Here is a 524,429-nt window from a genome sequence, read left to right as displayed (position 1 = left end):
TCATCTTTGTTCTTCTGTCTTCGTCTGCGTCGCCATCTTTGGTCTTCTGTCTTCGTCTGCGTCGCCATATTTGTTTTTCTGTCTTCGTCTGCGTCGCCATCTTTGGTCTTCTGTCTTCGTCTGTGTCGCCATATTTGTTCTTCTGTCTTCGTCTGCGTCGCCATCTTTGGTCTTTTGTCTTCGTCTGCGTCGCCCCCTAAGGACTTACCTCTTAAGCTGCATCCTCTTTGGTCTTACCTTTTAAGCGGCTTTGGACTTACGGTCTCCTGTCTTCGTCTGCGTCGCCATCTTCAGTCTTTGTCTTCTTCGGTCTTTGTCTTCATCTTCATTTTCGGTCTTTGTCTTCATCTTCATCTTCGGTCTTTGTCTTCATCTTCGGTCGTCTGTCTTCTGTATTCGTCTGTCTTCTATATTCGTCTGTCTTCATCTTGGGTCTTCTGTATTCGTCTGTCTTCTATATTCGTCTGTCTTCATCTTGGGTCTTCTGTATTCGTCTGTCTTCTATATTCGTCTGTCTTCATCTTGGGTCTTCTGTATTCGTCTGTCTTCTATATTCGTCTGTCTTCATCTTTGTTCTTCTGTCTTCGTCTGCGTCGCCATCTTTGGTCTTCTGTCTTCATCTGCGTCGCCATATTTGTTCTTCTGTCTTCGTCTGCGTCGCCATCTTTGGTCTTGTCTTCGTCTGCGTCGCCCCCTAAGGACTTACCTCTTAAGCTGCATCCTCTTTGGTCTTACCTTTTAAGCGGCTTTGGACTTACGGTCTCCTGTCTTCGTCTGCGTCGCCATCTTCAGTCTTTGTCTTCTTCGGTCTTTGTCTTCATCTTCATTTTCGGTCTTTGTCTTCATCTTCATCTTCGGTCTTTGTCTTCATCTTCGGTCGTCTGTCTTCTGTATTCGTCTGTCTTCTATATTCGTCTGTCTTCATCTTGGGTCTTCTGTATTCGTCTGTCTTCTATATTCGTCTGTCTTCATCTTGGGTCTTCTGTATTCGTCTGTCTTCTATATTCGTCTGTCTTCATCTTGGGTCTTCTGTATTCGTCTGTCTTCTATATTCGTCTGTCTTCATCTTTGTTCTTCTGTCTTCGTCTGCGTCGCCATCTTTGGTCTTCTGTCTTCATCTGCGTCGCCATATTTGTTCTTCTGTCTTCGTCTGCGTCGCCATCTTTGGTCTTCTGTCTTCGTCTGCGTCGCCATCTTTGGTCTTCTGTCTTCGTCGCCATATTTGTTCTTCTGTCTTCGTCTGCGTCGCCATCTTTTGTCTTCTGTCTTCGTCTGCGTCGCCATATTTGTTCTTCTGTCTTCGTCTGCGTCGCCATCTTTGGTCTTTTGTCTTCGTCTGCGTCGCCCCCTAAGGACTTACCTCTTAAGCTGCATTCTCTTTGGTCTTACCTTTTAAGCGGCTTTGGACTTACGGTCTCCTGTCTTCGTCTGCGTCGCCATCTTCAGTCTTTGTCTTCTTCGGTCTTTGTCTTCATCTTCATTTTCGGTCTTTGTCTTCATCTTCATCTTCGGTCTTTGTCTTCATCTTCGGTCTTTGTCTTCATCTTCATCTTCGGTCTTTGTCTTCATCTTCATCTTCGGTCTTTGTCTTCATCTTTGGTCGTCTGTCTTCTGTATTTGTCTGTCTTCTATATTCATCTGTCTTCATCTTGGGTCTTCTGTATTCGTCTGTCTTCTATATTCGTCTGTCTTCATCTTGGGTCTTCTGTATTCGTCTGTCTTCTATATTCGTCTGTCTTCATCTTTGTTCTTCTGTCTTCGTCTGCGTCGCCATCTTTGGTCTTCTGTCTTCGTCTGCGTCGCCATATTTGTTCTTCTGTCTTCGTCTGCGTCGTCATCTTTGGTCTTCTGTCTTCGTCTGCGTCGCCATATTTGTTCTTCTGTCTTCGTCTGCGTCGCCATATTTGTTCTTGTCTTCGTCTGCGTCGCCATCTTTGGTCTTCTGTCTTCATCTGCGTCGCCATATTTGTTCTTCTGTCTTCGTCTGCGTCGCCATCTTTGGTCTTCTGTCTTCGTCTGCGTCGCCATATTTGTTCTTCTGTCTTCGTCTGCGTCGCCATATTTGGTCTTTTGTCTTCGTCTGCGTCGCCCCCTAAGGACTTACCTCTTAAGCTGCATCCTCTTTGGTCTTACCTTTTAAGCGGCTTTGGACTTACGGTCTCCTGTCTTCGTCTGCGTCGCCATCTTCAGTCTTTGTCTTCTTCGGTCTTTGTCTTCATCTTCATTTTCGGTCTTTGTCTTCATCTTCATCTTCGGTCTTTGTCTTCATCTTCATCTTCGGTCTTTGTCTTCATCTTCATCTTCGGTCTTTGTCTTCATCTTCGGTCTTTGTCTTCATCTTCGGTCTTTGTCTTCATCTTCGGTCGTCTGTCTTCTGTATTCGTCTGTCTTCTATATTCGTCTGTCTTCATCTTCGGTCGTCTGTCTTCTGTATTCGTCTGTCTTCTATATTCGTCTGTCTTCATCTTCGGTCGTCTGTCTTCTGTATTCGTCTGTCTTCTATATTCGTCTGTCTTCATCTTGGGTCTTCTGTATTCGTCTGTCTTCTATATTCGTCTGTCTTCATCTTTGTTCTTGTCTTCGTCTGCGTCGCCATCTTTGGTGTTCTGTCTTCGTCTGCGTCGCCATATTTGTTCTTCTGTCTTCGTCTGCGTCGCCATCTTTGGTCTTCTGTCTTCGTCTGCGTCGCCATATTTGTTCTTCTGTCTTCGTCTGCGTCGCCATCTTTGGTCTTCTGTCTTCGTCTGCGTCGCCCCCTAAGGACTTACCTCTTAAGCTGCGTCCTCTTTGGTCTTACCTTTTAAGCGGCTTTGGACTTACGGTCTCCTGTCTTCGTCTGCGTCGCCATCTTCAGTCTTTGTCTTCTTCGGTCTTTGTCTTCATCTTCATTTTCGGTCTTTGTCTTCATCTTCATCTTCGGTCTTTGTCTTCATCTTCGGTCTTTGTCTTCATCTTCATCTTCGGTCTTTGTCTTCATCTTCATCTTCGGTCTTTGTCTTCATCTTTGGTCGTCTGTCTTCTGTATTTGTCTGTCTTCTATATTCGTCTGTCTTCATCTTGGGTCTTCTGTATTCGTCTGTCTTCTATATTCGTCTGTCTTCATCTTGGTTCTTCTGTATTCGTCTGTCTTCTATATTCGTCTGTCTTCATCTTTGTTCTTCTGTCTTCGTCTGCGTCGCCATCTTTGGTCTTCTGTCTTCGTCTGCGTCGCCATATTTGTTCTTCTGTCTTCGTCTGCGTCGCCATCTTTGGTCTTCTGTCTTCGTCTGCGTCGCCATATTTGTTCTTCTGTCTTCGTCTGCGTCGCCATATTTGTTCTTGTCTTCGTCTGCGTCGCCATCTTTGGTCTTCTGTCTTCGTCTGCGTCGCCCCCTAAGGACTTACCTCTTAAGCTGCGTCCTCTTTGGTCTTACCTTTTAAGCGGCTTTGGACTTACGGTCTCCTGTCTTCGTCTGCGTCGCCATCTTCAGTCTTTGTCTTCTTCGGTCTTTGTCTTCATCTTCATTTTCGGTCTTTGTCTTCATCTTCATCTTCGGTCTTTGTCTTCATCTTCGGTCGTCTGTCTTCTGTATTCGTCTGTCTTCTATATTCGTCTGTCTTCATCTTGGGTCTTCTGTATTCGTCTGTCTTCTATATTCGTCTGTCTTCATCTTGGGTCTTCTGTATTCGTCTGTCTTCTATATTCGTCTGTCTTCATCTTGGGTCTTCTGTATTCGTCTGTCTTCTATATTCGTCTGTCTTCATCTTGGGTCTTCTGTATTCGTCTGTCTTCTATATTCGTCTGTCTTCATCTTTGTTCTTCTGTCTTCGTCTGCGTCGCCATCTTTGGTCTTCTGTCTTCGTCTGCGTCGCCATATTTGTTTTTCTGTCTTCGTCTGCGTCGCCATCTTTGGTCTTCTGTCTTCGTCTGTGTCGCCATATTTGTTCTTCTGTCTTCGTCTGCGTCGCCATCTTTGGTCTTTTGTCTTCGTCTGCGTCGCCCCCTAAGGACTTACCTCTTAAGCTGCATCCTCTTTGGTCTTACCTTTTAAGCGGCTTTGGACTTACGGTCTCCTGTCTTCGTCTGCGTCGCCATCTTCAGTCTTTGTCTTCTTCGGTCTTTGTCTTCATCTTCATTTTCGGTCTTTGTCTTCATCTTCATCTTCGGTCTTTGTCTTCATCTTCGGTCGTCTGTCTTCTGTATTCGTCTGTCTTCTATATTCGTCTGTCGTCTGTCTTCTATATTCGTCTGTCTTCATCTTGGGTCTTCTGTATTCGTCTGTCTTCTATATTCGTCTGTCTTCATCTTGGGTCTTCTGTATTCGTCTGTCTTCTATATTCGTCTGTCTTCATCTTGGGTCTTCTGTATTCGTCTGTCTTCTATATTCGTCTGTCTTCATCTTTGTTCTTCTGTCTTCGTCTGCGTCGCCATCTTTGGTCTTCTGTCTTCATCTGCGTCGCCATATTTGTTCTTCTGTCTTCGTCTGCGTCGCCATCTTTGGTCTTGTCTTCGTCTGCGTCGCCCCCTAAGGACTTACCTCTTAAGCTGCATCCTCTTTGGTCTTACCTTTTAAGCGGCTTTGGACTTACGGTCTCCTGTCTTCGTCTGCGTCGCCATCTTCAGTCTTTGTCTTCTTCGGTCTTTGTCTTCATCTTCATTTTCGGTCTTTGTCTTCATCTTCATCTTCGGTCTTTGTCTTCATCTTCATCTTCGGTCTTTGTCTTCATCTTCGGTCTTTGTCTTCATCTTCGGTCTTTGTCTTCATCTTCGGTCTTTGTCTTCATCTTCGGTCGTCTGTCTTCTGTATTCGTCAGTCTTCTATATTCGTCTGTCTTCATCTTCGGTCGTCTGTCTTCTGTATTCGTCTGTCTTCTATATTCGTCTGTCTTCATCTTCGGTCGTCTGTCTTCTATATTCGTCTGTCTTCATCTTGGGTCTTCTGTATTCGTCTGTCTTCATCTTTGTTCTTGTCTTCGTCTGCGTCGCCATCTTTGGTGTTCTGTCTTCGTCTGCGTCGCCATATTTGTTCTTCTGTCTTCGTCTGCGTCGCCATCTTTGGTCTTCTGTCTTCGTCTGCGTCGCCATATTTGTTCTTCTGTCTTCGTCTGCGTCGCCATCTTTGGTCTTCTGTCTTCGTCTGCGTCGCCCCCTAAGGACTTACCTCTTAAGCTGCGTCCTCTTTGGTCTTACCTTTTAAGCGGCTTTGGACTTACGGTCTCCTGTCTTCGTCTGCGTCGCCATCTTCAGTCTTTGTCTTCTTCGGTCTTTGTCTTCATCTTCATTTTCGGTCTTTGTCTTCATCTTCATCTTCGGTCTTTGTCTTCATCTTCGGTCGTCTGTCTTCTGTATTCGTCTGTCTTCTATATTCGTCTGTCTTCATCTTGGGTCTTCTGTATTCGTCTGTCTTCTATATTCGTCTGTCTTCATCTTGGGTCTTCTGTATTCGTCTGTCTTCTATATTCGTCTGTCTTCATCTTGGGTCTTCTGTATTCGTCTGTCTTCTATATTCGTCTGTCTTCATCTTGGGTCTTCTGTATTCGTCTGTCTTCATCTTGGGTCTTCTGTATTCGTCTGTCTTCTATATTCGTCTGTCTTCATCTTGGGTCTTCTGTATTCGTCTGTCTTCTATATTCGTCTGTCTTCATCTTTGTTCTTCTGTCTTCGTCTGCGTCGCCATCTTTGGTCTTCTGTCTTCGTCTGCGTCGCCATATTTGTTCTTCTGTCTTCGTCTGCGTCGCCATCTTTGGTCTTCTGTCTTCGTCTGCGTCGACATATTTGTTCTTCTGTCTTCGTCTGCGTCGCCATCTTTGGTCTTTTGTCTTCGTCTGCGTCGCCCCCTAAGGACTTACCTCTTAAGCTGCATCCTCTTTGGTCTTACCTTTTAAGCGGCTTTGGACTTACGGTCTCCTGTCTTCGTCTGCGTCGCCATCTTCAGTCTTTGTCTTCTTCGGTCTTTGTCTTCATCTTCATTTTCGGTCTTTGTCTTCATCTTCGGTCTTTGTCTTCATCTTCATCTTCATCTTCGGTCTTTGTCTTCATCTTCATCTTCGGTCTTTGTCTTCATCTTCGGTCTTTGTCTTCATCTTCGGTCGTCTGTCTTCTGTATTCGTCTGTCTTCTATATTCGTCTGTCTTCATCTTCGGTCGTCTGTCTTCTGTATTCGTCTGTCTTCTATATTCGTCTGTCTTCATCTTGGGTCTTCTGTATTCGTCTGTCTTCTATATTCGTCTGTCTTCATCTTTGTTCTTGTCTTCGTCTGCGTCGCCATATTTGTTCTTCTGTCTTCGTCTGCGTCGTCATCTTTGGTCTTCTGTCTTCGTCTGCGTCGCCATATTTGTTCTTCTGTCTTCGTCTGCGTCGCCATCTTTGGTCTTCTGTCTTCGTCTGCGTCGCCCCCTAAGGACTTACCTCTTAAGCTGCGTCCTCTTTGGTCTTACCTTTTAAGCGGCTTTGGACTTACGGTCTCCTGTCTTCGTCTGCGTCGCCATCTTCAGTCTTTGTCTTCTTCGGTCTTTGTCTTCATCTTCATTTTCGGTCTTTGTCTTCATCTTCATCTTCGGTCTTTGTCTTCATCTTCATCTTCGGTCTTTGTCTTCATCTTCATCTTCGGTCTTTGTCTTCATCTTCGGTCTTTGTCTTCATCTTCGGTCTTTGTCTTCATCTTCGGTCGTCTGTCTTCTGTATTCGTCTGTCTTCTATATTCGTCTGTCTTCATCTTCGGTCGTCTGTCTTCTGTATTCGTCTGTCTTCTATATTCGTCTGTCTTCATCTTCGGTCGTCTGTCTTCTGTATTCGTCTGTCTTCTATATTCGTCTGTCTTCATCTTGGGTCTTCTGTATTCGTCTGTCTTCTATATTCGTCTGTCTTCATCTTTGTTCTTGTCTTCGTCTGCGTCGCCATCTTTGGTGTTCTGTCTTCGTCTGCGTCGCCATATTTGTTCTTCTGTCTTCGTCTGCGTCGCCATCTTTGGTCTTCTGTCTTCGTCTGCGTCGCCATATTTGTTCTTCTGTCTTCGTCTGCGTCGCCATCTTTGGTCTTCTGTCTTCGTCTGCGTCGCCCCCTAAGGACTTACCTCTTAAGCTGCGTCCTCTTTGGTCTTACCTTTTAAGCGGCTTTGGACTTACGGTCTCCTGTCTTCGTCTGCGTCGCCATCTTCAGTCTTTGTCTTCTTCGGTCTTTGTCTTCATCTTCATTTTCGGTCTTTGTCTTCATCTTCATCTTCGGTCTTTGTCTTCATCTTCGGTCTTTGTCTTCATCTTCATCTTCGGTCTTTGTCTTCATCTTCATCTTCGGTCTTTGTCTTCATCTTTGGTCGTCTGTCTTCTGTATTTGTCTGTCTTCTATATTCGTCTGTCTTCATCTTGGGTCTTCTGTATTCGTCTGTCTTCTATATTCGTCTGTCTTCATCTTGGTTCTTCTGTATTCGTCTGTCTTCTATATTCGTCTGTCTTCATCTTTGTTCTTCTGTCTTCGTCTGCGTCGCCATCTTTGGTCTTCTGTCTTCGTCTGCGTCGCCATATTTGTTCTTCTGTCTTCGTCTGCGTCGCCATCTTTGGTCTTCTGTCTTCGTCTGCTTCGCCATATTTGTTCTTCTGTCTTCGTCTGCGTCGCCATATTTGTTCTTGTCTTCGTCTGCGTCGCCATCTTTGGTCTTCTGTCTTCGTCTGCGTCGCCCCCTAAGGACTTACCTCTTAAGCTGCGTCCTCTTTGGTCTTACCTTTTAAGCGGCTTTGGACTTACGGTCTCCTGTCTTCGTCTGCGTCGCCATCTTCAGTCTTTGTCTTCTTCGGTCTTTGTCTTCATCTTCATTTTCGGTCTTTGTCTTCATCTTCGGTCTTTGTCTTCATCTTCGGTCGTCTGTCTTCTGTATTCGTCTGTCTTCTATATTCGTCTGTCTTCATCTTGGGTCTTCTGTATTCGTCTGTCTTCTATATTCGTCTGTCTTCATCTTGGGTCTTCTGTATTCGTCTGTCTTCTATATTCGTCTGTCTTCATCTTGGGTTTTCTGTATTCGTCTGTCTTCTATATTCGTCTGTCTTCATCTTGGGTCTTCTGTATTCGTCTGTCTTCTATATTCGTCTGTCTTCATCTTTGTTCTTCTGTCTTCGTCTGCGTCGCCATCTTTGGTCTTCTGTCTTCGTCTGCGTCGCCATATTTGTTTTTCTGTCTTCGTCTGCGTCGCCATCTTTGGTCTTCTGTCTTCGTCTGTGTCGCCATATTTGTTCTTCTGTCTTCGTCTGCGTCGCCATCTTTGGTCTTTTGTCTTCGTCTGCGTCGCCCCCTAAGGACTTACCTCTTAAGCTGCATCCTCTTTGGTCTTACCTTTTAAGCGGCTTTGGACTTACGGTCTCCTGTCTTCGTCTGCGTCGCCATCTTCAGTCTTTGTCTTCTTCGGTCTTTGTCTTCATCTTCATTTTCGGTCTTTGTCTTCATCTTCATCTTCGGTCTTTGTCTTCATCTTCGGTCGTCTGTCTTCTGTATTCGTCTGTCTTCTATATTCGTCTGTCTTCATCTTGGGTCTTCTGTATTCGTCTGTCTTCTATATTCGTCTGTCTTCATCTTGGGTCTTCTGTATTCGTCTGTCTTCTATATTCGTCTGTCTTCATCTTGGGTCTTCTGTATTCGTCTGTCTTCTATATTCGTCTGTCTTCATCTTTGTTCTTCTGTCTTCGTCTGCGTCGCCATCTTTGGTCTTCTGTCTTCATCTGCGTCGCCATATTTGTTCTTCTGTCTTCGTCTGCGTCGCCATCTTTGGTCTTGTCTTCGTCTGCGTCGCCCCCTAAGGACTTACCTCTTAAGCTGCATCCTCTTTGGTCTTACCTTTTAAGCGGCTTTGGACTTACGGTCTCCTGTCTTCGTCTGCGTCGCCATCTTCAGTCTTTGTCTTCTTCGGTCTTTGTCTTCATCTTCATTTTCGGTCTTTGTATTCATCTTCATCTTCGGTCTTTGTCTTCATCTTCGGTCGTCTGTCTTCTGTATTCGTCTGTCTTCTATATTCGTCTGTCTTCATCTTGGGTCTTCTGTATTCGTCTGTCTTCTATATTCGTCTGTCTTCATCTTGGGTCTTCTGTATTCGTCTGTCTTCTATATTCGTCTGTCTTCATCTTGGGTCTTCTGTATTCGTCTGTCTTCTATATTCGTCTGTCTTCATCTTTGTTCTTCTGTCTTCGTCTGCGTCGCCATCTTTGGTCTTCTGTCTTCATCTGCGTCGCCATATTTGTTCTTCTGTCTTCGTCTGCGTCGCCATCTTTGGTCTTCTGTCTTCGTCTGCGTCGCCATCTTTGGTCTTCTGTCTTCGTCGCCATATTTGTTCTTCTGTCTTCGTCTGCGTCGCCATCTTTTGTCTTCTGTCTTCGTCTGCGTCGCCATATTTGTTCTTCTGTCTTCGTCTGCGTCGCCATCTTTGGTCTTTTGTCTTCGTCTGCGTCGCCCCCTAAGGACTTACCTCTTAAGCTGCATTCTCTTTGGTCTTACCTTTTAAGCGGCTTTGGACTTACGGTCTCCTGTCTTCGTCTGCGTCGCCATCTTCAGTCTTTGTCTTCTTCGGTCTTTGTCTTCATCTTCATTTTCGGTCTTTGTCTTCATCTTCATCTTCGGTCTTTGTCTTCATCTTCGGTCTTTGTCTTCATCTTCATCTTCGGTCTTTGTCTTCATCTTCATCTTCGGTCTTTGTCTTCATCTTTGGTCGTCTGTCTTCTGTATTTGTCTGTCTTCTATATTCATCTGTCTTCATCTTGGGTCTTCTGTATTCGTCTGTCTTCTATATTCGTCTGTCTTCATCTTGGGTCTTCTGTATTCGTCTGTCTTCTATATTCGTCTGTCTTCATCTTTGTTCTTCTGTCTTCGTCTGCGTCGCCATCTTTGGTCTTCTGTCTTCGTCTGCGTCGCCATATTTGTTCTTCTGTCTTCGTCTGCGTCGTCATCTTTGGTCTTCTGTCTTCGTCTGCGTCGCCATATTTGTTCTTCTGTCTTCGTCTGCGTCGCCATATTTGTTCTTGTCTTCGTCTGCGTCGCCATCTTTGGTCTTCTGTCTTCATCTGCGTCGCCATATTTGTTCTTCTGTCTTCGTCTGCGTCGCCATCTTTGGTCTTCTGTCTTCGTCTGCGTCGCCATATTTGTTCTTCTGTCTTCGTCTGCGTCGCCATATTTGGTCTTTTGTCTTCGTCTGCGTCGCCCCCTAAGGACTTACCTCTTAAGCTGCATCCTCTTTGGTCTTACCTTTTAAGCGGCTTTGGACTTACGGTCTCCTGTCTTCGTCTGCGTCGCCATCTTCAGTCTTTGTCTTCTTCGGTCTTTGTCTTCATCTTCATTTTCGGTCTTTGTCTTCATCTTCATCTTCGGTCTTTGTCTTCATCTTCATCTTCGGTCTTTGTCTTCATCTTCATCTTCGGTCTTTGTCTTCATCTTCGGTCTTTGTCTTCATCTTCGGTCTTTGTCTTCATCTTCGGTCGTCTGTCTTCTGTATTCGTCTGTCTTCTATATTCGTCTGTCTTCATCTTCGGTCGTCTGTCTTCTGTATTCGTCTGTCTTCTATATTCGTCTGTCTTCATCTTCGGTCGTCTGTCTTCTGTATTCGTCTGTCTTCTATATTCGTCTGTCTTCATCTTGGGTCTTCTGTATTCGTCTGTCTTCTATATTCGTCTGTCTTCATCTTTGTTCTTGTCTTCGTCTGCGTCGCCATCTTTGGTGTTCTGTCTTCGTCTGCGTCGCCATATTTGTTCTTCTGTCTTCGTCTGCGTCGCCATCTTTGGTCTTCTGTCTTCGTCTGCGTCGCCATATTTGTTCTTCTGTCTTCGTCTGCGTCGCCATCTTTGGTCTTCTGTCTTCGTCTGCGTCGCCCCCTAAGGACTTACCTCTTAAGCTGCGTCCTCTTTGGTCTTACCTTTTAAGCGGCTTTGGACTTACGGTCTCCTGTCTTCGTCTGCGTCGCCATCTTCAGTCTTTGTCTTCTTCGGTCTTTGTCTTCATCTTCATTTTCGGTCTTTGTCTTCATCTTCATCTTCGGTCTTTGTCTTCATCTTCGGTCTTTGTCTTCATCTTCATCTTCGGTCTTTGTCTTCATCTTCATCTTCGGTCTTTGTCTTCATCTTTGGTCGTCTGTCTTCTGTATTTGTCTGTCTTCTATATTCGTCTGTCTTCATCTTGGGTCTTCTGTATTCGTCTGTCTTCTATATTCGTCTGTCTTCATCTTGGTTCTTCTGTATTCGTCTGTCTTCTATATTCGTCTGTCTTCATCTTTGTTCTTCTGTCTTCGTCTGCGTCGCCATCTTTGGTCTTCTGTCTTCGTCTGCGTCGCCATATTTGTTCTTCTGTCTTCGTCTGCGTCGCCATCTTTGGTCTTCTGTCTTCGTCTGCGTCGCCATATTTGTTCTTCTGTCTTCGTCTGCGTCGCCATATTTGTTCTTGTCTTCGTCTGCGTCGCCATCTTTGGTCTTCTGTCTTCGTCTGCGTCGCCCCCTAAGGACTTACCTCTTAAGCTGCGTCCTCTTTGGTCTTACCTTTTAAGCGGCTTTGGACTTACGGTCTCCTGTCTTCGTCTGCGTCGCCATCTTCAGTCTTTGTCTTCTTCGGTCTTTGTCTTCATCTTCATTTTCGGTCTTTGTCTTCATCTTCATCTTCGGTCTTTGTCTTCATCTTCGGTCGTCTGTCTTCTGTATTCGTCTGTCTTCTATATTCGTCTGTCTTCATCTTGGGTCTTCTGTATTCGTCTGTCTTCTATATTCGTCTGTCTTCATCTTGGGTCTTCTGTATTCGTCTGTCTTCTATATTCGTCTGTCTTCATCTTGGGTCTTCTGTATTCGTCTGTCTTCTATATTCGTCTGTCTTCATCTTGGGTCTTCTGTATTCGTCTGTCTTCTATATTCGTCTGTCTTCATCTTTGTTCTTCTGTCTTCGTCTGCGTCGCCATCTTTGGTCTTCTGTCTTCGTCTGCGTCGCCATATTTGTTTTTCTGTCTTCGTCTGCGTCGCCATCTTTGGTCTTCTGTCTTCGTCTGTGTCGCCATATTTGTTCTTCTGTCTTCGTCTGCGTCGCCATCTTTGGTCTTTTGTCTTCGTCTGCGTCGCCCCCTAAGGACTTACCTCTTAAGCTGCATCCTCTTTGGTCTTACCTTTTAAGCGGCTTTGGACTTACGGTCTCCTGTCTTCGTCTGCGTCGCCATCTTCAGTCTTTGTCTTCTTCGGTCTTTGTCTTCATCTTCATTTTCGGTCTTTGTCTTCATCTTCATCTTCGGTCTTTGTCTTCATCTTCGGTCGTCTGTCTTCTGTATTCGTCTGTCTTCTATATTCGTCTGTCGTCTGTCTTCTATATTCGTCTGTCTTCATCTTGGGTCTTCTGTATTCGTCTGTCTTCTATATTCGTCTGTCTTCATCTTGGGTCTTCTGTATTCGTCTGTCTTCTATATTCGTCTGTCTTCATCTTGGGTCTTCTGTATTCGTCTGTCTTCTATATTCGTCTGTCTTCATCTTTGTTCTTCTGTCTTCGTCTGCGTCGCCATCTTTGGTCTTCTGTCTTCATCTGCGTCGCCATATTTGTTCTTCTGTCTTCGTCTGCGTCGCCATCTTTGGTCTTGTCTTCGTCTGCGTCGCCCCCTAAGGACTTACCTCTTAAGCTGCATCCTCTTTGGTCTTACCTTTTAAGCGGCTTTGGACTTACGGTCTCCTGTCTTCGTCTGCGTCGCCATCTTCAGTCTTTGTCTTCTTCGGTCTTTGTCTTCATCTTCATTTTCGGTCTTTGTCTTCATCTTCATCTTCGGTCTTTGTCTTCATCTTCATCTTCGGTCTTTGTCTTCATCTTCATCTTCGGTCTTTGTCTTCATCTTCGGTCTTTGTCTTCATCTTCGGTCTTTGTCTTCATCTTCGGTCGTCTGTCTTCTGTATTCGTCAGTCTTCTATATTCGTCTGTCTTCATCTTCGGTCGTCTGTCTTCTGTATTCGTCTGTCTTCTATATTCGTCTGTCTTCATCTTCGGTCGTCTGTCTTCTATATTCGTCTGTCTTCATCTTGGGTCTTCTGTATTCGTCTGTCTTCTATATTCGTCTGTCTTCATCTTTGTTCTTGTCTTCGTCTGCGTCGCCATCTTTGGTGTTCTGTCTTCGTCTGCGTCGCCATATTTGTTCTTCTGTCTTCGTCTGCGTCGCCATCTTTGGTCTTCTGTCTTCGTCTGCGTCGCCATATTTGTTCTTCTGTCTTCGTCTGCGTCGCCATCTTTGGTCTTCTGTCTTCGTCTGCGTCGCCCCCTAAGGACTTACCTCTTAAGCTGCGTCCTCTTTGGTCTTACCTTTTAAGCGGCTTTGGACTTACGGTCTCCTGTCTTCGTCTGCGTCGCCATCTTCAGTCTTTGTCTTCTTCGGTCTTTGTCTTCATCTTCATTTTCGGTCTTTGTCTTCATCTTCATCTTCGGTCTTTGTCTTCATCTTCGGTCGTCTGTCTTCTGTATTCGTCTGTCTTCTATATTCGTCTGTCTTCATCTTGGGTCTTCTGTATTCGTCTGTCTTCTATATTCGTCTGTCTTCATCTTGGGTCTTCTGTATTCGTCTGTCTTCTATATTCGTCTGTCTTCATCTTGGGTCTTCTGTATTCGTCTGTCTTCATCTTGGGTCTTCTGTATTCGTCTGTCTTCTATATTCGTCTGTCTTCATCTTGGGTCTTCTGTATTCGTCTGTCTTCTATATTCGTCTGTCTTCATCTTTGTTCTTCTGTCTTCGTCTGCGTCGCCATCTTTGGTCTTCTGTCTTCGTCTGCGTCGCCATATTTGTTCTTCTGTCTTCGTCTGCGTCGCCATCTTTGGTCTTCTGTCTTCGTCTGCGTCGACATATTTGTTCTTCTGTCTTCGTCTGCGTCGCCATCTTTGGTCTTTTGTCTTCGTCTGCGTCGCCCCCTAAGGACTTACCTCTTAAGCTGCATCCTCTTTGGTCTTACCTTTTAAGCGGCTTTGGACTTACGGTCTCCTGTCTTCGTCTGCGTCGCCATCTTCAGTCTTTGTCTTCTTCGGTCTTTGTCTTCATCTTCATTTTCGGTCTTTGTCTTCATCTTCGGTCTTTGTCTTCATCTTCATCTTCGGTCTTTGTCTTCATCTTCATCTTCGGTCTTTGTCTTCATCTTCGGTCTTTGTCTTCATCTTCGGTCGTCTGTCTTCTGTATTCGTCTGTCTTCTATATTCGTCTGTCTTCATCTTCGGTCGTCTGTCTTCTGTATTCGTCTGTCTTCTATATTCGTCTGTCTTCATCTTGGGTCTTCTGTATTCGTCTGTCTTCTATATTCGTCTGTCTTCATCTTTGTTCTTGTCTTCGTCTGCGTCGCCATATTTGTTCTTCTGTCTTCGTCTGCGTCGTCATCTTTGGTCTTCTGTCTTCGTCTGCGTCGCCATATTTGTTCTTCTGTCTTCGTCTGCGTCGCCATCTTTGGTCTTCTGTCTTCGTCTGCGTCGCCCCCTAAGGACTTACCTCTTAAGCTGCGTCCTCTTTGGTCTTACCTTTTAAGCGGCTTTGGACTTACGGTCTCCTGTCTTCGTCTGCGTCGCCATCTTCAGTCTTTGTCTTCTTCGGTCTTTGTCTTCATCTTCATTTTCGGTCTTTGTCTTCATCTTCATCTTCATCTTCGGTCTTTGTCTTCATCTTCATCTTCGGTCTTTGTCTTCATCTTCATCTTCGGTCTTTGTCTTCATCTTCGGTCTTTGTCTTCATCTTCGGTCGTCTGTCTTCTGTATTCGTCTGTCTTCTATATTCGTCTGTCTTCATCTTCGGTCGTCTGTCTTCTGTATTCGTCTGTCTTCTATATTCGTCTGTCTTCATCTTGGGTCTTCTGTATTCGTCTGTCTTCTATATTCGTCTGTCTTCATCTTTGTTCTTGTCTTCGTCTGCGTCGCCATATTTGTTCTTCTGTCTTCGTCTGCGTCGTCATCTTTGGTCTTCTGTCTTCGTCTGCGTCGCCATATTTGTTCTTGTCTTCGTCTGCGTCGCCATCTTTGGTCTTCTGTCTTCGTCTGCGTCGCCCCCTAAGGACTTACCTCTTAAGCTGCGTCTTCTTTGGTCTTACCTTTTAAGCGGCTTTGGACTTACGGTCTCCTGTCTTCGTCTGCGTCGCCATCTTCAGTCTTTGTCTTCTTCGGTCTTTGTCTTCATCTTCATTTTCGGTCTTTGTCTTCATCTTCATCTTCGGTCTTTGTCTTCATCTTCGGTCGTCTGTCTTCTGTATTCGTCTGTCTTCTATATTCGTCTGTCTTCATCTTGGGTCTTCTGTATTCGTCTGTCTTCTATATTCGTCTGTCTTCATCTTGGGTCTTCTGTATTCGTCTGTCTTCTATATTCGTCTGTCTTCATCTTGGGTCTTCTGTATTCGTCTGTCTTCTATATTCGTCTGTCTTCATCTTGGGTCTTCTGTATTCGTCTGTCTTCTATATTCGTCTGTCTTCATCTTTGTTCTTCTGTCTTCGTCTGCGTCGCCATCTTTGGTCTTCTGTCTTCGTCTGCGTCGCCATCTTTGTTCTTCTGTCTTCGTCTGCGTCGCCATCTTTGGTCTTCTGTCTTCGTCTGTGTCGCCATATTTGTTCTTCTGTCTTCGTCTGCGTCGCCATCTTTGGTCTTTTGTCTTCGTCTGCGTCGCCCCCTAAGGACTTACCTCTTAAGCTGCATCCTCTTTGGTCTTACCTTTTAAGCGGCTTTGGACTTACGGTCTCCTGTCTTCGTCTGCGTCGCCATCTTCAGTCTTTGTCTTCTTCGGTCTTTGTCTTCATCTTCATTTTCGGTCTTTGTCTTCATCTTCGGTCTTTGTCTTCATCTTCATCTTCGGTCTTTGTCTTCATCTTCATCTTCGGTCTTTGTCTTCATCTTCGGTCTTTGTCTTCATCTTCGGTCGTCTGTCTTCTGTATTCGTCTGTCTTCTATATTCGTCTGTCTTCATCTTCGGTCGTCTGTCTTCTGTATTCGTCTGTCTTCTATATTCGTCTGTCTTCATCTTGGGTCTTCTGTATTCGTCTGTCTTCTATATTCGTCTGTCTTCATCTTTGTTCTTGTCTTCGTCTGCGTCGCCATATTTGTTCTTCTGTCTTCGTCTGCGTCGTCATCTTTGGTCTTCTGTCTTCGTCTGCGTCGCCATATTTGTTCTTCTGTCTTCGTCTGCGTCGCCATCTTTGGTCTTCTGTCTTCGTCTGCGTCGCCCCCTAAGGACTTACCTCTTAAGCTGCGTCCTCTTTGGTCTTACCTTTTAAGCGGCTTTGGACTTACGGTCTCCTGTCTTCGTCTGCGTCGCCATCTTCAGTCTTTGTCTTCTTCGGTCTTTGTCTTCATCTTCATTTTCGGTCTTTGTCTTCATCTTCGGTCTTTGTCTTCATCTTCGGTCGTCTGTCTTCTGTATTCGTCTGTCTTCTATATTCGTCTGTCTTCATCTTGGGTCTTCTGTATTCGTCTGTCTTCTATATTCGTCTGTCTTCATCTTGGGTCTTCTGTATTCGTCTGTCTTCTATATTCGTCTGTCTTCATCTTGGGTCTTCTGTATTCGTCTGTCTTCTATATTCGTCTGTCTTCATCTTTGTTCTTCTGTCTTCGTCTGCGTCGCCATCTTTGGTCTTCTGTCTTCATCTTCGTCGCCATATTTGTTCTTCTGTCTTCGTCTGCGTCGCCATCTTTGGTCTTCTGTCTTCGTCTGCGTCGCCATATTTGTTCTTCTGTCTTCGTCTGCGTCGCCATATTTGGTCTTTTGTCTTCGTCTGCGTCGCCCCCTAAGGACTTACCTCTTAAGCTGCATCCTCTTTGGTCTTACCTTTTAAGCGGCTTTGGACTTACGGTCTCCTGTCTTCGTCGCCATCTTCAGTCTTTGTCTTCTTCGGTCTTTGTCTTCATCTTCATTTTCGGTCTTTGTCTTCATCTTCATCTTCGGTCTTTGTCTTCATCTTCGGTCGTCTGTCTTCTGTATTCGTCTGTCTTCTATATTCGTCTGTCTTCATCTTGGGTCTTCTGTATTCGTCTGTCTTCTATATTCGTCTGTCTTCATCTTGGGTCTTCTGTATTCGTCTGTCTTCTATATTCGTCTGTCTTCATCTTTGTTCTTCTGTCTTCGTCTGCGTCGCCATCTTTGGTCTTCTGTCTTCGTCTGCGTCGCCATATTTGTTCTTCTGTCTTCGTCTGCGTCGCCATCTTTGGTCTTCTGTCTTCGTCTGTGTCGCCATATTTGTTCTTCTGTCTTCGTCTGCGTCGCCATCTTTGGTCTTTTGTCTTCGTCTGCGTCGCCCCCTAAGGACTTACCTCTTAAGCTGCATCCTCTTTGGTCTTACCTTTTAAGCGGCTTTGGACTTACGGTCTCCTGTCTTCGTCTGCGTCGCCATCTTCAGTCTTTGTCTTCTTCGGTCTTTGTCTTCATCTTCATTTTCGGTCTTTGTCTTCATCTTCATCTTCGGTCTTTGTCTTCATCTTCATCTTCGGTCTTTGTCTTCATCTTCGGTCTTTGTCTTCATCTTCGGTCTTTGTCTTCATCTTCGGTCGTCTGTCTTCTGTATTCGTCTGTCTTCTATATTCGTCTGTCTTCATCTTCGGTCGTCTGTCTTCTGTATTCGTCTGTCTTCTATATTCGTCTGTCTTCATCTTGGGTCTTCTGTATTTGTCTGTCTTCTATATTCGTCTGTCTTCATCTTTGTTCTTGTCTTCGTCTGCGTCGCCATATTTGTTCTTCTGTCTTCGTCTGCGTCGTCATCTTTGGTCTTCTGTCTTCGTCTGCGTCGCCATATTTGTTCTTCTGTCTTCGTCTGCGTCGCCATCTTTGGTCTTCTGTCTTCGTCTGCGTCGCCCCCTAAGGACTTACCTCTTAAGCTGCGTCCTCTTTGGTCTTACCTTTTAAGCGGCTTTGGACTTACGGTCTCCTGTCTTCGTCTGCGTCGCCATCTTCAGTCTTTGTCTTCTTCGGTCTTTGTCTTCATCTTCATTTTCGGTCTTTGTCTTCATCTTCATCTTCGGTCTTTGTCTTCATCTTCATCTTCGGTCTTTGTCTTCATCTTCATCTTCGGTCTTTGTCTTCATCTTCGGTCTTTGTCTTCATCTTCGGTCGTCTGTCTTCTCTATTCGTCTGTCTTCTATATTCGTCTGTCTTCATCTTCGGTCGTCTGTCTTCTGTATTCGTCTGTCTTCTATATTCGTCTGTCTTCATCTTGGGTCTTCTGTATTCGTCTGTCTTCTATATTCGTCTGTCTTCATCTTTGTTCTTGTCTTCGTCTGCGTCGCCATATTTGTTCTTCTGTCTTCGTCTGCGTCGTCATCTTTGGTCTTCTGTCTTCGTCTGCGTCGCCATATTTGTTCTTCTGTCTTCGTCTGCGTCGCCATCTTTGGTCTTCTGTCTTCGTCTGCGTCGCCCCCTAAGGACTTACCTCTTAAGCTGCGTCCTCTTTGGTCTTACCTTTTAAGCGGCTTTGGACTTACGGTCTCCTGTCTTCGTCTGCGTCGCCATCTTCAGTCTTTGTCTTCTTCGGTCTTTGTCTTCATCTTCATTTTCGGTCTTTGTCTTCATCTTCATCTTCGGTCTTTGTCTTCATCTTCGGTCGTCTGTCTTCTGTATTCGTCTGTCTTCTATATTCGTCTGTCTTCATCTTGGGTCTTCTGTATTCGTCTGTCTTCTATATTCGTCTGTCTTCATCTTGGGTCTTCTGTATTCGTCTGTCTTCTATATTCGTCTGTCTTCATCTTGGGTCTTCTGTATTCGTCTGTCTTCTATATTCGTCTGTCTTCATCTTGGGTCTTCTGTATTCGTCTGTCTTCTATATTCGTCTGTCTTCATCTTTGTTCTTCTGTCTTCGTCTGCGTCGCCATCTTTGGTCTTCTGTCTTCGTCTGCGTCGCCATATTTGTTCTTCTGTCTTCGTCTGCGTCGCCATCTTTGGTCTTCTGTCTTCGTCTGCGTCGACATATTTGTTCTTCTGTCTTCGTCTGCGTCGCCATCTTTGGTCTTTTGTCTTCGTCTGCGTCGCCCCCTAAGGACTTACCTCTTAAGCTGCATCCTCTTTGGTCTTACCTTTTAAGCGGCTTTGGACTTACGGTCTCCTGTCTTCGTCTGCGTCGCCATCTTCAGTCTTTGTCTTCTTCGGTCTTTGTCTTCATCTTCATTTTCGGTCTTTGTCTTCATCTTCGGTCTTTGTCTTCATCTTCATCTTCGGTCTTTGTCTTCATCTTCATCTTCGGTCTTTGTCTTCATCTTCGGTCTTTGTCTTCATCTTCGGTCGTCTGTCTTCTGTATTCGTCTGTCTTCTATATTCGTCTGTCTTCATCTTCGGTCGTCTGTCTTCTGTATTCGTCTGTCTTCTATATTCGTCTGTCTTCATCTTGGGTCTTCTGTATTCGTCTGTCTTCTATATTCGTCTGTCTTCATCTTTGTTCTTGTCTTCGTCTGCGTCGCCATATTTGTTCTTCTGTCTTCGTCTGCGTCGTCATCTTTGGTCTTCTGTCTTCGTCTGCGTCGCCATATTTGTTCTTCTGTCTTCGTCTGCGTCGCCATCTTTGGTCTTCTGTCTTCGTCTGCGTCGCCCCCTAAGGACTTACCTCTTAAGCTGCGTCCTCTTTGGTCTTACCTTTTAAGCGGCTTTGGACTTACGGTCTCCTGTCTTCGTCTGCGTCGCCATCTTCAGTCTTTGTCTTCTTCGGTCTTTGTCTTCATCTTCATTTTCGGTCTTTGTCTTCATCTTCATCTTCGGTCTTTGTCTTCATCTTCATCTTCGGTCTTTGTCTTCATCTTCGGTCTTTGTCTTCATCTTCGGTCTTTGTCTTCATCTTCGGTCGTCTGTCTTCTGTATTCGTCTGTCTTCTATATTCGTCTGTCTTCATCTTCGGTCGTCTGTCTTCTGTATTCGTCTGTCTTCTATATTCGTCTGTCTTCATCTTGGGTCTTCTGTATTCGTCTGTCTTCTATATTCGTCTGTCTTCATCTTTGTTCTTGTCTTCGTCTGCGTCGCCATATTTGTTCTTCTGTCTTCGTCTGCGTCGTCATCTTTGGTCTTCTGTCTTCGTCTGCGTCGCCATATTTGTTCTTGTCTTCGTCTGCGTCGCCATCTTTGGTCTTCTGTCTTCGTCTGCGTCGCCCCCTAAGGACTTACCTCTTAAGCTGCGTCTTCTTTGGTCTTACCTTTTAAGCGGCTTTGGACTTACGGTCTCCTGTCTTCGTCTGCGTCGCCATCTTCAGTCTTTGTCTTCTTCGGTCTTTGTCTTCATCTTCATTTTCGGTCTTTGTCTTCATCTTCATCTTCGGTCTTTGTCTTCATCTTCGGTCGTCTGTCTTCTGTATTCGTCTGTCTTCTATATTCGTCTGTCTTCATCTTGGGTCTTCTGTATTCGTCTGTCTTCTATATTCGTCTGTCTTCATCTTGGGTCTTCTGTATTCGTCTGTCTTCTATATTCGTCTGTCTTCATCTTGGGTCTTCTGTATTCGTCTGTCTTCTATATTCGTCTGTCTTCATCTTGGGTCTTCTGTATTCGTCTGTCTTCTATATTCGTCTGTCTTCATCTTTGTTCTTCTGTCTTCGTCTGCGTCGCCATCTTTGGTCTTCTGTCTTCGTCTGCGTCGCCATATTTGTTCTTCTGTCTTCGTCTGCGTCGCCATCTTTGGTCTTCTGTCTTCGTCTGTGTCGCCATATTTGTTCTTCTGTCTTCGTCTGCGTCGCCATCTTTGGTCTTTTGTCTTCGTCTGCGTCGCCCCCTAAGGACTTACCTCTTAAGCTGCATCCTCTTTGGTCTTACCTTTTAAGCGGCTTTGGACTTACGGTCTCCTGTCTTCGTCTGCGTCGCCATCTTCAGTCTTTGTCTTCTTCGGTCTTTGTCTTCATCTTCATTTTCGGTCTTTGTCTTCATCTTCATCTTCGGTCTTTGTCTTCATCTTCATCTTCGGTCTTTGTCTTCATCTTCATCTTCGGTCTTTGTCTTCATCTTCGGTCTTTGTCTTCATCTTCGGTCGTCTGTCTTCTGTATTCGTCTGTCTTCTATATTCGTCTGTCTTCATCTTCGGTCGTCTGTCTTCTGTATTCGTCTGTCTTCTATATTCGTCTGTCTTCATCTTGGGTCTTCTGTATTCGTCTGTCTTCTATATTCGTCTGTCTTCATCTTTGTTCTTGTCTTCGTCTGCGTCGCCATATTTGTTCTTCTGTCTTCGTCTGCGTCGTCATCTTTGGTCTTCTGTCTTCGTCTGCGTCGCCATATTTGTTCTTCTGTCTTCGTCTGCGTCGCCATCTTTGGTCTTCTGTCTTCGTCTGCGTCGCCCCCTAAGGACTTACCTCTTAAGCTGCGTCCTCTTTGGTCTTACCTTTTAAGCGGCTTTGGACTTACGGTCTCCTGTCTTCGTCTGCGTCGCCATCTTCAGTCTTTGTCTTCTTCGGTCTTTGTCTTCATCTTCATTTTCGGTCTTTGTCTTCATCTTCATCTTCGGTCTTTGTCTTCATCTTCGGTCGTCTGTCTTCTGTATTCGTCTGTCTTCTATATTCGTCTGTCTTCATCTTGGGTCTTCTGTATTCGTCTGTCTTCTATATTCGTCTGTCTTCATCTTGGGTCTTCTGTATTCGTCTGTCTTCTATATTCGTCTGTCTTCATCTTTGTTCTTCTGTCTTCGTCTGCGTCGCCATCTTTGGTCTTCTGTCTTCGTCGCCATATTTGTTCTTCTGTCTTCGTCTGCGTCGCCATCTTTTGTCTTCTGTCTTCGTCTGCGTCGCCATATTTGTTCTTCTGTCTTCGTCTGCGTCGCCATCTTTGGTCTTTTGTCTTCGTCTGCGTCGCCCCCTAAGGACTTACCTCTTAAGCTGCATTCTCTTTGGTCTTACCTTTTAAGCGGCTTTGGACTTACGGTCTCCTGTCTTCGTCTGCGTCGCCATCTTCAGTCTTTGTCTTCTTCGGTCTTTGTCTTCATCTTCATTTTCGGTCTTTGTCTTCATCTTCATCTTCGGTCTTTGTCTTCATCTTCGGTCTTTGTCTTCATCTTCATCTTCGGTCTTTGTCTTCATCTTCATCTTCGGTCTTTGTCTTCATCTTTGGTCGTCTGTCTTCTGTATTTGTCTGTCTTCTATATTCGTCTGTCTTCATCTTGGGTCTTCTGTATTCGTCTGTCTTCTATATTCGTCTGTCTTCATCTTGGGTCTTCTGTATTCGTCTGTCTTCTATATTCGTCTGTCTTCATCTTGGGTCTTCTGTATTCGTCTGTCTTCTATATTCGTCTGTCTTCATCTTGGGTCTTCTGTATTCGTCTGTCTTCTATATTCGTCTGTCTTCATCTTTGTTCTTCTGTCTTCGTCTGCGTCGCCATCTTTGGTCTTCTGTCTTCGTCTGCGTCGCCATATTTGTTCTTCTGTCTTCGTCTGCGTCGCCATCTTTGGTCTTCTGTCTTCGTCTGCGTCGACATATTTGTTCTTCTGTCTTCGTCTGCGTCGCCATCTTTGGTCTTTTGTCTTCGTCTGCGTCGCCCCCTAAGGACTTACCTCTTAAGCTGCATCCTCTTTGGTCTTACCTTTTAAGCGGCTTTGGACTTACGGTCTCCTGTCTTCGTCTGCGTCGCCATCTTCAGTCTTTGTCTTCTTCGGTCTTTGTCTTCATCTTCATTTTCGGTCTTTGTCTTCATCTTCGGTCTTTGTCTTCATCTTCATCTTCGGTCTTTGTCTTCATCTTCATCTTCGGTCTTTGTCTTCATCTTCATCTTCGGTCTTTGTCTTCATCTTCGGTCTTTGTCTTCATCTTCGGTCGTCTGTCTTCTGTATTCGTCTGTCTTCTATATTCGTCTGTCTTCATCTTCGGTCGTCTGTCTTCTGTATTCGTCTGTCTTCTATATTCGTCTGTCTTCATCTTGGGTCTTCTGTATTCGTCTGTCTTCTATATTCGTCTGTCTTCATCTTTGTTCTTGTCTTCGTCTGCGTCGCCATATTTGTTCTTCTGTCTTCGTCTGCGTCGTCATCTTTGGTCTTCTGTCTTCGTCTGCGTCGCCATATTTGTTCTTCTGTCTTCGTCTGCGTCGCCATCTTTGGTCTTCTGTCTTCGTCTGCGTCGCCCCCTAAGGACTTACCTCTTAAGCTGCGTCCTCTTTGGTCTTACCTTTTAAGCGGCTTTGGACTTACGGTCTCCTGTCTTCGTCTGCGTCGCCATCTTCAGTCTTTGTCTTCTTCGGTCTTTGTCTTCATCTTCATTTTCGGTCTTTGTCTTCATCTTCGGTCGTCTGTCTTCTGTATTCGTCTGTCTTCTATATTCGTCTGTCTTCATCTTGGGTCTTCTGTATTCGTCTGTCTTCTATATTCGTCTGTCTTCATCTTGGGTCTTCTGTATTCGTCTGTCTTCTATATTCGTCTGTCTTCATCTTGGGTCTTCTGTATTCGTCTGTCTTCTATATTCGTCTGTCTTCATCTTTGTTCTTCTGTCTTCGTCTGCGTCGCCATCTTTGGTCTTCTGTCTTCATCTGCGTCGCCATATTTGTTCTTCTGTCTTCGTCTGCGTCGCCATCTTTGGTCTTCTGTCTTCGTCTGCGTCGCCATATTTGTTCTTCTGTCTTCGTCTGCGTCGCCATATTTGGTCTTTTGTCTTCGTCTGCGTCGCCCCCTAAGGACTTACCTCTTAAGCTGCATCCTCTTTGGTCTTACCTTTTAAGCGGCTTTGGACTTACGGTCTCCTGTCTTCGTCGCCATCTTCAGTCTTTGTCTTCTTCGGTCTTTGTCTTCATCTTCATTTTCGGTCTTTGTCTTCATCTTCATCTTCGGTCTTTGTCTTCATCTTCGGTCGTCTGTCTTCTGTATTCGTCTGTCTTCTATATTCGTCTGTCTTCATCTTGGGTCTTCTGTATTCGTCTGTCTTCTATATTCGTCTGTCTTCATCTTGGGTCTTCTGTATTCGTCTGTCTTCTATATTCGTCTGTCTTCATCTTTGTTCTTCTGTCTTCGTCTGCGTCGCCATCTTTGGTCTTCTGTCTTCGTCTGCGTCGCCATATTTGTTCTTCTGTCTTCGTCTGCGTCGCCATCTTTGGTCTTCTGTCTTCGTCTGTGTCGCCATATTTGTTCTTCTGTCTTCGTCTGCGTCGCCATCTTTGGTCTTTTGTCTTCGTCTGCGTCGCCCCCTAAGGACTTACCTCTTAAGCTGCATCCTCTTTGGTCTTACCTTTTAAGCGGCTTTGGACTTACGGTCTCCTGTCTTCGTCTGCGTCGCCATCTTCAGTCTTTGTCTTCTTCGGTCTTTGTCTTCATCTTCATTTTCGGTCTTTGTCTTCATCTTCATCTTCGGTCTTTGTCTTCATCTTCATCTTCGGTCTTTGTCTTCATCTTCGGTCTTTGTCTTCATCTTCGGTCTTTGTCTTCATCTTCGGTCGTCTGTCTTCTGTATTCGTCTGTCTTCTATATTCGTCTGTCTTCATCTTCGGTCGTCTGTCTTCTGTATTCGTCTGTCTTCTATATTCGTCTGTCTTCATCTTGGGTCTTCTGTATTCGTCTGTCTTCTATATTCGTCTGTCTTCATCTTTGTTCTTGTCTTCGTCTGCGTCGCCATATTTGTTCTTCTGTCTTCGTCTGCGTCGTCATCTTTGGTCTTCTGTCTTCGTCTGCGTCGCCATATTTGTTCTTCTGTCTTCGTCTGCGTCGCCATCTTTGGTCTTCTGTCTTCGTCTGCGTCGCCCCCTAAGGACTTACCTCTTAAGCTGCGTCCTCTTTGGTCTTACCTTTTAAGCGGCTTTGGACTTACGGTCTCCTGTCTTCGTCTGCGTCGCCATCTTCAGTCTTTGTCTTCTTCGGTCTTTGTCTTCATCTTCATTTTCGGTCTTTGTCTTCATCTTCATCTTCGGTCTTTGTCTTCATCTTCATCTTCGGTCTTTGTCTTCATCTTCATCTTCGGTCTTTGTCTTCATCTTCGGTCTTTGTCTTCATCTTCGGTCGTCTGTCTTCTCTATTCGTCTGTCTTCTATATTCGTCTGTCTTCATCTTCGGTCGTCTGTCTTCTGTATTCGTCTGTCTTCTATATTCGTCTGTCTTCATCTTGGGTCTTCTGTATTCGTCTGTCTTCTATATTCGTCTGTCTTCATCTTTGTTCTTGTCTTCGTCTGCGTCGCCATATTTGTTCTTCTGTCTTCGTCTGCGTCGTCATCTTTGGTCTTCTGTCTTCGTCTGCGTCGCCATATTTGTTCTTCTGTCTTCGTCTGCGTCGCCATCTTTGGTCTTCTGTCTTCGTCTGCGTCGCCCCCTAAGGACTTACCTCTTAAGCTGCGTCCTCTTTGGTCTTACCTTTTAAGCGGCTTTGGACTTACGGTCTCCTGTCTTCGTCTGCGTCGCCATCTTCAGTCTTTGTCTTCTTCGGTCTTTGTCTTCATCTTCATTTTCGGTCTTTGTCTTCATCTTCATCTTCGGTCTTTGTCTTCATCTTCGGTCGTCTGTCTTCTGTATTCGTCTGTCTTCTATATTCGTCTGTCTTCATCTTGGGTCTTCTGTATTCGTCTGTCTTCTATATTCGTCTGTCTTCATCTTGGGTCTTCTGTATTCGTCTGTCTTCTATATTCGTCTGTCTTCATCTTGGGTCTTCTGTATTCGTCTGTCTTCTATATTCGTCTGTCTTCATCTTGGGTCTTCTGTATTCGTCTGTCTTCTATATTCGTCTGTCTTCATCTTTGTTCTTCTGTCTTCGTCTGCGTCGCCATCTTTGGTCTTCTGTCTTCGTCTGCGTCGCCATATTTGTTCTTCTGTCTTCGTCTGCGTCGCCATCTTTGGTCTTCTGTCTTCGTCTGCGTCGACATATTTGTTCTTGTCTTCGTCTGCGTCGCCATCTTTGGTCTTTTGTCTTCGTCTGCGTCGCCCCCTAAGGACTTACCTCTTAAGCTGCATCCTCTTTGGTCTTACCTTTTAAGCGGCTTTGGACTTACGGTCTCCTGTCTTCGTCTGCGTCGCCATCTTCAGTCTTTGTCTTCTTCGGTCTTTGTCTTCATCTTCATTTTCGGTCTTTGTCTTCATCTTCGGTCTTTGTCTTCATCTTCATCTTCGGTCTTTGTCTTCATCTTCATCTTCGGTCTTTGTCTTCATCTTCGGTCTTTGTCTTCATCTTCGGTCGTCTGTCTTCTGTATTCGTCTGTCTTCTATATTCGTCTGTCTTCATCTTCGGTCGTCTGTCTTCTGTATTCGTCTGTCTTCTATATTCGTCTGTCTTCATCTTGGGTCTTCTGTATTCGTCTGTCTTCTATATTCGTCTGTCTTCATCTTGGGTCTTCTGTATTCGTCTGTCTTCTATATTCGTCTGTCTTCATCTTTGTTCTTGTCTTCGTCTGCGTCGCCATATTTGTTCTTCTGTCTTCGTCTGCGTCGTCATCTTTGGTCTTCTGTCTTCGTCTGCGTCGCCATATTTGTTCTTCTGTCTTCGTCTGCGTCGCCATCTTTGGTCTTCTGTCTTCGTCTGCGTCGCCCCCTAAGGACTTACCTCTTAAGCTGCGTCCTCTTTGGTCTTACCTTTTAAGCGGCTTTGGACTTACGGTCTCCTGTCTTCGTCTGCGTCGCCATCTTCAGTCTTTGTCTTCTTCGGTCTTTGTCTTCATCTTCATTTTCGGTCTTTGTCTTCATCTTCATCTTCATCTTCGGTCTTTGTCTTCATCTTCATCTTCGGTCTTTGTCTTCATCTTCATCTTCGGTCTTTGTCTTCATCTTCGGTCTTTGTCTTCATCTTCGGTCGTCTGTCTTCTGTATTCGTCTGTCTTCTATATTCGTCTGTCTTCATCTTCGGTCGTCTGTCTTCTGTATTCGTCTGTCTTCTATATTCGTCTGTCTTCATCTTGGGTCTTCTGTATTCGTCTGTCTTCTATATTCGTCTGTCTTCATCTTTGTTCTTGTCTTCGTCTGCGTCGCCATATTTGTTCTTCTGTCTTCGTCTGCGTCGTCATCTTTGGTCTTCTGTCTTCGTCTGCGTCGCCATATTTGTTCTTGTCTTCGTCTGCGTCGCCATCTTTGGTCTTCTGTCTTCGTCTGCGTCGCCCCCTAAGGACTTACCTCTTAAGCTGCGTCCTCTTTGGTCTTACCTTTTAAGCGGCTTTGGACTTACGGTCTCCTGTCTTCGTCTGCGTCGCCATCTTCAGTCTTTGTCTTCTTCGGTCTTTGTCTTCATCTTCATTTTCGGTCTTTGTCTTCATCTTCATCTTCGGTCTTTGTCTTCATCTTCATCTTCGGTCTTTGTCTTCATCTTCATCTTCGGTCTTTGTCTTCATCTTCGGTCTTTGTCTTCATCTTCGGTCGTCTGTCTTCTCTATTCGTCTGTCTTCTATATTCGTCTGTCTTCATCTTCGGTCGTCTGTCTTCTGTATTCGTCTGTCTTCTATATTCGTCTGTCTTCATCTTGGGTCTTCTGTATTCGTCTGTCTTCTATATTCGTCTGTCTTCATCTTTGTTCTTGTCTTCGTCTGCGTCGCCATATTTGTTCTTCTGTCTTCGTCTGCGTCGTCATCTTTGGTCTTCTGTCTTCGTCTGCGTCGCCATATTTGTTCTTCTGTCTTCGTCTGCGTCGCCATCTTTGGTCTTCTGTCTTCGTCTGCGTCGCCCCCTAAGGACTTACCTCTTAAGCTGCGTCCTCTTTGGTCTTACCTTTTAAGCGGCTTTGGACTTACGGTCTCCTGTCTTCGTCTGCGTCGCCATCTTCAGTCTTTGTCTTCTTCGGTCTTTGTCTTCATCTTCATTTTCGGTCTTTGTCTTCATCTTCATCTTCGGTCTTTGTCTTCATCTTCGGTCGTCTGTCTTCTGTATTCGTCTGTCTTCTATATTCGTCTGTCTTCATCTTGGGTCTTCTGTATTCGTCTGTCTTCTATATTCGTCTGTCTTCATCTTGGGTCTTCTGTATTCGTCTGTCTTCTATATTCGTCTGTCTTCATCTTGGGTCTTCTGTATTCGTCTGTCTTCATCTTGGGTCTTCTGTATTCGTCTGTCTTCTATATTCGTCTGTCTTCATCTTGGGTCTTCTGTATTCGTCTGTCTTCTATATTCGTCTGTCTTCATCTTTGTTCTTCTGTCTTCGTCTGCGTCGCCATCTTTGGTCTTCTGTCTTCGTCGCCATATTTGTTCTTCTGTCTTCGTCTGCGTCGCCATCTTTTGTCTTCTGTCTTCGTCTGCGTCGCCATATTTGTTCTTCTGTCTTCGTCTGCGTCGCCATCTTTGGTCTTTTGTCTTCGTCTGCGTCGCCCCCTAAGGACTTACCTCTTAAGCTGCATCCTCTTTGGTCTTACCTTTTAAGCGGCTTTGGACTTACGGTCTCCTGTCTTCGTCTGCGTCGCCATCTTCAGTCTTTGTCTTCTTCGGTCTTTGTCTTCATCTTCATTTTCGGTCTTTGTCTTCATCTTCATCTTCGGTCTTTGTCTTCATCTTCGGTCTTTGTCTTCATCTTCGGTCTTTGTCTTCATCTTCATCTTCGGTCTTTGTCTTCATCTTTGGTCGTCTGTCTTCTGTATTTGTCTGTCTTCTATATTCGTCTGTCTTCATCTTGGGTCTTCTGTATTCGTCTGTCTTCTATATTCGTCTGTCTTCATCTTGGGTCTTCTGTATTCGTCTGTCTTCTATATTCGTCTGTCTTCATCTTTGTTCTTCTGTCTTCGTCTGCGTCGCCATCTATGGTCTTCTGTCTTCGTCTGCGTCGCCATATTTGTTCTTCTGTCTTCGTCTGCGTCGTCATCTTTGGTCTTCTGTCTTCGTCTGCGTCGCCATATTTGTTCTTCTGTCTTCGTCTGCGTCGCCATATTTGTTCTTCTGTCTTCGTCTGCGTCGCCATCTTTGGTCTTCTGTCTTCGTCTGCGTCGCCCCCTAAGGACTTACCTCTTAAGCTGCGTCCTCTTTGGTCTTACCTTTTAAGCGGCTTTGGACTTACGGTCTCCTGTCTTCGTCTGCGTCGCCATCTTCAGTCTTTGTCTTCTTCGGTCTTTGTCTTCATCTTCATTTTCGGTCTTTGTCTTCATCTTCATCTTCGGTCTTTGTCTTCAACTTCATCTTCGGTCTTTGTCTTCATCTTCATCTTCGGTCTTTGTCTTCATCTTCGGTCTTTGTCTTCATCTTCGGTCGTCTGTCTTCTGTATTCGTCTGTCTTCTATATTCGTCTGTCTTCATCTTGGGTCTTCTGTATTCGTCTGTCTTCTATATTCGTCTGTCTTCATCTTTGTTCTTGTCTTCGTCTGCGTCGCCATATTTGTTCTTCTGTCTTCGTCTGCGTCGTCATCTTTGGTCTTCTGTCTTCGTCTGCGTCGCCATATTTGTTCTTCTGTCTTCGTCTGCGTCGCCATCTTTGGTCTTCTGTCTTCGTCTGCGTCGCCCCCTAAGGACTTACCTCTTAAGCTGCGTCCTCTTTGGTCTTACCTTTTAAGCGGCTTTGGACTTACGGTCTCCTGTCTTCGTCTGCGTCGCCATCTTCAGTCTTTGTCTTCTTCGGTCTTTGTCTTCATCTTCATTTTCGGTCTTTGTCTTCATCTTCATCTTCGGTCTTTGTCTTCATCTTCATCTTCGGTCTTTGTCTTCATCTTCATCTTCGGTCTTTGTCTTCATCTTCGGTCTTTGTCTTCATCTTCGGTCGTCTGTCTTCTGTATTCGTCTGTCTTCTATATTCGTCTGTCTTCATCTTCGGTCGTCTGTCTTCTGTATTCGTCTGTCTTCTATATTCGTCTGTCTTCATCTTGGGTCTTCTGTATTCGTCTGTCTTCTATATTCGTCTGTCTTCATCTTTGTTCTTGTCTTCGTCTGCGTCGCCATATTTGTTCTTCTGTCTTCGTCTGCGTCGCCATATTTGTTCTTCTGTCTTCGTCTGCGTCGCCATCTTTGGTCTTCTGTCTTCGTCTGCGTCGCCCCCTAAGGACTTACCTCTTAAGCTGCGTCCTCTTTGGTCTTACCTTTTAAGCGGCTTTGGACTTACGGTCTCCTGTCTTCGTCTGCGTCGCCATCTTCAGTCTTTGTCTTCTTCGGTCTTTGTCTTCATCTTCATTTTCGGTCTTTGTCTTCATCTTCATCTTCGGTCTTTGTCTTCATCTTCATCTTCGGTCTTTGTCTTCATCTTCATCTTCGGTCTTTGTCTTCATCTTCGGTCTTTGTCTTCATCTTCGGTCGTCTGTCTTCTGTATTCGTCTGTCTTCTATATTCGTCTGTCTTCATCTTCGGTCGTCTGTCTTCTGTATTCGTCTGTCTTCTATATTCGTCTGTCTTCATCTTGGGTCTTCTGTATTCGTCTGTCTTCTATATTCGTCTGTCTTCATCTTTGTTCTTGTCTTCGTCTGCGTCGCCATATTTGTTCTTCTGTCTTCGTCTGCGTCGTCATCTTTGGTCTTCTGTCTTCGTCTGCGTCGCCATATTTGTTCTTCTGTCTTCGTCTGCGTCGCCATCTTTGGTCTTCTGTCTTCGTCTGCGTCGCCCCCTAAGGACTTACCTCTTAAGCTGCGTCCTCTTTGGTCTTACCTTTTAAGCGGCTTTGGACTTACGGTCTCCTGTCTTCGTCTGCGTCGCCATCTTCAGTCTTTGTCTTCTTCGGTCTTTGTCTTCATCTTCATTTTCGGTCTTTGTCTTCATCTTCATCTTCGGTCTTTGTCTTCATCTTCGGTCGTCTGTCTTCTGTATTCGTCTGTCTTCTATATTCGTCTGTCTTCATCTTGGGTCTTCTGTATTCGTCTGTCTTCTATATTCGTCTGTCTTCATCTTGGGTCTTCTGTATTCGTCTGTCTTCTATATTCGTCTGTCTTCATCTTGGGTCTTCTGTATTCGTCTGTCTTCATCTTGGGTCTTCTGTATTCGTCTGTCTTCTATATTCGTCTGTCTTCATCTTGGGTCTTCTGTATTCGTCTGTCTTCTATATTCGTCTGTCTTCATCTTTGTTCTTCTGTCTTCGTCTGCGTCGCCATCTTTGGTCTTCTGTCTTCGTCGCCATATTTGTTCTTCTGTCTTCGTCTGCGTCGCCATCTTTTGTCTTCTGTCTTCGTCTGCGTCGCCATATTTGTTCTTCTGTCTTCGTCTGCGTCGCCATCTTTGGTCTTTTGTCTTCGTCTGCGTCGCCCCCTAAGGACTTACCTCTTAAGCTGCATCCTCTTTGGTCTTACCTTTTAAGCGGCTTTGGACTTACGGTCTCCTGTCTTCGTCTGCGTCGCCATCTTCAGTCTTTGTCTTCTTCGGTCTTTGTCTTCATCTTCATTTTCGGTCTTTGTCTTCATCTTCATCTTCGGTCTTTGTCTTCATCTTCGGTCTTTGTCTTCATCTTCGGTTTTTGTCTTCATCTTCATCTTCGGTCTTTGTCTTCATCTTTGGTCGTCTGTCTTCTGTATTTGTCTGTCTTCTATATTCGTCTGTCTTCATCTTGGGTCTTCTGTATTCGTCTGTCTTCTATATTCGTCTGTCTTCATCTTGGGTCTTCTGTATTCGTCTGTCTTCTATATTCGTCTGTCTTCATCTTTGTTCTTCTGTCTTCGTCTGCGTCGCCATCTATGGTCTTCTGTCTTCGTCTGCGTCGCCATATTTGTTCTTCTGTCTTCGTCTGCGTCGTCATCTTTGGTCTTCTGTCTTCGTCTGCGTCGCCATATTTGTTCTTCTGTCTTCGTCTGCGTCGCCATATTTGTTCTTGTCTTCGTCTGCGTCGCCATCTTTGGTCTTCTGTCTTCGTCTGCGTCGCCCCCTAAGGACTTACCTCTTAAGCTGCGTCCTCTTTGGTCTTACCTTTTAAGCGGCTTTGGACTTACGGTCTCCTGTCTTCGTCTGCGTCGCCATCTTCAGTCTTTGTCTTCTTCGGTCTTTGTCTTCATCTTCATTTTCGGTCTTTGTCTTCATCTTCATCTTCGGTCTTTGTCTTCATCTTCGGTCGTCTGTCTTCTGTATTCGTCTGTCTTCTATATTCGTCTGTCTTCATCTTGGGTCTTCTGTATTCGTCTGTCTTCTATATTCGTCTGTCTTCATCTTGGGTCTTCTGTATTCGTCTGTCTTCTATATTCGTCTGTCTTCATCTTGGGTCTTCTGTATTCGTCTGTCTTCTATATTCGTCTGTCTTCATCTTGGGTCTTCTGTATTCGTCTGTCTTCTATATTCGTCTGTCTTCATCTTTGTTCTTCTGTCTTCGTCTGCGTCGCCATCTTTGGTCTTCTGTCTTCGTCTGCGTCGCCATATTTGTTCTTCTGTCTTCGTCTGCGTCGTCATCTTTGGTCTTCTGTCTTCGTCTGCGTCGCCATATTTGTTCTTCTGTCTTCGTCTGCGTCGCCATATTTGGTCTTTTGTCTTTGTCTGCGTCGCCCCCTAAGGACTTACCTCTTAAGCTGCATCCTCTTTGGTCTTACCTTTTAAGCGGCTTTGGACTTACGGTCTCCTGTCTTCGTCTGCGTCGCCATCTTCAGTCTTTGTCTTCTTCGGTCTTTGTCTTCATCTTCATTTTCGGTCTTTGTCTTCATCTTCATCTTCGGTCTTTGTCTTCATCTTCATCTTCGGTCTTTGTCTTCATCTTCGGTCTTTGTCTTCATCTTCGGTCTTTGTCTTCATCTTCGGTCGTCTGTCTTCTGTATTCGTCTGTCTTCTATATTCGTCTGTCTTCATCTTGGGTCTTCTGTATTCGTCTGTCTTCTATATTCGTCTGTCTTCATCTTGGGTCTTCTGTATTCGTCTGTCTTCTATATTCGTCTGTCTTCATCTTTGTTCTTCTGTCTTCGTCTGCGTCGCCATCTATGGTCTTCTGTCTTCGTCTGCGTCGCCATATTTGTTCTTCTGTCTTCGTCTGCGTCGTCATCTTTGGTCTTCTGTCTTCGTCTGCGTCGCCATATTTGTTCTTCTGTCTTCGTCTGCGTCGCCATATTTGTTCTTCTGTCTTCGTCTGCGTCGCCATCTTTGGTCTTCTGTCTTCGTCTGCGTCGCCCCCTAAGGACTTACCTCTTAAGCTGCGTCCTCTTTGGTCTTACCTTTTAAGCGGCTTTGGACTTACGGTCTCCTGTCTTCGTCTGCGTCGCCATCTTCAGTCTTTGTCTTCTTCGGTCTTTGTCTTCATCTTCATTTTCGGTCTTTGTCTTCATCTTCATCTTCGGTCTTTGTCTTCAACTTCATCTTCGGTCTTTGTCTTCATCTTCATCTTCGGTCTTTGTCTTCATCTTCGGTCTTTGTCTTCATCTTCGGTCGTCTGTCTTCTGTATTCGTCTGTCTTCTATATTCGTCTGTCTTCATCTTGGGTCTTCTGTATTCGTCTGTCTTCTATATTCGTCTGTCTTCATCTTTGTTCTTGTCTTCGTCTGCGTCGCCATATTTGTTCTTCTGTCTTCGTCTGCGTCGTCATCTTTGGTCTTCTGTCTTCGTCTGCGTCGCCATATTTGTTCTTCTGTCTTCGTCTGCGTCGCCATCTTTGGTCTTCTGTCTTCGTCTGCGTCGCCCCCTAAGGACTTACCTCTTAAGCTGCGTCCTCTTTGGTCTTACCTTTTAAGCGGCTTTGGACTTACGGTCTCCTGTCTTCGTCTGCGTCGCCATCTTCAGTCTTTGTCTTCTTCGGTCTTTGTCTTCATCTTCATTTTCGGTCTTTGTCTTCATCTTCATCTTCGGTCTTTGTCTTCATCTTCATCTTCGGTCTTTGTCTTCATCTTCATCTTCGGTCTTTGTCTTCATCTTCGGTCTTTGTCTTCATCTTCGGTCGTCTGTCTTCTGTATTCGTCTGTCTTCTATATTCGTCTGTCTTCATCTTCGGTCGTCTGTCTTCTGTATTCGTCTGTCTTCTATATTCGTCTGTCTTCATCTTGGGTCTTCTGTATTCGTCTGTCTTCTATATTCGTCTGTCTTCATCTTTGTTCTTGTCTTCGTCTGCGTCGCCATATTTGTTCTTCTGTCTTCGTCTGCGTCGCCATATTTGTTCTTCTGTCTTCGTCTGCGTCGCCATCTTTGGTCTTCTGTCTTCGTCTGCGTCGCCCCCTAAGGACTTACCTCTTAAGCTGCGTCCTCTTTGGTCTTACCTTTTAAGCGGCTTTGGACTTACGGTCTCCTGTCTTCGTCTGCGTCGCCATCTTCAGTCTTTGTCTTCTTCGGTCTTTGTCTTCATCTTCATTTTCGGTCTTTGTCTTCATCTTCATCTTCGGTCTTTGTCTTCATCTTCATCTTCGGTCTTTGTCTTCATCTTCATCTTCGGTCTTTGTCTTCATCTTCGGTCTTTGTCTTCATCTTCGGTCGTCTGTCTTCTGTATTCGTCTGTCTTCTATATTCGTCTGTCTTCATCTTCGGTCGTCTGTCTTCTGTATTCGTCTGTCTTCTATATTCGTCTGTCTTCATCTTGGGTCTTCTGTATTCGTCTGTCTTCTATATTCGTCTGTCTTCATCTTTGTTCTTGTCTTCGTCTGCGTCGCCATATTTGTTCTTCTGTCTTCGTCTGCGTCGTCATCTTTGGTCTTCTGTCTTCGTCTGCGTCGCCATATTTGTTCTTCTGTCTTCGTCTGCGTCGCCATCTTTGGTCTTCTGTCTTCGTCTGCGTCGCCCCCTAAGGACTTACCTCTTAAGCTGCGTCCTCTTTGGTCTTACCTTTTAAGCGGCTTTGGACTTACGGTCTCCTGTCTTCGTCTGCGTCGCCATCTTCAGTCTTTGTCTTCTTCGGTCTTTGTCTTCATCTTCATTTTCGGTCTTTGTCTTCATCTTCATCTTCGGTCTTTGTCTTCATCTTCGGTCGTCTGTCTTCTGTATTCGTCTGTCTTCTATATTCGTCTGTCTTCATCTTGGGTCTTCTGTATTCGTCTGTCTTCTATATTCGTCTGTCTTCATCTTGGGTCTTCTGTATTCGTCTGTCTTCTATATTCGTCTGTCTTCATCTTGGGTCTTCTGTATTCGTCTGTCTTCATCTTGGGTCTTCTGTATTCGTCTGTCTTCTATATTCGTCTGTCTTCATCTTGGGTCTTCTGTATTCGTCTGTCTTCTATATTCGTCTGTCTTCATCTTTGTTCTTCTGTCTTCGTCTGCGTCGCCATCTTTGGTCTTCTGTCTTCGTCGCCATATTTGTTCTTCTGTCTTCGTCTGCGTCGCCATCTTTTGTCTTCTGTCTTCGTCTGCGTCGCCATATTTGTTCTTCTGTCTTCGTCTGCGTCGCCATCTTTGGTCTTTTGTCTTCGTCTGCGTCGCCCCCTAAGGACTTACCTCTTAAGCTGCATCCTCTTTGGTCTTACCTTTTAAGCGGCTTTGGACTTACGGTCTCCTGTCTTCGTCTGCGTCGCCATCTTCAGTCTTTGTCTTCTTCGGTCTTTGTCTTCATCTTCATTTTCGGTCTTTGTCTTCATCTTCATCTTCGGTCTTTGTCTTCATCTTCGGTCTTTGTCTTCATCTTCGGTTTTTGTCTTCATCTTCATCTTCGGTCTTTGTCTTCATCTTTGGTCGTCTGTCTTCTGTATTTGTCTGTCTTCTATATTCGTCTGTCTTCATCTTGGGTCTTCTGTATTCGTCTGTCTTCTATATTCGTCTGTCTTCATCTTGGGTCTTCTGTATTCGTCTGTCTTCTATATTCGTCTGTCTTCATCTTTGTTCTTCTGTCTTCGTCTGCGTCGCCATCTATGGTCTTCTGTCTTCGTCTGCGTCGCCATATTTGTTCTTCTGTCTTCGTCTGCGTCGTCATCTTTGGTCTTCTGTCTTCGTCTGCGTCGCCATATTTGTTCTTCTGTCTTCGTCTGCGTCGCCATATTTGTTCTTGTCTTCGTCTGCGTCGCCATCTTTGGTCTTCTGTCTTCGTCTGCGTCGCCCCCTAAGGACTTACCTCTTAAGCTGCGTCCTCTTTGGTCTTACCTTTTAAGCGGCTTTGGACTTACGGTCTCCTGTCTTCGTCTGCGTCGCCATCTTCAGTCTTTGTCTTCTTCGGTCTTTGTCTTCATCTTCATTTTCGGTCTTTGTCTTCATCTTCATCTTCGGTCTTTGTCTTCATCTTCGGTCGTCTGTCTTCTGTATTCGTCTGTCTTCTATATTCGTCTGTCTTCATCTTGGGTCTTCTGTATTCGTCTGTCTTCTATATTCGTCTGTCTTCATCTTGGGTCTTCTGTATTCGTCTGTCTTCTATATTCGTCTGTCTTCATCTTGGGTCTTCTGTATTCGTCTGTCTTCTATATTCGTCTGTCTTCATCTTGGGTCTTCTGTATTCGTCTGTCTTCTATATTCGTCTGTCTTCATCTTTGTTCTTCTGTCTTCGTCTGCGTCGCCATCTTTGGTCTTCTGTCTTCGTCTGCGTCGCCATATTTGTTCTTCTGTCTTCGTCTGCGTCGTCATCTTTGGTCTTCTGTCTTCGTCTGCGTCGCCATATTTGTTCTTCTGTCTTCGTCTGCGTCGCCATATTTGGTCTTTTGTCTTTGTCTGCGTCGCCCCCTAAGGACTTACCTCTTAAGCTGCATCCTCTTTGGTCTTACCTTTTAAGCGGCTTTGGACTTACGGTCTCCTGTCTTCGTCTGCGTCGCCATCTTCAGTCTTTGTCTTCTTCGGTCTTTGTCTTCATCTTCATTTTCGGTCTTTGTCTTCATCTTCATCTTCGGTCTTTGTCTTCATCTTCATCTTCGGTCTTTGTCTTCATCTTCGGTCTTTGTCTTCATCTTCGGTCTTTGTCTTCATCTTCGGTCGTCTGTCTTCTGTATTCGTCTGTCTTCTATATTCGTCTGTCTTCATCTTCGGTCGTCTGTCTTCTGTATTCGTCTGTCTTCTATATTCGTCTGTCTTCATCTTGGGTCTTCTGTATTCGTCTGTCTTCTATATTCGTCTGTCTTCATCTTTGTTCTTGTCTTCGTCTGCGTCGCCATATTTGTTCTTCTGTCTTCGTCTGCGTCGTCATCTTTGGTCTTCTGTCTTCGTCTGCGTCGCCATATTTGTTCTTGTCTTTGTCTGCGTCGCCATCTTTGGTCTTCTGTCTTCGTCTGCGTCGCCCCCTAAGGACTTACCTCTTAAGCTGCGTCCTCTTTGGTCTTACCTTTTAAGCGGCTTTGGACTTACGGTCCCCTGTCTTCGTCTGCGTCGCCATCTTCAGTCTTTGTCTTCTTCGGTCTTTGTCTTCATCTTCATTTTCGGTCTTTGTCTTCATCTTCATCTTCGGTCTTTGTCTTCATCTTCGGTCGTCTGTCTTCTGTATTCGTCTGTCTTCTATATTCGTCTGTCTTCATCTTGGGTCTTCTGTATTCGTCTGTCTTCTATATTCGTCTGTCTTCATCTTGGGTCTTCTGTATTCGTCTGTCTTCTATATTCGTCTGTCTTCATCTTGGGTCTTCTGTATTCGTCTGTCTTCTATATTCGTCTGTCTTCATCTTGGGTCTTCTGTATTCGTCTGTCTTCTATATTCGTCTGTCTTCATCTTTGTTCTTCTGTCTTCGTCTGCGTCGCCATCTTTGGTCTTCTGTCTTCGTCTGCGTCGCCATATTTGTTCTTCTGTCTTCGTCTGCGTCGCCATCTTTGGTCTTCTGTCTTCGTCTGTGTCGCCATATTTGTTCTTCTGTCTTCGTCTGCGTCGCCATCTTTGGTCTTTTGTCTTCGTCTGCGTCGCCCCCTAAGGACTTACCTCTTAAGCTGCATCCTCTTTGGTCTTACCTTTTAAGCGGCTTTGGACTTACGGTCTCCTGTCTTCGTCTGCGTCGCCATCTTCAGTCTTTGTCTTCTTCGGTCTTTGTCTTCATCTTCATTTTCGGTCTTTGTCTTCATCTTCATCTTCGGTCTTTGTCTTCAACTTCATCTTCGGTCTTTGTCTTCATCTTCATCTTCGGTCTTTGTCTTCATCTTCGGTCTTTGTCTTCATCTTCGGTCGTCTGTCTTCTGTATTCGTCTGTCTTCTATATTCGTCTGTCTTCATCTTGGGTCTTCTGTATTCGTCTGTCTTCTATATTCGTCTGTCTTCATCTTTGTTCTTGTCTTCGTCTGCGTCGCCATATTTGTTCTTCTGTCTTCGTCTGCGTCGTCATCTTTGGTCTTCTGTCTTCGTCTGCGTCGCCATATTTGTTCTTCTGTCTTCGTCTGCGTCGCCATCTTTGGTCTTCTGTCTTCGTCTGCGTCGCCCCCTAAGGACTTACCTCTTAAGCTGCGTCCTCTTTGGTCTTACCTTTTAAGCGGCTTTGGACTTACGGTCTCCTGTCTTCGTCTGCGTCGCCATCTTCAGTCTTTGTCTTCTTCGGTCTTTGTCTTCATCTTCATTTTCGGTCTTTGTCTTCATCTTCATCTTCGGTCTTTGTCTTCATCTTCATCTTCGGTCTTTGTCTTCATCTTCATCTTCGGTCTTTGTCTTCATCTTCGGTCTTTGTCTTCATCTTCGGTCGTCTGTCTTCTCTATTCGTCTGTCTTCTATATTCGTCTGTCTTCATCTTCGGTCGTCTGTCTTCTGTATTCGTCTGTCTTCTATATTCGTCTGTCTTCATCTTGGGTCTTCTGTATTCGTCTGTCTTCTATATTCGTCTGTCTTCATCTTTGTTCTTGTCTTCGTCTGCGTCGCCATATTTGTTCTTCTGTCTTCGTCTGCGTCGTCATCTTTGGTCTTCTGTCTTCGTCTGCGTCGCCATATTTGTTCTTCTGTCTTCGTCTGCGTCGCCATCTTTGGTCTTCTGTCTTCGTCTGCGTCGCCCCCTAAGGACTTACCTCTTAAGCTGCGTCCTCTTTGGTCTTACCTTTTAAGCGGCTTTGGACTTACGGTCTCCTGTCTTCGTCTGCGTCGCCATCTTCAGTCTTTGTCTTCTTCGGTCTTTGTCTTCATCTTCATTTTCGGTCTTTGTCTTCATCTTCGGTCTTTGTCTTCATCTTCGGTCGTCTGTCTTCTGTATTCGTCTGTCTTCTATATTCGTCTGTCTTCATCTTGGGTCTTCTGTATTCGTCTGTCTTCTATATTCGTCTGTCTTCATCTTGGGTCTTCTGTATTCGTCTGTCTTCTATATTCGTCTGTCTTCATCTTGGGTCTTCTGTATTCGTCTGTCTTCTATATTCGTCTGTCTTCATCTTGGGTCTTCTGTATTCGTCTGTCTTCTATATTCGTCTGTCTTCATCTTTGTTCTTCTGTCTTCGTCTGCGTCGCCATCTTTGGTCTTCTGTCTTCGTCTGCGTCGCCATATTTGTTCTTCTGTCTTCGTCTGCGTCGCCATCTTTGGTCTTCTGTCTTCGTCTGCGTCGACATATTTGTTCTTCTGTCTTCGTCTGCGTCGCCATCTTTGGTCTTTTGTCTTCGTCTGCGTCGCCCCCTAAGGACTTACCTCTTAAGCTGCATCCTCTTTGGTCTTACCTTTTAAGCGGCTTTGGACTTACGGTCTCCTGTCTTCGTCTGCGTCGCCATCTTCAGTCTTTGTCTTCTTCGGTCTTTGTCTTCATCTTCATTTTCGGTCTTTGTCTTCATCTTCGGTCTTTGTCTTCATCTTCATCTTCGGTCTTTGTCTTCATCTTCATCTTCGGTCTTTGTCTTCATCTTCGGTCTTTGTCTTCATCTTCGGTCGTCTGTCTTCTGTATTCGTCTGTCTTCTATATTCGTCTGTCTTCATCTTCGGTCGTCTGTCTTCTGTATTCGTCTGTCTTCTATATTCGTCTGTCTTCATCTTGGGTCTTCTGTATTCGTCTGTCTTCTATATTCGTCTGTCTTCATCTTTGTTCTTGTCTTCGTCTGCGTCGCCATATTTGTTCTTCTGTCTTCGTCTGCGTCGTCATCTTTGGTCTTCTGTCTTCGTCTGCGTCGCCATATTTGTTCTTCTGTCTTCGTCTGCGTCGCCATCTTTGGTCTTCTGTCTTCGTCTGCGTCGCCCCCTAAGGACTTACCTCTTAAGCTGCGTCCTCTTTGGTCTTACCTTTTAAGCGGCTTTGGACTTACGGTCTCCTGTCTTCGTCTGCGTCGCCATCTTCAGTCTTTGTCTTCTTCGGTCTTTGTCTTCATCTTCATTTTCGGTCTTTGTCTTCATCTTCATCTTCATCTTCGGTCTTTGTCTTCATCTTCATCTTCGGTCTTTGTCTTCATCTTCATCTTCGGTCTTTGTCTTCATCTTCGGTCTTTGTCTTCATCTTCGGTCGTCTGTCTTCTGTATTCGTCTGTCTTCTATATTCGTCTGTCTTCATCTTCGGTCGTCTGTCTTCTGTATTCGTCTGTCTTCTATATTCGTCTGTCTTCATCTTGGGTCTTCTGTATTCGTCTGTCTTCTATATTCGTCTGTCTTCATCTTTGTTCTTGTCTTCGTCTGCGTCGTCATATTTGTTCTTCTGTCTTCGTCTGCGTCGTCATCTTTGGTCTTCTGTCTTCGTCTGCGTCGCCATATTTGTTCTTGTCTTCGTCTGCGTCGCCATCTTTGGTCTTCTGTCTTCGTCTGCGTCGCCCCCTAAGGACTTACCTCTTAAGCTGCGTCCTCTTTGGTCTTACCTTTTAAGCGGCTTTGGACTTACGGTCTCCTGTCTTCGTCTGCGTCGCCATCTTCAGTCTTTGTCTTCTTCGGTCTTTGTCTTCATCTTCATTTTCGGTCTTTGTCTTCATCTTCATCTTCGGTCTTTGTCTTCATCTTCATCTTCGGTCTTTGTCTTCATCTTCATCTTCGGTCTTTGTCTTCATCTTCGGTCTTTGTCTTCATCTTCGGTCGTCTGTCTTCTCTATTCGTCTGTCTTCTATATTCGTCTGTCTTCATCTTCGGTCGTCTGTCTTCTGTATTCGTCTGTCTTCTATATTCGTCTGTCTTCATCTTGGGTCTTCTGTATTCGTCTGTCTTCTATATTCGTCTGTCTTCATCTTTGTTCTTGTCTTCGTCTGCGTCGCCATATTTGTTCTTCTGTCTTCGTCTGCGTCGTCATCTTTGGTCTTCTGTCTTCGTCTGCGTCGCCATATTTGTTCTTCTGTCTTCGTCTGCGTCGCCATCTTTGGTCTTCTGTCTTCGTCTGCGTCGCCCCCTAAGGACTTACCTCTTAAGCTGCGTCCTCTTTGGTCTTACCTTTTAAGCGGCTTTGGACTTACGGTCTCCTGTCTTCGTCTGCGTCGCCATCTTCAGTCTTTGTCTTCTTCGGTCTTTGTCTTCATCTTCATTTTCGGTCTTTGTCTTCATCTTCATCTTCGGTCTTTGTCTTCATCTTCGGTCGTCTGTCTTCTGTATTCGTCTGTCTTCTATATTCGTCTGTCTTCATCTTGGGTCTTCTGTATTCGTCTGTCTTCTATATTCGTCTGTCTTCATCTTGGGTCTTCTGTATTCGTCTGTCTTCTATATTCGTCTGTCTTCATCTTGGGTCTTCTGTATTCGTCTGTCTTCATCTTGGGTCTTCTGTATTCGTCTGTCTTCTATATTCGTCTGTCTTCATCTTGGGTCTTCTGTATTCGTCTGTCTTCTATATTCGTCTGTCTTCATCTTTGTTCTTCTGTCTTCGTCTGCGTCGCCATCTTTGGTCTTCTGTCTTCGTCGCCATATTTGTTCTTCTGTCTTCGTCTGCGTCGCCATCTTTTGTCTTCTGTCTTCGTCTGCGTCGCCATATTTGTTCTTCTGTCTTCGTCTGCGTCGCCATCTTTGGTCTTTTGTCTTCGTCTGCGTCGCCCCCTAAGGACTTACCTCTTAAGCTGCATCCTCTTTGGTCTTACCTTTTAAGCGGCTTTGGACTTACGGTCTCCTGTCTTCGTCTGCGTCGCCATCTTCAGTCTTTGTCTTCTTCGGTCTTTGTCTTCATCTTCATTTTCGGTCTTTGTCTTCATCTTCATCTTCGGTCTTTGTCTTCATCTTCGGTCTTTGTCTTCATCTTCGGTCTTTGTCTTCATCTTCATCTTCGGTCTTTGTCTTCATCTTTGGTCGTCTGTCTTCTGTATTTGTCTGTCTTCTATATTCGTCTGTCTTCATCTTGGGTCTTCTGTATTCGTCTGTCTTCTATATTCGTCTGTCTTCATCTTGGGTCTTCTGTATTCGTCTGTCTTCTATATTCGTCTGTCTTCATCTTTGTTCTTCTGTCTTCGTCTGCGTCGCCATCTATGGTCTTCTGTCTTCGTCTGCGTCGCCATATTTGTTCTTCTGTCTTCGTCTGCGTCGTCATCTTTGGTCTTCTGTCTTCGTCTGCGTCGCCATATTTGTTCTTCTGTCTTCGTCTGCGTCGCCATATTTGTTCTTCTGTCTTCGTCTGCGTCGCCATCTTTGGTCTTCTGTCTTCGTCTGCGTCGCCCCCTAAGGACTTACCTCTTAAGCTGCGTCCTCTTTGGTCTTACCTTTTAAGCGGCTTTGGACTTACGGTCTCCTGTCTTCGTCTGCGTCGCCATCTTCAGTCTTTGTCTTCTTCGGTCTTTGTCTTCATCTTCATTTTCGGTCTTTGTCTTCATCTTCGGTCTTTGTCTTCAACTTCATCTTCGGTCTTTGTCTTCATCTTCATCTTCGGTCTTTGTCTTCATCTTCGGTCTTTGTCTTCATCTTCGGTCGTCTGTCTTCTGTATTCGTCTGTCTTCTATATTCGTCTGTCTTCATCTTGGGTCTTCTGTATTCGTCTGTCTTCTATATTCGTCTGTCTTCATCTTTGTTCTTGTCTTCGTCTGCGTCGCCATATTTGTTCTTCTGTCTTCGTCTGCGTCGTCATCTTTGGTCTTCTGTCTTCGTCTGCGTCGCCATATTTGTTCTTCTGTCTTCGTCTGCGTCGCCATCTTTGGTCTTCTGTCTTCGTCTGCGTCGCCCCCTAAGGACTTACCTCTTAAGCTGCGTCCTCTTTGGTCTTACCTTTTAAGCGGCTTTGGACTTACGGTCTCCTGTCTTCGTCTGCGTCGCCATCTTCAGTCTTTGTCTTCTTCGGTCTTTGTCTTCATCTTCATTTTCGGTCTTTGTCTTCATCTTCATCTTCGGTCTTTGTCTTCATCTTCATCTTCGGTCTTTGTCTTCATCTTCATCTTCGGTCTTTGTCTTCATCTTCGGTCTTTGTCTTCATCTTCGGTCGTCTGTCTTCTGTATTCGTCTGTCTTCTATATTCGTCTGTCTTCATCTTCGGTCGTCTGTCTTCTGTATTCGTCTGTCTTCTATATTCGTCTGTCTTCATCTTGGGTCTTCTGTATTCGTCTGTCTTCTATATTCGTCTGTCTTCATCTTTGTTCTTGTCTTCGTCTGCGTCGCCATATTTGTTCTTCTGTCTTCGTCTGCGTCGCCATATTTGTTCTTCTGTCTTCGTCTGCGTCGCCATCTTTGGTCTTCTGTCTTCGTCTGCGTCGCCCCCTAAGGACTTACCTCTTAAGCTGCGTCCTCTTTGGTCTTACCTTTTAAGCGGCTTTGGACTTACGGTCTCCTGTCTTCGTCTGCGTCGCCATCTTCAGTCTTTGTCTTCTTCGGTCTTTGTCTTCATCTTCATTTTCGGTCTTTGTCTTCATCTTCATCTTCGGTCTTTGTCTTCATCTTCATCTTCGGTCTTTGTCTTCATCTTCATCTTCGGTCTTTGTCTTCATCTTCGGTCTTTGTCTTCATCTTCGGTCGTCTGTCTTCTGTATTCGTCTGTCTTCTATATTCGTCTGTCTTCATCTTCGGTCGTCTGTCTTCTGTATTCGTCTGTCTTCTATATTCGTCTGTCTTCATCTTGGGTCTTCTGTATTCGTCTGTCTTCTATATTCGTCTGTCTTCATCTTTGTTCTTGTCTTCGTCTGCGTCGCCATATTTGTTCTTCTGTCTTCGTCTGCGTCGTCATCTTTGGTCTTCTGTCTTCGTCTGCGTCGCCATATTTGTTCTTCTGTCTTCGTCTGCGTCGCCATCTTTGGTCTTCTGTCTTCGTCTGCGTCGCCCCCTAAGGACTTACCTCTTAAGCTGCGTCCTCTTTGGTCTTACCTTTTAAGCGGCTTTGGACTTACGGTCTCCTGTCTTCGTCTGCGTCGCCATCTTCAGTCTTTGTCTTCTTCGGTCTTTGTCTTCATCTTCATTTTCGGTCTTTGTCTTCATCTTCATCTTCGGTCTTTGTCTTCATCTTCGGTCGTCTGTCTTCTGTATTCGTCTGTCTTCTATATTCGTCTGTCTTCATCTTGGGTCTTCTGTATTCGTCTGTCTTCTATATTCGTCTGTCTTCATCTTGGGTCTTCTGTATTCGTCTGTCTTCTATATTCGTCTGTCTTCATCTTGGGTCTTCTGTATTCGTCTGTCTTCATCTTGGGTCTTCTGTATTCGTCTGTCTTCTATATTCGTCTGTCTTCATCTTGGGTCTTCTGTATTCGTCTGTCTTCTATATTCGTCTGTCTTCATCTTTGTTCTTCTGTCTTCGTCTGCGTCGCCATCTTTGGTCTTCTGTCTTCGTCGCCATATTTGTTCTTCTGTCTTCGTCTGCGTCGCCATCTTTTGTCTTCTGTCTTCGTCTGCGTCGCCATATTTGTTCTTCTGTCTTCGTCTGCGTCGCCATCTTTGGTCTTTTGTCTTCGTCTGCGTCGCCCCCTAAGGACTTACCTCTTAAGCTGCATCCTCTTTGGTCTTACCTTTTAAGCGGCTTTGGACTTACGGTCTCCTGTCTTCGTCTGCGTCGCCATCTTCAGTCTTTGTCTTCTTCGGTCTTTGTCTTCTTCGGTCTTTGTCTTCATCTTCATTTTCGGTCTTTGTCTTCATCTTCATCTTCGGTCTTTGTCTTCATCTTCGGTCTTTGTCTTCATCTTCGGTCTTTGTCTTCATCTTCATCTTCGGTCTTTGTCTTCATCTTTGGTCGTCTGTCTTCTGTATTTGTCTGTCTTCTATATTCGTCTGTCTTCATCTTGGGTCTTCTGTATTCGTCTGTCTTCTATATTCGTCTGTCTTCATCTTGGGTCTTCTGTATTCGTCTGTCTTCTATATTCGTCTGTCTTCATCTTTGTTCTTCTGTCTTCGTCTGCGTCGCCATCTATGGTCTTCTGTCTTCGTCTGCGTCGCCATATTTGTTCTTCTGTCTTCGTCTGCGTCGTCATCTTTGGTCTTCTGTCTTCGTCTGCGTCGCCATATTTGTTCTTCTGTCTTCGTCTGCGTCGCCATATTTGTTCTTGTCTTCGTCTGCGTCGCCATCTTTGGTCTTCTGTCTTCGTCTGCGTCGCCCCCTAAGGACTTACCTCTTAAGCTGCGTCCTCTTTGGTCTTACCTTTTAAGCGGCTTTGGACTTACGGTCTCCTGTCTTCGTCTGCGTCGCCATCTTCAGTCTTTGTCTTCTTCGGTCTTTGTCTTCATCTTCATTTTCGGTCTTTGTCTTCATCTTCATCTTCGGTCTTTGTCTTCATCTTCGGTCGTCTGTCTTCTGTATTCGTCTGTCTTCTATATTCGTCTGTCTTCATCTTGGGTCTTCTGTATTCGTCTGTCTTCTATATTCGTCTGTCTTCATCTTGGGTCTTCTGTATTCGTCTGTCTTCTATATTCGTCTGTCTTCATCTTGGGTCTTCTGTATTCGTCTGTCTTCTATATTCGTCTGTCTTCATCTTGGGTCTTCTGTATTCGTCTGTCTTCTATATTCGTCTGTCTTCATCTTTGTTCTTCTGTCTTCGTCTGCGTCGCCATCTTTGGTCTTCTGTCTTCGTCTGCGTCGCCATATTTGTTCTTCTGTCTTCGTCTGCGTCGTCATCTTTGGTCTTCTGTCTTCGTCTGCGTCGCCATATTTGTTCTTCTGTCTTCGTCTGCGTCGCCATATTTGGTCTTTTGTCTTCGTCTGCGTCGCCCCCTAAGGACTTGCCTCTTAAGCTGCATCCTCTTTGGTCTTACCTTTTAAGCGGCTTTGGACTTACGGTCTCCTGTCTTCGTCTGCGTCGCCATCTTCAGTCTTTGTCTTCTTCGGTCTTTGTCTTCATCTTCATTTTCGGTCTTTGTCTTCATCTTCATCTTCGGTCTTTGTCTTCATCTTCATCTTCGGTCTTTGTCTTCATCTTCATCTTCGGTCTTTGTCTTCATCTTCGGTCTTTGTCTTCATCTTCGGTCGTCTGTCTTCTGTATTCGTCTGTCTTCTATATTCGTCTGTCTTCATCTTCGGTCGTCTGTCTTCTGTATTCGTCTGTCTTCTATATTCGTCTGTCTTCATCTTGGGTCTTCTGTATTCGTCTGTCTTCTATATTCGTCTGTCTTCATCTTTGTTCTTGTCTTCGTCTGCGTCGCCATATTTGTTCTTCTGTCTTCGTCTGCGTCGTCATCTTTGGTCTTCTGTCTTCGTCTGCGTCGCCATATTTGTTCTTCTGTCTTCGTCTGCGTCGCCATCTTTGGTCTTCTGTCTTCGTCTGCGTCGCCCCCTAAGGACTTACCTCTTAAGCTGCGTCCTCTTTGGTCTTACCTTTTAAGCGGCTTTGGACTTACGGTCTCCTGTCTTCGTCTGCGTCGCCATCTTCAGTCTTTGTCTTCTTCGGTCTTTGTCTTCATCTTCATTTTCGGTCTTTGTCTTCATCTTCATCTTCGGTCTTTGTCTTCATCTTCGGTCGTCTGTCTTCTGTATTCGTCTGTCTTCTATATTCGTCTGTCTTCATCTTGGGTCTTCTGTATTCGTCTGTCTTCTATATTCGTCTGTCTTCATCTTGGGTCTTCTGTATTCGTCTGTCTTCTATATTCGTCTGTCTTCATCTTGGGTCTTCTGTATTCGTCTGTCTTCTATATTCGTCTGTCTTCATCTTGGGTCTTCTGTATTCGTCTGTCTTCTATATTCGTCTGTCTTCATCTTGGGTCTTCTGTATTCGTCTGTCTTCTATATTCGTCTGTCTTCATCTTGGGTCTTCTGTATTCGTCTGTCTTCATCTTTGTTCTTCTGTCTTCGTCTGCGTCGCCATCTTTGGTCTTCTGTCTTCGTCGCCATATTTGTTCTTCTGTCTTCGTCTGCGTCGCCATCTTTTGTCTTCTGTCTTCGTCTGCGTCGCCATATTTGTTCTTCTGTCTTCGTCTGCGTCGCCATCTTTGGTCTTTTGTCTTCGTCTGCGTCGCCCCCTAAGGACTTACCTCTTAAGCTGCATCCTCTTTGGTCTTACCTTTTAAGCGGCTTTGGACTTACGGTCTCCTGTCTTCGTCTGCGTCGCCATCTTCAGTCTTTGACTTCTTCGGTCTTTGTCTTCATCTTCATTTTCGGTCTTTGTCTTCATCTTCATCTTCGGTCTTTGTCTTCATCTTCGGTCTTTGTCTTCATCTTCATCTTCGGTCTTTGTCTTCATCTTCATCTTCGGTCTTTGTCTTCATCTTTGGTCGTCTGTCTTCTGTATTTGTCTGTCTTCTATATTCGTCTGTCTTCATCTTGGGTCTTCTGTATTCGTCTGTCTTCTATATTCGTCTGTCTTCATCTTGGGTCTTCTGTATTCGTCTGTCTTCTATATTCGTCTGTCTTCATCTTTGTTCTTCTGTCTTCGTCTGCGTCGCCATCTTTGGTCTTCTGTCTTCGTCTGCGTCGCCATATTTGTTCTTCTGTCTTCGTCTGCGTCGTCATCTTTGGTCTTCTGTCTTCGTCTGCGTCGCCATATTTGTTCTTCTGTCTTCGTCTGCGTCGCCATATTTGTTCTTGTCTTCGTCTGCGTCGCCATCTTTGGTCTTCTGTCTTCGTCTGCGTCGCCCCCTAAGGACTTACCTCTTAAGCTGCGTCCTCTTTGGTCTTACCTTTTAAGCGGCTTTGGACTTACGGTCTCCTGTCTTCGTCTGCGTCGCCATCTTCAGTCTTTGTCTTCTTCGGTCTTTGTCTTCATCTTCATTTTCGGTCTTTGTCTTCATCTTCATCTTCGGTCTTTGTCTTCATCTTCGGTCGTCTGTCTTCTGTATTCGTCTGTCTTCTATATTCGTCTGTCTTCATCTTGGGTCTTCTGTATTCGTCTGTCTTCTATATTCGTCTGTCTTCATCTTGGGTCTTCTGTATTCGTCTGTCTTCTATATTCGTCTGTCTTCATCTTGGGTCTTCTGTATTCGTCTGTCTTCTATATTCGTCTGTCTTCATCTTGGGTCTTCTGTATTCGTCTGTCTTCTATATTCGTCTGTCTTCATCTTTGTTCTTCTGTCTTCGTCTGCGTCGCCATCTTTGGTCTTCTGTCTTCGTCTGCGTCGCCATATTTGTTCTTCTGTCTTCGTCTGCGTCGTCATCTTTGGTCTTCTGTCTTCGTCTGCGTCGCCATATTTGTTCTTCTGTCTTCGTCTGCGTCGCCATATTTGGTCTTTTGTCTTTGTCTGCGTCGCCCCCTAAGGACTTACCTCTTAAGCTGCATCCTCTTTGGTCTTACCTTTTAAGCGGCTTTGGACTTACGGTCTCCTGTCTTCGTCTGCGTCGCCATCTTCAGTCTTTGTCTTCTTCGGTCTTTGTCTTCATCTTCATTTTCGGTCTTTGTCTTCATCTTCATCTTCGGTCTTTGTCTTCATCTTCATCTTCGGTCTTTGTCTTCATCTTCGGTCTTTGTCTTCATCTTCGGTCTTTGTCTTCATCTTCGGTCGTCTGTCTTCTGTATTCGTCTGTCTTCTATATTCGTCTGTCTTCATCTTCGGTCGTCTGTCTTCTGTATTCGTCTGTCTTCTATATTCGTCTGTCTTCATCTTGGGTCTTCTGTATTCGTCTGTCTTCTATATTCGTCTGTCTTCATCTTTGTTCTTGTCTTCGTCTGCGTCGCCATATTTGTTCTTCTGTCTTCGTCTGCGTCGTCATCTTTGGTCTTCTGTCTTCGTCTGCGTCGCCATATTTGTTCTTGTCTTTGTCTGCGTCGCCATCTTTGGTCTTCTGTCTTCGTCTGCGTCGCCCCCTAAGGACTTACCTCTTAAGCTGCGTCCTCTTTGGTCTTACCTTTTAAGCGGCTTTGGACTTACGGTCCCCTGTCTTCGTCTGCGTCGCCATCTTCAGTCTTTGTCTTCTTCGGTCTTTGTCTTCATCTTCATTTTCGGTCTTTGTCTTCATCTTCATCTTCGGTCTTTGTCTTCATCTTCGGTCGTCTGTCTTCTGTATTCGTCTGTCTTCTATATTCGTCTGTCTTCATCTTGGGTCTTCTGTATTCGTCTGTCTTCTATATTCGTCTGTCTTCATCTTGGGTCTTCTGTATTCGTCTGTCTTCTATATTCGTCTGTCTTCATCTTGGGTCTTCTGTATTCGTCTGTCTTCTATATTCGTCTGTCTTCATCTTGGGTCTTCTGTATTCGTCTGTCTTCTATATTCGTCTGTCTTCATCTTTGTTCTTCTGTCTTCGTCTGCGTCGCCATCTTTGGTCTTCTGTCTTCGTCTGCGTCGCCATATTTGTTCTTCTGTCTTCGTCTGCGTCGCCATCTTTGGTCTTCTGTCTTCGTCTGTGTCGCCATATTTGTTCTTCTGTCTTCGTCTGCGTCGCCATCTTTGGTCTTTTGTCTTCGTCTGCGTCGCCCCCTAAGGACTTACCTCTTAAGCTGCATCCTCTTTGGTCTTACCTTTTAAGCGGCTTTGGACTTACGGTCTCCTGTCTTCGTCTGCGTCGCCATCTTCAGTCTTTGTCTTCTTCGGTCTTTGTCTTCATCTTCATTTTCGGTCTTTGTCTTCATCTTCATCTTCGGTCTTTGTCTTCAACTTCATCTTCGGTCTTTGTCTTCATCTTCATCTTCGGTCTTTGTCTTCATCTTCGGTCTTTGTCTTCATCTTCGGTCGTCTGTCTTCTATATTCGTCTGTCTTCATCTTGGGTCTTCTGTATTCGTCTGTCTTCTATATTCGTCTGTCTTCATCTTTGTTCTTGTCTTCGTCTGCGTCGCCATATTTGTTCTTCTGTCTTCGTCTGCGTCGTCATCTTTGGTCTTCTGTCTTCGTCTGCGTCGCCATATTTGTTCTTCTGTCTTCGTCTGCGTCGCCATCTTTGGTCTTCTGTCTTCGTCTGCGTCGCCCCCTAAGGACTTACCTCTTAAGCTGCGTCCTCTTTGGTCTTACCTTTTAAGCGGCTTTGGACTTACGGTCTCCTGTCTTCGTCTGCGTCGCCATCTTCAGTCTTTGTCTTCTTCGGTCTTTGTCTTCATCTTCATTTTCGGTCTTTGTCTTCATCTTCATCTTCGGTCTTTGTCTTCATCTTCGGTCGTCTGTCTTCTGTATTCGTCTGTCTTCTATATTCGTCTGTCTTCATCTTGGGTCTTCTGTATTCGTCTGTCTTCTATATTCGTCTGTCTTCATCTTGGGTCTTCTGTATTCGTCTGTCTTCTATATTCGTCTGTCTTCATCTTGGGTCTTCTGTATTCGTCTGTCTTCTATATTCGTCTGTCTTCATCTTGGGTCTTCTGTATTCGTCTGTCTTCTATATTCGTCTGTCTTCATCTTGGGTCTTCTGTATTCGTCTGTCTTCTATATTCGTCTGTCTTCATCTTTGTTCTTCTGTCTTCGTCTGCGTCGCCATCTTTGGTCTTCTGTCTTCGTCGCCATATTTGTTCTTCTGTCTTCGTCTGCGTCGCCATCTTTTGTCTTCTGTCTTCGTCTGCGTCGCCATATTTGTTCTTCTGTCTTCGTCTGCGTCGCCATCTTTGGTCTTTTGTCTTCGTCTGCGTCGCCCCCTAAGGACTTACCTCTTAAGCTGCATCCTCTTTGGTCTTACCTTTTAAGCGGCTTTGGACTTACGGTCTCCTGTCTTCGTCTGCGTCGCCATCTTCAGTCTTTGTCTTCTTCGGTCTTTGTCTTCATCTTCATTTTCGGTCTTTGTCTTCATCTTCATCTTCGGTCTTTGTCTTAATCTTCGGTCTTTGTCTTCATCTTCATCTTCGGTCTTTGTCTTCATCTTCATCTTCGGTCTTTGTCTTCATCTTTGGTCGTCTGTCTTCTGTATTTGTCTGTCTTCTATATTCGTCTGTCTTCATCTTGGGTCTTCTGTATTCGTCTGTCTTCTATATTCGTCTGTCTTCATCTTGGGTCTTCTGTATTCGTCTGTCTTCTATATTCCTCTGTCTTCATCTTTGTTCTTCTGTCTTCGTCTGCGTCGCCATCTTTGGTCTTGTCTTCGTCTGCGTCGCCATATTTGTTCTTCTGTCTTCGTCTGCGTCGTCATCTTTGGTCTTCTGTCTTCGTCTGCGTCGCCATATTTGTTCTTCTGTCTTCGTCTGCGTCGCCATATTTGTTCTTGTCTTCGTCTGCGTCGCCATCTTTGGTCTTCTGTCTTCGTCTGCGTTGCCCCCTAAGGACTTACCTCTTAAGCTGCGTCCTCTTTGGTCTTACCTTTTAAGCGGCTTTGGACTTACGGTCTCCTGTCTTCGTCTGCGTCGCCATCTTCAGTCTTTGTCTTCTTCGGTCTTTGTCTTCATCTTCATTTTCGGTCTTTGTCTTCATCTTCATCTTCGGTCTTTGTCTTTGTCTTCATCTTCATCTTCGGTCTTTGTCTTCATCTTCATCTTCGGTCTTTGTCTTCATCTTCATCTTCATCTTCGGTCTTTGTCTTCATCTTCGGTCGTCTGTCTTCTGTATTCGTCTGTCTTCTATATTCGTCTGTCTTCATCTTCGGTCGTCTGTCTTCTGTATTCGTCTGTCTTCTATATTCGTCTGTCTTCATCTTGGGTCTTCTGTATTCGTCTGTCTTCTATATTCGTCTGTCTTCATCTTTGTTCTTGTCTTCGTCTGCGTCGCCATATTTGTTCTTCTGTCTTCGTCTGCGTCGTCATCTTTGGTCTTCTGTCTTCGTCTGCGTCGCCATATTTGTTCTTCTGTCTTCGTCTGCGTCGCCATCTTTGGTCTTCTGTCTTCGTCTGCGTTGCCCCCTAAGGACTTACCTCTTAAGCTGCGTCCTCTTTGGTCTTACCTTTTAAGCGGCTTTGGACTTACGGTCTCCTGTCTTCGTCTGCGTCGCCATCTTCAGTCTTTGTCTTCTTCGGTCTTTGTCTTCATCTTCATTTTCGGTCTTTGTCTTCATCTTCATCTTCGGTCTTTGTCTTCATCTTCATCTTCGGTCTTTGTCTTCATCTTCGGTCTTTGTCTTCATCTTCATCTTCGGTCTTTGTCTTCATCTTCGGTCGTCTGTCTTCTGTATTCGTCTGTCTTCTATATTCGTCTGTCTTCATCTTCGGTCGTCTGTCTTCTGTATTCGTCTGTCTTCTATATTCGTCTGTCTTCATCTTGGGTCTTCTGTATTCGTCTGTCTTCTATATTCGTCTGTCTTCATCTTTGTTCTTGTCTTCGTCTGCGTCGCCATATTTGTTCTTCTGTCTTCGTCTGCGTCGTCATCTTTGGTCTTCTGTCTTCGTCTGCGTCGCCATATTTGTTCTTCTGTCTTCGTCTGCGTCGCCATCTTTGGTCTTCTGTCTTCATCTGCGTCGCCCCCTAAGGACTTACCTCTTAAGCTGCGTCCTCTTTGGTCTTACCTTTTAAGCGGCTTTGGACTTACGGTCTCCTGTCTTCGTCTGCGTCGCCATCTTCAGTCTTTGTCTTCTTCGGTCTTTGTCTTCATCTTCATTTTCGGTCTTTGTCTTCATCTTCATCTTCGGTCTTTGTCTTCATCTTCGGTCTTTGTCTTCATCTTCATCTTCGGTCTTTGTCTTCATCTTTGGTCGTCTGTCTTCTGTATTTGTCTGTCTTCTATATTCGTCTGTCTTCATCTTGGGTCTTCTGTATTCGTCTGTCTTCTATATTCGTCTGTCTTCATCTTGGGTCTTCTGTATTCGTCTGTCTTCTATATTCGTCTGTCTTCATCTTTGTTCTTCTGTCTTCGTCTGCGTCGCCATCTTTGGTCTTCTGTCTTCGTCTGCGTCGCCATAATTGTTCTTCTGTCTTCGTCTGCGTCGTCATCTTTGGTCTTCTGTCTTCGTCTGCGTCGCCATATTTGTTCTTCTGTCTTCGTCTGCGTCGCCATCTTTGGTCTTCTGTCTTCGTCTGCGTCGCCCCCTAAGGACTTACCTCTTAAGCTGCGTCCTCTTTGGTCTTACCTTTTAAGCGGCTTTGGACTTACGGTCTCCTGTCTTCGTCTGCGTCGCCATCTTCAGTCTTTGTCTTCTTCGGTCTTTGTCTTCATCTTCATTTTCGGTCTTTGTCTTCATCTTCGGTCTTTGTCTTCATCTTCGGTCGTCTGTCTTCTGTATTCGTCTGTCTTCTATATTCGTCTGTCTTCATCTTGGGTCTTCTGTATTCGTCTGTCTTCTATATTCGTCTGTCTTCATCTTGGGTCTTCTGTATTCGTCTGTCTTCTATATTCGTCTGTCTTCATCTTGGGTCTTCTGTATTCGTCTGTCTTCTATATTCGTCTGTCTTCATCTTGGGTCTTCTGTATTCGTCTGTCTTCTATATTCGTCTGTCTTCATCTTTGTTCTTGTCTTCGTCTGCGTCGCCATCTTTGGTGTTCTGTCTTCGTCTGCGTCGCCATATTTGTTCTTCTGTCTTCGTCTGCGTCGTCATCTTTGGTCTTGTCTTCGTCTGCGTCGCCATATTTGTTCTTCTGTCTTCGTCTGCGTCGCCATCTTTGGTCTTCTGTCTTCATCTGCGTCGCCCCCTAAGGACTTACCTCTTAAGCTGCGTCCTCTTTGGTCTTACCTTTTAAGCGGCTTTGGACTTACGGTCTCCTGTCTTCGTCTGCGTCGCCATCTTCAGTCTTTGTCTTCTTCGGTCTTTGTCTTCATCTTCATTTTCGGTCTTTGTCTTCATCTTCATCTTCGGTCTTTGTCTTCATCTTCGGTCTTTGTCTTCATCTTCATCTTCGGTCTTTGTCTTCATCTTTGGTCGTCTGTCTTCTGTATTTGTCTGTCTTCTATATTCGTCTGTCTTCATCTTGGGTCTTCTGTATTCGTCTGTCTTCTATATTCGTCTGTCTTCATCTTGGGTCTTCTGTATTCGTCTGTCTTCTATATTCGTCTGTCTTCATCTTTGTTCTTCTGTCTTCGTCTGCGTCGCCATCTTTGGTCTTCTGTCTTCGTCTGCGTCGCCATAATTGTTCTTCTGTCTTCGTCTGCGTCGTCATCTTTGGTCTTCTGTCTTCGTCTGCGTCGCCATATTTGTTCTTCTGTCTTCGTCTGCGTCGCCATCTTTGGTCTTCTGTCTTCGTCTGCGTCGCCCCCTAAGGACTTACCTCTTAAGCTGCGTCCTCTTTGGTCTTACCTTTTAAGCGGCTTTGGACTTACGGTCTCCTGTCTTCGTCTGCGTCGCCATCTTCAGTCTTTGTCTTCTTCGGTCTTTGTCTTCATCTTCATTTTCGGTCTTTGTCTTCATCTTCGGTCTTTGTCTTCATCTTCGGTCGTCTGTCTTCTGTATTCGTCTGTCTTCTATATTCGTCTGTCTTCATCTTGGGTCTTCTGTATTCGTCTGTCTTCTATATTCGTCTGTCTTCATCTTGGGTCTTCTGTATTCGTCTGTCTTCTATATTCGTCTGTCTTCATCTTGGGTCTTCTGTATTCGTCTGTCTTCTATATTCGTCTGTCTTCATCTTGGGTCTTCTGTATTCGTCTGTCTTCTATATTCGTCTGTCTTCATCTTTGTTCTTCTGTCTTCGTCTGCGTCGCCATCTTTGGTCTTCTGTCTTCGTCTGCGTCGCCATATTTGTTCTTCTGTCTTCGTTTGCGTCGCCATCTTTGGTCTTCTGTCTTCGTCTGCGTCGCCATATTTGTTCTTCTGTCTTCGTCTGCGTCGCCATCTTTGGTCTTTTGTCTTCGTCTGCGTCGCCCCCTAAGGACTTACCTCTTAAGCTGCATCCTCTTTGGTCTTACCTTTTAAGCGGCTTTGGACTTACAGTCTCCTGTCTTCGTCTGCGTCGCCATCTTCAGTCTTTGTCTTCTTCGGTCTTTGTCTTCATCTTCATTTTCGGTCTTTGTCTTCATCTTCATCTTCGGTCTTTGTCTTCATCTTCATCTTCGGTCTTTGTCTTCATCTTCATCTTCGGTCTTTGTCTTCATCTTCGGTCTTTGTCTTCATCTTCGGTCGTCTGTCTTCTGTATTCGTCTGTCTTCTATATTCGTCTGTCTTCATCTTGGGTCTTCTGTATTCGTCTGTCTTCTATATTCGTCTGTCTTCATCTTTGTTCTTGTCTTCGTCTGCGTCGCCATCTTTGGTCTTCTGTCTTCGTCTGCGTCGCCATATTTGTTCTTCTGTCTTCGTCTGCGTCGTCATCTTTGGTCTTCTGTCTTCGTCTGCGTCGCCATATTTGTTCTTCTGTCTTCGTCTGCGTCGCCATCTTTGGTCTTCTGTCTTCGTCTGCGTCGCCCCCTAAGGACTTACCTCTTAAGCTGCGTCCTCTTTGGTCTTACCTTTTAAGCGGCTTTGGACTTACGGTCTCCTGTCTTCGTCTGCGTCGCCATCTTCAGTCTTTGTCTTCTTCGGTCTTTGTCTTCATCTTCATTTTCGGTCTTTGTCTTCATCTTCATCTTCGGTCTTTGTCTTCATCTTCGGTCGTCTGTCTTCTGTATTCGTCTGTCTTCTATATTCGTCTGTCTTCATCTTGGGTCTTCTGTATTCGTCTGTCTTCTATATTCGTCTGTCTTCATCTTGGGTCTTCTGTATTCGTCTGTCTTCTATATTCGTCTGTCTTCATCTTGGGTCTTCTGTATTCGTCTGTCTTCATCTTGGGTCTTCTGTATTCGTCTGTCTTCTATATTCGTCTGTCTTCATCTTGGGTCTTCTGTATTCGTCTGTCTTCTATATTCGTCTGTCTTCATCTTTGTTCTTCTGTCTTCGTCTGCGTCGCCATCTTTGGTCTTCTGTCTTCGTCGCCATATTTGTTCTTCTGTCTTCGTCTGCGTCGCCATCTTTTGTCTTCTGTCTTCGTCTGCGTCGCCATATTTGTTCTTCTGTCTTCGTCTGCGTCGCCATCTTTGGTCTTTTGTCTTCGTCTGCGTCGCCCCCTAAGGACTTACCTCTTAAGCTGCATCCTCTTTGGTCTTACCTTTTAAGCGGCTTTGGACTTACGGTCTCCTGTCTTCGTCTGCGTCGCCATCTTCAGTCTTTGTCTTCTTCGGTCTTTGTCTTCATCTTCATTTTCGGTCTTTGTCTTCATCTTCATCTTCGGTCTTTGTCTTCATCTTCGGTCTTTGTCTTCATCTTCGGTCTTTGTCTTCATCTTCATCTTCGGTCTTTGTCTTCATCTTTGGTCGTCTGTCTTCTGTATTTGTCTGTCTTCTATATTCGTCTGTCTTCATCTTGGGTCTTCTGTATTCGTCTGTCTTCTATATTCGTCTGTCTTCATCTTGGGTCTTCTGTATTCGTCTGTCTTCTATATTCGTCTGTCTTCATCTTTGTTCTTCTGTCTTCGTCTGCGTCGCCATCTATGGTCTTCTGTCTTCGTCTGCGTCGCCATATTTGTTCTTCTGTCTTCGTCTGCGTCGTCATCTTTGGTCTTCTGTCTTCGTCTGCGTCGCCATATTTGTTCTTCTGTCTTCGTCTGCGTCGCCATATTTGTTCTTGTCTTCGTCTGCGTCGCCATCTTTGGTCTTCTGTCTTCGTCTGCGTCGCCCCCTAAGGACTTACCTCTTAAGCTGCGTCCTCTTTGGTCTTACCTTTTAAGCGGCTTTGGACTTACGGTCTCCTGTCTTCGTCTGCGTCGCCATCTTCAGTCTTTGTCTTCTTCGGTCTTTGTCTTCATCTTCATTTTCGGTCTTTGTCTTCATCTTCATCTTCGGTTTTTGTCTTCATCTTCGGTCGTCTGTCTTCTGTATTCGTCTGTCTTCTATATTCGTCTGTCTTCATCTTGGGTCTTCTGTATTCGTCTGTCTTCTATATTCGTCTGTCTTCATCTTGGGTCTTCTGTATTCGTCTGTCTTCTATATTCGTCTGTCTTCATCTTGGGTCTTCTGTATTCGTCTGTCTTCTATATTCGTCTGTCTTCATCTTGGGTCTTCTGTATTCGTCTGTCTTCTATATTCGTCTGTCTTCATCTTTGTTCTTCTGTCTTCGTCTGCGTCGCCATCTTTGGTCTTCTGTCTTCGTCTGCGTCGCCATATTTGTTCTTCTGTCTTCGTCTGCGTCGTCATCTTTGGTCTTCTGTCTTCGTCTGCGTCGCCATATTTGTTCTTCTGTCTTCGTCTGCGTCGCCATATTTGGTCTTTTGTCTTCGTCTGCGTCGCCCCCTAAGGACTTGCCTCTTAAGCTGCATCCTCTTTGGTCTTACCTTTTAAGCGGCTTTGGACTTACGGTCTCCTGTCTTCGTCTGCGTCGCCATCTTCAGTCTTTGTCTTCTTCGGTCTTTGTCTTCATCTTCATTTTCGGTCTTTGTCTTCATCTTCATCTTCGGTCTTTGTCTTCATCTTCATCTTCGGTCTTTGTCTTCATCTTCATCTTCGGTCTTTGTCTTCATCTTCGGTCGTCTGTCTTCTGTATTCGTCTGTCTTCTATATTCGTCTGTCTTCATCTTCGGTCGTCTGTCTTCTGTATTCGTCTGTCTTCTATATTCGTCTGTCTTCATCTTGGGTCTTCTGTATTCGTCTGTCTTCTATATTCGTCTGTCTTCATCTTTGTTCTTGTCTTCGTCTGCGTCGCCATATTTGTTCTTCTGTCTTCGTCTGCGTCGTCATCTTTGGTCTTCTGTCTTCGTCTGCGTCGCCATATTTGTTCTTCTGTCTTCGTCTGCGTCGCCATCTTTGGTCTTCTGTCTTCGTCTGCGTCGCCCCCTAAGGACTTACCTCTTAAGCTGCGTCCTCTTTGGTCTTACCTTTTAAGCGGCTTTGGACTTACGGTCTCCTGTCTTCGTCTGCGTCGCCATCTTCAGTCTTTGTCTTCTTCGGTCTTTGTCTTCATCTTCATTTTCGGTCTTTGTCTTCATCTTCATCTTCGGTCTTTGTCTTCATCTTCGGTCGTCTGTCTTCTGTATTCGTCTGTCTTCTATATTCGTCTGTCTTCATCTTGGGTCTTCTGTATTCGTCTGTCTTCTATATTCGTCTGTCTTCATCTTGGGTCTTCTGTATTCGTCTGTCTTCTATATTCGTCTGTCTTCATCTTGGGTCTTCTGTATTCGTCTGTCTTCTATATTCGTCTGTCTTCATCTTGGGTCTTCTGTATTCGTCTGTCTTCTATATTCGTCTGTCTTCATCTTGGGTCTTCTGTATTCGTCTGTCTTCTATATTCGTCTGTCTTCATCTTGGGTCTTCTGTATTCGTCTGTCTTCATCTTTGTTCTTCTGTCTTCGTCTGCGTCGCCATCTTTGGTCTTCTGTCTTCGTCGCCATATTTGTTCTTCTGTCTTCGTCTGCGTCGCCATCTTTTGTCTTCTGTCTTCGTCTGCGTCGCCATATTTGTTCTTCTGTCTTCGTCTGCGTCGCCATCTTTGGTCTTTTGTCTTCGTCTGCGTCGCCCCCTAAGGACTTACCTCTTAAGCTGCATCCTCTTTGGTCTTACCTTTTAAGCGGCTTTGGACTTACGGTCTCCTGTCTTCGTCTGCGTCGCCATCTTCAGTCTTTGACTTCTTCGGTCTTTGTCTTCATCTTCATTTTCGGTCTTTGTCTTCATCTTCATCTTCGGTCTTTGTCTTCATCTTCGGTCTTTGTCTTCATCTTCATCTTCGGTCTTTGTCTTCATCTTCATCTTCGGTCTTTGTCTTCATCTTTGGTCGTCTGTCTTCTGTATTTGTCTGTCTTCTATATTCGTCTGTCTTCATCTTGGGTCTTCTGTATTCGTCTGTCTTCTATATTCGTCTGTCTTCATCTTGGGTCTTCTGTATTCGTCTGTCTTCTATATTCGTCTGTCTTCATCTTTGTTCTTCTGTCTTCGTCTGCGTCGCCATCTTTGGTCTTCTGTCTTCGTCTGCGTCGCCATATTTGTTCTTCTGTCTTCGTCTGCGTCGTCATCTTTGGTCTTCTGTCTTCGTCTGCGTCGCCATATTTGTTCTTCTGTCTTCGTCTGCGTCGCCATATTTGTTCTTGTCTTCGTCTGCGTCGCCATCTTTGGTCTTCTGTCTTCGTCTGCGTCGCCCCCTAAGGACTTACCTCTTAAGCTGCGTCCTCTTTGGTCTTACCTTTTAAGCGGCTTTGGACTTACGGTCTCCTGTCTTCGTCTGCGTCGCCATCTTCAGTCTTTGTCTTCTTCGGTCTTTGTCTTCATCTTCATTTTCGGTCTTTGTCTTCATCTTCATCTTCGGTCTTTGTCTTCATCTTCGGTCGTCTGTCTTCTGTATTCGTCTGTCTTCTATATTCGTCTGTCTTCATCTTGGGTCTTCTGTATTCGTCTGTCTTCTATATTCGTCTGTCTTCATCTTGGGTCTTCTGTATTCGTCTGTCTTCTATATTCGTCTGTCTTCATCTTGGGTCTTCTGTATTCGTCTGTCTTCTATATTCGTCTGTCTTCATCTTGGGTCTTCTGTATTCGTCTGTCTTCTATATTCGTCTGTCTTCATCTTTGTTCTTCTGTCTTCGTCTGCGTCGCCATCTTTGGTCTTCTGTCTTCGTCTGCGTCGCCATATTTGTTCTTCTGTCTTCGTCTGCGTCGTCATCTTTGGTCTTCTGTCTTCGTCTGCGTCGCCATATTTGTTCTTCTGTCTTCGTCTGCGTCGCCATATTTGGTCTTTTGTCTTTGTCTGCGTCGCCCCCTAAGGACTTACCTCTTAAGCTGCATCCTCTTTGGTCTTACCTTTTAAGCGGCTTTGGACTTACGGTCTCCTGTCTTCGTCTGCGTCGCCATCTTCAGTCTTTGTCTTCTTCGGTCTTTGTCTTCATCTTCATTTTCGGTCTTTGTCTTCATCTTCATCTTCGGTCTTTGTCTTCATCTTCATCTTCGGTCTTTGTCTTCATCTTCGGTCTTTGTCTTCATCTTCGGTCTTTGTCTTCATCTTCGGTCTTTGTCTTCATCTTCGGTCGTCTGTCTTCTGTATTCGTCTGTCTTCTATATTCGTCTGTCTTCATCTTCGGTCGTCTGTCTTCTGTATTCGTCTGTCTTCTATATTCGTCTGTCTTCATCTTGGGTCTTCTGTATTCGTCTGTCTTCTATATTCGTCTGTCTTCATCTTTGTTCTTGTCTTCGTCTGCGTCGCCATATTTGTTCTTCTGTCTTCGTCTGCGTCGTCATCTTTGGTCTTCTGTCTTCGTCTGCGTCGCCATATTTGTTCTTGTCTTTGTCTGCGTCGCCATCTTTGGTCTTCTGTCTTCGTCTGCGTCGCCCCCTAAGGACTTACCTCTTAAGCTGCGTCCTCTTTGGTCTTACCTTTTAAGCGGCTTTGGACTTACGGTCCCCTGTCTTCGTCTGCGTCGCCATCTTCAGTCTTTGTCTTCTTCGGTCTTTGTCTTCATCTTCATTTTCGGTCTTTGTCTTCATCTTCATCTTCGGTCTTTGTCTTCATCTTCGGTCGTCTGTCTTCTGTATTCGTCTGTCTTCTATATTCGTCTGTCTTCATCTTGGGTCTTCTGTATTCGTCTGTCTTCTATATTCGTCTGTCTTCATCTTGGGTCTTCTGTATTCGTCTGTCTTCTATATTCGTCTGTCTTCATCTTGGGTCTTCTGTATTCGTCTGTCTTCTATATTCGTCTGTCTTCATCTTGGGTCTTCTGTATTCGTCTGTCTTCTATATTCGTCTGTCTTCATCTTTGTTCTTCTGTCTTCGTCTGCGTCGCCATCTTTGGTCTTCTGTCTTCGTCTGCGTCGCCATATTTGTTCTTCTGTCTTCGTCTGCGTCGCCATCTTTGGTCTTCTGTCTTCGTCTGTGTCGCCATATTTGTTCTTCTGTCTTCGTCTGCGTCGCCATCTTTGGTCTTTTGTCTTCGTCTGCGTCGCCCCCTAAGGACTTACCTCTTAAGCTGCATCCTCTTTGGTCTTACCTTTTAAGCGGCTTTGGACTTACGGTCTCCTGTCTTCGTCTGCGTCGCCATCTTCAGTCTTTGTCTTCTTCGGTCTTTGTCTTCATCTTCATTTTCGGTCTTTGTCTTCATCTTCATCTTCGGTCTTTGTCTTCAACTTCATCTTCGGTCTTTGTCTTCATCTTCATCTTCGGTCTTTGTCTTCATCTTCGGTCTTTGTCTTCATCTTCGGTCGTCTGTCTTCTGTATTCGTCTGTCTTCTATATTCGTCTGTCTTCATCTTGGGTCTTCTGTATTCGTCTGTCTTCTATATTCGTCTGTCTTCATCTTTGTTCTTGTCTTCGTCTGCGTCGCCATATTTGTTCTTCTGTCTTCGTCTGCGTCGTCATCTTTGGTCTTCTGTCTTCGTCTGCGTCGCCATATTTGTTCTTCTGTCTTCGTCTGCGTCGCCATCTTTGGTCTTCTGTCTTCGTCTGCGTCGCCCCCTAAGGACTTACCTCTTAAGCTGCGTCCTCTTTGGTCTTACCTTTTAAGCGGCTTTGGACTTACGGTCTCCTGTCTTCGTCTGCGTCGCCATCTTCAGTCTTTGTCTTCTTCGGTCTTTGTCTTCATCTTCATTTTCGGTCTTTGTCTTCATCTTCATCTTCGGTCTTTGTCTTCATCTTCGGTCGTCTGTCTTCTGTATTCGTCTGTCTTCTATATTCGTCTGTCTTCATCTTGGGTCTTCTGTATTCGTCTGTCTTCTATATTCGTCTGTCTTCATCTTGGGTCTTCTGTATTCGTCTGTCTTCTATATTCGTCTGTCTTCATCTTGGGTCTTCTGTATTCGTCTGTCTTCTATATTCGTCTGTCTTCATCTTGGGTCTTCTGTATTCGTCTGTCTTCTATATTCGTCTGTCTTCATCTTGGGTCTTCTGTATTCGTCTGTCTTCTATATTCGTCTGTCTTCATCTTTGTTCTTCTGTCTTCGTCTGCGTCGCCATCTTTGGTCTTCTGTCTTCGTCGCCATATTTGTTCTTCTGTCTTCGTCTGCGTCGCCATCTTTTGTCTTCTGTCTTCGTCTGCGTCGCCATATTTGTTCTTCTGTCTTCGTCTGCGTCGCCATCTTTGGTCTTTTGTCTTCGTCTGCGTCGCCCCCTAAGGACTTACCTCTTAAGCTGCATCCTCTTTGGTCTTACCTTTTAAGCGGCTTTGGACTTACGGTCTCCTGTCTTCGTCTGCGTCGCCATCTTCAGTCTTTGTCTTCTTCGGTCTTTGTCTTCATCTTCATTTTCGGTCTTTGTCTTCATCTTCATCTTCGGTCTTTGTCTTAATCTTCGGTCTTTGTCTTCATCTTCATCTTCGGTCTTTGTCTTCATCTTCATCTTCGGTCTTTGTCTTCATCTTTGGTCGTCTGTCTTCTGTATTTGTCTGTCTTCTATATTCGTCTGTCTTCATCTTGGGTCTTCTGTATTCGTCTGTCTTCTATATTCGTCTGTCTTCATCTTGGGTCTTCTGTATTCGTCTGTCTTCTATATTCCTCTGTCTTCATCTTTGTTCTTCTGTCTTCGTCTGCGTCGCCATCTTTGGTCTTGTCTTCGTCTGCGTCGCCATATTTGTTCTTCTGTCTTCGTCTGCGTCGTCATCTTTGGTCTTCTGTCTTCGTCTGCGTCGCCATATTTGTTCTTCTGTCTTCGTCTGCGTCGCCATATTTGTTCTTGTCTTCGTCTGCGTCGCCATCTTTGGTCTTCTGTCTTCGTCTGCGTCGCCCCCTAAGGACTTACCTCTTAAGCTGCGTCCTCTTTGGTCTTACCTTTTAAGCGGCTTTGGACTTACGGTCTCCTGTCTTCGTCTGCGTCGCCATCTTCAGTCTTTGTCTTCTTCGGTCTTTGTCTTCATCTTCATTTTCGGTCTTTGTCTTCATCTTCATCTTCGGTCTTTGTCTTCATCTTCGGTCGTCTGTCTTCTGTATTCGTCTGTCTTCTATATTCGTCTGTCTTCATCTTGGGTCTTCTGTATTCGTCTGTCTTCTATATTCGTCTGTCTTCATCTTGGGTCTTCTGTATTCGTCTGTCTTCTATATTCGTCTGTCTTCATCTTGGGTCTTCTGTATTCGTCTGTCTTCTATATTCGTCTGTCTTCATCTTGGGTCTTCTGTATTCGTCTGTCTTCTATATTCGTCTGTCTTCATCTTTGTTCTTCTGTCTTCGTCTGCGTCGCCATCTTTGGTCTTCTGTCTTCGTCTGCGTCGCCATATTTGTTCTTCTGTCTTCGTCTGCGTCGTCATCTTTGGTCTTCTGTCTTCGTCTGCGTCGCCATATTTGTTCTTCTGTCTTCGTCTGCGTCGCCATATTTGGTCTTTTGTCTTTGTCTGCGTCGCCCCCTAAGGACTTACCTCTTAAGCTGCATCCTCTTTGGTCTTACCTTTTAAGCGGCTTTGGACTTACGGTCTCCTGTCTTCGTCTGCGTCGCCATCTTCAGTCTTTGTCTTCTTCGGTCTTTGTCTTCATCTTCATTTTCGGTCTTTGTCTTCATCTTCATCTTCGGTCTTTGTCTTCATCTTCATCTTCGGTCTTTGTCTTCATCTTCGGTCTTTGTCTTCATCTTCGGTCTTTGTCTTCATCTTCGGTCGTCTGTCTTCTGTATTCGTCTGTCTTCTATATTCGTCTGTCTTCATCTTCGGTCGTCTGTCTTCTGTATTCGTCTGTCTTCTATATTCGTCTGTCTTCATCTTGGGTCTTCTGTATTCGTCTGTCTTCTATATTCGTCTGTCTTCATCTTTGTTCTTGTCTTCGTCTGCGTCGCCATATTTGTTCTTCTGTCTTCGTCTGCGTCGTCATCTTTGGTCTTCTGTCTTCGTCTGCGTCGCCATATTTGTTCTTGTCTTTGTCTGCGTCGCCATCTTTGGTCTTCTGTCTTCGTCTGCGTCGCCCCCTAAGGACTTACCTCTTAAGCTGCGTCCTCTTTGGTCTTACCTTTTAAGCGGCTTTGGACTTACGGTCCCCTGTCTTCGTCTGCGTCGCCATCTTCAGTCTTTGTCTTCTTCGGTCTTTGTCTTCATCTTCATTTTCGGTCTTTGTCTTCATCTTCATCTTCGGTCTTTGTCTTCATCTTCGGTCGTCTGTCTTCTGTATTCGTCTGTCTTCTATATTCGTCTGTCTTCATCTTGGGTCTTCTGTATTCGTCTGTCTTCTATATTCGTCTGTCTTCATCTTGGGTCTTCTGTATTCGTCTGTCTTCTATATTCGTCTGTCTTCATCTTGGGTCTTCTGTATTCGTCTGTCTTCTATATTCGTCTGTCTTCATCTTGGGTCTTCTGTATTCGTCTGTCTTCTATATTCGTCTGTCTTCATCTTTGTTCTTCTGTCTTCGTCTGCGTCGCCATCTTTGGTCTTCTGTCTTCGTCTGCGTCGCCATATTTGTTCTTCTGTCTTCGTCTGCGTCGCCATCTTTGGTCTTCTGTCTTCGTCTGTGTCGCCATATTTGTTCTTCTGTCTTCGTCTGCGTCGCCATCTTTGGTCTTTTGTCTTCGTCTGCGTCGCCCCCTAAGGACTTACCTCTTAAGCTGCATCCTCTTTGGTCTTACCTTTTAAGCGGCTTTGGACTTACGGTCTCCTGTCTTCGTCTGCGTCGCCATCTTCAGTCTTTGTCTTCTTCGGTCTTTGTCTTCATCTTCATTTTCGGTCTTTGTCTTCATCTTCATCTTCGGTCTTTGTCTTCAACTTCATCTTCGGTCTTTGTCTTCATCTTCATCTTCGGTCTTTGTCTTCATCTTCGGTCTTTGTCTTCATCTTCGGTCGTCTGTCTTCTATATTCGTCTGTCTTCATCTTGGGTCTTCTGTATTCGTCTGTCTTCTATATTCGTCTGTCTTCATCTTTGTTCTTGTCTTCGTCTGCGTCGCCATATTTGTTCTTCTGTCTTCGTCTGCGTCGTCATCTTTGGTCTTCTGTCTTCGTCTGCGTCGCCATATTTGTTCTTCTGTCTTCGTCTGCGTCGCCATCTTTGGTCTTCTGTCTTCGTCTGCGTCGCCCCCTAAGGACTTACCTCTTAAGCTGCGTCCTCTTTGGTCTTACCTTTTAAGCGGCTTTGGACTTACGGTCTCCTGTCTTCGTCTGCGTCGCCATCTTCAGTCTTTGTCTTCTTCGGTCTTTGTCTTCATCTTCATTTTCGGTCTTTGTCTTCATCTTCATCTTCGGTCTTTGTCTTCATCTTCGGTCGTCTGTCTTCTGTATTCGTCTGTCTTCTATATTCGTCTGTCTTCATCTTGGGTCTTCTGTATTCGTCTGTCTTCTATATTCGTCTGTCTTCATCTTGGGTCTTCTGTATTCGTCTGTCTTCTATATTCGTCTGTCTTCATCTTGGGTCTTCTGTATTCGTCTGTCTTCTATATTCGTCTGTCTTCATCTTGGGTCTTCTGTATTCGTCTGTCTTCTATATTCGTCTGTCTTCATCTTGGGTCTTCTGTATTCGTCTGTCTTCTATATTCGTCTGTCTTCATCTTTGTTCTTCTGTCTTCGTCTGCGTCGCCATCTTTGGTCTTCTGTCTTCGTCGCCATATTTGTTCTTCTGTCTTCGTCTGCGTCGCCATCTTTTGTCTTCTGTCTTCGTCTGCGTCGCCATATTTGTTCTTCTGTCTTCGTCTGCGTCGCCATCTTTGGTCTTTTGTCTTCGTCTGCGTCGCCCCCTAAGGACTTACCTCTTAAGCTGCATCCTCTTTGGTCTTACCTTTTAAGCGGCTTTGGACTTACGGTCTCCTGTCTTCGTCTGCGTCGCCATCTTCAGTCTTTGTCTTCTTCGGTCTTTGTCTTCATCTTCATTTTCGGTCTTTGTCTTCATCTTCATCTTCGGTCTTTGTCTTAATCTTCGGTCTTTGTCTTCATCTTCATCTTCGGTCTTTGTCTTCATCTTCATCTTCGGTCTTTGTCTTCATCTTTGGTCGTCTGTCTTCTGTATTTGTCTGTCTTCTATATTCGTCTGTCTTCATCTTGGGTCTTCTGTATTCGTCTGTCTTCTATATTCGTCTGTCTTCATCTTGGGTCTTCTGTATTCGTCTGTCTTCTATATTCCTCTGTCTTCATCTTTGTTCTTCTGTCTTCGTCTGCGTCGCCATCTTTGGTCTTGTCTTCGTCTGCGTCGCCATATTTGTTCTTCTGTCTTCGTCTGCGTCGTCATCTTTGGTCTTCTGTCTTCGTCTGCGTCGCCATATTTGTTCTTCTGTCTTCGTCTGCGTCGCCATATTTGTTCTTGTCTTCGTCTGCGTCGCCATCTTTGGTCTTCTGTCTTCGTCTGCGTTGCCCCCTAAGGACTTACCTCTTAAGCTGCGTCCTCTTTGGTCTTACCTTTTAAGCGGCTTTGGACTTACGGTCTCCTGTCTTCGTCTGCGTCGCCATCTTCAGTCTTTGTCTTCTTCGGTCTTTGTCTTCATCTTCATTTTCGGTCTTTGTCTTCATCTTCATCTTCGGTCTTTGTCTTTGTCTTCATCTTCATCTTCGGTCTTTGTCTTCATCTTCATCTTCGGTCTTTGTCTTCATCTTCATCTTCATCTTCGGTCTTTGTCTTCATCTTCGGTCGTCTGTCTTCTGTATTCGTCTGTCTTCTATATTCGTCTGTCTTCATCTTCGGTCGTCTGTCTTCTGTATTCGTCTGTCTTCTATATTCGTCTGTCTTCATCTTGGGTCTTCTGTATTCGTCTGTCTTCTATATTCGTCTGTCTTCATCTTTGTTCTTGTCTTCGTCTGCGTCGCCATATTTGTTCTTCTGTCTTCGTCTGCGTCGTCATCTTTGGTCTTCTGTCTTCGTCTGCGTCGCCATATTTGTTCTTCTGTCTTCGTCTGCGTCGCCATCTTTGGTCTTCTGTCTTCGTCTGCGTTGCCCCCTAAGGACTTACCTCTTAAGCTGCGTCCTCTTTGGTCTTACCTTTTAAGCGGCTTTGGACTTACGGTCTCCTGTCTTCGTCTGCGTCGCCATCTTCAGTCTTTGTCTTCTTCGGTCTTTGTCTTCATCTTCATTTTCGGTCTTTGTCTTCATCTTCATCTTCGGTCTTTGTCTTCATCTTCATCTTCGGTCTTTGTCTTCATCTTCGGTCTTTGTCTTCATCTTCATCTTCGGTCTTTGTCTTCATCTTCGGTCGTCTGTCTTCTGTATTCGTCTGTCTTCTATATTCGTCTGTCTTCATCTTCGGTCGTCTGTCTTCTGTATTCGTCTGTCTTCTATATTCGTCTGTCTTCATCTTGGGTCTTCTGTATTCGTCTGTCTTCTATATTCGTCTGTCTTCATCTTTGTTCTTGTCTTCGTCTGCGTCGCCATATTTGTTCTTCTGTCTTCGTCTGCGTCGTCATCTTTGGTCTTCTGTCTTCGTCTGCGTCGCCATATTTGTTCTTCTGTCTTCGTCTGCGTCGCCATCTTTGGTCTTCTGTCTTCATCTGCGTCGCCCCCTAAGGACTTACCTCTTAAGCTGCGTCCTCTTTGGTCTTACCTTTTAAGCGGCTTTGGACTTACGGTCTCCTGTCTTCGTCTGCGTCGCCATCTTCAGTCTTTGTCTTCTTCGGTCTTTGTCTTCATCTTCATTTTCGGTCTTTGTCTTCATCTTCATCTTCGGTCTTTGTCTTCATCTTCGGTCTTTGTCTTCATCTTCATCTTCGGTCTTTGTCTTCATCTTTGGTCGTCTGTCTTCTGTATTTGTCTGTCTTCTATATTCGTCTGTCTTCATCTTGGGTCTTCTGTATTCGTCTGTCTTCTATATTCGTCTGTCTTCATCTTGGGTCTTCTGTATTCGTCTGTCTTCTATATTCGTCTGTCTTCATCTTTGTTCTTCTGTCTTCGTCTGCGTCGCCATCTTTGGTCTTCTGTCTTCGTCTGCGTCGCCATAATTGTTCTTCTGTCTTCGTCTGCGTCGTCATCTTTGGTCTTCTGTCTTCGTCTGCGTCGCCATATTTGTTCTTCTGTCTTCGTCTGCGTCGCCATCTTTGGTCTTCTGTCTTCGTCTGCGTCGCCCCCTAAGGACTTACCTCTTAAGCTGCGTCCTCTTTGGTCTTACCTTTTAAGCGGCTTTGGACTTACGGTCTCCTGTCTTCGTCTGCGTCGCCATCTTCAGTCTTTGTCTTCTTCGGTCTTTGTCTTCATCTTCATTTTCGGTCTTTGTCTTCATCTTCGGTCTTTGTCTTCATCTTCGGTCGTCTGTCTTCTGTATTCGTCTGTCTTCTATATTCGTCTGTCTTCATCTTGGGTCTTCTGTATTCGTCTGTCTTCTATATTCGTCTGTCTTCATCTTGGGTCTTCTGTATTCGTCTGTCTTCTATATTCGTCTGTCTTCATCTTGGGTCTTCTGTATTCGTCTGTCTTCTATATTCGTCTGTCTTCATCTTGGGTCTTCTGTATTCGTCTGTCTTCTATATTCGTCTGTCTTCATCTTTGTTCTTGTCTTCGTCTGCGTCGCCATCTTTGGTGTTCTGTCTTCGTCTGCGTCGCCATATTTGTTCTTCTGTCTTCGTCTGCGTCGTCATCTTTGGTCTTGTCTTCGTCTGCGTCGCCATATTTGTTCTTCTGTCTTCGTCTGCGTCGCCATCTTTGGTCTTCTGTCTTCATCTGCGTCGCCCCCTAAGGACTTACCTCTTAAGCTGCGTCCTCTTTGGTCTTACCTTTTAAGCGGCTTTGGACTTACGGTCTCCTGTCTTCGTCTGCGTCGCCATCTTCAGTCTTTGTCTTCTTCGGTCTTTGTCTTCATCTTCATTTTCGGTCTTTGTCTTCATCTTCATCTTCGGTCTTTGTCTTCATCTTCGGTCTTTGTCTTCATCTTCATCTTCGGTCTTTGTCTTCATCTTTGGTCGTCTGTCTTCTGTATTTGTCTGTCTTCTATATTCGTCTGTCTTCATCTTGGGTCTTCTGTATTCGTCTGTCTTCTATATTCGTCTGTCTTCATCTTGGGTCTTCTGTATTCGTCTGTCTTCTATATTCGTCTGTCTTCATCTTTGTTCTTCTGTCTTCGTCTGCGTCGCCATCTTTGGTCTTCTGTCTTCGTCTGCGTCGCCATAATTGTTCTTCTGTCTTCGTCTGCGTCGTCATCTTTGGTCTTCTGTCTTCGTCTGCGTCGCCATATTTGTTCTTCTGTCTTCGTCTGCGTCGCCATCTTTGGTCTTCTGTCTTCGTCTGCGTCGCCCCCTAAGGACTTACCTCTTAAGCTGCGTCCTCTTTGGTCTTACCTTTTAAGCGGCTTTGGACTTACGGTCTCCTGTCTTCGTCTGCGTCGCCATCTTCAGTCTTTGTCTTCTTCGGTCTTTGTCTTCATCTTCATTTTCGGTCTTTGTCTTCATCTTCGGTCTTTGTCTTCATCTTCGGTCGTCTGTCTTCTGTATTCGTCTGTCTTCTATATTCGTCTGTCTTCATCTTGGGTCTTCTGTATTCGTCTGTCTTCTATATTCGTCTGTCTTCATCTTGGGTCTTCTGTATTCGTCTGTCTTCTATATTCGTCTGTCTTCATCTTGGGTCTTCTGTATTCGTCTGTCTTCTATATTCGTCTGTCTTCATCTTGGGTCTTCTGTATTCGTCTGTCTTCTATATTCGTCTGTCTTCATCTTTGTTCTTCTGTCTTCGTCTGCGTCGCCATCTTTGGTCTTCTGTCTTCGTCTGCGTCGCCATATTTGTTCTTCTGTCTTCGTTTGCGTCGCCATCTTTGGTCTTCTGTCTTCGTCTGCGTCGCCATATTTGTTCTTCTGTCTTCGTCTGCGTCGCCATCTTTGGTCTTTTGTCTTCGTCTGCGTCGCCCCCTAAGGACTTACCTCTTAAGCTGCATCCTCTTTGGTCTTACCTTTTAAGCGGCTTTGGACTTACAGTCTCCTGTCTTCGTCTGCGTCGCCATCTTCAGTCTTTGTCTTCTTCGGTCTTTGTCTTCATCTTCATTTTCGGTCTTTGTCTTCATCTTCATCTTCGGTCTTTGTCTTCATCTTCATCTTCGGTCTTTGTCTTCATCTTCATCTTCGGTCTTTGTCTTCATCTTCGGTCTTTGTCTTCATCTTCGGTCGTCTGTCTTCTGTATTCGTCTGTCTTCTATATTCGTCTGTCTTCATCTTGGGTCTTCTGTATTCGTCTGTCTTCTATATTCGTCTGTCTTCATCTTTGTTCTTGTCTTCGTCTGCGTCGCCATCTTTGGTCTTCTGTCTTCGTCTGCGTCGCCATATTTGTTCTTCTGTCTTCGTCTGCGTCGTCATCTTTGGTCTTCTGTCTTCGTCTGCGTCGCCATATTTGTTCTTCTGTCTTCGTCTGCGTCGCCATCTTTGGTCTTCTGTCTTCGTCTGCGTCGCCCCCTAAGGACTTACCTCTTAAGCTGCGTCCTCTTTGGTCTTACCTTTTAAGCGGCTTTGGACTTACGGTCTCCTGTCTTCGTCTGCGTCGCCATCTTCAGTCTTTGTCTTCTTCGGTCTTTGTCTTCATCTTCATTTTCGGTCTTTGTCTTCATCTTCATCTTCGGTCTTTGTCTTCATCTTCGGTCGTCTGTCTTCTGTATTCGTCTGTCTTCTATATTCGTCTGTCTTCATCTTGGGTCTTCTGTATTCGTCTGTCTTCTATATTCGTCTGTCTTCATCTTGGGTCTTCTGTATTCGTCTGTCTTCTATATTCGTCTGTCTTCATCTTGGGTCTTCTGTATTCGTCTGTCTTCATCTTGGGTCTTCTGTATTCGTCTGTCTTCTATATTCGTCTGTCTTCATCTTGGGTCTTCTGTATTCGTCTGTCTTCTATATTCGTCTGTCTTCATCTTTGTTCTTCTGTCTTCGTCTGCGTCGCCATCTTTGGTCTTCTGTCTTCGTCGCCATATTTGTTCTTCTGTCTTCGTCTGCGTCGCCATCTTTTGTCTTCTGTCTTCGTCTGCGTCGCCATATTTGTTCTTCTGTCTTCGTCTGCGTCGCCATCTTTGGTCTTTTGTCTTCGTCTGCGTCGCCCCCTAAGGACTTACCTCTTAAGCTGCATCCTCTTTGGTCTTACCTTTTAAGCGGCTTTGGACTTACGGTCTCCTGTCTTCGTCTGCGTCGCCATCTTCAGTCTTTGTCTTCTTCGGTCTTTGTCTTCATCTTCATTTTCGGTCTTTGTCTTCATCTTCATCTTCGGTCTTTGTCTTCATCTTCGGTCTTTGTCTTCATCTTCGGTCTTTGTCTTCATCTTCATCTTCGGTCTTTGTCTTCATCTTTGGTCGTCTGTCTTCTGTATTTGTCTGTCTTCTATATTCGTCTGTCTTCATCTTGGGTCTTCTGTATTCGTCTGTCTTCTATATTCGTCTGTCTTCATCTTGGGTCTTCTGTATTCGTCTGTCTTCTATATTCGTCTGTCTTCATCTTTGTTCTTCTGTCTTCGTCTGCGTCGCCATCTATGGTCTTCTGTCTTCGTCTGCGTCGCCATATTTGTTCTTCTGTCTTCGTCTGCGTCGTCATCTTTGGTCTTCTGTCTTCGTCTGCGTCGCCATATTTGTTCTTCTGTCTTCGTCTGCGTCGCCATATTTGTTCTTGTCTTCGTCTGCGTCGCCATCTTTGGTCTTCTGTCTTCGTCTGCGTCGCCCCCTAAGGACTTACCTCTTAAGCTGCGTCCTCTTTGGTCTTACCTTTTAAGCGGCTTTGGACTTACGGTCTCCTGTCTTCGTCTGCGTCGCCATCTTCAGTCTTTGTCTTCTTCGGTCTTTGTCTTCATCTTCATTTTCGGTCTTTGTCTTCATCTTCATCTTCGGTTTTTGTCTTCATCTTCGGTCGTCTGTCTTCTGTATTCGTCTGTCTTCTATATTCGTCTGTCTTCATCTTGGGTCTTCTGTATTCGTCTGTCTTCTATATTCGTCTGTCTTCATCTTGGGTCTTCTGTATTCGTCTGTCTTCTATATTCGTCTGTCTTCATCTTGGGTCTTCTGTATTCGTCTGTCTTCTATATTCGTCTGTCTTCATCTTGGGTCTTCTGTATTCGTCTGTCTTCTATATTCGTCTGTCTTCATCTTTGTTCTTCTGTCTTCGTCTGCGTCGCCATCTTTGGTCTTCTGTCTTCGTCTGCGTCGCCATATTTGTTCTTCTGTCTTCGTCTGCGTCGTCATCTTTGGTCTTCTGTCTTCGTCTGCGTCGCCATATTTGTTCTTCTGTCTTCGTCTGCGTCGCCATATTTGGTCTTTTGTCTTCGTCTGCGTCGCCCCCTAAGGACTTGCCTCTTAAGCTGCATCCTCTTTGGTCTTACCTTTTAAGCGGCTTTGGACTTACGGTCTCCTGTCTTCGTCTGCGTCGCCATCTTCAGTCTTTGTCTTCTTCGGTCTTTGTCTTCATCTTCATTTTCGGTCTTTGTCTTCATCTTCATCTTCGGTCTTTGTCTTCATCTTCATCTTCGGTCTTTGTCTTCATCTTCATCTTCGGTCTTTGTCTTCATCTTCGGTCGTCTGTCTTCTGTATTCGTCTGTCTTCTATATTCGTCTGTCTTCATCTTCGGTCGTCTGTCTTCTGTATTCGTCTGTCTTCTATATTCGTCTGTCTTCATCTTGGGTCTTCTGTATTCGTCTGTCTTCTATATTCGTCTGTCTTCATCTTTGTTCTTGTCTTCGTCTGCGTCGCCATATTTGTTCTTCTGTCTTCGTCTGCGTCGTCATCTTTGGTCTTCTGTCTTCGTCTGCGTCGCCATATTTGTTCTTCTGTCTTCGTCTGCGTCGCCATCTTTGGTCTTCTGTCTTCGTCTGCGTCGCCCCCTAAGGACTTACCTCTTAAGCTGCGTCCTCTTTGGTCTTACCTTTTAAGCGGCTTTGGACTTACGGTCTCCTGTCTTCGTCTGCGTCGCCATCTTCAGTCTTTGTCTTCTTCGGTCTTTGTCTTCATCTTCATTTTCGGTCTTTGTCTTCATCTTCATCTTCGGTCTTTGTCTTCATCTTCGGTCGTCTGTCTTCTGTATTCGTCTGTCTTCTATATTCGTCTGTCTTCATCTTGGGTCTTCTGTATTCGTCTGTCTTCTATATTCGTCTGTCTTCATCTTGGGTCTTCTGTATTCGTCTGTCTTCTATATTCGTCTGTCTTCATCTTGGGTCTTCTGTATTCGTCTGTCTTCTATATTCGTCTGTCTTCATCTTGGGTCTTCTGTATTCGTCTGTCTTCTATATTCGTCTGTCTTCATCTTGGGTCTTCTGTATTCGTCTGTCTTCTATATTCGTCTGTCTTCATCTTGGGTCTTCTGTATTCGTCTGTCTTCATCTTTGTTCTTCTGTCTTCGTCTGCGTCGCCATCTTTGGTCTTCTGTCTTCGTCGCCATATTTGTTCTTCTGTCTTCGTCTGCGTCGCCATCTTTTGTCTTCTGTCTTCGTCTGCGTCGCCATATTTGTTCTTCTGTCTTCGTCTGCGTCGCCATCTTTGGTCTTTTGTCTTCGTCTGCGTCGCCCCCTAAGGACTTACCTCTTAAGCTGCATCCTCTTTGGTCTTACCTTTTAAGCGGCTTTGGACTTACGGTCTCCTGTCTTCGTCTGCGTCGCCATCTTCAGTCTTTGACTTCTTCGGTCTTTGTCTTCATCTTCATTTTCGGTCTTTGTCTTCATCTTCATCTTCGGTCTTTGTCTTCATCTTCGGTCTTTGTCTTCATCTTCATCTTCGGTCTTTGTCTTCATCTTCATCTTCGGTCTTTGTCTTCATCTTTGGTCGTCTGTCTTCTGTATTTGTCTGTCTTCTATATTCGTCTGTCTTCATCTTGGGTCTTCTGTATTCGTCTGTCTTCTATATTCGTCTGTCTTCATCTTGGGTCTTCTGTATTCGTCTGTCTTCTATATTCGTCTGTCTTCATCTTTGTTCTTCTGTCTTCGTCTGCGTCGCCATCTTTGGTCTTCTGTCTTCGTCTGCGTCGCCATATTTGTTCTTCTGTCTTCGTCTGCGTCGTCATCTTTGGTCTTCTGTCTTCGTCTGCGTCGCCATATTTGTTCTTCTGTCTTCGTCTGCGTCGCCATATTTGTTCTTGTCTTCGTCTGCGTCGCCATCTTTGGTCTTCTGTCTTCGTCTGCGTCGCCCCCTAAGGACTTACCTCTTAAGCTGCGTCCTCTTTGGTCTTACCTTTTAAGCGGCTTTGGACTTACGGTCTCCTGTCTTCGTCTGCGTCGCCATCTTCAGTCTTTGTCTTCTTCGGTCTTTGTCTTCATCTTCATTTTCGGTCTTTGTCTTCATCTTCATCTTCGGTCTTTGTCTTCATCTTCGGTCGTCTGTCTTCTGTATTCGTCTGTCTTCTATATTCGTCTGTCTTCATCTTGGGTCTTCTGTATTCGTCTGTCTTCTATATTCGTCTGTCTTCATCTTGGGTCTTCTGTATTCGTCTGTCTTCTATATTCGTCTGTCTTCATCTTGGGTCTTCTGTATTCGTCTGTCTTCTATATTCGTCTGTCTTCATCTTGGGTCTTCTGTATTCGTCTGTCTTCTATATTCGTCTGTCTTCATCTTTGTTCTTCTGTCTTCGTCTGCGTCGCCATCTTTGGTCTTCTGTCTTCGTCTGCGTCGCCATATTTGTTCTTCTGTCTTCGTCTGCGTCGTCATCTTTGGTCTTCTGTCTTCGTCTGCGTCGCCATATTTGTTCTTCTGTCTTCGTCTGCGTCGCCATATTTGGTCTTTTGTCTTTGTCTGCGTCGCCCCCTAAGGACTTACCTCTTAAGCTGCATCCTCTTTGGTCTTACCTTTTAAGCGGCTTTGGACTTACGGTCTCCTGTCTTCGTCTGCGTCGCCATCTTCAGTCTTTGTCTTCTTCGGTCTTTGTCTTCATCTTCATTTTCGGTCTTTGTCTTCATCTTCATCTTCGGTCTTTGTCTTCATCTTCATCTTCGGTCTTTGTCTTCATCTTCGGTCTTTGTCTTCATCTTCGGTCTTTGTCTTCATCTTCGGTCTTTGTCTTCATCTTCGGTCGTCTGTCTTCTGTATTCGTCTGTCTTCTATATTCGTCTGTCTTCATCTTCGGTCGTCTGTCTTCTGTATTCGTCTGTCTTCTATATTCGTCTGTCTTCATCTTGGGTCTTCTGTATTCGTCTGTCTTCTATATTCGTCTGTCTTCATCTTTGTTCTTGTCTTCGTCTGCGTCGCCATATTTGTTCTTCTGTCTTCGTCTGCGTCGTCATCTTTGGTCTTCTGTCTTCGTCTGCGTCGCCATATTTGTTCTTGTCTTTGTCTGCGTCGCCATCTTTGGTCTTCTGTCTTCGTCTGCGTCGCCCCCTAAGGACTTACCTCTTAAGCTGCGTCCTCTTTGGTCTTACCTTTTAAGCGGCTTTGGACTTACGGTCCCCTGTCTTCGTCTGCGTCGCCATCTTCAGTCTTTGTCTTCTTCGGTCTTTGTCTTCATCTTCATTTTCGGTCTTTGTCTTCATCTTCATCTTCGGTCTTTGTCTTCATCTTCGGTCGTCTGTCTTCTGTATTCGTCTGTCTTCTATATTCGTCTGTCTTCATCTTGGGTCTTCTGTATTCGTCTGTCTTCTATATTCGTCTGTCTTCATCTTGGGTCTTCTGTATTCGTCTGTCTTCTATATTCGTCTGTCTTCATCTTGGGTCTTCTGTATTCGTCTGTCTTCTATATTCGTCTGTCTTCATCTTGGGTCTTCTGTATTCGTCTGTCTTCTATATTCGTCTGTCTTCATCTTTGTTCTTCTGTCTTCGTCTGCGTCGCCATCTTTGGTCTTCTGTCTTCGTCTGCGTCGCCATATTTGTTCTTCTGTCTTCGTCTGCGTCGCCATCTTTGGTCTTCTGTCTTCGTCTGTGTCGCCATATTTGTTCTTCTGTCTTCGTCTGCGTCGCCATCTTTGGTCTTTTGTCTTCGTCTGCGTCGCCCCCTAAGGACTTACCTCTTAAGCTGCATCCTCTTTGGTCTTACCTTTTAAGCGGCTTTGGACTTACGGTCTCCTGTCTTCGTCTGCGTCGCCATCTTCAGTCTTTGTCTTCTTCGGTCTTTGTCTTCATCTTCATTTTCGGTCTTTGTCTTCATCTTCATCTTCGGTCTTTGTCTTCAACTTCATCTTCGGTCTTTGTCTTCATCTTCATCTTCGGTCTTTGTCTTCATCTTCGGTCTTTGTCTTCATCTTCGGTCGTCTGTCTTCTGTATTCGTCTGTCTTCTATATTCGTCTGTCTTCATCTTGGGTCTTCTGTATTCGTCTGTCTTCTATATTCGTCTGTCTTCATCTTTGTTCTTGTCTTCGTCTGCGTCGCCATATTTGTTCTTCTGTCTTCGTCTGCGTCGTCATCTTTGGTCTTCTGTCTTCGTCTGCGTCGCCATATTTGTTCTTCTGTCTTCGTCTGCGTCGCCATCTTTGGTCTTCTGTCTTCGTCTGCGTCGCCCCCTAAGGACTTACCTCTTAAGCTGCGTCCTCTTTGGTCTTACCTTTTAAGCGGCTTTGGACTTACGGTCTCCTGTCTTCGTCTGCGTCGCCATCTTCAGTCTTTGTCTTCTTCGGTCTTTGTCTTCATCTTCATTTTCGGTCTTTGTCTTCATCTTCATCTTCGGTCTTTGTCTTCATCTTCGGTCGTCTGTCTTCTGTATTCGTCTGTCTTCTATATTCGTCTGTCTTCATCTTGGGTCTTCTGTATTCGTCTGTCTTCTATATTCGTCTGTCTTCATCTTGGGTCTTCTGTATTCGTCTGTCTTCTATATTCGTCTGTCTTCATCTTGGGTCTTCTGTATTCGTCTGTCTTCTATATTCGTCTGTCTTCATCTTGGGTCTTCTGTATTCGTCTGTCTTCTATATTCGTCTGTCTTCATCTTGGGTCTTCTGTATTCGTCTGTCTTCTATATTCGTCTGTCTTCATCTTTGTTCTTCTGTCTTCGTCTGCGTCGCCATCTTTGGTCTTCTGTCTTCGTCGCCATATTTGTTCTTCTGTCTTCGTCTGCGTCGCCATCTTTTGTCTTCTGTCTTCGTCTGCGTCGCCATATTTGTTCTTCTGTCTTCGTCTGCGTCGCCATCTTTGGTCTTTTGTCTTCGTCTGCGTCGCCCCCTAAGGACTTACCTCTTAAGCTGCATCCTCTTTGGTCTTACCTTTTAAGCGGCTTTGGACTTACGGTCTCCTGTCTTCGTCTGCGTCGCCATCTTCAGTCTTTGTCTTCTTCGGTCTTTGTCTTCATCTTCATTTTCGGTCTTTGTCTTCATCTTCATCTTCGGTCTTTGTCTTAATCTTCGGTCTTTGTCTTCATCTTCATCTTCGGTCTTTGTCTTCATCTTCATCTTCGGTCTTTGTCTTCATCTTTGGTCGTCTGTCTTCTGTATTTGTCTGTCTTCTATATTCGTCTGTCTTCATCTTGGGTCTTCTGTATTCGTCTGTCTTCTATATTCGTCTGTCTTCATCTTGGGTCTTCTGTATTCGTCTGTCTTCTATATTCCTCTGTCTTCATCTTTGTTCTTCTGTCTTCGTCTGCGTCGCCATCTTTGGTCTTGTCTTCGTCTGCGTCGCCATATTTGTTCTTCTGTCTTCGTCTGCGTCGTCATCTTTGGTCTTCTGTCTTCGTCTGCGTCGCCATATTTGTTCTTCTGTCTTCGTCTGCGTCGCCATATTTGTTCTTGTCTTCGTCTGCGTCGCCATCTTTGGTCTTCTGTCTTCGTCTGCGTTGCCCCCTAAGGACTTACCTCTTAAGCTGCGTCCTCTTTGGTCTTACCTTTTAAGCGGCTTTGGACTTACGGTCTCCTGTCTTCGTCTGCGTCGCCATCTTCAGTCTTTGTCTTCTTCGGTCTTTGTCTTCATCTTCATTTTCGGTCTTTGTCTTCATCTTCATCTTCGGTCTTTGTCTTTGTCTTCATCTTCATCTTCGGTCTTTGTCTTCATCTTCATCTTCGGTCTTTGTCTTCATCTTCATCTTCATCTTCGGTCTTTGTCTTCATCTTCGGTCGTCTGTCTTCTGTATTCGTCTGTCTTCTATATTCGTCTGTCTTCATCTTCGGTCGTCTGTCTTCTGTATTCGTCTGTCTTCTATATTCGTCTGTCTTCATCTTGGGTCTTCTGTATTCGTCTGTCTTCTATATTCGTCTGTCTTCATCTTTGTTCTTGTCTTCGTCTGCGTCGCCATATTTGTTCTTCTGTCTTCGTCTGCGTCGTCATCTTTGGTCTTCTGTCTTCGTCTGCGTCGCCATATTTGTTCTTCTGTCTTCGTCTGCGTCGCCATCTTTGGTCTTCTGTCTTCGTCTGCGTTGCCCCCTAAGGACTTACCTCTTAAGCTGCGTCCTCTTTGGTCTTACCTTTTAAGCGGCTTTGGACTTACGGTCTCCTGTCTTCGTCTGCGTCGCCATCTTCAGTCTTTGTCTTCTTCGGTCTTTGTCTTCATCTTCATTTTCGGTCTTTGTCTTCATCTTCATCTTCGGTCTTTGTCTTCATCTTCATCTTCGGTCTTTGTCTTCATCTTCGGTCTTTGTCTTCATCTTCATCTTCATCTTCGGTCTTTGTCTTCATCTTCGGTCGTCTGTCTTCTGTATTCGTCTGTCTTCTATATTCGTCTGTCTTCATCTTCGGTCGTCTGTCTTCTGTATTCGTCTGTCTTCTATATTCGTCTGTCTTCATCTTGGGTCTTCTGTATTCGTCTGTCTTCTATATTCGTCTGTCTTCATCTTTGTTCTTGTCTTCGTCTGCGTCGCCATATTTGTTCTTCTGTCTTCGTCTGCGTCGTCATCTTTGGTCTTCTGTCTTCGTCTGCGTCGCCATATTTGTTCTTCTGTCTTCGTCTGCGTCGCCATCTTTGGTCTTCTGTCTTCGTCTGCGTCGCCCCCTAAGGACTTACCTCTTAAGCTGCGTCCTCTTTGGTCTTACCTTTTAAGCGGCTTTGGACTTACGGTCTCCTGTCTTCGTCTGCGTCGCCATCTTCAGTCTTTGTCTTCTTCGGTCTTTGTCTTCATCTTCATTTTCGGTCTTTGTCTTCATCTTCATCTTCGGTCTTTGTCTTCATCTTCGGTCTTTGTCTTCATCTTCATCTTCGGTCTTTGTCTTCATCTTCGGTCTTTGTCTTCATCTTCGGTCGTCTGTCTTCTGTATTCGTCTGTCTTCTATATTCGTCTGTCTTCATCTTCGGTCGTCTGTCTTCTGTATTCGTCTGTCTTCTATATTCGTCTGTCTTCATCTTGGGTCTTCTGTATTCGTCTGTCTTCTATATTCGTCTGTCTTCATCTTTGTTCTTGTCTTCGTCTGCGTCGCCATATTTGTTCTTCTGTATTCGTCTGTCTTCTATATTCGTCTGTCTTCATCTTTGTTCTTGTCTTCGTCTGCGTCGCCATATTTGTTCTTCTGTCTTCGTCTGCGTCGTCATCTTTGGTCTTCTGTCTTCGTCTGCGTCGCCATATTTGTTCTTCTGTCTTCGTCTGCGTCGCCATCTTTGGTCTTCTGTCTTCGTCTGCGTCGCCCCCTAAGGACTTACCTCTTAAGCTGCGTCCTCTTTGGTCTTACCTTTTAAGCGGCTTTGGACTTACGGTCTCCTGTCTTCGTCTGCGTCGCCATCTTCAGTCTTTGTCTTCTTCGGTCTTTGTCTTCATCTTCATTTTCGGTCTTTGTCTTCATCTTCATCTTCGGTCTTTGTCTTCATCTTCGGTCGTCTGTCTTCTGTATTCGTCTGTCTTCTATAGTCGTCTGTCTTCATCTTGGGTCTTCTGTATTCGTCTGTCTTCTATATTCGTCTGTCTTCATCTTGGGTCTTCTGTATTCGTCTGTCTTCTATATTCGTCTGTCTTCATCTTGGGTCTTCTGTATTCGTCTGTCTTCTATATTCGTCTGTCTTCATCTTGGGTCTTCTGTATTCGTCTGTCTTCTATATTCGTCTGTCTTCATCTTGGGTCTTCTGTATTCGTCTGTCTTCTATATTCGTCTGTCTTCATCTTTGTTCTTCTGTCTTCGTCTGCGTCGCCATCTTTGGTCTTCTGTCTTCGTCGCCATATTTGTTCTTCTGTCTTCGTCTGCGTCGAAATCTTTTGTCTTCTGTCTTCGTCTGCGTCGCCATATTTGTTCTTCTGTCTTCGTCTGCGTCGCCATCTTTGGTCTTTTGTCTTCGTCTGCGTCGCCCCCTAAGGACTTACCTCTTAAGCTGCATCCTCTTTGGTCTTACCTTTTAAGCGGCTTTGGACTTACGGTCTCCTGTCTTCGTCTGCGTCGCCATCTTCAGTCTTTGTCTTCTTCGGTCTTTGTCTTCATCTTCATTTTCGGTCTTTGTCTTCATCTTCATCTTCGGTCTTTGTCTTCATCTTCGGTCTTTGTCTTCATCTTCATCTTCGGTCTTTGTCTTCATCTTCATCTTCGGTCTTTGTCTTCATCTTTGGTCGTCTGTCTTCTGTATTTGTCTGTCTTCTATATTCGTCTGTCTTCATCTTGGGTCTTCTGTATTCGTCTGTCTTCTATATTCGTCTGTCTTCATCTTGGGTCTTCTGTATTCGTCTGTCTTCTATATTCGTCTGTCTTCATCTTTGTTCTTCTGTCTTCGTCTGCGTCGCCATCTTTGGTCTTCTGTCTTCGTCTGCGTCGCCATATTTGTTCTTCTGTCTTCGTCTGCGTCGTCATCTTTGGTCTTCTGTCTTCGTCTGCGTCGCCATATTTGTTCTTCTGTCTTCGTCTGCGTCGGCATATTTGTTCTTGTCTTCGTCTGCGTCGCCATCTTTGGTCTTCTGTCTTCGTCTGCGTCGCCCCCTAAGGACTTACCTCTTAAGCTGCGTCCTCTTTGGTCTTACCTTTTAAGCGGCTTTGGACTTACGGTCTCCTGTCTTCGTCTGCGTCGCCATCTTCAGTCTTTGTCTTCTTCGGTCTTTGTCTTCATCTTCATTTTCGGTCTTTGTCTTCATCTTCATCTTCGGTCTTTGTCTTCATCTTCGGTCGTCTGTCTTCTGTATTCGTCTGTCTTCTATATTCGTCTGTCTTCATCTTGGGTCTTCTGTATTCGTCTGTCTTCTATATTCGTCTGTCTTCATCTTGGGTCTTCTGTATTCGTCTGTCTTCTATATTCGTCTGTCTTCATCTTGGGTCTTCTGTATTCGTCTGTCTTCTATATTCGTCTGTCTTCATCTTTGTTCTTCTGTCTTCGTCTGCGTCGCCATCTTTGGTCTTCTGTCTTCGTCTGCGTCGCCATATTTGTTCTTCTGTCTTCGTCTGCGTCGTCATCTTTGGTCTTCTGTCTTCGTCTGCGTCGCCATATTTGTTCTTCTGTCTTCGTCTGCGTCGCCATATTTGGTATTTTGTCTTCGTCTGCGTCGCCCCCTAAGGACTTACCTCTTAAGCTGCATCCTCTTTGGTCTTACCTTTTAAGCGGCTTTGGACTTACGGTCTCCTGTCTTCGTCTGCGTCGCCATCTTCAGTCTTTGTCTTCTTCGGTCTTTGTCTTCATCTTCATTTTCGGTCTTTGTCTTCATCTTCATCTTCGGTCTTTGTCTTCATCTTCATCTTCGGTCTTTGTCTTCATCTTCATCTTCGGTCTTTGTCTTCATCTTCGGTCTTTGTCTTCATCTTCGGTCGTCTGTCTTCTGTATTCGTCTGTCTTCTATATTCGTCTGTCTTCATCTTCGGTCGTCTGTCTTCTGTATTCGTCTGTCTTCTATATTCGTCTGTCTTCATCTTGGGTCTTCTGTATTCGTCTGTCTTCATCTTGGGTCTTCTGTATTCGTCTGTCTTCTATATTCGTCTGTCTTCATCTGTGTTCTTGTCTTCGTCTGCGTCGCCATATTTGTTCTTCTGTCTTCGTCTGCGTCGCCATCTTTGGTCTTCTGTCTTCGTCTGCGTCGCCCCCTAAGGACTTACCTCTTAAGCTGCGTCCTCTTTGGTCTTACCTTTTAAGCGGCTTTGGACTTACGGTCTCCTGTCTTCGTCTGCGTCGCCATCTTCAGTCTTTGTCTTCTTCGGTCTTTGTCTTCATCTTCATTTTCGGTCTTTGTCTTCATCTTCGGTCTTTGTCTTCATCTTCATCTTCGGTCTTTGTCTTCATCTTCATCTTCGGTCTTTGTCTTCATCTTCGGTCTTTGTCTTCATCTTCGGTCGTCTGTCTTCTGTATTCGTCTGTCTTCTATATTCGTCTGTCTTCATCTTCGGTCGTCTGTCTTCTGTATTCGTCTGTCTTCTATATTCGTCTGTCTTCATCTTGGGTCTTCTGTATTCGTCTGTCTTCTATATTCGTCTGTCTTTATCTTTGTTCTTGTCTTCGTCTGCGTCGCCATATTTGTTCTTCTGTCTTCGTCTGCGTCGTCATCTTTGGTCTTCTGTCTTCGTCTGCGTCGCCATATTTGTTCTTCTGTCTTCGTCTGCGTCGCCATCTTTGGTCTTCTGTCTTCGTCTGCGTCGCCCCCTAAGGACTTACCTCTTAAGCTGCGTCCTCTTTGGTCTTACCTTTTAAGCGGCTTTGGACTTACGGTCTCCTGTCTTCGTCTGCGTCGCCATCTTCAGTCTTTATCTTCTTCGGTCTTTGTCTTCATCTTCATTTTCGGTCTTTGTCTTCATCTTCATCTTCGGTCTTTGTCTTCATCTTCGGTCGTCTGTCTTCTGTATTCGTCTGTCTTCTATATTCGTCTGTCTTCATCTTGGGTCTTCTGTATTTGTCTGTCTTCTATATTCGTCTGTCTTCATCTTGGGTCTTCTGTATTCGTCTGTCTTCTATATTCGTCTGTCTTCATCTTGGGTCTTCTGTATTCGTCTGTCTTCTATATTCGTCTGTCTTCATCTTGGGTCTTATGTATTCGTCTGTCTTCTATATTCGTCTGTCTTCATCTTGGGTCTTCTGTATTCGTCTGTCTTCTATATTCGTCTGTCTTCATCTTTGTTCTTCTGTCTTCGTCTGCGTCGCCATCTTTGGTCTTCTGTCTTCGTCGCCATATTTGTTCTTCTGTCTTCGTCTGCGTCGCCATCTTTTGTCTTCTGTCTTCGTCTGCGTCGCCATATTTGTTCTTCTGTCTTCGTCTGCGTCGCCATCTTTGGTCTTTTGTCTTCGTCTGCGTCGCCCCCTAAGGACTTACCTCTTAAGCTGCATCCTCTTTGGTCTTACCTTTTAAGCGGCTTTGGACTTACGGTCTCCTGTCTTCGTCTGCGTCGCCATCTTCAGTCTTTGTCTTCTTTGGTCTTTGTCTTCATCTTCATTTTCGGTCTTTGTCTTCATCTTCATCTTCGGTCTTTGTCTTCATCTTCGGTCTTTGTCTTCATCTTCATCTTCGGTCTTTGTCTTCATCTTCATCTTCGGTCTTTGTCTTCATCTTTGGTCGTCTGTCTTCTGTATTTGTCTGTCTTCTATATTCGTCTGTCTTCATCTTGGGTCTTCTGTATTCGTCTGTCTTCTATATTCGTCTGTCTTCATCTTGGGTCTTCTGTATTCGTCTGTCTTCTATATTCGTCTGTCTTCATCTTTGTTCTTCTGTCTTCGTCTGCGTCGCCATCTTTGGTCTTCTGTCTTCGTCTGCGTCGCCATATTTGTTCTTCTGTCTTCGTCTGCGTCGTCATCTTTGGTCTTCTGTCTTCGTCTGCGTCGCCATATTTGTTCTTCTGTCTTCGTCTGCGTCGCCATATTTGTTCTTGTCTTCGTCTGCGTCGCCATCTTTGGTCTTCTTTCTTCGTCTGCGTCGCCCCCTAAGGACTTACCTCTTAAGCTGCGTCCTCTTTGGTCTTACCTTTTAAGCGGCTTTGGACTTACGGTCTCCTGTCTTCGTCTGCGTCGCCATCTTCAGTCTTTGTCTTCTTCGGTCTTTGTCTTCATCTTCATTTTCTGTCTTTGTCTTCATCTTCATCTTCGGTCTTTGTCTTCATCTTCGGTCGTCTGTCTTCTGTATTCGTCTGTCTTCTATATTCGTCTGTCTTCATCTTGGGTCTTCTGTATTCGTCTGTCTTCTGTATTCGTCTGTCTTCTATATTCGTCTGTCTTCATCTTGGGTCTTCTGTATTCGTCTGTCTTCTATATTCGTCTGTCTTCATCTTGGGTCTTCTGTATTCGTCTGTCTTCTATATTCGTCTGTCTTCATCTTGGGTCTTCTGTATTCGTCTGTCTTCTATATTCGTCTGTCTTCATCTTTGTTCTTCTGTCTTCGTCTGCGTCGCCATCTTTGGTCTTCTGTCTTCTTCGGTCTTTGTCTTCATCTTCATTTTCGGTCTTTGTCTTCATCTTCATCTTCGGTCTTTGTCTTCATCTTCGGTCGTCTGTCTTCTGTATTCGTCTGTCTTCTATATTCGTCTGTCTTCATCTTGGGTCTTCTGTATTTGTCTGTCTTCTATATTCGTCTGTCTTCATCTTCGGTCGTCTGTCTTCTGTATTCGTCTGTCTTCATCTTGGGTCTTCTGTATTCGTCTGTCTTCTATATTCGTCTGTCTTCATCTTTGTTCTTGTCTTCGTCTGCGTCGCCATCTTTGGTGTTCTGTCTTCGTCTGCGTCGCCATATTTGTTCTTCTGTCTTCGTCTGCGTCGCCATCTTTGGTCTTCTGTCTTCGTCTGCGTCGCCATATTTGTTCTTCTGTCTTCGTCTGCGTCGCCATCTTTGGTCTTCTGTCTTCGTCTGCGTCGCCATATTTGTTCTTCTGTCTTCGTCTGCGTCGCCATCTTTGGTCTTCTGTCTTCGTCTGCGTCGCCCCCTAAGGACTTACCTCTTAAGCTGCGTCCTCTTTGGTCTTACCTTTTAAGCGGCTTTGGACTTACGGTCTCCTGTCTTCGTCTGCGTCGCCATCTTCAGTCTTTGTCTTCTTCGGTCTTTGTCTTCATCTTCATTTTCGGTCTTTGTCTTCATCTTCATTTTCGGTCTTTGTCTTCATCTTCATCTTCGGTCTTTGTCTTCATCTTCGGTCGTCTGTCTTCTGTATTCGTCTGTCTTCTATATTCGTCTGTCTTCATCTTGGGTCTTCTGTATTCGTCTGTCTTCTATATTCGTCTGTCTTCATCTTGGGTCTTCTGTATTCGTCTGTCTTCTATATTCGTCTGTCTTCATCTTGGGTCTTCTGTATTCGTCTGTCTTCTATATTCGTCTGTCTTCATCTTGGGTCTTCTGTATTCGTCTGTCTTCTATATTCGTCTGTCTTCATCTTTGTTCTTGTCTTCGTCTGCGTCGCCATCTTTGGTGTTCTGTCTTCGTCTGCGTCGCCATATTTGTTCTTCTGTCTTCGTCTGCGTCGTCATCTTTGGTCTTCTGTCTTCGTCTGCGTCGCCATATTTGTTCTTCTGTCTTCGTCTGCGTCGCCATCTTTGGTCTTCTGTCTTCATCTGCGTCGCCCCCTAAGGACTTACCTCTTAAGCTGCGTCCTCTTTGGTCTTACCTTTTAAGCGGCTTTGGACTTACGGTCTCCTGTCTTCGTCTGCGTCGCCATCTTCAGTCTTTGTCTTCTTCGGTCTTTGTCTTCATCTTCATTTTCGGTCTTTGTCTTCATCTTCATCTTCGGTCTTTGTCTTCATCTTCGGTCTTTGTCTTCATCTTCATCTTCGGTCTTTGTCTTCATCTTTGGTCGTCTGTCTTCTGTATTTGTCTGTCTTCTATATTCGTCTGTCTTCATCTTGGGTCTTCTGTATTCGTCTGTCTTCTATATTCGTCTGTCTTCATCTTGGGTCTTCTGTATTCGTCTGTCTTCTATATTCGTCTGTCTTCATCTTTGTTCTTCTGTCTTCGTCTGCGTCGCCATCTTTGGTCTTCTGTCTTCGTCTGCGTCGCCATAATTGTTCTTCTGTCTTCGTCTGCGTCGTCATCTTTGGTCTTCTGTCTTCGTCTGCGTCGCCATATTTGTTCTTCTGTCTTCGTCTGCGTCGCCATCTTTGGTCTTCTGTCTTCGTCTGCGTCGCCCCCTAAGGACTTACCTCTTAAGCTGCGTCCTCTTTGGTCTTACCTTTTAAGCGGCTTTGGACTTACGGTCTCCTGTCTTCGTCTGCGTCGCCATCTTCAGTCTTTGTCTTCTTCGGTCTTTGTCTTCATCTTCATTTTCGGTCTTTGTCTTCATCTTCGGTCTTTGTCTTCATCTTCGGTCGTCTGTCTTCTGTATTCGTCTGTCTTCTATATTCGTCTGTCTTCATCTTGGGTCTTCTGTATTCGTCTGTCTTCTATATTCGTCTGTCTTCATCTTGGGTCTTCTGTATTCGTCTGTCTTCTATATTCGTCTGTCTTCATCTTGGGTCTTCTGTATTCGTCTGTCTTCTATATTCGTCTGTCTTCATCTTGGGTCTTCTGTATTCGTCTGTCTTCTATATTCGTCTGTCTTCATCTTTGTTCTTGTCTTCGTCTGCGTCGCCATCTTTGGTGTTCTGTCTTCGTCTGCGTCGCCATATTTGTTCTTCTGTCTTCGTCTGCGTCGTCATCTTTGGTCTTGTCTTCGTCTGCGTCGCCATATTTGTTCTTCTGTCTTCGTCTGCGTCGCCATCTTTGGTCTTCTGTCTTCATCTGCGTCGCCCCCTAAGGACTTACCTCTTAAGCTGCGTCCTCTTTGGTCTTACCTTTTAAGCGGCTTTGGACTTACGGTCTCCTGTCTTCGTCTGCGTCGCCATCTTCAGTCTTTGTCTTCTTCGGTCTTTGTCTTCATCTTCATTTTCGGTCTTTGTCTTCATCTTCATCTTCGGTCTTTGTCTTCATCTTCGGTCTTTGTCTTCATCTTCATCTTCGGTCTTTGTCTTCATCTTTGGTCGTCTGTCTTCTGTATTTGTCTGTCTTCTATATTCGTCTGTCTTCATCTTGGGTCTTCTGTATTCGTCTGTCTTCTATATTCGTCTGTCTTCATCTTGGGTCTTCTGTATTCGTCTGTCTTCTATATTCGTCTGTCTTCATCTTTGTTCTTCTGTCTTCGTCTGCGTCGCCATCTTTGGTCTTCTGTCTTCGTCTGCGTCGCCATAATTGTTCTTCTGTCTTCGTCTGCGTCGTCATCTTTGGTCTTCTGTCTTCGTCTGCGTCGCCATATTTGTTCTTCTGTCTTCGTCTGCGTCGCCATCTTTGGTCTTCTGTCTTCGTCTGCGTCGCCCCCTAAGGACTTACCTCTTAAGCTGCGTCCTCTTTGGTCTTACCTTTTAAGCGGCTTTGGACTTACGGTCTCCTGTCTTCGTCTGCGTCGCCATCTTCAGTCTTTGTCTTCTTCGGTCTTTGTCTTCATCTTCATTTTCGGTCTTTGTCTTCATCTTCGGTCTTTGTCTTCATCTTCGGTCGTCTGTCTTCTGTATTCGTCTGTCTTCTATATTCGTCTGTCTTCATCTTGGGTCTTCTGTATTCGTCTGTCTTCTATATTCGTCTGTCTTCATCTTGGGTCTTCTGTATTCGTCTGTCTTCTATATTCGTCTGTCTTCATCTTGGGTCTTCTGTATTCGTCTGTCTTCTATATTCGTCTGTCTTCATCTTGGGTCTTCTGTATTCGTCTGTCTTCTATATTCGTCTGTCTTCATCTTTGTTCTTCTGTCTTCGTCTGCGTCGCCATCTTTGGTCTTCTGTCTTCGTCTGCGTCGCCATATTTGTTCTTCTGTCTTCGTTTGCGTCGCCATCTTTGGTCTTCTGTCTTCGTCTGCGTCGCCATATTTGTTCTTCTGTCTTCGTCTGCGTCGCCATCTTTGGTCTTTTGTCTTCGTCTGCGTCGCCCCCTAAGGACTTACCTCTTAAGCTGCATCCTCTTTGGTCTTACCTTTTAAGCGGCTTTGGACTTACAGTCTCCTGTCTTCGTCTGCGTCGCCATCTTCAGTCTTTGTCTTCTTCGGTCTTTGTCTTCATCTTCATTTTCGGTCTTTGTCTTCATCTTCATCTTCGGTCTTTGTCTTCATCTTCATCTTCGGTCTTTGTCTTCATCTTCATCTTCGGTCTTTGTCTTCATCTTCGGTCTTTGTCTTCATCTTCGGTCGTCTGTCTTCTGTATTCGTCTGTCTTCTATATTCGTCTGTCTTCATCTTGGGTCTTCTGTATTCGTCTGTCTTCTATATTCGTCTGTCTTCATCTTTGTTCTTGTCTTCGTCTGCGTCGCCATCTTTGGTCTTCTGTCTTCGTCTGCGTCGCCATATTTGTTCTTCTGTCTTCGTCTGCGTCGCCATCTTTTGTCTTCTGTCTTCGTCTGCGTCGCCATATTTGTTCTTGTCTTCGTCTGCGTCGCCATCTTTGGTCTTCTGTCTTCGTCTGCGTCGCCCCCTAAGGACTTACCTCTTAAGCTGCGTCCTCTTTGGTCTTACCTTTTAAGCGGCTTTGGACTTACGGTCTCCTGTCTTCGTCTGCGTCGCCATCTTCAGTCTTTGTCTTCTTCGGTCTTTGTCTTCATCTTCATTTTCGGGCTTTGTCTTCATCTTCATCTTCGGTCTTTGTCTTCATCTTCGGTCGTCTGTCTTCTGTATTCGTCTGTCTTCTATATTCGTCTGTCTTCATCTTGGGTCTTCTGTATTCGTCTGTCTTCTATATTCGTCTGTCTTCATCTTGGGTCTTCTGTATTCGTCTGTCTTCTATATTCGTCTGTCTTCATCTTGGGTCTTCTGTATTCGTCTGTCTTCTATATTCATCTGTCTTCATCTTGGGTCTTCTGTATTCGTCTGTCTTCTATATTCGTCTGTCTTCATCTTGGGTCTTCTGTATTCGTCTGTCTTCTATATTCGTCTGTCTTCATCTTTGTTCTTCTGTCTTCGTCTGCGTCGCCATCTTTGGTCTTCTGTCTTCGTCTGTGTCGCCATATTTGTTCTTCTGTCTTCGTCGCCATCTTTTGTCTTCTGTCTTCGTCTGCGTCGCCATATTTGTTCTTCTGTCTTCGTCTGCGTCGCCATCTTTGGTCTTTTGTCTTCGTCTGCGTCGCCCCCTAAGGACTTACCTCTTAAGCTGCATCCTCTTTGGTCTTACCTTTTAAGCGGCTTTGGACTTACGGTCTCCTGTCTTCGTCTGCGTCGCCATCTTCAGTCTTTGTCTTCTTCGGTCTTTGTCTTCATCTTCATTTTCGGTCTTTGTCTTCATCTTCATCTTCGGTCTTTGTCTTCATCTTCGGTCTTTGTCTTCATCTTCATCTTCGGTCTTTGTCTTCATCTTCGGTCTTTGTCTTCATCTTCGGTCTATGTCTTCATCTTCGGTCGTCTGTCTTCTGTATTCGTCTCTCTTCTATATTCGTCTGTCTTCATCTTCGGTCGTCTGTCTTCTGTATTCGTCTGTCTTCTATATTCGTCTGTCTTCATCTTCGGTCGTCTGTCTTCTGTATTCGTCTGTCTTCTATATTCGTCTGTCTTCATCTTGGGTCTTCTGTATTCGTCTGTCTTCTATATTCGTTTGTCTTCATCTTTGTTCTTGTCTTCGTCTGCGTCGCCATCTTTGGTGTTCTGTCTTCGTCTGCGTCGCCATATTTGTTCTTCTGTCTTCGTCTGCGTCGCCATCTTTGGTCTTCTGTCTTCGTCTGCGTCGCCATATTTGTTCTTCTGTCTTCGTCTGCGTCGCCATCTTTGGTCTTTGTCTTCTTCGGTCTTTGTCTTCATCTTCATTTTCGGTCTTTGTCTTCATCTTCATCTTCGGTCTTTGTCTTCATCTTCATCTTCGGTCTTTGTCTTCATCTTCATCTTCGGTCTTTGTCTTCATCTTCATCTTCGGTCTTTGTCTTCATCTTTGGTCGTCTGTCTTCTGTATTTGTCTGTCTTCTATATTCGTCTGTCTTCATCTTGGGTCTTCTGTATTCGTCTGTCTTCTATATTCGTCTGTCTTCATCTTGGGTCTTCTGTATTCGTCTGTCTTCTATATTCGTCTGTCTTCATCTTTGTTCTTCTGTCTTCGTCTGCGTCGCCATCTTTGGTCTTCTGTCTTCGTCTGCGTCGCCATATTTGTTCTTCTGTCTTCGTCTGCGTCGTCATCTTTGGTCTTCTGTCTTCGTCTGCGTCGCCATATTTGTTCTTCTGTCTTCGTCTGCGTCGCCATATTTGTTCTTGTCTTCGTCTGCGTCGCCATCTTTGGTCTTCTGTCTTCGTCTGCGTCGCCCCCTAAGGACTTACCTCTTAAGCTGCGTCCTCTTTGGTCTTACCTTTTAAGCGGCTTTGGACTTACGGTCTCCTGTCTTCGTCGCCATCTTCAGTCTTTGTCTTTTTCGGTCTTTGTCTTCATCTTCATTTTCGGTCTTTGTCTTCATCTTCATCTTCGGTCTTTGTCTTCATCTTCGGTCGTCTGTCTTCTGTATTCGTCTGTCTTCTATATTCGTCTGTCTTCATCTTGGGTCTTCTGTATTCGTCTGTCTTCTATATTCGTCTGTCTTCATCTTGGGTCTTCTGTATTCGTCTGTCTTCTATATTCGTCTGTCTTCATCTTGGGTCTTCTGTATTCGTCTGTCTTCTATATTCGTCTGTCTTCATCTTGGGTCTTCTGTATTCGTCTGTCTTCTATATTCGTCTGTCTTCATCTTTGTTCGTCTTCGTCTGCGTCGCCATCTTTGGTGTTCTGTCTTCGTCTGCGTCGCCATATTTGTTCTTCTGTCTTCGTCTGCGTCGTCATCTTTGGTCTTCTGTCTTCGTCTGCGTCGCCATATTTGTTCTTCTGTCTTCGTCTGCGTCGCCATCTTTGGTCTTCTGTCTTCATCTGCGTCGCCCCCTAAGGACTTACCTCTTAAGCTGCGTCCTCTTTGGTCTTACCTTTTAAGCGGCTTTGGACTTACGGTCTCCTGTCTTCGTCTGCGTCGCCATCTTCAGTCTTTGTCTTCTTCGGTCTTTGTCTTCATCTTCATTTTCGGTCTTTGTCTTCATCTTCATCTTCGGTCTTTGTCTTCATCTTCGGTCTTTGTCTTCATCTTCATCTTCGGTCTTTGTCTTCATCTTTGGTCGTCTGTCTTCTGTATTTGTCTGTCTTCTATATTCGTCTGTCTTCATCTTGGGTCTTCTGTATTCGTCTGTCTTCTATATTCGTCTGTCTTCATCTTAGGTCTTCTGTATTCGTCTGTCTTCTATATTCGTCTGTCTTCATCTTTGTTCTTCTGTCTTCGTCTGCGTCGCCATCTTTGGTCTTCTGTCTTCGTCTGCGTCGCCATAATTGTTCTTCTGTCTTCGTCTGCGTCGTCATCTTTGGTCTTCTGTCTTCGTCTGCGTCGCCATATTTGTTCTTCTGTCTTCGTCTGCGTCGCCATCTTTGGTCTTCTGTCTTCGTCTGCGTCGCCCCCTAAGGACTTACCTCTTAAGCTGCGTCCTCTTTGGTCTTACCTTTTAAGCGGCTTTGGACTTACGGTCTCCTGTCTTCGTCTGCGTCGCCATCTTCAGTCTTTGTCTTCTTCGGTCTTTGTCTTCATCTTCATTTTCGGTCTTTGTCTTCATCTTCGGTCTTTGTCTTCATCTTCGGTCGTCTGTCTTCTGTATTCGTCTGTCTTCTATATTCGTCTGTCTTCATCTTGGGTCTTCTGTATTCGTCTGTCTTCTATATTCGTCTGTCTTCATCTTGGGTCTTCTGTATTCGTCTGTCTTCTATATTCGTCTGTCTTCATCTTGGGTCTTCTGTATTCGTCTGTCTTCTATATTCGTCTGTCTTCATCTTGGGTCTTCTGTATTCGTCTGTCTTCTATATTCGTCTGTCTTCATCTTTGTTCTTGTCTTCATCTGCGTCGCCATCTTTGGTGTTCTGTCTTCGTCTGCGTCGCCATATTTGTTCTTCTGTCTTCGTCTGCGTCGTCATCTTTGGTCTTCTGTCTTCGTCTGCGTCGCCATATTTGTTCTTCTGTCTTCGTCTGCGTCGCCATCTTTGGTCTTCTGTCTTCATCTGTGTCGCCCCCTAAGGACTTACCTCTTAAGCTGCGTCCTCTTTGGTCTTACCTTTTAAGCGGCTTTGGACTTACGGTCTCCTGTCTTCGTCTGCGTCGCCATCTTCAGTCTTTGTCTTCTTCGGTCTTTGTCTTCATCTTCATTTTCGGTCTTTGTCTTCATCTTCATCTTCGGTCTTTGTCTTCATCTTCGGTCTTTGTCTTCATCTTCATCTTCGGTCTTTGTCTTCATCTTTGGTCGTCTGTCTTCTGTATTTGTCTGTCTTCTATATTCGTCTGTCTTCATCTTGGGTCTTCTGTATTCGTCTGTCTTCTATATTCGTCTGTCTTCATCTTGGGTCTTCTGTATTCGTCTGTCTTCTATATTCGTCTGTCTTCATCTTTGTTCTTCTGTCTTCGTCTGCGTCGCCATCTTTGGTCTTCTGTCTTCGTCTGCGTCGCCATAATTGTTCTTCTGTCTTCGTCTGCGTCGTCATCTTTGGTCTTCTGTCTTCGTCTGCGTCGCCATATTTGTTCTTCTGTCTTCGTCTGCGTCGCCATCTTTGGTCTTCTGTCTTCGTCTGCGTCGCCCCCTAAGGACTTACCTCTTAAGCTGCGTCCTCTTTGGTCTTACCTTTTAAGCGGCTTTGGACTTACGGTCTCCTGTCTTCGTCTGCGTCGCCATCTTCAGTCTTTGTCTTCTTCGGTCTTTGTCTTCATCTTCATTTTCGGTCTTTGTCTTCATCTTCGGTCTTTGTCTTCATCTTCGGTCGTCTGTCTTCTGTATTCGTCTGTCTTCTATATTCGTCTGTCTTCATCTTGGGTCTTCTGTATTCGTCTGTCTTCTATATTCGTCTGTCTTCATCTTGGGTCTTCTGTATTCGTCTGTCTTCTATATTCGTCTGTCTTCATCTTGGGTCTTCTGTATTCGTCTGTCTTCTATATTCGTCTGTCTTCATCTTGGGTCTTCTGTATTCGTCTGTCTTCTATATTCGTCTGTCTTCATCTTTGTTCTTCTGTCTTCGTCTGCGTCGCCATCTTTGGTCTTCTGTCTTCGTCTGCGTCGCCATATTTGTTCTTCTGTCTTCGTCTGCGTCGCCATCTTTGGTCTTCTGTCTTCGTCTGCGTCGCCATATTTGTTCTTCTGTCTTCGTCTGCGTCGCCATCTTTGGTCTTTTGTCTTCGTCTGCGTCGCCCCCTAAGGACTTACCTCTTAAGCTGCATCCTCTTTGGTCTTACCTTTTAAGCGGCTTTGGACTTACAGTCTCCTGTCTTCGTCTGCGTCGCCATCTTCAGTCTTTGTCTTCTTCGGTCTTTGTCTTCATCTTCATTTTCGGTCTTTGTCTTCATCTTCATCTTCGGTCTTTGTCTTCATCTTCATCTTCGGTCTTTGTCTTCATCTTCATCTTCGGTCTTTGTCTTCATCTTCGGTCTTTGTCTTCATCTTCGGTCGTCTGTCTTCTGTATTCGTCTGTCTTCTATATTCGTCTGTCTTCATCTTGGGTCTTCTGTATTCGTCTGTCTTCTATATTCGTCTGTCTTCATCTTTGTTCTTGTCTTCGTCTGCGTCGCCATCTTTGGTCTTCTGTCTTCGTCTGCGTCGCCATATTTGTTCTTCTGTCTTCGTCTGCGTCGCCATCTTTTGTCTTCTGTCTTCGTCTGCGTCGCCATATTTGTTCTTGTCTTCGTCTGCGTCGCCATCTTTGGTCTTCTGTCTTCGTCTGCGTCGCCCCCTAAGGACTTACCTCTTAAGCTGCGTCCTCTTTGGTCTTACCTTTTAAGCGGCTTTGGACTTACGGTCTCCTGTTTTCGTCTGCGTCGCCATCTTCAGTCTTTGTCTTCTTCGGTCTTTGTCTTCATCTTCATTTTCGGTCTTTGTCTTCATCTTCATCTTCGGTCTTTGTCTTCATCTTCGGTCTTTGTCTTCATCTTCATCTTCGGTCTTTGTCTTCATCTTCATCTTCGGTCTTTGTCTTCATCTTTGGTCGTCTGTCTTCTGTATTTGTCTGTCTTCTATATTCGTCTGTCTTCATCTTGGGTCTTCTGTATTCGTCTGTCTTCTATATTCGTCTGTCTTCATCTTGGGTCTTCTGTATTCGTCTGTCTTCTATATTCGTCTGTCTTCATCTTTGTTCTTCTGTCTTCGTCTGCGTCGCCATCTTTGGTGTTCTGTCTTCGTCTGCGTCGCCATATTTGTTCTTCTGTCTTCGTCTGCGTCGCCATCTTTGGTCTTCTGTCTTCGTGTGCGTCGCCCCCTAAGGACTTACCTCTTAAGCTGCGTCCTCTTTGGTCTTACCTTTTAAGCGGCTTTGGACTTACGGTCTCCTGTCTTCGTCTGCGTCGCCATCTTCAGTCTTTGTCTTCTTCGGTCTTTGGCTTCATCTTCATTTTCGGTCTTTGTCTTCATCTTCATCTTCGGTCTTTGTCTTCATCTTCGGTCTTTGTCTTCATCTTCATCTTGGGTCTTTATCTTCATCTTCATTTTCGGTCTTTGTCTTCATCTTCATCTTCGGTCTTTGTCTTCATCTTCGGTCTTTGTCTTCATCTTCATCTTCGGTCTTTGTCTTCATCTTTGGTCGTCTGTCTTCTGTATTTGTCTGTCTTCTATATTCGTCTGTCTTCATCTTGGGTCTTCTGTATTCGTCTGTCTTCTATATTCGTCTGTCTTCATCTTGGGTCTTCTGTATTCGTCTGTCTTCTATATTCGTCTGTCTTCATCTTGGGTCTTCTGTATTCGTCTGTCTTCTATTTTCGTCTGTCTTCATCTTGGGTCTTCTGTATTCGTCTGTCTTCTATATTCGTCTGTCTTCATCTTTGTTCTTCTGTCTTCGTCTGCGTCGCCATCTTTGGTCTTCTGTCTTCGTCTGCGTCGCCATATTTGTTCTTCTGTCTTCGTCTGCGTCGTCATCTTTGGTCTTCTGTCTTCGTCTGCGTCGCCATATTTGTTCTTCTGTCTTCGTCTGCGTCGCCATCTTTGGTCTTCTGTCTTCGTCTGCGTCGCCCCCTAAGGACTTACCTCTTAAGCTGCGTCCTCTTTGGTCTTACCTTTTAAGCGGCTTTGGACTTACGGTCTCCTGTCTTCGTCTGCGTCGCCATCTTCAGTCTTTGTCTTCTTCGGTCTTTGTCTTCATCTTCATTTTCGGTCTTTGTCTTCATCTTCATCTTCGGTCTGTCTTCATCTTCATCTTCGGTCTTTGTCTTCATCTTCATCTTCGGTCTTTGTCTTCATCTTCGGTCTTTGTCTTCATCTTCGGTCTTTGTCTTCATCTTCGGTCGTCTGTCTTCTGTATTCGTCTGTCTTCTATATTCGTCTGTCTTCATCTTCGGTCGTCTGTCTTCTGTATTCGTCTGTCTTCTATATTCGTCTGTCTTCATCTTCGGTCGTCTGTCTTCTGTATTCGTCTGTCTTCTATATTCGTCTGTCTTCATCTTGGGTCTTCTGTATTCGTCTGTCTTCTATATTCGTCTGTCTTCATCTTTGTTCTTGTCTTCGTCTGCGTCGCCATCTTTGGTGTTCTGTCTTCGTCTGCGTCGCCATATTTGTTCTTCTGTCTTCGTCTGCGTCGCCATCTTTGGTCTTCTGTCTTCGTCTGCGTCGCCATATTTGTTCTTCTGTCTTCGTCTGCGTCGCCATCTTTGGTCTTCTGTCTTCATCTGCGTCGCCCCTAAGGACTTACCTCTTAAGCTGCGTCCTCTTTGGTCTTACCTTTTAAGCGGCTTTGGACTTACGGTCTCCTGTCTTCGTCTGCGCCGCCATCTTCAGTCTTTGTCTTCTTCGGTCTTTGTCTTCATCTTCATTTTCGGTCTTTGTCTTCATCTTCATCTTCGGTCTTTGTCTTCATCTTCGGTCTTTGTCTTCATCTTCATCTTCGGTCTTTGTCTTCATCTTTGGTCGTCTGTCTTCTGTATTTGTCTGTCTTCTATATTCGTCTGTCTTCATCTTGGGTCTTCTGTATTCGTCTGTCTTCTATATTCGTCTGTCTTCATCTTGGGTCTTCTGTATTCGTCTGTCTTCTATATTCGTCTGTCTTCATCTTTGTTCTTCTGTCTTCGTCTGCGTCGCCATCTTTGGTCTTCTGTCTTCGTCTGCGTCGCCATATTTGTTCTTCTGTCTTCGTCTGCATCGTCATCTTTGGTCTTCTGTCTTCGTCTGCGTCGCCATATTTGTTCTTCTGTCTTCGTCTGCGTCGCCATCTTTGGTCTTCTGTCTTCGTCTGCGTCGCCCCCTAAGGACTTACCTCTTAAGCTGCGTCCTCTTTGGTCTTACCTTTTAAGCGGCTTTGGACTTACGGTCTCCTGTCTTCGTCTGCGTCGCCATCTTCAGTCTTTGTCTTCTTCGGTCTTTGCCTTCATCTTCATTTTCGGTCTTTGTCTTCATCTTCGGTCTTTGTCTTCATCTTCGGTCGTCTGTCTTCTGTATTCGTCTGTCTTCTATATTCGTCTGTCTTCATCTTGGGTCTTCTGTATTCGTCTGTCTTCTATATTCGTCTGTCTTCATCTTGGGTCTTCTGTATTCGTCTGTCTTCTATATTCGTCTGTCTTCATCTTTGTTCTTCTGTCTTCGTCTGCGTCGCCATCTTTGGTCTTCTGTCTTCGTCTGCGTCGCCATATTTGTTCTTCTGTCTTCGTCTGCGTCGCCATCTTTGGTCTTCTGTCTTCGTCTGCGTCGCCATATTTGTTCTTCTGTCTTCGTCTGCGTCGCCATCTTTGGTCTTTTGTCTTCGTCTGCGTCGCCCCCTAAGGACTTACCTCTTAAGCTGCATCCTCTTTGGTCTTACCTTTTAAGCGGCTTTGGACTTACGGTCTCCTGTCTTCGTCGCCATCTTCAGTCTTTGTCTTCTTCGGTCTTTGTCTTCATCTTCATTTTCGGTCTTTGTCTTCATCTTCATCTTCGGTCTTTGTCTTCATCTTCATCTTCGGTCTTTGTCTTCATCTTCATCTTCGGTCTTTGTCTTCATCTTCATCTTCGGTCTTTGTCTTCATCTTTGGTCGTCTGTCTTCTGTATTTGTCTGTCTTCTATATTCGTCTGTCTTCATCTTGGGTCTTCTGTATTCGTCTGTCTTCTATATTCGTCTGTCTTCATCTTGGGTCTTCTGTATTCGTCTGTCTTCTATATTCGTCTGTCTTCATCTTTGTTCTTCTGTCTTCGTCTGCGTCGCCATCTTTGGTCTTCTGTCTTCGTCTGCGTCGCCATATTTGTTCTTCTGTCTTCGTCTGCGTCGTCATCTTTGGTCTTCTGTCTTCGTCTGCGTCGCCATATTTGTTCTTCTGTCTTCGTCTGCGTCGCCATCTTTGGTCTTCTGTCTTCGTCTGCGTCGCCCCCTAAGGACTTACCTCTTAAGCTGCGTCCTCTTTGGTCTTACCTTTTAAGCGGCTTTGGACTTACGGTCTCCTTTCTTCGTCTGCGTCGCCATCTTCAGTCTTTGTCTTCTTCGGTCTTTGTCTTCATCTTCATTTTCGGTCTTTGTCTTCATCTTCATCTTCGGTCTTTGTCTTCATCTTCGGTCGTCTGTCTTCTGTATTCGTCTGTCTTCTATATTCGTCTGTCTTCATCTTGGGTCTTCTGTATTCGTCTGTCTTCTATATTCGTCTGTCTTCATCTTGGGTCTTCTGTATTCGTCTGTCTTCTATATTCGTCTGTCTTCATCTTGGGTCTTCCGTATTCGTCTGTCTTCTATATTCGTCTGTCTTCATCTTGGGTCTTCTGTATTCGTCTGTCTTCTATATTCGTCTGTCTTCATCTTTGTTCTTCTGTCTTCGTCTGCGTCGCCATCTTTGGTCTTCTGTCTTCGTCTGCGTCGCCATATTTGTTTTTCTGTCTTCGTCTGCGTCGCCATCTTTGGTCTTCTGTCTTCGTCTGCGTCGCCATATTTGTTCTTCTGTCTTCGTCTGCGTCGCCATCTTTGGTCTTTTGTCTTCATCTGCGTCGCCCCCTAAGGACTTACCTCTTAAGCTGCGTCCTCTTTGGTCTTACCTTTTGAGCGGCTTTGGACTTACGGACTCCTGTCTTCGTCTGCGTCGCCATCTTCAGTCTTTGTCTTCTTCGGTCTTTGTCTTCATCTTCATCTTCGGTCTTTGTCTTCATCTTCATCTTCGGTCTTTGTCTTCATCTTCATCTTCGGTCTTTGTCTTCATCTTCGGTCTTTGTCTTCATCTTCGGTCTTTGTCTTCATCTTCATCTTCGGTCTTTGTCTTCATCTTCGGTCTTTGTCTTCATCTTCGGTCGTCTGTCTTCTGTATTCGTCTGTCTTCTATATTCGTCTGTCTTCATCTTCGGTCGTCTGTCTTCTGTATTCGTCTGTCTTCTATATTCGTCTGTCTTCATCTTGGGTCTTCTGTATTCGTCTGTCTTCTATATTCGTCTGTCTTCATCTTTGTTCTTGTCTTCGTCTGCGTCGCCATCTTTGGTCTTCTGTCTTCGTCTGCGTCGCCATATTTGTTCTTCTGTCTTCGTCTGCGTCGCCATCTTTGGTCTTCTGTCTTCGTCTGCGTCGCCATATTTGTTCTTGTCTTCGTCTGCGTCGCCATCTTTGGTCTTCTGTCTTCGTCTGCGTCGCCCCCTCAGGACTTACCTCTTAAGCTGCGTCCTCTTTGGTCTTACCTTTTAAGCGGCTTTGGACTTACGGTCTCCTGTCTTCGTCTGCGTCGCCATCTTCAGTCTTTGTCTTCTTCAGTCTTTGTCTTCATCTTCATTTTCGGTCTTTGTCTTCATCTTCATCTTCGGTCTTTGTCTTCATCTTCGGTCTTTGTCTTCATCTTCATCTTCGGTCTTTGTCTTCATCTTCATCTTCGGTCTTTGTCTTCATCTTTGGTCGTCTGTCTTCTGTATTTGTCTGTCTTCTATATTCGTCTGTCTTCATCTTGGGTCTTCTGTATTCGTCTGTCTTCTATATTCGTCTGTCTTCATCTTGGGTCTTCTGTATTCGTCTGTCTTCTATATTCGTCTGTCTTCATCTTTGTTCTTCTGTCTTCGTCTGCGTCGCCATCTTTGGTCTTCTGTCTTCGTCTGCGTCGCCATATTTGTTCTTCTGTCTTCGTCTGCGTCGTCATCTTTGGTCTTCTGTATTCGTCTGCGTCGCCAAATTTGTTCTTCTGTCTTCGTCTGCGTCGCCATCTTTGGTCTTCTGTCTTCGTGTGCGTCGCCCCCTAAGGACTTACCTCTTAAGCTGTGTCCTCTTTGGTCTTACCTTTTAAGCGGCTTTGGACTTACGGTCTCCTGTCTTCGTCTGCGTCGCCATCTTCAGTCTTTGTCTTCTTCGGTCTTTGTCTTCATCTTCATTTTCGGTCTTTGTCTTCATCTTCATCTTCGGTCTTTGTCTTCATCTTCGGTCTTTGTCTTCATCTTCATCTTCGGTCTTTGTCTTCATCTTCATTTTCGGTCTTTGTCTTCATCTTCATCTTCGGTCTTTGTCTTCATCTTCGGTCTTTGTCTTCATCTTCATCTTCGGTCTTTGTCTTCATCTTTGGTCGTCTGTCTTCTGTATTTGTCTGTCTTCTATATTCGTCTGTCTTCATCTTGGGTCTTCTGTATTCGTCTGTCTTCTATATTCGTCTGTCTTCATCTTGGGTCTTCTGTATTCGTCTGTCTTCTATATTCGTCTGTCTTCATCTTGGGTCTTCTGTATTCGTCTGTCTTCTATTTTCGTCTGTCTTCATCTTGGGTCTTCTGTATTCGTCTGTCTTCTATATTCGTCTGTCTTCATCTTTGTTCTTCTGTCTTCGTCTGCGTCGCCATCTTTGGTCTTCTGTCTTCGTCTGCGTCGCCATATTTGTTCTTCTGTCTTCGTCTGCGTCGTCATCTTTGGTCTTCTGTCTTCGTCTGCGTCGCCATATTTGTTCTTCTGTCTTCGTCTGCGTCGCCATCTTTGGTCTTCTGTCTTCGTCTGCGTCGCCCCCTAAGGACTTACCTCTTAAGCTGCGTCCTCTTTGGTCTTACCTTTTAAGCGGCTTTGGACTTACGGTCTCCTGTCTTCGTCTGCGTCGCCATCTTCAGTCTTTGTCTTCTTCGGTCTTTGTCTTCATCTTCATTTTCGGTCTTTGTCTTCATCTTCATCTTCGGTCTGTCTTCATCTTCATCTTCGGTCTTTGTCTTCATCTTCATCTTCGGTCTTTGTCTTCATCTTCGGTCTTTGTCTTCATCTTCGGTCTTTGTCTTCATCTTCGGTCGTCTGTCTTCTGTATTCGTCTGTCTTCTATATTCGTCTGTCTTCATCTTCGGTCGTCTGTCTTCTGTATTCGTCTGTCTTCTATATTCGTCTGTCTTCATCTTCGGTCGTCTGTCTTCTGTATTCGTCTGTCTTCTATATTCGTCTGTCTTCATCTTGGGTCTTCTGTATTCGTCTGTCTTCTATATTCGTCTGTCTTCATCTTTGTTCTTGTCTTCGTCTGCGTCGCCATCTTTGGTGTTCTGTCTTCGTCTGCGTCGCCATATTTGTTCTTCTGTCTTCGTCTGCGTCGCCATCTTTGGTCTTCTGTCTTCGTCTGCGTCGCCATATTTGTTCTTCTGTCTTCGTCTGCGTCGCCATCTTTGGTCTTCTGTCTTCATCTGCGTCGCCCCTAAGGACTTACCTCTTAAGCTGCGTCCTCTTTGGTCTTACCTTTTAAGCGGCTTTGGACTTACGGTCTCCTGTCTTCGTCTGCGCCGCCATCTTCAGTCTTTGTCTTCTTCGGTCTTTGTCTTCATCTTCATTTTCGGTCTTTGTCTTCATCTTCATCTTCGGTCTTTGTCTTCATCTTCGGTCTTTGTCTTCATCTTCATCTTCGGTCTTTGTCTTCATCTTTGGTCGTCTGTCTTCTGTATTTGTCTGTCTTCTATATTCGTCTGTCTTCATCTTGGGTCTTCTGTATTCGTCTGTCTTCTATATTCGTCTGTCTTCATCTTGGGTCTTCTGTATTCGTCTGTCTTCTATATTCGTCTGTCTTCATCTTTGTTCTTCTGTCTTCGTCTGCGTCGCCATCTTTGGTCTTCTGTCTTCGTCTGCGTCGCCATATTTGTTCTTCTGTCTTCGTCTGCATCGTCATCTTTGGTCTTCTGTCTTCGTCTGCGTCGCCATATTTGTTCTTCTGTCTTCGTCTGCGTCGCCATCTTTGGTCTTCTGTCTTCGTCTGCGTCGCCCCCTAAGGACTTACCTCTTAAGCTGCGTCCTCTTTGGTCTTACCTTTTAAGCGGCTTTGGACTTACGGTCTCCTGTCTTCGTCTGCGTCGCCATCTTCAGTCTTTGTCTTCTTCGGTCTTTGCCTTCATCTTCATTTTCGGTCTTTGTCTTCATCTTCGGTCTTTGTCTTCATCTTCGGTCGTCTGTCTTCTGTATTCGTCTGTCTTCTATATTCGTCTGTCTTCATCTTGGGTCTTCTGTATTCGTCTGTCTTCTATATTCGTCTGTCTTCATCTTGGGTCTTCTGTATTCGTCTGTCTTCTATATTCGTCTGTCTTCATCTTTGTTCTTCTGTCTTCGTCTGCGTCGCCATCTTTGGTCTTCTGTCTTCGTCTGCGTCGCCATATTTGTTCTTCTGTCTTCGTCTGCGTCGCCATCTTTGGTCTTCTGTCTTCGTCTGCGTCGCCATATTTGTTCTTCTGTCTTCGTCTGCGTCGCCATCTTTGGTCTTTTGTCTTCGTCTGCGTCGCCCCCTAAGGACTTACCTCTTAAGCTGCATCCTCTTTGGTCTTACCTTTTAAGCGGCTTTGGACTTACGGTCTCCTGTCTTCGTCGCCATCTTCAGTCTTTGTCTTCTTCGGTCTTTGTCTTCATCTTCATTTTCGGTCTTTGTCTTCATCTTCATCTTCGGTCTTTGTCTTCATCTTCATCTTCGGTCTTTGTCTTCATCTTCATCTTCGGTCTTTGTCTTCATCTTCATCTTCGGTCTTTGTCTTCATCTTTGGTCGTCTGTCTTCTGTATTTGTCTGTCTTCTATATTCGTCTGTCTTCATCTTGGGTCTTCTGTATTCGTCTGTCTTCTATATTCGTCTGTCTTCATCTTGGGTCTTCTGTATTCGTCTGTCTTCTATATTCGTCTGTCTTCATCTTTGTTCTTCTGTCTTCGTCTGCGTCGCCATCTTTGGTCTTCTGTCTTCGTCTGCGTCGCCATATTTGTTCTTCTGTCTTCGTCTGCGTCGTCATCTTTGGTCTTCTGTCTTCGTCTGCGTCGCCATATTTGTTCTTCTGTCTTCGTCTGCGTCGCCATCTTTGGTCTTCTGTCTTCGTCTGCGTCGCCCCCTAAGGACTTACCTCTTAAGCTGCGTCCTCTTTGGTCTTACCTTTTAAGCGGCTTTGGACTTACGGTCTCCTTTCTTCGTCTGCGTCGCCATCTTCAGTCTTTGTCTTCTTCGGTCTTTGTCTTCATCTTCATTTTCGGTCTTTGTCTTCATCTTCATCTTCGGTCTTTGTCTTCATCTTCGGTCGTCTGTCTTCTGTATTCGTCTGTCTTCTATATTCGTCTGTCTTCATCTTGGGTCTTCTGTATTCGTCTGTCTTCTATATTCGTCTGTCTTCATCTTGGGTCTTCTGTATTCGTCTGTCTTCTATATTCGTCTGTCTTCATCTTGGGTCTTCCGTATTCGTCTGTCTTCTATATTCGTCTGTCTTCATCTTGGGTCTTCTGTATTCGTCTGTCTTCTATATTCGTCTGTCTTCATCTTTGTTCTTCTGTCTTCGTCTGCGTCGCCATCTTTGGTCTTCTGTCTTCGTCTGCGTCGCCATATTTGTTTTTCTGTCTTCGTCTGCGTCGCCATCTTTGGTCTTCTGTCTTCGTCTGCGTCGCCATATTTGTTCTTCTGTCTTCGTCTGCGTCGCCATCTTTGGTCTTTTGTCTTCATCTGCGTCGCCCCCTAAGGACTTACCTCTTAAGCTGCGTCCTCTTTGGTCTTACCTTTTGAGCGGCTTTGGACTTACGGACTCCTGTCTTCGTCTGCGTCGCCATCTTCAGTCTTTGTCTTCTTCGGTCTTTGTCTTCATCTTCATCTTCGGTCTTTGTCTTCATCTTCATCTTCGGTCTTTGTCTTCATCTTCATCTTCGGTCTTTGTCTTCATCTTCGGTCTTTGTCTTCATCTTCGGTCTTTGTCTTCATCTTCATCTTCGGTCTTTGTCTTCATCTTCGGTCGTCTGTCTTCTGTATTCGTCTGTCTTCTATATTCGTCTGTCTTCATCTTCGGTCGTCTGTCTTCTGTATTCGTCTGTCTTCTATATTCGTCTGTCTTCATCTTGGGTCTTCTGTATTCGTCTGTCTTCTATATTCGTCTGTCTTCATCTTTGTTCTTGTCTTCGTCTGCGTCGCCATCTTTGGTCTTCTGTCTTCGTCTGCGTCGCCATATTTGTTCTTCTGTCTTCGTCTGCGTCGCCATCTTTGGTCTTCTGTCTTCGTCTGCGTCGCCCCCTTCGGTCTCACCTCTTAAGCTGAGTCCTCTTTGGTCTTACCTTTTAAGCGGCTTTGCCCCCTTTGGACTTACTTCTTAGGTCTTCTGTCTTCGTCCCCGTCGCATTTTCTGTCTGTTTTTGTATTTCAAAATCTCAACAAATCATTGTCAATTGAGAACATGGATTGGTCATGTTTTACTAGAATTGACAGTGATAGACGTCCAACTTACCTGGGGCTACACATGTCAAAGTAGATTGAATTGACTATATTTATTGTCATTATACAAGTTCTATCATGAGATTTAAGCTTCACCATAATGTGCACTCATAAATAAACAATAAATAAGTTGCCAACATAATAACCAGTCAGGTACACTTTTTTTTACTTTCTCAACTTCATTCAGGATAGACTTGAATAGCAAAAACACAACACAAGTATCTTAAAATCTGAACAATTCATTTTAAACTGAGAACATGAAGTGATCATGTTTTACTAGCATTCACAGTGATAGACATCCAACTTACCTGGTGCTAACAGGGCTCAAATGTCAAAATGGATTGAACTAAATGTTTTTTTCATAATACAAGTACAATGTAAGCTTCACCATTAAGTGCACTCATAAGTAATCAATAAATAAGTAGTCAGGTGCACCTTTTTTTTCAATTTACATTAAGCCATACCAACTGTGTTACTTATTTCCACAATGTACCAAATTAATTTGATCATTATTTTGTTAGTGGATTTCATTGATACATATGTTTACTATTTTATTGTGCATTTTAATTCATTTTCACAACTTCATTCAGGATAGATGTGAAAGCAAAAACACAAGTAAACTATTTCAAAATCCAAACAAATCAACTGAGAACATGGTTTGCACGATTTAATTTAATTAAATCATCTTTCAACAAAGCATGTTTTATTAGCATTGACAGACATTCAACTTACCTGGGGCTACAAATGTCAAAGTGGGTTGAATTGAGTGTTTATTTTCATAATAAATGTATCATGCGATTTAGGCTTCACCATGAAGTGCACCCATAAATAATCAATAAATAAGTAATCAACAAATTAATTAAAGAACAAGAAATTAAAAGAGTGGATTGAATTGAATGCATTCATTGTCATAATACAAGTATAAGATTTAACCTTCAACATGTAGTGTACTCATAAATAATCAATTAAAAATATATAAATACATACTCAACATAAATGAAATGAATAGTTGGTTCCATAAATAATTAATTAGTTAGCCACACAAAAGTGACTATAGCAGCCTATAGAGTTTTAGTGCAAGTACACAATTTAAAAAAAGGTTGTCTTTGTTGTCAACTTACCTGGTGCTAACAGGGCTCAAATGTCAAAATGGATTGAACTAAATGTTTTTTCATAATACAAGTACAATGTAAGCTTCACCATTAAGTGCACTCATAAGTAATCAATAAATAAGTAGTCAGGTGCACCTTTTTTTTCAATTTACATTAAGCCATACCAACTGTGTCACTTATTTCCACAATATACCAAATTAATTTGATCATTATTTTGTTTTTGGATTTCATTGATACATATGTTTACTATTTTATTGTGCATTTTAATTCATTTTCACAACTTCATTCAGGATAGATGTGAAAGCAAAAACACAGCTATTTCAAAATCCAAACAAATCAACTGAGAACATGGTTTACACGTTTTAATTTAATGTAATAATCTTTCAACAAAGCATGTTTTATTAGCATTGACAGACATTCAACTTACCTGGGGCTACAAATGTCAAAGTGGGTTGAATTGAGTGTTTATTTTCATAATAAATGTATCATGAGATTTAGGCTTCACCATGAAGTGCACCCATAAATAATCAATAAATAAGTAATCAACAAATTAATTAAATAACAAGAAATTAAAAGAGTGGATTGAATTGAATGCATTCATTGTCATAATACAAGTATAAGATTTAACCTTCAACATGTAGTGTACTCATAAATAATCAATTAAAAATATATAAATACAGTCAACATAAATGAAATGAATAATTGGTCCCATAAATAATTAATTAGTTAGCCACACAAAAGTGACTATAGCAGCCTATAGAGTTTTAGTGCAAGTACACAATTTAAAAAAAGGTTGTCTTTGTTGTCAACTTACCTGGTGCTAACAGGGCTCAAATGTCCAAATGGATTGAACTAAATGTTTTTTTTCATAATACAAGTACAATGTAAGCTTCACCATTAAGTGCACTCATAAGTAATCAATAAAGAAGTAGTCAGGTACACCTTTTTTCAATTTACATTAAGCCATACCAACTGTGTCACTTATTTCCACAATATACCTAATTAATTTGATCATTATTTTGTTATTGGATTTCATTGATACATATGTTTACTATTTTATTGTGCATTTTAATTCATTTTCACAACTTCATTCAGGATAGATGTGAAAGCAAAAACACAACTATTTCAAAATCCAAACAAATCAACTGAGAACATGGTTTGCACGTTTTAATGTAATAATCTTTCAACAAAGCATGTTTTATTAGCATTGACAGACATTCAACTTACCTGGGGCTACAAATGTCAAAGTGGGTTGAATTGAGTGTTTATTTTCATAATAAATGTATCATGAGATTTAGGCTTCAGCATGAAGTGCACTCATAAGTAATCAATAAATAAGTAGTCAGGTGCACCTTTTTTTTCAATTTACATTAAGCCATACCAACTGTGTCACTTATTTCCACAATATACCAAATTAATTTGATCATTATTTTGTTTTTGGATTTCATTGATACATATGTTTACTATTTTATTGTGCATTTTAATTCATTTTCACAACTTCATTCAGGATAGATGTGAAAGCAAAAACACAACTACAGACGCTCCCCTACTTACGAACGAGTTAGGTTCCGAGTGATTGTTCATAAGTTGAATTTGTTTGTAAGTTGATTCAGTGCTATATTTTGTATTATAATTTATGTTTAAGGCCTATATAAGTATATTGAAGGTTTATATAAGTGCATTTGTATGTTTAAGGCTTGTATAAGTAACACGCATTGGTTTGGACTGAAAAAAACATTAATAAAATGGAGAGAATATGTACAGTACTGTATAGAGAGAGAGAGAGAGATTTATGTATTAGAAACTGGCCGAAAGAAGTGATCTAACGACGATTGCACAGTTTTCTTCTTTTTTTCATCATAAATGATGCGGTAGCACTGTATGGCATCATTCAATTGATTTGCAAACTTTGTGCAACGTTCAATATTTGGGTCCTGCTGCTCGATCTTTCTGTTTATAAATGGTACTGACGGTCGAACGATTCAAGTTGTATGCCCGTGCAACGCTCACCAGTCTCACGCGCATCAAGCTTCGTTATTATTGCCACTCGTTTCAAATGAAATGGCTTGCCTCTTCCTTGCAACTCCCTCAATAGAAGCCTTTCGCTTTTTTATCAACCATATTCAATAATGGATGCACGAGATATTTAATGATACAAATGAAAAAGTTTCTTTGCGCACTGGAGATACGTCACGCACTTCCGCATTGCAACGAAGAAGGTAGATGCTGGGTGAGCTGAGCCCTCACAGCGCCAGGCGTCGGTATTAGCAGCGGAAAGAAGCACTACTCGGGGAAAAAATACAAAATCGAACTTACGAACATTTTTCGACATAAACGCAATTTGCAGACATGTTCGTATGTACCGTTGTTCGTAAGTCGTATGTTCGTAAGTAGGGGAGCGTCTGTATTTCAAAATCCGAACAAATCAATTGAGAACATGGTTTACAGGTTTTAATTTAATTTAATAATCTTTCAACAAAGCATGTTTTATTAGCATTGACAGACATTCAACTTACCTGGGGCTACAAATGTCAAAGTGGGTTGAATTGAGTGTTTATTTTCATAATAAATGTATCATGAGATTTAGGCTTCAGCATGAAGTGCACCCATAAATAATCAATAAATAAGTAATCAACAAATTAATTAAAGAACAAGAAATTAAAAGAGTGGATTGAATTGAATGTATTCATTGATATAATACAAGTATAATAAGATTCAACCTTCAACATGTAGTGTACTCATAAATAATCAATTAAAAATATATAAATACAGTCAACATAAATAAAATGAATAATTGGTCCCATAAATAATTAATTAGTTAGCCACACAAAAGTGACTAAAGTGGTTAGCAGTCTATGGAGTTTTAGTGCAAGTACACAATTTTAGAAAAAAGGTCGTCTTTCGTTGTCAACTTACCTGGTGCTAACAGGGCTCAAATGTCAAAATGGATTGAACTAAATGTTTTTTCATAATACAAGTACAATGTAAGCTTCACCATTAAGTGCACTCATAAGTAATCAATAAATAAGTAGTCAGGTGCACCTTTTTTTCAATTTACATTAAGCCATACCAACTGTGTCACTTATTTCCACAATATACCAAATTAATTTGATCATTATTTTGTTATTGGATTTCATTGATACATATGTTTACTATTTTATTGTGCATTTTAATTCATTTTCACAACTTCATTCAGGATAGATGTGAAAGCAAAAACACAACTATTTCAAAATCCAAACAAATCAACTGAGAACATGGTTTACACGTTTTAATTTAATTTAATAATCTTTCAACAAAGCATGTTTTATTAGCATTGACAGACATTCAACTTACCTGGGGCTACAAATGTCAAAGTGGGTTGAATTGAGTGTTTATTTTCATAATAAATGTATCATGAGATTTAGGCTTCAGCATGAAGTGCACCCATAAATAATCAATAAATAAGTAATCAACAAATTAATTAAAGAACAAGAAATTAAAAGAGTGAATTGAATTGAATGTATTCATTGTCATAATACAAGTATAATAAGATTCAACCTTCAACATGTAGTGTACTCATAAATAATCAATTAAAAATATATAAATACAGTCAACATAAATAAAATGAATAATTGGTCCCATAAATAATTAATTAGTTAGCCACACAAAAGTGACTAAAGTGGTTAGCAGTCTATGGAGTTTTAGTGCAAGTACACAATTTTAAAAAAAAAGGTTGTCTTTCGTTGTCAACTTACCTGGTGCTAACAGGGCTCAAATGTCCAAATGGATTGAACTAAATGTTTTTTTTTCATAATACAAGTACAATGTAAGCTTCACCATTAAGTGCACTCATAAGTAATCAATAAATAAGTAGTCAGGTACACCTTTTTTCAATTTACATTAAGCCATACCAACTGTGTCACTTATTTCCACAATATACCTAATTAATTTGATCATTATTTTGTTATTGGATTTCATTGATACATATGTTTACTATTTTATTGTGCATTTTAATTCATTTTCACAACTTCATTCAGGATAGATGTGAAAGCAAAAACACAAGTAAACTATTTCAAAATCCAAACAAATCAACTGAGAACATGTTTTGCACAATTTAATTTAATTAAATCATCTTTCAACAAAGCATGTTTTATTAGCATTGACAGACATTCAACTTACCTGGGGCTACAAATGTCAAAGTGGGTTGAATTGAGTGTTTATTTTCATAATAAATGTATCATGAGATTTAGGCTTCAGCATGAAGTGCACCCATAAATAATCAATAAATAAGTAATCAACAAATTAATTAAATAACAAGAAATTAAGAGTGGATTGAATTGAATTGAATGTATTCATTGTCACAATACAAGTATAATAAGATTCAACCTTCAACATGTAGTGTACTCATAAATAATCAATTAAAAATATATAAATACATAGTCAACATAAATAAAATGAATAATTGGTCCCATAAATAATTAATTAGTTAGCCACACAAAAGTGACTAAAGTGGTTAGCAGCCTATGGAGTTTTAGTGCAAGTACACAATTTAAAAAAAAGTCGTCTTTCGTTGTCAATGGCACATAGTAAGTTCGTTTTTTGTTACATTTGGCGTCAAGAGAGTTAATATTTCTTACCTGGACAAGCTTGTTTTTGCAACATTTAATTAAAGTCTCAAATGTAGTTCTTTAAAATGCCACCTGTTAGCGACTAAACTAGGCCTTTAAAATGCCACCCGCTAGCGGCTAAAGTAGGCCTTGCAACCATTTCCACGTGGAACGGAATTGTACTTGTCTCGACAAAGTACTTCTATTTTTAATATTGGTCGTCTAAACTCTTATAAACTTTTACCGATAGGGCTTTTGGTCACTTTTGACGGGAATATCTGGTTGCTCAAACGTAGCGGCCAAACTAGCCCTTTAAATTCCACCTGCTAGCGACTAAACTAGGCCTTTAAAATGCCACCCGCTAGCGGCTAAAGTAAGCCTTGCAACCATTTCCACGTGGAACGGAATTGTACTTGTCTCGACAAAGTACTTATATTTTTAATATTGGTCGTCTAAACTCTTATAAACTTTTACCGATAGGGCTTTTGGTCACTTTTGATGGGAATATCTGGTTGCTCAAATGTAGCGGCCCTGTAATGCCACCTGCTAGCGACTGAGCTATGCCTTTAAATTGACACCCGCTAGCGGCTAAACTAGGCCTTGCAACCATTTCCACGTGTAACGGGATTTCACTTGACTCGACAGTCCTTACATTTTTTTATTTGTTTAATAAACTTTTACCGAAAGGGTTTTTTCTTCCCTTTTGACGGGATTACCTGGTTTCTGGTCTTCAAACGGACCACAGAAATTCGAAGAACAATGGATCCTCCATCTCCGAGGTTACTACGACGACCAGGAGCATCTCCCTTTGTCTTCGACTTTACCCTAAAAAAGTCTCAAAATGTCATGCCTTGACTGGAAACTTGCTAATATAATGTCCGGAACATGGTTATAAACAGGTTCTTACCGAATATTTTCTTTTCCAACTTGAGCGAAGAACAGAAAAACTCTTCCGAAATGTACAGTACAATGAGATTTACAGTAGGAGACATCAAAAACTCGTCGCCGCCACCGCACCTTGACTTAATGAGTATTTAAGTGAGTTTGAAAGTATACAACTCACGGAAGTATCGCGGGAGTATCGCGTTTGGGGAGGGGGAGTCATATGAGGACATTGTTTCTGGTCGCGAGAGTATCGCGTTTGGCGAGGGGGAGTCACATCTGGGCATTGTTTCTGGAAACTTCGGATAAATGTCAATTTAAAAAAATCTTTGCTTGGCTCTCTCTTTGACAGCATTTAATGATCTTTTATCTAATAATAAAAACAAACAATCAAAATATTTGTTCATAAAGAGTATAACGAAAAAGTGACTTTTTACATGAATGTGCATAACTTTAATGACATCGCTACCGTTGACAACAACAAATCACATGGACTCGCGAATGGGGTATAATTATATTATGATTTCGTTATTATTATTATTATTACTATTATTATTATTATTACTATTACTGTTACTGTTACTGTTAAAACTATTACTACTATAACTACTATTACTACTATTACTACTATTACTACTATTACTACTATTACTACTATTACTACTATTATTACTATTATTACTATTATTACTATTATTACTATTATTATTATTATTACTACTATTGTTATTACTACTATTATTATTACTATTATTATTATTACTATTATTATTATTACTATTATTATATATGTTTATATACATGTATTACTATTCTATATATTATATAATATATTTATATATACACTACTTATACTTATACTTTTTTTCTCAAATCTATTTATTAGTATTACTATTCTTTTTTTTTTCAAATCCCATCTATTCAAGACACAACCTTTTTTCTTATATTAGTGTGTGGAAAGCACCAATCAATAAAGATATGGTCGACGCAATGTGGGTTAGAAAACATAATTAAATATAAATATTTTTCTTTTGAGCATGACCATATGGTATTATTACATGTGATTGAATGAAAACAACTTGAATTAATTTGCTGCCGTTGACAATGACATGGGGTCTAATTGTATGCATTTTTTTTCTCAAATTAGTGTGTGAACAAAGCCAGTCAATAAAGATACGCTCAATTTAGGTTAGCAAATATATTTAAATATATTTATTTTTCTTTTGAGCACAATGACCATATGGCGTTATTACATTTGACTTGAAATCATGACAACAAGCAGCAATATCACGTTTGGCGGAATATAACACTGTCGGGAAAAACCATCTGGAATGACTTCTTGAACGGCGTCATGCAAAGTCGGAGGCTCGCCCGCCAGGAACTCGTGGCAGAGCGCTACGTTTTTTTTCTTTTGGTTAGTTTTTCGTTAGCGCTCGGCAAACCAAAAATCTCGTCCCGGCGCTCCCATTTCATCAAGCATTAGGAAACGACAAGGTGGTTTGAAATAAATTACTAATCCCATCAAATGAACACAGTGGTCTCTATTCAAACACACCCTATTTACATATTCGAGAAAAAATGAACATAAACAGTCTTTAAGCACAAATCAAAGGACTTCACCAGATATCTGTTTCTCTTTCGTTTCCTTTCCGAACTTGATATGTACTTGCAAGGAAAATCAATACGGGACATCATAAGTCGTTGATATGTTATTCTGCTATGCGCCTCGCCGACGTCCGGCTCACAGTTACCATGGCGACCGAGCGGGAAGCTGCAAAGGTTTGCGCGCGTTCGGAATCGGACGGCGAACGAAATGGCGAAAGGAGAAGTCAAGTCTTGGTCACAAATGTTAGAACCGCACACAAATACGATCACGCAACTTTCCCAAATAAGGAACACGAGACGTAAAGAGCGCCTCGTGGTTCAGTGCAATCATGCCGGAACCCAACACGGGAGGCCCCAAAGGAGAAGAAGAAAAAAAATCGCCCCAAAACGCACGTTTCAAGAATTTCATTCTCACCGCGACTTTGTGAGGAACGAGTGAGAACGCAAATCTCTTTACGATTGGTTACGTTGACGACAAAAGCAACTGGAGACGCACGGCTGTGGAAACCATCACCAAACTACAAAATACAGTTCCGACACTGGACAGACCGGGGTTAGTCATTGGGGAATTTCATCGGGAACATTACAAAATAGAAATGTTTGGATAAACTGGCGGTCACGTCCTGCCGGTTTGGGTCTCTCGGGATCTTTTCTGCCTTCGAGACGGCGCTGTTAGCATTCGTGGATTAATTTGGACAATTAGTGATCATGTTTCGGTCCCATTGGCGGCGTTAGAATTCCTAGAATCGACAAACTAATCGATCGAACTCGACAATCGCGAAAAGGTTCAACTATTATAACTCAACGATCCCGATTCGATCTCGTCGGCGGTGTTAAAATTCATCGCAATGTCTAATGCACTCATTGATAGCCTCGAAAGGCGCCACGTGATTGGCTGCCCGTCATCGTCAATGGCGGCGAAAGAGTGTGACGTTAGAAATGAAATTGTAAGATAATAATAAAAATAAAAACCTGCGTGCTGTGTATTTTTGGAACAATTACGAGTTGGAACACGGCATCAGTTTAGCGCAAATGTTAGATTTTGTCTGCTGAAAGCTCCCAAAAAGAAACAAACAAGGAAAACATCCAAATGCGGGCGGGGCGCGACCGACAAACGAGAATTACCGTGTCGGGAGAGTACAAATACGAGCGTGGTGTTATTCCCATCGCTTTTTGCTCAAGGATGCAGTCGCGTGCGAGAGCCAGCCGGCTTGCTGTCGTTGGGCGTTCGGCGCTTTCACGCCTTTTTGGGTGGCGGCGCCAACTTGATGATCTCGTCTTCGGACGGCTGGCGGATGATGTCTGAAAGCAAACCAGAGCAAAGTTCAGAGAAGGTACATGCTACGTGGCTAGAAGTAGCGTTGCAAGTAGGAGACACGAAAACGGGCCTTTTTGCCTTGAGAAAATCAGACGACGAGAGGTTTATTGACGCCGGAATAACAAAAAATTAATTCTTGGTATTGACTTTAAGTTAAATGAGGCAAAGATCACACTCAATTGAATGAGTCTTTAAAAAAAGGTTAAAATGCGGTAAAGAACAAATGTAGTTTTATGCTTTTTAGAAAGCCTGTCGGTCAGCCCGTTTTCGTTGAATCGTCTCAGCGACTCTACGCAGAGGATAAAGAATCGGAGCTCAACCTTTGTACTTCTTGGCCGACGGGATGCGCGTGAGCTTCGTGTCGATCTCGTCGTCCTCGTCCATCTTCAGCACGATGGTGCGATACTCGATCACGCGGGTCAGAAGGTCGGGACGTCGCGAGATCTCGAAGATGTGCTCCATGTACGACAGGTTGTCTGCGGGAACAAGGCCACGGACGGCGTCATTGGCGCTCGCCGTTTGCGCCTTGGCCTTCAGTTTTACCGTGAGCCAGCTTGTCGTTCTTCTCCAGGTAGGCGAACCAGTCCTTGCAGGACACGATGGCCTCGCTGTGCTCCTCGGGGATGTCCTCCTTACACGCCGACTTGAGCTGCTCCAGGTCCTCGTTGGTGATGTTGTCGGAAAGGTCGCTGAGCAGGGAGCGGTACTCCGCCATCTTCTGCAAATGCAAACAATCGTCATTTCAGGACGCGCGCGGCGTGACCTACATAGGATAGATGTCGTTCTCGCCGTCCGACAGCGGAGGTCGCCAAAGCCTCGGAGTACATTCAAGGTGGCGGGTTTCCTACCGAGGGGGGTAGACGTCCAATCCGTTTCAAGTGGGAGGTTGGCAGCGTACAAACGTGGTGGACTCAGCCAATGCTGCTTTTGTTCAAGAATACAATCGACAGAGCAGCCCCTGGACGCCCCCTCCCTCGATCCAGCCCTGACACCCTACCCTACCCTGCCCCCATTCTCTGACTTGACAAAAACGGGCGTGATGCACTCCCGTCATGTTGTTGTACAATCGGTATCGCAAAGTACTACGAGAAGCAGTGACATGGCATGAAATGCAGGACCCGTGTGCCCCCCCCGGGGGCAAGTAAACCCCGCCCCCCCCCCCCCACTTGGGGATAAGCATGAAGAAGAAGCAACGACAGTGTGCGCCTCTCATTCCCTTGCACACAAACAAACCTTTGTGTTCGCGGCGACCACAGGCGGCGGCACCTCAATCATTGCCGCCATTGACGGTGAGAGACGTCGAGTCCATTTTGACTGGGGGCGCTCCTTTTGTGATCTTTGGAATGATTTTAGGCCGTGACTTGGAATCTTGGGTCAATTTTGGGTCGATTTGTGTTCATTGGGGCCATTTGCTCTACACTTCATGTTCATTTTTGGCAGATTTGTGGATGGATGTGGCAGATTTATGTTCGAACTGAATCAGAACCGGTTTATCTTTGCGGGTTTTTCAGATTTGTCGGCGCTCTAGATAATGTCTTTCCGGGCCGGCGTCCGATTAGGGTGCCGACGGCCACGATCTCGCTCGCCAGTTGCGGCGCGAGGCGGCGGGATTTTGAACGGATTAGCGGATTAAGCCTGACGGTGCTTGCGTGATTGGGCACCGTCTTTGTCTGGCTGTGCGCCCTTTGACTCGAGATTCACCCTCTCAAACACAAAACGGGCCCAGATGGCTTTGATATGAGGAAAAATGAACTCGATGGAATGAACTGAACTGTCTTACCGCTGCTGGGCAGGAAGTTAGACTTGCCCGCAGGAAGTCGGCCATCCAGCTCTTTTCTTTGTCTCTTTGTTGGCCTTTTGGCTTCGAGCTCTTTCGGACTAGAAATGCATCTTCCATCTGCATGCAGGCCACGTCTGCGCGTACCCACAAGTTGTTTCTTTGCGGTTACGTAGCTACGAGGGCTAACACGATGAATGGAAAACTCATTGGCTGGACAAAAGGATCAAAGTATCGATACTGAAATGTAGTATTTTGTTGACGCGTGGTGGTTTTTGCACTACTCGTAATCGTAAGAGACTGTTGGGGTTATTCTGGGATATTATTATATATGTGCGCATTCATCATTATAGTATGTATGTGTGGAATATTAATCATTATATGTATATGTGAAACATTAATCATTATAAGCAGACGAAAGCTCAGTATAGCGGTTACCAAGGACACTTCCCCCTGCAGCTGGCCCCGAGGACATTTCATTGTTTTGCCCTATTCCAAGGACTATTGACCTGACCGATCACCCAGTCCCGGGCCGAGTAGTATTTTTCTTTAGTACAGATAGTTCAAAACTTTTAATATGGCAGCAACAGAAACGGATTGAAATGTCATCTCCAAACCGAGCGCGGCGAAAGGTCGCGGCCCTCCGCCGGGATGTTGTCGCCATGGCGACGGCCGCCGACGTCGGACCCGACTCGCCGAACGGAGCGAGAGAAAGCAGATGTGAGCAAATCTTCTTTTCTGCTCAATGGCAAGCGGGCCAATGGCCTACATTTGGTGGTGCAGATTAGCGCTTCACGCAACGTGCACGGATGAGTGCCGCTCGCTCTGATAAAACCGCCGCCGCGAATGACAATCTCCAGCTACTACTAGATCGTCCGCGGCGTAGCCACTCGGCCATTTTGTTTGGCGGTTCGAGCTTTTGCGATATAACGGCCAACAATGACGACCTTCTACCTTTCAGTTCCATTAAAAGAAACTAACCCACTAACTCATTGGCTGCCTTTGAGGCCGCTACCATTTGAAAGGGGCGGGTCATCCATGGCACTGAAACCTCTGTGACCTTTGACCTCTTCCGCGTTAAAAAAAACATTGTCGTCAAGATGTGGAATTCTCTCCGTCTACCTTTAGATAATTTGGGAGAAAATGATCCGCCATTTTATCGCCACCAGAGGAATTTTTTCATCTCTGATTCAGTTGCCATGGCAACGACCAAAGCCAAGTCTGCACTAATAGTCGTGGGGTCGCTAGGAAACCGTCACTATTGTAACTTGATGCATAATTGCATCCATAATCATCAAAACTGTTGACGTTAAATTTGTCTAAATCCTTTTTTCTGAGACTTTAAAGAGTAAATGTTTGATGATCTATTCACATTCTAAAATAAACCAAATGATTAAGCTAGCTGCAACCCTCCCACTCTAATTGGATTGGACATCGATCTCTAATAATGGCTAAATACGGCATAAAAAACAGAATTGATCATTTTAAGTGATATGTCTTGCACTGATCATTATATTCTACACTGTCTATCGCCACTGCTAATGAATTAAAATGTTTTTTTTTCAATTCTGTTAAAACAATTGAAACAACAACAATAAATGATATTTCACAAGGTGGATGCTTCGTTATCCAGGAAGCTTTACAGCGGATAAAAATATCCCAACGCCTCCGGGAGGAGGAGGAAGAGGAGGAAGGGGAGGAAGGGGGGAGGGCGCTGTGTGCTTATTGAACCAGTGCGGAAGAGTCCATCACCCCTCCCAATGCCGACCCCCCAACCCCCTCAACTCCTGCAAGAGAGCACGCGCAAGTGGCTTCGAAAGGAATCAGTCGACGTCATAGTCCCAAAATAAAAAAAATCTCCATCATAAATGAAAAGATGAGTCATTCAAATACTTGCTCGTTCATTTTGAAAAAGATAGAAAACTCTATACTATGAATGTCGTCATTTTTTAGGGTTAGCCAATTCGTTTTTGCTACTACTTTTTTGCTACTACTTTTGACCTATTCATTCATTTGAAAGATAATCCCATCAGTACCATTGGCAGATGTCCAAAAACTCACTACCAAACCACCCAATTCCAATGGATTGGACATCCAGTGCTGTCAAAGGCAGCCCATGGGTTTTGAATGACAGATCCATTTTGGAGAGGAATCAAACAGTCCTGCAGATTAATCTGTCGACTCATTTTTATCAAGGGCAGCCAATGAGTTGCTCTAATTTTGTGTCTAATCCGTCAAAATGAGTTGATGAGTGGCAGGGTTTCATCCCAAAGGCAACACTAGTTTGTCTGTCGCTGTCCAATTTGCCAGCAAAGTTAAGGCACACCAGTAACAGTCCGAGGAACTTCCTGTCCAGAGGACAAAGCAATCACTGTTCCATCTTCGTACCGACCAACCGCGGGATCGTTATGTTAAAAAAGGAAAAAAAAATGCTCTGTTTCTCAGCTGATGTCTGAAAGGGACTTTCTTTGGCACTTTCGGATGTTCTCCTCAACCGAACTTGACAAAAACAGGAAGCAAGGAAACGAAAAACGGAGTTGGCTTACCCATGGCTCTCCAAAAAGCTGAGTCACATGCACAAAAACACGTGTTGATCCGGAGGACGCGGACGTGGAGCCAGTGAACGCCACGGCGTCAATGAAAAACCACAAGAGGCCTGTACTAACCCGGCCCAAAATCTGCTAAAGTCATTTTCCGTCCTATTACAAAGGGCTCACGTACTTCTGCGTCACCACACAAAATCCAACCAAATGACCATTTTTGTCTCAATAAAGTTTTTTGAACGTAGCTCACTGCTACACCAAAAACCCAAAAGACCATCAAGACACAGTTTGATCATGAGAAACTCCTCATTTCACTTCAGCGTAGTGCCGTTCCTTGACACGCGACAAAAAAATAATGCCAAAGGACCACTTTTATTGAAAGCCCGTTTTTTTCCGAACACTTTAGTTTCTTGGCAGGGAGTTCGCGTCAAAGCCGTACATATTTTGGACTAAAATCATCGGGCCTTACACAAAGGTTTCGGGAAATGCTGCCAAAATGGGTGCCAGATTACCCAAAACAAAACTCAACACACACAGAAGTTCTTCGACTCAAGGTGCCACTGGATGGCGCCAAGTTCCACAATAGCTTCTCGGGCCCGAACGCAAAAAAAACTGCAAGTAGGTGAGTTTTAAGGGAACGACAGGGCAGCTCCACCGAGCCAATAAAAATCCAAAACCGACTCGCAACTACGCAGGGTCGACTCTTGGGCAGGTGGGCTGGACAGCCGAAGCAAGGGTGAGGGTGTCACGCAATTTCAGACCCAGAATCCTCCCCCCAACCGAATCATTCATTTCCTCACCTCGCGCGCGGCGATGAAGCTCGATGTTGGAGGCGAGCTCGGGTCGGAGGCGGTAGGACCGAGGCAGACGATTGCGAGAGGAGGGAAAAAAGTCTGGCCAGACGTGCGATGGCGTGGCGGCTTGATGAGGAGGAGAGGGTGAGGATGAGGAGAGGGTGGCTCCTCGGCGTGGGAACTCAAGCCGTGTCGTGGACGCGCCCACGATGCTCGTGAACGCTCTCTGCAAAAGAGTGAACGGAAAACCGGTGACCAAGCATGGAAACGCCTTTCCCGTCTCTGTCTCTCTGTCTCTCGGTCTCTCGGTCTCTCTCCCCCTTCCCTCCCTCCCTCTCTCTCTATCTTGGTCACGCTCCAACCAGAGCTTCCAGAGATTGTCTATAAACAAAAAGGAGGATCCCTCCAACAAACTCCATCCCTCACTCCAAGTCACCAAAACCCCACTGGACAAGATAGAAGATAGAACTTGCCAGAATCTGACTTTTTCCGTCCCAACAGTTTTGCTTTTGCAAACAGAGCACCCAAGATCAGAGTGAGCGCTCTTTGTGCGGTCTTTTCATCCGATTCCATGGTTTTTAGTCACACACACACACACACGCATTTTTCCCCGCTGATGTCACCAGCGCCTTCCGGCCTGCAAATCCCCGCTGCCGCTTCTTCCGTCGCGGCCGCTATTCACCCTCCATCCCCAAATCCCAGTGGCGGTCCGTGCATTTTCTCGTAGCGCCTTCAACGAATTAATCCAACCCTCAAAAACTATTTTATGGCTATAAAAACTCAACTGCAGCTACAGCTGCGACACATTCAAAATAAATCAATGCACAAAAATGGGGTAAAATCCACTTCCTAGTGCATTTATTGATTAAATACAAATACTGGAGCTTTTCAGACATTACAACCGGGCAAAGACAGCGATGGACGTCAATGACGAAACGGCAAAAATTGCACTAAAGTGGGCTAAAATCCACTTCCTAGCAGCATTTAGTGATTAAATACAACACTGGAGCTCAAATACAAACACTGGAGCTTAAATACAAACACTGGAGCTTTTCAGATATCCTGGCCAGAGGAAGAACCAATCTTATTTGTCAACTTATGAGCCGCCATCGATGGCAATAGACGTCCCTACCCAATTGAAGTGGGAGGTTTAGCCACTGGCGAACGAATGTTTTGATCTGGTTTCTCCCTTCCTGGTCAAATAGTCTCTCGATGTCACTTCGTATCTAGTCCCCTGCTTTCTTTCAGTCTTTGGAGAGGATTCAAATTGTTGGTGGTGGTGTTACTTAACTGTTGGAAGCAAAGAATCTAGCTTTCAGCAATCAGCGAGAATGAGTCAGCGACGCTGGACCCAGGAGGGTTCTGACCACCAATCTGTTGACAAGATCTTCAGAAATGAGTGCAGAGCATGTTTTGGTGCCAAAAACCTACGCCTCCTCGCCCCCATTGCAGTCGTCCTCCTACCAACCCACACTTTGTGCCTTCGTTTTGTCCTTGTATCATACCGAAATCTCCACGAAAGCACCTACGAAATTGTTAGCGTCGCTCACTAACAATCGCAAATGAATTTGCATCTAATGGAACCCATTGTCGCCTGGAAAATGTGTCAACGTGACAGCTGGAGTTTGAGTGGAGGATGAGAGGCTGCATAGCAACCGCAAAACACACGCTTGCAAGATTCATCCTGCAAACAGTTGGTGCGAGTAGGATGCTGAATATTTGGATGTGTCATGGGATTCCAACGGGTAAACAAGTTCTAACCAAATCAATGTTGAAAGCAGACTAGCGTGAGCTTCACAGACGCAAAACTGAAGCGAACAAAAAAAGGTATAAAGCCTAGACTTTTTGCCCTGCCCCAACTTGATTTGGATTCTTTAAAATGATCTACCCCCTGTGTTTTCGCTTGACGTCACCCCATCCTTCAGTATGGGCTTTGTCTCATTTCCTGTTCCTGCTACTCACTTCCTTCCCCTTCAAAGAATCGGACGCGGGTGCTTCCTCATTGCGTGTCTGAAAAAAGCTCACGATGAGCATCGGGCAGCGCGCCGCCTCAGGTCAACAACACTATCTTTCGCCATTTTGCATTTTACAGATATTTAAAAACACAGTTCTTACACAAATTGTATCCATTTGAAGCAGCGTTGTGTCAGCGAAGGAACATTTTTCGTTCCCGGTTCAAATGGATTGGACGTCTACTGGTGATGAACTCACACCAGGTGATTGGACGTATACGATGGTCAATGATGTGAAAAAATCTGAACACGTACTTGGATGTGTCGACAGGTGGCGACCGCCTGGGGGTGATGATATTCTGTTCGACTAGTGTTAGCATCAACGCGTTCAAAGGACATTTGGAGTTCTGTTACCACGGCAACAGTTTCTGGACCTCATCTGGAAAGAGGAGAAAATGACGGAGCTTAGTCACATAGGCGGCTACCAAAAAGTGGCGCCGGGTACTAGGGGTGTGCAACATTGGGGTGGGCGTGGCCGATCAGGTGAAGTCGTAGAAACGCTTGGAGGTTTTTCCCACCCTCGCGAGCTGTGGGTGGCCAAGTATCGTATGTGATCGGGTACGGGTGGAAAGTCTTTGTTGTCAGCCAAGACCGTTTCTAAGGAGTCGTGACTTGTCGAGTACCGTGTCTCTGCAGTGTCCTGTCCACAGTGTTGTCCTGCAAAGGTTTTATTTTTAGTTGAGCGCTCTGCCAAACTTAATATGGGAATGGCACGTCGGGGGTCGGGCTCTTCTTTCGGCGACTGAGACGTTACGCTTCTCCTGACAAGAGACTTCCAACAGGTGGCCGCGTGAGCCCAACTCCTCCTACCCGCACCCTTCTGATTGTGACATTTTTGTTGGCCATCCTTCTCCTAAGGAGCGTAACCCCAAGCCCGTGTCGTCAGCCACTCTATGCGGAAGCGCTTCTTAAGGAGAACCCCTGGCCGCGGGTCTTGTTCTTCTCTCGCCAGCAGGGACAGGAAGCAGACTTGGTTTTCGGGACCATTCAGTCAAGGTTGAGAGCGGAAAAAACATGAAGTGGGGCTGGATGCTTTGGGGATTCATCCTGACCGTGGGGGTCCTGGCCTCATGCGAGAAGGGCCTGCAGATCCCCGAGTACGACGGCAGGGACCGCGTTCACGACCTCGGCGCCAAGAACTACAAGTCCATCATGAAGAAGTACGACGTGATGGTTATCTATTACCACAAAAACGTGGACGGGGACCGCAACGCCATCAAGCAGTTCCAGATCGAGGAGCTGGCTCTGGAGGTGGGTCGCTGGAAATTGGAGGTTGGGATTCGGTGGAGACCCTAGCGATTGAGGGCATTCAGTTCCTGTTGGGTTTTGGTTACCTCAGATGGATCGGCATTGCCGTGTCCCGACCCGGAATCGGGAGCTCAAGGCTACATTCCCAAATGTAACTAGGATGCGCATTTTGTTTAATTGCATCCGACTCAAACTTGGGCTGATTGACAACACTCGCTACTGGGCCAGTTCAGTCCAGACCAAGCTTAGTTAGCTGGTATCTTCTAGCACCTGGAATGAAAAATCTCAATGCTGCTAATGCTAAGCCAATGTCTCTGCACTGAGTGGCAAGGGCTTTGCTTGTTACGGTTGCTCTCACGTTTGAAGAGCTGGGGAAAAAAGCCAGTCTGTTGCTAAGGTAACAAAACCACATGCATTTCCTGCTGACAAGTATTCTTTTCTTTGTGCTTGGGAAAATGGAGGTTGACGCGGGAAAATTCAAGACGAGTGTGTGAGAATGTGGCATACCTGCTTGTTTCCTTGTAGCAAACTTTGGGAATGACAAAAGAGGGAAGGCGTCAATGGCAGGTTTTATTTCACGAGGCTTATTTGGGAAGCTGAGGTGACAGGTGCAACGCAGTAACGTCATCAGCTCTTCCCTTTCTTTGTCTCATCTAAAAATTATGATACGATTTTGCCATCCAACAAGTTGAAAAAATAAAGTACGTTTCTCCTTAAACCGGGATGCACTCAATTTATCACTAGTAGACGTCCAATCCACAACCCTCTAAAGTGGTGCTCCATCAAGCCGTAAATATGACTTTAGTGCAGTAAAGAAAGTTTAAAAAGAAAAAAAGCAGCCGAGAGATGTTTGAGATTTGCACCTCGTCGTCGTGTGGCTGAGTTACCATGCCAACAGTCCGACTAAACCTGTCCAAAAGGCAGAGGTGACTTCATCCCTTTGGCAGCGAGTTTACGGAGCAGCTTGTGTTGCATAATCCGACCCTCCCACCACCGCCATCCCTTTGTGTGACCTCCCGGTCAAGTCCAATGAGGAGATTGGATGCCTCTTTAAGCTCTAAACCTGGAGCCAACTGCTGCAGTCTAGTGCGCTTCGATACTTCTCTATTTATTCACGCGCATCTATCATAAATTTGCGTCCAAAATGAGGCGGCTCAATCAGAAAGAAGCAATCTCACTCGAACCTGAAGGGACCAAAGCACCTGTCGCGGATTCTCAAAGTTGTACCCGTGGCCCACACCTCCCTTCCTGTTGTAAAGTGTTTGGGGGCTTGCTGGGGTGGGGGGGTGGCTGTCAATTGTTGGCTCTTATTTCACTCCGATTTAGAAAGTGCAAGGCAGCAGTCCAAAGCATTTGCTTTTAAGGTCATGAGGTTGCCAAGAAGTGACGCCGACCTAATGCAGGAAGTTTGCGGATGTGCAAGATCTTACCTTTACTCAAGTACACAAGTACAGACAGGAATGCATTAATAATACAAAATGGACTCACGCAGCGCAACTCTTCTCTTCGCAGTTGGCAGCCCAGGTTCTGGATGATCTGGACGATGAAGACATTGGATTTGGCCTGGTAGATGAAAAGAAAGACACAGCCGTGGCCAAAAAGCTGGGTAGGCTTTTCCCATTTTCTGCAGCCTGACCAGAGTTGGAGTTGGTGTATGGAATTGGGTAGCTTTTTCATTGCTGCGCTCAGGCCCCAATCCCACAGCTCTCCATTCCACTCCATTCAGGTTTGGACGAGGTGGAGAGCGTCTACATCTTTGCCAACAACGAGATCATTGAGTACGACGGCGAGCTGGCCGCCGACACCCTGGTGGAGTTCATCTATGACGTAAGCAACAAACCAGGCGACAGAAAAACGAAAACACAATCCCACCCATTCCCGACCAATCTGCATACTATTAAATTGAGTGAAATCAAAACATACCGTGACCCGCCATGGTCTTGTCCTGCCCTGGTGGGTTATGTCCTTGGGCAGGATTTGATCTACAGTGCCCTACGTGTGGTCTAAGACCGCCCCAAAAAATCCTTGCAATAACGGTTCCTCCGGCGTTCTTGCAACTGAAACGCAGGTGATGGAAGAGCCCGTGGAGATCATCGACAACGAGCGAGAACTGAAGGGCTTCCACAACATGGACGAGGTCATCAAGCTGGTGGGCTACTTCAAGAGCGAGAAATCGGCTCGTAGGTGGACGACGCAGATACGCAAAGGAGCGCTCGAGCCTCCCTCTCAGCGCTGACCTCGTTTGCAGATTTCATCGAGTACGACGATGCCGCTGAGGAGTTTCACCCCTTCATCAAATTCTTTGCGACCTTCGACCCCAAGGTTTGCACTTCAAAGGCATCTCCTTGCTCACACCAAAATGAACAATAGCGGCCTCTGAGAGTTGGGCTTCCGTCTTGCCGCAGATCGCCAAGAAACTGAAGCTGAAGATGAACGAGGTGGAGTTCTACGAGCCCTTCATGGAGGAATCCGTCAGCATTCCCGGCAAACCGTACACTGAAGCCGAGCTGGTCGACTACATCGAGCAACACGACAGGTTCGCCGAAACCCAGACGCCTCCGCCACTGACTCCGGACTAGCGAGGCACTTTCCTTCCTTTTGTTTCTTTCAGACCGACTTTGAGGAAGCTGGAACCTCACAGCATGTACGAGATCTGGGTAAGTTGGCAACCAAAGTAAAGCTGCTCAAGTTTTTATTCCATACCCTTAGACTTTTTTGGGTGCTACTGCTAGTGCAAGACTTGTCACTAACACGACGTCACGAATCAGAAAGAGTGGTAGTCCTAGAAAGCCGATTGGCCAACTACTCGCACACAGATTTTGCGGCAGATTGTGAAAGCCCGGAATAAACACCCAACCGTCTTTTTGTGAATGCCCTATGGGAGACCAGGAGGACGACATCGATGGCGAGCACATCGTGGCCTTCGCTGAGGAGGACGACCCAGGTGGGAGTCGCACGGCCAAATGGTGACCTGACGACAAGGTGAGCCTTTCTTCACCTTTTTCCCTCCCTTAGACGGCTTTGAGTTCCTGGAGATCTTAAAGGAGGTTGCGCGCGACAACACCGATAACCCCAACCTGAGCATCATCTGGATCGACCCCGACAATTTCCCCCTGGTAGGCAAACACCTTCATGGGTCAAACCTACTCAATGCGTTGCACCCACACACGTCCTTCTTCTTGAACAGACTACAACCTGACTTCTTTTGTCCTGTTTCAAATGGCAATAAACCAACCATGTTGCTTGTTCTCAGCTGGTTCCGTACTGGGAGAAGACCTTCCGCATCGAACTCTCATCCCCCCACATCGGCGTGGTAGACGTGGAGGACGTAAGCAGTCCGAGTTCAGCTGTGGGTGACCCGTACGTCTTGGTACTGATCATCTTCTTTGGGTAGGCTGACAGCGTGTGGATGGAAATGGATGACCATGATGAAATGCCCACGGCGGAGGAGCTGGAGCAGTGGATCGAGGACGTTCTCTCGGGAAAGATCGACCCAGACGACGATGACGAGGAGGATGACGATGATGATGATGATGATGACGATGATGATGACGACGATGATGATGACGACGATGATGATGACGACGATGATGACGACGACGAAGACGATGATGATGACGATGAGGACGATGATGATGACGACGAATAGAATCGTCAACTGTTTCTGTCCCCTTGTAAAATGTTTTCTGATACCCCAGTAGGTGGTGCTTAACTGAATGTGTCCTCAACAAACTGACTGCGCCGGCGTTTTGTACTTGCTGCCACATGACCAGAGCTCACAAACGTGAAAAATGATCAGGAAAATTCTAAATAAATGGCCTTAAAACTCATCCTGGAAATTGCATTTGACTGCAAGGAAACAGTTTCTGCTCTCACATCCCGAGTAATAAAAATATACAGTACAGGACAACAAAAAAATTGTCTCGTTTGTATTGGGTGCCACCAAACAGGACAATGATTGAAGCAGGCTTAAATCATATATACACAGCGTCAAGTGTTTCACATGTTCATTCTAGCTGGGCGGAATCACGGATTTGTCCGCCGCGGGACAGATGACCACAGTGTCGGAGGCTTTGTCGCAGCAGTACAAATAGAAAAAGGGCAGTATCTTCCCGGCCAACCTTTGGCAGAAAGTGTAAATGTGCGTGCGGGCCCTGACGTCGTAGAAGGAGATCTGGCCCTCGTCGTAGTCCACGTACACGCCCACCCGCTTGGGTTTGGTGGCGAGCGGCAGAGAGAGAGGCGGCGCGGTGGACACGCGGTAGCCTTGGCCCTTCTTCATGGCGAGGGCCCAGTAGCCGTGGGCGCTGCTCACCGAGATGCGGCCCTTCCTCTTGACGGAGGACTTGGCCACTCCCAGGTACCAGTCGTCCTTCTCGCCCACTTGGACCTCCCAGTAATGTCTGCCGGAGGAGAAACCCTCTCGGCCCATGACGATGACCACCGTGTCGAAGCGATCGGGATGCTCCGGGAGGTCCTGCCACGCCCCCAGGTGACGCACCTGTCGCCGGTCCTGCGAAAGCTGCAGCCACGGGTTGGCCGTGTCCGGGTCCAAAGTCACGTCCTCTACATCCGGAAGGATGGGTACTCATTTACGTTAAGATAATTGTACTCCTGAAAGACTGCTGATTTATCCAGTCGTGCAAAATTGTGACAATGTCACTTTGTCACCCCCAGTGTTAGGTTAGATTTACTAACAGGATCATTCCAAAATACAGTTGCATAGGCACAAGAGAATCTTCTGTTTGTTATTCTTGGTTAGAAATGAGCAAATCCCAATAAACACAGCCTCATTTTGTTAGTGTGCCAAATACAGGCTAAGGGTAGTGGGCGGGGCATTCCGCTTACCTGTGTACTTCAGAACTTTCTCAATCTCTGCGATAAACACGAGGACAGGAAAAGGTATTGTGAGATTTGAACCCCACTTTGTACGGAATGTTAGGCAATTGTGAAGAGATTCATGGGCAAATGGAAGCATGACAAGCAGTCTAAAAGGGTTACACAGGGGGGGATCTATCTCTTAATCCGCCACAGAAGCCTTTTAGTGGAAGAATTTCTTCTAAATAATTCTCATAATCTAAGGATTAAAAGGACAGGATTGAGACGCGGTACCTCTATCAGCCAGCTTGTCCACCATTTGCATGAAAGTGGCTTCCAGTCTGGTCACCGCTGTCCTGATCAAACCAATGCTGACATCTGTGGGAACGTTGATGTCAGTCCAGTTTTGGACAGATGGCGGTGTGCTCATCGCCGGGAAGTTCTACAAAAGCAAACACAGCAAGTGAGCGTAGTCGTGGACAACTGTGGGATTCCACCTCATGTCCCACCTTCAAAAAGTGAATGTGGTCCGTTCTGTCCATGTTCTCCAGGTCATTATCTCGCCTCCTCAACTGCTCGATTTCCCGCTCCAGTCGGACGACCAGATTCTGGGCACGGCTCTCCGTGCACCTGCGCTTCTCCTCGATGGCCGCGACAACGTCGGCTTGGGCTCTCTGGATGACGCGAACCAGCTCGGAGAAGACCTGAACGCTCTCCTCCGTCTCTTTCTTAGCACTCGCCTGCCCCGGCGAGACAATAGGCACCAAGTCAGAACCTGTTCAGAGCTATGAAGGTCTGACGCTTTTACTTTGTTGAGTTCCACAGAGTTGTTGATGTCCTCAACTTTCCTCATTCTGTCCTGGATCTTCTGTTGGACATCCACTTGGATTTTCTTAAGGTGCGCCTATAACACCAATAGTACAGAGCGGAGTAGTTTAGTATTGGAGGAACTTTACGGGGTTTGGTTACTGAATTGACTCACCCTTTTCTCGGTCCATTCTCGCTCAACGGGGACGGTGTAATGCGCTCGGTGGTCGGTCTCCGTGCACAGGACGCACACGCACACATTGTCCTTCTTGCAGAAAAGCTCCAGGAGCCGCTGGTGCTTGGGGCACATGCGGTCCTCCATGTTGGCCACGGGCTCCATCAGCTCGTGTTTGGTGAACCTGCTGGCGTGTGACATCAGGTGCTCCTCGCAGTAAGAGGTCAAACACACCAGGCAGGATTTGACGGCTTTGGGACGACCGTGGCCGAGGCAGACGTCGCAGAGGACCTCCTGCCAGGAGGGAGCGACCAGAGGCACAGATGGGGGCACCGTTGCGGTGGGTGTCTCCTTGACCTCGGCTTTTGGTCCGTCTTCTTCACAATCTTCCTGCAAAAGCCTCTCCTGGTCTTCTTCCCTCCGTTTTTCCACGCTCCATTTCTTCCCTTTGGCGGACCTTTCAGCCCCAGTCTTCCGCCGCATCTCCTTAAACTGCTCGGCAATCTCTCTCAAGACAGTGTTGACGCTTAAGTCGGGCCTCTTGTAGAAGGACTTCTTGCACATTGGACACTGGTAGAGTGGGCTGCTCTTCCAGTAGCCCAGGATGCAAGCTTGGCAAAAGTTGTGTCCGCAAGGGATGGACACGGGGTCGGTGAAGACGTCCAGGCAGATGGAGCAGTGGACCTGCTCTTCCGAGAGGTTCCCGGGGCACGACATCCCTGCACGGCGAAGAGGCAGCGTCATTTTAACCCGGCCGCCTTTTCCCACCTGCTGTCACATTTGAAGGGATTAGATCCCGTCAAGAGCCGTGGCCGATAATAGATAGTGAAGTGATGTGAAGTGAGTTCATCACGAGTGGATGTTCAGGCCATTAGAGCTGAGAGGGATGCCCTCCAAGTTCAAAGAAAAGTACTTCAATTGAAATAATATGGAAGTAGTTACTAATAAAAGTATACTAAACTACAACAAATTAATTGACATGTCGACAGGGCAGCCGTGTTGGGAGGGAATCCCTTTCCAAAAGCATTACTCATCTTATAAATTCCCTGCAAGTGCCAACGTTTCAAACTTTCGACTTGAGTCTGAGCCGACTGAATCCATGAACACAGACTGACCCCTCTTTTGGAGCTGGCAGGTGTTCAGCAAAACACGAAAGAATTGCCGAGCCACCGATTATGCATTTATGCGATGAGCATTCGTAATCATCCGGAAACGCTTGACGGACGAGACAAAGTGCTCAAAACAAAGGAAACAACACCAAGATCATGCTACAAAACGACTCACCAGTTGCTTGAGATTCAGCGACGCACTGACACACGAGACCAGCTGCTAGCAAGGCACCCGGAGCTACCACCCAAAATATATACTCCTCCCTTTAACCCAGATACACGAGACAAATGTGCTGTCGGGTCTCAAAGTAAGTGTAAAGATATCTTTTATTCAACATGATAGGACCACCACATGACCACCAAAGTCCTTTCTGGAAATGTTCCACAATTGTCAGGTATGTTTGACAGGAGTTATGGCCAGAGGGGATGTGTTCTTGCCCTCGTGGCTCAGGCAAGGGCTGAAGATAGGGTACAGGCTTTCGTTGAAGGTATGAAGGAAGGTGTAGAGGTGCAAGCGCGACTTGGGGTCGTAGAAGGACACCTGACCCGCTTCGTAATCCAGAAAGATTCCCACTTTGGCCGGCTGTGAGGGCAGGGGGAGAAGAAGGCGGGACGAGGCCAGCGCTTTCACCTGGCCATTCTTCAGCCACAGGCACCAGTAACCACCCGCCGGACTAAGCGCGATCTCGCCTTTGCGTTGGGCCGAGGCATTGGCCACACCCAAAGTCCAGGCTGTCTTGCGGGCCACGTCCACTTCCCAGTAGTGGCGTCCCGAGTTGAGACCTTCGCGCCCCAAGACGAAGAGCGCCGGGCTGAAACGTTTCGGGCCCTCGGAGTGAGAGCTTTTGCGTTCCTCGTACCTCACTTGGCGACCGTCGTCGGAGAGCGCCAGGTTCCTCTGTGCGGTGCCCGGGTCCAGTATGACTTCACCTGAGAACAGAAAAGAACTTCCCAACACATTTGCAGTGGAAATGGTGCACACTTCAACTGAGAATGCTTAAGATGCGCCATCTCGTGGCTATTCTTTAATACAAATGAACTCACTGGAGTAGTTCTGCACCTTCCGGAGTTCTGAGGCACAAGAAATTTGCGGGAAGTTGCATTACAAAGGAGCAAACGAACACGTAACGGCAGGAAGAATGAGGCGGCACCTTTGCCATAGAGCCGCTTCAGCTCCTCCTGAAACTTGTCGACCAGGCCGCCGACCGACGAGCGAATGGTCGCCAGGTAGAGGTCGGTATTGACGCTCACCGCTGACCAGTCGGTGGGCTCGGGAAGGGGCGGCAAGGTAGCCATGCGCTGCAGCGAACAAACGGAGTTGAGTCACTTCCCATCACCGCTCTTCAGGGCTCGAGCATCTGACTTATGTTTTACGTACCTGCAAGAAGAGCACTTTATCCTCGGTCTGGGCCTGAGCGTCCAACTCGTGGCTCCGCCTCCTCAATTGACTCAACTCATTCTCCAGGCCTCGTGCTAGCTCCTGCGCGTGGCGCTCGGCCTCCTTTTGCCTGGTGGCGATGAGCTCCACAAGCTCAGCCTGGCTCTGCTCCACCAGCCGCTGCAGCTCGGCGAAGACCTGCCAACTCTCTTCCAGCTCCTTCTGGGCGCTGGACTGAAATGCACGCATTTACACTTTGAATAGACTTTTCTCCAGACTGGTCCTTCTGGTTTGACGAGCACATGTGAATGTTGCCTTGTTTGAACGCTGCTATGCGCAATCATTAATGCAACACGACCGGCCCAAGTTTGTCACAAGTACTCTCACCTTAATGACTTTGATAGATTGTTTAAGTTCTTCCAACTTTTTGGCTCGTTCTTTAATCAAGTGCTTGAGTTCAGAACGCTTCTTCCCGAGGCTACTCTGAAGGAGCGAGAATGAGAGTCCATGTTAGCAACACACATTGGGAGACCGGCTGGGTTACGCCGCCAAGACCGACCATCTTTTTCTTCCACTGGTGGTCCACGGAGACCACGTCATGCGACTTGTGCGCGGTGTCAACGCAGGCGGTGCAGACACAAGCGTGGTCGCTGCGGCAGTAGACCTCCAGGAGACGCTCGTGCTTCTTGCAGATCTTCTCCTCCAGGTGGAAGGTAGGCTCGATGAGGCGGTGGGACGTCAGAGACTTCACCTAGGGAATTGAGGTCACGCATCACAAGACACACAGCGACTGATGATTTGATGGAGAGGTGTTTTGGAATTAAACAATGGGCCTGTTTTCAAACTGGGAATAAAACTGAAAACAATGGGCCGCCTACCTTTTTGTGATGTCTCAGGTGGGTTTCACAGAAGGACCCGGGACAGTTGACGCATGACTTGTGCGCCTTCAATTTCCTCCCAATGCAAGCATCGCAGGGAACGTCGCCGACCCGCGCGAACTCGCCGGAGTCGAGAGCTGGGGTGGCGGGGGTCCCAGGGTCCACACTTAGATTGAGCGCGGACCCTCGCACAGAGGGCCTGGGACTTTCGGCCACCGCCAGCTCCTGGAACTGAGAGGAGATTTCCGCCAAGACCCGGTTGACGCTCATCTCTGGCTTCCTGCTGTAGCTCTTCTTGCACATGGGGCAAAGAAACCTCTTGCTGTGGGTCCAGTAACCTTGCAGGCAGGCCTTGCAGAAACTGTGGCCGCACGGCGTCGACACCGGCTCGACGAACACTTCCAGGCAGATGGAACAGCAGAACTGGTCCTCGTTGAGGACCCGGCCTGCTGGGGAACTCATGTCTAGAATCGGGGAGATGCCACAGAGGAACGAACCGTCGAATCAGTTGTTGTTTTTTAAATGGAAGTCAAGTCGAGCAGGAAGGAGTCAGGAATGCCGTGTCAGGAATGTCAACCAACCTGACGGCGCACCGACCTTAATTACTATCGCACCATTCATGACTGACGCTTTAGCATTGAAATATCGTTCGGGGCTACATTTGGCAGCCATTGACGGTGATCGACGCCCCGCGCATTTTGGGATGGCATTCGCCGTTACCCAGTCCAAACGGATGGGACGTCTCGCGTTGTCAGTGGCGCAAAAAGTCAATCACAAGTCTCATCACTGGCTACATGAACACACTTGAATAAGAGTAGCACAATTCTTAGCAGCATCAGAATGTGAGAAAACAACAACAAAATGTACTTTGTTACGTCAATGAAGACTCACCGTTGATGCTTTCTGGACGCCGCTCCTTTGGCAGTGAGGCTCCTGATTCCCACGGACGTTTGGCGGACCTCCCACGCCCTCCTTTGGGCGACGCCCTGAAACTAGACACCTGAGCACGACGTCGCTTGTTTACTTTTGTTATTTCAAATATCTTGTTCCTCAATGCCAGGTAGACAAACTGAATTCAAAGGAACAAATGATGACAGCCAAACAAAATACTAAATGTACACACACACAAACACCTATAGTACTTGTAAAGAACTGAAAAAAACATGGCGTTTTGTCAACGTTTAATGGACATTTTGGTTTGGTTTGGTAAAAAAAAAAGTATTTCCTTCAACTTTAACTGAGTCGTGTAGTCAAAATTAAAAGAACATCCCTAATTATTAGGACAGTTGCTCTTTTTTCTAAACAATTCAGCAATATTCTTTAAATTCCTTATATACACACACAATGTATACATTATAAACACCAGGCAATTCTATACATGTTTGCGAGCGTTAAAGGACACGCAGTAAATGAGAATGTTTGATATAGTTTAGACAAAACAAATGACCCTGCAGAGGCACCACAAACATCCCACCCCAAAAAAACTAAAGTCCTTCTCTTTGGTTTTGCGGTCACGCGGAGGAGTGTCGTGACTTACATCAAGTAATGTTTTTTTTCCAAAACTGCTTCCATGTGGAGTTCAAACTCAAATAGCACCAAAGCTAAAAAAGCATTTGTCCACTTGGGGTCTGGCATCAATAAAAACCGAACCCCAGAGGGATTCCCAGAACCAGGCCCAGTCCCAGACTCTCCCTGAGGCCCCTCAGTTGCTCCTCTCCGAGCCGGATCTTGTCCTCCAGCTGCTTCTGCTCCACCAGTAGCGCCGCTTTCATCTTCACAAAGTGGCTGAGGGAGAGGCGAGGCAATGGTGAGCCGGGACGGGACAGAGGCGCCAGGCCTTCCGCCGCTTGTACCTGTAGTCTCGGTGCTGGTCCGGGGAAAGGCACCGGGCCAGAACACGGCTCACAACTTGCTCCCTGCGGTCGACGTGGTCCCTCAAGTCTTGGGCTTCCGACAGCTGCCGCATGAGCTGGCGTTTTTTCTCCAGCAGGGAGAGCTAGATAGCAAGCGGAGAAGATTTGGTGAGGTTTCCTTCGAATGAAGGCCGCGCTGTAGTAGGGCTACTCAGCCTGACCCCGGCGAATGCCTTCTCACCCTCTCGTCATCGTCACTTTCTAGGTCGAGCGTGTCCAGCGCGGTCTCGACCCTGAGCAGTCGCCCCGACAAGGACAGAAGCAGGCTAACCACCTTATCCAGGTCACCGATGAACATGCGGAACTTGTCCACCTCGTTGGGCTTGCACACGGCCACGACCATGCTCTCTAGCTCCTCCCCCAGCTGCGCGTTGGCCCGGACGTCATCCTGAAGCCCCCGCTGGGCTTCCCTTAGCACCCCCAGCTTTTTACGCAGGCTCTCCATTAGCTGTCTCTGTGCATGGGAAAAGATAGAAAGAGAAATCTCCACGGCGATGGTGATGTTGAAAGCCTTTCCTTCCTCTTTAGGAGTGGTAGCTCACCTTGTAGGTCAGCTGGTCGTCCTCCTCCCTCTCCTTTTTCCCTGTCAATTCCTTCATCTGCGACAAAAGCTGAGCCTTGGCCGTCGAGGTGCTGTAATAAGACGAGCAGCTAGAGCTGGCGCCGGACCGCCTGACGCAGAAGGATATTGAAACCATGATAAAATGTCCACCCGAGTGGCAGACAAATCGAGCTATTTTGACATCAGCGATTGGACAATCCAAACACATTACCTATCTAAGCTGTCAGTACTGTGCTCAGGGTTATGGAAGGCACCCCTCCAGCTCTCAGTACCCGACTCGCCCTCGCTGCTGTGCGGGAAGAGCTCGTCCAGGCTCAGCTTCTCCCGGCTGCTCTCGAATTCCTCCTCTGCCAAGCTATGCTCCGGGGGTACGTCGCTCACCGGTTTGGCTCTCGGCACCGGCAAACTGTCAATATCGGTCTCCAGGACGGTGACTGGCAGCGCGAAGCAAGGTAGTTCGCTGGTGAGCAGCTCCTCCACGGAAAGTCTGTCATCTTCCTGGAAGTCGTCAATGTCCGTCTCTATGGGGACATCCTGCTCTACATTTAGGCTGTGTGTGGGGCTCAGAGTGCAAGTTGTCTCAGATTCAATTGTGGTTTCAGAGACCTTTGGTGGCTCATCAAAGATCCCCCGTGTCTTATCTTCCAGCTCATAGAAAGATTCAGGGATTAAAACCCCATCAAGGTGTCCATTTGTCGGGACTATGGGCCTGAAGGCCCGCCGAGAGAACATGGGACTTGGAAGGTCGACGGAAACGGGGGGCTCGGGGAACTGATGACGATTGGACGGGACGCGGGTCAAGGTAGGTTCTTGCATACGAGACTGATGACAGTTGGAGCAGTACTCTACGACTTCTCGTCTCTGCGGGGGGAGGCTGTATGACCTCTGCCTGGATGGCTCCGAGGGAGAGTGGTCCAAAGGGCAGGGGTCTGCTATAGGTGGGGCTGTGCAAGAAAACGCGTGGTGGGACGCACGTCTGCGATGAAACTGCTCCCACTTGGGTGGCGGCGGCCTTGGGGGAGGTTCTTTTTTCTCCCGGCCCAACTGGCGCTCCTCTCCATCTGCTCGTTCTTCCACTTCGCTCAGCCTGTGGCTGGCAGAACGGGACGGTGACCGGCGCTGGATCCGGAGATCGTTTTCGGAAATGGCGCGCCCTCTCTGCGATAGCGGCGCCGCAATGTGTCCATTGCATTCATTTCTGTCGCTGATCCCCCGCCTCGGTATCTGCGATGCCTGCTGGGAGGGCTGATGATGTAGACTGGTGGCATCTGCTGGTTGTGATGCCTGTCTCCAGTCCCTGTTAAGGGATTCAGAGAGTCAACATGTGGGGTCCACTGTTCTCTGTGTGTTCGTGGAACATTTTGGTCATCGTACAGGAACCGTTTGAGGTAAATAGTTATTTATGGCAAGCGTGACTGAGCAGGATTTCCTGGCAACTCCTCAACAATCCCGACCACCGCTGTGGACTAACTTAGCAACAATTAGGCAAAGATGACGAGAGTGTGTGAGCAGAATGAGCATGTTTACTCTTTGTATACTTGAAGGAAGTATCTCACCTCTCTGTCAGGCTGTAATTTCTGTTCAGTTTGCTCGCTTTATGCTGCCGGGCGGGATACTGCAATCACAGAGGACATTGACAGGTCACTTGTGTAACAAGTCTTTCTTAAAAATGAATGCACGTACACATTCAGCTGTCTTCCTTTGTCTGCAAAACTGATTCAACAAAGGCCTTTGATGCACAACGGACTACTTACTTGGGTTGGGGTGTTGCTTCTCGCTGAGAAACCTGGGTGCAGCGATGACTGGAGAGTTTGCTCGACTCGGTAGAAAGCAGATGATTCCATTTGACCACTGTGTTTTTCCTCAGAATCCCTGTCTTTCATGTAAGAACTGCTGTGCAACTCTTTCCTTTGCCTTTCCAGCTCGTCCCCTGGTTCTCTTTGGAGATGCTCCATATCCTTTGCCCTTTCTAGCTCAGGCTCCAGCTGGTGTTCCCTTTCCCACTGTCTCACCCTTTCCTGTTGCTCTTTCTCCCTTACCCTCTCTCTTTGCCCTTCCTTTTCCTTCTCCTGCTGCATCTGCATTTCTCTGAACATTTTGTCCCTTCTTTTCCTGGCATTCTCCTCCCATTCTGTCATCTGTTCGCTTTCTGCCCTTTGTCTGCTACATACCGCAGGCCGGCTATCAACCAAAGAGTTCGGAAGCAAGGTCATTTCTTGCCGGATTCCTCCCTGATATGAATATCTACGCCGATTTGTGTACGGAGCCTGCTCTTCTTCGTGAGACTTGTGAGTGGCGACACCGGGGAGCTTGGCTCCCACCAAGGACTTGCTGGTCTCCTCAAAAAACTTCCTCCTATCGGCAAAGGAAAGGATGTCAGACTCCTCAATCCGAGAAGTGGAAGCAGAAGGAGCACTGGAAGCTGTGGAAGGTGAGGTGAAGGCACACACGCCGTGGCTCGACGGGGTGACTCCCAACACGCTCTCTCCGATGACACCGTAGAGTCTGACCGGTTTCGGTTCCGGTTCCGGTTGGAGCTTATGCTCGGGAGTCCAACGCCAGCGGCGAGCTTTGCCCGCGGGTGCCGGCTCCTCCACGACTCGGACGCCGACGCCGAAATTAGGAACGCCTGTGTCCACAATCTGAACGGCTGCAGTTGCAGATGTTGAATTGTTGCCATTTTGGGGGTTTGAAGGGAGTAATTTCCAATCCGGCGCGCTGGTCTGGTTGACGGAACCAACAGGCGGGACGAACACAAGTTTGCTTTCGCCGTCTTCAGACTCCTCAGCACCGTCGTCTTCTTGGACCGTTTCCCCATGAGGGAGCAGCCCTCCTGGCACGGCGCTCTTCTGAAGTTGAGCCTTCTTCCTCTGGATTTCATGACGCAGGTTGGTTGCGAAACGCTCGCTGCGGCGGCGGTTCCGCCGAATGGTTTTTGAAGAGTTTGGCTTCTTTGTTGTTGCTTCGTTTGCCTTTATTTTGTTTTCATTTCTCTCGCTCTCATCTGCCTTCTGCTCGTCTATTAAAGTGTCGACGCTTGCAGCAGCACTCAGAGGTTGAAAATCACCAGCGAGTATTTGGCACAGTGTCGAGGGCGCAGATGGGTCTTCAGGTACACTGACAGAGCGACCCCAAGGGTGGCAATGTCGAACGACTCCCATTTCTTCCTCCAGGAACACAGACGCAGGGGTTGAGCAGCAGCTTCGGTTCCACGTGATTGGTGGCTCCAAGCGATCGGCGTTTGACGTTCCTTGGCTCTCCGTCGGGCCTGAAAATTCTGGAGACTGCCGGCTGCAGCAAGAATGATCCGAGGGATATGACTGACTGCAAGTTTCTGGCGAAGAGTTGTTGCTATGATACTGCAAAAATTCTGCCTGCTCAGGGTCCACCTGCCAGCGAGGCCCTGCTGTAGTGGAGTGTGGATTTGGACACTGGTCGTGAACTTCTAATGAAGCAGGTCCAGCAGCGAGATGTAGACGAGAGAGCTGATTAGAGGTCGTGTCGACATCGTCCCTCATATCAAATGGCCCTTCTCCCTTTTGATTTTGGATATAGCAATCAAAATGTCCCTTTTGGCTGCCTTCTTCTTGTTGTAGGAAGCCATTTTGAGTTCCTGGTTCATTGTATGGAGAATGAATGCTCTCCGTATAGGAGATATCAGTTGGAGCGGAAGCCCGACGTTTATTTGGAAGATTAGGGCAGCTCAGAGCCTCCACAAAACAGTTTTTTCTGTTTGGAAATTGAGCAGGGTTGCTTTGTGCTTCTACTCCGCATCCTCCATTTCTTACGTCACCTAATTCTGACTCCCTCCTATCGTCCTCATGAGAGAAGGAGGAGGGCCTCTCTTTGACCTCCGGAGGATTTGACCTGGGCCTGGTCAATGATCTGAACTTGAGTCCAATCTGCAGCGTCTCCCCAGGCAAACTTGCGCCCCCTGCGTCGGAGCCGGGACAAGAAGACCCCGGGCCTTGGAGGGAGCCGTCCTCGCGGTGAGCGTCGCCGGGCCGGAGCGGCACCGCGGCGTAGTCTGACATGTTTGAGCTGGCCGAGAAGGAACTGTAGGCCGAATCTCTCTTGCTGACGGAAAGGGCCGGGTCCACGGGCGAAGATCGCGAGTCGGAGTACGGCTGAGTCATCGGTGTGGCTATGTCCAAGCTCTCCATGGAGCCCAGGGAACTGCTCTGATCGGTGGAAGAGTACGGTCTACACAACTGCCCCCACTGCATCGGCAAGTCACTGCAAAGAGATGGACGGATGTGGCTTTTAGACAATACTCATACCTTTAATGATATAGAGACTAAAACTCTTTGACTGGCATTGGTGGCCATAGCTATCTAATACATTTTGACGGGGAGGACTGGCCACATGAAAAGAGCCAGATGATTGGACGCTCTGATCGTGCCAGGACAGAAAGTCCCAAAGAAGCCTAGTTTACCGGAGTCTCTTCCTCTCTTTGTCCACTTGTTCTGGGACTCACATGCCATTGTGGATGAGATCATGCCTCCCAAAATGCCCCAAATAAAAACTCCCCCATACTTCTTGCCATTGTAACTCCGTTTAGTCAACTAAATCAAACTAAACCAATGACTCCAAATACCTTAACTCTATTTAAACGTTAAATTCTAAAGGGTTCCCTGGACTCAAGAGTTAGGTTCCACTAGACCGCAGGGTCCGTGGGACAATTGAAGCAGGAACAAATGAAAAGCGCCCAGACAGACAAAGAACAGCTCACTGATTGGTTATCAGATCTTAGTGTTGACATAGAGGGTTAAAAATAGAACAAGAGCCTGCCCTGCATGGGATTAAAGCAACAGTGGGCTGCTGAGTTTTGGTTGAGGGGAGTGGAGGGGCAAAGGGCGGGGGCGGCCTGGTAGTACAATTGGAACATACGTGGGATTAGGAGGGCTCACCTGTTGTCTTCCGCGTTCCAGGTAAGGGTGTAGTAGACGCAAGGGTGGAGCTGCATGGCAGGTGGAGCGGGAGGCGGCGGGGGCAACGAGGGGGAGTCGCCGCAGGGTTGGGAAGGACGGGGGAGCCAGGAGGGAGGCCTGATGTGCGGGATGCTGCGCCTGCAGGGACCAGTGGATGGAAGCGAGGTGTGTTACTCCAATTGAAATCAAGCGGATCTGCTCGAAAAAATTGCTGCTTTTACAGTGACCAACTATTAGCGCGATACGGAGATTACAGATCTACATCCTTTGTTCGCTTACATTCCTTCATAAATCTAGTGGTGATCTCAAACTATATCGAGGTCTGACAAGGTCCTCGTGGGTAACGCAAAGCCTTCCTCGAGTCGTCAAAAAACCTTTGGAGATTAGAGAAAGTCTCCGTGACGGCATCGACATCGCGAATGAGATTCCAGAGATGGAGAGAGAAAGGTCGAAGCCCACGATTCTGCTGGAATGTCAAGGCAACAGCTGAGCATTAGCGCAAGCTCAAGGCGCATAATCGGAGTCACGCAATCTCGGTAGTCGTTCCGACAAATAAAATTAGCCAGCGAATCTCAGACAAGATGATAGGAAGCCAGAAAAGCCAACGCTTTAGTACATAGTCCGTCAAGATGACGTGGAAACCCACCAGTGTGACGAGCAGAAGGGTCCAGAGGCAAATGTCAAGTCGGACGCCTTCGCGCCGGACCTCCCAACAATGGAGCCTCTGAAATCCCGGATCCTGCGCTCAAGCTCCTCCTTCGGACGGACGCGGCGCCACAAACAGGGCCAAATGCTCCCGGCTTCGGACTGATCCTAACGTCCCTCCTTCTTCTCGCGGAAGACCAAACGGGACTTTTTCTCAGCCGGGCAGCCTTCCGCCCTCGCACGCAGGATGTAGGAGTCGGTCCGAGAGGAAGTTTGCGGAGGCCAGATAAAGTATGGCACTGCCGCAAAAATAATAGCCCCGAACTCCATCATGTTGTTGTTTAATGGGGAGGAAAAGGCAGAGGTACTTCCTCCCGAGTTGCTGACGGACGAGGGGACGGACGAGGGGACTTTTTCAACTTCCGCAAAATGCGGCGAGAGATTTGAATGAGAGCAAAATCTGTGTCAAAACATTTCTAAGAAAGAAAAAAACAGCACCGTAAACAACCTTATCTTTGGGCCGTTAGCTCCTAGTTAAAGGGATTGGATGTCTGTTACTGATTGGCGAATATAACATGAATTTGTAATTTTTCTCAAATAATTCTGCCAGTCATCCGCAAAACTAAGCAAAGGTTATCATTTTGCAATAAATGGATGAATTTGGGAGATGAAATTGCCGAGTCATTTTGAGGCGACTTTACGTTTTAATCCAGGAATTCTAGCGCTATTGTTAGCATGACCACATATTGAGCTGAATCTGTCAAATAATGTGATGTAGTTCTTTTCAGTCATTTCCTTTAGCCGCCAATTCTTTGGTGACTTTCAAGTTCATCCGTCCAACGGGATTACGAGGCTAGAGCTCGAGATCCAGGAAATGATTGTCGTGCGTGTGAGGTCTTGAGGAATGCCAAGAATGTCCATTGTTGGTTTAGGGAAAGCGCTGGTGGGGGCAGTCTATTGTGTGGCCAGTTTCCTGGCACCTCGGACCCGCGCCGGTCCCCGCGGAGCCCGGCCGGGGAACCGCGTCCAAACAACGGCATGGGTGCGTTTGTCTGCAGTCAAAGTCCAAAACAATCCCACACGTGTGCGAGCCAGCAAAAGCTTTTGTGTCGCTCTCAAGCGGCATCTGCTGACTACAGATAAGTGCCAGTCAGCAAGCCACCCGCTGATTGTTGTTTGGCGCCAACGTTAGCTTGCCCGCTAACCATTTGGTGAGTGGACAGATCACCAGTTATAATAAATTCAATTTCTGCTGCTGCTCAATTGAGCACTTTTGATCCCACTCTAAACCCAAAATAGATAGTATTTGTACTGGGTTACTTGGCCTGGCCGCAAAGCCCGACAGGAAACGTCTTAGGGAAGAAGAGGAAATGATGCACGGGCCAAGGAATGTCCACTTGCGGCCGGCTCGCTGAAAACAGGAAGGTCGGCGTTCCCACGTCCAGGCGACAAAACTCTCCCGACGTTGTTTGGCGTCCACGAATGTGCCAAGTGAAAGAAGCCCGCTTCTTTTTCGCATTCTTCCAAGACGGACCCGAGCAACGCTCAGTCCAGAGAACTTCTGGCCAGCACTTGGAATTCCCGTGGTTTCCCAGATTTAGCTCCAGATTTAGCCTTCTCCTTGTCGGGAAAGGAGGATTTAGAGCTTGGATGGGAACATGTAATAGAATAGACTAAGCTTCCACCACAAAAGTACTAAATAACAACGCCGCCCCCTCAAAAAAAAAGCTCCAGAGCCGCATTTGGCTCTTGTCATGCTCACAGTTCAAACGATTGAACCAACGAGTTAGACCAGGGGTGTCAGACTCGGGTTGGTTCACGGGCTCAACTCGATTTCACGTGGGCCAGACCATTTTAGATATAATATTTAGATATAGTTTTTTATAAATGGATTAAAAGAACTGGATCAAAATCCCTGAATATTCGTTTTTTTTATAGATCTAAAACAATGTTTATTTTAGCTTTTTATATATATTTTTAGATTTAACAAAATGATTTTTGAACTAAAAACACAGAAAAAAATTGATTAAAAAATGACAATGATTGATTTAAAAGGGGGAAAATCAGGAAATTGAATATACATCCATGCTCTTCATTTGAATTTGATCCTAAAACAGAAAGTCAGCACTCATCATTGACTTTCCCGGGCCACACAAAATGATGCGGCGGGCCAGATTTAGCCCCCGGGCCGCCACTTTGACAAGAACTACAGTAGTGGAGTACTATGAGAATCTTTTTTTGTTTTTTACTGCCCAAAAAGTTTTACGAAACAGGGAAGGGCAGACTTTACTCGTAGTACTAGAAGTTTTCGGATTAGATTCATTCCGTCAGTGCCATTGACTATGATAAATGTCCACTCACGTGGCGCCCAATCACTCCAATTGTAACAAGTTTGTCACCCGCAGACGTGAGAGAACAAACCTCCTGACGCCGAGCTTCAGGATCCTGTAGGAACCCTTGATGAGGATCAGCGCCTCCTGCCGACTCCCATAGAGCGCCGATCCGTTGATGTTTACCAGCTCGTCGCCCACTTTCAGCTTCCGGCATCGGGCCGCCTTGCCTCCTTCCTCGATCTGGGCGACACACACAAAAAACGGCTGAGCGCACCACGCCGAAATAAGAAGAACGGCCTTTCGGCTTAAGCAAACCCTTTTATTTTGATCCCCAATTGGACCTTCATTTATTTGTGTGTGGGTAGTGCTTCGGAAGCCATGATTGCGCCCTGGAAAAATCAGGAAAAACCCACATGGGCTGAAACTGTCAGCACTCGGCGGTCACCTGACGCGCTCGACTGTATTTAACAAGAGGCCCTTTCATCGCAAACAATCACCGGCCGTCTGACGGACGGAATGAGCGCGCGGAATAAGCGCGAAAAGCCAGAAGCCATCAAGTTTGTCTACGTGTGGAAGGCGGGGCCTAAGGGAGCAAGGCCGCAAGCAAAACCGTCCATTAGCGAGAGGTCGAGGCCGGGAAAATGACGGCGTACGCACGCACGGGTCTTCCCAAAAAAAGCAGTATTTAGGATAGTATGATCTACCGTATTTTCATGACTATAAGGAGCACATAAAAGTCTTAAATGTTCTCCAAAATAGACAGGGCGCCTTATAATCCAGTGCGCTTTATATATGGACCAATACTAAAATTGTTATCACGATAAAATCTAATAAATCAGTGGATAGGGTACACCATCCTCTACAGCTCTCACAACTACGGCAAGAAGCCCCCGCCCGACTCTACTATTTTCCCCGTAGAAAAAGTACTGCACAGTGACTGCTGGGATATGTAGTTCTTTTGTCCATACACCCAATGGATTGTGGCCTGTATACATCGACATCAACACAGCTTTACGAAGCATGGAAAGCAGCGTTGGAATAGTTACGCTAGCTACTAGCTAGCTACTATTTGCGAATGGATTGTGGCCGCCTGGACGAACATATAAAACTCAGCGTTTTCGATGACTCATTTGGACAATTGTTCAATTCGGACACATAAAATGAGGACTTTGATGGATTTGTGGGTGGTGATGACGTGAGTACATTGTAAAATGGCTAAATAAAGTACAACCCAACTCAGTTTTGCTTCTGTTGCCTTTTTAAAAACGTGTTTTTAGCGTGTGTCCGTGTGTTTAAGACGGAGTATGTTTTGCCATGCCTGGCTGCGTCTTTAAAAACGGTGCGTCCTTTGTGTGTGTCAGAAATAGCACTCGTTACTGATACTGCGGCTTAAAATACGATGCGCCATATAGTCGTGAAAATATGGTATTCATTTATTTTGGATGAGGTGGACCCCCAATCTTGTGATGAATTTGACAGATGAATTTGTCAAATAATGGCGAGAGGACCTCGGCACGAGTACATTTGGGACCTTCGTCGGACTGGCGTGAGCTTCTCCTCCTCCCCCTCCCTCGCACAGGGCCTTCTTTATCGGGGCGCGGCGAGGAAAGGGGGCTGGGGGCGGTCCAGCAAAAGAGACCTCGAGGAAAGTTGGATACAAAAAAGTAAGAGGGAAAGAGGAGGAGGAGTCCACGGGGTGACAACACAAAGAGTGTTTTGTCTCCCTTTTCCACCTCAAGCTGGACTCTGGCCACCAGAGCGGCCAGGAATTTGCATTCAAAGTGACGACGGACAGTAAACACCACCACGACAAAACGTGGCGAGACGGGATGACAAAGCGCGGCTGTTGGGGGGGAAAAAAGGCAAGGGGAGACAGAATGAAAGGGGAAATGTTCCGGGAGAGAATGAGGGCGGCATGACTCGGGACTGCCCTAGACGTAAAATCCATTTCAAGTGGGAGGGCCTCGGGTCAAACATTTTTCAAGCAGTTAGCTTGCGCAAAAGGGCTTTTATTTGTTCAACTTCCATCATAGCGTTTTTCCTTTACGTTTTTTTTGGCCTTGTACTCTATTAGGGCCAAAATGAAAGAGTGAAAGTTGACCACAAGCTCTCCTAGTTGTGTCCAGACGCCGCCCAGAAGCAAGCGCTTAAGTCTCCAGATTACAGATAGCGGCATTCCAATCCCTCTCCAACACACGCCTGAATGTAAACACACAACATGCGCAGACCAAAGACATCAGATAGCATAAACATCACCTGAATCGAAGTTCCCCACCCGCAAATCTTTTCATTTCCAGCATCAGTTTTTTCTTATGCACCGCCTGTTTGTGTTGTATGACGTTTTATCACCTGATTCCCTCGTCTAGAGGCATCTATTGGCACGTTCCGCTTTCCAGATTGAAGAAATATGAGCACTGCATAGCTAGGAACCGTGTATTTTTATAGGCTATGCTCAAAACTGACAAGAGAAGGAATTTATAGCACTAGAAATTTCGGTGCAAAACATTTTCTTGGCACGTCAGCATACAGCTGATCGCAGCTACGTGCGTTTGACGCACACGTACACGTGGTGGCGTTCGTATTTTCTTCTGCTTTGGGTGGAATGTCGAACAAATGGCCGCCCTTCCCCCGTCACGCCCCTCGCAAGGAACCACAACACCTCACGGAAAGCCTCCTGACCCCCCGAGGAAGTTCACATCTAACACTTGTGTAGGGACGCACGCCATGTTCACATAAAAGTCCAGTTTGATGTGTATCGCTTCAATTTTCCCAGCGGCCATGCGTGTGCGCGGGTTTCCAGATGAATGAGCCATGTTTTTCCACGGAGGCCAGCTTTGGCACACGTACACGGGCATAAACAGTGGCTAACGTGCACGCTAGCGCCCGTAGACCAGCGCTGGGAAATGATTGCCAGCAGTAAAAGTTGAATACGCGCACTTATTTCACGGCTGGTGGAAACGAGACCACCTGGGAAGCATCCTTCGATGAAGGTACATGCGAAGACTGGCAGCTAATTGTTTATGAATAGACTCTAATCTGAAAAGACGTCATCCAATTGCAAAAGCTATAATGAATAGAAACAAAACAATGCTTACCATCTGAAATGGCATTGTGTATTCTAAAATGAACTAAAACGTGAACATTTAGGACACCATTTTGTTTTGCAAACAAAAGGACTCGAGTAGTGTTGGCCCCCTCTGAAAAACCGAACCAGAAGGAAGTCCATCCTGAAAGGAGTTCCAATGGTGACCAAGCAAAAGGAAGACTGACTCACTTTGGTGATGACAAGCGGCTCTCCGTGCTCGGTGCCCCCCTTGAGCGTGAAACCCCAGGGGGCCCCGCCGCTCAGCTGCACCTGGATGCGGTGGAAGGACACGAGCTGCTCCACCAAGGTCTCCATCCCGCCTGCTTGTCGCTGCCCGACCGCCGCTGCCCCATCGGCGCGGGTCCACAATGAATGGACGCGGGTCAGGCACCGGCAAAGTCCTCCAGCTCCTGCGGAGGAGGAACCAAAAAGTTTGGAACTGGGCTGGGAAGCCACGCCCCTCAGCGATAAAATGGGCGTGACTGATGGAAAGCTCCGCCAATGAGAAAAGGGCTCACAGGAAAAAAAAAGGCTGCAGTTTCAACCCATGGCAAAATGGAAAGTGCTTGACCACCACCTAGTGTCAGTGTGGCAAAGTCTATTATAAAGTGCATATTGACTGACACTGACGTCCAATCATTTTTGATGTATTGAGCAATTAGGAGCAGAAGCAAGAACTCATTTATAGTGAGAATTCCATTCAAGGAACTTACCTCCTGAGGTTGCAGGGGCGTCCCGTCTTCAGGTGCGTGGGTCACGTGACCGCCCCTTCGTCCGATGGGTTAATTGAGGTCATTAGCGGCCAATTCCCCAGGCGCCACTTCCAAATTAGTTTGCCGTGAATCGCGTCGCGGCTACGTCGACGATGGTCGCCGTCCGTTGCCTCCTGGGTGCAGCTCCCTAGCGCACGGAGCCTTTTTGCGGCAATCATGCGGGGCCAGCGCCGATTCCTGACCTGGTTCGTGGTCCTGCTTTTAACGCTGGTCACGCTTCCGCCGTGTAGGCTCGCCGCAAGCTCCGACGCCCGTTCCGCCGCGCACCACCGGCCGCTGACCGACGAGCAGAAGGCCGACCAGAACCTGCAGTTCATGCTGACTTTGTACCGCAGCGCGGCGGAACCGGGGGGAAGACCCAAACAATATCGGAAGTTCGGATCCAACACCGTGCGCCTCCTCACAGCTTCCGCGTCGTCGGTGTTTTACCTTCCAGTGTCCACAGGTGAATGCGTTTTGTTGTGATTATGTCACGGGCTGCCATAGAGGGCGCTGGTCGTCCAATCCATTGTGTTTGAGAGGGCTATGGCTACCAATGGCAGTAAAACATGGACCTTGGATGCATCTCAGTTCAAACAAATGAATGAGTTCAATTGTAATGTATAGTCATTTATTATAAATGTATTTTAGGTATTTCTTTTTTACACTAAATGCTGTGTGTGGACTATAAGATTTATAGAATGCATGTTATTGGTCCGGCATGTTTTTTTTGGTGTGACACTGGCTCATGAAAATTGTTGGTTTGTCAAAATTATTAACCCCCACCCACCCACAAATCTTAACATGTGGTTTTGCTTCTTTTTCAGAAGACCACTACTACGCCTTCAGCGCACAGTACCAGCTGGACCTGCTCCCATCCGAGCGCCTGATCAGAGCGTCCTTGGTGCACCTGCGCGCTTGGTCGCAGACCGGGCTCCCGTCACCCCGCTGCCGCGCCCGGGTGGCGTTGTCAGGGGGGGACGCGCTCCTCAGCACAATGGAGCCACACCAGCGCTGGAAGGAGGCCCACCTCGGCGCTCGCCTTCTCCGCCACAGCGGGGGTCGCTTGACCGTGCGTGCCCAGTACCGCTGCACAGTGTCTGGGCCGCGGGCGTACGGCATTCCAGGGGCGCCCCACCTGGCAGTCCCTGCGCTGCTTTTGTACCTGGAGGAGGAGCGTGACGGCAAGGACTGGATGATGGCTCAGCTGTCGGTGGCCAAAGGCGGGGATGAGCTCACCAGGCGCCTGAATCGCTGGCACCCGTCCGTCCGCCGCCGCCGGCGCCGCTCTCCCGACTCGGTCTCGGTCCTGAGCGGCCTCGGCGCTGCGCTCAAAGGTGACACGAGCGTGCCCAAGAACCGTTGCAAGCTGCACCCCTTCCGCCTGTCTTTCGAGCAGTTGGATCTGGGCCACTACATCGCACCGCCCGTCTACAACCCGCGCTTCTGCCAGGGCGACTGCCCGCGCGTGCTCACCTACGACTACCACTCGCCCAACCACGCCATCATCCAGACCAAAATCCACGAGCTGGGCATGGGTGACGTGCCTCCGCCATCTTGCGTGCCCTACAAGTACATGCCCATGAGCGTGCTGGTGAAGCACGAAAAGAAGGTGGAGTACAAGGAACTGGACGACATGGTGGCCGAGTCTTGCACATGCCGCTAGAAACCGCGGCGTTTGGACTTTACCACGAGTCGACGTCACTCCGTCGAGCACTTATGAAAAAAAAACTTGGCCTGGGTTTTTTTTTTAATCGGAATGATGGAAGAGAGCCGCCGATGCCGATTTTTAACAGGTCTGCGATGAAGTGTCACTTTTGCATCTTGTACAAGTTGAAAACGGGCGCCAGTCCTCCAGAGCTTGCTTGAAGTGGAAAATGTAAATGCTTTTTTTAATTACATGTGAAAATGAATAATAAAATAAAACTGCATATTTTCTAAAGTCTAAACTCTTTAAGCAACTGTATTAAATGCTACCCTGATGATTTATAGACCCACAGAGGAGGCCTAGTAAAAGACTGGGATCTTGTAGCGACCTGAAATTCAGGGCTAGCAATGGGGTACACGGTCGATTGGTCGCCGGTCTTTTGGTCGCCCGGAAGGTTATTGATAATTACCATTTAAATCGTTGCTCAAATTCCCTAAATAGAAACTGCAAATGACTATTTAGTCATACTTAATGCCCTAGTAATTATTAGGCTAAAGAAAAGCTCCAAATTTCCCGGACTTTTATTGTTTGTTGTCGGAGATCTTGTTAAGACCTTGACTGACGGACCTTCTTAAAGGGACAGCGCATGTACATACAAACTCTTCTTATACACTCACACGTCGGCTCAGTGAAACTGCTCATGGCCATTGTTGGCTTTTATTCATGCGTAGACCGTGTTGTTTTACCTTGTTTTGTTGTCGGTCTTTTGGTCGCCGGTCTTTTGGTCGCCCGTTGTCGCGGTCGGGGTGACCAAAAGAACGGCGACCAAAAGACCGCACACGAGCAAAGGGTAATCGCTGACCAAAGAAATAAAGCCTGACAAAAAAATTTCTTGAACATTGTGCTTTTCAGATGATTTACATAAAGCACTCCAAAAATGGCTCCTCATCAGGCATGTTTCTGGCAGATAAACTGCAGTGTGGTGGAGCAGTGCAGGTCGTTTAGGCGCCCGTCGGTGTGAATGTGAGCGCAGTCCTCGTCTCCGGGTCCCATGCCGTGTCTGGTCCAACTGTCGGGCTGTCCCGGCCGCCAGCGCCTGAACCGGGAGGACGTGTCAGATTCCAAATAAATGTAGAGGATTAACAAAAGGGCTAAAGATGGCCACACCCTACCTGCGGTTCATAATGTAAGGCGTCTGGTTGACCCACTCCCACGAGCCTCTTTCGTCGGTCAGGCCCAACCAGAAGAAATGGCCCCCCATGTGCTCGTGCACAAAGTTCCACTCCTCGTCCGTCAAGATGATAGCCAAGTGCGACTCGTGCCCGTTGCACCAGTCGCGTGCGTCGTGCCAGGTCTTGAGCAAGCGACTGAAGTGGTAGCAACTGGAACCCAAGTTCAGCCAGTCCAAAGGACAGCAACCGCTGCCTTGCGGTGTTGTACCTTCAAACCGCCGTCAAATTTGGGTTTGTGCCTGCGTGTGTTCGTGCGTGGCGAGGGTACCGTTGTGGGTGAGGCGGTCCAGAGAACATCGGAGGGAGGCTACGGTTCTGCTGATGGTGTCCAGAGTGGCTAGCTGTTTTAAGGCCTCGGCGGCTGAAAGAAAAACCCAGTTGGGATCGTCGTGTGAAGGGAAAGAGTCCGTCTTTTCAAGTCTTACTGGAGTGCAGCTCCTCTTTGTTTTGCGCCACCACAAACTTCAGTCGATCCATGTCTTTGGCTGCATCTGCCACGTGAACAAGCCGCCATGGGTTGTCGCGCACGGGAGAAAGCTAATGGCTAGGTTACCTGCGGCGAGCTGCTGGAGGCTACTTAGGGATTGGCTCATGTTGGAAACACCTTGCTCTGACGACCACAAACGACTCGCCATCTTGGAATCTGACGTGCGCAATTGTTCATTTTCTGAGAGTCGCATACTAGTGCGTGTTGTGTGTCTACTCACAGCTGGCTCCCAGTGCGATGGTCAGAATCAAGATGGCGCCTAAGGTCAGAAACGGAAACAAGCGGCGGCTGAGCCTGGACACTCTGGAGTAAGGGCTGATGGATGGTTCTGGTACACAAAACAAATGTATACTAAGAACCCTTATTTTGATGGACTATACTAGCATACATAGTGCCTGAGTATCAATTGCAGTCCAAGCTAAAAGTATGAAAAAGACGGACGTAAATAAGAAAATACAGTTCCAGCCACACGCACATTAGCTCTGGCACCCTTCAAAAGGGGCCCAAGACTGACCAACTTGCCGTACGTTTATTCCAGAAGGAACTGCTGTCCTCGTCAATGTTGTCGTGATATTCCACCGTCATGGTCATCGGCGTCTGGCGATAGAGAGGAGCATGTGTCGAGGTGAGTGAACCCCCGGCGAACTTTGAACGCGACCGTCGCTTCTGTTTGTCTGCAGTTTCCAAACACGCCACATCGTACTTCAAAACCTTGCGCAAATAAACTTTTATTCCCGGGACGTGGAATGACATACAAGAAGTGGGTCAAAGACACACGTTGGCGTTCAACCCTCGGTCAGGTCGTCGTTAAAGTGGAGGAGGATGGCCGGCGTGAAGAGATCGCAGTCCAGACGTAGCTCCTGGAGCTTTACGTCGTCGTCCGGGACCTTGTTCTGACTCAGGGTCTTGCTCATGTCCAAGCTGCTGCTGTTGTGCTTCCACGTGTAGCTGCACGCGTGCGAGTTGTACGGCAGGTAGCGCTCCAGGATCTCGGCCAAGGTCTCCTCGGAACACACCTGGATGGGAAGAGGGCTAAGCGGCGAGCCCGGGTGCCGGGGTCGGTGTCGGCGCCGAGGCTCACCTCCAGCCTTTGCTCCTGAGACGTCAACGTGTTGATGACCCGTATCCACCTGGTCTTGGCGGACAGCCGCCCCACCTGGTAGCGCTTGTCCTTCCACCAAGCCGGCTCGATGTCGCTGGCCCAGTCGGAGCGCGGGCCGGCCGGCGGGATGTGAATGAAGCGACCTCTTGGCGTGTAGTAGCTCACGCAGTCGGTCAGCGGGTGGACGAACGTCAACACCTGCACGCACGTGGGTACTCGGCAGTTTGGTCGCCGGACTTTTGGTCGCTGGACGTTTGGTCGCCCGGAAGGTTATTGATAATTACCATTTAAAAGTGTTACTCAAATTCCCTAAATACAAACTGTGAATTATTATTTAGTCATACTTAATGCCCTATTAATCATTAGGCTAAAGAAAAGCTCCAAATTTCCCGGACTTTTATTGTGTTTTGTTGGAGAACTTGTTAAGACCCTGACTGAACTGACGTCGCTTCTTAAAGGGACAACGCATGTACATACAAACTCTTATACACGTGGGCTCAGTGAAACTGCTCATGGCCATTGTTGGCTTTTATTGATGCGTAGACCGTCTTGTTTTACCTTGTTTTGTCAACGGTCTTTTGGTCATCGCTCTTTTGGTCGCCGGTCTTTTGGTCGCCCGTTGTCGACCAAAAGACCGGCGACCAAAAGACCGCCACCAAAAGACCGCCACCAAAAGACCGCCACCAAAAGACCGCCACCAAAAGACCGCCACCAAAAGACCGCCACCAAAAGACCGCCACCAAAAGACCGCCACCAAAAGACCGCCACCAAAAGACCGCCACCAAAAGACCGCCGTGGGTGTTGTGTGCCATCGGTCGCCGAGCGGGCGCTCACTCACATCTTTGGTTTCCGGGTCGAACCAGCTGCTGATGTCCTTGCCCGCAAATTCCATGATGGGTAGCAGCAAGACATCGCCTGCGGGACAATTGAGATTTGGGCACGACTTACCCTTCGATGTGGGTGGGATGGCCACGAATGAACGTTGCCTACTGCCAATGAGACACCGTATTCATGTGCTGTTCATGTCCCTTACCCTCATGCTGCTTCATCAACGGAGTCAGGTCGCACACTTTTCCCAGGAAGGACACCCATAAGTCGGCTGCCGTGTTGTGAGCTGCCACCTGAGCCGGTGTGAAGAACCGCTGCCTTTTGGACATGGTCACCACTCCACATGCAAGAGCCTGCCTTTGTTGCCTCCTTGTTGCTGGGTTACCTTGGCAACAAGGAGCTCATTACGTTTTATACAATGACAAAACCAAACTATTTCATGTCTTTTGTGAGATCGCCAGTAGATGGTAGTGTTGTTCTATTTTGCAATACAACCTCAACATCAAACTCTTCTGCGCACTACTAGTACTCGACTTGGCTGTTGTTACTGGCTCCTGATTGCCCTCTGGTGGTCATAGTTGTACTGGCAGGTTTTTTTCTTCATGTATTTTTTTCTCCATGGCATTGAATTGAATCCCTTTATATTGTCATTATGCAAGTACTAATGAGTCATTTGAAAAGAAAAGTTAGTCGTGGTGGAAGAGTTCTTGTGAAAGGGGTGGGGCGAGGGAGAGTCTTATCTCCCCCCGCAGACGCAGAGTTGTTCTGCAAACAAGCGTCAAGTGCGCGCGCATGCGCAGTCAGCAGCTAATCAACCTCCAGCCTGGAAGACACGCGCAAGCATCGGCCGTTACCTGCGCAAGAAGGAGCTCCTTTTCCGGGGTGAGCCGAGGTGGGCCGAGGTGAGTGTGCGCGCCCGCAAAGCCTTCGGTTACGTTGACTAAATGACTTTGCTTTGACGTCTCCCGACGTCGGCACGGCGGCGTGTAGCATCCATCGGCGTTTGGGAAATCAGCCCAGCCCGTTGCACCTGACGTTCATCTGCGTGCTGTTTGAACCCCGAGGCTGTCTTTTTTGTCCCAAGTGACCAATGGACACAAGGTGAGCACAGTTTTTACAAAAAGCTTTTGCAGTTTTTCCTCACCCTCTATAGTCCACTCGCCATTGACGGCTCTGCACGTCTAATCCGAGTTCGATGGGTTGCCAGTTGACAAGTTTTGATGATTCGTCTATTCGTCTAATAATTAAATGTAGTTAATAGAACAAGCTTCATCTAAAATATTGGGTTGGATGCGATACAAACCCCTAACACCGGAGGGCGTCATGTCACACACCCTAAATTCCTTCCCCGCCATTGACAGCTAAAGACGTCCAGTCTCATTTATTTAGCCGTTAACATTTCTCATTCGGCAGCTAACGTTAAAGCTATTTCCCCCCCCTTTTGCCTGAACGCACCTTGCTATGAGAATTTCTGAAGTAGGAGTCTATTCCCCAAGTATTGAAAAACCAATTCCAAAAGCTTGACAACCGGTCGTTTGTCTGCGACCTCCCGCTGATCGCTTTTGATGGGGCGCCCCTATGACATCATGCCATGGAATCGTACAATAACATAACTCGTTAGGGCCTCCCTAATGTCCTCATTTTCAGGCGTCCAACTAACCTTTTAGCAAAGTCAGTACCGACCCGAATGGACAAACTCGGTCTATTCGGAGGACGTCATCAGAAAAAACAAACAAAAACAAAAAAGCTAGTTTAACGGGAATCTTCCGCTCGCCCGGAACACGGCGTCCGCTCGTCGGTAACTTGAGTACGTCGGCCACCCCGCAAATCTCGTCCCGCAAACGGGACGGAGGCAAATATTGACACTGTAAATTCATCTGACCTGCCACGCGCCAGCAACGGATGACTCACCTTTTGACAATATGGAATTTTCAATGTTGAACGAGAGGAAGATTTGGATTGGACGCCGCGGCCTTGTTAGCACCTTGAGGTGTCGCAGACGAGATTTTTCACACGAAGAAGAATTTCCTTTGGGTATTCATTACCGCTAACACAAGTGGGGAAGAGGGGTGATAACGCGGATATAAAAAGTAAGGGGTGTCAAATTGTCTTTTCTATTCAGGTGGCGTCCAATCGTCCGTCTGCTGTGAATTGAAATGAGTAGATTGTCAGCAGACGCCCAATCCAATTGAAGTAGGAGGGTTGGCAGAATGTTCATTTAAAACTTGGTGTTCACAAGAACAACAACAACAAGCCGAGCTTTAGCCTGAAATAGATTGAGTTGGTTGTTGACAGATTCAATTTGCCACCTGATTTATAGCATCTTTTCATTTGTACATTTTAGCATTTGCAAGCTAGCATAAAAAAAACTTGCTGCGTGTGTTCGGGTTCCTCTGAAGTCATTTGCAAGTTCATGTAAAAGAAGCCTTTGGTTCGTTTACCCGCGCGACTGTAACCGGACGGGCCGGTTTTTCCAGGCGACGCATGCAAAGAGTTTTTTTTTCTCCTTCGTCCGCCGCCACGCACTAACGGTGCAAACGCCGCCGAATCTATGGGGAAAATGGCCGCCCCGACCGTGCTTATTTTATGTTAGCGGTTGTTGACTGTAATATGGCCAATTTGGGGTTACATTTTCAGCGATTGTTTTCTTAAGTACTACAACTCGGGAATGAAAACCTTGAAGTGAAACTTTTGAGGTGAGAGTTTATTCATCGACATTTGTGACCCGCCACTTGTGCTTTCTTGAGCCACCGCAGCCAGACGATTGGTCGCCATCGGGCCGCGGGGCCGTCGGTCGGCCGCGTCGACCCTCAATGACCTGGGTCCGACCGGCCGCGGAGATGCACGCGATGGCCGCCGAAGAGAGGGGGTCGGCGCCGCCGGCGCCCCCGCCGCCTCCCCCTCTCCCGCCTCCCCCGTCGCTGACGGCGGGAACCCCGAACAGCACCGGACGCGTGAGGAGTTTTTTCTGGAGGACCATCCCGGAGGAGCAGGTAGGACGGCAGCCCCCTCCCGCCGACGTCGTCGTCGGTGGCGGCGCTCGTCCGCGACCTTGGCCCGTGTGCCGGCAGGTGCGGGGGCGCGACAACCTGTGGACGCAGGGACGGGAGGAGCAGCGCTACCGGATCGACGCCGACACGGTGGAAGAGCTTTTCGGTCAGATGCGGGGCGTGGCCAGCTTAGGGGGGAGGAGCCGCGGATCGGCGCGGGACGCCAAGGACCAGGTGACCGAGTCGAACCCGTTGGTTGGCCGTGGCGTGACCCCGCCGAGACGTGTGCCCGTCCTCCCGCAGGTCTCCATCTTGGACGCCAAGCGAGCCATGAACATGAGCATCTTCCTCAAACAGTTCAAGAGGTAAAACGCTATTTTGGGTAAACGCCGGACGGGAACGGCGCTGCCGAATGTCATCTCGCTCAGGTCCAACCAGGCCATCGTGGACGACATCCGCGGCGGCCACAGCCGGCCTTACGGGGCGGAGCCTCTGCGAGAGCTGACCAAGCTGCTGCCCGAGGCGGACGAGGTACGAGATTCCCGTTGAGGGCGCCTCGTTATTGGCGGCCGGTGATTCCCTTTTGCATTTGGAGAAAGGTGAAGAAGATAAAAGCGTACGGGGGCGACGTGTCCAAGCTGTCGTCGGCCGACTCCTTCGTGCTGCTGCTGGTTCAGCTTCCCAGGTTGGACGCCTTTGAATTTTTATTATTTTCTACCCCTAATGTTCACCAAAAAATGTCAACATCCTCACTTAGTACAGTCATGCCTCTACTTACGTACGAAATTTTCAAGTTACAATTTTTTTTATATGCAAATGAGTGACTCGAGATACAAAAAAGATCCAAGTTACGAAATCCTCCCAAAAGTAAATGCATTCCCTTATCCGTTATTTTATTTTGAAAATATTGTCGCGGAGGAAAATTGGGACACTTTGACCAATTTTAAAGGGTTTAGTTGTGTGAGGACCAATGTTCCCTCTAATTTTTTGGTTTGTCTGAGCAGAAAGACAACCTCCCTGAGCACACTGAGTACCGGTGTGAGCAACATCATCATTGCTCGCTATGGGCACATACCAGTATCACACCTGCCATAAGCAGGTGCATGTCTACTACACATAAATGATTTAGTAATAATAAAATGTAATGATTAATATCTATGAATGGCTGGCCCAGCGAATGAGTGGTTCGCACGTAGGCCTCACAGCTAAAAAAAAAAAAATTGGGATTTTATTTTGTGCGCTCCATATGATTTGCTGTGCGCTCCATATGATTTGTTGTGCGCAGAGAAGACGAGAGTAGTGCGCAATTGCGCATGCGCGCAGCTCAGAGGGAACATTGGTAAAGACCGTGGAACCAATGAGAGAATTTACATATAAAGTACTGCTCTACTTACCACATTTTCAAGTTACGATTATGTTGGAGTAATCATTATTATAAATGTGTTTGCAATGAATATAAAGCCTTATAATATACATGCTTACTATATTAACATACATTGCGAACTTGCATCTGGGGAAAGGGTTGAGGCGTATCTTCCAGTAATCAGTCCTCGGAGCAAGGACTCGGTGTATTGTTTATGTCCTTGCGAACTTGTATCTCTCGCTGGAGCCAGCTGTCCTGGAGAGCGACCTTGGAGTAAGCGTTTGTCTTCGTTGAAAGCACATATTAATTCTAACTCTAACATAAAAGCGATCAACACATATATATATATTGTTTAATATAGTTACACATTTAGGATGAGCATTACTATTCCTAATAAGCAAATATATTGATATTAATATAGTAAGCATGTATATTATAAGGCTTTATATTCATTGCAAACACATTTATAATAATGATTACTCCAACATTCCCCCCTATATTATAAATTTGCACATGATCCCCCTAATAAAACTTAAAACACATTTATAATAATGATTACTCCAACAGATTAAAACAATTAATTTCGTAAGTCGAGGTACGACTGTAATTGTCGACCTTTCAGCTACGCCACGCGTGTCGAGTGCATGCTGTACAAGGAGGAGATTCCGGGTGCGTGCGAGGCCTTGCGCGGCCACATCGGAGTCCTTCGCGCCGCCGCCAAAGGTGACCCCCGTCCCCGCCGCTCTGGGTCCGGGTTACCGGCGTTCTACTAAGGTCCAGTTGTTGTGGATGTCCCGCAGAAGTCCTGAGCTGCCGGGAGCTGCACGCCGTCCTCCACTTGGTGCTGCAGGCCGGCAACATCCTGGACGCCGTGAGCGACCGCCTCGCTTGCCGCGTGGGCGCCCCTGGCCGCGGCGTTCACGTCTCCCCGTGCGTTTCAGGGCGGTCGAGCGGCGGGCTTCAAGCTGTCTTCGCTTTTGTCTCTGGCCGACACCAAAGCCAACAAACCGGGAATGAACCTGCTGCATTTCGTGGCTCTGGTCAGGCCACGCCCACCTCGTCGGCGACGCCCCGGAGTCGTGGCGGGATGACGGACGCCACGGTTCAATTCTTCTCCCCAGGAAGCACAAAAGAGGGACCAGGAGTTGTTGGACTTCCCGTCGAAGCTGGATCACGTCCAGGCGGCTTCCAGGTAGGAAAAGCGCATCTTCTCCCATTTTGGCGTTCCTCTGAGCGCGGCTGACCTTCTGCAGGATCTCCTTGGAGACCCTGGACTCGGAATTGCAGCTGCTGACGTCCCGCACGCGGGCGCTAGAGGACAAAATCCAGACGGAGCGAGAACTCCTCCGGCAGTTGGACGCCTTCCTCGGGGACGCCGCGGGGTGGCTGCACTCGCTACGAGGAAGCCGCCGGCTGCTGAGTCAGGAGGCCGGCCAGCTGAAGGACTTCTTCTGCGAGGACGGCGCCACCTTCCGCCCGGACGAGTGCTTCGCCGTGCTGCACGCCTTCTGTTGCAAGTTCAGCCGCGCTGTCAAGGTAGACCGGCGCCCGGCGCCCCGACGCAGAGGGTATATTTGCGACGTGGTTTTTGTTTTTTTCATTGAAGGAGAACCGAGAAGAAGAAGCCAAGGAACGGGCCCGACGCCGTCGTCTGCAAGCGCTGGAGGAGCAGAAGAGACACTCGTGGGCCGCTGGCGAGGAGGTGAGAATGCGCTCCACGTCGAACCGTGCGAGTTAAATCAGTGGCCTCGATGCCCTGTCGCAGGTCACCGGCGTCCTGGGCTCGTACTGCAGGAGCGAGACGGACCTCTCGCTCGCCGGCTCGCCCCGGGACGACCCCGGCGCGCTCCTGGACCTCCTCCTGTCCGGCGGCCGGCGCTCTTTTCGGGGACGTCCCCGACTCTCGCTGACGCAGCGCCCGTCCTCGACGCTGTCCTTCGCCGACTTGGAGCGTCCCGCCAACGTGGTCTGCGCCTCCGGCGGCGGAGACGCTCCCGCCACGCTCCCCGGCGAAACCCCTGCGGCCGACGGCCGCCGAGGCGGCGCAGGCGATGACGTATCGGCGCTCCTGGAGAAATGCTCGCTCGTTCCCGAGCGGGACGCGGACCGCCCCGACACGTCGCCACCTTTGGATGCGACGATGACAACGACGGCGTGGTGCGTTACCGTCTTGTGCGAGGCAGAAGACGCGGCGACGAAGGACGCGCCATCCTTCGCCCCTCCGTCCCGGTCGGAGCCCGTGAGCAGCCAACCACCCCCTTCCGTCTCCATCCCGGATTCGCCCCCTTCCGTCTCCATCCCGGATCCGCCCCCTTCCGTCTCCTTCCCGGATCCACCCCCTTCCGTCTCCATCCCGGATCCGCCCCCTTCCGTCTCCATCCCGGATCCGCCCCCTTCCATATCCCTCCCGGATCCGCCCCCTTCCGTCTCCGTCCCGGATCCGCCCCCTTCTATCTACATCCCGGATCCGCCCCCTTCCGTCAGGACCATCCCGGATTCGCCCCCGAAGCCAGAAGCGACCCGATCCAAGCGCGTGCGCACCCTCAACTCCTCTGAAAAGCAAAGCATGAGGAGGGTGGTCCCGATTTCCAGGACCGCCAAAGACAAACGAGGAGAGAAGCCTTCCGCCACCCTCCGGGCTCGAGACCCCAAGGACCGTCTGGCTCCTCGAAACCCACCCGGCGAGAAGATGTGTCGCTCCTCCCTGCGAGCGAGCGGCGGCGCCGTTGTCGCCGGCGCCAACGCCACCCCCCCCCGCCGCCCCCCGCTTTGCTCGAGGCACCGCCTCTTCCTCTTTTAGACAAACCCACTCCAGCACCCCACGCGCGACCATCCCTAAATGTCCTTCAGAAGCGTCCTTGAGAGGAGAGCGCCTCCGCGTCTCCTCGTGCTCGCCCAAGAGCGCCAGGTCGTGGGTCAACTGCGGAGTCGCGACCGCCAGCTCGCCCACCCCCGCTAAAGTCTCCTGGGAAAAATCCGGCCAATCGCCGTGCTCGGCTAAAATCGACAAACCCACCTGGAGATAATCTATAAAATGCTAACGTTAGCACGAGCGGAAGCGCTCCCTCTGTACTTTGCCCTCCACAACCATAGGTTCCCCCTCCGTTGGACCTGGGAGGGGTTCGAGGGGTTCCCACCCGGTTCTTATGGATTGAACGGCTATCGTCGTCAAAGGCGGCCAATGTATTGTTAGGAATAAAGTTTCAGACTTGGAAAGTAGACCCTCCCAAAGTGATGCAGATACATGAGTGTCCAATATATGGCAAAAGCTGACGTGTGATGTCATCGAGGCGCCGTGCAGCCTGTCAAGGTAAATTGACCAAAAAATCCATTGTTTGTGTGTGATTGTTTATATTAAAAAAGAAGAATTCTGCTTGTGATGAACACTCACGACAGAAAGCAAATATATGATTGTCAATGGATTTTATCATTTTAAGTAGTATTGGTACTGGTATAGTATATATTTTTGACGTTTTACATGGGGAAGTCCAATCCATTCTGACTTCAAATTCGCTTTAAATGAAAACAAAATACTTCAATACTTAAATGACAAAAAAATTGAGACTAGTATGGGCTGACAATCCAGGGATAGCGCCACCTAGTTATCCTACAGATTACTACAATCCCACAAGTTATCCTACAGATTTTTTAAAAAGGCGTGACAAGCAATCCAAAGCAAATCCTGAGAAATGAGTTCGTTTTTCGGTTTTTAAAATGAGGAGAAAAACAAAAAACAAAACAAACCGCTGGTTCATTTGGCCGCATTTGCGCGTTCTCGCTGTGCGCGTCCCCTCGCCTGCGACGTCACGCCCTCCGTTGACGTGACGACCGCGAGAAGACTGTAGGAGGGGTGGGGGGCCCCCGAGTGGTCTTGCTCGGTGGCTTTCGAGCGGCCATGGGCTTCTACGGGACCTTGAAGCTCATCTTCAACAAGGTGAGCAACCGATGAACGTCCACTTGGATGGACACTTTGCCGTCCTTTCGGATGACGAGGCGCTTTGACGCGCGTGCGCGAGCGCGAGCGCGCGGCCACTGCGGATCCGGGAAGGAGGAGGAGGAGGAGAGAGCTGCGTGACAGCGCCGATGGATGGAGGGGACCACCGGATGTTGGGGATGTCGTGGAAAAGCCCCCTCCTGGTCCCAGGCTTCTCTCCTATCGCCCGCTAAGAACCGCTAGCTCAGAAAGAGGGAAGATAGGAGCGATTAGGCTGTGGACGGGGAGGCGCAACACATTTTGCAATGACAAGGTCGAATGAGGAAGGGGAGGGGGGGGGGGGGACTCCCATCCATTATTGACTCATTGATTGGCCGTTGACTAGTGATAGATTAGAAAAAAATCAAGGCATTCTATGTTATCCTTAGGGGTGGGTGGAACCTGGGTGGAACCATGGTGGGTGCGACCCGGAACCCTAACCTCCATCCTTCCTCCAGGTGAAGCGGAAGCTCGATCACGTTCCCGAGGGGCGCCCCTTTTCGTCCGGGAAGAAGCAATGGCGAGGCGACGCCTACCTCAGGTACGCCGCCGCGAAATCCCCCCCCCCCGCCCCCGCGACTGTCGTGACTTTAAGCCCACCCTCCTCGCTCGCTGCAGTCCGTCCGGCGGCATCCAGCGTCCGCCCGCCACCTTCGGGGAGCTGCGGCTGGCCGACGGCCATTCGGCTCAGCGGCGGCGCGTCAACTCGGGCCCGCCCCCTTCCGGCCTGCAAGACTGGCTTGGCACCTTTCAGGTATGATGCTTTTTTTTAGGGGTAGTTGTAGTAGTAGGAGTAGTAGGAGTTGTAGTAGTAGGAGTAGTAGGACTTGTAGTAGTAGTAGTAGTAGTAGTAGTAGTAGTAGGAGGAGGAGTAGTAGTAGTAGGAGGAGTTGTAGTAGTAGTTGTTGTAGTAGTAGTAGTAGGAGTAATAGTAGTAGTAGGAGAAGGAGGAGGAGTTGTAGTATTAGTAGTAGGAGGAGGAGTAGTAGTAGTTGTAGTAGTAGGAGTAGTAGGAGTTGTAGTAGTAGGAGTAGTAGTAGTTGTAGTAGTAGGAGTTGTAGTAGTAGGAGTAGTAGTAGTTGTAGTAGGAGGAGGAAGAGTTGGAGTCGGAGTTGTGGTAGTAGTAGGGGTAGTTGTAGTAGTAGGAGTAGTAGTAGTTGTAGTAGGAGGAGGAAGAGTTGGAGTCGGAGTTGTGGTAGTAGTAGGGGTAGTTGTAGTAGTAGGAGTAGTAGTAGTTGTAGTAGGAGGAGGAAGAGTTGGAGTCGGAGTTGTGGTAGTAGTAGGGGTAGTTGTAGTAGTAGGAGTTGTATTAGTAGGATTTGTAGTAGTAGGAGTTCTAGTAGTAGTAGGAGGAGGAGGAGGAGGAGTTGTAGTATTAGTATTAGTAGTAGGAGGAGGAGTTGTGGTAGTTGTAGTAGTAGGAGTAGTAGTAGTTGTAGTAGTAGGAGGAGTAGGAGTTGTAGTAGTAGGAGTAGTAGTAGTTGTAGTAGTAGGAGTTGTAGTAGTAGGAGTAGTAGTAGTTGTAGTAGGAGGAGGAAGAGTTGGAGTCGGAGTTGTGGTAGTAGTAGGGGTAGTTGTAGTAGTAGGAGTTGTATTAGTAGGATTTGTAGTAGTAGGAGTTCTAGTAGTAGTAGGAGGAGGAGTAGTAGTAGTAGGAGGAGGAGTTGTAGTAGTTGTAGTAGTAGTAGGAGTAATAGTAGTAGTAGGAAAAGGAGGAGGAGGAGGAGTTGTAGTATTAGTAGTAGTAGGAGGAGTTGTGGTAGTTGTAGTAGTAGGAGTAGTAGTAGTTGTAGTAGTAGGAGTAGTAGGAGTTGTAGTATTAGGAGTAGTAGTAGTTGTAGTAGGAGGAGGAAGAGTTGGAGTCGGAGTTGTGGTAGTAGTAGGGGTAGTTGTAGTAGTAGGAGTTGTATTAGTAGGACTTGTAGTAGTAAGAGTTCTAGTAGTAGTAGTAGGAGGAGGAGTAGTAGTAGTAGTAGTAGTAGTAGGAGAAGGAGGAGGAGTTGTAGTATTAGTATTAGTAGGAGGAGGAGGAGTTGTGGTAGTTGTAGTAGTAGGAGTAGTAGTAGTTGTAGTAGTAGGAGTAGTAGTAGTTGTAGTAGGAGGAGGAAGAGTTGGAGTCGGAGTTGTGGTAGTAGTAGGGGTAGTTGTAGTAGTAGGAGTTGTATTAGTAGGATTTGTAGTAGTAGGAGTTCTAGTAGTAGTAGGAGGAGGAGTAGTAGTAGTAGTAGTAGTAGTAGTAGTAGTAGTAGTAGTAGTAGGAGAAGGAGGAGGAGGAGTTGTAGTATTAGTATTAGTAGTAGGAGGAGGAGTTGTGGTAGTAGTAGGAGAAGGAGGAGGAGGAGTTGTAGTATTAGTATTAGTAGTAGGAGGAGGAGTTGTGGTAGTAGTAGGAGTAGTAGTAGTTGTAGTAGTAGGAGTAGTAGGAGTTGTAGTAGTAGGAGTAGTAGTAGTTGTAGTAGTAGGAGTAGTAGTAGTTGTAGTAGGAGGAGGAAGAGTTGGAGTTGGAGTTGTGGTAGTAGTAGGGGTAGTTGTAGTAGTAGGAGTTGTATTAGTAGGACTTGTAGTAGTAAGAGTTCTAGTAGTAGTAGTAGGAGGAGGAGGAGTAGTAGTAGGAGGAGGAGGAGGAGGAGTTGTAGTAGTAGTTGTAGTAGTAGTAGGAGGAGGAATTGTAGTAGGAGTAGTTGTAGTAGTAGGAGTTGCATTAGTAGGACTTGTAGTAGTAGGTGTCGTAGTAGTAGTAGTAGAAGTCATAGCAGTCGGAGTTGTAGTAGTAGTAGTAGAAGTCATAGCAGTCGGAGTTGTAGTAGTAGTAGTAGAAGTTCTCATAGTAGCAGTAGGAGTTGTATTAGTAGGAGTTCTAGTAGTAGGATTCAGAGTTGTAGTAGTAGTAATACTAGTATTAGTAGTAGTAGTAGAAGTCATAGGAGTCGGAGTTGCAGTAGTAGTAGTAGAAGTGCTAGTAGTAGCAGTAGGAGTTGTATTAGTAGGAGGTGGAGTTGTTGTAGAAGTAGAAGTAGGAGTTCTCAATGAGCTTAAAAGGCTCCATTTTTTTCTCTGCCGGCTCCGATGTTAACCAGGAATTTTTCAAAACGAGTCGTTTACATGTTGATTTTCTCAGCCTCTGCGTTTGCCATTGCCTTGCAGGCGTGGAGCGTTCCCGAGAGGTTGCTGGCGCTCAACCAGTTGATCGACAGGTGTGAAACGGGCCAAGTCAAGCACGTCATGCAGCTCATCGAACCCCAGTTCCAGAGGGATTTCATTTCCCTGCTGCCCAAAGAGGTGGGACGGCGGCGGGACGGCAGCGGGACGGCGGCGGGGCGGCGGTGCGACGGGCTGCCTCTTTCCGCTTCCTCGTCACGTTTGTTTACTTCCGTCCGCACGCAGTTGGCTCTCTACGTGCTCAACTTCCTGGCACCCCGAGACCTGCTGCGGGCCGCCCAGACCTGCAGGTACTGGAGGATCTTGGCTGAAGACAACCTGCTGTGGAGGGAGAAGTGCCGCGAAGAAGGTGAGCGGGGGTGCCGGAGCCAACCTGACCTCAAATATTGTCTTCAAAGTTCCCATCCCGATGTCAATTTAAATCAGCGTGTTTGAAATCGTGCGGCCTTCCGCGCCAATCTAGTCACCGGTTCAGAGTGGGACACGTTTTAAGGCAGTGTCCCGTCCCCGTTGTCAGGCGTGCCCCAGTTCTCGTCGCCTCGCCAAAGGCCGGGCGTCAGGCCCGGCGTGGCGCTCGGCACGTGGAAGTCGACGTACATCCGACAGCACCGCATCGAGAGCAACTGGCGGAATGGGGGCGCACGTCAAGCGAAGGTGCGAGCGCCGCACCGCCACGCGCGCCGTCCCGCTAATAGCGGGCGCCTGCCCCTTGGCCCATCCGTCCCCAGGTCCTGAAAGGTCACGACGACCACGTCATCACCTGTCTCCAGTTCAGCGGCGACCTCATCGTCAGCGGTTCCGACGACAACACGCTCAAAGTGTGGTCAGCCGTCACCGGCGAGGTGGGTTCCTTCCATTGACGCGGCGGGGACGTTCCTCACGGCGTCTTTCCCCTTTTCGCCATCCAGTGCTTGCGTACCCTGACCGGCCACACGGGCGGCGTTTGGTGCAGTCAGATGGCGGCGGCCACGGTGGTCAGCGGCTCCACCGACCGCACGCTGCGGGTGTGGGACGCCGACGGCGGGGAGTGCGTCCACACGCTCTACGGGCACACGTCCACCGTGCGCTGCATGCATCTCCACGGCGACCGGTGAGCGGACCAAACCACGCCACGGGCCTCGATTGGCGGGAGGAGCCCACGTCGCCAATCCCCCAAACGTTCCAGGGTGGTGTCGGGGTCCCGGGACACGACCCTGCGCGTCTGGGACTTGGCGAGCGGTCGATGCGAGCACGTGCTGACCGGCCACGCGGCGGCGGTGCGCTGCGTCCAGTATGACGGCCGCCGGGTGGTTTCGGGGGGCTATGACTACGTGGTGAAAGTGTGGGACCCCCAAACGGAGGCGTGTCTCCACACTTTGCAGGGACACACCAACCGGGTGTACTCGCTGCAGGTAAACGCGCGCCGCGGGGCGCCGAAAGCCAATGTTGACCAGGAATAAGTCAAAGGTAGACGTGTGCTATGCGCAGTTTGACGGCGTTTTCGTGGTGAGCGGCTCGCTGGACACGTCGATCCGGGTTTGGGACGTCGAGACGGGTAGGGTCTTTAGCTCTTTATTTTATCTTCGGGTCAAAATAATATTTGGCGAGTTGGCGGGGTTGGAATCGATTGGTCGCTGAATGCGTCTCCGCTTAGGCGGATGCATCCACACGCTGACGGGTCACCAGTCCCTGACTAGCGGCATGGAGCTTCGGGACCGCATCTTGGTCTCCGGCAACGCCGATTCCACCGTTCGCGTGTGGGACATCCGAACGGGACGCTGTCTGCACACCCTGCAAGGTAGGCCGGAAGCGCCGACCGAGGCCGGCCCGACCGTGACGTCGCCGACGTCCCCGGCAGGTCCCAACAAGCACCGGTCGGCGGTGACGTGCCTGCAGTTCTGCCGGGGCCTGGTCCTGTCCAGCTCGGACGACGGCACCGTCAAGCTGTGGGACCTCCGAACGGGGGCCTGGCTGCGTGACGTGGTGGCGCTGCAGAGTTGCGGATCCGGTAAGTGCCGGATCTGACCGGGATCTGAGGTTCTCCGTGCGGATCCGGTAAGTGCCGGATCTGACCGGGATCTGAGGTTCTCCGCAAATGCCGCACCTCGCGCCGTGTCCGCAGGCGGCGTGGTTTGGCGGATCAAGGCCTCGGACACCAGGCTGGTTTGCGCGGCCGGCAGCAGGGTCGGGACCGAGGAGACCAAACTACTGGTGCTGGACTTCGACCTGGAGGAGAAGACGCCGAGCTGGTCGGACGGAGAGGACGTCTCGGAGGATTCCATTTGCCAAGATTTTTGACCTAACCCGGTGCACGCATGATCTTGACCCTCTGTTGTGGCCCCGGCAAAAACTGCAGATCGTGGATTCGTGTCTAAGTGTTTCAGCGAAACGCCAAATGCTTTGTTAAGACTTTTACAAAGCCCACTTGACCAGATATGAAGCTAAATGCAAGATGGTGTCAAAACAAGAGAAGGATGTATATATGTATTGTGCTTTTGCTTAGCTAACGCCTCCGAGTTTAAAAATGTGATCTTCCCCTGGCCAAGGTCTCTCACCCCCGGCCGGATTGAAGTCATCGCAAGTATAAAGGTCGGTCCATTTGAAAAGGGGGCTGGCAACGTTCCTTCGCTGCCAACCCCCCCACTTCAAATGGATTGGTTTTCTAGCCCGGTCAATGAGGTAACGCACTTTACGCTAGCTAGTACGGCCGTCGTCGCCATAGAAACTCGGCTACTGTGGTCAATAAAAATGACTTTTCGAACAAGGAGTACGCAGCCACATTTGATTCGTCAACGTTTTATTTACAACGGAACAAAGTACAAAAAAAAAAAACGAAGACACCCGACGACCGAAGCGGGGCGGATCATCTGATGGTTCGGTACATCAAGAATTCCACGGTGGTGCACGGCGGGAACATTCCAATGGAGCGCTCCCGCACCGGCGTGTAGACTTTGATTTGCCGCATGTGCGTGTCTCGCCCGTTCTGGTGGTTGGCCAGAACGGCGATCTGGATCATGAAGGTGCGCACGGGTTCGTTGCTTCGCTGGTTGGCCAGCGACACGTGGATCCAGCCGCTGGGTTCAACCATCTCCAGTTGCTGCACGGACGGAGAACAAAGATAAAGGTCACTGGTCGGCTATGGAAGTGTTTATTTTCTCCTCAGAGGATGTAGAATCTATGAGCGGCAAGGTACGATCTTCTCACCCTGACTTCGTGCAGGTCGTGGAAGTTGTCCCCCACTCTGACGGAGATCTTGCTGGGCGTGTAGCTCTCGTCCGACTTGTAGTCGGCGTAAATGCACACCATCTTCACCGTGGTCCTCCTCCTGGTGGCGGAAGCAGCGAAGAAGAAACGGTTGAGCGCACCTGGGAACCAGGTGGCTCCGAGGGGGGCGTGACGTACCGAAACTGGATGTTGACCAGGTGAGGTTGAGATCCATCTGACTGCCAGTAGGTCTCCAGGTTGTCGTCCCTCAGCTGGTCCACGCCAAAGCCTCGGGAAGTCCGAAATGGGTTTAGATAAATGATAAGACGGGTACAAAAGGGCGTGTCCGGGTGGGAGTTTACCTGGTTTGCAGGAGGACAGAGACCACACCGCCTGTGAGCCGATCTCCCGAACAGTCCCGGTTCGCTCCAGCTGCTTCGGATCGGCTCCGGGCGGCGTCTTGCTCGGGGTAGTCATCGTCTGAAGAGGAAAAGATTGTGGAGCCCAGAAGCCGGAGAACTTTGGTTCATGTAGTAGTCTTGCGCCTCAAGACGCCCCCTCTCGAGTCCTCTTTCACGACTTTTTAGCGCAGTTTACGGCGAGTCCGTGAAGCGAATATAGATTAAAAGTTCCCCAAGTCTCCAAATGAAATCTAGCTACCCTTTTTATATCCATAAATATGTAAAAGTTGGAGAAAATTGGAAAACCTTCCTTCACTTGATGTTTTGCTTGTATTTCTTCGGTTTTTGAATTGAACGGTTGGTGGCATTACTGCCACCTAGCGATCATTCCGCAGAACAAAGCAGGGACTCTTTCTGATCGCAAGATCAAATATATATCAAAAGATATCAAATATCAGTCATTTCCTTCTAAATGTGTGGTTAAAAGTAGAACATCGGTGACGTTAAATGCACTTATTTGGTTGAAATCTACTCCAATTGTGTTCATACAACGGGGCGGCCGTAGTCTCCTGTCGCGCGTTTGTGACGTCGCCAGCATGCGTCGCGCGCTAAATGCGAAACCTCCGCTCCGCCATCTTTACGACCGGCTTCCAGGAAAGGAACACGTTGCTCCCCTCTCTCTGCTCCGCATTTTCCTTGTTTTTTTCGCGTCCTCTTCCCTTTGTCTTAATTCGGAAATATCGGAGCCGTTTGGGGTGAGTTGGCATCTATCCGGGAACCTTGAGCGCTGTTTTTCCTTCGCTAAGCCCCGTTTGGTGAGTTGGCGAGGGAGCGGCTGTCAGATGAACGAGCGCAGGCCGCACATTCTAGCCAAATGCTACATGCTAAGGCAACAACAGGTTCGCCTAACAATACAGAACGTGAACATTAACCACGGTCGCTTTCCCCCAGTTCTGTGCCACGTCCCTTTCCCTCGGCGTAATTGCGTCGCATTTGGATGACGAACGTGTTCAAATATGGCGCATTTTTATTACAAAGAAGGGGTTAAATAAGAGTTCAATAAGTTTGCCACTCCGCCCATTTGAGCCTTTAAAAAAGTATAAATCTACCCGTGCTAAGTAGGTTTTGGTGGTGTAAATGACATATCATAATGATACAAGCGGGCACGGGTGGGTATGTTGTGATAAGACATTGACACGTGTTCCAGCAAAGTCGTGGAGGGGGACAAAACTGATAAACTGACCTTGTTTTCTTCACTTTCTCTCCCCAAACAAACACTGCATACCGAAGGGTCACCAGCTCGGCGGGTCCAGGCCTCCGTTGTAGCGGCGGCCCACCATGGCGGATAAGAACACCAGGATCGCCATCGTCAACCACGACAAGTGCAAACCCAAGAAATGTCGGCAAGAGTGCAAAAAGAGCTGCCCGGTGGTCCGCATGGGTGAGTTGGCGAGGGCGGCGGGAGTCCCCAGCGGGCCGCTAACGAGCGCCGCCGTCCGCAGGGAAGCTCTGCATCGAGGTGACGCCGCAGAGTAAAATCGTTTGGATCTCCGAGTCCCTCTGCATCGGCTGCGGCATCTGCATCAAGGTAGGCGCGCCGTCCATCGGCGCCGCCGCCGCCATCTCCCTCGCCTGACGCCGGCGTGTCGCGACAGAAATGTCCGTTCGGGGCGCTGTCTATCGTCAACCTGCCCAGCAACCTGGAAAAGGAGACCACGCACAGATATGGCGCCAACTCCTTTAAACTGCACCGGTACGTGTACCCCCGCGACGACGACGGCGCCATCGGTTTGACCGCCGATTTTGCGCAGCTTGCCCATTCCGAGACCGGGAGAGGTTTTAGGGTTGGTGGGGACCAACGGAATCGGCAAGTCCACCGCCCTCAAAATCCTGGCCGGGAAACTGAAACCCAATCTGGGAAAGTTCGACGTGAGTTTTGCGTCGGCCGAAATCAATTCGAGGCGGAAATGGAGGACGTCCCCCTTGGACTTTCAGAGTCCTCCGGACTGGCAGGAGATCCTCACTCACTTCCGCGGCTCGGAGCTGCAGAATTACTTCACCAAAATCCTGGAGGACGACCTCCGCGCTATCGTCAAGCCGCAGTACGTGGACCAGATCCCCAAGACGGTCAAGGTACGCTCGTCCGCGCTTCGGCTGGCCTTTCCGCGGTGACCTTTCGTCTGCCCCCCCGCAGGGATCGGTCGGCGCCATCCTGAGCAGAAAAGACGACATGGACACGCAGACCCTGGTCTGCCAGCAGCTCGGTACGACCCCTTAACCTCCGGGGGAAGAGGGCGGCGCTCACGGCCAGCTGTCTTGTCGCCGAGCAGATCTGAGTCACCTACGGGAGAGGAACGTGGAAGACCTGTCGGGAGGAGAGCTCCAAAGGTTCGCCTGCGCCGTGGTCTGCATCCAGCGGGCCGACATGTAAGACGCCCTCCCGGCCGCCGTCGCGTACCCGCCACCGCCGCGGCCGACCCGAGCCTGCGCCGACTGTCTCGCAGCTTCATGTTTGACGAGCCGTCCAGCTACCTGGACGTCAAGCAGAGGCTGAAGGCCGCCATCACCATCCGCTCGCTCATCACGCCAGACAGGTGCTCGTTCGTCGCCCACCCATCGTGAGGCAAAAAAGTGGGGGTGGAATGACGTGGGCTGGGTTTTTGCATGGGCAGGTACATCATCGTGGTGGAACACGACTTGAGCGTCTTGGATTACCTGTCCGACTTCATCTGCTGCCTTTACGGCGTCCCCAGCGCCTACGGAGTGGTCACCATGCCCTTCAGCGTCCGAGAAGGTTAGCTTCCGGCCTCCGTGGCCGGCCTCGCCGCGCTCCGCTAACGGGCGCGCCGCTCAGGCATCAACATCTTCTTGGACGGCTACGTTCCCACGGAGAACCTGCGCTTCCGGGAGACCTCCCTGGTCTTCAAAGTGGCCGAGACGGCCAACGAGGAGGAGGTCAAGCGCCTTCGCCACTACCAGGTCGGGCGGCGGCGCTTCGTTCCAAGGGGGAGTGCGCGCCAAAGCCGGTGGGCTCACGGTCTGCGTGTCTCCACAGTATCCCCAAATGGCCAAGACCATGGGAGAGTTCACCTTGGAGATCAAGGCGGGGGAATTCACCGACTCGGAGATCATGGTCATGCTGGGGGAGAACGGTACGCAATGACGACCATGGCGGCGGCGAGACGGCCACCCATGCGGTTTTGTTTTTTCTTCTTCAGGAATTGTCTCTCATTTGCAGGCACGGGGAAGACCACCTTCATCCGGATGTTGGCGGGAGGACTCAAACCAGACGACGACGGAGGTGGCACGGCGGGCGGGCAGAAGTAGCACGCGGCCACGCCCCCCTGGATTGTAACACGCGTTTGTCTTTCGCAAGGTGACGTTCCCATCCTCAACGTGAGCTACAAACCTCAGACCATCAGTCCCAAGTTCAAGGTAGCTTTCGCCGAGTTCCCGTCATTGTCGGCGGCGGTTCCGACGAGTCACGGGTCGGCGGTCCGTCCCGCAGGGCAGCGTCCGCGCGCTCCTGCACGACAAGATCCGAGACGCCTACACGCACCCTCAGTTCATCACGGACGTGATGAAGCCCATGCAGATCGAGAGCATCATCGACCAGGACGTGAGGACGGAGAACGCGCGGCGACGCCCGCGGCGCCCCGATTTGAGCGCGTGACCCCGCCCCTCCCCACAGGTGCAGAACCTTTCCGGAGGTGAGCTGCAGAGAGTGGCCCTCACCTTGTGTCTGGGCAAACCGGCCGACGTCTACCTGATCGACGAACCCTCGGCGTACCTGGACTCCGAGCAGCGGTTGATGGCGGCCAGGGTCATCAAGAGGTGCGTGGGCGGGCCGTTGGGGGCCGCGCTGGCCAATAACACGCTGGCGTGGCTTCGCAGGTACATCCTCCACGCGAAGAAGACGGCGTTCGTGGTGGAGCACGATTTCATCATGGCCACCTACCTGGCGGATCGCGTCATCGTCTTTGACGGGATTCCCTCCAAGCACACGGCCGCCAATACGTAAGCGCCGCCGAGCGTCCCGGGAGAAGGGGGCGGAGTCATTTCCAAAGCTTTTGTCGCCGGCTTCAGTCCGCAGGGTCTCCTGGCGGGCATGAACCGCTTCCTGTCCCTGCTGGAAATCACCTTCCGCCGAGACCCCAACAACAACCGGCCGCGGATCAACAAGCTCAATTCCATCAAGGTGGCGTCGCGTCGCTTCGCCTCGCCAAACGCCGCTCGCGTTCCAACCCGGGGCCTTCCTTTCTCCGACCGCAGGACACGGAACAAAAGAAGAGCGGGAACTATTTCTTCCTGGACGACTAGGACGGCGGCGGATGAAGACGGACGGTGGATGAGGACGGACGGCGGATGAAGACGCCATGGGCGCAACGACGAGGCGTAGCCACGCCCTCCTCGTCTCTTCGAGGCCACAACTGTTGTCAAATCTTTTAAGAGACTGCCAGCAAAATCTACCAATAAATATATGGCGATAACCAAATTCTCCATCTTTGTTTATTTATTTTTTCAATGTCGGGAGATTTTCGCCTAATTTTGAATGCTTTGCGCCGTAGAAAGTCACCAAAAGTGCCCTTTTCTTTTCTCAAAAGGTTGCAAATACGATATTGCTGCTTTGCTTCAATGCTATCCATTCGCAGTCAATGAGTTAAAAGCGCCTTTTCAAATGCGCAATCGCCGATCTTATTTTGAAAGGCCCGCCGGATGTGACATACGCGCACAGAGGCGCGCTTTCGTTTGTTGGCGTGAAATTCCTTAAGATACAAAGTAGTAGTTGCTCTTTTGTTTGAGCGGAGAAAAGCGGCGAAAAGAAGACCAAAAAGGGCCAGAGAAGAGCCTCGGTACTTTTGCCAGGGTGGAAAGTGTCGCCGATGTCAAGAATGTTGCAAGTAAAAAGTGGTAAGTCACGTCACGTCTTGAGGAATCCGATAACGGCGATAAGACGTCGGGGAGTTCAACTCCCAAACTTTTGCCACCGCCCACAATAACCGATTTCGACCTATTTTTTTAACTCCAAATTGCAGCCAAACTTCCCAAATTCCATTTCCTTAGCTTCGCTGTACACTAGCGAGCATTCCACTCATTGATGACGCTAGAATTGGCTCCAGCACCCCCGCGATGCGCAGCGCAGAAGATGCGGGATTTCGCTCCCATTAAAAAAAACAAAAGACATCTTGCTTATTTTTAATCTCGCTTTTCTCCAAAACGTCATCTTCTAAATGATTCCAGATGGATTTTGAACCTTCTAACGTGGACTCGATTGAATTCAATGTTTTTATTGTCATTATACAAGTGGAATGAGATTTAAATAACAAAGAAACAGACTCATAAATAATAACAATTACTCATAAATAAAGGAGTCTCCCCTTGTACTTGAAGAAAAGATGCCACGGCGCTGATCGAATGGACGCCGGAGACGAGGAGCGGACGCCGGGGCGGGGAGACGACAGCGACGAGGACGGCGAGCGCGCGCGGGAGGATCCGCCCCCGCCGCCGCCGCCCTGGCAGGACGAACTGGGCCTACCCATCATGCACTGGGAGGCGCTGAGCCTTCGCATCGCCGAGCTGGAGAAACAAGAAGAGGAGAAGAAGGACAAACTGGCAAAGGTAAGATGGCGTCTTTTGTGTTTTTTGCCGAGGTAAGATGGCTTTTGCGGCTTTTGGCGCCCAGAACACGGCGTCCCTGGAGCGTGGCCGAGCGGCCGTGGGCTGCGTGGACGTGGAGAGCTGGGACGACGGACGCCAACGACGACACCGGCACCACGCGGAGCGGCCGGACGACGACGACGACGCCCACCTGTCGGCCCTGGGCTCGCGGTGGATGAACGGAATCTTCGCCGGGTGTTCTTCCGGGGCGCCCGCGGCTCATTTTTGCCCCTTTTGCCCATTTCCAGGCTGCAGACGCAGATGAACCTTCAACTCTGCTTCATTAACAACAGCGAGAGCGAGGACGAAGAAGACGAGCAAGAGGCCGCCGCCCCTGCGGTACGTACGTGCGACCCCTGCGGCGCCCGTCCTTGACCGAAGGGGTCGAGTATGGCATCGGGAAAAATACTTTCCGATCATATTCGTCCCGCCAAAGAGGGGAAACGCCGTGGCGGGTCACAAGACGTCCCCGCCGGCGCCCAAGTCGGAAAAAAGCAAGTCGAGGGGTTTCCGGAACACTTGGAGGAAACTCCGGGAGCGACTGCGAGCGGACCATAAACCGGCGGTGAGCCAGCAAAACGGCGTCCTCGCCCCTTGGTCTTTTCACGCCGGGCTCGGTCGCCCTCAGAATCCGTCCGGCGCCGTTCCGCCGGTCCGTGGGAGACGCCTGGATCGTGGCGACGCTCACAAGCTGAGCCTCGGGGAGCTCCGCGCTCAACGTTCCTTCCTCGCTCAGAGCGTGCAAGGTACGTACACGGACGTGGTACACGGTCGATTGGTTGCCGGTCTTTTGGTCGCCGGTCTTTTGGTCGCCCGGAAGGTAAGTGATAATTACCATTTAAATCGTTGCTCAAATTCCTTACATACAAACTGCGAATGACTATTTAGTCATACTTAATGCCCTATTCATTATTAGGCTAAAGAAAAGCTCCAAATTTCCCGGACTTTGATTGTTTTTTTGTTGGAGAACTTGTTAAGACCCTGACTGAACTGACGTAGCTTCTTAAAGGGACAACGCATGTAAATACAAACTCTTCTACACTCACACGTTGGCTCAGTGAAACTGCTCATGGCCATTGTTGGCTTTTATTCATGCGTAGACCGACTTGTTTTACCTTGTTTTGTCGCCGGTCTTTTGGTCGTCGGTCTTTTGGTCGCCGGTCTTTTGGTCGCCAGTCTTTTGGTCGCCCGTTGTCGCGGTCGGGGCGACCAAATGACCGCGACCGAAAGACCGGCGACCAATCGACCGCACACGGTGGACGTGGGGGACGACGGGGACGATATTTTTGGACGTTGTCCTTTCAGAGCTGAGCTCGGACCTGGTGGCCCGACTGCAGCTGCGCGACCAGCTGAGGACGGAGCAGGACGCCATGTTGCTGGAACTGCAGGACCTGACGTCCTTGGGAAGCTCGCTGGGCGCTCACGGTTGACGGACGGAACCCGTGAGAACCTCCCCAAAGGGAGAGGAACGTGGACACCGACGTCGCCGTCCTCCCAGACGTGACTTTCAAACACTCAAAAGGGAATTTTCCACGTTTTTTTTTTTTTTATAATCTTCACCTTTGTCTTAAGTCATTGACAGCGATGGACGTCCAATACATTTCGAGCTGGGACAAATGTTTCTGAGGTGGGGGTTTACTCCAAATGCCAATGTCCCTTTTTACTGCAAATATTGTTTGTCTGTCGTCGCCAAAAGCGGGTCATGAGTTGATATCGGAAAAGTGGGCTGCATTTCCATCTTCAAATATGTTTACAAATATTAAACTCCTTTTCAAATCCAATTTCAGTTCTTTGTTCAATAAAATCCTCCCCACGGGCCAGACTGGACGCCGGGACTGGTCGCCAGGCCTTGGATTTTCCACCCAGTGTGCAAAACAAGTCGTGAGGGAGGGCCGGAGGGAGGGAGGATGAGCCCTCTCTCTCTCTCTCTCTATCTCTCCCCCCGTGTTGGCAGGTGGTGAAGTAAATGCAGGAGGGGCTGCGTTGTCACGGCAACCTGAGAAGAAGACCAAGAAGTTGGCGATTCCCCGCAGGCGCCGCGACTCTCACGTGTCCTTCCGCCGCTTTGGGACCATTCTCGCCGACGGGCCCAAGTCGGGGACCGAAGCCGTATGGAGTCGCGGTGGAGCCATGCAGGTATTTATGAGCCCCCCCCCCCCCCAAAAACGCTAACTTTTATTCATCGGATCGTTCTTTGCCGACCGTCGACCCGAACGCCCGAAGGACGGTCGCGCTTGCGCTCGTCCCGAGCGTGAATTGAAAGCGTCGGTAAAGAGCATGGAGGTCAGAGATCACGGCGTGTTCCTGACGTGGGGGAAGTCTTTTTTTTTCCGGGAAATGATGCGCCCGGACGACGTGGTTACTTATTGCTGAGTTAATGGCCTGAGACCAGAGCGAATCGGCGGCGGCGTGCCCTCGTACACAGGAAGGCAAACAGCTGACGGGAGGTGAAAGGCGCTAAGAGCTCGGTCAGCAGCGAGGGGAGGGGGGGGGGGGGGGATATGAAATGGCGATTACAAACAATGTCCCCCCGCTGTAGAAAAAAAACAAGCCAAGTTGTTGGAAAAAAAAATCAAATGGGGAACCTTCCTCCTTTTCTAACGGGTTTCACGGCTTTTCATGAGGTCATCCATTTTCGTGTGGGTTGATTGGTCGCCGGTCTTTTGGTCGCCGTCTTTTGGTCGCCCGGACCGCGACAACAGGCGACCAAAAGACCGGCAACCAAAAGATCGGCGACCAAAAGACTGGCGGCCAATCGACCGTGTACCTCCATTTTGGGCCGGGTGGGAGCGCCTTTTGGTCGCTGTTCTTAGCTGAAATTTGATTGACGCATCAAAGCCGAATTAAGCGCCCGATCCAACCCGGACAGGCCCCAGCCGATGAGGAGAGTCGCCAAGCGGCGCCGCCCTCCGCCATGATCCCGGCCTCCGCCACGATGCCGGCCTCCGCCACGACGGCGCCCCCCGCCACGTCGGCGCCCCCCCCGGCCGGCGGTCCCCGCGGCAACGACAGCCTCCCGGACGTCCCGCTCCCGGTGTTCTGCAACATCGACGAATCGTACAAGTACGTGTTCCTGCCCATCTGCTACTCGTTCACCTTCGTGTTCAGCCTGTCGCTGAACGCGGTGGTGCTGTACCGCTCGTTCCGGCGCACCAAGCGCTGGAACGCCTCGCTGATCTACATGGTCAACCTGGCCTCCACCGACTTCATGTACGGCCTGTCGCTGCCCTTCCTGGTGGCCAGCTACGTCATGCGCGACCGCTGGGTCTTCGGCGACTTCATGTGCCGCCTGGTGCGCTTCCTCTTCTACTTCAACTTGTACGGCTCCATCTTCTTCCTCACCTGCATCTCCGTGCACCGCTACCTGGGCATCTGCCACCCCATGCGGGTCATGGCCCTGGAGACCAAGAAGGCCGTCAAGTGGGCCTGCGTGCTGGTGTGGGCGGTGGTCTTCGCCCTCACCTGCCCCATCTTCCGCTTCGCCCGCACGGCCCGCGCCGTCCAGGGCGGCGCCGACAGCTGCTGGGACGACGCCATCGACCGGGACTTCTCCGACTACGTGCCCTACGCCGTGGTCCTGCACCTGCTGGGCTTCTTCCTCCCTTTCGCCGTGGTGGCCTGGTGCTACTCGCGGGTGGTGCGCGCCATCTTCAAGACCCTGCCCTCGGGGGCCCGCCGAGCGGAGGAGGCGGCCGTCTTCCCGGGCGCCCACTCGCCTTACGCCGGGCGGCGGCGCAAGTCCATCCGGACCATCGTGACCATCACGCTGCTCTTCGCGCTGTGCTTCTTCCCCTTCCACGTGACCAGGACCGTCTTCTTGCTCCTCAAGCTGAGCAAGGGCGTCCCGTGCCAGACCGTCACCACCGTGTCCATGTGCTACAAGATCACGCGACCCTTGGCCTCCTTCAACGCCTGGCTCAACGCCCTCCTCTATTTCCTCACCAAGGAGAAGGGCGGGTGCTGCCCCCCGCCGCCGCCCGCCGCCGCCGGACCCCTCCTGCCCCTGAGGACGATGGGAAAAGGAGACGAGCACCTGCGCCGCCATGGCAAAAGTCCCCTATTGGCCTAAACCGAACCAAAGGTGCTAGCAACTACTACGGAAAGGGACTATATCGTGATAGCGGACCATTTTTTGGACACCCGTCCGTCCAAAAATTGGACTTCATCTTCCAGTGCCAATGACAGCACTAGATGTCAAATGTTATTTTGACTCGGAGAGGCAAATGAAGTCATATAAGTACTGGCAATATCATCATGTTTCAGGGCCCCAAATTTGGTTGTTTTTGTTTGTCAAAATAGGTTTTCATATATACTCTGTACATGTATATTTTGGGGGTCAAACCTAAAAGGGCTTGATTTGAATGCAGATTTATTCTTTCCTGAAAAAAATGAATGACGTTTACGATGATTTTTTTGAAAGAAAGTATATGACGTGGCATATGACAACTTTCTGTAGCCCCGGCACGTCAACAATTAGCTTTCCTGTCATTGGCTCTTTCGCCATCTCGGTTTTCATTGGTCGCCTTGTGTAAGGCTGTGCCGTCCTTCACCTTCTATTGACGTTAACGCTTTTGCTAATTATCATGTGTTTTAATTAAATGACAATGATAGACAAATTTCCGTGTGTCTAAATAGACAACAAGAATAGAAATAGTGAACGTGTATGAAGGGGCCAAATTTCAGGACAACCATGTTGTCATTTGTCGTCTTGTTATTGGTCATTCGTCGTCTTGTTATTGTTCATTTGTCGTCTTGTTATTGGTGAAAACTCGCGTCATTCAAAAGAAACACGCTTCTCATTGGCTGCTGTCCCGAGGACGGACGTCCAATCGCGTCCCGTTGACGTCGACGTTCTCGCCTGGAGTGATTTCCTCGCGAGACTGTGCCACGCTTCCGTCGCCGCTTCGAAAAGGAGAGGCGAAGACACAAGAGTATTTTGCGATGGAACGGAAGCCTTTTCATCGCCAAATGGCCGCTGCCATGTCTTCCTGGCTCCTCGGCTTGCTAGCATTTAGCCTCGTGCTCCACGCTTCCTCCGGGGCTCAACAGCGGAGCCTCTCGCCAGGTAAGGCCGCTCCGGAGTGGCTCAAGGCGGGCCAGGGGGACCTCCGCTCGGCGTCTAGCCTCACTGTAGCCCTGTCTGAGAGCTCTTCGTGATTAGCTACTGGAAATTTACCGTCGTCATATTCGTGAAATAACATTTCAACGTGTGCCATGACGGCGCTAGACGTCCAATGCATTAGGGGTGGGAGGGTTGGCTAGCAAATGCCATTGGAATTCACAGCGGAAGGAGGATTGGACGTCTGGCGGTTGTCCTTTCTGCAATTTTGCCACCTCGGTGTGGAATTCCATTGCAATGTTTGTTTTTTTACGCGCAGCCAATCTTCTGGTCATCACCGCCGCTACCGAGGAGACGGACGGATTTGTGCGCTTCATGGGGACGGCCAAAGAGTTCAACTACACCGTGAAGGTAACCCCCCGCCCCCCAAAGCAAGATGACGCCGACGAGCCCTCGCTGATGGAGACGCCGGTCTTCAGGTTCTCGGTCTGGGCGAGGAGTGGAAAGGGGGTGACATTGCGCGCACGGTGGGCGGCGGACAGAAGGTGCGCTGGTTGAAGAAGGAGCTTCCCAAGCATGCCAAACAGGAGGACATGGTGGTCATGTTTGTGGACAGGTAAGGCCGACCCGCCCTGGAGACCCCGTCCAGTTTTTCAAGCGGACCCTCCCTCGTCTCGTCCTCAAGCTACGACGTGATCTTCGCCTCGGGTCCCGAAGAACTCCTGTACAAGTTCAAACGCCTGGGCCACCGCGTGATCTTCTCCGCCGAAGGCTTCTGCTGGCCCGACCAGAGGCTGGCTCCCAAGTATCCCGCAGTGCATTCTGGGAAACGCTACCTCAATTCAGGGGGTGAGAGGACCTCCCGTTCGCTCTTGGGCTTTCCCGGTTCGTTTTTTTTGTTCAAGCGCTAACAATCTTGTGACGTTCTTGTGCCGCGCTAAGGCTTCATTGGCTATGCGTCAGACGTCAACGCTCTGGTCCAACAGTGGAAATTAAAAGACGACGATGACGACCAGCTCTTCTACACCAAAATATACTTGGACCAAAACCAACGGGTAAAAATGAGCGTTCACCGGCCATGAGTACATTTCCGTATTTGACACTCAACCCTTCCTTAGACCAAATTCAACATGACGCTGGACCACCGCTCCAGGATCTTCCAGAACCTCAACGGTGCTGTCGGTGAGACCCCAAACCTCAGCTACGTTTGCGAGGGGGGGCCATCTGAGAAGATGACCCCGCCTTCTCGACGCGGTTTTTCTCAGACGAAGTCGTCCTCAAGTTCGAGAAGGCCAAGGTCCGAGTGAGGAACGTCGCCTACGACACGCTGCCGGTGGTCATCCACGGCAACGGACCCACCAAGGTAGCCCGCGTGACGTTTTCTGGACCGCTTAGTCTCGGTTTTCAGAGCGGTGAAGCGCATTTGTGACTTTTGCAGCTGCAACTCAACTATCTGGGAAACTACGTCCCGACGGCGTGGACTTACGAAGACGGTTGCGGCAACTGCGACGACGACCTGATCTTTTTCGACGAAGTAGATGTGCGTTAGCCGCCGTCGCTAGCATCGTTTTCTCACCTTACGGGGGCAACGTCAAGCGTGTACATTTTTTGGGTTCCAGGACAAGGACATGCCGCTGGTGCACGTGGCCGTGTTCATCCACCACGCCACGCCCTTCATGGAGGGCTTCCTGGAACGTCTGACCACGCTTAATTACCCGCTATCTCGCATCCATCTTTTCATCCACAACAACGTGAGTCCGGGGAGCGGCTTCTGAAAAGGTGCGCTCGTCAACACCTGGCCTCCCTTCGCCAGGTGGTCTACCACGAGCGCCACATTCACGAGTTCTGGCAGCGCCACCGCGCCCTCTTCCCGGACGCGGTGCTCGTCGGACCGGAAGAGGACTTGTCGGAGGGGCGGGCCCGCAAAATGGCGGCGTGAGTACGCTGCGGGCATGCCGCAAATTTCCCGGAACTGAGCCGGACGTGCGTTTGCAGAGAGGCGTGCCGGAAGGATTCCCGTTGCGATTACTACTTCAGCATCGACTCGGACGTCGTCATAACCAACGAGGACATCCTCAGGATCCTCATGGAGGAGAACAAGTAAGCCAGATGCGCTCTCCTGTTTCTTCTTCCTATTGGACTGGATTTTTTCCTCCCCCCAGGTCCGTTATTGCGCCCATGCTGTCCAAACCAGGGAAGCTGTGGAGCAACTTCTGGGGTGCCCTGAGCCCCGAAGGCTACTACTCCCGATCTGAAGACTACATCGAAATCGTTCAAGGGAAGAGGACGTGAGTGTCGCTGGCGGTGTCTCGTCCTCGCCCGTCTCGCCCATTGACTCGGCTTGTTTGTTTTTGCGCCAGGGGCCTGTGGAACGTCCCGTACATGTCCCAGGTCTACCTTATCAAAGGCAGCGTGCTGCGCACCAAACTGAACAAGCTCAACTTGTACGAGGATCCCACTTTGGACCCGGACATGTCGTTCTGTCGCCGGGTCCGAGACCAGGGAGTGTTCATGTTCGTGTCCAACCGCGATGACTTTGGCCGCCTGGTGTCGTCCAACAACTTCAACACCTCCAGGCTACACCCGGACATGTGGCAGATTTTCGACAATCCTCTGGTGCCGTCCACACTCGCCTCACTGGTTCGTATTGACCGATGGCGCCGTTGTAACTGACTGTGCATCCACAACAGGACTGGCGGGCCAAATACATCCACGAGAACTATTCCAAGATCTTCGAGGACCAGAAGAGCTTCGTGGAGCAGGTTGACCGTCTCCTACGTTCTGTCGTTGGGGCGAGAACTCACCCGAAATACGGTCCTCCAAAACCCCGGTCTGTTTTCCAGCCGTGTCCGGATGTGTACTGGTTCCCGGCCTTCACGGAAAGGATGTGCGACGATCTGGTGGAGACCGTGGAGGACTACGGCCAGTGGTCCGGCGGCAAGCACACGGTGACGCTCCGCCATTCTCCGACCCGGAAGGATTTGAGGTGACGGCTTTGGTCTTGAATGTCGCCCAGGACGAGCGTCTGGCCGGCGGTTATGAAAACGTCCCCACCGTGGACATCCACATGAACCAGATTGGCTTTGAGAAGGAATGGCTGAAGTTTCTCAAAGAGTACATCTCCCCCATCACGGAAAAACTCTACCCGGGATACTCACCTAAGGTACGAGCTCGACCGGTTCTCAATAAGCAGTTTGAACCGTAAAATGTCCCGGCAGTCTCAGGCCATCATGAACTTCGTGGTGCGCTACCGTCCCGACGAGCAGCCGTCCTTGCGACCGCACCACGACTCGTCCACTTTCACCATCAATATCGCCCTCAACAGCAAGAACGTAGACTATCAGGTATGCCGCCGGCCTAAATTACCCGGGCGCATCATCTCCTTCCGTGGGCTGACCACGCGTGTCCTCCATTAGGGCGGAGGTTGCCGCTTCCTGCGTTACGACTGCAACGTGGAGGCTCCCAGGAAGGGTTGGTCCTTCATGCACCCGGGTCGCCTGACCCACTACCACGAAGGTCTGCCCACCACCAGTGGAACCAGATACATCATGGTCTCCTTTGTCGACCCCTAGACTCGCCAATGGAGACTCATTTGCGTTAAGTACTCTGGTAATTCACGTCTCCGTCATTGAAATTGAGGGAGGGAATTCTCTGTTTTTATATGGGAATATTTTGTCACAGTGGTGCCTTTTTCTAAATACTCCAACACACTGTGTGTGTGCGCATGTGGCTTTTTAAAAGATATTTTAGAGGGACAGAGAAAAGATTTTACTGTTCGTTTTTCTCTTTACTTTGGTCATGTAAGTGGGGCTTTTCCTTGAGCTATTTGTATTTGACAAAAAAAGGATCCAACTCCATGCTTGGCTTTGTATAAACTGCTTTAAATTATTTAAAAGCGAATAAATAAACATTGAGGAATTCTTGGAAAAAAAAGAACATTTTCCAAGCTCTTGTGATGTCATCCCACTTATGTTGGACCGAGAGCACCAGTGACTGGTCAAGAATGTGAGCTGTGTCTTTTGGAACAGTTGTGAAGAAAAGTGCTATACAAATAAAATATGTATAGACTTAAAAGATATTGTTTTTTCTCCTCTTTTTTTAGATAGCACATGCCAATGACAAATCAACCGATGCATGCTCACCCGGCATTAAGGTAAAAAAAACGTTGGAAAAATTAATGATTTATTGGTATTTGTTTAATTTTTATTGGTATTTTTAAGTACACGATGCATTGACTGTAATGTTTGGATTCGTGAATGGCACTGCTACAAAATGGCCGACAAGTGATCACGACCATCCCGTTAGGCTTACTTCCCGCGTTTTTCATCTAGTGGCACATATATGTCATTTGTGATATCTATTGGTAATGCCAGTTTATTGGGTGTTACGGTCTCAGCCCGAAGACGTCAGAGGAAAGGAAGATGGCTGCCGGTCTGAAGGCGGAAGGTAAAGTAGTTTGTTGTGGTATATGTTTCGAACCAATGTAATTAAGAACGTGTCATAAGTATTTTAGCGTTGGCTCGGAACGCCACACTATGAGATAAAGGCCCTCTGAACTCTTGTGGGCCTCGTTAACGCTGTGCTTTAGCATGGCTAACGCAAGCTGTGCTATCTGAGCGCTAGCCAAAGATAATAACCATTAAACACTTGCCCGCTTTGTCACAGAGCGACCCCTGTTGGTTTGTCGTACTACATACGTGATAACATTCATTAAAAGAAAAATATACATTTAAAAAAAGTTCGTCCCCGGGACTGAGTAGCGCTTGTAACCGGATTAAAGGCACCGTGAGCCGGACAAGCTGCGAGGCGAGTTCGCGGTCTTTTTCCGGCCTCCTCGCTCGTTCATGGCAGTTGCTAGGTAACACGGAACAATGTGTTGTGCTTAGCCTGCGTGTTTTCCTTCTTGTGTATCTATGTAGTGGGTCAGGACAGGTGGCCGTGTATCGTGTGAGACCACCCCGCATGGATTCATCGCCATGAGCAACAAGGAGATGGTTTCCACAGGTCACACTGGTAAGTGGCAGCTCTGTTGCTATGGTAACCATGGGTGTGGGATCATCAAGTTCTCGACGGAGTATGTGCGTCTCAGAGAGTAAAGGACAGCGGAACAAGCTGCTGGACTGCCTCCCTCGCTCGTCCTGTCTGCCCAACGAACGTCTGAGATGGAACACTAATGAGGTCAGCGTTCTCCTCCAAAAATTGTGTGAATGTGTGAACTCCAAAAAAGTGGACAAGAAAATGTGCACCCCTAGAAAAATGCTGTCTCCAAATATTGGCTCTGAATGTGAATGTTTCCAAAGCCTGTTGTGTGTGCTTGCAGGAGATCGCCTCTTATCTTGTGAGCTTCGACAAGCACGAAGAGTGGCTGTCCTGCTCCCTGAAAACCAGGTACACACACACACAAAAAACACCCTTTCCAAAGGTGCACTCTGCTGACCTTGCACTGTTTCAGGCCAAAGAATGGCAGCATCATCCTCTACAACCGGAAAAAGGTCAAGTACAGGAAAGATGGCTACTGCTGGAAAAAACGAAGGGACGGGAAGGACACCCGAGAGGACCACATGAGGTTGAAGGTGCACGGCACGGAGGTGAGCTTGGTCCAGTCCATTTCAATCCTCCTAGGTCCAACGGAATGGATGTCTCGCCCTGTCAATGGCAGCTAATGAGTTAACTGTACTTGCATTGCAGTGTCTCTCCGGTAACTACGTCCATTCCGCCATTGTGCCAACATTCCACCGGCGGTGTTACTGGCTCCTGCAGGTGAGACCAATCAGTGTAACTTCCCCTTTTTAGCATCATTTTCGGACTACAACGTGACCCGATGATTCGCCGACGGACGTTTGACAGACGGAGATTTCGCCGAAACGGGATTCGTGCGCTCGCTCGCGAATTACCGAGGAATGCACTTCCCTGGGCTCGGTTCTAGTGTCCAAAGAGCTCCAGTATTTGTATTTAATCATTAAATGCTGTTTTAGGATGGATTTGACCCGATTGCTGTCATTTTACAGCTCGGTTCTGCTACATCTGCCCGCCCAAGAGTGCTTATTCCCGGGCTGCCATTGACGGTAGACTCATAAATTGAGAGTGATGAGCGGCAAAGGGGAATGAATCATTGATTTTTACTATAATTTGGACAACGCCGGCGGCGGGCCGGATTAAAAATCCTAACGGGCCGTATATGGCCCGCGGGCCGAGGTTGAAAAACTTGTACACACACGATCCGGGGGCGGGGCGAGCGCGCGAATCCCGTTTCGGCGAAACGTCCATTCGGCGACCTGTCCGTCTGTCAAACGTCTGTCGGCGAAACGTCTTTCGGCGAATCATCCGAGTACCGGACGGACTACAATAGTATAGGTCGCAGTAGCCTGAAAAGGAAAATAGGACGATTCCCAAATATGTTGCCTGACGCGCATAGCTTCTCGCAGAACCCAGACATCGTGCTGATCCATTACCTGAACGTGCCCTCCCTGGAGGATTGTGGGAAATGCAGTCCCCTGCTGTGCGCCGTGACCGGTCGCCACGACAGCGTGAAATGGAGCCGCGACGACTTGCTCGGTCAACTCAAGCCCATGTGTAAGTGTGGCTTCTCGCCGCTAGCTTGCGCGTCCCTCAAACGTTTCGACGTAGCGTTTTCCGCGTGTCAGTCCACAGCATCAAGTGCTCCGGCGGCGGTGGCGATTTCAGCATCGAGGAGATGGTGCAGCTCATCCTGGAGCGCCAGAGAAGCAAACCGCAGCCGCGCACCCACGCCTGCCTCTGCAACGGCAGCCAGGGTAAGTGTTTTTTTTTGTCCTCGGGTTTTGGGATTTTCCGCGCTGGCGTTGACCGATGTCGCATTTGCACGGCAGGAGGGAACATTCCCCACAGCTGCAACAGCACCAAGCATCGGATCATCTCCCCCAAGCTCCCCCCTTCGGCGCCCTCGCCGCCGTCCTCGGAGACGGGCGAGTTGGGTGGCGGTGGCGGAGACGCCAAATTGCCCCAGCTCCAGGCTCGGGGTAGCCCGGCCTCTTCTCCCGGCCCCGCCTCCACGTAAGTGACGCCAAATCATGAAACTGAGAGCCATTCTCAACGAGCCGCCCACCACACAGTTTGTCGACGACCCCGCCGCTGAGCACCGTGGCGCTGCCGCACAACGCCGTCATCGTGGTGACGACCAGCGCCGCCATCTCTGGCGGCGACGAGCCTCCCGGGGAGAGCCTTTCGTTGTCCCGTTCGGGGCAATTGCTCCTCTCGCCGCCCCTCCCTCCTCACGGCAAGCCCCCCTCACCCTGCCCGCCGTCCCCCACGCCTCCTTCCCTCCCCACTCCCGTGCGCCACACCCTCTCCCTCACCCTCCTCCCCTCCCCCGTCATAGGAGGCCTGCTCCTCACTCCCTCTTCTTCCGCCTCCCCTCCCTTGTCTTTTCCTTCTCCCTCTCTCCCCCCGCCCTCCCTGCCGCCCCCTTTCGACCCCGACTCCTTCTTGAACTCCCCCAAGCGGGGTCAGACGTACGGCGGGCCCCTTCCTCCCGTGGCCCGCTCCGCCTCCTCGCCGCTGTCCTCTCTGGCGCTCTCCCCCACGTCCACCCCGCCCTCGTCCCTTTCGCCTCCTTCGTCGCTGTCTTCGTCCTCCTGCGAGGCGGACAGGAAGGACTCCGCCTCGCTCCCGCCCTCCTTCGTGCTGTCGCCCACTTCCTCGGTGGCGCCGCCCCTTCTGCCCCTCTGCCTTGAGCTGGGAGGCGTAGAAGGTCCGGCGGTCGACCGCGAGGAGGAGCGGGTAGGTGACGTTGGCGGCTTCTCGTCCCCCGCGAAGCTTTCTGCCGGTGTACGCCGTGAATTTTGCGCTTTGACCTAATCCCAATCCACCTGTGCGCAGTCTTCAACGTCGAGCGGCGGCGCCGCCGCATCGCACCTATCGGCGCCCTCCCACTCGGAAGACTTGAGCATGGAAACCTTTTTCCAAGCGCCGCTGGCGAAGGAGGGCGAGGGGCTCGGTCCCGACGCCCCTCCCGCGGACACCCGGCAGGAAGCGGAAGAGCTGGAAATCTCCTTCGACAGCCAGTTCCCGGACCTCATCTCCGACATCATCACGGGGGACGCCAATCCCGCGGCGCCCGTCTCCGTGGCCGGCCCGCCCGTGTTCTCGGCCGGCATCCGTTACGTGGTGCCCCCGCAACCCACCCCGTCCACCTCCTTCCTCCCCTTCCCTCACCCGCTGCCGTCCTCGTCTCCCCTGGCGTCCATCACCGACTTCTCTCCGGAGTGGTCGTATCCCGAGGTAAGGCGCCGTTTGCTTCGGTGGACTTTTCCGGTCTCCCGAGTCCATCCGTACGTCCCGTTCCCCTCCAGGGTGGAGTGAAAGTATTGATCACGGGACCGTGGAGCGAGCAGACGGGGCGCTACAACTGCGTGTTTGATCACAGCGCCGTCCCGGCTTCACTGATCCAGCCCGGCGTTCTGCGCTGTTACTGTCCCGGTACGACGCGCTCAATACGCACGCCATCGATGAGACCTAGTCGAAATTAATTTGGCGGGGTCTTTTTTTCCGGCAGCCCACGAGGCCGGTCTGGTGTGTCTTCAGGTCGTGGACCCCGGGGGTTCCGTGTCCTCGTCGGTCCTCTTCGAGTACCGCGCCAGGAACGCTAGCTCGCTGCCCAGCTCTCAGCTCGACTGGCTCTCATTGGACGGTCAGTGTTCCTAACAGACGCCAAATCTCACGTAGGCACGATGACGTTAAAAGTAACCACCCTCACATTGGCACGGCACTGCTCGCTGACTTCAAAAAGCACCTTTTTAAGGACTATCGGACTTTCTGACAAGCTATTTTGATTCTTCAGACAATCAATTCAGGGTGTCCATCCTGGAACGCCTAGAGCAAATGGAGCGCAGGATGGCGGCCATGGCGGCCCGTGACGTGGCGCAACAACAGCAGCGGCGGCAGCAGCAGCAACGCGGCGGACAGAGATCCGTGGCCACGCCCCCACCTCATCGCACGCCCGAGGATCGCGACCAGGTGAGCGAGCCCGGCCGGGCCCTGACACCATGGCCGTCTTCTCCTCACCCCGTGCGCCGGGTTGTCAGTCGCCCCAGTGGTTCGAGAGGAGGATCGTGCACGTGTGCGAGAGGATGATGAAGGGCGTGCGGTGGAGCGGCGGAGACGAAGAGCGGCTTCAACATTGGACGCGTCACCGCGGGATGACGCTGCTCCACCTGGCCGCTGCGCAGGGATACACGCAACTGATACACACGCTCATTACCTGGAGGTATGAATAATGTGCGGGCGGGTCGGGTCAGGAAGGGCGTCCGGAGTATAAAAGCGCTGCCGTGTTTTGCAGACGTGTACACGGTGACAGTTTAGACCTAGAGCAGGAGGTGGACCCTCTCAACGTGGACCACTTCTCCTGCACGCCGCTGGTACGGCACGTCCCGCCGCCCCCCCCGATCGGCCGACTCGGGCTTTCGGTCAATCCGTCGTGCCGTTGTGGCCTCGGCAGATGTGGGCGTGCGCCCTGGGCCACCGGAGGGCCGCGGAGCTGCTGTACGGCTGGAACGGCGTGGCCCTCGGGATCCCGGACTCTCTGGGCCGCCTTCCGCTGGCCGTGGCCCGCTCGCGAGGACACACGTGTCTGGCCAACGCGCTGGAGGAGCTGTACGCGCACGCCACAGCTTCGCCCGTGTCCACCAGCCCGGATACAGGTGAGGCGGGGGCGCCGTCCTCGCCGCGTTTAGCTTCCGATTGTCTTTCCTCTCTCCCCCAGGACTCAGCTCCTCCAGCAGTTTGTCGTCATCCCCTTGCCAAAGTTCCGCCGCCCCCATGGACACCTCGCCTTCCTACCCCTCGTCTCCCTCCTCCTCGTCCTCTCTGCCCGCGGAGGAGCCGGCCGCTTCGATCTTCTCGGAGTGTCCGAGCGAGGGCGCCGCGTCCCCCCGCTTGGACTCGGCGTTGGCCGAGCAGCTTCTGAGCTACAACGACGACGTCGAGAACGAGGGAGAGGACGAAGAAGAAGAAGAAGAGGTGACGGTAGCGGCGACAATGTCCGCTGGCTTTTGACCGATGGGCCCCGGGCTTTTTGACCATTATTACCCATTTTTAACATTTTTTTCAACTTTTTCACCGGTATTTATAAACATTTATACCCTCCGCGATGCAGGTGGACATGACAACGCTGGCGGAGCAAATCATCGAGGCGTCGCCAGAGCGAATCAAACACGACGACTTCGCCAGGGTGGGCGAGTCGCTGCTCCGGGAGAGGCGAGACCTCCACGGGACCTGGCTGGCAACCTACCTGGACGCCGTGGACGCCCAGGCGCACTCGCTGCCCAGGTATTCCCTCGGCCGTTGCGGCGTTTGCCTTCAAACCGTCCATAAACGGTTCTCCGTCCACGCAGGCGCATGCGCCCCCCGTCGCCCCTCAGCGCCTTGGCCCTCCAGAGGCTGCGCCCGCCCTCGTCCGCCACCTGGGCCGAGTTCCTGAACGCCTCGGCCAACGGGAGGATGGAACGGGATTTCGCGCTGCTGACCCTGACGGACGGCGAGCAGAGGGAGCTCTACGAGGCCGCCAGGATCATTCAGAACGCCTTCCGGAGATACAAAGTAGGGCTTCCGACCGGCGCCGACTCCCGTCGAGCTTTGCGCCCAGCGTCTTTGCGTCGGGCAGGGTCGCCGGTTGAAGGAGCAGCAGGACGTGGCCGCCGCCGTCATTCAGAGATGCTACCGCAAATATAAACAGGTGTGCGCGTCAGCTTTGGCACGAAAAATCGAACCGTTGCTACGCCGCTGCCCCTTTCGCCTTTGCTAACACTTTCCCGCTGTCTCTCTCTCTGGCTAGCTAACATGGATAGCTCTGAAGGTAATACGGCCACCCGTAGATGTAGAATTGTATGTGTGACAGCGCTAAATTTCGAGAAGCTTCTTGTACACTGGCCAACGCAACTGGATAATGAGCAGCAAACTTGTCTTTCTTAGTTGTCGTGAAAAATGTCCCACCGCCTTTGGCTTATCGGAGATCCTTTTTTGCATAGTACGCTCTCTACAAGAAGATGACCCAGGCGGCCATCTTGATCCAGTCCAAGTTTCGCTCCTACTACGAGCAGAAGCGCTTCCAGCAGAGCCGGCGAGCGGCCGTGCTCATCCAGCAGTACTACCGCAGCTACAAGGAGTACGAGAGGCTCAAACAGGGCCCGGGCGGCGGAGGCGGAGCTTGCCACAACCCCAGAATCAAGTGAGCGCGCCATTTAATCAAGCATCACGGCGTTTATTCTGAGCCCGGTCCGTTCGCCAGGGGGGCCTTCTTGACCAAGAAGCAGGACCAGGCCGCACGCAAGATCATGAGGTTCCTGAGACGCTGCAGACACCGGTAAGCGCCGCCTCGCGCCCCGAGTCACGCGCTAGCCATTTTGACGCCCGTGTCCGCCGCGCAGGATCAAGGAGCTGAAGCAGAACCGCGAGCTGGAGAGGCGAGGCCTGACCACGTAGAACCCGCCGCCGGGATCCCCGTCCGAGATTGTACTTCCAGGCGGAGGCCAATGTCCTTCTCATTTCATATTGACATGTCGGTATGCATGCGTCCATCTGTACAATACACAGGACTTTTGAAACGCTGTTACTTACGACTGCGAACGAGTCTTAATGAACCGAGCCGTGATAACGAGGCGGCGGTCCGGCTCGTTTTGCATGACGCCATTAGCCACGGAGACATGTAGAGAAAAATATCGTCTTTATTTCACACGCTTTGAACATCAACAAAGCGAAGCATCCTGGGATGTGTCGTTCACATGCTTTGTGTGTACAAAAAAAATCCAGCATCAACAAACAAAAACTGAAACAATGTCTGATAAACAATGAATACGAACTAAACAAAAACAGTGTGTCCAATATGTCAACAAGGTCCAGGGAACATCTCAGACCAGCTTCGCTTTAGGGTCATCACATGCCCTGTCTGATGCTCTGGATGATCTGGAAGATGGCTGCAACACAAACACATGTTGAGAGTGGAGAACTTGAAATGGATCCAGTCTTTAAAAACCCACCTGATCCACAAACAACGAAGACAAAGAGCGCCAGTAACCAAGGACCCACCGGAGACTTGTCCTCGTTCACCGGCCGCTACAAGACAAAAAAAAGTATGGAACTCCGATTTCGCCGTCAAGTGACATACGTCAATCAATATATACATTTTTTTTGTTTATAACAACAACAAGTCGTTAGCCCAGTTAGCTTAACTGCCTGTCGCTACTTACAGAGGTTTTCTGGACGTGTCCCCGTTGCGTGATGGTTTTACTGTGACGCTCGTTCGCTACTTTCATTCGCTGCACCGCCGACATAGTTACGGGTGGGACCGGACTGGACTGGAACCGAAACCGGGGGCGGGAGGGCGACGCGGCGGGGTCAGTGCCGAAAAGAACCGATGCTAACTGTTAGCACCCGATAGACAGTGGGCAGCCCGTCACGTGACGCGCCGTGCCTCGCTTGCTGCTGTAACTCGCCGCCTGGTGGACGGCGGTGGCACTACACTCGAACATTAAAATCAAGTTTAAATGTGAACTAAGTAGTAGTCAGTAAGTTGACACAACTGGTAGAGCGTTATCTTTAATTCATGCTCATCATCATCACACAAACACTTGCATCCATTCATGGAATGTTGTCGCGTACTGGACTATTTTGTTCACTCATTGGCGTCCAATCCATTTGAACTGGGAGGATTTGGCAGCAAATGGACAAACGTTCATTCACGTTTACGTCCTATCGGAAAATCTTGAATGCACATGTTACGCACATGCTTGTCTTGTCACAAAAGTAGTCTTCTAGCAGCCTTTGCCAGGGGTCGGAGGTAGCCCACGGGCGGGGGAGAGTTTGTCTGCACCTCAGCATCCCAGTCGGCTGACGGTGCCGATGCGATCCATCTTCAGCCCGAAACATCCGCGTCCGCCCAGCGACGTCAGCTTCCCGCCGCGCCTCCTCATCTTGGCGTGCCGCCGCAGGAGGCCCGCGAGGAGGCGCGCCCTCGCCGCAGACGCCGACTCCTCCCACCCGTCGGCCGGGGGGTCGAACGGGCTTACCGCCGAGCCCTCGGGCGGCGACGGGGGGTCCGCGAGGAGAGAGGAGAGTCGAGAGCCAAACAGTGCGGTCATGGCCTGAAGACAGAAGCCAAAGATCTGGTGAGTTTATTCCCAAATGTTGCATTTATTTTGGGTTAGCGTGTCTGCCTGGCATTGAAATCATCACGCCATTGGTTGTTGGCGACTTCTCGCTATGTTTCTAGGAGTCCCATTTCAATTAAATTGCCCCAAAAGAGCATTTTCATGTCCAGATTTGTTTTAAGACACTTGATATCTCTGTTAGGACAAAAAGACCACCAGGACCAACCTGGACATCGCGGTTCCGAGCCTCCGGCCTGGACTCGGCGCTGAGGATGAAGATGAGGAACAGCAGGGAGAAGAAGGAAGCGGCGGAAGCATCCATTTTCAGGTCAGTAACACTGCGCCGTGATTGGCCGTTACTCGTCGTGGGGATGCGCCGTGCTGGACTCGTAGCAGATCCCGACAAAAACTGGTGTCGGTCGTCCTTAGCTAAATCGACGGAAAGTCCTGTCCGAGCGACAAAAAAAAAAAAGTTCCTCCCGGCGGGGACGCGTCTGAGGGCCGAGATCCCGGCCGACCTTTTATAGCGAATCGGTGGCGTGATGTCACACATGCTTGGAGCTGCCGTCGTCGTGGTGATTGCGCGCCTCTCACTCGCGCGTGCGCACACACACAAAAAGTTTGGAGGACAAGTCACCTGGACATGATTCTATAGATCTTCCATGCATCCATCTTCTTCTGGACTGATCGCCAGCCAATTGCAAAGTGCATTTACTGGTGACAAAACCGCCATTAGCATACGCAACCATTAGCAATTTTGCCTCGGTCTTTGCGAAATATCTCTCTGGCCGTTAGCTACGAAGGCTAACTTGGCTAACTTTGACAAACACTTTTGACCGGTTGCCTCAAAAACCCATGAAGCAAGTTCAAAAGGTCCATCGTCATCATCATCATCATTACCGTCACCGTCGCCCCCTTTTTTCCCCATGGTGACCCCTGGACTTGGAGTCCCGCCCCCTCGTAAAACGTCGCCACGGCAACCGAGTCGTCCCGGTAAAATATTTCCCGCGGTAGGGGGCGAGAGGGCGGACCCCCGGGCGTTCACATGGCGCCGACCCAAAGGTGCGTCTAATGATGGACCCGCCCGCCCCCCTTTTTGTGCCGGCCCCCTTTCGACAGATTGACGTCACGGGCCTTTTTTGCGGGGTGATTGATGCGCTATTGTGAGTTGGAAGTCGTCGTAATATAGATGGCTAAATTACCTCGTACTTCATGTAAAAACAATATTTATTTGGGGGCGACGGCTTTGTCCATCATCGTCGATGGCCGCTAATATATCGAGCTAATCATCGGTGCCACGTAAGCTGACAAAAACTGTTTCTCGGCCTCGTAACGCGGACATCGGCGGCGATAGTTTAGTTATTGATGATGTCTTGTCACACGGTCGCCGCTCACCGCCAGGCAACCGTAGGCCTTCGCCCAAACGTCCGCGTTGACGTCACGGAAGAGTGTGTGAGTGTGAGTGTGTGTGTGTTATTGACTTTTTGCCATTCGATTGTTGAATTTCACTGTTTTTATTGTCGTTTTGTCTTCTGTAGAAAACTGCCCCAGTCTTTAGTGGATTTTGGGGTGGCGGAAGTCCTTCCCGGCGAACTTGGCTTTGTCGCCCAGCTCCTCCTCGATCCTGTTCGGAGGGCAAAGGTCGCGGGGAGGTGAGTGGGCCGGCGAAAGGATAGAAAGTGGGAAGCGCTCTCACCTCATCAGCTGATTGTATTTGGCCAAACGCTCAGACCTGCAGGGGGCGCCGGTCTTGATCTGTCACACACACGTGCGTAGTTGGTTGTTATTTTACAACGTTAACCTTTGATGGGCTGGAAGGCGGTGCTTTTTGCGTGGGCGTGTCACCTGTCCGGTGCAGAGTCCGACCACCAGGTCGGAGATGAAGGTGTCCTCGGTCTCTCCCGAACGATGGCTGACCATCACTCCCCAGCCGCTGCTCTGAGCTAGCTTGCACCTGCCGCACGCCGTCAGACGGTTAAGACTTGACGGGAAGAGCGACCGAGCCGGCGGGCGTCTTACGCTTTGATGGACTCTGTGACGGAGCCGATCTGGTTGACTTTGAGCAGCAGGCAGTTGCAGGCCTTCTTGTCCACCGCCTGTTGAATCCTCTTGGGATTGGTCACCGTCAGGTCGTCACCGACAATCTGACGGTAGGTCGCTCCTTTAGCGAGGGCTAGCGCTACCGCGGGTCGGCGGAGGACGCGGGACGCTCACCTGGATGTCCGTGGAGGCCGTGAACTTGGCCCATTGCTCCCAGTCGTCCTGGTCAAAGGGGTCCTCGATGGACAGGACTGGAAGGAGAAAGCCGCGGTCGGCCGGCGAGCCGTTAGCGAGCCGTAAGAGAGCTAAACTTGTTTTGTTTTGCCGTTTAGCTTACCGGGGTAGCCCTTGATGAAGCTACGGTACAAGTCCCCGAGCTTCTCGCCGCTGATGTATCTGGACGGGTCGTCGGGCGACTTGAAGTCCAGGTCGTACTTGCCGCCGCGGAAGAACTCGGACGCCGCCACGTCCATGCCGATGATGATCTTGTCGGGGTAGCCGGCCTTCTCGATGGCCGTCTTCAACAGCTCCAGAGCTGCGAAGCGCCAAGGTAACGTCGCCGCCGCCAACGCGTCGCCTTCCCGGACGCCCGCCCGTTGACCTTACCTTCGTTGTTCTCCAGGATGTTGGGGGCGAAGCCGCCCTCGTCGCCCACGTTGGTGGCGTCCTTGCCGTACTTGGCCTTGATGACGCTCTTCAGGTTGTGGTACACCTACGGCGAGACGTGGCCTTTGAGTGTGGCTGGAGACGGTCGCGGCCACGGCCCGGCGAGCTCCTCACCTCGGCGCCGATCCTCATGGCCTCGTGGAAGTTGGCGGCGCCCACGGGCAGGATCATGAACTCCTGCATGGCCAGCTTGTTCCCGGCGTGACTGCCCCCGTTGATCACGTTGAAAGCCTGCGGGGAGGAGCCAGCGGGTTTGTCTATCGTCACCGCAACCATTCATCTCGTTGGCCCGGGCGAAATTCGGGCCACGATTCCACGCGCTCACGGGAACGGGAAGAATGACGTCCTTGTGTCCGGCCAGGTCGGCGATGTGGCGGTACAGGGGGACCCCCTTCTCGGCGGCGCCCGCCTTGCAGACGGCGAGGGACACGCCCAGGATGGCGTTGGCGCCAAACTTGGCTGCGGAAGAGCACAGACGGTAGGGCACGGCCGGCGGACCGGACCGGGACCGGACCGGACGGACGGGTGGGCTTACATTTGTTTTCGGTGCCGTCCTCTTCCAGCATGAAGTTGTCGATCTTCTCCTGCTCCACCACGCTGAAGTTCTGCAACGACAAAAAGGTATGTGATGTTTTTTTTTTTAGCCGAATCCACGGCTTTGCGTGATGCTAGCGACCTTGGCGATGAGCTTGGGGGCGATGTCCTTGTTGACATGGTCCACTGCCTTCAGGGTTCCTAAAATAGTCATTGCGCCAGCGTCAGGGGTCTTATCGGGGAAGGGGAACTGGCGGCGGGGGGCCGTGGGGTACCTTTGCCCAGGTAGCGGGCCTTGTCACCGTCGCGCAGCTCCAGTGCCTCGTGGACGCCAGTGGAGGCGCCGCTGGGGACGGCCGCTCTGAAGTGACCTGAGGAAAGACGCCCGAGTGTGAGGGGACGGCGAGGCTAAGCTAACGTTGCCCTCGCCGCTCACCCTTGGCGGTCCAAAGGTCCACTTCCACGGTGGGGTTCCCCCTGGAGTCGAGAATCTCCCGAGCGTGGATCTTTGTGATGGACATCCTGTCTGTGGATAGGAAGTAGAGGGCGTGTCGTTCGTTGACTTAACAAGCTGACCTTTTGCTCTCGGCCAATCGCAATCGAGGAGGGGGTCAGGGGGGCTCTACTCTCTTGAAATATTTGCGCTATTAATATCGTGACCTTCTCTAATCGTTTCCTATGAACGAAAGCATCTGCTTGACAGTAATTGTCGTCAAAGGATATCGAATAGAAAGCCGTTTTCCTTTTTATTCTATTCATCTCATTAGCATAGAGCGAATTATGACCAATCTATAAAAATTAGGAGCATATGAAACTAAATTGTGAAGTGCATGGTAATAATAATCAATAAAATGAAAGCCTTTGAGTACATTTTCATCTTAATTTAATATAAGGTATGTAAAGGAACTGTTTTCTAATTAATTGGATGCTTAATTATCATTAAATTAATGGCGATAACAGTAAATAAATGTAAAAGCAATAAAAAATACAGAAATTGAATATTTTATTTCAAATTTTCTTTACGAAACGCTTAATTCCTAAATTAGCTTCAAAGACGCCACTTTCGAGCATGACTTTGTTCGTTATATAATACAAATCTATTTATCTCTTTCCATCCGCTGCCAGCCTCCCCCTTCCAATGGATCGGACGTCTACTTTTGAGTGGCCGTCTATCATTGTCAATGGCACTTGAAAGAGTTAAAAGCCAAGTTTGGCCCACCCCCTGCACTTTGTCCTCACTTCCTGTTTGTCTCAACTCTGACCTTGATGTGAAAGTTGCCTCCAAAAAACAAGAAAAGCACACAAATGACGGGGGCGGCCGGGCGTGGGGGGGCGGCCTACCTCAGCTGTCTTCTGTGGGGGGGGTTGCTGGTGTCGGCGGTCTGCCCGAGCAAGAGGAAGGTTCCCACGGCCACGAGGAAGTGTCCTCCGAGGGGGCCGCGCCCGCTTTTTATGTACTGCGGCCGCCCGGGGGGCGGACCCGGCGGGAGGCCCAGGGAGCGGGTGGGAATGACGACTCACGTGTGCGTCCGCCGTAACCGGATCGGACCACCCCAAGCGCCTTCGGTGAGTCGAGGCAATGTACTACATATAAAAGGTTATTTAATTTGAACTTTTTGTGTATTTCAGGCTCTGAAAACTTCAAAATAAAAGTCTGACAGTCACCTGACTCTCGCCTGTGTAAGAGCCAGACGGTCCCCGGCAAGCACCAAGTAAGAGAAGGTCAGAGTTCACCCAGAGGAGAAATGCGACACGCTCAGCCTTCAAGCAAAGGTCAGTCGCACCCCCACGCACACACTCTAACCTTTGCGTTCACCTTTAACGCTGGCGATGGCGAATAGGAAGGAAATGTTAAGGATCGTTTGCCACGTTTGAGCGTAGACTCCGCTGTTCGGAAAGCACACCTGTCGAGGCGCAACCGCGACAGCAAATAGTCCACGGTTGCGTCTGGACCCGGGGTACGATTGGCTAGCGAACGATCCATTATTGCGGATAAACGCTATAGAACCTTGAGGCCTGTGTCGGGTGTCACATGACAACTTTGTGCCTGTTGCGTGGTGTATTTACCATATTTACTCGCATATAAGGCGCCCCTTAAAATTGGCTCAAAATTGTTGAATTTTGCAATTTCTCGAGTATAAGCCGCCCCCTGGTTCACAATTTTCACCTCCTTATTCGGGGTATTTATAGGTAATACAAATGTTACTTTGAAGGGAAAATCATCAGACGCAGTATTTCTGAGATACTACATCAATCGTCTAGTAATGGTTGTTTTCCTACTGCAAAACTGAAAATAACCAGCAAATAGTAAATGTTAATTTGCCGACATCTACTGGTGCAAAAGAGTAGAGCAAGACTTGTGTGCATATCAGCCATACCCTTGATCATTTGCAAATACGGCCTATATGCGAGAAAATAGGGTAGTTACTAGCTTTAAAATAGTCATTTCGATAAATTGCAATGAGACTGCAGTGTGAATGTAGCTTCACAAATGTCAAATAAATGTAGCTTTTATTCTGAAAAGATCTGTTTGCATTGCATGTTTGCCCAGTTCAATTTAAAACAGAACAACATTGAGTTCAACCAAGTTTTTGTTTTGTTTTAATGGACCCTCATGTTAATGATCCACAGCGCACAACCGTTGTCTAAATAGCTATCGCTTCCATCCTTTTTACAAAAACAATTGTTGAACGTGCGGGCGTTAGCGTTCGAGCACGTGGGTCTTGTACAGGCGGTTCATCTGCTCCAGGAAGATGAAGGTGAGGACAGTGTGCGGTCCCAGGCGAGCGTAGTACGGCGTGAAGCCTTTCCACAGCGAGAAGAAGCCCTCCTTGCCCACCACGCGCGCCAGCACCTCCTGCGGGTCAGAGCGTGCGTCACGCCATTGGCTCGTTTGCCGCAGAAAATTGCATTCGTGCGGCGACCGCTCACCAGGCCGTTCTTGTACTCGGGTTTGCCGTCGATCATCCTCATATTTTGGATCCTGGAAAATAGACAGAAAGGGGGACGGTCAGTGAGCGGCGAGAGGCGGGGCGTCGGTTCGGGTCTCGCCTAGTCTTGACGATGTCCACGGGCATGGACGCCGCCGTGGTGACCAGGCCGCTGATCATGCTGGCGCAGAAATGACACAGGATGTCGTCGCCGAAGTAGCCTGCGGAAGCACGCCGGGTGCGTCAGTGCGCCCCGGACGGGGGCGGCGCCGTTACTTTTGCCCCACCCACGTGCGTGCGTGCTTACCAGAGTCTAGCAGAGCTTGCTTGGTCTGGGAGTACGACGCCAGCTGGGCGGCGTTGACCACCACGGCCCTCGCCATGGTGGGAATGCAGCCCTTTTTTGGGGGAAAAAAATAAGAATCAGCAGCGAACCAAGTTGGTTGCGCTTGCGGTCAGGCCGTCCGCCTCGCTCACCCTCCACAGAGTGGTGACGCCCTCCTCGCGCATGATCCGAGCCAGGGCGTTAAAGACGTTGGAGTAGCCTCGTCGCTGATCCGCAGGAAGCCTGTGCACGGTCCCGATTAACGAAGGAAGCTAGACGGCGACGGACGGACGACCCGAGCGGCGCTCACCGGCCGTCCGCCGTCATCCTGATGAGCGCCACTTCGGCCGGCGTGCCGACGAACGCTCCCGTGGCGCCGGCCGTCATCCCGATCAGCGCCTGTGAGAGACCGCAGGTGGGTCAGGGATCGGCGGACGGTCGTCACGTCGACGTTTGGGGCACCTTGAGGAAGAAGTTGGGCGGGCGTCCGTCGGCCGACGTCATCTTCTCGAACAAGATGGTGTAGATGCCGAGGCGGGTGGTGGTGTAGGTGGCCTGGCGTAGCAGACCCGCAGACAGTCTTGGAGCGAGGCACGGCGGGCGGATGTTAGCTAGCTGGACGTTGGAAAGGCGAATGGTCGCAGGGCGTGGTGGGCTTACCCGGTGTAGATGCCGCCGATGCCCTCGTTCTTCAAGATGGAGGCCAGTGCGTGAAAGCTGGTCTTGTACTCACGGGCCTTGGTGCCCTGACCGCTCAACTGCATGCGGTTTTTCACCAGGTCCAGGGGCTGCACGAACACGGTGGCGCCCATCCTGTGAGGCAGTTAATCGGATTTGTGGCATTCATAAGGAGGGTGGAGGACTTGTTTTGATTACTCTCATAGTCTGGATGGATGGATGGATGGATCATGAATGGGTTGCATTGAAGGCTCTTGAATGGCAACGATGAGGGGAAAATGGTGACATTTAATGGTGACAAATGTGAGAAAAGTTGCTATTTAATAACCATGCACATAAGAGACACGGCGATCAGATACGAGGTGACAAAAGCGATCCAGAAACTCAGGACTGGTCTGGGAGCAGCTAGTTGGCTAATAGGACGTTAGCATGCTAGTGCGTTTAGCTCGCAGGCAGCACTGCTTACCCGGCCAGGCCTCCGAAGAGGAACTTGATGGCCTTCGGGGACGTCTTGCCTTTGGGAGACGTCATGGTTGGGCCGCTCCGATTGCGATTGTCGGCTCCCTTCCTGCGTCAGCGCCTGCCTGTGGGCCGGACAGTGTACCTGCACGAGCCGGGTCCAAGGTGACACTGAAGAGGCACGCTTGGGTCGCTCAAAGCGAGGGGCCAATCAGCGGCCGAGGACGAAGGGCTGCGAACACTAGGTTGCCTTTAATGTACCTCGTTAATCTGAGATGCAGAAGCAGAAAATAACGTAGATTCGAAAACGAAGCTTCAAAGCGTATCGTCTATCTGTACATATGGTAGTAAAAATATAAATGTTTTAAAAAAGACAACTACCTTTTCATTCAGATGCTCTGTTTTAAGCTGTTTTGGACATTTCAGTTTTATCTCTAGATGTTACGTGACGTCGTCGTAAGTAGTCGGCTCTCATTGGTTTTATGCCGGAAAGGGGCGGGGCCACGTTTGTTTACAAAGTGTCACCAGCTCACTCGTTGAGCTGTCAAAACCTGTGACAAGCCCAATACGTTGAAAAATGCACGTGAAATAATGTTCCTCCTGATCCCTAAATGGCATGTTGCCATCGTGCGGTTAGTTGGAGTAAACCAAGCAGGACATATTTGCAAGCGACTTTTTTTTGGTCCATGTGTGGTGTTTGCATATCAAAACTCATTCAACAAACCAAAACTTGTTTTATTATTTGTTTGCCTTCCAATCTTTGCAAATGTTTTGTCTTGGCAAATAGCTGCTTCTCAGCTACTTTCCCCCCTTCTTGTGCTTCTCAGGTTTGTTGCCTAGCAACGTATCCATCTCCGCCACGATGCCTGGAGTCAGCTGCGACAGGACCTGGAGGCAAACGGGAAGCGCTCGCTGACGGGTACACGGTAAGGTGTTTTCATTTGTCGCCGCCCACCTGGATGGAGCCGAGGTTCTCCGTCAGTTGCTCGGTACGGGAAACTCCCAGGAGAACCGAACTGACGCCTTGGCTCCTCAGACACCAGGCTGTGGGCAAAAGCGGGCAAACGTCACTACGTCACACTCACCCGCGGGCGCGTCGTGGCCGGCGCACGTGCCGATGGCCAGCTGAGCGGGCGTGCAGCCGAGCCCTTCGGATAGCAGCCGAAGCTCTTTGACTTTGTCCAGCTGTTGCTTGCCCTCGTCGCCGCACAGCCGCTCTCTCAGCCACGCGTGTCCCTGCGTACGTAACCGAGGTCAACGTGGTCGCCGCGTCCGGACCGTGGCGCTCTCGCTTTCCGCCCGCCCACCTCGACGGCGGCCCTGGAATCCGGGGGGACGCCGTTCTCGTATTTTCCCGTCAACAAGCCGCAGGCTAACGGCGACCACGTCACGGCCCCGACACCTGACGTGGCGTGGACTCGTTGAGCGCCGGCCTTCGCACGGTGGCGGCGGCGATCCATCCGCGTCTTACCGATCTTGTGGTAGAGTTCGGGAATGTGGAGTTCCACTTGATCCCGTTGGAAGTAGTGATACTCGGCCTGCTCGCACACGGGGGGGACCAGATTGAACTGGCGAGCGATGGAGTAAGCTTCCTGTGGGCGCACACGCAAGACGTGAGCGACGCTAGTAGATGGAGATTCCGAGCGGCCGGGCCCGGGTTGGAATTCACCATGATCTCCATGGCGTTCCAACGCGAGGTGCCCCAGTACATGGCCATGCCCCGATCGATGACGAAGGTCATCGCTCGCACCACCTCTGCGCGCACGCGTAGCCGCGGGTCAGCGCGTAGCACGTTAGCGCCGCCGGTTTAGTACGCGGCGGGCGCCATCGAACCCTCCATGGGCGAGTGGACGTCACTTCTGTGGGCGAAGACGATGTCCACGTAGTCCAGCTTCAGCCTGGCGAGAGAACCGCGTAGCCCTGAAACACACACATTTCCATCTGAACTCTTTTGGGTATATATTTGATTTTTTTGTTTTGTTTATACGAGCCCGTGTTTGTTTACCTTCGATGATATGTTTTCGCGACAACCCTCGCTCCGTCTCCGCCCTGCGCCAAGTCCACTTTTCAGCTCGCCCCGAGACCGCCGGCTCGCAAACATACTCACCGTCCACCCCAGTAAATTTTGGTTGTCACCACGTAGCTGGACCTCCTGGTCCAGAACAAACAAAAGCCATTAGCCATTAGCCGTTAGCGATGACAACAATTCCAAGGGTGTGGGTGACTTCCTTCACCTCCAGCCTTTCTTCTCCAGAATGTTCCCCAAAGTGGTCTCGGCCCTGGAGGACATACACACGGTCTAATGACATGATATGGCGTTAGAAAGCCCAAAAAGTCGTTTACCTGCCAGAGGCATAGACTTCAGCCGTGTCAAATAAGTTGATGCCGTTGTCGTACGCCACGGTCAACACGCTCTCCGCCATCTACACACGTACACACCGTGACCAGCTGTTTGGTCGCCGGACTTTTGGTCGCCCGGACCCAAACAACGTCCGGCGACCAAAAGTCCGGCGACCAAAAGTCCGGCGACCAAACGATCTCACATACCTCATCTGAAATCTGAGAGCCAAACGTCACCCATGTTCCTGTTAAAAAAAAAGTTTTTGTGTGGTTTGTTTGTGTGTTTTTACATCATTGTGTGTGTGTGTGTGTGTGTTCACCCAATCCCAGGCAGGAGACTCGGAGTCCAGATTTCCCAAGAGTCCTGAAAAGAAGCGAGCGAGGTTTAACGCAGCGCTGGAGACGCAGGTGCTTCTTTTGCAAACGTTCCGCTCTACCTGTAAAGCATGCCGCCGCTGTCCTCCATAGTGACGTCGCACTCCCTCATGTAGATTTCCAAGCGCCGCCTCTCCATCACCGTCTTGGCCGCCTCCAAGATGTGAGACGCCAACATGGATTCGTCTTTCTCCTTGGTATCCTTCCTGCCGCAATGCCCTCTGGGGACCTTGGTCTTTTTGCTGAAACCGTACAAATCCTCCACGGAAAACTTGGCGCCCTTTCCCGCCGTGGCCGGCACTCGGCCCGCGAACATGGCCGAACGGGGGCTCCCACGTTATTACCGAGGTGAGCTAGTGCGTACCTGGCGGTCCATCCGCCGTTCTCCCGTCTTTCCTCGGCGATCTTTTAAAGCCGATTCTCGCTAATCCGACCAATGGCATTTGGCATATTCCGATTAAATGTCCAAAACGCCAAAAACGCCAGTGCCCGCGTACAGATGTCCGGCATGGACGCTTGCCCAACTCGTTGATTTGATCGCACCGTAATCCTCACCCCGCGTACCCGGTCGGATGGAGTTGCAGCTGTGACGTGACCCCGTGAGGTCGAACTTTAGCTCACAATCCTTGATGACCTTGGGTGTAGGACGGGGGATTTTTTTCCCCCCTGGTTTGAATGGCTTTAATGACGGCAATAACAACAAGGGATAATTGAAGTTTATCTCCGCACATCCTCTTTGGTGCTGTGGTTGAACGGGAGACAATTCAAGTTGATCATGGGGAAGAAGCAAGGACTGATTGGTCCCTCTTAAATCGCAACTCGATTGTTTATTGAGTTAAATATTATAACAAAGTGGAAAATCCTTCCTTGTCGATGCAAATCAAAATGGATTCACAATTGTTTTGATAAAATGTTCATTTTTATTAGCTTTAGGCCCATTATTTTAACATGTAATATACATTTGAATGCCAACAGGACCCCAAGAAACAACCATTTAAAGCACATTTAAAAACTGCACTAAAATACGATTACCCGTAGGAGCTTTTACTAAATTGCACATTCTTTTTGGGTGACATCTCCCCTTTCTCCCAGCCAAAACAGGCATGATTTTACGGCCCGCAAATTACAATCAGGCATATGAGCCGACTCCTCCACATCGGTGGGTCCTTCAGGATATGGTCAATGGTAAACAAGGTAAATAGCAATCGTAGCTCTTACTAATACTCTACCTTTTCACTTTTAAAAGTTTAACACTCTTTTTTGTCAGACGTTTGAATATTTCAGTCTATTTTGTCTCACCGCCAGATATTTTGAATTCGCTCGAATGACGTTCACCGTGTTTTCCTCGCCTCGTTCTAGCAAGTCCTCAAAATCTTCTTATTTATAATTGTATTTTTCTCTTGTGGTGTCTATTCCAGATGACGGTTTATAACGTGTACATATTTGACCGCAATGGAAAGTGTCTTTATTACACCGAGTGGAACCGTAAGAAGCAGGCTGGCATCTCAAAAGACGAGGTGAAGTAGAACTTGAAGCAATGTATTATTATTATTATGATTGTTCTGGGATACTCAAAGTTGACTTGAAATAAAAGGGATTTGTGTTACCAGCTAAACAAATTCATACTTGTCATTGTTTTTTTTGCAGGAATATAAACTGATGTACGGGATGTTGTTCTCCATCCGTTCATTCGTCAGCAAGATGTCTCCTTTGGACTTGTATCCTACGTAGAAAATTTGAAAGTACTTTCCACGGCGTAGGAACACATTTTCCTCCTGAAATGATTGGCAAATTTTCAAGAGCGCTTGATAGGTTTATTATTAATACACTAATCAAAACAGGGAGACATCAATAACATACACTGGCTACAACTTGCAAGGAAAATCACTCCCAACTCGCCCTCGTCCAGGATGATTCTAAAGAAATGGCATCTTCCTCTGTCAATTTAGTCGGCGCATAATCAAAACATTTGAGGTAATGTGATTCAAACAATTGCATAAGCTAACCGAATAACACCATTAAGGTCAAAAACAACTGCCACATCAACCTCATGTTAGATCAGAACCAAAAACACCTGCGTAAGATTTTGCACAAGTAAGCATACAATGTGACCCGAGCGGATCGGAAACCAAAACAACTGCGTAAGAATTTGCACGAATAAGCATAATAATTTATTTACGAGGTAAACAGAGCGACCGTATTTTTAAACAATAATGCGAGTATTTTCGGAAGTTGACTCGATTATTGCCGTCTGCCGGAATCCAAGTCAAAGCAATTTAAGAGTCCCTGGTAGATCTTCATTGCCAACTCAGATCAACAGTCTCGGCCTGAAACATGGTGTCCTTTTCGGTCAATAGTCCTGAAAACAATTAACTGGCCTCGAAAGCAGCTGTGGGGGGAAAGTGTCCTCGAGCTTACTCGGTCCCCACATAAAGTATAGCACAAATTAATGTATAGCTTCATTACCTATTAAATGCTTAATGAATATATAGTAACATCCCAGAATAAACCCAACAGCACTTGTGCTCCTTAGTTGCCACTTCCAGGAAGGAGGGCTTCCAGTCCTTCCAGACCAGCCGCTACCGTCTTCACTACTTGGAGACGGCCAGTGGACTGAAGTTTGTCATCAACACCGACCTGTCCGTGGGCAACGCCCGAGAGGCCCTGCAGCACATCTACAGCAACGTCAGTGGACGCCACCGTGGCCGGACCACGTCTTGGCGCCAATGACCTGCCCCTCTTTGTCTTTCAGCTGTACGTGGAGAACATCGTGAAGAACCCGACGTGCGTCTCAGGTAACACTTTGGACAGCGAGCTCTTCAGCACACGCTTGGACGCTTTTGTCAGAGCTTTACCGTATTATGGCCCGCGCACCTCTTGAACGCTATTATTTTCCGTTGCCGCTGACGATGATAGACGTCCGATTGTCCTTCAACTGTGAAGTGAAATGAGTTTTTTTATATATATATATAAAACTTTATTTGTACCCTCCCACTCAATAGTTTATCACTAGTAAACTTCCATTCGTTATCCATTGGGAATGAGTTCATTTATTTAATCATTTGAAGCAATTACAACAGAAGGAAGGTTTTGTTAGTCTCAATGTTGTTAATGGTATTATGGTAAGTAAATAAAAGTGGCTCATTTTGGAGTGTATTTGCATACTCAACAATCGCATCCGTTGATTAAAATGGAGGAAAATTGGTTTGAACTTCAGCTGTTTTATTAAAACAATCACAAACAAACAACCAGCACTGCACATTACAGTAAAAAATATACAGAAGAATATAGCATATTTATTAACAAACAAACAGCCAGTACTGCGCATTACAGTCAAAAATATATACAGAAGAATATGTATTTGTATGTAAACATCATTTTCTCCATCCAGTTATCGCGGTGCCTCTTTTTTTTTCATTCAGGCGCCACTCGGGTCAGCCTTCGTATCTGATTGCTTGTTTTTAGGGAGGGAGGAGCACACCTGCTTAATCATTGGTCCTTTTCGTCTTCAATCAAGCCGACTCGCCTGTATGTCTTCCTGCTCCGATTGATGGCAAATGAATATACGCCGTTTCTTCACTACGTAAGACCAATTCACGCAGTTCACCAGAGTTAACAATAGCTATGGCGTCTTCCCGAGACAAAATTGACTCGAAAATTGAACGTAGGCCAAGGGTACGTTATGTTTCTTGTCGTTGGGGGACCCGAGTTAGCACTATGCTAACCACTTCCTATAAGCAGCTAATGAGAAGCTAACCGTCCGCGAGAGTCGCTCCGCTATTGGTGCATCCTGCTTCCGGTGGGCGGGACGGCAAAATCGCCACTTCAACTTTTCTATTTCTGCTTGTCACTCGATTGGAGTGGACGCTGGGGTCGTTTGGCTGGAACGCGCCGGATAAAACGCAAGTCCTTCAGCCAAGTAAGTTATCCTCCTCCCCAAAATAGAGGGGCTCGGGTGGGGTGGCAGCAGAAGACTTTTGTTGCTGCATACAGAAGGCAGATGTGTAAACATGGGGTGTTGTGACATGCACAGAATATCAAAATGCTTCACCTGTGTTTACAACAGTTGTTGTGACCCTCGGAACTGTGATATAAAGTTTGATATAAGTTTCAAAATAGAGCCTCAAATGGCATTTTCAAACAAACTTTAATATTCCTATTAAGCATCTGTTGTCATTCCTGCAGGAGCTGGAGGATGATGTCACTGGACAAGTCAGAAAAGGTCTCCCTCGGTCGACCCCCGAGCAATGGCCAGAGCGCCCTGGCGGTGCCCCCTCAGCGCCTCCCTAGGAAGCGCTACTCGGTGGGCGTCGCCTACAAACGCCCGGCCAAGCGGCGGCGGCGCGTCCAGAGCGACTCTCAAATGGAGCACCTGCTCCCCAGCCACTTCCTGTTAGGCGGGAACATCTTCGACCCGCTCAACTTAAACTCGTTGTTGGACGAAGACGTCAACAGGTAAGAAAGGTCACGCCCCTTGACTCGTTTCGCGCCGTTGTCGACGCTAGACGCAAATGACAATTTTTTTTTCTCCCTGGCCTGTTGTCAGGGTGACCAATCAGACGACTCCAAAGTGTTCGCCTCTGCCGTCCCGGAGCAGGGACCCCGTGGACATCTTGGTTCCCCGAGACATCACGGACCCTTTGAACCTGAAAGCGGAGGGGAAACAAGGCCAGGAGGCGGACGGCGTCCTGTTGTCCCCCCTCAAGTCCAGGAGGAGACACAGGAACCACCACGGGGGAGACAGGGACGGGGTGACCCGTCCCATCTTTCCCTCCAGCGATGGACTGACTGGTAAGAAACAAAATATATTTTGAATTGCAATTATAATAGCGAATAAGTCATTCGATTATTACACCGTGTATTGGATTGGATAACTTTATTCATCCCGTATTTGGGAAATTTCGTTGTCAGAGTAGCAAGAGGGTGAGGATGCAGAAATAGGAAAGGCATTTTAGACATAAATAGATCAGTAATAAGTAAGTTAATAAATTAATACATGAATAAATATATAAATAAATAAGCATGTTGCTGAAATATATCTACATATATGTGTGTATATATATATACACACATATATACACATATATATATATATACACACACATATATATATATATATATATATATATATACATATATATACACACACATATACACATATATATGTATATATGTTTCAGCAACATGCTTATTTATTTATATATTTATTCATGTATTAATTTATTAACTTATTACTGATCTATTTATGTCTAAAATGCCTTTCCTATTTATATATATATGTATGTATGTGTATGTGTATATATATATATATATACACACACATACACACACACACATACATACATATATATATATATATACATACATATATATATAGATGTACATGCATGCATACGGTAGGTCTTAATAGCTCTCTGTTTAGTACACGTGACTTTAAATGTCATGTCACAAACATGGCTATTTAACTCATTGAATAAGAATCATTGAACATCTTCGATTTAACTCAAACAATTATGAACTGTTGTTGTTTTGCAAAAGTTCCAGCGTCGTCCAGAGAGGGAAGCGGCGCCGTGTCTCCTCTCCCCTGTGAACTCAACACGGCCATCACCTGCCGAGAGGACGTCGCCCTCCCCCCGATTCTTCCCAGGAGACACTCGCACCCTCCTCTGAACTCCACGCGCAAATCCGGCGAGCGACGGCGAAGGGGTCGAAGGCGCACGACCTCGCTGCGCTCGACGTGCGCCCACGTGTCGGAGGTGGCCCAAGAGTCGGAGGCGGCCCACGCGTCAGAGGCGGCCCACTTCCGCACGCCGCTAGCGGGACCGGGACCGGAAAAGTGAGCTTTCCGTCGGCCACCCCGACGCCGTAAACCCGGTTTTTGAAACTCGCTCTCCTCAGGTGTCCGCCCGAGCCTCCCCGAGAGAAGGACAGACGGCGCTATCGCCACGGCAACTGTTGCCGCTACTACGGCTACCGCGGCCTGTACGGGAACGGCTGGGAAGGGCGCGTCGGGCCCACGGAGGACGCGCGCTTCCGCCTGCTGCGAGACGATTGGTTCCGGGAGAAGACGGTCCTGGACGTGGGCTGCGGCGCCGGTCACCTGGCGCTCGCCGTGGCCCGCTCCTTCGACCCCGCGCACGTCCTGGGGGTGGAGCTGGACGGGCGACTGGTACGCGCCGCCAGACACAACATCAGGCACTTCCTGTCGCACGATCTGGCGGAGCGGGAGCGGAGGCGCCGCTCCTCTCCACCGTCAGAGGGAGCCCCGAAGAAGGAGGACGAGGCCGTGCGCCTCCTGGCTTTCCCGCTGTCGCTGCGGGTGAGTCGGGGTCCGCTCGCCGCTCCCCCTCTGGTCCCGGCCCGTGGCTTTCCCAACAACATCACCTTCATCCAGGCGAGTGTCTGGCGCGCCGCTCCCCGCCCTTGACCGCCTATGACCGCCTTTGACCGCTCCTCCCGCAGGGGGACTACGTGTCAGAGCGGGAGGCGTGGCCCGGGCGAGGTCTCTACGATGTCATCCTGTGCCTGGGCGTGACCAAGTGGGTGCACCTGCACGCCGGAGACCAGGGCGTGTCCCGTCTCTTCCGGAGAGCCTATCAGAGCCTGTCGCCCGGGGGCTTGTTCATCCTGGAGCCGCAGCCGTGGCCGCGCTACGCCCGCGCCGCCAAAGCTTCGGTAAGGCTCGCTCGGGGTCGTCGGTGACGCCCGGTTGACGCGGCTTCCCCCCTTAGCCCACCGCGTACCGTCACTACAAGAGCCTACAAGTGAGACCGGAGCACTTCACCTCCTACTTGACGGAAAATGTGGGCTTTAGTTCTTACAGACTTCTCACACGTGCCGGTAAGCTCGCACATTGCTAGACACGGACAGCGACTACGGGCGGACATGACATTTATTTTATATTTTCTTTTTTTTCTCTCCTCCAGGTGAGAAGCGGCCCATCTACCTGTTCCGTAAGAAGCCGGCCGCCACGGCCACTTGAAGTCGTGATGAGAAAAGTCAAGTGACGCTCCTTTTTGCTCGTGTTGCACTAAGATGAAATGTTTCCTCCTTAAGACATTTGGGCATTTGGCCATGTTAGATGGCTCGCCCGCCACGTGTCTGTGCGGTTTTTGGAGTGGCGCTTTCGTCCGTCCGTCCCTTTCCTATGGGCGTGTCCACGTGATGGTCGCGGGGGAGCTGGAGCCCAGATGCTCTCCAGGTTGCTCCTTTCTGGACATCCAAACCCAAGGTGACGGGACATTTTTTTAATGTCAAATTGCAAATATTCAGTTCCTCGCCATCGGTCTTTTCTACTTTTTGTCACTAAGTTCAGACTCTATCCCTCTCCATGTATGGCTTTGACTGACAAAGTGATGTAACCAACATGGCTGCCAAGTAAGAGCGTCCGTGAGCGAGCTAGCGTCGCGTTTTTGCCGTTTTGCAACACATTGCATTTTTATTTCATGCACAATTCTTCCGGTATTTATATTTTGGTGGAGGGCAGAAATGTGAGCATACATGCCTGTGACCCCTCTGGACAAAAAAAAACAATTTTCCCATTTGTTTAAAAAAAAAATCTGGCTAACTTTTTAAAAAAAAATTAGCAGTAAAAAAAAAAGTTACGTTCCGTGTGTGCGTGCGAGACTGCCGTGCATCTGTGACAAAAAATAATAATAAATGGATACCTAGTTCACGTTTCATCAATGGTATCAATCAATGGGCGGGTTTAATCCCCGCTCGGTGGGAGCCGCCACGGACTCGGCTACCCGGCGTGCTGCGCGGCCACCCGCCAAATCCCCAAAGAGGATTTTCGCGGGATCAGCGGACGGACGACATGCCGCCCAAGCGAGACGGTGAGATGACCTTTCCTTTTTTTGCCTTCTTCTTTTTGGGGGGGACAAACGGCGACGTCTTGACCGCGACCCATCTTTTTTGTCGGCAGATACTCAACGAGCGCTGCAGCTGATGGAGGCCTGCACCGATGGGGTCAAAGGGAGGGAGGCGGAGAAACTGCTCCACGTCTTCCAGAGCGACTTGTTTCAGGCCTTGCTCGGTACTGCAATTTTACATTTTCATATTTTTGTCTACTGACTGTTTTGGATAACTTAAAAAAAAAAAAAAAAAAAATCATCCCGTATTCGGGGAATTTCGTTGTCACAGTAGCAAGAGGGTGAGAATACAGACACAGCAAAATACATTTTAGACATAAATAGATAGGTAATAAGTAGGTTAATAAATAAATACATGAATAAATATATAAATAAATAAGCGTGTCTCTGAAGTATATACATATATATATATATATATATGTGTATATGTATATATATATATGTATACGTATACATATACACATACAAATATATATATATATATTTATATATACACATACATATATATATATATATATAAACATACACACACACACATATTAGCACATATATATATATATATATATATATATATATATATATATATATATATACATACATGCACATAGATGTACATGCATGCATACGGTAGGTCTTAACATTTGTTAAAAAGCCTACTTTTGCTTTAACTCAAATTTTCTCATATTGTGAAAAAAAATTATCCTCATAATAATAACTGCCCGAATTCTGTTGAATGTTTGGTTACACAACGTGTATTTGAGTAATACATCAAAACAGTACTGGTGCAAAAAAACTTTAATTGAACAAAATCTGATGTAAAAATACTGAAAAATATATATTTTTTAAATATCAAGTATAAAGCATTCATTCAAAATCACAATTGCTACTGAAATGCAATCCAGAAGTTACACTTGAAAGTAAAAATCCATTTTGAGAATGTTTTTGCTTTTTTAAGTCGAGTTGAGTAGGTGAATATATTGCCACAAATCATATGATCCCAATATATTGAAAACAAAAATCCAGATCATTGAGATATGGCAAAAAGAATCCAAATAATTCATTCAAATGTATAAATTGGTGACAACAGACACAAAGTGATTGCACTCGTTACCATGTGCGCAGACATCCAGGAGTTCTACGAGTTGGCGGTCTGCGAAAGCCACTCGGCGAGCCCCCCTCCGACACCTGTCCAGGTAGGCTTCCCGTCCGCCGGCCCTTCCTTAGCAACAGCCGCGTCGCGCCGTAGCAACGCCGCCGACACAACCCCCTCCTCGCTCTCTGTCGTCAAGGCGGTGACCCCCCCCACCCGACAGAAAATAACACACTCGTTGCATCGCGCCCCCCGCCTCTGCCTCCTCGTTGGCTCACTGTCGACAACCGGTGGGAAGCGGAGGAGGAGAACGGCGGTGCGAGGGTGGGGGGGGCCCACCGCAAGTGATCAAAGTGTGTGTGTGTGTTTGTGTGTGTGGGGGGGGGTCTGTTCGCGTGTGACTATGTGTGTGTGTGGATATGGACTGCCTCTGCATTGTCACCACCAAGGTAAGCACACGCGGTGCGGCAGGGTCGCGCGCGTCGACTAGCACCTAGCGGTCGCGCGCCTTCCCGCTCGTCGCTCGAGTCACGCCAATGTCGGAAGACGCCGCCGCCGCCGCCCGGTCGACCGCCCGACGCTAACGACGGCTTCGTGGCCGTTCTCCCGTCTCTCGCAGAAATACCGTTACCACGATGATGACGAGGACGACCGGCAGAGCCCCGGAAACGTGACCGAGGGACACGCCCCCGAGTTGCCGCGCGCACACCTGGACACGCTCGCACGGCACGCCGCGCTCACCGTACGTACCCACGCCGGTTGTCATAGGAATGGGTGAGAAATGGATGGCCAATGGATGGGGGGGGGGTCTCCATGGTAGCGGTATTTTTTTTGTGTGTGCGCGAGTGTGTGTGACATCACACAGGGGAGGTGATTCCTGGCACGGGTGGGGGAGGGGGCAGAGAGAAAGATAGAGATAGAGAGAGAGAAACGCAGCAGTTGGGTCGAGCGCATGCAGCGAGCGGGGGAGGATGAGGATGACGAGCGCCGAAGAGCGTCGTCTTCTCCTCGCCGGATCATCTCGTTAGCGCGGCCGGCCCTTTTCTTCTGGAAATTCCCGGCTAGCGGGATGAGCCCGGTCGCCCGTCGCGGGGAGACCTGAAGAGAGCGGCCCGTCCGTCGTCCTCCGTCACCCCTGCGTCTTTATGTAAGCCCCCGACCCCTCCCCCCCCCCCCCCTCACCGCCAAGGGGGCGAGACGCCGCCGCCGAGACGGGAAGTGATGTTCGTGTCGGTGTGGTACGCCAAGAAGATGGGACGACGCTTCATCAACAACGTGCGCAAAGCCAAGAGACACAGGCAGAGGATGATGGTAACGTTGGTCGCTTCACCTTTTTCCCCGTCGGCGGGGGGGGCGGGGTCCACGCCGGCGGCTTATCTCCGGGTACACCGGCTTCTGTCGACCCTCCTTCTCCTCGCTTGTCTTTTTTTTTTCTGGACCTCCGCTCACGCGCGCACACGAAGGTGTCATGGGAAACTGAGTGTGAAGTGTAACTAACATGGCGGTTACATAATCACTCCACAACCTCCTCCTCCTCTTCCTCCTCCTCCTCATCATCCTCCTTCCACCTGCCGCGAACCCGAATTTTTGACCTCCCAGCGTAACGGGTCACTTCCAGGCTAGCGAGCGACCTCTGACCCGATGAGAGTAGAGTAGTTTTGTCGTTGTCGGCGGTCCGGTCCGGGCGCCCGAGTTGCAGCGTTGCCGTGGCAACCCCTCATCCGGGCGCCCAGCGAGATTTAACCCTCGCTATCTTTTCGCAGATGAACGGATCGGAAGGAGAGCTGGAGTACGAGGAGATCACGCTGGAGAGGGTGAGTACTCGCAAACGCTCCGACGAGGGGGCCGGGGGGCGATGGGCGGGGGGCACTCCTGCTTGAGTACTCGTTGACATTCAATCGAAATGAATTGGGTGAATTAAAACGCCATTCAAAAGCAACTGCACAGTCATTCTTTTGAATTAGATTCATTTTGAATTCTGAACATACAATAATGTTGATGATAACGACTCTTATTCCATTTTTTTAATGGCCAAGAATAGCTTTACCGTATTTTCTCGCATATGCGCTCAATTGTGGCTCAAAAAAATGATGACCGAATCAAGGATACGGCTTATATGCGTACAAATTAGACTCGACGGACACTGCGACCGATACGGTCTTTTATTTGAAAATAGACCAAAGATAAAAAGATTCAACCATTTCAAGGCAATTTTAAGGTTACGGCTTATACGCGGAGGCGGCTAATATGCGAGAAAATACGGTAACGATACATTGAATAAATACACAAACTGTATGTCGACAATGTTTTATGTGAATTTGCATGGGGGCATTGAGAGTTTAATTTAAAGAGAGCAAATTTTGACCCACGCTTGTCCACCCGCAGGGAAACTCCGGTTTGGGCTTCAGCATCGCGGGTGGAACCGACAACCCTCACGTTGGCGACGACCCCTCCATCTTCATCACCAAAATTATCCCCGGAGGAGCCGCGGCGCAGGACGGACGTCTGAGGTGGGCTGGCCCGTGCCGGCCGAGACCGAACGCCCCGTTGACCGCGGCGCGTGCGTCCTCAGGGTGAACGACAGCATCGTCTTCGTCAACGACGTGGACGTGCGCGAGGTCACCCACTCCGTCGCCGTGGAGGCCCTGAAGGAGGCGGGGCCCGTCGTCCGGCTCTACGTCCTGAGGCGACGCCCGCTGGCCGAACAGGTCGCCAAGATCAAGCTGATTAAGGGGCCCAAAGGTAGGAAGGGTGACCGCTCGTTTTCCGTCCGCAAAGGACGCGGCCTCATGCACGCCGGTGTGCCGCTCGCACCAGGTTTGGGCTTCAGCATCGCCGGCGGGATCGGCAACCAGCACGTCCCGGGGGACAACAGCATCTACGTGACCAAGATCATCGAGGGCGGGGCCGCGCAGAGGGACGGCCGCCTCCAGATCGGCGAAAAGATCCTGGCCGTAAGTCGGAGGCGCCTTTGCGTCCCGCCCCCGCTTGACGCCAGCTTCCGCGCCCGCCCGCCCGCAGGTCAACCATTTATCCCTGGAGGACGTCCTGCACGAAGACGCCGTCTCAGCGCTCAAGAACACGGGCGAGGTGGTCTACCTGAAAGTGGCCACCCCCGCCTCCCATTACATTCACCCTGCCGAACGCTTCAGCCCCCCGGACCTCACCGGATGTAAGTCCACGCGTATCCCCGTCCTCCGTCGGCGGGCGGGCGCTCGCTCACGTACGCCCGTCCCCCGCGTAGCCTACATGGAGCCGGACTACATGTGCGATTACCCGCAAGCCCTCCCGCAGCCGTCGCCGCCGCGGCGCTACTCGCCGCTCCGCCGCGGCACGGCGGGAGAGGACGACTACGGCCGAGAGCCCCGCCGCGTGTGCGTGCAGCGCGGCGCCAGCGGCCTGGGCTTCAACATCGTGGGCGGCGAGGACGGCGAAGGGATCTTCATCTCCTTCATCCTGGCCGGGGGGCCGGCGGACCTCAGCGGCGAACTCCAGAAGGGCGACCAGATCCTCAGCGTACGTGCCGGCGGCGACGACGCGGCCGCGCCGTTGGCCTCGCTCCCTTCACGCCGCCGTGTTTGCAGGTCAACGGCGTGGATCTCCGCTTCGCCACTCACGAGCAGGCCGCGGCGGCCCTGAAGAACGCCGGCCAAAACGTGACCATCGTGACGCAGTACAGGCCCGAGGGTGAGTGGCCGGCGGCGCGCGCCGGCGGGGGTCGCCGCGGCGCCCCGAGCGAGCTCACCAAAGTCTCTCGTAGAGTACAGCCGTTTCGAAGCCAAGATCCACGACCTGCGCGAGCAGATGATGAACAGCTCGCCGGGCACCCTGCGTGCCAATCGTAGTTTCTACGTCAGGTGGGCGGAAGGCTAGCCGCGGCGTCGGAGGAGACCTATCACGTCGTGCCTGTTGTGTCGCAGGGCCCTGTTCGACTACGACAAGACGTGGGACTGCGGCGTCCTGTCCCAAGCTCTGGACTTCAACTTCGGGGAGGTCCTCCACGTCATCGACGGCTCGGACGACGAATGGTGGCAGGCCAGGCGCATCAACCAGCAGGGGGAGCTGGAGGAGCTGGGTTACATCCCGTCCAAACACAGGTGAGGCCACGGCCACGGCCGCCGCGGCTTCGGGGGCCTGACGACGCGTCTGCGTTTCAGGGTGGAGAGGAAGGAGTGGTCCCGGATGAAGACTCAAGGTGAGTGACGGCGCCGGAGCGACGGGATGCCACGACCGCTCCACCTTATTTTCCTATCCCGTCGCAGGCCTGGTGCAGAGCTACGAAGCGGTGGCGCAGACTGAAGGTACGCCGACGTTTTTCCCCGACGTCCTCGGTGAGGGCGGGCGCGTGACTCTTCCGCCGTCCCCGCAGTCGACTACGCCCGACCCGTCATCGTTCTCGGGCCCACCAAAGACCGGGTCAACGACGACCTGCTCACGGACTTCCCGGACAAGTTTGGCTCCTGCGTTCCGCGTAAGCGGGAGGGACTCCTCGGGCGTCGAGCTCCCGCGCCGGCGCTCGCCCCCGTCGTCACCCCTCCTGTCTCCCCCAGATACGACTCGCCCCCGCAGGGACTACGAGGTGGACGGGCGCGACTACCACTTTGTGTCGTCGCGCGAGCAGATGGAGCGCGACATCCAGTCGCATCACTTCATCGAGGCGGGCCAGTACAACAGCCACCTGTACGGCACGTCGGTGCAGAGCGTCCGGCAGGTGGCCCGGCAGGTGAGACGCCGGCCGGGGGCGTGTGCGGTCGATTGGTCGCCGGTCTACGCATCAATAAAAGGCAACAATGGCCATGAGCAGTTTCACTGAGCCCACGTGTGAGTGTAGAAGAAGAGTTTGTATGTACATGCGCTGTCCCTTTAAGAAGCTACGTCAGTTCAATCAGGGTAACAAGTTCTCCAACAAAAAAACAATAAAAATCCGGGAAATTTTGAGCTTTTCTTTAGCCTAATAATTAATAGGGCATTAAATATGACTATTGGCAGTTTGTATTTAGGGAATTTGAGCAACGATATAAATCAGGGGTCGGGAACCTTTTTGACGAAGAGAGCCACAAACAATTCATATTTTCCAATGTTATTCCTTGTGAGCCATACTACGAATTTAAAAGTCAAAGTCATGTAAAGGAGTGCCTTTTCAATTTTTTTTTTGTAAGTTCACCACTTTTAAAGTGGAAAAAAACGGATTTTTTAAAAAAGATTCTTAGTCTGTTGCTAATCAATGAGGATGCATTCCATAAGAGTCTACTGCAAAAAAGTGAAGATTAAAGCAGTTCTAGATGTAATATCTCATTTCTGTCACCAGCGATTTCCATATTTTAGCTCACAGGTTAGCAAAGAGCCACATGTGGCTCCCGAGCCATAGGTTCCCTGATATAATTATAATGTAATTATCACTTACCTTCCGGGCGACCAAAAGACCGGCGACCAATGGACCGTGTACCGGCCGGGGACGGGGACGGGGTCAGCCCGAGCCGACCGCCGACTCCCATGTTTTTTTTTGTCCTAGGGCAAGCACTGCATCCTGGACGTGTCGGCCAACGCGGTGAGGAGGCTGCAGGCCGCGCAGCTCCACCCCATCGCCATCTTCATCCGACCGCGATCCCTGGAGAACGTCCTGTGAGTCCTCGGCACGCCGGCCCCGTCGGCGGGCGGCTAACGAACGCCTCCTAAAGCTCTCCGCCTCTCGTGCCCAGCGACCTCAACAAGCGTCTTTCGGAGGAGCAGGCCGCCAAAGTCCTGGATCGCGCCGTCAAAATGGAACAGGACTTTGTGGAGTGCTTCACGGGTAAGGCGCGCCAAATGTCAACGTATCTTTTGCGTCCACCACTCATCCCCGCCCGCCCGCTCACGTTTGCAGCCATCGTGCACGGGGACACCTTCGAAGAAGTCTACCACCAGGTCAAAGTGGTCATCGAGGAGCAGAGCGGTCCTTACATTTGGGTGGTGACCCGCGAGCGACTCTGATCGCCTGGCCGCCAACTTCCCCCCCTCCCCCTCTTGTGCCCGTGTGGCGTATCCACGGCGACGCCCAAGCGGGACGAGTGTGATCAGTGTAGAGTGTAGGTAATGTGTTTATATTCTGCTATTTATTTCTGGATTGGTGGAGGGATGTTCTATAGGCGCACACACACACAACACACACCAATGACAATGGGGCTCCAATCCAACGCACGCACGGTGAATCGAGGGCTCGGCGGACACACCACGCTTTGCTTCGAGCACAAACGCGTCCACGTCTCACCCCCTAGCCATGGACTCGATATCCCACAATCCCTTAGCGCGACAAAACACTGTGCCCGCACCACCTCAAGCCGAGTAGGGTGCAGAGACCGACCGACCGACCGACCGTCATGGACACTTCCCAAAGCGGACATCTTGGAATAAATTGCTAAGAAAAGACGTCTCCCTCCCGAGTCGGTACTCTGCGCCGACGGCTCAGATTCCCGCGACGCCTCGCCGGTAAGTCCATTCGGTGCATTCATAATAATAATAATAAAAACAAGTCATGGAGTAAAAGGTCATTTTCTCTCTAGTATTTTAACATTCAAGTTGTTCATGAGCAAAGGTGCTTTTTAATGCATTGTTTTTGGATAGGATGAATATAAAATTGCACATAACAGACTTGTTTTCATATTTTTGGGGGAAACCGGCAAGAGCTTAGCTACTTTTCGGACTTAAATAAGGTGAATATGCAGTTGAGTCGATATGTTAAAGGCAACGTGATCATTGCAGATATTCATTAGCCAACATTAGGACATTCTTTTATGGCTTTTGGGTTCATTTCTCATATTTTCATTCTCTTTTTATCCTCTACTTGTGTTTATTCACTATTTTTTTTTACACTGATAATCCTGACTCAAGCTTTTTTCACTTAACTTTATTTAACATTTGCAAACATTGTACATTATTATAAAAATTCATCGCCACGGTGAACTCTGAATTGTTTTTTTTTTTTTTTCAGTGAATGTGTAGACAGTTGAGCTTGAGGGACGGGGCCATCCGGGTCACAAAGTCTCTCTTACCGCGTGTTAACCTTTTGACCTCTAGGGGGAAAGAAAAAAAAAAACAGAATTATTTTTCATTCTATTAAAAAACAGAATACTGTTTTTAAATGATTCGTCATTTTTCAAATGATTTCAAACCGAATTGACACACGATCGGACGCCACGCGACCAAATGTTCAAATGGATGTGACCTTCTTTGCCCTGAGATTCTCTGCTGCAGGTCAGGACCACTGCGTCCACGCCTCGGGCGCACAACATCAGGAACTGAAGGAGATCGTCGTCGTCGCACGCCTGGCGGAAGGAAGAAAAAAAAACGAGAAGCGCCCGGCCAACCGACAGTCAGATGATCGCCACGTCGGACTGACCTGCCCGCGACCTTTGGGGTAGACTTGAAGCCACCCTCTGGCCTTCAGCGCCCGTTGTAGCCCCTCCCACTGGCGCTCGCTAAGTCCCAGCAGACGTCGGAGCAACTCCCCCGCCACGCGTACGTGAGCCTCGCCGGTGCCGTCCTCGATCACCAACCTGGACACCGTTCGTCAGCGTCTACCCGGGTGAGTGGTCGCCACGTGATATACTTACTTGGCCACGCTGTCAAAGAAAGCCGAGGTGGATTTACACCCGCTGCCGCAGCTCGACTAAAACCAGAGAAACAGTTAAGTGACTCGGACGCGGCGAGCGACCGATCGATCGATCGTTGGAATGAATTATTTTGTTTTCAATTCATTTCAATGGGAAACGAGTTACGAAAAGCTCCACATACGATCTCAGTCTCGCAACGGATTACGATCGTACGTCGAGGTACCACTGTATAACGATACATTTGACCCGGCGTACCTGTGTGTAGACACACCCACACATTGAGCAATTCCACTGCAGCTGCATGAAAAGGAATCGCACCAGGTGCCCCCTGACCCGGCCCACGGTGCGACTGCGCTCCGTCCACCCGGCCAGCTGCATCATGGGTGCGGGCGCGCGGTCCTCCGAGCTGCCGGGAAAGGCGTCGCTTGAGGCGCGGCGACGGACGGACGATTCGGGGTTCTCGTCGTAGCGCCATTACCTCTGGTCTCTAAGTCGCACTACCGCCACCCAGCTGACGGCTACGTTACTGCAGTACACGCGCCCGACCCTGGAAAAACAACCAAAAATAATTGGACAAAGCTTAACACTTGCGACGTTCGTCCTTGGGTAAAAGTATTTGCGATAATGGTCCAATCGTGCGCCTCACCTGGAAAGCCTCCGTCGGAAAGCGGAGAAAAGTAGCGTGTTCCCCGGCAACAGGCCCGGCTGGTAACTCTTTGGGTTCAATTTCAAGTAGATGTGAAGGCTCCTCCCACTCTGGTCACACACGACCAGACGTAGCTCTACGCACAAAGCCCACGCGGTTAGCCGACCGGATCGCCGTTGCTGGCGTGCACGCCAAACACACCAATGACGTCGTTCCCAGCGTCCTTGGTCATGTCCTTCAAATTGAGGCGTTCCGTGACCAAACCCTCAAACGTCACTAGATCTGCACTGGAAAACATACCCACGCGCAAAATAAATATCTGGTCCCACAGTTGTAGGCGATGACGTGGCCTCTACCTGCAGTCCAGGACTTGAGACACGGTGAACACGGCGGCGCCTTGAGTGCGTAAATGGCCGGCGAGGAACCGTCGCTTCAGCGTGTGGAACTTGCAGCCGTGGCGCACCCGCAGTTCGACGTCCCGGCTCCAGCGAAATTCGTCCTGTGGTGAGAGAAATGTTTTTTTTTTAGGAAAATATCACCGACCGACACAAATGGCCCGGGTTCCATCTTTTTGATCTGAGCTCAATTTCTGCCCAGAAACAAAACAGAAGGTAATCCATACGTACCGTCTCACCGGTCGCCACCAGGCGGTAGAGGTGACCCGGTTGAAGGAGGGGGAACCAGCGTGCCGAGGCGCCGGAGCACAGCAACGTCACCTGCGTGGACAAAGGTGCCGTCTTTAAGATTGTCTTTACACACACATGTGACGTGTATGATTGCCGATGGGACCTCACACTTCTCTCCTTTCCCGTTTCAACCTCTCGGATGGGGCCGTTCCGGGGGTCCCGCCCCCAGGTCGCCGCCGGACCCACGGCGGTGGCTTCCACCGAGAAGGACGACTCCTCCTCCCGCCACGTCACGCCGTCCTTCTGCTCCACCCGGAGGACCATCGACACGTAGGCGGTGGCGGTAGCGGAGGAAGACTCGTCCTCGTCCTCCTTTGACTCCGCCCCTTTTGCGCGCAGGTGCCTTTCCATGCCGACGGACGGACTCAAGATGTGGACGCTCTCTCGGGAGAACTGCAGGTAAACGCTGTAACGCACGGCAAGGCAATTGTAGTCCGACGGGTATTTTTGCGTGGCCTAACAAATTCAATCGCCATTGACTCAAATTCAACGGCGAAGTAGCGCGCTTGTACCTGCAGTTTCTGGATGTGATAAACTTGTCCTGATCCAGATGTTGGTACGAGGGGAACTCCGATTGAATGTATCGCTCGGTCACGGCGGCGAAGCGCCGGATGGACACCAGACAACCTTAGCGCGCGCAAAGGAAGGCATTAATACGAGCCTCGCTCGCTAGTAAGAGTCGTGCGCGTGTACCTATCCACGCCGTGTCGAAGGTGGCGCTCTGGTCGCCGTCGTCCCCTTCGTCTGTTTCCGTGAAAACGCAGGCGACGGACCCCGTGCGGTCCGTCAGCTGAAGCGTGTGGCGGGTGGCGCTGGAAGGCAGCTCTAGCACGCCCACCAGCAGCAAGGGGCGCTCTCTGCGGGTCAGGTTTGCTCGCCGTTGACAACCATAGATGTCCACTCGAGTTATGAATTTGAGCTGTACCTTAACGCTGGTGCGTCTCCCTGCGCGCAGGCGGGGTCCGATGTCAAAATCCTGCTCGACCAGGAGAGGACGGCGTTGATCTGGGCCGAGGTCTGACCGCCCCCGCCGGGCGGCAACAACGAACGGAGAGTCAAGGAAGCCCAACAGTCCTGCTCAAGGGCCTTGCAGAGCTCTGACAGGTTAGTGTACTGGTCTTGAACGCAGTCGTCGCCGTACTACAGGTAGAATACCCAAAAAACAAAACAATGGTATGTTGTTTTGCTCGCCGTTGACGACCATAGATGTATGGGAAAATAGCATCGATGTCTTAGCGCCAAAATGAGCCTAGGTCAGTGTTTCCCAACCAGAAAATGAATATGAATATAACATTGAGTGTTAAGACCTACCGTATGCATGTACATCTATGTGTATATATACATGTATACATACACACATGTATACATAAACACATACATATATATACACACTCTGTATGTGTATATATATGTATGTGTATGTATATATGTATATGTGTATGTGTATATATATATATATATATATATATATATATATATATATATATATATATATATATATATATATATATATATATATATATATATATATGTATATGTGTATGTATATATATATATATGTGTATCAATGCAAAAGTGTGCCGCAGCTCAAAAAAGGTTGGGAAACGCTAGCCTAGGTTGCAGCATTACTATATATTACATACTATATTTCACATTGTGGCGTGTTTACGTAGAGCGTCTACCTGCGTCAGCGGACAAGAGTGACACTCGTCCAACATCTCGGCATAGATGTTCCGCCTGTTCGGCGGCGCTCGACCGAACGCCCTTTCCATCAACTCCCACGCCACCGGGCACACGCACTGCGGCGACGTCTTGGGAAGCAAGCTAGGAGGGACCCGCGTGTCAGCGTGGGCTAGCGTCACCTCGACCGGCAAAGCGTTACCTGCTCCGCAGCCGGGCGGCCAGGTGGCAGGTCCAAAGGTAACGAGACACGTCCGGGTTCTTCGCCACCAGCGAGCGCCGCAGCAACCCGTCGCGGGGGCACACGCGGTCGGGCGCCGGGGGCGTCGCGTCGCCGAACCCGGTCACCGTCACGGTGGAGCGCAGGCAGGCGCAAAGCATCCTGGGAGGGAAGTCGGGAGAGGGCCGGCGCAGGTAGTGAAGGTGATGGAGCTGCAAGAGAGGATAACCACGCGTTAGCCAAATGTTCTCGGATCTGGCCAAAGCTCAAGCGGAATCTCACCAGCAGCCGGTCGCCGACTCGCGGCCTCCTGCTCGTCTCCGGCCGATGTGCCAGACACAGGCCCAGCTCGCCATCCATCACGAATAGCGCCGCCCCCTCATTCACCACCTCCGTGATCGTTCCCTTGCGCCAGACGGGAGCGGCCGTCAACCGGCGCGCACCGCTAGTGTATCGGTATTTGCCACTCACCTGGTAATCGATAACCTCGGACCGCCGGAGGCCGCGGGCCGAGTCGGACCGGGAGGTCGCCCCTTCCTCCGCGGGCTCGCCGGCCCCATCGCGGGGCGAGTGGGACAGGGAGGACGCCCCTTCCTCCGCAAGCCAATGATCGTGCGTCTTGTGCAATTCCGAGCGACTGTTCGCGCACAAGACTTTTTTCCCGCCCCACGGTTTGAGCGCGTACACGTCCAGGGCCGTGACGTGCACGCAGTCGCCGACGGTCAGGCACTTTGCCCACCATAGTTTGCTGTTGATCTACAAAAACATGTTTACCTGCTTGGGATGGTGACACCTGATTTATGTGTGTGTGTTTACCTTGACCAGAATGGGAACGGTGTGCATGTCCTCCGACAGGGTGAAGAAGAAGAAGTAGATTCCCGAAATGCACAGCGTGGGGCAGACGGACGCCACCCGCCCGTGGACGGACAGACGACGCTTGAGGATCCTGAAGGACGAACGGGGGCCAGGTCAGTTGGACCGAGAAGGAAGGATTCAATCAAATTTGAAATGACGTTCCGTTTTGACGCACTTTTCGGGCAGCAGGGCCAGAGCCTCTTTGACAGAGATGGGATGGCCATCGTGGATTTCCGGCGCGGGAGTGGGACACAGCAAAACCGGCGAGCACATCAGCTCCAAGCGGCCACGGGGTTCCGGGTCCTCTTGCCCGACGAGGTCGCGGGGGAAGTATTGCCAGCGGGGGAGGAAGACCAGACGACCCATCCACAGAGGTGAGGGCGACACGATCTGGACGCACGGGCACGCCATTTTTAGTTCCAAGAGACCACCAGTTTCTCACCAGTCGGCGTTCAAGGGGACCGGGGGTCTATCGGCCTCTCCCAAATACCGCGACCGGACGTTTGGTCGCCCGGACCCAAAAGTCAGGCGACCAAACGTCCGAGTACCCCCAAATACCATCGTAATACGACAAACGTCATTCTGATAAGAATAGAAAGCCCACCTCGCACACGACGCCGCCACCGGCGTCCCTCAGCATCCACTCCCCGTCGCCGCCGTCCGTCAGGCGGCCTATCAGCAGGAGGCGCTCCCGGGGGAGAGTCTCCCGCCCCGGGGCCGCCTCCGCCCGCTCCCGATCGGTGCCCGGCAACGGGTAACTGGCGCACGCCACCCGCTGGTGCGAAAGAAGCTCGGAGACGCACGTCAACCTGGCGAGGGGACGGCGTGGCGTCGGAGGGCCGTCTCGACGGGCGGCGAGCCGGGCGGCGTCTCACGTGTAGCTCACGGGCAGCGTGCGCGCGTCGGAATTGGCCCCTCGGATCCTTTTCAACACGCTGGCGCTCAGCTGCGTCACGCCGTCGTCGTCTGACAATCCTGGTCCAAAAACAAATGTATCGTTTATCATCATGGCCACACCCACTTGATCATCAAATCCAACTGATTGGGTTGTTTTTTGGAGGAGGGCCCCTGGTTCAGGATCTGCCCGTTTCTCCATCCATTAAAACGGCCAAGCTTCAGTGTATTACTGAACCGGGACTACACTCCCATCCATTTCTCCCAGCGATCTTACCTTTACCTGCCGGGCAGGTGAGGTCTCTGTCCACCATCAGGGGCCACACATGGTCTCTGACGAAGTGGAATAACCCTTCTAACCATTTGGCCTCCTGCACACAACAAAGTTTTGAGAATCGAGGTAGTTTGTAATACAAACAAGAGTTTTGGTAATACTAACGGCTTCCCCTTGTGGCTTAAACCGATTCCTGAAGACTTGCGCTGCGTCCATGGTCCCGATAAAATGTGCATTTGCACTTTTGAAACAGAAACGAGAGCGCACCGTAAAGCGGAGATGGTAGATATACCTATATAGAGATAGATGTCAAAAATTGGGTCGGGGGCGGTCCTCGTAAAGCTGGTGATTTTAAAATCTATGGCGGCCATCTTAAGACAGTGCAATTCTCATGCGGGCTCATTTGCATTTAAACTAAGGCAATTGATTATTCTCCACAAAAATATTCTTAACTCTGTAAATAGTGATGGATTTGCAAACGGTTTGTTAAAGGCTGTTTGTTAGGATTTTTGGGAATTTTTTTTACCAAGTATGCAATTTCCTCTAACGTTTAGGTTTCTTCCAAACCAAGCGGTTTGTAAAATAATAGAAAACAAATGATGCTCATCTCAAAGCGCACACTCCATTGACTGTTTTGTTGAATAGCACTGACCCAAAATGGCCGCCCTGCTTGGCTCAGAGCCCGCATCAAGCATTTACTTCTAGTGTCATTTCACAGCAGCCCACTGCGTCGTGTTTGTTGTTCTGCTCCATTTATTAATGACAGTCCTTATTTTTGTATCTAATGGGTACAAGTGTATATGCTGTTAATGCAAATGATTTAATTATTACAGTTTTGGAAAGCCAATCCATTTCACTCGATGTTTGTCCTCTAATCCCGCACGGTCTTTGTTCCCAGATGCATTGTCAACTCCCCAAAAGCAAATAGTTCTATCGGCGCCATCTTCCCAAACAAAACATCGTCATGTGACTCTGACGTCACGGCCCGAGTGAAATTGGCCGCGACCAATCGCACGGCGCCCAAAGCCAAGCCCCCGCCCTTCGCCAAGAAAAGGGCCACTCGAATGCTAGTAGGGAGCCGAGCCCCGCCCAGATCCCGCCTTCCCTTCGCCTCTCCGATTTGGAAGAAACGACGTGGGGGGCGTGTCTAGGGGGCGGGAGCAGTTCTCAGCTCGACCCAGTTTGAAAGTGAACCGACGGTCCAGTCTCCGCTCCAGCTACCAGACGTCAACAATAAGCCGACTTGTCAACAAAAAAAGCAAAAGAAAAAAAAGGCCCAACAAAAACACAAGCCCCAGTCCCGAGTGCACTTCAGCCTGTCGCCGGCCCTCCTAACGAGTGAGTACAGCCGGCCATCTTGTACGGGACGGGGGTTTCCAAAAGCTGGGGAACAGCTGCCCAATTCACGTCGCACCCCCCTCCCGGACAATAACAAAAAAAAACGGGCAAAAAGGGGCACCACCGTGTGCGGGGCTCCGTGCGGGCGTTAAGTTGAACACGGGTGTCCCCCGGCCACTCTTGCGGTGACCAAGAAACGCCCATTTCGAGGCGCTCGTGCGCCAGGAAATAGTCTACGCCGCCCCCCGTGCCCCGCTCACTTCTCCGGAGAGTAGCCGTAGCCCGAATCAGCGATAGAAAATGCGCAGCCGGGGAGTACCGAGGAGCACCGGGGAGCCGGCTCCATTAGCGAACACTTTCGGGGCGCTCGGGTTACGAAACGCACGAGTGGACGAGAGCCGTCTCATTTGTGAGCGTCTTTGTGCTCCGAAGCGTCCCCGTTGTGACGTCTGCTAGAGGGGGGATGGGAGGCCCGCTCCGCAGAGGGCGGGAAGCAAATGGTGGCTCATTGTTCTGGTAGCCAGACGAAGCTAATGCTCGCTAACAAGTCGACCCCCCACGCCCCTCCCCACCCCACCTCCGACCGTGCGTCCAATTCCAAGCCATCCTCCGACGCTCGTTCTTTTTCCCCCCCGGCCGACTGCCCGGAGCTCGGGGCGCCTTGCGATGCTCTCCCCGTAGCACGTCTCGGCCGCCTCACGTCATCTTCGTTGGAGGAAAATGGAACCCCCTCGGTTCTTTGTTAGTGACCGGGGGATGGCCCGTTAGAGCCTTATCCTGACTCGAAAGTCAAAATCACCTCACCAGTCTATAAATGTTTTTCCTGTAAGATTGCCTTTCTGATTTTAGGGTTTTGTCTTGGTTTTTTTTCCAGTTTGGTGTGTCATTTTGTCATTTTCCTCGCAATTGTCCAGGGTCTCTCGCACCAAGGACACCTTAAGTGATGGGGCCAACCCCCCCCAAAAAATCAATCCGCGTCTATCACGCGACCCTTCTTTTGCTAGGAAAAGCAATGTCGAGCAACAGTTTTCCGCGCGTATCGGTGGACGCAAACTGAAAATGTGGTCTCGCGTCACAGGCCGCCACCATGATGCGAAAGGACGTGAACAAGCCCAAAGGAAAGACGTCGGCGTACGCCTTCTTCGTGCAGACGTGTCGAGAGGAACACCGCAAGAAGAACCCCGAGCAGTCCGTCAACTTTGCCGAGTTCTCCAAGAAGTGCTCCGAGCGATGGAAGGTGAGCGAGATGGTGATGGAGATGGAGAGAGCGTGGCGTCAGGTTAAACCTTTTTTTTCTCCCCACAGGGTTTGACTCCCACTGATAAAAAGTGTTTCGAGGACATGGCCAAGGCCGACAAAGTGCGCTACAACCGGGAGATGCGAGACTACGTCCCGCCCAAGGGCTTTGGAAAGCGGGGTCGCAAGAGGAAAGACCCCAACGCTCCCAAACGGCCCCCGTGAGTCCCGTCAGAGACCGCTCGGTCCCGCGACCTTTCTCCAAGTTAACCGCCCGCGCCCCCGCAGGTCCGCCTTCTTCGTCTTCTGCAGCGAATACCGTCCCAGCGTCAAGCAGCAGTACCCCGGCCTGTCCATAGGCGACTGCGCCAAAAAGCTGGGCGAGATGTGGAGCAAGTTGACGCAGTCCGACAAACTGCCGTACGAGGAGAAGGCGCAAAAACTCCGGGAGAAATACGACCGGGTGAGAACGCACGTGCAAATTTTGACTTCATTTGCGTCTTTCTCGTCTTTTAGTCCTAAAAAAAATGTCATTTCGATGTCCTCGCAGGATATGGTGGCGTATCGGGGCGGCGGCTCGTACGCCCGGAATCCCGGCTCCTCCGCTCAGGGCGGCGAGGAAGAGGAAGACGAAGAAGGCGAGGACGACGACGACGATGAGGAGGATGATGAGTAGGGAGCCACCCGTATATGAGCGAGTGTTGGTGCGTGAGTGCGCGTGTGTGTGCGAGAGAGGCGAAGGGGTAAAAAAAAAAAGTCCAATATCATACATTTTGCGTTATTTGATTTTTTTTTTCAAAGCACACGTCTCCCAGCTGCTGATTGGCTCATAAAGTGGCAGGGGGAAGCTTGAAAAGAGCCAATCAGAGGCACTTGTTTCCTCGGTCATAGCCAAACCCCCGTCAAGGTTAACGCCTTTTGTTTTTTTGTTGTTTGTTTGTTTTTTTGTGTGTTTTTTTTGAAACATTTGAACGACTTAAGTTGTCAAAGCACCTTGCTTCCTGCGTGGTGAGACCCAGATGTCACGTAAAAACACTGGGTGTGTGCGAGAGTGAGAGAGCGAGAAAAAGGCCAGGTTCGAGGAGGATCATAGAACCGCTGCTGTTGTCATGGTTACCCCAACATCAGCCCCCCCCCCCTCAGCCCTGCTTACATGTATGTTGCCATGGAGACCTTGGACTCTTCATTGTCATTTTTTATTTTTATTTTTTTTGGTCACAGTCAACGTAGAAACAACTTTTATAATAAAACAAGAGAGGAAAACGCACACCTGCTTTCTTTTCCTAACTGGTCGAGAAGTGCCCTGAAGTGGTTCGGGCAGAGCGGTGGAAAGTCAAGGTCGAGCCTTTACGGCGCCGATACCAATCGCTATCGGGAAGTATTCGGAAATCCAGGAGTGCCGATGCTGGGCTTTATGTACATTTCGACATGTATGCTAGTTTCCAACCGCCAGTTGCCCGAGCCAAGATGGCCGTCCGCCGGAAATCGGAGCGCTTGTCGCCCTTTCCTAGTTGGCGATAGGTGGCATCCTAACTAACGAATGAAGTTTTTCAGAGGCACGGAGTGACCAATATTTGGCAAAAATCCCACTTTATTCAAGCAAAACACAGTGCAAACATCACAATACATGTAGTGGACTAAATGAACAGAGTCGTTGGCAATTTTCATTCCCCTCTCGTTTGAGCTCGGGAGACAAAAGTCTGAAATTGGGCAGATTTGCCCTCCTCATTAGCTAAGCCCTGATTGTCAAAAAGTGTTATTGCTTGAATTGGCTTCACAGCAGCCGGTCAGGAAATTGTGATTTGAGCGGACGCTACAGCAACAACAGCAGCAGCAGCAGCAGCTCACCGGTTGCAACATTAGCACCAAAGAAGGGGGAAGACGCCTCTGGCACCCTCGGACCCGACCCGCGACCCTGAGATTGGCGTTGTCTGGACAACGTGGTAGTAGTGCTTCCGTTAGTGCTCGTTGGGCATGTGTCGGATGGTGTGGAAGATCCAGTCCATCTTGGTGCTCCAGCCTCCGTGGTGAGCATCATTCATTTGTTTGCTGAAGTACTCCAGCGCCTCCTGCTGGCTCTTTTCTGTCCCAAACACCCAACAATGTCAGCGTCGGGGTCAACTCGAAATGACATTTGCGGTATCAAGCGTCTGCTTCTTTGTTTGGGCCGGCCCGAGCTAGCAAATGTGCGTTTACCCAGTGCCAGTGTTTTTCTCAGGTAGGCAATGTCGTCGAAGCTCTGCAGTTCGGGCATCCCGCATCCCAGCAGCAGCGAGAACAAGTTGATGAAGAGGCTGGCGTGCTGACGGATGGCCAGGTAAGCCTTGTAGCACATCTCCTGGAACCTGCGGAGCAGATGCGGGAAGCGGGTAAGGACCCTTGCCACGGGGGTGGAGGCGGGCACACCTGTCGAACTCTTTCGTCTTGGTCGACTCCTGGATTCCCTTGCTGATGACGATCAAAAAGTCCTGCGTGAGGACGAAGGGGACGCGCTCCCGCTTGTAGCCGAACTTCTTCTTCTTGTGATCCAGGAAGTGGCCGAAGTCAATGTGGAAGAGCTGGCGGATAGCCGTAGGGGGTTAAGACTCGGCGGCGGCGACCTTGGGAGGGCTCACCTGTCCATTCTCCTTCACCATGATGTTGGAATTGTGGCGGTCGCCGATTCCCAGAATGAACGTGGCCACGCAGTAGCCGGCGCAGGAGCGGGTGAACAAGTCGATGGCCCGGTCGTACCTGAGGGAGGTAACGCACACGGTGTCCAAGTGCACCCATTTGGCGGTGGAAAGGCTGAAAGGCGGATACTGACGCCTCTCCTCGGTTCTTGTCTTTAATCCAGTGGTGCAAAGTATTGGAGTTGAACTGCAGCGCCCCCTTCAGGCCCCCTTTGCATTGAATCTGCATGATGGTGAAGCTGCTCTTCACCACCTCGATGAGACCCACGCAGTCTCCGATGGAGAGGCACCCGTAGGGGAGCATCCTGCGGGCAAAGAGTCGGTCACCCGCCGTCGCAGGTGCGGCGTCTCGTGGTTTGAGCCGGCGTCTCACCGCAGGTCCAGGCCTTGGTTCTGCCAGATGTTTTCCATGATCTTGATGATCTGCAGCGTTAGCATGTCCTGCCGTAGATCTGCGGCCGGGGAGCAAAGAAAAACTGAGGCTGTACCGTGGGAGCCGGCTTAGCCGCGACCTCGTACCGTCTCCGTTCTTGAAGATGATCTCGTTGTTGGTGAAGAGTAGCTCCGACATGATGTCGGGGTTCTCCCAGTTCAACCACAGGGGGCGCTTTGCCGATGACATGATCCTGCACTCCTCCAGCCTGATGGCCACAGGTGGAGTGTCCTTTTGGTCCAGTCACGCACCGGAGTCGGAGTCCGTGTCTCACCTCAAGTGTCCCAACTGGTGCACGGGGTTCAGAGGAGACACGAAACCCTGCAGAGCTTCCATGTAATCCGGACGAGACATGTGCTCCACTAGGAACTTCATCTGAGTCTAGCGAGCAATCACAGAGCGGGATTGGTTCAGCGTCCCCGAGACGGAGGCCCGGCTGGCGTTTCCTACCTTCTGAGTCTCGTCCTTTTTCTCCTGTTTCAGCGTGTCCGTGAGGTTCACCAGTTTATCCATGGCCTCCACCTGCAGGCGCAAAGGGAGCAAGGAATGAGCCCCCCGACCACCACCACCACCAGGAGCCGGAGCCTCACCTGTCGGTTCAGGTGTTTGAGGTACATGCCGCAGGCTCTGCAGAAGGCCTCCAGCAGCAGGCCGAAGCGCCGCGACACCGTCTTGTTGTGCATCTCGGATCTGCAGGGCGCAAACAGGATGAGGTGGGTTCCAGCCGTTTCTCTCCGGCTCGGAGTGGCCCCGTTTTTTTGCCACCTCGCTCACTTGAGGTGCCAGAAAAAGAAGTGTCCTATCCTCTGATTGGTCAGGGCTTTCTTGATCAGAAAGCGGGCCAGTGGGTTGTCCAGATACATCTCGTACTTCAACACCTGAAAGGCACAGTCTGGCCGTCCTTTCGGGGTTGACCTTCCGTTCCCCCCAGGGCGAGGAACAGACCTGTACCAGCTGGAGCAGGTACTGGGACAGCTTGTCGTCCGTCAGGCTCTGAACCAGGCAGCGCAGCGCAAACTCTCTGACCATGGGGTCGGGAAAATTGCAGTCCAGTAACTCCAGAGCCGACTCGGACTCCATCAGTGGCCATTCCTTCAACAAGCAGTACATCTGCGAGCGGGGGCCAAAGAGCTCAGCGTGGTCAAGTCGGACCAATTTCACCCGTTCCAGTTTAGAAATGGCTTTTACCACATCTCCTACCTGAGATACCTCGTCCCTAGAATTCCACTTGACAGAAAGAAGCAGCTTGGGAAGTGACTCCGGCATGTTCACGCAGTAATGTCTGTAACAAACCAAAAAATAGAGGCGAGCCCTTTGTTTGGATGTGTCTGAGGTTTCCCCTTCACCTGTGTCTCCACAGGAAGTCTTTCTCCTGTTCCGAGAGTTCATAGAGAGGATCTTTGGAGCACAGGCCTCGAAGCTGCTCGGCGTCTGCCGCCGAGACGCTGCTGTCGCAAGCCAGGCGACTGTTCTGCAGACCGGCCAAACGGCTTTCATCTGGTCTCGCCTCGTCTGTCTGTCAGACCACTTGCGTACGCGGGAAATCGTCTTACCAGACCGTGAGTGTAGTTGAAGCCCAGCTCCCTGCTGATGGTCCAGTTGGCGTGCTCTTCAATCTGCTGTTCGTCCGGAAACACCACCGGCTGGTTGAACCAGGAGAACTCCAGTTCAACGCAGGGAGATTCCTAGATCAAAAAGAAGAACCGATCCATGATCCTGACCCCGGGGCTAGGCGCCAAACCCCAGAGGTCGGACCTTGTTGGGGTTGGGCCCAGCCACCCCGATGGGGTTCAGCAAGTCCTCCAGGCCATGAGGGACCGGCCACAAACCGAGCGCCACTTTCCCCGAAACCAGAATGTCCTTATAGTCAAAAAGGTTCACGTTCCCCCAGGCCAGTGGACAGTGTTCCTGCCAGACAAGTGGACATAGAGAGACATTCATTCGGTCAGTCACTTGTCTTTGTCGCTTCTCCCTTGTGATCCCTTGTTTCTTTACCTCCTTGGCGCCTTTCCTCCCTTTCACCGAGCAGATAGACAAGCAGAGTCGGGCCGAGCGAGGCAGGTCAGCCAGGTAGATGTCGTAGGTCAGCCATTCGTTCCATCTAGGATGTCAAACGCGGAGGAAGCCAACGTGCTCAAAGTCTACGGACGCTTGCGTCAAACAAAGGACGGTATCTCTGGGACCTGGGGTTGGAGCACGGGACTCTTTGCGTGTTGACGTTATCGCAGAGCGGCTCGCCTCCGTGGTAAATCCCCGTCCTGACGTAGATCTAGGCACATCACCGGGCGGGCGCGGTGGGACGGGTGCGGTACCGTAGGGGGACGGGACGGGAGGGGACGGACCTTGTCGATGTCTCGGATGTTGACGTTGACGTAGGTGGCGCAGAGCAGTCGGACCCTCAGCCGGGTGTTGAAAGCCCACAGCGAGCGCGGCGGAGAGCCGTCGGAGCCCCCGGGGCAGGGAGACGGCTGCGGGGTCCGGCGACTGGAAGGGAAAGCGCCGTCCCCAGCCCGCTCGCTTCTTCCTCGGAGAGGCCCACTTACCTGTAGGAGGGCGTGACGAAACTGGAGGCGGGAAGCTGGCAGTAAAGACTGTCCTTGGAGACCAGCATGAGGTGCGGAAGACGACCGACGATGATACAGGAGCGGATGTACTGCGGGTGGACCGCCGTCACAAGGTTTGGTTTTGCTGGTTTTGGGGGCGGAGCTCAAATGTAATAAGACTGTTACCTTGTATTGACTGAGTGGATACTTTTCCAACAGGTACTCATCACAGCCGCACACCTGAAAGAGCTACGTATTGAAGTCATCCGGCCACGGTCAGAACGCGGTCCGGGAAAATACCTTGAGGATGTACTGGCCCTGGTATTCCTGGACGCAGAGGCGGAGCTGCTGAGGGGAAAGGTGCATGGACCTGCTCTTCTTCCTGATGGACTCTGCTATCAGCTGCTCGGGAAGGCTGTCGTGGCTCACCTGCTCGCACCGAGGAGCATCTCAAAGGTAGGTCTACCTAGACCGTATCGACGGCGCTTGACTTTGACTCGCGCTTACCTTCAGCGTGTATTTCTGTTTTGAGTTGCTTGGCGACACAATCACCCAGATGGTTACAATCAGTCTGCCTGTAGAGAGAGAGACGGGGAGAGGGGGCGTGTCAGATCTTGGAAAGGTCTGGATGAAAGTGTCTTCATGTCCCTAAAAGACCCTTCAGCTTTTTGCGTAGGACTTTGACCTTTGTCTAGCTTGCTGTAGATGTGCTGCGGAAGTTGGGGGCTGGACTCCACGTTCGGCGGGTACACGTAGAGCGCTTGGCTGTGGGCGCCGCCCCCTTCCCGCTCCTCCATGGCCTCCCTGCAGACGCACAGTATGGCCCGGCGGAAGTCCTGAACCTCCGGGTCCTTCATCATCTCGAACTCGCAGACGGGCATGCCGATGGCAAATCCTGCGCGGGAAAGACGCGGGTTTGGAAATTCTGCCGGTCCTGGACCGGGTACCGCCCTCGCCCCAGACCCCGGCCCCCGCCGGACCCGAGAACCTTACCGATCTCTCGGTTCAGGATCTTCTCTTCGCGGTTTCCCAAGGGCTCAATCACTTTCAGGATAGGGTGGAACAGGCGTAGGTCGCACAGCCGCCTGGTCTCGTCGTAAAATTCTTCCCTCTCCGCTTCCTGAGTCACGCCCACAAAGATGTAGCTGGACTCTTCCTGTCGTGGAGCACAGAGCACAGTGTTGACCAACCGGCGTTTCCTTGAAAACGCCTGCCTAGGACAAGTGGCCACGGGTCCTCGGCAGAGTCCCCCAGAGCCCCTAGATTTCTTTCCCTTTCCAGAAAATGGCCGAACCTGTAGGAGGTGGTAAAGCGGATACTTCCTGGCCTCCGCGAAGAGCTGCTGCTTGATGCTGAGGAGCGGCGTTTCTCGAAGACACTCCAGACTCACCATCATTCCTGGACGCAGCGCCACGTGTTCGTCGGTCTCGGATCGGAAGGCGAGAGGCGGGAGCCGAAGCCTACCGTTGGGAAGGCAGCAGTCCACCAGGATGCGCGGGGGCATCAGGTGAAGACCCCACAGCTCCCCTGACGACGGGCGGGGTGCCATGGCGACCGGCTCACCTCTGGACCACCTGCCGACACAAAGACGGCCGGATGTCGCCTCGGAAAGACGCTCAGCTTCGCGTCGCTTCAGGTCCGTTCCCGCGCCTCCGTAAAATCCCTACGAGTCCCCGTGACGACGGGTCGGCTGCCATGGCAACTGCCTCACCTCGGACCGCCGTAATACTATCTGTGGACCTTTTGTTCATCTTTGGGGAAGCCTTTTGACGCATCCGAGCTGTCTTTTTTGCCCGGAAACCTCGGTGGGTTTCTTCCCATCTTTGTGCCTTTTCAATAGGGTTGTCAAACAAAGGCCAAAAAGTAGGACACACGCACACACACACACACACACACACACACACACTCATGCGCGTTTCCTGTTGCTCTGCGCGGAAGAGGATTTGTCAGCGCCACGATTTATATCTGTTCCAGATACCTCGGCCGGGGTACGGAAACCGAACCACACCAGCGCGTGCGTCCTTACTGCCGAGGACGATGACATCGGGCGGGGGCCACCCCCTTCGTCGAACGGGTGAGTCACCTGAGCTGGTTCCCGGTCCGGCGTCGGGCGCGTCTCCACTCAGAGCATCCTCCTCGGACTCGCCCGGCGCGTGTCTCTTTGTCTCTGGTTTGAGTGCGGGGACGCTAACGGTGCGTGGCGGACGGCAAGCGGGCGTCCCATCCCACCCCAACCGAAAGCCAACGCTCGCATTCAGCCCAGGCGTCCTTCGGTCTGTCCGCGCGCGATTGCCGCGGCGTGCGGAGGAAGCTGCTTTTCGCCGGCGGTGGCAGAACAATGTGCTGGAGGAAGGGGGGGAGTCCGAGGGGGGGCTTATCTTGCCCGTTTCCTCTCTTAAAGGGCCAGTGTCATCTGGGAAAGCGAGAGCTCTAGATCTGTCATCACAGCGGGGGAGTTTTGTTCTGGGATTATCGATTTTCACCGGATTAGGAGGACAGGTTTTGTCCAATGAGATTTGGTTCCCCCCAAAAAAGGGTTTGGTGACGGAATGCCTTTGGGTTCTCGTTTAGTGGGTGATCCGTCTGTCTGTCAATGATATCTCGGGTCAAGTGGAGGATCAATGATGTCACATCAGCTGTTAATGTTACGCATTTAGAGTCCTAGTAATGGTTGCGACTCCAATGCACCAACCACAACTGTGAGGCACATTTTTGTGACTATGAGAAGCACAAATCTGCCATTAGAATTTAGAAAAAAACTGTTTCCGTTGACCTTGTGTCTGCGTGTGTTTAATGAAACCGCGGCTCAGTTTAGTTATATGGACAATTTATTTGAAGATTCACAAGTGGAGAACGACTGCGTCAGAGTTCGGAAGTCGCCAATCACCCTTGTTTGTGTTTTCCTAGGCTACCCAGAGTATTACAAAAGCGGAAGGACCGGCTAAGAGAATGAGGGTCCACGAGTCCGGGACTTGGAGGACGTCTCGGCAGGGCGATATCGAGGTAGGTTTGTAGCCATTGGAGATGGAAAATTCCAAATGGACCGCATTCCTCAAGCACCCCCTGCCGTTGTCTGTCATCCCGACGGCGAAACAGCGGGATGAGGAAGCTCGGGGTCCGAGTGCGCCTGCGCCCGCAGGTCGCGGTTTTCCGCCTCCAGCTGCTGATTCCGGTCTTGCAGCTCCCTGATTTGCTCCCTCAGAAGTTCCACCTCTTCCCGTACGGCCAGCATCAGGTGACTCTTCGCCAGATCCTGGGCGAGGACGGTAGGTCCGTCAACTCCGTGCCAGTTACAATTAGAAATAAGTACCATAAGCTCACCATGGCCTGTTCGATCTTGTTGTCGATGGCGACCGCACTACGGACGGATGAAAAGGCGGTGAAATGGAAAAGGAGGCCCCCCACCCTCCCTACCTGATGTCCGGCGGCAGGCTGAAGGCGGCGCTCCGGTCCGGGCCCGACGAGGTCAGCGTGGCGGGGGGCGAGCTGGGCTGAGATTGAGACAACCTGAGGGCAGACTGAGATGCAGACTGTTGAAGTTTGGTTTCTCTCTACTGCTAAAGGTCCGTTTCGTCGACGGTCATCCCTTCCTACCTGGTTCTGAGGACCAGCGGCCGAGCCCGACGGCGAAGAACCCGCCGGTCGCTCCCCCGTTTCCACGCTTCCGATGTGCCGCGACGCCGAAGGGGCCGCCCCGCCGATGGACTCCAGAGACTCCAGCGATAGGGCGTTTCTCACGCCGTCCGCCACCCGCCCTTCCTTGAACTCCGTGCACGTCCAGCGGCCGCGCCCGTACGTATCGCCGCCGCCGCGACCCCGTCCGCCCGCGCCGCCTCCCGCCAATCGCACCAGGCGGAACCTGGAGGGGGCCCCGGTCCCCTCACCCAAGGGCTCAAGGGAGATATGCCTCCTCTTGGAGGAGGGCGTGGAGGGCTGGGAGGAGCTGCCCCGCGGACCGCGGAAGGCGGATTTGGATCGGACCGCGGTCAGGATCACGCCGGCAGTGGATGGACCGCTCCGGATCGGTGTACTGATTTCGGACGTCACGCTGGTGATCTGGAAGCTGCTGCATTTTTTTTCACAGGTCATCACCGAGCACCTGCTCCTTAAAAAAACAAACCAAAAACCTGGAAAATCCACTGCCGGCAGGTGGGGTCAAGTTAGCGGTTGTGCGGCTAACCTCCCGCCAGAAGTCAGCTGTGATAGGCTCAGCTCAAAAAGTAGCTTGGCTGAATTCTATGGACACAGTCAAAGCAAGTTGTATTTACACAAAGGTCGGTAGGAAGTCGAAAGTTAACTCTACCGACGTTTCCGTTAGAGCCTCCGAATGTTGACATGTCTGCTGTCAGTTCCCATTTTTAGAAATATTGTCTGACCTACCCTGTTCCAAAAACTTCCTGTTTCTCTCCTCCGCTTTTCTTCCTCGCTCGTCCGGTTAAGCGTCGCCGCGGCTTGCGTTGACTGCGCGTGCGTGAAGAAGCCTCCCTGGCGTTCCCCGAGGGCGAGATAACGCAGAAAAAAAAGAATAATAAACATTCCGAGCAGTTGTTGTGATTGGCATGTTGGGCCCGCGTGACGTCACGGGGTGGAGAGTAGGGCGCTCCGCGCAAACAGTCGTTACGTCACAATGGAAGGATTGTTTGGAGCCGGCGGCTGGAGCGCTCGCTTGGTTTAACTCCTTCACCGCCATTGACGTAGATTGATGTCAAATCCATTTGGATTGGGGGCTAGGATGGAGTGATCCGCTCCGGAGAACCAATTGCTAATGTTCTACAAGTGTCTGTGGAAAGATCTTGGATAAGGAAGCAATTTTTTGAAGGACAAAAAAGTATAGTCAGTTTTTATATTTACATTCTATTAAAAAAAAAGACCACCACCTCCAGGGGGCCAAGTTCCCCCTGTACTTAGGACCTACTAACGCCCCTGGTTCATATACAGAGTGACCATAAAGTCTCTTGGCATTTCCCTAAAAAATTATTAAATTGCAGTTGATTAGATATTTTAATCAGATTTGTTCTATTGTGTTCAGTATTTATTAAAAGTATTTGTTTTATCATGCTGCATTTGTGTGTTTCAGGGATCTAGCTGTCACCAACTGGCGCATGCGCATCATCAAAAAAAGTACGACGTCGTTCCGCTGCGATTGGCCGAGGAGTCGAAATGTTTGTCGATAAAATGCCAATCCATTTTTATTCCCCGTGTTTTTCCCTCATTTTATTTTCTAAGTGTTTATTCCCCCAGCTTTTAAAAAAAAATGTTTTCTAAGTGTATATACCCCATTTTTCCCCTTATTTTATTTTCTAAGTGTATATACCCCCAGTTTATTTTCTAATTTTATTTTCTAAGTGTTTATTCCCATTTTTTAAAGTTTATTCCCCCAGCTTTTTTTCTAATTTTATTTTCTAAGTGTATATACCCCATTTTTCCCCCTAATTTTATTTTCTAACTGTATATACCCCCAGTTTTTTTTCTAAGTGTTTTCCCATTTTTTTTAAGTTTATTGCCCCAGCTTTTTTTAAATTTTATTTTCTAAGTGTATATATCCCATTTTTTCCCTAATTTTATTTTCTAAGTCTTTATACCCACAGTTTTTTTTCTAATTTTATTTTCTAAGTGTTTATTCCCCGTTTTTACATAGTCGTTTATGAGAAACAGGGCCGTCATTACACATCCAGTCCACACGAGGACACTGTAGTGCCAACGGTTTTGCAAAGCGCCTTTTATTGAAAGAAGAAGATCCTCGAATGCGGAAGTCGCGGTAAACAGCAGCCGATCAAAACAATTCGTCTCCTGCGCATCATTTTAGATAAATGTAGTCTTTTTAAGCGTACTATTTGGTCAATAGAAACAAGATGAGGTGAATGGACTCATCCGCCTCGTATTATCGTCATTGTTAATGACACTTACAGTTGATGAACTGTCCCATCTGATGAACATGTTCTCTTTTCATTTTTTTTTTTAATCCATTTATTCGCAGCCAGGTGCAGATTTAATGTGTTTGGTCCGCTCTTGGTGCAGACTAGACTTGTTCCTGCAGACAGACGGCTGACTTCCACTTGCCATCCTATGACAACCAACTTTATTTTGTGTTTATTTCATGACAAAAGCATACAAGACACTTGTGTATTTGGTCGAACTTTATTTTCAATGTGTTCCCCAGCGTCACCCCCAACTTCCTCATACAAATGATGTGCAATATTCATCTTGAGCCCTCTCCAATAAAGTAATAAACCACAAAAAATCTTAGTTCCTTGATTTTGTGTTGTGACTCTGTAAGCGAGTATGAAGACATGCTATTTTATTCTCGACAAGACATGTTAAACTTGATGCCCTCTTGTGGCGGTTTTAAAGCGTTGCACTTTGCAATGGCTTTTTCAACCAACTACGTATTAATGTAGAATATACCTGGACTCCTCTCACATATTGTCCTGAGTGTGCCTGAATAGACATATTCTAACTTGCTGTCCTCTTGTGGTGCTTTTAAGGCATGGCACTTTGCAATGGCTTTTCCAACCAACTCCGAATACTGTTTTCTAGTACAATATATACCTCCTCTCACATATATCTATGAGTGTGCCTGAATAGACATATGGTGTTTTGCTGCTAAGTTGTGGCAGTTTTAAGCATTACACTCTGCAATTGCTTTTCCAACCAACTCCGTGTTACCAGTGCATCACTGTAGAATATTCATAGACTTCGCTCAAATCGTATTGTGCTAAGTATGCCTGATCAGACGTATGTTTGCTGCCCTCTCGTGGAAAATGTTGGACATTACTTCCTGCAATGTCCTTGGCTACTATTATTTATCACTTTTCTATGTGTGAAATTTCGGCGGAAATCCAGCCAAGGTGGCGATTGGCATAAGACATTGCCTGCGAAGCAGGCGACCCGGGTTCGATTCTCACTCGCAGCTGCATTTACGAACATAAATGCCAGAGTAGTAAAGAGTTGGCAAGAGTGAGAATCGAACCCGAGTCTAATGCATTCGCAAACAGTGTCTTTAACCATTCGAACACAAGCGCTTTGCCTAAGAATAATTGGAAGTCATATTTAACCTGTTTTTTGAGGGTCTACCGAATGTGAGTGACTGAAAATCGGAGATATACATTCTGAGATTGTTTATGGACATTATCTCGTTGGTCGGATGGATAGAGTGCGTAACTACGGTGTAAGCGACCCGGGTCCGAGTCCTGGTCGGTCACTTTTCTGTGTGAAGGACGCGTCTTTTTTTTTTTTTTAAACTTTTTTTAACCATTCGACCACAAGCGCTTTGCCTAAGAGAAATTGGAAGTCATATTTAACCTGTTTTTTGAGAGTCTTCCGAATGTGAGTGACTGAAAATCGGAGATATACATTCTGAGATTGTTTATAGACATCAGCTCGTTGGTCAGATGGATAGAGTGCGTAACTACGGTGTGAGCGACCCGGGTCCGAGTCCTGGTCGGTCACTTTTCTGTGTGAAGAACGCGTCTAAATTATTTTTTAAACTTTTTTTTTGCGCGCAATTACGTCACTTCCGAAAAACTATTTAAAGCGGAAGCAATTAAGCAGACGTCCTCTTTCATTTATTGGAGGCTTCGCGTCGCTCCACGCTGGAAAGCCAAAGTAAGTATTCCCACGTCTGTCCACTTTTTATTTGAGACTAATTTACATTTCTGTTGTTTTAACAGCTCACATGTGGAAAAAGAAGCAAGTAAGTACTTTAAATACTCCAAATCAACCTCGAAAATACTAAATGGTCTAATTTCTTCCCACAGGCTACAATCGGTAAGTAATCTGCCAGATGATCCACTTGGCACCAAAGATGGCTGGTAACCATACTTTTTGACTCTTCTCTTCTTTTGCAGGCCACTTCCAAGATGTCCGACCCTGCAGGTAAGCACAGGTGAAACGAGCAAACAATTGATCCACGTGCAAATCTAACTGTCTATTAATCTATTCCCGAAGGCGAAAGTAGAGTAACAAAGTTTAAGTTAAGATGACTTACCATGTCCAATTTTGATTTCTGTCTTTGATTCTTGCAGTTGGATTTCATCCACGACGACGTCCACAAGGTTCGTGCACACTGCAAGACAAATTGGCGGACGAGAATATTGTCCAAGTTGGACGTCTTTTTGCGCGACGCTTCTGAGCTATGATTTACCTTCCACTTTCTTTTGCTGACTAGTTTCCTCGTGTCCACCGGAGGGCGCTGCACCTCAAGGTGACTGAAGCAGAATTCTAAGGGCTTCATTGTATTGCAAAGGTGAGTGAATGTGCACCATTGAGACGGTAAACACGTCTGAATGTACGTAATTCTCACCCACTTTCTTTCTTGTGTGCAGACTCATTCCAGTGAAAACGCCATTTTGGAAACCCGCCTTGACCCGCCCCAACTACTGCACCTGTGAGACAACGAGTTGATTATCTTCATTATTGCAATCTGCCAATAAAATACAAATGACAATCAATTGTGAACTCTAATTTGTAACAATTGTCTTAAATGCACTGTTATTCTTCCACAGTTGCAGTCCAAATGATGCCCTCCTGCTCAATACAACAACAAGTGACACATCGCATAATGCTAAGGTAAGTCTTATCGCCGTTTGCACACTTATTTGAATGCACTTAACTTACTTTTTTGTCTTAGGTCTCTACACTCTACTTCGGTGCGTCTCCTACTGGTTGGAAGAACTTCAAGACCTCTTACTTTAGACTTCACATCTGGACTTTTGCTCTGAAACAAATAAAAATAAAGTTATACACAAACGATTACTTTTTAAAGAAGGGGGGGGTTATGCAAATGACTAGTCAAGAGCAATTTGATTGGTGAAGAAACGAATGTAAATTTGCTGATTGGTGTAAAATAAGGAAGTGGAAGGTGTAAACCATATTTACGCAACTTAATTTCTTAAATCAAAACGGATGTCCAATTATACCAAACTAAAGGCTCCAAACCAATCACTCTTCATACGGAAAGAAACAAAAACATGCCTCAACTTTCCTGCCTATTGCTTGCACTGTCACTAATCTGAATAATAATAAAAAAAAATATCTAAAGTCTGAAATCTTGTTTCAATATTTAATTTGTCTTAAAAACGAAGATGAAATGGAAAATGGTTATGTTGTTGACCAAGAAAAAGTCTGTCAGAGATGTCTAGAAGATAGGTTAAGTCACGCAAAAGTATAAGAAAGCTGATAGTAACTACATATGTACACATTAAACAATAAGGTGTCCATTAAAGTGGGAATCTTTCGTAAAAGAAGAGGGTGATTGGAAGGAAAGCATTTTCACCTGGCTCAATTTTTTTGAAAAGCAATAAACCGTTCGAATTATTTGGAAGGGAAATCGGGGAAACAAAGTACAAGCAGGATTTGTTTACGTCTGCTTTTGTCGCTCTGTTTATACGTAATATGTCGTTTGCGCAGGCGCGTTATCGTGGGCGTCCCCTAAATGACGTCAGAGGGAAACCCAGGTTGACACTGGCACCAGCGACCCGGAAGTGGAACTGAAAGCGGAACAAGAAGCGAGAGGCGAATTTGTTTGTCGTGCTTTCTTTTGTTTTTAAACTGTTTTTGGGCGTTTTAACGCATGATCTAAATGGGGGAATTTACAGTAAAAACAACTGATTGACGTTTGATGGATTACATGAACAGAAGTCCGCAAGAAAGGAGTTTTTTCGAGGTTTTTTGGCTGATTTTTTGCACTCGGTGCAGGCTGCACAACGAAAGTCACGAACAAGGTAAGAAATGCTGCAATTTTCTACTACAAGCGTCTTCTGATGTATATTTCTACTTGTAAAACGTGCACTTTATTCTGTTCAGCTTGATCTTCATATCCCAGATCAGATCAAAACATTTAGCCAACCCTCACAATTTAATGAAGCATTTCCCCAATTTATGATTTATTTGATTATCTGCCACAAAGTGGAAAAAAACTATTCTATATATATATATATATATATATATATATATATATATATATATATATATATATATATATATATATATATATATATATATATATATATATATATATATATATATCAAATGATACTGAAAAGAAAGCATGGCTCAATGTTGACATTTGATGAAATAGGCTGGTTTTATTTAACGATAAAATTATTTTGCGGGTGGGGTTTATTTAAATTTATTGGGCATGCGCAGTGCGGCCGAGGGTGTGTTTTGACACTTGAAGGGGAGTGTTTTTGTGCGCGGAGCTTGAAAAAAATTGCATTCGGGGTGGACCGGTGGGCGGGTCTGGCGCAGACTCCGCCCACTGACTCCAGCGCCGAAGGTGCAAGGCTTGGAAGGCTTGGAAGGCAAGGGGATTGCAAGGGTTTGAGTCGACGTTTTGGCCCATTTCATGCCGAAGGGGCGTGGCCAACTTAAAAGTGAATGAAATGAAGCCAAATTGCTCGGATAAGAGTCCAAATGTCTTCCCAACACTCTTGGTATTCACTTGCCATGCATTTCAAGCCTGAAAATTGGACAATTTAATCTGACAATATGCTTATGAGCTTCTTTAGCTCCGCCCACTGGGTAATATTCTCCTCTTTTCTTGCCCTTCGAAGCTTAAACAAGTGATTGGGATGTGAAATGATGTGCCATGTTGATGGATTTGTGTCCATATTTCTCATATTGACCCCCTTGTATATTTTTTCCAATGGTTGTTAATATTTTGTGAGATTTTAGTGTTGTGTTCATAGTCAGTTGGATTGAGTAGACAGATTTCATAGATTGTGACTAAGTGGAGTGGTTACCTCCTTAGACCCTTGGCCCCCAACACCCCCAATAGTACCTGATATGTTTCCAACATCTTAGATGCATCGTACCAATAGTGTATTATGCTCTATTTTGCTCTGTAGATGATTGTCATGAGTGGGTAGCAGAGCCCCCAAGTGACCTGAAGGTGACCCCCTCCCCAAGCAGGGTACCTAATGATATGTCCTAGCTGGTCAAAATATTAGGTACACCCTCGACCCAGTTTATGTGGTCATACTGTATCATAGCAGAATTGCAGACCTCAAGTCGGCCCCCCAGCACCTCTAAGTGTACCTAATGAAGTGTCCAAAATGGCCAAAATATTAGGTACACCCTCAAGCTATAGTTTATTTGGTCATAGTCTCTCATAGTAGCTAGAAAAATGTCATTGTGTAGCAGAATCCCCCCATTGACCCCCACATAATCTATTTTTGGTCAGTAGACTCCCATTCCAGGCCAAGTGTGCAAACGGCCAAAATATTAGGGACCTCCAAATTGTCTCATTGGCACAAAATGACTTTTTTTCTAAATGTTTTGTGTTTAAAACATGCGATCTTAGTCAAATTGCATTTGTGCTCACAAAAAAATGTCTTTTTGTTTACATGAGCGGAGGTCCGGAAGATGGAGTTGCTTCCACGTCCATCAACCTGCGCTAACAAAGGTAGGAAATGCTCCATTAAATGTGTATTTGTATTTAAAAAATGTTTTTAAGATTTAAAACAAGAACTTCTTTTGTAGAGCTAAAAATAATAATTTATGTTTATCATATAAATGTAATTGTAGGTCTTAAAGTTCAAGATGCTAATGCTATTTTCGCGCTCGCATCATCTTATGTAAAGTTACATATAAATATTGGCAAGCTAGTTATGTGTTCAAGATACTAATGTTATTTTTGCGCTCGCATCATCTTATGTAAGGTTACTTATAATTAACGGTAGGCTAATTATGTGACTGTAATGTCGTATAAATGTAATTCTAGGTCTTACAATTCAAGATGCTAATGCTATTTTCATACATCATCGTATGTAAGGTTACATATAGATATCGGTAGGCTAATTATGTGACTGTAATGTCATATAAATGCTAGAATCGTCACTGATCGCTCTCGTTAAATGCATTACAGTTCAAGATGCTAATGCTATTTTTGCGCTCGCATCATCTTATGTAAAGTTACTTGTAAAAATTGGTAGGCTAATTATGTGTTCAAGATGCTAATGCTATTTTCGCGCTCGCATCATCTTATGTAAGGTTACTTATCATTACCGGTAGGCTAATTATGTGACTGTAATGTCGTCTAAATGTAATTCTAGTTCTTACAGTTCAAGCTGCTAATGCTATTTTCACACATCATCGTATGTAAGGTTACTTTTCATTATCAGTAGGCTAATTATGTAGCTGTAATGTCGTATAAATGTAATTTTTGGTCTTACAGTTGAAGATGCTAATGCTATTTTTGCGCTTGCATCATCTTATGTAAGGTTACATATAAATATCGGTAGGCTGATGATGTGATTGTAATGTCGTATACATGCTAGAATCGTCGCTGACTGCTCTCGTTGTCGTTTTCTTGACAGGATCGGGGACGTTTTGGACGTGCACGGCGCCGCCGGACGGGCCCACGCTGCAGCCGATTGCTTCGGGACACTCGCGTGTCCTCACTGGGTATGTGACGTCTCACACTTGAGCTTCTGCAGTGACCCACAGTGGCATCTGATGCTGTCAGAATGTCAAAAAAGCCATTTTTTGCTAACAATATATTGTTGAAATTTAATCAGTCTTTGTCTTTTTTTTGCTAAATGCATCCTTACTAAGTTTAAAATTGGTTTTTTCCTTAAAAATGTGTCTTTTGGGGGCATAAAACGGCCACCAAAAACAGCTCTCAGAACGGTCAGGAAAAGTGGCCTCAGAAAAGCAGAAAATCTGCCCGGCAATGAGACGTGTCACGGCTCCGCCATCCAATCAGGGGCCTTAGAAATTGGACTTAGCCACCTCCCCTCAATGCAAATTTGGATTTAGCCCCGCCCTGGCCCCGCCCATCCCGGACAGCCAATCACAGCGCGGCATTTGGTCGACCACGCCCCTTTTTGCCTTAAAAACTGCTTTTTGGGGACTTAAACCCCGCCCCCTCTTACAAAGCCAGCCCCCTCAACTTAAGCCCTGCCCAGCAACGATATGGCCCACCCACTCCCAGAGAACCAATCAGGTGGCAGCATGCACCATCTACTTCCTTATTCTACACCAATCAGCGAATTTACACCCACTCCCAGAGAACCAATCAGGTGGCGGCATGCATCATCTACTTCCTTATTCTACACCAATCAGCGAATTTACACCCATTCACAGAGAACCAATCAGGTTGCAGTATACACCTTCCACTTCCTTATTCTACACCAATCAGCAAATTTACACTCATTTCTCCACCAATCAAATTGCTGTTGACTAGTCATTTGCATAGCCCCGCCCTTCTTTAAAATGATTTATAAAAAAATAAAAATAATTAAGAAATATTTTTTTTTAAATAAAATAATATAGAATAAAGAAAGTGTTTTTTTGTGTAACATATTTTATTTTTATTTGTTTCAGAACAAAAGTCCAGATGTGAAGTCCAAAGTAAGAGGTCTTGAAGTTCTTCTTCCAATCAGTAGGAGACGCACCGGAGCAGAGTGTAGAGACCTAAAGACAAAAAAAAGTAAGTTAAAAGTGCATTCAAATAAGTGTGCAAACGGCGATAAGTCTTACCTTAGCATTATGCGATGTGTCACTTGTTAAATTGAGCAGCAGGGCTTCATTTGGACTGCAACTGTGAAAGAATAACATTGCATTTAAGACAATTGTCACAAATAAGAGTTCATAATTGATTGTCATTTGTATTTTATTGGCAGAATTCAATGAAGATAATCAACTCGTTGTCTCACAGGTGCAGCAGTTGGGGTGGGTCAAGGCGGGTTTCCAAAATGGCGTTTTCACTGGAATGAGTCTGCACACAAGAAAGAAAGTGAGTGAGAATTACATTCAGACGTGCTTACCGTCTCAATGGTGCACATTCACTCACCTTTGCAATACAATGAAGCCCTTAGATTTCTGCTTCGGTCACCTTGAGGTGCAGCGCCCTCCGGTGGACACGAGGAAACTAGTCAGCAAAAGAAAGTGGAAGGTAAATCATAGCTCAGAAGCGTCGCGCAAAAAGACGTCCAACTTGGACAATGTTTACGTCCGCCATTTTTTGTTGCAGTGTGCACCAACCTTGTGGACGTCGTCGTGGATGAAATCCAACTGCAAGAATCAAAGACAGAAGTCAAAATTGGACATGGTAAGTCATCTTAACTTAAACTGTTACTCTACTTTCGCCTTCTGGAATAGAATAATAGACAGTTAGATCTGCACGTGGAACAATTGTTTGCTCGTTTCACCTGTGCTCACCTGCAGGGTCGGACATCTTCGAAGTGGCCTGCAAAAGAAAAGGAGAAAGAGTCAAAAAGTATGGTTAACAGCCATCTTTGGTGCCAAGTGGATCAGCTGGCAGAATACTTACCGATGCAGCCTGTGGGAAGAAAGTAGACCATTAAGTATTTTCGAGGTTGATTTGAAGTATTTAAAGTACTTACTTACTTCTTTTTCCACATGTGAGCTGTTAAAACAACATAAATGTAAATTAGTCTCAAATAACAAGTGAACAGACTTGGGAATACTTACTTTGGCTTTCCAGCGTGGAGTGACGCGAAGCTTCCAATAAATGAAAAAGGACGACTGCGCAATTACTTCCTCTTTAAATAGTTTTTCCGGAAGTGACGTCATCGCGCACAAAAAAAGTTTAAAAAATAATTTAGACGCGTCCTTCAAACAGAAAAGGGACCGGCCAGGGATCGTACCCGGACCTTCCACACCGTAGTCACTTACTCTACTCATTAGACCAACGAGTTGATGGCGAAGTTTTATCTCAGACTGTATATCTCCGATTTTCAGTCACTGACATTCGGCACTCTGTCAAAAACCAGGTTAAATATGACTTCCAATTTCTCTTAGGTAAAGCGTTTGTGGTCGAATGGCTAAAGACACTGTTTGCGAATGCTTTAGACTCGGGTTCGATTCTCACTCTTGCCAACTCTTTACTACTCTGGCATTTATGTTCGTAAATGCAGCTGCGAGTGAGAATCGAACCCGGGTCGCCTGCATCGCAGGCAATGTCTTATGCCAATCGCCACCCTGGCTGGATTTCCGCCGAAATTTCACACATAGAAAAGTGATAAATAATAGCAGTCAAGTACATTGCAGGGAGTCCAATGTATGCCACAATAGAGCAGCAAACACACGTCTGATCAGGCATACTTAGCACAATATGATGCGAGCGACGTCTATGAATATACTACAGTGATGCACTGGTAACAAGGAGTTGGTTGGGAAAGCAATTGCAGAGTGTAATTCTTAAAACTGCCACAAGATGGCAGCAACACACCAGGGCACACTCATGGGACAATATGTGAGAGGAGGTATATTGTACTAGAAAACAGTATACGGAGTTGGTTGGAAAAGCCATTGCAAAGTGCAATGCCTTAAAACCGCCACAAGAGGGAATGAAGTTTAACATGTCTTGTCGAGAATAAAATACCATGTCTTCATACTTACAACACAAAATCAAGGAACTAAGAATTTTTGTGGTTTATTACTTTATTGGAGAGGTCTCAAGATGAATAGTGCACATCATTTGTATGAGGAAGTTGGGGGTGACGCTGGGGAACACATTGAAAATAAAGTTCGACCAAATACACAAGTGTCTTGTATGCTTTTGTCATGAAATAAACACAAAATAAAGTTGGTTGTCATAGGATGGCAAGTGGAAGTCAGCCGTCTGTCTGCAGGAACAAGTCTAGTCTGCACCAAGAGAGGAACAAGCATTAAAGCGGCACCTGGCTGCGAATAAATGGATTAAAAAAACAATGAAATGAGAACGTGTTCGATCGACCGAACAGTTGACGCATTAACAATGACGAAAATATGAGGCATATGAGTCCACTTACCTCATTGTGTTTCTATTGACCGAATATTACGCCTAAAACGACTACATTTATCTAAAATTATGCGCAGGAGACGAATTGTTTTGATCGGCTGCTGTTTACCACGACTTCCGCATTCGAGGATCTTCTTCTTTCAATAACAGGCGCTTTGCAAACAACCGTTGGGACCACAGTGCCCCCGTGTGGACTGGATGTGTAATGACGGCCCTGTTTCTCATAGACGACTATGAATACGACCATTGTGTTTTCCTCCAATATAAGAAGGCAATTTTCGTCCATTTATGGCAGTATATTATATTGGAGAAAAAATCATCTTGCTATACATGGACGTTTAGAGGAGGATGTGCTCTCTTTTTATGACGTCACTGCAACGCACTTTCAAAACGCACGTCTGTCGTTAATTATTATTGTCCATGATTGACTGGGACCAAAACATCCAAATGTAATAGACAAAATAACGCATTCGAGTTTTAAAAGGGTTGAGGTTAACGCAGGAGAAAAAAATATTCATTCATAGTCGTCTATGAGAAACAGGGCCGTCATTACACATCCAGTCCACACGAGGGCACTGTAGTCCCAAAGGTTGTTTGGAAAGCGCCTTTTATTGAAAGAAGAAGATCCTCGAATGCGGAAGTCGTGGTAAACAGCAGCCGATCCAAACAATTCGTCTCCAGCGCATAATTTTAGATAAATGTAGTCTTTTTAAGCGTACTATTCGGTCAATAGAAACAAGAGACGAATGTGCGACTGTTAAGCGTGTCAAAATCATGGCCAAATGATGTGATGTGATCATCCGCTTCATATTATCGTCATTGTTAATGCGTCAACTGTTCGGTCGATCGAACACGTTCTCATTTCATTGTTTTTTATCCATTTATTCGCAGCCAGGTGCGGCTTTAATGCTTGTTCCTCTCTTGGTGCAGACTAGACTTGTTCCTGCAGACAGACGGTTGACTTCCACTTGCCATCCTATGACAATCAACTTTATTTTGTGTTTATTTCATGACAAAAGCATACAAGACACTTGTGTATTTGGTCGAACTTTATTTTCAATGTGTTCCCCAGCGTCACCCCCAACTTCCTCATACAAATGATGTGCAATATTCATCTTGAGCCCTCTCCAATAAAGTAATAAACCACAAAAAATCTTAGTTCCTTGATTTTGTGTTGTGACTCTGTAAGCGAGTATGAAGACATGCTATTTTATTCTCGACAAGACATGTTAAACTTGATGCCCTCTTGTGGCGGTTTTAAAGCGTTGCACTTTGCAATGGCTTTTTCAACCAACTACGTATTAATGTAGAATATACCTGGACTCCTCTCACATATTGTCCTGAGTGTGCCTGAATAGACATATTCTAACTTGCTGTCCTCTTGTGGTGCTTTTAAGGCATGGCACTTTGCAATGGCTTTTCCAACCAACTCCGAATACTGTTTTCTAGTACAATATATACCTCCTCTCACATATATCTATGAGTGTGCCTGAATAGACATATGGTGTGTTGCTGCCATCTTGTGGCAGTTTTAAGAATTACACTCTGCAATTGCTTTCCCAACCAACTCCTTGTTACCAGTGCATCACTGTAGTATATTCATAGACTTCGCTCGCATCATATTGTGCTAAGTATGCCTGATCAGACGTGTTTGCTGCTCTCTTGTGGCGTATATTGGACTCCCTGCAATGTACTTGGCTGCTAGTATTTATCACTTTTCTATGTGTGAAATTTCGGCGGAAATCCAGCCGAGGTGGCGATTGGCATAAGACATTGCCTGCGATGCAGGCGACCCGGGTTCGATTCTCACTCGCAGCTGCATTTACGAACATAAATGCCAGAGTGGTAAAGAGTTGGTAAGAGTGAGAATCGAACCCGAGCCTAATGCATTTGTAAACAGTGTCTTTAACCATTCGACCACAAACGCGTTGCCTAAGAGAAATTGGAAGTCATATTTAACCTGTTTTTTGACAGTGTGCCGAATGTGAGTGACTGAAAATCGGAGATATACGGTCTGAGATCAAAATTCGTCATCAACTCATTGGTCTAATGAGTAGAGTAAGTGACTACGGTGTGGAAGGTCCGGGTACGATCCCTGGCCGGTCACTTTTCTGTTTGAAACACGCGTCTAAATTATTTTTTAAACTTTTTTTTTGCGCGATTACGTCACTTCCGAAAAACTATTTAAAGAGGAAGTAATTACGCAGTCGTCCTTTTTCATTTATTGGAAGCTTCGCGTCGCTCCACGCTGGAAAGCCAAAGTAAGTATTCCCAAGTCTGTTCACTTTTTATTTGAGACTAATTTACATTTCTGTTGTTTTAACAGCTCACATGTGGAAAAAGAAGTAAGTAAGTACTTTAAATACTTCAAATCATCCTCGAAAATACTTAATGGTCTACTTTCTTCCCACAGGCTGCATCGGTAAGTATTCTGCCAGCTGATCCACTTGGCACCAAAAATGGCTGTTAACCATACTTTTTGACTCTTTCTCCTTTTCTTTTGCAGGCCACTTCGAAGATGTCCGACCCTGCAGGTGAGCACAGGTGAAACGAGCAAACAATTGTTCCACGTGCAGATCTAACTTTCTATTATTCTATTCCAGAAGGCGAAAGTAGAGTAATAAAGATTAAGTTAAGATGACTTACCATGTCCAATTTTGACTCCGGTCTTTGATTCTTGCAGTTGGATTTCATCCACGACGACGTCCACTAGGTTGGTGCACACTGCAACACAAAATGGCGGACGTAAACATTGTCCAACTTTGACGTCTTTTTACGTGACGCTTCTAAACTGATTTACCTTCCACTTTCTTTTGCTGACTAGTTTCCTCGTGTCCACCGGAGGGCGCTGCAGCTCAAGGTGACTGAAGCAGAATTCTTCTGGCTTGATTGCACTGCAAAGGTGAGTAAATGTGCACCATTAAGACGGTAAACACGACTGAATGATATACTCACCCACTTTTTTTTCTTGTGTGCAGACTCATTCCAGTGAAAACGCCATTTTGGAAACCCGCCTTGACCCACCCCAACTGCTGCACCTGTGCGACAACGAGTTGATGATCTTAATTGTTGCATTCTGCCAATAAAATACAAAGGACAATCAGTTTTGACTCCTTGTGGACTTAATCTTGTGACAATTGTTTTAAATGCAATGTTTTTCTTTCACAGATGCAGTCCAAATGATGCCCTCCTGCTAAATTCATTAAGTGACATGTTGCATCATGCTAAGGTAAGTCTTAACGCCGTTTGTACACTTATTTGAATGCACTTTTAACTTACTTTTTTTGTCTTTAAGTCTCCACACTCTGCTGCGGTGCGACGCCTACTGGTTGGAAGAAGAACTAAAAGACCTCTCACTTTGGACTTCACATCTGGACTTTTGCTCTGAAACAAATAAAAATAAATTTGTACACAAAAAACACTTTCTTTGTTCTATATTTTTATTTATTATAATTTTTATTCTATATTATTTTAAATTTTTAAACTTTTTAAGAATAGGTGGGGCTATGCAAATGACTAGCCAAAAGCAATTTGATTGGTGGAAAAATGGGTGTAAATTTGCTGATTGGTGTAGAATAAGGAAGTGGAAGGTGTATACTGCACCCTGATTGGTTCTCTGTGTATGGGTGTAAATTCGCTGATTGGTGTAGAATAAGGAAGTAGATGGTGTATGCTGCCACCTGATTGGTTCTCTGGGAGTGGGTGGGCCATATCGTTGCTGGGCAGGGCTTAAGTTGAGGGGGCTGGCTTTGTAAAAGGGGGCGGGGTTTAAGTCCCCAAAAAGCAGTTTTTAAGGCCAAAAGGGGCGTGGTCGACCAAATGCCGCGCTGTGATTGGCTGTCCGGGGTGGGCGGGGCCAGGGCGGAGCTAAATCCAAATTTGCATTGAGGGGAGGTGGCTAAGTCCAATTTCTAAGGCCCCTGATTGGATGGCGGAGCCGTGACACGTCTCATTGCCGGGCAGATTTTCTGCTTTTCTGAGGCCACTTTTCCTGACCGTTCTGAGAGCTCTTTTTGGTGGCCGTTTTATGCCCCCAAAAGACACATTTTTAAGGAAAAAACCTATTTTAAACTTAGTAAGGATGCATTTAGCAAAAAAAGACAAAGACTGATTAAATTTCAACTATATATTGTTAGCAAAAAATGGCTTTTTTAACATTCTGACAGCATCAGATGCCACTGTCGGTCACTGCAGAAGCTCAAGTGTGAGACGTCACATACCCAGTGAGGACACGCGAGTGTCCCGAAGCAATCGGCTGCAGCGTGGGCCCGTCCGGCGGCGCCGTGCACGTCCAAAACGTCCCCGATCCTGTCAAGAAAACGACAACGAGAGCAGTCAGCGACGATTCTAGCATGTATACGACATTACAATCACATCATCAGCCTACCGATATTTATATGTAACCTTACATAAGATGATGCAAGCGCAAAAATAGCATTAGCATCTTCAACTGTAAGACCAAGAATTACATTCATACGACATTACAGCTACATAATTAGCCTACTGATAATGAAAAGTAACCTTACATACGATGATGTGTGAAAATAGCATTAGCATCTTGAACTGTAAGAACTAGAATTACATTTAGACGACATTACAGTCACATAATTAGCCTACCGGTAATGATAAGTAACCTTACATAAGATGATGCGAGCGCGAAAATAGCATTAGCATCTTGAACACAATTAGCCTACCAATATTTACATGTAACCTTACATAAGATGATGCGAGCGCAAAAATAGCATTAGCATCTTGAACACATAATTAGCCTACCAATATTTACATGTAACTTTACATAAGATGATGCGAGCGCAAAAATAGCATTAGCATCTTGAACTGTAAGACTTGGAATTACATTTATACAACATTACAGATACATAATTAGCCTACTGGTAATTACAAGTAACCTTACATAAGATGATGCAAGCATGAAAAAAGCATTAGCATCTTGAACACAATTAGCCTACCAATATTTACATGTAACTTTACATAAAATGATGCAAGCGCAAAAATAGCCTTAGCATCTTGAACTGTAAGACCTGGAATTACATTTATACGACATTACAGCTACATAATTAGCCTACTGATAATGAAAAGTAACCTTACATACGATGATGTGTGAAAATAGCATTAGCATCTTGAACTGTAAGAACTAGAATTACATTTAGACGACATTACAGTCACATAATTAGCCTCCCGGTAATGATAAGTAACCTTACATAAGATGATGCGAGCGCGAAAATAGCATTAGCATCTTGAACACATAATTAGCCTACCAATATTTACATGTAACTTTACATAAGATGATGCGAGCGCAAAAATAGCATTAGCATCTTGAACTGTAATGCATTTAACGAGAGCGATCAGTGACGATTCTAGCATTTATATGACATTACAGTCACATAATTAGCCTACCGATATCTATATGTAACCTTACATACGATGATGTATGAAAATAGCATTAGCATCTTGAACACATAATTAGCCTACCAATATTTACATGTAACTTTACATAAGATGATGCGAGCGCAAAAATAGCATTAGCATCTTCAACTGTAAGACCTAGAATTACATTTATACGACATTACAGTCACATAATTAGCCTACCGTTAATTATAAGTAACCTTACATAAGATGATGCGAGCGCAAAAATAACATTAGTATCTTGAATACATAACTAGCTTGCCAATATTTATATGTAACTTTACATAAGATGATGCGAGCGCGGAAATAGCATTAGCATCTTGAACTTTAAGAGCTACAATTACATTTATATGATACAACATGGATTATTATTTTTAGCTCTACAAAAGAAGTTCTTGTTTTAAATCTTAAAAACATTTTTTAAATACAAATACACATTTAATGGAGCATTTCCTACCTTTGTTAGCGCAGGTTGATGGACGTGGAAGCAACTCCATCTTCCGGACCTCCGCTCATGTAAACAAAAAGACATTTTTTTGTGAGCACAAATGCAATTTGACTAAGATCGCATGTTTTAAACACAAAACATTTAGAAAAAAAGTCATTTTGTGCCAATGAGACAATTTGGAGGTCCCTAATATTTTGGCCGTTTGCACACTTGGCCTGGAATGGGAGTCTACTGACCAAAAATAGATTATGTGGGGGTCAATGGGGGGATTCTGCTACACAATGACATTTTTCTAGCTACTATGAGAGACTATGACCAAATAAACTATAGCTTGAGGGTGTACCTAATATTTTGGCCATTTTGGACACTTCATTAGGTACACTTAGAGGTGCTGGGGGGCCGACTTGAGGTCTGCAATTCTGCTATGATACAGTATGACCACATAAACTGGGTCGAGGGTGTACCTAATATTTTGACCAGCTAGGACATATCATTAGGTACCCTGCTTGGGGAGGGGGTCACCTTCAGGTCACTTGGGGGCTCTGCTACCCACTCATGACAATCATCTACAGACCAAAATAGAGCATAATACACTTTTGGTACGATGCATCTAAGATGTTGGAAACATATCAGGTACTATTGGGGGTGTTGGGGGCCAAGGGTCTAAGGAGGTAACCACTCCACTTAGTCACAATCTATGAAATCTGTCTACTCAATCCAACTGACTATGAACACAACACTAAAATCTCACAAAATATTAACAACCATTGGAAAAAATATACAAGGGGGTCAATATGAGAAATATGGACACAAATCCATCAACATGGCACATCATTTCACATCCCAATCACTTGTTTAAGCTTCGAAGGGCAAGAAAAGAGGAGAATATTACCCAGTGGGCGGAGCTAAAGAAGCTCATAAGCATATTGTCAGATTAAATTGTCCAATTTTCAGGCTTGAAATGCATGGCAAGTGAATACCAAGAGTGTTGGGAAGACATTTGGACTCTTATCCGAGCAATTTGGCTTCATTTCATGCACTTTTAAGTTGGCCACGCCCCTTCGGCATGAAATGGGCCAAAACGTCGACTCAAACCCTTGCAATCCCCTTGCCTTCCAAGCCTTCCAAGCCTTGCACCTTCGGCGCTGGAGTCAGTGGGCGGAGTCTGCGCCAGACCCGCCCACCGGTCCACCCCGAATGCAATTTTTTTCAAGCTCCGCGCACAAAAACACTCCCCTTCAAGTGTCAAAACACACCCTCGGCCGCACTGCGCATGCCCAATAAATTTAAATAAACCCCACCCGCAAAATAATTTTATCGTTAAATAAAACCAGCCTATTTCATCAAATGTCAACATTGAGCCATGCTTTCTTTTCAGTATCATTTGATATATATATATATATATATATATATATATATCTAGAATAGTTTTTTTCCACTTTGTGGCAGATAATCAAATAAATCATAAATTGGGGAAATGGTTCATTAAATTGTGGGGGTTGGCTAAATGTTTTGATCTGATCTGGGATATGAAGATCAAGCTGAACAGAATAAAGTGCACGTTTTACAAGTAGAAATATACACCAGAAGACGCTTGTAGTAGAAAATTGCAGCATTTCTTACCTTGTTCGTGACTTTCGTTGTGCAGCCTGCACCGAGTGTAAAAAATCAGCCAAAAAAACTCGAAAAAACTCCTTTCTTGCGGTCTTCTGTTCATGTAATCCATCAAACGTCAATCAGTTGTTTTTACTGTAAATTCCCCCATTTAGATCATGCGTTAAAACGCCCAAAAACAGTTTAAAAACAAAAGAAAGCACGACAAACAAATTCGCCTCTCGCTTCTTGTTCCGCTTTCAGTTCCACTTCCGGGTCGCTGGTGCCAGTGTCAACCTGGGTTTCCCTCTGACGTCATTTAGGGGACGCCCACGATAACGCGCCTGCGCAAACGACATATTACGTATAAACAGAGCGACAAAAGCAGACGTAAACAAATCCTGCTTGTACTTTGTTTCCCCGATTTCCCTTCCAAATAATTCGAACGGTTTATTGCTTTTCAAAAAAATTGAGCCACGTGAAATGACTTTCCTTCCAATCACACTCTTCTTTTACGAAAGTTTCCCACTTTAATGAACACCTTATTGTTTAATGTGTACATATGTAGTTACTAACAGCTTTCTTATACTTTTGCGTGACTTAACCTATCTTCCAGACATCTCTGACAGGCTTTTTCTTGGCCAACAACATAACCATTTTCCATTTCATCTTCGTTTTTAAGACAAATTAAATCAAATTGACAGTGCAAGCAATAGGCAGGAAAGTTGAGGCATTGTTTTTGTTTGTTTCCGTATGAAGTGATTGGTTTGGAGCCTTTATGTTGGTATAATTGGACATCCGTTTTGATTTAAGAAATTAAGATGAGTAAATATGGTATACACCTTCCACTTCCTTATTTTACACCAATCAGCAAATTTACACTCATTTCTTCACCAATATAATTGCTCTTGACTAGTCATTTGCATAGCCCCGCCCTTCTTTAAAAAGATTTATAAAAATTAAAAATAAAACATATCTAAATAAAATATATATTAGAGTAATTGTTTGTGCATAACTTTATTTTTATTTGTTTCAGAGCAAAAGTCCAGATGTGAAGTCCAAAGTAAGAGGTCTTGAAGTTCTTCTTCCAACCAGTAGGAGACACACCGGAGCTGAGTGTAGAGACCTAAAGACAAAAAAAAAGTAAGTTAAAAGTACATTCAAATAAGTGCGCAAACGGCGATAAGACTTACCTTAGCATTATGCGATGTCACTTGTTGTTGTATTGAGCAGGAGGGCATCATTTGGACTGCAACTGTGGAAGAATAACATTGCATTTAAGACAATTGTCACAAAGAGTTTACAAGGAGTCAAAACTGATTGTCCTTTGTATTTTAATGGCAGAATTCACCAATGAAGATAATCAGTTTGTTGTCTCACAGGTGCAGTAGTTGGGGCGGGTCTTCAAAATGGCATCTTCACTTGAATGAGTCTGCACAGAAGAAAGTGGGTGAGCATTTCATTCAGTCGTGTTTACCATCTTAATGGTGCACATTCGCTCACCTTTGCAGTACAATCAAGCCCGAAGTATTCTGCTTCAGTCACCTTGAGGTGCAGCGCCCTCCGGTGGACAAGAGGAAACTACTCAGCAAAAGAAAGTGGAAGGTAAATCAGAGCTCAGAAGCGTCGCGTGAAAAGACGTCAAAGTTGGACAATGTTTACGTCCGCCATTTTTTGTTGCAGTGTGCACCAACCTTGTGGACGTCGTCGTGGATGAAATCCAACTGCAAGAATCAAAGACAGAAATCAAAATTGGACATGGCAAGTCATCTTAACTTAAACTGTTACTCTACTTTCGCCTTCGGGAATAGATTAATAGACAGATTTGCACGTGGATCAATTGTTTGCTCGTTTCACCTGTGCTTACCTGCAGGGTCGGACATCTTGGAAGTGGCCTGCAAAAGAAGAGAAGAGTCAAAAAGTATGGTTAATAGCCATCTTTGGTGCCAAGTGGATCATCTGGCAGATTATTTACCGATTGCATCCTGTGGGAAGAAATTAGACCATTTAGTATTTTCGAGGTTGATTTGGAGTATTTAAAGTACTTACTTGCTTCTTTTTCCACATGTGAGCTGTTAAAACAACAGAAATGTAAATTAGTCTCAAATAAAAAGTGGACAGACGTGGGAATACTTACTTTGGCTTTCCAGCGTGGAGCGACGCCACGCTTCCAATAAATGAAAGAGGACGTCTGCTTAATTGCTTCCGCTTTAAATAGTTTTTCGGAAGTGACGTAATTGCGCGCAAAAAAAAGAAGTTAAAAAATAAAATAATTTAGACGCGCCCTTCAATTAGAAAAGTGACCGACCAGGATTCGGACCCGGGTCGCTCACACCGTAGTTACGCACTCTATCCATCTGACCAACGAGATAATGTCTATAAACAATCTCAGAATGTATATCTCCGATTTTCAGTCACTCACATTCGGAAGACTGTCAAAAACAGGTTAAATATGACTTCCAATTTCTCTTAGGCAAAGCGTTTGTGGTCGAACGGTTAAAGATACTGATTGAAAATGCAGTAGACTCGGGATCGATTCTCACTCTTGGCAGCTCTTTGGCATTTATGTTCGTAAATTAAGCAGCGAGTGAGAATCGAACCCGGGTCCCCTGCATCGCAGGCAATGTCTTATGCCATTCGCCACCTTAGCTGAATTTCCGCCGAAATTTCACACATAGATAAGTGATAAAAAAAAGCACAATATGATGCGAGCGAAGTCTATGAACATACTACAGTGATGCACTGGTAACAAGGAGTTGTTTGGAAAAGAAATTGGAGAGTGTAATGCTTAAAACTGCCACAAGGCAGCAACACACCATATGTCTATACAGGCACACTCATAGGACAATATGTGAGAGGAGGTATATTGTAGTACTAGAAAACAGTATACGGAGTTGTTTGGAAAAGCCATTGCAAAGTGCCATGCCTTAAAAGCACCACAAGAGGACAGCAAGTTAGAATATGTCTATTCAGGCACACTCAGGACAATATGTGAGAGGAGTCCAGGTATATTCTACATTAATACGTAGTTGGTTGGAAAAGCCATTGCAAAGTGCAACGCTTTAAAACCGCCACAAGAGGGCATCAAGTTTAACATGTCTTGTCGAGAATAAAATAGCGTGTCTTCATACTCGCCTACAGTCACAACACAAAATCAAGGAACTAAGATTTTTTGTGGTTTATTACTTTATTGGAGAGGGCTCAAGATGAATATTGCACATCATTTGTATGTGTGTGATATAAAATCAAAGTAGCAAACCACACTGCTTCTTTATAACTTGTTCCTTGATGTTCTCAAGAAATACATCAATACTCGTGAGATGAATTCCTGAGAAATCGCCCAATGAGAAATATCTATCAGACGTCTGTTGAAATGCTGCCCTCCTGTGGTCATGTTGGCACATTGCACCCAATAATGATTTGACATTAACTTTTTCTAGCTGGGCAGCATATGGAATAAGTGTTGAGTGTGACCAAAATTTTGCATAGCCGTCCAATCTGGTGGCGCATGGCATAAAACTTTCTCTGCGGTGCAGGCGCCCCGGGTTCGATTCCCACTCAATGATGCACTTGCAGACATAAATGCCAGAGTGCTCAGAAATACAAATGTGAGGGAGGCTCGAACCCGGGCCGATTAAAACTGCAACCCCTGTCTTTAACCGTTCGACCACAACGTTGTGCTAAGTCCAATTAGGAGTCACCAGGGTAAAGTGCGTGACTTTAGTGCAAATGATCCCAGTTCGAATCTTATGCTCTTGCCTTTTTGACACTTTGCTATTCTTTTATTTTTATTTTTTTCATATGAAGATCGCTTTTTTCTATATAATTTTGGTGCTTTTCATTTTTATTTATTTTGAAAGAAATAAAGCTTTTAAAAAAAATTATCCAATTGTGACGTCATCGCCTAAACCCTATTTAAACGCGAGGCATTTCGGTCTCCAAGCCTGCCTGTCGCTCCCCACACACTGCAAGAACACGGTGAATATTCACAGTTATTTAAAGACTCCAGATTGCAATCTTAATAACTGTTATTCTGTTTTAATCAAATCTACTTTTCAGCATGCTGGCATTTTCGAGCTATGAGAAGAACAAAGTTCATCATCTGTTAGGAGGTAACTATTAAACATGTTCACAAATGAACCAAACAAGTGCAATAATTGTCTCCTTTGTGTCCACAGGCACTCATCTTAAGGTAAGTGGGCAACATGACTTAAATGATCCACTTCGACACAAAATGGCAGACATCCTATTAACATTGAATTTAAAAAGGCTCTACTCTACTTACCATGTTGCTGACTGTTTTCCCTTTTCTGTTGCAGACCTCCACCAAAATGGCCGACTCATCAGGTTTCTTGCTGGCTGTACGTACTCCTATCCAGCAGATGGCAGTGCAACACAACTGGCGGAAAGACAACTAATTTAATCCGTTGCGAAAGAAACGATTGTAAAAGGTCGGTATCCGCCATTCTGAGAATAAAATATAATAAAAATGCTCACCTACTTCCCGTAGAAACGCCATCAGGAAGTCCAGAAGTTTTCAGCCGAGTCCTCCAACTGTGATACACGTTTTTTATGCATGCTAATAAAATTGAGTGAAATGTCAGTGTCGTGAGGAATTAGTATTAATTAAATTGGGTTAAATCAATTCGTTTGTAATGTAATCCAGTATACAATCATGAAAGCCCATTTTTTACGCGTCTTAATTTCTTAAATTAAAACGGATGTCCAATTTTACCCAAATTAACGCTCAATACCAATCAGATGCCATTTATTTACTCTTCATACGGCAACAAACAGCAACCTTACTGATGTCATGCATTTAAATCCTCGCCGTTGACGGGTAAATGCGTTCAAATTTCCTGCCTACTTCTTGCACTATCACTGATATGAATAATAATTAAATATCTAATGTCCAAAATCTTGTTTCAATGTTTATCTTGTCTTGAAAACGAAGATGGAGGGAGAATGGTAATGCTGTTGGCCAGAAAGCAGCCCGTCAAAGATTAACTCGCGCAAATGTATAAGGCTGTTAATATAACTATACGTTAAGCAATAAGGTTTTTATTAAAGTGGGAATCTTTCGTAAAAGAAGAGCGATTGGAAGGAAAGTCATTTTACGTGGCTCAATTTATTGAAAAGCAATAAACCGTTCGAATTATATGGAAGCAAAATCGGGGAAACAAAGTACGTACAGCAGGATTTGTTTACGTCTGCTTTTGTCGCTTTATTCATACGTAATATGTCGTTTGCGCAGGCGCGTTATCGTGGTCATTCTCGAAATGACGTCAGAGGGAAATCCAGGTTGACACTGGCACCGGCGACCCGGAAGTGGAACTGGGAGCGGAAATGGAAGCAAGAGGCGAATTTGTTTGTCGTGCTTTCTTTTGTTTTAAAACTGTTTTTTGGCGTTTTAGCGCATGATCTAAATGGGGGATTTTACAGTAAAAACAACTAAGTGACGTTTGATGGTTACATGAACAGAAGTCCGCAAGAAAGGAGTTTTTTCGAGGGTTTTTGGCTGATTTTTTTGCACTCGGTGCAGGCTGCACAACGAAAGTCACGAACAAAGTAAGAAATGCTGCAATTTTCTATTACAAGTGTCTTTTGATGTATATTTCTACTTGTAAAACGTGTACTTTATTCTGTTCAGCTTGATCTTCATATCCCAGATCAGATCAAAACATTTAGCCAACCTCCACAATTTAATGAACCATTTCCCCAATTTATAATTTGTTTGATTTATCTGCCACAAAGTGAAAAAAACTATTCTAGATATATATCAAATGATACTGAAAATCTGCAAATGCAGACTGGTTTCTTTTTAAATATTTCACAATGACAGATTGGCTCAAATATTAATTTTCCATGAAAGGCATAACCCAATAATGGCTACACAGTATGTAAAATCATATTTGTGATGAGTAAATGAATCCAAATGAATACTTTTTCATTGTTTTTAAAGATTGCACCTGAGGAAAAGCTTGGCAGAAAAGAATGCATGGCTCAATGTTGACATTTGATGAAATAGGCTGGTTTTATTTAACGATAAAATTATTTTGCGGGTGTGGTTTATTTAAATTTATTGGGCATGCGCAGTGCGGCCGAGGGCGTGTTTTGACACTTGAAGGGGAGTGTTTTTGTGCGCGGAGCTTGGAAAAAAATGCATTCGGGGTGGACCGGCGGGCGGGTCTGGCGCAGACTCCGCCCACCGACTCCAGCGCCGAAGGTGCAAGGCTTGGAAGGCTTGGAAGGCAAGGGGATTGCCAGGGTTTGAGTCGACGTTTTGGCCCATTTCATGCCGAAGGGGCGTGGCCAACTTAAAAGTGCATGAAATGAAGCCAAATTGCTCGGATAAGAGTCCAAATGTCTTCCCAACACTCTTGGTAGTCACTTGCCTTGCATTCCAAGCCTGAAAATTGGACAATTTTATCTGACAATATGCTTATGAGCTTCTTTAGCTCCGCCCACTGGGTAATATTCTCCTCTTTTCTTGCCCTTCGAAGCTTAAATAAGTGATTGGGATGTGAAATGATGTGCCATGTTGATGGATTTGTGTCCATATTTCTCATATTGACCCCCTTGAATATTTTTTCCAATGGTTGTTAATATTTTGTGAGATTTTAGTGTTGTGTTCATAGTCAGTTGGATTGAGTAGACAGATTTCATAGATTGTGACTAAGTGGAGTGGTTACCTCCTTAGACCCTTGGCCCCCAACACCCCCAATAGTACCTGATATGTTTCCAACATCTTAGATGCATCGTACCAAAAGTGTATTATGCTCTATTTTGGTCTGTAGATGATTGTCATGAGTGGGTAGCAGAGCCCCCAAGTGACCTGAAGGTGACCCCCTCCCCAAGCAGGGTACCTAATGATATGTCCTAGCTGGTCAAAATATTAGGTACACCCTCGACCCAGTTTATGTGGTCATACTGTATCATAGCAGAATTGCAGACCTCAAGTCGGCCCCCCAGCACCTCTAAGTGTACCTAATGAAGTGTCCAAAATGGCCAAAATATTAGGTACACCCTCAAGCTATAGTTTATTTGGTCATAGTCTCTCATAGTAGCTAGAAAAATGTCATTGTGTAGCAGAATCCCCTCATTAATCCCCCCATATAATCTATTTTTGGTCAGTAGACTCCCATTCCAGGCAAAGTGTGCAAACGGTCAAGTTCATAGGGACCTCCGAGGTGTCTCATCGGCACAAAATGACTTTTTTTCTAAATGTTTTGTGTTTAAAACATGCAATCTGAGTCAAATTGCATTAGTGCTCACAAAAAATGTATTTTTGTTTACATGAGCAGAGGTCCAGAAGATGGAGTTGCTTCCACGTCCATCAACCTGCGCTAACAAAGGTAGGAAATGCTCCATTAAATGTATATTTGTATTGAAAAAAAATGTTTTTAAGATTTATTTAGCATGCTGGTAATTTAATAGCTTGAATTAGAATCACATTTGTTTGAGCACCTGTGAAAAACAAGAACTTCTTTTGTAGAGCTAAAAATAATAATGTATGTTTATCATATAAATGTAATTGTAGGTCTTAAAGTTCAAGATGCTAATGATATTTTCGCGCTCGCATCATCTTATGTAAAGTTGCATGTAAATATTGGTAGGCTAATTATGTGTTCAAGATGCTAATGCTATTTTTGCGCTCGCATCATCTTATGTAAGGTTACTTATAATTAACGGTAGGCTAATTATGTGACTGTAATGTCGTATAAATGTAATTCTTGGTCTTACAGTTGAAGATGCTAATGCTATTTTTGCGCTCGCATCATCTTATGTAAAGTTACATGTAAATATTGGTAGGCTAATTATGTGTTCAAGATGCTAATGCTATTTTTGCGCTCGCATCATCGTATGTAAAGTTACATGTAAATATTGGTAGGCTAATTATGTGTTCAAGATGCTAATGCTATTTTTGCGCTCGCATCATCTTATGTAAAGTTACATGTAAATATTGGTAGGCTAATTGTGTTCAAGATGCTAATGCTATTTTTGCGCTCGCATCATCTTATGTAAGGTTACTTATCATTACCGGTAGGCTAATTATGTGACTGTAATGTCGTCTAAATGTAATTCTAGTTCTTACAGTTCAAGATGCTAATGCTATTTTCACACATCATCGTATGTAAGGTTCCTTTTCATTATCAGTAGGCTAATTATGTAGCTGTAATGTCGTATAAATGTAATTCTTGGTCTTACAGTTGAAGATGCTAATGCTATTTTTGCGCTTGCATCATCTTATGTAAGGTTACATATAAATATCGGTAGGCTGATGATGTGATTGTAATGTCGTATACATGCTAGAATCGTCACTGACTGCTCTCGTTGTCGTTTTCTTGACAGGATCGGGGACGTTTTGGACGTGCACGGTGCCGCCGGACGGGCCCGCGCTGCAGCCGATCGCTTCGGGACACTCGCGTGTCCTCACTGGGTATGTGACGTCTCACACTTGAGCTTCTGCAGTGACCCACAGTGGCATCTGATGCTGTCAGAATGTCAAAAAAGCCATTTTTTGCTAACAATATATTGTTGAAATTTAATCAGTCTTTGTCTTTTTTTTGCTAAATGCATCCTTACTAAGTTTAAAATTGGTTTTTTCCTTAAAAATGTGTCTTTTTGGGGCATAAAACGGCCACCAAAAACAGCTCTCAGAACGGTCAGGAAAAGTGGCCTCAGAAAAGCAGAAAATCTGCCCGGCAACGAGACGTGTCACGGCTCCGACATCCAATCGGGGGCCTTAGAAATTGGACTTAGCCACCTCCCCTCAATGCAAATTTGGATTTAGCTCCGCCCTGGCCCCGCCCACCCCGGACAGCCAATCACAGCGCGGCATTTGGTCGACCACGCCCCTTTTGGCCTTAAAAACTGCTTTTGGGGGACTTAAACCCCACCCCCTTCTACAAAGCCAGCCCCCTCAACTTAAGCCCTGCCCAGCAACGATATGGCCCACCCACTCCCAGAGAACCAATCAGGTGGCAGCATGCACCATCTACTTCCTTATTCTACACCAATCAGCGAATTTACACCCATACACAGAGAACCAATCAGGGTGCAGCATACACCATCTACTTCCTTATTCTACACCAATCAGCAAATTTACACCCATTTTTCCACCAATCAAATTGCTCTTGGCTAGTCATTTGCATAGCCCCACCTATTCTTAAAAAGTTTAAAAATTTAAAAAGAATATAGAATAAAAATTATAATAAATAAAAATATAGAACAAAGAAAGTGTTTTTTGTGTACAAATTTATTTTTATTTGTTTCAGAGCAAAAGTCCAGATGTGAAGTCCAAAGTGAGAGGTCTTTTAGTTCTTCTTCCAACCAGTAGGAGTCGCACCGCAGCAGAGTGTGGAGACTTAAAGACAAAAAAAGTAAGTTAAAAGTGCATTCAAATAAGTGTGCAAACGGCGTTAAGACTTACCTTACCATGATGCGACATGTCACTTAATGAATTTAGCAGGAGGGCATCATTTGGACTGCATCTGTGAAAGAAAAACATTGCATTTAAAACAATTGTCACAAGATTAAGTCCACAAGGAGTCAAAACTGATTGTCCTTTGTATTTTATTGGCAGAATGCAACAATTAAGATAATCAACTCGTTGTCTCACAGGTGCAGCAGTTGGGGCAGGACAAGGCGGGTCTCCAAAATGGCGTTTTCACTGGAATGAGTCTGCACACAAGAAAAAAAAGTGGGTGAGTATATCATTCAGTCGTGTTTACCGTCTTAATGGTGCACATTTACTCACCTTTGCAGTGCAATCAAGCCAGAAGAATTCTGCTTCAGTCACCTTGAGCTGCAGCGCCCTCCGGTGGTGGACACGAGGAAACTAGTCAGCAAAAGAAAGTGGAAGGTAAATCATAGTTCAGAAGCGTCGCGCAAAAAGACATCAAAGTTAGAATGTTTACGTCCGCCATTTTGAGTTGCAGTGTGCACCAACCTAGTGAACGTCGTCGTGGATGAAATCCAACTGCAAGAATCAAAGACCGGAGTCAAAATTGGACATGGTAAGTCATCTGAACTTAAACTGTTACTCTACTTTCGCCTTCTGGAATAGATTAATAGACAGTTAGATTTGCACGTGGAACAATTGTTTGCTCGTTTCACCTGTGCTCACCTGCAGGGTCGGACATCTTCGAAGTGGCCTGCAAAAGAAAAGGAGAAAGAGTCAAAAAGTATGGTTAACAGCCATTTTGGGTGCCAAGTGGATCAGCTGGCAGAATACTTACCGATGCAGCCTGTGGGAAGAAAGTAGACCATTAAGTATTTTCGAGGTTGATTTGAAGTATTTAAAGTACTTACTTACTTCTTTTTCCACATGTGAGCTGTTAAAACAACAGAAATGTAAATTAGTCTCAAATAACAAGTGAACAGACTTGGGAATACTTACTTTGGCTTTCCAGCGTGGAGCGACGCGGAGATTCCAATAAATGAAAGGGGACGACTGCACAATTACTTCCTCTTTAAATAGTTTTTCGGAAGTGACGTCATCGCGCACAAAAAAAGTTTAAAAAATAATTTAGACGCGTCCTTCAAACAGAATAGTGACCGGCCAGGGATCGTACCCGGACCTTCCACACCGTAGTCACTTACTCTACTCATTAGACCAACGAGTTGATGGCGAAATCTTATCTCAGACTGTATATCTCCGATTTTCAGTCACTGACATTCGGCACACTGTCAAAAACCAGGTTAAATATGACTTCCAATTTCTCTTAGGCAAAGCGTTTGTGGTCGAATGGTTAAAGACACTGTTTGCGAATGCTTTAGACTCGGGTTCGATTCTCACTCTTTACTACTCTGCCATTTATGTTCGTAAATGCAGCTGCGAGTGAGAATCGAACCCGGGTCGCCTGCATCGCAGGCAATGTCTTATGCCAATCGCCACCCTGGTTGGATTTCCGCCGAAATTTCACACATAGAAAAGTGATAAATAATAGCAGTCAAGTACATTGCAGGGAGTCCAATATTTGCCACAAGAGAGCCGCAAACACACGTCTGATCAGGCATACTTAGCACAATATGATGCGAGCGAAGTCTTTGAATATACTACAGTGATGCACTGGTAACAAGGAGTTGGTTGGGAAAGCAATTGCAGAGTGTAATTCTTAAAACTGCCACAAGATGGCAGCAACACACCAGGGCACACTCATGGGACAATATGTGAGAGGAGGTATATTGTACTAGAAAACAGTATACGGAGTTGGTTGGAAAAGCCATTGCAAAGTGCAATGCCTTAAAACCGCCACAAGAGGGAATGAAGTTTAACATGTCTTGTCGAGAATAAAATACCATGTCTTCATTACTCGCCTACAGAGTTACAACACAAAATCAAGGAGCTAAGAATTTTTGTGGTTTATTACTTTATTGGAGAGGTCTCAAGATGAATAGTGCACATAATTTGTATGAGGAAGTTGGGGGTGACGCTGGGGAACACATTGAAAATAAAGTTCGACCAAATACACAAGTGTCTTGTATGCTTTTGTCATGAAATAAACACAAAATAAAGTTGATTGTCATAGGATGGCAAGTGGAAGTCAGCCGTCTGTCTGCAGGAACAAGTCTAGTCTGCACCAAGAGCGGAACAAGCATTAAAGCTGCACCTGGCTGCGAATAAATGGATTAAAAAAACAATGAAATGAAAACGTGTTCGATCGACCGAACAGTTGACGCATTAACAATGACGATAATATGAAGCGGATGATCACATCACATCATTTGGCCATGATTTTGACACGCTTAACAGTCGCACATTCGTCTCTTGTTTCTATTGACCGAATAGTACGCTTAAAAAGACTACATTTATCTAAAATTATGCGCAGGAGACGAATTGTTTTGATCGGCTGCTGTTTACCACGACTTCCGCATTCGAGGATCTTCTTCTTTCAATAACAGGCGCTTTGCAAACAACCGTTGGGACCACAGTGCCCTCGTGTGGACTGGATGCGTAATGACGGCCCTGTTTCTCATAGACGACTATGAATGAATATTTTTTTCTCCTGCGTTAACCTCAACCCTTTTAAAACTCGAATGCGTTATTTTGTCTATTACATTTGGATGTTTTGGTCCCAGTCAATCATGGACAATAATAATTAACGACAGACGTGCGTTTTGAAAGTGCGTTGCAGTGACGTCATAAAAAGAGAGCACATCCTCCTCCAAACGTCCATGTATAGCAAGATGATTTTTTCTCCAATATAATATACTGCCATAAATGGACGAAAATTGCCTTCTTATATTGGAGGAAAACACAATGGTCGTATTCATAGTCGTCTATGAGAAACAGGGCCATCATTACACATCCAGTCCACACGGGGGCACTGTGGTCCCAACGGTTGTTTGCAAAGCGCCTGTTATTGAAAGAAGAAGATCCTCGAATGCGGAAGTCGTGGTAAACAGCAGCCGATCCAAACAATTCGTCTCCTGCGCATAATTTTAGATAAATGTAGTCTTTTTAGGCGTACTATTCGGTCAATAGAAACAAAATGAGGTAAGTGGACTCATATGCCTCATATTTTCGTCATTGTTAATGCGTCAACTGTTCGGTCGATCGAACACGTTCTCATTTCATTGTTTTTTAAATCCATTTATTCGCAGCCAGGTGCAGCTTTAATGCTTGTTCCTCTCTTGGTGCAGACTAGACTTGTTCCTGCAGACAGACGGCTGACTTCCACTTGCCATCCTATGACAACCAACTTTATTTTGTGTTTATTTCATGACAAAAGCATACAAGACACTTGTGTATTTGGTCGAACTTTATTTTCAATGTGTTCCCCAGCGTCACCCCGAACTTCCTCATACAAATGATGTGCAATATTCATCTTGAGCCCTCTCCAATAAAGTAATAAACAACAAAAATTCTTAGTTCCTTGATTTTGTGTTGTAAGTATGAAGACATGCTATTTTATTCTCGACAAGACATGTTAAACTTCATTCCCTCTTGTGGCGGTTTTAAGGCATTGCACTTTGCAATGGCTTTTCCAACCAACTACGTATTAATGTAGAATACGTGGACTCCTCTCACATATTGTCCCATGAGTGTGCCTGAATAGACATATGGTGTGTTGCTGCCATCTTGTGGCAGTTTTAAGAATTACACTCTGCAATTGCTTTCCCAACCAACTCCTTGTTACCAGTGCATCACTGTAGTATATTCATAGACTTCGCTCGCATCATATTGTGCTAAGTATGCCTGATCAGACGTGTGTTTGCTGCTCTCTTGTGGCAAATATTGGACTCCCTGCAATGTACTTGGCTGCTCTTATTTATCACTTTTCTATGTGTGAAATTTCGGCGGAAATCCAGCCAAGGTGGCGATTGGCATAAGACATTGCCTGCGATGCAGGCGACCCGGGTTCGATTCTCACTCGCAGCTGCATTTACGAACATAAATGCTAGAGTGGTAAAGAGTTGGTAAGAGTGAGAATCGAACCCGAGCCTAATGCATTTGTAAACAGTGTCTTTAACCATTCGACCACAAACGCTTTGCCTAAGGGAAATTGGAAGTCATATTTAACCTGTTTTTTGACAGTGTGCCGAATGTGAGTGACTGAAAATCGGAGATATACAGTCTGAGATAAGATTTCGCCATCAACTCGTTGGTCTAATGAGTAGAGTAAGTGACTACGGTGTGGAAGGTCCGGGTACGATCCCTGGCCGGTCACTATTCTGTTTGAAGGACGCGTCTAAATTATTTTTTAAACTTTTTTTGTGCGCGATTACGTCACTTCCGAAAAACTATTTAAAGAGGAAGTAATTACGCAGTCGTCCTTTTTCATTTATTGGAAGCTTCGCGTCGCTCCACGCTGGAAAGCCAAAGTAAGTATTCCCAAGTCTGTTCACTTGTTATTTGAGACTAATTTACATATCTGTTGTTTTAACAGCTCACATGTGGAAAAAGAAGTAAGTAAGTACTTTAAATACTTCAAATCAACCTCGAAAATACTTAATGGTCTACTTTCTTCCCACAGGCTGCATCGGTAAGTATTCTGCCAGCTGATCCACTTGGCACCCAAAATGGCTGTTAACCATACTTTTTGACTCTTTCTCCTTTTCTTTTGCAGGCCACTTCGAAGATGTCCGACCCTGCAGGTGAGCACAGGTGAAACGAGCAAACAATTGTTCCACGTGCAGATCTAACTTTCTATTATTCTATTCCAGAAGGCGAAAGTAGAGTAATAAAGATTAAGATGACTTACCATGTCCAATTTTGACTCCGGTCTTTGATTCTTGCAGTTGGATTTCATCCACGACGACGTTCACTAGGTTGGTGCACACTGCAACACAAAATGGCGGACGTAAACATTGTCCAACTTTGACGTCTTTTTACGTGACGCTTCTAAACTGATTTACCTTCCACTTTCTTTTGCTGACTAGTTTCCTCGTGTCCACCGGAGGGCGCTGCACGTCAAGGTGACTGAAGCAGAATTCTAAGGGCTTTATTGTATTGCAAAGGTGAGTGAATGTGCACCATTGAGACGGTAAACACGTCTGAATGTAATTCTCACTCACTTTCTTTCTTGTGTGCAGACTAATTCCAGTGAAAACGCCATTTTGGAAACCCGCCTTGAACTGCCCCAACTACTGCACCTGTGAGCCAACGAGTTGATTATCTTCATTATTTCAATCTGCCAATAAAATACAAACGACAATCAATTATGAACTCTTATTTGTGACAATTGTCCTAAATGCACTGTTATTCTTCCACAGTTGCAGTCCAAATGATGCCCTGCTGCTCAATTTAACAAGTGACACATCGCATAATGCTAAGGTAAGACTTATCGCCGTTTGCACACTTATTTGAATGCACTTTTAACTTACTTTTTTTTGTCTTTAGGTCTCTACACTCAGCTCCGGTGTGTCTCCTACTGGTTGGAAGAAGAACTTCAAGACCTCTTACTTTGGACTTCACATCTGGACTTTTGTTCTGAAACAAATAAAACTAAAATATGTTACACAAAAAAACACTTTCTTTGTTCTATATTATTTTATTTAAAAAATAATTATTTCTTAATTATTTTTAATTTTTATAAATCATTTTAAAGAAGGGCGGGGCTATGCAAATGACTAGTCAAAAGCAATTTGATTGGTGGAGAAATGAGTGTAAATTTGCTGATTGGTGTAGAATAAGGAAGTGGAAGGTGTATACTGCAACCTGATTGGTTCTCTGTGTATGGGTGTAAATTCGCTGATTGGTGTAGAATAAGGAAGTAGATGGTGCATGGCGCCACCTGATTGGTTCTCTGGGAGTGGGTGGGCCATATCGTTGCTGGGCAGGGCTTAAGTTGAGGGGGCTGGCTTTGTAGAAGGGGGCGGGGTTTAAGCCCCCAAAAAGCTGTTTTTAAGACCAAAAGGGGCGTGGTCGATCAAATGCCACGCTGTGATTGGCTGTCCGGGGTGGGCGGGGCCAGGGCGGAGCTAAATCCAAATTTGCATTGAGGGGAGGTGGCTAAGTCCAATTTCTAAGGCCCCCGATTGGATGGCGGAGCCGTGACACGTCTCGTTGCCAGGCAGATTTTCTACTTTTCCGAGGCCACTTTTCCTGACCGTTCTGAGAGCTCTTTTTGGTGGCCGTTTTATGCCCCAAAAAGACACATTTTAAAGGAAAAAAGGAAAAAGGAAAAAAACCTTACAGGATGCATTTAGCAAAAAAAGACAAAGACTGATTAAATTTCAACAATATATTGTTAGCAAAAAATGGCTTTTTTGACATTCTGACAGCATCAGATGCCACTGTGGGTCACTGCAGAAGCTCAAGTGTGAGACGTCACATACCCAGTGACGACACGCGAGTGTCCCGAAGCGATCGGCTGCAGCGCGGGCCCGTCCGGCGGCACCGTGCACGTCCAAAACGTCCCCGATCCTGTCAAGAAAACGACAACGAGAGCAGTCAGTGACGATTCTAGCATGTATACGACATTACAATCACATCATCAGCCTACCGATATTTATATGTAACCTTACATAAGATGATGCAAGCGCAAAAATAGCATTAGCATCTTCAACTGTAAGACCAAAAATTACATTTATACGACATTACAGCTACATAATTAGCCTACTGATAATGAAAAGGAACCTTACATACGATGATGTGTGAAAATAGCATTAGCATCTTGAACTGTAAGAACTAGAATTACATTTAGACGACATTACAGTCACATAATTAGCCTACCGGTAATGATAAGTAACCTTACATAAGATGATGCGAGCGCGAAAATAGCATTAGCATCTTGAACACATAATTAGCCTACCAATATTTACATGTAACTTTACATAAGATGATGCGAGCGCAAAAATAGCATTAGCATCTTGAACTGTAATGCATTTAACGAGAGCAGTCAGTGACAATTCTAGCATTTATATGACATTACAGTCAAATAATTAGCCTACCGATATCTATATGTAACCTTACATACGATGATGTATGAAAATAGCATTAGCATCTTGAATTGTAAGACCTAGAATTACATTTATACGACATTACAGTCACATAATTAGCCTACCATTAATTATAAGTAACCTTACATAAGATGATGCGAGCGCAAAAATAACATTAGTATCTTGAACACATAACTAGCTTGCCAATATTTATATGTAACTTTACATAAGATGATGCGAGCGCGAAAATAGCATTAGCATCTTGAACTTTAAGACCTACATTTACATTTATATGATAAACATACATTATTATTTTTAGCTCTACAAAAGAAGTTCTTGTTTTTCACAGGTGCTCAAATAAATGTGATTCTAATTCAAGCTATTAAATTACCAGCATGCTAAATAAATCTTAAAAACATTGTTTTCAATACAAATATACATTTAATGGAGCATTTCCTACCTTTGTTAGCGCAGGTTGATGGACGTGGAAGCAACTCCATCTTCTGGACCTCTGCTCATGTAAACAAAAATACATTTTTTGTGAGCACTAATGCAATTTGACTCAGATTGCATGTTTTAAACACAAAACATTTAGAAAAAAAGTCATTTTGTGCCAATGAGACACTTTGGAGGTCCCTAATATTTTGGCCGTTTGCACACTTGGCCTGGAATGGGAGTCTACTGACCAGAAATAGATTATGTGGGGGTCAATGGGGGGGGATTCTGCTACACAATGACATTTTTCTAGCTACTATGAGAGACTATGACCAAATAAACTATAGCTTGAGGGTGTACCTAATATTTTGGCCATTTTGGACACTTCATTAGGTACACTTAGAGGTGCTGGGGGGGCCGACTTGAGGTCTGCAATTCTGCTATGATACAGTATGACCACATAAACTGGGTCGAGGGTGTACCTAATATTTTGACCAGCTAGGACATATCATTAGGTACCCTGCTTGGGGTGGGGGTCACCTTCAGGTCACTTGGGGGCTCTGCTACCCACTCATGACAATCATCTACAGACCAAAATAGAGCATAATACAGATAATAATAAGATAATAAGATGTTGGAAACATATCAGGTACTATTGGGGGTGTTGGGGGCCAAGGGTCTAAGGAGGTAACCACTCCACTTAGTCACAATCTATGAAATCTGTCTACTCAATCCAACTGACTATGAACACAACACTAAAATCTCACAAAATATTAACAACCATTGGAAAAAATATACAAGGGGGTCAATATGAGAAATATGGACACAAATCCATCAACATGGCACATCATTTCACATCCCAATCACTTGTTTAAGCTTCGAAGGGCAAGAAAAGAGGAGAATATTACCCAGTGGGCGGAGCTAAGGAAACTCATAACCATATTGTCAGATAAAATTTTCCAATTTTCAGGCTTGGAATGCAAGGCAAGTGACTACCAAGAGTGTTGGGAAGACATTTGGACTCTTATCCGAGCAATTTGGCTTCATTTCATGCACTTTTAAGTTGGCCACGCCCCTTCGGCATGAAATGGGCCAAAACGTCGACTCAAACCCTGGCAATCCCCTTGCCTTCCAAGCCTTCCAAGCCTTGCACCTTCGGCGCTGGAGTCGGTGGGCGGAGTCTGCGCCAGACCCGCCCACCGGTCCACCCCGAATGCATTTTTTTCCAAGCTCCGCGCACAAAAACACTCCCCTTCAAGTGTCAAAACACACCCTCGGCCGCACTGCGCATGCCCAATAAATTTAAATAAACCCCACCCGCAAAATAATTTTATCGTTAAATAAAACCAGCCTATTTCATCAAATGTCAACATTGAGCCATGCATTCTTTTCTGCCAAGCTTTTCCTCAGGTGCAATCTTTAAAAACAATGAAAAAGTATTCATTTGGATTCATTTACTCATCACAAATATGATTTTACATACTGTGTAGCCATTATTGGGTTATGCCTTATATATATATATATATATATATATATATATATATATATATACTCAATCCAACTGACTATGAACACTATATATATATATATATATATATATATATATATATATATATATATATATATATATATATATATATATATATATATATATATATATATATATATATATATATATATATATATATATATAATAGTTTTTTTCCCACTTTGTGGCAGATAATCAAATAAATCATAAATTGGGGAAATGGTTCATTAAACTGTGTGGGTTGGCTAAATGTTTTGATCTGATCTGGGATATGAAGAGCAAGATGAACAGAATAAAGTGCACGTTTTACAAGTAGAAATATACATCAGAAGACGCTTGTAGTAGAAAATTGCAGCATTTCTTACCTTGTTCGTGACTTTCGTTGTGCAGCTTGCACCGAGTGCAAAAAATCAGCCAAAAAACCTCGAAAAAACTCATTTCTTGCGGACTTCTGTTCATGTAATCCATCAAACGTCAATCAGTTGTTTTTACTGTAAATTCCCCCATATAGATCATGCGATAAAACGCCCAAAACAGTTTAAAAACAAAAGAAAGCACGACAAACAAATTCGTCTCTCGCTTCTTGTTCCGCTTTCAGTTCCACTTCCGGGTCGCTGGTGCCAGTGTCAACCTGGGTTTCTCTCTGACGTCATTTAGGGGATGCCCACGATAACGCGCCTGCGCAAACGACATATTACGTATAAACAGAGCGACAAAAGCAGACGTAAACAAATCCTGCTTGTAGTACTTTGTTTCCCCAATTTCGCTTCCAAATAATTCGAACAGTTTATTGCTTTTCAACAATTGAGCCACGTGAAATGACTTTCCTTCCAATCACCCTCTGGCAGTGACGTCATCATGCTGCGTCCAACTCTGCAACCTTTTTGGAGTCGATTTAGCAATGCACTACGTTTGAACAATAAAATATTTTAAATTTGAGTCAAGGTTCTCTCCACGGATAAAGTCATTTTTCCTGTTCACTCCTAAAGCGTTTCGCTTCGTTTTTAGACATATATTTAACATCAACAGCAGATTTTTTTAATTAACTTGACTAGTAATGCCGACGTCACATAATATTAAAATATGTTCCAAATATATTAATTCACATGCTGAAAGATTGCGAGTGAGTTATATTATCCCTAATGAGCCATTCACTTTTATATCAGAAAGTGGACGATGTTCCCCTCCGGATGTATTTTGCGGACGGACCAGCCTGACTTCCCTTCAAAACAAAAGCCTAATTTTTAAAACTGTGATATTTTCGGCTATTTTTGCCTACTTGGAAATGAGTCGTTCCCATGCAAGTCCAAAACACAGAATTTTAGCTTTAATGCTCAAGTAGTAATGCGTTTTGACAAGACTGATTCTTTAGAATAAAATAATTTTGGAAAAAAATCCAGAAGAAAATATTGGCAAAATTCAGTTGTATTATGGGGAGGCCAGGAAGACTAAACAAAGTGTTAATGCTCAAACTCATTTCCTCTCTGACACTGACCCCAACCTTGTGCTTAACCCCGCCCATCCAAACCCAAGGCCACGCCCTCTTTCTCTCACACATTACTGATTTTCATGCTCGGCGCGGCGCCGTCCCGCTGCCGTTTCACCTTGGACTTGCCCGCGTCGGCGTCGGCGGACGGCGGCGTTTTAGCTTTGGACACCTTGTCGAAGAAGGTAAAGTTGGCCACGTAGCCCCCCGACGCGCTCAGCGACATGACGGGTGGGAACTCGTAGCCCCAGAGGATCTCGTCGGGGAGGTACGAGGTGCGCACCTGGCAGGTGGCCGACGTGGGCTCCACCGTAGCGCTCAGGATGACCAGGAGTTCGAAATCCGTCGTCCAACCGCCACCTGGTGGACACGGGGGGGACTTTCAAACTCCCCTTCGAGGACTGGGGGGGCGCTCGGAACGAGAGCCTTCCTTACCTTGGGCGGCCCAGGCCCGCAGGGGGCTGGCGTCGTCGATGACGTGGTAGAAGGTCAACGGGATGATGAGGAAGGGGCTGTCGGTGGACGTGTCCACCTGGAAGGAAACGTTGCGCTGGTCCAGATGCAGCGCCTCGCCCTCCTCGCCCAGCGACGTCTGCAGGAGCTTCCCCGTCACCTGTCCGTCGATCGGACGAGAGATTTCCGCTCATTGAACAAACTAAACCGGAACCTGTTTACGGCTCTAAAGAAGGTACCCGGTTACGGGTCTAAAAAAAAAAAGGTACCTGGCAGCCCAGCAGGAGGCTCTTGCGCATGTTGGCGACCCGGACCATGAGACAGGGGTGGCCGTCGTGAAGCGACACCACGGCGTGGCGGCTGAACTTGACGGTCTCGCCGCGCTTCTTGGGGCGCGCCACCTTGGCCAGGAAGGTGCCGGTGATGAAGATCTCCATGGCCATGGTGAGCACCAACTGGAAGACGAGCAGGGCGATGGCGGCGGGGCACTCCTCGGTGATGACGCGGGATCCGTAGCCGATGGTGGTCTGCGATTCCAGCGAGAAGAGGAAGGCCCCCGTCAGCGTGCGCACCTCCGTCACGCACGGCGTGCGCTCGGACGAGTCTGGACGGGAGAAAACTCCTTCAGAGCCGTCGACCTCCGGGAAGACCAGGGAGAGTTAGTCCGTCGCCGGTAGCTTCGGGGCTCATTTGGGTTTAGGTCAGGGTATGTTAAAATTCAGTATGGGTGAAAAATAAACAGACTTCACGTCGCTTGCCAAATAAAATCTCCGTAAAGCAAATACTACCTTTGGCGTGTTACACCCGCGACAATGAATTTCGGACAGCCAGCTACGTCAAGATGCTAGCAGCCCCCCCAGTGCGATCGCTCTCACCTGCCAGGTCACCGTGCACGGCGGCCACCAGGTACCACAAGACCCCGAAGAGGAACCAGGTGCCGGCGAAGGTGGCGCAGAACAAGAAGAACTTGTAGCGCCATTGCATGTCCAGGAAGGTGGTCCAGAGGTCTCGCAGGTAGAGCGCCCGGCGACCGCTCACGTGCTCGATGAGCACGTTGCTGCGCCCTTCTTTGGAGAGGACGCGCCGGCGGCGCCGCGGCTCTTCGCGACCGCCCCCCGTCCCCGGGCTCAGCAGCGGCACGGTGTGGGAGTGGCTGACCATCTGGGGGGAGGAGTCTTGCGAGGAGAGAGGTGCCTTCAACGTCATGGCGGCCTGGCGGAAAGATCAATAATTACAATCGGGAATAGAGGAATCAGACTCGTGTATAGAGGGGAAAAAAATGAATTGAAGGGGTCCAAAGATGGAAGCCCAAAAAGGGCCGTCGGTGTCCTTGGTTGGAATGAATACCGAGCGCACAAGCCCGCTTTTGTCCGGTCGGACAGGACCGGACAAAAGATGCCTTGAAAAGACAACGAGAGGGTGGCGTGAAGGCGGTTCCCTGAAGTGGGCAGGAACCAGAATGCCAGAGTCGGTCGGTCGGTGGGTCCCCCTTGACGTCGTTCGTGTGTTATGCCCCAAAACAAACATAACATCAAATCTAGGACAAATGACAGTCGGTTACACATTGACGGATACAGAAGAGTCTCACCTTTTGGTGGCGAGGAGCAGAGGAGCTGACGTTCGGCGGTGCCGGCGGCGCTGGTCCCGGTAGCTCGCGGCGCAGCTTGTGGCCCGCCCCCCACCCGTAGAAAAACCCACCACAAGTCACACACATTTGTTCATTGGCTCAAGTGGGCCACTGAGGCTGCCTTTGTGTCCATCTATCCCGTGGTAAGGGGACTAACTTGGAATGATTTCATTTTTCTAGGTCAAAACCTCCATTTTATTTTTGGGACAAAAGTTAGCAATATGAAATCAATAAGACATTGAAAGGATGACTTCATTTCGCACCTTGGTATTTGGGTTATACATGATCTATATGCTCACTCTAGTTAAAAAAAAAAAAAAACAAGTGTGAATAATGCTCATCGGTTAACAAAAAAAGCTGGTGAGGATTGCGGCTGACGGTTGGCTTCTATTTCTTTTTAAAGTACCGCTTTTTGAATGGTGTTTTTTTTTTTTTTTAACCAACGTGTACCACAAAACCGCTATCGTACAGTACGCGTCGCAACTTGCTACGTGACGACGAAACGCAAAAGTTGACTGGCATTACATTACAGCCAAGTTGCGTGTCGAATCCTCCAGAGAGAAAGACACGCGTTCATTGTCAAACAATGCCGTAAAAAAAAACAACAACAAAAAAAGACGCTTGAGTTCTGCTCCTCGGTCCGACCGCTAACCTTTAGCTTTTAGCGTTGGAGTGTTTGCCGCTCGGTCTGGACACAACGGGACCAAAAAAACGAGCAACGTCCAAAGGAAGCGCACAAAAACGACGCTCCGTTGATACGTTTGGCGTGGGGGCGACGCGTCAAATTGGACCCTGGCGTTCGTTCAATGTCCCATTTCGTCAACGCCTAACCCCTTCTCGCCAAACCCCGAAAAGCGCCGCGGACTCGTGAGTCGAGGCTACATGACGTCCACAAAGAACTCGCTGGGGTTGCCCATGGCCAAGTGGAAGGACTGGCGGGACGCGGTCAGCTCGGGGGGCACCGAACCCAAGTCGCGCGTGGGCGGCGCCCCGGGAGGCCCGGCCGAGGCCGAAGACAGGGGCGGCGGCGGCGGGACCAGGTGTGCGGGGCCCACGGCTAGCTGTTGCGGGTGAGGGAGGGCGTGGCCGTGAGCGTTGGCCATGGCGGGGTGTGGGTGCTGAGGTACCATCATCACCATCATGGGGTTGTAAGGAAGTATGCCCGGCGGGTAGGGGGACATGTGAGGGGGCTGCGCCATGCGGTGAGGGTGCGAGCGCTGAGAGGAGGCGTGGCTGTGCTCGCTGGGAGCGGCCGAGCCGTGGCCGCGCCTCAGGCTGCTCCGGGTGGAGTATTCCGATTCGCTACCGCTGCCGGAACGCGAGTCGCCGCCGCCGCCGCCCCCCGTGACGTCGCCGGCGGGAGATTTCTCCCCGCCGCCGGGCCCTTTGCCGCCTCGCCGTCGTTCCCCTTCGCTTCGCGTGGACCCGCTGCTTCGGCTCCCTGGGCACAGGGAGACGGACGGCGTTTGTTCGCTTCGTACAAAATCGGCGCCGGCTACGTTCCTTCTAGCGCGGGACCGCGGCTAGCCGGTTCGAGTTGGCGGCCGTACCGAGCGAGTCAAAATGGATCGGGGCTCACCTTCGCTGTGCTGGCTGCCGGCGCTTCCCGGCGTGTAGCTGTAGCTGCTGAGCTCGTGGTACGGGGGCGGCTGGCTGGAGAAAGGGTGGGCGGCGTAGGGCTGGTAGGGGAAGGTGTGCATCACGGGCCAAGGCGACGCCCCGGGCAGGGGCAGCGGGGCCAGGGTGTCCTGATCCGAGGCCCCGCTGGAGCCGTCGTTGTCGTTCAGAGACAGGTTGGCCATATCTGCGCACAAGACGGCCTCGGTTACGATTTGGCGTTGGCTGCGCCCGGCGCTTTGGGCGGTTCGGGAGTGTCGCTCACAGTTCTCGCAGTCGCTCAAGTCCCCGAAGACGTAATAGCACTGCTCCGAGAAGGTGATCTTGTTGACCGTGTGACGGATGAAGCCGGCCTTCAGCAGATTGCTGGCGTACTTCCTGGCTTCGCGGCGGTCCTGGAAGCCCTCGATGTGGTGGAACAGCCACTCCACCACGTCCGAGCCTGCGCCCAACGCGGAGGACCTCCTGAGTGGCCGACTCGTAAACTATCTCAAGCTAGCCAAAAACGGGGACGCTTCAATTTGACAGACAAATTGCATTGCGTTGCCCGCTCGGCTGCAGGTGACTCCAATTTAAACAGATGGTTTCAGTCAAAAGAGGCGCTCTCGAATCACATGCTTTTCATTCCCGTCACATAATGCCTGCCCCGTGAAGTCACGCCAAGTGGAAACCGACGGACCGACGTGCGGCTCTCTTACCCAGGAAAGCGTTGGGGATGGTGATTTTCAGCCACATACGATCCCTGACTTCCAGGCCCGACTCCGGGGACGCCATGGCCTTGGCCACGGAGGCCATGTCCGAGTGGAGCGACAGGTTGAAGTCGTCGAAACCTGCGGGGAGATTTCAAAACGTCTCCATTGAGACCCCCGTCCGGGTCAGCGGTCCACGTTCGGGCAATTAAAAACTCACGCTCGGTCTCCGTGACGGAGGAGGAGGAGGTGATGGTGCTCAGGGAGGAGCTTCCCGGGAAGACCGGGTAGGTGCCGGTCATGGCGACCGAGTGGCTGACCCACGCCGCCGGGTCGATCGGTCGGATGGGCTCGTCTGCGCAGACGGGGGAGGCGGCACGGGGCATAAAGCTTCTCCCCCGGAATACTCGAGTCGGATCGGCGGGCTGCGTCGCTTACTTCGAGGCAGGGTAAAGTAACCTTGCGGAGACGGGTCCCAGCACTTGGCCACGGTGAGGATGATGGGCCTGGCGGAGGTCAAAGACGCGTCAGCGACGGGACGGGCCGACCCGGACCGAGCGAGATCTCCGTCCGCTTACCCGGGCTTGTGGACGATCTCCCGCAGCACCCGCACCGCGTCGTCGTTGCTCATATTCTCAAAGTTGATGTCGTTGACCTAGCGGGGGAAAGCGGCCGTTGGGCCCGGCCGGAGGTGGCGGCACGTCGACCCGGCCGGAACGTCGCTCACCTGCAAGAGCATGTCTCCGGGTTCGATGCGTCCGTCGGCGGCCACGGCGCCGCCCTTCATGATGGATCCTATGTAGATGCCGCCGTCGCCCCTCTCGTTGCTTTGGCCCACGATGCTGATGCCCAAGAAGTTGTACTTCTCTGAAAAGCACCAGATGGTCGGAAACACTTTCTCCTCAAACTCAGACGGCGAGCGACGGAGACGCCACGACGCACCCATGTTGAGGGTGACGGTGATGATGTTCAAGGACATGGTGGAATCCGTCACGCTGCTAAAGGACGAAGCCTACGACCAGAGAAAGTCGACTCGCGGAGGTTCACGGGAAGGAGGCGTCGCGGGCGGCCGACTTTGACCGATCGGAGCGCGGCGTACCCTCTCCAAGCGAGGTGGGCGCTGTTTCCTGCGTCGCCGGTGCCGCTTCAAGAGTCTGGAGGCCGTGCTCTGTTCCGTGGCGCTGCTGAACCTACCCGATCGCCGGTCAAATGTGTAAGGGAGCGGTGGAAAGCGGCCGGCCACGGGAACGACGGCGCCCCGCCTCCGGGGGCTCGGGCCCACCTGCTCATGGTGTCGTCGTCCTCGGAGTCGCAGAAGCTGGTGGTTTCCAGCTCGCTGCTCATCATGGTGCTGGAGCTCTCGTACCCGGCCAAGTGGCGCTCCAAGCGACTTTGTCCGTTGACGCGAGGCCCTGCGGGAAACCCGACGTCGGGGTTCGACGCTGCGCCGGTGGACCGCCGGGGTGGGTGGGACTCACCGTGTTGCTCCGCGCTCTCCCTGTGTCGAGGTCTCTCTCTCCTAAAGGAAACGACCGACTCCGTTTCCGTCTGCTCGTCCAGGGTCTCCACGCTACCCGTCGCGTTGGGACTGCAAGAAACGACGGTTGGACTCGGCTCGGCGCCTACGTTCGCGTGAGGCGCTCGGTTCCTCACTGGAACGAGGGTGGCCTGGAGTCTCCGATGCCCACGGTCCTCTCCGCGGGCGGGGGCGGCAGGGGTGGCGGCGGGGGCGAAGGCTGCGCCGTCGTCTCCGGGGGGGGCATGGCCCCCGGGGGTGCTGACTCTGCGGCCGGGGCGTCGGAAGACACGAGCTGGCAAAATAATTTGGGGGGAATCAGACGCCAGGAATGGAGGGAAGCGTAGTTAGGGAAGGGGGGAGATCAAGACCGAGGATGTCAATTATTTTGACACGCAAACAATGATCTTTTCAGGTCGGGGTCTCGTGGGGAAACTCAATCCTTCATTATTCCTCGTATCTCTATCGTCAAACAAACACCCAAGTACTGTGCGCGTACGAGACGTACTTCCTTTATGCTGCGATATGCGAGCCTGGCGCATTTTCTGACTAACAATTCAACTAAATGGAATTTCACAGCCACTTTTCTCCCCACCCACACACACACACACACACGATTCCTTCGCCTCATTTGGGATCTCTCCACCCTTCTTAGCGTGCGGCTCACATATCGCTCCCCCCGGCTTTCTTTACTTTAAAGCGCCTTCATTCTTATGCACTTAACAGATGCTCCAGCCTCAAACCTGCTCGACCGGGCCAAGTCGGCTCTCCGGCTTTTGTCTCTCCGTGAAATGTTTGCCACGACGGGCTCTGGAACGGGCGAGTGACTGTCAAAGACGTGTTCCCGGGCAGTCTCACGAGAAACCATCTGATAAATGGTCTTGTGGTGGTTTTGGAACGCTAATTGTTTTGGGGTACTTACCCAGGACACCACGCGACCGTTAAAGCACGGCAACTTGGCGGCGTCATCTGAAATTTCTTCCTTCACCACTCTGGAACAGAAGAAGAAATTGATTGGAGCGAGCTTGAACCCAGCCTGTTTTTGCTTAAATAAATAAAATTAAGATAAAACACACCCACACACACACACACTCTTATGACCGACAGCTGGTCTCATACCGGGCAAATAAAAACACCCACCAAGACACTCTCTACTTCCCAGGTTAAAATTTGGATGAACAAAAACTGACAACTTTTTTTTCCTACAACATTTGAACGTCACAATGTATTGAACTCATTAAAAAAGGTGCAACACTTTGAACAAAATCACCCGGTTTACTTTGAAATGGAAATGTTTTTTTTACACGAACCAACAGTAACTCTGTCATACTCAGCGTAAACACTAGAAAAACCTTCCGACTTTAATAGCGGCTAAACCGTTATTCGGTAAAATTAGCATTGGATGCCGTTGACGAGGATAGACGTCCATTCCTTGAACTTTTCCGACATCCTGCATTCCTCGGGAGGATTAGCAACAAGCACAAAAAGATGAATTGATAACAGGGAGGAGATTATTCCTACAATGTGGAGGAGACTGGAAGGAGGGGGAGGAAATCCTGGCAGGCCAAAGTGTTAAAGAGTGGGGGGCAAAGGGAAAGAAAAAAAAGCCCCCCACCCTCCATTACCACCCCCTCAAAAAAAAAGCCAAGTTCTTACCATGACGGAATTCGGAACCCGAGGAATCCTCGTTGAATGATTTTCAGGCCAACAATAATAGCAGGGAATCTTAATGCAACTCACCCAAAGTCCTGGTCCATGGATTTGAAGAAGAACTTGTAGTTGGGCTTGTTCAATACTTGTTTAAAGTCCAACAAAGTGATACTTTCGGCACCGATGGGGATTTTGACCAAATACGGAGTCTCCTCCTCGTCGATGTGATAGATAATTTTGGTTTCCGCCATGTCCGCGGCTGTTTTTTTAATCAATTGTTTGTTTTGTCTTCGGGTCAACTAGCAGCCCTTTAGCAAGCTAGGTGGCTAACGAGAGCGACCCGCAGAGGTGAAGCGGCCGCCGAGATTTTCGCCCCCTAAAAAGTCGAAGCTTCGAGCGACGACCCGAACGCAAACGTAGAGTCCGGTTTTAGCCACATTTTAGCGGAGGGAGGACCGAATTAACGCTAAGTCAAGCGGGAGACGAAGCGACTAGCACCCCAACAAAAACAGACGGGGGGCGGAGGGACTTCGAAAAAGTTTTCTCCACTTTTTTTGGGGCTAGCCAACGCGGCGTGTGACGTCATCACGCAGGGACCATTTTACCCGAGCAACTGTACTTTTTATAAAAGTTGAATTTTGATACAAATACTTTTTAAACACACGAGTAATACATCTACTCGTTTCTTTGACTTAAGTGATGTGATTTTTTTGCTGTGTAATTTTGCTGCCTTTTGTGATATGTCATTTTTTCTGTAGTTTTACGACTGTAATGCGCAGTATTGTAATTTTTATCCCACCTGTTTTGTATTGTTTGTAATTACTGTATTTTTTTAGATGGTACGTTCCCTAATTGCTTTTACGGTCATATATTATTATTTTTCCTTTTCCTGTATGACCTATAATGTGGAATACAATTTACCGTAATCCGTTGTTTTGTGCATTGTTTGGACGTCTAAATACTTAAAAAAATAAAATTAAGTTCGTCTTTTACCACTAATGCATCCAATGACAAAATGAAGAAAATCTTAAATAAATTTTAGAATCTGCACTAGCCAGAGATGACGATTTATAGTAAAATTTAATGTCCTTGCGCCACCAACAGGCTGCTAGTGGAACTGCTGAGATCAAATGTACTTGTTGGAAAGTCCAACAAGTATACATTTTATTTCAACATCACTCAGTCATTCAAAAAATATGACAAATAAGTTGTAAGATAATTTAAAGAAAAAAAATATATATATAAAATAATATTTATATATGTTTTAGGGCCAGTCCTCCACCTTCCATGTCATTGCAGTCAGGAAGTAGACAAAGCAGGTGTATGGAATCACATTCAATTACTTTGTCTGAGCACACTGAAAGCTTTTGGAGCAACACACAAGCCAAGGAGGAAATTGTTCAAAATGCCCTTCGTTACTCGGTAAATATCTCGTCTTTTGCCGTGTGTGATCTTACGTATTTTGCAGTGCTTTGATGGTGCGTTGCCATCCGCAGACTCCTCTTTGTCCTCCTTGCGCCACTCTGTACAAATGTCCTTTCTTTGGCCACGGCAATTTCTGCAGGAGGTGAGTACTACATTTTAATTCTCAATTGAAAACAAAAAAATTAAAAAAAATACCAGTTGAGGCCATTTTGGGTGACTCTTTAATCAAAAAGGTCAATGTTGTTGACCTATGTCGAAATGCGGCAAAGATAAGAACATTGGATTTGAATGTGTTTACTCGAGAAGTTTGGTTAAGATTTTGTCAAAAACTGGTTAGTAAAAACTGTTCAAATGGGATGTGAATGTAGGTAACAATTATCTGTGCCTTTCCTGTAGCCAGTTCACAAAGAGTCGTTACCGAGATGTCACCGTTTTCGCTGCCCGGTCGCTTTGGGCGTCCTTCTCCCGGACTCCAGTCAAGCCGGCGCTACTCCGACGTGGTTTCCCGCTCTCGGAATCCGGACGAGGAACCTGTCCAAACAGACAAAAACATTGGGCGGTACTCTGTGGTCATCCTGAAGTCGGCACCCGGTCGGCGGATCCCTACGAGCCAACGAGGGGGGCCGAGGTTTCAATCCATTTCTGCGGCGGACTACCTCAAGGCGCCTCCGGCCAGAAGTCCTCCATCGGGAGCTAAAACTGTTTGGCAAAAGCCGTCAGGCCATTGGAGCGGGGCGCCCAGAACTTCGGGCCAGGACGCCTCCAGTTTCAAACACGGTCCTCCTTTGCCCCGTGCTAACGTTAAACCCGGACAGTCGGTTTTCCAGCCTTCTTTCGTCCGACGGGAAGATTTTGGGAAAGCTTTGAATTCGGAAGCCTTCTCCGGGAGGAACCAAAGGCCCGAAAAGCATGGCGGGGGAGCGTTAGCCCAAAGGGAAGACGTGGCGGTCGACGCCGGTCGCTATCAAGCGAGGCCTAGGTCGTACCTGCCGCCAAACTTTGGATCCGGGAAGCCGGCGCCGGATCAAAACTCCCTCTGGTCGAGGATTACTGACAACTCTCGTTACAGATTTAAAATGACCAATGAGAATCACGCTCCTTTGTCCAAATACAGTTTTGGCCGGAGGCCAGTGGAAGCGGCTAGCATGGAGTCCGCGTCTGGACCCCGACGTCTACAAAACTCGTATCCCGACGCCGTGGTGGGACGATCCGACAAGCCTACCGTCAAGCAGGTTTTGTCGGAACGGGAGCAGAACCTTGCCCGCTGGACTTTTACCAGCCCAGATCCTCGGACCAAACCGCACCCGAGCCAGACCGCCGTCAGAGGGGTCGAGGAAGGCCCCGAGCGAACGCTTCCTGCGGGGAGGTCGAGGCTTTTCGGCGCGTCCGCTAGCAGCGCGGTGGTCGGTAGACCCGTGGACGGGGTCCCCCGCGCGGGCCTCGAACGCAGCGTTACCAATTCGCCCATTGTCAGGCTGCCCAGGCGACACGCATCGACCACCCCGACGGAAAGACGGACCACCACGGCAAGACCCGAGAACGTCCCCGTTGTCCGGGAAGGTCAGAACCTCAAAACGGAGTCGAGTGGAAATCAAGTCTCGCACATTTGGACGAAGGAGAATCTCGAGGAAAACAAATCGGAACTCAATTACCTCCGGATTTCAACGGGGAACGTCACCTTCGAGTCCGTGTAGGGTTTAGGTCTGGGGAATGAAAAAAAAAATGAAGCAGGAGATTTTGAATAAAAGTCAGTTCAAGATGTGGAAAAACTAAAATATGCAGTCATTGAACTCATTGCGCTGTCGATGTTAATGTTAATAATACTTGATGCTTACTTGGCAGCCTTTTGGTTGTGTCCTCGTTGCTCCTGTGCAGGCGGCTTCACAGTTCGCTGACACATATTTTCCATCTCCTCTTCTGCTGATGAAATAACATGGAAGGAAAAAAAAACATCTGCACTTTTTTTTGTGTTGTTGTGCCAGAACGAAACAAGACGGAAGACCCGGCAATTACTGATCACACATGAAACAAACTATTCTAGGCTCGTCAACTAAATTGGTTTACCAGTAAAAAAAAAAAAACCTTTACCTCGCGCTCTGCAAAGTGGCAGTGGTGTGCTGTTCCGGTTTGTGTCCGCCAGAGGGCGCAGTTTAGCCACCATCAAACAGCAGTTGGCCGTTCTCAAGCTGTTTTTATCATTTTCAAGCGGTTCACTGTTGCATTTCGAAATGGGTCAAGCGTAAAAAGGAAAACATGTAAATCCACTCACTAAGTACATATTTCCATATCCTGCTTTAACAGTTCGTGCGTGCAATATTGCGAATATCGACAAGTTAGTCAGCAGCAACAAGAGAAAATAAGAATACGTCTATTTAAAAATAAAGACATTGACTGCTCTCCTGGGTAATAATCAGAAGGGCGCTATGTCAAATTGTGGCAAATTTTAATTCAAAACAATGTTTAAGTTTTGCTTAATTGTCCTGACACAAATGTTACATTCAATTTTCAAAATGAGCTTGGTCGCAAAACATGTTGCACAATCTTGCTTACTTTTTTTGGGGGGGACGACAACAATGAAGTCGGGCGGGTGGGCTGTAGCCAATTATGGTGGGAGGCCAGATTTGACACCAGCTTTTAAAAAGCGAGGAATGGAAACAACATGATATTTGACGGGTGTCAGTAAGAAATGCTAGGGCGTGGCTCCATGCTAAACTAAGATAAAATAAGCTAAACTGGCTTTCACATCACCTGACCCCGTCACCCTCGTCTCAAATACCAACGCTTGTCCCGAGCTAGCTTGTTCAAAGCGTCAAACTCAAACACATTGTACATTGGATTAACGCCACTCTTGTGAGGTTAAGGGGGCGGGGCAATCCACCTATCCCAGTCAAAATGCATCGCCGTCAACGTTAGCTCATTATTATCCATACCATTTCATGACTAGTTTATCGCACTGACGGATTATCGGGGGAAAAGGCCCATTTCCTGCAAATTTGCGTATGGATACTTTTGCAAATAAAAACAAACTATCCGCCGGATAGGACGTTTCAGTACACAAGGGCAGGCGGTTTCGCTCCCTCTGCGGCGGCGGGCAGGAAGTCATAAAGACAGAAAGACTTCCTGGAACGTCGCCACGGTGGGCCCGACTGTAGAAAAGAAAGCGCCGCTCTGGTTTTTGGACAAAGAATCTGCTTTCAGTTTGTGCTCCGATTCACGTCGACTTCTCGTGACTATTCATCGAGCGGCCCGCGGCGCTCGGGTTACTTGACGGACGGTCCGTGCGCTACGGGCGGCTAACGGGAGGCTAATTCCAATCTCGACAGAAGACGGCAAGAGTCCATCTGTTGTTTGACTTGACTTCTTTTAGTCTTGAGTTTTTTTGTTTTCTTTGTCGAGTCACAAGTGAGCGGCGAGTACCGTTCCACATCGTAGAAGAGAGAACCGCGCGTACATTTTACAAACGTAACGTACCCAAAGAGACATCGGCGTCCAACGGAAAGGCGACTTTGGCTAATCGCTATCTAAACCCAACTGACGACGGCGGCGGACTATCTTCAGAGCGTCACATTAACGCCGTGGCTCGATAGCAACTTGCCAAAAGATAAGACAAGTGGAGAAGACGCCTCGGCCGTCCGGTTTTTGGGTTAGAGTCCGCCGATCCGTGGATCCGTTTCGCACCAAACGAGCTAATCACAGTATATACACCTGAAAGTATGCAATTCAAAGACGCGGGAGAGGATGAAACGAAACAGGCACTTGAGAGCTGATGCTGCTGTCGATGTGAACGCCTGAGGTCGGAGAAAACGCTCCGACGGGCGGGTGACACGCGTTTGGTTCCGTCGAATTATGGCATTTAGCGTCCTGAGAGAAGGGATCCACTCGGTCTATTTGCATACACACACAAACACGCGCAAAAAAAGGAAGGAATATTCTCAAACAAAAAAATCTAACTGACACCGACCGTATTTTCTGGACTATAAGTCGCACTTAAAAGATATTTGGCCTAATAGATTGTGGGCGGTCGTGAAGTGGACTTGAAGCGAACATACCTTAAAAACTTGCGACGCAAAAACGGAGCAAAATTTCCCTGGCGATTCAATCGGATTGGACGGCACTAAAACAATCAAAATTCAACACAAGAACGCCCGGTGCGACTTATACTCGGAAAAACACGGTTCCCACTAGCGCCAGGGCTAAATCCGATTTTTGTTGCTACGTGTTTGGGAAATACTTGCGGCGTATGGCTCCATTTCTTGGCAAAAAAAAAATAACAGTGGCGAAAATATCAAGCTAAAAAAATGTCCACATTCACCCGGCTGCTCCAAAACAACAGCTCGGACGTAACGTTTGCATTTTTTGGGAAACGTCCAGAGTGTGAAAGAGGCACTTCTTCCCATTGGCTCCGACGGACGGAACGAAAGCTGTTTTTTGTTGTTGTTGTTTTTTGTTTTGTTTTGTTTTTTTGGCGGAGGTCTCCCAGGAAAGCAAGGATACTCAAAGTCAAGCAGTTTTTCCTCCCAGGCAGGCCGGCAGGTGGCGTCCCAAAAAGCAGATATTTGAGCGCTAGCGGATTCTTCCTCCAAGGCCGACGTCGCTAGCTGGCATCAGCACTCTGCGAGCAGACAAATCTTTGGTTAGAACATCCATCCTCCAACGTGGCCTATTTTCCCCAAACGGCGGAATAACGGCGCCGAGCCGAAACCCGGTGAGAGCGACGGCACACACGGCGAGCAAACAGACCGAGACGTTTGATAAAGGAAAAGGCCGCCTGACGCTTGTTTGTTTAAACAATCAGGTCATCGCTCCGAGTAGCCAAAAGTAAAATAAATAAAAAAAATAAAAAAAAGACATCCTAGCGTGCGCGTGTGTGTGTTGCTAAGCGGAATGAGTCATTCGAAAAGTGGCCGCCGTGAGGCAAAACAACAATCGTCACGGCATCGCTCCTTGGCTAAAATCCTCTAATTGCGACTCTTGGTCTTCCGTCTGACGCGGAGGGCTATATTAAGTCCCCCCTCCCCACCCCGACAAAAAAACGCGCCCGTTCGGGCCACCCGCGCCAAAGCGGAGAGCGACGGCGGCGCGCGAGATGTCCACGCGGAGGCTATGTTTAGCTTTTTCGACAGCAGACATGTTAAATTATACAGGGAACGAAAGACGACGGAGTGACTCATGTTGTTTATTCCCTCTTTTAAAGAAAAAAAATTGAAAGGCGCCGCCTTCATGTTTCGCTTTTTTTGGGGCTGTCGTGCAAAGTAGGGTGGCCTCAAATGATGAAGTCATTTCTTTTGTTTGTTTATTCCTTAACTTAAAAAAAAGGTATTTTCCCCATTTGTCTCGTAACGTCCTCTTTTTACAATGACGATTGAAACAAACATGAAAAACGGAGACGTCAAAGCGCACCCCCGTAATTTCATCAGGCGCGGTGCCGAAGAACCGGGACAAAATGTCGCCATCTTATTAGTGGCAAATACGGGCAAATTGAGGCAACGCGGCAAAAGGTTAACGGCCGCTCCGCGGACATTAGCGGGCGCGCTGAGCAAACACGTCTGCCGCCCCTCTTACGTAAGGTCGCCCTTGGACGACCAATTGGAGCACGGCTTTTTGATTTGGCTTTTTTTTCTGTAAAGAATGGCTCATGTGCAAAATATCCTTTGAGATTCAAACATTTTCCCGATTAAATATTCTATTGCATCCATGTATTTTGATAGTGAGAGGACAAATCAATAGGCATTGTTTTTTTTAAATTTATGAAATTTTAATGGAATGTATTGGTCACATCAAATATTCGATTTTGCCATGTTGTTGTCCTCCATTTTTATTCATTCTTGATCAGCTCCCATTTGTTTTTGACGCCATCTACGCTTACGCTCGGATCCCGGGGCCGCCCTTCGCCTGACCCCGGAATGAACTCTGACCTACCCCCCCGCCGCCGCCGCCACCGCCGCCGTCGCCCGCTCCATATACCAACGACGTGTAAACAAACACGATTAAATCCAGACAAATTCCTCGGATGAGAGTTAGCTTGTTACTAAGACCGTAATGGGCTTAGCGCTCGCCCGGTTAGCGACGGCCGGGACGCCCGCTTCGTCGGAGGAGGCGTCGGCGTCGGCGTCGCTTCCTTCGCCGCCGACCCTTCCGCTTCCGACGCTTCGGCCGTCTCCAGGGCGGTAAATCGTCGCCGATTGGCTAACGCGCGGGTGTGGGAGTTCGCGACGTCTTCCGCCACAGAGCGGCAATTGTGCGCGACGTTTTGGGATGCGGGCCACCGCGCGGCCGCCGCACGCCAACGCTCGGAGGTGACCGAGTGCAGGCGAGGAAGGGGGGGGGGAGGGGCGGCAGAAAGGGTGGGAACATTTTCCTCCTCCCTCGCGTGGCTTTCCCGGCTCAACGAAAATGAATTGCAATCCCCAAATTAGAAAGTACATTCAAAATCAAGAGCCTAGAAATCAAAAGTGAAATGTATCATTTATCATTTGCTATCAAGGACCCAATAAAAAGCAGTTCTGGCGTGGATAATAAATATCTCGAAAATATGAAGCCGTCATTAGCAAACGATTCGTTTGATTTCTCCGCCATTGCGCCGCAAGGCTTGCAAAAGGTGGGCGGGGCCAGATTTGGAGAGGAGCAAAGGGCAAAATTCACAATCATTCCAAGAGTGAAAAGCCGAGCCGCGACTAAAGCAAACACTTTGCCGTGTCGAATAGCCCTCCGCTATTTGTGCAAATCTTCTTAAATACGCAAGAAAAACTCAAGTTAGCCAGCGTCTATTTGCCAGCCGCTGCGGTCGGACGGCCATATTTTTCCCCTTTACGGCCCAGACGCAGGCGGATAAAGCACTGTGAGTGGCGCCGGTGCGGGTGGGGGTCCGCTGGGGGGGGGTGGTGCGCGGTCCACGTGGTGGCCGCTTACGTAACGCGTGGTTAGCCTGACCCGGATTCCGCAGCCGTCACACCTGTCGTCGTAAACAATCTATAATGTTAAGGTGCGTGCGGGTGCGCGCCAGTGTCTTTTTTAACCCCTCGGCGCCCGGATTGGTGGGGAACAAAGCATTGTGGGGGACGAGAAAGTGTGGAGATTGCGTTTTTCTATTTCGCAAATAGATACATCAAAGGCGGAGGAATACATCCAAATAATGTCGCTTTGACATTATAAGATAAGATTCCCCTGTTTAAACTTGAGAAAATATTTGCCACACGTGACGACTCAGATAAGCTGGTACAATTCTAAACATGGATTCTTTGTTTACGTCGGAGCGCGGCTCATTGACGTCATCCTTTAAAGACAGATGAGAAAAATGGCTAAGCTCTCCAGTCGTTATTATGCGGAGACAATGAACTTCTAACTTGGGAAAAGTCAATTTTTGTATATTTAACCAACGACATCCATTGGGCGGCGATAAAGGAAAGCGGCGAAGGCGACCCAATGGCATTTGCGAGATGGTGCGAGTGGAACCCTGGCCCCGGCTCAACATTCGCAGGCGAGGTGCAACATTCTGGCCGCCATCGCCATCGTGCTAGCAGCCACTAAGCATTTGTATCCAAAAGCGCCGTCTGGAAGGGCGACCCACGGCGACGGGAGTCCCGGTGCCAAATGTTTGGGCGGGGCCGCTAGGCAAACAGCGTGGGGCGGAGCCACGACAAGAGGCCCACTGTGGAGCCATGCGCACCAATCCACGTGGACCCCGACGGGCCAATTCGGCACAGACGCCGGCTAATGAGGAATGTTTTGCTATCGGGGGCTGGGAGGGTGGTCCGGTGGGGTTTGCGGCCTTTTATAGACCACCCCCGCTCCGCCGAGAAGGAACATTCTCGGAACGCGGAAAACTTTGGCCGGAGCAATAGCGCATTTGTGCTTTGCTACATTCTAGGAAGCGACGCTAGGAATACAGAAAAATCTAAGCATCACCAAACACCCCCGCTGTCACGCCGCGGGGTCACGGGGTCAACTGCGGGTGGGACGCTCGGATGGCTGGTCTGAATACTTTCATTGTTTGTCAACGGTGGCGCGGCGAGACGTTCGCGACCGGAAAAACAATGGCTCAAGCCGAGCGGAAGCCGGGCGCTTCTACTACTACGCGTTACGCTAGCATTAGCCGTACGACGGGACGAAAAGGCAAAAGGACATAAACAATCTTACCCGTTCCTTCCTTGTTGCCGTTTTGATGGCTCCGCAGCTCCTCCGATTTGTAGAAGTCGATGCTGGCGTAGGTGTTGACGCCGGCCGCGGCCCCCCCTGCGGCCACGGGGTTGGCCGCCAGACTCGAGAAGAGACGCGCCGGGGCCTGGCTGGCCGAGGCGCCGTCCGGGCCCAAGTGAGGGTTCTCCTTGCCGACCAGGTCCAAGTCAATGTAGTTGAGGCCCCGCTCCGCGGCGGGGGGCGGCGTGACCGCCGCCTGCTGCCGCCGTCCGGCGAGGGGCGACGGCGGGGCTCCGTCCGGGACGGCGCCGTTGCGCCACGGCGTGACGTCCGAGGCCTGCCGGCGGCCGGCGGATTGCTCCGGGAAGAGCGAGGCGGTTGACGAAGAGGAGGCGGAGCCGGCGGCCGAGAGAGAAGTGGAGGCCACGAAGCTTTCCGAGCAGTGTCTTCTGCGGCCTTGCGGGTCGGCGCGGATGACCTTGGCTCCGTGATCCGGGTTGGGACCCGTTTTGGCTAAGGGAAAGTCCAGACCCCGTGCTAGGGCCACAGAGGCTTCGGTCCTGCTCGGGGAAGGAGCTTTCGGCGAGACGCCGGCGGACGACCTGGGAGCGGCGCCGTCGTTCAGGCCGAAGGCCATCACCGTGTAGTCCCCGCACGACGTGGGCGACTCCGACTCTGGGATCATCTCCGGGGTTGTCCCCAGCGGCGCCTGGGCGACCGGCGCCGGCGCCCCGAGGGGCGCGGTCGATCCGGCATGGGGGAGTTTGGGGACGAGAGCCAGAGATGGGGGCGTCGGAGGGCTGTGGAAAGGGGGGAACACCAGCGGGGTGAGCGGCGAGGGGGACGGAGAAGGCCCCAGTTCCATGTTGACGTACTCCGAGGCGGCCGGGGGCGTATCGGGGGCGGACGGGCTGCGGGATAGGGGGAGAAAATTCCCCAGGCAGGAAACGGGTCTGTGTTGAGGATGGCGGTTGTCGCTACCGTGAGGGTTGGAGGACGCCTTGCCGAGGCCCCCGCCGCCGCGCCCTCTTCCGACCCGGGCCCGGATGGCGTCTTCTCCCTTGAACTCGATGCTGACGTACTCGCCGGGGCTCTTGGGTTCCGGGGGCAGGGGGTTCTCGCGGACCCGGGGAAGCGTGTTGGCTTTGGATACGTCGACAAATAAGCTGACGGGACGGCTCCGAGAGTGGACGGCGTGTTTCGGTAAGCCGCCGGAGCCTCGTCGCTGCTGGAGCTTGGAACCGTCCATGGGGGCCCCGCCCCCCGGGGCCTTGGCCGCTCTGTCCTCGCTCTCCCCGAGGCTCTCGCTGCTGGCCGAGCTGGATGAATACGAGGACCAGGAAAGCGACAGGTGTCGCCCCGCCACCGAACCGTTGGCGGGGGTCGGCTCCTGACGCCCGGCCACGGTCCGACCTCCCCTGAGGCTTCCCCCGTTGGGCCTCCGGCCACGTCCCGGACCTTCGTCAAAGTGCCCGGAGGGGGGATTGTGTTTGTAGGAACGGGGTAGGGAGTAGTAGGAGTACACCATCTTGGGGACCTGCTGCCGAGGACCAGGACCGCTCTCCGAGAGGTGGGCGTGCTCCGAAGGCGGAGGGGGGCTAGCGCCGAAAGAGCGGGCGCTGATGGGCGACATGTTCATGTAGTCGCTACCGGCCCTGCTGTCCGCGCTCCCGCTGCCCACCCAAGCCCCAGAGGAGAGCCCCCCGCGCTGATCGGGCGAGCAGCTGCTATTGGGAGACATGATCATGTAGCCGTCGGAGGTCGGCGGGGCTCGGATCTGCCGCGGCGGGGACACGCTGCTGTTTGGGGTCATGGCCATGTAATCGTCGGCGGCTTTGGGATCCTCGTCCGGGACGGAGACGGCCGGCGACTGGGGCGAGGACGCGGGGGGCTGGCTTACTCCAGGCAACATGGACATGTAGCCGTTGTCCACTCTGACGGAACCCCCGGCGCTTTGGCCCTTGAACTCCCCCGCCACATCCATGTAGCCCCCTCCTCCGGCGGCCACCAGGAATTCCCTCTGCGTCGCCGAGGACGTGGACGAAAAGGACTCGCGGCTGGTGCTCCGCGACATGACGGCGTAGTCGGCCGAGTCTTCCTCCGCCGGCTCCTCGGCTCGGTGCTGACCCGGGAGCAGCCTCTCCAGCGCCATGGGCGGCAGGGAGGCCCGCTTGCTCAGCAACCTCCGTTCCGCTTCGCATTCCCGGCTGGAGGAACGGCGAAGCACTCTCCTGGTCTGGCCCTGGGAGCCAAAGACCGGAGGTCCGGGCGCCGGCAAGGAGCTGGACGTCGCGCCGCTTTGGTCGTTGCCGCGGTGCTGGCCCATCAAGATGTAATTAGCCCCCTCCTCACCAAGGGACTGGCCGCTGCCCAGGGAACTTCCGGGCGGGCCGGCAGAGACCAGGAGGGCGTTTTCCCCCGGGCTCGAGCCGTATTCGTCGGAGGAGCCGTAGTCGCTCGGGGAACCCGAGGCGGAGGTGCGGTGTGAGGGCACGCGGCCGTAGGGGCCGGTGCCCACCGGGGGACCCGCGCCCCCAAATTCCGACCCGTGTCCCGAGCTGGAGGACAGGCTCGGGGCGGGGGAGGGGGCCGGCGTGGAGACGGAGCGCATCAGACCCAGAGGGTTTTTAGCGGTGGAGGCGGGCGCCGAGCGAGTGGACTTTGACCTGAGGATGGGCGTGGTGGAACAACAAGATCCATTGGCAGAGGGACTGGAGCTGCGGATTCCCATCAGGCCCTCCTCGGCCTTGCTCCCGTCGCTGGCGGTTCGAGACCTGGGGAAGCCGTGTCGCGGCGTGGGGGAAGCGCTGGCGCCGCACGGCCCCGTCCCGCCGTTAGAGCCGCCTCCGGGAGGCTCCGTTCTCGGCCGGCGGATGAAACCCACCTGGCTGGGGGGAGGGTTGGAGTGGTGACGGCGGGTGGGCACGCTGATGGGGTTGGAAGCGGTGGCGCCACCTCCGGGACCGGAGTTGGACTGAGATTTACTTCGCTGGCGAAACTCCTCGCTGAGGGCCTTCATGGCCTCCAGCAATGTTTCGTGCATGTTTTGAGCCACCACGGAATCGTCCACCTGCCGTCAACACAAAACACCAAAGGGGGGCCCATTTAATGTCAGTCTCCGCGCAAAGAAAACACGGCGCACTGAAACTCGAGACGCACCTGCATCCAGAACTCGCCCGGGCCCGTCACCGCCGAGCGGCCGACCTCCACGAAGAAGAAGTTCTCCGAATGGCCGCAGCGCCGGACATTCATGAGTTGCAGCACCACGGCGGCGGCGTCGGAGTTGAGCTTGACGAAGTTGATGGTCTTGTCGGTCAGGCAGAGACGGTAGATTCCCACCAGGTTTTTGGCCTGTCCCAGACCTTTGGGCCACACTTTCACCTGCCAAACCTCTTTGAAGGCCGGTCCGGGATTGGGGACGCCGTTTTCGCCGCCGGCTTCTTTGTCAATGGGGTTTTTACCTAAAAACACACGACGACAGAGTCTGGGTAAAGCTGCAGGCGTGGGAACCAACGTGGCCCCGCCACTATTTACCCAGGTTTTGTTTCTGTCCCTGGCTGCAGCTTTTTTAGATTTCCAAGCAGATATGAGCGCAAAGTAGGCATGCACCGACTTGTGCGACCGGCTCTGTACTCACCGGCTACATACCTGGGGGTCTCGTTTTGCAAGCGCGCATACCAGCGTGGAAAAAGTCAACGACAAGGATGGAAAGTTCAGGGGCGGAGTCGAGTAAAGCAAAACGTACTGCGTCGGGGAGTACTAGAAAAAAGGCTTTGAAGTCATCCCAACTTTGACCCGAGCTCGCCCCCGTGACCTCAAAGTCAGCTAGCGGAGGAAGCTAAAAGCAGAGCTAGCATGGAGCTAACGTGCCGTGTGTGTCGCTAGCAAGCGCGCACGACACGCTGCTTGAGATGACTCACTCGAGTCGTCTTGCGCTTTCTTCAGCGCTCCTCCATTAAGATTTACAACAGGAAGGAGACAATTGGGGAGTTTTTAAAAGACGGAACTAAAGAAACAGGGTTGGGGGGGGGGGCTTTTACAAGTGACTGATAGCGGGGACTGGAAAAACAAAGCATTCGATTCCACGTTAGCATATTTTTGTCGCTCCTTTGTTTGGAAAACACATCGGCCTTAAACTCTGCGCACACTTTTGTCTGGAGGACAGAAGGATTTTTTTTTCCTCAGTTGCCTCAGACAGCGATGGATGCCCAATTCCTTTCAACTGGGGGCCCTCCCACTTGAAATGCCTTGGATGGCCACTCCTGATCAAGTCAAACTCAAGAATGATCAGGGAAACCTTGTCCCCTGTTGTGGCTAACATGTGTTGTCTATGCAAAGCGCTTGGCAAACACTAGCTAGGCTAAAACGGCTAGCGTGCGTGTTACTTTCTGCCCGTGTTTGGATGGCGAAAGACGGGTCAGTGAAATCTGCACGGCCCCATTAAGCGCTAAGCCACGCTAAGCGGCTCTCATCCCCCTAATTAAGCACTAATTGCTGTCTCGAGTGTCCGCGGTTGGTGGCACAGTGCACGCTTTGTCCTATGACGGTCGCCGCGGGATGTCTTCAGGGTTATTATTGGCTACTTCTACGTTAAGAACGCACAAATAGCACTTGATACAGGAAGTTGACTTCTTTGGGGAGGGTCTGAAGTTGCAAACGGAAGCAAGCTAGTCAAGCTAACGTGCAGGCGAACACATTTGAATGGGTTAATCCCTTTGAAAAAAGTGACCTGTGACCTCATTGGACCAAAATGTAGTGACCTGGTGTTCTTGCTCTATCTTGCACACAAACATACTGGACAGAAATATTTGAAGTCAACAAAGTATCAAAATACCGACAGGCCTGGACGTCTATTCCAAAATGGATTGGACGTCCGGCCCCGTCGACGGCAGCCGACTATTGCAATATTTACACGGGACGTCGGACTTAATGGCCCGAAAGTATTGATTGTTGCGGATGAGTGCACATTAGCAGCGCGCTTGCGGCGGTCAAGGAAGTGAGTGGCCTTGCATTACTACTAGTCCCGCCCCTGGAATTTCCTCCGGGACGCAAAAGAATCTACAGTCCGAGTCCACGTGGTCCCCAATGCGGCGCTTTGTATATAACATTCAGATGCTCCTCCCCCCTCCCCTCGTCTTCTGCGGCAACTTAAAAATTCAGGAGTTCTTAAATGTAAGTGGGATGAAATATTCACTCGCCCCCGAGGAATTGGCGTGAAAACTCAATCCCCGCAACTGCCGCATCCTCCTTGACCTCGTTTTTTGGATTTTCGACAGAAACTAGTCTGTCCCAACTCGCGGGAACGTTGTGTTCCCGTTCGCTAGAGTACGTTTGCTCCCTCGACCCACGCGCCGGTCCTTTGAGGTTCCATTGTTTTGCGACCGCAGAAAAGGAGACGGCGCGGGGATCGCGGTCTAGGACGCGGGTCCGGATCGAGGGATGGGCTGTCGCTCGGAGCTTCGGGAAGCGCCGCGGTTCAAATGAGGGAAGGCGGCACACGTGGCCGCCCTGGGAAAAGTACAAAGCTTAAATTGAGGGCGGGCGGGAAGAGGGGGAGTCGCTGAGAACAGACAGAGAGAGAGTGGGAAAAAAAAAACCTTTGCGGTGTCGAAAAGCATCACGACGTGCTACGGCAATGAGGTCACGCGTTGGAAATGCCAGCGAGGCGGTCGTTAGCGCTGATTTACAGGATCCTGGCTAGCAAAGGGGTTTACGACGTGGTCTGGGTGGATCCCAAGTCAACTGCGCACCCGTGTAGACATGAAGTTGCGACTGAATTTGGGACTCCCGTCCAATGACGGCACCCCAAAAATACAACGGTCACCACCAGCTTTTAAACAGTGCATAACCAGTGGTTATACCATCGCCTAGAATTGATCAATAGCTAGCGACCTGAAACCAACAGAACGTAGCCTATGACAAACGGGGATCGACTTGGACAGGAAGGGAGCCGTCGTTCACCATTGAGCCATCACCTGGCGTGACCTGGAAATCAAGGGAAAGTGAGCAAGAACCAACCCAATTGCCCCAAATGTTGACACCAATTAACAGGACCTGTCCAATGGCAATGCGGGGACACGCGCAGATACAATTTCTTTCTTGTTTACAGCCGGCGCCGCGGCTCCAAATTTGGATTCTGCTATTTGCTTTCACGGAGGTCAACCATTCCTGAGGCGCCCCGTGCCAATTTTCCTGGCAAAGGGCGAGCCGAGGCTACAACGAGGCTACGACGAGGCTACGACGAGGCTACGATGAAGCTACTCCAAGGCTAAGCTCTTACATGCTCCGGCCAATGGTAATAGCTGAACAAATAGCCGCCCCTCTGCACCCACACTGTACTGGTCTTACTGGACTCAGCTGAATAAACAAGCGGGATGCGCACGGCAGCGGGAGCGTTTTTGTGCGATTAGGGGAGCGCGTGTGATAGCGCCACTTTCCCGGGATCAAGCCGTTTATTATGTAAACAGGGCATTGGTTCAGATTTAAGGATGTGCGCAAATTCTGGGATTGTGAAAGGACGCCTGGAGAGCTCCCGCGTCTACTACGCCGGCCGGACCCCCCGCGGCTACTGATGATTGCTAACTTTAATCCAGAACTGTGATTTCTCAAGCTATCGCCCTCTCGCATCCCGGCGGAATTCTTCAAGTAGGGGAGAAGTTTTTCACAATCCTGACGGCGTGCGGACCGTTTGCCAACTTTTTCTCTCCCGCGTCTGCGTTTTTGTTTGGGTGGGTGGGGGTTTGTGTTCAAACCGGCCCTTGAAGACCACCGTGTCTGGGCGGAATCGGTAGCAGAACTACTAAACACTAGACTTGGTCTGCTCTCAAATTTCTTTTGGTGTCATCAGTCTTGGTCTCTCTAATCTGAAAAGAGGGGATGTCCTATGTGAGGAAAATACGCATCTGGCAGACCCTACAAGCTCCAGCTGGAGCTCAGGTGCTTCCCCACCGCCGCTAATCAGACGCTTTACGTAAGGTCCCGTGCGAGAAGCACCTTGAACTCCTCCAATCTGGTTTGCCCCGCTGGCGTCACGCGGCCCCCGAAGGGCGATACCAGGCGAGGGCAGGTCAAACGGGTGACCTGGCCGTCGCCCCGACAGCTGTGTTTACGCAGCAGGGGCGAATGATTAGGCCGAGGTGGCGTCAATCGCCGCCGGCCCCGAACTAGTCCAAATGGATCGGCGTGAACATGTATACATGTAAACAACCTCCCCAAACTGCGCAAAGAGTCCCAAATCATCTCCAAACTATTGACGACGCGCCCCAAGTAAGCCCCCACCACTACCACCAAGACCAGCAAGACCACCACCACCACCTCCACCCCAATGAAGCGCCCCCGGACCCGGCCGTGCCACGTCTGCTACTTACTTTTGCACTGCAGGTCTACCATGGCCTGGTACCACTCGTCCTGGTCCGCCTGATTCTCGGCCGCCACTGCGAAGCTCTCGGCCCGTGTGTACAAGACGATCATGTGCTTGTTCTTGGAGTCGGCCCTCTTGTTGATGTTGAAGCAGGTCTCCAGGAGAACGGCCTTCTTGGGGACGGGGGTCTTGCCCCGGAATTTCTTCTCGCTCTCGTAGTACTCCAAGCGGGCCGGTCCGCGCTCCGTCCCCGAACGCAGCACGAAGTAGCGCCGGTGCATGGACTTGTGCTTGCGGAGGTAGCCGCTCAAGCGCACGTCCTCACGGGGCTCCGGAGCGGGAGCCGGAGCGGGAGCCGGAGCCGGAGCAGGAGCCGGAGTCGCAACCGGAGCCGCAGCCGGGGCAGGAGCCGCAGCAAGAGCCGGAGCCTGAGCCTCCATGGCGTCCCCGTCCTCAGCCTCGTGTCCTCGCAAGTCTGCGGCGGAGCTCATTCAAACATGTCCGGACTTCCCCCGCTCGGCCATGTGCGGAGACAGAACAGAGCCCCCGCTGCAACGCGGCGCTTGTTTACCTCCGACGCTCGCAACTTTGCAACTCCCGCCCGAGGCCAGCCAGCCAGCCAGCGTCGCTCGGGGGATCTGGGGATCTGTTCTCGAGCGGAAGCCTCCCTCCGTGCGTTTGTTGTCCGCCCGGGGTCGGCGTCGGTCCGCTTGAGTTGCGACTGGGACTGAGACCGAGACGCAGACTGAGACTGAAGACTGGGACTGTCACTCAAGACGACGCGATGTACTCGTAGTACTCAGAAGCGCGCTGCGTTCACGTACCTCGAAGTGAGCTCGGCCAACGTATCACTCCCTCTCGGTGAAGTCCAAATGCCCGGTCTGGAAAAAAAAGCAACAAAATGGGCAATTTAGTATTTGAAACCCGTAATTAAACCAACTACGCTACCATATCATTTACTGTGGAATTGCTTTTTACCGTTTTTTTCCATTGACCACACATTAACTTTTCATTTTCATTTATGAAACAACAACCTTGCCTCTGTGCAATCAATATCCTTTATAAATGAGCTGCCATTGACAGCGACATACGTCCAAACAAACCATTTGAACTGGGATCCCTGCCAGACAGAGTGGACGTCTAAGGCCGCCAGTGGCACTGAAAGATGACAAAAAAATACAGCACCACAATGTCAATGTCAATTTTCAATCCTAGCCAAATAAATCAAAATTCAAGGGAGGACACTGCAGCTTGAAGGCAAAGTATCCCATAATTGTAGTCCCAAAATAGGAGGGAGTACTATTTCTAATGCAAGATGCGTGTTACGCAACGTGCATCCCAGAGTAACCTTGAGCCAGACTTCAAAATGGCTCAAGTGCGCCTCCTGGCGGTGGTTAAAATAAAAAAATACAAATTAAAAAAAAAGCGTATTGGCAAGTATTGTTGGTGGGAAACGGTTTTATTTTCTGCAAAATACTCAGCAGTCAAGCATCCACAGTTGATTTCATGAATACTTTATATTTCTAGGACGCCCATTGTATTCTGGGAAATAGCTTTTTCATTTCCAATGTATTTTAGAAAGGATTATTGTGCCCTAACCAAACTTGACTATCGCTTTTCATGCCACCGTTGACCCGAAATTTCCACAAATCAACAGGAATGAACCCAGAATTGCATTTCCAAAATATGTTTTAGTTAATAATATTTTTTTTTAAATGACCAAAAAGTCACTAGGCTTAAAATACACTCAGGAAATGTCAAAAAGTCCAGCATGAGAAGCACGCTCATTTTATAGTTTGAACTTATTCCTGTATTTGCATGTCTATTTTTTTTTATTACATTCAGTAGCATTTTTTTTTAGCCCTCAAAGCTCATGCAGCCTGGCAGTGGTTAACACCCAAGAAAGGGAAAAACAAACTAAAGAGGAAAAAAAGTCTCAATTTGATGCATCGGGAGGCTTTAAGGCAGCGATCCTTCATCCAAAACACGTCAAAAAATGTGGAGACGTCTTAAATAGCGGGAATACTGATGGATTTACAGTATCTTTCAAACTGTAAGTCGCAGTCCAACTAGGAAAAACTGCGATTTATAGTCCAGAAAATACGGTGGTTACGTTTTTTTTCCTTTTTCTTTTTAAAGTCAGGAGTGGGAATGCAAAGGAGCAGAGCAGTGAATGTACATTTCTGCCAAAAAAAAAAAAAGATCCAGCAAGTGGAAGTCATCATTACATTCAGGCTTTTGTTTGTTTTTTACACGCACGAATAAACACAGACATAAATAGGAAAGACTTGGGGAGGGAAGAACGGAGGCTTCGACTCTCCCTGAGACCGCCCCAAAAAAAAAAAAAAAAAAAAAGAGTCCAAAAGCAATACCGAGGGGGGTCAGATGAACGGGTTTCGCGACGTCCCCCGACTGGGGTAGACGTTCCCCTGAGAGAGAGAGACAGACACACAAATATACACAAAGTGGCTCCAAAACAACTCGGACATTTGCCAAGAAAAAGGGGGACTCACCGTGAAGGGGTTTACCGACATGGGTCGCGGGACTTTGGGATGGGAGTCGCATGAGGGGAAAGCGGGGAAACCTGAAAAGACAAAAAAACACATCTTCGGTCTTTCCGTTTCTTGATGTTGTTGTTGCTGTTGTTGTTGTTTTCACCTCTCTGCTGGGGGACATTACCGTTAGCTTCTTGGTTAATAGCGGGCTCTCCGGGAAAGGCGCCACCGCCGTCGTCGTCGTCGCCCGGGCCGGAGACGACGGAGAAGGCCTCGGACATTTGCCGCCTCGGGAACTCGCCTCCTGGGGGGCTGCCGAAAGGGTTGCCGGGGGAGAGCGCGGCGGGCTGCCGGGAAGCCGGGCCCGAGCTGAATGGGTTGGGGAAACCTGAGAGGCCCGAGGGGGGGGGGGGGGGGGGGGGGGGGGGGGGGGTGCCGGAGGGGGGTCGGTCGCCCGGTTAGACAAAAAGATCATTGACGGACGGCGGGCTGCATTCCACACTGCTTACTTGCAAATGTTTGGGGGCTGCTCAACGTCTCCACGCTCGGGGAGCTGCGCTCAGAGAAGACGGACGGTGTCAACAAGTTGGTTTGGCAAAGGCCAAACGACTGACGGTGATAGACGTCTAATCCAATTTGAATGGGAAAGCTGGTGGTGGTCATGTTTTTTTTTTTTTTTGCCTCAAAAATGCAATAGCCAGGAGTCAAAGTGGACATTCCTCAAATGGACAGGTCGTGACCCGGTCTAGAAAGTGACCCCAGTATGCGCTAATACCAACAAGGAGTGACGAGGCAAACTAAACCGACAAATGGACACCTCACTCTATCCCCGTCATTCGCCGAGCTACAAACGACTGGACGTCTATCGCCGTCAATGGCGAGCAAACGATCCGATTACCTGGCAGGAGCGGCGCCAGACAAGCGGTTGCCGAACAGGGTGCTGTATTGCGGCGGAGCGGCTGGTGGCGCTGTGGACAAAACACAATCAACAGAGAGCACATTCAGATGTCAAAATCCGTCCCGACACAAGTTCTTGTGACCGAGTCAGGAAAAAAAAACACTATTGAACCCCCGCCCGCCCCTCCTGGCACATGAAAACCAATCACAATCAAGTCAAGCGACTCGCACGCAGCTGCTTTTAAAGCGATTAAAACGAGCCGAGGGAACCCTTCCGAAGTGGCCCGACACAATGCGTGCGATTCAGCGGCTAACGGATTTGGGATTTGGATGCCGGAAAATCCCGACCTCAAAGTCCCACGCGGCCTACCCGTTTCGGAGAAGGAGCAGTCCAGTTGGGACACGGCGGCGTATCGGTCCTGGCCGTGTCTAGCGGTCTCCTGCTGGGACAGAGATTGCGGAAGCGACGCTTGCGGCTGTTTCAGACCACCAAAATCCAAACTGAGAGATTTGGCGAAGGCCCTGAAGGGTCCCGCGGCCCCCGACGTGGACGCCGCGCGACCTGAATCGGACACAAGCGCAAGGACAAAGTCCAGAAACAGACAAAAAAAACATACACGCCGGTTTGCCGGGTGCTCGGCGACGTGGGTCTTACCTAAGGTGAAGTTCTTTTTGAAAGAGGTACTGGCTACGGTACCAGGACACAAACACACAGAGTATAAGAGACTTTTTACTCCAAAAGGACAGGTCTGTAAGGCAAAAGAAGTCGGGAGGCGTACCCGAAGGCCGAGGGAGCGCGGGGAAGGCGGGAACGTGCGCAGAAGGTTGCGAGCCGGGCCGCTGCCGCTCCATCCCGCAGACCTTCTGGTCTACGACAGTGGAACCAACAAGGGGACGTGGGCCGGCGTTCCGGAACGACCCGACGTCCGTACCTTTAAGCGCCGGGTCCCGGAAGCTTTGGCTTCGCAAGGGCCGTGCGGTGAAGGCGTCGGCCCGGGCGTCGGCGGGGGAGGCGGCCGGGGGGCGCTCCCACGCCGTCAGTTGGGACTACGGGGACGTAACGGGGTGAAAAACGGGGACGTGACGTCGGCCGGTGTCGACGGCGAGCGTCTCGCACCGGCGTTCTGACGGGCCTGGCGTTGGAGGGCAGGATGTGCGAGGGCTGGACGCTCAGCGGACCGTGAACCAGGACGGTCTGGACGCCGGGACTCCAAGGTCCCTCCGCGTCTCTTCGGTTCTTGCATTTGGAGAAATGCCTGACGGAGAAAGCGCGTTGGACGGCCGCCGGGTTACCTGGGACACGGGGTGGTGACTTGGGCCGCTCGCTCGCTCGCTCGCTCTCACCATTTCTTCTTCTCGTATTTGTCCTGCAGGAACTCTTTGAACTTCTGCGAATCCTTGGCGTCGCGGCCGTCCGCCTTGGGTTCGAAGCCGCACAGCCACGTCCTCCTGCCCACCTGAGGGCAAGGGTCGCGGACGGGGTGGGCCATTTCACAGCCGCGGCGGGGTCGGCCGGCTCACCTCGTTGCCGTGGTTTTGGAGGAATTCCACTTCCTGCTGGGAGAAGGTCGTCATGGAGATGGACTTGACCCTGTGCGGCGGGTTCAGGCCTCTCCTGGGGCGCCGCGGTCGGCAGGTTGAAACAAATAAACGCAAGATATTTCTCGTCAGAGGAAACAGTGGGTGGGCGGGGAAACATCTCTGCGCCGTACGCCATGGGAAAGGGGCGGAGCTCTATCGCACGTGGACCCTTGGTCCGTGCTGGGGGATGGAAAGCCGGCGGGGCATCTATTCCATATCCTCCATATCCGGGTTAAGCTCTGGCTACGTATTAAGCGTTCTTTGTCGTCCTTCTGGTGCCAATTTCAAAGAGGTTATTTCCAGCGGCTGTCCAATCCATTTGAACGGGGACGCCGGCAACGAATGAGCGATTAAAACTACTCCGAGTCCTGAAACGACGGCACGACGCCGTGTTCGTGCGCTCGTTCAGAGAGACTTGAAGCTCTATTGCCAACGGGAACGGGGTCATGCTTGAGACCACGGGACCCGGTTGCCGAGACCAGGGCGAGACTTTTGGGAGCCGAGACCAAAACAAGACCAAGACTAAGTGGAAGTCGTACAGTCGTACACAGAGTGGACTAGCGAGGACCCGGAATAGACGGCGAGGTTGAACGCCATCGGGATTAGCGAGTGAGAAGAGAGCGTCTGCAGCCGGCCTTCTCGGCGACGACTGGGAGTGGACTCAAACATGCCCAACGTGTCCACGCACACGACACGCCCACACTCCAGGGGCCTCAAACAAGCAAACGGCCACCCTCGCCGCCGCTAACGATCGCCGCGGGAACACAACAGAGAGCCAGTCCGGTCGTTATTCTGCAAGACCGGTCGTTATTCTGCCCGTCACATTAGCTCCGCTGCAATATACCGGTTAGGAACGTCTAGGGGGGGGTGGACTGGGCTGGGTTTGGGGTGAGGTGGGGTGGGGTGGGGGAGGTCCCCCATTCGGGTACGGTGCTACTCACAGCATTCCGGAGCACGACGTGCACACGAAGGCGCCCACGGTCACGTCGGTGTACGTCACCCCGGGCTGGTTGCACTCGAAGCAGTGTTTGTTTACTCCGGACTGGGCCAGTTCCCGGACCTTACGCGAACAGATCTCTTGGTTGTCCCGATGCTTGCGGTTCGACATGGTGGGTGGGTAACTGGCTGAAGGGGTGGGGGGGCGGGGACGGCAGCTGGGTCTTGGCCTCCGTCTCCGTCTCCGGGGCTCTCCGCCGCTCTACCGCCGCATAGTGGGGCGGGGGCGGGGCAGGGAGGGGGCGTCGGACGGAGGAAACGCCGCTACGTTCCGCTCTGCGCCTGCAAAATGGGAGGGGGGAGTAAGGGGGGTCTTAAGACCAACTGCAAGCGGTACGTACCGGAAGCACGCTTACTTATTTCAGAAGAAAAGCATTCAACCGGACGTGCGTGGTTGCAAATGAAAAATATACATCTATATTTCTTTAACCGAGTAATTTAGAGCGTGAAGCCATTTATTCAGCAAATGATTGTTTTTAGTAACATGCAGGAAGTTGACGTCACGCAAAAAGGCGTGATGACATATAGGAAGAAAACAAATATAAAGGGCGTGATGACATTCCACAGCGGTTTACAGCGCCCCGTTGTGGGAACAAACGATACTGCACATCGCGACCACACACATTCAATGGATTCATGTCATATTCATTTAAACTGGGCGAAATGTTTGGGAATTATCAGCACATAAAAACTAAACTAATATACATGTATATAATATGTACTTACTGCGATTGGCTGGCTACAATTCAGGGTGCCCCTCCCCCTTCCTGGTGACCATAGTTGGCCGGGATAGGCTCCTGCACCCGCCGCGATCCCTGTGAGGATGAGCGGTACCTAAAATGAATGAAAATATACATAATAAAAATAATTAGAATCGTTTTTTTCATTTAAAAATATATAATAGGATAAAAAAATAGAAAAGAGAAATGGTATATTTTAAATATTATTGTTATTATGTATATATAAAAAATACATGGTTAAAAACTAGGGGAAAATATGAGTCAGCAGGAGGCGCTAGACACATCACATCAATGTTTGTTAAAGTTTTGCCTGGTTGCTCCGTTGCGGTCACGTGACGCTTCAGGAATGTGACGTAGAGAGCTCGCTATTCACGCCTCACTTCCAAAGTACCTGTTTAAAATACAATAAAGATATGTATTAGTGGTACAAAAAAAAAAACTGGAGTGTGCGCAGTGTGGGCGGTGCGTGGGGAGAAAATCTCTTGCTTGCCAGACTCGAAAAACACGCCCCGGTCCAATTCCTGCTTGTGCGTCAATGTGTGTGTGTGAGAGAGAGTGTGTGTTTTCCGATGACGCGTCAATTGTCGTTGCCGCACATCTGAAAGAAAGCAAGAAAAAACTTTTTTTTTTAAATCCAGCGACAAAAAAATGTCTGCGTAAAGAAGTTGGACTTGTTGGGATTTTGCTTTTTGAATTTTTGGCATCCAAACCGAGAGGATTATGACCATAAAAGTGGATTTTGAGGAGTGCTTGAAAGACTCTCCTCGCTTCAGGTGACATTTTTTCATTTGTCATAGCAAAGTCATTTTGTTTCCGGAATGGTTATTATTCATATTTGAGAAGTACACAATGTGACATTTTTAGTGGGAGGTACAATGTGTATATTTTCACAATTGTTTTTATTTTTTTCAGATGAAGCCGTGATAGTTTTAAAACTACTATTGACGGCGATAAACAAGATCTCACTGTCTATTATCGTGACATTAATGCTGAAATATCAATCAAATTTTTTACAGACAAAAGTTCCATATGTAAAATTAGATGATTTCAAAAATAGATGCTGCTTTTGCAAGCACACGTGAGCCCCGGCGAGAGGTTTTTGTTTGGGTGTGACCCGGGTCTGAGTCACCCTCTCACGCCTCGCAGCCTAACTGTCCGCCTTGGAAACCCGCACCTGCTAACACCACCCATACCTGTCAACCTCTGCCGATAACTGCCCTTATAAATGATTATGATTCCCCTTACAAACCCCCAAAAAAACTTACAAACACCGTACGACTCGTACAGTGTTTGTAAGGTTTTTGGGGGGTTTGTAAGGGGAATCATAATCATTTATAAGGGCAGTTATCGGCAGAGGTTGACAGGTATGACCACCCAAAAACGCTAGAAAAGTGCCGGTGAATAAAAAATGCTCCAATCAAACGTTAGCAGGCGACCGTTGAAGCGAACAGGAAGCGAGCGGAGCGCCACAGGAAGTGTGAAGGGTCACGGAAACCGTTTCAGAAGTAAACCACAAGCCGCTTTCCTCACTTTTTACTTCCCCTTTAACCATTGACGACAACAGACGTCCTATCTGATTTGAAAATGGAGGCCGTTGGCCAAGATCCCAATTCCAATGGATCGACCAACGATCGATTGCGTTAAAGACGTCATTCCGTCCACGCCACGGAACGCCGAGACTCAAAAGATTTTGCCTTGTGTTTCTCTCAGAGCTGAAATCGAGGCCGTCCAAGTCGACGTGGGAGAACTCGAAACGCGCTTAGATAAGGTAAGATTTGTGGTCCCCAGACCCTGGATTGAGAGCCAAAACCGTCGGCAGTTTCCGGGTCGTGTTGCCTAAGCGCTCCCGTGTCGATTGGAAGCTGGTGAAACAATGTCAAGCCATGCTGGAAGCGGGCCGGGTGTACCACCAGACCAGCAAGAGCTTCGTGAGCGGTCTCCAGAGTCTGGGACAGCACTGCTCCTGGGACGCGCTGATGGAGGTACACCCCAGTCGACGGTGACCAATCGCCGGCAGCGATGATGATCGGCGTCCCCTTTTTGCTCCACCCGCAGGAGTGCCTACGGACGTTTTCCGAAAAACTGTCCCTCATTTTGGAGTCCCAAGGGGTGAGTCCCTGTCGGGGGCGGGGGGGATGTGACTCCGGCTGCTTGGTTTGGCGTCTCTGATTTCAGGAGGTGTTTGAGATCATCCAGAAATCCGTCAAAAGCAAGGTCCAAACCTTTGTCAAAGAGTGAGTGGTCCGGTCCGGCGCCGAGCTCCGTCCCTCGCTGAATTGTCGGCCTGTTTTTTTGTTGCCCAGGGATGTCCGGCGCTTCAAGGACGCACGCAAGGAGTTCGAACGCAGCAGCGAGTCCCTGGAGGGAGCCTTGGCCAAGAATGCTCAGGCGCCTCGTGGAAAGCCCCACGAAGTGGAAGAGGCCAACGGAGCCTTGCTCAACGCCCGACGGGCCTTCAGGTCCAGCGCTTTGGATTACGTCTTGGAGGTGAGGGAGGACCAGACCGCCTTGATCTGGGTCTGGGGTCTCTGGACGGAGGCCAAAAGGGTCTCCGTCTCATTTGGGTTTTGGGGAACTTTGGTCTCGCGCAATACCCGGTGGTCCTTTTGTGGCAGATTAACATCGTGGAGGCGAAGAAGAAGACGGAACTCTTGATGGCCGTGAGTCCGACCTCGACGGCACGGGTGCTTCTCGCTGGTGCTCCACCTCCGTTCGTCCCAACAGATACTATCGCTGGTGGACGCTCAGGCCCAGTTGTTCCACAAGGGCCACCGGTCCCTGTCGGAGACGGAGCGGTACCGGCAAAGACTGAGCGAAGAGGTGAGGCTCTGATCCGCATCAGATCCGCAACAGATCCACAGTCCCATCCAATGGAGATTGACAAACTAGAAGACATAGAGCTATATTCAAGCCTTTATCAAAGTTTGTCTTCTACGTTGCAACTATGAAGTGATTTGAGAACCGCTGCCCCAGATACGCATTTGCATAACGCGGCGCTGGAACCGTGGCAGGAAATAGCGAGTCACAACAGGAAATAGTCCACGTGATGTGGCGTGTGTCAAAAGATAGGAAAGCAATTGGTCGTTCCGAGTCAGATCGGAGCAATGTTCACCCGCACTATGACGGCTTGCCAATCAAAAGTGCTCTTTGTTGTGTTTCACCAGCACAAACAGTTTGTCCTGGACTCAGCGCGGGACAAGAGGGACATGGAGCAAAGACATGCAGCCATTAAGAAAAAGGTTTCAAGCATCCATTGGTGTTTTGCTACTAAACTTGACCACTACATGGAATTTGGACTGTCCAGTTCTGGGTTTTGCGCCAGAATTGGTCGCCGGTAGGGCACGGCTAGTGCCAATGCGCCAAAGTTTAAGAGTCCCCAAAACAGGAGACCTTTCCACGATAATGGAGCGAGCCTTGATTTCCCCGCAATTCCAATTTCAAGGACATTTCCTACGACGACTCCACGATGGACTTTAACGCCGAGGCTTCGGACGGGGTCGCCATGGAGGGCTATCTCTACAAAAGGGCCAGCAACGCCTTCAAAACCTGGAGCAGGTACGGCCCCAAAAGGCCCCACGCTCGGGGTCCCGCAACTCTCACCATGGTGGTGGTCCTCAGGCGCTGGTTCTCCATCCAGAAAAATCAGCTGGTCTATCAGAAGAAGTTCAAGGTAAGCCGGCTTAGCCCACCGTCGCTGGCAAAACGGGAAGTCAAGACCTGGCCCGGACCTGGAGTCTGGCGCCCCCTCAGGAGCAGCCCACGGTGGTGGTGGAGGACTTGCGTCTGTGCACGGTCAAACCCAACCACGACAACGAGAGGCGCTTCTGTTTCGAAGTGGTCTCGCCGTCCAAGTGAGTGGCGGCGATGGCGCTCCGGGGCGGCCAGGGACTATCCGTAACGCCGGCGCAGAAGCTGTCTATTGCAGGCCGACACCGAGAGGCAGCAGCACGCCTGGATCGGCGCCGTGCAGAGCAGCATCGCCTCGGCTTTCCAGGAGCGCCGGGACGACCCCCGCGGTGCGGTAAGGACCGCGCGGCTTTGCCAAACGCCGGCGTACCGAGGGCCCCCGGAGGCCGGCGCTCCTGCAGTGGTGTCTGTTCTCTGGCTCGTCAGGGGTCCCACTCCACGTCGACGGGGGAACCCGTGGCCGCAGGGCGGGACCCGGGCTCGGGGGCCCTGGAGGCCGTTCGGGCCATCCACGGGAACGGGGAGTGCTGCGACTGCGGGGCGCCGGCTCCCGACTGGGCCTCCATCAACCTCGGCATCGCACTGTGCATCGTGTGCTCGGGAATACACAGGTGGGCACGCAAGGGTGGTCCTCCGCCGCACCTGCGCTGACCGCGCCCTTCTTTTAGGAGCCTGGGCGTCCACTTCTCCAAGGTGCGCTCGCTCACTCTGGACTCCTGGGAGCCCGAACTCGTCAAGGTGAGTCCTACTTCAATCAGAGTAAAGAAAACAGCGCCGCCAGACCGGCAAATGCTTCTTCTGCGGTGCAGTTGATGTGCGAGTTGGGCAACGGCGTCATCAACGGCATCTACGAGGCCCGCATCGAGGAGATCACCTTGAAGAAGCCCCTCCCCTCCAGCCCCAGGTGCGGACCACCAAACACTTCCTCGTTTCTGCTTTACCGCAGCAAACGGGAAGCGCGGAAAGTACACCCATGAGATGTTTGGCGCGAGGGAGGGCTGCGCCGCCTCTCACAATTTCTGGCATGTGCTTCAAGGAGCGACAAGGAGGCCTGGATTCGCTCCAAGTACGTGGAGAAGAAGTTCATCCAAAAGCTTCCAGAGACGGCACGCCACCCGGCGCCGAGGCGCACGGGCACCCAGAGGGGCAGGGCGGCCACGCAAGACCGCAGTACGCAGAAGCCACCGCTCAAACCCAAACCGAACCGAAGCACGCTGCCTCGATCCGGTAACGTGGGATCCGAAGGGAACGGAGGGACCTCTTGTGAGAGGTCCGCCTCCTCACGAGCGTTCTCTCTCTCGCCTCAGGGCCTGGCCTTGGCGAGGTCCAAAAGAACTATGCAGACCCCCACAACGGTTTGCAACCCCACACCGCACACATTTAAGAAAAGGTATACTTTTTGGAAAACTTTTGACTGTACCTTAGATGAGGACGAGAAGGATGAGGTGGAGGAGGACCTTAGCGGACTTCACCCGGGGGCGTTGCTGTACCGCTCGGCGGCCCTGCAGAACTTCCCGGTCATGGCCGACGCCTTGGCCCACGGCGCCGACGTCAACTGGGTCAACGCGGCCGAGGAGGCGCGCACGCCGCTGATCCGGGCCGTCTCGGCGGTGAGGGTCTTCACGGCCGACCGACCGCCTCGGTCGCGGGGCACTGGAGTGGCTTTTTGTCCCTCCGAGCAGAACGCCCTGGCGGCCTGCGAATTCCTGCTCCAGAACGGCGCCGACGTCAACCAGGTGGACCGGAGCGGGAGGGGGCCGCTCCATCACGCCACCATACTGGGTCACACGGGGTAAAGACACGCGTTAGCATCCAGAAACGGGGACGAGACTTCATCGCGTAATCGCCTCGCTAACCGTAAACCCAGGCTGGTGTGTCTCTTCCTGAAACGGGGCGCCGACTACAACGCCAGAGACGTAAACCGGAAGGACCCCATCACCATCGCCGTGGACAACGCCAACGCGGACATCGTCACTTTGTGAGCCACGTGAACCTTCCGTGAAAAAAACAAAAACAAAAAATGGAAACCTTGACTCACCTTCTGGTCCGTTTTTCAAACCCCAGACTGCGAATCGCCAAGATGAACAGGGAGATGCAGGAGATGGACTCATCCCTAGGAAAATCAGGTCTCCCCAAGGGGCCGCCGGCCGGGGCAGGAAGTGGGCAGGGCCAATCCCGGAAGAGCCTTCAGGCTTTCAGGAACCAAATAAGCGGCCGGGCTCCTGGTGGACAAAACCATTAGCCGAACGGCCGGCGAAATCCCCTTTTCCCCATTCATATGAAATGAAACGCGGGAGTGGCGGCAGGACGCCGAGGCTCCCAAAAGTCAAAAGACTGAACAATGAGGGGGCGTCGAGCTACCTGTGCATAAACTGCTCACTTCCTGTGGACGGGCTTTGTGTTTTTTGTCTGTCAGGCTTCTTTCTTGTACTAATGTGTAGTCGTCTTCGTGGAATATGTGCCGCCGCAGTCATTTAACTCATTGGCCGCCGCCATTCACGACGCTAGAAGTCCGATCCATTTAGACCCAGTGAAACGAGGCACATTATTGGACGTCAGTGGCACTGGCGTCAGTCTTTTCACTTTGTCTTTGCGTTCCCGAGACCAGAGGCTAGTCACCCGCAAACGAGCAGGTAACGTCGATTGCGCATGTTTTCTGCAGCTGGGAACACTCAAATTGGGGGCTTCAAAAGAACATTGACTTTCTTTGCAATCACATGACTTTTTTAACTAATGGAGCTTTCAAGGACTTTTTAATTTACTGGCGGCTTCGATTTCTCTGCTGGCAACGTGCTCTTCTGCTGCAACAGCGCCGTCTGGCGGACTAACAAAGGAGTGCACATTTTTCGCTTGGTGTTTTTTGATCAGAAATCGCAGGCCTGGCTAAACTGTGCAATACGTGCAAAATGTAGTCCGCAAAAGACTGCATATTGGCATTAAAATGATAATTTTTCCCCACTTTTTTGTGTCTCAGGTGACGAAACTTACCATCACATCTTCAAGGACTTCTCACACATGGCTTCCAATAATCCGGAGAAGCTCAAGCGTCGCAGTGCAGATGGCAAATCCTAAAAAAAAAAAAAGTACATTAAAAACAAATGATTTTCACATTGTTTTCTGAGAGCTATTAAAGTAAAAGGACAAAACCAGATTCAAGTCACCACCAGTGTTTACTATGCGCTTCACAAGTACAAAGTTCGGACATGATTCTTGTCCGAAATAAATGGCTCTAAAGTAGCAGCGGTCTCGTATTCCCGAGTGCGAAGGACGCGGCCAGCCGGTCAGTCGCCGACGTCCGCGGCCAAGCCGTCGTCGGACCGCTCCGTCTCCGAGCGGAGACGCCGGCCCGACGGCGGCGGATCCGTGCGGGAGAAGTAGTGCGGCAGCGTGGCCATGGTTAGCGTTCCGAGAACCAGGAAGGAACCCGACACCGCGAAGGAGGCCGTGTAGTCGCCCGTGACGTCCCGGAGGAACCCTAGAAGGGTGCGGCAGCAGGCAGGCGGTGGACAAAAAAGGGGAAGGGCCAAACGGCGGGGATCAATGTTTGACCGGCGAGCGGCGAGTCGAGCTGACATTTGGAGCCCAGATAGCGCCTGTACCTGAAAGGGGCGTCCCCAGCAGTCCCGCGCCGCTCTCGATCATCTGCAGCAGCCCCAGCGCCCCCATCACGCGCTCGGCTCCGCTCACCGTGGGCACCACGGCGAAGGCCAGCGAGGTCAGCGCCCCCGAGCAGAAGCCGTAGAGGAGGCTGACGGCCACCAGGCCGGCGTAGGACCCCAGCCGGGTGCCGACCGGCACCAGCGCCACGAACAGGCCGGTCAGCGCCGTCCAGGCGCTCAGCAGGTGGACCAGGCGAAAGCGGCCCAGGTCCGAGAACCAGCCAGAGGCCAGGCGTCCCAGGATGTCGCTGACGCCGGCGGCCGACGTGACGAAGGCCGCCTGGTACTCGGAGAAGCCGGCCAGGCGGCTGTGGGCCACCAGGTGGACGTAGGGCACGAAGTAGCCCACGTTGAGCAGCGTGATGGCCAGGGTGTAGGTCAGGTAAGGCCGTTCGCACAGCAGCGACAGCTCCAGGTAGGCGGCGGCCCGCCGGAAGGTGCCGCCGGTGGAGCGCCCCTTCTCCGCCTCCGCCTGAGAAGAGGGCCAACCGTCAGCGCCTGGCGCAAATTCCCCCGCTCCGCGTTTGCGCCCCACCTTGGACGGGGCCTCCGGCCGTGGCCCCTGCCGGCGAATGAGTGCCCCGCACGGCACGATGTTGAGGCTGAGCCCGCCCAGGATGAGCAGGGCCCCGCGCCAGGCATACGTCTCCACCAGGAACTGAAAGAGGGGGTTGAAGGCAAAGGAAGCCACGCCGATGCCAGTGAACGCCAGCCCCAAGGCGAAGGTGCGCCGGCGGGTGAAGCTCGTCATGACCGTGGCCACCATGGGCGTGAAGACCAGGCCCCACCCCAAGCCTGGAGGAGACAGGTCGCGGCGTTGGCGCACGTCTCGCCATTTGGTGACGAGCGCCATCTCCTACCCGAAACCAGACCCATGGTGAGGTAGAGGTGAAGCAGGCAGGTGGCCCGCGAGGCCAGGACGAAGCCCAGTGCCGCCAGGAAACCTCCCGCCATCACCACCAGCCGGGCGCCGTACGCATTGGCCAAGGCGGCACCCAGGGGGCCTGCCGCGGAACACGACGTCACGCCGCTCCACCGGTTCGACCGAGGAGGGGCGGAGGGGGACTCACTGAAGAACTGTTGCGCCGCCAGGCCGGTGGAGGAGATCCACGAGATGGCTTGAGAGCTCTGGTCAAAGTACTGCACAAACTCCACGAAAAAGATACCCAGTCCGCGCATGAGGCCGAACACCAGGCCGGTGGTGACGAAGAGGGCCCCCACCAGAACCCAGCCCCGGCCGCCGTCCGGACCCTCGGGGTCGCCCCCGTGCCGCCTCTCCGCCGCAGCTTGGACGCTGGCCATCGCTGAGGCACCTGCGAGACAAAAACGCCTAATCATTAACTTTCTCTGGGCGAGCGAGAGGGGGCCCCTTAACACGTCGGCCGAGTTAATGATGAACAACTTGCAAAAGTTTCCCTCGGGAACCAAACCGGAATCGTAGCGAGCCCGTGGCAAATAAGACAAGTCAGGCGAGCCCAACGTTGAACCGCAATCGCTCTAAAAGTGAACGGCTTTTGCACTAGGCCACTAGTGCGAACTTTGACATATTGAAACTGGAACTTAGAAACACATCAACAACTTTAAACGGCCCGCCTTTGACGGTGCTAGAGGACCAATCAGGGAGGGTTTGAATTGGAGATGCGCACCTGTGACCAACTTGCTCAATTGCCCAAAATTGGTCCTAAACATGGCAAAACTCTCCCTACATGTTGAAATAAAAAAACTGACTTAGGGCAGCGAAGGAAATGTACAGTGCCGGCATTCCTAAAAATAAAAATGCAGGTCAAAGTGTTGTGGTGTCATCCTAGCAGTGAAATAACATTTTGCTAGCTTGTTAGCAACACTCACCCTGCGAGCTTGGAAGCCTCTTAGGATTTACACGCTCATATTCTGAGTAACTTGGTCTGAACTGGACCGAATGAGAAGCACATGACGGGCCACTCTGGAGGTTTGTGTGGAAGTGCTATGTTGCGTGGGGTGGGCGGGGTCACAGTGGTGGTGGGCGGGGTCACATGGGGTGGGGGCGGGGTCACAGGGGTGGGAGGGGAATGTGCTGCTAAGGTTCAAACTTGAATGAAGCACCGTTACTGAAACTCCTCATTATGTTTGAATTTATTGTCATTATTTCAATGTGATCAATTTCATTCCTCATTTAATTTTTGTAAATTTAAAAAGGTATTCTTGACAGAAATCCATTACAATCCTTCCAGTTTAAATGGATTTGTGGGGGACAATAAAACAATTATGAACTGCGAGATTAATTGCGATTAATCGCATTCTGTAAAATATATTCGCTCACGGGGTAATGTTTGATGGAAATAATGACCTGTGTTAATTAATACACAAGTTTACAAACCCTTACTTGTTAACTATTTTTGAGTTTTATTGTTGCTGTGCTTTATGAGTATTTTTTTCCTAGTAAATGACACCTTTTGTAGTCATTCCAAAATAAGACCATACATGCATTGTCATGCATTTTCAATGACGCCATCAGAAATAAGGAGACATGACAAACATGTTGCAATTTAATTGACATGACGAGACGCATCTTTTTCCAGCAAATCCACCATCTCATTTCTGATGGCTTACAAGAAATGCATTTGTTGCTTACACGTCAGTCCTTGGCCCGCTTGGACTTTTTTTCCACCATGTATGAATTAGTGTTGTTAGGGTTAAAGAACAAGCGGGGTCCCGGGGCTCCGATGTGTCCATTTAAATAAGAAATGTGGTCCAAATGTTAGGTTTTAGTCTCAACACTTTACTTTACTTACGGTCTAAGGAAAAACAGTACATTTTCTAAGCCACCGCGGTTTGTTCATCGTCGTTGATAGCAACCAATAATCGACTTTTCCAATTTCCTTTCCTTCGTAAATACATACCCAAACTTTCCAAAATCGCCTGAAATTTCTCTCGCACGCCTCACAACCCAGCAAAAAACACTTCCCTTTTTCCCTTTCACAAACAAAAAAAAGTGCTAACGACACGTGAACCTTGGTATTTTGGAGTTTTTCCGGCGAGGCGTTCAGGATGTACCGAGCGGGGACCCGGGGCCGTTGGGGACCTTGTAGCGCACCTTGGTGTTGGTCACGGCGCCGTGCTTCTGCCGCAGATGCAGGCGCAGCTGACTCTTGTGGCGGAAGCGCAGCTCGCACATGTCGCACTGGAAGAAAAGAGGGAAAAAAAACATGGTCGGACCTCGTTCGCCGCCATTTTGGGTCGGCGGGCTCACCGAGTAAGGCTTCTCTCCGGTGTGAATGCGCAGGTGGCTCTTCAGGGTCTGCAGGTGGCGGAATCGGGTGCCGCACGTGTGGCAGGGGTACGGCTTCTCGCCCGTGTGGATCAGGACGTGCGCTCGGAGGTGAGCCACCTGAGGACCCGTGGCAGGGCAAGGGATCAGACGTCTGGAATCGGACCGGACCGTCGGGCCGAGGCCTCACCTGAACGAATCGCGCTCCGCAGGTGTCGCAGCGGTAGGGTTTCTCTCCGGAGTGGATGCGAGCGTGCGTCTTGAGGTTGGCCGGGCGGTTGAAGCGGGCGCCGCACACATTGCAGCGGTACGGCTTGTCGCCTGCGCCGTTTCGCATGTTAGCGTGCGCACGTTCCGCTCAACTTTTATTGATTTATTTTCAAGGATGAAATCAAATAGCAGCAATCTCGTCAAGTCCAGAAAATGCGAGACCAGATAGTGCTTGGACCAGAAGCTGAGCTATAGTAGGGGTATCGTTTAAGTGACTAGCTCCATCTAGCGTTAAAACCGAGAAATGCAACAGACCGTAAGCCGAATTCAAGCCTTTTGTGTACATTCAACGACATATTTTTTTATCATTCGCTGTAGGCCAAAGTTTGGACACCATAGAATTGAAGAGTACTTTTGAGCCTCACCCGCGAGGACCGTTTTACTTCTCCCGCCGTTCCCGGAGTAACCCAGAGGCAGAGGGTAGTCGACCCGCTTGACGGCCTGATGGTGGCGCTGATGGCTAGAGTTTGTGCGGAAAGCTGTGAGGGGGAAAAAAAAACAAATGTGGGAATTCCAGCAGAGTCGCGGAAGAGCGGTAATATTGGCGGTACCTGTTCCGTCTTGCGCGGGGACGGGTGGCCCGAGGGGAGGGGCTCGGCCAGAACCCTCGTAGCAGGAGGCCCGCCCCTGTCTGGCGAGGAGGGAGTCAGCGCGGCCGGACGACGGACCCCCGCCCCGTCGTACCCGGACCCTCCTACCTATCCATCTGACCGGGCACTTCTCCGGGCCGCACCTGGCGGAACCGCGGCTCCTCTTTCACGGAGCTTCCGGCGCAGAGAGGGTTCAGGACGATGTACTTGTATTTTTTCCAATTGCACGATTTTGGATTCGGCGCCACGTCGGCGTCGCACTAAAAAATAAAAAATAAATTAAAAAACTTGAACTGAGACGATGTGGTTATGGCCACGTCCTCGGACTCACCGGCAGGTTTTTGTTGCAGGTTTTGGACTCGGCCGGCGAACTGGGCTGGCAGCTAGAGCGCGTCGGGCTGTCGGGAGTCGAGCGGGGCGAGTCGGGTTCCTTTTTCAGCTCTTCTGAATCGGGCTTCCGTGGAAGCGGCTCACCGGTCTTGCTCGGGATTCTGGAGAAAGAACAGCTCGGCCCTCAGCCACGGCACCTTTGAAAAAGTAGCGGCAGGGGGGCCGACTTCTTACCCGACCGGTCCCGGATTGGGGAGATCTCCACCTTCGGGGGCCACAGAACCCACAGACACCCGGGGGTCCAGCTCCAATCGGGGGTGCCTGAGGCTCATGTTTTCCTTGCTTTGAGAAAAAGAACCAAAAAAATGACATCAACTGGCAATAAACTCCCCAAAAAGTTCATTTCTCGAGCTCACCAGTGTAGCCTCATAAAGTCACGGCAGGCGTCGGCCACGTGTTCCATCTGGAGGTGAGCGGCCGCGGTCAGCACGCCGGCAGCGGTGGCGGGCGTCAGGGGGAGGCGAGACGTGTACATGAAGTCCAACAGTAGAGAGATGCTAGCGGGCTCCAAGTGGCCGGGAAGGGACACCGTGGCGTCCCGCGAGTAAAGTGAGTAAAGCGAGTAGAAGAAGCCGCTGGGGACCGGGAGAAGAGGACAATGGAGTCCCGCCCAGTTGACGTCCACGCGTCAAAAGCGCCGCGTCTACCTGCAGGCCACCAGCACGGCCGAGTGAGCCCGAAGGCGCGCGGCGCCCACCGCCAGGGTGACGTCGGTCAAGATGTCGCGGTGCCGAAGTTCGTTGAGGTTGAGCAGCACGTCCCCGCAGTGACGGGTGAACTCCTTCACGTAACCAGCGCTCTCCGCGCCCGCCATCTGGCTCTTGGGACCCAAATCTCCCGTGAAAATCCACGTCGAAAGCTCACGGAAGCGGCGTGAACATTGACTTACCGACGTGTGGGGAAAGCCAGCTAATAAATAAGACACAAGTGTGCCAGACACAAGTGTTAGGCGAGACCAGCTCCCTACTCGTACCTGCAAGGGAAAAAAACAAATAAAAAGACAGTCAGTCGTCTTTTCGTTTTAGGCACGTGGTCTTAAGCTTTTGGTCCTGGACTCACCCCGACCAGCGGGGACGAGAACCGACGGCCCCCCCGGACCTCAAGCCCCCGGCCTCAGGTTCCTCCGGTCAAGAAGGAAAGCGGGGACGTCCTGGCTTTCCACGTTCGGCGGCCGTGTGTGGGCTGGCTGAGTGGAGGTGACCCTTTTATAAGGGGCCCGGGCGACCCGCCTTGGCTGGTTTCCTCTTTCCTCAAAGGCCCACGCGCAGGAAAAGGACTGCGAGCGCCGTGTAGTTTTTTTTTCCAAAGTAGGCCCTTTTATAACCCCAGAAAATTGCAAGGTCCTCCTGAAAAAGATGCATCCCATCAGTCCAATATACATATGTATATTACGTTTATACAGCAAGTCTCGTTGCTTACTTCCAGTAAATCTGATTACAGACCAGAAATATTGATTATTTATTGATTATTTATGTTTGTTTGTTGTTATTTGTGCACTTGTGAAGCTTTATATCTCATTATACTTGTATAATGACAATGAAAGCATTCCATTCAATGGAATTTACATCGAGTACACTCGAACCTACGAAAACCATCAACGGCCTTCCCACTCATTGGCAGCCTCAGACGACCACAGATGTCCAATCCATTTGAAGCGGGAGGGACGGCAGCGATGGGCCGCCATGCTCTCGGTTCAAACGGTTAAACGGCTACTCGCCGTCAACTCATTCGAGTGCGCCGTTTATCCAATGGGCAGATCGGGAGAGGAAGGAAGGCAGACGAGAACAGAGCTCGGGGAAACCCTGGATGCTGAAAAACAAACTCCAAAGGGGGGGAAAAAATGGCGGTGGACAGATGTGAAGGAAACCCCCCCTCTTTGGCCACCACGCACACTTTGAAATGCATCCTGTAAAGCTGCTCGCAAGGCTTGGATGAAAAAACGCCCGCGCAGGACATCCGTCAATAATAAAGCGAGCGGGAGAGGAGGCCACCGGGGGGGGGACGCGGTGGTAAATGAAAAAAATGGAAAAAAATAGGCGGAAAGCTAGCTCACCCTCATAGAAAAAGTGCATCTTCAAGCTAGCAGTATCAGATATTTATTGAGAGAATAAATGAGTATATATGAAAAATGGTCAGATGACATAATATGAACTGCCGAGACAGTAGGAAGGCTGTCGGTGTGTTTTCTAAGTTTGCGTTGTCATCAAATATTAATAATAATAATAATAAGATGCATGGACGTGGGCCGCGTGGGCTGTTTTGGATTAAAAGCAAAGCACAGAAAGGAAAAAGAGCCAAAAGAAAACAAAAGGGGTCTCGGTCGCTTCCGCCCATTGTGACGCCAACGGATGAGTGGGGGGAAAAGTGACAACATTGCTAAATGGCTTCTCCAATGGGCGGAAGCCATTCGCTCTGCTTTTTTGGCAAGGCTGACGGGGGGGCCGGCGCTGAGAGAGGGGGGGTGGGTTACCTTCCTGCATGTTGGCATGGATCGGTCGGACGTCGGGCCCGTTTTCCTGCCGTTTTGCGGACGCGTGGACATATATGGGGAAGAATATAGTGGACCAGGAAGAAGAAGAACCGGAAGATGGGAATCCCCCTTCGAGGGACTTTGGTCTGCTCTGCCTTAAGATTTGGTCTTGCCTGTCAAGAAAAACATTTCAACTTCATTTTAAGCACAAAAAAATACATCTGGAGCAGCATAAAAAAGAACTGTTTATAATTACAATTCTCATAGAAACACATCATCAACTTTAATGCGACTTGAATATTAATTTATCATTGAATTCATTGGCTGCAGTGATTCTTTAATGTTGTTCCCCCCAAAAATCAGGTTACAAACTATTAGTATTAAGAGACCCCTGGTGTTTGTAGAATCCCCCCCATCCACGGCCACGCCCACTGCCCCCCCTTGTTTACGTGGCTTACGTCACGCGTCGGGAATGCTGCGCGAGGCGGTTCCGTCCAACGAGGCCTCCGGATCCGAGGCAAAAGTAGGTTAACGACGCTCGCTCGGCGAGCAAAAAAACAAAAAGAAAAAGAAAAAGAGAAAGTTGCGTTCACTGATCGCGATCTGCGATGGCAGCTGGCCGCCATTACCCCTGGTAAGCGATCCCTCTTACATTTGTTGTTGTTGTTCTATTTGCTTTCGGTCGTGTTGCAAACTTAGCGGCCAAGATCGCTATTCAATTCCGTACCCAGACCACTTCTGAATGGGATCCAATTTGTTTCTTTAATTTTCACCCGATCTGTATTTGTTATGGTAGCATTTGGGCGCTTTTTACAATATTAATGCGCTACTTGTAGCGAGCTACGCGCTGCTAGCGCAAGCCTTCAGAATAAAAGGCGATCGATTTCAAATACTTAGAAATTTCGTGTCGTTTGTCTGAAATATTCACGGCCGAGGCGCCTGAGTTAACAGTTCAACTTTTCTTACCTTTTGCCTTTATCGTTGTTAATGTTTCCGTATTCCGTTTTTAACGTCACGTCATCTTGTTCTGAAAAAAAAAACGGAAGTCACGCCGTACTTTAGTACAGGTTTTTGACGCACTGTCATTCACATTTTATGCAGAATTTTTGCAAACACAGTTAACTTTTGGACCAAAAAAGTTAACTTTTGCAGTCAGATACAAATGAATTAATTGCCTAAGATCAATGCATAGAATCAGTAAAATAAATTCAAATAAAAACTTCTGTTTGGTTGTCTGTTTTGGGGACCAATCCGGGGTGTGTCTGTTCAAATCTTCAATTCTGACTTGCGGTTTGTTGTTTATTTTGTGCAAAAACATCATTTTTGTAATCCTCTTAGCCATGAGGATTTATGACGGCGACGCGACCCAAATTCACTCAAACGGTCTGAGGGAGGAATTAAGCATTTTAGCGCCTTTGTCAATCATGGAAGTTCCATTGAAATGCGTCTGTCGCCGCTAGCCAGTTCAAATAGATTGGACGTCCATTTCCGTCGAAGGCGGACAATGAGTTCATCGCCCCCGCCGATCCCTCCGTGACGGTATTGTTTGAAGCCAGGTGCTATCGTTACACAACATTTCCTATTTTGGAAATCCTCGCCGTTGTAAAGAGTCGAAAGACAATACGCATTGTGGGTGGCGAGGGGCGAGGGGCGAGGGTGCGAGAGTCGCAGCTGCGTGCTCGCGCGCCCTGTTTTTGGGGGCCCCGATGCTGGAAATCCCCAAACCTTCGTCACTTCCTGCTCCCAAAGTCCATTGTTTTGAGCGGCGGTTGCCACGGGGAGTCCAACTAATTTCCATCAATCCACTTCAGAATGCCACCATGTCCGGTCCCACCTGGCTACCGCCGAGGACTCTGGACAGTCCCGAACGAGCCGTCCCCCAGATGTCGCACCACCCGGCCTCGGCCGTCTACCGGGCGCCCAACAAGAAGGGGGCGCCGGACTTCCGGCCCAAATACGGCCCTCACGAGCAGAACGGAGGCGGGATAGCGACCCGCTACGTGGCCTCCGGACCCTCAGGTACGGCGTCCTCCGACTCTCGGCTCGTCGGGACTCGGCCACCGCAAACTAACGCCGCCGCGCTCCGGCGAAGGTGGTCCCGCTCGTTATTACTCGCCGCCGCACGGGCCCCAAGAGGATCGGCGGTGGGGCGGCCACGAGCTGACCGTAGGTGATCCGTCGGCGATTCGTTTTTCAACGAACGTTGAACCCGTTCAGCGGCGGGGTTCCGACAAGACCATCGACGCCGACATCGACTCGCTCAGCGCCATGCTGGCAGACCTCGACGGCCACCCGCAGGACTCCGGCGCCCAAGTACCTCACCGCTTGCACTTTTTTTGTGGCCCCTGCCCTTTGGGGCGGAGCTCTATTTTGAAGACCCTTTGATCTGCGCAGCTGTACGACAACGTGCCTTACAACAAATACCTCTCGGGGGATCGCTACCAGGCGGTCCGGACCTCCCCGGGGTACCCCCCTCACCCCCACAACCGCGCGTCGCCTTCTTACCCCGGAGAGCACGGCGCGCCCCAGCGGCGCGACTACTACTCTACGGCCCCCTCCAAGCCGTACCCGCAGCCCGTGCCGGCGTCCTACACCACGGCCTCCACCCCCACGGGGCCCAGGTTTAGCGTGCAGGTCAAGACCGCCCAGCCCGTCACCTACTCGCAGACGGGCAGGCAAGCCGAGCAGGCTTACACTCCGCAGCCGCCGCGCCCGCCGCCCCAGGCCGGCCCCCAGGACTGGTACCCCGGGCACCCTGGCTCTCAGGAGATCCAGAGAGGCAGGGGAGCCCAGGTGACTTTGTCCAAAAGGGGAATGGAAAACAATCACACCGGAGCGACACCGGGCCCCGCTTACCAGTCAGGCAAGGTGCGTGGGGGATACCCAAACGTTCTCTAGTCTTCTTAAGTCCAAACTAAACCCGGGTTCTTCCTTCCAGTACATGCCAGCCGCGCCAAGCCGTCCGGAAGAGGAACTGGAGCGCCTCACCAAGAAGCTGGTCTACGACATGAACCACCCGCCCGCCGAGGACTATTTCGGTATCGAGCGGGATGGGGCGCACCCGAAAGGCTGCCGCGTAAGAGACAACCAAAACTTGTTCCCTTTCCACCCGCCAGGACGCTGCGCCCGCTGCGGCGACAACGTGGTGGGCGACGGCAGCGGTTGCGTGGCCATGGAGCAGGTGTTCCACGTGGAGTGCTTCACGTGCATCACGTGCCATGCCCGCCTGCGAGGGCAGCCCTTCTACGCCCTTGACAAGAAGAGCTACTGCGAGACTTGTTACATTGTACGTCAACATTCAACTGTAACCCTCTGGCCGCACCATAGTAGCGCATTAGCAGAATTAGCCAAATTTGTATTGAAACTATCTGAATTCATCGTAGTGGAAGAGTAGCAGTTGTGTTACAGTTAGCCATGTTTGAAACCCTCCAGAAAATGGCCGAAATATTCTTAGCCATTTTTGTAGCCATGCCAAAGGCCCGAGTGTATTGAAACCCCCAAAACAGGTCAAACATTGAATAGATTTGCTAGATTTCGAGCTAGCTCTAGTGCAACATGATAAAATGTCTAGAAAGTTCTGCTACAGACACCGATGAAGGTACTAAGCGCATATTTGAAAATGGTTTGGTTCTTACCCGACTCCCGTTTTGCTCTCTCCGGCAGAGTACGTTGGAGCAGTGTTCCAAGTGCTCCAAGCCCATTTTAGACCGCATCCTGCGCGCCATGGGAAGAGCCTACCATCCTCGCTGTTTCACATGCGTGGTGTGTAACTGCTGCTTGGACGGCGTGCCCTTCACCGTGGATGCCACCTCGCAGATACACTGCATCGAAGACTTTCACAGGTACGCACGCGGGTGCGTGGTGACCGACGACAAGGGCCTTGCTAATAACCCACCGACCGGCGCCCACCCCATCCTCCCGCAGAAAATACGCACCTCGGTGTTCCGTCTGCGGCGAACCCATCATGCCCGAGGCGGGTCAGGAGGAGACGGTCCGGATCGTGGCGCTGGACCGCAGCTTTCACGTCAACTGTTACACTTGCGAGGTGAGAAACTTCCGAGCTTTTCGGCGCCGGACCGAGCGTAACCTTTGGTTTTTCCTTCAGGAATGCGGGCTCCTGCTGTCCTCCGAAGGCGAAGGGCGCGGGTGCTACCCGTTGGACGGCCACATCCTTTGCAAGGGTTGCAGCGCCCGGCGGATCCAGGACCTCTCGGCCAAGATCTCCACGGATTGCTGATGGGACGCCCGAGTATTTTTCATTCAGCTTTAAAATTCATGTTCTGGTGCCGTGTTACAGCCAAGTAGCTTGTGTTTATTTTAATTTTTTTTTTTGCTACATAGTATTTACCTCACTCCTTGCGCAACCGAACAATTACTGTGACTCCTACCGTGTCGTCGCCCGGTAGAGCTGTAGGGAAAAAAGGAATGTAGTGTTAAAAAGTGAAAGCGCTTTGAGAAGTTTTCAGTTTAGAAAATGTCAACACAAAACTTTTGGACTCTTACTCAGAGCGAACTCAGATCAACAGTCCTTGGTCCGGAACTTGGTGATCTGTCAGGTCAATAGTCCTCGGAGCCAGTTCCCATGTAGAGTGACCTGGAGCTTGCTCGGTCCCAAATTGAAATAAAGCTCATATACATACTAATGATTAATGCACATATATAATAACATCCCAGAATAACCCCAACAGCTGCAATCAAGTAGGCGAAGAAAAATGATTCATCCACACGTTCTCCCCCGCGGAGCTTTTGTTGTTTTTGTGCGTGTACCTTAGCACCTTTGTAAGCAAATGACATACGTAGGTCAAACACGCACCGTCCATCCATCCATTATTTTGTTACGTTTTCCCCTCGTTAAAGAGGCGGACCGCGACGACCTACCGTAATGTTTGTCGAGCCGCCGTCCCCGCATTTCGTGTTCTAAAGGGCTAAACGCGTACCGTATTAAAAAGTGAGATTTATATATACGTATATAGTGCAGAAAATACAGTGCATTCAAATCTTGCGAGTAGATCTCCAAATTGTTTTTGTTTCTGTCTCTTTATGTCAGAATGTTCTGTCCAGTTGCACAATCAGCCCTGTAGACTGTTTTTGTTGTTGTTTATTTTTTCCTTCTGTTTTGAAATGCTGTGAAGTGGAGCTCATGGTACATTAAATTTGTTTTGTCCTAAATGACAAGTGTCATGTGATTGACTTAAGAGCAAAGTTGAATACTTTAGTCATAAAACACAAAACTAGCTACGACTCCTTATGTTTAATGTTTTTTTAGTTGTTTTTTTATCTGTGTGAAAGTACAGAAGAAATGAAAGTTTGCCATGTCAACAACAAAAGGGAATACAACTCGTCATAAAAATCTCCAAGGCACAATTTTACATGAGAAAAATAGGCATGCTTACTGGTTAATTGACAGTGATAGGCGTCTAATCCATTCAAAGTGGGAGGAGCTGGCTGGCAGCGATCAAAACGGTAATTTGGCGACTCCTCTTGACAAATTGGGCATCTATCGTCATCAATCGCAGCCAGGGGTTATTTGATGAAATCATATTCAAGATGATCTGGCATGAGAAAGGCTGTTGATAATATCTAAAAATGACAGTGAGATCAATGTAAAAACAGCTGTTTTTTCAAAGCAATTCACTGGTGATGAGAGCCAATGAGTGAAAGGGATTTTCAACACACAAAATACAGCGGAAATCAAGAACAATTGTGAGGTGGCGTCAACAGGAGGTGAAAGTCTTCCAGAAGAAGTTGCGACAACCCGCCTTGCGCTCCCTTTGGGGGAGCGGGAGGTGTCGGCGCATCAACGCCATGCCCACCCCCAGCTCGGGGGGCGCTTGGTCCCTCTCCGCCAGATCGGAGATCAGCCTCAGCAAGAGCGAGCCGGTCCAGTCCTAAAAAAAAATCCAAAATCAAATCAAATACTCTTTGAGAACTTAGCGGCTATCTGGCTTCTGTCCTTCTAAAAGCTGTCGACCCAACATAGACTAAAGTAGCACCTTGTCCAGCCCGGTGTCCCCCGGGAGGGCTTCTGTGAAGAGAAGGTCCGCCTCGGGGGGTCCGGCGCCGCCGACCCGGGCCGGCAGTCCGACGGACAGCAGAAGCAGGAGCAGCACGTGGGTCTGCGGCCAAAGCATCTCCGCGAGAATGTGATGCCACCTCGAACACGCTGGCGCCGATAAATAGCCTTTGTCTCGTACTCATCCTCGCATGCCATTGGCTGAGGCCGCAGGGGGTGTTGGAAATGATGAAAGTGGCGCCCGGGTGGACCAGGCGACCTGTTTGGCTTTTTTTTTCTCCTGGATGTAAAAAGGGAATAAAAACACATTGGTTGGTGGTAGAAGAACCAAAATCAATTGTTGTTTTACATTTACCACAGCATACTTTTGGCATATTAACAATTACAAGACTAAAAGTAAAATACACAATGTCCTACAGTTTGAATGAATATTGACTGTGGTGGGTGGACCTGGAATTGCCTGAAATCAAGGGGAAGTGCCCAAAAATCTACCAGTCACTGGACTGAAACCTTCTCACGGGCTTCAGTTCCCCCGCGATCCTCGTGAGGATCAGCGTGATTTAATCTGGGCAAGTGAAAATTCAAATTAGGCTTCAGTCGCATGGGTCGGTCGGGATTAGCCATTAGGTGTCCGAACGCAACGTGACGCGCTTTGCTAATGACGCACACTGACTCAAATGTTAACCAACAGCTTTAGTCAGCGCGCCACACTCTGGGGGGGGTCACTTATGCAAATGTCAAGGCATCGCCTGCAAGCACAACAAAGTCCGTGCCAGCGGTTAATGATCTGAACCGCTTCGACGTCGCGTAGCAGCGGATCCATCCGGTGGGGACGTGACTTTTCCGGGCGAGCAACCGGCTGGGGTCCTGCGGTGAAACGTGCCCAGACCTTGTCAGGGTTAATTGAACGTCTTCATTGGGTAAGGAACAGGAAGTGCCCTGACGACAATGCGACTCAGTTGGAGTCCTTGGTCTTGTGTGACATCCAGTGATTGTCCAATGCTTGCTAGTCAAATTGCATCAATGGCTGTAAAACATGAAGTCAACCAGTTAGGGGCTACAAGCAATCACAACCAAGATGGTTCAATATACAACATTAGATTTTCATACCTGTCAACCTCTGCCGATAACTGCCCTTATAAATGATTATGATTCCCCTTACAAACCCCCAAAAAACCTTACAAACACCGTACGACTCGTACGGTGTTTGTAAGGTTTTTTGGGGGTTTCTAAGGGGAATCATAATCATTTATAAGGGCAGTTATCGGCAGAGGTTGACAGGTATGAAGTAAATACAGAAATTCTACAAAGTTTTAACCCCAAAGCTAATGTTGAAGTGACTGGCTCTATCTAGTGGTGAGGCTGAGTCGTGCAACAGAATGTCAGCTGAACTCAAGCTTCCAGTGAATTCTATGATGTTTTTTATCTTTTGCAGATTTCAGGACATTTTATGCACCACATTTCTGAATTGTCTTCCATGAATTGGTAGAAATTTGATGAAGAGGGAAGCCCTCTAATTGACTGACAGATTGCTCCTGATTGCTAATGACCATCACCCTCAGATGTTGCCTCAAGAAGCCTCCGATTGGCCGGTCAGATTCAACAAAAGCCAGTTTCCTGTTGGGCGTGGGATAGCGATGGCTTGGGTCCTCTGTTCGTGGTAAGACTGCTGAAATTGTGAGGGAGACAGGGCACCCAAAAATATCTTCTGTTCTTGTGCGTGTCTTTGTCTTGCAGGGTGCTGCTGCTGGCGTCTGCATTGGCCGAGCCCATTCCTGATGGTGCGGTTCCTCTTTGCCAAGATTCGGAAACCATTTTGAGTCATTTTACAATCTTCCCGCAGGTGTTCTAGACATGGAGTGTCACGAACGTTCCTTCGTGATAGCCGTAGATCTCTCATTCGCCGGAGACGATGCTCGCTTTGAGGCCGTCGGTAAGTTCAATTGTTTTGGTTGCCGATGGAGTCCAAAGTCCGTTTCCAATCTTCACAGACGAGACGGGCACGTACGCCATTGCCGAGCCATACGCGGCCAAGTGTGGCTACACCGTCGTCGACTATCCGCCGAGTGGTCGCCTAGAGCTGCGCGTGTCCTACTTCAGCTGCCATACGGAGAAGAAGGTATCAAAGGGTTAGCTAAACGTGGAAAAACTACTGATTGTTTTCCTTGTTTTTAGGAAAGTCGGGTGTTCGCGTTCAGCTTCAACCTGGTAGTGAAGCATGACAATGATGAAGTGGTCTACGTCCTGAACAAGACTTGCTCCCCTTCCCTGGAGTGGTCCCAACGAGAAGTCTCCTGCGAGATCAACTACATGGAGGTAAGGTTTGTGGGCCAAGTTCTAGGTCGGTCCCAGATGCATGCCGGTTTTGTCCGCAGGTGTCTCTGAAGAGTGAAGCTCTTTGCGCAGCCGGGAAGGAGAATGGCAATTGGAACGTTAACGACCCTGTGAGTTGCAAAATGACTTTTAAACTAGACCAGTTTGTTCTCGAAGGATCACAGCACCTGGTTCAAGTGGTGTCTACTCTCCAGAGAACAGTTTGTCTCGAACATTTCGTGATCTTCTTGTGACTGACAGGCACATGGCTCTATTTTGGACTGGCAAGTGATGTTCCAGAGGAATGAGGAACAGATGGTGTCCATGAGCCTCTCAGACGCCCGTGAGCAAGGGTACACGTTCGATGTGACCGATGAGAGGCTGGTGTTCCGCTCCCCCAACGGACAGCCGGAGTCATTCGTCGCCACGGTAAGAATTTCAAACGTTTGTTGGAAAGTTCATGGAAATTCTGAAGGAAAATTTCCAACCCTCTGCAGGTGGACAACATCCTTGTAGAGGTGGTCCACGCTACTTTGTTCTCTAGACAACGCTGGTTGGTCATCATGGTGGACCTGGTGGCCGCCTGCTCCATGGGTCAGTTTCACTTCTCTTCCCCCAATATGGTGCTACCTCCATCTCGTCACACCTCAATTCTTGAACCAGACGAAGGCACTTACGAGGACAGCGGCCAAATGGTTTTCCAGACTCCCGTGGCGCCCTATCCTGGTCCCGATATCGAACAGATCCGCGTCGGCTTTGACGGTGGCCTTTATGAGGGTGAAGACCTGGCGGTGGCAAATGACACGCTGTTGATTGCAATTCCCTTGGATGTAAATGGTGGAATCAGAAAGGTCTGTAATCAAAGATGGTGTGTTGAAGTCCGTCTCTTAAAAGTTCCCTTTCCTCTTTTTTGTAGAGCGTTGCAAATGGCAGTCTCTATGAATTCTACACTTTCAATCTCTACCTGGAGCAAATATTTGAGGAAGAGGAGGCAGAGACCAGGCTGCGCCTTCGCAGGACACTGACCACGCCCCTGCTACCGCACATTCTTGTCACCCAAAATGAAAGTTTTATCGAGGAGCGCATCTTTCAGGTGGACCTGGCTGACGTTCCCGAGGACGTTAGTTTGGTTTCGCTTCAGCTTAATGGACGCGAGGCGGTCTTCACCAACTCTTGCTCGGTTGCCGACGTGGCGCAACCCGGCCGAGGCCACGGCTACAGGTTGAGAGTGTCTTTTGACCACCCGGCTGTCACGCAGCAGGTAGACCTGATAGTTTTCGGTCATCCTGAGTTGCCTCACTCATCCAGTCTTCTTCTATAGTACTACAGGGCGTACAAAACGATGCAGTACAGCTTGGAGATTAGCTTCACGATGGGTGTTCTGCCCGAAAACGATCTCTTCTACCATGCTGTGAGAGTCATGGCACTGGCTGGTCCCTGTAAGTCAAATATATTTGGATAACTGTGAAGGTTCTGGTTTCACTGAAGAGACCGCATCTGATTTAGCTCCTCCAGTCTTGGATGCAGTTTGCTCAGAGTCCGGCATCCGCTTCACGGCACAGAACTGGGCTTATGGCTTCCTGTGGTCCCTTGCCGTGGGTTCAGAGACGCTGACTCCAGAGCTGGCGATGCGGCGGGGCTACCAGATGAGCAATGGTAGCCAGAAACTGCAGCTGGATGTGCCCGTCTACTCTCAAGGCTTTCACTATGAGGTAACCCGATCTGAATCGGTCCCACCTTTTTTAAGAACTGCAGAGATGAGAATTTTCTCGTAGGAAATTACTCTGAAGCAGTTCTTGGGCACTTTTGAGATTCTTGTCAAAGAGCAACAAACGTCAACTGTTCTGAGAAATGTCACCAAGACTTGTCCTTTTCCAACCACAGAACTTATAGGTAAGTCTGGCTGCTATGTTATGAAATGAATGAACCTGGTGAAGTTGTGCACCAAGTATTGAACTGTCTCTTCAGTGTGCTCTACCGATGGGAGGATGACTGTGGTGGCCAACTTGTCTCAACTCACGCCAAGTGATGCGACCCCAGCTACAAGTCACCTACTGGACACTACCTGCGAGCCGGTGGAGGCCGACGACAGCAGGGCACTCTTCTCTTTGCCGCTCAATAGCTGTGCCTCGAAAATCAAGGTATTCCCGCAACAAATTTGTAATTTGTGCGTTCCTTCTTACCTTTCCTCCTCTCCTTTAGTTGAGCGAGGGCAATGTGATCTATCAAAATCAGATTTTCTATAGCATGAACCAGAATGGCTCAGAGGATGCTTATAAAAGGTTTGTAAGTCTACTGACTCCCACATTCTCAAATTACTACAAGTATGATACAACTAAATATGTAAATTACTTACCGTGACTGTAGAGGATACCTGAAGACTGTCAATCTTGCAGGTTGGTGGTGCAGTGCTCGTACCCACTGGAGGGCCTCCACAGGCTCTTCTCCATGTACAGGTTCGAGTCAGACAACCCTGGCCTGGGTAGCATCTCCAGCAAGCAAATACCGGCAGGAATCGGCACCACGGCTTTGCCGGGTCTTGCCACGACCACCAAAGCACTTCAAACGGGAGCTCGCACAACCTCCCCAGCCCGAAGGACCAGTGGCGCTCGACTCAAGAAGCGGTTGGGGTCCAATCCTGGTGTTCGTTACGTCCGGGTTTCTAAACATGGCAGAAAAGGTTGAGACTGTTAAATTGTTTTGAGTGATTTGCCTAGAATAAAACTTGTTTCTCTCCCCCACAGGAGTTAAAGAATGGAATCCTGTCAGGATTTAAAGCCCTGAAATTTTAACCATGAATTCAATAAATGTGGTGTTGAAGTCCAACTTTTGTCTGTTGTTAATGACATTTTACTGTGGTAAAAGTGGCACATTTTATAGAAACAAAAGCGTCTGGGGCACCCAACAATAGGCATTCCAGTAGGCCCACAAGTAATAGAGGGTCTTACCTTAGGTCTTCATATTACTGAGCTGCACAAATGAATTCTTTACCAATTCATCTTTGAACTATTTGTCTTGCTTCACCAGTTGATTTTTCCAGTTCATGCAGGATATATTGCAGCCACATGAGGGGGTTGCTACAGTACAGTTTTAACTTGCCTGTGCCAATAGACCTGTTGAGCTTCAGAAAGTGCACAGGGTTGAAATGTGGGGTAGCAACAAATGGTCTGAATTAAAAGTCTAGAGCATTTTTTGATAGGTGACCACATCTCACAATGCCCAAAATTCACTGCCACTGGGGGGGACATTGACCCCTATCATTGAAACATTTGGCAGCCAGTGTTCAGACCTGAGGAAATGTTGCATGAGTTTAGATATTGGCTTGTCTTCTCAAACTTTGATATTAGATGCCTAAAGACTCAATTAGGATTGAAAAACATTCTCTGAAATGTTCACATTGGACTTAATAATTCACAAAATTAAAGGTTGTCCATTGAGGCTTTGTCTGCTATGGAAGGTCAGGCGAATGATTGAGGAATACCTGCTTTTGTTGCCGTCTGTGAAAGATGAACATCCCTGATGCTAAGGACACCACAAACCCCAAACAATGTTTTTGCTTGAAGTTTTTCTTTTGTTATTGTTTGAAACTTTTACAATGACAGCACACTCATTAAAAAATATTCACTGTACAACATTGTACTGGTTCACGTGTCCATTCCATCCCCACTTTAAAAGCATGTCAAAGTGACCTTTTAAAGTTTCTTGGCATTGGTGACCTGGCTGGCGGCCTGGATGACTCGGTAGCGCTCCTTTAGGTTGCGCCTCCTCAAATGCTCGTTGGTGATTTCGATGATGTTGCTGACCGGGAACCAGCCCTTCTGACCGTCAGACAGGCGAATGCCCTCGTACCAACCTGCGGGGAACCAGGGGGTGGGGCGGTTTCTCGTAATGCTCATGCGGGGTAGACAAATCAATAAACGGCTAAGTTGCGGCGGTATCGATTTGAAGCAGTAACAAGGATCATAAAAGAAGCAAGATTGCAAGGAAGGGCTGGTGGGCTGGTCCTCACCTTCGTTTGTTTTGCGAATGACGTTGACTATCTCGGTGGGCTCAAGGTTGAGCTCGTCGGCCTGCTGGGCCACGTACTGCTCCACGCACTGCACCTGAGGACAATCTGAAAGGCAAACCCTCAATGAACGCAGCACGTAAACAGAACGCACCTCGACGGACTCACCCCAAGCGTCGTAGACTACATCGTCTTCCTCTTTGCTAGGGAAGGCCGCCATCCACCTGTGCATGTCCGGTCTGTCCGAAAAGATGGGGATTGTCAAGAAATGGGACCGGATTTGTTGCTTACTTGTCTTTGAAGTTGACGTGGCATAGAACCCGCTCGGGCGGTCTGGTAGACTCACTGGGAGGGTGCTTTGATGAGGCGCTCTATCATGCGCCCGTTGTGGTTCTCCAGAAGAATGAGAGTGAAGCAGTTCTCGTACGGCCCGCAGTTCCTCTCCTCCTCCAGGGGCTGAACCTGCACCAGGGACCGGTGGGCGTAGTCCAGCACCACGTAGCGCTCCGACCTGTCGGATTGATGGCGGGTGAAGCGGCCAAAAGGTAGCGGTCGGGCTAATTTACCAGGCTCACGTGTCTCGCCCTTTCTTGGCCGTGGAAGTAATGACCAGCAGGTCGTTGAAGAGAAAGACATTGATAGCGTTGAACTTGACCTTCATTAGGAAGACGGTTCCTCCTCGGGACATTTCCTGTAGCTCGCCCTTCTTCTCCAGGAATCGTGTTTGGGAAATGACAGGGATGGCCTGCAAAGGCAGGAAGACGGAATCTCGGAAATCTCTTAGGGATTGTGCTAGTGGTGACTACCTTGAGCTTGTCGAACTCGAACATTTTGGAGAGAAGGATCAACTCCTCCATCTGCCTCATCTTCCCCACCTCGGTGTTACACTCGTCAATGATCTGCGTGCGAGCGTTGATGCCAGATTAGGTTTATTATCGTGAGAAGCGAGAAGAAAAAAATGTTCACCTTGGACACAGATGCCAAAGCCTTGGATGCTATCTCTTCTTCTGCGGTGCCCTCTTTTGTTCTCTTTAGGATGTTCTGCAACAACCAACAACCACCATTTTGCACATTTCTTTGCACCAGAGGACAACAACAGGCCTAGATCTGAGGTGGAAGGAGGACATTCCAAAAGTGAAATGTCTGGGAACAAAAGTATTCATAGGCCCTGACCGTGGTTTTCGCGCAATTTCTGTTGCTCCTGGAACATTTTGACACTGTTCCTTTAAAATTATTTCAAGACCATGTCGCCAACCAGTAGTTAGCAGCACTACCTCTGCTCGGGACTGCGTTGTTTACCTCAATGAGCATTTTTATGCGCGTTATCCGCTGGAACGGCAGCAGCAGGAAGGACATGAACGGCAGCCGTTGGCACTGAGGCGACTCCTGCAGGCGATTGATGACAGCGGCAAACTGGGTGTTGTTCTTCCTGGAGCACACGTACGGCACGGCACGCAGGTCTTAAGCGTGTCGCGCTTAGGAAAACCCAACGGTTTTTCATACATGAGCTTGGTGTAGGTCTTTTCCTGGTAGATCTGGTTGCGGACGTAGTCGATGTAGGCCGGGAAGTTGTGTTGGGAGTGGTAGTGGATGATGTCGCAGATGTCCGAGAACACGATGGTCTCAAACACTCGTTCCTCTAGGTCCTTCAGGAACCTAGGAACAAATGCTCGGGTGAGCTCAACAAATTTTCCTGAAGGTTTTGGGAGCCGAGCGTTCCCTTCTTACCTCTCGCTAACCTCGAGGACTCTAAGAATGTTAGAGAAGAGGGGAGTCTTCTCCATGAGGACCAGCGTTCCTTCCAGCTCCCGATTTTCCAGAAAGTGTTCCGTGAGAACGTGTAGCGAGCGAAGGTAGGAGGTTTCTGAGGTCAGAACCTCGAACATACTCTGCGCGGAACGGGACGCGGTGAGCCTCCTATTTCCCAGGTGGACCAAAAGAACCGCGCGCAACGGTTTTCCCTCACCTCCTGATATTTACACTGTTCGAGGGTGAGTTTGTCCAGAACGCCACTCTCCCGCACGCTGGGGAGATTCTGCCACAAGGTAGATTCGTTCCGGCCTGGCAACTCTTGGACGTAGTCAGTGGTCGTTTTGCTGATGTTACGGGAAACCGTCTGCCGTCGGATCTCTTTTGTGATGACAGTGTCCCGATAGGTCTGGTACATGGGCTCTGGTGAGGGGACAAATGAGAAACTCCACTGTTTCCGTGCAATATTTTCAACTGAGTTGTCACGATGAAAGGATCCTGAGGTAAACCCGAGTCAATTCGTCATTTCTATCCTTTTCCTAGAAGAAGATGACGCTAAAAAACTTTTCCGCTCACCATTTTGCAGCCGGGACTTCCAGCTGTTTGAAAATCCAGTGTTGGTCTGATACCTGAAGCAAGTGTGCAATATTTCATGGCAAGACATTACAAGCAGTACAATTAAGTTATTTTCTACCAGATACCAATATGGTCCGAGTACGCTGCTAAGGCCCGTGCGCTAACTCACAGTTCTTCCTCCGAATCCTCGTCGCCATCTTTGTCGGTCACGCCCTCTAAAAGACGGAGTGCATATCGATCATCTTTTCCACCATCCATTCAAGTAAAAGTGGGTTCACCAACCGTTTTTCTGTGCAGTAATTTGATTGGCGTCTCTGCTCGGATCTGTCTTTGGCAGTACGGGCGGGGGTCTCGGAGGCAGCTGGGGACTGGACGGGAGCCGAGGACTGCCCTGCAACGATGCTCGATCTTCCGCTGAGGCGTGAGGCGGGAAGGGCACGCGGGGTGGGATGGCGGGCGGAACGTCTTGGTCGCCCGTCTCCAGGGTCTTATTCCTGGGGAACTCTGGAGGCTTGGATCTGCGAGCCGCTGTGGGCACCTTGATCTGCGAGGGTTCCGCCTCCTGAGTGATTTTCTTAGCGTGACTGGGATCGACCGTGGGGATTATAGACTCGTAGATATCTTCGTGGGGGGCGTTGTGGTAGACCGCCAGACATGTAGTATTCTGTGCGAAGGAAACTGGGGATCCCTGCGCCTGAGATATGATACAGCGAGGTCCAGGATCCGAGAGTCTTCTGGGACCATCGTCAGGTACGATATCCAACGAGCTGTGAAATATTGTCTTTACTAGCTTCGTTTCCTCTCTTATACTGGTAGAGTACTGGGCGACCTCCTCATCTTTAGCCTTTACACTCCCCACATCTGCCTGCTTTTCGACCTCCGCACGCCGCCCCTCTTCATTCTCGCCATCTTCTGACGGGGTCAATTCGGACGCGTCTTCCTCCAAGATCCCTGCGTCTTCTCCGCTGGCGTCCTCTACTCCCACCGGCACCCATACCAGCTTCATGCCGGGTCGCTGGAAGTGGCACGCGCAACCGCAGCACGGGTCGCGGCAGGAGCTCATGGCCTCATCCGGAACATCCTCGTCTTTGGCTTTCCCGGCAACGGAATCAGGCTCCACCTCTTTCCCGTCGGGTTCTGCAGTACGTGAGACGGAAACGACTTATTTTTATAGTTCACTGTAATAGCTGAACTTTGATGGAAGAAAATTCTGCACTGTATGGACTTTGGACATTAGCCACACCGTAAGACCGTACATGGGTTTACCGGATTCTTCAATGTCGGGAGAATATAGTCGGCAATTAAAACGGGGAAGTGATATTGTCTGATAATACAGGAACAGAAAATTGTTTACACTGAAAACACGAAGCGCAAAATAACAGCGAGACTAGACAGCTCGGTTCCCTGTAAAAACATACACCACGGGACTGGACGCCAATTAAAGTATCAAGATGAGCCAACGATACACGGCAAATGGGAAATCACTTGTCGCGCGACTAACAGAACCTGTTCTCGATTCCTGGAACACATCTGCCACACCCGCAGAAATGTGCTACACAAAGACAGATTTTTGTTCGCGCACTAATTATAATCATTAGCACACAAGGCAAATACCTGATCGACCTCCCTCGGCGCAGACGCCGTTGCCGTCCTCTGGTTCGGTACTCTTGCCCTGCTGGAGGCGGGTCCTCTTCATGGGCAGCGGAGGTGGCTGAGGTTGGCTGGAGCCAATGTTGGGCTTGGGTTTTACCACTGGATGATTCCTCAACTGCCTTTGCTTGGCTCCGCAAGGCGAAACCTTCTCTCTGCTGAAGTTGTTCACCATCAGTTTGACCTTGACCCCCGAGGTGCTCTCGGGCTTGTCGTCCTCCGGATGCAGGGACGACGTTCGCGCCGTTGGTTTAGGCGGGATCTCCGGTCTGGGTTTGAGCTCGCTTGCGCCCGGTGTAGGTGATTCCTGGCCAGACATACTCGCCAGAGGGCGTCTTCTCTAAAAAATGTGCTTGCGATCAGAGGACCAGCCCGGTGGGGAAATGTCCACATGAACACTGCAGGCGCACCTGTTGAGGAGAGGAAAACTCTGTTTGCCCTTTGGGTGGTCATGATGGAGTTTCGAATTAGCCTCGACTTTGCCAGCGTAACACTAGTTTGCGAGAACCTAACCCAGCTCGTCAGACCAGTTTGGATTGCGACGCGCGTGCCACCGAGTTAGTCAACTTGTCTTGGAAAGCTTCGGGTGTCACTTAGAAATGCTTGGGGGGGCAGAGTAATACTGAACCATCAAATTGACTATTTTTCCTATGGTTTCAAACCTGAGCGATCTGGTCCCTGGTGTGACAGGTGGCACCACCTGACTTTGACCCATATGACTCACTTTCCCGATGACATAGAGTAGGAAGTAATAGTAAACTAAAAAAAAGGACGAGCATATTGGGTCTGACCTGGTTCGTTCAATACTTGCATCCTCCAGTCCAGTGGACACTATCACTTACATACACTGGGCCACTTATTCATTCCTGCAAATGTTTGTCTGGTAAAGCAAATACATATCCAATATGGGGAAACAAGACCATATTGTAGACACAGTACTGAAGTGCCTAAAAGGGCTTCCATTAAGACAACGATCAAATATATACAGGGGTGCAAGTACCATCTGTTGTGGAAACTAATGGGTCTGTGCATAAAATAGTAGGGGTGCTTTTAAAAGCTGGCCAGTATATCGAGAGTTTGTCCAGGTTCTATGTTGGCCCGCCCATTGGAGAAAATTGGGGTGGAGGGTACCCCCTATTCATATGCTAATGAGATGGTGCTGACTGTCCTGTTGTGAATTTTTAGATGGATACTTGTTTATTTATTTATCACTTTTGTCTCCCAGTCTAGCAAATATACACCAATAGCGTCAAGACATTCCCATCTTTCAATGAATTGAAATCTAACATAAAAGTGTTTGTTAAGGCTCAGATTTCCCACCAGACTGCCCCAGTAAAGTTGTCATTCAGGAAATATAAAATTAAGCACAATAAACTCACCAGGACACTTTGGACGCAAGAAAACATTACTCGTCTGTCGTTGGGCTGAAGTGTAGGCGTTCCAACATTATCCTGACAAACAAATGGCTTAAGGTTAAAATGATGTCAGCATTTTGAGTTAAAGGTCCAAGATACTATATGAAATCTATAGAAATGAAGAGTAAAAGTATAAAAACATCCCAAGATTACATAAGTGACAGGCAGCCAGCCCGAGTGATTGGCATTCTTTCTCCTCTTTGTTACCGGCAGAACAAGTGAGGGGGCGGTCTGGAGCGCCACAACACCCCGCCCCCTCCACGGAGGGACATAGATTCAAGCTTGACTGACTACAACGACACTTCCGTCACCAGTTTCAAAACAAAATATCAATCCGATCACTGCTCGTCATCCCAATCAAAATGGATTGGATGCCTGTCACCCTCCTTAATTCATTCTTCATCATGATTGGTCTTTATTGAAAGGGTACTGGAAAATTAAAAACAATAGCCCCTCCCCCAATCCCAGTTGAAGTAGTGCTTACCCTTATTCAGGTCTTGGCTCAGAGTCAGTGTTTATATGTATGTGGTACTCAAGAAAGTAGAGAATGCATTTTCAGGTCTCGTCCTGTTAAAAATCATATTGGCTCAAATCGACTCGTTTATTTGATTTAACAGCAGATGGATGAAAATTTGAGACATGACTTAAAATTCATGTATCAGGCTCTTTAACAAAACAAATGGCTGAGTGTTAAGACCTACCGTATGTATACATGTACATCTATGTGTATGTATGTATGTGTATATATATATATATATTAGAAACATGCTTATTTATATATTTATTCATGTATTTATTAACTTACTTATTACCTAGCTATTTATGTCTAAAATGTCTTTTACTGTGTATGTATTCTCACCCTCTTGCTACTGTGATAACGAAATTTCCCAAATACGGGATGAATAAAGTTATCCAATCCAATACATTTACAGAGGTGCCAATCTCCGTCGACCCCATTTCAGGAGTAACCATGTCTCATTTCCGGAGTTTTTCCGCAGTGAATGCGATTCATGCAAAATCGATATAAATTGTAAAAAATAATAATAATAAATGGACATTTGAATGAAACCAAACCTTCATATGATCTTACATTCCATTTTCAACATTACACTTGCACACAAATCCTGCCCGACACATCTCGCATTATTTTATTCTTACGACAAATAAAACCAATCGCCGTGTTTTACATACCTTTATGTTAGCTGACTTCTGGATTGATATCTCCAACTCCTGAGATGCTTTTTTCATCTGCTGTTGGAAATCCAATCTAAAGGAAACTGCAACAGTTAATAGCAGATTAAGCGTTATTTTTCCTTGAACTTTGTGTGCACTAACAAAAGTCAAAAATCAAAATAAAATGACAAATAATTTGTATCCGGTCATTTATTCTGTAATATATTTATATAAATCAGGAAGATATATATGTACAACGCAACATACAGGAAAAAAATACAAAGCAGCAGTGGGCCGTAAATGACCCATAAAATATTTTTTTTCACATTTTTGATTGGAAGTTTTTTGTCTCCTTACGTTCAACAACCCCCTTCAGATCAGCTGCTCGTAGAAGGTTATTGACCTTGAATCCATTTTTACAGTTGTTGACTGGAGAAATGGAGTGAGTCAGCTGCAATTGACAACTCAAATGTAAAGGAAAAAAAACATGAACACTTGTGGATTTATAAAAAAAAAAAAAAAAAAAAAAAAAAAAAAAAGAGTAAACATGGTTGCCATTTTAAGAGTACTTATTTTCCGGACTATAAATCTTAATTTTCCCATAGAAGCTAGAATTAAACTCCAGTCCGAAAAATACGGCACATGTATATAGCATGAAACCTGATCCTGAACAGTGCTACCTTGACTTACAAGCGGCCCAAATGCCATTTTTTTTTCTGGACTGGAACATGAGCGCTAAACCGTGAGCATGAAAAAAAAAATTCTTTACATTCAAGTTTCTTGCTGTTAATACTGTACAATCCTCTAAAAGATACAAAAAAATTACAAAGTTTCACAGGGGCCATTAGAGAATATTTCCATTATTCTTAAGAGAGAAACTTGATTTGAAGTCGTAGTGTATGTAGCATAGACCTAAAAGTCAAGGTAGCACCACATTCGACAATTAGCAACCTTTGGGGTCACCTCAGTTTGATCTGGGTCCCCGTTTGTGAACCAACCGAAGAAGGAACGGACACCGGGGAAGGCTCGTAATTAGAAGTAGGACCGTAGCATACCGTGTAAACAATCCTGCTGTACAAGTCTGTAGTTAAAATTCAAGTTCTTTTTTTGCACGTCAAAACAATTCCGTCATCTTTTCGATCCCAGCAATGTCAGGCTTGGCAGGTTCGAGGGCCGGCGAACCTGAAATAAAAGCGCAAGTCGTGTGAGAAATCAAAACGTCTCGTGGTGCTATTTCGGCCGATTATTTGTTTGTAAATGGTAAAACATAAAGTGCAGGCAGTGTCTGTTCTTCTTTGAAACCGCCAAAATGTCGTCAATCGTTGGGGTGGACCGGATCCTGGACGAGTGCGTTGCTCAAAAGGCAGGGCTTGGATTTGGTACCGAGTTTACAAGAACTATGAGGATCCACTCACTCGACCCGCACCAGCAGGCCGTAGAGGAGGGTACCACCCTGCTCTTTTGTGATCCACTCCATCTCAGAGTTGCAAAAGCGGGGATCCAGGGGCTCGCTGTGGCCCGGCGCCTGTTGCGGCCCCACTTTGTAGGAACCTGGCCGGACGCACACCTGGAAGCCCACCTGGGCCTGGTGGCAGCGGTGAGAGCGGGGGTCCCGAAATCTGCAAAGCGGCCACTTCATCGTTTAATATGTTTTAACCGGGATGAAATGAAAGGCGAAAAGAAACTTACTGCACTTTGGGAGCAAATATTTCCAAACCAGAGTAGCGCATGGTCGGCGAGAGCCTGACGCGGGGTACCTCTCTACCGGGGACGCTGTTCTCCTCCGGATCGCCGTAGCTCTCCGGACCCTCCGTCTTCGCTGGAGCCACGGAGAAGATGGATGACGACCCTGCGGCCAGAGTTTATTCGAGAGGGAATATCAACGACTGTGTCGGGACTTGGCACCTGGGAGGAGATGGCTGTGGTCCAGAGTCCGGCGCAGGGTCCCCACACTGGTACCGTGGTACGCCATGTGCCATTTCTTGAGTGCGTTAGAAACCTCGCAATGGGGCTTGATCCTGGCAAGATGTCAGGTTAGAAATAGGTTCTGGTCTTCCCAAGTTCCACCAAAGGCGGCGCTTCTCCCCTTACCTGAGCGCGAAGCAGCACCATCCGAAAGGTAGAGCGTAGTCCCGGGGCGGCTCCCCTCTCTTGTAATAAGCCTCGTCCCCCCGCAGCTTGTGGCAGGACTCGCAGTAGCATAGGTTGTACTTGGCGTCTTCACTGAAGTACCCATCTGTGGCCAGGGATGGGGAAAAAGGATGAAATCTTTTAACCTGGCTAGGCGATGACACGGCGTTACCTGGCAGGGTGAGCAGGTCCTTGAAACGGGAGCACAAGGCCTGGTACTCGCAACACTTGTTGGGGTTGACGTCAGAAGGAGGGGTCCAGCACACGCTCTCTTTAATGCCTGCCCACCAATCACAAAGACAGAGGAACGCTCGACTCAAAGAGAACATTTCTTTGAGCGATCCTGAATATTTTTACTCCTCTACCGTCAACCATGTCCGCCTTCTCCATGTCGCCTTGACATCGGGCATCGCCACCTTCCCCGCCCACAGCTTGCAGGTTATTGGTTACGATTGTAACCTTACAGGAGGACACAAAGGCTCATTGTGTACAATCGTGGCAATTTTGAGGTCAATGTGTTGCTACATGACCTGTACCTGTTCACATTGGCCATACAAGTCAATGAAAGGGTAGCAGGGCGAGGGGATGTCCTGGGCCGCCACCCCCTGGTCCATACCATTGACATAAAGGTGGAGACAACTGTTGGTGTCCACCAGCAGACCCAACACCGTACCCTCCGGACACGTGTCCAAATTGGGACCGTAGTTCTCGCAAATCTAAAGGAGACAAAGGTCAGGTCAAACTGCTCCCATAGAATGTTCAGCTGCCAATGGGAAACCTTACTTTCAGCGAGTTGTGGAAGATGGAGTCCCTCTGCAGAAGCCAGGCGGACCGTTTCAGGCAGCATGCCGTGGAAGGGAAGTTGAGTCGGTCCGGGGAGTGTCCGATCACCCCTAGCGACAGTGACGATGTCCACGACGGATTGAGGCGGTCAATCTGAAACTAGACGGCAAAGAGGCAAATCAAGCAATCCGACGGAATGATAGAAATGGTCTTACGGGGCCCATACCTGGAAGAGCTGATGCCGACTCAGTGGCTGAGCTGTGACCAGGAGGCCCTGGTTGTAGCTCGACACTCTGGCCGCTGTCAGCTTTTGGTTGGACAACTGGATGTTCTTGCCGTGGTTTTCCAGGAAGGACATGGCGGTGGGAACCAGTGGGCATGGCTCGGCCGCAGTCTAGAAGGAACAACACTAGCCTGTTCAATCCAAACACCTCAAGGTTTTATCCAAGGGTGCCCCAAATCAACAGCCGTAAATGCCTTAAAATAATTTCAAAGTGAGCCAAATCAACAGGAACCCTACCTCTCTGAGAGGTGTGCTATCTTCCTCTCCTTCACTGCAGCTTCCTGAGGAGATCGAGGGCGCCTTGACGACCTCCCCGTCATCAGTCAGCGAGGAGCTGATGATGGACACGGCCGTGATCTGCCCGTACAGGTCCAAGACGGCATACACGTTCTGTCAAAACAGAACACGTGTTCATCGGCATGCTCTTATTGTAGGCTTTGCGCAGAAAGTGTACCTGAGCTACCGCAGTGGCCGCAGGTCCCATGTCCTCGCCGTCGATGAAGATGTGCATGGTGTCATCGCTGCACCTCTTCACGCCCACCCGGTTACCAACCTAACAACAACAACAACAAAGAACACCGGTTAAATATGCAAGCCTCCAGCGGGTGAGGCATTTCTTTTGAGGGCGATTCACGGTTTACCGTCAGGCGATCCAGCGAGCACCCGTAGTTCTGCCGCTGCAGGACTCCGTTACGTCGGACCTCGGAACCGCAGAGGAGCCAGGTGACTTTGGTGCGGAGCTGCGAGAGGGAGGGCGAGAAGCCGGAGAGCGGGCACGACGGCAGCTCGGGAGGCGTTAGGGTGGTCAGGCCTACGTGCAAAGAACCGCACCAGTGATCGTCCGCCCCGTCGATCCTAACCTGCGAGAGGGAGAAGCAGGTTCCATGAACCACCCATCACAACAGCGCTGAGTTACAGATTGAGGCTTTTGTACTTCTGGGTCGGTACCTCAAATAGCTCGTCTACTTTGAGTTCCTTGGCGCTGAAAACAATGCCGTGACCATAACCCTCCTGTCGGACGGCCTGGCAGCCCTCGCCAAGCAGAACAACGTTTTTACCGTGTTTTCCATGGAGTCGGTGGGCAACTCCTGCTCCTATGCAAACAGACATACAGTCATACTTCCACTTACGAATGCCTCTAGGTACAAAATTTTCTGGTTATGAAAGCTTTTTATATGCAAATAAGTGCCTCGAGATACAAAAAAGGTCTGAAAATATTGTCGCTGCTCTCTCTGTTGCCTACCGTTAGCTTCCTCTTGTTCACCTGGGTTTTAACACGGATAGACTTTGTATGCTTGTTATTCATTTTAAGACATTAATAAATAATTTTCTCTAATTTTTGTGTTTCTCACATCTTTCATACACATTTGAAACACTTTGACCAATTTTAAAGGGCTTAGTTGGTTGGTAGATGTGTGAGGACCGTGGAACGAATTTACATATAAAGTACAGTTCTACTTACGAAATTTTCAAGTTATGAAAAAGGGCCTGGAACCAATTAATTTCGTAAGTAGAGGTACGACTGTCGTCAGAAACTGATTCTGGTCCAACACCTAGGCTCTTTCCCACCTGGAGAGTGGATTGGGAAGCTCTTCTCTGTGACGTTACTGGTGCACAAACTATTGTCCAGTGGGCCAGAGGAGCTAGTGATGGTCACCCGAACACACTGACCATACAGATCGATAACTGCGAACACGTCTGGAGAAAAATGAGACGCAGGCAAGTTGGCTCACAGGTGCCAGAGGGGAAAAAAATGAAGTTAGACAAATTTCCACCATCACTAACCGGGTGGCAGACCGGAACAGGCGACACCCTGATCCACCCCGTTGATGTAATAATGAAGGTCACCGACGGCCGAGCGCATCATTCCGATGCGCGAAGCCGTCGTCAGCGAGTCTAGGTCGCAACCGTAGTTGTTTCGCATGGTGTTTCCGTCCTGCATGATCGCCGTACCGCTGAACAAAAAGATACACGGGGATACGTCTATATGGACTAATACTTTCAAACCTAGACCTGCTTACCTGAGCATCCACGTGTCGTAGTCAATGTCCGTCATAGTGTTAGGAAACTCAAGCTCCTCTGGCCTGATGGCGGTCACGCCTACAGACAGAAGGATATTATGATAAATTGCAGATTGTGGAAATAACATTTTTAGGCCCTTCAGAATTTCTACGACCCAGTCCCCTTCCCCACCGATTTATACTACCGACCTGCTTCGATTGAACCCGACCAGCGGTCCACCATCATCTCAATGACAATTTCGAAGAGCTCTCCATCTCGAAGAGACCTACATGGAGGGGGAAATGCATCTCTATCCACTTTCAAACTGTCCCCGCCCCAGGTCAGACTCACCTATTTGAAATAACGATGGCGTCATTGAACTCGCAGCGGCAGTTCTGGCGCAGAGCGGTGCGCCCCCCGTTGATGATGGCGGCGTTGGTGCCGTGCAGGAGGTGGAAACGCAGGTCATTGGTAGCGCCGGCCCCTGATACCGAGCTGGGGCTCCCTGGGGACAACGCTGTGGGTCCCTCGGAGCTGTCCTCCGGGAGTGGGGGGAGGTCCACTGAGCGACGGTTGAGCGCAAAGGGCTTTAGTTAGTTGTTCTCTCCGATAGTGCCGCATCAGTCCCACCCTCACCCATGTCGTCCATGATGGTGGCCTGAGCCGCCTGGCCGTAAAGGTCCACCACGGCGTAGACATTGGGGGGCACGTTCCAAGCTGCGGGGCCCTGAGTGACACCGTTCACAAAGAAGTGGAGGCTGCCGTCTTCTTTGCGAACCACCCCAACGGTGTCGCCTGCCTAGGTCAGCCAATAAGGTGCCCATTAGAAGAAAACCCCCCAAAATATGGAATAAATGTCCGGTCCACTATGAACATTCACAAGGTCGAACACAAATAAAGCACACCGAGACAGATGAGTGAGATTTTGAAGCTTCTGCAGAAGGAGAGTACGGAGGTGGTGGGTCCGACGACTCTACTTCTATAGAAGCTTCAAAATCTCACTCATCTGTCTCGGTGTGCTTTATTTGTGTTCGACCTTGTGAATGTTCATAGTGGACCGGACATTTTGGTGCCGAAACCCGGGATGCCCTCGTTTGGGCCTGAGGATGTTTTTACACACTTTGAGGCGGTCCAAGTTGTGTCCATACTCATCCAGAATTGTTGTTCCGTTGTGCATCACACCATTTCCTGTCATCATCCATGTCCCTGCAGACCAAAATAATAAAACAATGGAGTACCTCACCTCTAATAAGGCTCGGTTCGTGTTCCGGTTTACCTGAGCGCAAGTTGGTCATGGTGGAGGGAAGCTGCAAGTAGGCGGGGTTGTGTGTGGTGACGCCGATTTCGATGGAGCCCGCCCACTTGTCCACCATCTTGTCAATACGAACCTGGAACACTTCGTTAGAACGCAGCGGTCTGCTGCTGAGGACCACGCCGTGATTGAAGTCATCCGTGGCACTGGGAGGAGCAGAAGAAGACATGTGATGTTTTGTCCAAAAATATCCAAGAACACCGATGCACGCGGGTCTTACTGCGGCCTCAGCGCTGTCCTGCCATGGCTGATGATGGCTGCTTTCTGGCCGCAATTGGCGTGGAAGAGCAGTCGCTCGGGCGCGTCAGCATCCGGAGTCAGAGCAGGCCGCGGCCTCCCGACGTCGGGCGACATGGCCCTCATGATGGCGTTGTTGCGGCGAAGACGCTCACTGTGGTTGTGGTTGTGGACAATGGTGACCTTGACGGCCATGCCGTACAGGTCGACTACACCGTACACCACGGCCGGCGTCTGCGCTGCCGCCACGCCTGAGGAGGAAACGGAAAACATTTTCACCAAAAGAGACGTTTTTTTTGTGAGGGTGTCTTTATTGCATCTCTCACCTTGGTCAATGCCATTGATGTAGAAATGAAGCGCACCGCTGGCTTTGCGCATCAATCCTATGTGGTCTCCTTCCTGAGAACCAAGACAAGGGACAAAGGACTTTTTAAATTTCATTTGCCCTATCTAAATACAAATGTGCTCTAACATACCTGTAATTCATCCAGGCTAAACTCACAGTACTCCCTTCTGGTGCCTTTCCCATTGGTCAGGATACCACAGCCACTCATCATGATTGTACCTGGGGTTAACGGCTGAAGGTTAAATAGCTATTCCGGGTGCTCCTTTGGAGCGCTCGTTACCTGAACGCAGGTTTGTCATGGTTGCCGGGTAGTCCAGGATGTTTGGGATGTGCGTGGTCACGCCGATCTCGATAGAACCTGACCACTTGTCCACCAGCTTCTCGATGCGGATCTGAAAAGGCACGAGGGTCACGACGAATCACCTTCACATCCATATCCCTCAAGTCCCGGACCGCGGTCTCCACCTCAAACATCTCGTTGTGTCGCAGCGGCCGGTTGGTCATGACCACGCCGTTGTTAAATTCGTCCAACGGTCGCCTCCGCTCCGCCGTCTTGTTGTTATTGCTCAGTTTGATCAACAAGCCGCACTTCTCGTGAAAGAGCAACGCATCGTTGGTGGTCAAGCCGCCTGACCCGGATGACCCAGCACCCGACCCGCCTCCGTTTCCAACGGGGCAGCTATTGGCGTTCCCGCCGTCCCCCGCTCCCAACCCGCCGTCAGAGCTCGGCGCTTCCCCGCCGCCGCCACTTTTCGTGTCGTTTCTGGACGAGGAGTCGCCGCCACTTCCTCCCGTGCCTCCGCCTCCGCCGCCTTCTTCCCCGCCACCCTCATCCTCGGCTTGGTAAAAAGACACTATTGCGTTGTTGAACACGTCGAAAAGCTGGTGCTCTGTTAGCACTGACAAGAGATGGGAGGAAGCCAATAAATAAAATGTCTCCGTGTTGCCTCGCACGCCGGTTATTCATACCTGCATCTGGCTCCAGATTGTTGGGGAACTTGTCTGGTCTGCTGTGACCGCAACTAAGCTCAGGCACTAACAATCAGATGAGGGAAATGAATAAGAATTTGATCGGCGCCACCTTACCAGGCGTTCCCTACCTTCGTGTCCTATCATGACTCCATTCATCGCCGACACATTCATCAGTGCCGCGATGTCGGCGTCCTCCTGCGCCCCGCAGACCACCACTTCTTCCTCTTCCTCGACAGGAACAGCGTTCTCTCTCTCGGCGGAGGGGAGCGGCGGCTCGCAGCTCACCACCGTCACCTGGGTGCACTTGCCGTACAGGTCCACCACAGCCCACAGCCTCGGGGGCAAGCCGCTGGCGGCCGCGCCGCAGTCCTGACCGTTAACCCATAGGTGAAGCTCTCCGTGGGAGCTGCGCTGAATCCCCACGCGGTCGCCTTCGGCCAACTGGTCCAGGTCCCGACCGTACTCCTCCAGCACGGAGCGGCCGTCTCGCAAAACGGAGCAGCCCGACACGATCCAGGAGCCGCCCTTCAGGCCCGTGGCGCTGCTCGGGAAGTTCAGCAGGGCCGGGTCCAGCGTGGTCACCCCAATCTCAATGGAACCGCTCCAGGAATTCACCTGGGGCGGGTTGAAAAGGGACAACGCTGAGAAACACGGACAAGCGCCGCAACAGAGGAAGAACATTTCCTGGGGTGTACACGACTCGAGCGCTCGATTCGAAATTGCAGGTGCATATAAAAGCGACTCGTGGGTTATTTTTAGTCATTCTGTCAGAAGAAAAAGGCGCACGCGTAGAATAAAGTATTTTCGCGAGCGTCACCGGTTTAAAGATTTTTTTTTTCATGTTGAGGACAGACACTAAAACAACGCCACAGTTAGTCACTCCGTTTTTGATTTGTGAAGAAACTGCATCATACGTTCACCAAAAACCAAAATAAAAAAATCAGTCACATGACAAGCTAGTACGGAGTTCATCAGCATTCCAAAAATAACGTAACACAATATCCGTCAATTCAGGTTTTGTTTTTGGTTGCTTTCACTTGCCGGAGCCGTGCCATACAGCTCGTGTCGAGGCAGTTGGCAAGCGTCCGGCTACGGAAGTGACCTTCAGAAGCACTTTGAGGCAAATGAAGACGTTATCTTATGGGCTGCAATTGACAAAACAGAGTTGCTTTAAAAGTAAAGGTTTTTTTACGTTAATTACACCGTAACTTTAGCGTGTTACCATTTACAACACTCAAACGCAGGGAACGCTTCCTACAGGTCAAACTGAGTTCATATTTTGGCTCACAGACTGCCACTGACGGCAAAGACGTCCAATGCATTTGAACTGGGATGTCTGACACCTGGTTCTCCCCATTAAATAGAACTGACATGTTATTCATTTTCTAAATATGGGTAATACGCTGTGTGACGTCATTGTGAAAACGGTCCGTGGACTAGGACATTAGCAAACAAACAAACAAAAAAAACACACACACAATACAAACAAGTACATTAGCAAATAGGCTAAAACGAAATGACAAGGCAAACGTAGCTTTGTTCGACTTTCACGACTTAAACAACGACTCTGTGTAGCTGTTCATATTGTTAGCAGCTCATTAGCACGGCTAACAAACACCCGTGTCATTAGCACACTGACCCATTCAAACATTTATGTACTGAAAATATGTGTCAACGGACCAAAATATATGTCACATTACCGACGACAATAAAAAACAAAGCGACTAACCGCTTTGGAAGAGAAACGCTAGGGTGAAAAAAGCCTCGGTCGGAGAGGCGGTTGACGCGGACCCTCATGCCGTCCCACCGAGCGCTGTCTTCGGATTCCCCGTCTCATTCCTCCCGCCCTTCCCACCTGGTAATGCAATGTCCAGGCCCCTGCCCCGCTAGTTTTTACCTTTTTGTCAATACGGACAGTGAAGACGTCCCTGTCCCTCAAAGGCTCCTTGCTGAGAACCAGGCCGTGGTTGAACTCTTGGACTGAATGGTTTCGCCGGGCGGTACGGTTAGCGTTTGACAAGCCGACCAGCTTCCCGCTACGGGGATGCAGTTCCGCCGCCATCTTTAGGGGCGGCCACTTTGAAGTTTTTGCGGCCAGCGCGCTGCTTTGCGACACTGATGTCATGGCAAAAACTCTTTTACGGCACACGCCGGAATGTTGTTTACTTCTTGTTTGTTTGACATTGAACATGAAATATATATTAAAATTGATATATAAGTGTGCCATTTTCCCACCCATGGTTTATTATATTTCCATTTAAACAGCAGCTAAAGTTGTAAATAAATTCGTCCACTCTCAGATGTCTATAGCCACAAATGGTTTCCAATGAGTTCATTAATGAATTAAATGGAAGCCAGATTTTAAGGGAACACACAAAAACCGAATAGTTGTTTATTTTTGTTTAAAAAATACATAGGCAATTATTTTAAAGGGTGACGAAGGAGAGTGCGTGACGTCACCCAAAACATACTTTTCAGATATCCACTAGAGGGAGGAGAAACCCACTGTAGTGTAAAATTACGAACGTATGCATTTCTTTAATTTGATATATTTGCAATCTTTATTGAGACAAAAATGACAAAGGTGTCACATAGAATTTACTAACATGTGAATTTGTAGCTTTAAATGGAAAAACCGTTTTCAGAATTGACCGTTGTTCTTCCTTGAGGGTGGCTAGGTTAGGGTTAGGGTTAGGGTTAGGGTTTGGGTTAGGGTTAGGGTTAGGGTTAGGGTTAGGGTTAGGGTTAGGGTTAGGGTTAGGGTTAGGGTTAGGGTTAGGGTTAGGGTTAGGGTTAGGGTTAGGGTTAGGGTTAGGGTTAGGGTTAGGGTTAGGGTTAGGGTTAGGGTTAGGGTTAGGGTTAGGGTTAGGGTTAGGGTTAGGGTTAGGGTTAGGGTTAGGGTTAGGGTTAGGGTTAGGGTTAGGGTTAGGGTTAGGGTTAGGGTTAGGGTTAGGGTTAGGGTTAGGGGTAGGATTAGGGTTAGGATCAGGGTTTAGGGTTAATTCTAAACCCTAGATTGATGGACAAAAATAACAGTTGTCCCTTCACATACAAATTGAAGCCTGATTGACTTCATTAATTGAATAATCTAACCTAATCCTATGGTTGTAGTTCACAGAGGGCAGCTGTGAGAGGAGATGGAGTCGTGTTTGCTAGCACCATCTAAGTCTACGTCCTTTCCCTGGATCTGGACCTTCTCCAGGCAGCCTCTCAAGAAACGGGAGCCCACATCATCTTCCCCTGAGGAGCCGAGAAGCGTTAACAGTTAGCAGAATTGACCAATCGGCCTGATGTCGTTTGTCCCGTGGTCCGAAGACAAATCACTGAGATCGAAATGAGATTCTCACCGAGCATTCCGCCGATGGCCACGTGGCTTTCCCTCAATGTCTTGAGAAGTGCAGAATTATTCCACGGGACCTTGGACTCATGACCACCGTGTCGAAGTTCCAAGCGGTCGGTCCCGATGGTCATCTCCAGCTTTTTGAAGCTCTCTTTCAGACCCACTTTATGTGCACCGAGGAACAGCGTCACTTCCTGAACATCCCAAAAAGTCATTTTTTTCACGTATACACGTTTACTTTGGTGACTCGGGTGCTACACGAGCATACTTTGGTGTTATTGTCGGCAACCAAGGCAAAAGTGATCGCCTGCCCGGGAGTCCGGATGCTTAAAATGGTTCCGTCCATCTTGGCAAAATCTCCAATCACTCTGATATTCACGCCACCATCATGATCCGTCTGCAAAACTGCTGACAGGACAAAAACGAATTGTGTTTACGCCACAGGATATGTGGTGTTTTCTCAGTCCCACCCGAAGCATTGACGACGGCCATTCCGCCGCCGGGAAAGAAGCTGCCGGCTCGGATGTTCTGGCGGCACGGTCGGAGCTGGTCTGCGTCCATCTGCCACGGGATGCTGAGGTTCAGCCAGCTGCCATGGCGCAGGCACGCGTCCAGCTGCGGTTCTATCTGCGAGGCCATGAAGTCAATTCCGGGAAACCCAAGTCCAGGGGTGTCTGTTGGCGGTTTGCCACTTGTCCTACCTGAACAAACAGCCTCTCTTTGGGAATAAGGATCCCGCCAATCGCCAATCGCAGAGAGCCCGAAACCACGTCCTCTATGAAATGGGACTGCAGACCCAGGAGGAGTGCCCGGGAGCCGTCCACGTCGAGGACCACGGAATCGCCGTGGTTTCTCACCTCCAGCTTGATGGCCACGAGGTGAGTGATAGGTTTATATAGCACAAATTAATTTATAGCTTCATTACCTATTACATGCTTAATGAACATATAGTAACATCCCAGAATAAACCCAACAGTGAGAAACAAGTACCCGGTCGCCGGTGATTCGTTACGGCGCCATCATTTGGCAGATATGTTATGTTCACGTGATACTAGCCCCGGCTAGCTACGGTCCATTGAATTTGAGCACGAGATGGTGTTTCACTTTGAATTTCGATAACTCACTGTGTGCCAGCGCCCGTCATTGAGTTTGGGCCCGCCCACCACAAAGACCAGGACGGCGCTGCGGCTGATCTGCATGAAAGGGACGCCGTCTTTCAGGGCCAAGACGAACCAGTCTCGGCCGTTTTTGGTATCCCCGTAGAAGATGGTCCCCTCCGGGTCGTAGGTCCTTAGCTGAAACGTAGACTTGATGCTACGTCGGAAGGAGAGGTTGTCATTGAACGACCGGTCCTCGTAACCCGGGAAACCAGGACCTCGCCCTTCACACACCCTCTTATCCTGGTGAGGTTGACCGAAAGGTGGATCAGCGGCCTCCACGGGTCTCGGTGCTGGCCCAGATCTATGGCGCCGCTGCCTGATATTTCTCGCTGTAGGCCAGACATGCACGTAGTGTATAGTTGTAAACAAACGATATGATAAGTGGACTCACGGTACCTTGGCTTGGATTCCCCACGCCAGCGCTGCGACGCTCAAAGTTAGCAGCAGCGCTCTACCCGCCATCATGGTGTCAGTTCTGCCTCTTTCACGGTTCTGCCTCTTTCACGGAGGTTCCGTTCTTAAGTTTGGTCCTGGACTGTGTGCCGGTCCAGAGGGCAGCCTGCCGTCATATTGATTTGGAGGCTGTGACTCACAGGATCAACAAGCTGGGACAACATGCGGGGAATCGTGCCAAAGGGCGAACTGGTGGAGAACCCTCGTTCCATCTGGGTACGTTATATTCGTGGGTTTAAAACCCCCCACAAAAAACGGATGACTACTTCAGACTTGAAGAAATGATATTTGCATAGTCACCTTTTCCTCTGAAGGATAAATCGAATCGAGCTATTTTTTGAATAGTTCTGGTGGGCCTGCAATTTATACTCAAATGCCCACAGAAGAGCATGCTAGGCTATACGTATACTCCAATGTTGATTGTTTGTTTTTGGTGCCCTATCAAATGATCAAATGAAATTACCCTCTAAAATGTGATTTATACTCCAATATTTATTGTTATTAATATACCCCCATTTAATATACCCCCATTTAAATTAAATTTATATTAAATGGGGGGGGTATATTAAAGGGGGGTATATTAATTTAATATACCCCCCATTTAATATAAACCTCATTTAATATACCCCCATTTAATATACCCTCCATTTAATATAGTACCCCATTTAATATACCCCCATTTAATACACCCCCCCATTTAATACACCCCCATTTAACACACCCCCATTTAATATACCCCCATTTAATACACCCCCATTTAATACACCCCCATTTAATATACCCCCATTTAATATACCCCCCATTTAATATACCCCCCATTTAATATACCCCCCATTTAATATACCCCCCATTTAATATACCCCCCATTTAATATACCCCCCATTTAATATACCCCCATTTAATATACCCCCCATTTAATATCCCCCCCATTTAATATCCCCCCATTTAATTTACCCCTATTAATATACCCCCCATTTAATATACCCCCATTTAATATACCCCCCATTTAATACACCCCCATTTAATGTATATGTAGATCATAAATCAATAAAAAAATAATTGTAAGGACGGTTCTGTTCTAAATCTGTGGTTGAGTTCCCCAAAAACTGAACTTTGTTTCATTGGGTCATCAGGTTAATACTTTATTTTGTTTGATCGCAGCAAAGAGACACAAGGGGGGGGGGGGGCGAGGGCGAAGAGATATGGGTAAAGGAAACTAGCGACTTTGGGAGAGCTGAGGCTACGAGCCTTTGTATCAAATCTAAAGACAAAGTCCTCAGGCAACATAAAAACATCTTTTTTTTTTTCTTTCAAAAAAATAACCAACATATTTGGAGGGCTCTCTATGGCACAGTTTGATCCTACACAAGATACACAATTCCCCCCCAAAACGGTTCCGCCACACCGCTACGTCTATGAACGGCTTTATCGTTTGGAGATCAATCTCCAAATGATAACTAAGCCAAAAAGAACCAAAAAAAAACGTTCATTACAAATCTAATTTCTTATGCCGTAACAAGGCACCTTAACACGGTAAATCTGGCAGATCCACATGGTAGCTAGAGAGAATTGTTTACATATCAAAGCAGAGGCACATTCATTTCAACAAAAAAAGGTACAGTAGACAGATCTCAGTCCAGTCACTACGACAACGACTCAATTTGCATGCTTTTGGTCATGTGACATAAGAAATCATGGTCCAAAAACAAAAACGCATCTACAGGAATGGGTTGGAATTTTGCCTTGTTATTGTTTTTTTTTAAATTTTATTTTATTTTGTTTTTCAAACACGCCAGTGCTAAAAAAAAAACCAAAACAACAGGTGGCCCGTTTTTGCCAGCGCCGATGGATGTGCCAATTTTGTGACTTTTGGTTTCTGCGGCGACACCCGGAAACGCGAGACGGGGGGCCGATTCGGCCCCTTTAAGGTGACGATGGAAAAAGGAAAAAAAATAGGAACGCTGAGAGGACAGAGAATCGGGGAGCTGTGCGCGCGCGGGGGGGAAAGATTTGCCCAGCGTAGAATCGGTTAGGGAAGCCAGTGGGGCTCATGCTTTGGTGGATGCGGAACCCAAGTTTACTGATGTGTTGCTAGGACTACTGTATATATGCATACCAGACTCTTATACTCATCTGTAATTGGTTATTCGTGTCAACAAACAAAAAAAAGAAAACTACAACAAAACGGAAAGCGTGTCTTACGGAAAGTTCCGTCTTCTCGATATCCCCTCGAACGCATTCGCCGCCATTGTTAGCAACGGATGTCATCTGGGAAGCTGGGATTGGATGATGGCGTTTGGGTGTCTTTGATAGCCACCGTCAATGGCGTTACAATTAAATATGGCCTTTCCATACAATAGGAAGTTGCTTGATTTGTTTCCCCATCTGACTCAAGTTGCTGCCTGGTCGGGGATCGTAAAAGAGCAAAAATTTCCAAGCCACTTCGGGTTCCTCCATCACCCTCAATGGCAGCTAATGAATTCAAGTCATCCATCTGTACTTCATTGACCGTGTGACCAAAATTTACATTCATATTTTGCGATTTGACCCTCCCCTTACCCCTTCTGGCGAGCCCTGCAAAAAGAGGCGGGGATTAACCGTGGGACATCACCATAAGACCACGATACGGGGGTGCCCAAGCATCGCTTTGGAACTCAGATCTTTGCTTCTTTTGAATAATAACTCAATACCCTGAATCCATGAGATCATTTTTTTAATACTTCTTCTCCAAGAAGAGTAGGGGGGAGGGGCTGTCTTTATTTCCTCTCGTTTAAAGGAAATGAGATGAAGGGAAGTGCAATAGTTAGCGTTAGCGGCCCGCATTTTTCAACCCAGTGACCAGCTACATATCCAAAGCAGCTACAAGTGACCACTACTTGACTATTTTCTTTTGTGCACATAAGGTATAAACTACGCTATACACATCCTATGGCGTTGCGCCGTCTGGCCACCGAGTCAGGTCGCGTGTCCGGTTGTCGTACACTTCCGGACGACGCTTTCTCGTGACGCCACGCCGACTAAAGGGGGAATGCTGCGCGTGGGCCTGAGCCGCCGGTGCGTGGACCCCGTGGCGGTACGTCAGCCGCAGCATGCGGGTTACGGACAAACTCTCTGCCGCGGGACGACTCGGGAGACTCGCCTCGGCGCCGTCCAATGACGCTACCCGCAAAAGAGTTTGCCCAACTCTGCGGCGGAATTTCAGCAGCGACCGAAAAGGGGACATTTGTCCCTGGCCCAAAACCAATTGTCATTTAGCCAGAATTTTTGTCTCCAAAATCTGTTGTTAAAGACAAGCTAGTAGCGCCGAAAGGTTGAAAAACTGGACGTCGGGCAGCTTTTCACGCTGAAATTCCGAGTAGTATCATCAACGGGCTCGGAGTCGCTACGGAGAAAGACACCCCGTACGCGGCGGTTCTTATTCGTATATTCGAGATAGTAAGTTCTAGTGCTACGACAAACTACGACGACAAAACAGCTGAGAACAAAGATGGAAGGAAGGGGGCGGTGAGACGTCACCGGAACAGTGCCCACCCCTTCCCCATGGTCCCATCCTTCTTGGAATACAATCCTCTTGGCGTCCTACTGTTTGTGGCCGCCGCCATCTCGTTGCTTCTTGCCGCCGCCGTAGAAGCTGGGGTTGGCCACCAGCGGGTGAGGCGCCGCGCCCACGTAGGGCCCCGCGCCGGCGGTGTAGTTGAAGATGGCCGGCAGGAAGGGCAGCGGCTCCACCTTGTCCGTGCCGGGCGCCATCATGTTGAGGGCCATGGGAAGAGCGGCCACGTTGTAAGGGTAGGCCAGAAGCTGAGAGCCGTAGAGGAGCTGGTAGGGGTCCGGGTAGAACGGCAGCTTGGCCAACTCGCCGCCGTTGGGGATCATCATCTTTCCCAAAGGCCCGAAGGGAAGCGCTCCGGTGGGGTAGGTGGACACCAAGAGGTTGTCGTCCTGCTTCTTAGCCTGCGGATAGGTGTCCGGTGCCACCAGGGGAAGGGAGTAATCCTGGACAGGGTAGCATACCGGCACCGCGTCCACGTGTCGGGGACCCCCGGAGGCGTCCTGGCGCTCGGACTCTGGCGCTTTGGGTGCCCGCGGGAGAAGGAGCGCGTGGGCGGAGGGGCGGTCGACGGGCAACGGGAGCCGCTCCAATTCTCCGACCTGGTGTTTGGCTGAAGCTAAGTGCCCAGGGCGGCAGGGGGACTTTGGAGTGCGTCTGTGCGACGGGGGCCCGTTGGTAGTGGTTGGAGCGGGGATGTGTTGGGGGGACGGCACGGGACTCAGAGGCTCCTCTTTGGGGACCAGCAGAGGAATTTGGCCCACCGGCGTGTGTTGGATTCCACTTGCGTGCTGGGCCTTCTCCATGTCTTTTCCTCCGTCTTTGTCCCGCCCCCTCTCTCGCTGTTTCTCAACTTCTCTTTTTTGGACTCGTTGCCTCTCCATCTCCCTTTCTCGAGCTAGGATGGAGGACATGGTCAAGTCTTGCGCTTCGATGGGAGATGGACTGCGGGACAAGGACTTGACTCTCAGATCTTGGACCAGGTTTTGGTCCTTGTAGCCGGTGTGTGCAAACATGGCAACGCGAGCCCGCCGCTCCCTGTCCATGATGACCCCGTCTCGAGTCGCGACTCCCCGATCGGAGCTGTTGACCGTTGGCGTGGAAACGGGCGGCGCGGCAGTGGTCATTCTGGTCTGCGGCGTCGCCGGCGCATTAGCGGAGGTGCTGGCGGCCGCCGCGCTGTGCAAAGGGCTCACCATCGTCTCGATGTTACGTTTTCCGGCGGTGCGATAATCCAAGCATTCCGGTTTGTTCATGACCAGTACGCTCTGGAGAGCGGGGAGCGGGGCCGGGGCGCGCTGTGCTTTACCCGGCGCGAGGTTAACCGGGCTACGGCTGATCTTTGGGCTGGGCTTCCCCTCGGCCTCCGGGCACGAGCGCTCCGGCGTTTGGGGATCTTCGCCGGATTTCGCCTGCCCGGTGCTCGTTGTGGGTTCTCCCGGCGACGACGAGGGGGCCGCGCTTTTTGGGGGGTCGGCACTCGAGTAACTGATGACCGAGACCCCTTGGCCCTTTTCGGGGACCGAGTCCTGGCACCCAGCCGTCGTTTCAGCCCGGGCCAGGTCGTCGTCCTTTTCCCCTTCCGGAGAGCTGCTGAACTCGTGGCGTCGGAGGTGGCGGTTGAGCGCGGAGGATGTCTTGCATACCTTGTGACAGCGCGGGCAGGTGTGCCGGGACAATGCTCTCCTGCTCAGGCTCGATTTGACTTGATCCTCCTTTTTGTCGCCACCCTCAGGTTTGAGCGCATCGCTTTGTTCGGCGGGTGGCGCTTTGGGAGGGGCCGAGGAGGGTGCGTCGGTGGGCTTGGGGTGCTCCATCCTCTGGTGGTCTTCCAACTTGTCCCTGGAAGGGAAGGTGGCCCGGCAGAAGAGGCACACAAACTCCAGAAGATGGCCGAGCTCGTGTTGGTCTCGCTTGTTGGAGCTGGAGAACCAGCAGCCGCACGTAGAGCACTCTGCCGCGTCGCCGTTGGTCCAAGCCCGCCTTTTGAGTCCCGGAGAAGCCACGGAGACGGCCACGGGGGGTTTCGGGGAAGGCGGAGAGTTGGCGGAGAGCTCTTCACGAGGCACATTTGCCGGTTTCTCTTCCTTTTCTGCCTCCGGTGGCTTTCCGGCCTCCTCCTTCTTCTTCTCTTTAGTCCCACGCTTTTTCAGTTTCTCGGCTCTCCTCTTCAGCCGCAGAGCGCGCTTCAACTTGAGCTTGCGCTGCCAGCTTTTAAACCTCTGCACCTGCGCCTGGGCCTTCTTCTTGGGCTTGTAGGAGTAGTAAGGTCTCCACAGGTTGTCCTCCCCGTCCTGGTCGCTCTCCTGCTCGCGCACCTTTTGCCGAAAGTTGTACTCCCTCAGCTCGTCGGAGGAGTTGCCGGTGCTCTCCGCCTCCTCCTCCTTGGCGTCTCCAGCCGTGTGCTCCTGGCCGGAGCGCCGGTGAACGTGGTGTTTGTGATGATGGGCGCCCTTGACGGAAGAGCTCTCGCCTTTTTTGCTTTTGGGGGGAGAGCGGCTCTTGTCCCTCCTCAGGTCCGTCTCGGAGATGCTGCGCTTGACGATGGCTTCCTCCCCGATGCGTACAGTGATCTGGCACAACGGCCCCGTCTCTTTAACGGGGGAGCCCACCAACGGCAATGGCTGCTTGGCCTTGGCCGGGTCGTTCTTGCCGTGGGACTTTCTGGACTTAAAACACGACCCATCTCTCTCCGGATCCAAGCTCTCTCGGGGCCTCTTTCTGTGGCCGTCCGCTCCGCCTCTTTGTCTCTTTAATGACCTGGCGCCGCCCTTGTGTGCACCTTCGGCGAGTTTGTCTCGTTCGCCGCCGGGGGAGACCTGGTTGCTGTGCACGATGACGGACGACGACACGGTAGTTCCGTGTACGATGACCGAGGGTTTGGGGTGTCCGTACGTGATCACGGAAGGGGTGCCGGTGGATTCGGCGCATCGCGAAGCTCTGTGGATTTTGGTTTTACCGCCGGCGGACATTTTGGAGCCGGCGCCAAGCGGCTCGGGCTCCGGGGCGTCTCGGTCGTGCTTCGGAGGCTGCGGCAGCGAGTCCATCTGGGGGAAGCGCAGCAAGGCGGAGCCGTCGACTTGGACCGGCGGGACGTTATCATCGGGCGAGCCGTCGGGGTCGGGCTTGACGCCCTGAGGTTGGGCCCCGCCGATGAAGCCGTGCAGGTCTCCGGCTCCCAGGGCGCAGCCCAGGCCGGGCAGGGAGAGGGACGAAGCTTCGGCGGCGGGTGACATCAGCAAGCCATTATGCAAATTGTCACTGTAAGTCTTGTAAGGTCTCTTTTGTGAGCGCATGGGAAGGAGGCGGTAGAGCTTGAGGGCGTTTGCCTTCTGCTTGTAGCCTCCGTTGGCGGTCTTTTCACTGGAGATGAGACTGGGATTGATGCCGTGGATGGTCTTCTGGTGAGTTTTCAGATTGTAGTAGGTGGCAAAGGCATCCCAGCAGAAAATGCACTGGTAACGGCGCTCCCCCGTGTGCCACACTTCGTGCTTGGTGCGGTACTCGGCCAGGGCGAAGACCTTGTCGCAGTAATGGCACGGGTAGCGCCGTCGCCACGAGTGCACGTTGGAGTGACGCTTGAGGCTGGACAGCGTCATGTAGGAGCGCTCGCACACCGAGCAGAAATAGATGACGTTGCCGTCCACCACCTTCACAAAATGGCTTTCGTCGCCCGCCAGGAGCTCCGAGGCCGCCGCGTCATCGTCCCCTTGGATACCGGCTCTTTCTTCCCTTTCCACCTCCTCCGCCCTCAGCTCGCCCTCCTCCAGCGGCTCCTCCTTGGGCCGCACGGCCAGAGGCGGGCCCGGCGTGGGGGGAGCCGGGACGGCCGCCCCGCAGGACGCCTCGTGCGATTGCAGTCTTTTGCCGTGGATGAAGACTTTGCCGCAGGAGCGGCAGGCGAGGGCGCGGCTTCCGCGATGCAGCCGCATGTGGACAGTGAGCGAGGAGGCCGAGCTGAACAGTCGGTGGCACACCCCGCAGATCAGTTCGGGCTTCAGGCTGTCGGCGGGGGAGTAGGGGGAGGAGTGCGCCACCACGGGTGCGGTCGGCCCCTCGGACGAGGGCGGGAGGTGGAGCGGCGGTGGCGGTGGCGGGGGCGGCGGCGGCTGCGGACTCCCCAGCTTGCCGCCCGGGCGTCCCGCGGTTCTCTCCTTCCTCTCCGCCGCGTCGCCGCCTCCTCTCTGATAGGCCGAGGCGCCCAGGCCGAAGAGGATCTGCGCCGTCTGCGCCGGGGAAGCCGTGCCGTTGGCCATCTTGTCCCACGCCTCAGCCGCGTAAGGCGCGGGAGTGGACTTGAGAAGCGGCGTCTCCGGGGAGAGTTTGGAACACTTGAGGGGAGGCGGGGACTTGATCTCCTTTCGGATGAGCGGGTGAACGGTGGCGGGGGATGAGGAAGAGGAGGGCGACGAGGACGGAGAAGCGTCACGCCTCGGGGGCTTGAAAGGTCTGTGCTTTACGTCCATGGTGGAGTCCAGTTTCCATAGAGACCCCTCGTCTGAGCTCTTGGAAGGGGGCCGGCGTCTGTGCGGGGAAGAGGATGACGCGGCGCTTCGACAATAGCCGGACGACGTCAGCGAGGTCGGGAGAGGCCCGGCAATCGCCGGGAAGCTCAAGGTGATCTTGGCATTTTTAGCTCCGTCGGCCAGACATTCCGCCCGTTCCGCCCGTTCCGGCCTTTCCGGCCGCTCCTCCACCGTCCCGCCGTCTCCTCGTCCGCACTGCCTTTTCCCCTTCATCTCCGCCGGCTGAAGCTCCGCCTCTCCCCCCCCCTCCTCTTCGGCGGCCCGAGGCGCCCGGAGGGTCTCTGACGTGGAGGGAGTCACCGGGGAGCAAGACGCCAGGCTCCGGCGCCGACTCTGCCGGCAAGCGGGGCCCTCGGCGCGGGGGGGCGCCGACTTCCAAGCTGGGTCTGGCTCACGCAGACGAGGGTGAATGAGGCCCGCGTGAAAGGGGTCCCACACCTTCACCCCGGACACCATGACCGGCACCCGAAATCTAAAAAGACACAAAAATAAAAGGGCATTTAAGATGTACCTTCTCGTCCAGCGTGTCGAGCTGAGCGTCAAGCTAATATCGCAGCAGCACCCGCGGCAAAGCGCTATCCAATTTTCACAAAGGTATTGCAGAGATGACGATGCGACTCTGGACACATTTTAATCCAAAGTCCTGTATCGATTCGGATGAATGGCCCTATCGCTAATGAAAACAGTCCCATTCTCTTTCCACTTCAGCCTAGTTGGACATTCCTGGCAGGGGTTAGGACAGGAATTTAACTATTTCGTTGTGAGGGAAGACGCGAAGGGAGGGAGGGAGGGAGGCCTGGGAGGGAGGCGCTTCCAATGGAGAGCTTTCCCGGCCCCGCACGGGATCTACGCCACCGCCCGAACTCGTTAGCGGCGTCAGAGGTCCGATGCGTGATGACTGGAATGGATAAACGCCGCCACTCACAAACGTCTAGCGCCGTCAAGGGCAGCCCATTCGTTTGTGGGTATCAAACCGGAGGCCAAAATCTGACCACCGCCTCATTTTGTGTGGTCGGCAAAAGCAAACGTCGGTTTCTGGCTAAAACGCTAGCGTTGCGAATTCTCCAGCTAGAGCTAGCACGAGGGCAAAGTGACATTGAGACCCCTCGATGGAAGTAGAGTCAGTCACCAGTCGAGTATTCGCCCTCCGTTCCTTCCTGTTGTTCCCGCACCACCGGAAGCGGCGCGGCGGCGGCGGCGGACTCATTTGCATTTTTCTCCAAACCGCGTCTGACGCACGCGAGGGGCGCCGCGCACGGCCGACGACTTTGCTATTCCTCGCCGGAGACGGTCAATTTTCCCCGGCGGCGACGGGCGGGAGGCGGGGCCTGCCTGCCTGCCTGCCTGTGTAAGAGCGCAAATGACGCGAGGAGACAAAAATCCTCAGTCATGCTTTGCTGCCTGCGTTTTGAAGCGGCGAGGGAGGCAGTCAGGAAGGCAGGCCGCTGTAAAATTCCACAGGCAGCACTGAACAAGCAGAAACTAGGTCAGCCCTGTTTTTGCAGAGGGAAGAGGAAGGCGAGCAAAAGACTCTTCGGAGCAACGGACCGCTCCTTCCTTCGTAGCCTTTTTTCCCCCGATGCGGCCCACCAAAGCCAAAGGCGTTTGCGGCCCGTGGCCCGCCGTGACGTCAGCGCGTGGCACGGAGACCTCCCGCCGAAAGGCCTGGCTTTTAGCGCCCCCACGATCGGGAAATCCCTGACGGCGAGCGCCCGGGGGCTAAAAATGTCAGCGTCTCATTTGACGCCTGAAAATGCGTGCGACGTTCGCTCCCTGCCCCCTTCCCCCGCTCGCCGGGCTATTTTTCATCTCCCCGTGACGCACAACAAGCTGCGTGCGAAGGCGAAGGCGGCCTGTCTGCCGGTCGGGGAAAAGGCCGGAGATTTTGCCCACAGATATTGGAAGGCCTACTGCGCTTTGATACAGACCACGTTTTACTGGACCAAAAAAATATCCCAAAGCCGCGTATATTCTTGATCCTCTGCGTGAAACAAGAGTAAACGGCCAGGGAGAGAACGGCCGTAGTTTTGGGAGTACACGTTGCTGTGGCCAAAAAAAATACAGAATTACCAGGAAAAGATATCCATTAGCCAAGCTCAAAAATGCAAGTCATAGTCCAGAAAATACGGTCGTTTAAATTTCTACACAAACGCACAACAACCTTCCTCCTGCTTTACCTGCTTTCGTGGATTCACTTTTTTAATTTTCATTTACAACTCATAATAACAACTAAATCATAATCATTCTCTTATTCCGGTCACTTCTGATTGACTTGGGGTCATTTCTGGGTCACCCACTTACGATTTTGAGGTATTTAAACAGGGGGGAATGGTTCTGGTTCCTAATAACACTCTAAAATTTAGAGTGTTATTAGGAACCAGAACCATTCCCCCCTGTTTAAAATTTAGAGTGTTATTAGGAACCAGAACCATTCCCCCCTGTTTAAATGCCTCAAAATAAAAAAAAATCTACTTTAGAGTCTAAAGTAGATTTTTTTTAAAAGGACAGTATTCAAAACAGTTTCGGTTTGAGAATAAGCAAAACTTTTACAAACTGCAAAGCACCTGGTAAAACTGAAATGCTTTTAATTAGCTCGCAAAGAAGCGACAAGGGCCTAAAAAGTTTGACAAGCACCAAAACAAAACCTTCTTCCGTCTTACCCACGACCTCTATCCCTAGCGTGACGTGCTTCATACTTTCCATACGTTAAGGAGGGGTGGGGGGGCGGCGGGTGGTCATGGAAACCACCCAATGCTAGGCGCTTGGCAGCTGATGCCTGACTGTTTTGGAAATAAAAGAGTGCATCAATAAGCCCCCCCCCCCTTCCCCGACAAAGCCAGCGTCTGCTAAAATGGACGACGCGGGCCGGAAAAACAAGCCGCGGAAGAAGACGTGACCCCGACGGAGAGTCCGGCGGGACGTCCCCGCGTCCCCGCCCGCGGGTCCGTCCGCCGTTCCCCGGCCGCCCGGCAAAAAGTTTGGCCGCCCGACTCCCCGGGAAAAAGAAGTGCGACAGAGACCGAGAGGCGGACGGAGGCCTCGCCGCTGGCGCGCACGCGCACGCGCACCCGTGGCCGTCCCCAAACACGCGGGAACGCGCCGCCCGCCCGCCCGCCAGCCAGCCTGCCTGCCTGCCTGCGCTCACGCCCCGACACACGCGTGGCAGCCCGAAAAACAAATGGCCTCTCTGGAGCGCGGAAAAGGCGCGCCAGGGGTGGGCCGACCCGACCGCGCCGCTCTTCCGCTTATTCGGCTAGCGTTGACGACAACGTACCTCGGAAAGGCTCCTGCTGCATCTCTGCTGCGATGTGTTCACTCCCTCGCGCTCCTCTCTCCCTCTCTCTCTCTCTCTCTCTCTTCCTGAGAGAGGAAGGGAGGGAAGGCGAGAGAGCAAAAGAGAGCGAGCGAGAGAGAGAGCGAGTGTGCACAGGCGGCGTACGAAGACAGAGGGCAGGAGTGATTCTCACACTCCAACTTGCCCCCTCTCTCTCTCTCCAGGTTTTACCTTGGACACACCACCACTCGGACTATTTTTCCCATTCCCCCCCCCCAAGTGAATCCCCTGACCAACCGACCGACCCCCCCGCTGAATCCAATTTTCTTTTTATTTGGAAGTGCTGTTCCCTTTATCCTTCCACACACACACACACACACACACACACTACTTTATATACACAAAGCCCGACGATGGGGTGAGTGAGGGCGGGAGGGACGATGGGGTGAGTGAGGGCGGGAGGGACGATTCAGAGCGAGGCGAGAGGACGCCATTTAAGCAGTTTGTCACGAGCGCGGCCGGTCCCCAAAATGGCTGAAAACAAACAGGAACGGAGACGAGCCGTCAAGACCCCGGCCCGAGGTCGGCGGGGCCCACCCGACCGACCGGAGGGAGGGAGGGGGAGAGAAAGGGAGGGACGTGAGCGAGTGGCGGCGAGAAGCCTCGCCGCGACTGGAAACGGGGGCGTCGCTGGTAATGCGTCACGGGCACGTGGTCCATCCACGGCTAAGCCCGTCCGTAACCCTAACATTAAGCGCACGTGGTCTGTAGCTAAGCCTGTTTCTAAGGCTAACCTCAAACACACCCCTATGGAGGAGGCGTGGAGCCAAAGCTAGCGGAAACATAAATACTAGCATCCCCGTATTCCTAAACATCTCCCGGATTTGCACTTTCCCAAAGTTTTGGGTGAGCTAGCCAAAGTGAGCAGAGTGGGTGGACCATGTTTATGCACAAGAACTCAAGAATGCACACTTTTGGAAAGGTGTCTTTCACTTTTGGCGAACCTAACAGGGCGCAATAGTGGGGCCGCCATTTCAAATGTGGAGACGGGCGAGAATCGGGCCGTCGGCGTCGGCCATCCGTCGGGGCCCGGGAGGGTCAACGGAAAAGCTTTTCAACATTTCCGATAGCAACTGACGGCAATCGTCGATGGGGATATCGCGAGGTGAAATCCGAGAAGGTTGCAAGAATGTTCTGGTGCCGTAATGCTACTTCCCACTATCCGTTTGACGCCCCCCCCCCCTCGTTCGAAACCACCAACTGAATCCTGACGCCGCCGCTCTCTCTCTCTCGCTCGCTCGCCCGCCTCCTGCCCTTTCCCTCTGGCTTCCCTTTCATCACTTTCTCTCTCCCTCAACCTCATTGTGAGCCGCCAGACCGGTCGCCATGGGAACCGCTCCGGGATTGGGTGTTGTTCCTGTGACCTCTCTGGCGGCTCCCAGGAGTTGGAGGACAAACTTTTTTTTAACCCCCACCTAGATGGCCACCTAGATCGCCAGCCAATCCGCCAACGCCTTCACTCGCCCGCTATTTTCACGTGACCATAACGAAGGACATTTCTGGCAAAAAGAAAGCCAGACGTTTGGACGTTTCGACGTCGACAAAGACAAACGCTCGAGTGTGCCGAATGGCCACCCGTGCTGGCCATCGTCTCCGCGTTCAGAAGCGCCCCCCTCCCACCCACACACACACTCGGCCACGCCCATGGCGTCCACCACTTCTCGGTATCTAAAATGGCATATTATATCACATCTCCATCTTAGAATAGCCAATCAGGTGCAAATCTTAGTGACACGGTTTGCCACAGCAAATGGATTGGACATCTAATGTTGATAAACTCGTTGAAAGAGTTCTCCCTTGTCCCAGTCCTTCGTCTTGTCCCCTTTGTGGACATTACAGGAGTGTTGGGGTTATTCTGGGATGTTATTATATGTGCATTAATCATTAATAGGTATAGGAGCCTTATTTTAATTCGGGACCGAGCAAGCTGGAGGTCACTCTACACGGCAGCTGGCTTCGAGGACATTTAATTGTTTTCAGGACTATTGACCGGACAGGTCTCCATGTTCCGGGCCGAGGACTGTTGATCTGAGTTTGCAATGAAGATCTGCGAAGGACTCTTAAATTGCTTTGACTTGGATTCCGGCAGATGGCGATAATCGAATCTACTTCCGAAAATACTCGCATATTGTTTAAAAATACTGTCGCCCGGTTTACCTTATATGTATGTATGTGTTCTGAACTCTCTGAACCCCTATTTGAGACTAAATGGACTGAACTTGCTATCGCATGTCCAAATCAGTTTTTTTGGTCCTTCGGTCTTCGTATGATTTAAAACAATTGACATCAGTTTTTTGGGGGGGGTCCTTCGGTCTTCGTATGAATTACAACAATTGACATCAGTTTTTAATTTTTTTTTGGTCCTTTGGTCTACGTATGATCCAATCCTATTGAAGGGGGAGCAAATGGCTGGGACGTGTACCGGCAAAAAAGTCATTGGAGACTTTTCAATGGCGTTTTCTGGAGCCACGCGATTGGACGTCTGTGATCGTTAACGGCACGGAAAGGTGACGCCATCACGTGATGCCGTTCGCAAGGGCAAAGCTTTTTTTTCCTGAGTGAAGGCCAGTGAAGTGAGTTGAAAAAAAATCAAGGCTGAAGAGAGATAACATAAAAATAGCACAGCGTGTAAACACATCTGGCCCAATTTTAGCCGTCTGACGGAGGCGCAGGCTGTCGATAAGCGGCGTTCAAAAAACAAAACGGACACGGGAGGGCATTACCCGTGACGTATTTCCGTTAGTTTTCTTTCGGATGATGACGACAAAGTATGAAGGCCTTACGAAGACGTAAAAACAATTGAATTACAATGGGAACAATACAAGATTCAAGCCGTGAATGGTCAAAAATCAAGGCAGTAACAGGAGAAAATGCTAGAGATTAAAGTCATAAAGTTATATCACGGAACTTTGCGTACTATACGTAATACGTACGGGTGCAGCCCATGTAATATTACGTAGCGTTATGTAGATTTATGATGTCTGGGATTGTAACATTGCGAGATGAGTCATAATATAATTGGAAAAAAGTAGTCAGGATATCGGGTCAATGTACCGTACTTTACATCATAGGTCGTAATATTGCAACTCTACGTCATAGGATGGGCACCGTTAAAAAAAAAGTAGCCAGGCTGTAGATTCAACAAGATTTTAGCGATACACGGTCGATTGGTCGCCGATCTTTTGGTCGCCCGGAAGGTAAGTGATAATTACCATTTAAATGGTTGCTCAAATTCCCTAAATACAAACTGCGAATGACTATTTAGTCATACTTGATGCCCTAGTAAATATTAGGCTAAAGAAAAGCTCCAAATTTCCCGGACTTTGATTGTTTTTTGTTGGAGAACTTGTTAAGACCCTGACTGAACTGACATAGCTTCTTAAAGGGACAGCGCATGTACATACAAACTCTTATACAGGTCGGCTCAGTGAAACTGCTCATGGCCATTGTTGGCTTTTATTGATGCGTAGACCGTGTTGTTTTACCTTGTTTTGTCGCCGGTCTTTTGGTCGCCCGTTGTCGCGGTCGGGGCGACCAAAAGACCGCCACCAAAAGACCGCCACCAAAAGACCGCCACCAAAAGACCGCCACCAAAAGACCGCCACCAAAAGACGGCGACCAAAAGACCGGCGACCAATCGACCGCACACGGATTTTAGCGGATCATAATATTCAGTAAAGTTCCACCACCAATTAAAGTTGCTTCTATATACTTCATCAAGGCTATTTTTGACCGCATCACCAATCGTGTCCGAGCGCGGAGATGACTAACCTGCTCTACGGCCGAGTCGGACGCACGTCACAAGTGGGCGGTCCCAAAACTTTGCCGCCTTTCGAATATCAACTCATGGTTTTTCACGGTTTTGCCACGCGACCCCAAAATGAACGGACGACGCTTCCACGGGGCAGAGAAATCCAAAAGTCCTTACCTTTAAAGACATCACTGGACGGACGATTCGGCAACGCCGGACGTGACAGACCTGCGGAAAAGCAGGACACGTCAAGAAGCGGCGCGGGTTTTTGAACCGGGGAGTGAAACGGCTGCCCGCGCGTGCACGGGGAAAAGCCACGCAGAAGACGGGGAAGGGACGGAGCCGAGCTCGCGCCTGTTGCCAAAGGAGACTGGGAAGGATAGGAGGTGGAAAATAAAATGGGAGGGGGCGCTTGACACAGCCTGGAGTGGAGGAAGGAGGTTTTGGCGAGGGACGGACGGACGGACGGACGCACGGAGGGCTGATTTTTTTTCTTTCCACTGCCTAAATCTAATTAATTAGACTTTCATCTCCAGGCAGCGCGGGGAAGCGAGAGGCGGGACGGGCAGGGCCGGAAGGGGCACGGGCACGGGGGGCCGAGAGATGACGAGGTAGGGGGATCGCCATTTTCCAAAGGGGGGAGCGCCAAATTCTCGGAGAAGCACGCCGCCGGTTTCGCTCCGGGAGGAAGCGCTTGCGTGTCCTTCCTGTTTGGCGGCGGCGTGCTCTTTTTCAAGTCTTTTTGGGGGTTTGCTGCCACGTCAACAACTTCCACTAGAATAGCGCCAGCGTGGGATCAAAACGGGTGCTTGATTTGCCATGTCAAATATAAATGCAAAAATAAAAATGTATTGTACAAAACTATCCCGAGGGATGTTTTGTGATGTCATTGTTTACATTTCTCCTGTTTATAGTAGCATTTTTTTTTAATGGAGGTGATCCAATCTGGTGTTCTATGAGATTAGCATACTTTATTGATTTGAAGATATCATTAAAAGCACTTTAACACATGTTAATTTGGCGGTGCAATAGTGGAATGAACAATTTTGCCTGGCATTGATGGGGCAGATGGCCTTCCCATTTGAACTGGGAGTTATCAGTCAATTCATATTTCATTTTAATCACATGCTCAATGAAGTGTTGTCATTAATTTATTGACCAGAGCTGCTTTAAAATGCATTGCTCTTTGTTTTATATTGGGCGTGTTACCACTTATTGCATTGAAATTCAAAAACCACATGACCTTCCCACTCTAATATTCACCAGTTGACTACCATTGGCGGCGATGGACGTCAAACCATTTGAAGTGGGATGGGGGGGGGGCAACATAATCAGCCCCCTGAATTCAAACGGATTGGACGTCTACCAGGTTAACTCCCATTGCCCGTTTGTCAAAACGCTCATCCTGGGACAAGAGCGCCCCCTTCGTTGTGCGCATGCGCACTTTCCGCAAGAGTTATGACGACTTACGGCTATTTGGGTTGGAAAACGTAAACAACACGGTGCAGTTACAAAATGAAGTCACGCTACGCCAAATTAAAAGCTTGCCACTCGCATAGCCCGACACGATGACGCACTCGAAATCGGCGTCGGTGGCGTCGTGCGCACACGGCGTCGACGTGTGACGTACCGTTTGACGCAGACGTTGGAGTCGCGGCGTTCCGCTGGCAGTGACGGAAACGTCAAAGTACTTGAACGCACCTTTGCTTTGGGACGGACTGAAAGAGCATTTTACTTGCAATATCCGTCGTCGTGCAGCGACCTTAATGGAACAGCAGAGGGCGCACGTTGGGGCACTAAGCACCGCCTAGGTCCGGTTACGTCACGGGGATTGCGCAAGCCGTGGTGATTTGAAAAACTGCCACGTGAGGGCGCTGTTTGTCAAATAATCAAGGTTTAGTGGTGGATATTTTATTTCAATGAAAAAGGATAGAACGGGCATTATGATGGAAGTAAATGGAAATAGATGATTTAGAAAATTAGATATAAATCTTGACTTCCAAATGTTTTGCTTTGCGAGTGGCTCGACAGATTTTTTCGGAGCTGCTCTTACACTAAATACTATATGATACCTGCAATTTCCTCTGAAACCTTAAATACAACCACTCTTTCATTGATTTTGATTGACTTGAATCTGGAAGGCCTTGGTCTTCATCCTGGTGTGGGTACTGGTTCTGGGCAACTCTCGGGTGTTGTCTTGGACCTGATGCGACCCGCTGGCCCCAGCTACAATAAAAGCAAATTTTAGCCAATTTTTGAGTGTATAACTGGCTTCGTTTTTATACCATCCCCAAAAGAACACAGCAAACAAGTGATTGTGGTTCCAAGTTTCTTTATTCAGGCAGAAAATGAGAAGAAGTGGGCCAGCTCCCGTTGTTACAGCTGAACTTGAAGGAAACGTGTCATACATAACATATTTCATACACTTAGCTTTTACATAAAGGTCAAATACAAACAATAGAAGGGCCGTGCAGTACTTTAAAACCAGATCAAAAACCCTGACTGAAACTAAACCTTAATGTGTTCCACGTTGTAGGATATTCATATGAACATTGAATGTTTAGGAGCATTAAATACCATAATCTGTGCGTAATACTGAATTGTAATAACCTTGCTAAAACGCGTAGCATAAACTGGTTTCTGAGCAAGACTAGTACTAAACCAAAACCAGTCCAGCAGACCCTTGTTGGATTTGTTGTTTAGGTACTGGTTTGGTCAGAACCGAAACCAGCACATACTGGAAAGGGGGAAAGCACGTCGTCCCACAGGAAATATGCAATAACAATAGTTAGAATGCAAAATGGCTTCTGTCTACAACAAAACGCAAGCGCTTCCATAAATATATCCTCGAGCAATTAGTCGAGACAGTCGACTCGACATTGTCTGAACCTACATTTGAAAGGTTCAGACGTCATTTGAACGAGTTTCTTTTCAAGTGCGTAGCTAGCTAAATAGCTCTTCACAACGACGTTTGTCCCGCGGCTTGCCTCCATTTTCCCTCCGCCATGTTGTAACCGGAGCTAAAGCTAATCTGTCGTCGGAGTGACCAAAGCCTCTCGGTTAAACATCATATAACGTCGTCCTTACAATGTTTTATGACGATTTTAGTTGCCCAAACGCGGAGCTGTCAACACAATGTCATTAAATACGAGGGAACAGGATGGCTAACGGGCAATTCAAAAGTCGAGCTGTTCGAATCATAGAGAAATATAAGGATTAAACACATTTCCTCGCGATAAATATTTATATATACGCATCAAAAAGAAGCCTGTGGTTTAAAAAACAAACAGTGAATTCGAGGGTCAGGCTAAAATGTGATCGCCGGCTAACACTCATAGCAGCCTTCGAACGAGCGCAACAGAATTCTTAAATTTAATGATAATTAACATTAAATATAGAACGGAAATGAGTTGTTTTGGTTATTAAAGACATACGATCCTCCTTCAATTCGGTTGATTAGTCGAGAAGAGTTTTAAAAACGTGGGCCTACGACCACGGCAGCCGTTTAAAAATGGTTAAAAACGTACAAATACAACAACTTGGTGATATTTCAGTTGTAATCAAGAACGGGAGTTACGTCTCAACATCGGTAGTCAAAAGAGAGCGATCTGGCAAGATTTAGCAGACACCGAAGGCTTCCACGGATTTTCCTACTCGCCATGCCGGCTCTCCAGTGCGGCGTCGGGGTTTAGCATTCAGGCTAATCCGAGGCTTTGGACCAAGTCCCACGGATCCCAAAATCCCGACGATGTACATCCGAAACGTCAAGGACGATGAAAAAAATATAAAGAATAAAAAGCAATTAGTCCAAAACACTGTGTTTTGTTATAACAACACACTGTGATTCGACAATTCGCGTTTTGTTTCATCTTACAGTTGAACGGGCCTCCTTTCTTAGCGGCCGGGCTCACCCACAGCGAGACGAACCGAGAACAGACTTCTATTTTTTTTTTACTTTTGCTTTGAGGGAAGAAATCCACATCGGCTTTTCTCGGCAAGCATCGGAAAAGGGACGTCTCTCGCATAAACTATTATAATACGGTAGACATTTTGACCCTGATTGGACATCCCTGTTCCTGTTACTTAATATTACTCAAAGCCCAACCAATTGGGAACTGTTTATTTACCATTTGCACTTGCCTTGCGTGGACCCGCGAAATCAGTTGCGATTTGCCCAATAAGAATTGGTTTTGCTCACAGCTACGCCCTCGGATTGTTCTGATAGGCTGGGGAGCTGAGCGCGCGTGTTTATTGGCTCAACGTAAGCGTAGGTCCTTTTTTCAGGAAACTCGCGAGCGCGTCCAATGAACGTTCTCGTACGGCCAGCCAAGGTCCGCCTGTCGAAGAGTAGGCCCCTGTCTTCGTGAACCGGAGACCCCGTAGCGGGCAGTCAGTCTATATAAAGGCTCGTTGGGCGTTCTTGGGCTCAGAAGCGCTCAGAGCGCACCACGGTGAAGGTCGGAAAAGGGGAAGGGGGTAGTTGGTCGTCTAGTAACCCGACTGAAATCACCAAAAACTCGATTTTCAAAGGTGACTGACAACAAAGGTCCCTGGGATACCGCCACCGGAGACTCCCCGGTCACCGTTGGTGGGCCGATCCGGACCGTGGTGACTACTTTGAGGCTGTTCCTGCTCACAAAGCGACGTGTCGAGGAAGGACGCGTCTTTTGAATAGACGGGATGCACGGACCGCCCTCCGGCGACAGCGCATGCCCCTTGCGCACGATCAAGAGAGTTCAGTTCGGCATCATCAGCCCCGATGAGCTTGTAGGTCTTCTGTCGGGCGGGGCGTGGGCGATTGTCTTTATATTCCTTAACAAACCATGCACACATGCCTTCCCTTGATCTCGCGACTAATGTTGTATACTTTGCGCATCCGAGTTTGCAGTCAACAATGCTAGCCGTTAGCCTAGCCCGGCTAGCTCTTTGCAAAGAAACTTTAAGCACATCACTTGCAGTCAAATGAATCAACTCAATGCTTGCTGTTCTTAATTTGTTATGAATGAATACAAATAAAAGTCCACTGAGGAAAAATTATCCATTTTATTGCTTACCCTGAAGTTGATCATTAGTACATTTACGGACGACGAATCTAGTAAGAGGTTGCACCGGCCGGGGATGAATGAAGGTTCAAGGCAATGCGTTGACTTGTACACCTTGTGTTCTTCAGAAACGAATGTCGGTCACCGAAGGGGGTATTAAATACCCCGAAACGACAGAAGGTGGCCGTCCAAAACTTGGCGGCCTTATGGACCCGAGACAAGGGGTCATAGAAAGGAGTGGCAGGTGTCAGACGTGTGCAGGTAATGTGTCATATACCATATTTTGACTGTATCCCGTGTGCTGTCTTACATCATCATCACTTTTTTTTTGCCCCTGCCCCTCATTTTTCAGGCAACATGATGGAATGCCCGGGACACTTCGGACACATTGAACTGGCGAAGCCCGTTTTCCACGTGGGCTTCATCTCCAAGATCATGAAGGTCATGCGTTGCGTCTGCTTCTTCTGTTCCAAGCTACTGGTGGATTCGGTAATTAGCGCCGGCTAGCTCCTGTACAATTTGAGTTGTTCTTTGACCAGGATCCAAAACCAACTCCCCTTTCTATCTCCAGAACAACCCGAAGATCAAGGACATCCTTGTGAAATCCAAAGGGCAACCCAGGAAGCGATTGACGCACGTGTACGAGCTATGCAAAGGGAAAAATATCTGCGAAGGTGGCGAGGAGATGGACAACAAATTTGGGATGGAGCAGCAAGAGACCGAGGAGGACATCACCAAGGACAAGGTGCGCGCTAACAAATCCAAGGCTAAATTAACCCACCTTAACCGAGTCCGTCGACGTAGGGCCACGGAGGTTGCGGGCGCTACCAGCCGTGGATCCGCCGCTCCGGGCTGGAACTGTACGCCGAGTGGAAGCACGTCAACGAGGACTCGCAGGAGAAGAAGATCCTGCTGAGCCCCGAGCGCGTGCACGAAATCTTCAAACGCATCTCGGATGAGGAGGACCACATCTTGGGCATGGACCCCAAGTTCTCGCGACCCGAGTGGATGATCGTCACGGTGCTGCCCGTGCCGCCCCTGGCTGTCCGCCCCGCCGTGGTCATGCAGGGCTCGGCTCGCAACCAGGTGAGAAACCGTCCCTCAGAAACGTCGGATGCAGGCCAATTTCAAGTGTCACTGTAGACGACAGAAACCAAATTAAAATCGGTTTGAGGCCCGTAGCCGTCCAACTGGATTGCACGTCTGTTGTCGTCGTCGTCGGCGGCCCTCGAGTTAGTTTCGACCTTTTCCAGGACGACTTGACCCACAAGTTGGCCGACATCGTGAAAATCAACAACCAGCTGAGGCGCAACGAGCAAAGCGGCGCCGCCGCTCACGTCATCGCTGAAGACGTCAAGTTGCTCCAGTTCCACGTGGCCACCATGGTGGACAACGAACTGCCGGGCCTGCCCAGAGTACGTCCGACGGCCTCCCCAAATCCTGCTTGAATCCTCCACGTGGTCACCCTTGACCCCTTTTTGTCCCCCCTGACTCCGCTAGGCAATGCAAAAGTCCGGCCGCCCTCTCAAATCAATCAAACAGCGCCTAAAGGGCAAGGAAGGCAGGGTCCGAGGTAACTTGATGGGCAAACGCGTGGACTTCTCGGCGCGAACCGTCATCACGCCGGATCCAAATCTCCAAATCGACCAAGTGGGGGTCCCGCGATCCATCGCGGCCAACATGACCTTCCCGGAAATTGTCACCCCCTTCAACAACGACAGGTAAGAGTGAGACGGTTGGCCAGGTGGAAGAGATCCAGTTCGACGTGTTTTTGTTTTTGTTTTTTGTTCCCCCAAGACTTCAGGAACTGGTGCGGCGCGGTAACAGCCAGTACCCCGGAGCCAAGTACATCATCCGTGACAACGGAGACCGAATCGATCTGCGCTTTCACCCCAAGCCGAGCGACCTTCATTTGCAGATTGGCTACAAGGTGAGCTCCAAGTCATCCCGTTGACTTTGAAAATCCCAAAAGGCCCGACTGACTTCGAGTTTCTCCTAGGTGGAAAGGCACATGTGCGATGGCGACATCATCATCTTCAACAGACAGCCGACGCTGCATAAAATGTCCATGATGGGGCACAGGGTTCGAATTCTGCCCTGGTCTACATTCCGACTCAACCTGAGGTACGCTTTCTGGCATGTTGAAAAAAAAATGTCGAGCCTTCTTCTCACGCCACTGAAAGTTTGTTTGTCCCCGGCTTCTTCCCAGCGTCACCACGCCTTACAACGCCGATTTCGACGGTGACGAGATGAACCTTCACCTGCCGCAGTCGCTGGAGACCAGAGCGGAGATTCAAGAGCTCGCCATGGTCCCACGCATGATCGTCACCCCCCAGTCCAACAGGCCCGTCATGGGAATCGTGCAGGACACTCTAACGGCCGTGCGCAAGTTCACCAAGAGAGACGTCTTCTTAGAGAGGGTGTGGTGGCGGCGGCAGAGTCGGAACGGGTCATTTCCTGGCATTTTGACCCTTTCTGACCATGGAGCTTTTTCTCCTCAGGGTGAGGTCATGAACCTCCTGATGTTCCTCTCCACCTGGGACGGGAAGGTGCCCCAACCGGCCATCCTGAAACCACGCCCGCTGTGGACCGGGAAGCAGATCTTCAGCCTGATCATTCCCGGGCACATCAACGTCATCCGCACGCACAGCACCCACCCGGACGAAGAAGACAGCGGGCCTTACAAGCACATATCCCCGGGCGACACTAAGGTTTGCCAGAGGACAGGAGAGGAGACTCCACCCAGCCAGTGGCTTTAATTTTTTGATTTTTTTTTAAGGTCATCGTGGAAAACGGCGAGCTGATCATGGGGATCCTGTGCAAGAAGTCTCTGGGAACGTCGGCCGGTTCCCTCGTCCACATCTCCTACCTGGAGATGGGGCACGACGTCACCAGACTCTTCTACTCCAACATCCAGACCGTGGTCAACAACTGGCTCCTGATTGAAGGCAAGGCTGCGAACGTGACTGTCGCGACTCCCGCTCCAACATTAGAAGGTCAACCGGAGCGTTTGAATCCTCAGGTCATTCCATCGGGATCGGGGACTCCATTGCTGACGCAAAGACCTACCTTGACATCCAGAACACTATTAAGAAAGCCAAACAGGATGTGATAGAAGTAAGTGTGGCGTGTTTTTTTTTTTCTACTCACGTGGGTCGGGCCAAAGTCCGATCTTGACCGTCCCCGCCCCGACAGGTGATCGAGAAGGCCCACAACAACGAGCTGGAGCCCACCCCTGGCAACACCCTGAGACAGACCTTTGAGAACCAGGTCAACCGTATCCTCAACGACGCCCGTGACAAAACGGGTTCCTCCGCTCAGAAGTCTCTGTCCGAGTACAACAACTTCAAGTCCATGGTGGTGGCCGGATCCAAGGGCTCCAAGATTAACATCTCGCAGGCAGGTCGAGCGGTCGGAAGGCCTCCGAAGCCCCCCCCGAGTCTCTGGAAGGGTGACACGGTTTTGTTCTCCTAGGTCATTGCTGTGGTGGGGCAGCAGAACGTGGAGGGTAAACGAATCCCCTTTGGCTTCAAGCACCGCACGCTGCCTCACTTCATCAAGGACGATTACGGCCCCGAGAGCAGGGGGTTCGTGGAGAACTCCTACCTTGCCGGCTTGACGCCCACCGAGTTCTTCTTCCACGCCATGGGTGGCAGGGAGGGTCTTATCGACACGGCCGTCAAGACCGCCGAGACTGGTGAGCGCTTTGCATTCCCTTGCGTCCCCACCCTGCACGGGGGCCTAAAGAATCCGCCGCCCCGGTGCAGGTTACATCCAGCGGCGTCTGATCAAGTCCATGGAGTCGGTGATGGTCAAGTACGACGGCACGGTGCGCAACTCCATCAACCAGGTGGTCCAGCTGCGCTACGGCGAGGACGGCCTGGCCGGAGAGAATGTGGAGTTCCAGAACATGGCCACGCTCAAACCGTCAAACAAGGCCTTCGAGAAGAAGTAGGTCTCGTCCGCCTCGGCTCGGTTCTCGCCGGGAGGAGCGCTCGACGGAGTTGTCTCCCCGTCCAGGTTCAAGTTTGACTGCACCAATGAGCGAGCGCTGAGGCGGACGCTGCAGGAGGACGTGGTCAAAGACGTGATGACCAACGCCCACGTGCAAGGCACGCTGGAGAAAGAGTTTGACAAGATGAAGGAGGACCGAGAAAACCTCCGGACCATTTTCCCGACCGGTGACAGCAAGGTACATGGAGGCTGAAAATCTTTACCCCGTGGCCTCCCCAACGACTTGACACCCACCCCGCCCGCCTCCCTTCAGGTGGTGCTGCCGTGCAACCTGGCCAGGATGATTTGGAACGCTCAGAAGATTTTTCGCATCAACAACCGGACTCCCACGGACCTCAACCCGATAAGAGTCGTGGAAGGTCGGTGGGAAAAACCGTCCGAAAAATGTTCGCCGCCGAGGCGGAGTTTGACCTGGTCTCCGGCTCGATCAATTCCTCAGGTGTTCAGGGACTCAGCAAGAAGCTGGTGATCGTCAACGGCGAAGACCGCCTGAGCCGGCAGGCCCAGGAGAACGCCACGCTCCTCTTCAACATCCACCTCCGTTCCACGCTCTGCTCCAAACGCATGACGGAGGAGTTCCGTCTCACCACCGAGGCTTTCGACTGGTTGCTGGGAGAAATCGAGACCAAGTTCAACCAATCTATCGTGAGCTCGACACTCTGGACGGGGCGGGGTCCTTTTGCAGGTCTGGTCTGGTCCTGATGCCTCCCCTTTCTTTAGGCCCATCCGGGCGAAATGGTCGGGGCTCTGGCCGCCCAGTCTCTGGGGGAGCCCGCCACCCAGATGACCTTGAACACCTTCCATTACGCCGGCGTGTCGGCCAAAAACGTGACGCTGGGCGTGCCGCGTCTCAAGGAGTTGATCAACATTTCCAAGAAGCCCAAAACCCCTTCGCTGACGGTGTTCCTGCTGGGCCAGGCCGCCCGGGACGCCGAGCGAGCCAAAGACATCCTGTGTCGCCTGGAGCACACCACGCTTCGAAAGGTGAGCGACCAACCGGACGGAGAGTTTGGATCTGGGAATTTGCCCAGCGCAGAGACCACCCTCTTTGTCTCTCAGGTCACGGCCAACACCGCCATCTACTACGACCCCAATCCGCAAAACACGGTGGTGGCCGAGGACCAGGAATGGGTGAACGTGTACTACGAGATGCCGGATTTCGACGTGACCCGCATTTCCCCGTGGCTTCTTCGCATCGAGCTGGACCGCAAGCACATGACCGATCGCAAGCTGACCATGGAGCAGATTGCGGAGAAGATCAACGCGGGTGCGTACGCGTGCGGGTGACCGCTTGACGACGTAGTGGTTTTCTCAACCCCGCGCCGCCGGTTCTCCTCCCCAAGGTTTCGGAGACGACCTGAACTGCATCTTCAACGACGACAACGCGGAGAAGCTGGTTTTGCGAATCCGGATCATGAAGAGCGACGAGAGCAAGTTTCAAGAGGTGAGCGGTGGGCGAGGGGTGCCGGGGGGGCCTGGCGCTAATCGCCAATGTCTCTCTCTCTCTCTCTCTAGGATGAGGAGGTTGTGGACAAAATGGACGATGACGTCTTCCTGCGGTGCATCGAGTCCAACATGCTGACGGACATGACGCTCCAAGGCATCGAGCAGATCAGCAAGGTCTACATGCACTTGCCCCAGACGGACAACAAGAAGAAGATCATCATCACCGAGGACGGCGAGTTCAAGGCCCTGCAGGAGTGGATCCTCGAGACGGACGGCGTCAGCCTCATGAGGGTGCTGAGCGAGAAGGACGTGGATCCCGTCAGGACCACTTCCAACGACATCGTGGAAATCTTCACGGTAAGGAACCTCCGGCCGGCCAAAGCGCGCCCGCCGCTAACGTGTCCGCCCCCAAATCCAGGTGCTCGGAATCGAGGCCGTCCGCAAGGCCCTGGAGAGGGAGTTGTACCACGTCATCTCCTTCGACGGATCCTACGTCAACTACCGTCACTTGGCCCTCCTGTGCGACACCATGACGTGCCGAGGTCACCTGATGGCCATCACGCGTCACGGCATCAACCGGCAGGACACCGGGCCGCTCATGAAGTGTTCCTTTGAGGAGACGGTGGGCGGGGCTCCGTCTTTCCCGTCCGTCCCCGCGACGGAGAGCGCGCCGCCGTCATTCTGACTCTTCCGTCCGTCCAGGTGGACGTCTTGATCGAGGCCTCCACTCACGGGGAAAGCGATCCCATGAAGGGCGTGTCGGAGAACATCATGCTGGGCCAGCTGGCCCCCGCCGGGACCGGCTGCTTCGACCTGCTCCTGGACGCCGAAAAGTGCAAGTACGGCATGGAGATCCCCACCAACATACCGGGCATCAGCGTCGCCGGGCGTAAGTGACGAGCGGCCGCTAGAAATGGATGGGCGGGGCATTTACCACCATACTCACAGCTGCTGCTTTTTCAGCCACCGGAATGTTCTTTGGCTCGGTGCCGAGTCCCATGAGCGGCAGGTCCCCCGCCATGACGCCCTGGAATACCGGGGCCACGCCGGCCCACGGTGCTTGGTCTCCTAGCATTGGTGAGTGGGCCATTCTGTTGTTTTAGATCGGGGGCAGGGGTTCTCCATGGGGGGTTTCCCTGGGGGCATAAGTAACCTAATTTTGTTTGCTTTTTTTTTCCCCTCCAGGAAGCGGCATGACCCCAGGGGCGGCCGGCTTCTCCCCGAGCGCGGCGTCCGACGCCAGCGGTTTCTCTCCGGGCTATTCCCCGGCTTGGTCGCCCACTCCCGTGTCCCCGGGGTCTCCCGGGCCCGCCAGCCCCTACATCCCATCTCCAGGTGGGTGCCGCCGCTCGAGACGTGGCGAGGAAAAGCCGCGGTAACCGAGGTGTCCCTTTTTTCTTTACAGGTGGCGCCATGTCACCCAACTACTCCCCCACGTCGCCCGCTTACGAGCCCCGCTCACCTGGCGGCTACACGCCGCAGAGCCCGGGCTACTCGCCCACGTCGCCCTCCTATTCCCCCACCTCCCCGTCTTACTCCCCGACCAGCCCCAATTACAGCCCGACGTCGCCCTCGTACTCTCCCACCTCGCCCAGTTACTCGCCCACCTCTCCCTCCTACTCCCCGACGTCGCCGTCCTACTCCCCGACTTCTCCCTCCTACAGCCCCACCTCTCCCAGCTATTCCCCCACCTCCCCGAGCTATTCGCCCACCTCTCCCTCGTACTCTCCCACCTCCCCGAGCTATTCCCCCACCTCGCCCTCTTACTCCCCCACCTCGCCCTCTTACTCCCCCACCTCGCCCTCCTACTCCCCCACCTCCCCATCCTACTCGCCCACCTCCCCGTCCTACTCTCCCACCTCCCCGTCTTACTCTCCCACCTCGCCGTCTTACTCCCCCACCAGCCCCAGCTACAGCCCCACCTCGCCCAACTTCACGCCCACTTCGCCCAGCTACTCGCCGACGTCCCCCTCCTACTCCCCCACCTCCCCCAACTACACACCGACCAGCCCCAACTACTCCCCCACCTCTCCCTCGTACTCTCCCACCTCCCCGTCCTACTCTCCCTCCAGCCCGCGCTACACCCCGCAGTCGCCCACCTACACGCCCAGCTCTCCCTCGTACAGCCCCAGCTCCCCGTCCTACTCGCCCACCTCCCCCAAGTACACCCCGACCTCGCCCTCGTACAGCCCCAGCTCCCCCGAGTACACGCCCACCTCCCCCAAGTACTCGCCGACGTCGCCCAAGTACTCTCCCACCTCCCCCAAGTACTCGCCGACGTCGCCCACCTACTCCCCCACCACGCCCAAGTACAGCCCCACCTCCCCGACCTACACGCCCACCAGCCCCAAATACTCTCCCACCTCTCCCACGTACTCGCCCACGTCTCCCAAGTACTCGCCCACGTCGCCCACCTACTCGCCGACCAGCCCCAAGGGCTCCACCTACAGCCCCACGTCGCCCGGCTACAGCCCCACCTCGCCCACCTACAGCCCGGCCATCAGCCCCGACGACAGCGACGAGGAGAACAACTGAAGCCCCTCCTCTTGATTTTTCTTTTTGCCCGCCGCCATCAACTAGTGTTAACCATGTTTTGAAGAATTCAAGCGGCGTTGCCAGAGAAGGGGCAACGAAAGAAATTCTCTTTTTATTTACTTCTTTTGATTTTTGTTTATTTTTTTTCCATTTCCCTTTTCACTGGGGAAAATTTTACACCCCCTTTTTTGGCGCGCATCCCGGCAGAGCGATACGGTCCATCGTGGCCCCCCCATCCGCCTCTTCCTCCTCCGCCGCCGCCCCCCTAAAGACTGAACGAGGTCCTCAAACCTCCACCTGCACCCCGGAGTTGGAGACGAACAAACATCTGGCAACGTTATCCAACGGGAACACTCGAGTTTGTCTCGTGCTGTGTGGAGCTCTTTGGGGGTGGTGGTAGGCTAGCGCGTATAAATTCCGCCAAGTGTTTCCTGACTCTCTCTCGCTTATGTTTTGGGACTATTCCATTTATTTAAGAAATTCAACTATACTACTGTCTGAATGTGAATGATTTTCCTTGTTCCTTCCTCCTTGGCATTTGGTGACCATTTTCAAGCCCACGTAGATGAAGACACCCGGGAAGACATTTTTTTTCCATCTTCTCCAAAATACTGTTTCCTTCGTGCAAGCAACCAATGTTAGTTTTGGCTCCCCGACTTGGTGGAAAAGAGCCGTGTTGATATTTTTGCTACACCCCCCCCAGAAAATGGATGATGATAGGTCCTGACCTTTTATAATGAAGCAGGATGTTTATTGTGTGTGTGTATGTATTATTTGTTGTTTTTTTAATCCACCTTTTCCCAGTTATGAGGAAAGTCTGCTTTTTGGGACACATAACACCACTCCCAAATTGTACGGTTCGAGTTTGGGAGAGCATCCAAGGACGACTCCTTGGGTTGTCGCGCGGGGAAAAGAAATTTGTCGCTGTACAGAAATTGTGCTCTCATTTCTGCTTTTGATTGGGGGGGGGAAATAAAACTTTTACAACACTTTTGCATGTTTTTGTACCTTTATGTCACATCATGCAGGTATGGGATTGCTGTCTTGGTTATAGACTGTACACACTAACAGAATCATGACCAATCACATGCATAATATATACATGTTTATTTTCTAGACAAATGTAGCACTAGCCAAAAAAGCTCACTTATTAGCCTCCATCTGAGGTTTTCCCCATGTGCAAAAATAATTTAAAAAAAAAATCAACTTGAAGTCGAGAAGGTATGGACGTTTTTATTGAAATGATTTGCATGAGCTGAGAAGTACTCAAGACAGCATAACTGCATGTAACACCAGTATCTCCCATAAGAGAGCGCTGTTTCCTTCCATGCGAAGAACATGGATCTTTTTAAAACCCTCAACCAATTAAGGTTTCCTGCCTATTAGCAATACATTTCCAATTCAAACTTTACATCTATATATAGATGTTTTTTTCCAACTGCATTTCGATATTAATCGCTTGTATTTCTTTACAGCCAGCGGCCATGACATAAGCATCCTCTAGCACGTCTCAACCCGTCGAAATCATGACTCACCCAGGGCCAATTACCATCTCAACAGCTGCTCAGATAAAGTAATCAGATTTGTATTGTTTCCAAGTGGTGCTGAGAGATCATTTTTTGTCCAAATGTCCTCAAATGGAAGTGCATTTTCTTCAATTGGTGGAAATCCAATCACATTTTGGATGCTCGCTTGTGTTTGCGGTCGAGCGTGGCCTCGTACAAACAGGAAATATGTGGCGAGAGAGAAAGAATGTGAGTGAGGGCGTGTGTTTAGCACACAATGCAGCCACTTATTTCTTCACCCTTTGACTGTTTGGTCCTCTACCACCATCGCAGGGTAAGTATTTCACTTTATTTCTTACTCCCCAAGTCAATGGTTGGCATTTTTCCAAAGGGAAACGCCAAATATTTCTTATATTTGATTGACCTTTTATCTCAACGTGAAATAACGAGTCAACGTCCACGATGGCCTTTCACTGGGAAGGCCAAATCTGATCCGAAGACCTCCAGTTCTAGATCCCCCGTGCTCCCATCCAATTGAACCGTGGAAAATATTGCAGACGGGGGGGGGGAAAAAGGTGAAATCCTACAGCCGGTCCTTTTGAACTCGAGCTAGAATAGGAAAAGTGGATCGATGGGAACACTTTGGTGGTGAAGGGGAGGAAACACTAGGAGGCCAAAGTGTGAGGAAACACGAGGAGAGCGGAGAGACGGGGTCATCGAATCCTCGTAGTAAAGCGCCGCCTCGCGCTCGGGGTCGTATCCGGGAACCCGATTCGACCGCGACGCGCCGGCTAGGTTTTCGTGCGCCCGACTTGGGTTACGGTCGGCAAGTAGCCGACTCCGACTGGTCAGAAGCCGCGCGCCATGGAGCCCGAGGCGGATGGCGTCGTCCAGTTGAGTGCCTTTTTCTCTCTCTCTCTCTTTTGTCTTGTCTTGTTTTTGCTAAGAAGAATGATGTAAGATCTGATTGTGTTAATATTTATTCAATCCTCCACGGCGACGCGATAAGGATCGTATCGGCTGGCGAGGGCGTCTTCGTTATCTCCCGTGGAGGGTTGGGGTTAGCTTTATGGACCAGGAGTTAGGGTTAGCATACCTGTCAAGCTCTGCTGATAACTGCCCTTATAAATGATTATGATTCCCCTTACAAACCCCCCAAAAACCTTACAAACACCGTACGAGTCGTACGGTGTTTGTAAGGTTTTGGGGGTTTGTAAGGGGAATCATAATCATTTATAAGGGCAGTTATCGGCAGAGGTTGACAGGTATGGTAGGTTTAGGATTAACACCAGTTCTACCCCCCGACCTCCATTGATGGAAACGAGCTTCGTAATTTGCAAACCTGGAATAGGTGATGCTACTTGCTAGAAATGGAAGAGCGGGGAGGGAAAAGTGAAGTAAAATCATGGTCACGACGAGAAGCTTAGTCCTTCGAAAATGATATTTACAAAACGGCCTTTCTTTTGAAATGCAGAAGGGGAAACTGTGGAAAGTCTCACTTCCCTTTATGGCCAAAATGTTCCCTTGTTGTTGTGTGCTTTTTTTCTTCATCACCAAAGAACCTCGTGAGGGCAAAAAAAAAACTGGCGAGCCCCTGGAAAATTCATTTTGTGACCTTTGGCTTCCTGCTTGAGGGACTCAATTGATGGTGGATTTTGTCTTGTCTTTGTCTCGGACCGTAGCATGCTCCCCTTCCAGGCCGCGGCGGGTCAGTTTGGTCCAGAGGTCCGGGCGCCGGGCCTGCGCGCATGGAGGGTGGAAAAGATGAAGGCGGTCCCTCTGCCGCCCTCCGAGGTGGGCGTCTTCTACAATGGCGACTCATACCTTGTTCTGGAGCACCGCGGCGAACTGGGAGCCGACCTTCACATGTGGATCGGTGAGACGGACTCGCCGAGTACCAGCGCCAGGTCCCGCCGTCTCACCTTTCCCGCGCCTCAGGCGAGAAGTCGTCCCGTGACGAGCAAGTGGCGTGCGCCATGCTGGCCACCCAGCTGGACAACTTCCTGGGTGGAGACCCCGTTCAGCACCGGCAGGTCCAAGGCTACGAGTCCCCCGAGTTCATGACGCTCTTCCCCAGGGGCGTCAGCTACAAGGTGCGGCCTCGGCGGCTTCCCCCGAGCGGGCCGGTTCACTCACGAGATTCCGTCGGCAGGTCGGCGGGGTGGAATCGGGGTTCCGGAGACCCCAAGACTCGGCCGCGGCGGTGCAGCGCTGTTACCAGGTGAAAGGGAAACGCAACATCCGCGCAAAAGAGGTGGAGCTGTCCTGGAAGAGCTTCAACAAGGGCGACTGCTTCATCCTGGACCTGGGAGAGGTAACGAGCGCCGACCGGGGGGCGCCGAAGCCGGCAAACGCCCGTCTCACTCCGCAGGTCATCGTGTCCTGGACCGGATCGCAGGCCAATGTCTTCGAGAAGCAGAAGGTGCGGGAGATCGCCTCGCTCATCCGGGACGCCGAGCGACACGGCAAGGCTCGCATCGTGGACTCCGTCGAGGGGGAGGAGACTGCCGAAATGCTCCAGGTGACGCGTCACGGAGAAACCGCGAGCGAGACTTTTGGGAAGAAAATGACACGGGGCGCCACCTTGGGATTTGTGATCAGGTGCTGGGCCCCAAACCCGAGCTGGCCCAAAGCACGCCCGAGGAGGACAGCGAGGCCGACGCCTCCAACAGCGCCTCCCTTCACAAGGTGGCCGACGAGAGCAACGCTTTGCCGGGAACCTTCAAACTAACGCCTCCCGTTCCAGGTGTCCGATGCCAGCGGCTCCATGTCGCTGAGCAAAGTGGAGGGCAAAAGCCCCTTTTCCAAGGACCTGCTGCTTCGGGACGACTGCTTCATCCTGGATAACGGCGCCAATGGCAAGATTTTTGTGTGGAAAGGTGAGCGAGAACTTTCCGTCTGAAAGGAAAATGTCCCCGTCGGGAACCTACGGACTTTATCCAGGTGCCGGGGCCAACGCCAAGGAGAAACAGGCCGCCCTGCAGGTGGCGGACAAGTTCATCGAGCAGATGAAGTACCCCAGGATGAAAACCCAGGTGCGGAATACCCACTAGGTCTCGTCACCTAAAGTCAAAGTCTTTCCCGGAAAAGACTATCCTGAGCTCTGCTTTCTGCTCTAGGTGGAGATCCTGCCACAGGGGAAGGAGACCATCATGTTCAAGCAGTTTTTTAAAAGCTGGAACTAACAGAGGGGGAAATATTGTTAGTTTTTTTTGTACGCATTAATTGGGTAGTACGGTACGACCCAACAAGTGGTCAAGTCCCTTCAATAAATGGAAAAAAACGGGTCTTGTTGAAATAAACGATACAACCAAAGTGAGTTTAAATGCATCGTGTTTAAAAAAAAAAGATTTGACTTTTTGGAGTTACTGTAAACTCGGGTTGTGCGTCACATCCAGAGATAGGCAAAACTTTATTAGCACTGCTGTAAAACAACATCCCTCGTAAAGGTGATACGCGGCAAGGAGCTAGCCATCCCGCTCTCCACTCCCTGTCGATAAACAGTCCAAAGTTCAGGGAGGGTCCATCAAAATGACCACGCAGGCAGCGGTGCGCAACCAGTCGCCGTCTCCGCCTGCTGAGCCGCAACTCCGCTCTCTCCAACGCCAGGTATGGATTAGAAAGTAGGGCAGTTGGCATCCAGATCGCAATGGAATAACTTTTTGGGGGGTTGTTTTCCTCTATAGGAGTGAATAGAAGAGATGGAAATGAAGAGCATTTTGAAACAAGACAGAAAAAGTAAGTGGTCACGCCACCCTTGGGCGACCACGCCGGGCTCATTTGCCGGACATCCGCAGGGCTCGGCCCGTTGCTGAAGGCGCAGGGCTACGGCACCACCCAGAGCAGCTCCATCGGGGCGGTGCGCTGGAACCTGCCGGAGGAGGACGTCCAGGTTCACAACTCGGCCCCGAGCAGAACCGTCATCGGCGGGGGGTTGACCGGAAGCTCGCAGGTGAGCGGTCGGGGTCTGTCCGTCTGACTCGCTTTGCCGGATTGAGAAAGCTGCTTTTGACTGGCCTCTACGGACGTTCTCAGCACCCGAAAGCGCCTCGCCAGAACAACTTGAAGGACCTGCGCAGCCTGCAGGAGTGCGTACAGTTCATCCAACATTGGAAGGAGCAAGTGGACCAGGTTTGCAAGGTACCTCGCATGGGCGCCGATCCTAGTCTTTCCTACCTGCCCTCGCTCTCTGCGTCCACATCTGGGGGTGTTGAGTCTCTTGCCCTCGTTTACGTTATATTTCGAATGGGCTTTTAGTTTTAGAAATGCTTTTTCTCCCGTAATTGTGACGGCTTGGACGTCTACCGGTGATACAGCCTACGTGGAAAGCGTTTTCAAGAGCCACATGATTGGACGGATGAGATTTTCCGTTTTTATTCCAGCACCCCGGAGCCCATCCAGAAGCAGCGCCCCCCAAGACCGAGAAATCCGACTCTCGCGCCGAACGCAGTCTGGAAGAGAGTCGCAAACTCATCTCCGAGTGGGTCGAGGAACTACGCCACGTGGACCAGGTCCGCCGTGGCGCCGACCTCGCCCGATGAGCGTCCTGAGCTAGTTTTCACCCATGGCTTGCCCGTCCTCAGCTTCTGGAGGGGAACCCCTGGAAGAAACATCAGCAGCCACAACACGAGAAGGACTCGGAGAGCCACGACAATGGCCAACTCAAGGTCATGGAGTGGGCCAAGGAGGTTCAGATGGTTTCTGAGGTGGGGGAACTGCCTTGCAAACTCTTTCGCTGCTCTGGGACTTTGCCAAGAACTCTGCTGGCAAGCTTTTGATTTTCTTTTTTAGACCTGTGGGGTCCAGAGCGACGAGTTGGGCAAAGTTTTAAGTCTGCTGGGCATCAAGAAGAAGCGACTTGGGATCCTGCTGCCCCTGCTGGAGTTCATCACCTGGTCACTCCTGAAGGAAGACAGTGTGGTGAGTCCACCGTGCGAAGAAGTGGCCGGTTTTGTTTGGGGTTGGATCGGTTGCTAAGGAGTTAAAAGGTTCCAAGAGGTTCAGAGTCATAAAAGCAGCTGATAAGGGAAGGCCAAGGACGCAGGTCAGAGATTTAGTTTTGTTGGGAGAGCATGACTTACATGACCATAAATGAGCCAGGTCATCTCCTTTATGTAATCGCAGATAACCCATGATACACTTGTCCTTTATTGCCCATGGTTCAATATCAATTTGTGACGTGGAAATACCCATATAAAAGAATGACAGAGCACATTTTGGGGGCAAGAGTCACAGTTGCTGACGGAATTTCTTTTCGAGTCAGTGGTTCACCGTCACACAAGTACTTTGAACATTTATTGGTCTCGTGAAATGCTTGGAGGGCGCAGGTCAGAGATGTAAAGTTTTGTTGGGAGAGAGCATGACTTGGCTTGCTTGAACTGGTTTCAGGCCACGATTCCGCAGTTGTGGTTGCCGGTGAAGCAGCGCACGTGGAAAGTGGGGACGTCCAAATACATCCCCAACTCAGGTAGGCTCCTCTTTTGAACGGCTTCCTTTGTCCGTCTTGAGAGTCACTGGGCCACTTGTCCCTTTGCAGTATGGAGCTGGATCCGCTGCGCCCAAGGTGAGTCCGACGCCCGCGATAGACCGTCTCGGGTGACGTCTGAGATGAAGCGTGGGGTCACGTTGTTCTCTCGCGGCCACAGCCGACGTGCTCCTGGACCCCAAGACCAACTACCCGTGGCTGGCCCTGTCCGAGGACCAGCGGGGAGTCCAGGAGGGTGCGCGGCAGGCCGACCTGCCGCCCAGCTCGCAGCGCTTCGACCGGTGGGCCTGCGTGCTGGCCTGGGAGGGCTACAACCGCGGCCGCCACTACTGGGAGGTGGACATCCTCAATGGCGGCTACTGGCGGGTGGGCCTGACCTCCATCGACTCCGCACGCCACGGCCGCTTCCCCATGAACCCCAAGACGGGCTACTGGTGCCTGTGGCGCTCCACGCACCAGTTCTACGCGTGCACCACGCCTGAGACGGCGTTGCCCATCGGCCTGGTGCCTCGACGGATGGGGATCTACCTGGACTACGAGGAAGGTCAGGTGTCCTTCTACAACGCAGAGAGCAAGACACACATCTACACCTTCACGGGCAAATTCAAGAGTAAGGTGTACCCGCTGTTCGCACCGCTAGACGGCCGCACCCTCATGACCATCCTGCCGCCACACAACAGTTCCTGAAAACCGATGACCCCGTGCGGTGGTAAGCACTTCGCAAACAAAACTCCAGCAAAAATGGATTGCGAAGCAGGTGGCCAACCGTCGAGGGAACCTCGGCCCACTATTTGAGAACTCCTGATATTCCCAATCACTGCATTTATATATTATCTAATCATGTTTCCCGAGTCATCGTTGACCCCAATGTGAGTGCCTGGATGGAGGGTACACATGCGCACTTTATCATGTACATATTTTGTGAAAGTAATTGTGTTTTCTTGGTGTCATTTTTCGAACCCTAATTTGTCCGGCTCAGTGCAAGTGCAATATCTGTAAATGGGCGTGTGCTCAATTGTCATAAGGAATAAGAAATGTGATCATTTTTAATAGCGCACATTGCCGCATTGTTATTGGAGATGTGTGACTTGACTTTATTTTCAATAAAAATATTACAAAGGTCTAATTTTGTATGTCAGTAATTTAATCCTAGTATTATATAGGTTTCATTTCAAATCATATCAGATCACTATTTGATCTCCTTCTGGTAATTTTGGGCCATTCTGGGTGATTTTTTTCACGACGACAAATACAGTTTTTAGTTTTTTTTTTTGTAGGTCTGAGTTGCAAACGAATAGGGAATTTCTCCTGGGCGTCTACCGGCAATGTTGTAAATTCTAGACGAGCTATCTTTGTTCCAATCAGGTTCCCCCTTTGCGCACATGTGATCGATAGAGTGTCAACAAATCAGGCTGAGGAAGTGCAGCTGAGCAAACGTCGCGCTTCTTTTCCTGTTTCAGCCGTTGAGGCAGCCGCCAAAAAGAAAAGGTACCTGCGCCCACAGACCGTTTACTGGAAAATTTAACCTTTTTATTTTTGCAAAGAAGAGGAAGAACAAAAGAATGTAAGTGAGCACTTTAGGTTTCACAATGTGTTTTTCAAGGCTGAGGCGGGATGGGATTCGAACTTGTAGATGCATGTTCTATCAGGAATTGGCTTGTGTAATCCTTGAATATGCTCTCTAATTGAGGCTCAGCATCCGGCTGGTCTACATTTTCTCCTACAACCTGTTCCAGTTTTGCGGACACACGTGGATCCTGACCAACACGGTGGTCAGGTTCCTCACCTTCGGACCAGGTGAGCCTCTTCGCCCAGTCTTTGGAGAAGAGCGCCGTGAAAACTGTTTTTTTGCAGATGCGCTGGCGGATACCTTTCATTCCATCGGCTTGGTCATGAGTGTGTGCCAGCTGCTGGCGGTCTTGGAGCTTTTCCACATCGCCGACGGGCTGGAGAAGGCCCGACTGCTCCCGCGCTTCATCCAAGTACGGCTCGGCAAGTCGGGATCCCGGACTTGCTTCTGGGCGGCCTTCAAAAGTCAGATCTGGTGCAGGTTTTAGAGAAGAACCTCCTCCTTTTGTTCCTCATCCTGGCGGAGGAGGTGCAGAGTAAACCCCTGGCGTGCTTGCTACTCTTCTTCTGGAACATCTTGGACTTGCTGAGGTGGATGCCGAGAGACCGCCGCTACCTCCAACACCCAATGGGCTAGCCTGCGGTCATCTGGTTTTGGTCTCAGGTACCCCCACGAGGTGATGTGCGTGATGGACCTCCCATCGCCTTCCATGCTGTGGGCCCGTTACACGCTCTGGATCCCCATCTACGTCCTCTCGGTCATCACGGAAGGTGAATCCACGATTCTATCGCTTCGTCTTGAATCGGTCCGAGACCTCCTTATTTTTGGTCCCCCCCCCCCACCAGGGCTCACTGTATTCCACACGACACGCTACATGGAGCTGGAAGCGTTCCGGATGAGGAACGCCACCGCTCCGGGTCCCTCTCCACGCCCACTGCCCCTCGTGGTTTTCTTGCCTCTCCTCGCTTTGGGTAAGACTCTTTTATTTACTCCAATTCCAAGTGACCACGAATGAGAAAGCGACGTTTTTTTCAGGAGGGACGCTGACAGTGTGGCAGTCGCTGATAGAGAGAACACAACAGATTGAAAGGTGGGCCAAGAAGACCAAGAAAAAATGAGGCAGATGGAACACAGTTAACAGAAAAGTCTGTAGCATCCCACCGATAGACGGTCAAGTCTTGACCGTCTATCGGCGGGGATGCTACAAGTCCTTTATTTGGAATGAAATCCTCCAGATGTGTTTATGTAAGGGTCCGGTGCTCTCAAATAAACTCTCCAAGGGCTGTCCACTACCAGCCATAGGCTCTTGTCCACACCGATTTCTTCTTGAAGTCCGGCAAATGGCGCAGGGCCAGCAGAGCATCTAAAAGGACGAGAGGGAGCCACTTAGAATCTCAAAGCAACTCCGAACCCTCGCCGTATTTCTCACCTCGGGCCGCGTCGACGGTTGTCGCCGACAGACTTTGTCGGGGTCCCTCGGCGATGCCGAGGAGCCAGTCTACGAACTAAGGCGCACACGAGTCGGCTACGAACGAGGACCCGTACCCCGCCCTCGGACGATTCTTGGCGGTAATGACCTTGCGCGATTGGTGAATCCAGGGTTCTTTGGCGAGGAGAAGGGGCAAGCTGCGGGGCAATCCCAGCAGGCAGCGAGGCAAGGCTTGCTCCGTCTGGGATTCGGCGCCGTACAGGGCGTGCGGCAGGCCCGCCGACTGGCGCGGGAGCCAGCTGCACCTGATACCGAACAGGAGGGGCGCCGAGTGGTCGCCCCAGGACACCACGGCGGCGGCGAAGACTCCGAACAGAAAGTCGGTGGCCTGCGGAAAAGTCACCAGATTTGACTCGGCAGGTCAAGCCGACACCGGCGGATGTCCGACTTACCTTTTTGGCATCTTGGCATGTGACCGTGGTGGTGCCATAGGCTACGTTCCGCAGGAGTCCCATCAACTCCAGCAGCCACTCCATTCGTTTGATAACGCCTACACCGCAAAGGACGCTCGGTTCCTCGTGTTCCTTCAAATCCTTTCATTTTTTTGCTTCACCTGTATTGTCACTTGCAGCTAGGCGACACTGATAGAACGTCTGCAGGAGGAGCCAGCCCACCCGGCGGCCCGGCCAACCGCGGAGCACGCCGGCGATGATGTCGTTGAAACCCAACAACGGAATCCTCCCTCGCGACACCAGGTAAGCTAACACGAAGCAGCTTTTCTCCATCTGGGTCTAAAAAAACACAAACGTGAGGTCCATGGTGTCTAGAAGCTCTCTGCGCCGTCCTACCTCTGTGACACGTGCGATGCGGTCAATCTCCGAATCAGCCATTGCGGACAAACATTCGGCAACTCCCACATAGAAATCGACGCCGCTGTCCTAGAGTGCAAGCGCATTGAGTTTTTCAAAGATGGGGGAGGATCGAGACTTGCTACCTTTATCTGGTCTGGTAGGAGATTGAAAATCTTCTCGGTGGCTTGACTCAGGACAGTCCAGCACATGGCAGGAGGGTCGGGGGCGGCGGCGGCCTGGGCGAGGCCTCGCAGCAGGGAGCGGCCAAGACGCCCAGGTCCGAGGTCTTCCTGAAAGATCTGCGGGCCCAATGTGTCCACGAAGAACTGGAGCTTGTCCTCGGCGACGTGCTTCATCCACGAAGAGAGGTTCTCATACAAGAGGGACCGCGTCTGGGACTATAAAGTTGTCAAGTTCAAGACGGACCAAAATCCAAATCGGGGGCGACGTTCCGCACGTACACCGAGACTGTACACAAGGGGCGAGGACAGCCAGGAGCCCAGGAAGAGGGAGGCGCTCTGGGAATACTGAGCTTGAGCTGCAGCCAACGCCATGCACTGATGCTGAACCTCCTCGCCTGCCAAGGCGGGAACTAAATTAAACATTGCCTCGCGCGAGCGAGCATGTTTGGGCGCCTACCGAAGCCGAGTCGCATCAGAGGGGACAGAATCCCGCCCCAATTGACTGGCGGGTACTTGACGGCGCTGGCGACCGAGGCCAGAGGCGTCAGAGCCGTTTGCACCAGACTCGGATCCGCAAACTCAGGACCTGCGTGCATTTACGGAGTGTCGATTTCAGGGGCAAAACAACTTGCAAACCAAACGGCAAACCTTTTTTTCCCGCTTCCGTCAGCAAGTCCACCATGGCTCTGATGACACTTTTCTCCGGCAGGTAACAAAAATCTTGAGGCACTGAAAGAGACGACCAGGTCAGAAGTTTCCTCTTGTATTTTCCTGGTCCATTTGAGGCACGCCCACCTGCCGTGTGACTGAGACCGCTGGAAATGTGCGACAAATACAAGTGTCCCAGCAGGCAGGCGCAGTTAGACTGCAGGCCAATCGCCCCTGAAAAGCTTACGATCTGAAGGAAGAGCTTTTTTGTAAAGGATGCGAGCAAGAGAGGACGACTTGAATGGAAGGCTACCTGCGAGACGGCCCGTATGACCTCGTTCAGTCGACTCTGTTGGTTGGAGGAAGTCTCCAGTTCACTCTTGAGCTATGAAACAAAGGCAGGCTCGACTGACGAACCCAAAGAGAGATGGGATGTGACGACCGAACAAAAACCTGAATAATGTAACGCTCGGACCCCACTGCGGCCACCAGTCCGTTAACAGCGGCCAGGCGCTGCATGGTGGGACAACCCTGAAAACGGTAAAGACAAGCCCGGTCGAGTAAGAGTCGGAAGAAGTCAGAGGAACGAACAAGACGGAATGCTGCACCTCGGCCAGTAAAGTCTTGAGCCAGGCGCCCAGCAGACGAGGTTGGAGGTCTTCCGCTTTGCCGTGACCGCACAGAGAGAGACCGTGGACCGCCAGGCCCAGAGCCATTGCCACGCCCGGACTCTGAACGAGAGAAAACACCTCCTTGTGGAACAACGACGATGGAAAACAACCCAGTGGAGATGAATTTGCACCGAAACCTGCTGGCTGTCTTCCGTCAAAGAGCGCAGAGTATCAACAACCTGGTCCACCCTGCCGGAATCGACCAGGCTCCTGCCGAAGGCCGAGACGCAGACGCAAGCCATCGAGTACGCCAACACCTAGTGTGACCGAACTTCACAGCTCCTATTTTTGCAAGAATTGCCTCTCCTTTTCAATTTACTGTCCTACCTCCTGCAACATGCGCCCCTGTTGGTCGCCATCCTTCAGGGCCTGATGTAGTCTGTCCAGCGTTTGGATGACACGGCCGAGCTGACCCGTCTGTCCTCCGTCACAGAGGGCCGAAAGCACCAGACCCAGACCCAACAAACATCCGGTGCTAAGACAGATAAAAAAAAAACTAAATGATTTGTACAGGAGCCCCCCTCGCGACAATGACCGGCGCCCCGCTGACTTGTATTCTGTATCGGTGTCAAATGCGCCAGCTTCCAGAGCCGCGAGACCATCGGGGAGGAGATGGGCGTTCTTCTCGGGAGAGATGTCACTGCGGAGCAGAATGGACATCAGCGACGGCAGACGTGGGGGCCCTTTTTTTCCACGTCCACACGCTACCTGAGGCGCTGGCGATGTAGGCCGGACAGCACCATGCCGAGAGCCAGGCCCGAGTGGAACCGAATGGGCTGGGAGTCGTCGGACAGGCCGGCACGGAGCGCGGAAGCCACCTCCTCGGCTCTGTCCTGATGCCACAGAACCAGCGCCGGGACCAACAGGGACAGCGCCAGGCTAGCGCAGGAGCGAGCGATGGCACTGGCGGTGTTCTCGCCCGAATAGGAGCGCTGAGCAGAAAGACTTGCTCGGAAAGGACGTTTTTCTTTCAGGACATGGAGGAATAGCTAGACTTACATGCAGGTACCACGGAAATACTTGTCCTTTGGCTTTGTAGCTACTGCTGATAATGCTAAACAAGGTGTCGAGCACCATCGCTAGCCAGCTAGCGGTAGGCACAAACTCAGCTCCAGCCTAAAAGCAAAAACGTCCCTCTTGAAAGCATTTCACACACAATCCCGCCTTAAGGTGACGGGTTTCTTACTCGCAAGCCCCCGTCGTTGTCGGCAGGGAGGTTGCGCTCGTATTTAGCCAGGATGGCAGCCAGGGCGCTGAGAGCCAGGACGGAGTTTCCCTGAACCATTGGACTGTCCCTGAACGCAGCACAAACGCATTTTATATTTTATCCTCAGAACCAAGACTCCTCGACAGTTGTGCTTTCTCTCACTTTGTTGCGCCTCTGATGACATCGGTCAGGTGATCTCTGGTCCTGGGAATGAGCACGAGAGATGAACGGCAAAGGATTTGGGATGGGAGCGGCTTCAATGGGACACTCACCACAGCCAGGCACAGTGTTTTTTGTACTGTAGTTCTTCCGAAGCCTCTTGCTCTTTTTGCCTCTGCATTTCCAGATCCGCACGGCGGCCCTGAACACAGCGCAAAAGTCGCTCGGGCCTGCCCCGTCGACGGATCTAGAGATACGCAAGGAAGCCACCTCGAGGACTGCGTGGAAAGTCCGATGCATGAAATCCCGCCACGCCTGAGGCAGGAGCAGAGCGTGGTGCCATTCGGACAGCTGGATGTTCACCTGCCGAAGGAAGGTAAACACAAGGTTTATGACTTGTCAAATGCAACAAGAAGCGACAGAAAAAGAAAGAAAAATGACTTCATGGATGAGAGCCGTCAAGGTATGCTGGTAGCTGCGACTGCGACCGAGAAGGTGCCGGTGCACGGGTCGGCCGTCACGATCCGTCTGCTGAGGTAGCTCGTAGCAAAGCAAGAGGCCAGCTGTCACCGCAAAACGAGTGCACATTCAGTGAATGGATTGACAGACCGGTCGGTACATGCCCACCACGTTCCCAACTTCATCACCTGCCAATCCCGGTTTGAGGCCCGGCTGCTTGTTCTTCTCGTAGGTCTTGAGCACAAAGGCCGGAATCCCCGCCAACGATTTGCCCTGGTCCGAACGGAGCTCGCCACCCCTCAGGGCAGAAAAGTACACGCCCCTTGGCATCCGGCTCATCTCCTGCTTGACTAGCGAGGTCAGGAAGAGCTCCAAGGCTGCACGGATTGAGAGTAGTCCAAGTGTTCAACCGAGACCACTCACTAATGGCAAAAAAGACCATGGTGTTCACCTGGTAGAGCAGCCGGGGGGGTGAGGGTCAGCAACTTTACATAGGAGGGACCCACGACAGACAGGTCTTTCTCTTCTCCCGTTCCCGCCTGCTCGCCGTCCTCGGGTTCAGGCTCCTGGACTGCAGGCCTGGCCTACAAATGTCAAGGGCAAAAGGAGACAAGGCCTTGAGCCTCATACCTAACCCTGCCTTGAGAGAATTTGTGTTTGCCCTCTTTAAAAAAATCCTAAAAGGCTTCACTCACTGCCTCAGGGAGATGATTTACTGTGTGAACCGCTTCTGGGAAGTCCGCCAAGGCTCGAAAACCACAACTGACCACCTCTGGATCCTTTGGCCAAAGAGCAAAATAATTAGAGTCTCAGACGCACCAGTCACAAGATCCCATCTGGCCAGCGTGTCATCTACACGGACCTTGTCCGCAACGTAATCCCACAGAAAGCTGACCGCTTCTTCCTTGAGGAGCTATAAAAGAAGACATGTGGGAAAAAATACAAACAGCATCAAGTTGTTTTGTTGTTATATTTTGCAGAATTTTGTCTCTGCACGCACTTCATACTCCTCAGACTTGACGACGAGCTGAGGAACCATAGCCAAAAGCTGAGAGACCGCTTTGACCATCGGTGGACGAGACTCGCACCTCAGGTCTGGTCCGAGACTTCTCCACGTCGACACGATGTCGACAACCTGCAAAGAAAAACCATGAGCGCTTCACCTTTGTGAAAAGCTGACTTTCTTATACGTGGGAGCTTCAGGCAGGAAAGTCACGAGTTATTTTTACACTTTTGGAATCACATTCCCTGCTTTCGGTTGAGGGATTGTGAAGTATTTGGCAGCCAACCTCTGCGCGGCACAGCTCCTGCAGTCCCTGCAGGGCGAGGACCGCCGGGGTCACCTGGTCTGGTCTGGTGCATTGCTTCAGAGTTGACACCAGGGCAGCCAACATGTCACTCCCATGCTGGTACGGCCTGGTCACGCCCGCATCAACAATCAAGTTAACAGCGTACCCAACGGGCGCGGGTCAAAGAATCTGACCTCTCTCGGCAAATGTCCCGAAGACAGGCCGCCCTGGACAGAACCTGCTCCCACTGGGCGTCCCTTCCCGTCACCACCCGGTTGTCCGGCTGGGTCAACAGTCGCTGAAGCTCCGGGTAAACGCGGTCCTGCAGGAAAATAAATGAAACCGTCGCATAACGGCGAAGGGTGGACAGTTCTCAAGATCACCGACCTGTTTCTTCCAAAGGCTGGTCGTCAGTCGCATGGCCACTGCTTTGAGTTTGGGGTCGCTGGCGAGGAGGCTGAGAGTCTGCAGCACCGTGGGTATGCATAGCTGCAAAGCGAAAGCGCGTTGGAGTACCCGTGCTAGCGACTGGAGCCGGGTCGGTCGTTTGGAACCTTGTCAGTCCCGAGGCCCGGGAGGCACTCCAGCACAGCGTGAGAAAGATGTGGGTTCTTTTCTTTCCTCAGCTTGAATAGCAGCAGTGGAAGAAGGGACGGGACCTGCAATGCAAAAGCTTCAGAGTTGAATGGAATGGTCCGTCCAGAATTTCTTGCTAGCCTTGACATCTCAAGACCTTCAGGTCTCGACCTAACCAGGATGGAGATTTTATTTGTAGTACGTTGCGGCGTCCACTATCGATTAGCACCATCGAACAAATCAAGCAATGCCCGGTGTCGAAATGTACCGACAATTTTCTGTAAAAGCAGACATTGAGCTTTGTGCTAGCTTGTGGAAAACAACTCAATTTGTCAACAGCCCTCTTCCACTCCATAAATGCTCGGTGCAAGTGGCACTGTGGGAGCAATTAGAACAGCAGGGGAATCCTCTTAACGAGCAGCCTTGGCACCGCATGCTACTTCACATCATTGTCTGGAGCTGGAGTGACTCTCATTGCAGTCCCGCAGGCCCCGAGGGCGGTAGGAAGCCCAGAGCCAAATGCTGCAAGCTTTTTCACCTGAATGTATCCATTGAAAAATCTATGCGCATGAATGTTACCCACCTAGCATTTATTTGGCGTCCCAGGAACTGAAAAATTGAGATTCGCCAATTGCAAAATCTCTGAATCGAGCCCGGCCCGTCGCCACCCACCTGATGGGGGTCGACTGCCGCGACTGCTCGTAAGGCGTCTAAAGCCAAGCGGCAGACGACGTCCTGGCCCGTGAGGAGGAGGTGGCTGACGACAAAGACCAGGGAGTTGGGCAGGCGCTGGTTTGAGCACAGCGCCGAGGTTAGCGAGAGAAGCCAGTCGACGGCCGAGGGCGGATCCGCCGCCTGACTGAGAATGGACACGGCAGCCCTCAGTTCACTGAACCAGGGAGTGAGAAGAAGTGCCTCTGGTAGATGAGACTGTTCACAAGGAGAGGTTAGCTTTCATTTCAGAGCCGATCACTTTTTGGGCCGGTCCGTTCCGGACGGCAAACGCCGCTACACCTGCTGGAGTTTGGCAGTGGGCCTGCTGACGCCGCGGAGCACGCTCTGTGCCAGCTTCTGGTTGAGGTCGTGCGTGCGGCGCTCCGCCAGCGGCTCGGTTAGATCTGAACAGTACATGAGTTGCAGCACAGGTAGAACCAGGACCGGACTCAACCACGGGGACAGCTCGCTGTCTTCTGGCAGTAAAATCGAGACTTGAAAGTGGAAAGAGGGAGGAAGAAATGTGAAAACGGACCACTGGATGTGTGTTTATCTTTATACTACTCTACGTCTACATGTATACAGGTTTTTGTTCTTACCCAGACTCAGCAAGCTACTCTGCTGTGCTGCAGGGGCCTCGAAAAGAAGCAAGGCGACACCCATCAACAGCTCATTCAAGGGCAGCTCCTGCAAACAGGTCTACGGCATCAGCAGACGTAGCACACCGGATGGACCCACAAGACAGGCGAGCCGACCTCTCGGCACGTGGGCAAGAGTTCCGTCATCAAGCCGACAAGAGGGCGACAGTCTCCGCTGAAGCTGAGGCAGCGCTGACAGGCGCAGAGCAATTGGAGCAGGAGACGAATTTTCTCGCCCTTACGGGGTTCTCGACCCTCCCCGGCCAGATGGGGAAGCAGGGCGCCGATGAACCAGTCTAGCTCCAACGCATCTTCTACCTTGTCCACCTGCCATGACAAATACGTTCAGGATTAGGCTCAGGGTTATCCCTGACGAATTTGGACACGGGTATTCCGGATCTTAGAACGAGTCCCGACAATTACCGGCATGCGCGGTACCAGTTGGCAGAGGCATCGGATCAGGCTCTCGGATGCCGACGAGTTCCCGTCGGGCCGCCGCCGATCGGCGGGCAGCAGCGTCCGGAGGAGACCCTGGCGGAGGAGGCCGTGCTCGGTCTGCCTTTCGGGGTCGCAGTAGAGGTAGCAGAGGAAGGGGACCAGCATGGCGATGTAGCCGGGTTCATTTCTGGTTCGTCAAAGAAAACATCATGGCTGGGATAGCAAGCAATGTCAGATGGCTTCTTCCAGCGCTTGCCTTTCAACAGCCTGCCTAACAAAGTCATCGATGGCTGAGAGGAGGGCAGTCCAGCAGTCTGGACGGTTTTCCAGGGCTGTTATGTACGGGTGGGGACAACTCCTACGGAAAACGCAACCAAAGTGCGTTCCTGACATCCATCGGCGGCCGGTTGCCGATCGACTGACCTAATGCCGTAAGGACAGGCGAAGTTAGCGTTCCGGTCTCGGCGATCCGCCTGCATCCGAAGCAGCTGCCCCGTGACTTGAAGCAGCCCCTGGACGTTCCTGAGGACGGCTTGTGTCAGAACCATAGAAAAGGGAAAGAAAACCCTTAGGAGCCACCGAGTTTCCGTACCCCGCGGAAGGCAGCAGGTTGAGAACGTTATTGAGGACGTCTTGAAGGTCGGCGTGGCCTTGATCCACCAGCAAGACCACGCTGTCGCAGCAGGCCGAACGCACCGGATCGCAGCCGCCGCAACACTGTTCCCACAGAGTCTCGAGTGCGGAACCCTGGCGGCGGAAAACCCAGAAAAAAACTCAATTTTCTGTGACTGTTTTAAACATTGAAAAACAAAACCGCTATGGTGCTGACTCGGCGGAATTTCACCTTTGTGGAAAACGGGTTGATTTTTCCAGTCTGGCCTTTCTCTTTAAGCACGGCAGCAACGAGTCTTCTCACCGCCTGCGGTCACGATAATTTCAGTAGGCTACCAATTACTACCTGGCGTGTAAGTCTAGTTTTTCTCGATTTACCTGGGCTTGCATGACAGGGTTGGGAAAGGCGAGCCGTAGCTTTAAGGCCTCCATGGTGCCTAGCCAAGCAGTAGAAACCATCAGAAAAGTCTATTTCTCAGCATGGTCACATGGGGTTTGGTCCCGCCCCCCCGTTTAAAAGAGGGCTATCAGGTGTCGACCTGTGAAATGCAGGCCATGCGGCCACCTGTTGCCTCAAGAACAACTGTGAACACGTTGAAAAAGTTGATTCCCGGATCACATAGTCAAGCGAACAGGCCCAACCCGTGACATTTTTCCAAATGAGCAATCGAAAGGCATCGCCATGTAAGTAGAATTCTGCCGTTTGATCTGCGCGTAAGCTGATCCAAGGGTTTAACCTTACCAGGAACAGGCGACAGGCCTGAGTCCAGCACCCACCCAGAAGCCACAACACCCAACCCACCCTTTCAACCGTTATCTATGTGATAAGCCCTCGCGCTCGGCCTGCCGGCAGCAGCGCGTCAGCCACCCGCATTCGCCGCCGGGCTTTTTTGACAAGCCACACCAGCAGGTAAGTTGGTCCGCTTCCTCAAAACTACATTTCGCCCCCAAGGGAGCAGCTTTCAAATGATTTATTTTTTGGCAAATCTGCTCTCGAGGTTCAATTTTGCTCCGTGAAAACTCCAAATGTTTGTTTGGGTGCTTTGTTTTGGTGCATTTCCACCCGTACTGCTGAACAATATGGACCCGCAACTGCAAAGGTCTGCAATAGCCACAGAAGGGAGGACAATGCCGTGGTACTTGTTGAGCCAACAGAGCTTTAGAAAGGACCAAAACCAGGCTTTCCTTTCAGGTGACACAACGGGACGGCACAACCAGTGTTTTTTTCCAAGCTAAAACATGAAATATTCGACAATTCCGATTCTTTGAACAAAATGGGATTCTTTTTTGCGCGTTGGCTGCCATTGACGGTGATAGACAGACCAGAGTTCTTTAAAAAATGAGCTGTTTTTACTTTCCCCCGCAGCAAATTGGACATTACACAACTATTTAAATTGGGGAATGCGTCACAAAATCTGCCAGAATTTGGACGTCAATTGCTGTCAATGGCACTGAAACATGATCACTCACTGCAAATCTCCCAATTCCGTACATCTATCCATTATGAATGATTTAAAAAGGCACACTGGGAGAGAAACACATTGAAAGGAGCAAATTTAACTGAAAAATAAAGATGACAAGCATATGTTTTTTAAAGTAGACTTATTTTCCAATCAATTTCTTGTGCTGGCACTTGACTTTATAGAAAAATCAACAAATCATACATTTTTCAGATCAAAATGTGCGAATTATGATCATTTAAAATTTGTTTAACAGTGAGGCTAAGATAGCTATACTTTTGCCAACGTGATATGATCACTTAAATCATGATTATGACCGCAATGCACGACATGCATAGAAAGCAATGAGGAACAGTAAATGGTTAGGGTTAGGGTTAGGGGTGCTGCTTTAAAGTGCACTACAAATTAATACGTACTTTAACGATTCATTAACTTTTACCTTAGCCTCTTTCACCGTATTCAGAACAGCATTGGGAGAACGGGAAGCGACGCAAGCCAAATTAAACTATAAATATGAAAAGAAATATGGTCTGAGATGAAGTTTGAATCACTAGATCCTCGTTAATTATCGATTTACAATCATTTCGAAAAGAAAAAGTCGAACGTGTCTGCGTATCGCAGGGTAACTTGAAGGCAGCGTGAGCATTCATTCGCGCATGCGCTTTCGTCAAAGTAGAGGAATTGAGTCAAAAGACAAAGCGTATTACGAATGTGGTATGAATAAATATGGGGGGAAAACACCGTTAGAATGTTTATAAACGAAACGGAAATTAAAATACATATTTTCCGATAAATTTCATGTGGTGTCACTTCGCTTTATACAAGAAATCAACTGGGGCAACAGTACGATTGTTTATACGTTTTCATATCAAAATGGGCGAATTATGATCATCTTATATTTGCCTGATAGTGAGGCTGAGTTTGCTATACTTTTGCCAACGTGAAATGGATCACTCAAATCATGATTATGACCGAAATGCACAACATGCATGGAAAACAATGTGGAACAGTAAATGGTTAGGGGTGCTGCGTTTAAGTGCACTAGAAATTAATGCGTACACTAACATTCATTCACTTTACCTTAGCCACGTTTAGCGTATTCAGAATAGGGGTGTGAGTACGGGAAGCAAGAGAAGCCAAAGTTATCATAAATATGAAAAAAGTATGGTCTCGGGTGAGCTTTTAGTCACCAGATCCTCCTAAATTATCGATTTAAAATCATTTAGAAAAGAAAAAGTCGAACGTGTCTGCGTAATCGCAGGGTAACTTAAAGGCAGCGTGAGGATTCATTCGCGCATGCGCTTTCGTCAAAGTAGAGGAATTGAGTCATAGGTGGAAGCTAAATGAATAAAAACAAAATTTGGGGGCATGTTTGGATGAATGTTTATCAACGAAATACCAATTTAAAAAAGGTAATCTTAAAAGAATGAGTATTTTAACTCTATTTACCCCCAAGATAACAGGAAGGGATGTCAATACAAGCGAGTGAAGGACACGCGAGTTGCCCTTATTTTGAAAGTTTACACCGGACATTGTTTTCCGATACCTGCCGGCTTGACTGCCGGCGAGTCTTGGAAAGTCTTGAATGTGGCTTGGAGCGCAGTGAGTGGAGATCATGCCTTCCATCGCACGCAAACTGGATTTAGCTCCACTTTCCACTTGGTCTCCATGAGCTGTCGTTAACGCGGGGCCTCAGGGATGGCCAACTCGGTGAGTAGCCATCCGAGGGGGTCGTTGCCGGCTCGCCCGGCCACCCGTCCGCCCGCCCGCCCGCCTTTATCAGGCCAATGTTTGCTTGTGTCACACCCGAGGAGTCGCTGCTTTTCACTCCGTCAGGATTTGACGGAGACGCTCTTTATATATTCTATATTCTTTTCTAAACGCCTTCAAATAAATGACTTCTAAATCAAAAGGACTTGCTCAATTGCATTGATGTTGTTTGCACAAAACCCTGATCCTAATTCAAGTTTACAATAACTACAATGGAGAGTACTACTACTTCTTACGTGCCTTTATTGTTGTTATTATATAGTATTTGGTTTATGCTGTTTGTTTTTCCACCGATTTGGGTGTGCAATACAAGTCTTGGTTTCAGAGTTGCCCTGCTGTTTAGGTACTGGTCTTGCTGGTTCGGAGACCAGTATGTTGTTTGCAGGGGCATCCATAAATTCCTCTGTCCACTGCCAATAAAATACTCTTTGTTATGTAAAAGTTGAAGAAATCTTGCTTAGTAGTGATTAGCACGTCTGGGAAATTGAACAATATCACTAACCAAAGACGGTTAACAAAAATTGGTTGCACTTATGCAAAAAATGACCAAACCTGGCCTTTGTTGTTTCCCATTTTTGATCTTTTATTTTGCAAATCATAGTTGCATTTTTTTTAACCTTCACCCCAAATCATTGCAAAGTGATATTAAACACAAAGTAGCAAAATGTTTCGACAACTGCAGGTAATAAAGACGACGTTACACGTGCTTTAAATTGTTGCAAAATGTGAAGAATCAAGCGAATGTTGATAACCATTCCAAAATATTAAAAAAAAACTGCTATTGTGTAAATTTAGATGAAATATCTGCGCCAGATAAGCATTTCCAATGCATGAAAATGAAAGTTTACAGCAAACAAGGCAAAAATTGATGACCAAAAATGGTGTAGAATAAGTTCAAATAAAAATTTCATGCAACAGAAAATGGAAAAATAAATGTTTTCCTCACCCATTCACAGCAGAAGGTTTTAGAAAGATGCAAAATATGGCTCACGAGCCAAATTCGGCTCTAGGATCGCCGCTCCCAGGCTCAATTGGAATGTATTATTATTGTCATTTTGAATATCCTTCTTTAAAGTCAAGGTCTTTCCCGAACAGGGTCCCGTTCAGGTGAAACTCGAACTCGGCCACCGCGCCCAGTTCCGAAAAAAACCCACGGTGGAAGGTTTCACTCACGACTGGATGGTGTTTGTGCGAGGACCGGAGCACAGCAACATTCAACACTTTGTGGAAAAAGTCGTCTTTCACCTGCACGAGAGTTTCCCCAAACCCAAACGAGGTGAGTAGCGCTGTTTTTTTCGTACTACATGTGTATTTTTCGGTACTTGAAACCCTTCTTTTGGTAAAAAAAAAAAGGGAAGAAACCCATTTGGGTATCTAGAGAAGTGTGGTAATTCTCCAAAAGTTTGTTTTATTTTTTAGGTCTGACAGATGTTTTGAGGATTTTTTACTGGGTTGCAGAACCAAAACGGACTATTTATATTCGTATAGTCAACAAAACGAAGGGTATTTTTTTGAACTCAAAGCAGCTGTCAGACAAAATAATGTTGCCCTGGTAGCGGCAATTGCATTTTATGAGCTTCAAGTGTAGCTAGCTAGCGCTAATCCCATCCTGAAGAGATTTAGAGGTGCAATGGAATCTCAGTCCCCCCCCCCCCCCTTCTAACTCGCAAACCCCCTTCTTCTGTCTTTTGTTCCCGAGTACTGTCGTCTAAACGGATGCTTCCCCCCCCTTGACGGTGACTTTTTATGAAAAAAAAAATTCTACCGCTTCGTGGCTACCTCGAACAGTTCCGGCGTTACCATGGGAACAGCCAGCGGCAATGCTTCCACGACACATGGAGCCGAGGAAGACCCAGTGTGGGTTTTTTTCCCTTTCTATTGCCCCCCCCGGTGCCACTGATTGGACCTAATGTCCTCTGTTCAAAAGGGAAAGACCAGCGTGTTGAAAGCTGCGAGTCTTGAACACGATGAGGCGAGGTATCTCCGTTCCTGGAAGAAAGAGCTCACTGTTGGCCAACTTGGCCACGGTACAGACGCATACAATCTGATGGGGTACTGATTGGTCCAACGTGTTCGCCCCCTGGCTGTCCTTTTGGCTTCTGCCGAGCGCTAGCAGTCCGCCAAATTGTTTTAGCGACACGGACAGCCAAGCCATCGCTGCCAGGTCCTCTCGGTTCAACTGGATTGGACATCAATTCAGGGGTGTCGAAATTTGAACCTGCTCGGAACCAGACTCTTTTGTCTGGGGTGGCGATATTTGAGCACTTACATGGCCGGGGGTCTAGGAACAGGGACGATGGTCCGTTTCCGTCGGATACCAATATCCGAAGACCGCCACCACCATCTGAGAACGATGTATACGTCGTGACAATCTGTTTCCGTTGCGTTCGAGGGAAGTTGAATCCTTTGTCAAGTCGGCGGATTCAAGTTCAAAGTCCGGCAGAGTCAAACGCCGGCTATTGACTCTGTGTGTCAAAGGTCACCCCCATTGCCAGAGGCCTAACCCGTTTCAAGTGGCCAAACCTTCAACCGGGGTCGCCGCAAACTCCCCCCAGACAAACCACCTGCGGCGCGGGTCTTCCCAGTGACCTGGCTGACGACGCAAACTCGGGTTTTCTGGGCGAGCCGGCCTTTAAAATCTTACCCGATTTAATCCCCACCCCGTTTGCCTCGGCCGGTCTCGCCGTTAGCTGATTATCGCCGGGTCGTTTGGGTCAGGCGGGATGTTAAGAAAACAGACTCCCTGGGTCGTGTCTTAAGGAGTGGGCCCGTTCAACCGTGCCGCGCCACAAGCCACCCCCCCCCCCCTATTGTCTGGGCCGCAGCGTCGAACCGAATCTGAGAAAACGGGCCAGTTTTGCAAAGCCCTAAACCTTGGCTAGCGCGGCGTACCTTAGCTAGCCATCAACACGCCCAATTGAAAATCCCAGGACACTTGGCGTACAATTGGTGACATTTATTGGACGGCCGCTGTTGAGATGAATGGCTCAGTCGGGATTAGACCGCATTAAGGGTGGGCAAGCGGAGGGATTTTCTCTTTTCTTTTTCCTTTGTTTTTGCTTCCAGCCTTTTTGTTTTCCTTCTTAAGCTCAGTGTCCGACCCGGCCTCATTACAAGGCAGTCTGCGGAGAAAGGCCAAATACGGAGTGACTGGCATTGTTCTGTGATTGACGTCCCCCGTCTGAATCCGGGACTCGGACGGGAAGAAAGAGAGGCTAGAAGCGGCACGGGCGCTAATTTTCTCTTCTGGGTCAGCGGGTACTTTGTGAAAGCTCAACGTGTTTATTGGCTTTACCGCTGCACCGTCAAGATAACGGATACACAACTTAGGCCGAGTCCGGGTCTTCGGTTTTCGGTGTCGGGATATGCTTGCCAATCAAAGAGCGAGTCCACGCCCGATCCATTTCAAGTGGGAGAGTCGGCAGCCCTCCCAAATGGATTGGCCGCCCTTGTTTTTGGTCAGTTAGCGTGTCGGCGAACCCGTGGCTTCTTCAACTCGTAAAACACGACCCCCCTCGCACAATTAACTCCGTCCGACCCATAATATCTGCTCAGCCACGTCGGGCTTCGGCGGCGAGGTCGATGTAGCCGTCGATTCCGAAAAGAGGGAGGGGCTCGGTGGCGGCGTTCGCGTCCGCCGGGAGGACAGATTGCCAAACTTGCGCCTGGGCGCCAAAAAACACCTGAGCTCAAGCCGAGTTTGTTTGTCCTAAAGGTCCTTGGGGGTTAGGGGGAGGGGTCTCGACACCCGCTGGCGCGACTGCCGTTCGCGATAGCAAAATGAGATTAGCGTCGTTCACCAACGCTTTGCTTTTTAGTGTGCAAGGACCCGCCGTACAAAGTGGAGGAGTCTGGCTACGCCGGCTTCATCTTGCCCATCGAAGTTTACTTCAGGAACAAGGTACGTCCGTCAAACCAGATTTGATTTTTTTCTTGGATGGGATTTCCCGCGGTAAAACTTGGTGGCTTCGCCGCAGGAAGAGCCCAAGAAAGTCCGCTTCGACTACGACCTTTTCCTTCACCTGGAGGGCCACCCGCCCGTCAATCATCTCCGCTGCGAGAAACTCACCTTCAACAACCCCACTGACGAGTTTCGACGCAAGCTGCTGCGAGCCGGAGGGGTGGGTCTCTCTCTCTCTCTCTCCGCCGCTGGTCCTCGGGAGACCCCTCTGGTCCGTGGTGGGTTTTACGAGCCGAGCTAAGTGCTCTGTGTTTACTTTGCCTTCAAAGACAAAGCCGCATTCCCGCTCGGTGCCACTCGTGTCGGGGTGTCGAACTCGACCTCGCCGTCAAAGCCCACTACCGAATATTAGCCCGTACAACCCTGAAATTCAGGAACTGGTCTTTGGTTCCCGTTGGCGGCCCCCTCCCAATTCAGAATGATTTAGATTAGAACTTTATTTCGTCCCGTATTTGGGAAATTTCTTGGTTGCGGTAGCAAGACAGACAAGACACACAAGACATTGTAGACCTAGGTAAAAAAAACTGGAGCCACACACAGGAAGTCCACAAGGTGGGGACCTTCTGCAGACTGAGACTGAGATTATTGTTTGTATAGATCAGAGGTCTCCAAACCGGCCCTGGAGGGCCGCTGTAGGTGCAGGTTTTTGTTCCAACCGATCCAACACAAACCGTTTAACCAATGACGTTTCTGCTGAAAAAAGAAGCACCTGATTGCACTTCTAGGATACCAGATTGGTGGAAAGGTTTCCTCTTACCGGTTGGAACGAAAACCTGCACCCACTGCGGCCCTTTCTGGAATAGTTTGGGGACCACTGGTATAGATGTTTACAGATTGTCTGTCCAGCAGGGCAGAACTGGTTAAGAGTTGCCATTTTGTTTTTAACTCGACGCCAGTTTGAGACCTGAAGAGACCTCTACGATGACCGCGTCTTCTTTTGTTCCTACAGCAACGGGATCCGCACAAACGCACCTCGGAGGACTCAAAAGTAAGATTTGCCAGATGGCGGCGACGGTCGCAAACAGGGAAATCATTGTTGATCGTCTCCCGGCAGGTGATGGTCATGCAGGAGGGGTCGGCATCGCTGTTCGGGCCGCACATGAAGCTCCCCACGCTTCCTGACAACTCCTTGGGGGCGACTTTCTCCGAGCCGAGGAAGACCAAAAGCTCCCACGGGATCAAGGTGAATCACTCGTAACGTGGGCGTTTGTGTCTCTCGGAGGAATACTAGTCTTCTCAGGTTTCTCCGGGCTAGCTTGCGCTCAGTTCTCGGGTCTCTCGCAACGCGCCAAAGACATTATTAAGGTCTTGCCGTAGGAGGGCACGGACTCTCCCGCTGTTACGGAGCGCGCCGGAGTTTAGAATGAGTTGGCAGCTTTACGTCCGTCCTCCGGGTCCGCGGGTAACGAGCCGATAGACAAAATAAAAGGGAAGCGTTTGGGAGTTGGAACACCCCCCGTCGTCTAGACCGCTTTAACAGCTTTACTGCATTGATGAAACATCGAGCGTGGTCGTTCCAGTCGATCCGTTTCCTCTTTTTCCCCGCTAACGAAAGCTCGCTGTCGTTCCAGGACGGCTCCAAAGTGGGCGATCCGACGCTCCTCACCACGGCCACCAGCTCCAACAGCAGCAGCTTCTCCAAAGCGCACAAGCCCTCCAAGGACCACAAAGAAAAGCCACCAAAAGACTTGAAAGAGACCAAAAGTGCCTTCAGAGACTCATGCTGGGAGTCCAGCAAATCCGCAAAAGAACCTCCCAGAAAACCCAAAGAGAACCAGCCACTTCGAAATAGCAATCCTAAAATGGGTTTCAAGGAACCCAAGTTCTTGTCTCACCGGAACCAGGGGTCCGCCAAGCGCCCACCCGCCCCCGACGGGGACAACCACCAGACCAAAAAACGCAAAAGGGCATTCGGGGACTTGTCGGGGAAGCCCGCGTCCGGCTCGGAGATTCAACATTCCGATAAGAAGCTCCTCAAGATGCGGAGCGGCAAAGTGCACGCGGAGGGCGACGACGCGGCCCACCGGAAGGGTCCCCCGCTCCCGCCTTTCCAGGAAGTGGCGGATCCCAACGACTCCGACATGGAGTCTGCCAAATCGGACGTAAGTAGGACGGAAGACGATCCACGTTCGAGAAGGAACTTTGCTTCGTTCTGGTTTTTGGAGGTTTTTTTGTCCTCTCCGAGAAGCAATTTCCAGTCCTCCGGGAATGGAGGAGTGTGCTAAAACCAGATAGTCTTAGACCGACCGGGGCGTTTATGGTTTTACGACACCTGAGAATCACAGACGTGATTAGCAATAGAATAGCAGCCAGTTCCTCACCAGTGGTTCCATTCCTCGACTTCCGGTGTCTTTGTTTTTAGCGTCTCGGCTGGTTGGAAGTGCCATTAGTGGGGGACCGCTTATAAAAAGGGATGTGGCTCATAGGGGGGGGGTGACAACTGCCAGGTGTTTGATTCTTTTCAGACTCCCTCGCAACCCCGGTGGCCGCAAAGAGTTGCCCCTTGTCATGTGACCGCCCGTTTGATCTTTGTGTTCCCGCTGCTCAGTGGACCAGAAACGGCCGAGACAGAGTGGAAATGTGGATTAGGGAGTTCCCGGCGCCATTGGTGAGCACTGGAGAGTCCAGGGAACACAAAACGGGGGGCGATCCCACCCCGCCGTATCGTGACCGCGTCCCGGCACGCGGCCCGGCGCTTGGGCAACCCCGTTTTTAAAGTGTCCTCAAACGGCTACTAAAAGTCAATTTATTGTCTTTGAAGAGTGCTCCTTTGTGTCTTTGAGTAACACCAAACAAAGGAGCCCGGGGAAGATTTGCGGCACTCTGTCCGCACCCTCCCATAAACCCACGGGCCAACTGTGTGTTGTTGGTCGGCGGGAGGCGACGCCTATTCAAATCCCCTCGCGCCTTTTGTGCGCGCTGCTCTTTCGTATACGGGGACCTGTTTTGATGCGCTTCAAGCGCAGCTTGGCAGGGTGGGTGGGGGGATGTTAATGTCCCTGCTTTGCCAAGCAAGCTAGCAAACAAGCTAGCTGGTTACTTGAAAAGTTATTTTGGAGTTGACTCTGTCTCTGTTTTCCCCCGCCGCCAGTCGGAACAGCCCAGTCCAGTCAGTACCAGCTCCAGTTCGGGCTTCGCCCCCACACACCACAGACGCCAAGGTAAGGAACACTCGAACCCGATCCCTGAGCATTCGTCAAACCACGGCCGGTTCAAATAGACCTTTGCTCCCGCACAGTGCTGGGCCCGCTGCAGTCGGTCATGCGGGATTTCCACTCGGACGACAACGACGACGATTCCGGGGACGACGACGACCAGGACTTGGATTCCGACGCCGATCGGCCGCCGCACCCCCAGCGCAGGTCTGCCGCTCGCCAAAGCCGCGTTTCCGCTCGAAGCGGCGTTGAAATAATCGACCTTGGCGAATCGACGCAGGATCAGTTTGAGCGAGGGCAGTGAGAGTGATGGCTCCGCCCCCACGCCGCCACCACGCGGCGAGCTCCCGGGATTGTTAAAGACGACCAACAATCAGGTGAGACGCTTTCCACGTTTGGAACTAAGAAACTTCTATTACCGGTGCTTGGATTGATGTTTCTTTGGTGTTCCCCCAATCAAGACCCCCAACAACAAGCAGGACAGGAACAAAAACCTCGATTGCGACAAGGTAAGTCCTTTTTTGGGGGGGGGGATTGTTCTGATTATTGTGGAAGTGCGTTGGTATTTACTGTGAAGAAATTGACTCCAATGTTTCTATCGATGGCCATTATTTCAAGAAAATCCAAACGTAGTAACCTCAACGGAACAGGATAGACTCCCACCCGGTTCTCCCGATGGTGACCCCGTTTTTGCCATTTCTGTCCACTTCCCAGGCTTACCTCGATGAGCTAGTGGAACTGCACAAAAGACTGATGACATTAAGAGAAGGTCACATTCTGCAACAGGTGAAGTCTAAGTGCTTTCAAGACCAGTTTTTTCTTTCTTAAATATCATTTCAAAGTCATTCCAGTCTTCCTTTTGGCTTCTTCAGATCGTGAACCTGATTGAAGAGACGGGCCACTTTCACATCACAAACACCACTTTTGACTTTGACCTTTGCTCCTTGGACAGAAGTACAGTAAGAAAACTGCAGAGTTACCTGGAAAATTCTGGACTCTTCTGAGCACCTGGCAGCTTGATTTTTTTATTTTTTTTTTCCCCCTGATTTTGGCTCCTTTGCTTACTTTGGACTATATCAAGTGGGAGGTCGGGGGGGGTCATCCAATCAGCCGTGAAGCCTTGAACCCACCGTTTTGCTCTCGGGGAGCTGGTACGTGGCTCCGGAGTTTTGGCGAACTGGACAAACGTGTGGTCCACATTGCCTTATCATGCTGTAAAGTCTTATTTATTGAATTTGCTTGTGCGTGCGCGTGTGTTGCAACGAGCCAAACAAAGGAAAGGATACGGAAGCACTTGACGGCAGGCCACGAGCAATCAAATAAGTGCCGGCCGGTCGGCTAAGCCAGCTAACGTTAGCCTTCCTCCCCGCTGTCCAAACTCGACTGAAAACAAAGTACTGTTACGGGTGTGCTGGGATGAAACTGTTATTTATTTTTCTTTTGTCTTTTTCGTTTGGGAGGGAAAAAGTGGACGGAACACTGACGGGGCCTTTCTTGTGTATTTTCAAGACGGATAATAAATATCATCTGTATGATATGCAGATGACAGCACAAGGTTGTGGATTGTTTGGTTACTTTGTCACAAAATGTTTCATTGCGCCTTCTGTGCTAGAGTTCCTGTGGCGGTTGCCTTTAAAACTTCCGATCCAATCACAGGAGTGACGGCGTCGGGGTCAGGCCGGGCGACGCTGGACGGGGTGGGGAGGGGGTTTTCGTCTTTGAAATAGTAAACCTCGCAAGTTAGCGCAGGGACTGACGCGCCATCCCAGCTGTGAAAACTTTGGGAAATGGAACTTGGAAGCTGTTTTTTTTTTCTGGAGTCGCTTGCACCCATTTTTCGAGAACTGCTCTTTGGGGGGGCGGGGGATCTCGTCTGGCCAGCAGGACATCCTGTTTTCCTCCAATAAAAAAAACAAGGAGGGGGACCTTGGAACTAATCTCTCACAGAAGAGACTTTGATTGTCACTCTGGCGCAAGGCCAAGTTGAAAGAGAAAGCCCCGCCCCCTCTTTCCCGCTGAGTGCCCAAAAGCACCTCAAGGAAGTCATTAAGAGCAAATTGAGGATGAGGAGAAGTCTGGCCTTCCTCCTTGAAATCAGGTGGCACTCCTTTGGCTTTTCCATGGGTGTCCAACAACAGTAAATACTATGTATTATAGAATTAATTGAATTGTCATGTAGTTAATTCGTTTAGAAGTAAATAACCGTACTGCTCAGATGAATGGCTGCTAGTGATTGGTTTATTTTTTTGTTTTGTTTTTGTTTTTTTTACCCCCAAATACCCCCCCCCTCCCCCCAACCATGCCTAAATAGAGTCCAGCTTTCTGGAGGGGATCCCAATCTTGAACGTGGGCTTTGATTTCAAGGGGGTTTGGCATCGTCCCCCCCCCCCTTCTCTGCTTTGTTCCCCCGGACAGATCCGAGGGGCCCGGCCAACCGTGATCCTGCCAGCCCACCCCGACTGTGAGTACACACACACACACACACACACACACACACTTTGATGCAGACAAAGTGCGGGGTTGCGTTCCCCCGAAAATGATTACAGGATTGGTCGCCGTGTTAATTGTGTATGGAGGGTGTTGACAAATGAGAGCATAGGAATAAAAAAAAAAATGGGGGCCGGGGGCCAAACCCAGCCCGCTGCATTGTTGTGGGTATTCAAAATTCACATGTCTCGCACAAATGCATTTTTGACCATTTTTTTGTGAAAGGGCTGAAATTTGAAATGGAATATTTACTGCTATATCTTGTTAAAATTTTCAAAAAAAATGTAGATTAAGTAATTTGTTTTAAGAACAAATCAATGAAAAAATTTACTGTTAATAAAAATAATAGTATTAAAATTAAGTTTGTTTTTTGCCATCCTCCGTATTCAAATGGATTGGACGTCCAGTCCTTGAAATTTAGCCCAAGTAAGTCCTGTTTTTTTTGTACATCTCGGTGGTTAATGGCTTCCAGAGAGTGGCGAGAAAAGTCTGAGCTGGAGGTAAGCGCTTGACTTCCTTTGCCTGAATTAGAAGCAAATGAAAAGCCCCCTGCCCCCCCCCCAAGCAAACATACGCAGACCACATTTCCTCCTAATTGACCTTAATGGCAGAGGCTTGGGTTACATGCTAAAAATGCATCCATTTTGTTGTTTTGGTCAATCAGCACCGTTGGAAAATTGTATTTGATCTCCATTTAAGGCCTGATATGTAAATAGGATATATTACGCAGGGTTATCTACGTCAATTTAACTACTACATTATCATATTTTCAGGGTGACAATGGGGAAATGGCGCCGCCCTGTGGATAGGTTTCATATTGCAACTAGTTTGTACTGGTTACGTTAATCCTTTGAATAATTTGAGTCAATTATAAATGAATAGATGTTTTAGTGCAACTGACGATACTAAAACTTTAAGAAATAAAATGTAGCATTTTTATTTGAAGAGAACAGGAAAACATACATTTGGAATTGTTGAATGCTATTTAGTTTTAACACTACTTGAAAAAAAATGAGATTGACTTTTAACTGACATTTTTCATAATTAAAAAAAAAAAATTGTTAGGGGTTTATGTATTTTGGCAGTGCCTATTGAATAATTGATTTGACATTTGTCATTGTTGTAACATCTACAAAGCAACACGAGAGCTGATTTTTGACAAATGGGAGCCAGACATGCGTGCCCATAAGAGCTTTATTAAACCACCATTTGAACAAGGGAATGCCACATAAAGCAAATTCATAAGAACTGCAGCACCAGGAAAAAAAACAAACAACAAAAAAGAGCTTCTTTGAAGCCACTTTTGAAAAAAATACCCCCAGGTGAGTAGATGCAAGCTCGACCCAAACGAACTCCTACGGCTGTTCTACGCTAAAACGATGGAGAAAAAAAAACCGGCGATGCAGACGTCGTCCTGAGATGGCGCAACTTCCAGCGGCTCCCCGTTATACGGTCTTCTGCTGGCCCTTCTTTCCGATCAGGGATTTGTGAATGTGCGGGATTACACCTGGGACCAAACAAAAGCCACAGGGGTCACCATCGGCGGACATAAAACTGAACAACCCCCCCCAAAAAAGGACTCACCTCCGCCAGCGATGGTCGCCTTGATCAGGGAATCCAGCTCCTCGTCCCCTCGGATGGCCAACTGCAAGTGGCGCGGGGTGATACGCTTCACTTTCAGGTCTTTGGAGGCGTTCCCAGCCAGCTCCAGGACCTGCACCCCCCCAAAAAAATAATCGGGGACATTTAAACTATAGGGTCTACCTCAAAATCCAAGCATTTTCCTCAAAAGACCCCTGCGTTCAGGGGGCCCATTCCACAACTTCTCCCTCCAAAAACAACAACCCCGAGGTGGGTACGGTACCTCGGCGGTGAGGTATTCAAGGATAGCCGCGCTGTAGACGGCGGCGGTTGCCCCGACCCTGCCGTGACTGGTGGTCCTGGACTTGAGGTGTCTGTGGATACGTCCCACGGGGAACTAGGAGGACGCAGAAGCACTTTGTCAACGTCCATGGAAGCCCAACACAATAATGAATGGGAGCCAACCTGCAATCCGGCTCGCTGAGAGCGCGAAATCGCCTTCGTCTTGGTCTTCCCGGAGTCTTTACCCGCCTTTCCCCCAGCCTGGACGCAGAAACAAAGCATAAAAAACTGTATTCGCGTGTCGGAAGTCGCGCACGTTGAGATAATTCAAGACAAACGCTAGGGTTCGCTTTTACCGCCATATTTACCGTAGCTGACTCGCAGCGTATAAAAGCTAAGCTAACGATGCTAAGCTAAGATGAACAACGCTCGCTAAAAATAAAGCATTGGTGCGGGGATGAAAAGCATCGCGCGTTCAAATTACGCGTGAAAAAGGCGTCCGTTCGACCGCTCGGAGCACAAAACCGGCTTACCATGATTGATTCTTCGAATAGTTACGGGCCGTTGGAGCACAAAAGCTAACTAAAAAAAAGGCAAGCCGCAGTGCATCGACGGACGGTTTGAACTACAATCCCCGCCTCCAACTGCCATGAATATATATAACCGAGTGACATCCGGGTTCGGTTCGAGGAGAGAGCTCAGCCAATCGCGTTGGATCTTGCCTGCCTGCCGACCAATCCAGGGGCAAAGATGGACTTTTGCGGGAAAATATACGCTTGAATCCATCCGCAAGTGATCATGGGTAACGTAGTCGCGGTAAAGCAAGCCTTTGTGTTGTTCCAAACAATAATAAGGCAACCGTTCGGTTCTTGTTGATGACGATAAACCCATCACCGTTTTTTATTTAACCACATTTTTATGAGATGTTATCAAAATTGATAGAAATTCGAAAAGGCAGCGTAATGACTGTTAGTTTAAAAAAAACACTCAAACGTGTTGTTTTTTGTAATAAAAAAGTGCATGTGTTTATTCATTCAATAATTGTTGTTTGTTTTAATTAAACAATTTCCAAATTGATTCCTACTAAAATATAACATAAAGAATATTTCAAGCAAGTTTAAACTGCTGGTGTAGCTTTTCCAATGTGTCATATGGCCACAGGAGGGCAGTCAAAGCGCATGGTTAGATTTTGCAATTTGTAAAATGGCCACAGGGGGCAGTCAAAGCGCGTGGTATAATGTCGAGCAACCGTTATAGCGAGAATATGAATTAGTCGATATCAGTGGATTCTTTCTAATTAGAATTACGGCTCGGTTACGAATGATTTGTATTGAAAAGATGACACTAAAAAAATAGATTTTAGCCATTCAGAGTGTTATGATGTCAAAGTATGTGTCTCCATGCCAGCTGTTGTTAGGGTGGGTCATGGATGGTCAACACATGCCATTCATTCTTGCAGTCATTACTTTCTCCCTTGACCTTGTCAACTCTCTCGGAATCCCCTCTTCTGTCATTTCACTTCATTTTTGTCACTTTTTCGTTTGAGTAGACTTATGATGACTTTTTTTCACACTTTTTTTTGACAGTCCGCAGGGGAAATGCAAAAGGAAATGACACTGAGAGGCCAGAGGAAGAAGAGCGTGAGAACGTCTGACCTTTTCTGCAAAGGTCAGCGCTGTGGCCTGTCACCGACGGCGACCGACGTCCACATTCGCCGCCAACTTTCCCAGTCCAAATGCGTCGGATGGATTGGTCGTGGCATTATTTCGGACAGATTGGAGATGATCCGTGACTCTTGGGGGGGATTTTTCACGTGCATTTGCCCCCCTTCTGACTTTTATGCACATGTCCCAGTTGCAGGCGGGGGTCCAAAGTAGCCCTTTGACAGATGGTCCAAAATGGGATGCAGCTTGGGAGGATGGGAGGAAAATTGGACTGAAGGCTGATCTTTAAAAAAATCATGAAAAATGTATGAATTTTTCCCAAAAGCTACTCCTAAGATTTAATAAAATATTTTTTTGACTTATATTTGGAAGGTACTTTGAATTTTTTTGTTATGATCATTATTATTTTGCACTTCTAGGCCACCGTAGCAACAAAGGGGCCCGCCCGAAGTGTTTCCGCTTCAGACCCGTCAAAATAAAAGCTAACCCAAGAGCGTCTGTCCAAGGAGCAACATTTTTGCGCACAACCCCACCCCCTCAAAACGCCCCAAAGCAGACCTGTTTCTAAAACTCGCGTGGGTCCGACAAACGCCTGCCGGTTGTCATTGTTCTCTGACTACGGACAGCTCCGTGTTCTTATTGTTGCCGGACGCCCTATTCCGGGAAGATTGACAGCTCCGCCCCCGCGCTTGCTCGCTCGCTCGTACGGGCGATGGGGCGATGAGTCGTTGTTGCGAATGACGCGAATCTCCGGCGTTCCTCCGGCACTTCGGGGCCAGGTTTTCGACGATCGACCGACCGACCGAGCGATCGTGCGAGGGAGCGACAGATCGAGCGACTCCGTGGAGGATCGACGCCCCTTACCGTGTGAGTGATCGATGGCGGCTGGGGATGGAGCCCAGCTGCCGGCCACCGTCGCGGCGGCCAGTCGGAGCGTGGAGAAAGCCCTGGAGGACGCCGCCGCCAGCGGATCGCTCCACTTGACCAACCGAAAACTCAAAGAATTCCCCCGTAACGCCATCAACTACGATCTGTCCGACATCACCCACGCAGGCAAGTTCGGCCGTCTTTTGTTTTCCTTGCGCCCGTCTCCGGGCGCAGGCGCAGCAACTATTGTTTACTTGCACTTTTTTTGGGCTCATTTCTATCATAATTCATCACTTTACACCCCGAATCAATCACTGCGGTCAAGCCAGCGGCGTTTTCGTCCTCAAATGAGCAGACGCTCAAAAATAGCCCGCCCGATTAGTCCAAGCATTACGGTAAATCCATTCAAAACACAACTCAATACTCCAAATTATGCATTTTCACAGGGTTAAATTGGGAGAAAATTGCAATAAAAGTGAGAAATGATTTTTAAACTCATTAAAAATATATATTTAGAATGAAATCATCACTATAAGAACCTTAAAAAGAACACTTGAGTGTCAATAAGTGAGGCCCATGTCTATTTTGCTCAGGGAATTTTATTTCATCACCCCTGCATTTACCCTTTTTTAAATTAATCGTCTGCGACTTATACTCGGGTGCGATCTGTATTTGTTGTGTTGTTAAAGCTATAGTTATGATCTAAAAACATTTGATTTTATTATCATCACCTCAACGCATTATTGCTTTCGAATTCCGAAACGTGGCGTTTTCGCACCCCGCTTTATCGCCCCGCGCTCGGATTAAGGCTACCTTTTCGTGACCGTGCGCAAAAAGAGGATTACGGCGCCCAGGTTGGGCCAGATCCGTCTTCGATCATCTGCTTGCCGGAAGCTAACGGTAGCAAAACCTTTCGCAACTCGCGCCCAGGTCAAAGGTCATTAGGATGAGCCGCCAGCGAGAGGCTTTCCCGAGACGGCGAGCTTTTGTTGTCGTCCTTTTTTGAAGAGCGGACACGCCTACCGTCCTCGGGCTGAAATTGAATATCTTGGCTCCTGGATGCACTTTGATGCTGATGCTCAGGTGCGCCGTTTGCTCACAAAGGGATTGGAATCTTTCAAATAACAAGAGTACAGTGTTGTTTTGGGTGGGGTTTTATGGACCCGGCGAAGTTTGGGTTCTAATGACTTCCCTACGGATGGTTCTATTGAACAAATACGTTTGTGAACATTTTCTGAATTTGATTTTTAAAACATTGTTTGGAGTGGGAGGAGCTATGAGGAGTTGAAATGTATTTCAACTCCCCATAGCTCCTCCCACTCCAAAGGATTTTTAAAAAATCAAATGAAATGAAATGTATTTCAACTCCCCATAGCTCCTCCCACTCCAAACGATTTTTAAAAAATCAAATTCAGAAAATGTTCATGTCGGTTGCAGCACAACTTATTTGTTCAATAGAACCATCCAGTCCATAATGTTCCAAGTTGTCACGGCACGGCACCCCCGCATTTTGAATCCACGCAGAAATCTGAGTTTTGATGTTGCAAGTGTGACAGAGAGTGCTAACGTGTAGCGAGATGCGCTCGCTTGCTTGATTTCCTTCGAATTGCGGATGTGGGCTCGCCGTTGCGTTCACTTCTGCTTTGTCTTGCAACTCCTGACCGACTTAAGTTGGCCGCCTTTTGGAGATTTGTCTCGTTTTAGCGTTTGCGGTTGAGCTAGCAAGCCCCCCCTCCCCACACAGTCCAGCTCTCTTCTTCCGATTCAGATCACAACTCGCGCTCTGAAAGTATTTCAAGGCCTTCACGGCAGCTGCTCGAAAAGGGGGCGGTCCCTCCCTTCCGCACCCCCTCGTGGGAGGTCACCAAAACCAAGGCCCAAGTACACACTCCACTACTTTTCCGAGTTTCCCGGGAGCCGGCGAGCGTGTCAACAACCGGACGGCGAAAAGAAAAAAAAGAAAGGCCGACCGGCCGGGCCTCCGTCTTACGTAACCTCGCTGATTCACGAAGCGGCGCAATCGGGAAGTGGATGAAACGCGGCGTTCGGGGCCTTGCGAGGGCGGCCGAGATGTGTGTTTTTTTTCTTCTTCTCACGGTTGCCGCGATTTCGCAGCCGCGTTGCCGCGGCGACGGCGACCGTGTCGGCGTGGCGGCCATCTGTTTGCATCGGCTCGCAAAACAAGCGTACGAAGAGCCGTAATGGAGTCCAGAATTGAGCTTCGCTACGATATGAAGAGCCGTAATGGAGTCCAGAATTGAGCTTGGCTACGTTACTTGCTTGTAGGGCCGCTTCAACTTGTTAAGAATGTGTCAACAAAACACAGGAACTTTTTTTGTTGGGGTTTAAAACCAAAACAAAAACAAATACGGGCTTACCACTTGATTAAACCTGAAAAAGTAGAGTTTTGAGTCGCGTAGAACAGCCAGAATGACACATTTTAATTTAGTGCGTTTAGTACCAAACTCTCGCTGACCTGGACGACGCTAGACGTCCAATCGCCACTCCTTTCCCAATGGATTGGACGCCCCCACTCTCTGTTTGAACGTGTCTTGATGTGGAATGTTGTCCTACTTTTACATTTGAGCTCTTGTCCACTGACCCACATAGAAATAAAAGGAAACGGAGGACAAACAAAGGCCAGCTCGCTGGATGTTGACGTTGAAGAACATTGTTTGTGTAGATGCGGTCGCCATGACACTTTCAAAATCCTCGTGTAGGAAATATGAAAACACACTAAAAAAAAATGCACTTTTGAGATCCGTCCTCGTCTGTAGTTTTGGACCCCTCGGGTTTCCGCATCTTTGCCTGTCTTTTTGGACAATGCGTGCGGAGAACAGACGGCCCCTCGGTTCCATCCCCCCAGCGGAGAAGGCTATTACGCCCCCCCCACCCCCGCCTTTTGTTCAAACCAAAGCGCAAAGATCCACCGCTACTGTACGTGTCCGTCCCTGGGACAGGGCCAGGGACGGAATCCTTGAAATCCCCAAGCGGCGAGGGATGTTTTTTTTGAATGGTCGGTGCCCATCGCCGTTTCCAAAAAAGTGCCTTGCGCTCTTGTCCAGATCTGTCAAAGAACCGTCTCTGCGAACTCCCGGAGGAGCTGGGTCACTTCATCTCCTTGGAGACGCTGAGTCTTTACCACAATGGCATGCGTTTGCTGTCCCCCTGCCTGGGGAACCTCCAGGCCCTGACCTACCTCAACCTCAGGTGCTCCCCTCACGCCGGGGGCTTCCTCTGGGCCAGAGACGCTCTCTGTCCCAGCCTGAGAAGTTCTTCCCTTGACCCTTCTCCCTTCTCCGCCGGCAGCCGGAACCTGTTGTCCTCTTTATCCCCGTCCGTGTTCGAGCTCCCCCTCCTGCGAGTGCTCATCGTCAGCAACAACAAGCTATCTTCCCTGCCCGCCTCGGTCCTGGCCCTGGCGCACCTGCGCCAGCTGGTAGGAAAGACTCGAGACCGTAGCGGTCGCTACCGGGGCGTGGTCTTGGGGCCTGACCGTTTCCGACTCTCTCGGTCAGGACGTGAGCTGCAACGATTTGCAGTGTTTACCCGCGGAGCTCGGCCGGCTGGAGTGTCTGCGGGACCTGAACCTGAGGAGGAACCAGCTCCGCAGCTTGCCCGAAGGTACGCCGACTTTTCCCCGGCGTACGGGCCCCCGACCGACCGGTCCCGTTCCGCTCCCCCGGGTAGAAATCTCCGAGCTCCCGCTGGTTCGCCTGGACGTGTCCTGCAACCGGATCACTCGGGTCCCCCTGTGCTACCGCCACCTGCGGCACCTTCAGAGCATCTCCCTGGACAACAACCCCTTGCAGATGCCCCCGGCGCAGATCTGCTCCAAGGGCAAATACCACATCTTCAAGTATCTCAACATGGAGGCCTGCAAGCGGAGCCAGGAAGAGCTGGAGAGACACCTGAGGCCCACCGGCTTCAACGGCTGGTCGGTGACCCTAACCCCGCCGAGACCTTCCCGTTTTTCAGCTCCGTGACCAGTTCTCGCCTTGCAGCCTATCCGACCAGGAGTTCTTCCCCAGTCAGTTCGGAGGACTGGACTCCGGTTTCAACAGCGTGGATAGCGGCAGCAAGAGATGGTCCGGCAACGAGGCAAGTCGGCATCTCGGCCCGGCTGCTCCCGTTACAAATGCTTGACTGTCTGTTTGTAGTCCGCAGATGACTTCTCGGAACGTTCCCTCCGCGTTTCCGAAGTCGGCAGAGATCGGCGAAACCTGGAAGAGGAAGAAGAAGAGGAGGAGGAGGAGGAGTTGCCTCTCCAAGTCAACAAAGGTGACGCGCAACGAATAGCATTGGCGCTACTACGGTCGATCCGTAGCGCTAGCCAAACGTAAAGCCTCGTTTCCGCCGCGTGGGCAGTCAACGGGAAAGCCGAGCGGGTGGACTTCGTGGACGGCGGCGTGACGGAGGAAGAGGAAGAACCGAGGACGGGACCGAAGACGGAACCCTCCGCGCCGGTACGATGCGAAAGTGGCTCTTTTCAGGACAGCGCTATTCCCGGCGTGACCGTTCCACTGACTCGCTTCCAGGAAGCCAAGGAGAAACCCGCGCCGTCCCACGATAAGATCTCCTCGATCTGCCGGTACGTGCTCTCTATTTGAAGAGCTGGGTCAAAGTCAGCATTCCTGACTCCCTCCAGTCAAACATTGTCTCACATTTGTGAAATATTTGTCGATAAAGTCATCCGGGTTGAAGATTTCCCACGTGCCCTGAAAGCTTACCCCCTCTCACGCTAGCTTTGTTTAAAAATCTCTTCTCTCTGGTGAAGACCTCGTCTTCACGTGGACATCGTTAGCGTGCCGGCGACTGCGCCCCCGAACCCGTCCCCGTCCCCGACCAGCAGCCCCACTTCGGAAGAGCGCCGGCGGCCGTGCACGCTGCTCATCTGGCAGGAACGGGAGCGACTTCAACAGCAGCAGCAGCAGCAGCTGGGGGAGAAGTCCAGGTAGAAGGACACCTCCGTCCCGCTTCTCGTCCAATCCCTCCCATCCGACCCGCTTTGACATTTTGGCAGCTCGCTGAAGCCGTTCAGCAAAACAGGAAGTCTTGCGGCCTCCGCGGCGAGGACGGGAAGTAGCAGCCCCGAGTGAGTTGAAACAAAGTTTCCGCACCGTTCCGACTTTGTGCGCTCACGGGTGCCGCTCTGCCTCCCTCTAGTGGCCTGTCACCAGAAAACAGCCCTTCCCGCGGCTCTTCGGGGGCGCTTCTTCTTCAGCGCTCCAGAAGCAGAACAGGTACAAAGTCAGGGCGGGTACCAACCCCCCCCAAGGTCCGACCTTAAACCTCGGACTCTTCCAGAAGGCTCGCCATCCTCCAAGACGTCTCCTCCCCCCTTTGCCAACCACAAACCCAACAGCTTCCTGTTCCGCGCCACGTCCCGCGGCAACGTCCGACCCACGGGTGAGTGTTAAAGCCACCCCGCGAACAACCTCGCCACGGCGCCGTTGGGCAGCAATCGTGTCGCCCGCAGGGATCTCCCCGGGCGAGTCCCGCGCCGCCGCCGTCGCCGCGCGCTCGCCGAAAGAGGAGACCGCAGACGCCACGCGGCTCCGCAAGGTGGGTCCCACGCCCGGACGGCGTTCCGAGGCCTCCCTTCGCTCACGGAGCGTCTTCCGGCAGACTCTGGAAGACCGTCTGAACGTCGCCCTGGGCGAGGACCTGGAGGGGGCGCTGTCCGACGGCACCGTCCTCTGCCACCTGGTCAACAGCGTGCGGCCGCGCGCCGTCTCCATCATCCACATTCCGTCCCCCGCGGCGGTGCGTCTCCTCGCCCCCCGGCCAAGCGGCATACGGAAAAACCGGCCGCTTTGACGTCCCCGTCTTTGTCTTTCAGCCCAAACTGAGCTCGGCCAAATGTCGACTCAACGTGGAGAACTTCATCGCCGCTTGCCGAAAGCTCGGCGTCCCCGAGGTACAGTGACCGTGACCGTGGTCGCGGGAGTCTGTAGGGCTTTGTAAAGGCGTAACCGGCCAATCGCGACACGTTATTGTCAAACCGGTCCTCAAAGGGCTGCAGTGGGTGCAGGTTTTCATTCCAACTCAACAAGAGGATACCTTTTGCAAGTGTAATCAGTTCATTAAAGTCAGGTGCTACTTATTCTGGAAGACACCTGATTGGTTAAAATGTCGGCTCTGGATCGGTTGGAACAAAGACCAGGACCCACTGCGGAATCGCTTTGAGACCCATGCTGTAAGACAAAGGAGGTCTAGCACGGCTTCGAGGTTCCCATTCGGCTAATCTCGTGCTATCTTTAACCCGCGTCCAGATTCTTGTTTGTCTTCGTTCTCCTGCCCAATCACGCCGCACCGGCGACTCGCCCTCCTCAAAAAAAGACGGGGCGGGTGGCCGGTCCGGAGTCGGCTTTTTTGTTCTAACCTGTCTGCCGTTTGTGTGTTCCACCCGGTCCAGACGGACATTTGTGTGCGCTCCGATGTGCTTTTGCGTAAGCCGTCCCGCGTGCTGCGCTGCGCCGAGGCCTTGCTAGCCCTGGACGTCGGAGCGGCGAGGTCCCCGCTGCTGGCCCCCGATTTCCTGCTCTTCTACTGCGCGGCCATGGCGCTGCTCTACGTCCTCTACCGCTGCCTGCTGGCCTAAAGAGCAAAGCCGACGACGCCACGGCTTCCAAAACCACTACGCAGGCCCCCCCTTTGACTTCTTTACGGCCACGGCGCGTTTTTTGTGTTTGTTTTTCTCCACTTTTCTTTGACTTTTTTGCACTGCTTGAATCTTTGTGGCCTCCGAAAAAGGGCCAACTGTGAATGTCTACTTTGTCACGTGTCCCAAGCGCGACTCCAGTGCCTCTGAACTGACAAGCCCCTCCCCTTTACGACTAAGAAAAGGTACACACTACATTTTTGGGGGGGTTTTCAACTGGCGGATTTTGTAAAAATGTAAACAGGTTGTTAAATTATATCTTTTTTTTAAAGAGTTTTGTGCTTTTGCGAAAGGAAAGCCGCCACGCCGACAAAGGTGGACTTTAATTGGACGCGATTGGCTAAAAACTTTGGGTTCGTCCAACCGCTGTGCGTCGATTGGTCCCCGTTTTTTGCTTTATTTGTCCTGTCTGCTGCTGTTTTCTACTCTTTCTACTGGCCTACACCCGCATTTTGACATGCACTGTTGAACTCCAAATGTCTATTTTACGATCACGCTTTCCGACGGCGTTCTCCGAAATGTCCTGTTTTTTCGGGATATATTTATACACGCTATCGATTCCTTTTTCAAGTTTATATGAATATATTTGTTAGATTTTTTTCCCCCTCCTGTGGCAAAGAGTTTATTAAAAAATGGATTTTGAAGGGATGGCGCTTTTTTTTGGTGCTTTTAAATACCCATCGCGAGCTACACGTACTTTTACGGGACCTGCGACCATTCGTGTGAGTATTATGCGGGTGAGGGATGTTTACCTTTGTTGTGTCAATGCGAAAAGTAGCAGCTGACTATGTGATTTTTTTTTCCCAGGATGCCTTGTGCTCACCCCAGCTGGCCAAGGACGACGACGGCCTGAGCAGGCTGGCCCGAACCGTCCGGTTTCTGGAGGCGCTGGCCGCGTGAGTCTTAACGTGCCGCCATCTTGGGTGTGGCTGGAAGACCCCGCCGCCGTCGAGTAGGATTGACGGTAGACAAAAAGTGCTGTTTTGTTTTGTCAAAGCTACCGAGAGTCAAATAACAAGTCACATTTTATTGTCATTGTGTTGGCTTTTTATTTATTTGAAAGCAAACAGAACGGCGCAAAGTAAAATGGTGGTTTTAATGGATCGTGAGATCCCAAAGTCGAACGGAATTCCCTCATCCGGGACGGCGGTTCTTCCACCCAAAACAGGTTTCTGGGAAGTTCTTGGTTGTAAAAGGGGCCAGCGCTTGCACAAAAACCCCAAGCAATGCCACGTGTGGTCACGCTCTGATGACAAACGCGCGATGTCACGCTTCTGCGAGCAACTCCGCCGATGTCACGCTTCTGATGTCCTTTACGAAGGCTGGATCAAAGAGGCCAAAGGAAAGGTTTGTTGAGCGGGCGGCCAAAACCGCCGACAACGACGTCCCTGGCTTTCCAAAGATGGCGAGTTTCAACAAAGCTCACCTGAGAAAAGTCACGGAGAAGAACCAACTGTGCGACGGGGCCATCCACACGTCTCCGTTCGGCATCATCGACCTTCTCAACACTCAGAAATGCCTCAAAGACTTCTTCGCCCAGCGCGGCTTGTTCGGCGACTATTCCAGCCTTTCCGACACGGATCAGGTAACGGGCCGACCCGCATGCCGCCGCCGCCCTCGCCGCCGTCTCGCTAGCCTTCTCTCAAGTCCGTTCTTTCGTCTAGAACGCCACGCAAAGCCTGAAGGCCAAAGAGAGGGACGAGAAGATCAACTGCATCATCAAGAGCATCGTGGAGAAGAGCATCGCGGACATCGCCAAGATGAGGCAGCTCATCGCCCTGTGGGACGCGGAGGAACGCTCGGCCACCCACTCCTACATCGACGAGTCGTCCTACGGCGCGGTCACGCAGCAGAAGATCAAGCAGTACCTGAAGGATTTCTTCTCCGAGCGCCTCACCACGGCCGAGAACCCCAGGGAGCTGAACCGGCTCTTCGTGGACGGCTCCCTGCTGGCGGCCAGGGAGGAAGACGACGACTCGGCCTCGTCCGTGTCTTCTCCCATCATCGGGAAGGCCATCAGCATGATCAGCCACGTGATGCAGCCGGTGGTGGACAGCATCGACACGGCCGCCAAGGTCACCAAAAGCGTGGCCAAGATGTTGTCGTGGAACGATCGCGAGGACCGAGACAGCAAGACGCCGGACGGCTCGGGCCAGAAGGAGGACGCTAGAGGTTCACCCAGGTCCCAGAAGAGCGCCAAGGATCAACCGCTCCGATCGCTGTCCTCGGCCGAGGACGCCAAGTCCCGGCTGTCGCCGGCGGGCGAGGACGCCCCGGACGACAGTTCGTCCGCCTCCTCTTCGCCCGCCGGCAAGACCAGGAGCGGCCGGAAGGACGACGCCTGCCTTCCCCAGGCGGCCTTCAGCGAGGCCATGATGGAGGAGCTCTGTAATATGCAGTATGACATGCAATCCACCCCCAGGCTCTCCCCCATATTGGAGGAAGCCGGCGAGACCAATTCTTCCACGTCCTCGTCCGCCATCCTGGACAGAATGGGCCTGTTCGAGGCCTGCTCCACGGCGGGCTCGTCCGCCAGGTCCGCCAAGGCCAACCTCAACGAGATGATGGTGGAATCGTACCGTGAGCCCAGCCCAGGGGGTTCCCCCTCCAAGACGCCCAAGGCGATGGGCGACGCCACGGACGGGAAAAGCGGCGGGGAGTCTTCCGAAGAGGAGCCCGCCAACGTGGAATCCTGGTCCACCTCCAGGCTCTTGCGCAAGTTGGACCAAGTGTCCCCGGTTCCTTCTCCCGCTCGCTCTTCTCCCATTATCGAGAAGGCCAAAATCATCATGAGCCACGTCATCCAGCCCGTCGTCAAGACCATCGACTCGGCCAGCAAAGTCACCAAAATAGCCGGCAAAAGCATCGCCAAGAAGGTCCGCTCCCTGTGGCGGCGCCGCTCGGGCAGGAAGAAGGGCAAGCGGTGCCGAGGAAAGAAGGACGAAAAAGCTGACAAACGAGCGCATCGTTTGGAGAAAAAGAAGGAGGAGGGGGCCGGCGAAGACGAGACCGAGGACACCACCACGGCGGAGATGGACACCATCTCCGTCGTCTCCGGCATCATAGGCGACACCACGGTCAGCGCCTCGCTGGAGGCCCCTCCCCGCGGCTTCGGGGACGGCAAAGCGGCGGAGCCCGCCGATGTCCCGGGCGACGTGGCGGCCCGGGACTTCGGCTTCCTGGAGCCCCGATCTTCGGAGGCCAGGGAGCCCGGGTCGGCCAGATCCGGCGACCCCACGGAGCAGAGGACGTCCAGGTCCGGCACCGCCTCCTTCTCCGCTTCGGTGGAGCCGAGGACGGCCAGATCGGGCGATCCGGCCTCGGCGGAGCCCAGGAGCGCCAGATCCGCCAGATCCGCCCGTTCCGCCGATCCCTCCTCGGTGGCCTCGGCCGCCACGGAGCTGGTCAAGTCTGAAAACCGAGCCGCCGCCCTGTCCCGCCGCTCCGGCCTCTTGCCGTCGCTCCCCGGCAGTAAAGCGGGGGCGTCGGAGCCGGGCGAAGAGCAGCTGAACCCGCTTCAGTCGGACGACGCCGCCGCGCGGCACAGCATCTACAGCATCTTTGAGAACATTTTCCGGGAGGAGTTTTCCAAAAAACTGGAAAGCTCCCTCAGGCAGGGCCTCTGCGAAGCCGTCCGCATCTACGTCCCCGAAAGGAGCCCCGCCGAGTCTCTGGAGGGCGAGCCGACCGCAAAGCCGGCCAAACCGGAGACGGACTCGCCGGGGAGCGCCTGCTCCTCCATCACGTCCCTCACCAGCAACCAGTTTTTAGAAGCCGGGATAAGCAGGAAGCATTTGACCGAGTCGGCCCTCAAGGGGGTCCCGCCCGAAGGACTGGACGCCAAGAAGAAGTCCCTGTGGAAGCGCTGGCGGATGAAACGGGCCAGGAAGATCCTGCCGCGGCATTCGGACGGCGGCTGCTGTACTCCCGGGGGGGTGCTTTCGGGAGACTCCCCCTCGGACGAGAAACCCCCGGAACCGGCACTCAAGACCCTCCTGAGAAGAGTCTCGGGAATTTGGAAGAAGGGCAACCGACCGGCGGCGGGCGCCGCCGAGCAGGACGAACTCTCGTCGGCGGAGACCAGCTGATGCCCCCCCCCCCTCCGACGGAACATCTCCCGCGGGAGGTCGGCGCTCGGCCGGGAAGAACGGACGCCGATTGACCCCAATGTGATCTGGTTTCCGTTGGCAGGAGAACGACGGCACCCCGAAAAGGATCAAAGTGGTTTTATTTCAAGAAGGAAATAGGATCACGTAGGTCGGTCGGTCCGTTAGGCTATGAAAAATACATCACTCTATCAAACTAACTTGACTTGAGCGGCATCGAACCTCGAACACGTTGAATGCTGGTGGCTAGGACGGAACGTTTCCACGAAAACCCAGACGATCTTTTGTTCGTTATTCTTTTTACAAATACTCAAATGTACTCACAAGACAATTATGTTTACAAGTTGTAGTTTCCAAAAATACAATGTATTGAACGTATCGCTCACGATAAATTGTTTCTTCAGGATTCAAGTTGAGGACAAGTTGAACGCTACTCTCTGACGTTATTGCCGCTGACTACTAAAGTGCATGACGACGCGATGGCTTGCTTCGGCTTTACAATTATCAGATTGACGGGACACTTTTGGGGACGGCACTTGCATAAAAGCTTTTCACGGCGGTCGTGGCCTTCATCGGATCCTTCGTGAGCGTCTTTGGTTCGAACCCAACTTCCACTCGGCAGACTCCCTGATTGGGGATTGGTTCTGACTTGCAATTAGCCAACCGGAGCATTTCGAAGCGAGCTAGTCCCAAATACTTTACGTTTTGGTCACTTTGAAAATGGAAAGACTCTACTAGAACTATTGCTTCCGACCAAACCTTTCCTTTACGTCATCGTTGTTTGGGTGTTTCAAAAACACAACCCGCGTGAGGTATTAGTATCACTTACATGGTCCTACTTGTCATTATTCTCGCAGGTTTCTAAAACATTTGACAAACAGCGTTTAAAAACGGGCAAAAAATAGTCAATTAGTAACCGTTTTTAGCATGACTGTCTCTTGGTTGTCATAGTAACATATAAATATTCCCGACCCTCAATCGCACTTTAATCCGTAATTTGTCTGGGATTTATAATCAATTTAAGATTTATAGTCCAAAAAGTGAAATTGAATTTAAAGTGCCTTAAAAGATTTGCGCCTATTTGTATTAGCTGCCCGCCGCTGATAGCTTAGCGCACATACGAAGGTTTTGTTGTGGAATATGACAAAGAAACAATCACCCGCTCGGTCATCTACTCACTAAGAAAAGAAAAAAAACATGAAATACTGCTTATCCTCGGTATCAGAGTGGCGTAGACTGGTGTTGTTGTTTTTCTGGTGGGCGTGGCGTCCATTGGCGGGACGCCACTGGGTCCTTGGACTACATGAGGTCAGATTCCACCACGCATTGCTCCGTGTACTCCTTGACCAGCTCCACGCAAAGGGCGTGGCGACAAAAGTCGGCCATGGGCTTCCAGAGGGGCGGGTCCAGGAACATCTGGCACATGACGTGACCCTTCAAGGTGGCCGTGTGGCGCCGCAGGTGGCTCAGGAACTGCTGCCGGACCAGATCCAGGTCCTTACCGAACATGTCGATGTTCAAGTAGTACCTGTTGGGGGGAAACAAGCGCCCGTCGTGGGTTTCGGAGGCGGGTCTCGGACGGCGGCGGGGCGGAAAAGCTCCGTACCAGTCTTCTCCGATGGGGACCCTGAAGGGGAAGGTACACAGGCTCCCCACGCTGGGCTTGGAGGCGTCGTCCACCATCCAGTCGATGTCTTTCTTCATTAGAATGTCCAAGTTTCCCGGCACGGGCTTAAAGGGCTGCCAGTCTTGAATGATGGTACCGTTGGGGAGCACCCCTCGCATCAGGTCGCCGGTCAGGAAGAGCCGGCGGACGGCGGCGTGGTCCAGGCGCACGGGGAACGGGGCCGACTCCGGCCGGGGTTCCCCGCCGCCCAGGTCGGAAAGCCGGCGCTTCAGGTCCTCCGATCGGAATCGAACCAGTAGGATGCCCTGCGGGGAGGAAAGCCGCGCTGGCGACCGCTCCGGACGGACGCCCTTCGGGCCGCGACCGCCGTACCTGCTTGGTGATCACGCGATACTTCAGGAAGTCCTTGGACCCCAGCTGATCGTCGCGGGTCAGGCGGCTGACTTTCACTTCGGGGTGCTTGGCCTTGACTAGCTCGGCGCAAAAGCGCAGCAGGACGCCCGCTACGCCCTTGCCCCTTTCCTGGGGGGCCACCCGGAGACCCTCCACCAGCATGGTTTGGCCCTCGTCGATCAGGCACACCGACTCGAGAGCAATCTGAGAGAGTAAACGGCCAACCAAAGGGGTGTGACGTCGGCGGCGAACCGGGACGCCACGGATTCAAACGCACTCACCACTTTTCCCTGCTTACGCGCCAGGATGACCGTGCGATTGCTTTCCTGCAGCCAGCTGCTGTACCTGGTGGGCAGGTAGTCCAGACCCCCGTAGATGTCCTGACTTATGGCCATGATGTCCTCAAAGTCCTCCTCGGTCGCCACGCTGAACTGAAGGCCGGCCCGGGACAAGGCCTCGGGGAGCTGCGGCGCGCTCAGGGTGCTGTTAATCTTCATGGCCAGACCACTGACGAGATACCGGGCGCAGGTCAAGGTTAGACCAGACGATCGCGCGACTTCAGCTTATGTAAAAACACCAACGGCGTTAGCACGCGAGCTTGCGGATGCGTCTTCTTCACTTCGGTGGTATTATACCAAAGCGGTGTTGTCGCGGTCACTGTAAAAAAAAAAAAAAGCTAATCTTTTTTTCAAGCATCCCCCCCGACGGCAGCCAATGAGAGAATAAGACGGTCAAGTTGACGGAAGCACTCGGACGTCACATTCGATGGCATCGACGCTTGCCTCCCTTCCCCGTCAATACGACCCGTCACCGTGCAAGCGTGACCCTGTTGTTTTTCCAGGCGCTAGTGAAGCAGCCACCGACGCATCCTCCTCATCATCCTCCTCCTCCCCATCACCATCATCATCATCATCAGCAGCATCAGCGTCACTCCTCCACTAACATCCACCTCGCAAATACGTCGTCCGAGCGGAAAAACATGTCCGCTCGCGTGCGGATACGACCGGATTCCACAGCACGCACACGCACAAATCCAGTGAGCGGAGCGGCACAAAAGCCACCGCTTCGGTGGCGGGGGCTCCAAGGAATCCGACCCCCCCTCCACATCCCCGCCCACCACCCAGCAGCTCCCATCACGGAGCCAATGAAGCAAAACGGCCTACTTACCAAAAGATGACACGCGGTGCCTGCGGATGGCGAGGGTGACGGATGGAGGACGCTTTGGCGATGAAAAGACCAGCGACGAGGCGGTTGTGGGATCGAGGCGCTCTAGCCCCACCCCTCCCAGTTGTCCGCGTCGAGCCAACTGGAGGAGCCTACTGGACTCACTGGCACGGGCCAGAACCCCCCCCCCTCGCTCCCCTCCCCGCTTGCTTTTCCTCGGATACTGCATGTGCGTGGAATTCCAAGGAGTCCCAACTCGGCAGTTAGGAAATACATATTAAATATAAATAAAATCATATAGGTAGCAGAGCAAAGTGTTCAACTATAGCGCGTGACACCGTATTGTCAATACAATGTGCAACCGGGTTGTTGTGCACTAATCGATTGGAAAAGTCATTATTTTCACCCGCGTTTTTCCTACATTGGTCACGATGACGCTTGTACTTGCTCAAAACTAAAGGGGATTTTTTAAAAATATATAATTTTACTTCTATCAGGTTCGACACTAAAAACTTGACCTCACTAAAACAGTTATCTCGAGAATTGAGATTGCTTTTTTTATAAATAGACTGTATTTCTTTGGAATTTTGGAATAAATGATATAATAAAACAAAACAATATGTATTGCTAAAGAGCTACAACCTTATTTATTTATCATTTTCGAGCAGAAGCTATCACCAGCAAAGTGATAACGCCCAGAGGCCTGAAAACTCAGTTTCCCATGATCCCACACGAGCGCCGATTTGACAAGCAGCCAATGGGCGCCATGACAGGCCGGCACATGACGTTGGTGGGCTAAAGTAAGTTCCCGGAGGCGTAAAGCTGGACGTTCCCCCACGGGAGAATCGCGCTTTGCGGGTGAGTGGGGACGTTTAACGGGGACGCGAGACGTGCGGGCTCCCGTCGGAACAACTTTGGCCGACGTTTGAATCGCGGCCGTGCGACGAAGGGCGAGCGAGCGAGCGTTTTGCTGGGCTGCAGCCGTCTGGGGCGCCTGGGCCTCGGCTATTTCCTGCTGCCAAGTCCTCGGCTCTGCCTGCTGGGACCGACAACTCGGAAAAGTTGACGACGGGCCCGACGGACAAAACGCTTCACTGGCGAACCTCCGGTCTTTTCAAAGTTCGCAAGTTCACCCCCCAATCTTCTCTGCGAGCCAATTTTAGCCTCCGAGGTGTCACCGTGCAGGGCCTCGCACTTGTTTATGTGCCCGTTTATTACTACTACACTTTCAAGTAATGTATAATTGCGCTTCTTTCGTCACTTACCAGATCTGTTTACATTCTTAGCATAGCATAGTTTTGCTAGCTGTTCTCCATCCTAGACAAAAATCAACCTGTTTTAATCACCCCTCACACAAAAAAAGGGTACTGTAATCACTGGATAACTCATTTCAGTCCAAATGGATTGGACGCTAAAGTATCACTGTGACTCCGGATCCCTCTTTCTGTCCTCGCCAGCCTGTGGAAAAGCGAGCAATGGCATCACCGGTCTCCGTCTACAACTCCAACGTCTTGGATGCCCGCATCCCCAGCGTGAGTGCTCAAAAGTGGACAACGGTGAGGAAGGACCGGCGATTAACTTGCGTTTGTCTCGTCCACGTAGACCTCCAGGGAGTCTCTGAAGATGGAGTTTTTGGCCGACGTCACCCTGCTGCCCGGAGAGGAGCGAATCATAGGTGAGGAACGGTCGCCGGCCCACGCCCGCAATCTTTGACCTTCTCCTTCCCGGCAGACAAAGACATCATCTACATCTGCCCGTTCAGCGGCGCCGTCAAGGGCAAGGTCTTGATCACCAACTACAGACTGTATTTCAAGAGCTCGGACGCGGTGAGCGAGCTAACGTGTCCGTGTGACGTCGACTCCGGGCGGATGTTTTTCTCAAGGTTTTTTTTTCCTTCAGGATGTGGCGGTGACCCTGGACGTTCCTCTGGGCGCCATCAGTCGGGTGGAGAAAATGGGCGGGGCGTCGAGTCGAGGGGAAAACTCCTACGGGCTGGACATTACCTGCAAGGTCCTCGTCGAAAGCCGGTCGTTTGGATTTCCGCCGGCGTGCAGAGTTTCTTGATGGGTTCCTTCTTCCAGCAGGACATGAGGAACTTGAGGTTCGCTCTCAAACAGGAGGGCCACAGCCGACGAGACATCTTCGACCTGCTTTTCAAATACGCCTTCCCTGTCTCGCACGGCCTGGTAAGGAACCCGGCCTTAGCAGAGACATTTTTCGGACACGGCCGATGAGAACCTGGCCGCGTCTTTGCGCAGCCTTTGTTCGCGTACGTCACTCAGGAGAAGTACGAGGAGAACGGCTGGGGCGTCTACCGGCCCGTGGAGGAGCTCAGGCGGCAGGTGAGCCACGAGTGGTGATACCCGCAACCTGGAAGCGCAACAACTGGGCTGTGTGTTTGTTTCGCAGGGCTTGCCGAACAACAAGTGGCGCATTACTTTTATCAACAAGAATTACGAGCTGTGCGACACGTATCCCACGGTCCTGGCCGTGCCCTTTAAATGTAAAGAGGAGGACCTGATGAGAGTGGCTTCTTTCAGGTCCAGAAGTCGCATCCCGGTGAGCCGACATGACTCGACCTGACTTGACCTGACTCGACCTGACTCGACCTGACTCGACTACCTATCCTAGGTCCTCTCCTGGATCCACCGGGAGAACCAGGCAGTGATCGCCCGCTGCTCCCAACCGCTGGTGGGCATGTCGGGCAAACGCAACAAGGACGACGAACGCTACCTGGACCTCATCAGGGACGCCAACGACACGGCCAAACTGACCATCTACGACGCCCGGCCCAACGTCAACGCCGTGGCCAACAAGGTGAGTCGGGCCAGCCGGCCGCGAGGTGCCCCTCCCCGATTCGACCCTCCGTCCCGGGCAGGCCACGGGCGGCGGCTACGAGGGGGACGAGTACCACAACGCCGAGCTGGTCTTCCTGGACATCCACAATATCCACGTCATGCGCGAGTCCCTGAAGAAGCTCAAAGACATCGTGTACCCCAACGTGGAGGAATCGCACTGGCTCTCTAGTCTGGAGTCCACGCACTGGCTGGAGCACATCAAGGTGAGCCCATGAGTTTCTGCCTGTCCGATGGCGCCACCGCATTTCCGTCCGTGCAGCTCGTGCTGTCCGGAGCCATCCAAGTGGCGGACAAAGTGTCTAGCGGCAACTCGGTGGTGATCCACTGCAGCGACGGCTGGGACCGGACGGCTCAGCTGACCTCGCTGGCCATGATCATGCTGGACTCCCACTACCGCACGCTCAAAGGACTGCAGGTGAGCTGCGGCGCCCCGCGTCACAAAGCTCCCCCGCCCGCCCCGACCACCACACGTTTTGCCTCTCGGTCTGCGCAGGTGCTCATCGAGAAGGAGTGGATCAGCTTCGGGCACAAGTTCGCCTCGGTAGGGATGATCTTTCCCCGCGGACCGTGTCCGTAACATGACCGTGTTTCCTTGCGTGCAGAGGATAGGTCACGGCGACAAGAACCACGCCGATCAAGACCGCTCGCCCATCTTCGTGCAATTCATCGACTGCGTGTGGCAGATGACCAAGCAGGTAGGAATCGGCGTTTTCTGCCCGAGGGCCCCCGTTTGCGGTTGACCGCGATGCCCGCCCGTCCGCCCGCCGGATCCTCCCGCAGTTCCCTACGGCTTTCGAGTTCAACGAGCACCTCCTGGTGACCGTCCTGGACCACCTGTTCAGCTGCCGCTTCGGGACCTTCCTCTACAACTGCGAGAGTGTGCGGGAGCACAACGTGAGTGCCGGGCCGCACCGCCCCCGCCCCGTTTTATTTTTAAATTTTAAATGGCGCCCTTCTGCCGGCAGGCTCTGCGACAGAAGACGGTGTCTCTGTGGTCCTTGGTCAACAGCAAGACTGACATTTATCTCAACCCTTTCTACACCCCCGAGTCGGGGAGGGTCCTCTACCCCGTGGCTAGCATGCGCCACCTGGAGCTTTGGGTCACTTACTACATCCGCTGGAACCCGCGCATCCGGCAACAGGTAGGAACGCTCGCGGCCTCGGCGTCGGGTCCAACCCCGGTTTCACGCCGACCTCCTGGACGCAGCAGAGTCCGGTGGAGCAGCGCTACGTGGAGCTGTTAGCGCTCCGCGACGAGTACATCAAGAAGCTAGAGGAGCTGCAGCTGTCCGACTCGCCGGCGCCACCCTCCTCGCGGCTGGCCAACAGCGGCCCGGGCGCCAACACCTCGTCCACGCCCGCCGGCTCGCCCGCACCGCAGCAGTACACGCAACTGCACACGCCTTTCTGAGGGACACACGGGCGCACACTCTTGGCTGCTATTGCGTGCGTGCGTGCGTGTATGTGTGTGTGTGCAGTGCTAACAAAGAACGCTAACATTTCATTTCACAACAGCCAGGCCATTATGCAATACGGCACACACGAGCCTTAAAGACGTTTCCTGGCCTTCCTCCAAGGGCTCCACACACCAAGGACACAAAGCCAGCGCGCCGACGGACACGCGCTTCAAACATACACACGCTTCCGAGCCCGGGACAAAAAATCGGAAGGCGCCGTTCCGCCGGACGCCGTTTTGTCCTGCTTGGTTGCCACTCTGTCTCATTTCTTCGCGGCTATTCCAGTTTGTCTTCGGACCGCGGGCCAAATGCCGTCGACTCGGGTGCAATAAGTCCTTCCCGGAGGCGGAAAGCCAACCCGGACTACGTCCCGTGCGGTCCGGACCCGTGCCTTGACCCCCCCCCCCCCACCCCACCCCGGTATCCTTCGGCATTGCCGGACTCTCAAAGTCAATTAGACAGGGTACAGCTAACGAGCCAGCGTCAATCAGGATGTCCCCAAAGTGTACTTGTCGTTCCCCTTCGCTCTTATCCGGTCCGACGCGGACTCCGAATCCGCGCAAACAGGGTCAGCCTCGCTCCTGGGAATCCACTTTGGACGGAAACTCTATTTTTGTTTCTTTGCTTCTTTTCTATCAGCGTCAGGATCGGGATGTGATTACCTCAGTCCAAAGCTATTTTGCGCTCTAAAGCTCTAATACAATCATTTTTATCGAGCGTTAAATGACCTTTTATGTCCTCCTCCTCCACTTTTATGTAGTTTATTTCCTTTGCTGCTCTCGCTTGTTTTTTCACAAAAGGGAAGAAAGCACGAGCGCCATCTAGCCCCTCTGCTCGGTTCTGTAAATATTACTGATTAAATTAATTTAAGGTGACGCCTTCCTCTGTCTCGTCCTGATTTTCACATGCATTTTCTACGCACGCGCAATTGTGACTTGTTTTGGAAATTCATAAATAGATGCATATTTCTCGGTGTGCGCGTGCGTGTGTTTTCATCCTCATCCTGCCCAGTCAGGCAGTCTTTTGTGTCGAAGGAAGCTGAGGCCACGCCCACTTGACCCCAAAAGCGATCAAATCGTCGCTCGGGATGGCGGACGGAACAGAAGCCGACCCGAACGGAACCGGGGACGTCGAAAGTGGTCCGGATCCCGACAGGTGATTTCTCTCTTCCTTCCGCTTGAAACGGCAAAAAAAAGAAGAAACAAAAACGCCTAGCCGACGCATTTTTTTCTGAATTCCACCGTTCTTCTTGCTTTCTAGTCCACATGAATTAGAAAACCTTCTTGTCATGACGGATATTCAGCTAACTTTAGCTTAGCTCCTTCCAGCGTGACGCAATCAGCCCAAAAGATGCGTTTGAATACAAACATCGTGCGTGTGCGTGTGTGTAGTCTAACGGGTGGTCACGTGGAGTGGTGTCAACAGCTGATTGCAGCCACCTTATCCAGTCACATCTCTGCAAACTGTGAGGTACCAAGATCGCTGGATGTTTTTTGGACGTCAGTCTTTTGCCGTCGTGCCTTTAAAATATGCGAGTCTGCCTCCCCTCCCCTTTCTTCTCGTTGCTACGCACGCGCAGCAGGAACCTGCGGAGGAGAGCCTCCGTTGCCATGGAGACGCCGACTCCGAGCATCCTCCCTCAGCTTTGGCAAGTGTATACTTTAGCTTTTCTCACTTTCCCATCTACGCTATGTTCTCTAACGTATCGTACGCTCTTGGAAAAAGCTCGCCGATTGCTACCGTGTTTGTCCGCAGAGCGTCCCGCGACCGGAAATGACCGAAAAGGCCGGCGGTGTTCCTCTCCTGCCGGGGGAAGTCATCCAAATGACCAGTAGGTTTGAACTCCCTGCGACCAATGTTCCCTCTAAGCTGCGCGTGTGCGCAATTGCGCACTACTCTTCTCTGCACACAGTAAATCATATGGAGCGCACAAAATAAAATCCCTTTTTTTTTTTTTGCTGTGAGGCCGACGCGCGAACCACTCATCCGCCGGGCCGCCCATTCATAGATAATAATCATTACATTTTATTATTACTAAATCATTTATGTGTAGTAGACATGCACCTGCTTATGGCAGGTGTGATACTGGTGTGTGGCCATAGCGAGCAATGATAATAGAGGGAACATTGCCTGCGACCAACTGTTTTTCTTCCACTATGACCTTTTTGTCCACTGTCTGCCCAGTGGAGGACGTGACGTACGTTTGTCCCTATAGCGGTTTGCTCAACGGAACGCTGACCATCACCGACTATAAACTCTACTTCAGCAGCACGGTGAGGGCCGCTTTTCCCGAGGGTGTTGGGAAGAAAATACAATGTCCCCGGTCTCCCCGTCTCTCAGGAGTCTCAGTTTGTTCTGGCGGCCAACTTGGGTGTCATCAGCCGCCTGGAGACCGTGGGGATCCCGGACCGGGGCGAGAAAACCCAGGGACTGGAGCTGGTCTGCAAGGTAACGAAGCTCCCCGTGGCGCCACAGGTGCAAACGTCACCTCGGTCCACGCCCGCAGGACCTGAGGACTCTGAAGTTCGCCTACAAGACGGGGCCGGCGGGCACCGAGGCGGCACGGACGCTGTCCTCGCGGGCGTTCCCGCTGTCCAACGACCGGGTCAGTCCGCACGACATGAAAATCGCGGCGACCGCCGTACGTTGACTCTCGCCAATGTCCACGCGCAGACCTTATTCGCCTTCCGCTACGAAGCCCGCTTTGCCGCCGACGGCTGGAAGGTTTACGACCCGCTGGCCGAGTGGCGACGACAGGTGAGGAACGTCGGCGGCGGCGCGTGACCGGCGCGGCGTGGCTGACCCGCCCCCGCTTCCCAGGGTCTCCCCAACGAGTCCTGGTCTGTCAGCCGCCTGAACGCGTCCTACCAGCTGTGCGACACGTACCCTTCCCTGCTGATGGTTCCGGCCGGCATCTCCGACGAGGACGTCAAGCGGGCGGCGGCCTTCCGGGCCAAGCGCCGCCTCCCGGTAGGCAGAACCTTCTCTACCGAGAGACCGGGACGCACCTGAGGCGGCCTCTGCTCGTGGCTAGGCGCTGTCGTGGATCCACCCCGAGTCGCAGGCGGCCCTGGTGCGCTGCAGCCAACCCCTGGTGGGCCCGGCGGACCGCCGCTGCAAGGAAGACGAGCGCTTCCTCCAACTGATCATGGACGCCAACGCGCAGGCCCACAAGCTGTGCGTCTTCGATGCCCGACATTACAGCGTGGCGCGTAGCAACAAAGTAGGCCTCATTCCCGTTCCGGTTTCCGGCCCCATTCCCGCACCTGCACTCGCACTTCCCCCTTTTCCACGGCGTCCGCCGCCGTTGCAGGAAAAGGACGGCGGCTACGAAAACGAGAGCTTTTACGCCAACGTGGAGCTCAACTTCCTGGAGATCCCCAACATCCACGTGATGCGCGAGTCCCTCAGGAAGTTGAAGGACGTGCTGTACCCCACCATCGACCAAGCGCGCTGGCACTCCAACATCGACAACACCCATTGGCTGGAGTATCTACGGGTACGCCGGCCCCGCCTTCCTCCCCCGGGTACGTAGCGTTTTCACCAACTCCGTGGCGGCCAGGTCCTGCTGTGCGGAGCGTGCCAGGTGGCGTCCAAGTTGGAGGGTGCCAGGACGTCGGTGGTGATCCACTGCAGCGACGGTTGGGACAGGACGACTCAGTTGGCGTCTCTGGCCATGCTCATGCTGGACTCTTACTACCGCACGCTTGAAGGATTCCAGGTACGCCGGCCCCGGCGCCGATTCCTCGGCTTTCCCTCACCTGGTCCTTCTCACAGGTCCTGGTGGAGAAGGAGTGGCTCGGCTTCGGACACAAGTTCGCCGCCGTAAGACTATTTCCCGAGCGGCGGGGTCCGTCGAGCATTTAACGTAGCGTCGCCTTTCCATCGCTAGCGCGTGGGCCACGGCCAAGACGACCACGGCAACTCCGAGCGCTCTCCTCTCTTCGTCCAATTCGTGGACTGCGTCTGGCAGATGACCCGGCAGGTACGTATCGCCCGTCCTTAGCCCCTCCCCTGGACCTAACCTGCCGACGACCCGCCCGCCAGTTCCCGGCGTCCTTCGAGTTCAACGAGCTTTTCCTGCTGACGCTGCTGGACCACCTGTACAGCAACCTCTTCGGAACCTTCCTGTGCAACAGCGAAGAGGAGCGAGTCGCCCGGCGAGTCCCCGGCGGGACGGTGTCCCTGTGGTCCTACGTCAACAGGTGAGAGACCAGGATCCTCCCCGGCGACCGACCGCTAAAGCGCTCGCTCCCTTCGCCGACTTTGTTCAGCCGGCCCGACGACTTCCGCAACCCGCTCTTCGTGAACGAGCGCCACCGCGTGCTCTACCCGCTGGCCTCCCTCCGCCACCTGGAGCTGTGGACCGCCTACTACGCGCGGTGGAACCCTCGCATGAGACCGCAGGTGAGCCCGGCCCCGCCCACGTGGACTCGTTCCCAGTTTTACGAGTACAAACGTCGCCCACAGGTGCCGCCGCATCGGACGGTGAAGGACCTGCTGCTCTTGCGAGCCCAACTGGAGCGCAGGGTGGACGAACTGCGCGGGCAAGTGGAGGCCAACTCGCCGGCGTCGTCGCCCGACTGCGCCGCCACGCTGACCGCCACGGTTTGACCGTTCCCTCCGCCGGCGTACGTGGACTGACAGAGAACCGCCCTTCGGCTACCACACTTTAAAAACATCACGTTTCCACCATGTAGTCACCTTTAGCAATATGAACGTAGTGTCGAAACGTCCAATTAGACGTCTATTGCCGTCCGTGATGGCGAACGTGTCAAATTAACCGACAGCTAGTCTCATTTTGACTGTGGGCAAAAGTTTAATTTCACCGTTCGCGTGGCATAAAAACAACAATGCACATTCAGCCGGCGCAAAAAAGCCTTAAAAACATTCTTTTTTTTCAATTTAAGACACTCAAATATAATCGCCAGTGGTTTTCCCGTTAGAATAATTGTCTACGTTTTCATCATTGTCAAAAAAACACAGCAAATATGAGTGATATGCTAGCAAGAAACCAAAGCGCGCACACTAGCGTAACGGTTAGATTTATCCAGTATTTGAGAATTGTACTTAAATGTACAAGAAAGTTCCCTTTTCCAACCAAGTACAAAAAAACTCCAGGCATATTAGCAAAGGAATAAATTAATAAATGTCACAGTTTTTTGTTTCGGAAGCTTTTTTTGTCAGTCAGTGTAAAGGTTCCCTTCACTAAAAGCAAAACGTGGTTTGTAAACGTGTTTGAATGTCAATCAACGTTGGGTCGTTAGCCGCTACACCGCGTTGTCGGCGACGCCAACGCCCGCGCCGGACTTCTCCAGAAGCGTCTGCTGGACTGCGTCGCCAAAAAAACAAAAAAAGACAACCTTGTTTAAAGACAATCAAACAAAACGGCGGCGTAAATCCGCTGACCTTGCGGCTCCGTTGCCAACACGGCGTCCGGGGGCTCCGCCTTCACCATCTCCGCGTTTAGACTCTCTTTGGGAGGAAAAACGTCAAACGGATTTTTCCCACGTGCGACCGGTCGAAAAAAAGGGACGGATTATAGTCCGCGTTATGCATGTGCGGTATACGTACGCTGGATGCCGAAACACAGCTTCTTCTTCTGGTAGGAAATGTAGCTGCTGATCGCGCCCGCCAGCGCCACGCCCACCGCGCTTACGATGCCCGCGATGGTGCCGATCTCGGCGGTGGTCTCTGCGCAAAACCCCCCCAAAATAACGTGGTCTTGTGGCAGAATCGGGAATGGAACGCGCTCGCCGGGTCGTCCGCGGTCTTACCGACGTTGTTGTTGTCACCGCGTTGGTTGATGTGATCGTCGCTATTGCCGGATGGTCGCTTGCCTGGAAAATAATTCTAATTATTATTTTGGCTGGTCCACGTGTCCAAAAATGTTTTTCACCTTTGCCTTTGTCAGGTTTGTAGGTGTTGTTGTTGCCGACGTCAATCAAGTCGCTGTCGGAAAATTCGCCACCTACGCACACACACGCGGCGTGAAAGACCCATGCAAGATGGCAGCCAATCTTGGAAGAAAACCATATCTAAAGGCAGCCAAAAACCGAAAAACTGCGTTGTATTACTCAAGCCTGGAGGACCCACCTCCAGGCCGCCGCCCCTTGCCCTTGTCCAGGTCGTTTTTGGGGTCCAGGGCGTCGGCTAGGTCGAACCCGTCCGTGTCTGTCGGGGTTCAAAACGGCCAACAGAAAGATGCAAAGGGGGAAAAGCCCAAAAAAGACAACAAAAAAACTTAAACCCGAGCGGCAGCATGCTCGCCAACGGCGTCATTTTACCGGCTTTCCCTTTGGTCTTGCTTGGACCCTTGGTGCCTGCGGGGGGAGGGAGGGGCGTGTCACACCGTTCGCATTTCGAGACGTGAATTTTTATAACTCATCGTTTTTATTTTTACCTGGCAACGGGGCTGTCGTGGCTGGAAACGACAAGAGAGCACAAATTGAGCATTTGAAGCATTGAAGCGCTTCACTTCACCCCGACGATACCTACGTAGAGCGCCGTCCAACGCGTCGGCCAGGTCGAGACCTTGAGGTCGCACTGCAACAGCAAAAAAACCCACTGTCAATCAATGCTATTCCACTATTCCAGAGGCAAAATCACTTCAATGCTATTCCAGAACAGAGGTTCTCATAAAAGGGCTTTTGTTGCCTACCTGCTTTGTTTGGATGGCCCGCAGGGGGCGCCAGACCTGAATTATTATTTTTGCTTACACTCTGCAGTGATATCATTCACTGATATTAAGTAAGTGTCCAATCCATTTGTACTGAAAAGACCTGCCTTCTCGGTCCAAAAGGATTGGACGTTACAGTCAGGACACACTTTTTTATTTTATTTAATACAGCTGTCCTGCGACAAAGAGTCCAAATTTAGGCCCTCCCCCCGGACCGTTATTCTCCAGCGGTGCAGCAGCAGCAGCAGCACAAAACCCGCGTCGTCTCTCACCTTGTCCCGAAGCCCACGTCCCCTTGATTTTTCTCACCTTGCACGACCAGCACGATCGCGATAATCGCGATTATCATCGCCAATAAGCGTAGCGGTGACCCTCCGCGAACAGGCAACATGACGGGACCCAAATCACCGATCCACACCTTCGACAAGTCGTCCGCTAACGTCAAGTAAGAACTTTTAGAGGCGTGTCCGAGACTTGCTTCCGGCGCTGCCTTTCCAAAACAAAAGCTGGCACCGGTGCGACGTTTTCGAAAACCTGACAGGGGGCGTCCATCGCGGAGAGTGGGCGTGGCCTCTGGAAGAAGCCGGTGGAGGAAACGAGGCCAAAAGCAGGAGGCCGAGGTCCCAGAATGCCAAACGCTCACCGAAACCAGACGGCGCCGACATGGGCGACAAAGCGACCACCAGGTAAGTACACTTAGAAGTCTCTTTATTTCTTCTATTTTTGTCTTTTCCCTGACTATTTTTCTCTTTCCTCTTCCTGTCAATTGACACAACCTTGTTTGCATTCTTAACTAAACACCAAATAACTCAATTAGGCTTTCTCGTAGCGTAGAAAAAACTGTCAAAAACAACCAAAACATCAAATTCACTCAAACAAACACGTGATCTGTTTATACTTTTTGCTGAGTTTGCATTTGTAGAAGTTCATTAAATATATTGACAAGTTGGGGATTGGCAAGAAATGACATCACGAGTCCAAGAATGACCAAAAAACACCGAACGACGTCACCGATCACGTGATGCGCCGCTGCTGTCATTGCTCCTGCGATTTGATGACGTTTGACATTTGGCCTGCGCGTGTGAAAACACTGACTTCCTGTTTAAGTCGCGGATGTCCTCCAAACTTTGCTCATTTGCAGTTTTTGGGGGGATCGGGTGGGGGTGATTCCTTCCTTCAGGTCTTTCCTGCTTTGTGTTGCCGGGGGAAAAAAGTAGAATAACATTTGGTTAGCAGCCAAAAATAGGCAAAAAATGCAACACTGTCATCTATTCTTTATCCTCTGTGGAGAATGACTCCTTAGCAGACACCCAATCTGTTTTTACTGGTTCCTCTAGCACTGTCCAGGACAGAATTAAGAAATAAAAAAGGACAATTTTATTTTTCCAGAGTCTTCAAGAAGACCAGCCCCAACGCCAAGGTACGGTTGGAACAGTTTTTGGTTGTTTTTGTTCGTGACGGGGCGGCCGATGACTTGTTCCGCTCCGCAGATTAGCGTTTATCTGGGCAAGCGCGACTTTGTCGACCACCTGGACCACCTGGACCACGTGGACCCAGTTGGTGAGTAGAGCGCAAAGCCGGGCCGACCCCCGCAATGACGTGACGGTTCTCGGTGCAGACGGCGTGATCCTCGTGGATCCCGAGTATCTACAGGATCGCAAAGGTACGGTACGAGGTCGGGTTCCGGACTGGCGCGGATCTGACGGTCTCTCACCGATCTTTGGTCGGCAGTCTTCGTGAGTCTGGCGTGCGTCTTTCGTTACGGTCGGGAGGACGTGGACGTGCTGGGCCTGTCCTTTCGGAAGGATCTTCACGTCAGCACCCTGCAGGCCTTCCCTCCCGTCCTGGAACCCAAGCCTTTGAGTTCCCTGCAGGAGAAGCTGCTGCGCAAGCTAGGCGCCAACGCGCACCCCTTCCGCTTCGGCGTAAGTCTGCCGGGGGTCCCGCCACGGGGTCCCGGCTCACGCCTCCCGGTGCCTTCAGATCCCAGAGAACCTGCCGTGCTCCGTCACCTTGCAACCCGGGCCAGAGGACACGGGCAAGGCGTGTGGCGTTGACTACGAGCTGAAGGCTTACTGCGCCAGGGCTGCGGGCGAGAAGCTCCACCCCAGGTTTGTCGCCGCGTAACCCACGACTGGCCAGATCTCCCGCCGACCTTGGTCTCCCCAGGAACTCGGTGCAACTGGTGATCCGGAAGGTTCAGTACGCCCCGGAGAAGAAAGGACCTCAACCCGTGGCGGAGTGCAGCCGCGGCTTCCTCCTGTCCGAGCGACCGCTGCAACTGGAGGCGTCGTTGGACAAAGAGGTGACGGATGACCGTTTTCCGCCCGGCGACACTTGCGACAATCTCCGACTCCGCCCTCCCACCAGCTGTACTACCACGGCGAAGCCATCAACGTCAACGTGCACGTTTCCAACAACTCCAGCAAGACGGTCAGGAAGGTGAAGATTGCGGGTGAGCGGGCATCTGACACGCGGACACCTTCCGCCCATCGTTTTTGCACCCGTTTTAGCTCCGCCCCCCTCCGCCTCGCAGTGCGCCAGTACGCCGACATCTGTCTGTTCTCCAAGGCTCAGTACAAATGTCCTGTGGCCCAGCTGGAAGCCGAGTGAGTAGAACACACTTTGCTTCACCTTATTTGTGAGTGCCTTTTCCTCGGGTGAAACTTTCTGAGGTGAGGGTTTACTCACAAATCATTTCGGGACGAAATACACATGCACGGTTGCAATCTAGCATTATATTTTGACCTTGACGATCTAGTGAGCAGGTGTGCGCGAGCTCCACCTTCTGCCAAGTGTACACCCTGACTCCTAGCATGGGTGCTAATCGTTTGAAGAGAGGGCTGGCGCTGGATGGCAAGCTAAAGCACCAAGACACCAATCTGGCTTCCAGCACCATGTATGTAGCAGTACTAGCCACCTGTAAAGTACGGTATTTACATTCTGAGCACTGCAAGTCGCAATTTTTCACCCCAATTTGATTAGCCTAAGCGGCTCATGTTAACGTTTCTCTATATCAGCATTGGCGGCCATTGATGGTGATCATACAGGTTTATTTTTGACTCGGAGGGATTAGCATCTGTGCGTTTCAGAATGAAAGAGAATTGCAACAAGGAGGCGTTGGGCATCGTGGTGTCCTACAGGGTCAAAGTCAAACTGGTGGTTTCTCGCGGGAGGTACGTCAACACAAAATGCAAACCATCTTAACCGAGTCAATTTAAAATGAGTGTTTTGTGTTCGTAGCGACATCTCGTTGGAGCTTCCCTTCGTCCTGATGCATCCCAAACCCAGCGACCCGCAACCAGGTGACTCAGCCGCCAATCAACTTGATTAATCTGCATCGGGATTAAAGCGCAATTCAATTTGTGTCGATTGCAGCGGCTTCGCCGGACGCCGCGGCCGCGGAGGCGGCCGAGTCTGCCGACCTCGTGGCTTTTGACAGCGAGTAAGCCGGCTTCACCCAACTCCGATTGGATTTGCTTTTCAGCCCGTCAACGTCTTTTTGTGCGCAGGGTTTCGTGTCAAGCCGACGAACTGGTGTTCCACGACTTCACCCGCCTCGGTTTGACGGGGGACGAGGGTGACGTGGACCCCCTCTTCTAGCGGTCGCGACGCTAACTGGTGGATAGCAGTGACAATTTGTACACAAATGACATATTTTTATTTGAATTCCAACACAAACTGTGGTCCAAAAGTATTTTTTCTTGTTCAAAAGTATGTCCCAATAAAGATGAAAAAACAAAAACAAATGTAGAGTCCATTTCTTTGGCTACAGCGGCTGGGGAGGATCCAACATGACCTCGCAGGTCCGTCCCAGTTCTCCCAGTTTGACTTTAGCGTATTCGGCTCGGTTGAGCGCCATTTGACAGTCCTTTCGGGAAGAGTAGGTGGAGCCCTCGTGCGGTTGGCCGGTGGCGACCTGGAAGAAGAGCCGGACGATTCCAGTCGCGTTCAGGCACCCAAATGTGACGTTAGCATGATACCTGGGTCAGGTAGCGAATCTGGCCGCTCAGTTCGCTCTCCACTCGGTTGACGGAGCTCTGGAACTGGACCAGCTGTCTGTCCAGCAGACTGGCGTTGTGTTTGTCTTTGGAAAGTTCCATCACGATGTTGCCTGCACACAAGATGACAGAAGTACTACATTTTTCAAATTATAGCAACCTGGTGAGGAGTGAAAATGAGCATTTTAAGCAAAGTGACTAGTCAAAGATGTCCGTTATGTGGGACGACTTGTCTTTAGAAAATAATGATAGTAAGACAACATCATATTTTTAAGGAGGTGCCAGCAAAGAGCACTCGCATCAGCACCAGGACATCCCTAGTGGTCATCACTACATAGTCACAATAAGCAAGAATAAAAAATGACTTCGCGTAGTTAAAAGCGCTTCAATTAAAAAAATAGACCAACAAAAGTGGCTTTTGCATGCATACCGGCACACTGCAAGACCATTGCGATCTCTTTTTCGACCTCCTCGAGGGCTCGCAGGCGCTCGTTCGCCATCGTAAACACAAGTCAACAATAGCCCGAACTACGCATGCGTATACCGTCCGCCATGTTGTTTTGCTACGGGTCGCCCATAGCGACAAAATATTTGTAGGAGTTAATAAAGAGTTTATTTAGAAAAATTAAATCGACAACTTTTGACATAATGACACATAAAGCCTTTCTCGGGGAAAACTAAAGGGAAAAAAATTCAATGACAGAACTATCTGTCCAGTTAAAATGACGTCATTGGTCGCATCTCGTGTGACGCCACCTTGGCAGACAAGAAAGATGTCGGCAGCGTCCTGGCTAAACGGCGCGATAGCGGGGCGTTTAACTGAAGGTTTGCTGTTGGTTCTCAAAGAACAGCGTCCCGAGTTTTTACCCGGCTTGTTGGAAAACTACCGCCAGCATGGCGTCTTCAGTTCGCAGGTACAGCCGCAAAACACGCAGGCACACATGCTGCTCGCGTGCTTGCTCCCTAGCTAGCGTACTGCCCCCTTTTGTTATTCATGCATGCTTCAGATGCTACAAGTCTTTCATCTGTATGCAAAAGTAGGTCTAATGCAAGTCTAAAGTACATATTCTCAAATGTATGCAAGGAAAAACGGTCAAGCTTCACAAAATGGTGTTCTAAAAAGTTTTTACAACGGAAAAAGGCGTCCACGTTTCAAATGATAGTGATGATTAGACCCCAAATATAGATATATTTTGCAAAATTGATTGAAATAAGCATTTGAAACAAGTTTATTCCACACCAACTGCTGAAATAGTCACTAGAAGTTCATTAATGATGTTGACAGGGCTCCAGCGCTCTTGGTGGTCTGCTTGGCTTCAGCAACGCCAAAATGGCTTCCAGCAAAACCAAGTGAGTATCTTCTCCATTGTTGGTACACGTTGCCGTTTTGCTCGCCTTCCTACCAAGTTTTCTGTCGGCGCTTGGCAGATTCGAGGGCCTGTGTCTTCTCTCCATGCTGGTCCAGGACAGTTCGTCCGAGCTCTTCCAGCAACACTGCCTGTCGTGGCTGCGCTCGCTACAGCAAGTCATTCAGGTGAGTCTCAAAACGCGACGGCCTGGTGTCTCACGGCGTTAGCTTAAAACTTCTTCCGCAGTCGCAGGCCCCCGTTCAGACGGTACAACTGGCCGTGTTCATCTTGCAAGACTTGCTGCAGTACTCGTCTCAACTGCCAGAGCTGGCGCGGGAAGTGGGCCTCAACTGCATTCTGGGAACTCTAACCTCTCTGCTGGGCCTCAAGACCGAGGTGAGCCACACGCGACGGCGCCCCCGTCCCGTCGACGACACTCACCGTTCTTTTCCGACGTCAGTGCGAGCTAGCGGCGATGGAGGGAATGACGGCATGCATGACCTACTACCCCCGAGCGTGCGGATCCCTGCGGGTAAAACCCACTGAGTCCCGTTTCCAGCGCGGTCTTAGTCTGATGCTGATGAGCGTTGTTGTTTTAGGACAAACTGGGGGCGTATTTCCTCTCCAAAATGGACAGCACTAACAAGAAAACCCAAGAGGTCTGTACCGGCGTCGGGGCGCCGTCGCCCCCGACGAGCCCACCCGTCACATTCCGCGTTCCTTGCGGTCTCGGCAGATGGCCTGCCGCTGCTTCGGGCGCCTCCCGTCCCTGGGAGGCCTCAACGACCGGGCGGGCGCCGGTCGAGCCGACCGCTGGACCGATCAGGTTCACTGTCTGTTGGCCTCGGCCAACGTGGTGCTCTCTCACCTCTACCAGGACCCGGAAGCGGGTACGCTCTCCGCCCGGTTGTCGCGGCCATCGCCCGTGGAAGGGTGAGGGTTAGCCGCTAACCCTGCGCCGTACGCCTCCGTAGACAGAACGGCGCAGTACGAAGGTCCTGGCATGGAACTCGGCTTCCCTCATCTCAACCAGTTGGATGCGTTGCTCCCGTTGCAGTTGCAGCAGAGATACACGGCAGTGTGCCTCGCACTCAAGCACACACTCGGGTAGGCCTCAATGTCTCCGCTTTGGGTCTCTAGTACCCCAGTCTGCCTTTCCCCGACCGCACCCTCACCACGTGCTCCCCCCGTGCCGCAGCGTGGACCCGTCGTCGGCCGTGCGATTGCCCGTCAGGCCCGTTCTCAACCTGGTGTGTCGAGCTCTCGCCCTCGGTCCCAAGAGCATTGTGAGGATCCGCCCGCGCCGCACCCGCGCCGGCACCTATCCCCGAGTAATCCATGTTCCCTTTGCGCCTTGTGGCAGAATTTAACAGGCGACGGAAGCGTGAGGGTGCTGCTTCTGCCCGCCGTGCACACCGGCACGCTGGAGGTCTTGACCGCGCTCTTCACCACGTAAGTTGCGTGCGTGCCGAGAAAAACCCGGGAGATGTTGACGGGTCCTCTTGGCCGCAGCGTGCGGACCAGCGTGGTGCAGTACGCCGCGGTGATCCAGAGACTGTTTGCCCAAACCCTGAGTCTCTGGACACCCCCACCTGAAGCCAACCCTGGGCAGCAAAGAGCTTACTGGTATGTCAAGGCTAGCAGACAGACCTCAAAGAGTTAAAGTTAGCACTTAGTCTTTCTTTCTAAAGCATGGTGCGCGTCGCAGCCTACAAGAGCCTTGAAGCGTGGGTGCAGGTGGCAGGTGCCTCCGCCGGCATCCTCCAAGGGAGTCCCACCCACAGCGAGCTGCTTTTCAGCCACCTCCTCGACGACGTCACTCCCGGGGCGGAGTCGGTCAAGGTCTGGCGGCTTTTTTTAATCGGCCGAGCTCAAAAGAGCTCACAGGGTGACCGAGGTCTCTCCCGTCTCGTGGTCCCCCGCAGCTCCGCGCCGGCTTGTTGGCCGAGGCGGTTCCTGGTGGCAAACCGGGGCCTCGCAGGACCAAACCGTTGGTCATGGCGGATGCGGTCGGGCCGTCGCTCCAGAGGAAGGGCGACGCTTTGGCCAATCAGGACACCTGCCTCGCGGCTCTCAGAGGTAAGCCCATCAAAGGCCCGCTCTCGGTCTTCCGAATGACTTCTGTCACTTTGTTGCCTTTCTAAGCCTTGAGACGAATCGTCCTGACCAGCGGGACCCTCCTCAAGGACGACATGCACAAGGTAAGTGCGTCTTGGCGAGAGAACCTTCAAGGCGCAGGTTGGCCAAATTGTTCTTTGGGCGCGCTAGCGTCTCCACGAGGTTCTGCTGCCGCTGTGCGTGCGCTTGCACCAGCAGCAGTCCAACTGCTCCGCGGCCTCGGAGTCCGCCGGGAGCATCAGCGGGCAGTACGGCGGCGCCCTCGCGCGACGGGAACTCTACAGGTACGCCGTCAACGTACTCTCGTTCGCCGGTGCGAGTGTTCTATCCCCCGTGTGTTTGGACTTTGAGGTTGCTGCTGGCCCTGGTCCTGGTTCCGTCCCCCTCCTGGCCGCCGCCTCTCACCTGCGCCGTGTCCATTCTCAGCCGAGGGCGCCTGGACCGCAACCTTAAGGTGGATGTCGAAGGCGTTCTAGGGGTCGCCGCCAAACGCGTGCTCAACGGCGCCGGTTGCCTTTCAGGTGTCTTCGTTCTGCGCCGAGGCGTTGACGGTGTGTAACTCGCTGGTGCACCCGCGCGCTCCCTCCATCGCCCTAGCCTTACCACCCCTCAACTTGAAGGGCGCCCCCTCCGCCCCGGTCCTCCCGTCCTCCCAGGGCCCCACGCCCGGGCTCCCGCTGCCGACGATCCTGGGCGGCCCGGGCTCCACGGTCCCCTTCCCCGCCCGCCACTCGCTGGGTCTGCTGGGCTCCCTGGAGAACCACCTGTCTCTGGTTCCGGGCCACGCCCCGTCGGACGTGATCCTGTCCCCTCACGGGCACCAGCAGCCGGAGCCGGCCGGCCTGGGCCTCCCGGAAGGCCAGAGACCCGTTTTTGTCCGCTACGACAAAGAGGAGGACGAGGACGCCGAGATCTCGCTGGACAGCGACTCTGACGACAGCGTGGTCATCATTCCGCCGGGGATGCTCGCCACGGCGACTCGCGAACCCGCGGAGGTCTCCGCCGCGGCTCCCCCGCAGAACCCCACGGTCGTCCCCCCGGCGGCGGGCGGCCTAGCCACCGAGCCGGCGCCGCCTGTCACCGTGGAGGCGGTACCCCTCCCCAACGACCTGGCCGCCGCCCCCTCCCCCCTTCCCAGCGCCCCCATCAACTCCTTCGCCCCGCCGCCTTCCTCGGGGGTGGCCCCCTTCCCGATGGGAGCGGCGGGAGCGAGCGAGATGCCGGGCGCCAGACCGCAGCTTCAGCAAATGCTGATGCAGCCGGCGGCCCCCGGGGGTCTCGGGCTGCAGTTGCACCAGCTTCCGAATCAGCTAACCGCGCCGCCGGGGAGGGTCTCCTCGGCCGCCAACCACGAAGACTCCGCCGTCATCAACATCAACAGCACGGACGAGGAGGAGGAAGACCTGGAAGATGACGAAGACCTGGAGGACGAGGAAGACGAGGAGGAGGAGGAAGGGAGCGATTTTCCCGAGGGGGAGTCCTGCGAGGGCGAGGAGTTTGACGAAGAAGGGGAAGAGGAAGAGGACGAGGAGGAGGAGGAAGACGGCGAACTGGACGAGGACATGCCGCCTTTGGAGGGGGCGGAGGACGACGACGCCGACGTCGGCGGCATCGAGGAGGAGAAGGTGCTCCGGGCGGAACCCGCGCCGCCGGCCGTTTCCGGCGCCGACGAAGACGCCGTCGGAGGCGTCCAGGAGGTCCGGCTCGGCCGAGGAGACGTCGCCGACGAGCGCGCCAAGGTGCAGGAGGTGGAGTGCATCGGAGTCCTGGAGGGCACCAGGGAGGAGGACCAGGAGGAGACCGAAAGGCCGGATGACCCCGCCATGCCGCAGATCCTGTGCGTGACCGGGGGAGCGCTGGAGGAGCGGGAAGAGCCGCCGCCGCCGTCGCCGGACCGGCCCGCCCTCCGACGAGACCCGCCCGACGTCGACCTCCAGGCGAAACCGCAGGTACGCTCCCCGACGGAACCCGCCGTAAAATATCGAGGTCATAAATGTATTTGCCGTTCCCGCAGGACGCCGAGCCGGACCCCTCACGGGAGGCGAGCGCGGCCGACGACCAGCCGCCCGTCCTCCAAAACGAACTCCTGGTACCCCCTCCCGACGCCGGCGCCCCACCGCCCGCCGAGCCCGCCGCCCTATCGGGCCCGGAAGAGCGGCCGGAGGAGGACGACGACGGCGATGGGCGACCCTCGGGGACGGAAGGAGGCAAGGACGAGGGAGACGGAGAGGAGGCCAAGGGGATCAAGCGCAAGAGAGACGACGAAAACCCGGACCATGAGGCGGGACCCAGCACGGAGAAGAAAAAGGTTCGCCGTGGCGCCATTCGGGTCTCTTCTTTCATTTAAATGAAAACACTGAACAGAACTCTTGTCTCCCTCCCCCAGATGGACGAAGACATCATCGCCTCCATGATGGCCGACTTCGTCCCCTGCCCCTCGGACGAAAGAGAGGTCACGGCCTCGGGGTCTGGCGAGTTTAAAAATGTGGATGAAAGTTAGGGGGGCAACATGGCTCCTCCTCCTCACGTTATTTGAGTTTTTGCAAGGGATCATTTCAATTTTCATTTCACGGTCTTTGTTTTGTTGCTGATGTCCATTGGTCTCAAAGAATAAACACTTTGAAAAGATGGATCTGTTTTGAGTTCCGTGGGTTTAAAGGAACTTTGGCATTGTTTATAAGTGACAAATTGAAATTCAGTCGGCTGCAAAACCGCCTCAAGATGGCGCACTTGTCCTCGCTTCTGCTGCTCTGTTGACTTCCGAGTTGAGAGTGGAATGGGCGTGTCCCGTGTCCTGGCCAATGTTCACCAAATGTCTTCTTTTTTAATCGGGCGTTTGGGTTCAATGGTTACCAAACGCTGCTGACAGGTAAGAGGGAACTTGGATGAATATCGCTTGCGATTTCCTGACTTTTATAACAGCGATTTTTTTTGTAAATATGAAGGCATGTGTGAGTAAACAATTGGATTTTTCCATGGATCAATCTTTGTTTGTCATCAACTTTGTCATAGTTTGACAAGAACTTGACCTTCGTCCTGCATCGATAACTTTAGAAGGAGGTTCAGCGAGGGCAATTATTAATCGCGATTTCTGAACTGACGAAGGAATGGAATTGTAGCGATTTACTGAAATATTCGCTAAAGTCATTGACTCGAGAATTTAAATCAATACATTTCAAGAATTTTGGAATTCAAATTGCTCCATGTGTGCTTTGTTCAAAGTTGCAGGTCCCATTTTTTGTGAAAATCAAGTCTTTGTTCAGAAGTTCAGAAGACCATGAAGCATGAAGTTGCCGACCTTCCCGGCGGGCCGTTGGACATCTACAGACAAAAAGCTTCTTTCCCGTGGAAGGACATGCTTGTCTTTTTGGAAGGAGAAGAAGTTATGGCCTTGAAGGTAAAACCGCCGCCTTGCTCTTCTCTGGCCGTCTTCGTTCCTCTCAGGCGGGCTTTCTCGTCACAGCGACGCATCTTCGCCGCGTTGGAGAGCGACCCGCTTTTCTCCAGGACGCCGGGCGAAGACCTTCCCATGGAGAAAATGCGGGAGCTCACTTTCCTCAGGTGCGGGGGCGCCGGACCACATTTTGGCCGGACTTCTGCTGACTCCATCAATTTGTCTGGAAACCCGCAGGGTGAAGCAGCTCTTCCGCTACGACTTCCTGACCAATGAGGAGGCCGTGATGGACCCGTGGAAGACGGTGGTCCTCAATGACTGCTTGGGAATGTACGACTGGTCTTTAGCGGCCAAGTTTTTCCTCAACAAAGGCGTGAGTGCGTCCTGGCCGGTCTCCATGTCGCGGGACGGGATTTTAAAAGCCTATTTCAGATGTTCGGGGCGACGGTGGCCAGCGGCGGCTCGGCGCGACACCGCAAATACGTGGACTCTTCCGACGACATGACGGTAAGTCCGACGTCCGTGGGAACGAACGGACGCCGTCCGGCCGTGACCCGCGTTTGTCTCGTTTTTTCTCGTAGATGTTCGGATGCTTCGCGCTGACCGAGCTGAGTCACGGCAGCAACACCCGAGCCATGCGGACCACCGCAACCTACGAGGCCGCCACGCAGGAGTTCGTCGTCAACTCCCCGGATTTCGAGGCCGCCAAGTTTTGGGTGGGCAACCTGGGAAAGACCGCCACCCACGCGCTGGTCCTGGCGCAGCTCTACACGCCCGACGGGGCCTGCCACGGCCTGCACAGTTTTGTGGTCCCGGTACGCCGGTCGCAATCGCCGGGTGGTGCTTGAGCGCCAACGTAAGCGAGACCTCCCACGCAGGTGCGAGATCCCAGGACGTTGCTGGCTCTGCCTGGCGTGTTGGTCGGAGACATGGGCAAGAAACTGGGCCAGAACGGACTGGATAACGGGTACGTTCAAGTCGGAATTCACAGTAAAGCTGCAGACTCCGCCTCCCCTCTGGCGCCACAAAAGAACAGGCCTCAATGTTCCATCCTTGGATGGCGCATCGGTCAATGAATGACTCCGGTCCAGGTTTGCGTTGTTCCACAACGTGAGGATCCCGCGGGAGAATCTCCTGAACAAGACGGGAGACGTGACCCCCGACGGCACTTACGTCACCCCCTTCCAGGTAAGACCGGGTCCTTGCGGAAAGTGACTTTGACGATCCTTGATGCGGAGTTTTGGGCTCACCGAGGACCCCAACAAGCGGTTCGGGGCGTCCCTGGGAGCGCTGTCCGCCGGGAGGGTCTCCATTGCCAGGATGGCCCTCGTCAACCTCAAGCTGGCCTTGATCGTGGCGGTTCGTTTCTCCGCTACCAGGAGACAGTTCGGACCCAAGGACGGCGAGGAGCTCCCCGTGCTGGAGTACCAGTTGCAGGTCAGCGGACTCAAGATCCGTCCAGACCCAGATGGACGGATATTTGTTCTTATTATCTTGATGTTATCTGCGTTGTCAGCAATGGCGCCTGATCCCGTATCTGGCGGCGGCGTACGCCCTGGAGTGTTTCTCCAAATCCCTCTTCAGCAACTACGTGGAGTTTCGGATCGGACAGATGATGAAGGACCAAGCGGACCGACAGGCACAGAGTTGCACAATGTCAAGTCGGAGAGCCGGCGCCCGTGTTTATTGGTTTTCTTTGTGAAGGCGGAGCTAGGACGGGAGCTCCACGCGCTGGCCTGCTCGGCCAAGCCCTCGTCTTCGTGGACGGCCCAGCGGGGAATCCAGGAGTGCCGCGAGGCCTGCGGCGGTCACGGTTACTTGGCCAGTGAGCGTCCGGGTCCTCGGTCCCGCCCCCGAACGTGTTCGTTCGAGACTATCCGGTCCTCCTTTTGGCAGTGAACCGGCTGGGCAGCCTGCGCGACGACAACGACCCCAACTGCACCTACGAGGGGGACAACAACGTCTTACTCCAGCAGACCGCCAACTACCTTCTGGCGTGGATGGACGCGAAGCGGCGAGGTCAGGCCTCCCTCCCGTCTTTCCTCCAGACCTTTCCCGCCGTCCTCCGCCCGCTCAGTTTCCGTTCGTGTTTGAGTCAGGCGGCGTCCGGATCCAATCGCCTCTGGGCACGGTCGACTTCCTGGACGACTTCCCCCGGATCCGAGAGAGTCGCTTCGCGGCGCGCGGCGTGGACGACTGCGCCGACTCGGCGGGTACTTTGTGGCGGGGCGCAAAGTTGAGGAACAAACTCCAGCCGCTTTGTTTTAGTGGCGCTGGCGGCCTACAAGTGGCTGGTGTGCTTCCTCCTGGAGGAAAGTCACCAACGACTGGAGCGGCTCCGAACCTCGGGCCAGGACGACTTCCGAGCCCGCAACGATAGCCAGGCATGAGGACCGTAACCGGGGTCGCCTTCACGTCCAACTACTTAGACCACGCCTTTCGCCCTCGCAGGTCTACTACTGTCGCGACCTGGCCCTGGCCTACGTGGAGCACTGCTGCCTTCAGAGGTTCCGCGACCAGGTCCGGCACGAGGACACGCCCCTCCGGCTCCGGGGGGTCCTCGAGAAGCTGTGCGCGCTCTACGGACTTTGGAGTCTCAGCGGCCACATGGCCACGCTGTACCAAGGTACCCTAAAAAAAACAAAGAGTCAAAGAGATCAACGTTCCCCGCAAACCTTTGCACGCAGGTGGCTTCCTGAGCGGAAAAGAGCCGGCCCACTTGATCCGGAGCGCCATTTTGGCTCTCTGCGGCCAGGTCCGTCTCGCCCGCCGACGAGCGTCCGCCGGGGGGGGAATAAATGAGAGTCAAACCAAGTGGCCTTGTTTGCAGCTAAAAGACGACGCGGTGGCGCTGGTGGACGCCATGGCCCCGCCGGACTTCGTCCTCAACTCGCCCATCGGGAACGCCGACGGGCAGCTGTACGCGAACCTGTGGTCCACGGTGACGCAGGGACGCCAGGCGCTGGAGCGCCCGTCCTGGTGGAAAGAGTTCTGCTGCGACAAACCCGCCGTCGGATCCCTGCGGCCCAAACTCTAGACGGCTCGGCGCCGGGGTTGCAAAATTGGGTCATGGACATTTGGAGTCGACTGGATCGCTTCTCGATCTGTATAACATCACTTACTTATCAGTGTCTTGGCAATAAAAAAAATAAACAGGCTGCTATAATTTTGGGCTATGTATACATGGTTGCTTTAAAAAAAAATCTTGTTATAGTGATGACAAGTAGGCTTTTTGTTGTTGATGATGACGACAGGGCCTCTGTCCGATTATTATTATTATTATTATTATTTAATGCATATTTGGTCATTTTTACCTGGGGAAAAACACCATCATATATATGTATATATGTGTATATATGTATGTATATATGTGTATATATGTATGTATATATATATGTATATATGTATGTATGTATTATGTATATATATGTGAATATATGTGTGTATTATGTATATATATATATATATGTGTGTATATATGTATATATATGTGCATATATGTATGTATATATATATGTATGTATATGTGTATATATGTGTACATATATGTATGTATGTATATATATATATATATATATATATATATATATATATATATATATTTATATATATATATATATATATATATTTATATATATATATATATATATATATATATATATTTATATATATATATATATATATATATATATATATATATAAATTTATTTTCCTCTAAACGTCCATGTATAGCAAGAGGAATCTTCCTCCAATATAATATACTGCCATAAATAGACGAAAATTCCCTTCTTATATTGGAGGAAAACACAATGGTCGTATACACATAGTCGTTTATGAGAAACAAGGCCGTCATTACACATCCAGTCCACACGAGGACACTGTATTGCCAACAGTTTTGCAAAGCGCCTTTTATTGAAAGAAGAAGATCCTCGAATGCGGAAGTCGTGGTAAACAAACAGACGCTGATCCAAACAATTCGTCTCCTGCGCATCATTTTAGATAAATGTAGTCTTTTTGAGCGTACTATTCGGTCAATAGAAACAAGATGAGATGAGTGGACTCATCCGCCTCAAATTATCGTCATTGTTAATGACACTTACAGTTGATGAACTGTTCCATCTAATGAACATGTTCTCTTTTCATTGTTTTTTTTTTATCCATTTATTCGCAGCCAGGTGCAGATGTAATGTGTTTGGTCCTCTCTTGGTGCATACTGGACTTGTTCCTAGGGGCAGACGGCTGACTTCCACTTGCCATCCTATGACAATCACCTTTATTTTGTGTTTATTTTATGACAAAAGTAGACAAGACACTTGTGTATTTGGTCGAACTTTATTTTCAATGTGTTCCCCAGCGTCACCCCCAACTTCCTCATACAAATGATGTGCAATATTCATCTTGAGCCCTCTCCAATAAAGTAATAAACCACAAAAAATCTTAGTTCCTTGATTTTGTGTTGTGACTCTGTAGGCGAGTATGAAGACACGCTATTTTATTCTCGACAAGACATGTTAAACTTGATGCCCTCTTGTGGCGGTTTTAAAGCGTTGCACTTTGCAATGGCTTTTCCAACCAACTACGTATTAATGTAGAATATACCTGGACTCCTCTCACATATTGTCCTGAGTGTGCCTGAATAGACATATTCTAACTTGCTGTCCTCTTGTGGTGCTTTTAAGGCATGGCACTTTGCAATGGCTTTTCCAACCAACTCCGTATACTGTTTTCTAGTACTACAATATACCTCCTCTCACATATTGTCCTATGAGTGTGCCTGTATAGACATATGGTGTGTTGCTGCCTTGTGGCAGTTTTAAGCATTACACTCTCCAATTGCTTTTCCAAACAACTCCTTGTTACCAGTGCATCACTGTAGTATATTCATAGACTTCGCTCGCATCATATTGTGCTAAGTATGCCTGATCAGACGTGTTTGCTGCCCTCCTGCTGCTATTTTTTTTTTTATCACTTATCTATGTGTGAAATTTCGGCGGAAATTCAGCTAAGGTGGCGAATGGCAAAAGACATTGCCTGCGATGCAGGGGACCCGGGTTCGATTCTCACTCGCTGCTGAATTTACGAACATAAATGCCAAAGAGCTGCCAAGAGTGAGAATCGAACCCGAGTCTACTGCATTCTCAATCAGTATCTTTAACCGTTCGACCACAAACGCTTTGCCTGAGAGAAATTGGAAGTCATATTTAACCTGTTTTTGACAGTCTTCCGAATGTGAGTGACTGAAAATTGGAGATATACATTCTGAGATCAACTCTTAGCATCTGCTCGTTGGTCAGATGAATAGAGTAAGTGACTACGGTGCGGGACGTCCGGGTACGAGTCCTGGCCGGTCACTTTTTTAATTGAAGGGCGCGTCTAAATTATTATTTTTTTAAACTTTTTTTTTTGCGCGCGTTTACGTCACTTCCGAAAAACTATTTAAAGAGGAAGTAATTGCGCAGTCGTCCTCTTTCATTTATTGGAATCTCCGCGTCGCTCCACGCTGGAAAGCCAAAGTAAGTATTCCCAAGTCTGTTCACTTTTTATTTGAGACTAATTTACATTTCCGTTGTTTTAACAGCTCACATGTGGAAAAAAGAAGCAAGTAAGTACTTTAAATACTCTAAATCAACCTCGAAAATACTAAATGGTCTAATTTCTTCCCACAGGCTGCAATCGGTAAGTATTCTGTCAGATGATCCACTTGGCACCAAAAATACTCTTGACTCTTTCTTCTTTTCTTTTGCAGGCCACTTCCAAGATGTCTGACCCTGCAGGGAAGCACAGGTGAAACGAGCAAACAATTGATCCACGTGCAAATCTAACTGTCTATTAATCTATTCCAGAAGGCGAAAGTAGAGTAACAAAGTTTAAGTTAAGATGACTTACCATGTCCAACTTTGATTCTTGCAGTTGGATTTCATCCACGACGACGTCCACAAGGTTGGTGCACACTGCAAGACAAATTGGCGGACGAGAATATTGTCCAACTTGGACGTCTTTTTACGCGACGCTTCTGAGCTCTGATTTACCTTCCACTTTCTTTTACTGACTAGTTTTGTGTCTACCGGAGGGCGCTGCAGCTCAAGGTGACTGAAGCAAAATTCTAAGGGCTTCATTGTATTGCAAAGGTGAGTGAATGTGCACCATTGAGACGGTAAACACGTCTGAATGTACGTAATTCTCACCCACTTTCTTTCTTGTGTGCAGACTCATTCCAGTGAAAACGCCATTTTGGAAACCCGCCTTGACCCGCCCCAACTACTGCACCTGTGAGACAACGAGTTGATTATCTTCATTATTGCAATCTGCCAATAAAATACAAATGACAATCAATTGTGAACTCTAATTTGTAACAATTGTCTTAAATGCACTGTTATTCTTCCACAGTTGCAGTCCAAATGATGCCGTCCTGCTCAATACAACAACAAGTGACACATCGCATAATGCTAAGGTAAGTCTTATCGCCGTTTGCACACTTATTTGAATGCACTTGACTTACTTTTTTGTCTTAGGTCTCTACACTCTGCTTCGGTGCGTCTCCTACTGGTTGGAAGAAGAACTTCAAGACCTCTTACTTTAGACTTCACATCTGGACTTTTGCTCTGTAACAAATAAAAATAAAGTTATACACAAACAATTACTTTTTAAAGAAGGGCGGGGTTATGCAAATGACTAGTCAAGAGCAATTTGATTGGTGAAGAAATGAGTGTAAATTTGCTGATTGGTATAAAATAAGGAAGTGGAAGGTGTATACCATATTTACGCATCTTAATTTCTTAAATCACAACGGATGTCCAATTATACCAAAATAAAGGCTCCAAACCAATCACCCTTCATACGGAAACAAACAAAAACAATGCCTCAACTTTCCTGCCTATTGCTTGCACTGTCAATTTAATTTGATTTGATTTAATTTGTCTTAAAAACGAAGATGAAATGGAAAATGGTTATGTTGTTGGCCAAGAAAAAGCCTGTCAGAGATGTCTGGAAGATAGGTTAAGTCACGCAAAAGTATAAGAAAGCTGATAGTAACTACATATGTACACATTAAACAATAAGGTGTTCATTAAAGTGGGAAACTCTCGTAAAAGAAGAGGGTGATTGGAAAGAAAGTCATTTCACGTGGCTCAATTTTTTTGAAAAGCAATAAACCGTTCGAATTATTTGGAAGGGAAATCGGGGAAACAAAGTACAAGCAGGATTTGTTTACGTCTGCTTTTGTCGCTCTGTTTATACGTAATATGTCGTTTGCGCAGGCGCGTTAACGTGGGCGTCCCCTAAATGACGTCAGAGGGAAACCCAGGTTGACACTGGCACCAGCGACCCGGAAGTGGAACTGAAAGCGGAACAAGAAGCGAGAGGCGAATTTGTTTGTCGTGCTTTCTTTTGTTTTTAAACTGTTTTTTGGCGTTTTAACGCATGATCTAAATGGGGGAATTTACAGTAAAAACAACTGATTGACGTTTGATGGATTACATGAACAGAAGTCCGCAAGAAAGGAGTTTTTTCGAGGTTTTTTGGCTGATTTTTTGCACTCGGTGCAGGCTGCACAACGAAAGTCACGAACAAGGTAAGAAATGCTGCAATTTTCTACTACAAGCGTCTTCTGATGTATATTTCTACTTGTAAAACGTGCACTTTATTCTGTTCAGCTTGATCTTCATATCCCAGATCAGATCAAAACATTTAGCCAACCCCCACAATTTAATGAACCATTTCCCCAATTTATGATTTATTTGATTATCTGCCACAAAGTGGGAAAAAACTATTCTAGATATATATCAAATGATACTGAAAATCTGCAAATGTAGACTGGTTTATTTTTAAATATTTCACAATGACAGATTGGCTCAAATATTAATTTTCCATGAAAGGCATAACCCAATAATGGCTATACAGTATTTAAAATCATATTTGTGATGAGTAAATGAATCCAAATGAATACTTTTTCATTGTTTTTAAAGATTGCACCTGAGGAAAAGCTTGACAGAAAAGAATGCATGGCTCAATGTTGACATTTGATGAAATAGGCTGGTTTTATTTAACGATAAAATTATTTTGCGGGCGGGGTTTATTTAAATTTATTGGGCATGCGCAGTGCGGCCGAGGGTGTGTTTTGACACTTGAAGGGGAGTGTTTTTGTGCGCGGAGCTTGGAAAAAAATGCATTCGGGGTGGACCGGTGGGCGGGTCTGGCGCAGACTCCGCCCACTGACTCCAGCGCCGAAGGTGCAAGGCTTGGAAGGCTTGGAAGGCAAGGGGATTGCCAGGGTTTGAGTCGACGTTTTGGCCCATTTCATGCCGAAGGGGCGTGGCCAACTTAAAAGTGCATGAAATGAAGCCAAATTGCTCGGATAAGAGTCCAAATGTCTTCCCAACACTCTTGGTATTCACTTGCCATGCATTTCAAGCCTGAAAATTGGACAATTTAATCTGACAATATGCTTATGACCTTCTTTAGCTCCGCCCACTGGGTAATATTCTCCTCTTTTCTTGCCCTTCGAAGCTTAAATAAGTGATTGGGATGTGAAATGATGTGCCATGTTGATGGATTTGTGTCCATATTTCTCATATTGACCCACTTGTATATTTTTTCCAATGGTTGTTAATATTTTGTGAGATTTTAGTGTGGTGTTCATAGTCAGTTGGATTGAGTAGACAGATTTCATAGATTGTGACTGTGGAGTGGTTACCTCCTTAGACCCTTGGCCCCCAACACCCCCAATAGTACCTGATATGTTTCCAACATCTTAGATGCATCGTACCAATAGTGTATTATGCTCTATTTTGGTCTGTAGATGATTGTCATGAGTGGGTAGCAGAGCCCCCAAGTGACCTGAAGGTGACCCCCACCCCAAGCAGGGTACCTAATGATATGTCCTAGCTGGTCAAAATATTAGGTACACCCTCGACCCAGTTTATGTGGTCTTACTGTATCATAGCAGAATTGCAGACCTCAAGTCGGCCCCCCAGCACCTCTAAGTGTACCTAATGAAGTGTCCAAAATGGCCAAAATATTAGGTACACCCTCAAGCTATAGTTTATTTGGTCATAGTCTCTCATAGTAGCTAGAAAAATGTCATTGTGTAGCAGAATCCCCCCCATTGACCCCCACATAATCTATTTTTGGTCAGTAGACTCCCATTCCAGGCCAAGTGTGCAAACGGCCAAAATATTAGGGACCTCCAAAGTGTCTCATTGGCACAAAATGACTTTTTTTCTAAATGTTTTGTGTTTGAAACGTGCGATCTCAGTCAAATTGCATTTGTGCTCACAAAAAAATGTCTTTTTGTTTACATGAGCGGAGGTCCGGAAGATGGAGTTGCTTCCACGTCCATCAACCTGCGCTAACAAAGGTAGGAAATGCTCCATTAAATGTATATTTGTATTGAAAACAATGTTTTTAAGATTTATTTAGCATGCTGGTAATTTAATAGCTTGAATTAGAATCACATTTATTTGACCACCTGTGAAAAACAAGAACTTCTTTTGTAGAGCTAAAAATAATAATGTATGTTTATCATATAAATGTAAATGTAGGTCTTAAAGTTCAAGATGCTAATGCTATTTTTGCGCTCGCATCATCTTATGTAAGGTTACTTATAATTAACGGTAGGCTAATTATGTGACTGTAATGTCGTATAAATGTAATTCTAGGTCTTACAATTCAAGATGCTAATGCTATTTTCATACATCATCGTATGTAAGGTTACATATAGATATCTGTAGGCTAATTATGTGACTGTAATGTCATATAAATGCTAGAATTGTCACTGACTGCTCTCGTTAAATGCATTACAGTTCAAGATGCTAATGCTATTTTTGCGCTCGCATCATCTTATGTAAAGTTACATGTAAATATTGGTAGGCTAATTATGTGTTCAAGATGCTAATGCTATTTTTGCGCTCGCATCATCTTATGTAAAGTTACATGTAAATATTGGTAGGCTAATTGTGTTCAAGATGCTAATGCTATTTTCGCGCTCGCATCATCTTATGTAAGGTTACTTATCATTACCGGTAGGCTAATTATGTGACTGTAATGTCGTCTAAATGTAATTCTAGTTCTTACAGTTCAAGATGCTAATGCTATTTTCACACATCATCGTATGTAAGGTTACTTTTCATTATCAGTAGGCTAATTATGTAGCTGTAATGTCGTATAAATGTAATTTTTGGTCTTACAGTTGAAGATGCTAATGCTATTTTTGCGCTTGCATCATCTTATGTAAGGTTACATATAAATATCGGTAGGCTGATGATGTGATTGTAATGTCGTATACATGCTAGAATCGTCACTGACTGCTCTCGTTGTCGTTTTCTTGACAGGATCGGGGACGTTTTGGACGTGCACGGCGCCGCCGGACGGGCCCGCGCTGCAGCCGATCGCTTCGGGACACTCGCGTGTCCTCACTGGGTATGTGACGTCTCACACTTGAGCTTCTGCAGTGACCGACAGTGGCATCTGATGCTGTCAGAATGTCAAAAAAGCCATTTTTTGCTAACAATATATTGTTGAAATTTAATCAGTCTTTGTCTTTTTTTGCTAAATGCATCCTTACTACGTTTAAAATAGGTTTTTTTCCTTAAAAATGTGTCTTTTTGGGGCATAAAACGGCCACCAAAAAGAGCTCTCAGAACGGTCAGGAAAAGTGGCCTCGGAAAAGCAGAAAATCTGCCCGGCAACGAGACGTGTCACGGCTCCGCCATCCAATCGGGGGCCTTAGAAATTGGACTTAGCCACCTCCCCTCAATGCAAATTTGGATTTAGCTCCGCCCTGGCCCCGCCCACCCCGGACAGCCAATCACAGCGCGGCATTTGGTCGACCACGCCCCCTTTGGCCTTAAAAACTGCCTTTTGGGGACTTAAACCCCGCCGCCTTTGACAAAGCCAGCCCCCTCAACTTAAGCCCTGCCCAGCAACGATATGGCCCACCCACTCCCAGAGAACCAATCAGGTGGCAGCATGCACCATCTACTTCCTTATTCTACACCAATCAGCGAATTTACACCCATACACAGAGAACCAATCAGGTTGCAGCATACACCATCTACTTCCTTATTCTACACCAATCAGCGAATTTACACCCATACACAGAGAACCAATCAGGTTGCAGCATACACCATCTACTTCCTTATTCTACACCAATCAGCAAATTTACACCCATTTTTCCACCAATCAAATTGCTCTTGGCTAGTCATTTGCATAGCCCCACCTATTCTTAAAAAGTTTTTTTTTAAATTTAAAATATAGAATAAAAATTATAATAAATAAAATATATAACAAATAAATTGTTTTTTTGTGTAACATTTTATTTTTATTTGTTTCAGAGCAAAAGTCCAGATGTGAAGTCCAAAGTGAGAGGTCTTTTAGTTCTTCTTCCAACCAGTAGGAGTCGCACCGGAGCAGAGTGTGGAGACTTAAAGACAAAAAAAGTAAGTTAAAAGTGCATTCAAATAAGTGTGCAAACGGCGTTAAGACTTACCTTAGCATGATGCGACATGTCACTTAATGAATTTAGCAGGAGGGCATCATTTGGACTGCAACTGTGAAAGAATAACATTGCATTTAAAACAATTGTCACAAGTTTAAGTCCACAAGGAGTCAAAACTGATTGTCCTTTGTATTTTATTGGCAGATTGCAACAATTAAGATAATCAACTCGTTGTCTCACAGGTGCAGCAGTTGGGGCAGGTCAAGGGGGGGGGTCTCCAAAATGGCGTTTTCACTGGAAGGAGTCTGCACACAAGAAAAAAAAAAGTGGGTGAGTATATCATTCAGTCGTGTTTACCGTCTTAATGGTGCACATTCACTCACCTTTGCAGTGCAATCAAGCCAGAAGAATTCTGCTTCAGTCACCTTGAGCTGCAGCGCCCTCCGGTGGACACGAGGAAACTAGTCAGCAAAAGAAAGTGGAAGGTAAATCAGTTCAGAAGCGTCACGTAAAAAGACGTCAAAGTTGGACAATGTTTACGTCCGCCATTTTGTGTTGCAGTGTGCACCAACCTAGTGGACGTCGTCGTGGATGAAATCCAACTGCAAGAATCAAAGACCGGAGTCAAAATTGGACATGGTAAGTCATCTTAACTTAATCTTTATTACTCTACTTTCGCCTTCTGGAATAGAATAATAGAAAGTTAGATCTGCACGTGGAACAATTGTTTGCTCGTTTCACCTGTGCTCACCTGCAGGGTCGGACATCTTCGAAGTGGCCTGCAAAAGAAAAGGAGAAAGAGTCAAAAAGTATGGTTAACAGCCATTTTGGGTGCCAAGTGGATCAGCTGGCAGAATACTTACCGATGCAGCCTGTGGGAAGAAAGTAGACCATTAAGTATTTTCGAGGTTGATTTGAAGTATTTAAAGTACTTACTTCTTTTTCCACATGTGAGCTGTTAAAACAACAGAAATGTAAATTAGTCTCAAATAAAAAGTGAACAGACTTGGGAATACTTACTTTGGCTTTCCAGCGTGGAGCGACGCGAAGCTTCCAATAAATGAAAAAGGACGACTGCGTAATTACTTCCTCTTTAAATAGTTTTTCGGAAGTGACGTCATCGCGCACAAAAAAAAAAAAAATTTAGACGTGTCCTTCAAACAGAAAAGTGACCGGCCAGGGATCGTACCCGGACCTCCCACACCGTAGTCCCTTACTCTACTCATTAGACCATTGAGTAGATGGCGAAGTTTTATCTCAGACTGTATATCTCCGATTTTCAGTCACTCACATTCGGCACACTGTCAAAAAACAGGTTAAATATGACTTCCAATTTCTCTTAGGCAAAGCGTTTGTGGTCGAATGGTTAAAGACACTGTTTGCGAATGCATTAGGCTCGGGTTCGATTCTCACTCTTGCCAACTCTTTACTACTCTGGCATTTATGTTCGTAAATGCAGCTGTGAGTGAGAATCGAACCCGGGTCGCCTGCATCGCAGGCAATGTCTTATGCCAATCGCCACCTTGGCTGGATTTCCGCCGAAATTTCACACATAGAAAAGTGATGCATAATAGCAGCCAAGAACATTGTGAAAGCAATGTCCAACATTGCCACAAGAGGGCAGCAAACACACGTCTGATCTGATCAGGCATTCTTAGCACAATAGGATGTGAGCGAAGTCTATGAATATACTACAGTGATGCACTGGTAACAAGGAATGGTTGGAAAAGCAATTGCAGAGTGTACTTCTTAAAACTGCCACAAGATGGCAGCAAAACACCATATGTCTTCAGGCACACTCATGGGACAATATGTCTATTCAGGACAATATGTGAGAGGAGTCCAGGTATTCTACATTAATACGTAGGTGGTTGGAAAAGCCATTGCAAAGTGCAATGCCTTAAAACCGCCACAAGAGGGAATGAAGTTTAACATGTCTTGTCGAGAATAAAATAGCATGTCTTCATACTCGCCTACAGTCACAACACAAAATCAAGGAACTAAGAATTTTTGTGGTTTATTACTTTATTGGAGAGGTCTCAAGATGAATATTGCACATCATTTGTATGAGGAAGTTCGGGGTGACGGTGGGGAACACATTGAAAATAAAGTTCGACCAAATACACAAGTGTCTTGTCTACTTTTGTCATGAAATAAACACAAAATAAAGTTGATTGTCATAGGATGGCAAGTGGAAGTCAGCCGTCTGCCCGTAGGAACAAGTCCAGTATGCACCAAGAGAGGACCAAACACATTAAATCTGCACCTGGCTGCGAATAAATGGATTTAAAAAAAAAACAATGAAAAGAGAACATGTTCATTAGATGGAACAGTTCATCAACTGTAAGTGTCATTAACAATGACGATAATATGAGGCGGATGAGTCCACTCACCTCATCTTGTTTCTATTGATCGAATAGTACGCTTAAAAAGACTACATTTATCTAAAATTATGCGCAGGAGACGAATTGTTTTGATCGGCTGCTGTTTACCACGACTTCCGCATTCGAGGATCTTCTTCTTTCAATAACAGGCGCTTTGCAAACAACCTTTGGGACTACAGTGCCCTCGTGTGGACTGGATGTGTAATGACGGCCCTGTTTCTCATAGACGACTATGAATGAATATTTTTTTCTCCTGCGTTAACCTCAACCCTTTTTAAACTCGAATGCGTTATTTTGTCTATTACATTTGGATCTTTTGGTCCCAGTCAATCATGGACAATAATAATTAACGACAGACGTGCGTTTTGAAAGTGCGTTGCAGTGACGTCATAAAAAGAGAGAGCAGGAAGGTGAAAGGTTAAATTAATTTATTTTCCTCCTCTAAACGTCCATGTATAGCAAGAGGAATTTTTCTCCAATATAATATACTGCCATAAATGGACGTAATTACTTCCTCTTTAAATAGTTTTTCGGAAGTGACGTAATCGCGCACAAAAAATAAATTTAACAAATAATTTAGACGCGTCCTTCAAACAGAAAAGTGACCAGCCAGGGATCGTACCCGGACCTCCCACACCGTAGTCACTTACTCTATTCATCTGACCAACGAGCAGATGCTAAGAGTTGGTCTCAGAATGTACATCTCCAATTTTCAGTCACTCACATTCGGAAGACTGTCAAAAACAGGTTAAATATGACTTCCAATTTCTCTTCGGCAAAGCGTTTGTGGTCGAACGGTTAAAGATACTGATTGAGAATGCAGTAGATTCGGGTTCGATTCTCACTCTTGGCAGCTTTTTGGCATTTATGTTCGTAAATTCAGCTGCGAGTGAGAATCGAACCCGGGTCCCCTGCATCGCAGACAATGTCTTATGCCATTCGTCACCTTAGCTGAATTTCCGCCGAAATTTCACGTCTGATCAGGCATACTTAGCACAATATGATGCGAGCGAAGTCTATGAATATACTACAGTGATGCACTGGTAACAAGGAGTTGTTTGGAAAAGCAATTGGAGAGTGTAATGCTTAAAACTGCCACAAGGCAGCAACACACCATATGTCTATACAGGCACACTCATAGGACAATATGTGAGAGGAGGTATATTGTAGTACTAGAAAACAGTATACGGAGTTGGTTGGAAAAGCCATTGCAAAGTGCCATGCCTTAAAAGCACCACAAGAGGACAGCAAGTTAGAATATGTCTATTCAGGCACACTCAGGACAATATGTGAGAGGAGTCCAGGTATATTCTACATTAATACGTAGTTGGTTGGAAAAGCCATTGCAAAGTGCAACGCTTTAAAACCGCCACAAGAGGGCATCAAGTTTAACATGTCTTGTCGAGAATAAAATAGCGTGTCTTCATACTCGCCTACAGAGTCACAACACAAAATCAAGGAACTAAGATTTTTTGTGGTTTATTACTTTATTGGAGAGGGCTCAAGATGAATATTGCACATCATTTGTATGAGGAAGTTGGGGGTGACGCTGGGGAACACATTGAAAATAAAGTTCGACCAAATACACAAGTGTCTTGTCTACTTTTGTCATAAAATAAACACAAAATAAAGGTGATTGTCATAGGATGGCAAGTGGAAGTCAGCCGTCTGCCCCTAGGAACAAGTCCAGTATGCACCAAGAGAGGACCAAACACATTACATCTGCACCTGGCTGCGAATAAATGGATAAAAAAAAAACAATGAAAAGAGAACATGTTCATTAGATGGAACAGTTCATCAACTGTAAGTGTCATTAACAATGACGATAATTTGAGGCGGATGAGTCCACTCATCTCATCTTGTTTCTATTGACCGAATAGTACGCTCAAAAAGACTACATTTATCTAAAATGATGCGCAGGAGACGAATTGTTTGGATCAGCGTCTGTTTGTTTACCACGACTTCCGCATTCGAGGATCTTCTTCTTTCAATAAAAGGCGCTTTGCAAAACTGTTGGCAATACAGTGTCCTCGTGTGGACTGGATGTGTAATGACGGCCTTGTTTCTCATAAACGACTATGTATACGACCATTGTGTTTTCCTCCAATATAAGAAGGGAATTTTCGTCTATTTATGGCAGTATATTATATTGGAGGAAGATTCCTCTTGCTATACATGGACGTATATACATATATATATATATATATATATATATATATATATATATATATATATATATATATATATATATATACATAATACATACATACATATACATTTATACATACATATATATATATATATATATATATATATATATATATATATATATATATACATAATACACACATATATTCACTACAAACACATTGATATATAATATATGATTCAGATATTTCTGAGGCCAGCAGAGAAGGCCTTGAAGGCCCTGACGGTACACCACTGGTACATCTCATGTGCGATCTAAAGTGACAGTCAATAACCACGACGTCCTTTTTTTTTAATTATTTTATAGGGAACCTATGGCTCGGGAGCCATATGTGGCTCTTTCCATGGGTGCATATGGCTCTCCACTAACCTGTGAGGTAAAATAGGTAAATCACTGGTGAGAAAGTTGAGTCCCGAACGCACTAATAGAGCGTCACTGTAGCGTTGACACTACCTCTACCACCACTTTAATCATAATTTTGTTTTTTATGACTCTTCTGCATGCATGATATCATTGATACTGATTTATTAGCAGCATAACAATGTTGTCAAGAGAATTTGGAGACTTTTTGTACTTCAAAAGTGGTGAAATGACCCAAAAATAAATCACACATGTATTTTTACTTTTCAATTCTGAGAATGGCTCTCAAAAAATAACATTAGAAAATAGGAATTGTTTATGGCTCTCTCTGTCAAAAAGGTTCCCGACCCCTGCTTTATCCTGACCTATGAAGAGGACGAAATTGAAAGACACACCGGAACTAGTAACACCAAATCCGCATTTGTTTGGCGTTCTTTTTGTTTGTCTATTATTCTTTTGGTTTGCGCTCCTCACATCATTCAATCATTTGGCAAAGTACAACACCAGCGGCGAGAAGGTCATCTTTGGTCTCCTACAAGAACGGATGTCCACCAAGAAGGATTTATTTTGCCGTTTTTATTTGAATAGAGTCGTCCATCTGCCCAAGCACAAACGCCAAAAGACACGAACAAGGTTAAACATGTCATTTTTCACTCCGTATTTCTCACAATGTGTATTATATACTTGCAAACATGGTTATTTTGACTTAGTTTGATCCTCACGGGTGTCAAGAGGACATTTGACGCACCTGCGCTCCTAATAAAGCGCGTCAATGCAGTCGAATTTTGGACCCAAAAACGCAATCAACAAAGTCTGGCTGGCTCTAGAGGTGACTGTGTGTTATTTTTCTCAAATGCAATACAACAATGTTATTAGTCCGTTTAGCAGTTGAAACAAAAACAAACAGTTTAGCGTAAAACAATAAAATAAAAACCTCAAAGCGGCCACCAGAGGGCAGCCCTGTCACGTCTGCGAAAATTGAATTGAATTGAATGCCTTTATTGTCATATTATAGTATATAATGAGATTTAAAGCTTCATCACAAACTGCACAATGAACAACAAAACAAATTAATAATCAATCAATCATAATGATGAGTAAATAAACATCAAATAAATACTAACAATAATAAATACATTTTTGATCAATAAATCAGAAGTCACATAACAAGTGGTCCACAACATAAATTAGTAGGGAAGTGGTTTGGGATTTTTTTCACAAACGCACACTCATTAATATAATAATCTTTTGAGTCATCTACCGGAACATGAAGGAACAAGTACGAAAGACGCAGTACTCTTGAGATATGTCAAAGTATTCCCTCCACGTGTCGTCCAATGTTGTTTTGTTTATGACACGTATGTATTTTTCCGTGTATTTATGGCCCAGTATTATGTTACTCGTACTCGAATGTATAACTGCTGCAGGAAAGCCAACCATTATTAGCCCGAGGCAAACATTAGCATTCCAGAAGGCGTTGTGAAAAATGTGGCCGTGGGCGGCGTGGTATGAGTGGGAGGAGGCGTGGTGGGGTTCAAGCCGGGACACGCCGATGCAAACAAACGTCATGCGATCCGCCTCACCTTGAGCTTCGAACCGGGAAGCTCACCTGGATACTCCTGGCTCCAGGTTTTCAAATACTTTGGCATGCTTAGCAAATGCGGGAATGGAGCTCTAGGGTCAAGTGGTTTGATTTTTCTTGCAGGCCAAAGTGAGGCGGCTCGGGGTCAAGGTATTTTGTCTGGAGGGAAAGAGTAGAGGTAGGTAGGGTTTTGTGTTTTTGAGTTTTCATTTGTAAACCTGAATTTAGGAGTATAATTAAATGCACAAATTGTAGGCACTGTTGCAAATGCTGGTCCGCAGGTCATTTTGGGGTGCTGGATCCAAGTTTGGGCTTGTTTTTGCAAATGTATACTGAATTATTGCCAAATACAAAATAGCAAAGTGATATTTTCAAGAACATCTTAATCAATACTAATAATAAGGAGGAGCTTCATACCTGTTAGGACCTGTTTTCGGCATTACAAATAAATCAAATGATTTTTTTGTAATTACAAAAGAGGAAATGGCCTTTCTCCCCCTTGTTTTTTTTAAAATCAATTTATTAATCAAGAAAAATCTCTCGTGCTATCAAAATATACTTTTGGGGGGATTTTGTAAGCTGGATCGTATTTGCATTTGCAAGGCTTTTGTACCTAGAGGCATTCGTAAGTAGAGGTATGACTAGTTAGATTGGATTTGTGCGCTAAATTTTCGGTCCGCTGAAGGAAATGGTGATGACATTTTCAAGTGCTGCCCTAAACCGACTCAAAGTGAGAAGGACGAAAAGGGAAGCGGCGCGCAACCCGACGGGGAAACGCGTTGCCTCAGCCGTTTCCTGCCGAGTCGTGTCGCAAAAAAGCCTCCGATCCCGTTCGCGGTCTTTTGTCCTGACCCCGCTTCTTCTGGTCTCCTCGCCAGCGCCCCGCCGGAACACCATGCTGGAATCCCCGGAGCCGAGCGGGGAGGTGGAAGAGTGGCTTTCCGGCCTCCGCCTGTCCCAGTACGCGCCCCGCTTGCGACGGGGGGGCTACCGCTCCCTGGGAGACTGCGCCCACCTGAGCGACGAGCGCCTCCGGGAGCTGTGCGTGCTCCCCACGGGCCACCGCCGCCGCATCCTTCGCGCTTTGGAGGCGCTGGCTCTCGAGGAGCCCACAATAGAGCAGAGCGACCAAAACACAGGGGGATGGTTCCAGCGCCCGCATGCCAAAGAACTCCGGCCGGCCCACGTGGAAGGGAACCGGACCTCGCCTCCCGGAGCGCCGCCGGAACAAAGTGTCCCGAGGGACATCCCGGGCTCCCGCTGGTCCTCCTCAACTCTGGAAGACTTCCCGGAGATAGAGGTTTTCCCCGAAAGGGCCAACTCTGCACCTTCTCCGGGTGAGGAACGGGGGTCCCCTCCGGGTACGGCGGACGATCCCATCTACCGGACATTGGAGCCGAAATCGAGGAAAGGACCGCGACCGACTCGCTCTTACCGGCTCAGGCACCGACCGGTGCCCGATATCCCGTCTGGAGACAGGTCAGTTTCCTGCTTTGACTAACTTGCATGTTCTCCCCGAGCCTGCGTGGCTTTTCTCTGGGTACTTTGGTTTCCTCCCACATCCCAAAAACGTACATGCTAGGCTAACTGTCGGCTAAACTGTCCTTATGTGTGAGCGGGATTAGTTGTATGTCTCCTTGTGCCCTGCGATTGGCTGGCTACCAATTCAGGTTATCCCCGAAGTCAGCTGGGATAGGGTCCAGCACCCCTTGCGAGCCTTGTACGTACGTACATGCATGTATGTATATACATACGAGTATGCGAGCATGCGAGCATGCAAGCGCCGCATTCCAAAGATTTAATGAGCAGCGCAAGTGCTTTATTTTTTTTTCAATCCAAGGTCTGAAAAGTGTTCAACACGCCGACGTTTCCACTTTATATCTTTTGTATGTACGTACGTACGTACGTATACATACATACATACATACATGCATGCATGCATGCATGCATACATACATACATGCATGCATCAGACATCATACATCATACATCATACATCATACATCATACATCATACATCATACATCATACATCATACATCATACATCATACATCATACATCATACATCATACATCATACATCATACATCATACATCATACATCATACATCATACATCATACATCATACATCATACATCATACATCATACATCATACATCATACATCATACATCATACATCATACATCATACATCATACATCATACATCATACATCATACATCATACATCATACATCATACATCATACATCATACATCATACATCATACATCATACATCATACATCATACATCATACATCATACATCATACATCATACATCATACATCATACATCATACATCATACATCATACATCATACATCATACATCATACATCATACATCATACATCATACATCATACATCATACATCATACATCATACATCATACATCATACATCATACATCATACATCATACATCATACATCATACATCATACATCATACATCATACATCATACATCATACATCATACATCATACATCATACATCATACATCATACATCATACATCATACATCATACATCATACATCATACATCATACATCATACATCATACATCATACATCATACATCATACATCATACATCATACATCATACATCATACATCATACATCATACATCATACATCATACATCATACATCATACATCATACATCATACATCATACATCATTCAACATACATCATACATCATTCAACATACATCATACATCATTCAACATACATCATACATCATTCAACATACATCATACATCATTCAACATACATCATACATCATTCAACATACATCATACATCATTCAACATACATCATACATCATTCAACATACATCATACATCATTCAACATACATCATACATCATTCAACATACATCATACATCATTCAACATACATCATACATCATTCAACATACATCATACATCATTCAACATACATCATACATCATTCAACATACATCATACATCATTCAACATACATCATACATCATTCAACATACATCATACATCATTCAACATACATCATACATCATACATCATTCAACATACATCATACATCATACATCATTCAACATACATCATACATCATACATCATTCAACATACATCATACATCATACATCATACATCATACATCATACATCATTCAACATACATCATACATCATACATCATTCAACATACATCATACATCATACATCATTCAACATACATCATACATCATTCAACATACATCATACATCATTCAACATACATCATACATCATTCAACATACATCATACATCATTCAACATACATCATTCAACATACATCATTCAACATACATCATTCAACATACATCATTCAACATACATCATTCAACATACATCATTCAACATACATCATTCAACATACATCATTCAACATACATCATACATCATTCAACATACATCATACATCATTCAACATACATCATACATCATTCAACATACATCATACATCATTCAACATACATCATACATCATTCAACATACATCATACATCATTCAACATACATCATACATCATTCAACATACATCATACATCATACATCATTCAACATACATCATACATCATACATCATTCAACATACATCATACATCATACATCATTCAACATACATCATACATCATACATCATACATCATACATCATACATCATTCAACATACATCATACATCATACATCATTCAACATACATCATACATCATACATCATTCAACATACATCATACATCATTCAACATACATCATACATCATTCAACATACATCATACATCATTCAACATACATCATACATCATTCAACATACATCATTCAACATACATCATTCAACATACATCATTCAACATACATCATTCAACATACATCATTCAACATACATCATTCAACATACATCATTCAACATACATACATACATACATGGATTTTATTTTGTGCGCTCCATATGATTTGCTGTGCGCAGAGAAGACGAGAGTAGTGCGCAATTGCGCACGCGCGCAGCTCAGAGGGAATATTACTCGTGACTAATTGCGATGACTCCATTTGGGCCTTACTGAGACCAGCTCCAGCACCCCCACGACCCTTGTACGCATGGAAAATAAATGAATAGCATTCTGGATTGGATTTGGCACACTGTTTGAAAAAGTACTGTTTTATTCAATCCTTTTCCGAACCGCTTATCCTCACAAGGCTCGCAAGGGGTGCTCAGTGTGCTCAGGGAGGTTGTCTTTCTCCCCAGACAAACAAAAAATTAGAGGAAACATTGGTCACGAGTAAGAGAATATCCGCAAATTTGGGATTTGGTCTCGAAACGACGAAGCTAGTCGCAAGCTGGAAAATCTAACGGCGAACATTCCGCCAGATTCTGACGAGACGCTTTGTGGGCGGCGGAGAAGAAGAGGAAGGAGAATAGACAGCGTCCAGACAATATTAGTCTGCAACCCCACGGGCCGCATCCTGTCACTGTGAAAGATGACACCGGCTTTTCCCGAGGACACAAAACGCCGCCCCAGGCCGTACACGCAGAATAGCGGAAAAAAAAACGGCGTCTGGGAAGATGGAAACACCTTCAGATGCTCAAACCCGCCCACGGACCAGAAGGAGAGATACAGCGGTTCTTGACTTGACCCTAATTCGGGTCCACAAGTTTGGGGAATTTTAGGTCACTTTCTGTTGGTTTTTGTTTGGCGAAGATCCAAGTGGCTTCATGCTGATTTGGGGTCATTTCCTGTCGGTTTTAGGTCTCCTAGTCACTTTTCGTCAGTTTTGGGGGATTTCCAAGTCGCTACTGAGTGATTTTGGGTCACTTTTTTGGGGGGAGGTTGCTTAATAGTGTAGCGCAGGAAGACAGAAAACCCAAAAGTTTTTCAAAGCCGCCTGACAGGAATTCAGGAACTCAGGTCTCGCTCGTCGGAGGGGGACGCGATATAAGAGTGGATATTCCCCGAGATGCGTTGCCGCCGCGCAGCGCCGCGCTTTCATCCGGGCAAACAACAGCGCCGCCCGATGAAATATTCATAGCACGTGCCGAGCGAAGGCGGCCGCGAGACGCCGTGTACCTTTCCGCGAGCCGCAGGGACCCCCGCAGACGGCCCGGCGTTGGAACGCGCCAGCCGCCAAAACAACCGCAGAGTCTGCCGCTTAGTTTGGAAAGTCCAAACACCCCGGCGGTCTTGGCGTACATCCGAACGGGAACGTAGCTTTAAACCCTAAAATGGGGCCCAATCATAGGTTCATGTGTTTTGGGGTCGGTCACAAGTCAGTCTTTCATTCTATTGTGCCCCCGCAGACGCGCAGACCCCGGCCTTCCCGGCGACCCTCACGAAGACGAGTACGCCACGGTGGAAGACTGCGGCGGCCTCGTAGAGTACGACACGGTGGGCCCGCCGGACGACTCGCCCATCATGGTGGACTGCGATCTCTACTCCCGCGAACCCCGTAGTCCGGTGGACCGCCTGGCCGATATTTCCCCCTACGCTTGCTTTTACGGCACAGCGGAACATCAGGTGCGGAAGATGGGCTGGCTGGATAAGCTTTCGCCTCAAGGGTAGGTTGGGTCAACGTCCAGTGGACATGGATTGATGTCTGGGGGGGTTGGCATGATCCAGAATCGCCCACAAGTAAATGAAATTCTCTTAAAACCAGAAGGACTGACCTGGAATTGCCCTAAAACTGAAGTGCCCCAACATAAACACCCGAATTGCTTCCTTACCAAGAGAAAGTGATTGTAGTAGAATGGTTTCTGCCAGCCCTCCCAGATTCAACCGGATCAGACTGGTGATTGCTTTTGTCCTGGCAGGAAATGCGTCTTTCAGCGGCGGTGGGTGCGCCTGAACGGCGAAAGTCTGGCATACTTCCACAGCGACAAGGTAAGGTGAACCCACACCCAACAGAAATTGGATTTCCCGTTGTCTTTGGCCCCAACCGCCTCACCCCCTTGGCACATCCCAATCAATCAAGTGCGACCTGTCTCACGGCGCCTCGTTAATCACTTGCTAACGACTGCCCTACGTGCCCACTCGTGCGAAAAACCACCCATCCGTCGCTTCGGGTAGGGGCGTAGCGTGGCGTGGCGGCGTCTGGGGTGACCCGGGAAAACGTCGCAACGCCGCCCCGAAACTTTTAACACCCACACATTCCCCCTTTGTAGTGTGAACTCCCGCGGGAGTTGTCCGCCCCAGACAGAACTAATCGCACTTAATCACCGTCGCGGCTTGAAAGGTCTCCGGCGATGTCATCATCGGGGAAAGGGGGGGGGGGGAGGTGGCGTGGGAGAGACGGCGATTCATCGGTCTCACTTATTCTCGCGTCCAATCCATCTCATCCATCGGCTCCTTTTTGACCGCTTTGGTCGAGGGAGGGGCTTCGGGGCCTGTTAGATTTAGTCCTTGGGGTCTTGGTTGGTGTGTGTGTGCACGTTTGTGTTTTTTTTGTCCAAAGCCTGGCTTCAAGGGGATGAAGCGCGCAGGATGGGCAGGGTTTTAGAATCGGGGATCAGTCTTTGCAGTGCGTCAGCCTGATGCGGCAAATCCCCCCGTCGACAGTTCCCGAGATCCCATCAGAGGTACTTTTCCATTCTCCTCCGCTCATTGGCTACCTGCGACATGTGGTAAAACTGTCCAGAATTGTCCCAAAATCAATGGAAAGGGGGCTGCAATTCCAACCTCGCCCTCCAAACAACAGCAAAACACCACTACGATCACCTTGCGCCTTAAAAGGAACAGGAAGTAGTCTGAAATCCTGACGCTTCTACCTCCCCAGAAGTTTCATTTTACAAAAAAATGGATTATTTTTATTCTCAATTGAATCTGGTAACAAGTTCAACTAATTGCAGGGAATGCGGGTATCTGCTTTCCCCTCAGAAAGCTCCCTCCGAGACCACGGGTGTGTTTTTCTCCACCGCCATTGGGTGTCCTCCTGCCTCCGTTGCAAATCTACTCCAACTTTTATTTGATTATTTCTTTCTTCTTTTTTTTCTTTTCTTTAAGGCCCGCCCCTCCACCCCGCTCCCCTCTCCGCACGGTGCCTCCATTGTTGTGTGCTTTAGCTCCAGCGCTCAGCCTTAATTGTTCGATGAAGTTTACCGGCTTGTTTTTACTTTATTTTTGCTCGGGGAGGAGGAAGAGGAGGAGGAGGAGGAGGGGCAAATACGCGGGGAAAAGGGGGCCCCGCCCCTCCGCAGCCACTGCAGTCGGGATCCGGCCGGCTTGGAGGTCGGCGTAAAATGGGAAAATGCGGAAAAGACGCTTGCTTTCTTCAGGGCCGCGCGCTTTTTTGGCCGACCTCGTCTTTTCATCGCAGACTATTTATAGATGAAACGACTCCCTTTGCCCAAACTGGAATGAAGACCTTTTAATTAGCGTTAAATCGTTCCGCCGGCTATTTTATCCAGTCGCGTTTGCACTTTTTTTTTCGTTGGTCATCTACCCAACTTAACATAACCCTAACCCTAGACCTAGACCCAGACCCAGACCCAAACCTAGACCCTTTCGCTAACCCTAATCTCCCCGATCAGGAGGTCGTCCCCAGAAGGTCATAGGTCAACCGTAGCCAGACGAAAGCCCGCCCCCCCACGTTGACACTCCCCCCTTTTCAACGAAAAAGTGTCCAACTTCCACACCGAAAAAACCGTCCAACTTCCACACCGAAAAAACAAACTCGCCCAGTGGGATTTGCCGTACTTTGGCGTGTTTTCCTCCCCGCGAGCGCGGCGGAACAAGCGAGGATGCGCCGCTTTAGAAAAAGGTGTCGTTTCCGATCGGCGTCCCAGCCTTAATGTGACAAAGAAACGCCCTTAAAATTGCGGGAAAAGCAGGCGATGTTCTCCCGAGAGCGCCGGCTCGTGAAACCAAAAATAAGAGCGCCGTTGCATTATTCATGTTTACCGTGTCGTTACCTTTGCAAAGTAGCTAAAAAAGGCCTCATTTCCGGGCCGCCTATTCCCGACCGCTCGGCTCGGCACCTGAACTAAATTCCGATTCTCTAAACGAGTTCGCCGCTCGTAGACGTCCGATCCATTCGAACAATTGATTCTGGATAACGCTATCCCAATTTCCCAGTTGTTGATTGCGCCCCGCCTCTTTTTGCGTGCAGGAAATGTACTCCAAAGGGATGATCCCGGTCACGGCCATCCGGCAGGTGCGGGCTCTCGGCGACAACAAGTTCGAGGTGGTCACCTCGCTTCGGACCTTCGTCTTCCGGGCCGAGAGAGAAGGTTAGCACGCCACCATTTTTCTCCACGGCGATTATCTGGCGGGGCGTAAAAGCCGCCTCGATCCGGGGCGGGAAAATAAGCGAGACCGGGCCAGGTAACGGATGTCGGAAAGGAACAGTCAAGCCCAGTCCTGTCAATAATGGAGGAGACCATTCATTATGGATGCCCCCCAATTCAGAGGACTTTGGGGAAGCCGTCGGAAAAAGCACCGCGCTCCAGGTCAAACCAAAGGGTGCCCACGCTAATTAAGGTCACCGCCAGACCACGGCAGCGCCGCCGGATGATTGACGGCTCATCCAGTGGCTCGGCCGAGGGGGGGTCGCCCATGAAACTTATTTATCATCCGTGTACGAGAGGGCGCTTTTGTAAATCGGCCATGTCGGAGCGCGGCACTCGGCGTTAGGGAAAACCAATCGGAAAACAGCCGCCCGCCTTTTCTCCGGTGTGGTGTTAAATGGCTCCCACAGCGGGCGGCGTCTATCTGAGTCCCCGCGGGGCACGTGTTTACTGGCGTTTACCGCCCCCCCGCCCCCGAGAGCGCGCCAGTCCGTTTGCGCTTGTTGGCCTTACGGGGACTCGAAAGCGCCCGCTACTTAACGTGAAATATTTAAACGTTCAAACGGGGACCGGCTTTAAATTTTAGGCGAGTTGCGGTGAAGGTTGTCTCGCGTGCTTAACTTTGGGAGTCCATTTGAGTTTCTCGGGCATCTCCACATGAGCGGTTTGTCCGTTTGGATAAAATCGCAGGGGCGATGCAGTTCGGTGGAATTTACTCTTAAAACAAACGGAAAAAGTACGTATACTTTTTAAAAAGCGTATCGGTACGGTATGATGCCGTTTAGGGTAACGGTAACAATATTTGCATGCTGCTTACTATAAGTAGCTTTACAAAGTATTTACCACTATTTGGCGAGCCTGGGGGGGGGGGCGCCGTCTTAATTAGCAACATCACCTCGATGGCCGTTTCCGTCGTTGGTAGCTTCAAGCTAAGGGTAACAAAGGTCTTTCAAGTCCATTACCAATTGGAATGCAAATGCGTTTTCTTGATTCGATTATCTTAGCCGCTCGCTATCTTTGCTACTGTTTTATTAAAAGAAAAAAATACGGGCGCCGGACTCCCAGACTGGATGGCAATGATTTTTCAGTTCTTTCAATTAGCTGTTGTGCCGGCTCTCATTTGCGCTGCGAAATATAGCCGCGGGCTTTTAAATCTTGCTTAAGCAGCTTTCAAGGATATTATTTTTCCAAGCAGTTGCGCTTCATCCCGTCCGACGACTTCTTCCGACTCACCGAAAGCGACGCAACTGCGGAGAGATGAAAAAAAAAAAATCTTTTGTCTGAATGTCTTTTCTTGATGGGGCGTCCGCAGGGGAGCGCGGCGAGTGGATGGCGTGCCTTCAGTCGGCGGCGAGGCCGGCCGGCCGCGGTTCCGGGACGCGCCGCCTACGCCGCCTGGCCACCAACGGCAAGCGTGGACTGCTGGAGGTGCGTGGCTACAAAGGCAGGCTTGTGGTGTCCTTGGCGGGGAGCAACATCAGGCTGTGCAAGACAGAACAGGTACGTTTCCACACCTCGACCCCGTTTGGGAAAACCTGAATCTGTCGCTGTTGACGATGAAACAATCGCATTTCATCTACTCGCAACTGTGCTGCGTTTTTGGACAAAAAACTCAATGGAACAAAAGACTAGAATTGACAGTACATTAAAAAAACGACACTTCAAATAATATAATGCGCTTATTTAGGAGTCAAGGATTGTGTATTCAATCAAATCAGACATAATTTTCATGTAAAATGAACTTTCCCATTAAATGACAATTGAGTCAAGTATGAATATGTTTCCATAAAAAGGTTTTTTCAGTAAAAGAGTAAAAGAAAACAAATGAAAGCAAGGTGTTGATTGGGGTGAAACCTGACCTAGAATTCAATTTGTAATGTCATTTTCCCATTATAAGAGAAATATGACCTCCAGCTAATAAGGAAGCCTTTTCTCCTGCTTCGTCTATTTGATTAGATTTGAAAAGTTCCTGCCATTCGCCATACAAACATTTCACGACGGTTTCACTGCCATTGACAACCAGATGTGTCACCATCTCCATATTCCGGGAGTTCCCGATACCGCGAAGTACCCGATTTGGATCTCGGTGCGCACTTGAAAGCGTCTCACTTCTCGCTTAATTCGCTCCAATCAGGTCCTCAAAAAAAGAGCTTCCAAAGAAGGGAAGCTAGCGAGTTCCCTTGATGCCATTTCTTAAAGTTCCTCGCCTCTATTTGGAGAAGTCTACGGGCGGGCGTCCGCTCTTTTGCTGTTTGCTGTTTGCCTTTCATTATTTTCTTCATTAGCGCCAGCAAACATGGTCGTTAGATTTCTCTTTCGGGTTTCCCTCCGCGTCAGCGCCTTTGCGAACGGCTGGAGAAGAAAATCCAAATTAATTGTATTATTTCGGCTGAAGATCAATCTGGCGGCGGTGGCGGCGAGGCGTGGGGGGTCGGGGTGTTGTATTTGCTCGCGAGGGGAAGTAGAGCGGCGCCCCCTTCGGAGCTCAGCGGAGTAGAGTATTTAATCTAACATGATGAACGAGCTTTTGGAAACACGGGCCTGCCGGCGGTTCCGGCTCCCGCGCCGGCTCCTGCGCCACCATCGCCCCCGTCGCCCCCGTTGCCCCCGTCGCCCCCGGACACATTTCTCACGGGTCGTAAGCTCCGTGATGGACTTGCGTTTGAGGTCATTTCAGCGTCGAGGTGAAGAGGCTTTGAAAGCGCTCGGAATAAAACGAGCGATTGCCTCGGTACGTAGACGTACCATCCATTCGGACCAATCAACGTTCCTTGGTCTGGCGCCGCCCACGGCATTGAAAGAGGCCCGTCTTCCCAATCCAAACGGATTTGACGTTAATAGGAATGAATTAATGGGAGGCAATTAAACAGAAATGATGAGATGAGCACCCCGCCAGAGCAGATGTTCACCTGTTCAGCCAAATTCAAGATGTCCGACCTCTGTGACTTTGGACCCTGTCTATTATCATATCAATTGCGATGAAAATTTGAGTCGTCTAATCTGCTAAGGTCATTTTTCTCCTGACCCCTTTGATTTAAACCCTTCTTTGGTTTCATACTGCAAGTTAGATAATATGCCTTTATTTCCATCTCCATTCATCTCGAACACAAACAAAAACGGGCGTTCGAAAGCCAATACGTTTCCGCTCAAGGTAAAAGTCAATTGTTATTGAAAGAGCCGTAACCTGAGCATATTACTGTTTTTATGCATTTTCTATGATTTTATGATATCTATTTAACATCATTTGAAGGGTTCTCTGTCGGCATAGTACCAAAAGTACCCGGTCACCCAAGAACAGGACTCACAGAGATTGAGATAAAACCATAAAAATCCTTCTGAAAAGACCCCAAAAAACCCTCAAATCATATCACGTAGACCAATACGATAGGCCGACCCAAATGTCCCATAGAAATTGGACAGCAGCTCGCTCCCGATTCCCAGAAAGTAGCGACTCCATCCTCAATATTTCTTACCGTATTGCCAGGCTTTGGATGCAGTTTAGCGTTTAAAATGTGAAGCTAGGCCGGCGTCCAACGACACAGGAGGCGACCCGATAGGTTCCGTGGACACGCGCAAGATTGCCTGTCACAAACTATTTCCAGCGTGACTCGTTCCCGGCGCCAAAAAGCCGGCGGGACTGACAATACGGCGGATGTAAATGTAGCTCCCTTTCCGTGTTTGTTAGCCGAGATGAGCCGGAATTAAATTCCCAGCCGCGAATTTAATGAGGGGGGCAGGTGATGGCGTCTTATTGGAAGGGCTTTCTAAATCTGGCCTGGTAATACGAGCCTCACACGCCGTCTGCTCGAGACCGACGCCTGATTTTCTTGGTTTTTACGCCGGCGCTAATGAAAACGTGGCATCTGCTTCAGGATTTCCGACGAGAGGAGCTCCTCACTTTTCTCTTTCTTTGTCTCGGTCAAGGACTACGTAGCGGGTCTGGCCATCTGTCAAGTGGAGCTGACGGCGGCCAGCGTGCGAAACGTGGACCGACGGGTCTTTGAACTCAACACGCCCTTCAAGAACTTTTGGTAGGTGATGATTGCTATGGTACTCGGACGATTCGCCGAAAATCGTTTCGCCGACGGACGTTTGGCCGACGGACAGTTCGCTGAACGGACGTTTCGCCGAAACGCTCGCCCCGCCCCCAGATAAGTGTGTGTACATGTTTTTCAACCTCGGCCCGCGGGCCATATACAGATAACATTCATTTAGGAATAACAAGAGCATGTACTGCCCCCCGCTGGACATATGATTAAATACAAGTACATACACTACAATGAGCTGCCAATTTTTTATATTTTTTATTTTATCCTTGCGTTTAAAGTAGTAGCCATTTGGAGATCACGCAGAACAGTACGTGACAGAAGAAATAGAGAAAATAAAGTAGTAGTAACAGTAAGTACTACTGTAATGAAATTGTGAATCCAGAAATCCTACTCCAAAAAATTTACACCAGCATAGAAAACGTTGAGATTAATCTTTGAATTAAGGTTCTCAGCAAATCTTTTTGAATATATATTTCCTAAAATAATGGGAAATTATTTGAAATTAAACTAGAAGTAAAAGTGTGTTCCATGGCATTTTCAGGTATTATTCTCTAAGTCCTCTGGTCTGTCCAAGGCACTTAGAATTTCACATAAGTCTTCTAGTGTTGTTTTTTCTCAGTGTCAGACATCAATCCCCAGCTTTGATAAATTACATTGCGTGTCCAATAGCCGTCGGCGAAACGTCTTTCGGCGAATCGTCCGGTCACGGATTGCTATCGTTTACAATTTTACAAGACCAAGCATCCTCTCAAACCGAAGACCATCAGTTAAATGAATCGCTAATGTCCAAGTTCCAAACGCCGTGGACACGCGCGACGTGTCCCTGAGGCTAACAAACCCGAATTGGGTGTCAAGTTTTCCCCGCCGTCTTTGTCCCGGGACGCAAATTGTCATTCGCGCCACTGATAAAAAGTCAGAGGCGGCGAAACAATAGAAAAAGCCAAAGTGAGTCTCCCGGCCTAAAGTGATTAGACGAGTTTGCGGCTAATCCCCACCAGGTAGCAGAAAACTCCCGGGGTGACCAATCGATCCCATTCGCTTTCAGCGTTCGCCTCATCCCAACAAATTCAGGAGCTCATTTGAATTCCGCTCTCTGTTTTTCGTGGGCGCCAAACGGCAATTAAGTCCAGGTTATTAACAAAAGCGGCGAACGACGAGACCATTACGCCGGCCTCGCGTCAACCGATCGATTGGACGCGTGGAAGACGGACGGAAGAACCGCAGAGAGTCCTACATAAATCAAGTCAATCTAGAGAAGGCGACGGGGGAAATGGGGGCGGGGGGGGGCGTCCGCCCGCCAACAAACAAGGCGCGCTTTGTGATGGTTGTATTCGAAATGGGCCATTACGGCTCAAACAAACTGCGTGCTTATTGATCGGCGGGCCCGAGGGAGCGCCAAGGTTCTGCGGTGAGCAGCCGGGGTGCCGTGTGCGGTCGCAGACGGACCCCAGTTGCTTTAAATCAGCTCTTCCTTCTTTTACAAAGACCACACGCTAATTTAGCATTTTACCCCTCAACACTGCAATGAAGGAAAAACCTCCACGACTGAAACGAACTCACTGACGACCAATCCGACAGAGCGGAGAGTTGAATTCGGAAATTCGTTACCGAGGACCGCAGGCGGCCAATCAGTTAAAAAGCTAAAGTTAAAGCCTTTGTCTTTTTTACTGGATCTAACTTTATATTCCTGCCCGTTTCTCTCGGGGAAGCGCGACAAACCCAAGGGTGGCGTGATTGCGATATTGCACTCGGCAAATGAAAACGGAGGTCGCGGCCGTGATTGAGGCTTTTCCACAATGCGGCAGATTGTCTAAATTGCTGTAATTGAGGCTCAAATGCCAAACGCAAAAAGCTTAGTTGCAGCTCTAACTTCTAATCAGACCGAAGGTGGCAATTTAGCTCTTGTCGGCTCCAAAGGATGATCATTTTCAGACGTCGGCTCCGCCCCCTCCATTTCCAGGCTCGCCTATTGCCAGGAAAAAAAACTATGAACGGACTTGCCGTCGTTTTAACCTTTGGAAATAGCGCCGTGGTCTCACGCCGTCCACCGTTTGCAGCTTCGTGGCCGAGTCGGAACGGGAGAAGCTGGAGTGGATGGAAGCGGTTCGGGAATCCATCGCCGAGACGCTGTGCGACTACGAGGTGGCCGAGAAGATCTGGTTCAACGAGGCCAACCGCACTTGCGCCGATTGTCGCGCCGGGGAGCCCGAGTGGGCGTCGCTCAACCTGGGAGTGGTCGTCTGCAAGAAGTGTGCCAGTAAGTCATGCCGCTTCCATTCACAAATCTCCCAAAACAGGACCCACAAAAAAGCCATTTCAACAGTTCCCACTTGAAACAGTTTTGCGTCTTAATTCCACCCACAATGTCTCTTAATAGAGGGACTAGCGCAGTCTAGTGTTGAAGCTGAGAAGCGCAACAGAATGTAGGCTGAATTTTAGCTTATTGCACGGGCCACATTCTACGAGCCTTTTCAATAAAAACTGGGCAGCCCAATTTGGACACCCCTGCTTTAAGCAAATCGAACCGCATATGCTACCTCGCCGGAAGTAGCATTGCAAACTCTTCATTGGTTTACATTGAATAACTGCTCGGATGAGCACGAAGTAAAAAGAGCTCCTTTTCAAATTGGCTTCAAGGTGAACTTGGAAGGAGTTGGCGTGGGTAAAAAAGCAAAAAAATCCCATTTCCCAAGCCTGTAAAAGCCAGCCCTTGAACGTTCCCATTGATTTTGGCAGTGGATCCGCGTCCCTAATTAAATGTCTTCTCTCCATCTCCGCTAAGTGGCGGTTTTTCCACGGGCTCCTCCTCCTCCTCCTCGTCCTCTTCCTCCCTCCTTATCTCCCCGTGCCCGAGAGCCACGGCTCGTAATGCGATTCCTCAGCTCACCTCGGCAAAGCCGGCGTAATTGGTAGCCATCAGATATCCGACATCCCTTCTCAAACAGCCTTAAATGATTTCATTTGCCGGGGTGTTTAATATTACATTTGCTGGACGCGCTGGGCGAGAGAGGAGCCCTCCTTGCGCGGCGCTCGCCTTGAAATTAGGCGCTCCATCTGGAATAGCCATGACTGGGCGCACTCCCAATTAGCGCTCTGATGTCACGGACAATAAGGAGAAATGCCGACAAGAGGAAGAGCCCAGAAGTAATGAGAAAGCTAATGATCGAAATCATCCCTGGCTGGCTTTCCGTCGTCTCGTTTTAACCGCCCGACTTTGATTCAGTGGCGTTTTCGTTAGCCGGCTTGCCGAAACAAAAAACCCCAAAAGTTTTTTAACTTCAACTCCGGCCCCTCCTTTGACCTCAAGCGAGTCGGACGGTTGGATCGACCAGACCGGCTAGGGCACGGGAGGAGAAACCCAAATTTGCATGGTCCTTCTAAACCAGGGGTAGGGAACCTATGGCTCGGGAGCCACATATGGCTCTTTTGATGGGTGCATATGGCTCTCCACTAACCTGTGAGGTAAACTATGGAAACTGCTGGTGAGAAAGCGCAGGAATAGGAGCGTTACGTTGGTATTATGGCATTGACACTACCCCAGCGCCTTATAATCTTTTTTTTTTCCATTACACTTTTTTGCATGGATTTTCTCATTGATACTCATTGATTAGCAACAACGTAACAATGTTGTCAAAATAATTCAGAGACTTTTTGTACTTTAAAAGTGGTGAAGTGACTAAAAAAGGCAGACATGTTCATGTATGTTGACTTTTAAATTCGGAGCATGGCTCTCAAGGATTAACATTTAAAAAATATGAATTGTTTATGGCTCTTTCCATCAAAAAGGTTCCCGACCCCTGTTCTAAACTGAAACACGGATGTTCAGGTTACACCCACTCGCAACGAAATAACACCACGGGGTCCCTTCTTGCAATAAAGCACACTGGTGTGAGAACCGAACCAGAGGGTCTCAGTATGCAGGCCGAAAATGAAGGACGCTAATAATAGTATCTCGTTTTCTGACTTTCTTACGACGACCGACTTTGTTCTGCCGATATTTCGACAAAGACGAAAGAGCAAACGGCGCCAATCTCCGTTAGCGATGAACTTCCCCGGACCCGGCTGACCGTGGGTGTTTCTCCTAACCCTAACCCTTCTTCGCCGCCAGGGCAGCACGGCTCGCTCGGGCCGAGCATCTCCAAAGTCCACAGCTTGAAGATGGACGGCGGCATCTGGAGCAACGAGCTAGTGGAGGTATGGCCCCTTTGGTTTTTGTTCTAAGATCTAAGATCAACCCCTAACATTCCCTAAGCGTGCAGCTCTTTTTGGAAGTGGGGAACCAGAAAGCCAACGCTTTCTGGAGCGCCCGCCTCCCTTTGGAGGAAGAGCTCAACGCCGGCGCTTCGGAGGAGCGCCGCGCCACTTTCGTCCGAAGGAAGTACCGCCAGAGGGAGTATCGCCGCCTCCTGGAGGGCCTCGGCGACGCGGATCAGCTCAACACAGTAAAGTGCCTTCCGAATCGTCATTTTTAGACATGCTAAACCAAAACGAAACACGTGACAGGCGTACTCGACCGCAAATTGTTTGGGAAAACAGACGCCAACTCTCTATAAGTGGTCTCGGCAGATGGGGACGGGATCAACCCACCGCAAAGGCCACGAGAACATCCTCTGCGGATAAACCGCAAGCAATGTATGTAAAAGATGAATCCGGGCGTCAGCGTTGCCAGCTAAACTGATTCAACGAGACGTCTCTTCTTAGCTGAGCGTCATATCTACTTAGCGCCGGCTGGCCCGAGCCGACTCCTCTGGGAGTTTTGCCGAGTACAAAGACTCCAGCAAAGACTCCAGCGCCCGCCCGGTCAGCTCGTATAGCGGGCGAATGTTTAAAGCATCACTTTGGAACGGGAATGGAAAGATGTACACTACAAGCCGTTCAAATCCGCCTCGTAAATTTTGTAGGGAAATTTTCGTATCAAGTTTTTTTTCATTCTGCTTTTGCCGTTAGAAACTCCTCGCCCGGCGAGTCCCGGCGGGCCGCGTGACCTCCAGAGGAAGGTGTCCGGGGACCTCTTTATATCATCACACCCGCACAAAATCCTCCAGCGACTGCAGTAATTGCTCTGACACGCAAGGTCGTTTGGCAGGGATGAGACTGAAAACGCTCGCTTGAGTTTCGCGATGTCAACACGCTTTGGCGCAAAGTGACGTCGCGGTATAAGTCGTGCTAGTTGTTACAAAATTGAGATGAAGACCAATCATAGGGAGTGTATCGTTGTGGTGTGTTTTTTTTTGGCCATTTTTTTTGCTACCGTCAAGTTGCTGGTTGAGATTCGGAACATGCGCTGCCTTGCCACGGGTCATCGTCTCCACCGCCCAATCAGTGAAGCGGATTGATGGGAAATGACAGATGCCGGCTTTTATCTGACCTTCCTCCTTGTAGCCAGGACGGATTTAACGCCAGATTTTTCTCTGTCTTGGAAAGAAACGCTCCCATCGCCGTTTGAAAGAGTTCCATTATATTTAACACTGAACCTCCACTCTGTATTTCCCCCCGAAAAGGGATTAAGGATTTAATGACTCGCTCAGGAAGCAATAAAACCTGATCTTATTTTAACTTCTCTTTTGAGATCAGCAAGCAGAACTCTGTCCTAAACTTTTACGCGGCCTCGCGGCGGCGTTTTATGGAGGCTCTGCCCTCGGGGTTTTCGACCTCGAGATGGTCCCAGGAAGACCTTTGTCGCTATTTTTGCCCTCGTCTCCAGCGGCCGTTATTAATTGCCGTGCCTTTCATGTGCGTCCAGGCCCTGTGCGCCGCCGTGGTCTCGCCCGACGTGCCTCGGACCATGGAGCTGGTCTTCAGCGGTGCAGATGTTATGTGCGCCACCGGGGACCCGACCTGCTCCACGCCGTACCTCTTGGCCCAGCGTGCTGGCCAAAGGCTGCAGATGGAGTTTCTGCATCAAAATAGGCTGTCGGGTGAGTACCCTAACTGGACCGGAATGAGTACTATTCTTACCCTCAGGACTAGTCTCGGCCTCTTGATTTCGCAAGAGGTCTGGTTTTGGTCAAGCTCCAGAACTCGGACAAAGCGAAAACATTCTTATTTTTGCGCCGTTAATTTTCCACTGGCTTTGAAAAGGACTTTTAACCGTCTTGTTGTCAGTGAAGTATACGCGAGACCTGATTATAAGAGTCTGGACTTGAAAAATTCTTCTAGTCTTGACATTGGCCCCTGCCAGTCAAAATGGCAGCCGATGAGTTAAACGAGTACAAGAAAAGTCTCCTCCAGTACATGACGCCTCGCCGTATGTGAAACCGCTAGCTCCCTGTCCCGGGGTTTTGGCTCATTTGAAGTCCACCCCCTGCAAACACGCCCCGCGGGCCTCGCCGTTACCCAAGCACCTTAGGACATTTTTCCCGGCTCATTTGCATAGGGCCCGCCTGATGTAGCGCTTGGGAAAACCTCCCGGACGGCTTCAATGATGGCGCCGATCCCTTTTGGTGAGAGGCTGCCGCTGGGGCGCATCTTTGAACGTTGCCGTTGTTTTACGATTCGTTTCCAAATGTCGCAGGTATTGACTGAGAATAGGCTCGGAATCCCCTGAAATAGATGTTGTTTTAAGCACACCTGGAATCTGTTTGGGCCCGGCGGTGCCCCCGAACACACGCCGCGACAAAAATAATGGGAGCCAAAGTCCCCGCTCGGGGGAGTTTTTAGTGTTTTTGATTGGACCGCGTAGACAGGTGGACGGGCCGGGGCTTTGTTCCTCTACGGTACCTTATCATTAGGGCTCCTCCTGCCTTACACGTGTAGCCAATTATAGCGGCATTTATTATGCGTGGCTCGATTCCTGCGCGACGTCTTCGCGGCCCCGCTGTCCTCCGCCGGCGGGCTAGCACTTGGCGGCGGTTGCCACAGGCGACCAGATGGCTAATGGAGCGCTCCATCACGCGGGCCGGGGGACGCGGCCCATCTCTTCCTCTGACCGCCGCCTCCGCACCGCCCCTTCTTTGCCTCTGCAGTCCCATCTTGAGCGAGGCCATCTTTAGTAGACCGCGGGGGCTGTTTGGAAGCTTGTTACGCCACATGCGCTGGCGTATTTACATTCCCTTAACGTGGCTGCTCGGGAAGTTGGGCCTCCATTGATGACATGCAGAACCAGATCACTTTGGTTCTGATAGGTTTATTATTAATATACTTTAATCAAACAGGGAGACATCTTTAACATACACTGGCTACAACTTGCAAGGAAAATCACTCCCAACTCGCCTTCGTTCAAGAGGATTCTGAAGAGCGGCATCCTCCTCTGTCCATTTAGTAGCGCATAATTCAAAACATCTAAGGTAATCTGATTCAAACAATTGCATAAGCTAACCGAATAACACCATTGAGGTCAAAACAACTGCAACAATAATCGCATATCAGGTATTCGATTATCGCCATCTGCTCCGGAAGTCCAAGCAATTTAAGAGTCCTTCGCAGATCTTCATTGCGAACTTGCATCTGGGTAAAGGGTCGAGGTGTATCTCCCAGTAAACAGTCCTTAGAGCCGAGGATACGGTGAGGTGTTATGTCAACAAGCTGGAGCCAGCTGTCCTGGAGGGTGACCTCGAGTTTGCCCCAGTCTCAAATTAAAGACACTTGTACAAAATTAATTAAAAATGCATACATCTATAATAGTATCCAGAATAACCCAATCTCTGTACTTGAACTGGTTTGACATGCAACTATTTTACTCCAGTTGAAACCGCTTTTACGCCCCCTTGGTAAATAGTCCCCGCTATTTTGCAAGGCTAATTCTAGTCACGTAGGAGTCGTCTTTTTGAAAAGTTCCAAATAGGTTTTCAACTCACTGGCTGGATTGATTGACCACACGGTAACTTGAACAGATTTAGTCACTTGACTTGATTATTGATGGCGATCTACTTCCTCCCTTCTCAGATTTCCCAAAGTCAGAGAGCGCTTCCCCCTCCGAAGTGCCCCCCTTCATGGACGGTTTCCTCTACATCTCCCCGGGCAGGACGCCGCCGGATCGCCGCAAAGTAGACGGTGAGTCTGCGGGGCGACCTAGTTGGGCGTCCATCCGTTCCGGTTCGGGCCAAATCTGGCCCGCTGCATCATTTTGTGTGGCCCGGGAAAGTAAATCATGAGTGCTGACTTTCTGTTTTAGGATCAAATTCAAATGAAGAGTATAGATGTATATTCAATTTCCTGATTTTCCCCCTTTTAAATCAATAATTGTCATTTTTTAATCCATTTTTTCTGTGTTTTTAGTTCAAAAATCATTTTGTAAAATCTAAAAATATATATATTGAAAAAAAGCTAAAATAAACATTGTTTTAGATCTATAAAAAACGGAATATTCAGGGCCTTTAATCCAGTTCATTTAATCCATTTATAAAAAAAAAATCTAAATATTATATCTAAAATGGTCCGGCCCACATGAAATCGAGTTACGTTAAACCGGCCCGCGAACCAACCCGAGTCTGACACCCTTGGTTTAAACCCTACCCCGAACACGGGAGTCGCAACCGTGGAGAAGCCGGCGACGAAAAAAAAAACATGTACAATGGAGCTTCAGTGAAGGGAACAATGCTCCTGAAAGTTTTCTTTGCGAGTTAGTTAAAAACTCCCGACTCTGAGCTCCCTCAGCCGCCGCCCTTCCTTTTCCGCGTTGGTCCCACTTCTCCAAACAGCTGGAGTGTCCCCACGGTCTTCGGGTAATTGGGAGAGAGAGCTGTCTTGGATGCTGCCTTCGGGGGTGGAAGGATTTCGTCTTGGTTAAGAGGAAAAATCTGCCACAATTGCTCTTGCTGAGGGAATAAGACTATTTTTGTGTAGTGTACTTTCGCTTTTTTGAGGGGTTAATACACATACTCCCATGAATATGAGATTAGGTTAGAGTCGGGTTTTCGGAGCTAAACGCCTACCGATCTTCAACATCCAAGTGGATATAGTTAAAACGTGAGCGACCCCATACGTCGAGGAAAATGGCACGTATTTCATCAATATTTGAAATCGCTTAATAAGATGGGGACGAACTGTTGGGAAATCAAGCGCGGCGCTTAAGATGAGCGCGGCGTGAGATTTGTGATGAGTACAAATTTGGTTATTAGAAGAGGGACGGCGGGAGCGCGCAACGAGCGCTTGGGGGGTCTTCTTTCCGGGCAAAAAGACGGGACGGACACCACATTTTGCCAAAGCGCAACAACCCAAAGGCCCTGAGGCGGCGACGCTTTAGACCGTTTTTTTAGTCGGTCTACCTGAAATCTTTTGCGTCTGGAGGAGATGACGTTTTCGGATTGGATTGGATAACTTTATTCATCCCGTATTCGGGAAATTTTATTGTGACAGTAGCAAGAAAAGGCATAGTTATAAGTTAGACAGTACAGTCAAAAGCCGCAGAACAACAAAGCAAAACCAAAAAGCAAAACCAAAAAGCACAAAGTACAAAGCAAATTAAAGTCAATGGGATCATTAAGAATCACCAAATCATCAAGACAGAAAAGCAGCAAAAACACAAAACGAGCTACGAGTTTCGGTAACAAAACCGGATGGACTCAAAAAGACGTAAAGTTGGACAAAAACTGGAACCACACACAGGAAGTCTTCCACGAGATGGGGGAACTTCTGCAGACTGTGACCGAGGTAGAGAATATGCAGAGTCACTCTTCCAAGCTTATCCGCACACTTCCTCAGTAGTCTGGAGCTGAAGACAACAGTAGCAGGGCAGAACTCCTCGACGCCGTTGCTGGTAAGCGCCGACAGCTCTTCCATCTTATCCCACGATGGAATGGTTGGTCGGAAGCGTTGCCTCTCCTCCCGGCACTTTTGTCCAGCTCCGTAACTCCGGCGGCACCGAGGTGTTGCGCCTTCTGCTGCGTATTGTAACAGCTAGTCATGTGTGTGACAGCATAGGCAAGGCTGAATGGTTCCAAAAAAAGAAGTCGCAGAAAGAAGCCAGACTAACAAAGAACAAGGAAAGTTGTAAAAACATTAAAGTAAAAAGGAGTGAATTAAGAAATATTAAAATGTAATTTTAAAAAAAAGATAGAAGGGAAAAACATAAGAGTGTACCGAGCTACTCCCACTGGCTCCCGCGTGAATGGCGCCATCTTGGATGTTTTTTTTTTGCAGCTGCTATTCACGTTTGATTCTCTGCAGAACACGTTTTTTTTCCGTTTTAAAGCCCGCCGCGAGTAGCCACGTTGCCGTTCAAAAGCGTGTCCCATTTCGGGAAAGGGCGCCACGCTGGGAGCCGGCGCCGGGGTGAACGGCGTCCTTGTGTTTGTCACATCCTTTCCCTTGAAAAAGCCATTCGCAGGCACTTTTATTGGCGCGCCATCCGCTTCTTCACAAGCGTGGCGGGTGCGCAGTTGGCAGAAGAATTAGCATATTCATGAGACAAATACAGTGGAAAGTTTGGGGCGACGGGTGGCGCGCCGGGTTTGTTTTTCTCCGCGTGAGCGTGTTTGTTTGCGGCGCCACAAAGAAAGAAAGAAACAGATGGCACGGTGACTTTGAAAATCCAAAATTAGGTATGTTTGCGTGAACTTCATTCTCATTGGGCGCACCGTCAGGCGCTGGAACGGGCGTCGAGTCCAACGATTCTTTAAAAAAATGTCTTCTCTGTTTTCAAAGTGGAGCTGGGCAATCAGAAGTCATTGTGGTCTTTTTTGGACGACTCCGCAGATACGGTGCGGCGCTGGTGCACGTTGGAGGGCGGATTCCTGACGTACTACGAGAGCGCCGAGAGCGCCGCGGCGGTCGGCAGGGTGGCCGTCGCCGACGTGGTCAGCCTGGCCGTCGGCGAGACCGTGACGGTGGCGGGGTAGGTCTTGATCTTGATGGGGAATTTGAAATCGGAGTGGGAGGGCTGCATTTCTTTTGGGGTTAGGGGTCCGGGTTGGGATTTTTTTGGTACACGGTCGATTGGTCGCCGGTCTTTTGGTTGCCGATCTTTTGGTCGCCGGTCTTTTGGTCGCCCGGAAGGTAAGTGATAATTACCATTTAAATCGTTGCTCAAATTCCCTAAATACAAACTGCGAATGACTATTTAGTCATACTTAATGCCCTAGTCATTATTAGGCTAAAGAAAAGCTCCAAATTTCCCGGACTTTTATAGTTTTTTGTTGGAGAACTTGTTAAGACCCTGACTGACGTCGCTTCTTAAAGGGACAACGCATGTACTACAAACTCTTCTACACTCACACGTCGGCTCAGTGAAACTGCTCATGGTCATTGTTGGCTTTTATTGATACGTAGACCATGTTGTTTTACCTTGTTTTGGCGCCGTTCTTTTGGTCATCGGTCTTTTGGTCGCCGGTCTTTTGGTCGCTGGTCTTTTGGTCGTCGGTCTTTTGGTCGCCCGTTGTCGCGATCGGGGCGACCAAAAGACTGTGACCAAAAGACTGTGACCAGAAGACCGTGACCAAAAGACCGCCACCAAAAGACCGCCACCAAAAGACCGCCACCAAAAGACCGCCACCAAAAGACCGCCACCAAAAGACCGCCACCAAAAGACCGCCACCAAAAGACCGCCACCAAAAGACCGCCACCAAAAGACCGCCACCAAAAGACCGCCACCAAAAGACCGCCACCAAAAGACCGCCACCAAAAGACCGCCACCAAAAGACCGGCGACCAAAAGACGGCGACCAATCGACCGCACACAGATTTTTTGGGGTTAGGCTTCGGGTTTTTGATTTTTTGGGGTTAGGCTTTGGGTTTTTGATTTTGCACGATCCAAAAGTTTCAAAAGAATGACTTGAGAAATGTATATTTCTTTGTCTTTTGTCTCCCTTCCTTTCAATGTAGACATTTTCTTTGTCATTGACTATGCTTTGTTAATGATTCATTTTAAAAGGTGTCATTTATTTCACGAGCCCGCCCTGAATTGGAAGCAATGATATTTAAAGCCATGTCCATTGTCCCCAATTGAAATGCGGAATTTCCCCAGCGTGCACTCGCAATCGTTTCCTCTCCTTTATTGGTCTGCGGCAGAATGGAGTGCCCATGTAAATCACGTATTCCCTCCCCGGCGCCACCCGCGCCCGCACCCGCACACACGAGTAAACACCCCCCCGCATGGTTTTTCCTCCGTACGACGCTTGTCGCATTAGCATATCTTTCGGTCGGGCATGATTCACTTTAATGCCGACCTATCAGCGCTTTACGAGCGCCGTATTTCCCGTTTACGTCGACAAACCGGCACGGGGACGGCTTCAAAAAGACAACCTGGTAACAAACGGGACTGGACGCAGCCAAGGAGTTATTTCATGAAATGATCTCCATTCGGAGGGCCTTGTTTAAAAAAACCACTTTTTCAAAACGTCCATTTTTCGTCCAATTCCAACTCCTAATTTTGACGGTCAAAATGAGACACACGATCTTTTGTGGCTGCAAAATATTCCATTTTTACATACGTAGCAATTTACGACACAACCGAGAGGCAAAAAAAAGCCACGACGAATATTCGTCTTGCACTCTCGCCTCTTTGATTCCCGACGGCGGCGCTCGAAGCACCGTGCCGCTTCCCGCACCTGCTGAGGAGGCGGCGTCGGGTCAGAGCGGGGCCACGTAAACAGCCGCTCCCCCGACCCTCGGCGCCGCTCGGGCCTTCTCGGCGCACTCCCACGAGCTCCGGCTCGCCAGTTAACCGTCACGATAACAAGAGTCTGACCTTTGCTCCTCGGCGTTGGGCGCCGAAAGAAAACGCGTGCGCAGAAATAGCGAAGAAGTCGCTAAAAATGTAATTCAGTTCGTTAAAGAGGCGCACTTTCCCCCCGCAGGGCCGTGTTCACCGCCGAGGTCTACCTGCGCTCTGGGCGGGCGCTGGTTGTCGGGGCCGAAACGCCGGAGACGCGCCGTGACTGGATCAAGGCCCTGACCAAGGTCGGACGCCATTTTTTTTCGGTCGGGAAAAGCCGTGACCGACTGTTGTTGGTGACCAAAACTAACAATATTGAGAGATTTACATTTTTTGGATATGGAAAGCAAATATACATTGGTAACAAATATATATATATATATATATATATATATATATATATATATATATATATTTATATATATATATATGTATATATATGTATGTATATATATGTATATATGTATATATATGTATGTATATATATGTATATATATGTATATATGTATATATATGTATGTATATATATGTATATATGTATATATATGTATGTATATATATGTATACACACACATATATATATATATATACACATACATATATATATATATATATATATATATGTGTATATATATGATATATGTGTATATATGTGTATATATGTGTGTGTGTATATATATATATGTATATGTATATGTATGTATATATGTATGTATATATGTATATATATGTATATATACATATATATATATATATACACATACATATATACACACATATGTGTATATATATGTATATATATGATATATGTGTATATATGTAAATATGTGTGTATATATGTGTGTGTGTATATGTATATATATATATGTATATGTATGTATATATGTGTATATATATGTGTGTATATATATACGTATATGTGTGTATATATATATGTATATATGTGTATATATATATGTGTGCATATATATATGTGTGTGTGTATATATATATGTATATATATGTATATGTATGTATATATGTATATATATATATATAAATATATATGTATGTATATATATATATATATATATATATATATATATATATATATATATAAAAATATATATATATATATAAATAACATATAAAGAAAGTCTCTGGTATTTCCCACCAGTGCTTGGTCCCGGCCAAAGCGGAATCCCAGGTCCAGATGGACAGCGAGCTGATTGGCCGGCTGTTCTACAAGGAAGGCCACGACCTCTACCACTGGAGGACGGGCTGGTTTGTCCTGTCCGGCTCCGCACTCCGCTTCGGCTCCGTCGACGGCGACGGCGGCGGAGACCGTGGGGTGCTTCGTCTCAGACGCCTGCAGGAACTCAGTAAGGGTCCGTCAGGGGTCTGTTGTGTCTGTTCCCCGAAAACTGCCGGCAGCAAATGGTCCCTCGCTAGACGGCTTAAGCGGAGCTTTTAATAGGCCGCAAATTAGATCGGCGGAACCCCCGCAGCCCCGAAACAACCTAATCCGCTTACGATTTAAGAGTGCCTGTGATTAACGGCTAACTCTCGGATGACTTTGACATTTTTATATCAACCACAAACACGTTAAAGAAGTCATTCCTGGAGGAACCTTTGTCTGACCCTTTTGTTTCCTCGCTCTTCATCCTCAGCCTAGAAAAACATCAACCCGGGCCCTGATTTTTTCTTGAGTTTTTCTTCTCCTCCTCAGCCGTCACCACTCAAAGCGAAGGCGACGAGAAGATGCAGGTGCTGCTGATGGTGGAGAGCGGGAGGTAGGTGGAACCTCGCCCGTCCTGGCTTTTTCTTTCCAAAACATGCGGTTTCCCCGTAGGACCGTCTACGTCCACGGCTTCAACGCGGCCGACTTCGAGCTGTGGCGATCGGCCATCGTGCGGGCGGCCGCCACCGACGGCAAGGCGCTGGGCGACCAGCAGCTCACCAAAAACGGCGTCCCCGTGGTGGTGGAGAGTTGCATCGCCTTTGTCACGCAGTACGGTCAGTCCGGTCCTTCGGGCCGACTCGGCACTCGATGCGAATCCATAAAACGTTGACGCCAGCGAGCTGCTCGTCACAGGGTTATGCCAAGAGGGCGTCTACCAGCGAGCTGGCGATCCAGACGGGGTGGCCCGACTCCTGGAGGAGTTCACGTTGGACGCCCGTGGCGTCAAACTGAGAAACGAAGAGCGCCACCTGGAGGATGTGACCGATACGCTGAAGAGCTTCTTATCGCAAGCGGAGGATGCGCTGCTGACCAAGGAGCTTTATCCCTACTGGGTGTCGGCTTTGGGTACGTGGCCATCCCATCCCGTGGTTTTTTTTTTTTTTGTCTTTCAGTTTTTAAGATAAGCTAACAACTGATAAGGATTACCGTATTTTCACGACTATAAGGCGCACTTAAAAGTCTTAAATTTTCTCCAAAATAGACAGGGCGCCTTATAATCCAGTGTGCTTTATATATGGAAACAAAAAATAAAATGTGTCATTCATTGAGGGTGCGCCTTATAATGCGGTGCGCCTTATAATGCAGTGTGCCTTATAATGCTTTGCGCCTTATAGTCGTGAAAATACGGTAGACGTCTACAAGTGATCAAAGTCATTGGTGGGAGGGTGCAAATTGGATTTTTTCACCATCCTGGTTGCCGTTGTTGGCACCGGACCCCCAATCCTTTTGAAGTGGGAGGGTGGCAGATGAGGAACCCTCCCAGTTCCTACGGATCGGACATCCACCGATGGTAAAGCGGTCTCAATTTGCCGCGGGGGCTTAAAAAGACCATTCCGATCCGGGCGGCCATGTTGGTAGAGGCAACGTTCCTATGAAAGTCAATGTGTTGAAGTGAAGTCGGCTCAATTCGACGGTTTCGGGACGTCTCCTTTCTCCGTGACCTCACCCGAGGGGCGTAACGCCGCTTCATACTTGTGTTTGGGTGTAGACGAGGAGGAGGAGAGCCGCAGGGTTGAAAAGTACTCCACTTTTATCCAGAGCTTGCCGAAAACCAACCGGGCGACGCTGGGCGCTCTGCTCCAACACTTGTTCAGGTATCGGAACCTCGAAATGGGCGCCCGCGTACGTTCGAGGCGAATCCCGCTTGAGCGATTGTGTCGCTGTCGGCCAGGATTCAACGCTGTCGCCACCTGACCGGCATGACCAGCGCCAAACTGGCTTCGGTCTTCTCCCCCTGCTTTTTCCAGACACGGGGCCCCGCGCCCAGGGAGACCGATGTGGTCCGGGATCTCATCCGCAACTACGTCACCCTTTTCAGCGTGAGTCGACTTCTGGCCTGGAATGCTGGTGTTTTAATCGAATTAGCAATCATTACTTGAGCGAATATCTTGGATCGTATCGTAAAAAAACGGATTGTTAGCGCTTGGTGTCTTTGATGATTGAAGACAACGTTGAATTAGGGTTCATTCCCTACCAGCTTTGGATGTCTATGGACGTGATCCTCCCCTGGCTATATGCAGTTTTATGAGTTATTAGTTTCCAATGAGTTGATGTCCAATTGATTTGAACTGGGAGAACGAGAGGGGACTGAATTTCTTAAGTACTGTATTTTCACGACTATACAGCGCATCGTATTTTTAGCCACAGTGTCAATAACGAGTGCTATTTCTGTATTTGACACACACAAAGGACGCACCGTTTTTATAGACGCAGCCAGGCATGGCAAAACATACACCAGCTTAAACATACGGACACATCATCACCCACAAATCCATCAAAGTCCTCATTTTCTGTGTCCGAATTGAACAATTGTCCAAATGAGTCATCGAAAACGCTGAGTTTTATACGTTCGTCCAGGCGGCCACAATCCATTCGCAAATAGTAGCTAGCTAGTAGCTGTCTTCCATGCTTCGTAAAGCTGTGTTGATGTCGATGTATACAGGCCACAATCCATTGGGTGTATTGACAAAAGAACTACATATCCCAGCAGTCACTGCACAGTACTTTTTCTACGGGGAAAATAGTAGAGTCGGGGGCTGCTTGCCGTAGTTGTGAGAGCTGTAGAGGATGGTGTACCCTATCCACTGATTTATTTGATTTTATCGTGATAACATTTTTAGTATTGGTCCATATATAAAGCGCACTGGATTATAAGGCGCCCTGTCTATTTTGGAGAAAATGTAAGACTTTTATCTGTGCTTTATAGTCGTGAAAATACGGTACTAGTTTTAGAGTTAGGGTTCTATTTTTTTTAGAATGGCGATTATATTGTAAATCAGGGCCATTAAGGGTTAAAGAAACTCGTGGTTTTTCGAGCGCAAGCATGGAAATTGTCTGTTTTCTTCCTTTTGCGTGGCGAATTGATTCCCGACTTGCTGTCTTCCAACAGGTCAATGAAGAGCAGGTGCAACAGATGGAGATGGAGAATAGTTTCATCACCCGCTGGAATGACAAAAAGGACACCGCGGTAAGTCAATCGCTGCAAATGGAAATCACCCACGCTTGTGTTTTGTTCCATCGATTTGCAGGGATCTGCCAAATCAGCCTTTCATTGCACCGGCTTTCCTGGAAATGATGGGGAACCGGCCTTTTGTTCCCCTTAACCTATATGTATGCAGAAGGCAAAAGATCTCATCTGCTCTTCATTTTTTGGTTTTTTTTTCCTCCCGCAGTTCTCGCCGGCCGGCGACTTGATCTTCGAGGTTTACCTGGAAAAGCGAAGCCCTGAGAATTGCTGTCTCGTCAAAGTACGTTTCTTCTTAGCGTTTTTGGGTCATTTAAACATAAAGTACAAAAAGTCTCCGAATTGTTTTAACAATATTGTTAGCCTGCTGCTAATCAATGAGAGTATGAATGCAAAAGAGAGTCTAATGAGTTACATTTTAGCTCGCATGTTAGCGGAGATCCATACGCACATATGGCTTGGCCACCCCTGGCTTATACGTTGTCGCCATCGGCAGGTTTGGCCTAGCATGCGCTCGGCGGAGCTCGCCGAGACCGCCTTGAGCCTGCGCCGCGTCCCCTTTGACGCCGCCGACGCCTGGGCTACGTTTGAAGTCATCGAGAACGGAGAGTTGGGTAAGATTCGCTATTCATATCTTTGTGTTTTTGTTTTGCCGTACCACTAGAGGGAGCCCACGTCCCACACGTCGTCAACCGTTCGCTACGTACGACAGCGAGAAGATTAATCTTTGGCGAATTGCAGAATAAGAGCGCGCATGGCGTACGTGTTAATGAATTCCCTAGTCACGGCCGTCGGTTTCCTTTCTCCTCCTGCGAGAGGCGTTGACCCACTTCCTCTCGCATTATTATCCGTTGCCGCCGAGCCGGCAACGACACCCCCCCAAATCATCACCCAGAGCGTCACCCTCGTTTTGTCGGGAACTACGTGTGCGCGTCTCGCTAAAAAGAAACATTGCAAATATCACTTAAAACCGTCACGGAAACAAAACGGAATGTGTGAAAAGCTCTTGTCAAAAAAAACCTGCAAATTATCCTGTTAAAAATGTAAAATAAAATGGGATGTTGTTATGTCGTCACTTTTTTTACACAATGCTTATCATCGTATTTCATAGTTATCACATTTTTACAGAGGAATGGCGAGTTTTTTTTACATGACACCATCAAAACGGGATTATTAGCACGTGGAAAGAATTTCATAGGGAACGCATGTAAAGAAAAAATGTATAGTACAATGTAAAAGCTTATTTAAAATGTGACTTTAAAACTAAATAATGCCAGTCATTTTCTTAACTAAAAACTTTTGAGACTATTTTCTATTATTAAAGAAGAAAATGAGAAATGTTGAGCCAAATAGCCCCTCATGAAAAAAAACACAATACCGGCAAAGTTAGGTTTAAAAATATCAAAAGAAATTCCCATTATTTTTACCCTTTTTAACCCTGAATTTTCCCCCGTCGACTTTTTCTATTCATGGATTATTTCAAACCTTTTTTTGGAGGCCGGCGGTAGATAAGCGGCCGGCTAATATTTGTCTGCTGAGATGGCGCAGGCGATAAAACGGGCGCCATGAATATTTTTTTTTACCTCCCCGGGTGATGAAAAAGCGGGGAGCTGATAATGTAGCGCCCCGTTCACAAATTAGCAGCGGATAATGAGGCTATTTTGCACACCGGTGTGTTTTTACAATCCTATCTCGATCCGCTCAAGATAACTTGAAATGAAATATGCATCGTTTTGTTTGGCGGTTTTTTCATTCACCTATTGACCCTGCAATTCTTAAAGTTACATGCATATTTGTTTCCAAAAACGAATGTTGCAAAGTACTACTACAAATGTCACAAAGTACTACTAAAAATGTCGCAAAGTACTACTAAAAATGTCGCAAAGTACTATTAAAAATGTCGTAAAGTACTACTAGAAATGTTGCAAAGTACTACTAAAATGTCGCAAAGTACTATAAAAAAGGTTGCAAAGTACTACTAAAAATGTTGCAAAGTACGACTAAAAATGTCGCAAAGTACTACTAAAATTGTCGCAAAGTACTACTAAAATTGTCGCAAAGTACTACTAAAATATCACAAAGTACTACTAAAATATCGCAAAGTACTACTAAAAATATCACAAAGTACTACTAAAAATGTTGCAAAGTACTACTAAAAATGTTGCAAAGTACTACTAAAAATGTCGCAAAGTACTACTAAAAATGTCACAAAGTACGACTAAAAATATCGCAAAGTACAACTAAAAATGTCACAAAGTACTACTAAAAATGTCGCAAAGTACTTTGCTTGAGAAAATCGACACAGCTCTTTTGGAAGTTAGTAACTTGAATTTTTGTTGTTTGACTATTACTTTTACATGTTAAATGTTACTTTTCTTCAGCGGTTAATTGGAATTAGCGCCGGGTCTATTGTTTATTCCTTTTTTGGGCAGAGAGGCCGTTGCACCACAGCGAGAAGATTCTGGAGCAGGTGTTGGAGTGGAGCGCCTTGGACTGCCCCCGTTCGGCTTTTCTGCTTTTGAAGAAGTTCGCCCGGGCCGACACGGAGGACGGAGGTAAGGGGAGTGGCCAATCCCTTGAAAGTGGGAAGACGGGGGCGGGACATCTCTGGGAATTTGAGAGATGGATTCGAGTATTAACAACGAGTTCGTGGATTGGCGTTAGTCACATTTGCTGTTTTTCTCCATAGCGGAGAAGGAGGGTGGGATTTTCAAAGGCCAGCACCTGAAGTTCAGCGACGGCTTCTCCAAACGTCTCTCCTCCGCCCACAAGTTCCAGGACAAATTTGTGGCGCTGCGTAGCCACAAGCTCGCCATCTACAGAGATAGCAAAGTGAGCACCCTTTTTGTAACCAGCTCAAATCCCCGAGCTTTCTTTTCGGGGCCCAACGAATACGCTTTTGGCGTCTTGTTTTTCCCCGCTGAGTTTTCGCGAGAGAGGACCCGCGGGTTAGCGTCTGTTCCCCGGAGGCTTTTTCCCAGCTCCACTTGAAACGCGGGATTTGTAAAGGCGTGTGAGCGAGGGTTAATAATTGATGAAGGTGGCGTGGTGCCGGCTGGCTGGCCGCGGGAAAAAGGTGCCGCTTCCGCCCCGGGTTTTCTCACCGTAGGAGAAGGCGGCTAATTACCGGGGATGTCCCCCAGGCCTATTTTTCCGCACCGGTCGGGTCCGAGTTCACCTCGTTTTGGCTTCCGCCTGGGGAAAACATCCAAGATCTTTTTTTTCTCCCCCAATTTGAATCAAGCTACCCCAAATAAAAGCCATCCAAGCGAAAGCATTTCAGCTCGGGAACGAATTCCGTTTAGATATGTTTAAATGAGTCTACTATTCTAAATGGATCTCTGTTGAAAATACCTGGAATCTCCGTTTCTCCACTTTTTTGTGGATTTCCCGTTTTGAAATGACTTTTTTTATGGGTTGACTTTAGAGCACAAAAGCCGAGAAGGAGATCCACCTGGAAAATGCCAAATGTTACCTGGGCCTGAAAAAGAAGCTCAAGCCCCCCAGCAGGTATCCAAAAAAGACCCCTTATACTACAACCTTCCAATGCCCAATCCAAGATGGTCTTAGGCGTCCAATCATTCTTTTACTATAAATTTCAATTGATTCATTTTTTGCAACTTCCCCTTTGGGAAATCTGTTTGTCTTCCACAGCTGGGGCTTTACGATCTACACGGACAAACAACAATGGTGAGTCGCGTGACCTCGGCGTCCGATCCGGCCAATCTCAAGACCCGATTCCGTCCGTCGCAGGCATTTGTGCTGCCAGGACAAGGAAGCGCAACTCAGCTGGGTCACCCACATCATCCGGATGAAGGTACGTGGACGCCATCCCCGCTATTGGCTTCCAAATAAGCCACTTGGAGTATTCCCAACGTGGGTACTGCCATAAAGACGATAATTGTGACGCAAAAACTCGTAAGAAAGTCTGGCAGGTTTTTTTTTCAACGCGATTCTTCAGAATCAAAGCGGTCCGCGGTCCACGACTCTAAGCTTTCACGGCTCGCCGCGGACATTTCATTAGCGGGAGCCACCCCCCGCGCGCCTTCCTTTATGGGAACTGGCCGTTGTTTATCACAGGCGCTTACTTGGGTAAAAGCCTTTTACCGCCCTCGCCAGCAAAAAGGCCAACGTTGTCAGGCCGAGATGGATCTAAAGGGGAATCCAATTCCTCAGTTTCAAACGCTTTTCCGAGGAGCTCTCACCTGGCTGATGAGTACATTTGGAACATTTCAACCCCCACAAAAGGCGAAATACGCTTCATTACAGATTCGGAAGAGTTTTCCCCCTGAAAATCCGAGTGTAAATAACGAATTTGATTTTATCCGAGAACGAGTACAACTTGAAAATGTTGTCGTCCTCAAACGAAAGGAAACTCCCGAATATTTCCGATACCGAAGCTCTTTACCGTTTTCGGCGGACTATAAGTCGCGCTGGCCTAAAAATGGCGGCCGAAATCTGATTTGAACAAACATTTGGCACGATAGCGATACCAATAGAATGTGCAGTTTAAGTCCAGAAAATGCCGTCATTCTTGTCATTTTTGTATCGATGTGAATATCGAGCAAGCGTGGAGCGAGTCTCCCTTTTACCTGTCGGAAAGCGTTGCGGCGAGACAGTTTCCATAGCGACCGACCGTGGCTTTGCAGTCCGTTGCAATTGATAGCGACGTGTGGGTTGGCGCGGACAGGTCCCGGCGGCTCTTTGGTGGGAAAAAAAAGGACAAGAAAGTCGCTTTTACAGGTCAAAAGGCTTTGAGCAAGGCTCTAATAGAAAAAAAAATTACAAAAAAATGACCGGAAAGGATCTTTTGCTCGCCTCACCGCTCATTTTCTCCTTGCAAAGTTCGGCTCCGACCTCTGTCCGGCCTCCGAAGGGGGAGCGCGCTCGCGGCGGAACGCCGCTCCAAGCAGACAGGTGAGCAGAGGGGGCGGGGTTACCCTTGTGACCGTGGTGCAGGTGCACTGAGAGGGACGACTTTTCCCCTCAGGCCCAAGACCGGACGGCTTCCCTCCCCGACCCAAACCCAGAGCCCACGGGCCGGCGGCGGACTTCCGCGGTGGACACCCTGCAGCCGTCCCTGCGGGCCCCGCCCGCTTCCCGGCAGAGTAGCCTTCCGCCGGGTGGCGGGGACGGTAAGCTGCCCCCCGGTCTGCTGAGCGAGCTGAATTCGGTGCTGAGCAAGACCAAGAAGGTCGACCTTCCCCCGTAGCCCCGCCACGCCGGAAAAAGACGGACAAAAATACGTATTTTTGCGTGTGGATCTTGAAAGCCGCCTGACTATTTATTCAGTAATTATTCAACAGTACCTTTTTGGAGCAAGGCGCATCTTTCCTTTACGCTTGTACTAGAAGAATAATAAAAAAATAACAAACATAGCAAAAAGTCCCGCACTGAATGAATGACTGAATCCGTAAAGCGGCGCCTCCGTCTTTAATAATGCACGCGGCGTGCCGAGAATGCGCATGTAGGCGATTGTCACATGGCGATGAATGATTTATTCAGGTTTTTTTGCAGCGTTTTTCCGTCGGAAGAAGACTTGGGATCGGGTTAATGGACGTTCAAATGGACTTTGGTTGGCGAGTAGGCGTCTGTGGCGTTCGAACCGGGAACGCCGGCTTCGCCTTTTGCGCCATCGCCGTCAACCCTGACATATGTAGCGTCGCCGCGTGCCCCGTGATTTACATTTCCACAAAGTCTCGGCTTTATATTAATGGAGTCGGCCATTTTCCCCCGCTATAAATAGCGTCCGGCGCCAAGCTGTCCCTCTGCCGGCCCCCCGCCGATTGGCGCGCCCCGCCCCCTAATCTCGATTCTATTAATGTCCGCGCCGATATTTACAACGCGGCCGTAAAGTATCCCTCGGGCTCGGGCGGGTTTTCTCTAATTAAAAACCCCGCGCGACGACCATTCCGCCGGGGATGCGCTTTTTCAGGCGTCCCACCACCGCCGCCGCCATCGGCCGGGCGACGTCAAGGACGCGGACGGCGATGACTTTTGAATTTGGCCAGCTCCGACAATTTGTCAGCCTTATTTGGAGGCAGTTATTTATTTATCCGCTAGAATGGCTACAACGCCGCTACCTCGGCGGTAACCTTCATCTTGGGATTGTTTGGCCTAAATGAGGTTATCAACGACGTGGGGCGGAGAATTGCCACGCCGCCAGCGAAAATAAACATTTGCTCGTTAAAGATTCATGCCGTCGCCGCCCGACTTGAGTTTGGTGCCCTTGCCCTCTTTGGCAAAGTCGCGCCGGCCGCCAATCAGAGCGCCGCGTTATTATTTCGTAAGAGTCGACGTCAAACGGTGAAAACCATGATTCCGTTGGTCCCAAAACATGTTTTCTGATTGTCTGAACTATGAAGCCTCAAGTGGGAAAACTAGAAACTCAAAATTGGTTTCTTACGGTAGTCTGAAAAAAAAAAGCTAAATCCTGAACCGAATAACCGTGAATTTCTTTTCTAAAATTCGCCTAATGAACTTTCGGAGCCGGTTGCACCGTTTAAAAGCCCAAAAAAGATGGAGTACTGCTGAGTCACGTTCAATTAGTCTTGTATTTTTGCCAGTGAGAGTCCATTCACTGTAGAAAAGTCGTATTTCCTCCAATCCTCGCTTTAAAGTCACCATCAATTCCCTTTGACGACCAATTTTTAGCCCACGGACGAGTCAAACTCACCCGGAGAAAGGTTGCAAAATGTTCCCGGGTTCCCCAGAGTAGCTTTGCTATTATCGCCGATTCCCGCTAGCAGTTTTTGATAAGAATGGCAATTACCACCTTCTCTGTTTGGAATCTCTTTCTGACGAACGGTCTGAGGAAAACAGGGGTGACCTCTGCCCGCGTCTTGGCGCAGGCGGTTAATGGCCTCGGAATCTGGCCAGTTCCATAGGCTCCCCCTCTTATTAAAAGTGGATTCTGTCCCAGACGACGGGCATTTGAAATTCCCGTTTTGAACTCTTACGTGGCGCGGGGTCTCGCCTCCGAGCTATTCCGGGGCCAACGCGCCCGTGAGCCGTAATTAGCCGCAGATGAAACAAATCGCGCCATCCCGTCTCTTAATTGATATTAAAAACCGTCTATATGCAAATGGTTTGAAAAAGATCCAATCAGCTCCGTTTCAAGCCATCAAATCTTTCCCCTGCGCCGGCCCGACCTAAACCATATCTTTCATCATCTTTCTTCTGCTAAATTGCATCTGTAGTCTGGATCTCGTAGAGGAAAAACACTGACACGCTATTTGTTTTATCGTAATTCCTAGTCGCGTAAAAATCTATCGTTACGACAAAGAATGTTTTTCCCCCATTTCGGAATCAATACACTCGTGTTTGCGCTTTCCCGAGCCTCGGCTTTGAACTCGCAGCGTTTCCAAGTCGGACCGGTGTCAGCCCAGCGAAGCCACGTGGAACGGCCCCTCAGCTTACCGTATTTTCACGACTATAAGGCGGACATAAAAGTCTTAAATGTTCTCCAAAATAGACAGGGCGCCTTGTAATCCAGTGCGCTTTATATATGGACCAATACTAAAATTGTTATCACGATAAAATCAAATAAATCAGTGGATAGGGTACACCATCCTCTACAACTCTCTTAACAGCCCCCCCCGATAGCTCATTTGTAGCCACGGCAGTGAGGAAAAACATGGAAATGAGACTGACGGGGATTTAGTAGTCCTCTTGCACTCGGAATGACATTAAATCTCCCCCGGCTCCGCCCTTCCCTTGTTTATTTAGCGAGAGGCCGATATTGTCTAATGCAGCACGAGGCGTGTACTCTACGCCGGCAAAACTTTTATAGGCGCCCCTACCGCAAGAATATCAATTAGTCGCGGCGAGCGGAAGCGCTCGGCGTGATGCTAATGGACTTTTAAATGGCCGGAGCAATTCCCCTCATTAATGCCGCCGCCATTTGATTTCAAAGGTCGACTCCCAAATGTCAACACACCAGCGGTAAATATAGGACACTTTTATGACGGCCTGGCGGGAAGGCGGAATCCGTTTCTTCCGGTTTTGCGGTTGGAGCCGATCGGCCGCCGTTGACGGCGATAGATGAACTCGTTTAAGTGGAACGGAAAAGGACGGACCGTGGCGGCTGCACGCAAATCAATATTTTTCAGTCAGGTTTGTTGCGGTGAATGATTATCGTTGTCCCGTTCTTGTATTTGCTTATCGATTCCCGCTTGCTCCGCTTTGATTGATAAGCCGGGCCGGTTCATTCCTTTTCTCGACCTTTGGGTGGAACGCGTATCCAAGTTTTTGGGAGCTCAGTTGCGTAATGTTCTATCTCTAACCCGCAGGAACGCTAGTTTTGATCAAAACCAGAATGGACTGAATCTGAACGGCAGCTTTTCTTAAACAATGTGAATGATTATTTTAATTCAATCAGAAATCGGTAGAGAATCATTAAATACTGGCCAATGCTATTGAGCCACCAGAATGATTGGATCACGGATGACAGTGTGGTAAAACTTTAGTGTACACAAGAACAACAAAACCCGAGTGGCGACTTGACGAGCCTTCAGATTGTAATATTGTGGAATTATTATTGAAGTTCTAGAGCAGCGGTCTCAAACCGGTCCTCAAAGGGCCGCAGGGGGTGTAGGTTTTCATTCAAACCGAACAAGCGGAGACCTTTTGCAAATGTAATCAGTTGATTGCAGCCAGGTGCTACTCATTTTAGAAGATCCCTTATTGGTTAAACGGTCAACACTGGATCGGTTGAAACAAAGACCAGGACCCAGTGCGCCCCTTTGCGGAATCGGTTTGAGACCCCTTCTAAAGCAATGTGTTTTCGCCAAAACGAAGACGATAGAGTCAAATGTTTCCTTTTTTGGTTGATAACGGGCCTATAAAAGACACGAGTCTTGCAAATAAAGATTTGGGTCTTGCTTCCCGTCAGAACCAGAACGTGTCTGATTGTGCAATCTGTCCAAAACTACAATCGTCAAAGATGTACTTTAATATTTGTTTTATCGTCAATATGACTTGGGCAACTTTTGTAGTGTGCAAGTCAAGATCAAACTAGATTGTTTTACTGGTTTGTTCAATTGGAGTCCTTTCATATTTTACGGGTAGGAAATATGACATGCTAAGCAAACAAAAAATGAACTGAAATCTTGGATTATGCATTTTTATCAGCATAAAACTTGATCAGATTGATTTTTCAAATTGTTCTACCTTAGTATAGTAGACGAATCTTGGACCTGAACCCAATCAAGAACCAGAAAAGCATACAGTATCGGTAAGAAGGGTGAAAAATAATCACTAGTGTGACAATTATGTGAGAAAATTGGTGTGACCACAGTTTTTTTCTTTAAATGCTAATGCTATTTCTACTCCCGTGCCAGTTCGGAAACGACACCTCTTAAAAATGTGACAGAAATCCTGTCAATTTTGTTCCCAACGTCATAATTTGCTGCGAATCACATCATTCTTTATTATCCTTTTTTTTTTTTATCTGTGTGTCCAGCATGTAAATGTTTGCATTTTCTGTCCGTGGCCAATTTGAAACGGAGGCCATTTCCCAACCTCTACGTTTAGCTTATTATCGGCGGCGGAAGAAGTCGAGCGGATTCAATTTGAGGAGATGTGGTGGACGGCCGAGGCCTTTCAGCATTCCGGAACAAATTTGATTCGTGTCTGGGAGTCAGACAGCCCGGAACGGTGTTGTCAGGTGGAGCAAAGCAGGTAATGGTTTTCTTTGCCATTCCAATTTCCTATCATCGTGTGGACATTTTTTCCCCTCCTTATCGCTCGGGCAAAAAAATAAACTAGACTCGCAAATGCAAACTTGCATCACGATGTTTATTTAACGGCTTGCCTGCCAAAAACGGAAAAAAACTGTCTATTTCCAAAATCTTACCACTTCAAGCTAACTACGGAACGGAAATAGCAGCAGATAGCAAAGGTTCAGAAATCAATTCGTGACCCAAATAGCGCGTTTTCACAAACAAAGCCTGGTGGTAATTAAGCGGCGAGAAGAATTCGTCCAAGGACGGCCACGAGTAACCGTTTGATTCCCGTCGAACACTAGGGGGGGAACAAAAGGTGACTTTTTGATGGTATTTTTCTTTTTTCCAGAAGAACAAGAGATAAGAATTAGCCACGGAGAACAAAGACTGCATGCGCTCTTTAATCACCGCCAACGAATGCAGTCAAAGTGACTGGAATACAATGGCGTGCTCAGCCATGGCGCTGGCGGTCCCCACGTAGGCCGCCGACTTGTTGGTTTACGTGGCCGGGAGGGTCATTGGACTTTTACCCCTCCGGTTCAATTTAATTAAAAGACAAGGATGGCCCGAAGGTCCGTTAGGAGGAGGCGGGGAAAGCAGGTGAAGCGCATTAACTGAGAGTTCATTGTGTTTTCAGAGAATGGAGGCGTCAGGCTTTATTTTTCAAGCACCCTCGTTGCCCTTCATTATGCACGCCATATTGAACCGAACCAATGGGTAATCAAGGCCAATCAAATATTCATCGGGACGCTTTTCCCTGGAGAACTAAGCGAGACGGCGGACCGGACGGGGAAGAAAAATACAAGGTGAGTCAACACTTGCTTTATTTGAACAGAGACTTTTAATTGTGTTCATTTAAAACAGGGGGTAGGGAACCTATGGCTCCGGAGCCCCATGTGGCTCTTTTGATGGTCGCATATGGCTCTGAGCTCAAATATGGAAACCGGTGGTGAGAGAGCCGAGTCCCGAAAACTCCAATAGGAACGTCACGTCGGCACTGTGGCATTGACTTGTTTTTTACATTAGTCTTCTGCATCTATTCTCTCATTGATACTCATTGATATTCATTGATAAGCAACAGCTTAACAATGTTGTCAAAAGAATTCAAAGACTTTTTGTACTTTAAAAGTGGTAAAATTACTAAAAAAATTGGCACATTTTCATGTATCTTGACTTTTAAATTGTGAGTATGGCTCTCAGGGAATAACATTTGAAAATAGGAATTGTTTATGGCTCTCTCTTTCAAAAAGGTTCCTGACCCCTGATTTAAAAGTACATTTGAGTTGTTTTCACCGTCTTCGTATTCGGCGCCGGAACGCCGCCGTTTCCAGTCGCGTCGGCCCGTTGTCAATTTTTCCGTTTTGCACTTTTTCGCGCCATGGTTCGCCGCCGATTTGGCTGTGGTTTTCAGCGGCAGCAGATGTTCGCGCGTGAATGCTCTCCTTGCCCGCCATCCGCCAAGACAAAACGAACCTTTGAGACGCCGCGACGGGCGCTCCGCTAGCGGCGCCATTGCCGCCTGATAACAGACCCACGGGGGACTTTTTTGCGAAGGGGAAGCCGCCAAAGAAGGGCCCGAGCCATCCACCCGAATGCCACATCCGAGTCTTAACTCTCCCTCAATGGTACCCACTTGAAATTTGCAGGAGGGACGGGAGAAATTTGCAAAAAAAAAACACCCAAAATGAATGGGGCATCCTTCATCCTTCCCTCGGTAAACCGTTCTTCAAACTCGGCCCGATTGTCGCTTGAAAAGACGGATGCACGCGCGATAACTGATCGAGACCTCATTTAAAGCCTACACAGCCATTAATCCCATTGATGTAGGAACCCCCCGACACCCCCGCCCGCCCCCTCGTCCCTATTGACAGATGAGAAACAACCAAGGCGGCCACGATAACATCGCGCATCAAGTCGATACCGAGACTCGGAGAAGTATCAAGATTGCCGGATTTCCCGCTGGTAGTTTGTCACCGTCCCGCCCTAACCGCCGGATCTTCAACTTTTTGCGCTAGACTCGGCCTTGCGGGACCCCCCGGACAACGACCGGTAGAAACCGCGCCCCGAAACGCAATCTAGTGTCCTGGAAAACAGCCGAGGCGGCGTCCCTGGACTGTCCTAGTTTGGGAACTCCAGCCTTGACGAGTCCACGCTTTAGAGCAGAGGTCTCCAAACCGGTCCTGGAGGGCCGCTGTGGGTGCAGGTTTTTGTTCCAACCGATCCAACACAAACAGTTTAACCAATGAGGTTTCTGCTGAAAAAAGAAGCACCTGACTGCAATCCACTGATTGCACTTCTAGGATAGCAGATTGGTGGAAAGGTTTCCTCTTACCGGTTGGAACGAAAACCTGCACCCACTGCGGCCCTTTCTGGAATAGTTTTGGGGACCACTGCTTTAGAGCTCAGAGGAGGTCGAGGGAGCGTCGCGTCGGGGCCGCGTTCCATTTGCCGCCGAGCTTCAAAATGAAATGTGCTTTGCCGCTTATGTTCTTCTGCACAACGCGGCGAGTTGATCCGTCACGAACGCCGGTGAACTTGGTCCGGCGCTCTGATTGGGGTCGTTTGTCAGCCGGCGGGTCGAGTTTTCGCGACCCGGCTCCAACGGCTCCTTTGATGCCGAACGATGGGTCGCTCTGGGATTTGACGCGTGGGCTGGATTTAGCTCGGATCCGCCGCGCTAGCCGCGCTAGTTTCGTCTGCTTTCGTCAACATGGGATTGTCCGCTCAACTGATCATTTGACCTGAGAGCCATTTCGTGTCCAACGAGACAATTGAAATATTCATTTCTGACGCTACGGCGCGATCAACACCCTGGTGAAACATTTCCCAGGTGCTGCGATGTTAAATATCTTGGAAAAAGCATTCCGCAAAGTAGAAACCGAGGCGAGCCGGCGCTAAAAGCAACGTTTCCGCTTTTCCGATGCGACGACTCCGGCCCGGCCCCACGTAAATATTTCAAAGAGCGGGCCTCACGCAAACGCTAGCCTTCCTATTCAATCAGGCGGTACGTTCACCTCACCTGGTGAAATATTCATGCGCGTGGAGTCTAAAAGCGGACCACCAAGTACACGAGCGCCAGTCCCTGAATTTGAAGTTCCTGTCCCGGCGCCAAATTCTCGTCTCGTTTAAACGAAGGCAAGTCCGACCGTCGTCCCGTCTGGCGGGAAAGTGTCGCTAGTTCGTTATACCTCCGGGCGGCGGTAAACCTTTGGCGTCGGTCGGAAGAACCCGAAGCCTGTTTGGAGCTTTCCGTTTTGAAGTGGAGCCCGAGGGTTCGCCGCGATGGCTTCCTCGGCACGGGCGAAAAGCCACGTACGGGGAGCGGAAGAAAGGGTGGGAGCGGAGTTGCCGAAAGCCGCGGGCAAACGGCTGCGGCCGGAAAAACCAAGCGAGGTGACAAATGCGTGGGAGAGAGACACGGGTCTCTTCTTTAGGGCTCTGTACTGCTAAATTCATGGGTGAAAAATGGCGGAATTGGACATCTGTAGACGTCAATAGCGGCCGATGGATTGGATTGGATTGGATTGGATAACTTTATTCATCCCGTATTCGGGAAATTTCATTGTGACAGTAGCAAGAAAAGGCATAGTTATAAGTTAGACAGTACAGTCAAAGGCCGCAGAACAACAAAGCAAAAAGCACAAAGTACAAAGCAAATCAAAGTCAATGGGATCATTAAGAATCACCAAATCATTAAGACAGAAAAGCAGCAAAAACACAAAAACGAGCTACGAGTTTCGGTAGGAAAAACGGATAGACTCAAAAAGACGTTAAGTTGGACAAAAACTAGGAACCACACACAGGAAGTCTTCTACGAGATGGGGAACTTCTGCAGACTGTGACCAAGGTAGAGAATATGCAGAGTTCATGGCGAAGTGACAGTTACAGTCGGAGGACGCTTGTTGTTGCGCTTTCTCGGTTTTCGTGGTTTACGTGTTCGTTGCCGGGTGGGCAAGGGTTAGGGTTAGGGGTTAGGGGTCTTCTTACTTAATCATTTGACAGTTTATCGGCAAATGCGACTTATAGTCCAAAATGTGCACTACTACTTCTCACCAGCAGAGGGTGCTGATGATACAGTGTCGTGTTGGAGAGCGCCTACTCTCGGTATTCTATTTTTTTGACACTTTTAAGGTGGTATTTAGTGATGTTATTTGTAAGCTTTTTTTGGGTGGTCCCTGCTGAAGCCCCCGCCCCCCTCCCCACACCACCTTGTTGAATTAATCATAAATCAGGCAGCTCTTAAAGTGAAGGAGGCGTGTTTGCCTACTTGAAGCATGTCAGAGGTGAGGTTGAGGCGGGATAATCTGGCACAGAACACGTCTCACGCAGAGAGGGGAGGGAGATTTATGCCGCCCCCCCATCCCTCCTGAGTTTGCGGGGGTGGGAAGGAAAGGGGTCTGGAAGTGCTGGCTTTGCGGTCGGCGGACTGACGCAAAGCGGTGCTGACATGCCGGATTATGTGCTGCTCCGACTCACGCTGCGTCCGTAAGCAAATCAAACGGGGGGACTGACTCTTCCGGAATGGCTCTTGACAAATAGGGGGGATTAATTCCACGTAGAAATAAGATGCGCAGAAATCCAGTCTTTACAAAAAGGGCCGTTTCAAATTTATAGGCGATGGCGCTTCCATTCAGGAGTTCTGATGAAAGGGATTCTAGGGTAGTTGTTTTCAAAGCTAATTGATGGAAATGTGGTGCGGGTGGATGGAGATGATTGTCGGACTCGGTGGGTGGTGCATGTTGGCCAGGGGAAGAACTGGTTTTTGTTTTTAAAGGAAATAGTCAAGGAGTGTAATCTTAAAGATTAAATGAGAACGCCTGAATTTGGAGGTTCCAAATATTTTTGACTTGGTATTATTATCATTTTCATTGCAAATCTTGAACCCAGTTTTTGGACAATTGAAGCTATTTTATAATTTTTTTCAATTGTGATTTTTTAAAAGCTTAGTTTGAGATATAATGGCCATGAAATTCAGTGTTAATATTTAGAAGTTCCAAATATTTTTGACTTGGTATTGTTATCATTTTCACTGCAAATCTTGAACGCAGTTTTAGGACAATTGAAGCTATTTTATAATTTTTTTCAATTGTGATTTTTTAAAGCTTAGTTTGAGATAAAATGCCCATGAAATACAGTGTTAATATTATAAACAGATCTCATGTAAATTTCACCTCCATAGAATTTAACTCCCTGTCTGCCATTAACGTTTCATTTAACCTGCCTTTAAATGCTCCCCTTTCAGTGCCATTGACGGTACTAGACGTTCAATCCTTGTGGTCTGACCTAGTCTTAAAAATCCAAACCATCCTAAAACGGGCTTGAAATTAGAAAAGAATAGTACACAAAGCATTTCTCCTTTGAGTTTACAGTCACTCTCTTGAAGTATTTCAGCCCCTTTTCAGTTTGTTTTGGTACCGAGAAGCAGAGTGACTCAGACCACTTTCCTGTTGCCGTGGTTACCGGCCCCATCAACCGTTTCCGCGTCGACTTTCTAGGCGAGGCGGTCCGTTTCCGGAGCGTCGGATCCGTGACGAACGGATCCGACCGGAAACGTCGACACGGAAACGCCTTAGAAAGAATACGACTGTAATTGGGACGATCGAGCGACGAAAATACATCTCCATTAACGGCGAAGGCGTCTGCAAACCTGGCGAAAACAAGACGCTTCATTTGTCAGACGGCGGGCTCGTCGGGAAAAGGAACGTAAGCAGAAACGGGACGTTTGGGGGACCGTTCGAGGCAGGGAACGAATTCCGGGTGAAAAAATCTGCTCGTTATCATCTTGCCGGTCGTCCGTTCGAACCCCCATTTGGGTCAGAAAGGATCGGTCGCCGGCACGGTCGAGGCCATCGAAGCGTGAGCTCTTAAGTTTTTTCCGTTTTTTTGATAGGGCAGTGAGGTCAATGGTCAGAAAGGGAATTTCGCCATCTCCCGGATGACCTTATTTAACTCCAATGTATGCCACTGTAAGAGAAAGGGTCAAAGGTCACCGAGGTGGGAAACATGGCCACCCTTTGAATTTAGCCACTTCGTTTTTGCCAGTCGACGGACTCCGGCAGATACGAGAAACCTTTGCCGAGCGTGCGCCGGGTACCTGAAGTAAGCAGTTTTGTCGGAGGCGGAGTTAATGGCCGCCCGCAATGCGTTTAGCCTCGGCCGCCTGTCATCCCTCATCAGCGTTTGGCAGCTGGTGGCCGGGACGGACGTTGCAATCCGAGCAGGATTTCCATCTGAGCGCACACCGAAGACTGAAGATTGCTCGACGTCTGGTTTCGCGTGACGGCGACTGAAAATGGCAAATCTGTTAGCGCCCCGCCTCGTTTTCGTTAATGCCATTGAATTTTGACGAGGCGCTATCCTGAAAATAAATATATTAAAATGTGACGGTGCTCCCAAGTGGACACCAAAACGCAGTGGCGGTCCGTGCATTTTCTCGTAGCGCCTTCAACAGGTAAAATCCACTCCCTAGCAGCATTTAATGATTAAATACAAATACTGGAGCTTTTCAGACATTACAATCGGGCCCACAATTGAAATATTATTTAGGAATATAGCCATATTTTACTCACCAAAAATCCTTTTTAACTGTACACAATATCCCTCCTCCTTTCTTTCTTCCTTCTTTTCTATCGCCATCGAAGCTAATGCTGAAAGTCGAGCCTGTCCCGTCGTATTTCTGGCATAGTCCGTCTTGAAAATGACTTTAAATAAACACAACAATATATTTGCTTGTGCAGCTCGCTCCAGATACAGTTTGGTAGCTCTGGCTAATCACTAGCCATTCATAGTTGGTGAAAGTGATGACGTATCCCTACGCCTGCGACAAGGCATTGTGGTGTTGCCAACTTGAAATCTGATTGGTCAGTCTTATCGACGCTTGTTTAATGCAGCAGAGCCTGCAGAACTGATTGTGAAGGCCTTTCGGCAGATTTCTGACCCTGGCAACAAATAATGGCTGAAATGATTGGTTAAATGCTTCAATATGAAAACACACATCTAGAAGCAGTGCAACCAGGGGGAAAAGCAATGAAAGGAAGCTAACCGACCATTTGGAATAATAAGTACGTATTGATGGACAAAATATAATATATGATTCAGATATTTCTTAGGCCAGCAGAAAAGGCCCTGACGGCCCGCCACTGCCAAAACGATCTGCAATCATTCAAAAGACGGAGCTAGCAGTTAGCAGTTAGCATTTTCGCATTTTCAATTCAGCGACGGAGCCGCCACTGGATTTTTAGGGTTCGCCAGACAAGGCAGTCGCAAATAAACACGTCAAATAATTCCCACCTAATTGAAGCGGCGCCACTTGATTGAGCCTCGGTATTAATTTCTGATTAAATGTACCCGTAATGTTCAATGGAGGGAATTCTTATCGCGTTTCCGTGCAACATCAAATTAATGAGCTGCACGTCCAAATATAATTGCCGGCATTTGCAGATCAAGCTAATATACATGTAAACAGGGAAGCCCGTGAATGCCAATTATTCGGACGATATTTGGGTCTGCGAGTCCAAACTTTGGGGGAAAAAATTGCGATTTATAGTCGGCGAAGATACGAATATTTTTGAAAGTCTCCCTCGCAAAGATGAAATATTGCGCCGCTTTTTGAGATATAGTCTGAATTCCGACTGGCGCTTTTAATTAGAATTGCAGTGACATTTCATGATTTCAACATTTTTGGCCTTTTAAAAAAGTGGCCTTGGTTGGCCTTTTTTCGAGATACAAAAAAACAAACAACAAGCTGTTCCTTTACAAATGGTAGCGCAATAGCTCACATTTTTCCCCAGTGCTCTTTGGGTGGGCCATTAGCTGCTCTTGACCTCGGCTGATTTTCTATTGTCCGTCGTTGGTCTCGACTTGGCTGCCGGTTTTATTTAAAGCCGCTCTGGGCAGAGAGTGATTAGCATTTACGTTACAGGCCGATCCTCAACGCTAATTTTTCTTGTTCCTGATATTTTTTGAAGCTATTTGCCATCTGAGATTTATTATTAATACACATCAAAACAGGGAGACATCGTTAACATACACTGGCTACAACTTGCAAGGAAAATCACTCCCAACTTGCCTTCGTCCAAGAGGATTCTCAAGAAACGGCATCTTCCTCTGTCAATTTAGTCAGCGCATAATCAAAACATTTAAGGTAATCTGATTCAAACAATTGCATAAGCTAACCGAGTAACACCATTAAGGTCAAAAAACAACTGCATATTAGATCGAAACCAAAAACACCTGCGTAAGAATTTGCACAAGCAAGCATACAATGTGACCCAAGCGGATCGGAACCCAAAACAACTGCGTAAGAATTTGCACGAATAAGCATAATAATGTCTTTATAAGGTAAACAGAGCGACCGTATTTTTAAACAATAATGCGAGTATTTTCGGAAGTTGATTCGATGATCGCCATCTGCCGGAATCCAAGTCAAAGCAATTTAAGAGTCCCTTGTAGATCTTCGTTGCCAACTCAGATCAACAGTCTCGGCCTGGAACATGGTGTCCTATTCAGACAATAGTCCTGAAAACAATTAACTGGCCTCGAAAGCAGCTGTGGGGGGAAAGTCCTCGAGCTTACTCGGTCCCAACATAGAGTATAGCACAAATTAATGTATAGCTTCATTACCTATTAAAATGCTTAATGAACATATAGTAACATCCCAGAATAAACCCAACACCATCTTTGGATCTTTGATGGATTTGTACGTTGTACCTTGTTTAAATTGGCATTTAGCAGGAGTGAACCAAGTTTCATTGGGTTTATTTGGACTCTGTGTACGCATTAAGGGTTAAATTTTGATAAAACTAATGCTGAAATGAGATGGGTCGTTCACTTATCAAAAAAATGTTCGCATAGCAAAATGACAACTTCATTTAACATAAAGGAAATAAAACTTAGCCAATTCAAAATGGCTGGAATCCAAGAGAAAGGAAAATAATTCTAACGAAGAATCCAAAATGAGATATTTCGGCAATTTTACGCTCCCCGGGCAAAAACCCTTCCTTTTTTTTACATTTTGTGTTGAGGATAAGATGTAAAAATGCATTTGTGCTTGTTCATGACTTTCCTTCCTTCCCTCTGCTTTGCTGGCCTCAACACATTTCCCCACCTCGAGCCTCACAAATGGGTCTTCAGGGGTACCTTTTGATATCGGCGCAGGCGGGTGATGGAGAGGTCCGCAAAGTGGCCCGCGGCCCCCCCGGGCCATCCGCGAACTCTCATTAGATCGCCCCCGATGCTCCCCCTGCTGTAGTTTCACCCCCACGCACTTTCTTTCTTTTTTTTCCCAGCTCTTCTTTCTTCCGCCAACACTAATGCAGACATCCATTGGTCCGTGAAGGACGACGGAACCTTTTGTCCGAGACAAATGGCTCCGGAAGCGGCCCCCCGCGCCCACACACGGCGGTCCGTCCGTCCTCCAGGGTAACGAGGGAAGCCTTGAGCGCAGAGTATTCCGGCAGGAGTCAGCCAACTGGGCGGCCGGTCTAATCCCCGGCAGCGATGGCGGCGTCCAATTAGGGCCTCGGCGTTCCTTTACGGCCGGGCCCGCCTGACCCGAGAACGGCGGTCGGTCGTAACCACGCGGCCATAAAAGCCGGAGCGCCGCGGGATTACAAGAGCTCCGCTCCACGCAACCTTGGAGTTTTCCCAAAAGAGGACATTCCTCTTTGGCCGTGCAAGATTGAACTTTTTCTCGGCCGTTATTTCAATAATATGAAGGAAAAATGTACTTTAGGCAGTGGCAGGCCGTCAGGACCTTTAAGGGCTTCTCTGCTGGCCTAAGAAATATCTGAATCATATATTATATTTTGTCCATCAATACTTATTAAATAATTCCAAATTGTCTGTTAGCTTCCTTTCATTGCCTTTCCCCCCTGTTTGCACTGCTTCCAGATGTGTGTTTTCATATGGAAGCATTTAACCAATCACATTTGAGCCATTATTTGTTGCCAGGGTCAGAAATCTGCCTAAAGGCCTTCGCAATCAGTTCTGCAGGCTCTGCTGCATTGAACAAGTGTCGATAAGACTGTTGCTTTAACCAATAAAAATTCGATTTGGTGACACCAGGCCTTCTCGCAGGCGTAGGGATACGTCATCACTTTCACTAACTATGATTGGCTAGTGATAGAGAAGGCGGGCCAAAGCCAGAGTGAGCCAGCCAGAGTGAGCAAACTCAACCCACAATGGCTGACGGAGGAAAACAAATGGATTTGGTTTCAGATTTGCTGGCAAAGCCATTTTCAAGACGGACTTTTCAAGAAAAAAAAAAGCTGGACATCATTAAGAAAGGTCAGACACCTCCAAAGCAAGCAAGCCTGTCACAACCGTATGCCAGAAATACGACAGGACAGGCTGGACTTTCAGCATTAGCTTTGATGGCGATAGAAAAGAAGGAAGAAAGATAGGAGGATGGATATTGTGTACAGTTAAAAAGGATTTTTGGTGAGTAAAATATGGCTATATTCCTAAATAATATTTCAATTGTATGAGGTTATTATTGATGATTTTTTGTGTCGCAGCTGTAGCTGCAGTAAAGGTTTTATAGCCATAAAATAGTTTTTGAGGGTTGGATTGATTCTTTGAAGGCGCTACGAGAAAATACACAGACCGCCACTGACTTTAGGGTGTTATTGGCATAAATTTCACTTCTTTATAGAAGTAGAACTTTGGAAATGGAACCTAAATCAACCGGAATTGACCCCCAAAAGACAGATATTGACCTCGGATTGGACCTTTAAATGCCCCAAGACTTTAATCATGTCGTATAAAACGAAGAAAGGAGATCAATTCTTCGATTCAGCGATTAAGCCTTAACTTATTAGCCGCTAGCCCTTCCCGGTTCAAATGGATTGCACGTCGTGGTTTGTGTACTTGTTTTGGTTTTTCTTTTTTAGTCCTAATTGACACGCGTGAGTCTCAAAGGCACGGAAACAATATTATTTACTTGCAGCCCTCCCGACGGCTTGGCTGTGATAAACGAAGGCGAACCGGAGCGCCGCAACCACAATTAGACATTTCATTAGCATCCATTAACATTTGATTTGATTGCGTGCGAGGGAGCCGAAGTGAGGCCAGATGGCGCTTTTTACAAGTGACCCGCAAATACGCCCGCACCGCCGAGTGGAAAACCATTAAAGTCGGAAAGGGACGTGAGTATCCGTCTTTGTTTTTACCGCTATTATTGCAAGCGTTAGCATCGATCGTCATTGGCTCTAGCTAGCGTCTGGGTTAAATTTAATTGAATTCAATGCTTTTATTATCAGTATAATGAGATTTAAAGTACAAGCGCACAAATAATACCAGCAGAAAAACAGACGAGTAAATAGTCAAAAAATAAGTAATATTAATATTAGTTATAGTCGTAGTTGTAGTTGTCATTGTCATATTCGTAGTCGATGTGGTCGTCGTTGTCATTAGATTAGTTTAGATTAGATTAGATAACTTTATTCATGGTCATAGTAGTAATAGTCATAGTCGAATTCACAGTAACAGTCACAGTCAAAGTCGTAATAGTCGTAGTCTTCAGAATCGTAGTCTTCAGAATCGTAGTCCTCAGAATCGTAGTTCTCAGAATCCTAGTCCTCAGAATCCTAGTCCTCAGAATCCTAGTCCTCAGAATCCTAGTCCTCAGAATCCTAGTCCTCAGAATCCTAGTCCTCAGAATCCTAGTCCTCAGAATCCTAGTCCTCAGAATCCTAGTCCTCAGAATCCTAGTCCTCAGAATGCTAGTCCTCAGAATCCTAGTCCTCAGAATCCTATTCCTCAGAAACCTAGTCGTCAGAATCTTAGTCCTCAGAATCTTAGTCCTCAGAATCCTAGTCGGCTCTTGGGCAGAACCTGTCCTCGAGTCTGTTTGTCTTGGCTGTTACTGTCCTGTAGCGCCTGTCAGAGGGCAGCGTCCCGAAGCGCTGTGGTCCCCCGAAACCAAATGACGGTCAACTTCCCTCAGTTGCGGCGCTTTACGCGCTACAGCGCAGTACGGCCGAAGTCCGACGGCCATTTTGGGTCGTATCGCTGACACTTAGAAAGCACTCGGCCGGGCGATGTAATAAAAATTGCCATCATTACGACGGTAAACGCTGACATTTCTGGCAGCCTGTTATTTTGACTGACTGTCTATTAGAGGGTGCAATGCGGCGCGCAAATGTAGACTTCAAGCTTCGGCGCCCCGGCAACGGACGGGGGAGAGCGGCAAGATCAATCTGCGGCTCTTTATTTAGCAAGGTCACCCGGGGACGCACCACAGATTTGGCCATGGGACCTCTGGTAGGAGTCTCTTGTTTACGGGACGCATGGGGGGCTTGTAAATCCGTTCTGGTTGCCGCCTTCCCGTTCGCGGTTGACCCGAAAGGAACCGGACTGGCCCGGGACTTTGCTGGGATTACCGAAAACTGGCACCGAATGGACTTTTTCGGCGGAAGTCGAGGCGGACTCGACAAATATGGCGACCAATCTTGAATTGAAAAAGCCACAACGTGTGGAAGCCGTCATTGATTAGCTCGCTAACTTTCAAATGCTAATTCGAAATCCCTTTGGACGGAGAACTTGGACTTTTTATTGGCGTTTTTTAGCATCTCGGTCTCAAGTCCAGGTTCAAATCGTTGATTGGAACCCGAGTTTGTGGCTCGTTAGTTACAGGAAATCAATGGCCGAGTTGCTTTCTAAATATATTTAAAGACATTGGAGTAAAAATGTGGAGATAAATATCGAGAATCGTTCTCTTTTTCATCGCATTCCACTTAATTAAGTCGGGAATAATGAACCCGTTTTTTTTAGGACCTTGTCAAAATGGAAAAAGATGCGATCGATAAATCGACCTCGGAAATAAATGGAAATTGAATGCATATTTCAATCACTTTAGGCTAACGACTAAAAGCATATATTCTCAATTATCATCGTTTGAAAAGGATTCCTGCTTTTATTTAATGAAAAAATAAAATGTTCAAAATGCTCCCGTTTGATGAAATGAAAAGTTTCATTTGATTTGATGTCATGAAAAATCATTTCTAAATGATTTACCCTCCCGCATTTTAACTAAATATAACCGTCTCATTTCCAAAATGCCAAAGCAAAACATTTGCTATCCAAGTAGTTTATTTTCTCAGCTCATATATTTTTTGAACTGTTTTCACAAATAATTTGCAAAGGACTATATTATAAAAATAACCCGCATTCTCCCGAGCTGCAATGACAACGTCTTCGTTGCTTTAAATCAAACAAAAATAGGAGCGCTTTTATCTTAACTTACCGCATTTTGCCACATGAAAAAAATCAACAAAAATAAAAACTGGCTAACAGCGCCACCTATTCTTAAAGCCCGGCACGTGTGAAGGCTGTAAACGTGACGGATTTCCGCCGCGGTCTCGGCCCTAATTAAAGGTCACGCGGGGTCACTGTTATACATAAGCAACAATTGATAATTAGTGCCCTTTCAATACGGCCGGCAAATGAATTCTTGTCGGCTCCTTTCTCCCCGGAATGTGCGGGTTCACGGGTTGTTCCGTCATAATGGCCTCTTCCCGTGTCAAGCGTGCGATTCAAGTACTCTTTGCGCAGGTGATTAACTGCCAAGATGTGCTAATTACATGCAAATGAAGTGGCAGATAGCGGCCAAAGAAAATATGTATTCCGGTGGGGACCGAAAAAAAAAACTGTCAGGATAGACGCAATGATTTTCAGTTTGACAGCGAGCGATTGGTCGAATTTGTTGCCGTCAAAACTCATGCTATCGATAAAATGACATCATCTGATTGGCAAAAAAAAACAATTTTGTCCAACGTTTGCAGCAGTGGCGGTCCGTGCATTTCTCGTAGCGCCTTCAACGGGTAAAATCCACTTCCTAGCAGCATTTAATGATTAAATACAAATACTGGAGCTTTTCAGACATTACAATCGGGCCGGGGGTGATTTTCCCGGGAAAAGACAGCGATGGACGTCAATGGCGAAACGGCAAAAATTGCACTAAAATGGGGTAAAATCCACTTCCTAGCAGCATTTAGTGATTAAATACAAACAATGGAGCTTTTCAGATATCAGAACCGGGCCCACAATTGAAATATTATTTCGGAATATAGCCATATTTTACTCATCAAAAATCCTTTTGAACTGTACACAATATCCATCCTCCTTTCTTCCTTCCTTCTTTTCTATCACCATCGAAGCTAATGCTGAAAGTCGAGCCTGTCCTGTCCTATTTCTGGCATAGTCCGTCTTGAAAATGGCTTTAAATCAACACAACAATATATTTGCTTGTGCAGCTCGCTCCAGATACAGTTTGGTAGCTCTGGCTAATCACTAGCCCATCATAATTGGTGAAAGCGATGACGTATCCCTACCCGGAGAAAACCCACACAAGCCTGGGGAGCCAATTTTGTATGGAAGCACGGCTCATGGTAAAAACAAGAAATACACATTTTCTCCTTTTGTTCTAAACATCATTTTTTTAAAGAACGCTAACCCCCAATTTGACATAAATCATATTTTTGATCAATTTCAATTGTTCTGGACCGGTTTGAGTCATCATCATTTATTTTCTGACTACTCTTTGACCAGATTCTATCACTAAGAGTGCAAAAATCTGTGACTTTAAGGCAACAGCGGACCCCTCTTAGAACAGAAACCTCTTGCTTATGCTACCTGACTATAAATACAACCTCAAAGTCACGACTCAATTAACCGATCGCGTTTTTCCGGAAAAACAAAAGGCCGACTTTCAAAGAGAATTATTTTTGATAGCAAACAACACCTAAACATATTCACTTCACTTTTTTACAAAAGCCGACTCAGGCGTTCGTGTGTCGCATACACGGCCAATTATCATTGAGTGGGAGATGATTTCTATTCCGCCCTCACTGCCGGCTTCCATTTTTTTTCTCTCTTCTCCAGGTGAGAAGAAAAGCTCAACCTTCGCTGGCATCCTCCTTCCTTGGCGGTCTCGCGCCCCCTTCGCCAATCCATTGCCCTCAAGTGAAGTGGAGTTGCGGTTGGAACGGAGCGAGGAGCCCGCCACTGAAACCGGCCAGGACGTTCCAAGCCGTTTTGGCAGCGGCGAGACGGCGCCATTGTCGCAGGTTCTGGACGCGAACCGAGCCGGGCTCGCCGGCGTCGGGTATCGCTAACAAACAAAGTTTTTCAGTGAAGCGCAGTCCGTTCCTCATACCTGTCAACCTCTGCCGATAACTGCCCTTATAAATGATTATGATTCCCCTTACAAACCCCCCAAAAACCTTACAAACACCGTACGACTCGTACGGTGTTTGTAAGGTTTTTTGGGGGGTTTGTAAGGGGAATCATAATCATTTATAAGGGCAGTTATCGGCAGAGGTTGACAGGTATGGTTCCTGCTCGCCGTTCACGAACAACCCAACTTTGGAAGTCCTTTCCAATCCTGCCATTTGCATTGTGAGGCGTCCAATCCCTTTGACAAGGGAAGCACCATTAGGCTTAGCAAGGGCCTTCTTTTTAGAACGCATGGTCGGGATTAAAGCGCTTTCCAGACCCGCCCCCCTTTCGTCCCCCCCTCCCCGGAATGCGTTATCTGCGACCGCAGCTGCGTGGCACAGAATGGCGAGCGTTCCCCATCTGCTCATCTGTCACGAGCTCCTTTATTCGCCCGTTCATTCTCCAAAGACGACCTGACGTACACGGCGAGGAGGGTGAACCTGCGACCGACACGGCCGCTGACGGGAGCCAAATTCCTGGAAGGAGACGTGCAATCTGTGCTTGTTTTTGTTTTGTTTTTTGTCGGTGGATTTTGCCAACGGGAACAAACCCCCCCTTGCCCCCTGCTGGCGTCGCCTCAACGAGTTTGGGCTTTTTCTATTGGTCGGACGGGTAGACAAAGAACCCAGCTCGCTTAGATGAATGTTTAAGGCAGGGGTAGGGAACCTATGGCTCGGGAGCCATATGTGGCTCTTTCCATGGGTACATATGGCTCTCCACTAACCTGTGAGGTAAAATATGGAAATCATTGGTAAGAGAGCCAAGTCCCGAACTAACAAGAGCGTCACTGCGGTGTCGACACTACCTGTACCCCTATTTTAATCATAATTTTGTTTTTTATGACTCTTGTGCATGCATGATATCATTGATACTGATTTTGTAAGCCACCACATAACAATGTCAAATGAAATCAGATACTTTTTGTACGTTAAAAGTGATGAAATGACAAAAAAATAAAAATTACACTTTCATATATGTTTACTTTTCAATTCCGAGAATGGCTCTCAAGAAATAACATTAGAAAATATTAATTGTTTATGGCTCTCTCTGTCAAAAAGGTTCCCGACCCCTGGTTTAAGGTTTTTGGTTAGCCGGTCTATCGCTTCCAGTTGGGGAAGTTGTGATGACTTTGTAACGCTACTTATAGTCGGGTAGCATATGGAGATGTGAATTGAAAGAAAAATGTAACTGATATGGTCTTGAGTACGATCCGAAGTTGCCACAAATGAAATGATTTCATTAAAAAAAAGGACGCAAAATCCACAGAGATCGACCTGAAAATGCTCTTCAATCACGTGAAATTGATATGGGATTGTGTTGGAGTAATCATTATTATAAATGTGTTTGCAATGCTTATCTAGGAATATAAAGCCTTATTATAAACATGCTTACAATATTAATCAATATATTTGCTTATTAGGAATAGTAATGCTCATCCTAAATGTGTAACAATATTAAACAATATATATATGTGTTGATCGCTGTGCTTTTATGTTAGAGTTATTGGCATTAATAAAAGCCATTTTAATGCATCTCTTGCTAAAGTAAGGACTGTGGTTCACATCAAGAGGACAGGGAATGGCCTTGGGCATGGAGAGGTCTCACAACAAGTGCTCTTGGGAACTGCGAACTGTTTTCGGCTTCGGAAGATGGTCTCACAACAAGCGCTCTTGGGAACCAAGGACTGTTTTGGGAAGATTCGACAAGACCTACAATTGTTTAGATAACTGTACACAATTATTGTGAGACTCTACGAATGTTTAGACTTCTGTGGGGCATGGTGTTAAAATCTTATGAATAAATTAGCGAAACGGACTTCGAGTTGTTAGAATAATCTTGACCGGACGAGCGGGTGGATGTATTCTCTTCTTGCAAGAATTAAATGGAGATGTGACTACAGATGCCTTTTTTATTGAAAGCTGAGTTTGGAAATACCTAAGGATAAACCTAACAATTGCTTTGACTTGGATTCCGGCAGATGGCGATAATCGAATCAACTTCCGAAAATACTTGCATATTGTTTTCAAAATACTGTCGCTCGGTTCACCTTTTATGGAAATTATTTTGACCTTAATTGTGTTATTCGGTTAGCTTATGCAATTGGATTGAATAGATAACCTTGTAATTGTTTTGATTCGATGTCTTAAATTGGCAGGAGAGGAATTCGGTCCTTTAGAATGTCACGGTGGCGAGGACGAGCCAGGACTGATTCTCACTTGCAAGTTCACGCCGGAGATGTGCCCGATGCCTTCCTTGTATTGTTTTATATTATATTCAAGTATATCTATTAATAAACCTATCAGATTGAATTTAAAGGAAAAGGATGTGACCCAAAATGAACGAGAGGATCATTTCCGACTTCATAAGGCGGAGCCTCTGTGCGACAACTGCAAACCAAGTTGGGAAAACTCCCATCCGAGCAAGTTGACGATGATAACCTTCCGACGTGTGACAGTATTTCCGAGTTGGAATATTCATTATTGAGGGGAAGCGTAATGAATGATTTATAAACCCAAGCCAATCACAGGCCGGCTTCTCCCAGCGCCACCTGAGGGATATTATAGATTTATAACTCAAGGACATGTTGTCATTGTTATTTGGCCGAGCATCTCGGCGCGGCGTGAAGCGCATCTCAAAGGCGCAGCCGATTGGACGTTCTGCGGAAAAACGGCAATCGGAACCGGCGCCAAGCCCCGCGCCGTCCACGACGGGTAACGTTAAACGCTGGCGGAGGGACGTGACGGGGCATCTGATCTCCGATCCTGCGTATGAATATTGAAAAGGAGCCTCCAGTTAATCTGTTTCTCAAGTAATCTCAGGGATTACCGGTTGGGAAATGTTCATAATGGGGGATGATGCTTGAATAATTGCTCGTTAATGCTGTTTCCTTTTCGTTGAAGTATTCCAACAAGGAGTTAATAACACCACAGCATTAAAACAAAACTCCTCAGCCCTCCCAGTCCAAATCCATAAATCAAAATCCCCTAAAATCATCCAGAAATGACCCATAAAACCGACCATTAACAAGTGGTGACCTGCCAACGGGATTGACTTCAACGATAGACGTCCATGTTCGTCAATCTGGTGGGTTAAAAAGCCAAAGCTGTGCATCTCACCTTCCAATATGGATATTCCTATATTTAAAAAAGGCCCTCATTAAACTCTAACGAGCACCTCGACAAGAAATAATGAGAAAATACGGTGAAAATAAACGTGGCCGTTGAAAAGGAGGCTGGCGGCAAGGTTTTTTATCACCGCCCGTATATCCCAGCCGTTACGTATTTTTAATCCCTGTTCGTTTACTTGCCTAATGTTCCTTTTTTTTTTTTCTAAGTGCAATTTTACTGCCCATCTCTAAGGTCACAATAAAAGTAAAGCAGTCTTCTCTTGCCAGTACTTTTTTGGGGGGGCGGGTCAAAACAGATTCCAGGTTTAGTTGAGTGCACCATGTTTTATTTCGGTAAACAATAGCCGGCCATATTTCTCTCAAATCGAGCAGGCCTCTTTGTTGCTGTTTGGCCGAGTTCCAGGGCGGCGTTCCCGTGACGGAGCGCCGCAACGGTCTCGCCCCGCCCCGCCCTGTCCGTTCCGGCGGCGCTTTGGCCCCGGCCGCCTGCAATTAAACAGAGAAATGATGCGTGAAAGTGTTGAGAGGAGCAGGATTTGTTTTAGTCAACCTGGTGTCAAAACAAAGACATGCAGATTGGGAAATTATCTCCAGAAAAATAGGCTGCGGGTTGTATTTAGAAAACTCAATACCGTAAAAAATG

The 524,429-nt window shown here is 49.1% G+C and overlaps 59 protein-coding genes, 14 long non-coding RNA genes and 1 pseudogene across 173 annotated transcripts; 40 read left to right on the top strand and 34 right to left on the bottom strand.

Moving 5' to 3' along the window:
- Window positions 1-110,170: 110,170 nt before the first annotated feature.
- On the bottom strand, window positions 110,171-117,340 carry pea15 (proliferation and apoptosis adaptor protein 15). The gene is made up of 4 exons (XM_077588752.1): window positions 117,031-117,340; window positions 112,454-112,625; window positions 112,231-112,386; window positions 110,171-111,894 (listed from the first exon to the last, which is right to left on the bottom strand). Exons 2-4 carry the CDS (start codon window positions 112,623-112,625, stop codon window positions 111,830-111,832), a joined length of 393 nt encoding a protein of 130 aa, XP_077444878.1. The 5' UTR covers window positions 117,031-117,340; the 3' UTR covers window positions 110,171-111,829.
- Window positions 117,341-119,789: 2,449 nt separating this feature from the next.
- On the top strand, window positions 119,790-124,114 carry casq1b (calsequestrin 1b). The gene is made up of 11 exons (XM_077588750.1): window positions 119,790-120,287; window positions 121,797-121,890; window positions 122,011-122,111; window positions 122,353-122,464; window positions 122,533-122,606; window positions 122,690-122,820; window positions 122,896-122,941; window positions 123,174-123,228; window positions 123,300-123,400; window positions 123,538-123,612; window positions 123,679-124,114. Exons 1-11 carry the CDS (start codon window positions 120,051-120,053, stop codon window positions 123,931-123,933), a joined length of 1,281 nt encoding a protein of 426 aa, XP_077444876.1. The 5' UTR covers window positions 119,790-120,050; the 3' UTR covers window positions 123,934-124,114.
- Window positions 124,115-124,296: 182 nt separating this feature from the next.
- On the bottom strand, window positions 124,297-130,501 carry btr12 (bloodthirsty-related gene family, member 12). The gene is made up of 15 exons (XM_077589484.1): window positions 130,341-130,501; window positions 129,450-129,913; window positions 129,131-129,322; window positions 128,959-129,054; window positions 128,572-128,805; window positions 128,345-128,492; window positions 128,238-128,264; window positions 127,592-128,123; window positions 127,369-127,457; window positions 126,085-126,803; window positions 125,911-126,006; window positions 125,612-125,842; window positions 125,397-125,544; window positions 125,133-125,159; window positions 124,297-124,850 (listed from the first exon to the last, which is right to left on the bottom strand). Exons 2-15 carry the CDS (start codon window positions 129,909-129,911, stop codon window positions 124,297-124,299), a joined length of 3,555 nt encoding a protein of 1,184 aa, XP_077445610.1. The 5' UTR covers window positions 129,912-129,913; window positions 130,341-130,501.
- Window positions 130,502-130,613: 112 nt separating this feature from the next.
- On the bottom strand, window positions 130,614-144,133 carry shroom4 (shroom family member 4). Of its 2 annotated transcripts, XM_077588246.1 has the most exons (11): window positions 143,632-144,133; window positions 143,108-143,328; window positions 139,922-140,073; window positions 136,835-136,993; window positions 133,679-136,160; window positions 133,481-133,539; window positions 132,136-133,221; window positions 131,905-132,034; window positions 131,544-131,816; window positions 131,303-131,445; window positions 130,614-131,234 (listed from the first exon to the last, which is right to left on the bottom strand). In XM_077588246.1, exons 2-11 carry the CDS (start codon window positions 143,231-143,233, stop codon window positions 131,084-131,086), a joined length of 4,761 nt encoding a protein of 1,586 aa, XP_077444372.1. In that variant the 5' UTR covers window positions 143,234-143,328; window positions 143,632-144,133; the 3' UTR covers window positions 130,614-131,083. The 2 variants fall into 2 exon arrangements, with proteins under 2 accessions (XP_077444372.1, XP_077444373.1); XM_077588247.1 differs by lacking the exons at window positions 139,922-140,073; window positions 143,108-143,328; window positions 143,632-144,133 and adding an exon at window positions 137,502-137,801.
- On the top strand, window positions 143,536-145,612 carry bmp15 (bone morphogenetic protein 15). 2 transcript variants are annotated; one of them, XM_077588249.1, is made up of 2 exons: window positions 143,536-144,136; window positions 144,501-145,612. In XM_077588249.1, exons 1-2 carry the CDS (start codon window positions 143,848-143,850, stop codon window positions 145,334-145,336), a joined length of 1,125 nt encoding a protein of 374 aa, XP_077444375.1. In that variant the 5' UTR covers window positions 143,536-143,847; the 3' UTR covers window positions 145,337-145,612. The 2 variants fall into 2 exon arrangements, with proteins under 2 accessions (XP_077444375.1, XP_077444374.1); XM_077588248.1 differs by having other exon boundaries at window positions 143,553-144,136; window positions 144,498-145,612.
- Window positions 145,613-146,206: 594 nt separating this feature from the next.
- Window positions 146,207-150,380, bottom strand: LOC144066290 (cytochrome b5 domain-containing protein 1-like). 3 transcript variants are annotated; one of them, XM_077589731.1, is made up of 7 exons: window positions 147,565-147,723; window positions 147,258-147,365; window positions 147,104-147,193; window positions 146,976-147,041; window positions 146,819-146,911; window positions 146,491-146,758; window positions 146,207-146,414 (listed from the first exon to the last, which is right to left on the bottom strand). In XM_077589731.1, exons 1-7 carry the CDS (start codon window positions 147,626-147,628, stop codon window positions 146,267-146,269), a joined length of 837 nt encoding a protein of 278 aa, XP_077445857.1. In that variant the 5' UTR covers window positions 147,629-147,723; the 3' UTR covers window positions 146,207-146,266. The 3 variants fall into 3 exon arrangements, with proteins under 3 accessions (XP_077445857.1, XP_077445858.1, XP_077445859.1); XM_077589732.1 differs by lacking the exons at window positions 146,207-146,414; window positions 146,491-146,758; window positions 146,819-146,911; window positions 146,976-147,041; window positions 147,104-147,193 and adding exons at window positions 147,793-148,053; window positions 148,119-148,337; window positions 148,978-149,054; window positions 149,173-150,380 and having other exon boundaries at window positions 147,565-147,711; XM_077589733.1 differs by lacking the exons at window positions 146,207-146,414; window positions 146,491-146,758; window positions 146,819-146,911; window positions 146,976-147,041; window positions 147,104-147,193 and adding exons at window positions 147,793-148,053; window positions 148,119-148,337; window positions 148,978-149,054; window positions 149,173-150,380 and having other exon boundaries at window positions 147,565-147,634.
- Window positions 148,783-156,539, top strand: LOC144066268 (inverted formin-2-like; annotated as a pseudogene). Its single transcript, XR_013297430.1, has 14 exons — window positions 148,783-149,869; window positions 149,958-150,068; window positions 151,715-151,960; window positions 152,039-152,191; window positions 152,261-152,322; window positions 152,386-152,488; window positions 152,557-152,642; window positions 153,943-154,043; window positions 154,121-154,191; window positions 154,262-154,360; window positions 154,442-154,512; window positions 154,574-154,856; window positions 154,927-155,022; window positions 155,086-156,539. The product of XR_013297430.1 is annotated as an inverted formin-2-like (transcript).
- Window positions 156,540-157,098: 559 nt separating this feature from the next.
- On the top strand, window positions 157,099-163,198 carry LOC144066279 (F-box/WD repeat-containing protein 7-like). The gene is made up of 13 exons (XM_077589701.1): window positions 157,099-157,254; window positions 157,752-157,834; window positions 157,912-158,047; window positions 160,438-160,572; window positions 160,678-160,801; window positions 160,970-161,106; window positions 161,181-161,294; window positions 161,361-161,542; window positions 161,618-161,843; window positions 161,920-161,986; window positions 162,086-162,229; window positions 162,290-162,439; window positions 162,554-163,198. Exons 1-13 carry the CDS (start codon window positions 157,216-157,218, stop codon window positions 162,727-162,729), a joined length of 1,713 nt encoding a protein of 570 aa, XP_077445827.1. The 5' UTR covers window positions 157,099-157,215; the 3' UTR covers window positions 162,730-163,198.
- Window positions 163,199-163,211: 13 nt separating this feature from the next.
- Window positions 163,212-165,024, bottom strand: anapc10 (anaphase promoting complex subunit 10). Its single transcript, XM_077589735.1, has 4 exons — window positions 163,998-165,024; window positions 163,834-163,924; window positions 163,636-163,756; window positions 163,212-163,528 (listed from the first exon to the last, which is right to left on the bottom strand). Exons 1-4 carry the CDS (start codon window positions 164,110-164,112, stop codon window positions 163,295-163,297), a joined length of 561 nt encoding a protein of 186 aa, XP_077445861.1. The 5' UTR covers window positions 164,113-165,024; the 3' UTR covers window positions 163,212-163,294.
- On the top strand, window positions 164,625-168,531 carry abce1 (ATP-binding cassette, sub-family E (OABP), member 1). Of its 2 annotated transcripts, none has more exons than XM_077589697.1 (19): window positions 164,625-164,791; window positions 165,327-165,477; window positions 165,539-165,624; window positions 165,692-165,789; window positions 165,848-165,965; window positions 166,032-166,169; window positions 166,231-166,300; window positions 166,367-166,463; window positions 166,541-166,630; window positions 166,709-166,830; window positions 166,891-167,015; window positions 167,092-167,188; window positions 167,275-167,337; window positions 167,413-167,471; window positions 167,545-167,655; window positions 167,728-167,870; window positions 167,931-168,053; window positions 168,123-168,234; window positions 168,309-168,531. In XM_077589697.1, exons 2-19 carry the CDS (start codon window positions 165,375-165,377, stop codon window positions 168,354-168,356), a joined length of 1,803 nt encoding a protein of 600 aa, XP_077445823.1. In that variant the 5' UTR covers window positions 164,625-164,791; window positions 165,327-165,374; the 3' UTR covers window positions 168,357-168,531. The 2 variants fall into 2 exon arrangements, with proteins under 2 accessions (XP_077445823.1, XP_077445824.1); XM_077589698.1 differs by having other exon boundaries at window positions 164,667-164,851.
- A 231-nt stretch (window positions 168,532-168,762) lies between these two features.
- LOC144066029 (schwannomin-interacting protein 1) lies at window positions 168,763-171,475 on the top strand. 3 transcript variants are annotated; one of them, XM_077589326.1, is made up of 7 exons: window positions 168,763-168,947; window positions 169,428-169,655; window positions 169,720-169,865; window positions 169,943-170,033; window positions 170,131-170,259; window positions 170,323-170,440; window positions 171,000-171,475. In XM_077589326.1, exons 2-7 carry the CDS (start codon window positions 169,452-169,454, stop codon window positions 171,122-171,124), a joined length of 813 nt encoding a protein of 270 aa, XP_077445452.1. In that variant the 5' UTR covers window positions 168,763-168,947; window positions 169,428-169,451; the 3' UTR covers window positions 171,125-171,475. The 3 variants fall into 3 exon arrangements, with proteins under 3 accessions (XP_077445452.1, XP_077445451.1, XP_077445450.1); XM_077589325.1 differs by having other exon boundaries at window positions 169,433-169,655; window positions 170,131-170,440; XM_077589324.1 differs by having other exon boundaries at window positions 170,131-170,440.
- Window positions 171,205-174,310, top strand: LOC144066028 (P2Y purinoceptor 3-like). Its single transcript, XM_077589323.1, has 3 exons — window positions 171,205-171,321; window positions 171,649-171,830; window positions 172,564-174,310. The coding sequence occupies exons 2-3, from the start codon at window positions 171,825-171,827 to the stop codon at window positions 173,761-173,763; spliced, it is 1,206 nt and encodes a 401-aa protein (XP_077445449.1). The 5' UTR covers window positions 171,205-171,321; window positions 171,649-171,824; the 3' UTR covers window positions 173,764-174,310.
- A 238-nt stretch (window positions 174,311-174,548) lies between these two features.
- Window positions 174,549-178,827, top strand: plod3 (procollagen-lysine, 2-oxoglutarate 5-dioxygenase 3). The gene is made up of 18 exons (XM_077588298.1): window positions 174,549-174,759; window positions 175,073-175,164; window positions 175,233-175,369; window positions 175,439-175,602; window positions 175,696-175,808; window positions 175,872-175,935; window positions 176,019-176,116; window positions 176,192-176,293; window positions 176,373-176,504; window positions 176,567-176,688; window positions 176,749-176,853; window positions 176,916-177,041; window positions 177,114-177,369; window positions 177,444-177,515; window positions 177,597-177,701; window positions 177,770-177,916; window positions 177,972-178,097; window positions 178,170-178,827. The coding sequence occupies exons 1-18, from the start codon at window positions 174,636-174,638 to the stop codon at window positions 178,323-178,325; spliced, it is 2,241 nt and encodes a 746-aa protein (XP_077444424.1). The 5' UTR covers window positions 174,549-174,635; the 3' UTR covers window positions 178,326-178,827.
- Window positions 178,828-179,143: 316 nt separating this feature from the next.
- camta2 (calmodulin binding transcription activator 2) lies at window positions 179,144-186,340 on the top strand. Of its 2 annotated transcripts, XM_077588296.1 has the most exons (25): window positions 179,144-179,199; window positions 179,673-179,766; window positions 179,843-179,931; window positions 180,074-180,141; window positions 180,206-180,341; window positions 180,442-180,513; window positions 181,179-181,326; window positions 181,398-181,526; window positions 181,602-181,785; window positions 181,845-182,511; window positions 182,611-183,012; window positions 183,084-183,210; window positions 183,287-183,421; window positions 183,572-183,747; window positions 183,816-183,997; window positions 184,070-184,148; window positions 184,229-184,430; window positions 184,493-184,749; window positions 184,886-185,058; window positions 185,124-185,328; window positions 185,393-185,464; window positions 185,564-185,584; window positions 185,757-185,956; window positions 186,017-186,091; window positions 186,156-186,340. In XM_077588296.1, the coding sequence occupies exons 2-25, from the start codon at window positions 179,730-179,732 to the stop codon at window positions 186,208-186,210; spliced, it is 3,891 nt and encodes a 1,296-aa protein (XP_077444422.1). In that variant the 5' UTR covers window positions 179,144-179,199; window positions 179,673-179,729; the 3' UTR covers window positions 186,211-186,340. The 2 variants fall into 2 exon arrangements, with proteins under 2 accessions (XP_077444422.1, XP_077444423.1); XM_077588297.1 differs by lacking the exon at window positions 185,564-185,584.
- A 94-nt stretch (window positions 186,341-186,434) lies between these two features.
- On the bottom strand, window positions 186,435-187,195 carry LOC144065459 (stress-associated endoplasmic reticulum protein 1). The gene is made up of 3 exons (XM_077588299.1): window positions 186,975-187,195; window positions 186,765-186,840; window positions 186,435-186,701 (listed from the first exon to the last, which is right to left on the bottom strand). Exons 1-3 carry the CDS (start codon window positions 187,056-187,058, stop codon window positions 186,661-186,663), a joined length of 201 nt encoding a protein of 66 aa, XP_077444425.1. The 5' UTR covers window positions 187,059-187,195; the 3' UTR covers window positions 186,435-186,660.
- Window positions 187,196-187,581: 386 nt separating this feature from the next.
- Window positions 187,582-188,242, bottom strand: LOC144065460 (C-type natriuretic peptide 2-like). The gene is made up of 2 exons (XM_077588300.1): window positions 188,101-188,242; window positions 187,582-187,868 (listed from the first exon to the last, which is right to left on the bottom strand). The coding sequence occupies exons 1-2, from the start codon at window positions 188,194-188,196 to the stop codon at window positions 187,599-187,601; spliced, it is 366 nt and encodes a 121-aa protein (XP_077444426.1). The 5' UTR covers window positions 188,197-188,242; the 3' UTR covers window positions 187,582-187,598.
- Window positions 188,243-189,369: 1,127 nt separating this feature from the next.
- On the bottom strand, window positions 189,370-192,618 carry eno3 (enolase 3, (beta, muscle)). Its single transcript, XM_077588108.1, has 14 exons — window positions 192,456-192,618; window positions 191,551-191,640; window positions 191,390-191,485; window positions 191,257-191,315; window positions 191,116-191,185; window positions 190,906-191,039; window positions 190,695-190,811; window positions 190,521-190,626; window positions 190,252-190,449; window positions 190,089-190,165; window positions 189,894-190,018; window positions 189,720-189,828; window positions 189,571-189,629; window positions 189,370-189,498 (listed from the first exon to the last, which is right to left on the bottom strand). The coding sequence occupies exons 2-14, from the start codon at window positions 191,633-191,635 to the stop codon at window positions 189,429-189,431; spliced, it is 1,305 nt and encodes a 434-aa protein (XP_077444234.1). The 5' UTR covers window positions 191,636-191,640; window positions 192,456-192,618; the 3' UTR covers window positions 189,370-189,428.
- trappc1 (trafficking protein particle complex subunit 1) lies at window positions 192,483-201,835 on the top strand. 3 transcript variants are annotated; one of them, XM_077588117.1, is made up of 11 exons: window positions 192,483-192,680; window positions 192,744-192,887; window positions 196,334-196,432; window positions 198,177-198,254; window positions 198,338-198,569; window positions 199,314-199,415; window positions 199,640-199,738; window positions 199,869-199,939; window positions 200,768-200,906; window positions 200,974-201,016; window positions 201,687-201,835. In XM_077588117.1, the coding sequence occupies exons 6-11, from the start codon at window positions 199,359-199,361 to the stop codon at window positions 201,770-201,772; spliced, it is 495 nt and encodes a 164-aa protein (XP_077444243.1). In that variant the 5' UTR covers window positions 192,483-192,680; window positions 192,744-192,887; window positions 196,334-196,432; window positions 198,177-198,254; window positions 198,338-198,569; window positions 199,314-199,358; the 3' UTR covers window positions 201,773-201,835. The 3 variants fall into 3 exon arrangements, with proteins under 3 accessions (XP_077444243.1, XP_077444241.1, XP_077444242.1); XM_077588115.1 differs by lacking the exon at window positions 201,687-201,835 and having other exon boundaries at window positions 192,494-192,680; window positions 200,974-201,432; XM_077588116.1 differs by lacking the exon at window positions 201,687-201,835 and having other exon boundaries at window positions 192,494-192,680; window positions 196,294-196,432; window positions 200,974-201,432.
- On the bottom strand, window positions 193,609-195,741 carry slc25a11 (solute carrier family 25 member 11). The gene is made up of 9 exons (XM_077588110.1): window positions 195,514-195,741; window positions 195,030-195,182; window positions 194,832-194,949; window positions 194,680-194,768; window positions 194,522-194,612; window positions 194,352-194,442; window positions 194,166-194,265; window positions 194,046-194,097; window positions 193,609-193,971 (listed from the first exon to the last, which is right to left on the bottom strand). Exons 1-9 carry the CDS (start codon window positions 195,576-195,578, stop codon window positions 193,816-193,818), a joined length of 915 nt encoding a protein of 304 aa, XP_077444236.1. The 5' UTR covers window positions 195,579-195,741; the 3' UTR covers window positions 193,609-193,815.
- Window positions 196,221-198,817, bottom strand: LOC144065366 (voltage-gated potassium channel subunit beta-2-like). The gene is made up of 14 exons (XM_077588109.1): window positions 198,284-198,817; window positions 198,167-198,210; window positions 198,054-198,091; window positions 197,850-197,929; window positions 197,741-197,785; window positions 197,614-197,658; window positions 197,512-197,555; window positions 197,340-197,426; window positions 197,176-197,261; window positions 196,978-197,098; window positions 196,814-196,908; window positions 196,622-196,742; window positions 196,462-196,550; window positions 196,221-196,394 (listed from the first exon to the last, which is right to left on the bottom strand). Exons 1-14 carry the CDS (start codon window positions 198,535-198,537, stop codon window positions 196,305-196,307), a joined length of 1,239 nt encoding a protein of 412 aa, XP_077444235.1. The 5' UTR covers window positions 198,538-198,817; the 3' UTR covers window positions 196,221-196,304.
- Window positions 201,836-201,993: 158 nt separating the features above from the next.
- Window positions 201,994-205,901, top strand: LOC144065364 (7SK snRNA methylphosphate capping enzyme-like). 2 transcript variants are annotated; one of them, XM_077588107.1, is made up of 8 exons: window positions 201,994-202,140; window positions 202,407-202,676; window positions 202,768-203,012; window positions 203,760-204,057; window positions 204,120-204,540; window positions 204,684-204,896; window positions 204,953-205,061; window positions 205,148-205,901. In XM_077588107.1, exons 2-8 carry the CDS (start codon window positions 202,417-202,419, stop codon window positions 205,201-205,203), a joined length of 1,602 nt encoding a protein of 533 aa, XP_077444233.1. In that variant the 5' UTR covers window positions 201,994-202,140; window positions 202,407-202,416; the 3' UTR covers window positions 205,204-205,901. The 2 variants fall into 2 exon arrangements, with proteins under 2 accessions (XP_077444233.1, XP_077444231.1); XM_077588105.1 differs by having other exon boundaries at window positions 204,120-204,615.
- On the top strand, window positions 205,893-214,303 carry LOC144065363 (disks large homolog 4-like). 3 transcript variants are annotated; one of them, XM_077588103.1, is made up of 20 exons: window positions 205,893-206,056; window positions 206,146-206,256; window positions 207,215-207,285; window positions 207,802-207,924; window positions 208,946-208,996; window positions 209,568-209,692; window positions 209,755-209,924; window positions 210,000-210,136; window positions 210,204-210,354; window positions 210,427-210,698; window positions 210,767-210,869; window positions 210,943-211,039; window positions 211,103-211,279; window positions 211,340-211,377; window positions 211,445-211,483; window positions 211,552-211,653; window positions 211,733-211,905; window positions 212,695-212,804; window positions 212,882-212,973; window positions 213,046-214,303. In XM_077588103.1, exons 1-20 carry the CDS (start codon window positions 206,038-206,040, stop codon window positions 213,150-213,152), a joined length of 2,268 nt encoding a protein of 755 aa, XP_077444229.1. In that variant the 5' UTR covers window positions 205,893-206,037; the 3' UTR covers window positions 213,153-214,303. The 3 variants fall into 3 exon arrangements, with proteins under 3 accessions (XP_077444229.1, XP_077444228.1, XP_077444230.1); XM_077588102.1 differs by having other exon boundaries at window positions 210,204-210,698; XM_077588104.1 differs by lacking the exons at window positions 205,893-206,056; window positions 206,146-206,256; window positions 207,215-207,285; window positions 207,802-207,924 and adding an exon at window positions 208,096-208,493.
- On the bottom strand, window positions 214,045-220,358 carry ctc1 (CTS telomere maintenance complex component 1). Of its 2 annotated transcripts, none has more exons than XM_077588095.1 (24): window positions 220,192-220,358; window positions 220,030-220,123; window positions 219,734-219,833; window positions 219,463-219,667; window positions 219,034-219,248; window positions 218,820-218,949; window positions 218,475-218,759; window positions 218,286-218,408; window positions 217,986-218,215; window positions 217,786-217,927; window positions 217,029-217,243; window positions 216,797-216,960; window positions 216,616-216,730; window positions 216,212-216,509; window positions 216,044-216,133; window positions 215,774-215,916; window positions 215,619-215,704; window positions 215,418-215,553; window positions 215,250-215,318; window positions 215,027-215,177; window positions 214,772-214,827; window positions 214,558-214,714; window positions 214,384-214,483; window positions 214,045-214,231 (listed from the first exon to the last, which is right to left on the bottom strand). In XM_077588095.1, the coding sequence occupies exons 1-24, from the start codon at window positions 220,240-220,242 to the stop codon at window positions 214,146-214,148; spliced, it is 3,441 nt and encodes a 1,146-aa protein (XP_077444221.1). In that variant the 5' UTR covers window positions 220,243-220,358; the 3' UTR covers window positions 214,045-214,145. The 2 variants fall into 2 exon arrangements, with proteins under 2 accessions (XP_077444221.1, XP_077444223.1); XM_077588097.1 differs by having other exon boundaries at window positions 220,036-220,123; window positions 220,192-220,357.
- On the top strand, window positions 216,982-218,972 carry LOC144065373 (uncharacterized). The gene is made up of 3 exons (XR_013297165.1): window positions 216,982-217,207; window positions 217,777-218,023; window positions 218,829-218,972. It is a non-coding gene; the product is annotated as an uncharacterized LOC144065373 (long non-coding RNA).
- hmgb2b (high mobility group box 2b) lies at window positions 219,045-223,867 on the top strand. 2 transcript variants are annotated; one of them, XM_077588113.1, is made up of 6 exons: window positions 219,047-219,232; window positions 220,925-221,364; window positions 222,443-222,601; window positions 222,670-222,821; window positions 222,889-223,063; window positions 223,151-223,867. In XM_077588113.1, exons 3-6 carry the CDS (start codon window positions 222,452-222,454, stop codon window positions 223,274-223,276), a joined length of 603 nt encoding a protein of 200 aa, XP_077444239.1. In that variant the 5' UTR covers window positions 219,047-219,232; window positions 220,925-221,364; window positions 222,443-222,451; the 3' UTR covers window positions 223,277-223,867. The 2 variants fall into 2 exon arrangements, with proteins under 2 accessions (XP_077444240.1, XP_077444239.1); XM_077588114.1 differs by lacking the exon at window positions 220,925-221,364 and having other exon boundaries at window positions 219,045-219,232.
- A 306-nt stretch (window positions 223,868-224,173) lies between these two features.
- On the bottom strand, window positions 224,174-230,642 carry LOC144065362 (phosphatidylinositol 4,5-bisphosphate 3-kinase catalytic subunit alpha isoform). Of its 3 annotated transcripts, XM_077588100.1 has the most exons (28): window positions 230,332-230,641; window positions 229,713-229,822; window positions 229,543-229,646; window positions 229,242-229,404; window positions 228,934-229,143; window positions 228,756-228,823; window positions 228,549-228,677; window positions 228,435-228,488; window positions 228,249-228,358; window positions 228,048-228,189; window positions 227,889-227,974; window positions 227,701-227,806; window positions 227,461-227,613; window positions 227,259-227,390; window positions 227,052-227,176; window positions 226,906-226,987; window positions 226,651-226,815; window positions 226,480-226,583; window positions 226,296-226,395; window positions 226,156-226,227; window positions 225,980-226,086; window positions 225,792-225,913; window positions 225,646-225,724; window positions 225,407-225,577; window positions 225,216-225,333; window positions 225,007-225,158; window positions 224,797-224,945; window positions 224,174-224,683 (listed from the first exon to the last, which is right to left on the bottom strand). In XM_077588100.1, the coding sequence occupies exons 2-28, from the start codon at window positions 229,795-229,797 to the stop codon at window positions 224,559-224,561; spliced, it is 3,213 nt and encodes a 1,070-aa protein (XP_077444226.1). In that variant the 5' UTR covers window positions 229,798-229,822; window positions 230,332-230,641; the 3' UTR covers window positions 224,174-224,558. The 3 variants fall into 3 exon arrangements, with proteins under 3 accessions (XP_077444226.1, XP_077444225.1, XP_077444224.1); XM_077588099.1 differs by having other exon boundaries at window positions 229,242-229,646; window positions 230,275-230,642; XM_077588098.1 differs by having other exon boundaries at window positions 229,242-229,646; window positions 230,332-230,642.
- LOC144065372 (uncharacterized) lies at window positions 228,460-234,483 on the top strand. Of its 3 annotated transcripts, none has more exons than XR_013297161.1 (7): window positions 228,460-228,704; window positions 230,223-230,322; window positions 231,156-231,251; window positions 231,345-231,514; window positions 231,625-231,713; window positions 231,812-232,332; window positions 233,326-233,376. It is a non-coding gene; the product is annotated as an uncharacterized LOC144065372 (long non-coding RNA). The 3 variants fall into 3 exon arrangements; XR_013297164.1 differs by lacking the exon at window positions 228,460-228,704 and adding an exon at window positions 230,008-230,053; XR_013297163.1 differs by lacking the exon at window positions 228,460-228,704 and adding an exon at window positions 234,226-234,483 and having other exon boundaries at window positions 230,120-230,322; window positions 233,326-234,105.
- LOC144065368 (uncharacterized) lies at window positions 231,059-232,368 on the bottom strand. 2 transcript variants are annotated; one of them, XM_077588111.1, is made up of 4 exons: window positions 231,843-232,368; window positions 231,663-231,778; window positions 231,570-231,606; window positions 231,059-231,501 (listed from the first exon to the last, which is right to left on the bottom strand). In XM_077588111.1, the coding sequence occupies exons 1-4, from the start codon at window positions 232,335-232,337 to the stop codon at window positions 231,325-231,327; spliced, it is 825 nt and encodes a 274-aa protein (XP_077444237.1). In that variant the 5' UTR covers window positions 232,338-232,368; the 3' UTR covers window positions 231,059-231,324. The 2 variants fall into 2 exon arrangements, with proteins under 2 accessions (XP_077444237.1, XP_077444238.1); XM_077588112.1 differs by having other exon boundaries at window positions 231,663-231,766.
- Window positions 234,484-235,639: 1,156 nt separating the features above from the next.
- Window positions 235,640-237,295, top strand: LOC144066137 (uncharacterized). The gene is made up of 9 exons (XR_013297389.1): window positions 235,640-235,688; window positions 235,823-235,853; window positions 235,919-236,015; window positions 236,096-236,123; window positions 236,273-236,302; window positions 236,416-236,493; window positions 236,573-236,634; window positions 236,753-236,816; window positions 236,878-237,295. It is a non-coding gene; the product is annotated as an uncharacterized LOC144066137 (long non-coding RNA).
- A 430-nt stretch (window positions 237,296-237,725) lies between these two features.
- Window positions 237,726-261,925, top strand: LOC144066301 (uncharacterized). 7 transcript variants are annotated; one of them, XR_013297458.1, is made up of 8 exons: window positions 237,726-237,970; window positions 258,766-258,816; window positions 259,814-259,901; window positions 260,740-260,844; window positions 261,086-261,164; window positions 261,240-261,326; window positions 261,403-261,480; window positions 261,597-261,925. It is a non-coding gene; the product is annotated as an uncharacterized LOC144066301 (long non-coding RNA). The 7 variants fall into 7 exon arrangements; XR_013297456.1 differs by having other exon boundaries at window positions 261,230-261,326; XR_013297457.1 differs by having other exon boundaries at window positions 261,086-261,168.
- LOC144066293 (uncharacterized) lies at window positions 241,537-244,140 on the bottom strand. Of its 7 annotated transcripts, none has more exons than XR_013297438.1 (9): window positions 244,007-244,140; window positions 242,685-243,899; window positions 242,524-242,619; window positions 242,402-242,439; window positions 242,235-242,264; window positions 242,044-242,121; window positions 241,907-241,968; window positions 241,731-241,791; window positions 241,537-241,664 (listed from the first exon to the last, which is right to left on the bottom strand). XR_013297438.1 is itself a non-coding variant. In XM_077589736.1 (7 exons), the coding sequence occupies exons 1-5, from the start codon at window positions 242,784-242,786 to the stop codon at window positions 241,955-241,957; spliced, it is 423 nt and encodes a 140-aa protein (XP_077445862.1). In that variant the 5' UTR covers window positions 242,787-242,808; the 3' UTR covers window positions 241,537-241,664; window positions 241,731-241,791; window positions 241,907-241,954. The 7 variants fall into 7 exon arrangements, 2 of the variants coding, with proteins under 2 accessions (XP_077445862.1, XP_077445863.1); XR_013297436.1 differs by having other exon boundaries at window positions 242,412-242,439; XR_013297435.1 differs by having other exon boundaries at window positions 242,412-242,619.
- LOC144066299 (uncharacterized) lies at window positions 246,114-247,384 on the top strand. Of its 2 annotated transcripts, XR_013297442.1 has the most exons (5): window positions 246,180-246,709; window positions 246,821-246,898; window positions 246,975-247,036; window positions 247,165-247,225; window positions 247,292-247,384. It is a non-coding gene; the product is annotated as an uncharacterized LOC144066299 (long non-coding RNA). The 2 variants fall into 2 exon arrangements; XR_013297441.1 differs by lacking the exon at window positions 247,292-247,384 and having other exon boundaries at window positions 246,114-246,530; window positions 246,680-246,741; window positions 246,975-247,195.
- On the bottom strand, window positions 246,195-270,442 carry LOC144066300 (uncharacterized). Of its 12 annotated transcripts, none has more exons than XR_013297443.1 (8): window positions 270,179-270,442; window positions 268,311-268,361; window positions 267,248-267,335; window positions 247,276-247,380; window positions 246,952-247,072; window positions 246,797-246,890; window positions 246,643-246,720; window positions 246,195-246,524 (listed from the first exon to the last, which is right to left on the bottom strand). It is a non-coding gene; the product is annotated as an uncharacterized LOC144066300 (long non-coding RNA). The 12 variants fall into 12 exon arrangements; XR_013297444.1 differs by having other exon boundaries at window positions 246,956-247,034; XR_013297451.1 differs by lacking the exons at window positions 267,248-267,335; window positions 268,311-268,361; window positions 270,179-270,442 and adding exons at window positions 248,217-248,304; window positions 249,878-249,926; window positions 251,492-251,736.
- LOC144066295 (uncharacterized) lies at window positions 252,224-255,869 on the bottom strand. The gene is made up of 8 exons (XM_077589738.1): window positions 255,747-255,869; window positions 253,511-253,533; window positions 253,329-253,356; window positions 253,156-253,185; window positions 252,965-253,042; window positions 252,842-252,893; window positions 252,655-252,716; window positions 252,224-252,587 (listed from the first exon to the last, which is right to left on the bottom strand). Exons 1-8 carry the CDS (start codon window positions 255,747-255,749, stop codon window positions 252,438-252,440), a joined length of 426 nt encoding a protein of 141 aa, XP_077445864.1. The 5' UTR covers window positions 255,750-255,869; the 3' UTR covers window positions 252,224-252,437.
- Window positions 260,703-261,905, bottom strand: LOC144066297 (uncharacterized). Of its 8 annotated transcripts, none has more exons than XR_013297440.1 (8): window positions 261,864-261,905; window positions 261,703-261,798; window positions 261,591-261,618; window positions 261,414-261,443; window positions 261,222-261,302; window positions 261,084-261,145; window positions 260,895-260,955; window positions 260,703-260,828 (listed from the first exon to the last, which is right to left on the bottom strand). XR_013297440.1 is itself a non-coding variant. In XM_077589746.1 (8 exons), the coding sequence occupies exons 4-8, from the start codon at window positions 261,388-261,390 to the stop codon at window positions 260,736-260,738; spliced, it is 306 nt and encodes a 101-aa protein (XP_077445872.1). In that variant the 5' UTR covers window positions 261,391-261,521; window positions 261,591-261,618; window positions 261,703-261,798; window positions 261,864-261,905; the 3' UTR covers window positions 260,703-260,735. The 8 variants fall into 8 exon arrangements, 6 of the variants coding, with proteins under 6 accessions (XP_077445872.1, XP_077445869.1, XP_077445868.1 ...); XM_077589746.1 differs by having other exon boundaries at window positions 261,382-261,521; XM_077589743.1 differs by having other exon boundaries at window positions 261,382-261,443.
- Window positions 265,201-266,439, top strand: LOC144066304 (uncharacterized). 3 transcript variants are annotated; one of them, XR_013297464.1, is made up of 8 exons: window positions 265,225-265,291; window positions 265,357-265,452; window positions 265,537-265,564; window positions 265,634-265,738; window positions 265,850-265,927; window positions 266,003-266,064; window positions 266,183-266,243; window positions 266,310-266,439. It is a non-coding gene; the product is annotated as an uncharacterized LOC144066304 (long non-coding RNA). The 3 variants fall into 3 exon arrangements; XR_013297463.1 differs by having other exon boundaries at window positions 265,244-265,291; window positions 265,357-265,564; XR_013297462.1 differs by having other exon boundaries at window positions 265,201-265,564.
- A 681-nt stretch (window positions 270,443-271,123) lies between the features above and the next one.
- LOC144066286 (ATP-sensitive inward rectifier potassium channel 10-like) lies at window positions 271,124-273,468 on the bottom strand. 2 transcript variants are annotated; one of them, XM_077589721.1, is made up of 5 exons: window positions 273,341-273,468; window positions 272,628-272,964; window positions 272,022-272,356; window positions 271,735-271,912; window positions 271,124-271,659 (listed from the first exon to the last, which is right to left on the bottom strand). In XM_077589721.1, the coding sequence occupies exons 1-5, from the start codon at window positions 273,464-273,466 to the stop codon at window positions 271,364-271,366; spliced, it is 1,272 nt and encodes a 423-aa protein (XP_077445847.1). In that variant the 5' UTR covers window positions 273,467-273,468; the 3' UTR covers window positions 271,124-271,363. The 2 variants fall into 2 exon arrangements, with proteins under 2 accessions (XP_077445847.1, XP_077445848.1); XM_077589722.1 differs by having other exon boundaries at window positions 272,628-273,241; window positions 273,341-273,374.
- Window positions 273,469-273,613: 145 nt separating this feature from the next.
- On the bottom strand, window positions 273,614-279,489 carry dvl2 (dishevelled segment polarity protein 2). Of its 2 annotated transcripts, XM_077589676.1 has the most exons (15): window positions 278,942-279,455; window positions 278,124-278,193; window positions 277,339-277,496; window positions 277,164-277,273; window positions 276,968-277,097; window positions 276,785-276,875; window positions 276,628-276,697; window positions 276,413-276,552; window positions 276,264-276,340; window positions 276,124-276,191; window positions 275,906-276,040; window positions 275,695-275,826; window positions 275,262-275,438; window positions 274,959-275,183; window positions 273,614-274,820 (listed from the first exon to the last, which is right to left on the bottom strand). In XM_077589676.1, the coding sequence occupies exons 1-15, from the start codon at window positions 279,100-279,102 to the stop codon at window positions 274,258-274,260; spliced, it is 2,307 nt and encodes a 768-aa protein (XP_077445802.1). In that variant the 5' UTR covers window positions 279,103-279,455; the 3' UTR covers window positions 273,614-274,257. The 2 variants fall into 2 exon arrangements, with proteins under 2 accessions (XP_077445802.1, XP_077445801.1); XM_077589675.1 differs by having other exon boundaries at window positions 276,968-277,273; window positions 278,942-279,489.
- A 559-nt stretch (window positions 279,490-280,048) lies between these two features.
- LOC144066282 (uncharacterized) lies at window positions 280,049-282,362 on the top strand. The gene is made up of 3 exons (XM_077589711.1): window positions 280,049-280,273; window positions 280,348-280,418; window positions 280,673-282,362. The coding sequence occupies exons 1-3, from the start codon at window positions 280,257-280,259 to the stop codon at window positions 281,968-281,970; spliced, it is 1,386 nt and encodes a 461-aa protein (XP_077445837.1). The 5' UTR covers window positions 280,049-280,256; the 3' UTR covers window positions 281,971-282,362.
- LOC144066264 (insulin receptor substrate 1-B) lies at window positions 280,308-297,034 on the bottom strand. 6 transcript variants are annotated; one of them, XM_077589666.1, is made up of 10 exons: window positions 296,876-297,034; window positions 296,597-296,653; window positions 295,780-296,499; window positions 291,572-291,873; window positions 288,413-291,482; window positions 284,771-284,888; window positions 282,365-282,489; window positions 282,112-282,193; window positions 280,695-281,979; window positions 280,308-280,409 (listed from the first exon to the last, which is right to left on the bottom strand). In XM_077589666.1, exons 3-6 carry the CDS (start codon window positions 296,261-296,263, stop codon window positions 284,881-284,883), a joined length of 3,864 nt encoding a protein of 1,287 aa, XP_077445792.1. In that variant the 5' UTR covers window positions 296,264-296,499; window positions 296,597-296,653; window positions 296,876-297,034; the 3' UTR covers window positions 280,308-280,409; window positions 280,695-281,979; window positions 282,112-282,193; window positions 282,365-282,489; window positions 284,771-284,880. The 6 variants fall into 6 exon arrangements, with proteins under 6 accessions (XP_077445792.1, XP_077445796.1, XP_077445795.1 ...); XM_077589670.1 differs by lacking the exon at window positions 296,876-297,034 and having other exon boundaries at window positions 295,780-296,247; window positions 296,344-296,499; window positions 296,597-296,658; XM_077589669.1 differs by lacking the exons at window positions 296,597-296,653; window positions 296,876-297,034 and having other exon boundaries at window positions 280,695-280,807; window positions 281,929-281,979; window positions 295,780-296,586.
- Window positions 297,035-297,708: 674 nt separating this feature from the next.
- agfg2 (ArfGAP with FG repeats 2) lies at window positions 297,709-308,200 on the bottom strand. Of its 4 annotated transcripts, XM_077589712.1 has the most exons (17): window positions 308,025-308,200; window positions 307,589-307,946; window positions 302,792-302,872; window positions 302,468-302,575; window positions 301,687-302,023; window positions 300,686-300,779; window positions 300,509-300,621; window positions 300,282-300,420; window positions 300,097-300,211; window positions 299,944-300,033; window positions 299,820-299,852; window positions 299,535-299,726; window positions 299,166-299,235; window positions 298,777-298,820; window positions 298,452-298,655; window positions 298,286-298,356; window positions 297,709-298,201 (listed from the first exon to the last, which is right to left on the bottom strand). In XM_077589712.1, the coding sequence occupies exons 5-17, from the start codon at window positions 301,851-301,853 to the stop codon at window positions 298,154-298,156; spliced, it is 1,380 nt and encodes a 459-aa protein (XP_077445838.1). In that variant the 5' UTR covers window positions 301,854-302,023; window positions 302,468-302,575; window positions 302,792-302,872; window positions 307,589-307,946; window positions 308,025-308,200; the 3' UTR covers window positions 297,709-298,153. The 4 variants fall into 4 exon arrangements, with proteins under 4 accessions (XP_077445838.1, XP_077445839.1, XP_077445840.1 ...); XM_077589713.1 differs by lacking the exon at window positions 308,025-308,200 and having other exon boundaries at window positions 307,589-307,961; XM_077589714.1 differs by lacking the exons at window positions 307,589-307,946; window positions 308,025-308,200 and having other exon boundaries at window positions 302,792-303,716.
- On the top strand, window positions 302,798-309,319 carry acap1 (ArfGAP with coiled-coil, ankyrin repeat and PH domains 1). Of its 6 annotated transcripts, none has more exons than XR_013297433.1 (23): window positions 302,800-303,254; window positions 304,192-304,249; window positions 304,344-304,463; window positions 304,537-304,590; window positions 304,657-304,715; window positions 304,785-304,968; window positions 305,097-305,141; window positions 305,206-305,301; window positions 305,646-305,720; window positions 305,924-306,036; window positions 306,100-306,151; window positions 306,232-306,332; window positions 306,391-306,502; window positions 306,595-306,779; window positions 306,837-306,906; window positions 306,978-307,072; window positions 307,205-307,395; window positions 307,476-307,523; window positions 307,594-307,960; window positions 308,036-308,146; window positions 308,233-308,294; window positions 308,639-308,801; window positions 309,143-309,319. XR_013297433.1 is itself a non-coding variant. In XM_077589680.1 (23 exons), the coding sequence occupies exons 1-23, from the start codon at window positions 303,202-303,204 to the stop codon at window positions 309,238-309,240; spliced, it is 2,277 nt and encodes a 758-aa protein (XP_077445806.1). In that variant the 5' UTR covers window positions 302,809-303,201; the 3' UTR covers window positions 309,241-309,319. The 6 variants fall into 6 exon arrangements, 3 of the variants coding, with proteins under 3 accessions (XP_077445805.1, XP_077445804.1, XP_077445806.1); XM_077589680.1 differs by lacking the exon at window positions 308,639-308,801 and having other exon boundaries at window positions 302,809-303,254; window positions 307,594-307,778; window positions 307,851-307,960; XR_013297432.1 differs by having other exon boundaries at window positions 302,812-303,254; window positions 307,594-307,778; window positions 307,851-307,960; window positions 308,233-308,801.
- Window positions 309,320-317,638, bottom strand: LOC144066281 (monocarboxylate transporter 13-like). 7 transcript variants are annotated; one of them, XM_077589708.1, is made up of 15 exons: window positions 317,253-317,638; window positions 316,795-316,967; window positions 315,384-315,670; window positions 315,214-315,297; window positions 314,972-315,144; window positions 314,681-314,899; window positions 314,499-314,606; window positions 314,266-314,425; window positions 314,043-314,194; window positions 313,896-313,975; window positions 313,710-313,823; window positions 313,265-313,395; window positions 313,057-313,194; window positions 312,818-312,987; window positions 310,997-311,140 (listed from the first exon to the last, which is right to left on the bottom strand). In XM_077589708.1, exons 5-14 carry the CDS (start codon window positions 315,136-315,138, stop codon window positions 312,850-312,852), a joined length of 1,407 nt encoding a protein of 468 aa, XP_077445834.1. In that variant the 5' UTR covers window positions 315,139-315,144; window positions 315,214-315,297; window positions 315,384-315,670; window positions 316,795-316,967; window positions 317,253-317,638; the 3' UTR covers window positions 310,997-311,140; window positions 312,818-312,849. The 7 variants fall into 7 exon arrangements, with proteins under 7 accessions (XP_077445831.1, XP_077445835.1, XP_077445830.1 ...); XM_077589707.1 differs by lacking the exon at window positions 310,997-311,140 and having other exon boundaries at window positions 312,340-312,987; XM_077589705.1 differs by lacking the exons at window positions 313,265-313,395; window positions 313,710-313,823; window positions 313,896-313,975; ... (7 more) ...; window positions 316,795-316,967; window positions 317,253-317,638 and adding exons at window positions 309,320-309,643; window positions 309,768-310,622; window positions 310,688-310,831 and having other exon boundaries at window positions 310,898-311,140; window positions 312,901-312,987; window positions 313,057-313,106.
- Window positions 317,250-321,963, top strand: trip6 (thyroid hormone receptor interactor 6). Its single transcript, XM_077589702.1, has 9 exons — window positions 317,250-317,428; window positions 318,606-318,813; window positions 318,887-319,107; window positions 319,189-319,662; window positions 319,733-319,832; window positions 319,911-320,080; window positions 320,458-320,636; window positions 320,719-320,839; window positions 320,900-321,963. Exons 2-9 carry the CDS (start codon window positions 318,615-318,617, stop codon window positions 321,029-321,031), a joined length of 1,596 nt encoding a protein of 531 aa, XP_077445828.1. The 5' UTR covers window positions 317,250-317,428; window positions 318,606-318,614; the 3' UTR covers window positions 321,032-321,963.
- Window positions 321,539-323,096, bottom strand: sst5 (somatostatin 5). The gene is made up of 2 exons (XM_077589748.1): window positions 322,788-323,096; window positions 321,539-322,682 (listed from the first exon to the last, which is right to left on the bottom strand). The coding sequence occupies exons 1-2, from the start codon at window positions 322,923-322,925 to the stop codon at window positions 322,509-322,511; spliced, it is 312 nt and encodes a 103-aa protein (XP_077445874.1). The 5' UTR covers window positions 322,926-323,096; the 3' UTR covers window positions 321,539-322,508.
- Window positions 323,097-324,477: 1,381 nt separating this feature from the next.
- Window positions 324,478-327,946, top strand: LOC144066271 (uncharacterized). The gene is made up of 16 exons (XM_077589681.1): window positions 324,478-324,588; window positions 324,651-324,740; window positions 324,799-324,926; window positions 324,983-325,123; window positions 325,183-325,251; window positions 325,382-325,549; window positions 325,618-325,714; window positions 325,784-325,971; window positions 326,037-326,381; window positions 326,442-326,559; window positions 326,627-326,832; window positions 326,896-327,013; window positions 327,089-327,261; window positions 327,323-327,402; window positions 327,517-327,800; window positions 327,865-327,946. Exons 2-16 carry the CDS (start codon window positions 324,662-324,664, stop codon window positions 327,894-327,896), a joined length of 2,226 nt encoding a protein of 741 aa, XP_077445807.1. The 5' UTR covers window positions 324,478-324,588; window positions 324,651-324,661; the 3' UTR covers window positions 327,897-327,946.
- On the bottom strand, window positions 327,476-336,171 carry arhgef15b (Rho guanine nucleotide exchange factor 15b). Of its 3 annotated transcripts, none has more exons than XM_077589672.1 (19): window positions 336,047-336,171; window positions 335,708-335,793; window positions 335,001-335,083; window positions 334,481-334,552; window positions 333,066-333,511; window positions 331,734-332,588; window positions 331,621-331,666; window positions 331,452-331,504; window positions 331,093-331,298; window positions 330,855-331,015; window positions 330,630-330,782; window positions 330,426-330,555; window positions 330,093-330,167; window positions 329,930-330,025; window positions 329,702-329,871; window positions 329,473-329,637; window positions 329,295-329,365; window positions 329,130-329,234; window positions 327,476-328,973 (listed from the first exon to the last, which is right to left on the bottom strand). In XM_077589672.1, the coding sequence occupies exons 5-19, from the start codon at window positions 333,418-333,420 to the stop codon at window positions 328,813-328,815; spliced, it is 2,802 nt and encodes a 933-aa protein (XP_077445798.1). In that variant the 5' UTR covers window positions 333,421-333,511; window positions 334,481-334,552; window positions 335,001-335,083; window positions 335,708-335,793; window positions 336,047-336,171; the 3' UTR covers window positions 327,476-328,812. The 3 variants fall into 3 exon arrangements, with proteins under 3 accessions (XP_077445798.1, XP_077445799.1, XP_077445800.1); XM_077589673.1 differs by having other exon boundaries at window positions 328,671-328,973; window positions 329,933-330,025; XM_077589674.1 differs by lacking the exons at window positions 327,476-328,973; window positions 329,130-329,234; window positions 329,295-329,365 and having other exon boundaries at window positions 329,490-329,637; window positions 329,693-329,871.
- Window positions 335,885-345,878, bottom strand: neurl4 (neuralized E3 ubiquitin protein ligase 4). Of its 3 annotated transcripts, none has more exons than XM_077589657.1 (30): window positions 345,651-345,878; window positions 343,882-344,368; window positions 343,751-343,816; window positions 343,247-343,680; window positions 343,062-343,173; window positions 342,912-343,000; window positions 342,762-342,834; window positions 342,419-342,686; window positions 342,163-342,344; window positions 342,007-342,092; window positions 341,523-341,685; window positions 341,238-341,448; window positions 341,096-341,172; window positions 340,907-340,985; window positions 340,671-340,840; window positions 340,455-340,583; window positions 339,834-339,979; window positions 339,527-339,745; window positions 339,340-339,438; window positions 339,123-339,275; window positions 338,829-338,996; window positions 338,603-338,761; window positions 338,356-338,535; window positions 338,185-338,278; window positions 337,992-338,099; window positions 337,781-337,925; window positions 337,595-337,707; window positions 337,379-337,538; window positions 337,105-337,308; window positions 335,885-336,871 (listed from the first exon to the last, which is right to left on the bottom strand). In XM_077589657.1, exons 1-30 carry the CDS (start codon window positions 345,876-345,878, stop codon window positions 336,841-336,843), a joined length of 4,833 nt encoding a protein of 1,610 aa, XP_077445783.1. In that variant the 3' UTR covers window positions 335,885-336,840. The 3 variants fall into 3 exon arrangements, with proteins under 3 accessions (XP_077445783.1, XP_077445785.1, XP_077445784.1); XM_077589659.1 differs by having other exon boundaries at window positions 339,834-339,973; window positions 345,651-345,857; XM_077589658.1 differs by having other exon boundaries at window positions 335,885-337,308.
- Window positions 345,879-346,131: 253 nt separating this feature from the next.
- Window positions 346,132-348,801, bottom strand: shbg (sex hormone-binding globulin). 2 transcript variants are annotated; one of them, XM_077589723.1, is made up of 8 exons: window positions 348,650-348,801; window positions 348,485-348,582; window positions 348,218-348,407; window positions 347,795-347,956; window positions 347,564-347,720; window positions 347,362-347,501; window positions 347,101-347,287; window positions 346,132-346,993 (listed from the first exon to the last, which is right to left on the bottom strand). In XM_077589723.1, the coding sequence occupies exons 1-8, from the start codon at window positions 348,716-348,718 to the stop codon at window positions 346,866-346,868; spliced, it is 1,131 nt and encodes a 376-aa protein (XP_077445849.1). In that variant the 5' UTR covers window positions 348,719-348,801; the 3' UTR covers window positions 346,132-346,865. The 2 variants fall into 2 exon arrangements, with proteins under 2 accessions (XP_077445849.1, XP_077445850.1); XM_077589724.1 differs by having other exon boundaries at window positions 347,362-347,498.
- A 1,034-nt stretch (window positions 348,802-349,835) lies between these two features.
- zbtb4 (zinc finger and BTB domain containing 4) lies at window positions 349,836-356,925 on the bottom strand. Its single transcript, XM_077589660.1, has one exon. The coding sequence runs from the start codon at window positions 356,720-356,722 to the stop codon at window positions 352,286-352,288; it is 4,437 nt and encodes a 1,478-aa protein (XP_077445786.1). The 5' UTR covers window positions 356,723-356,925; the 3' UTR covers window positions 349,836-352,285.
- A 7-nt stretch (window positions 356,926-356,932) lies between these two features.
- On the bottom strand, window positions 356,933-365,652 carry LOC144066307 (uncharacterized). The gene is made up of 3 exons (XR_013297467.1): window positions 365,498-365,652; window positions 364,045-364,095; window positions 356,933-357,254 (listed from the first exon to the last, which is right to left on the bottom strand). It is a non-coding gene; the product is annotated as an uncharacterized LOC144066307 (long non-coding RNA).
- A 2,655-nt stretch (window positions 365,653-368,307) lies between these two features.
- polr2a (RNA polymerase II subunit A) lies at window positions 368,308-377,052 on the top strand. The gene is made up of 28 exons (XM_077589653.1): window positions 368,308-368,634; window positions 369,038-369,170; window positions 369,262-369,398; window positions 369,481-369,654; window positions 369,714-369,995; window positions 370,163-370,324; window positions 370,410-370,630; window positions 370,707-370,839; window positions 370,909-371,033; window positions 371,119-371,329; window positions 371,411-371,620; window positions 371,689-371,857; window positions 371,932-372,026; window positions 372,105-372,308; window positions 372,384-372,606; window positions 372,677-372,860; window positions 372,930-373,101; window positions 373,177-373,282; window positions 373,363-373,568; window positions 373,644-373,907; window positions 373,983-374,190; window positions 374,267-374,367; window positions 374,439-374,726; window positions 374,788-374,991; window positions 375,072-375,258; window positions 375,333-375,446; window positions 375,555-375,704; window positions 375,775-377,052. Exons 1-28 carry the CDS (start codon window positions 368,548-368,550, stop codon window positions 376,902-376,904), a joined length of 5,880 nt encoding a protein of 1,959 aa, XP_077445779.1. The 5' UTR covers window positions 368,308-368,547; the 3' UTR covers window positions 376,905-377,052.
- Window positions 377,053-378,516: 1,464 nt separating this feature from the next.
- Window positions 378,517-381,728, top strand: capgb (capping protein (actin filament), gelsolin-like b). 3 transcript variants are annotated; one of them, XM_077589727.1, is made up of 9 exons: window positions 378,776-379,302; window positions 380,092-380,285; window positions 380,348-380,502; window positions 380,562-380,723; window positions 380,781-380,930; window positions 381,011-381,097; window positions 381,156-381,288; window positions 381,353-381,444; window positions 381,529-381,728. In XM_077589727.1, the coding sequence occupies exons 1-9, from the start codon at window positions 379,274-379,276 to the stop codon at window positions 381,592-381,594; spliced, it is 1,068 nt and encodes a 355-aa protein (XP_077445853.1). In that variant the 5' UTR covers window positions 378,776-379,273; the 3' UTR covers window positions 381,595-381,728. The 3 variants fall into 3 exon arrangements, with proteins under 3 accessions (XP_077445852.1, XP_077445851.1, XP_077445853.1); XM_077589726.1 differs by lacking the exon at window positions 378,776-379,302 and adding an exon at window positions 378,517-378,743 and having other exon boundaries at window positions 380,562-380,930; XM_077589725.1 differs by having other exon boundaries at window positions 378,772-379,302; window positions 380,562-380,930.
- A 146-nt stretch (window positions 381,729-381,874) lies between these two features.
- On the top strand, window positions 381,875-385,020 carry LOC144066285 (uncharacterized). The gene is made up of 10 exons (XM_077589720.1): window positions 381,875-382,018; window positions 382,096-382,147; window positions 382,207-382,361; window positions 382,445-382,549; window positions 382,792-382,920; window positions 382,993-383,115; window positions 383,201-383,329; window positions 383,798-383,876; window positions 383,946-383,972; window positions 384,055-385,020. The coding sequence occupies exons 2-10, from the start codon at window positions 382,111-382,113 to the stop codon at window positions 384,579-384,581; spliced, it is 1,311 nt and encodes a 436-aa protein (XP_077445846.1). The 5' UTR covers window positions 381,875-382,018; window positions 382,096-382,110; the 3' UTR covers window positions 384,582-385,020.
- A 269-nt stretch (window positions 385,021-385,289) lies between these two features.
- Window positions 385,290-386,763, top strand: hacd4 (3-hydroxyacyl-CoA dehydratase 4). The gene is made up of 7 exons (XM_077589734.1): window positions 385,290-385,458; window positions 385,585-385,691; window positions 385,749-385,876; window positions 385,945-386,054; window positions 386,128-386,234; window positions 386,310-386,435; window positions 386,500-386,763. Coding segments are annotated over exons 1-7 (663 nt in total). The 5' UTR covers window positions 385,290-385,456; the 3' UTR covers window positions 386,583-386,763.
- focad (focadhesin) lies at window positions 386,599-398,074 on the bottom strand. Of its 3 annotated transcripts, none has more exons than XM_077589655.1 (44): window positions 397,878-398,074; window positions 395,716-395,774; window positions 395,570-395,644; window positions 395,318-395,472; window positions 395,149-395,247; window positions 394,982-395,083; window positions 394,711-394,912; window positions 394,405-394,614; window positions 394,249-394,336; window positions 393,950-394,143; window positions 393,608-393,865; window positions 392,914-393,018; window positions 392,747-392,848; window positions 392,554-392,681; window positions 392,360-392,486; window positions 392,071-392,205; window positions 391,933-391,983; window positions 391,766-391,849; window positions 391,522-391,654; window positions 391,259-391,447; window positions 391,053-391,174; window positions 390,882-390,974; window positions 390,725-390,813; window positions 390,615-390,656; window positions 390,432-390,540; window positions 390,245-390,361; window positions 389,954-390,177; window positions 389,796-389,885; window positions 389,573-389,720; window positions 389,383-389,502; window positions 389,183-389,305; window positions 389,028-389,105; window positions 388,888-388,959; window positions 388,722-388,824; window positions 388,575-388,655; window positions 388,384-388,512; window positions 388,206-388,321; window positions 387,888-388,142; window positions 387,742-387,831; window positions 387,507-387,684; window positions 387,346-387,443; window positions 387,042-387,281; window positions 386,894-386,969; window positions 386,599-386,827 (listed from the first exon to the last, which is right to left on the bottom strand). In XM_077589655.1, exons 2-44 carry the CDS (start codon window positions 395,767-395,769, stop codon window positions 386,754-386,756), a joined length of 5,358 nt encoding a protein of 1,785 aa, XP_077445781.1. In that variant the 5' UTR covers window positions 395,770-395,774; window positions 397,878-398,074; the 3' UTR covers window positions 386,599-386,753. The 3 variants fall into 3 exon arrangements, with proteins under 3 accessions (XP_077445781.1, XP_077445782.1, XP_077445780.1); XM_077589656.1 differs by lacking the exon at window positions 397,878-398,074 and adding an exon at window positions 397,237-397,724; XM_077589654.1 differs by lacking the exon at window positions 397,878-398,074 and having other exon boundaries at window positions 395,716-397,724.
- A 283-nt stretch (window positions 398,075-398,357) lies between these two features.
- mllt3 (MLLT3 super elongation complex subunit) lies at window positions 398,358-407,237 on the top strand. The gene is made up of 12 exons (XM_077589699.1): window positions 398,358-398,507; window positions 399,663-399,843; window positions 402,386-402,468; window positions 402,545-402,688; window positions 403,478-403,711; window positions 404,100-404,630; window positions 405,620-405,689; window positions 405,767-405,890; window positions 405,964-406,060; window positions 406,145-406,192; window positions 406,398-406,469; window positions 406,556-407,237. Exons 1-12 carry the CDS (start codon window positions 398,496-398,498, stop codon window positions 406,685-406,687), a joined length of 1,728 nt encoding a protein of 575 aa, XP_077445825.1. The 5' UTR covers window positions 398,358-398,495; the 3' UTR covers window positions 406,688-407,237.
- A 2,109-nt stretch (window positions 407,238-409,346) lies between these two features.
- LOC144066296 (histone H2A.Z) lies at window positions 409,347-410,714 on the bottom strand. The gene is made up of 5 exons (XM_077589740.1): window positions 410,567-410,714; window positions 410,217-410,294; window positions 410,035-410,148; window positions 409,755-409,884; window positions 409,347-409,677 (listed from the first exon to the last, which is right to left on the bottom strand). Exons 1-5 carry the CDS (start codon window positions 410,567-410,569, stop codon window positions 409,616-409,618), a joined length of 387 nt encoding a protein of 128 aa, XP_077445866.1. The 5' UTR covers window positions 410,570-410,714; the 3' UTR covers window positions 409,347-409,615.
- Window positions 410,715-412,200: 1,486 nt separating this feature from the next.
- Window positions 412,201-420,777, top strand: lrch4 (leucine-rich repeats and calponin homology (CH) domain containing 4). Of its 3 annotated transcripts, none has more exons than XM_077589684.1 (17): window positions 412,201-412,750; window positions 415,630-415,774; window positions 415,874-416,003; window positions 416,083-416,188; window positions 416,255-416,501; window positions 416,569-416,665; window positions 416,725-416,845; window positions 416,933-417,030; window positions 417,103-417,155; window positions 417,342-417,518; window positions 417,588-417,659; window positions 417,731-417,807; window positions 417,872-417,973; window positions 418,044-418,129; window positions 418,193-418,330; window positions 418,407-418,484; window positions 420,036-420,777. In XM_077589684.1, exons 1-17 carry the CDS (start codon window positions 412,576-412,578, stop codon window positions 420,126-420,128), a joined length of 1,995 nt encoding a protein of 664 aa, XP_077445810.1. In that variant the 5' UTR covers window positions 412,201-412,575; the 3' UTR covers window positions 420,129-420,777. The 3 variants fall into 3 exon arrangements, with proteins under 3 accessions (XP_077445810.1, XP_077445809.1, XP_077445808.1); XM_077589683.1 differs by lacking the exon at window positions 420,036-420,777 and adding an exon at window positions 418,983-419,872 and having other exon boundaries at window positions 412,202-412,750; window positions 417,875-417,973; XM_077589682.1 differs by lacking the exon at window positions 420,036-420,777 and adding an exon at window positions 418,983-419,872 and having other exon boundaries at window positions 412,203-412,750.
- A 2,662-nt stretch (window positions 420,778-423,439) lies between these two features.
- On the bottom strand, window positions 423,440-426,690 carry nat16 (N-acetyltransferase 16). Of its 2 annotated transcripts, none has more exons than XM_077589730.1 (5): window positions 426,522-426,690; window positions 425,636-425,861; window positions 425,334-425,558; window positions 424,941-425,266; window positions 423,440-424,862 (listed from the first exon to the last, which is right to left on the bottom strand). In XM_077589730.1, the coding sequence occupies exons 2-5, from the start codon at window positions 425,849-425,851 to the stop codon at window positions 424,634-424,636; spliced, it is 996 nt and encodes a 331-aa protein (XP_077445856.1). In that variant the 5' UTR covers window positions 425,852-425,861; window positions 426,522-426,690; the 3' UTR covers window positions 423,440-424,633. The 2 variants fall into 2 exon arrangements, with proteins under 2 accessions (XP_077445856.1, XP_077445855.1); XM_077589729.1 differs by having other exon boundaries at window positions 425,636-426,011; window positions 426,522-426,684.
- On the top strand, window positions 426,284-431,708 carry mtm1 (myotubularin 1). 4 transcript variants are annotated; one of them, XM_077589696.1, is made up of 16 exons: window positions 426,284-427,376; window positions 427,976-428,050; window positions 428,121-428,193; window positions 428,250-428,344; window positions 428,418-428,528; window positions 428,603-428,704; window positions 428,777-428,860; window positions 428,928-429,077; window positions 429,150-429,335; window positions 429,397-429,579; window positions 429,636-429,791; window positions 429,870-429,917; window positions 429,979-430,071; window positions 430,157-430,270; window positions 430,342-430,518; window positions 430,587-431,708. In XM_077589696.1, exons 2-16 carry the CDS (start codon window positions 427,994-427,996, stop codon window positions 430,785-430,787), a joined length of 1,830 nt encoding a protein of 609 aa, XP_077445822.1. In that variant the 5' UTR covers window positions 426,284-427,376; window positions 427,976-427,993; the 3' UTR covers window positions 430,788-431,708. The 4 variants fall into 4 exon arrangements, with proteins under 4 accessions (XP_077445822.1, XP_077445819.1, XP_077445821.1 ...); XM_077589693.1 differs by having other exon boundaries at window positions 426,286-427,376; window positions 430,584-431,708; XM_077589695.1 differs by lacking the exon at window positions 426,284-427,376 and adding an exon at window positions 427,387-427,645 and having other exon boundaries at window positions 430,584-431,708.
- A 92-nt stretch (window positions 431,709-431,800) lies between these two features.
- mtmr1a (myotubularin related protein 1a) lies at window positions 431,801-436,001 on the top strand. Of its 3 annotated transcripts, none has more exons than XM_077589691.1 (17): window positions 431,801-431,988; window positions 432,225-432,303; window positions 432,416-432,481; window positions 432,589-432,664; window positions 433,018-433,106; window positions 433,174-433,281; window positions 433,340-433,438; window positions 433,507-433,590; window positions 433,654-433,803; window positions 433,868-434,056; window positions 434,147-434,332; window positions 434,396-434,554; window positions 434,611-434,658; window positions 434,726-434,818; window positions 434,881-435,038; window positions 435,108-435,240; window positions 435,304-436,001. In XM_077589691.1, the coding sequence occupies exons 1-17, from the start codon at window positions 431,921-431,923 to the stop codon at window positions 435,445-435,447; spliced, it is 1,929 nt and encodes a 642-aa protein (XP_077445817.1). In that variant the 5' UTR covers window positions 431,801-431,920; the 3' UTR covers window positions 435,448-436,001. The 3 variants fall into 3 exon arrangements, with proteins under 3 accessions (XP_077445817.1, XP_077445816.1, XP_077445818.1); XM_077589690.1 differs by having other exon boundaries at window positions 432,413-432,481; XM_077589692.1 differs by having other exon boundaries at window positions 431,832-431,988; window positions 432,094-432,303; window positions 432,413-432,481.
- cd99l2 (CD99 molecule-like 2) lies at window positions 435,633-438,003 on the bottom strand. The gene is made up of 10 exons (XM_077589751.1): window positions 437,822-438,003; window positions 437,332-437,379; window positions 437,237-437,257; window positions 437,121-437,156; window positions 436,930-437,007; window positions 436,733-436,804; window positions 436,611-436,673; window positions 436,408-436,527; window positions 436,243-436,308; window positions 435,633-436,165 (listed from the first exon to the last, which is right to left on the bottom strand). The coding sequence occupies exons 1-10, from the start codon at window positions 437,901-437,903 to the stop codon at window positions 436,104-436,106; spliced, it is 648 nt and encodes a 215-aa protein (XP_077445877.1). The 5' UTR covers window positions 437,904-438,003; the 3' UTR covers window positions 435,633-436,103.
- On the top strand, window positions 436,147-441,255 carry LOC144066284 (arrestin red cell-like). 3 transcript variants are annotated; one of them, XM_077589718.1, is made up of 15 exons: window positions 436,147-437,957; window positions 438,054-438,198; window positions 438,902-438,932; window positions 439,003-439,072; window positions 439,131-439,175; window positions 439,244-439,437; window positions 439,496-439,623; window positions 439,682-439,817; window positions 439,883-439,967; window positions 440,049-440,121; window positions 440,274-440,411; window positions 440,605-440,688; window positions 440,756-440,817; window positions 440,891-440,957; window positions 441,025-441,255. In XM_077589718.1, exons 2-15 carry the CDS (start codon window positions 438,176-438,178, stop codon window positions 441,113-441,115), a joined length of 1,227 nt encoding a protein of 408 aa, XP_077445844.1. In that variant the 5' UTR covers window positions 436,147-437,957; window positions 438,054-438,175; the 3' UTR covers window positions 441,116-441,255. The 3 variants fall into 3 exon arrangements, with proteins under 3 accessions (XP_077445844.1, XP_077445842.1, XP_077445843.1); XM_077589716.1 differs by having other exon boundaries at window positions 439,003-439,175; XM_077589717.1 differs by having other exon boundaries at window positions 439,003-439,175; window positions 440,589-440,688; window positions 441,025-441,235.
- med11 (mediator complex subunit 11) lies at window positions 441,138-442,020 on the bottom strand. The gene is made up of 3 exons (XM_077589750.1): window positions 441,944-442,020; window positions 441,496-441,626; window positions 441,138-441,431 (listed from the first exon to the last, which is right to left on the bottom strand). Exons 1-3 carry the CDS (start codon window positions 442,011-442,013, stop codon window positions 441,282-441,284), a joined length of 351 nt encoding a protein of 116 aa, XP_077445876.1. The 5' UTR covers window positions 442,014-442,020; the 3' UTR covers window positions 441,138-441,281.
- A 223-nt stretch (window positions 442,021-442,243) lies between these two features.
- pelp1 (proline, glutamate and leucine rich protein 1) lies at window positions 442,244-447,610 on the top strand. The gene is made up of 19 exons (XM_077589671.1): window positions 442,244-442,427; window positions 442,799-442,863; window positions 442,942-443,047; window positions 443,109-443,258; window positions 443,323-443,394; window positions 443,462-443,521; window positions 443,599-443,752; window positions 443,837-443,969; window positions 444,061-444,148; window positions 444,226-444,314; window positions 444,375-444,488; window positions 444,554-444,704; window positions 444,788-444,941; window positions 445,008-445,063; window positions 445,131-445,264; window positions 445,332-445,434; window positions 445,502-446,929; window positions 446,995-447,288; window positions 447,367-447,610. The coding sequence occupies exons 1-19, from the start codon at window positions 442,287-442,289 to the stop codon at window positions 447,478-447,480; spliced, it is 3,606 nt and encodes a 1,201-aa protein (XP_077445797.1). The 5' UTR covers window positions 442,244-442,286; the 3' UTR covers window positions 447,481-447,610.
- Window positions 447,611-447,723: 113 nt separating this feature from the next.
- Window positions 447,724-451,540, top strand: acox3 (acyl-CoA oxidase 3, pristanoyl). Of its 3 annotated transcripts, none has more exons than XM_077589687.1 (17): window positions 447,724-447,849; window positions 448,203-448,377; window positions 448,444-448,541; window positions 448,612-448,747; window positions 448,807-448,881; window positions 448,956-449,189; window positions 449,253-449,341; window positions 449,466-449,562; window positions 449,629-449,811; window positions 449,891-450,013; window positions 450,079-450,199; window positions 450,271-450,393; window positions 450,474-450,587; window positions 450,643-450,758; window positions 450,826-451,000; window positions 451,062-451,129; window positions 451,205-451,540. In XM_077589687.1, the coding sequence occupies exons 2-17, from the start codon at window positions 448,258-448,260 to the stop codon at window positions 451,409-451,411; spliced, it is 2,079 nt and encodes a 692-aa protein (XP_077445813.1). In that variant the 5' UTR covers window positions 447,724-447,849; window positions 448,203-448,257; the 3' UTR covers window positions 451,412-451,540. The 3 variants fall into 3 exon arrangements, with proteins under 3 accessions (XP_077445813.1, XP_077445814.1, XP_077445815.1); XM_077589688.1 differs by having other exon boundaries at window positions 447,727-447,849; window positions 448,209-448,377; XM_077589689.1 differs by lacking the exons at window positions 447,724-447,849; window positions 448,203-448,377; window positions 448,444-448,541 and having other exon boundaries at window positions 448,609-448,745.
- A 2,300-nt stretch (window positions 451,541-453,840) lies between these two features.
- On the top strand, window positions 453,841-454,411 carry LOC144066310 (uncharacterized). Of its 2 annotated transcripts, XR_013297471.1 has the most exons (4): window positions 453,841-453,887; window positions 453,953-454,050; window positions 454,121-454,158; window positions 454,285-454,411. It is a non-coding gene; the product is annotated as an uncharacterized LOC144066310 (long non-coding RNA). The 2 variants fall into 2 exon arrangements; XR_013297470.1 differs by having other exon boundaries at window positions 453,842-453,887; window positions 453,953-454,158.
- Window positions 454,412-454,431: 20 nt separating this feature from the next.
- On the top strand, window positions 454,432-455,221 carry LOC144066309 (uncharacterized). The gene is made up of 4 exons (XR_013297469.1): window positions 454,432-454,502; window positions 454,582-454,643; window positions 454,762-454,825; window positions 454,887-455,221. It is a non-coding gene; the product is annotated as an uncharacterized LOC144066309 (long non-coding RNA).
- Window positions 455,222-455,703: 482 nt separating this feature from the next.
- Window positions 455,704-459,811, top strand: LOC144066308 (uncharacterized). The gene is made up of 4 exons (XR_013297468.1): window positions 455,704-455,944; window positions 457,681-457,729; window positions 458,703-458,790; window positions 459,705-459,811. It is a non-coding gene; the product is annotated as an uncharacterized LOC144066308 (long non-coding RNA).
- LOC144066305 (uncharacterized) lies at window positions 459,666-460,887 on the bottom strand. The gene is made up of 7 exons (XR_013297465.1): window positions 460,829-460,887; window positions 460,560-460,763; window positions 460,381-460,410; window positions 460,192-460,269; window positions 460,049-460,113; window positions 459,860-459,920; window positions 459,666-459,793 (listed from the first exon to the last, which is right to left on the bottom strand). It is a non-coding gene; the product is annotated as an uncharacterized LOC144066305 (long non-coding RNA).
- On the top strand, window positions 460,148-460,821 carry LOC144066306 (uncharacterized). The gene is made up of 2 exons (XR_013297466.1): window positions 460,148-460,293; window positions 460,370-460,821. It is a non-coding gene; the product is annotated as an uncharacterized LOC144066306 (long non-coding RNA).
- A 4,268-nt stretch (window positions 460,888-465,155) lies between the features above and the next one.
- arap2 (ArfGAP with RhoGAP domain, ankyrin repeat and PH domain 2) lies at window positions 465,156-501,438 on the top strand. 4 transcript variants are annotated; one of them, XM_077589661.1, is made up of 32 exons: window positions 465,156-465,394; window positions 465,472-465,590; window positions 466,467-466,521; window positions 467,222-467,822; window positions 471,688-471,945; window positions 472,198-472,267; window positions 474,492-474,612; window positions 475,982-476,169; window positions 478,594-478,700; window positions 480,776-480,975; window positions 482,827-482,912; window positions 482,978-483,160; window positions 484,462-484,636; window positions 486,603-486,710; window positions 489,354-489,492; window positions 491,452-491,554; window positions 492,466-492,670; window positions 493,018-493,081; window positions 493,141-493,304; window positions 493,384-493,596; window positions 494,240-494,345; window positions 494,423-494,570; window positions 495,641-495,718; window positions 495,924-495,998; window positions 496,212-496,329; window positions 498,148-498,270; window positions 498,405-498,547; window positions 499,143-499,225; window positions 499,370-499,405; window positions 499,469-499,532; window positions 500,561-500,632; window positions 500,706-501,438. In XM_077589661.1, exons 2-32 carry the CDS (start codon window positions 465,534-465,536, stop codon window positions 500,925-500,927), a joined length of 4,365 nt encoding a protein of 1,454 aa, XP_077445787.1. In that variant the 5' UTR covers window positions 465,156-465,394; window positions 465,472-465,533; the 3' UTR covers window positions 500,928-501,438. The 4 variants fall into 4 exon arrangements, with proteins under 4 accessions (XP_077445787.1, XP_077445788.1, XP_077445790.1 ...); XM_077589662.1 differs by lacking the exon at window positions 465,472-465,590; XM_077589663.1 differs by lacking the exons at window positions 465,156-465,394; window positions 465,472-465,590 and adding an exon at window positions 466,357-466,390.
- Window positions 501,439-505,287: 3,849 nt separating this feature from the next.
- LOC144066040 (uncharacterized) lies at window positions 505,288-520,617 on the top strand. The gene is made up of 3 exons (XR_013297380.1): window positions 505,288-505,396; window positions 506,078-506,246; window positions 520,324-520,617. It is a non-coding gene; the product is annotated as an uncharacterized LOC144066040 (long non-coding RNA).
- The last annotated feature ends 3,812 nt before the right edge of the window (window positions 520,618-524,429 follow it).

The sequence above is a fragment of the Stigmatopora argus genome, chromosome 20 (assembly GCF_051989625.1).
Source record: "Stigmatopora argus isolate UIUO_Sarg chromosome 20, RoL_Sarg_1.0, whole genome shotgun sequence".
Lineage (NCBI taxonomy): Eukaryota > Metazoa > Chordata > Actinopteri > Syngnathiformes > Syngnathidae > Stigmatopora > Stigmatopora argus.
The sequence above is the reverse complement of the archived record's forward strand: the minus strand, read 5'-3'. Positions and strand labels throughout refer to the sequence as shown.

Coding starts and splice junctions, on each gene's coding strand:
- plod3 (XM_077588298.1), top strand. CDS start 174,636: ATGGAACGGAAGCCTTTTCATCGCCAAATGGCCGCTGCCATGTCTTCC. Junction 176,505..176,566: donor ATCTTTTCATCCACAACAAC/GTGAGTCCGGGG, acceptor TCCCTTCGCCAG/GTGGTCTACCACGAGCGCCA. Junction 177,370..177,443: donor AGATTTTCGACAATCCTCTG/GTGCCGTCCACA, acceptor CATCCACAACAG/GACTGGCGGGCCAAATACAT.
- capgb (XM_077589725.1), top strand. CDS start 379,274: ATGGAGCCCGAGGCGGATGGCGTCGTCCA. Junction 380,503..380,561: donor CCAGGGGCGTCAGCTACAAG/GTGCGGCCTCGG, acceptor TTCCGTCGGCAG/GTCGGCGGGGTGGAATCGGG. Junction 381,445..381,528: donor ACCCCAGGATGAAAACCCAG/GTGCGGAATACC, acceptor TTTCTGCTCTAG/GTGGAGATCCTGCCACAGGG.
- LOC144066296 (XM_077589740.1), bottom strand. Junction 410,149..410,216: donor CTCAGCGAGCCGGATTGCAG/GTTGGCTCCCAT, acceptor GCGTCCTCCTAG/TTCCCCGTGGGACGTATCCA. Junction 409,885..410,034: donor TTGAATACCTCACCGCCGAG/GTACCGTACCCA, acceptor GGGGGGGTGCAG/GTCCTGGAGCTGGCTGGGAA.
- LOC144066264 (XM_077589666.1), bottom strand. CDS start 296,263: ATGAGCTCCGCCGCAGACTTGCGAGGACACGAGGCTGAGGACGGGGAC. Junction 291,874..295,779: donor GGTAGACCTGCAGTGCAAAA/GTAAGTAGCAGA, acceptor GTGTGTTTTTAG/GTAAAAACCCCATTGACAAA. Junction 291,483..291,571: donor CGGGCGAGTTCTGGATGCAG/GTGCGTCTCGAG, acceptor TGTTGACGGCAG/GTGGACGATTCCGTGGTGGC.
- LOC144066284 (XM_077589716.1), top strand. CDS start 438,141: ATGCCAAACGCTCACCGAAACCAGACGGCGCCGACATGGGCGACAAAG. Junction 438,933..439,002: donor AGACCAGCCCCAACGCCAAG/GTACGGTTGGAA, acceptor TCCGCTCCGCAG/ATTAGCGTTTATCTGGGCAA. Junction 439,624..439,681: donor GGCGAGAAGCTCCACCCCAG/GTTTGTCGCCGC, acceptor TGGTCTCCCCAG/GAACTCGGTGCAACTGGTGA.
- arhgef15b (XM_077589672.1), bottom strand. CDS start 333,420: ATGTCTGGCCAGGAATCACCTACACCGGGCGCAAGCGAGCTCAAACCC. Junction 331,016..331,092: donor AACAGTGTAAATATCAGGAG/GTGAGGGAAAAC, acceptor CGTTCCGCGCAG/AGTATGTTCGAGGTTCTGAC. Junction 330,783..330,854: donor GTCCTCGAGGTTAGCGAGAG/GTAAGAAGGGAA, acceptor ATTTGTTCCTAG/GTTCCTGAAGGACCTAGAGG.
- shbg (XM_077589723.1), bottom strand. CDS start 348,718: ATGATGGCGGGTAGAGCGCTGCTGCTAACTTTGAGCGTCGCAGCGCTG. Junction 348,408..348,484: donor AACCTCACCAGGATAAGAGG/GTGTGTGAAGGG, acceptor CTTCCGACGTAG/CATCAAGTCTACGTTTCAGC. Junction 346,994..347,100: donor GGCCATCGGCGGAATGCTCG/GTGAGAATCTCA, acceptor TCGGCTCCTCAG/GGGAAGATGATGTGGGCTCC.
- LOC144066297 (XM_077589742.1), bottom strand. Junction 261,146..261,221: donor GGCTTGATTGCACTGCAAAG/GTGAGTAAATGT, acceptor TCTTGTGTGCAG/ACTCATTCCAGTGAAAACGC. Junction 260,829..260,894: donor ACATGTCGCATCATGGTAAG/GTAAGTCTTAAC, acceptor TTTGTCTTTAAG/TCTCCACACTCTGCTGCGGT.
- LOC144065460 (XM_077588300.1), bottom strand. CDS start 188,196: ATGGATGCTTCCGCCGCTTCCTTCTTCTCCCTGCTGTTCCTCATCTTC. Junction 187,869..188,100: donor CTCGGAACCGCGATGTCCAG/GTTGGTCCTGGT, acceptor TTCTGTCTTCAG/GCCATGACCGCACTGTTTGG.
- agfg2 (XM_077589712.1), bottom strand. CDS start 301,853: ATGTCGAACCGCAAGCATCGGGACAACCAAGAGATCTGTTCGCGTAAG. Junction 299,853..299,943: donor CGCGCTCCCTCGGCCTTCGG/GTACGCCTCCCG, acceptor CTGGTACCGTAG/CCAGTACCTCTTTCAAAAAG. Junction 298,656..298,776: donor CAGCCCCCAAACATTTGCAA/GTAAGCAGTGTG, acceptor CGGGCCTCTCAG/GTTTCCCCAACCCATTCAGC.
- dvl2 (XM_077589675.1), bottom strand. CDS start 279,102: ATGGCGGAAACCAAAATTATCTATCACATCGACGAGGAGGAGACTCCG. Junction 276,553..276,627: donor CACCGTCACCCTCAACATGG/GTGCGTCGTGGC, acceptor GGTGCTTTTCAG/AGAAGTACAACTTCTTGGGC. Junction 275,827..275,905: donor CTCCGTCACGGAGACCGAGC/GTGAGTTTTTAA, acceptor ATCTCCCCGCAG/GTTTCGACGACTTCAACCTG.
- nat16 (XM_077589730.1), bottom strand. CDS start 425,851: ATGAAGATTAACAGCACCCTGAGCGCGCCGCAGCTCCCCGAGGCCTTG. Junction 425,559..425,635: donor CGCGTAAGCAGGGAAAAGTG/GTGAGTGCGTTT, acceptor TTACTCTCTCAG/ATTGCTCTCGAGTCGGTGTG. Junction 424,863..424,940: donor GTCCCCATCGGAGAAGACTG/GTACGGAGCTTT, acceptor TCCCCCCAACAG/GTACTACTTGAACATCGACA.
- LOC144066285 (XM_077589720.1), top strand. CDS start 382,111: ATGGAAATGAAGAGCATTTTGAAACAAGACAGAAAAA. Junction 382,921..382,992: donor AACTACGCCACGTGGACCAG/GTCCGCCGTGGC, acceptor GCCCGTCCTCAG/CTTCTGGAGGGGAACCCCTG. Junction 383,877..383,945: donor CAAATACATCCCCAACTCAG/GTAGGCTCCTCT, acceptor GTCCCTTTGCAG/TATGGAGCTGGATCCGCTGC.
- trappc1 (XM_077588117.1), top strand. CDS start 199,359: ATGAGCCGACTCCTCCACATCGGTGGGTCCTTCAGGATATGGTCAATG. Junction 199,416..199,639: donor TATGGTCAATGGTAAACAAG/GTAAATAGCAAT, acceptor TGTCTATTCCAG/ATGACGGTTTATAACGTGTA. Junction 201,017..201,686: donor GAACCCGACGTGCGTCTCAG/GTAACACTTTGG, acceptor GCTTGTTTTTAG/GGAGGGAGGAGCACACCTGC.
- hmgb2b (XM_077588114.1), top strand. CDS start 222,452: ATGATGCGAAAGGACGTGAACAAGCCCAAAGGAAAGACGTCGGCGTAC. Junction 222,602..222,669: donor AGTGCTCCGAGCGATGGAAG/GTGAGCGAGATG, acceptor TTCTCCCCACAG/GGTTTGACTCCCACTGATAA. Junction 223,064..223,150: donor TCCGGGAGAAATACGACCGG/GTGAGAACGCAC, acceptor ATGTCCTCGCAG/GATATGGTGGCGTATCGGGG.
- polr2a (XM_077589653.1), top strand. CDS start 368,548: ATGCACGGACCGCCCTCCGGCGACAGCGCATGCCCCTTGCGCACGATC. Junction 375,259..375,332: donor GGGCATCAGCGTCGCCGGGC/GTAAGTGACGAG, acceptor CTGCTTTTTCAG/CCACCGGAATGTTCTTTGGC. Junction 375,447..375,554: donor TGCTTGGTCTCCTAGCATTG/GTGAGTGGGCCA, acceptor TTTCCCCTCCAG/GAAGCGGCATGACCCCAGGG.
- mtm1 (XM_077589693.1), top strand. CDS start 427,994: ATGGCATCACCGGTCTCCGTCTACAACTCCAACGTCTTGGATGCCCGC. Junction 429,078..429,149: donor GGTCCAGAAGTCGCATCCCG/GTGAGCCGACAT, acceptor TACCTATCCTAG/GTCCTCTCCTGGATCCACCG. Junction 430,519..430,583: donor ACCCGCGCATCCGGCAACAG/GTAGGAACGCTC, acceptor TCCTGGACGCAG/CAGAGTCCGGTGGAGCAGCG.
- acap1 (XM_077589678.1), top strand. CDS start 303,202: ATGACCATAAAAGTGGATTTTGAGGAGTGCTTGAAAGACTCTCCTCGC. Junction 306,333..306,390: donor GAAGTGGTCTCGCCGTCCAA/GTGAGTGGCGGC, acceptor ACGCCGGCGCAG/AAGCTGTCTATTGCAGGCCG. Junction 307,073..307,204: donor CCCCTCCCCTCCAGCCCCAG/GTGCGGACCACC, acceptor ATGTGCTTCAAG/GAGCGACAAGGAGGCCTGGA.
- neurl4 (XM_077589657.1), bottom strand. CDS start 345,878: ATGACATCAGTGTCGCAAAGCAGCGCGCTGGCCGCAAAAACTTCAAAG. Junction 342,835..342,911: donor TTAGCCTGGATGAATTACAG/GTATGTTAGAGC, acceptor CTTGGTTCTCAG/GAAGGAGACCACATAGGATT. Junction 342,345..342,418: donor AGGACAGCGCTGAGGCCGCA/GTAAGACCCGCG, acceptor TGCTCCTCCCAG/TGCCACGGATGACTTCAATC.
- LOC144065366 (XM_077588109.1), bottom strand. CDS start 198,537: ATGTTCGCGGGCCGAGTGCCGGCCACGGCGGGAAAGGGCGCCAAGTTT. Junction 197,427..197,511: donor GCGAAAACATATCATCGAAG/GTAAACAAACAC, acceptor TGTGTGTTTCAG/GGCTACGCGGTTCTCTCGCC. Junction 196,395..196,461: donor AGAACCTCGGCTCCATCCAG/GTGGGCGGCGAC, acceptor GTTTGCCTCCAG/GTCCTGTCGCAGCTGACTCC.
- LOC144065363 (XM_077588102.1), top strand. Junction 207,925..208,945: donor CACGGCACGCCGCGCTCACC/GTACGTACCCAC, acceptor ATCTTTTCGCAG/ATGAACGGATCGGAAGGAGA. Junction 211,484..211,551: donor AGCGGTGGCGCAGACTGAAG/GTACGCCGACGT, acceptor CCGTCCCCGCAG/TCGACTACGCCCGACCCGTC.
- focad (XM_077589654.1), bottom strand. CDS start 395,796: ATGGTTTCTACTGCTTGGCTAGGCACCATGGAGGCCTTAAAGCTACGG. Junction 388,960..389,027: donor CCGAGCGTTACATTATTCAG/GTTTTTGTTCGG, acceptor TTTGTTTCATAG/CTCAAGAGTGAACTGGAGAC. Junction 387,282..387,345: donor CATGCCAAGATGCCAAAAAG/GTAAGTCGGACA, acceptor ACTTTTCCGCAG/GCCACCGACTTTCTGTTCGG.
- sst5 (XM_077589748.1), bottom strand. CDS start 322,925: ATGCTTTGGCCGCAGACCCACGTGCTGCTCCTGCTTCTGCTGTCCGTC. Junction 322,683..322,787: donor GGGACACCGGGCTGGACAAG/GTGCTACTTTAG, acceptor ATTTTTTTTTAG/GACTGGACCGGCTCGCTCTT.
- hacd4 (XM_077589734.1), top strand. Junction 386,055..386,127: donor AACATCTTGGACTTGCTGAG/GTGGATGCCGAG, acceptor TTTTGGTCTCAG/GTACCCCCACGAGGTGATGT. Junction 386,235..386,309: donor CCTCTCGGTCATCACGGAAG/GTGAATCCACGA, acceptor CCCCCCCACCAG/GGCTCACTGTATTCCACACG.
- arap2 (XM_077589661.1), top strand. CDS start 465,534: ATGCAGTCGAATTTTGGACCCAAAAACGCAATCAACAAAGTCTGGCTG. Junction 495,999..496,211: donor AGAATTGCTGTCTCGTCAAA/GTACGTTTCTTC, acceptor CGCCATCGGCAG/GTTTGGCCTAGCATGCGCTC. Junction 499,406..499,468: donor TACACGGACAAACAACAATG/GTGAGTCGCGTG, acceptor CGTCCGTCGCAG/GCATTTGTGCTGCCAGGACA.
- LOC144065364 (XM_077588105.1), top strand. CDS start 202,417: ATGATGTCACTGGACAAGTCAGAAAAGGTCTCCCTCGGTCGACCCCCG. Junction 204,058..204,119: donor GCGGGACCGGGACCGGAAAA/GTGAGCTTTCCG, acceptor CGCTCTCCTCAG/GTGTCCGCCCGAGCCTCCCC. Junction 205,062..205,147: donor CAGACTTCTCACACGTGCCG/GTAAGCTCGCAC, acceptor TCTCTCCTCCAG/GTGAGAAGCGGCCCATCTAC.
- btr12 (XM_077589484.1), bottom strand. CDS start 129,911: ATGAGTTCCCCAGCAGGCCGGGTCCTCAACGAGGACCAGTTCTGCTGT. Junction 128,124..128,237: donor GAAGGTGCAGAACTACTCCA/GTGAGTTCATTT, acceptor TTCTGTTCTCAG/GTGAAGTCATACTGGACCCG. Junction 127,458..127,591: donor GCCATAACTCCTGTCAAACA/TACCTGACAATT, acceptor TCTGGGTTAAAG/GGAGGAGTATATATTTTGGG.
- LOC144065362 (XM_077588099.1), bottom strand. CDS start 229,797: ATGGCACCCCGCCCGTCGTCAGGGGAGCTGTGGGGTCTTCACCTGATG. Junction 228,190..228,248: donor TTCGTCACGCCCTCCTACAG/GTAAGTGGGCCT, acceptor TTTCCCTTCCAG/TCGCCGGACCCCGCAGCCGT. Junction 227,391..227,460: donor CTGGGCCCAACCCCAACAAG/GTCCGACCTCTG, acceptor TTTTTGATCTAG/GAATCTCCCTGCGTTGAACT.
- LOC144065459 (XM_077588299.1), bottom strand. CDS start 187,058: ATGTCGGCGGTGCAGCGAATGAAAGTAGCGAACGAGCGTCACAGTAAA. Junction 186,841..186,974: donor GACACGTCCAGAAAACCTCT/GTAAGTAGCGAC, acceptor TTTGTCTTGTAG/CGGCCGGTGAACGAGGACAA. Junction 186,702..186,764: donor CTTCGTTGTTTGTGGATCAG/GTGGGTTTTTAA, acceptor TTTGTGTTGCAG/CCATCTTCCAGATCATCCAG.
- LOC144066286 (XM_077589721.1), bottom strand. CDS start 273,466: ATGTGTGTGACTTGTGGTGGGTTTTTCTACGGGTGGGGGGCGGGCCAC. Junction 272,357..272,627: donor CGTGCACGGTGACCTGGCAG/GTGAGAGCGATC, acceptor TCTCCCGTCCAG/ACTCGTCCGAGCGCACGCCG. Junction 271,913..272,021: donor GCCTCCTGCTGGGCTGCCAG/GTACCTTTTTTT, acceptor ATCGACGGACAG/GTGACGGGGAAGCTCCTGCA.
- LOC144066295 (XM_077589738.1), bottom strand. Junction 253,357..253,510: donor ACATGTGGAAAAAGAAGCAA/GTAAGTACTTTA, acceptor CTTCTTTTGCAG/GCCACTTCCAAGATGTCCGA. Junction 252,894..252,964: donor GGCTTGATTGTACTGCAAAG/GTGAGCGAATGT, acceptor TCTTCTGTGCAG/ACTCATTCAAGTGAAGATGC.
- pea15 (XM_077588752.1), bottom strand. CDS start 112,625: ATGGCGGAGTACCGCTCCCTGCTCAGCGACCTTTCCGACAACATCACC. Junction 112,387..112,453: donor GAACGACAAGCTGGCTCACG/GTAAAACTGAAG, acceptor TTGTTCCCGCAG/ACAACCTGTCGTACATGGAG. Junction 111,895..112,230: donor GTCGGCCAAGAAGTACAAAG/GTTGAGCTCCGA, acceptor GTTTGCTTTCAG/ACATCATCCGCCAGCCGTCC.
- LOC144066282 (XM_077589711.1), top strand. Junction 280,419..280,672: donor CACGGCAATTTCTGCAGGAG/GTGAGTACTACA, acceptor CCTTTCCTGTAG/CCAGTTCACAAAGAGTCGTT.
- bmp15 (XM_077588248.1), top strand. CDS start 143,848: ATGCGGGGCCAGCGCCGATTCCTGACCTGGTTCGTGGTCCTGCTTTTA. Junction 144,137..144,497: donor TTACCTTCCAGTGTCCACAG/GTGAATGCGTTT, acceptor CTTCTTTTTCAG/AAGACCACTACTACGCCTTC.
- shroom4 (XM_077588246.1), bottom strand. CDS start 143,233: ATGGAGACCTTGGTGGAGCAGCTCGTGTCCTTCCACCGCATCCAGGTG. Junction 133,540..133,678: donor GAAGCAACACCCCAACCCAA/GTAAGTAGTCCG, acceptor CTGTGATTGCAG/TATCCCGCCCGGCAGCATAA. Junction 133,222..133,480: donor AATTACAGCCTGACAGAGAG/GTGAGATACTTC, acceptor ATCCCTTAACAG/GGACTGGAGACAGGCATCAC.
- LOC144066271 (XM_077589681.1), top strand. CDS start 324,662: ATGGAGTGTCACGAACGTTCCTTCGTGATAGCCGTAGATCTCTCATTC. Junction 326,382..326,441: donor ACCCGGCTGTCACGCAGCAG/GTAGACCTGATA, acceptor CTTCTTCTATAG/TACTACAGGGCGTACAAAAC. Junction 327,403..327,516: donor TCAGAGGATGCTTATAAAAG/GTTTGTAAGTCT, acceptor TCAATCTTGCAG/GTTGGTGGTGCAGTGCTCGT.
- LOC144066279 (XM_077589701.1), top strand. CDS start 157,216: ATGGGCTTCTACGGGACCTTGAAGCTCATCTTCAACAAG. Junction 162,230..162,289: donor CTGTCTGCACACCCTGCAAG/GTAGGCCGGAAG, acceptor CGTCCCCGGCAG/GTCCCAACAAGCACCGGTCG. Junction 162,440..162,553: donor GCTGCAGAGTTGCGGATCCG/GTAAGTGCCGGA, acceptor CCGTGTCCGCAG/GCGGCGTGGTTTGGCGGATC.
- med11 (XM_077589750.1), bottom strand. CDS start 442,013: ATGGCGAACGAGCGCCTGCGAGCCCTCGAGGAGGTCGAAAAAGAGATC. Junction 441,627..441,943: donor AATGGTCTTGCAGTGTGCCG/GTATGCATGCAA, acceptor TCTTGTGTGCAG/GCAACATCGTGATGGAACTT. Junction 441,432..441,495: donor AGATTCGCTACCTGACCCAG/GTATCATGCTAA, acceptor CTCTTCTTCCAG/GTCGCCACCGGCCAACCGCA.
- LOC144066029 (XM_077589325.1), top strand. CDS start 169,452: ATGGACGCCGGAGACGAGGAGCGGACGCCGGGGCGGGGAGACGACAGC. Junction 169,656..169,719: donor AGAAGGACAAACTGGCAAAG/GTAAGATGGCGT, acceptor TTTGGCGCCCAG/AACACGGCGTCCCTGGAGCG. Junction 170,441..170,999: donor CCTCGCTCAGAGCGTGCAAG/GTACGTACACGG, acceptor TTGTCCTTTCAG/AGCTGAGCTCGGACCTGGTG.
- LOC144066290 (XM_077589731.1), bottom strand. CDS start 147,628: ATGACCATGACGGTGGAATATCACGACAACATTGACGAGGACAGCAGT. Junction 147,366..147,564: donor CAGTTCCTTCTGGAATAAAC/GTACGGCAAGTT, acceptor TTTGTGTACCAG/AACCATCCATCAGCCCTTAC. Junction 146,912..146,975: donor CAAAGAGGAGCTGCACTCCA/GTAAGACTTGAA, acceptor TTTTTCTTTCAG/CCGCCGAGGCCTTAAAACAG.
- slc25a11 (XM_077588110.1), bottom strand. CDS start 195,578: ATGACGTCTCCCAAAGGCAAGACGTCCCCGAAGGCCATCAAGTTCCTC. Junction 194,769..194,831: donor CGCCCAACTTCTTCCTCAAG/GTGCCCCAAACG, acceptor GGTCTCTCACAG/GCGCTGATCGGGATGACGGC. Junction 194,098..194,165: donor GTGGACATCGTCAAGACTAG/GCGAGACCCGAA, acceptor TCTATTTTCCAG/GATCCAAAATATGAGGATGA.
- mtmr1a (XM_077589690.1), top strand. CDS start 431,921: ATGGCGGACGGAACAGAAGCCGACCCGAACGGAACCGGGGACGTCGAA. Junction 433,804..433,867: donor GGGCCAAGCGCCGCCTCCCG/GTAGGCAGAACC, acceptor GCTCGTGGCTAG/GCGCTGTCGTGGATCCACCC. Junction 434,333..434,395: donor ATTGGCTGGAGTATCTACGG/GTACGCCGGCCC, acceptor CGTGGCGGCCAG/GTCCTGCTGTGCGGAGCGTG.
- lrch4 (XM_077589682.1), top strand. CDS start 412,576: ATGGCGGCTGGGGATGGAGCCCAGCTGCCGGCCACCGTCGCGGCGGCC. Junction 412,751..415,629: donor GTCCGACATCACCCACGCAG/GCAAGTTCGGCC, acceptor GCTCTTGTCCAG/ATCTGTCAAAGAACCGTCTC. Junction 417,031..417,102: donor AGACGGAACCCTCCGCGCCG/GTACGATGCGAA, acceptor ACTCGCTTCCAG/GAAGCCAAGGAGAAACCCGC.
- zbtb4 (XM_077589660.1), bottom strand. CDS start 356,722: ATGGACGTAAAGCACAGACCTTTCAAGCCCCCGAGGCGTGACGCTTCT.
- pelp1 (XM_077589671.1), top strand. CDS start 442,287: ATGTCGGCAGCGTCCTGGCTAAACGGCGCGATAGCGGGGCGTTTAACT. Junction 443,970..444,060: donor GCACTCAAGCACACACTCGG/GTAGGCCTCAAT, acceptor CCCGTGCCGCAG/CGTGGACCCGTCGTCGGCCG. Junction 444,149..444,225: donor CCCTCGGTCCCAAGAGCATT/GTGAGGATCCGC, acceptor GCCTTGTGGCAG/AATTTAACAGGCGACGGAAG.
- acox3 (XM_077589687.1), top strand. CDS start 448,258: ATGAAGCATGAAGTTGCCGACCTTCCCGGCGGGCCGTTGGACATCTAC. Junction 448,378..448,443: donor AAGAAGTTATGGCCTTGAAG/GTAAAACCGCCG, acceptor TTCTCGTCACAG/CGACGCATCTTCGCCGCGTT. Junction 448,542..448,611: donor CGGGAGCTCACTTTCCTCAG/GTGCGGGGGCGC, acceptor GGAAACCCGCAG/GGTGAAGCAGCTCTTCCGCT.
- camta2 (XM_077588296.1), top strand. CDS start 179,730: ATGAGCAACAAGGAGATGGTTTCCACAGGTCACACTG. Junction 184,431..184,492: donor GTCCACCAGCCCGGATACAG/GTGAGGCGGGGG, acceptor TCTCTCCCCCAG/GACTCAGCTCCTCCAGCAGT. Junction 185,957..186,016: donor TGCCACAACCCCAGAATCAA/GTGAGCGCGCCA, acceptor TCCGTTCGCCAG/GGGGGCCTTCTTGACCAAGA.
- trip6 (XM_077589702.1), top strand. CDS start 318,615: ATGTCCGGTCCCACCTGGCTACCGCCGAGGACTCTGGACAGTCCCGAA. Junction 319,108..319,188: donor CGCAGGACTCCGGCGCCCAA/GTACCTCACCGC, acceptor TGATCTGCGCAG/CTGTACGACAACGTGCCTTA. Junction 319,663..319,732: donor CCGCTTACCAGTCAGGCAAG/GTGCGTGGGGGA, acceptor TCTTCCTTCCAG/TACATGCCAGCCGCGCCAAG.
- LOC144066293 (XM_077589736.1), bottom strand. CDS start 242,786: ATGACGTCACTTCCGGAAAAACTATTTAAAGAGGAAGTAATTGCGCAG. Junction 242,440..242,523: donor TCTTCCCACAGGCTGCATCG/GTAAGTATTCTG, acceptor TTTCTTTTGCAG/GCCACTTCGAAGATGTCCGA. Junction 242,122..242,234: donor TCCACGACGACGTCCACAAG/GTTGGTGCACAC, acceptor TTTGCTGACTAG/TTTCCTCGTGTCCACCGGAG.
- ctc1 (XM_077588095.1), bottom strand. CDS start 220,242: ATGGACGCAGCGCAAGTCTTCAGGAATCGGTTTAAGCCACAAGGGGAA. Junction 218,950..219,033: donor CTGGCCCTGCTGCCCGAAAA/GTGCGTCAAAAC, acceptor TTCGTCCTTCAG/GATCCTCAAGCGTCGTCTGT. Junction 215,705..215,773: donor TCTCAAGTCCTGGACTGCAG/GTAGAGGCCACG, acceptor TATGTTTTCCAG/TGCAGATCTAGTGACGTTTG.
- cd99l2 (XM_077589751.1), bottom strand. CDS start 437,903: ATGTTGCCTGTTCGCGGAGGGTCACCGCTACGCTTATTGGCGATGATA. Junction 437,258..437,331: donor CGCGTTGGACGGCGCTCTAC/GTAGGTATCGTC, acceptor TGTCGTTTCCAG/CCACGACAGCCCCGTTGCCA. Junction 436,528..436,610: donor CGGTGACAACAACAACGTCG/GTAAGACCGCGG, acceptor GGTTTTGCGCAG/AGACCACCGCCGAGATCGGC.
- anapc10 (XM_077589735.1), bottom strand. CDS start 164,112: ATGACTACCCCGAGCAAGACGCCGCCCGGAGCCGATCCGAAGCAGCTG. Junction 163,757..163,833: donor CTGGTCAACATCCAGTTTCG/GTACGTCACGCC, acceptor TTCCGCCACCAG/GAGGAGGACCACGGTGAAGA. Junction 163,529..163,635: donor ACGACCTGCACGAAGTCAGG/GTGAGAAGATCG, acceptor CCGTCCGTGCAG/CAACTGGAGATGGTTGAACC.
- eno3 (XM_077588108.1), bottom strand. CDS start 191,635: ATGTCCATCACAAAGATCCACGCTCGGGAGATTCTCGACTCCAGGGGG. Junction 189,829..189,893: donor GTCACAGAGTCCATCAAAGC/GTAAGACGCCCG, acceptor GGCGTGCGGCAG/GTGCAAGCTAGCTCAGAGCA. Junction 189,499..189,570: donor AAATACAATCAGCTGATGAG/GTGAGAGCGCTT, acceptor CCCTCCGAACAG/GATCGAGGAGGAGCTGGGCG.
- LOC144065368 (XM_077588111.1), bottom strand. CDS start 232,337: ATGACCTGTGAAAAAAAATGCAGCAGCTTCCAGATCACCAGCGTGACG. Junction 231,779..231,842: donor CCGCTGGTCCTCAGAACCAG/GTAGGAAGGGAT, acceptor AAACTTCAACAG/TCTGCATCTCAGTCTGCCCT. Junction 231,607..231,662: donor AGCCTGCCGCCGGACATCAG/GTAGGGAGGGTG, acceptor ATCCGTCCGTAG/TGCGGTCGCCATCGACAACA.
- LOC144066281 (XM_077589705.1), bottom strand. CDS start 311,129: ATGGCCAGCGTCCAAGCTGCGGCGGAGAGGCGGCACGGGGGCGACCCC. Junction 310,832..310,897: donor GGCGGCGCAACAGTTCTTCA/GTGAGTCCCCCT, acceptor GTTCCGCGGCAG/GCCCCCTGGGTGCCGCCTTG. Junction 309,644..309,767: donor GCTGGGGACGCCCCTTTCAG/GTACAGGCGCTA, acceptor GCACCCTTCTAG/GGTTCCTCCGGGACGTCACG.
- mllt3 (XM_077589699.1), top strand. Junction 402,469..402,544: donor AAGTTTACTTCAGGAACAAG/GTACGTCCGTCA, acceptor GCTTCGCCGCAG/GAAGAGCCCAAGAAAGTCCG. Junction 402,689..403,477: donor AGCTGCTGCGAGCCGGAGGG/GTGGGTCTCTCT, acceptor TTGTTCCTACAG/CAACGGGATCCGCACAAACG.
- abce1 (XM_077589697.1), top strand. CDS start 165,375: ATGGCGGATAAGAACACCAGGATCGCCATCGTCAACCACGACAAGTGC. Junction 165,625..165,691: donor GCTGCGGCATCTGCATCAAG/GTAGGCGCGCCG, acceptor GTGTCGCGACAG/AAATGTCCGTTCGGGGCGCT. Junction 166,831..166,890: donor GCCCTTCAGCGTCCGAGAAG/GTTAGCTTCCGG, acceptor CGCGCCGCTCAG/GCATCAACATCTTCTTGGAC.
- casq1b (XM_077588750.1), top strand. CDS start 120,051: ATGAAGTGGGGCTGGATGCTTTGGGGATTCATCCTGACCGTGGGGGTC. Junction 120,288..121,796: donor TCGAGGAGCTGGCTCTGGAG/GTGGGTCGCTGG, acceptor TTCTCTTCGCAG/TTGGCAGCCCAGGTTCTGGA. Junction 122,112..122,352: donor TGGTGGAGTTCATCTATGAC/GTAAGCAACAAA, acceptor ACTGAAACGCAG/GTGATGGAAGAGCCCGTGGA.